This window comes from Eschrichtius robustus, chromosome 19 (assembly GCF_028021215.1).
Source record: "Eschrichtius robustus isolate mEscRob2 chromosome 19, mEscRob2.pri, whole genome shotgun sequence".
Classification (NCBI taxonomy): domain Eukaryota; kingdom Metazoa; phylum Chordata; class Mammalia; order Artiodactyla; family Eschrichtiidae; genus Eschrichtius; species Eschrichtius robustus.
Genome location: NC_090842.1, coordinates 19,700,355 through 20,151,439, shown reverse-complemented (window position 1 = coordinate 20,151,439; position 451,085 = coordinate 19,700,355). Strand labels below are relative to the sequence as shown.

Here is a 451,085-nt window from a genome sequence, read left to right as displayed (position 1 = left end):
TCAGTGCCCGCCCTAATGACCTCATCTTAACTTGATTATATCTACAAAAACCATATTTCCAAATAAGATTACATTCGAAGGTCCTGGGGGTTAGGACTTCAACAACTTTTGGGGGATCTAATTCAACCCATAACAGCATGTAAAGGTGCCTGTGATGGAGCCGTGGCGGTTGACCAGACACAAACCCTGCCATCTGGGAACTCAGGGCACCTCACAAGTTCTTCCTATTATAGAAGACAGGGAATCAAAGGTATCAGACCAGGAAACAAAGGCTGCATTCATTTAGACCATTGGTTTTCTAAGCGAGGTCCTGGACCAGAAGCATCAACATCACCTGGGAACTTGTAAGAAGTGCAAATTCTCAGGCCCCATTCCAGACCTGCTGAATCAGAGACTCTGGCGTGAGGCCTGGGAAGCTTTTAAGAAGCCCTCCTGGTGATTCTGATGCCTGCTCAAGTTTGAGAACCACCAACCTAGGCCAATCTCCCACTGAACAGGTGGGAAAACTGAGCCCCCAAATCCCTATACTACCCCTGTTTACTGAGTACTCATATGCCAGGCAGGCCCTTGATATGCATCATCATTTTGTGCTCATTGTACTCACCCAATGCAATAGATACCACTGCTCACCCCATTTTATACCCAAGAGAGCAGAGACTTGGAGAGGTAAGTAAAATTCCAAATTCTCACCCCATTTTATACCCAAGAGAGCAGAGACTTGGAGAGGTGAGTAAAATTCCAAATTCTCACAGCTATTAAAAGGTGGCACAGGGATTAGAAACAAACACAGCTACAGATCTAGCCAGACCCAGCTTAGGTCTATTATTTTACCCATCCTGGTTGGCCTCAGCTGGAGGAGACAGGATACTTGGGCTTCCAGGAAGTTTGGGGCTACCTCTGCCCTGGAAGAGGTTATAATCTGTGGGAAACCAGCCAGGAAGAATGAATCACAACCTAGAACACACTCCCAGGCCTTAGCCACTAGCCCTCCCTACCTGACCTTACCTATCCCAGCCCTTCTTATCCTAGTGCTCATTGGCCAATCTCTTGCCTCTTTCCCCCACCCCTCGCCTGAGAAAACTGTGGGTCTGTAATGTTCACAATTGTATCACCCATGCCTGGCTCAGCCCTTCGCATCTAATAAGTCTTCAATAAATGCTTTGAACGAAAGGATAAATTTCTAAAACTATTTCCACCATACCTTCTACATTTTAAAATGCCTTACCCACAATGTGTACCTCATCTTATTTGGTTATACCACTTTCCCAGGGAAATCATCAGACACATACACAAAGATGTATAAATAAGGATGTCCACTGCAGTGCATTTACAATAGTGAAAACTGGAAATAATCCACATACTAGAGCACTGTGCAATTATTAAGTGTCAAGTCCTCCAAGACTGATGACACAGGGAAATGCTTATCATAGGGCATGAAGTGAAAAAAAAAAAAAACAAACTGGTCCCAAAGCTCCACATATGATTCCGATTGTCTTTTAAGTACTACTAATACATATTGAAAAAGCCTGGCAGTATGGTCACTACAATGTTAACAGTGGTGATTCTTGGCTGGTAATATGACCAGTGATTTTAATTTTCTTTACTATGCTTTTCTGATTCTCCCAAATTTTCTACAGTAAATAGGTGCCACTACTGTAACTGGAAAAGGAATGTTTGGTTTAAACGTGCCCAAACAAGCTAAGGAGAAGGGGAAAGAACAGAGGTCTGAGAGTACCTACTTGGTTCCAGGACTCTCACAGATATCACCTCACCTGACCATCCTATTAGCCCTCTCGATTCTCTTTTCCCATCTGATAGATCGGAAAACAGGCTCAGGACTTCCCTGGTGGTGCAGTGGTTGAGAATCCGCCTGCCAATGCAGGGGACATGGGTTCGATCCCTAGTCTGGGAAGATCCCACATGCCGCGGAGCAACTAAGCCCGTGCGCCACACACAACTACTGAGCCTGTGCTCTAGAGCCTGCGAGCCACAACTACTGAAGCCCACGCACCTAGAGCACGTGCTCCACAACAAGAGAAGCCACCACAATGCGAAGCCCGTGCACCCCAATGAAGAGTAGCCCCTGCTCTCCACAGCTAGAGAAAGCCCACGTGCAGCAATGAAGACCCAATGCAGCCAAAAATAAATAAATTAATTAATTTAAAAAAAAAAACACCCACAATAAGTTGTAATTTTGATCTTAGAGTCTCTAAGTCTTCGGTCTGGCCCGTTGGCCCTGTGCACAACACACAGTGAAGAGCAGGCATGATTCTGCCTGTTGGTGCAGCACTGGACAACTGTTGTCTCGATCAATGTTCACAGGGATCCCATGAGGTGGTCAGGGCTGGGATGATGCCCTAATCACCTCATTGTTATAGAGAAGAGAGACTTGTAACTTTGAGAGGGGAAGTGAGATCCGGTCAAGGTCACAATGAATGAGGTGTGGCTGTGCAATCTGCTCCTGCCCTCCTTCCCCAGCCCTTCCTCATAGCTCACACATCCCTACCCTCCCTCTCCGCCAGAAACAGCAAAATCCAGGAGGCCGCTGATGCCAGTGAGACCAAAGAGTAAACTCCAGAACAGTGAAATCAATTCAGCTTTAAAGACGGCACGTAATTGAGACAGGAGGTGCCTGAATGGGGGCACAGTCTTTCCCAAGTTGACCTGAGTGGGCCGCAGGGAAACTGGAGCTTCACCTGAGACAGGCAGACTCCATTGGCTCCTCTTACCTACCTGAGTTCCCAGTTTTCCAGCACCCAGAGAAAATTGCCAAAGACAGGATATAGGAAGGAAAGAACTGGATCAACTTTTATTTGGTTGTTAAAGAGGCAATACTTTAATTCTTTCAAAAGGAGTAGGCAGTAAAGAGTGCCCCTCCCACCCCCATTCCGCACCCTCCCCCACCCTTCTGGGCTCCCAGTCTCCACCCTGGAGGCAAACACTCTCCCTAGCTTCTCTTAAGTCATTGTGAAGAGAGTCTTGCATATATACACAAATGACAATCAAATTTAAAATACACTTCCTCCCCTCTCCTGGTGATTTTAGACATGCTGAATAAGGGACTCAACAGCCCTGGGTTTTCATTCTTGCTCAGTTGCTCACTGTACAGCCTAACTCAACTTCTCTGAGCCTTGCTTTCCTGATCTGTAAAGTGGGGTTGCTGTGTGGATGAAACTGGATTCAAAACTAAGTAATTCCAACTTTTTTAGCACTATAAATAAACATGGAAGTGTCTTCTGGGTCACAGTGAGCGGGAAGTAGGTCAATGAAGTAGACACATTTGGGCCCATCCCCAGGCCCTGAAAGTGTTGCAACTCCCCCAGGAGAAGAGTGGCTGGCTCTTCTGGGAGATGAACAGAGGCTGCAGTCCTCACTCTGAAGCTAGTCTTTGTCTTCTTGGTCTAAAGATGACATTTCTGGTTTGGAGACCTGGGACCTTGACAAGGTTGCATTCCCTGTCACATGCCCGTCTTGGGGGCCACCCCCTACATGTTTATTATGATGCCCTGCCCCCCTGCCCTAGGGTCAGATTTCTATTAAGGGCCCCTTCCAGCTCTTGGGTCAGGGAGGAGCATCTAGGCAGCGTTGGGAAGTCACTGACTGACCTTGGCCCAGCCAACCGGTTGTCCCTTGATCTCCACAACTCTACTTGGGGACCTGAGGGGTTCAGGGTCTGGGAGAGGGAAACCAAGACAGCCACACAGATATAGGGGAGCCTGGCAGACAAGATGGCAGATTCCTTCACAAGGTCAGCCAACAACAGGGCCTGAAATAGTCTCCTCTGGTAGAGGTCAGACCAGCAGACATTCCACAAATGGCCCTTCAACTCTGGTTGGGTACAAGCCCCTGGGTGGGATCAGTTGTCTGTCCTTCTATCCACTCATCTGTTTGTCTTCCCAAAACTGCCTGCTGCGGCCTAGCCAGAGACAAGCCCTATCCTTGGCATAAGGCCACATCCTCAGATGAGTCGGATTGGGCCGGCTGGAGCCAGTGGGTGGAAGACAGAGGACCTCCCAGGTGGAGGGCACAGCAAGGACCAGGCCTTGTGGGTGGGAAAATGTTGGGCCAAGGCAGATACTGAGACTGAGTGCAGGGTGGAGGCCCTGAGCTCCCAGCAGGTGTGCTAAAGGTCATGGAGAGGCAAGGAAAGGAGGGACAAACAGCAGGCTGTAGAGGAATAGGCAAAGAGACCCGGACAGAGGAGGAAGCCAGGAAGAGAAGGAGAGGGTGGAGGCAAGGCCTCAGACTTAGTTCCATGGGAAAGCCAGCTGGTGTCTGTGGGTCTGTCTGTCTTAATGCCCAGTGGTTAAAGCCCAAACTCCCCACTCCCCCTGTGAGGCTCTGGTTCTGCCTGAGGCCTCCTCCTAGTCCAGGGCTCCCAGATCCCCACAACCACAGGACCCCTTTGCCCCCAGCACCAAGGGGAAGTAGTAAAGAGCACAAGAGCCTAGGAGTGAGACAAACTAAGAGTAAATCCCTCACTCTCTGGCTAGATGACCTCGGGCAAGTCACTTCACCTCTCTGGGCCTCAGTCTCCTGTTCTGTGAAATAGGGCTAATGGAAGGACCACCCATTGTTGTAGGGAAGCTGAGAGGGTTAGATGACAGGAAGGACCCAAAGCTTGGCCCAGAACCTGCCAGTGTCTGGCAAACAGGGGAAGCTCCAGTTCTGGACACCTGAGGGTCAGTGCAATCTGCAGTTTAGAAGGGTCCCAGTCCAAGAGGACTCAGGGCCCAGAGCCCAGGTCTCCGGTAGTGGGATTTACTGCCCAGTGACAAGCCTGGGGAATAGATAGGACGTGGAGAAACAGAGGCCGCCCTCAGCATTGGCCGTTTCTCCTGCCCCAGAGCCTGTACACGTGCTGGAGGGAAGGAGGGAGAGTGCTTCGGCCAGGGCCAGGGTGGGGATGGGGCTGGGGTTTAGGTCCCCTTGACCGCCCCCCACCCACCCCCCGCATCTCGCACCTCAACTCGGGGCTCAACTGGCCTGAGGGCGGGTGGGCGAGGGCGGGGCAGGGCCGGCCCCTCTCGCCCTGTTGGGGGGGTGGGGGGCGGGTCGCCTGGGAACTGCTCCTCCTGCCTGCCGCCGCTTTAAGAGGCTGCTCCGCGGCAGCGAGCGGGGCCGGAGCCGCAGTCCAAGCGAGCAGAACTGAGCCGAGCAGGCAGGTGCACGGCTGCGGGGACTGCAACAGCATGACCGGCCACCACGGCTGGGGCTACGGCCACAACGACGGTAGGCGCAGACCCCGGCCGGCCCCCACCCGCTGGGACTCGCTCCTGACCCTCGCGCCCAGCCGCGTTTGCGGGACCCTCAAGCCCCCTATCCTCTAGGCGGACCGGGATCCCTCTCCCATCCGTCCCCCAGAACCCGGCCCACCCGCCCGGCCCGAGCCCTGGCTCCCCCCGCACCTGGCGCAAAGTCCACGCTGCACCCCGGCCGGCCCCGCCGCCAGCGAGCCACCCCGCGGCCGAGCGCGTCCAGCCGCCTCCTCCGCGCAGTCCCTGACGGCCCCGCTCGCTCTGACCCGGGCCGGGACACTCACTTATCGCCGGAGTGCGCAGCGGGTGAAGGTAGCCCAGGGCAGCGGGGGGCGGTCCCGGCGGAGCGCTGTGCGCGGTGTCTGTGCGGGGAGCGCGCACGCGTGTGTGCTGGGACCTCCGGCGAGCTGGGCTCCCCGTGGGCAAGGGCGCGGTGTCCTGCGCAGAGTTTCCCCGTCGAAGCGCCCGAGCTTTCGAGTCGGCAGGTATGTGAAGGAAGGGAGCATCTGGGGGCTCACGGATGTGTCTGGGTGTCTGCCTCGGGCAGGGTGTTTGAGCAGGTCCAGGTGTGAGGCATGGGAGCCCGTGGCCCACAGCAGCCTCCTGGTCTGACCGGGAGAATAGCTCCTCGGTCCTAACTCAGCTTCCTTAAGATGCAGAGGAAGGGAGAAGAGGCAGACGGTGAGAGCCAGAAGGCTTGAGTGTGGGACTGGGGCAAGTCAGTTCCTTTTGGGCTATTTCTTACCAAACTGGGGTCGGGGTGCGGGATAAGGGTTTCTTGCTTTTCCCGAGAGGAACAATGAGGAGCCAAGATCCAGGCTGCCAAGACGAAACCCAGGCAAGGCAGGTGGGAGTGGGGAGAAAGGGAAGTGCTGGTGGGAGGAGCACCCCCGTTCCCACTCATCTGAGGAGAGACAGGCACTCTGTGAGGGTGGGCGGGGGTCCTAGGCTACAAAGTCTGGGGGTTTGGAGGTTACAATGGGCCAGAAAGAGTTAGGGAGGTGCTGTAGTGTCTCTGGCCCCTCTGGGACCCCAAGCACACAGGAGAATATTTTGGAGGGGAGAACCCCAAATCTGGACATGCAAAAGCTAGAAAGAGACTTTCAGAAAAAGGCAACAGAGATCAGCAGAGATGTAGAGAGAGGCAGAGAAGGGGCAGGTTGACACGACCCGTAGAAGATCCTCTTCCCCCAGAGCACCTGCTCCCAACCAGCTTCAGGGTGCTTCCCCCTGACTCCAGCCTTCTTGCTGGTCCTGCCCACCAGCACTGTGTCCAGTATCCCAATAGGCCTGCCCCATAGCTGGCCACCCTGAAGCTGCTGCCCCTCGCCCAGTCCTGGGCCATCCAGTCTAGGTGCAGTTAGGGAGGGAAAGACAGAGGATGGAGGTGCCGGCATGCAGCATGCTCACAGGACTTCAAAAATAACCCAGTGGGTCTGGGCCACGATTCTGAGTCATCCACTGGGGACACAGCTTTGTCAGCACCTGCTGCTGTTTTCTCAGGAAAACTTAAGAAGCCAAAAACGGGGAGAAGCACCAGCCGGCAATAGCTCTAAAAATAGGCTGCATCTCAGGATGTTCCCCGGGGAGATGCCGAGCCTCTCGGCTGCAGATGGAGTCTCTGGGAGGCAGGTGGTGGGTGCTCGTGGGTGTGCATGCAGGTGTGTGTGCGTGTGCACGAGCATGTGTTTTGCTGTAGTCTCTTAGTGCAGACCTGGGTTTGCAACAGGGGATGGCTGTGTGTGAGGGTGCATATGTGTGTATCAGAGGTAGTTGGCAGGGCTATGTGTTTGTACACATGTGTTACTGGGCCTGACGGCTCTGGGTGCAGTGAGCTCAGGTCACTGTGCATATATGTGTGCGCACGTGAAAATCTCTCCGGACCTGCACATGCCTGGGGAGGGCAGCTGGGGGCAATGCATGCACACACTGTGTATTTATACCAGTGCCCAAGTGTGTGCGCGCACATGTGCGAGTGGCCCTCAGTTCCTTCATCTGTGAAATGGGGATCATGCTCGTTTCTACTTCACGAGGCTGGTATGAGGAGCAAATTCATGTCACAGAGCCAAAGCGAGGTTGATGTGAACTTTTGTTATCATTATCACAAACACCAACTCGAACTTGGCCAAAGTGCAGGAAGAGGCCAGATACCTGGTAGGGTCAGGTCAGGGAGTTCGGGAGCCCGGGGACCTCTCTAAGCAATACTGCCTGTTAGGGAGGACCCACTACCCCAAACTGCCCCTGAGCCTGTAGCTTTTTTGTGTTCCCTTCCATGCATTACCTCTCTGGGCCTCCTATCAGCTCTGGGTGGAGAGTTTTAGTGAGGCCATTTCGCAGACAAGGAAATGGAGGCTGAGAGGGGAAGTGACAGAGCTGGGATTGGAGCTCCAGACTTCATGGCTCCAAAGCAGGGGCTAATCTCTGAAAGGATAGCACGGAGACCATCCCCTACAGGTGCCCTCAGTCTGCAGCCCAGAGATTCAGGCTGGCCTGAGTCCTTGCCCTCTCCCCGTCTGCAGGCCCCTCACACTGGCACAAGCTGTATCCCATTGCCCAGGGAGACCGCCAGTCACCAATCAATATTGTATCCAGCCAGGCTGTGTACTCGCCCAGCCTGAAGCCACTAGAGCTTTCCTATGAGTCCTGCATGTCCCTCAGCATCGCCAACAATGGCCACTCTGTCCAAGTGGACTTCAATGACAGTGATGACCGAACTGGTAAGTGGCCCTGCCGGACCCTGGTACCCTTCCCCCTGGGATCCTAACCTGTTTTGGGCAGGCTCAGGAGGGGCAGCATGCTGTGGTAGGGAAGGAAGGCTCCACTTCTCACCAGCTGTGAAGCCTTAGGCTGAGCCTCAGTCTCCTGATGCATACGATGGGAGCATTAAGACCCTATTTTCCTCCCTAGGGTCATAGAGAGGAGAAATGAAAAACTGAAGTGATGTTTGTAGTGCTGGCATATAGCAGATGCTCAAGAAATGCTAATTCTCTTTCTTCTCTTTCAGTTAGTGCTTTAGGTCAGGTTTGTTTTCACTCCCTGCCCCATCACTGAGCTGCTGTGTGGCCTAAGGCCAAACCCTCCTCTCTGTGTGATCTGGCCAAGCCCAGCAGAGAGAACGGAGCTAAAATGTTCTGCGTGCCAGACCCCTTGCTAAGGTCACAGGCAGTTCTTTTATTCTTCTCAAGAACCTACCTCTAAGATGGGCAAGTAGAGACTCAGTGAGCTGGGGAGGGCCAGAACCAGCCTGGTCCCACTCCAAAGGTCTTTTCTCCAACCCACCTACAGCCTCAAGATCCCAACCATCCTGGGCCAAAGAGAGGCCAGTGGGAACTTGTAGCAGCTCCTTCCAAGGTCTCTTTGCCCTGGGATTAGAGTTCGGGTTCCTTCATGATAAATTCTTGGACAGAAGCCTTGGGAGTGCTCCTTAGTAAACGGATTTTTGTCCTTATGACCAGGCCTGTGAGGGATGAAGTGGGGTAAGGAGGGAACCTGCTAAAGTTTCTTATGTAAGGAAGTGACTGGTACTTTGCCCCTCTGTCGCCTCCCCCAACCCCCCATACGCACAATGAGAGCACTCAGGGAAACTTAAGTTTCAAATAGAAAATCAAAGGGCAGAGAAGAGGAGGAAAGCCAGATAGGAATCATCTTAGTTGCTTAACTCTGAGTTCCCTGGTAGGCTAGGGAAAAAGGGAAAGAGGATCAGTTATAGTTCTTGTTGCAGAAGGTAGGAAATCCAACAGATTCTCAGAAGAGAGACACAGCATTCTTGGTACTGAATTCTAAGAAAAGCCTCCCACCCAGAACTTTGGGGAGGGACATGGAGCTCCTGATGACCTTAGATCACAGTTTATGAAGGAGCAGTTTTCAAATGGTTGGATCTTCTAAACAGCCTTCAGAGGGCACTGAGGGCTCAATTCAGACATCAGTAGCTCAGTGAAGGCCACTCTTGGCAGGGAAAGGCCCAAGGGAACATTCCTCTGGACCACTGATCCAGGGGCTCACTTTCCGGCCTGGTTTGGGTTCCCTCCCCTATCAGAATGCCCAGGCCTGAGGGGTAGGGGACCAGTGGGAAGAAAGTAGGCTTGGGAGTGAGACAGTTGGGTCTCTGCCACTCCCCAGCTGTGTGACCTTGGGCAGGATACCTACCTTTCTGAGCCTCAGTCCCACGTCTGGCCAAGGGGGTAACAATGTGTCCCCCTCTAGGTCACTGTGGGGATTAATGTCTGCAGACTGCTGAACACATAGGAAGTACACAGTGAATGGCAGTGTGTTCTATGGTCAGGATGGAGAGAGGAGGCTAAGGGAGCCAAGCCCAAGGGTTAGGGAGGCAGTTCACTCCCTAAGAGACTGCACTGTGGAGTCCCAGGTGGGTCATGCTCAGAAGAGTGGGCCCTCCCAGCCCATATCAGGGAGCTCAGCCTGCAGGCCTGGCTACTCCTGCCTCCCCAGGATGGAGCAGCCTGACTGGGCCCTGGCCCACAGCCATCACCCCCAGGCTCAGTCAACCACCCAGCATTGCCATGGACAGGCCCTGCTCCTCAGATGAGGCAGGACAGCAAGAAGGGGCCTCTGGGCTGTCCCATGGTCCTCCTCCTTGAAGGGCCCACAGGGGGCAAGGCCCTGCCCTGGTCACCGGTCCTGGAGGGGCCTAGTGGAACTCTGAGCCCAGGGCCGTCACCTGATCCAGGAGCTCACATTCTGGCCTGGCTGGGGCTCCCTCCACTGCCAGATCTCTTTCAGCTGGAAATTCAATCAGTCCCAGGAGGCCTTGTGAGTGGCCCCAGCTCTCCAGGTATCAGAGTGGGAAATTCACAAAACCAGCATAAGTGGGGCCTGCCAAAGAGGGCAGGAAGGAGGGACATTGGAGGTACCTGGGACTGACCATCAGAGTGGGGACCCTTAGGAGCTGGCCTCAGACATCAGGTCCTGGGGAGCCTCCAGGTTCTGGGGAGGCAGCACGGCCTGGTGATTAGGGCTTTGGGCTCTGGACTTATATGAAGTAGATGCAGGCTTATATCCTAGCTCAGTGCCTTGCTGTGTGACCTTGGGCAAATGCCTTGCCCTCTCTGTGCCTCAGTTCCTCCTTTATAAAATAGAAATAATAATAGGTTTTGTTTTTCATGAGCTCCTATGAGGACTAAAGAAAAGAATCTTTCTGACCCAGCTCTGGGTCAGGGCTCCTCCAGACATGGGAGGTCTATTGTTAGTGATAATCGGGACGTGAGAGGCAAAGTCCCAGCTTCCACTCGAAACTGGGCAAGAGTGGGGAGGATCCAGATGGAGAGATATACCCACTCTGTACCAGACTCCTCTGTCACATACAGGGCTCCAGGATTTCTGCCCTGGCCCAGCTAAGGGCATAGGGAACTGGGCGGGGACTGATCCAAGTCCACTTAGCACAAGGAATGTTGCAAATGAAAAGTTTATCCCTCTCCTGAGCACTGCCCTGATATTGGCACTGCTGCCTGCAGGCGGTGTGGGCTCTCTCACAGCAATTGCTACACACCCCCCTTCTCCCCGCAGTGGTGACTGGGGGCCCCCTGGATGGGCCCTACCGGCTCAAGCAGCTCCATTTCCACTGGGGCAAGAAGCACAGTGAGGGCTCAGAGCACACGGTGGATGGCAAGTCATTCCCCAGCGAAGTAAGACCCTCCTCTACCTGAATCCCTTTACCACTTGGGGAAGGAGTTGGGGACTGGGGAGTCAGGGTCTTGACAGGTGCCTGGTGTGAGGCACTGGAGAGAGTGAGGTCACTCAGGGACCTTTGGGAGAGACACCCTTCACCTGAAGTTCAGGTCTTCCACCTGAACTCTGCCTACTGTTGTCCCGATCTGTGTGTCCAGAAGGAATTTTATGATGGCCAAATCCAGTCCCACCACAGCCTTACTAACAACCCTTCAAGGGTTAAGCCTGGCATTCAAGGCCCTGCATGAACTGGCCTTGCCTGGCCTCATCTCCCTTGACCTCTTCCCATACTGACCTGCATGTGATGAATCCCCTGCCCACAGCTGGCTCTGTCATATCTCCAGGCTGCTGTTCTCTCTGCCTGGAATACCTTGCCCCAAGAGTTCCATCCTGTAACCCCCTTCTTATTCTTTGGACTCAGCTGCAGGCTTCACTTCCTCAGGGAGGTGTCACAGTGGATAGTCATTATCTGTTTCACAGTTCACGGAGGGCAGGGCCTGATCTCTTTGGTCCCTTGGGGCTCAGGAAAGGGTCAGGCCCAGAACAGGGTAAATGCTATCTGTGGCCCGCCCCTCCTGCAGAGGGGCCAGGAGTCTGGTGGGAGTGAGGGAAGCCTGGCTCTGAGCTCCCATGGCCCCTGGGAGGCACTAAGCACTGGCCTGGCCTGTCGTTGCCCCTGTAGCTGCACCTGGTTCATTGGAATGCCAAGAAGTACAGCACCTTTGGGGAGGCGGCCTCAGCACCCGATGGCCTGGCTGTGGTTGGTGTCTTCCTGGAGGTGAGGGGGTTACCTGGGCCCAGAAGGCCGTGGGAGGCCTGGTACCACCCCTAGTTCCAGAACACAGTGAGATCTGGGCTCACACTACTTCTCCCTGACAGACGGGGGACGAGCACCCCAGCATGAACCGTCTGACAGATGCACTCTACATGGTTCGGTTTAAGGTGAGACCAGGGGTCCATGCTCTTGATCCACAGCAGCCTGGTGGGGAGGAAGGAAGAGGCCAGATCATGGAGTGGGCCCATCCACTTCTCCATCCTGGCAGCAAACCCTGGCAGAGGTGAAGGGTGCAGGTCAGCACCTGTGGTGCCCTGCAACTGACTCCTCGTCATCAGGGTCCATGGCCCCACTGAATGCCCAGCGTGAAGTCTGGTTGGGCATAGGATTGATAAGATGCCTGTCACATTAATGGTACTCTGACCAGCAGCGCCATTAAGTTCTGTTGAAGGCAAGGGAGAGAACATGGTGCCCAAAGAGCTTTAGGAACCACAGCTTTTACATACAAGGGAATGGGTGGAGAGGGCCGGCCAGGCTGGAAAATAGTCTCTGGGATCACAGACATTTGGCCACAATTTGCATCAGTGGGCCAAGGAGAAGCCTAAATCCTATTGACAGAAATGGGTGGGGAGGGTGTTGGTCTCATCCTGTTGGGAGGTCTTTGCTGACTCCTGGGTCCCTCACCCTGCCCCAGGGCACCAAGGCCCAGTTCAGCTGCTTCAACCCCAAGTACCTCCTGCCTGCCAGCCAGCACTACTGGACCTACCCCGGCTCCCTGACAACACCCCCACTGAGCGAGAGCGTCACCTGGATTGTGCTCCGGGAGCCCATCAGCATCTCTGAGAGGCAGGTGAGTCCTCCCAGAGTACCAGATGGAAGGATGCGGCACCCAAGCACACCCAGGCAGTGTGACTCTCCCAACCAGCAGCCCACAGCCGGTGGTCCCACCATCAAGGCTCCCGTCTTTCGCTAATAAATGTTTAGATTCTTGGGTGGGAGTCAGCTTGGTTGTTAGTTATTAGGACCTGGACACAGACTAGAAGGGGAGCTCCCTGGATCCTGGGACCACCCCTAGCGTGCTAGAATCTGAATGCTGCATTTGCTGATGATTCTTAGCTAGACAGGAACTGGAACTAGGTGGAGCAGGGTCCAGGTTCAGAGGATCTTTAGTGAGTAAGTAACTGAGGTTGGGCTCCCAAAGAGGAAATGAGCGGGGAGAAGTAGGGACAAGCCCTAGGGGCAAGAGGAGAGAGGGGCAGAACTGGCTGGGCAGGGTATGCCAGATGTCGTGTCTGGGATCAGAGAGGACCACAACGCCCCCATTCTGCCCTGAGTATCTCTTCTGCCTTAAGATGGAGAAATTCCGGAGCCTGCTTTTCACCGCAGAGGATGATGAGAGGATCCACATGGTGAACAACTTCCGGCCGCCACAGCCACTGAAGGGCCGTGTGGTCAAGGCCTCCTTCAGGGCCTGAGCTGCCTACCTGCCCAGCCGGCCACTGAAGCACCATCTTCCCAAGGGCTTCCATGTCAGCAGACACCAAACCATCCAAGGCTCCCTGCCTAGGGCTGCTGTGGACCCCACTTCAGCTGGCTTGCTCCTTGGCCACCTGGAGGCTTCTCGATGGGACCCTCAAGTCGGGGGACACCTTTCAGCTGCCCTGGGGACAGGAAGGACAGAAGCTGAGCACGGTCCGAGCCTAACGCTGCCTCTGCTCTCCAAGACCCAAAGGCCCCTGGGAACCTCCTCTTGTCTTCCCCACTGGCAATGGCAGCAGCCCCACCCTGAGCTCACACTGTGATGGATGAGACCAAACTCTCCAGGGCAGGCAGCTGGTGTTGCCAGAAAGACTCAAGCAATAATTAGAAGTGGGCAGAGCTGCCCTCTCGGTGTTACCTCTTCTGCAGGCCTCCGCCATGCACGCACCTCACTGCCAGGCCATTAAAGTCAGGACCCAGCCTGCTGGAGGTGACATGGCCTTCTCCCTCCAGCCACCTGCTGCCATAGGCAGGCACTGGCTACAGCTTATGTAGTATCTCCCTTCATCCCCACCCAGCCACCAAAGCCACCTACATGACAATCCATCCATGCACTGATTAATAAATTCATTCATTCATGCAACAAATACCCGTTGAGTGCCTGTGTTCTGTCAAGTGCTGTTCCAGGCATCGGGGAGGCCATGGTGATAAGTCAAGCACAGGATGTTGAGACGGCCATGGGCACCGAACAGGTGAGGGTGATACAGAGGGCAGGGCAGGGGCCATGGAGGCAGAGAAAAGGGGGAGCCTACTTCCCCCATCCTGAGCTCACACTGTGATGTCTTCATCTGGTGAAGAAATTAAATTCCAACCAGTATTCCAAGGCAGAGAGAAGGGAGCAGCATGTTTGAGCTCAGGGAAGAGCAGGTGTGCCAGCTCCCAGGTGAGAACCCAGGGTGTTTGTGGAACAGAGAAGAACGAGTGGGGCTGGAGCCCTGGGGGAGGGCCTGGGACTCTCTCCCAAGGCTAATGGGAGTCAGGAAGGATCTGGAGTAGAGGAGGGGCAGGGGCAGATGTGCAAAGGCTGGGAGATCCCTGTGGAGTGTGAGCGGGCAGGCAGGACTGGCAGCAGGAGAAGGTCGTGGCCAGCGGCCAGGAGAAAGAATACAGGGTGGTGGAGGCCGGGAGCAGGGGGCTGGAGGAGAGCGACTTAGGAGGTGGAGCCCAAAGGTAGCATTTGGCTATCTGTGAGGGTGGAGGGGAGTGCAGGGTGTGTCCCTGGGCGGAGAGAGAGGACAGGAAAGCCTGGGCAGCAGCAGACCAGGATGGACACACAGCGTTTGTGGGGCCCTGAGAGGAGTGCTAGGAAGCGCTGGGGTGTTGGGGTCTGAGCCGAGGAGAGAGGTGGAGCGTAGAGGGGGCTGCTTTGGAGCACCTTCACTCAAGGTGGTGGGTGAGGCCGAGGGGAGGGAGGGGGAGGGTGCTCAGTGAGAGAAGGGACCCAGGATCTAGCACAGAACCAGCGCACAACCCTGAGGAGGGGCTGCTGAGAGGGAAAGCCACAGAGTGGGGTCCGAGATACCTAGGTGAGAGAGTTTGCAAAGGGGCATTGGGGGCTGCTGAGGAGTCTGAGGCAGGGCTGGGGCTGGGGTGAGGCAAGTGATCTCTCAGGGTGCAAAATTTAAGGAGGCACACACCCTCAGGCCCCGAGCCTGCACTTGTATGATGCTGAGAGTGCGTGTCTCCTTAAATGTGCACCGTAAGTGCCTTGCTGGACTCACCCTAGTCCCAGCCCAAGTCCAGAAGGTTTAGAGACCCAGCCATCACTGTGCCCCACGAGCCAGGACAGGGGCAGATGGTGGACAGTGAGGGGGCTGAGGAGTGAGGGGAAGTGAAACCGGGACAGCAAATGTATACGTGTGGTTGTGAAGGGGAAGAAAGTGAGAAAGTGATAGCTGAGGGGGCACAGGGTCGAGGCTTTTGGAAAGATGGGCCGGTGGCGTGTCTGAACATCCTTGGGAAGGAGGCCAAGCTGCAGGTCCCAGCGGGGCTGGGGGCACATCGGTCTACTCACTTTGGCCACAGCTCCTGTCATAGTCACTATACCAGAAGGGCACTCCAGGGTCATGGGATACTTCTGGGTTTTGGGTGAGGCCATGAGGAGAGGGTAGAATTAGGCCTTAGACTTCTAGCTTCGAGACCAGGGAGGCAGGTAAGGGAGAGGCTTGCTCTGTTGACTCCCCCCTTCCATTCTCATGCTCAGGGCAAACCTGTCCCCAGAGTGCGCTGGGGCACAGGAGGGGCAGGGCCCCTCATCAAGTGCTGCTCCAGCACAGGGCCAGACAGTTTCAGCCCGGCTGGCACCCCTGGCCCAATCTGGGGGCCATTTTCTCTCTCCATGTTTCAGGAGATGGTGAAAAGGATAGCGTCTGGAGGACAGTGTTTGCTCAGCCTGGGGGCAGGTGGCCGCAGGGAAGTAACGCTAGTAATGCTGCCCCTGACGGCAGGTAAAGGGCCTGGGGCAGATGTCTGACTCTCTCCCTATGATCTAAGAACTGTCATCACCCCCATGTTACAGATGAGGAAGATGAGGCTGGGGGAGGTTAAATAGGCAAATGGCCAAGCAAAATTTGAAGCTGGATCTGTCTGCTAACTCCCCTGCTCTACGCCAGAGCACTGAGCATAGTGGTGACCAAATAGGCCTAATACTACTGGCCCTGCCAGGGATCTTAGCACCCCACCGCCACCTCCCAGGGATGGTGGCACCACAGTGCTGGAGCTGCAGAGGACTTGAGAAATGGGAGCTGATTTTAAAATAATTATCCCAAGGCTGCCAAGATTCCTCATTCCTTACATCCTTCCACTTAATTCATTTATTGTTTTGTTTTTAATTTTATTTATTTATTTATTTATTTATTATCTTTGGCTGCCTTGGGTCTTCGTTGCTACGCATGGGCTTCCTCTAGTTGCAGCGAGTGGGGGCCACTCTTCACTGCAGTGTGTGGGCCTCTCGTTGCGGTGGCTTCTCCTGTTGTGGAGCACGGGCCCCAGGTGCGTGGGCTTCACTGGTTGTGGCACACGGGCTCAGTAGTTGTGGCTCATGGGCTTAGTTGCTCCGCGGCATGTGGGATCTTCCCGGACCAGGGCTCGAACCCGTGTCCCCTGCATTGGCAGGCGGATTCTTAACCACTGTGCCACCAGGGAAGCCCCATTTTTTTAATTTTAAAACTATTTTAAAACCACAGTGGCCTCCTTCTCTTATAATTACAGTGCAAGGTTTGACCCTATTACATCCAATAGGGATGGCCAACCTCAAGGGACCCAGGACTGGGTCCTGAATCCTCATCCATGGCAAGATTGCTTCCTGGAGCCAATGCTGGGCACATTTGGGGTACCCAAGACAAGGTGGGCTCTGCTCGCTCCCAAGATCCCAGAGAGGCCCTCCCAGGGCAGCCAGGTGACCCTCTAAGAGATCTGGACTGGAGGGCCCAGGGGAAGGGGTGGCGGAGGAAAGTAATAGATGTGGGAGATCAAGAGGTACAAAGTTCCAGTTGCAAAATAAATGAATCACAGGTACGAGATGTACAATGTGAAGAACATAGTCAAGAATTTTGTAATATCTTTGTATGGTGACAGATTGTAACTAGACTTAGAGCAGGGATCATTTTGAAATGTATAGAGATATCGAATCACTATGTTGTGTGCCAGAAACTAACATAGTGATGTAGGTCAATCATACTTCAAAAACAAACAAACAAGCTCATAGAAAAAGAAATCAAATTTGTAGTTACCAGAGGCGGGGGTGTGTGGGTAGGGGGGATTGGATGAAGGCAGTCAAAAGGCACAAACCAGTTATAAGATAAATTAGTACTAGGGATGTAATGTACAACATGATAAATATAATGAACACTGCTGTAAGTCATACATGAAAGTTGTTAAGGGGTAAATCCTAAGAGTTCTCGTCACAAGGAAAATTTTTCTATTTCTTTAATTTCTTATCCATACAGGATGATGGCTGTTCACTAGACTTATTGTGACAATCATTTCATGATGTATGTTAAGTCAAATCATTATGCTGTACCTCTTAAATTTATACAGTGCTGTATGTCAATTATAGCTCAATAAAACTGGAAGAAAAAAACAAAAATAAAATTTAAAAATAATAAAAAATTTATATAAAAGAAAAAAGTATATTTCATTTGAAGAATATATTTTAGTTGACTCAATTATATCCAAAATATCTTACCATTTTAACATATCATCAATATGAAAAATTAATGAGATATTTTACATTATTTTGGGGGCTAAATTTTTGAAATCCAGTGAGTATTTCACACTCACTGCACATCTCAACTCAAATTAGCCACATTTCAAGTGCCCAAGAACACATGTGGCCAGTGGCTACCATATTGGACAGCACAGCCCAAAACGGATGTCACTCTTTGCAAGGCCATCTGCTAGCGAGGGGTCCAAGCAGGCCCTCTGGCCAGGCCCAGAGCCAGACAACGCGATGGCAGGAATGAGTCAGATCTGCTTCAAGCCTCTGTCTTCGACAAGGGCAGTCTCAGAACATTTGATACCAACTTGGCTCCCTCTGTCAGGGCCTCCCTCCTCCAGGAAACCTCCCTACTTCCCACCTTCCTCCAGCCTGGCTGGCCCTGTCCCAGGCCACCCTGAAGGACCTTTGCTGTTCCACTGGGAAAAAGGCCAAGACCCTCAGGAAGGAACTGATCGCAAGAGACTGTCAAGAGTTGGGGGAGGTGGTAGTGTCCCTGAGAAGGATCCTGGCTTGGTTGAGGAGACTTGACTAATCTGGGAGGTCTTTCTGGAAGAGGGGCCCAGAGCAAAGTCGTTGGCATCCCAGCGGAGGCACAAAAGCCTCAGCAGCAGTGAACATTTACCAGACAGAGAGGAGGGAGGCCTGGCTCTTGCTCAGCATGTATCGACAAAGAGGAGATGTGTGGCTGGGGACACAGGGGTACCCAGGCTCTGGAGGCCTCAAATGCCAGGCAGGAGTTTGCCCGTACATCCAGGGACCATGAGGAGCCACTGGAGGACTAGAGCAGGGGCTAAAAGCCTCCCAGATTGGAGGAAGAAAACTCTCCCTGAGGCTCAGAAAGTGCTGGGCATCTTGGCCTGAATTCACCTTCTAACTTGGGGCTCAAGTGCAAATTTTGGCAGGTGCAGTTCATAAGCTCCTCCTGCTGCCCCTCCCTGGCCCCGCTGAATGGACTCATGCCCGTGCCCTGGCGGTTCCTGGTTTGGCAGTCTGTGAGTCTAATCTAAATCCCTCCAGCTGCAACCCAAATGCTGTCTTCAGGGGCATGTGAGGGTGAGCTGGTGGCTCTTTATTCCCACTGAGCTGCCCTCCTGGGACAGGAATTGCAGGGAAGGCATGGGGACACAGGCGCCCCGGGCCTGTAGGCCCAGAGCAAAGTCTGGTGGCGCAGTGGTTAAGAATCCACCTGCCAATGCAGGGGACACAGGTTCGTTCCCTGGGCCAGGAAGATCCCACATGCCATGGAGCAACTAAGCCCGTGCGCCACAACTCCTGAGCCTGTGCTCTAGAGCCTGCGAGCCACCACTACTGAGCCCGTGTGCCACAACTACTGAAGCCCACGCACCTAGAGCCCGTGCTCCGCAACAAGAGAAGCCACCGCAATGATAAGCCTGCACACCACAACGAAGAGTAGCCCCCGCTTGCTGCAACTAGAGAAAGCCGCATGCAGCAATGAAGACCCAACGCAGCCAAAAATAAAAATAAATAAATTTAAAAAAACAAAATAAACAAAAAAAAAAACCTGCAGGGACAGATGACCAGAACAGCCTCCCATGACCCCCAGGACCTTGCCCATCAGTGTGACGGGAGAATACCTGGGATGAATTTCCTCCCAGCCCAATGGAATGGGGGCTCAGAGCTAGATTCAACTGATTTACAGAAAATGAAGGCATTTAATATGTTTACCCAAGTCCATGAACTATGACCCCTGCAACACGAGGTCTGTACTTTAGGAGAACTCAGTGTTTGGAAATGGTCTCTCCTAGGAGAGAAGAGCTCAAATGGCATAATTTCAGGCAGGGGCAGGTGAACTGAAAAGATATTTTGGGGGCAGCCAAGCCTTCAAAGCCTTGGCCCCAGCACTAAATCCAGAAGCCTGTGGTTTCTGGGGGCAGCAGAGGGGACTGGGGGGGCCCTTACCCCTTGCAGCTCAGATCAGCCAGGTACAGAGTTGCTCACATGTGTCCTTTGACCCTGGGCTGGGGTTGGAACGCTGAGCACCAAACTGGTTGCTTTAGCTGGCGCCAGTGGCAGTTCCGGCAACTCTGGGAGCCGGGGTCAGGACACAGCAGCCAGCTCTACAGTCTTTGCGGCACCTGCTTTGATCCCAGTGCTGCCTGAGGTCAGAGGTCATGCTGAGGAAAGAAAGTCAGGTGTCAGGCAGCTGGCAGGAGCTACCAACCCCAGCCAACTTCACTAAGCCTTGCTGTAAGTTAAGACACTTAGCTCTTTTACCAAGGACCCGCTGACATGGGCCGCGTTCGCACCAAAACTGTGAAGAAGGCAGCCCGGGTCATCACTGAGAAGTACTACACGCACCTGGGCAACGACTTCCACACCAACAAGCGCATGTGCGGGGAGATCGCCATCATTCCCAGCAAGAAGCTCCGCAACAAGATCGCAGGCTATGTCACACATCTGATGAAGCGGATTCAGAGAGGCCCAGTGAGAGGTATCTCCATCAAGCTGCAGGAGGAGGAGAGAGAGAGGAGAGATAATTACGTGCCTGAGGTCTCAGCCCTGGATCAGGAAATCATTGAAGTAGATCCTGACACTAAGGAAATGCTGAAGCTCTTGGACTTTGGCAGTCTGTCCAAGCTGCAGGTCACTCAGCCTACAGTTGGGATGAATTTCAAAACACCACGTGGAGCCGTTTGAATCTTTCTGCTGTGCTGTAATATTTTCAATAAACCTCGGACCAAAAAAAAAAAAAAAAAGATGCTTAGAGATGGGCCCTCAGTGCCCACACAAGACCTTGCCACCATGTCAGGAAATGCCAGGCTTTACTTCCTTCTTTTCCTGTCCCTCTTCACACTGACACCCAGGAGAACTGGGGTTGTGGCCGTGGGAACAGAAAAAGGAAGAGCCAACGTTTAGGGTTCCACTATCAGACCCGGAGCCTCTAAATCCCAATGTTTTACTATAGCATATTTTAAGATTTATGGAAAAGTTGAAAAAATACAATGAATACCCATAGACTGGCCACCCAGGCTCCCCATTTTATCACTTTTGCTCTCTTCCATTCTCTTTCTTCATATATACATTTTTTTAAACTCTTTGAGAATAAGTTGCAGCCATGATACCCTTTCACCTCTAAATACTTCAGTGGTTTTTCCTAAAAACAAAGACATTCTCTTACATAACCACAGTACAAGAATCAAAATCAGGAAATTAACATTGTTACATTGCTATTATCTAATCAATGTACCTTATTCAGATTTTGCTTACTGTCCCCATAGTGTCTTTGTAAACCCCCAAAATTCCCAGACCATGCACTGCATTCAGTTGTCCAGTCCCTTAAGTCTCCTTTTCTCTAGACAGTTCCTCAGTGTGTCTTTGTCTTTCACAGCCTTGATATGGTTGGAGAGCACAGGCCAGTGATGTAGTAGGATGTCCCTCAATTGGGTTTGTCAGGTGTTTTCTCATGAAGAGACTCAGGTTATGTACTTTTTGTGGGAATATCACAAAACAATCCCATGTTGTCTTCAGCACATGATATTGATTTGCCCCATTACTGGTGATGTTAACTTTGTTTTTTGTTGTTGTTTTTAAATGGAAGCATAACATATATACAGAAAAGTACATATAGCCAATGAACTTTCACAATCTGAACCCACATGTGCAACCAGCACCCAGATCACCAAAAGCATGTTTCCAGCACTCCATACCCCCCAAGTCCTCATTACGTTCCTACCTCCCCAAAGTAACCACTGACCTGACTTTTAATAGCATAAATTACATTTGTCTGGTTTCGAACTTCAACTAAATGAAAGTATTTATTTCAGAAACATCCTTGGTTTCTGGATTTTTTGCTCATAGTATGTTTGTGAGATTCTCAGAGCCTCCTTTTTATAATAATAAACGCCATACCTCCCATTATGAGCCTACAATGAAAACTGAAGAAAATATAACTTATCTCGACACATAATTTCAAAAAATCAGTGTAACACTTTAGTTGTAATATAAAGGACAGTCATTTATAATGCAAAATAAGGTATATTTATATATACAAATAATGTTATTTTCAATAAAGTGATATGTGTGGCAGTATGTAAATGCTGGGGCGCAAGGATGTAATGAAGTCTTCCTGTGTTTGCGCCCGTACTCAGAAGTCCCATAACATGGCAGCTACGAACGCATTCCAGGCAGAGGAGCACGAGTATTGTTGCCATCATGGTGAGACTTTCCTATTTGGTGAACAACTCCTGGTAAAATTCCAAATGACACAAAGTATGATAATTTGCTACATATTAAACCTGTGCAGGCATTACTTTGTGCTTCCAAATAAAATGGAACAAGGTTGTAGACTCCCATGGAGATAAACAGATTCTTCACCTGTCTGAACATCCAGGTGAGATGTTTGAAGGTGGGGCAGGACTCAGACAATCCTTTGTTGTGTGAATCTATCCTGTAGGACTCCTAGCACCCTGACCACCCCAAATGCCAGGGTCTCCTCAGCCATGTGACAACTGACCCCAGATTCTCCAAATGCTTTCTGAGGTGGTACCACAAGTCTAGGGGACAAATGGGGAGGTCATCTGGGGGTCAGAGAACCACAGGGGGGGCACCTGGGGGGGCGTAGGGTAGAAGGTTGGGCATGACCTGAAGGAGGAGGGGGCGTGGATGAGAGCACTGATGGGGTTTCTAAGGTGGGGCCTCCCCATGGCCAGCTCCTGGGTAGCAGGCTGGTCTCTGGGCCTGGAGGATTGGGGACCCTATGTGGACCTTGCTACCCATCCCCCAACTCCTCCCTCAGAGGATGCCACCAGGACCTACTTTCCTGGGCCCTGCATGGACATCTGCTCAACTGCTCTGGATCTCTCAGGAAGTGCACCCCCAACAGACATAGGGGGCCCCATCATCTGTAGCTCCTCTGGGGACCTCTCTGGGCTGAAAAGCCAGTCAAGCCAAACACCAAAAGGATTATAGGACCCTCACCTGTGTAATCAGATATAAAAACAATACAATGTGATACTAAACTGACAGGTAACTATAAAGAAGTTAAACATAGTTCTGATTTCTCCCATTATGTTTTTATTTTAATAAAATATTAAATAAAAAATTATTTTAAAGCACCTTCCTTTGGTGACCCTGAGAACGTGCTCCATGAGCCTGCGCTACGACCAACCAGTGAACACAATCCATGGACTGACTCATTTAATTAACCCCAACACCTTTTGAGGTGGGCACCATTCTTATTCCCATTTGGCAGATGAGATATTGAGGATAAGACTGATTAAGACACTTGCTCTGGGTCACAGAGCGGGCATTGCTGGGACCAGCATTGGATAACACTCAGAGCCAAGACTGAGCCACCACTCTCCAAGCCCCTTAAACGGCATTCAGCCTCTCCACCACTGACTGTCAGTTCCTGGCACTAAGCACCGCGGAGGGATGTACACACACACACACACACACACACACACACACACACACACACACACACACACACACACACACACACACTCTCTCTCTCAGGTGCTTCCCGCAGTGTGTTTACGCCCCCTGGTGGCCATGTGTAGCTTGGTCTTTGCTCCATCCCAGCCAGTGATCACTAGCGGGTGCCCAGCCCAGCTGTGCTGGGAAACAACCTTGCCCAGCAGGTTACTACTTGTCAAAATATTTAAAATATTTTTTGCTGTTGTTTGTGCTCCTGCTTCACTAGCATCCTAAGCTCTTGCTTCCTCTGCTGCCCAGGGGGTCCAGCCCTGGGTGGAGTAGGCAGCTGGTCAGTGCCACCGAGACCACTGGGCTACTGGGGAGAGGGCATGCATGAAAGTCTGAGACAGTGGCCCCACTGTTCCCCAAAGGTATGGAGGATAGAGGAGGGCATTCTAGGCAGGGGAACAATAGGGACAAAGGCCTGGAGGTAGTTACATGGAACTGAAGGTGAGCATGGAAAAAAGCTGAATTAAATTTGACCCAGTCTCCAGCAGAGTCTGGGGGCGGGGGTGCCCTCATTACAGTGACAGGTCCTAGTTCTTTAGACAGAAATATTTCCAGAGCCAAGAAAAGGAGGACAGCTCTGCTTCAACACCCCGCCATACTGTCCCCTGCCCCCATTCTGTAGTCACAACACACCTGGGGGGGTCACCCCGACAACATACATGGGAATGGCTGCCCCCGTTCAGCAGATGGCTGAGCCTCTAAACAGAGGCTCGAAATTCACCCGAGGCCCCTTACCCAAGTCATGTATCCAGTCAATGGCAGAGCTGGGGTTCTCGTGTCTGCCCAACCCTAGGCCCAGCCTCTGAAACCACATTACACAGGGTGCCCTTTCAGAGGCAAAAGAGGCTCTTGTCTTCTGGGAAGGCAGGTGTAAAAAGTACTGAGGGGCTTGGCACTTCATAAATGAGTCCCAAGGCCACAGTGCCACACTGGTTCTCAGCAGGGAAGAAAAAATACCCAGTCCACGGCACTGTTGGTAAGTAAGTAATGTAAGTTGGTGCAGCCACTATGGAAGACAGTATGGAGGTTCCTCAGAAAACTAAAAATAGAATTACCATATGATCCAGCAATCCCACTCCTGGGCATGTATCCAGACAAAACTCTAATTCAAAAAGATACCATATGACCCAGCAATCCCACCACTGGGCATACACCCAGAGAAAACCATAATTCAAAAAGACACATGTACCCCAGTGTTCACTGCAGCACTATTTACAATAGCCAGGTCATGGAAGCAACCTAAATGTCCATCAACAGACAAATGGATAAAGAAGATGTGGTATATATGTACAATGGAATATTACTCAGCCATAAAAAGGAACGAAATTGGGTCATTTGTAGAGACGTGGATGGACCTAGAGACTGTCATACAGAGTGAAGTAAGTCAGAAAGAGAAGAACAAATATCGTATATTAACGCATATATGTGGAACCTAGAAAAATAGTGCAGATGAACCGGTTTGCAGGGCACAAATAGAGACACAGATGTAGAGAACAAACGTATGGACACCAAGGGGGGAAAGTGGCAGGGGGGTGGTGGTGGTGGTGGGATGAATTGGGAGATTGGGATTGACATGTATACACTAATATGTATAAAATAGATAACTAATAAGAACCTGCTGTATAAAAAATAAATAAAATAAAATTTGAAAATTTAAAAAAAAAAGATACATGCACCCCATTCACAATAGCCAAGACATGGAAACAACCTAAATGTCCATCAATAAGTGAATGGATAAAGAAGATGCGGTACAGATATACAATGGAATACTACTCAACCATAAAAAAGAACAAAATAATGCCATTTGCAGCAACATGGATGCAACTAGAGATTATCATACTAAGTGAAGTAAGTCAGAAAGAGAAAGACAAATACCATATGATATCATTTATAGTGTAATTTAAAATATGACACAAATGAACCTATCTACAAAACAGAAACAGACTCATGGACATAGAGAACAGACCTGTGGTTGCCAAGGGGGAGAGGGTTGGAGGAGGGATGGAGTGGGAGGTTGAGGTTAGCAGATGTAAGCTATTATATATAGAATGGATAAACAACAAGGTCCTACTGTATAGCACAGAGAACTAAATATATTCAATACCCTATGATAAACCATAATAGAAAAGAATATTAAAAAAGAATGGATATATATGTATAACTGAATCACTTTGCTTTACAGCAGAAATTAACACAACATGGTAAATCAACTATTCTTCAATTTTTAAAAAATCCTATAGGAAAAAAAAAAAAAACCCAGTCCACAGACTCCCAGCCTTCTACAAGAAGTGGGGTGTTCAGATAGAGGCTTCAATTGTCGCTATTGCCTGATTAAAGTATATTTGATTTTTCATGAGTGTGATTGAAATGCACCAGCCCTGCATTGCCCACTGGAGGACCAGGTTCAGAAAAGACGCATACATTGTTAGCATCCATGAAGATGAAGTTCCTATTAAGTTATAGTCTTTACCTAAAGATGGCTAAACAAAAACACAGCATGGTGAGAGGGTACCCTGTACAGTGTACAGGGGCTCTCCCTCTGGCTTTGGAGAAGCCTAAACTGGTCCCTCAGGCTATCAAATATAGATAAGAAACTTCTAGGAATGTGGCTTGGCTGAGAGTTCAGAGAGCAAGGCCCAGACTCCTCTCAGCCACAAGCTTAAAGGAGAACCTGGGGAAGTCAGTTCAGGTCTTCGGACTCTATTTTGCTCTTCCAAGAATGGATATACGGGCATCTCACAAAGTATATGGGTTCTGCCAGACATGACTAGATTTTACAGCAAAAAGGAGGCTCATGGTGAACTGTTTTGAATTGCTGCTATGAAGTTGGATGAATTACTTTTACTGCACAATTTTTCAGCGCCTTGACTAAGCCATTGTTCACTGTGAAATCTCTTCCAGTGCAGGGTAGTATGGATGTGGTCCTTTTCTCTCAGAATATTTTCTGGGACTATGTTCCATGGAGCACACTTTAGGAAAGCATGGGTGAGATGCTCCTTCACGTTCTTCCCAGCCCTGGCCAAAGGGGTGGAGATGAGACAGGAAGCCCTGGCCATAAAATTCAAGCCCTTCCCTTAGTTGGCAAGGCCAGGACCTTTGTCCCTGCTATTTTCTCTCCATCAAATGCTTTCTCCCAGATACTGCCAGGCTCACTCCCTAACTTCCTTCAGATGTCTGTCCAAAGCTTATCTTATCAGATAAAGCTTCCTGATTCCCCATCTAAAACATCAGGCTCCTCCAGGACCCTGTCCTATTCCCAGCTGCCTCTCTTGCCCCTGAACAGCCCCTACCCAGCCTGTGCTGTGCCTTCTTCCTCCCCACTCCCATGTGTAATTATCTAGGATAGACATTATTGGGGTTTTTCTGATTACTAAATACATGCTGCCTGTTAAAAACATTTTTTAAAAGGGAAATAAAGAAATAAATGGACTGGCAAAGAATGTGAAAGTTCCTACAGAGATAAGCATTGTTAACTTCTGGCACGTGTCCTACTAATCTTTTCTTTGCCCGCAAAGGCATGTGCGAAGAGAAAGCGGGGGTGGGGAGAGATGCAGAAATAATTGCTGTTATTATCAAATGCCTTCTCTTCTTTGTTGTAATCTGGTTTTTCCATCTGAATTCTGTCCTGGTCAATAGCTCCCTCCTGGACTTTCCAACCTGACTCTTGGCTTCCTGTTGGGCGCTGGGGGCGTGCTCAGGCCAATGTGCTGACATTCCACCTCCCACCCTGCCTGAAAGGGGCGCCCTGGGAGCTCAGGGCGTGGCCTCCACAGAAGTGGCGAGAGAGAATTCAAAGTTGCCCGGAGGACTATTGTTTCACAGGGTAGCAAAGCTGCAAGGGAAAGAACAGGAAGTGTGCTTCTGGGGGGCTCCAGGTCGTCTCCCAACTTCCTCTTGCTTCCTCTTCCCCACACTAGGCCCCTATTGCTGTTCTTCTACTCCTCTCCAGATTTACTTTCAAGAAGGGATACGTCATTGGCGACCCAGAGTACAAATGACAACTCCAAGGGCCACACAACTGCCCTCTCCAAGTAGTTCTACAGAGACTCCAAGAGAGGAAATGACTGGCCCAGGATCACATAGCAAGTAGGTGGCAGAGCTGGGCCTCAGGCTTGGGACTCCAGGGTGATGGAAAATTCTGAGCTTGCCAGTTAATATGGCCTGAGTGAGAATGGGTGTGGGATGATGGTGGCAAAGGGAATGATTAGTTGAGTGTCACAGAAGAAGCTGCCCCCTGGCCTAGGTCATCACAGCCCTGGCTGCAGCTGTTCCATCAGGCAGCTGAAAAAGATTGACTTGTGTTTGGAGAAGCCTTAAAGAGACAGAAACACAGGTCGTATTTCCCCTCAAAGGCTCTGCCCATCTTCTACTGAAGGGCAATCTTAGCTTGCCTCTAGAAGCTAGGAGCCTAACATAACCATTTTGAGGCCTCCTGGTAACCTGGCAAGTCTGTCAGTGCTGTTGCTTCAGAACAGGTTTAAGAGGGCTGAGGCAGGACTTGTATTTTTCAAAAATTCCCAAGCCTGTGTCACGAGCATCCTCAAGACTTGCTAAATATGTCCCTGAGTTTGCTGCTCTGCAGGGATTGGTAACCATTCCCTCTAAAGGAAAGGGAGGTGGGGTGTGTGTGTGTGTGTGTGTGTGTGTGTGTGTGTATGTGTGTACGTGCCCGTGTGTGATCAGTTTGGGAGAGGACAGTGCCGGGGAAAGCCACCTGCTTGGTTAAAAGGTGGTGAGGTTAAATCACTTGATTTAGGATGGCACTGGTCTCTGGGACAATTGTCTCAGAGCACAAATGTGCTCAGATCAGCAAGAAGGCTTTTCTGGGCTTATTCAGCTACCTTGGGCAGCAATGATGCCACAGAAACATTGCAAGGGCAAGCTCATGTTGGCAAAGAAGACATCTGAGGTTTTTTATAAACTCTCCCAGATATCAGGCCAGATATGGTTTTGACAGACAAAAACCTTCTGCCACCATCTCAATTCCTCCTGACACAAGATCATGCTCAAATCCAGCTTTCCTAACATTCCATAGATGGTCCTATCTGCATTGCTAAGGAAATCAGGGGACTTGGCCAGAATCATCTAAGAAATCTATCTCCCTACCCCCGCCACTCCTCTGTTTTTAAAATGCAATTTTGCTCCTTTTTTTTTTTCTGATTATACAAGATATTATACAGATGGGGTAATGTGTATTTATTGTAGAAAATTTGTAAGGTTTGCTTTTGACTGCCTCTGTAGGATAAATTAGAAGAAGTAGAATTAGTGGGTCAAAGATCTGTCCCTTGCACAGCCTCAAATTACACTCCCACCTGCCAAGATGGCAATGCCCACTCACCAACATTAGGTATTAATCATGTTTTAATGTTTGTCAGGTTGACTGACAAAAATCAGTATCTCATTTTAATTCACATTTGCTTGGTTTTGAGTGAGACAGAGTATTTTTACATATTTTCTTGGAAAATGACAGCTGAGCTGCTTTCCCTTTCTCAAGGCAGAGATAAGTCCTTTTCCTTCATTTTTTTTCTAATAAGACCTTGTGACAAGGAAGCCTTGGGAGACTGGATAGGGTCCTTGGGCTAGCCATCACGTATAGGGTAACTGAGCTGGTTATAGCCTTTAAACAAAAGTTCCAGTGCACACAAAATCCTCAAGGGTGCATTTTTACTTTGGAAGTGGTGTGTGTGGTAACTTAGAAACTCAGCGGTTTCAGACAGCAGAGTGATGTAATATTCTCAGGAAAGTGTGGTGAGGGCAGCCATCTGTGTGTCCCCTGTAGTCGGCCCAGGGCCTGACATATCGTAGGCACCCATAAGCTGTGCTGCCTCTGTCCTGAAGGATAACCCTCTATAACCCCAAATGGACTATCTATACAAAATAATAATAATTGTACCCATTTATTTAGAATCCCTTGGAGTTATTTTTAGTTTAAGTCCGAAACAGCCATCTTAATATCCAGGAAGAGAGATATTGCAAATTCTGACTTACTGGTAGAACTTCCAGAAAGGGCCAAGGGTGAGTGGCAGTATGAATATCATATCAGAGGCAAGTCTGACAGGAGCTGTTTTATGGCAGCCATGTCCTTGGATCCAGGTGGGCTGGCTAGGCTCCCCAGGTAGGCCAGTGTGTCTTCCTTCCAGAACACCACCTTTTCAGGGCTCTAAGTGGCCTTTTCTGGTCGTCTATTTTTCTCTGCCTCCAGGGAAGACTGCCCTTGACTTATCAGAGGTAATAGACGAGTTCTATTAAAGCAATTCCAGCAGGCCATAACTGGAATTCCACAATTTAAGGGACTGAGGAAATATCTGGTGTCCTGGTTCTCAGCCTTTCTCAACCTATCAACCACTAACTATTGTGGTAACCATCCGTGGCCATGCCAATGTAATTGTCAGTCCAAGGCCCAGTGGTTGGTGGGGAGCCAATGAAGACTTTACTGCAGCAATTTGAGCTGTAGAAGGGTCACCCTACCTGATCTGTAGAAACAGAGCAACTAGGGCTAAGTTGAAGTCACAGGTGGGGAGACCAGATGAGAAGGTTGCAGTGGAGTGGGAGGGTAGCTGGAGGCAAATATTTGGATTGGAGAGATATTTAGGAGGTGAGATGAACAGGATTAGATAACTGACAGGAGACGGGTCGGGGTGAGGGAGGAGGAGTCAAAATGACTCCCAGGCTTGGGGCTTGGGTCTCTGAGCAGATGATGGGGCCGTTACTGGGTTAGGGGAGGAGAGGAAGAGCAGGTCTGGCAGAAAGATGAGTTCCAGACAAGCTATGTTTAACGTGTACATAGGGCCTCCAGAGGGAGGCGTCCAAGTGGACATAGAAGGGTGTGGCGCCTGGGAGAGGGGTCTGCACTGGTCAGCACAGAAATGGAGAGGAAGCCGTTGGGGTATTATTAACAACAGTGAGGAATGGGAGAGGTTGCTCGGTTTGGGGTGCGCAGAACGGGGAGGGGAGTTGTCACCTGGTGGGGGTGCTCAGCCACAAGACTGCCTGGTCCCGAAGCCCAGCGCCGAGCCTACCCAAGGTCAGACCCTGAGGGAGGTGGGGGTAAAGGTTGGGTAGGATGGGCGGGGGAGGGGGAGGAACCGGATTGGGCCCCTCTGGATCCCGCCCCCTCGCCCTCCTCAGCCATTGGGCAATTACGCTGTCCGTCAGGAGCCCGCCTCCACAGATGAACCAATAAAGGGTGGCGAGAGGCTACTTCCTTCTCTAGCTGGATCAGCACAAGAGGTCCCTTCAGGGAGGTGAGTCCGGGGTGTGGGCAGCCGCGGCACCGTAGGCTGGCGCAGAATTGACTGACGGACCCGGCGGCTTTGGCGCAAGCGGGTGAGAGGAGGACCAGGGTGCGATGGAGGGAAGGGGGTGAGCCCGGGATGTGAAAGCCTCTAACCTCGCCGGGTCCGCTCCGGCCCGCAGCATCGGCTCACGTGATGGGGCGGAGAGTGGAGGTGAGGTGAGGTGAGGGGGCGGGCCCGCGGCGGACGGGGAAGAGTCTTGGTCACAGCTAAGGTCACCCCTCTCGCGCGCACGCGCCACGTGGGCTCGCGGCCTTGCGCAGGGCCTTTGGCTGCGTACCGGGACTTCCGCAGTAGCTGTTTTAGCCCTCGGAGTACCCTCTGTGAGCTCAGCATCGCAACTGAATTCCCCTTTTATATAGACCCGGAAGCTGGGGCTCAGGGACGTGGCCGCGCCAGGGTTTGAGGGAGATAGGGCTTGTTGGACTTCGGAGGCCGCGCTCTTTCTTATCTGTGAGGCTTGACTTTGGGATCTGTTTTCTTTAGATACGCGAAATTGTTTGGGTCCGGTCTGCGGCAGATCGCCTTGCGTCGGGCATCGCCGCCTGGCTTCTCTGCAGGGCTGGGGGTGGGGGTGGGGGGCGCGGGGAGGCGCCCTCTGCGCGCCCTGCCCGACCGCTCCAGTCCGTAGTTCGGCGGGGTGGGCTGGGGAGAGGGGGCGGTCCTCAAGTGTGGGCGCTCTCCACACCCCAACAGACAAACTTGAGGAGGGCAGGATTCAGAAACGAAATCTGAAAACACGTGGAAACTCTCCTCCCGGGTCACCAGAGAAAATAGAAAATAGAGCAGCTTTTTTTTTGTCTGAGGAAAAATACCACCAGAGGCTGTTGAAAGTGCTAGGAAACTGCTTCCTTCATGCCCTTGTGGAGGCAGATGTGAACCTTTTGGAACTCAGTTTGGCAATATGAGTCTCCACCCTTTGACCTACTGATGCCAGCCTTGGGAAATAAGTAGGTTAAAACCTAAGTAGGGGAAAGGTTGAGGTGTTAGGCATTGCAGTTTGGTATTTTATCAGTAGAGAGACAGTGGAAACAACCTCTAATCCCCAACGATACACCTAATGATAAAAGTAATAATACCTTTTTTGGAGCCAAAGGGTTATATTTCTTTAAACTGTCACAAAACCTTATGAAACTAGTATTTCCATTCCACGGATGGACAACTGGAACTCAGGCAAGTGAAGTAGTGTGTCTGCTGCTAGACAGCTAGTATCATACCTAGTGTGCTTTTGGGCCTCTGAAATTGCCATGTTTAGCCAATGTTTGAGGCATTCGTTTATATACATGTAGAACAAGCTCTGGCCAGTTTTATTAAAGAAAAATTTTGCATGATTTACTTTTCACCAGTTTCTTCTGGCTTGCTTCTAATCATCACCTGGATCAGTGTGCATACTCTGTAGTATTTTCCTCACACTGTGCCCAATTCAGTATTATTGCCGCTGTAGTGACGGACACCAGTTTTGGCCAACATGGTGTAGTACTCTAGTTCAGATTTCCTCAAGGCTGGGCCGTTGTTGGCGAGGAGGACCAGGTTCACTTTGCCTTGTCTGATCATCTTCAGAGTCTGCTTGTACCCCAGCACATGCTTTCCACTTAACCATAACCAGCTGGAGCCTAGAATTGATCTGACTCCGGGGACTTTTCCGTCTTCTTTGCTGCCACCATCTTCCTGGTTTAGGTGCTGGATGGCGTCCAACAGAGAGCAGCCACCAAGATAGCTGGGGAGCAAGAAAGAGCTTATATTTAAATGAACACTTAAAGCCTACTGGGGAGAGTGAACATGGGAGCTGGGCACTGGGCCCTGGCAAGGGAAAGGATTTGGGAAGGAGGAAAAGGTGGCCCCTCGGGGTAGCCTTCAGTGACTCTTTAAGATCAGAGAGTGTTTAAAAACCCATTTTCTGAAATGTGATTATACATTATAATGGGAGGTTTGGAGACTTGCTTAAGTATTTTGAGATTGTTTTCAGAAGTCATTTTTAAAAAATTAAATTTAAAACTTTCTTAAACTCTTAAATTTTCAGGTTTAAAAAAAACCTTTTTTGCTGAAGGAACACATTTGCTCATACAGTTTCAGAATGTCAAGTACTGTGTCCTACTGGATTTTCAATTCTGCAAGAAACAGCATTGCCACATTACAAGGGGGACAACGTTTATATTCAAGGTATGCCTCAAATAGGATTAAATCAAAATGGAGGCTCTTTCCCCAGGGGCCAGTCACCCTAAAAAACAATGCCTCATGTGGTGGCATTGCTCTGCAGAAAGCCTATAGACACACATCAACAGAGGAAGATGATTTCCACTTGCCACTCAGCCCTGAGCAGGTAAATGAAGTGCTGCGAGCCGGTGAGTCAGCCCACAAGATTCTTGACCTTGTCAGTGGAGTCCCAAGTTCGGTGTTGCGGTTTGAGAGCAACCAGCTGGCTGCCAATTTCCCAGTGGAGGACCGGGGAGGTGTAGCCACCTGCCTGCAGACCAATGGGCTGATGTTTGGCGTCTTCGATGGACATGGTGGCCACGCATGTGCTCAAGCAGTGAGCGAGAGGCTCTTCTACTATGTGGCAGTGTCACTGATGTCCCAGCAGACGCTGGAGCAGATGGAGGGGGCGATGGAAAGCATGAAGCCCCTGCTGCCCATTCTGCAGTGGCTCAAGCACCCAGGGGACAGTATCTACAAGGATGTCACGTCAGTGCACCTTGATCACCTCCGTGTCTACTGGCAGGAGCTGCTGAACCTGCACATGGAAATGGGGCTGAACATTGAGGAAGCATTAATGTACTCCTTCCAGAGGCTGGATTCTGACATCTCGCTAGAGATCCAGGCCGCCCTGGAAGATGAGATGACCAGGAACCTTTCACTCCAGGTTGCTTTCTCAGGGGCAACAGCTTGCATGGCCCATGTCGATGGAGTTCACTTGCATGTGGCAAACGCTGGTGACTGCCGGGCCATCCTTGGTGTCCAGGAAGACAATGGCATGTGGTCTTGTCTGCCCCTCACCCGGGACCACAATGCCTGGAACCCAACCGAGCTGTCACGGCTAACGAGGGAGCATCCTGAGTCAGAGCACAGGACAGTCATCATGGACAACAGGCTGCTGGGTGTCCTCATGCCCTGCAGGGCCTTCGGGGACGTCCAGCTGAAGTGGAGTAAAGAGCTGCAGCGCAGTGTCCTGGAGCGGGGCTTTGACACCGAGGCCCTCAACATTTACCAGTTCACCCCCCCAAACTACTACACTCCACCTTACCTGACAGCCAGGCCTGAGGTCACATACCACAGGCTGAGGCCCCAGGATAAGTTCCTTGTGCTGGCCTCTGACGGCCTGTGGGATGTGCTGGGCAATGAGGATGTGGTGAGGCTGGTGGTGGAGCACCTGGCTGAAGTGTGTCGGCACAAGCCAGACCTGGCCCAGAGACCCGCCAACCTGGGACTCATGCAGAGCCTGCTGCTGCAGAGGAAAGCCCAGGGGCTCCACGCCACCGACCAAAACGCAGCCACACGTCTGATCAGATACGCCATAGGGAACAACGAGTACGGGGAGATGGAGCCCGAGCGGCTGTCGGCGATGCTGACGTTGCCGGAGGACTTGGCAAGGATGTACAGGGATGATATCTCTGTCACTGTGGTGTATTTTAACTCAGACTCGATTGGTGCATCTTACAAGGGGAGTTAAGAGTCTCCCATCCTGTTGCCAAGGTTAACTTAAATGCTCTTCTAAGACATTTTCACTTACTCTTAAACTGACTATTTAGACCTTGTTGTTAAAGGGCAGGCAGATGTAGCTTGCTTAATAATAGACTAACGTGAGAGAAAAAACAGCCTAGGATTAAAAACAATAGTAGTGATTTTATGTCCCTGCATGTTTTGCTCACCTCTTCTACGCAGAAAGGGTGGAACACAGAGACCGTAGACTTGGCTGGGGCTCGTGTAACCCAAGTCCTTTTATAAAGACACTGTTGTTAAACTGTGTCAGCCTGAGCCTGCGAAGGGTAAAATTAATCATGATTCTAAGAATATGAAGAAGTTCAGGATCTTCTGAGGTCTTGATACAAAATCTGCAAAATTGGTAATTCTCAATTCGTAATCATGGCCTTCTAGACTATGAAGGGAGGTTTTGTTTGTTTTTTATTTTGAAGTTCCTAAAGACCTAGGTTTACAAAGCATATTACAGGACACTTTTCTATGCAATATTCTAACTTTTTTTTGTGTGTGATTTTACTTGTGAAAACATTTTGTAATGCTGCATTCAAGTTCCGATTTATTTTATTTTAAAATTGAGTCCTCAAACTTGCAAACAGGCCTGCTCTAAGCGAGCATGCTTGGAATGAGTTTTCTTGGTTTTCAGCTGAGGGTGAAGGTGGCCAGGCCTCTGGACCAGCTGAATTTATTTGTGCAGCTTTCGGGCCTTTCCACTGAGTCCCACCCCCTGAACCTTTGAGCCATGCTAGGAGGTTACTTCTGTCTGAGCCTTAACTCCTTTCCTGCATTAATAAAATTTCCTCCAGCGTTTAGTAAATCTCTGCAGATTTACTCATAGCACTTTTCCTTTCTGATTATACCTCTCAAACATTCTTCTAATTCCACCTAATGTTCCTTCCCCCTCTGCTATGCTGAACTCCCTCACCCTGCTGCTGACTGTGCAATACTGTCTAGAAAGAATGCTCCCACTTCACATGGTTGCAGGGAAGGAGAAAATTCAAGATTGCATGTGGTAATTGTGACAGACAGTTTAGGCAGGACTGCTTATACAGTGGATTCTAGACTTAAAATTCAGCCTGAATCTGGAGAGGTAAAAACATGAAGGACCAGAGAACAGTCACTAAGTCTCCCTAGCTGCATCCCGAGGGGCAGTGGGGAAGAGGGAGGAGTGAGATTTTTCAGATGGGACACTTGCCCATAGACTGTGGGATAAATGGCCATTGCTACTCCTCAGGAACTAGGCCTTATTTAGTATAGGAGTTGGGGCAAAAACATATGTAACCTGTACTGGCTTCTGTGGGCTGCACAGTTTGTGTTTATTTGGAAATTAAACCATGTAGATCCTTTCTGGGGGGATGAATTTCATGTTCTGAATTGCTGTAGCATTTAAACAACAGGAAATGTGTCCCTAAATGGAAACACAAATATAATCCCACAAAACTGACACTTTTTATGTTCCTGCACTATCTTCATTGATTGCTTTCCTCACCCCCTTTCGTACTGAAAGGAAAGCAAATAGCTAGGTTTGACTTCCACATTTTTGTTCACATTCAGGACATTCAAGTGTTGAGAAACTTCTAGCCTGCGGATATTTCCCTGTATGTTTACTGATATGGCTTCATCTAAGAAATTCTCCTTTGAGTGCTTAAGCCTTGGTCCTTTTATTCTGAAACTATTAATATTCCTTCTGATCTCCTAGATCTTAACTCAGAAATAAAATGTGAATCCCTATCATTCAGCTTGCATGACAGTTTGTTACTAGAGCCGAAGACTGCCTGTCTGACATCCTTGTTCTTTATGCCAGCTAAACCCTGGTGCACTCTCTCATTTACCTGGATTACAGTGTCTGAATCCTGTTTTGGAGCCTAGCTTGGGTCATAAATATATCTGATTAAGTAACCTGTGGGACAGCTGAGAGAATACAGACTTCCCACCTGTTCCTTCAAGGGTATCTTTGTTTTTTCTCAGCCTAATAGATTTCCTGCTTTCTAATTGGTCTATTGAGAGAGAGGAAAGCCTGGTTTCTTGTCTGCCTTTTTCCATTGTGAACTCTGTCTGCTCTTGCCATGAATGCTCCAAGGAGCACCTCCTGGTTAAACCCCAGCATGTCTGATTCCCTGACCACAGTTCTGCTGTCACTGACCTTCCTGAGGCACATGGGCTACCACTTGAGGACACTGGGATTTGAGAGAGGGTTGGTGGTACTTGTCAGGTCTTCCGAAACACTTATCATTCCTTTTATGTAAAGATTCTGATACTGAGACTTCTGAAATGAACTAAAAAAATGAGATTGAATCTTTAATGTTTAGGATGTCACTTTTGACTAAAGTACGCTTTGGTGCTTTAAACAGCATATTTACTGTTTTAGGTAAGAAATGGTAATATTGGCATATTTTAGATATTGTTTTATATGTAAATAATACAGTTCTGCTGATTCTGGGGATTGGTCAAAATGGATAGAGAAGTTCTAAATTCAAGTTAGTATGCTAGGTCAAGTTACTTACTCAGTTTTCTGAGATGTTATTTGTAACATTAAAACTAATTTATTATAATGAAAGTGTAAACTTTGAGGTATGTTAATATATAAACATATTTTTCCCAGAAGTACGATTGGCCTAAAAGATCGAGTGGGTTAAGACTTAGGTTAGACACAACTGAGCTGACACCTTTTATATGAGGGAAATAGAAACAGCTCAAACTTGAATTAAAGAGTAGAATAATTCATTGTATAGAACACGACAATGTATTCAGAATGAGTCTAGCTTGACTCTTTCATCCATCAGCCCCTAGTGACCTATTTTTCGTTTGACAATTTTGGGGAAACTTTAACTTCCCAGGTTAAATCAGGATATCCTGGAACTGAGCTATCCTAGTTTCATTGTTAGTGGTTCATTTGTCTCTGAACATGACTCCCATAGCAGAGAACGCCCTGGTGTGGCTTTGAGGCTGGGGAATAAAGGCTGGTGGCACCGCTTTTTCCTGTGAGTTGCCACGTGTGTTAACAAGTGGAAAACACACAGGGACTGCAGTGCGACCGTCTCCTGAGCAGGCTGAGGCTCTGTTCCCGATGCCTTGGGCACCTGACGTTTAGTTTAACTGGCCTCCTGGAAAATATTTATCAAACATTTACTTGGAAAAATTATTAACCATGTTCTTTAATATTTACTGACATTTGTACTGTAAACTGTATACCAATGTTTTTTTGACATTGATTTTCTAACCATGAGAGATATTTAAATGAAACTTGTAAATAGGAAAAATGAGATTTGGTTTCTTTTGTTTTTGAATATTCATATTTTTAAGGTCCTTAGGGTACTAGATTAGGCCAGCCTTTGTTTCACCACCTTTATCTGGTCTGTTCAATAGTCCACCCAAAAGAGAAATTTTCTTTGCAAATTTTCGGTGACTGCTGAGCACACAGGAAGTCCTTGCTTAATGTTAACAGTGTGTGGGAAGCTGAAAAGAATGAAAAGGAAGTGTGAAGGCTTTTGTTGTGAGGGTCTCCACACACTCAAGGCCAAGGCCTGCTGGGATTTCACATTATTTAACTGGCCTTGTAAAACCAGCTTCTTTGTTCATCTTAAATTCAGAGCCAGCTTTGGGGAAAATGTCTAGGCAGCTACCTAGATAGAGTTGAAGACCCCACTCCATCCCACCCCCACTGACTGAGTTTTATCTCATTGCCTCTGAGTGATACCCCTCATAAGGACAGCTCCAATGGGTGCTTCTTAAAATGCAAATACAACTATTAAGTTTTTAAATTTAGTATGGGCTAGGGTCGTTAAACTGGGCCTTGAGGAGCAGATTTGGGGGAGGGAAAGGTGGAAAAGGGACTGTCTGAGGTGTGCTAAGCGTAATGGAGGAGCTGTTTCCTTCTTTATAACATGGTAAAAGCAGGCCCAGAGGCTTGAAAACTTGCCCCTGACACTGTAGTAGGGCAGGAATTTGAACCAAGTCTACTGTGCTGTGCACGTGTCCCAATACTGGGCTTTCAGAAAGGGATAATAATGCAGGAAAAATCTCATGGCCCATTTTTGGCACAGGGCGGGTGGGTGGAGAAGTAGGGCGTGCTGACAAGAAGCTAGATGGATAACCCATGCATTCCAATATCCCATCATTTGGAACTTGATAAAAATAGAGGGGAAACTGGGAGAATTAAATTTTAAACTTTGAGCTCTAACTAGACGGGGAAGTCAATTTATACTGTTCTTTTCACCTCTAGAGTTTTTGCTTCCATTTTACTTGATGCTACTCAATGGCCTTAAGTAGTTCCCAGGCTAGTGACTCTCTGTATCTGGGTAGCTGGCACTCCAAGCAGCTCCCTCTGAGATGGATGGGTGAACCTCTACTGGACCTCCATGGGTCATAGTGTCTTTGTTCCATTGACCCCTGACCTTACCTGTTCCTGGCTGGGAGGAGCAAGAGGGGATTACGGGGGCCAGAGTTCCACTTTCGACTTTCACTGGCGAGGGAATAAGTGAAACTGAACAGGACCCTGTGGGGCCCTCCTGGATACAAAAGCTGCCCCCCCCCCGCCCCCCGTCTCCTGTTTTTTATTTGTAGAAAAGGCCCTAGGCTTTCCCAGAGTTCCAAAGAGCCAGCACAAGAGTTACTAATTAGGGAAGTGAGGGAATTCAGAAACAAAGGAAAAGCAGTTAAACAAGAAAAGTAATGACAATAGCTCATGGATAAAACAGTTCCTCCTCAAGGGGAATGCATAACAATCTGACACTTAGCTTTGAGTTGCTCTGAAGGAACTAAATCCCACCCCCCAAGCCCAGGTGGACGACGGTGACTGCGTGCTGACCACACGCACTGTGGACCTCAGACTGGTTGGAACCAGAAGGCGGATGATTGAGATTACCAAGACATCACCCTGGAAATCCCTGCCCTTTCCCCAGAATAGTTGGAAAAATCCTCCCACTTATTAGCCTATGAAATTACCCAGCCCATAAAAACTAACCACCTAGGGACTTCCCTGATGGTACAGTGGTTAAGAATCTGCCCACCAATGTAGGGGACATGGGTTTGAACCCTGGTCCGGGAGGATCCCACATGCCATGGAGCAACTAAGCCCGTGTGCCACAACTACTGAGCCTGAACTCTGGAGCCCGCGAGCCACAACTACTGAGCCCGCATGCCGCAACTACTGAAGCCCACGCGCCTAGAGCCTGTGCTCGGCAACAAGAGAAGCCACCGCAATGAGCAGCCTGCGCACCGCAGTGAAGAGAAGCCCCTGCTCACGGCAACTAGAGAAAGCCCGCGCGCAGCAACGAAGACCCAACGCAGCCAAAAATAAATAATAAATAAAATAAATTAAAAAAAACCAAAACCCAAACAACTAACCACCCCATATTTCGGGACCCCCTCACCTCTGCCTATGGAAATGTGTATCTCTGCTTTCACTTTACTATGGCTCGCTAGCTCTTGAATTCTCTCCCGCATGAAGCCAAGGACCCTCACTTGGCAGCCCGTCCCAGGAACTCGACAGAGACCTGGGACGTGACCATCCTCTCAGGCCCCATCTTCCTGCAACCTCTTTACAAAGGATATTAATAAATTTACTTCTTACCTGTCACTTTGCCTCTTGCTGAATTACTTCTGCGCCGAGACATAAAGAACCTGAGTTCCATTAAGTCCTGAGACAAGTTGTGGTTTTCAGTTGGAAGATCGTGGGAGCGAGTCCCATCTGAGGTGTGCGGCTTCACAGCGCCATTCTCCTTGCAGCAGATGAATAGAAGGAATGTCTGCCATGAGCTGCTGCTCTGTCCAATCCACCTGCAAACACCTTGTGTGGCCCCGGCGCCAGGCATGCTGAGCTGTCCAGGGATTGGCTCATGACTCTGGGCACAATGGGGACAGGGAAGGGCCAGTCTGGGGGTCTGGGACGGGCTCTGGGGATATTGTGGAAGTAGGGGCAAGAGTTGTAGTGAAGGTTGAGGGGGAGCTGGCCAACAGTGGCTGAGTGGGCAAGAAGGAGCCCCTCAGGTGATCTCTGGGGATGGGGGAGTGGACAAGGCCACGCAGCGACCTCAGAGAGGACATGGCTTGCTCTTCATCAGCACGGAGTGGGGTGGGGGCAACGCAGAAAGTCTCACCTCAATTCCCCCACTTTCCGTGCGGTGTTACCACCAGGTGCTGCTGGGCATTTGTCCTTGTTTTTCTCCTCCCCACTCATCCCTGTAATGTCAGGCTTAGCCCCCTGTCCTACTGATTGTACAATGAATAAGGAGGGATGGGGGCAGATGGGTGGATGGATGGGTGGATGGATGGATGGATGGATGGATGGATGGATGGATGACTGGATGGATGGATGAATGGATGATCAAGGGAGGAGCAGATAGAGAGGAACCAGCAAAAGAGAGACCAGAGAAGTAGGAGGAAAACTATGAGTGGGTGGCATGGAAGTGAGGAGAGGCGGGTGAGGAGTGTCCAGACCCAGAAAAGACCGTGGGCGTGGATGGATGAAAATGAACAATTAGCTAAAAAGATCACTAAGGAAAGATGAGGGCCATTGGGTATTCTCACTTGGGACTCAGGACACAAGATGGGCCTAGACAGTGAGGTAGAGATGAGAAGTTGGCTTTGTGAGAGCTGAGCTGCTGGGATGACCCTTCCTCTGAAACAAAGCAGAGCAGTGGGTGGGGGGACAGGGGAATGTCATCAATAAGCCAAGATGCTCCTTGGTTGTGGAAGGGGAAGGTGTCCACAGGCTGACTTGGGGTTCCAGGGGCCCTGCTGACCACACACTGGGCTTTGGCAGGGAAGGGTGGAGGAGCTGGACCTCTTCAGAGCTCTGCCTGGTGGCTTGGTCTCTAAATCTGAGGATGGCATCACAGGAACACCAACGTGGAGCCCTGGTGGCACAGGCCTTTGCTGTGGGATGCTGTGGTCAAGCAACATGAGGCGGGTGGCTGCCTCTAGATGTCACCATCGAGCCATGTTGGTGTCAGCTGCAGCAGGAGTGGGAGGAAAGTGTTCCAGAGAAAACGAGGCCCTGAGGCTCACGCCCAGGTGGAGCAGGGTCTCCGGGGACTGCAGCCTGGAACACCCTTCCGGGAGCCTCACCTGAGCCTGGATGTCCTTGGGGCTTGAACGAGTGGGTGGTAGGAGGGGAAGGACCCTGGCCTGCGGTCACCCAACCGTGCCTTGTGGGGAAGGTGCTGCAGGGATCCCAAGAGAGGCGAGGGGGTGGCTGCCACCTTTTCTGGTCTCCCCCAGTGTGGGTGCTCCTTTCTGGGGACTGCCCCACACCTCTGAACCCTTCCCACCTCCACACTCCGCTCCCTGCAGCCAGTCCCACAGCGCCCCCCAGCAGCTCTGGGCTTCACTCCCTCCTGCCCACCACCTGTCCCAGCCCCAAGAATGGTCCAAACCACCTTTACCCTCCTCCACCCCCAAACAATAGATGCCCCCTCTGGTCAACTCCTCCCAGCATACAGCTATCAGAGCCGTCTTGGTCAGACTCAAATCTGACCGTGTCACTCCTCTGCTCCAAACCATCACCCTTAGGGGAAAGCTCAGAATCCTCCTCCCCAGGTGTGCGGACACGACAGTCACACATAGAGGAAGGACTGAGAAAAGAGAACGCGGTCTTCGTCTTACCCCACAAGCTGGAGTCACCTCTTCTAAGAGTCAGGCCAGCGCCCTGTCACCTCTGGGATATAGCCTGGAACCCTCCACCTCTTATTCCTGGCTGTGGTTTAAGGTAAGGGTTTTAAGGCCCACATCTGTGAGGGTGTTTCCAGAAGAGATTAGCATTTTAATCAGTAGACTGAGTAAAGAAGTGGGTAGACATCATCCAATCCATTGAGGGCTGGGATAGAACAAAAACGTGGAAGGAAGAGGAAAGTTGCTCTCTGTTGAGCTGGGACATCCATCTTCTGACCTCGGACATCTCAGGCCTTTGGACTCTGACTGGGACTTATATCCTTGGCTCCTCTGGTTCGTAGGCCTTTGGATTTGGACTGGAACCACACCACTGGCTTTCCTGAGCCTCCAGCTTGCACAGCAGATGGTGGGACTTAACCTCCATAATCACAAGAGCCAATCCCTTGTCCTCGCAACCATATGAAGCAAGTATTATGAACCCATTTTACAGATGATGAAACTGAACCTGGAGGGGTAAAATTATGTGCCCAAGGTCATAAAACTAGTAAATGCAGAGCTGAGTTTCAAACCCTGGTGCTTGTCTCCAAAGCTTCCTTGTAGCTTTCGTGCATTTGCTAAGAGATCATGCAATTCTGTTGAATATCTACTCATCTGATTTTTTTAAAAATGCCCTGTCTGCTCCCCAAAAGCCTGGCAGGATGGAGTAAGCTCTTGGCCCGTGGAAGCATTCTAGCAGAAGCTGCGGGGAGTACTTGGCAAGACGAGAACTGGATGGACTATGGGGTCCTCTTGTGCCTGGGGTGGGACTATGTGAATACAACACAGGACAGACCTCGTATATGGCTTTTCCCTGCGTCCCCAGTCAGTCCGGCCTATGGGGTTGGGAAGGCAAGAGCAGGTGGAAGCTAGGGGTGGAGGCTGGCCTTGAGCAGCAGGAGGGACCAGCAGACCACAGCCTGCGCTGTTCCCCTGACCCCGTGGCCCTGGACTGGTCTCGGATCCCCTCCCTGCCCTGGGCCTGGCACCTCTGGCTTAGGGGAGGGCTCAGAACTCATCAGTCATACAGTGAAGCCTGTTCTCTCACCCAGCACCTGTTAGAATTTATCCGAAAGAGAGAGACAGACAGACAGAGAGGGAGGGAGGGAGGGAGAGAGGGAGGGAGGATCAGGCAACTGTACAAAGGGGTGTGAACAAAAATGGTCATAGCACTGGTATTTGTAAGAAAGAGAAACTGGACACCGCTGACATGTCCTTTCTCTACATACTGGACAAAGAGATTCTAGCACATCCATCCTGGTGGACTTTAAAAGTGAAAGTGATGATGGAAGATCTTTATTATTTGACAGGAAAACTACTAAATGTAAATTCTGTAAATGAGGGGGCAGGAAATCAGATTGCAAAACAGAATGTACAGTACAACCCCAAGTTGAAATCCCTCCCCCCAGAGCTCACACACACACACACACACACACACATGCCGTCTGCCCCTCCACCAGCTCCCTCCCTCGTGACTAACTGCATTGGCCAGGGGCTGGTCCATGGGGGAGGGGACTGCGGCTATATTGGGAAGGGGATGAGATCACCCAAAGACTGGCTGATTTAGAACCGGCTAACTTTTTCCACCCTTGTGGCTCTCAGCATCTTTTGTGCTGGATCATAAACCTTGGCGCCAGCCTACAGGGTGGAGGGGGGCCGTGTTCCCCGTTCCGTCCCGAGGGGCGGAGCGGTGGCCGAAGCTGGATACGGCACAGGTGCTGGGCTGAAGTTGCGATAAAATGGCAGAATGGGTCTAGGGGTCCATGAGGCCCAGTTGGGACCCTACAAGAGCTTTGCTCCCAGCAGATCTGAGTGTCCTGTCACTCCACAGGGACCTTTGTGGGCAGAAAGTGCATTTTGTGGGTGCAGGAATATCCTAGAGGGTGGAATATCCCTTGTGGTGAGCTGAGCTGTGTCCCCTTAGGCCCAGCTCTAATGCCCTGTTATGTCTTGAGATTCCTACTTGCCAGTCTGGCCTTCCCCTGAGAGGACTCCCCCCGTTTCTCACCAAACCCAGGGAAAACCCTCGTGCGGGTAGCTGTGGAGGGGAGAGGCCTGGACTGGGAAGGGGACTGGGGTCCCGTTCCAGCTCAGTAAATAAATGAGTTCAGTTCAGCTCCCACCTGGACCTCAATGCCCACGAGACTCCCTCAAACCCGTTCTCCTTCACAGAAACATGCTTCACGGAAACATCCCAGTAAGTCCTAACCCTCTGAGCCTCTGCCCAGGCAGCTGTCCCAAACTGGCTGCACTTCCCCACTCCAGCTGCCTGGGTCACCTCCACCCCTGAGCTGGGTCAGGTGCCATCTGTCCCCCAGGTCAGTGTCCATCGTATTGGCTTGTCCGTGTTCATTGGGGGTGACCCCGAGGTCAGGGGCTGGCTCCATGGAAAACGCTAAGACGTGTTGGATGAAGGAAAGGGAGGACCCCAGGAAGGGGTGGGGGGGTCAGGAGAGGACCAGTTGCATGCCCAGCACTGTTCTGTGTCAGGGCTCCAAGGGGGACCTCAGAACCTCAGGCCCCTCACACTCCAGAGCCAACAGCAAGAGAATACAGTGTGGGACACCCTGATCTGGGCTTTGCATGCGAGGAGCAGGAACTGGGCAGAACTGGAATGAGCCAGAGCATCCCCTCCTTAGCCTGAGCCCTGGGCAGCAGGGCCAGAAATGGAATTCTCCAGCTGGATGGAGTTGTTCCTGGAAAATCCCCACTGGCCCTTCCAGAAACGTGCTTTTGTGCCTGACTCCGGTTCCTTCAGATTGGCGGGGAAGGGGCATTTTGGTGGCGGAGCTACACAGGCAAGGCCCTTGTCTTCTCTGGATTCTTTTTTTTTTTTTTTTTTTTAGCCACACCACACGGCATGTGGGATCTTAGTTCCCCGACCAGGGATCGAACTCATGCCCCCTGCAGTAGAAGTGCGGAGTCCTAACCACCGGACCGCCAGGGAAGTCCCGTCTCTGGATTCCAGGACAGATGAAGTGGAGATTCATGCATTTATTGAGCACCATCTGTCAGCTTCACAGGGTTCTCTCAACCACCCTGAGAAGCAGGGATCAAGGTCCCCATCGTTTGACGAGGAAGCCGATGCTGGGAGATACCAAGCGGCTTGCCCAAGTTCACATGGCCAAGTCAGAATTCTATCTAGGCCCACCTATTGAGGGTCGGCCTGCTTATGGCTCCAGTCCCCCCACCCCATTCAGGATTCCCAAAATGGCAGGGACGGCCTGCAGGCTGACGATGCCACTTCCAGCTCAGTCCCACTTGACCGAGCCTGGGCTGGCCCTGTGCCTGCCACTCTCAGAGTAACCTTGGTGGTTCTGGGCATGGATCACTGACCATCACCTGGGATCTATTTTTGTCCTTCGGGTAACAAGGAAGTCTCACCTTGTGCAGTAACCCCTTGGGGTGAGGATAAAACGTATGACTCCCCAGTCCCGGCTGACCTTGCTCCCTGCTGGGAAATGACCCCAGTGGGGAAGGCGGAGGCCTGGCTCAGCCACGCTCCCTTTCTTGCCCTGCCCAGCCACATTCCAGAATCTGGCTTCCTACCCCCATCCCTTCTTCCTGGCAGCCCACACCCTCCCCCGACCCCGACAAAGACTAGGAAACTGACAAATGGATCATTTGTCCTCATGATCCATTGCTTAATCTTATGCACCTGAACAGCCAGAAAATTCTTTCTCACATCTATCTGTGGAAACAAGCCCCATTTCCTTAGGTGTTAGCCAGAGAGTTCTAGAATCCAGGTGCAGGGGCCATCTGGGAAACCAGCTCCTAAACTCAACTTTCAGATTCTGGAGCCCAGGAATCCTATGGGGCAGTGGTTGATGACATTTGAGGAGATGACAGAAGCTGTGGGCATACCATAGACACTCTGGAAGGTCAAGTACAGTCTTAGGGGTCATGGACCCCAAAGGCTATTTATAGCGGGGTGATCCCTGGGAGTGGGGCCCAGAGATGCAGAGAGAGGTACCCCAGCAGACTTAAGGGCTCCTTTCTGCTGAAATCAAGTGTGTGGAGGGGGGAGGAGTTTTGTGACCTGAACTCAGTGACATAAGATAAATGCACAGAAAAAAGACTAGAAGGAAACCTGATAAAAATGTTACTGTAACAACAAAACCAAGAACGACTGTAGCTGTGATGACAATAATAATACTAGCTATTCCCATTTTTTGAGGGCCAATTATGTGTCAGCCCCTGTGCTAAGTAAGGGTTTTGCTTGTGTTATCTCAGTTAATCCCCGCAACGTGCTCTTCTCTTGGGGGCCATGGCCAGTGGCCTGTGGGGTGAGCGCCATAAATGAGAATGGTTTTTGCCAGGTCTGCAGCTTCCCTGAAGGTGGACTACTGAGCCCTCAGGCCCAATACACAGGGGATGCTGTGCTCTCCTTGCCAGCAGTGCTGGGCCTGAGAGGGCATGGCTGGCCCCCTGGGGGATGCCTTCGGGGAGCCAGCCAGACCCACTGAGCTGACCCCAGCCCTCACTTGGCCCTACTCCTTCAGGCGTTGGGGCTCAAAATAGCGGCCGCTCGAGAGCTGACAATCAAAGGGCAGCTAAAAAAAGTCCCCTCAGTCTGGGCTCTGTCGCATACGGCTCGTAGGGACTATTTTGGGGAGAGGGTGCCGACGTGCCAATGGAAAATCCATGGGGCGGGAGTCTCCAAGGTGGGGAACCCACGTGTCTCCCTCTCCCCATCCTGGCCATGTGCAGAGACACACACGTATTTGCAGCCCTCAGTCCACCTTCCTGACTGTTGGACTTTGTCATCCCTACAACAGCCCCGGAAATGGTAAGGAAACAGAAGCTCAGAGAAGGGAAGTGACTTACCCAAGGTCACACAGCTAGAAAGTGGGCAGGACAGCGGTCAGCCTGGGCCCCTGTGGCTCACAGTACAGTGCTCTCCCTGTAAATGTGGCCCCTGCCTACAGCCTCGCTGGGGAAACCAACACCTTACCTTCTCGGGCATTGAAAGCTCAGAGGTGGTCCATTCTGGGGTGGACTGGGTAGGAAGCTAAGGATGACTTGAGGGTCTTAATGACCACATGGGAAGAAATTCCACTGGAAACCCCTGGCCAGTTCTGATAGGAACTTGCCTAGCTGTAGGAGAGACAGCTGAACTGGCACAGGACCTTGTTCCAAGTGAGCCCATCCCCCCACCCTGTCCCTGTGACCACCTCACCTGCCCTGCCCAGGCTCCCAGAGCCTGGCAGCCCCTGCCAAGTTTCCAGGGAACGTGTCCGATAAGGGACTGGTGCTCATGACTCGCTCCCACCTAGCCACTATCTCTGACCCTGCTGCCACCACCAAATGGGTAAGAATAGCAACAGCCCTGCTGAGTGGGCATGTACACAGGGACAACACAGCAACAGCTTCAGGCAGGCAGCTCTGGCCCTCAGATTGAGGACAAGTCTCCAGGTCCCTCTTCCCATCAGACTCATTTGCCACCTCCCACCCATTGTCCTTAAGTCCCACAACACCTTATGATAAAGCACCAAGCCTCATCCTCTTCCCCTGCTGCCTCAGTGGAAGGGACATGGAGGGAAGCACACTGCCTTGTGGATCCTGGCCTGGGGCCTGAGCCCTGCCCTCCACTGACGAGCTGTGTGACCTGGAGCCGGACACTGTCCCTCTCTGGGCCGCTAAGCAGAGTAAGGTAGCACAGCAGCCCCCTGAAGCATGGAAAATGGCCAGCAAGTCCTCTCCACATGCTAGGGGCCCTTGTTGTCCTTCTACCTGCTGCCTGGCGTCTCCTGAGTGCCCATGTGAACTCTGACCCCTTGACTTCCTGGTCAGTGGGGATGTGGATGGGGTAAGGGTATGGGAGTCCCTGGGATATGGCACATGTTGTGGCTGAGTCCCCTCTATGAGTCTCCCTGTGACACTCCTGTGTGTGCTCCACTGCGTCACATGGGTGTGCAAGGGTGGCTGCATCACTCTGAGGGAAGAGGCTGTTGTCATGGAACCCAGGATGAGCGTCACCATGACATCTGAAGCAGGGAGATCTAAGGAGGCTTGCATCTAAGTTCCTGAGTCACTGTGACACCTGGGGGTAATTAAGGGAGATGAGGCTGAGTTCTCCAGTCCCCAGTTCAGTGGTCCCTGAAGCTCTCACAGCCTGACTCACTGCATGGCTCAGACCTGGACCCAGCTCCTCCCCCAGCCTCCTCACCCCTCCCAGCACGCTTGCTCTCCTCATCTTCCCTGTTCTCTTCTCCTTGGCCCTCAAGCTTACTTCCTGCCCGCCCCCCCATGTCCCCCACTGACCCAAGGAGTCCCAGGGGGAAGGGGCCAGGGTTGCTAGGGAGGGAGAAGAAGGAAGGGGCTGGGATGGGTTCCTCGCATGCTTACATCACGCAGATTAGAGATTAACGCACACTTACACACCCATAGACACATGCGTGTGCACACAGGCACACACGCACACCTGATGGAGTGACAGGGCTGCCATGGGGTCTCCAGGCTCAGTCTCTTAGCACTAGCTCTCAGGTAGGCCCCCAAAACCCCTCAACCCTTTGGGTCCTCACGTGTCCCCGAGGCCCCCTCATTAGAAACACGTTACCCCGCAGCAGCAGGACGTCTGGAGGTGAGATCAGAGGAAGAACTCCTGCCTTGAGGCCCAAGCTAGAGTCTTAGGAGGGGTATTGGTGGATGTGAGTGGGGTGGGGGTCTCTGAGGTCCCAAGACTGTTCCTTCCTTTGTGAGCAAGGGCCGGACTGACCTCTGGGCCTCTTGCTTCAAGAGCCCTAATCTCTGGAGCTGGAAAAAGTTTAAAAATATCCTCATGTTTACATTCTTTCCAAGCCCGCCTCCCAATCCTCAGCGCTGGGTCCCTTTGATCTGGCCCTGTGCCTCTGGAAGGAGTCTGGGAGAGGGAGACCATGAGCTCCACACCAGGGGAGCCTCCAGACCAGTCTGAACCCCATGAGAACCCTCAGCGTCACCCAGAGAGAGCCTTGGAGCTGGCAAGGAGCCAAGGCTGGAGGCAGATGTCTTGTCCAGGGCCATGTGAGAGCTGGAGTTGGGGCCCCTCTCCACACTCCGCCCTGCAAAGGCCTGGGCCCACGGGGCCCATGGGGAGTGTGTGAGAGCCTGTGGCTATAGGCATCTGAGGTAAGTCCTCCCCACAGTCCATGGACCAGGGAAAGCCATGTTGACTGAGCTCCTGCTGTGTGCCCGGCATTGTGCTACACACTTTTGGGGGATTATCTCGCGTAGTCCTCTCAACAACTCCATCTGAGCCGGGCCCATTTTATCAACAAGTAAACCGAGGCTCAGAGAGGTAAAGAGACTCACCTGGGAACACACAGCAAGGATGAGGCAGAGCATGAATCACGTGTTCTTCTGCCCACACCGAGCCACCAGTTATCCCCCACTTTGCCCTCGCAGGGTCCAGGCCCCGCCGCCTGCAGAGTGAGGCCCGCCTCACTAGCGCGAATCTGAACAAGCACTTGCTGACCTACCGCCAAGCCCACAAACAAGCACCAGCTTCTTGTTTCTCTCCCCCTGAGACCCAGGAGAAGCCACGCCCCTCTATGACCCTCACTTTCCTCTATAGAAGGGGCTGAGGATTGCAGGAGAGGCTTATGTCCACAAATGCTCAGGAAAACTGGGGATTATGGACCCTGTTGTCAGCCCCACAAGCAGAAAGTATTTTGAGGTCTGGAGGCTTAAGAAAGGAACCCTCAAATTGGGACAGATGCCTTAATATGCCCTGGTATCCTGTCATCCATCCTTTCCTTTGCTGGGGTTCCACCTACCTGCTTACCAATCCATACATCCATCCACTTACCCCCCCCCACCTATCCATCCATCTACCCATCTACCCATCCATCATCCACCAACCCACCCATCCATCCATGCATCCACTCACCCACCTATCAGCCTATCTATCTATCTAGAACAAGGACCCAGAAAGCAGGTGATTCCAGGGTTCCAGCTCAGGTGCTGCATCCCACTGGCTGGATGAAGTTGGGAAGGTCTCCCCACCTCTTTGTGATTCACTTTTCCAACTTGATTAGAAGTTGCTGGCCTGGGTGATCTCTAAGGCCCTTCTGGGGGATCTTGTGGGAGCAGAGCCCAGCTGAAGGCTGTGGACACTGCTGGAGAGGTAAGATAAACCTTGACCAGACAGTCTCACCTTGTGCCCCGCTTCTAAGACTCCCAGCTGCAGCCCTTAATCTCCCTGACCTTCAAGATCCTTCACTGGAAAATGGGGCCAATAAGCCTGCCCTCGTAGGTTGACGGAAAGATTAGATGAGATCTGCTTTCGAAGAACTTTGCACCCTGAAGACTTCTGAGTGGGTACAGGCCAAGCAGAGGATCCTAGGAGAGGGGCAGGAAGCTCTGCTTGGACCACAGTAGTCAGCAGAGCCTCCCGTGGCGGATGGGGGTGTGGGTGGGGAGAGGGGACCTGGGCCCAGAGTGGCTGGGATCAGCGTCAGGGTCTCTCCCTGGGCTGGGGATCCAGGCTGAGTTTCCCACGCTCCCCCAGGCCAGCCAGGATGCCTGCCCCATCTCTCTTGGCTGGGCTTGGCCTCCATCCCACAGAATCTGCCAGGAGTGAAGAGATTATCTCCTAAAAATAGGGCCTGGGCCCCAGTGAGGTTGTTTTTCTCCCTTCCCCGTGATTTACCATCATCTGCTCAGGGTGCCTGGGACAAGAAGTCCCACCCCGGCTCCCCAGAGACCGTTGGGATGAAGGCATGGGGGATCAGCATGTGTCTGGGGTCAGTCAAGGGTCAGGGATTAGAGGTCAGTCTGGAGATGTGGTCAGGGCTTAGCACCAGGGCCATGGCTTAATCTTCGGCCAGGGGAAGGGGTTCACCTGGGGCAGGGGCAGGGTGAGCCACAAGGGTTCCTATTCCACCCCAGTGGTGTCCATCTGAATAATTCCCCCTTCTCTTTTTGCAGACTCCCCATGCACTCACCAGCCTGTGTGTAAAACCCAGAGGTGCCTTGGGGCCAGCATGGGGACAGAGAGACCGATTCCCAGCCTCACCTCTCCTGTTCCAGCCCCATGGGGCCCTGACGATTCCTACCCAGGCCCTCACGATTCCTACCCAGACCCCTCCTGAGACTGAGGGACCTCTGCCCACCCCTGTGTGCAGGTGACCCATATACAGGGACACGAGTATGCTCACACATGAGTACAGGACATGGACTCACAAGGTGCACCCCCCAGAGCAAAGATGATATCCAGGCAAACACAGAAATGACACTCTCAGGGACACCCTCCTCAACCATCACCTGGACAGTTAACCCATGCAGGGCCTGCAGCCAGTGGTCTCCAAATGCCCACAGAAATGACCCACCTTGCTCTAGCCTCAAGATCTCACCAAGAGCCCATATGATGCCCCTGTGTCTTTCCCCGCAGGGGACCCCAGGCTCATCCCTCAAGCCCCCACACCCTTTCTGTGCAGCAGGAGATGCGGAAGAGACGAAAGGGCAGGTAGACATGAATACTGCACACACGCACATGGACACCTGGACATGGGCCCACAGTCCTTTAGGACCCATGCCCAGTTCTCCGAGGCTTTATTATTGGACAAACATGAGCCATTTGAAGTGCTCCCATGGGCAGCCCATTTAGTCAGTGTGCAGGCTCTGCAGATATGTCTGGTGATGTTGCCTCCACCCTAGGGCAGGTGAAGGGGCTTCTGCCCTGTCCTGGCCCTCGTGGATCTGGAGTGCTGGGCCATCTCCCAGTGGATTCAGATGGAGCCAGAGGCCAAGTTCCCAGGAGGGGCTGCCTGGACCATTTAAACCGCCGCCTTCAGGGGCACACTGTCTACTGGCTGATCTAGGTCCTTCTTCCTCGCCAGGGTCAAGTGGGTGAAGATGAGGATGAGGAAGATGCCTGAGGGGCCGGAGAGGGATAGATCAGCCCTCCGAAAGGGCCATAGGACTTGTCTATCACTAGGGACTCCTTGCTATTGGTATTGATTTAATAAGGAAGCAAAGTTTCCTAGACAGCATCCCCAAGGCTGGGCTGGGTATGACTCTGTGGTTCTGGTGCCTGAAGGAGCCTGACTGCTTGGCCTGCTCAGCCCTCACCAGGCCCAGAACACCCCAGCCTCCAAGGTCCCTTTCTCTGGGGAACAGTTTGGGTGGGGATCATCTGGGAGCCAGTGAGTTGTTCCCATGGACCTCTGAGAGAAAGGCACACTGTAGCAATGTGCTAGAACCAGCAAAGAAAACCAGCCAGAAAAAAATTTAGGGGGCTAAAGAAACAAAGGGGATAGAGAGGGGAGGCTTGGACTGAAAGAATTAGGCTGGAAAGAGCTGGGCTCTGCCACACCCTGGCTGTGTAACCTCAGACAAATCACTTAACCTCTCTGAGCATCAGTGACCTCATCTGGAAAATGGGGAAATGCCAGCACCACAGGGTTGTAGGGAGGATTCAACGCAATAATCCTATGCTTGGCATAAGGCCTGATACGCAGTTAATGCGTAGCAGTAACAGTAAATGCTGTTATCAATGAGGATGATCTTGACTATGATAACAGGAGGCAACAGCATAATGACTAGAAGAGTTGGGGGGCTCCTTCTCCATCCCTGTGGGGACACCATGGGACGGGGCACTGTTTATCCGGAGGCTGTGGCTCCAGCCACCATTGCCCTCCCCCACACAGGAGCCCAACCTCCGTTACCTATTGCTATCAGGGTGCCCACGAGGATGCCCACCGCTGACAGCTTCGTGGGCATGCCCTTCATGCGGCCCACCTTGCGCATGCACTGCCCCTCCACATTGCAGCGACACACGATCACTGGGGAGAGGCAGGGGAGGAAGGTAAGAGCAGTGGGGGCGGGCTCCCCAGCTCCTCAGAGCCCTCAGCCCAGCCCAGCTGGCCAGTATGTGGGTTTTGGTGCACATGCTGTGTTCGTGGGTGTGGCAGGGGGATGCAAGCTCCTCTGTGCACGTGCCTGCGTGCACTGCAGTCTGTGCGCCCAGCCACACATATGCAGGTGTGCACAGGCATATGCTGTCCTTATGAGCCCGTAGACGTGTTGCCCAGCTCCTCCCCCTGCATTCCAGGGGTTCCCTCAGGAACTACAGGCCCCTGACCTTGGCTGCACCCCAGTCCAGCCTCACCTCGGACCTGGATCTGCCACACCAGGTCATGGTGGCTGACAACTATGGGGACTACGTGTTCGCGTGGCTCCACCCAGTGCAGGCCCAGGGTGAGGTAGGCGTGGGAACCTGTGGGGACCATAAGCAGCGATCAGAGTCACTAGCCCGCTCCCCGAGGCCCAGCCCCACGGCATCTCACTTCCAAGCACCACCCACTCCCCACCTTGGCCACAGCCTCCCTGCTTCCCCCACTACACACCATTGAGAGCCCGGAGGCGCCAATCCCGCTGCGCCGTGGGGTTGGGACCAAGGGCAAAGCTGTAGGGACCGTGTCCGCCAGCCAGGTCAGGGTCCCCTCTGGGTCCACCGACAACCACGCCACGGTCCTGGCGGGGTGTGCAGAGGTGTCGGGAAGGCACAGGAGCCAGAGTCGGGGTTGGGGCAGAAGGGGGCTTCAGGAAGTGGATCACGAGGGTCGCAGAGGTGCTCAGCGTTGGCTCATCTGTAGAGGAGGTAGTGCTGAGCTGGCCTGGGCCCATCTGGGGGTGGGGTGAATTCAGAGTCCCTGGCCTGGTCCCCTTCCCCACAGCCCATCAGTCTCACCCTGTGAGTCCCCTTCCATGCCCCTTCCCTCCCCTCGACCCCCTCCTCTCCATCCCCTCTCTCTTCCTCACAATGCACTTCACCCCCTTCACTATCCAAACAGCTGCCAGGCCTTTCTGTGCCATTCTGGATGCCAAGCTGGTTCTCACTGTCCCCCCACCCCACCCTGGCCCCTGGTGCCAGGGCCCAACAATGTGGAAATGCCCTGACTACAGATGAGCTCACCCCTGCTCACCCCTGTCACAGGACAGCCCAGCTCAGGGCTGAAAGCTGCCTTCCTGACGTGCCCGCCCTTGGGCCAGCTCCTCATGCTGTCAAAATGGCATTCAGAGTCCTCCGCACCTGGCCTCAGCTTCCCATCCAGGCTCACTTCCTGGCACGCCTGCCCCAGGAGAGCCACTGGCCCTCCCTCCCCCTGCCCAGGCCCACACCCTCTGCTCCCAGCCTGTGCCTGAAGCTGACACCCTGAGAGGCCCTCCAGGGCTGAGGTTGGGGGGTGGCAGGTGTCTGGAGGGAAGGGTGGTCTGAGAGGGGAGGCAGAGGCCAGGCCTTCTCAGAGAAGGATACTGGCCGCAGCCCCTTGCCCACCCCTCCTGCCTGGAGCAGAGCGGATGTCAGCAAGGGCGCTGGGGAGGAAGCTTGGCCCTGCCTATCTGTCTGTCTGTCTTAGGTTTTCTCACCTTCCCAGAGGCCCCCACCACAGCCTGGCCATACCTGCATCCTGGGCCTCCACGAGCACTGTGTACATGTCCCCAGGCTGGGCTCCCTGCAGGGGCCGGGCTATGTGCACCTCCCCGGAGACCTCCTCGATGCAGAGCCAGCCCTCTGAATCGTTGACCAGGGAGAACCTGAGGGCCAAAGAAGATGGGGCAGGGAGGCAGGGACCACATATGGGGTCTTGCCCAGAGACCTTCTGGGTCATGTGATCTGCCCAAGTTCCACATGCCCTTTGTGACTTGAGGGCAGCAGCAGTGCCCGTGATGTCTCTCCAGCTTAAGGGACTCGTTGGGGGGCAGGGCTTAAACCACAGATACTGTGGCTGAGGGAGGGACTCTCAGAGCCTGGGGGGCCTGACTCAATTCCACTATTCCCAGGTCAGCCCACAAAGGGGCCGGATAGAGCCAGAGCCTGGGAACAGCACCCAGTGCTGCAGTCTGGGTGGGCGGCTGGAAGAGGGCCTGGCGCAGGACAGTACGGGGAAGCAACATCTGAGCTCTCAAGGGCTCCAAACACCCCTCTCCGTCCAGCCCTGATCCCTGCCAGGAGTCACAGCCTTCACATTAACCATGGTTTGAGGTACATTGCAGGCTGTAGATAATGTGAGTTCCCTCTGAGGCCCTGGGATCATCCCGAGGAAGCAGGGGTGGTCCAGCCCAGCTAAGGGGCTGGGCTTCTGGCTCACCTGAGGGGACTGCTCATGGGGTCTGAGGGCCGGATGGTCAGCAGGAGGGAGCCAGCGGGGGTGCTGACTGGGACACTGGCCTCGTAGCTCTCCTGGTCCAACTGAGGGGGTGGCACCACCCTTTCCACCAGCACAGTCACGGTGACTGTGGCTCCAGGGCCTGGGTCTGGCCCCACCGGCTCTGCCACGCTCCGCACCACCACCACCAACTTGTGACTTGGAGCTGCCTCATAGCTGAGGTTCTGGAACCAGTGGGGCCCGGGTCACTGTGTGGGCCACGGCTTGGCACCCTCTGCATGAATGTGTGTATGTGTGCGCCAATCCCCCACCCCTAGCCCCTTACCTTGAGGAGTCGCAGCTGGACACGACCAGAGTCTGGCTCCCAATCCAGGCCGAAGGTTCCCTCCACATCCCCTGCCTCAATGGCAAAGTCCATGAGGCGGAAGGCAGGCTCAAGGTCAGCGTCAGTGGCCATGAGTGTGGTCACCAGAGTCCCAGGCTCTGTGTCCTCGGGGAGGCTTAGGGGCTCAATCTGGAGAGATGGGGAGGGGCCGTGAGCCCCCCCGTTAGCACCTTCTCAAGGTGTCCTCCCCTGTTCCTGCTTACCTGGGAAGTGGTGAACTCAGGGGCATGGTCATTGATGTCCGTGATCGTGACTGCAATCTCACAGGTGCTGCTGAGGCCTGAGGCAGGGGAGGGCATGTTGGGGAGGCCAGGGTGGGAACAGAGGGGTCAGGGAACCCTGGTCACCTTCAGGGCACTTACCGCCCTCTGCTCCTCCCAGGTCACTGACCAGCACCTGAAGCAAGATGTTCTGGCCAGCTTGGAGGGGGGCAGCCCCCAGTGTCACATTGCCCGAGGTGGAGTCCAGCTCGAAAGCTCTCCCCTCTGTCCCCTCCTCGGGCTCAGGGCTCAGCAGCCGATACACAATGTGGGAATTGGGGGAACCGGGGGCATCTGCATCCTCTACCAAAAGCTTAGCCACCTTGGTACCTGCAAAGACAGCACCCACAAGGATGGGACCACAGCCAGGCCTCGAGGCCTTACCTCACCCACTCTTCTTTGTGTGTGTGTGTGTGTGTGTGTGTGTGTGCGTGTGTGTGTGTGTGTGTGTGTGTGTGTGTGTTGGGGGTGAGACATAGATATAGGGACCTGAGGCTGTTTCCATCCCAGAGGAGAGCAAGATGGGATAGTTCACAAGGACTTCACCCCTCCCCCACCCCCCTGACAAGGCCCATAGCCCACCTGGGGGGCTGAGCTCAGGAATGCTGATTGCGGGGCCTCGTGGGGGGCAGACAGGCATGTTGTCATTCTCATCCATCACCACCACATGCAGCTCCAGAGTTTCGGCGTAGTCCTCACCGCGGGTATTCTGAGCCCGCACCCGGAGCAGGTACTATAGTGGGCAGTGGAGGGCTTCAGATGAAGACCAGGGGCAGCTCCAGCCTGGCCTGGGTCTGGGTTCCCTTCTGGTGGCCAGCTCCAGCTCTTCTGCCTCAGTGCCTGTGGGGGATGTGACACCCCCAGAAGCCCACTGGACGGGGACCAAGCACCCCTCAGCCTGTCCTCCTGGCTTCCCCCTCACCTCACCTCAGCCTGGGCTTCTCGGTCCAGCTCCCTGGTCACGTATAGTTTCCCCTCCTTGTCCACATCAAAGGGTCCAAGGGGCTGGCTCTCCAGGTGATAATGTACATCCCCCCCACTCCAATGTACCTGGGAGGGGGACACAGAATGAAGGCCTCCAGGACGAGGGGCAGGAACAGCCCGTGTCAGCCCTTATATTCCAACTGTTCCTGGGTAGGGAGCCTGGGCCCCAACTGTTTTGTGACCCCAGGCAATTTGCTGCCCTCTCTGGAGTCCAGGTAGGGTCCTTTTCTTTCGGGGCACTTGTGACGACTCCACGGTGGCCTTGCCCTGGTCCAAGCCTGGATCTTGCCCAAAGTGCCTGAATGACCAGGTTGTTTTATTCTCTGCCCTCTCAGGCTGGGCCTGACCCCAGGGCATTCCTCGAGGAGCCTGAGACATTCCTGGCCTGGGTGACAATCCCCATGGCAGCAAGGACGTGGCAGCTGTTCTGCTGAGGAAGCCTGGGGTCAGCTCAGGAAGTCAGAGCGCAGAGCCACGCCTGCCAGAGGATAGCAGGTGAGGAGCTAAGGGCCTGGTCCCAGGGCCTTATACGCTCACTCCATCTTGAGAACTGATGGGGACAGTGGAGGGAGGAGCATAGGTAGGGGAGGAACAGGGGTCAAGTTGAGCCCAGACCCACCCCCCCCCCCAAATCTCCACGAGACTCAGGCCCAGCTGCACCATCCATGGGGTTATTTCAGCTGCTAACAGCCACTTACTCACCTGGGCAACGTGGTGTGGGTACGGAACTTGGAGATTCTCTGCCAGGTGGACAGGATCTAGGGGCATCCAGGTGTTTTCTACTATGGAGACATCTATGGTGGCTGTGGCCTGGTGGCCCGAGGCCTGGTCACCCATGTCCTTGACCTGTACCAACAGCTGGTATGGCCCCTCCAGAGCCTGATCTAGGCTGGTGCTCCCTAAAAGGGGCAGGGTGGTCAGCTGAGCAGGGGGCCAGAGCATCCTGGTACCAAACACAAAGCCAAGCATATGTCAGGTGTTCAGGATACTCTCTTGGCCAATGGATGAGAGGGACCTTTAGCACCATTGTGAGCATCCAACCAGGACTTGACAGTTTGCAAAATCACTTCCACATCTGTCCACACAATGAATGGTTGATGGACTGGATAGGTGGATGACCAGGATGGGGGGCGGTAAACGGGTGGATAGGTAGATGAGTGAATGACCGGTTGGATAAATGGACAGTTGACTAGGTGGATGGATGGGGGTTTGAGAGGGTAGAAAGCTGGGGATTTGGGCATGTGGATGGATGGTTGGATAGATGGACTGTATGTATGTTTGCGTGGTGGATGGATGAATGGGTGGCTGGCTGAGTGGGTGTGTGATTGGCTTTTCTTTCCTTCCCAAACCTGTGCCTCTGGTCTGAATTCCCAGGTCCAGGTCTCTCCTGCCATCAGTCCCAAGGTCTCCCAGCAGTGTCCTGGGCCACAACCCCTCAGGTCTCTCCTATCCTTGTCTCTTAGGCCCAAGTCTGCAGAACGTAGGGTTGAGGCACTTCCATCCACACCATTCCTTAACTCTCCATGCATGGTCCTGCCTACCCCCATGTTTTTGCCTTGCTGCTCTCTCCAGCTGGAATACATTTTCCTCCTGCTTTATCTCTCAAGCTCCAACCCATCCTACAGCTCAGATGCAACCTTCCCCAGCTTTCCCCAACCCTCCCCCCTCTTCACACCCAGCTCAGGCTCACCCTCAGGGCTGAGAGCCAGAGCCCCCAGCTGAGGCTCCAGCTGGAACATATCTGCGGAAGGCTGGGATGGGGCCTGGTTCAGGATGTGGAATCGAAGATCCGAGTTGGCTGTGCCTGGAGCATCCCCGTCTGAAGCCTCAAGGAAGAAGAAGGGGACACCTGGTGTGTGTGGAGAGGATTCACCATTAGGGATGAAAGGGTGGGGAGAGTCTGCCAAGCTTCCTTTATCTCTCCCTGGGTCTTCCTTCTGTATTCATCATCATATCAGGATTCTGAAGGTGAGCCATGGCTCTTCACCCCACTTCATAGATGAGCAAACTGAGGCCAAGAGTAGATGGAACTCACCTGTGGACCCTCAGTGTGGTGGGGGTGGGTGCAGGATGGGACAGAAATGGGAGGGGGTGACTTGGACCCTGACTGCCCTGTCCCTATGCCAACTCTATGGCCATCTCTTTACTCTCTGTTCTCCCATCAGTGGCCACCTGACCTTGCTGTGAGCTGGCTGCTTTGGGCACTCACCAGGCCTGGTGCCCTGGCTCAGCTGAACTTTGTAGATGGCCTGGGAGAAATGGGGCACCTGGTCATTCTCATCCTTCACATGCACAAGCACATGCTGCGGGCCCCACAAGACACGTCCATCCTCTGTCTCCAGGGTGACCTGGCAGGGAAGGGTAGTCAGTGTCCCACCTTGCCTTGGTGGCTTTCTCCTACCCTTGGCCCAGTCGTACCTGTAGCTGGTACTCTGCCTGTTCCTCCCGGTCCAGGGCCCTGGTCACCAGCAGGAAGCCAGACTCTGGATCCACAGCAAAGGGGCCCTCAGCTGCCACGCCTGAGTCTCCTGACAGAACAATCTGGCCCTCAGTCTCCTTACGGGGCAGCGGTAGCTGACGAGGAGAGAACAGAGGTGAAGGGAGTGGGGGCCGGGCCTGGAGGATGCCCCCTCCATCCTATGGCCCCATTTTATATGTGGGGAAACTGAGGCTTAGAGAGGGTTGGCACTTGCCTGAGGTCACAAAGCCAGTAAGGAACAGGGTGGAAGTTCAAAGCCAGAGCTCTTTCCTCTGTGCCTGATGCTCCCTATACTCCGTGCCCTACTTTCTAAAGCTTGAAACCCCCCCTCCATCACTTCATCCTTAAACTTAAAGCTCTACTTTCTTCTGGGATTAAAATCTTATTAGCCATTCACGCTATACCACATACTCTCTGGAAAGCAGGGTTGAAAGAAAGCCAGAGCAAGAAAGAGAAAGGAGTGCTGGAGGTAGGGGAAGCAGGACTTGGGGGGAGGGCAGCCCACGCAGCTCTCAGGCTCACCTTGGTCAAGTACAAAGGGAAATTTCCACCATAGTTTTCTGGGACGTCCACATACACCTCTGCAGGCTGGGCCCCGGGGAAAGCCTGTGGGAGGATTCTCACCACGTCAGCAAGCTGTACCTTCCTGCCGTGGGTGCCGGAACCTGACAGGGAAGGGGAATTCTGCCCCTTCCCTGGGCCTGGCCATACCTTAGCCCATCCACCCCCTGGCCTTTGACCTCCTGACCCCACAACAGGCCTGTAGCCAGCTCTCATCACCATCCCCCAAACACTACCATCCATAGTCAGTGCCACTGGTCCAGGTAGAGTAGGGGGCGAGGGTACCAACCAAAGCCAGGATCTGAGGGTGAGAAGCAGGACCCAACTCACCTGGGGGATGAAGAGGCAAAGCAGACACAGCCGGGCAGGGACCATGGTCAGGATGGGCCTGAGGGACATGGCAGTAAGGATCCAGCCCAGATCGGTGGGCAAGAGGGTTCCTCTCTCTAGAAAGTATTTCTCCCCTCATTCCCCCTCAGCCCCGGGGCCATGGCTTCCCCAGGCCCCATGGGGTACAACGGTCCCTCCTTGTTCAGCTGGACCAGCAACTCTCAGAGCTGCCCCTCCCCCTCCCACCCACTTGGACACTGCCCCCGCCCTTGTCCCCTGCCGGAGCCCCCTGCATACACATAGCCAGAGAGACCTCACGACAGACTGGCCTCCTCTTCCTCCCCTTTTAAGGGCCTGCCGCTCCCCATTGCCTGCAGGGTAGTGTCCAGCTCCTTGGCCAGGCCCATCAAGACCCCCAGGCCCAGCTGCCCTGCATTTCTTCATTCTTGTGCCCACAAGGGTCTCCATGGGAGTTTCACCTCCAGACCTCTGTGTCCTTCCCCCCATGGCCTCCCCAGCTCGTAGATCCCAAAGTGGTCATTTCCCAGAAGCACCCCAAGTCACAAAAGTTTGAAGCTCGAAAGACCCTGACGACTCTGAGGGCTACTTCCTGTGGTCGCCTCACGTTGCAGGCCTGAAGGGCAGAGGCTGACCAAGGTCACAGAAGACTTGACCACAGGAGAACTCCTCCTGGAACAGAGGACTCGTGGTTCAGGGTCTGCAGGACTGTTCTACAGCCCACTGCCATCCTTCAGCCATGGGGGAGTCCCCGCGGGGCAGGAGCCCTGCCCTCGTCTCAGCATTTTCCAGCACTTAGCGCGGAGCTGGGCACACAGAGCACAGACAGCCACGCCAGCCACTCCCGGGAATTCTTCCCTGGACGACAGGGCAGTGTTTCTCCTTCCCCCCCCACCAACACCAGCCTCAGCCCTGCCCACCCTCCATTCCCAGACCCTCACCCGCCGGTGCCTGAGGTTGGCTTCCTTGGTCCAGCTGCCAGGTGAGAGAACTCTTTCTACAGGGAGTGCTGGCCAGGCCAGACCGGGTGGAACAGGGCAGGGCGGACACTTGAGCAGGTAGGCGGGCCAGCCATGCTCGCTCAGGAGTGGAAAACACCACTGGGCCCACAGCAGCAGGCCTGGCCCTGCCCAGCCCCCCAAGTTACTCATTGACTTTGGAAAGCTGGGGGCTGCTCAGCATCCATGACCGCCGGCCCCAGGGGGTGGGGAGATCATCGACCTGGCACTTGTCCCACCCCTACACGGCCCAGTGGATACTTCTCAGCCCTCTGGGTTTGGACACAGCTTTTTTTCCCGTGGCTCCAGAATCACTCCCACTTCTCCCCCTGTGCACCAGCATCTGCATCTCTGCCTTGGCCCACTCTGTTCCTTTTGTCTGGAATGCCCTTCCCACCTCTTCTTCATCTGTCTGCTAAGCACTTGCTCTGGCTTCAGTTCTCAGCTCAAATATCCCCCTCTCCCAGGAACTCCTCCCTGGGCTCCCAGGCTTGTTCAGCGTTCTCCTGCAGGAATATCTGGCCCCCACCCACGCCCCCATGACAAGTGCTATCTCTATCAACACAGAGAGGACACCAGGTTGTCATTGGCTGTCTCTTCCATCAGACTGGGAGGCCCTCCAGAGCAAGAATCAGGGACCCAGTAATGATCTGGCCCTTGCCCGGCCCTGGCAGCTCCCAACTGGCTTGTGGAACTAAGATAAGGAGCTAGAGGTGGCACGTGCAGGATAGGGGAGTAGTGCATTACCTGAACTGGATACTTAGGGCTCCACACCACCCACCCGCGGGACCAGGGGGTGGGGTGGGGGGACAGCAGCCTGTGAGACCCCCTGAGCCTCCCTAAGTGCTCACACTAGCCCCTGGACACCGACAGGGCTGGGAAAATGTACTGTCTTGTGCCTCTGAGAAGGAGAGAAAAGACTGAGCCAGCTCAGGTGACCTTGAGGGAATTGCAGGGCTGACCAGGGGCCCTGCCCCCAGTGAGGGCAGCCAAGTAGAGTCAGGAGAAGCTTCTGGGCCTGGGAGTCTGGGATGACGGGGTGAGGGTAGGAAAGGTCAGGGACCCTGGTCTCCAGTCTCTCCCATGGTTTCCCCCAAGTCCTTCCCACTGCCTATCTGGTTAGACTCTCTCAGGCCGGAAGGCTGGATCAGGACTCCTCAGCTCACCCCAGCTTTGTCTGTCACAAGCTGAGTGCCTGCCTCAGTGTCACTTGGGCACCCCAGCCTGGAGCGGCGCAGCATGCAGATATTGAAGGGGTCCCACATGCGTTAAGCTCCTACTATGTGCCTGGCACTGCTCTAAGCACATACCTTCATTATTCCACCCACTCTATTCTGAAGAAGACATCATCCCCATGTCACACACTGAGGCACAGAGAGGTTGAGTGGCTTGCCCAGTGTCAACAGCCAATCAGTGGCAGAGCTAGGAAGGTCTGTACTCTTTTTCAGGCCTCAGAACCTTCACCTACTCTGAGAAAACCATGCCTGCCACATGCCTCGAAGTATGCTGGGATTGGGAGTGGGGAGCGGCAGCAGCTCTGAGCAGTTAACAGTGCCCTAGGGGGCGTGTGGGTTAGTTAGCACGTGGTTAGTCACGGGGATCTCACACCTGAGGAACAGCCCTCAAACCTCCTTCTGCTATTGGAAAACTGCAATCAGAGTTCTAACCAGGTTTTGAGGGTTCCCAGGAGTCTGTGGAGTGAAACAATTGACTAATGAAGAAATGGATGGTCTCTTCAATAAGTGGTGCTGGGAAAACAGGACAGCTACATGTAAAAGAATGAAATTAGAACACTCCCTAACACCATACACAAAAATAAACTCAAAATGGATTAAAGACCTAAATGTAAGACCGGACACTATAAAACTCTTAGAAGAAAACATAGAACACTCTTTGACATAAATCACAGCAAGATCTTTTTTGACCCACCTCCTAGAGTAATGGAAATAAAAACAAAAATAAACAAATGGGACCTAATGAAACTTAAAAGCTTTTGCAAAGCAAAGGAAACCATAAACGAGACGAAAAGACAACCCTCAGAATGGGAGAAAATATTTGCAAACGAATCAACAAAGGATTACTCTCCAAAATATATAAACAGCTCATGCAGCTCAATATTAAAAAAACAAACAACCCAATCAAAAAACGGGCAGAAGGGGCTTCCCTGGTGGCGCAGTGGTTGAGAGTCTGCCTGCTAATGCAGGCAACACGGGTTCGAGCCCTGGTCTGGGAGGAAGGATCCCACATGCCGCGGAGCGGCTGGGCCCGTGAGCCACGACTGCTGAGCCTGCGCGTCTGGAGCCTGTGCTCCGCAACGGGAGAGGCCGTGACAGTGAGAGGCCCCCGCTTGCTGCAACTGGAGAGGGCCCTTGCATAGAAACGAAGACCCAACACAGCCAAAAATAAATAAATAAATTAAAAAAAAACGGGCAGAAGACCTAAATAGACATTTGTCCAAAGAAGACATACAGATGGCCAAGAGGCACATGAAAAGCTGCTCAACATCACTAATTATTAGAGAAATGCAAAACTGCAATGAGGTATCACCTCACACCGGCTAGAATGGGCACCATCAGAAAACCTATAAACAGCAAATGCTGGAGAGGGTGTGGAGAAAAGGGAACCCTCTTGCACTGTTGGTGGGAATGTCAATTGATACAGCCACTATGGAGAACAGTATGGAGGTTCCTTAAAAAACTAAAAATAGAATTACCATATGACCCAGCAATCCCACTACTGGGCATATACCCAGAGAAAACCATAATTCAAAAAGACACATGTAGGGCTTCCCTGGTGGCGCAGTGGTTGAGAATCTGCTTGTTACTGCAGGGGACACGGGTTCGAGCCCTGGTCTGGGAAGATCCCACATGCCGCGGAGCAACTGGGCCCGTGAGCCACAGCTACTGAGCCTGCACATCTGGAGCCTGTGCTCTGCAACAAGAGAGGCCACGATAGTGAGAGGCCCGCACACCGCAATGAAGAGTGGCCCCCGCTTGCCGCAACTAGAGAAAGCCCTCACACAGAAACGAAGACCCACCACAGCCAAAAATAAATAAATTAATCAAAAAAAACAAAAAGACACATGTACCCCAATGTTCATTGCAGCACTATTTACAATAGCCAGGTCATGGAAGCAACGTAAATGCCCATCGACAGACGAATGGATAAAGAAGATGTGGTACATATATACAATGGAATATTACTCAGCCATAAAAAGGAACGAAGCTGGGTCATTTGTAGAGATGTGGATGGACCTAGAGACTGTCATACAGAGTGAAGTAAGTCAGAAAGAGAAAAACAAGTTATCATATATTAACGCATATATGTGGAATCTAGAAAAATGGTACAGATGAACCCGTTTGCAAGGCAGAAATAGAGACCCAGATGTAGAGAACAAACGTATAGACACCAAGGGGGAAAGCATGGGTGGGGAAGGTGTTGGGATGAATTGGGAGATTGGTATTGACATATATACACTAATATGTATAAAATAGATAACTAATAAGAAACTGCTATATTAAAAAAAATTTTTTTTAATAAAAAAAGAAAAGTATGGACCCTGGCCTGGAACCTTCTCAGAAACTGTCCCCAGCCTTGCCCCAGGCTGCTTCTGGTCTCCCAAGGTAGGCAGACTTGTATACCAGTCCCCACTCAGCCACTTCTGCCCATGTGGCCTCGGGCAAGTGCTTCTGTCCCCTGTCTGCCATTGCTGAATGGGGATGCTCCCTCCTGAAATGATGCGGGCAAACTCCTAGCAGGCACCTATGCCCAGAAGGCTCCTCTTCCCAGGAGTGGGTGGTGGGGAGATGCACACCTCCAGCTGTTAGCGAACGTGCACACATTTATGCGCAAATGCAAGGCCTCTCCTTCCAGGCAAGGAGGGCTCCAGGGACCTGCTCCCACATTAACCAATGCCAAGCATGGGGTGCTCTGGCCTGGCCACTCACAGTGGGGAGAACAGTGAACCCTCCCTGTCCTCCCCCTCCCACCCCCTTCCCAGTAGCCCAGCCTCAGCTGGGAGGTGGGGAGACATGCGGACTCAAGTCCGCCTGAATGTGCCTTCCTCATCCCAGCCTTAACAAACCAGCTGCCTCCTTCTCCAGCCAGGGAGTCTCAGAAGTCTTCCACAGCCACTCCACCTCAGCAGATTTCCAGCCCCTCAGGAGGGAGCAGGGCAGAGACACCCGCCCAGGAGCCAGACCCAGGGTTCTTGTTTGGCCATGACACCTGGGGCAGGACATGGTCCCTTGGGCAGCCTCAATTTCCCTTACATACAGTGGGGTAACTGAGCCTTTGATCAGCTAGGCAATGCCAGGCTCCAGCTCAGAAGAATCTGGATAACAGGCTGGGTGGGATTCATGTCTCTTCCTGCTGCTTGGACTCCCCAACCAGGCCCCCACCCACACCTGCCCCTCTGACCCAGCTGGCTATATCTGGGCCCAAACATTAGAATAGTCAAGGCCACACACTAGGGTGGGGCATCTTCAGGAACCAGCCTTGTAGGTTCCTCAACTTCAGGAACCCTTCCTGCTCCTGCAGCCCCCGAATCAAAGGAAACACAGATTCAACAGCCCTGACCTATCAGGAAATAGTCTTTATTACAAAAATCTGCATGTAAACAAATAGCCACTGCACTGAACAGCCTCCCTCCAGGGCATGCACACCACGCGTGTAGAGAAAGGCAGAGTCCTCTCCCCACTCATAGGCCTGCTCCACAGGCTGGGCTCAGGCTGCTGCTTGGGACGCACATGGGCCTGCACAGGCACCTCTGTGGGCCCAGCCCTTGACGGCCACTGGGAGCCACCTCCCTGGGCAGCACTGTCTCTCTGTCCATGACCATGAGGTGGGGGATACCCAGAGTCTGAGCCAGCCCTGGGGCACCTTGGGCGGTTGGCTGGGCCAGCCCACCAATCTGCCCATCTGTCTGCACAATACAGTGAGTGCCCCAGGGCCTAGAGCACGGAGAGGTCGTGGCAGGACTTGGACTTGGCACGCAAGGCCATCTTGCGGCTGTTTCGAGCGACGATGCGGCCCAGGAAGCGCTTCGCCTTCTTGCCAAGGCTCTCTCGCCGCCGAGAACCCGCTTGCCGACGTGCGTTGGCCTCTTTGCTGTCCCTGCGCAGGCGTATCTGGCGCACGACACCCTCAAACAGCGCCTGGACATTGTGGTGCAGCGCAGCCGACGTCTCAATAAACTTGCAGTCGAAGACGACGGCACAGGCCCGGCCCTCTGGTGTGGGTGGGGACAGGCACACGTCAATAAACAAAGGGTGGGTGGCCCACTCAAAACCCTGGCCACCCCATGGCAGCTACCACATCCCTGGGTCTTCCCCAGAAACACAACGACCCCAGCTCCTGTACAGAGGGGCCCAGGCATCACTGGGTCACCCAACTGGCAGAGCGTGTCCACATTTAAGGAGCTCACAAAGGCCCACAAAAGGAGACTCGTTTATTGAAATAATTTGAAGTTTGATATTTAAATGGAAGTGCTGTAGTTGTCAACAAAATGAAAACTTTGTTGAACAGCTTGGTGTTTTATGGCTTGATGTTATATCATGATGAATGATGGGTAGAATAGGGGGGACATCGCCAAGTCACGGCTGGTTCCTCTGCGGGGCTCAGGTCTGGGGGCCACAGAGGATGATGCTGAGCCCAAGAGGGGGCTGCTCCCCAAGGGCAAGACTACGCTGAGACTGGCCCTGGCCTGGAATCCAGGCTCTGAACTCCTGGCCTGATTCCCTGCACTCTCCTCACCCCTCATATGCCAGGCCAGGGACAAAGAGGACAGAAAAGGAGGGCTCTGAGGTGGCGCAGCTCAGCGCCCAGCAGCCTTCACCTCCCCTAGCTCATTTGGTCCTTTCCCCAGCACTCAGGTCTTTGGGAGTCCTGTGGGAGGGCAGAAGCTCTCCCCCCTCTCCCTGAGTTTTCTTCCTAAACATTTTTAGCCACTGATGATCCCCAGGGACTCGAGCTGAGTCAAGACTGAGTGGACCACAGCCCAGCCAGGATCTCCCTCCCTTTCTGACCCACTCCCTGCTCACCATCCAAGGAGACCTCACGAGAGCGCACCAGGTCGCTCTTGTTGCCCACTAGGATGATGGGCACGTCGTCTGTCTGCCGCGCCCTCCGCAGCTGGACCCGAAGCTCTGACGCTTTCTCAAAGCTGTCCTTGTCTGTCACTGAATACACGATGACGTATGCATCTCCCATGGCCATGCAGTGGCCAGGTAGCCAGCGGCCCCCATCCTAGGGAACACAGACACATATTTACCCAATAGTCCTCACGCCCCAGCTACAAGGCCGTCACTCCCGGCAGGTCCCTACCCCCAGCTCACCCCTCCCACCCTGCCCTGGTCTCAGCCTGCATCTTACCTGCTCCCAAATGTCATAGACCATGAGCGCTGCCTCTTCTCCATCCACCATGATGGAGCGATCATACGTGTGCCCTAGGCAGGAGACCAGTAGTCGGGTTACCTGCTGGCTGGCAAGAGCCCCCCTCCTCCAATACACCAGGTTTCCTGTTCTGGCCACACCCTTCAACTCCTCCCCAGAGCCCTCCTAACCTTCTCCTCCACTGATGGCTGCTATGTAGCAACAGAAGTGACAGGGCTGAGAAATGGGGGGTTGGAGGGCATGGTGTGCCTGGCCCCCACCTAGGCACCCCTTCGCCAAGCTAGCAATGTCCTGGGTAGCCACTCCTGTGCTCCCTGCCCTCCTGTTGCCTGAGACCCAGGGTGGTTCTGACCACAGTGGCCTGAGTTAGAACAGACATCCCCTGGGGACCTTGGTTACCTAGGACTCCTCTCCTAGAAACTCCCTCTGGCTGGGTTCTTGCCAGTCCTGGCAGGGGGGGATATCCTGCCCCCAGACTACAGAGTAATTAATCGTATGCCCTGGGCCTTCTACTCTAAGCACTTCTTTTCCTACTAAGGGCTGGGGTACCTTCTCCCTTAGTTTCCCCATCTGTGAAAGGGGTAGGTAGAAGCAGATTCTCAAAGTGCCTTCAGAATCCCGTTGTTATCTGCTGCTTTTAATCCTGGTCCCCAGTCCTGTAAATCCCAGTCCTAACCCTGTGCTCGCCCCGCCCTTGCACAGTCCCTCCCAGCCCCTCACCTGCGGCCTCTGCTTCAGGCCCGTCCTCTATACCACCGAAGATGCGCGCCAGAGCACTCTTGCCGACGCCAGGCGCCCCCAGCAGCAGCACCTTGTAAACGCTCTCGTCTGAATCGCTGCCTCCTGAGCTGAGCGAGTCGGAGGAGCCCTCGGGCCAGTCCAGCCTCGGACCCTGGGCCCCCGTCCCGGACTCGGCCGTTGTCAGAGCTCCCGGAGCCAGCGCCGCCTGCAGGTCGCGCTCGTCCACAGGCATGCTTCGGCGGTGCAGCGGGGGCGCCGGGCCCCAGGGTGTGCTGCCCCGACGGCGCTCGCGCTCGCGGCCCCCACCGCGGCTCCCGCCCGCTCCGCTGCCGCCACCGTTCAGAGTCATCGCGTCGGACGCCGTCTGGGGAACGAGAATCCAGATGGCCGCGTGAGCCGCGGTGGAGATGGAGTGGGAAGCTGGACCCGGGACGCGCCTGCCCGACCACAGGTCAAGAAAGATGCTCGGGGCCCGGGACATGCCGCAGAAGGTCCTTGCGCCCTGATTTGTGACCCATCCTCCTGACTCGTTCATCCCAGACGGTGAGACCACCCCCACCCCGCTCTGCCAGGACACTCACCCACTCACACACGGACACGGTCAGGACTAGGTAGGTCCCGGGCTCGCATACAATCCACTCGCAGACCCAGGCTCGGACACTCGACGCTGTCGCAGCCGCTGCCTTCTCGGTCCGCACTGGGTCCGGGCTCCAGAGCCGCCTATTTAAGCCTCTGCCCGCCCCCGCCGCCACCCCCGCGCTCGCCCCGGGCTGCGCTGTCCGGGGGCTGACGTGTCCGTCCCCCTCTCCCGAGGGGGATCCCCCGCCCTCCTCCTAGGACCTCACACCCACCCAGCCCCCGCCTCACCCGCCAGGGCGGGGCAGGGGCAGACTCCGCAGACAACAGCCCGGTCTGAGTGTGTGTGTGTGTGTGTGTGTGTGTGTGTGTGTGTGTGTGTGTGTGTGTGTGTGTGTGTGTGTGAGAGAGTGTGGGTGTGGGTGTGTGTGTGTGACGGGGGGGGGCGAGGGCTGGGGAAAAGGCAGAAAGAAAGGGAGCACGTGAATGGTGTGGAGGAGGGCGATGGAGGTGGAGGGTGCCACCACGGGTGGGGGCCATGGGGAAAGCCCCAGCCAAGTGCGCCAAGTCCCCACTAGGGAAGAATTGAGGTCTGGCCCTTTAAAAGTGATTTCTCCTTTCCCTCTCTCCCAGTCCTGGCCTGTTGCCCCAGCAAGCAGACCACTTACAGGTCGGACAGACTTCACCCTTCACTGCCCATGACACCCATTCCCCACCCGCTGGTATCTGAGCTAGAATTTAGGGGGCCTAAATCCAGGCTTCTAACCTCAACACCAGGTCCTTCCTGCTCTCATCCCTGCCCTTGGCAGTTGAAGATTCCACCTGATGAGCCTGCCCTTCAGGATGAGGGTTAGTGACACCTGAGCCCCTGGGGGCCCTTGGAGAGCTGTTTGGGGGAGGGGGCAAGGAAGGGGAGGCCCGCTGGCAGTGTGGTGCAGGTAGAGGGGCAGCTTGAACCTTGGGGAGGGAATACAGGCCCAGAGAAGGAAAAGGATGAAGTCAGCACCACCTCCCCCTCAGCACCCTCCAGGCAGCTGCCAATAACTCTGCTAAAAATACCTGGCCCTGGTCATTCTGCTCCTGGCCTGGAGGTTGCCCAAAGTTGGGGAAATCCTGGCAGACAGGTGTCAGATGCCAGCAGGAGCGGATAGGGGTGGGACTAGACCAGGGTCAGGTCCAGCTCCAGCCACTCTAAGAGTCTGCAATGTCTCCTTCCTTCCCTTTAGTCTCAGACTGCGCCTGCAGTTCAGAGCACACACAGGGCCTGGAGGTTCAGACTCCCATTCAGAAGGGGCATAGTTGTAGAGTAGGGATGGGGTCAGCGGGGTGGGGGTGGGTTAGCCACCACTTGGTGCTACCACTGCCCGGAGATCAGCCCCTCCTCAACCCAGGGAGGGCGCTGGGGCACAGAGGGGAGGAGATGTAATGGGGAGGCTTGGGTTCTACTCCTGAATCTGCCTCCAGGCTCCTGGATCTTGCCTCCCTCCCAGCCTCAGGGTGGCCAGCTGTAAATTGCCTTGCTCATGTTTGGGGTGTGTGGAGACTGGGAACAGGCACGCTGTGAGGTACTTTGTGACAGGGACCCGCTATTAGAGTGACGTATGGTTGTGATGAGTGTGGTGGGGGTGGGGGGCACCCATTCAGGGCTCAGGTGACATCACGGATGGATGGATCCTAGTGGGCTGCTGTAGGTTGTCATGGAGACCTGGGTCAGGTCTCTCTGACTGCTGCATCAGTTTCCTTGGCAACATCTGAGAGGGCCTTGGAATGAGGAGGGCCTGGCTAGGTAACTGTTAGAGGGTTCGTGCACGCCCCTCTGGTACTTGAGGTCCTCAAAGTTAGGCAAGGCCTGGACTGAGGGGTGATCTATCTATTTGTGTTCTTCACATGGCCTGGGGGGTCTTGGAGGCCTAGGCAATCCCATGTTGGCTCTAGCTTCCTGGACGAGATCCAGAGGGAAGAGGGAGTCATGGGTTGAGCCTCCTGTCAAAGAACAAAAGTCTTGGGACTTCCCTGGCGGTCCAGTGGTTAAGACCTTGTGCTTCCTGTGCAGGGGGCACGGGTTCGATCCCCGATTGGGGAACTAAGATCCCACATGCCGTGTGGCATGGCCAAAAAATTAAAAAACAACAAAACAAAAGGAACGAAAGTCTTAAGAGCCAGCAAACTACTTCCCATCAGGAACGCTGCTGGGCTGCTTATGGCCCCTCCTAACCACCTTACACATGACCTTGCTGCTGACAAGAGCCCCTGGATGTCCAACAGAGGGTGGGTGTGGGGGGTAGCTGTGGTCCTTCCAAGCAGGGAGCCATGCAAGGAATTAGGGCTGGGTTTCCCCTCTGATAATCTAAGCTCTTGACCTCAGCAATGTTTCCTCATTGCCAAGGGAACTGCATCCACATTGGGCCACTCAGGCCCCAAGCATTCTGCAACAGGCCAGACCCACCACAAGCATCGGTATGGCCAGGGGCCCGGGGAACCGTACCAGGACATGACCTTGAAACACCCCCATTCCCAACTCCTGGTCCTCTCAGTTCTCTGGGCTGAGCTTGGCTGCCCAGAAGGAGCAAACTGAGGCTTGAATACCCCTAGGATAGCCCAGCCTTCAAATCCCAGCTCTGCACCTTACTAGCTGTTTCACCTCTGCCCATTTAGCTTGGCTGAGCCTCAGTTCCCGCTTGTGTAGAACAGGGATAATGTCTTCATGGGGGTTGCTATAAGATATAAATAACACAAAATGCAGAGGTAAGGTGGTTGGCACATGTCTGGCCTATAGTAATATCTCGATATGAACACTTTTATTATCACCCTTAGTTGGACAGGACAGGTTGAGTGAATCCGTGGGCCCTCTCCTGCTTCTTCTTTCCTGCTCCTGCTCCATTCTCTCCAGAATGGTGGGCTGCCCAGGAGAGGGGCAGATGCAGATACCTCTCCCCTCTCCCCCATACCCACCTTTTCTCTGTGGGACCCCATGCCCTTCCCCTTCCCTCGGGTAGCAAAATGCTGCAAAGGCAACTTGGCTGGATTTCAGTATTCCCAGCCCTCCTTACACCACAGCTCCCACGCCCCAGTTCTTCTGTTCTAAGTCTCAATTCATTCATTCCACTGACCTGTACTAAGTACCTACTACTGTGTGCCAGGCCTTTGTGCTTTGGGAATGATGATGAGCAAAAATGGACATAGCTGGGCCTGTTCGTACATGTCATCTAATCTCTGGGTCAGTCTCACTCAGCTGTGATTTGTTGTTCCCATTTTGTAGACATGGTAACCGAGGCCTGAGAAGTCACAGGCCAGAAACAGCACAGCCAGACACCCCTGGTGGAGGGCTTCAGGGACCTAAAACTTCACCCCACCCCTCCCACCCCCATGTTCTCAGACAGCAGCTGGGATTCCAGAAAGTTCCCCGGGCACTAGCCCAGGATTCACAAATGGTGTCCCTGCAGGCAGCTGTGGGCCACGCACAGATGAGTCAAGACTGACAAGGGGACGATCTGATATGCCAGCTGGATATGAGCAGCTTGATGATCCTCGTCCACCGTGGCCTAGCTGCCAGGAGAGCCAGCTGAATGACTCAGTGACACCTGCCTCCCCCGTGACCTCCCACCCCCAGCTGAACACAGACACCACAGACACCTAGACACATCGGGCTGTCAGTGCAGAAGTACACACTTGGTAAAGCCTACAGCTGGGTACTGGTGGTTGGGGAGGCTCCCTGGGGACTGCGGGGCCCTGGGTGGTCTCCTGCCTCTCTGGAGCACTGAGCTTCTTCATCTGTGGAAGTGGGAGGTACTCTGCCTGGAAGATCACCTGAAATGGTCCCAGATCCATTTTCAATCTCCAGAGCAGTCCTAAGCTATTGCGTCTCCCCACATCACACATGAAGAAACTGGGTGACATGGGTCGATGGCTTCACCCCTCTGAGCAGCCAGATCTTGGTCACTAGGTGGCGAAGCTACTCCCGCCTGGAAGTGGGGGTTGGAGGTGGGCGTAGGCCCCTCCAGCCAGGCAACAGCACCCCCTGCCAGCTGAGCAGTACCCGCTGAACAGCTGAGGTTCCTCTACTCCCTAACTGGTGGTCTTGGGGAGTCACTTATTCTAGAAGCTTCTTTCCTCATCTGCAAAACAGAGATGATAAAGAATAGCAACTGCCACACAGGGCTGGCTTGAGGACTGACTGACTAGATAGTATATATAAAACCTTCGGCCAATGCCCACTCTCAGGACAGGTCCAATATTGTCAGAAGGCCCCCAAAAACAGATTTGCCAAGCGGCCAGGTTCCCTGCTGAGGCCTCTGCCCACCAGGTGGGCAAGTCTTCTTAATATCCGCATTTTTCCTCAGAGAAGGAAATGCAGGCAGGGAATTGTGACATTATGACTCCTGACTGGCTGATCCGAGGTCTAAGCCCCACGGTCTATCCTGGTGACCAACTGTGCTGGGCGAGGCAGAGGCCCCAGACCTGAGCACCTGGGGTGACACACATTTCCCAGGCTGCTGGTGGAGACAGTGCTTCAGATGGCTTTCAGCAGAGAAATCTGCTGGCACTGCCCTGACCAGGGGACCAAACTGAGCATCACCAACAGTGGGGACAAGCTGGCATCACACAGCTACTGGTGGATGCTAAGGATACATACAACACTCCTGGGCAAGGTTCTCGCTAGTCAACTCAAACCTGAACTCAACCAACTTCTAGTTTATAGGAAACACAGCAGACAAAACAACAAATCAGACTGTGGGACTTCTCCAGGACAACTCACCTGGGCTTTTCAAAATAGTCAGTGTCAAGAAAGATTAAAAGGTAGGGAGGCAGGGAGACAGTTCTAGAAGAGGCTAAAGAGAGATGACAACCAAATGCAATACATGAAACTTGACTGGAGCCTGACTTAAAAAAACAACTATGAATGACATTTTGGGAGAAATTCATACATGCCTGGATATTAGATATCAGTGTCAGAGAATTGTTCATTTAGGGGCCAAATTACAGTACTGTGGTTACAGGCTTATTCTTAGGAGACACAGGATGAAGTACTGAGAAGTGAAGGGTCATGTGTCTGCAGCTTACTTTCAAGTCTATTTATATTCTACACACACATAAATAAAACCAAAGCTGCAACATGTTAACAACTGTTAAATCTAGGTGGTGGGTATACAAAAGTGTTCACTACATTATTCTTTCAATTTTTTGGCATACTTGCAACTTTTCCTAATCAAACCATTGGGAGAAATTTAAAAAATGAACCAAACCTCATCGACCCAGCCTGTACAGGCACTCACTACCACCCCTATCCCAAACCCGGAGTGACCCCCACTGAAATGAAAGACTCTCAGGCATGCTGGGAAATGAATATAAATTAAGGGTTTATTACAAAATGCAAAATGTTAGTTTCTTATTGTCAGTGGTTCAAGAAAACAAGGCCATGAGCCCTGCGTGGGGCTGGGAGCAAAAATTCAGGCTCAGGAGCGGGCTGATAGGCACTGGTTCACAACCTCCAGCAGGTGGGTGTTCTCTAGGGCGGCTGCCACCCGCTCTTTATCCGCAAGCTGCTTGTTCACTGGGTGGAAAGGAGAGAGTGGTGAAATATATTTATACCCCCACCAACAAAGCCCTCCTGTCGCCGCCTTCCCAGGATCCCAAACCTTGGTCAGGCTACCCCAACCACCTGAGCCCACAACTACCCCACCTTCTTGTGACCCCTTCCCACCTGGCCATACATGTCTGCTTCCTATACTATAAAGCCTGACAACCCTGGTCCTGTGTACTTAGGAGAGGGAGAGGGCAGGAGTGGGAGAACATGGTAAACACAGGAGACTCAAGTCAGGCCAGCTTAGCTCTAGGCTGCCACCTCCACTGGCGAGTCACCCACCTAGTGCCAAGCCCCCAACCCTCCCCCTAATCTTGCCCTACAGACCACCATGGCAAGCGGGGAACCTCCGGGCTAATGCCTCAACACCAGCCCACACTTACCTGCATGCTCCGAGGCATGGGTCCCTGGTGTAATGTGCACGTCCAGCTGGGAGGGAGATAGGTGGGGCCTGAGCACTCACATACCTGTCTACTCCCTTTTCCCCTCTCCCCACTCACCACCTCCAGCTGATCCTTATTCCTAATCATGCCTCTGGACTCCGGCCCTTCCATTACACCCCAAACCCACTCACAGCCATTCCATCTCTACCCAAAGGACTGGCCAATTGCTACTGACTTAAAGGCCCACCTGCGTCCCATCCCTGCTCCAAACTTACCTACAGCTCCCTACTGCCCTTCCTGCCACACTCCTCACTACTTTTCTGCATTTTCCAGCTTGGATCTTTATTCTTGTCCCATCCAACTGGAAAGCCTCCTCCCAGTTTCATCTCTGCTAGCTGGGATCCTTCCAGATCTCACTCTGATGTTCAAGTTCATGCTCTCCATGTCCTCCTCAGTAGCAGACACTCATGCCTGCCCCACCCCCAGGGCTCAGTTCCACCTTACCTTGAAACGCTGGGGAAGGGATCGCAGAAGCTTGACTTTGATGGACAGGCCAATAAGTGTGGCCATACTGCAGTGCGGAATGGTGGGTGTGAAGGCCACGGCGACTGTGCTCTCGGGGTCGCTCACCTGGTTGGAGAGGTGGGATGTTAGAAGTCATGGCCCGTCCAGCCCAGAGACCCTCTTATTAGTTTGTTGCTTCAGGGAAGTCATCTAACCGGTATGGGTCTCAGTTTCCTCATCCATAAAATGGGCACACACACACACACACACACACACACACACACACACACATCCCGTTCCAAAGATCCCCTGAGGAGTCCGTGAGCTGAGAGAACGCCAACCCCCTGGTGCACAGCTGAGCCTTTCTGACTCTCCTGAACAAGTCGCTCCCCTGGACGCTGGGAGTGACTCACCTGAACCCGGACTTGCTCTACTACGTTCAATTCTTCTAGTGTCAGTGGATGCTCCGGGTCATTGATGGAGCGAATCAGATGTGGCAAGTGAAGGAAAGGGGACTCTGAGCCTCTGCCCACTCAGAACCCCCCTCCGGGATTGCCCGGCCCTACTACAGCTCCACCGACTACTGGACATCACTTCATCCCACCACCTCCCAGGCCCCCTCCAACCCGCCCGCGCCCAGCAGCGGCGGATATCGAAGATCTCGCGCGCGTCGATGCTGTCTGGAACCTGCTCGTCCTCCTCGCCCGCGGTCACTGGCCGCTCCCCAGAGCGCTCGTAGATGAGGGGGTTAGCGTTCTCCAGGAGGCCGCCCCCCATTCCGCCGCCGCCCACCATCGCGGAACTGCTGCCGGCAACTGTAGGCGGGCGCTTCCGCTCCTACGGTGCATTTCCGGGGAACAGGAAGGGGGCGTGGCGTGGCGTGGCGACGGGGTAACGCGAGGGACACGCGGCCTTGCCGGTATGCCGCCTGCGGTTTGGGTGGAGCGGCTGCCTCCTTGCGCTCTCTACGCGGATCCGAGAAAATGCCGAGCGCTCCAACAAAGACACGGAGAAGGGACCACGTGTGCGAACCGGGAGGGTGCCTGACGGCGCAGGCCAAGGCTGGGGTACTAAAGACCCGTCTTGAGATTGAGCCAGGCGTACCGTCAGGCATCACTTCCTCCGAGAGGCCTGCCCCTTAGGCTGGGCGGGCGCCCAGAGTTGCCTCTGTCCCGGCACGGTTCACTGCGTTTCGGAACTTCCCAGTGACGCACCTGCAGCCCCCGCTGCACCTTGGGCCTGGGAGTGCTCTCACGGTTCCCAGCGTGCGGCCCTAAAGACGTTCTTCAAATGTTTGTCCAATGGATAAAGGACCGTGACCTCGATTTTGACGGGAGGTGGGGACAGGGAAAGACACGGGGTGGGGTTGAGGGTGTCCTTAAGATGAGTGCCACAATCAGGTGTGCATTTCAAAAGGCGGGCCTTTGCCGAGTAGGGAGGAGGGCCCACGGAGACCCTCAGACCAGGGACAATAGGGGGATGAAGGCGGACCCAGGAAATCGATCCCCGAAAGCAAGGAGTTCTTGGAATGAAGTGCCCTCACACTTCCCTGCCTTTACTCGGGTGGTTCCTTTCACTCTGAACGAAGATTGTTTTCATTTATCTGTCTATGGGAATCCTGATCGTGCACCTCCTCAAGGAAGCTCTCCTGGTTTCCCCAATCACAGCTTATTGCTCCCTCTCTCTCCCCCTCGGAACACACTTGTCGGGCCTGTGACTATAAGGACACTGAACGCAGGTTTGTGGAGAGGGTTCTTGGTATTGCGGAGTGGCTGCAGAAGCCTCAAGGTCCCTGCGGAGGAGGCCCAAGAGGACAGAGGGGAAGCGGCTGTGCTAGCCCCTACCTGCCACTGGCCTTTACCCGTTCTGTCCCGCTTTCCTGCCAAACCCATCTTTCCCCGCCTACTCCCTTCCCAGTCCAAAGTCCAGGCCTGGGCGAGGCACTCAATCGTCGACGGCTGGATGCGTCCCTGCGCAGCCTCTTGGTGAAAAGCAGCGTGTCCGCCGGTAGTGCAAGAAAGACCTGTGAGCCCAAGATGCAGCTGGACCAACTTCACGAGTGGCTGAGAGCCGTGGCCTTCGGGGTCCTGCTTCTCCTTGTCCCGGGCCAGGGTGAGGCTCCGACGCGGGGCGGCAGGGACTGGGGTAGGATTTGCCAAATTCTGCAGAGGCAGGACCTGAGGCTGCGGGAGGAAAGGCGTCCGGGAGGTGGGAGCCGGCGGAGAGTTCCAGCACCAGAACCGTGTGAGGGATACGACGCATCTCTGCGCCCCCTGAGGCGCAGAGAGAGTCTGGGCTGCCCCAAGTCGCACTACCCCAAGGCGCAAGCAGGCCCTAGGGGCTCTGAGCAGCACCGGGCGAGCTGGGGAGTTATTTGGGACATTTCCCTGCGAGTGTTTGTGGTGGAGCTGGTGCTGACGGGGGTAATAACAACAATAATTATACCTTCCCGCCACCATGTGGCTCTGAGTGTTTCGCCCTTGGCCAGAGGGGTGTCCTGACACCCACTGAGCCCCTCTCCACAGGAGCCCTGGGCAAGGTTACTGGCCCAGCCTACAGAAGCCCCCATCCCCCGGCCACCACATCCTACTATCAGACAGACTTCCACGTGCTTCTCTTCACCCCGTGCACCCACCCTGAGTGAGGGCAGGTCTTGACCTCCAGGGCAAAGGTGATCTCTCTTTGTGCCAGCCCTTATTGGTAGCCTTTATAGCTTACGCTATGTGGGCACAGTACCTGGGCACAGCTCCAGCTCCTGTGCCCCCTCTCTTTTAAAAAAAATTTTATTTATTTATTTGGCTGCGCCAGGTCTTAGTTGCAGCATGCTGGATCTTCATTGCCTTGTGCAGGATCTTCCTTGCAGCATGCGGGATCTTTAGTTGCAGCACATGTGATCTTTTAGTTGCAGCATGTGGGATCTAGTTCCCTGACCAGGGATCGAACCCACACCCCCTGCATTGGGAGTGTGGAGTCTTAACCACTGGGCCACCATGGAAGTTCCCTGTGCTCCTCTTGAAGGGCGTGATCCTCTAATCCAAACAGGCTCTGCCTGTGGGACCTGACTATCCTCTCCCTTCCCAGTCAAATCTGCCTGGGTGCGTCCACACTCATGACTACCCCGAGGCCCAACCCATCGTGCTTCTGCCCTTACCCCTTGTTCACCAGGCTCTAAGAGGTCACCGGAACCTTCCAGTGCCACAATGTGCGAGGCCTCGCTGATGCCTCTTTCTAAAAATGTTGCTGTGTTGGATGGGACCCATTTTCAGAAAAGAAGAACTGGCAAGCACAGATGATGGGTCTGACCCTCTCCTGTCCCACCCAGTCCTGGCTTATTGGCAGGGACCATCTAGGTCCCCAGGGCCTTCCACACACTAACCAGGAGTTTACCCAAGAATGGATGTGTGCATGCATCCTTGGTTTTCACCCAAATGGTCACACATTGCCTCCGTTTTTGGTCCCTGGCTTTTCCACTTCCTGACACAGGGAGTGACCTCTCCACACGCCCACATGGTAGAACTTATTCATACTGTTTAATGAAAGGGCTTCTCTTCAAGGAGGAAGCATCCTTGATGTAACTAGCCTCTGATCAGGAACATTTTAGCAGGTTTTGTCTTTTGCTATAACAAACATCAAGCATTAAAGGTCGGTGGAGGCAGTGAATTACAGGTGCAGACGTCACATCCCACAAAGGACTTATGTAGACAGCGTGTTCCTCGGGAGAAGGATGAGTCTTCTGACTTGGAAAGGCATTGCTCAGTTGCCCTCTGTGGAGCATGTGAATAGCTGCTAACTCCAGCCTCACCCACACCAGGTGTCATCAGGCGCATTCATCCACGTTAATTTAATGGGTGTAGGGTAGTATAGTTCCATAAGGATTTTTTTTGTTTTCTTTCTTTTTTTTTTTACTTTTTATTATGAAACCAGGCTCAAATCTGCCAAATTCTGCAGAAGTAGAGCCTGAGTCTGCAGGAGGAAAGGCTCCAGGGAAGTGGGAGCCAGTGGAGATAACACCAGGGGAATTGGGAGCCTGACTGGATACCTCCCTGCGCCCTGAGGCACAGAGAGGGTCAGGCCTGCCCGAGGTCACGCAGCACCGCAGGGCTCCTCATCTGAGGTAGCGAGAATAATATAACACACTCAGTGTACCATGATCTACCTTCAACAGTTATCAAGACCTGGGCAACTTAGTTTTGTCTGGATTATCACCTCTCCTTTGCACCATTATTTGAAGCAAATCCCAGACATCATATCACCTGTAATTTTTTTTATCATGTCCTACTAAAAGAAGAAATATATATCTCTCATAATTTCTTAATGTAATCAAACATCTAGTCAAATATTCTTATTTCATATTATCTCATGATATTTATGACCTTTTAAAAACCATGATTTAAACAAGGTTCTTACTTTAAACATTAGTAGATGTGCTTTTTTTTTTATAAAGTATTTGTTTATTTATTTATTTATGACTGTGTTGGGTCCTCGTTTCTGTGCAAGGGCTCTCTCTAGTTGTGGCAAGCGGGGGCCACTCTTCATCGCGGTGCGCGGGCCTCTCACTATCGCGGCCTCTCTTCTTGCGGAGCACAGGCTCCAGACGCGCAGGCTCAGTAATTGTGGCTCACGGGCCCAGCTGCTCCGCGGCACGTGGGATCTTCCCAGACCAGGGCTCGAACCCGTGTCCCCTGCATTGGCAGGCAGATTCTCAACCACTGCGCCACCAGGGAAGCCCTAGATGTGCTTTTTTTAATAACAGATTTGAGATATAATTCACATGGCATAACTTTTACCCATTTAAAGTGGTTTTTAGTGTATTCACAGAGTTTACCACATCAGTTCCCCTTTCCCCAACATTTCTGTCTCTATGCATACACCAATTCTGGACGTATAAATGAAATAATGCAACATGTGGTCCTTTGTGACTGGCTTTTTTCACTTAGCGTATTTTCAAGGTTCATCCGTATTGTAGCATGTTTGGTACTTCTTTTTATTGCTGAGTAATATTCCATTGTATAGATATGGTACATTTTATCAATCCATTTATCAGTTGATGGACATTTGGATTGTTTCCACTTTTTGGCTATTATAAATAATCCTGCTATGAACACTCATACGCAAGTTTTTTTGTGGACATATGTTTTCAATTCTCTTGGGTTTATACCTAGGAGTGGGATTGCTGGGTCCTGTGGTAACTCTATGTTTAAACTTTTTTTAAAAAAATTAATTACTTTATTTATTTTTGGCTGTGTTGGGTCTTCGTTGCTGCGTGCGGGCTTTCTCTAGTTGTGGCGAACAGGGGCTGCTCTTCGTTGCGGTGCAGTGGCTTCTCTTGTTGCGGAGCACGGGCTCTAGGCGCACGGGCTTCAGTAGTTGTGGCATACGGGCTCAGTAGTTGTGGTGCACGGGCTTAGTTGCTCCGCGGCATGTGGGATCTTCCCGGACCAGGGCTCGAACCCGTGTCCCCTGCATTGGCAGGCGGATTCTTAACCACTGCGCCACCAGGGAAGTCCTATGTTTAACCTTTTGAATAACTGCCAGGGTGTTTTCCAAAGCACCTGCACCATTCTCCCTTCCCACCGGCAATATACAAAGGTTCCAGTTTTTCCACATCCTTTCCAACATTTATTATTATCTATCTTTTGAAGTATTTCATGAGTCTCTTTCAATCTTCAGATTCCTCCTCTGCCTCTCTTTTATTTTTCTTGTAATTTTGTTGCTGTGTTGAAGAAACCAGTTTGTTCTGGAGAGTATCCCAGAGTTTGAGGGTTTTTTTGTTTTTGTTTTTCCTGAAGTATAGTTGATTTATAATGTTGTGTTAGTTTCAGGCATACAGTAAAGTGGTTCAGTTATATATATTATATATTCAGAATGTTTTCCCTTATAGATTATTACAAGATATTGAGTATAGCTCCCTGTGCTATACAATAGGTCCTTGTTGGTTATTTTATATATAGTACTGTGTTTGTGTTAATCCCAAACTCCTAATTTATCCCTCCCCACTTTGTCCCTTTGGTAACCATAAGTTTGTTTTCTATGTCTGTGAGTCACTGTTTTGTAAATAAGTTCATCTGTATCATTTTTTTTAGATTCCACATATAACAGAGTTTGGGTCTTGCTGATTACATCCCTAGGGTGTCTTTTAACTGTTTCTCTGTCCCCTGTATGCCTGTAAACTTGTATTTATATTCCAGAGGCTTGATCAGATTCAGATTTTAGGTTTTGCTTTGTTTTGTTTGGGGACAAGACTACTTCATATGTGGTGCAGTGGACTTCCAACAGAAAACATACAATGTCTGATTGTCTTGCTTTTTGTGACAAAATATGTTGTTGACATCACAATCAGATTTCAATGTGCATTTCTCTTAGCATGAATGAGGTGAACATCTCATCTGCGTAGGAGCCGTTTACTGGTATTCCTTATTCTGTCTGGACATATTCTTTCACCGTTTCACATTCTTTCACCAAATATGCATAGCTGGCATATTTCTTATTCATTTATAGAAATTCTTTATCTATTAAGAATATCAGCTCTGGGCTTCCCTGGTGACGCAGTGGTTAAGAATCCGCCTGCCAATGCAAGGGACACGGTTTCGAGCCCTGGTCCGGGAAGGTCCCACATGCCACAGAGCAACTAAGCCCGTGCGCCACAGCTACTGAGCCTGCACTCTAGAGCCCGTGAGCCACAACTACTGAAGCCCGTGTGCCACAACTACTGAAGCCCACGCACCCAGAGCCCATGCTCCGCAGCAAGAGAAGCCGCCGCAATGGGAAGCCCGCGCACCTCAACGAAGTGTAGCCCCCGCTCGCCGCAATTAGAGAAAGCCCATGCGCAGCAACAAAGATCCAATGCAGCAAAAAATAAATAAATAAAATAAATTAATTAAAAAAACAAAAAAAAGAATATCAGCCCTTTCTCTGTCAGGGGACTTTCAATCTCTTCCTGCCTCCCTGATCCCCATAGCAGGATGGGCTGTGCTTTTTATGTTCTAGACACAGCTGCCCTTCTCTTTGTAGTTCTCCTCATACTGTCACTCTTTGTTTGGAGGATACTTTTTTTTTTTTTTAAAGACTTAATTAATTAATTAATTATTTTTTAAACATCTTTATTGGAGTAGAATTGCTTTAAAATGGTGTGTTACTTTCTGCTTTATAACAAAGTGAATCAGTTATACATATACATACGTTCCCATATCTCTTCCCTCTTGCTGGAGGATACTTTCTTTATGTCATTCTTGCCACCTAGAGTGTGAGATCCTTAAGGACAGGAATCTTGTCTGTCCGATTCCCACAGTTCTACTGCCTCCTAGGACCTGGCACACAGTGAGTAGAAAGGACACTCTCACCCCATCAAGCTCATGTGACTATTTGTTTGAGGCTAAACTATGGGGCTAAACCATGGTGCCGAGCCCCAAGGAACCTCAGTGAGCATGGTGGAAAAGGCTGGGGCAGTGAAGGCAGTTGGGGGTGGGGGGAGCAGAGTTACAGGCAGGAAATCTGTAAAGCAAGTGTTGGTAGATCAGTGTCCCTTGAGCTGAGCTGAGGACAGGAAGGAGGTGGCAGCATCAACAGTCTGGGAGGGCAGCTAAATGGGGAGACCCAACCCTGACGTCCATCTCTCTGCCCACAGGCCAGGACTCGGCCAGCCCCGTGCGGACCACGCACACGGGCCAGGTGCGGGGGAGCCTCGTGCATGTGAAGAACACTGATGTGGGGATCCACACCTTCTTGGGAATTCCCTTCGCCAAGCCACCTCTAGGGCTGTTGCGGTTTGCGCCCCCGGAGCCTCCGGAATCTTGGAGTGGTATAAAGGATGGGACCTCCCACCCAGCCAAGTAAGCAGGGGTTCCAGGGGACTCTAGGCCCTGGGATAGAGGGTACTCTGAGCTCTGGGCCAGGCTGCAGTTGTCATTTCATGTCGTTTCAAAACAGCCAGTTTTCCCTCTGAGTTTGGTGGATTTTCACATGCATTTTTCTGATGAGCATGCAGAGGCTTGAAAGGGTGAAGTAACTTTCCCAGACTGAGGGCTTAGCACTCAAAGAGCATTAGCTCCACAATCTGAAGGGACAAGCAGAGACACACAACTCCCTAGGTTCTAGTTGTGACAAGTGATCTCTGCCACCAGAGGAGGTATCTCTGGGAGAGGTTTGAGCCTTGTAGGAGCTCCTGACTCTAGCAGCAGACACTGTAGATCCCTGAGGAGCAGAAGACCCCACTCTGCACAGCCACTGTGCCAACCGACAGGGCCAGATGCCATTGACCAAGGGGTATATGTTCTTGAAACTAGAAACTGTGGGAGTGATGAGGTTCCCTGAGAGTCTGACTTGGGATGAGGGATGTGCCACTGCCCTTCTCATGAGAAATTAATCCATTCCTTTTGGCAGCACATGCATACGGGCTACTCCCCTGTTCCAGGTCTGCCTGAGTACAGTTATATGGTGGTGAATGTCAACACATGCAACCAATCGTTCTCATAGAGACCCTCCAGAGTCAAGATTTCTCAGCCTCAGGAGGACTGATATCCAAGGCCCTCATAAGCTTGAGGCCTCCTGGAAGACTAGGCTCTATCCCAGCTTCCCCAGAGTCTGTGGCCTGTAGCTTGGTGCAAAGGGGCTTTAGGGAGGGATCACATGTGAGTGAGGTATCAAAGGAGGTGGGACTAAGGGTAGCTGGGAGCATATCTGGGCCCAGGATCTGGTTATGGCCACAGCATGGCCCCAGGACTGACTGCCTGCCATGGTCACCAGGTGTCTGCAGGACTTCGCTAGCATGAAAGAAATGACTCTGAAACTACTGAATGTGACCCTGCCTTCTACTTCCATGTCTGAAGACTGCCTATACCTCAACATCTACACACCTGCCCATTCCCGTGAGGGCTCTAAACTGCCTGTGAGTGCCAGGCCACAGCTGGCTAAGGGGTGGGAGGACATTTCTTCTGCAGAAGATTTAAAAGAACAAGATCAACCTGGGCCCCACTGCAGTGTGGACCCTGTTAAGAAGTTTCTTACTATCAGATCCAAGAGAGTATTTCTTACCCAGCATGGGTGGCTGATGCCTGGGCACAGGGTCACAGAACTCTGGCTGCTCCCAGACGTCAGAAACTGTGGCCCTGGTAGGGACCCAGGACCTACCCAACCAACTCATACCCAGGACCCACTCAGGTGCCTGAGGGATGCACTTTGAGGTGGCCGGAGACCCCAGCCATGGATTATCTGTTGGGCCAATGAGAATAGAGTACACTTTTAATTAATGTGCGTGCATGTGGGGTGATCAGAGAGACACCCCTTTTCTTTCCATGTCAGAGAGGGTTCTGGGGGAAATGGAGCCAGGCTTTGGTATGTGGGACGGGCCCCAAAGTGTGGGAGGCCCGGTTTTCCTGATAGAACTTGGGTTGTCTTCAGCCCAGGTCATGAAGACACCGCTTTGTCTTGCTGGAGTTCTGTCCATGTGGTTAGGAGGACAGAGCCAAAGTGGTGGTTAGTTTAGGTAGCAGCTCTGGTGGGGTTTGGGCTTGGTGGGAGCCATATGGTATCTGTGCCTTGGATTCGCCAGGTGATGGTGTGGATCCATGGTGGTGCGTTTGTTGTGGGCATGGCTTCCATGTATGACGGCTCTGCTCTGGCGGCCTTCGAGGACGTGGTGGTGGTCGTTATCCAGTACCGCCTGGGTTTGCTGGGCTTCTTCAGGTGAGACTGGGGCTGGGCTCGGCAATGCGGGCTGATGGAGCCAGGACAGTCCCATGATCCTCATCCCTGCCACCTCTCAGCACTGGAGACAAACACGCAACTGGCAACTGGGGCTACCTGGATCAAGTGGCCGCACTACGCTGGGTCCAGCAGAATATCGTCTACTTTGGAGGCGACCCTGACCATGTCACCATTTTTGGCGAGTCTGCGGGTGGCGTAAGCGTGTCTTTGCATGTTGTGTCCCCCATGTCCGAAGGACTCTTCCACTGTGCCATCATGGAGAGTGGCGTGGCCCTGCTGCCCAGCTTCACCGCCAACTCATCTGATGTGGTCTCCACAGTGAGTGCCCTCAACCGTGGGAAGCCCAGACCTGCTGCCCCATCTCTTACCTCTCAGCCTCTATTACTCTGTCTGTTAAATGGGGATAACAAGGACTCCACTGCCATCAGAGGACCTTGGAAACAGCCGCCTATCTGGGGATTGTTCGAGGGTCAGAATTCACAGACCTCTGTCAGCGCAGAGGCTGAGTACATTCTGTGGCCCACAAGACTGCTGCCCTGGGGGCCCCCATCATAGGCAGGACCATCTAGGCAGGTGGGATGGCACCCCTGGCAGAGTCCTCTGAGCATCAGGGAAGTTGGAACAATTTCAAAACTGTAGGAATCCATTCACAATACTCTGTGAGATTTGGGGTACACCTGCCTCCAACTGGGGCACTGGGCAAACCTCTTTCCCCTACCCGGAAGCATGAGCCAGCCGCTGCCTGGTCTGTTTACAGGTGGTGGCCAACCTGTCTGCCTGTGGCCAGGTTGACTCAGAGGCCCTGGTGGACTGCCTGCGGCACAAGAGTGAAGAGGAGATTCTGGCCATCAACAAGGTTTGACTGATGGACATGGCTGTGGAGGGAAGGGTCCAGTAGGTGTGAGGCAGGCAAGCCTGGGTGCCCTTCATCCTCCCTGGGCAAGTTACTCTAGCTCCTCACCTTGGTGTCCTCACAGCCCTGGATGGGAAATCGAGGCCAGGCCATGCTGAGGCAGGTATAGGACCTGCTGGGGTGGGTGTGAGCATTCTGGGACGAGCCAAGAAGGGGTGGAAGATGTCTGCGGCATCAGAAAGTGTCTGCAACCTGACCTTGAGTGTCCCTTAGCCCCTCAGCATCATCCCTGGCCTGGTGGACGGGATCTTCCTGCCCAAGCACCCCCAGGAGCTGCTGGCCTCTGCCGACTTGCACCCTGTCCCCAGCATCATTGGTGTAAACAACGATGAGTTCAGTTGGATCATGCCCTCGGTGAGGCCCACTCCCAAGCCTCCAGGTGCGGGGGAGCCCATCCAGTGGGAAGGCCTCGGGGCTTCGTAGCTCCAGGCCCATCATATCTCCAACTCGAGACTCCCCCACCACCCAGGTCATGAACAATTCTGACACCCAGAAGGAAATGGACAGAGAGACCATAAAGGATGGCTTGCAGATAATATCAACAATGATGGTGAGGTTCCTGGGGACCTGCCCACATGGGGAGGGGGCCCCTTTCCTATCCCAAGGCACGGGAAGCCCAGCCCCCAGATATCCTGTCCATGCAGCACCCCTCACCCAGAGCTTGGCCCCTTTCCCCGATTCCGTATTCCATCCCAGGATCCATCTCCCCAGTCCTGCATCTGCTGCTTCCCGGCCCCTGCCAGCCTGCCTAACCTGCCTCTTCCTGATCCACCTGGGGCAGATGATGCCGCCTGAGTTTGCTGACCTGTTGATGGAGGAGTACATAGGGGACAGTGAGGACCCCCAGACCCTCCGAATCCAGTTCCATGAGATCATGGGGGACTGCATCTTCGTGATCCCTGCACTCCAAGTAGCAAAGTTGCAGTGTGAGTACATCTGCACTAAGGCCAGACTGGCTAGGGGGCGGCTCAGAGCTGCAGGTGCCAGATGAGGTCTACTGGTGTCCAAAACCTAGCCCATGTCTATTTATTGGTGCCAGGCACTTGATATCCTTCATCTTGATAAATCCTCATGGCTAGTCTAAGAGACAGACATTTACCCCATTTTACGGAGGAGGAAACAGGTTCAGTGACCTTTAGTGACTTGCCTAAAACAATACCCTAGGAAGTTCCAAGGCCACAATTTGAATCCAGGCCCTTCCCACTGCCCTTGCTCCAGCCTGGGGCTCCTTCACCCCATTGTCCAGACTCCAACCAGCTTTGGACCTAGCTATGTCATCACCATGGGTGATGCAAGAAAGCTCCGGGTGAGGGGCCGCCAGGTCATGGCCCGTCTTCCCCACCTCCCCAGGTTCCTACGCCCCTGTCTACTTCTACGAGTTCCAGCATCAGCCCAGCTTCTTCAAGGATGTCAGGCCGAGCTATGTGAGGGCAGACCATGGAGATGAGGTTCACTTCATCTTCAGAAGTCCTTTCGGGAGCAGCCACAGTGAGTCTTCCTAGGTGGGGGTCCCTCAGAGGCTCCTCATCCCCAGGATGTGGGATGGGACACTGGATAAGACCCTGAGTGAGGGTGATTGCCCTCACTGTACAGACGAGGAAACTGAGGCTCAGAGGGAGGAGGGGATCAGGTGTCCAAGATCTGACAGCTAGAAAGATTGAACTTGAATTGGAGTCTAGCATTCTTTAGACTGGAACCCGTGCTCCCTCCACCTCTCCCCACCCTGACCTTGGGTTTCTGGCATGGGTGCAGAGGGGGTGTTTGAAAGGCCTCTTTCTTTCTTTCTTCCTTCCTTCCTTCCTTTCTTTCTTTCTTCCTTTTTTTCTTTTTTTCTTTCTTTCTTTCTTTTCTTTCCTCCCTCCCTCCTTTCTTCCTTCCTTCCTTTCTCTCTCTCTTTCTTTCCCTCCCTTCCTTCATTCCTTCCTTCCTTGCTTTCTTTCTTTTTCATATTTATTTCTTAAATGGCCTTCTACTGTCAGAAGAAGGGAGCCTTCTGGGTCAGGGATGAGCCCAGTGTTGGGTCAGCCAGAAGCCGGGATGAATATATGGGGTTTGGGCAAGGAGAGGGCCTGGGGAGCGGGCAGAGAGCCAGGCCTTGGGATGGCAGGGAGGAGCCTGAGATGGGGTGAGGGCGAATGACCCACATGCCGGACTGGAGTTGCCCTGACCTGGACCCTTGTCCTCGTGCTCTGTAGTCCAACTCACTGAGGAGGAAGAGCTGCTGAGCAGGAAGATGATGAAGTATTGGGCCAACTTTGCTCGAAATGGGTGAGATGTCACACTCCTACTTTAACCTCCACGGTGGCGAGGGCAGGGCTTGAGCCCATCCAGGGCTCCCCTTGTCTGTGGTGACTTCATTAGCGGATGTGTCCTTAATTGCATGGCAGCCCCCTCCCCAGCTCCAGGACCCTCCTGGACAGAAAGGGGCCTTGTGGGTGCTGGACACTCATTCCATCTTGGGGTGACCTGGATGGGGGGTGACAGTGCTGTTATCCGCAGAGCCTCCCTCTATCAGGAAGGGACAGAGGCCGCCCTGTCCCCTGCGGAGCTGACGCTCTGGTGGGAGGTAGTTTCTTTCCTCCTTCTGGAACGTCCCCCCAACCATTCCCCAAGCTTGTTTGGCTGCCTTGCCTGACCCCAGTCAGGGTACTCTGTCTGGGCTCGGTAGGGCTTATAGTGACCTTCACACTGCCCCACGGGAGGGCATGTCTACAGGAACCCCAACAGCGAGGGTCTGCCCCACTGGCCTGTGTTCAACCAGGAGGAGCAGTACATGCAGCTGAACACTCAGCCTGCAGTGGGCCGAGCCCTGAAGGCCCACAGGCTCCAGTTCTGGACAAAGACCCTACCCCAGAAGATACGGGAGCTAATGGAGGCCAAGGAGAAGCACACAGAACTGTAGCTGCTTGCGTCTGGGGGGGGGGGGGGAGGGGTGGGCTTGAGTGTAGGTGGGAGTCTGCCGGATGTGCCCACACACACCCAGTGAGGAGCCAGTAGTTTCTTCCTTCATTCACATAGCCATTCATTCATTCATTCATTCGTCTATCCATCCATCCATCCAGCAAACATTGAAGAACCTACTGCATGATGTTAGTTCCCAAGCCTGCCATGGGTCCTCTCTTGCTAGACACAATCCATAAACCCTCCCAGGAAGCTGGATGAGCAAACCCCAATGGAAGTTTACCTTCCTCAACACCCCAGTGGGCCCTGGGCCCCATCCTCCCCTCCTCACCTCCACTCCCTCCCCACCCTCTTTCTCCTCTCCCTCTGAAGGAAGGTGCTTTGGGGCATGTCGCCCACACTTGGCTCTCAACAAGCCCCCCATGCTTTCCATCTGTAAATGGCCAATAGGAAGCCTGGATACCAGGAGCCTGGGAGCTCCAAGATCTCAGCCCCACTGAGGCTCCCAACTACTAAGAATGTAAATGTCCCTGTCCCCACTCATTGTCCTCCTAGATTAAGTGCCGTCTATCATTGACATTTAAACAACCTACTCATTCACTTATCAGTGTCCCACGGAGGTAACCCCATTTTTTGTAGGAACTCAGAGTGGGCTTGTCCATGGGTCCCTGGAGCCTGGACCAGCTGCCCAGTGGCCAGGAGAAGCAGGCGGGTTCCTCAGTCACTGCCTCCGGAAGTTTGTCTTCATTCTCAGTGGTTCTGCAGACACTGTAGGGCCCAAACTTTACATGACTGTAGCACATCCATGAAGATGTTTATCTGTGGGATGTTTCCTGGAAGTAGGATTGAGGGGTCAGAAGATCCAGGCATATCTAGGGGAAGAGACTCTTGTTGGCTGGCTCCCAAGGGCCTCTTCATCCAGGGAGGTCTCCTCTTGCCTTTTAGAATTCCCCTTGCTACCCTGCCCCCCTCCCCCGCCCCCTCTGCTGAGCATCGCCCAACTCACCAACTCACTGTGGGCATCCACATGATTAGTTTTCCTACTTATCTCATTGTTTTCCCCAAACTTTTATTCCCCCTGCACCATCTCCCCCCAACAAAAAACCCTGTCTTATATTTTATCTCAACATGCAAAGATACCAATTATGTTCACTCTGCCTGTTTGTGCTGCCAAAGCACTTTCTCTCTATCATTAAGAAGCTGTATCCCTCTTCTCGTAGATCCAGGACTCCCTATCTCTGACCCTCTGGGCACCAGGTTTCCCAGGAGGAAGGTCCCCCTTCTTTCTGCCCCACCATAGAGCCTCCTGAAGTTGGGCTTGAAGGCTGGAGATTCCTGCATTGCCAACTGTGCCCACCAGATGGCAGACTAGCATAACCTTAAGCTTGAGATGACCAACTCTGGAGCCGGAAGGAGCTTTCCTTCTAAAGAACACTGCCTGGTGCAAATGCTTCCCCCCGCATCCTGAAAGCATTTATTGAGCACCTGTGGCATGCATGCCTCTATGTTTTTCAGTCCTGCATATGCACAGTATACTTCCCAAAAGTGGATTCCCAAAACTAGTTTTTAGGACTAGTTAATCTTATTTTTTTAACAGCTTTATTGTGGAATAATTTACATACAATCAAATTCACCCATTTTAGGTGTACAGTTTGATAAATTGGGATAAATGTATAAGACATACAACCACCATCACATCAAGTTTTAGGATGCATCCATTGCTCCAAAAAGTTCCTTTAGGGACTTCCCTAGTGGTCCAGTGGTTAGGACTTCACCTTCTGATGTGAGGGGTGCGGGTTTGATCCCTGATCGGGGATCCCACATGCCTCGTGGCCAAAAAGCCAAAACATAAAATAGAGGCAATATTGTAACAAATTCAATAAAGACTTTAAAAATGATCCACATCAAAAAAAAAAAAAGTTCCTTTACGCCACTTTGCACTGCCCTGACCCTGGTCCCTCACAACCACTAAATTGCTTTCTGTTGCTATAGTATGCCTTTTCTAAAATGTCATAGAAATGAAATCATTTTTTTTACCAGCTTCTGTCTCTTAGCATAATGTTTTTGAGATTCAATTAGTAGTTCTTCTCTTTTCTTGCTGAATAGTATTCCATATATGACATGCCACATTTTATCCATTCATCCATTGATGGACATCTGAGTGATTTCTATTTTTTGGCTATTTTCAATAAAGTAGCTATGAACATTTTCAGACAAGTCCTTGTGTGGACGTATGCTTTCATTTTGTAAATAGTAAATAGCTAAGAGTGGAATCGCAGGGTCATATGGAGAGTGTATGCTTAACTTTTAAAGAAAGTGCCAAACTGTCTTCCAAATTGACTGTTCCATTTTTGCACACCCACCGGCCATATAGTTGGGGTCCAATTGCTCCAGATCCTCGCCAACACTTGGTCTTATCAGTCTTTTACATTTGATTAATTTAATGGGTGTGTAGTGGCATCTCATTGTGGTTGGTTACCTGCCTCTCTCTCTCTCTTTCTCAGTCTCTCTCTTACTCATGAGGCCCTGAATGTACCTATGTGTCAACATTCTGGGAGAGGGAACAGCCCCACCAGGGAGGCTTCCAAAGAGGATTCAGGAAGCTGCACTGGTTATTTCTGGCAGAAGTTTGATCCTCAGGCTCTCCAACTCGAGGTGCCAGCTGGAAGCCCAGGAGAGGATATGGCACCTAGTCCAGGCATGACCCTCACCCTGTCCCTCATTGAATCAGCACATCTAACTGTTTGAATCAGCAAATATTTGCCAGTGCCTCATACTCTCCACCCATCCCCCCACCTCCCACTCCCAGCCAGCCATGTTCCTGACACTGAGGCCCAGAGGTAAGTCCTACCCCGCCTTGGAGTGGGAGTCTCCCAAGCCAGCAGAGAGACAGACACCCTGAGAGACCCTGTCCTGACACAAGAACAGGCTCCCATTGGCTCTGGTTTCTTGCCTCGTGTCTTCACAATGTAACCTCCCTTTAACCCTATGAGGTTGGTTCCTGTTATCATCACTGTTTTATGGATGACAAAACTAGGCCCAGAGCTGTGAAGTAACTTGTACTAGGTCACACAGTTGCCACTTGGCAGAGCCAGGATTTGAGTGCAGGAGGTCTGGCTCTTAAGTCACATCTTCCCTGCATTTGGAATGGGATTCGAGTTGTTAATAGCAGTCTTCCTGCCCCCTTTCCTCCATCATCCCTACCCCGGGTCTCAGGGCCACTGGAGGGTAGTGCCCTGCTTCTGCCCTGTCATTTGAGGGTCCTCCAAGAGAGTAGGCCTACCTGAGAGTCACCCCCAACATACAACCTGGGTATCCTCAGTCCTCCAGCCCCTTGGCAGAGCTGCTCAGGCCCAAGGCGCTGAGGCTCTATAAGGGCATCATCCAACCACTGTGGAAAAGAGCTTGTTTGTTTTTCAGAACATTAAGCACAATTACCATATGACCAGCAATTCCATTCCTTGCTATACAACCAAGAGAAATGAAAACATAGGACCACAGAGAAATGTATAAATAAATGTTTATAGCAGTATTATTCATAATAGTCAAAAGGTAGAAACAACCCAAATGCCCTTCAATGAATGAATGGATAAAAAAATTGTGGTGCAGCCACAGTGAAATATTATTCGGCCATGAAAAAGGAATGAAGTACTGATATGTGCTGCAACTTAGATGAACCTCAAAAACGTGGTGCTAAGTGAAAGAAGCCAGACACAAAAGGTCACATATCATATGATTGCTTTTATGTGATACATCCAGAATAGGTAAATCCATAGAGGCAGAGAGCAGATTAATGGTTATCAGGTCATCAGGGGATGGGGGTATTGGTGTGTGAGGTGAGGGGGGTAGGGGTGGGAATGGAGAGTGACTGCTTAATGGGTACAGGGTGTATTGCTGGGGAAATGAAAGAGTTTTGTAACTAGAGAGATGCGGTAGTTACACAAAATTGCAAACACACTAAATGCCACTGAATTGTATACTTTATAATGGTTTATTGTATGTTATGTGAATTTCCATAAACTGTACATTTTTCAGCCAACTAGCTGGTTACTAAATATCCATGGTGAAAGCTTTAGCCATGGAAAGTAACTCATATCCCTTATGTAGACCTCTCCACTTCTTACGTGTCGCCATTGGCGTAACACTTTCTGAAATTGCTCTGCCGATTTAAACTGCCACCAGCAAAGTCTACGGGTGTTTTGTTTTGTTTTGGCAGTACTGCGCGGCTTGCAGGATCTTAGTTCCCCAGCCGGGGATCAAACCCATGCCCCTTGCAGTGGAAGCATGGAGTCCTAACCACTGGACCACCACGGAAGTCCCTGGAGTTTACAAGTTTCATTGCAACTTTACCAGCATTTGCAGACCACAATTTTTAAATGTCAACTTTTTTTTTAAATAAATTTATTTATTTATTTATTTATTTATTTATTTATTTATTTTTGGCTGCGTTGGGTCTTCGTGGCTGTGCGCGGGCTTTCTCTAGCTGCGGCGAGCAGGGGCCACTTTTCGTTGCAGTGCGCGGGCCTCTCAATGCAGTGGCCTCTCTTGTTGCGGAGCACGGGCTCCAGGCGCCGGGGGCTTCAGCACCCGCGGCTCGCGGGCTCCAGAGCGCAGGCTCAGCAGTTGTGGCGCACGGGCCCAGTTGCTCCGCGGCATGTGGGATCTTCCCGGACCAGGGATCGAACCCGTGTCCCCTGCATTGGCAGGCAGACTCTTAACCACTGCACCACCAGGGAAGCCCAAATGTCAACTTTTTTTTGAAATATAATTTACATACCATAACATTTACCCCTTTAAAGTGTACAGTTCAGTGGTTTTTAGTATACTCACAAAGTTGTGCAACCATCAGCACTACCTTATTCCAGAACATTTGCATCAGCATCACCCAAAAACAAGCCGGTGCCCATTAGCAGTCACTTCCCATCCCTCCCCGCCCCCCCACCCCCAGCCCCTGACAATCATGAATCTACTTTCTGTCAAATCTATGGATTTGCCTATTCTGGACATTTCATAGAATAGAATCATACAATATATGGGTTTTGGGGCTTTTGGGGGGGGGTTGTTTGGTTTTTAAATATTTGTTTATTTATTTTGGCTGTGCCAGGTCTTAGTTGCAGCATGCGGGGTCTTTTAGTTGCGGCATGCAAACTCTTAGTTGTGGCATGCATGTAGAATCTAGTTCCCCAACCAGGGATGGAACTGGGGCCCCCTGCATTGGGAGCTCGGAGTTTTACCCACTGGACCACCAGGGAAATCCCAGTATATGGTTTTTTGTGTATGACTTCTTTCATTTAATATAATGTTTTCAAGGTTCATGTATGTTGTAACAGATATCAATACTTCATTCCTTTTCGTGGCTGAATAGTCTATTTATTGTATGGATATACCACATTTTGTTTATCCATCCATCAGTTGATAGACAGTTGGGTTGTTTCCACATTTTTGGCTATTATGGATTCCCCTACTAAGAACATTTATGTACCAGTTTTTGTGCAAACATATGACTTAATTTCTCTTGGTTATATACTTAGGAATGGAAACTCTGGGTCATATAGCAACTCTTTGTTTAATCATTTCAGGAACTGCTGAACTGTTTTCCAAAGTAGCTGCACCATTTTACGTTCCCACCAGTAGTGTGTGAGGATTTCAATTACTCCACATCCTTGCCAATGCTTGTTAATATCTTTTGTTTTGATTGTAGTCACCCCAGTGGGTGTGAAGTGGTACCTCATTGTGGTTTTGAGTTGCACTTCCCTAGTGACTGAAATAGTGAACATCTTTTCATGCGCTTATTGGCCATTTTTATATCTCCTTTGGAGAAATGTCTTCTGAAATCTTTTGACCATTTGGATTATTTGTCTTTTTATTGTTGAGTGGTAAAGATTTACATATATTCTAGATACAAGTCTCTTATCCAATATATGATTTGCAACTGTTTTTCCCATTCTGTGGGTTGTCTTTTCACTTTGTTGACAGTAACCTTTGCAACACAAAAATTCTTTATTTTGATGAGGTTTAATTTATTTTTTCTTTTGTTGCTTGGCCTTTTTGTGTCATACCTTAAAAATGATTGCTTAATCCAAGGTCATAAAGATTTACCTCTATGATTTCTCCTAAGAATTTTATAGTTTTAGCTGTTACATGAATGAATTACATTCATCTGAAGTTAATTTTTGTATATGGTATGAATCAGGGATTCTTTTTCTTGTGGTTATCCAGCTGTCCCTGCATCATTTGTTGAAAAAAACCTATTCTTTACTTATTGAACTGTCTTGGTGCCCTTACTGAAAGTCAATTGGTCATGAATGAAGGAGCTTGTTTCTGGACTTTCAATTCTACTCTGTTAATTTATATGTCTATCCTTATGCTACTACCACACTATCTTGATTACTGTAGTTTTGTAGTAAGTTTTGAAATTGGGAAGTGTGAATTCCCCAACTTTGTTCTTCTTTTTCAGGGTTGCTGTATTATTTTGCCAGAGTTGCCATAACAAAGGACCACAGTCTGGGTGACTTAAACAAGAGAAGTTAATTGTCTCACAATCCTAGAGGCTACAAGTCTGAAATCAAGGTGTTAGCAGGGTTGGTTCCTTCTGAGTGTTGTGAGAGAGAATCCATGCCTCTTTCCTAGTTTCTGGTAGCCTCACACATTCCTTGACTTATAGATGGCATTCTCCCTCTGGCTTCATATTGTCTTCCCTCTGACCTGTCCGCCTCTGTGTCCAAATTTCCCCCTCTTACAAGGACACCAGGTATATTAGGCTAGGGCCCACCCGAATGATCACCTCTGTAATCATCTTAATTTGACTAACGGCCTTATCTTTAAATAAGGTCACATTCTGAGGTACTGGGGGTTATGACTCCACATATTTTTTACGTGGAGACACAAATCAATCCATAATAATTGTTTGGCTATTCTGGGTCCCTTGCATTTCCAAGTGAATTATGATCGGCTTGTTCATTTCTGAAAAAAAAAAAAAAAAAAGCAGCTGAGATTCTCATAGGGATCACACTGAATGCATAGATCAGTTTGGGAAGTATTACCATTTTAACAATATTAAGTCTTCTAACCCATGAACATGGAACATCTTTCCATTTAGTTAAGTCTTCTTTAATTTCTCTCAATTATGTTTTCTAGTTTCTAATGTACAGTCTTGTACTTCCCTTATTAAATTTATTCCTAAGTATTCTATTCTTTTTGATGCTATTGTAAATGGAATGGTTTTCTTAATATCATCTTCAGATTGTTCATTGCTAGTGTATAGAAACACAATTGATTTTTGTATGTTGATCTTGTAGACCAACTTTTTAAAAAAGTTTTGCTGCTTTAGCTTCTGTGACCTTTAATTTAGTCCTTTAATTCTTAGTGAAGATTAATGTCTCCCTTTGGGTATACACTCTTTGTGTTTATTCATCTGTGGACTTTCTGTTCCTGCTCTTACAAAGATTAACAAAGAGCCTAGGAGCCATGAAATTAACTTTAATAACTTTAACCTTTCCATCATGCTTACTCTGTCAGGGCCTTTAACTCAGTCCACACAACAATCCTATGAGGTAGGATATTGTCACTCCTTTTACAGATTAAGAAACTGAGAGGACTTCCCTGGTGGTCCAGTGGCTAAGACTCCACGCTCCCAATGCAGGGGGCCGGGGTTCGATCCCTGGTCAGGGAACTAGATACCACATGCCACAACTAAAGATCCCACATGCTGCAACGAAGATCCTGCACACGGCAGTGAAGCTTCCGTGTGCCGCAACTAAGACCCAGTGCAGCCAAATAAATAAATAAAAATTTAAAAAAATAAACAAGAAAGTCTGAATTGTTTAAAAAAAAAAAAAAAAGAAACTGAGACACAGAGAATTTAAGTGGTCCAGGTTATGCATCCAGTAAGTGGCAGAGCTGGGATTTGAACCCAGAGACTGCGCCGTTAAAACTGTAACCAACATTTGATTTTAAAGACAGCATTTGAACTTTCCCTGTAGCCCCTGCTACAGCACCTGGGGGTCTTGATGTTATTCTATGAAAATATTGAACAAATTCCGAGATTGCTGTTAACCACTTGCCTGTTGTATTTGGTGCTTTTCCCTCCCTCCCCAGTTTGAAGTTTATTTTGGGGGGTCTGCAGACTAGTGGGTTTGGCCACACTGGGCTCCGTGACAAGCTCATGGCTGCAGGGCTGTGAACACTTGCCTACTCCTGGCTGGGAGCTGGGTGGGAAGGTGCGGGTGGGGGAGCATGGGCGGCGATCAGGCTGTGCTGAGAGGGTCTTGCTGTCCCTGCAGGGCTGGGGTTTCCTGGATAAAATGGGTCAGATGAGCCTGGAGGACATGCTGGCCATCCTGAGGCCCTACTTGACAATAGGCAGGAAGGGGTAGTCCAGTGGGGCCGAACCCAGCGTAGTCTCTACTCCTCCCCTCCAACACCCACAGCTACCTACCTACCACCAAGCCCTGTGGGCCAAATACTGAATTTTAGTTCTATCCATGAATCCCCTTGGACATGAGTCAACGTGGTTCTCAAAGGAAGATCATCACCATCATCATCATCACCATCATTTTCATCATAGACTGCCCCTTAATGAGCACATACTCTCTGCCAGGAACTGTGTTGTGCTGAGCACTGGGACAGGCATTCATCTCCTTCGATCCTCATTACAACCCTGCGAAGTAGGGACTTTCATTATCCTTATTTTACAGATGAGGAAACTGAGGCTCCAGGTCTCATGATGGGTAAAGGGCAGAGGCAGAGCTTAAGTTGTCTGATCCCGGAGCTTCAGCTATTAAGATTGCACTGTCAGATGTGAAACCGGGTGGACCTAGGGTCAAATCCCAACCCTAGCTACTTGTCCACAGTTATCCTAACCCCTCTGAGCCCATTTCTTCACCTGTAAATGGGGATGATACATCCCACCCGTGTGAGCTGTTTAAGGATATTGGATGCTGCATTTGAAGAGTCTACCAAGGAGCTGGTATCCAGGAGGTGCTCAATCTATGTGCATTTCCCTTCTTTGAGACCCCCCAGAGCCCTCCTCATTCACACAACCTCATCACTGCTCTCTGGAGCTGTGGGGAGTGCCCATGATTTGTTCTCTCACTAACTTCCTGGTTAACTTCAACTGAGCACCTGCTCCAGGCCAGAATGCTGTGCTTCACATAAGCTGCCAAACAACCTTCCAGGGAGGAACTACCTTTCAGAGAGGCTCAGCAACCTGTCTGAGGTCACACAGCCAAGCAGTGATTGCAGAGCTAGCATTTTACTCCAGATCTGACCTTATCCCTCCCAGACACCCTCTGGAACCCCCAAGGGCGGCAAGTGGCTAGCTCCTGGCACATGAGCCCTGGGACATGAGACAGGCCAGGCAGGAGGGTGTGGAGCTTCTTGGGAGGGTCTGCTGTGGCTGCGGGACCTGAGCAGGCCTGTTGCCCCAGGATGTGCCCACTGAGGTGATGCCACCATCATAGATGAATACCTACGCAGCAGCTCAGATGGACAAGCCAAATGAGAAGCCTTCCAGGAATTGATAAGCAATGTTGTCATGAATGTTGAATTTTTCCAGAAACCTCCAAGGTAAGCCTATCCCTGTCTACCTGTCCCACCTTTCCCACTTGGGCCCAGGAGCTGAGTTATCACAAGTGACATGGTGCCACGCTCCACTGCTACCCCCACTCTCCGCTTCCTCTCAGGGATGCAGTGTCACAGCAATGAGAGGCGACTCTGGCGTGGCAGTCTGCAGAGGAGAAAACCAAGGCACAGAGAGGTGCAGTGACTTGCTGAAGGTCACCCAGCAGGACTTATCACCAATTCTGAGGGATTCAATTGACTCATGAGTGATTTCTTCTGCTTTCAGCCCTTCTCCTGGGAGAAAAGTCTTGCTTCCTCCAAACCTCATGGCTAATCTCTAACACAGTCCTAGAACAGCTCCAGGTTCCTGTCTTTGTGACCTCGGGCATAAGGGTGGGACCCCTTATGAAAATAGTCAGAAACTATGTGAACATTTTATGGCTCTTATACATTTTGCCAAATTATTTTCTTGAGGTGGTGTATCAATTTATCCTCCACTAACAGTATATGTGAATGTCCTTTTCATTGTATCTTTGCCACAACTGGGTGCCATCATTTGTAATTTATTAGGTGGAAATTGTGACTCCTGGTTTTAATTAACATTTTATGACTACTAAAAATGTGGAATATTGTTTTCATAAGTGCTTACATATTGCCTCTGGGTAGCAGAGTTGGGATGGAGACCACTCCACCTCAGCTCCTGTTCACGGGTGTAGAGCACTCTGTCACATGCTTAGGTACCCCCACTGGGTGGGGTGAGGGCAGTAAAACACTACTGTTTAGAGCAGAACTCTGATGTGAGACACTCTGTGTCACTTTGGGCAAGTTATATAACCCTTTGAACTTCCATTTCCACATTTGTGTAGCGGGAAAATAGTAACAGTTACCTTCTAAATTTTTTAGGAGGATGAGGTAAAATAGCATATAAGTGTTTGGCACAGTGCCAAGCTATAATAAAGGCTCAGTCAATTGCAGTCGTTGGCTATTCAATAAGTGGACCCAGAATTCAGGGCAAATCTGGGTAATATGACAGACCTTGGCCTCCTGGCTCTGTCCTATGAGACCTCAGGCTGGTCACTGATCATCTCTGGGCCTCCAAGCCTCACCCCACTCCTCCCAGGGCAAATGAGAAGCCTATGTGAGAGGACCATGTGAAAGGGCTTCGTAAATTGCAAAGGGCTACATACACAGAGGAGATTTGAGATGGCCCCTTGCTGCCACTGACCTGCCCCCATGCTTGAAGGGCCACCATTACAGCCAATTCTTTGTGCCTGGATATTGCTTATGTAAGACCAGGAGAGACCTGAGGATGTGAGCAGAGAGGTATTTTTGGCCACCTGCAGCTGGGGTGTGAGGGTGTGTTCTTACCACACCAATACCAAATGCTATTCCAAAAAGCAGTTGCATCAAAGTCTCCTAGAGAGGGTTGTAAATCTAATTTCCTGATGCAACCTGAGATTCTCTTTCAGAGGGTGTAAGGGGGACCTAAGAATCTGGATTTCCCAGTGATTCCCCCAGATGATTCTCATGCACAATCAAGTTCAATAATATTTAGATCAGATTTGCCTTCTGTCACTTTGCAGAGGGAGCCTCCAGGGGACCAGGGCACAGAAAAATTCAGGTTTGGTTGTTTTTTTTTTGCCATGTGGCTTGTGGGATCTTAGTTCCCCGACCAGGGATTGAACCCGGGCCCTCGGCAGTGAGAGTGCAGAGTCCTAACCACTGGACCACCAGTGAATTCCCAAAAAATTCAGTTTTGATAAACGGGGAGGAGGAGAAAGAAAGTACAGGGGTGCTTCAGGAAGGGGCAACAAATGTGAGGTCTCAGCGACCCTCGGCAACAGGAGCGAGGCAGGGTGAGGGCGTAGAAGAAGAGGTGTCCATTGGCAGAGTCTAAATTCAACTTGGTGTAGTTTGTATCCATTGCAAGAGCTAGCTATGGTGTAGGTATGCTTGTAGTGTACAGATGTGAATGTATGCTGCATATGGATACATTGTAACCTATATATAACTATACTTATATGCATGTGGGCACACATTTTTTAAAGATTAACTAATTAATTAATTTTTAACTTTATTTTTGGCTGTGTTGGGTCTTCGTTGCTGTGCGCGGGCTTTCTCTAGTTGCAGTGAGTGGGGGCTACCCTTTGTTGAGGTGCACAGGCTTCTCATTGTCGTGGCTTCTCTTGTTGCGGAGCACGGGCTCTAGGCGCTCGGGCTTCAGTAGTTGTGGCACATGGGCTCAGTAGTTGTGGCTTGTGGGCTCTAGAGCGCAGGCTCAGTAGTTGTGGCGCACGGGCTTAGTTGCTCCACGGCATGTGGGATCTTCCCGGGCCAGGGCTCGAAACCATGTCTCTTGCGTTGGCAGACGGATTCTTAACCACTGCGCCACCAGGGAAGCCCTGGGCACGCATTTAACTCTTGTGTTTCCCCATGTTTCTTTTTGTAAATGATCTGTGCTCATATATACCCATGTGTGTATAAATTTGCATGTACATGTAAGTATTAATGCGAGTGTGGATATATGTGTGAGAATGCATATATGTGTGTGATTTCTTCCCAAAAAAATGCCAGGCAGATGTTAGCAACAAGAAAGATATATAGTCATACCAATATCAGACAAACAGAAATCAAAATAAATGACACATTTATTGACATTAAATGATACATTAAATGACCAACAGAAAAGTATTCATATAACAGACATGAACTTTTACGCATCTACCAACATAGCTTTGAAATTTTAAATCAAATAATGATAGAGAAAAATACTAAGAGGAACACAGAAAAAGTAGACAAATACACAATTGTGAAAAGCTTCAAGCTGGTGCTGGTGCCCGTGGCAGATGGGCCAAGGTGTTTTCAGTGTCCAGGGTGACCCTTCTTCTCTCTTCCTAGGTGCCTTGCACACCAAGGAGCCTCTAGTGGTTACCAAATATGGGACCCTCCAAGAAAGCAGATACACGTGGGGAAGACACCCATCAATGCCTTCCTAGGAGTTCCCTTCTACAGACCTCCTGTGGGTGCCTGCAGGTTCACTGCCCCAGAACCCCCAGAGCCCCGGGAAGGAATCAGAGATGCTACCACGTATGCCCCGGTGTAAGAGCCAGAGGACTGTCAGCTGGGAGGTGGGCAGACCCCGAGGAAGGCGGTGAACCTATGCCTGCCTCTGGGCCGGGGTTTGAACAACTCACTGAAAAGAGTGCTCTGTGTGGCCACAGGCAGTCCTGGCGACCATTCTGGGCCTCAGTTTCCAAACCTATATAATGAAGTGGCTGGTCCAGATGGTGTTTAAGGCACTGATAATGCTGTTCTTGATTCTCTCATGGGAGAGCTCCAGGCAAGGAGGAGGTGCATACTGACTGTGCCCCCAGGACCTGCTGGGGAGCTGAGTTTCCCTAAATGTGTGTGAGGAGCAGTACACACACACACACACACACACACACACAGAATGAACCCTGAGCTCTTCCCTCTTCCTTGGTGCTTGAACCTAAGAACAAGCCCACGTGGCACTACCAGCCCTTCCCTGCAGAAGGAGGCCAAAATGGGGAGGGCATGGGCTCAGTTTCAGTTTTGATGTCCCAGGGCCTCAGTGCAACGTCTAGCTGGGCTCAAGCCCTGAATCACATGAGCATGTTGGGACAATGGCTGCCCTTTGACGCACTGGGCTTGGCAGTTTACCAAGAACAAGTGTATTTACTGTTTACATAGACCATTGAGTAACCCACTGTCCAGAACATTCTGTGGTGAACATTAACAATGTTCAGCATCAGTTGGATAAAGTATTGGCTTTAGAAAAATGTCTACTGTGAGAACCTGGGTGTCAGGTGATATAAAAAACTACAACTACCACACTGGGTGTCTAGTTGTTAAAAACACGATGTCCACTGTTAGAACATGATTGACTGTTACTAGAACACTGGCATGTTGGTTGTTAAAACACTGGCCATCACTAAGAGAAGCCAAGGCATTCTGAACATTGTGTGACTGTTATTTGGAACTCCATGGATCAGGGGACAGAACATGGAATAACCATTGTTAGGACCCCGAGGATCACGGGTTTAGAGATTGGGGTGTCCCTTGCATAGAAATCTGGGTGTCAGTTGTTGGAACATTGGCCATGAGCTGTCAGACATTGGCTGTTTGGAACACAGAGTGTTAGATGTAAGAATTTGTGGATGGCTTAGAACAGACTGTGGGGTGGCAATTAAGGGGGGAACAGGGAGAGAGGAAGCTGTTACAGGGATGGTGGCTTTGACCAGAGTAGTTACAGTGGAGGTGGTGGGAGTGGTCAGGCTCCAGACTTATTTTGAAGGTAAAATTGACAGGATTTGCTAGAGAATTGGATGTGAGCCACGAGGGAAGAAGAATAATCAAGGATAATAACTAGTTTCAGGGCAGAGCAGCAAGGGGAATAGAGGTACAATTTACTGAAATGGAGAAGACTAGGGCAAGAGCAGGTTTGGGCAAAACAAGAGTTCATTTGGGGGCATGTTAAGTTTGACATGTCTAATAGATATCCATGTAGAGATGTGGGGTAGGTAGTCTGGATAAATGGAGCTGGAAGGAGACTGGTCATCAGCAGGTTAACAGTGTGAAGCCCTAGGCCTGAAGGACAGCAGCTCGGGAAAGAATAATCAGCATGAAAAGAGAAATGAGGGTTGAGGCCTGGGGCACTCTCCCGCTTAGGCCAGGAAGAAGAGGAGGAGTCACCAGTGAGGTGGCAGAAAAATCAGGAGAGTGGGATTACAGAAGCCTAGAGAAGGAAAGCTGTTCAAGAAGGAGAGTGTGGGCAACCACATAGAGGGGCTACCAGGGCAAGTAAGATGATGAGAGAGATTTAGCAAGATGGAAGTCACTGGTGACCTTGACAAAAATGGCTTTGGTGGCGGGTTGGCGACAGATGCCTCAAATGCTTATAACCCCTGTTCTAGGCTGTAAGAGGCCTGGCTTTCCTGCTGGGATGCTGCATGTGATTTATTGGACAGCATCCTAACAACAACATTAGCTGCTGCCGAGAAGTCAAGCAAGGAAGGCCAAAGACAATCTGTAGAGACAGAGACAAGCTGCCTGCTGGTGACCTTGGAGAGGCTGGTGGGGGTGGAGGGAAAGACAACTTGTTGAAACATTTGGCCTTGAGGGGAAGAGAGAGATAGCATAGTTGCTGGGGAAGGTGGCTGGTAGAGGATAGGTTTGGACCAAGGTATGTTGAAGTGCTGTTGGGAAGGACTGAAAGGGAGCAGGTGATGCCCTAGTTAGGGAGGTGGGAATGAATTACACCTATGTACACACACACATACACACACTGAAGACAGGCTGGGACAAGAGAAAGGAACAGAGGAATAGGTAGACAGGGATTCCTGCATTCAGTCAAATGGGCCCAGCCCCAGCTGTTATAAGAATAGCCACCCTCAGGGCTGGGCCAGCAGGGAGAAAAGGCAAGGTGGACCAATAGCCCAAGCTCCATGAGTATACCAGACGTCCACACAGTGCAAGGCACAGGGCCAAGTGCCAGGAATCAGATGAATACACCTACATCCCTGCCCTTTGGCAGTAAAAACAACCAATCAAAATAACTCCAACCCAGTATTGTAGTCAATGGTGGATAGAGCTTTGGGAAGCACAGAGGGGAAAGTGCCCAGCAGAGGGGGCACCACTTAAGCTGGACCTTAAATGTGAGTAGGAGTTTGCTGGGCAGAGGAGAAGGCATTTGGCAGACAGAACAGAAGTACAGGGGCTTGCAGGTGAGAGGCAAGGGGTCATGTGTATTTGGAACAAAGAATGGCTGGGAAGGAGATGACTAGATGGAAAGGAGGGCCTAGGTCAGTGTGGGTGAATGAGGGCAAGAGGAGCCAGGGAAGGTAATAAGGAGGGGAATGACGTGGTCAGATTTGTGTTGTCTATCAATCTCTCTGGCCGGCGTGTGGAGGATGAGTTGGAGGGGAGATGAAGAGGCAGGGGCAGAGTCCTGGCCAGAGTGGTGGTGGCCTTCACAGGGCAGCAGCCCTGAGATGGACAGAGGGGGCCTATTCAAAAGTTGTTTGTGAGTCAGAACAGAGACTGAGTGGAGGACAGGGCATGAAGGAAAGGAGGTGCCCAGGGCACCCAGGTTTATGGCTTGACAGCACCAACACGTCTCCAGCAGGAGCAGGGAACCCCTTCCCAGGCAGACCCATAAGGCAAGGCACAGGCAGGGGGTGCCAACCTGCCTCCCATCCCTGGACCTAACGTTAGTGAAGGCTGCTAGGACACAGATACACACACGCACACACATACACACATATTGCCTGGATTTTGCTTTGGGTTCTGGTCCCTCACTGCAGAACCTGGGTTGAAACCACTCTCCCCACTATTCTCTCAGCGCTGGGCCCCAACTCACATCGTGCCCACAGGTGCCTTCAGGAGTCCTGGGGGCAGATCACCTCCATGTACTTCAACACACACAAAAACTACAAGTGGCTGCACTTCAGTGAGGACTGTCTGTACCTGAATGTGTGCGCGCCAGTAGGAGCGCTCGGGGACCCTCTGCTGCCTGTGAGTACTCAGCCTTCCAACCACGCACCATCCCACTCAAGCTCCCCACTGTCCCGCTCAGGCCTCAGCCCTTCTCGCCCAGGCGATGGTCTGGTTCCCAGGACACGCCTTCCTCGTGGGCTCCGCTTCCACGTGTGATGGCTCCAAATTGGCGGCCCGGGAGAAAGCGGTGCTAGTGCTTCTGCGCCACAGCCTCGGTGTCCTCGGTGTCCTTCCTTAGGTGGGCGGGGCCGGGAACCCGAGCCGGGGACCAGGGGTGGGGCCTCCTCTGGACTTGGGCTCAGGGAGGGGGGAGGAGAGGATTGGGCGGAAGGAAAGGGGCACGGCCTATGGGGCGTATCCGCGTGAGGGGTGTGACAGGGGCATGGTCTAATGCTTGTTGGAGCGGACAGGTGCTTGCTACCGCTTCAATGGGGCGGCGCCCAGTTATAAGGAAGGAGATGCGGTGGTAAGACCCAGTCTCTGAGGGACACAGGGGGCGAGGCGGGAGCCCCCAGCACCCAAGCGTCGGGGCTCCGGACCCTGATCGTGAGCCCCGCGCGCTCAGCACAGGCGATAGCCAGGCCCGCGGGAACTGGGCACTGCTGGACCAGGTTGCAGCTCTGCGCTGGGTGCCGAAGAACATCGCAGCCTTCGGTGGAGACCCAGGCTGGGTGACCTTGTTTGGCCAGTCATCAGGGGCCATGTGCATCTCGGGACTGGTGAGTGCAGTACCCAGATAGACCAAAACAGGGACGCAGGCCCGCATGGCCTACGGGTTCTGCACAGATACGTGTGAAGATTTGCATGTGCAAGAACATTCCGGTCCACAGACCTGCCCTCACCCCTGCCATGGGTACCGCCCCGCACAGCCAAGGATGTCCATTACATTCAGGGAGCACTGATGAGAAAACCAAGCCAGCCCAGGAAGGGCAATGCTAACACTATGGATGTGGTGGGCCAGAAAGATCACCCAGCACCTCCTGCCCCTCCACGTTCCCCCAGAGCTCTATGCCTGAAACAGAGCCCCCATCTGCCCTCTGGGCAGGGTTGGAGCCACCCACCAGGCCTGGGAGTCAGGCCTGGGTTAGAGACTGGGCTTTGCCCCTGACTCCTGGGGTACTGCTGACCTGGAGTGTTCCTGTAGTGTGGGTGTAAGGTCAGGTGCCCTGTGAGGGACATGTGGCTGGGCAGTGAGCAGGGACCACATCACACAAGGCCTTGTGGGCCACAATAATAATGCTCGAACCCTGGAGCACATTCCATGTGCCAGTCACTCTTCTAAGCACCTTAGGTGTATTCATTTGTTTAATTACCTCAACAATCCAAAAAGAAGAGTACTCCCTTTCTTCCCTCTGCAAAAAGAGAAGTCTTCTCCACTCTATAGATGAAGAAAGTGAGGCCCAGAGAAGTTAAGCAACTTTATTGAAAATGCACTGGAGAGCAGGGAAAGATTTGTTTTTTAAAGGTCAAGTCTTGTATTTATTTATTTATTTTTGGCTGCATTGGGTCTTTGTTGCCGCGTGCGGGGGCTACTCTTCGTTTCAGTGCGCGGGCTTCTCGTTGTGGTGTCTTCTCTTTCTGCGGAGCACGGGTTCTAGGCGCGCGGGCTTCAGTAGCTGTGGCACGCGGGCTCTAGAGCGCAGGCTCAGTAGTTGTAGCGCACGGGCTTAGTTGCTCCGCGGCATGTGGGATCTTCTCGGACCAGGGCTCGAACCCGTGTCCCCTGCATTGGCAGGCGGATTCTTAACCACTGCATCACCAGGGAAGTCCCAAGCAGGGAAAGATTTTAAGCAGGGGAGTGACACAATCAGATGTGCATTTAGAGTTGGCTCAGTCTGCTGGAACTGGGTTAAAAAGAAGCACAAGCAGAGGCTTGGAGACCAGCTTGGGGTGGGGGGGGTGACATATCTAATGGGGGCTGTTTCTGAAATAGAGGTGTAGAGGATGGCTGCAGAGTGATGCAGGAGGCCAAGTGGACAGGACAGGGGCAGCTGCAGCATACAGATGACCAGAGGATAGAGGGAAGGCCCCTGGGGCTAGGTGGATGCTATGGGTAAGGGACAACACCCAGATAGGGAGTGGCTGGAGCAAGTTTTGGACACATGAAGTATGAGGTGCCCAAGGGACAGGATGGGGGTCCCAGATATGGTTGTTCCCTCCAATTTGGGCAGCAGAGAAAGGCTAAGAGCTATCAGTGCAGATAATTGGGGCCCTGGGAACCATATGGTCCCCCTCTCCCACACTGCTAGCCCAGCAGCAGAGGGAGGCCCTTTCTGGTTGTTACGCCAGCAGAACCACTATAACAACACTAGATCCCCTCTGGGACCCCTGGGGCCCGTTGCACAGACCAGAACAAGGATGCCCAGAGACAGGACGGCACTGGCTCTAGGTCTAGGACTCCAACTCAGAACTCCTGACCCCCTCCCAGCTTCTGCCCTCTCTGGGCCCCTTCAGGCTGCCCAGCCATGGCCAGTGGTCCCCACTTTTGCATCTCGTGGGTGCAATTCTCCCCACCCCTGCAGATGACATCACCCCTAGCCTGCGGTCTCTTCCATCAGGCCATTTCCCAGAGTGGCACCGCAGTGCCACTTCATCACTTCATCACCTGGCTGTGATCTAGCTGGGCTTGATTCACCCCAGTGCCTACAGGGGACATTCTGCCCTGAGGATCCACGCTGGTCCAGACCTGCTTCTGAGGGTCCCTCAGTTCTCCCCTCCTCAGGCTTTCTCACACAGGTCTGGGGAAGGGAGCTTCTCCAAACAGCCACCCAGAAGCTATTCTTCCCCAAATTAGAGGGAGAGCAGCTGAGCGGAAGCCAGGGCTCAGTCAGGCTGCAGCAGCTGCGAGGATCATAAAGGACTTTGGGGAACCCTAGGACCTTCTCTAGGAATTCAAGCCTGCAAGAACTCCGGTAGGCAGCCTGGATGGTGAGCTGGGCCCCTGCCTCCCATAGTCCCTGCCTCATACCCTCCCCATCCGCCCCGGAGGGTACCTCTCTTCCCGTCTGCTCCTCGCGGATGGCACTCCTGGATGAGGGGGTTGGAGAGGGCTACCCGCTGCCCTGTCTCCACCCTGTCTTCATGCCTTCGCTGGGATCCCCCGATGGCCACCCAGAGTCCTTCCTAAATCCCCTGCCAGACCCCACCCCGCAGGGAGCGGTTCTCAGAACTGATTAGATCTTGGTGAAGACCCCAGGGCACTTCTGTGGCTTTTCTCCAAGTTCACCTCGGCTCGCCCGGTGCACTATGAGCACGGAGGCGCACCGCTGCAAAGCTGGCCTAGGAACCGGGCGCGCACACGCGTCTCCTGCGGGCCCGCGCGGCTCAGCCTGCCCCTTCCTCTCCTCCAACACCCCGAGATCCCCACCCACCGAAGCAGCAATTACCGGCCGTGGCGGCTGGGGAAGGGCCAATTAGTGCGGGAGACGCAGCCCCTCGGCTGTGCCCGCGCTGACCGCAGCCCCGCAGCGCCGCCTCCGCCTTCCCTGCCCGGCAGACAGCGCCAGCCGCCTGGGAGCCCCGGGGGACGCGCCGTCCGGCCTCCAGCCAACTGCAGTGATGGATCCAGGCGCCTGGCGTGGGGCCAGAGCCCGGGCGGACGCGAGGGCGCCGGGAGCTGCAACTCGCCACCGCTGGGTGGTGGGGGTGAGCGGAATGGGGCCTCCCTCCCTGTGAGGGCTCCTGCACCCCCGACGGCCTGCGCCCCGGCGCCTGCCTTCTTCAATCGCCAGGCAGGCGGGCTGCAGCGGCGCAGCGGCGGGCGGGGGTGGGGCCGAGGGGTTCGGGGAGGCCCTCTTACAGCCTCAAGGTCCTTTGACTTCGGGACCAACAAAGCTCTGGCCTAGGCTGGCCGAGCCCAGAGCAGTTCCCTGTTGGAGGCCTTAGCAGGACCTGGCTTTAGAAAGTCTTGGCTTGTGCTTGATTAAAGCTCCCATGCAAGAGGAGGTGGGCAGAAGGGTGGGTGGGCAGTGCGGGGCCACAGGCCTCTTTCACTGATGCATGAATGCATAGACTTCCTCTGCTGGGTCCCTGCCATGCACAACCTGCCTCACCCACCTGTAGGCTTTGGGAGACCCAAGAGGGATCAGTCTTGCCCTCCAGGAGCCCTCAGGCTGTGGGCAGAAGCTCCAGGGGCTTGGCTGGGATCCCAAGCTAATGGAAACTCTGCGGTCCAGGGAGGCTTCAGGTGAAGGAAAGGGGCAGGCACTACCACTTCAAGCCTTCCCCTTCCCCCAACTGACTCCTTTTCGGCCCAAGCTGGACACACTGGGGCCCCGTACTGAGGGACAAGGTGGGCCTAAGCCCAGGACACACTCTGGATGAGGCTGAGGAAGGGAAGAAGCAGTGGGGAAGGGTTCGGCAGGAAGGTTCACAAATGGGGTTCACCAAAGAGATCTATTGCAGGATACTTCTGTTTCCCCCACCTGTGCCACAAGGGGCTGGGTTAGAGGTGCTGAGTCCCTTGACCAGTCCTGGATGCAGTAGTGTGGGGTTCAGGGTGGCTTTTTCCCTGTGCCCCCCCCAACTCAGGTCTGGCCTTGGTAGGGAAGGGCTGGGGGCCTGCCTTGTGCCCTAGAACCTCACTCAGGCCCTGGTGGGCCAGACTTCCTGTGAGGGAGAAGGGATCACTTCTAAGGGAGTGAGAATTCCCCTTTCTCCGTACCAAGCTCATTAGCTGTGTGTATGGCAGGGGGGAAGACTGAGAAATTGGGGCATGGGGACTGAGTGAGGAAGGGAGACAACGACACAGATAGCACCTTGGGTCCTTTGTGGAATGAGATGACAGCGCATTGAATTAAAGCATGAGGAGAGGTACGGAGACAGGTGAAAGAGACCGTGGAACAATCTGCCAAGAAAGCCAGGGAGTGGAGGAAAGAAACAGAAGCAGGTGGACACACGCCCAGACAAGCAAATGGACAGAGAGCCAGGGCAGTGCCGGGGGCTGTCCAGGCTGGAGAAGGGCAGTACCTAGGCACTCAGAAGCGGGCAGTGGGCAAGGACCTGTTTCTCATCCCAGTTGTCTGACTGCTGAGACCCTTGGGGGCATGATAGAAAGGGTCATCTGGAAAGGCTGTGGGAGCACAGAGATGACCTATCTTGGGTTGGGCTGGGGTGTCAGGAGGGCTTCCAGGAGGAGCACCTGAAAGGACCAGTAGGAAAGACTGGAGGGGATGGAGGGGGAGGGGGAGCTACGTCAGAGGCACAGCAGAAGGACAGGCCTGGAGGCAGGAATTAGCGTGTTCCATCCCAACAGTTCTGCGTCATTTTGGCCCTCACGGAAAGGCTAAAAGAGGAACCAGGCCCAGAGCTGGAGGACCAGTCCTGTAAGCCTGGGAGAGAGCACGGCCTCTACCCTGAGGTACTGGCGAGCCATGGGAAGGACATGTCCTGGTCAGGCTTATCTTCCAGAAGGAGGTTACAGAGTACAGAGCAACTGGAGGAGGAGAGGGTAGAAGTGGGGAGGCCGGGAGAGGGTGGTGCAGAACTGGACAGCGAGTTCTGGACATGGAACAGAGCAAACAATTTCATAAAGCAGGTGGGCGAGGTCAACTCTCAACATCCCCTCTCCCCCATCCACAGGTGGGCCCCTGGCTCAGAGCTCTCCCACCCAGCCCAGCCTGGGAACTCATGTGAACCCTCCCCAGGGCCTGGGGTATCTCTGCCCCAACCAACTGGGACCAGGAAAAGCCCCAAGAGGGAGTCCAGTCCAAGGTGAGGGCACAGGCAGGGCCAGGTGTTGCTGAGGAAGCTCCCCCCTCCACGCCCCCCCCCCCCACGTAAGCTGATCAAGATAGTACTGTAGCCTCCTGCCACTGACCCTCTATCGTTGCAATGATAGCTCCATGGCCACGAGGGGTTGAGTTTGGGCCTATTTGTCTGTGGAGCAAGCCAGAAGGGGAGGAAGGTCCGTGGGAGCCCTGAAGGAACTCAGAGGCTGAGAGCAGGTGGCCTCACGGAGCAGAGGTCAACATATCTCTTTTAGGCAGAGTTTGGGAGCGTGTGTTCCTGTCTGGGCCTGCTCCTCTGTGTGTGTCCTCAAGCAAGCCACTTGCCTATCTAGGCCTGGTTTGTACTCTTCAGTGCACTGGGAGCAATCTCTGGGGTAGGACACTGCTCCAGCCCCGGGCCCTTCCAGCTGTGGTCCAGGACTCCTGTCTACTCCCAGCCTGTTCAGCCGTAGGTGCTATGGAGGAGCATGCCTGTGGCTTCACCAAGGAGTCACTGGGAGATCATTACGTATCTTCTACTGTGAAGGAGCAAGGACCCTTTTGAGGGGGAGCCTGAAGGTGGAAGTAAAGCCTTTCAGGAAATTAGCACTAGTGGCGGGAAAATTCATCAAAAGCTGACAGAGGCTCCTGGTGCTGATTCATGTCTCTTGCCTAAGGAGCAGCTCTTCTGGCCAGAGGGAAGGACTGGTAGCTTCCAGGGCCTGCCAAAGACCCCAGACCCAAGACTCCAAAACGCTGGCCCTGTTGCTGGGGCTCTCATCATCTGGTGGGGACACCACCATGAGTTTTTTGCTCCTGAATCATGGGACTCTACAGTGCTAGGAAAGGCTGCTGATGGACAGGGGACTTGGGTTTGAATACAACTGTTCCTTCTGCTGTGTGATCTCAGACACTCAGTGGGGCTCTCTGATCCTCTCTGCCAGGAGGAATTCTGACCTTGCCTGCCTTCTAGGTGACCAATACATCTGTAATACTCAGCATATCTGGGAAAAGAATAATTTTCTGAAGAGGGAGGATGGAACCATATCCAAACAACTCTTGGTAGTGGGACCAAGGCAGCAGGGAAACAGTCTGGATGTGGACCTCATTATTCTGGTGGCACAGACCTCCCTCCCACTTCCAGGTATTATGGAAGCCAGAAGAACTGTTGCAGGACACACCTCCAGGGAGCACCATTTACCTGGTTTACAGTGTGAATGAGCCACAGGATGTTACCTGAGCTCCATGCCCTACCTCCTCTGAACTTGCCACCTACACGCACAAGTACACCACCCATGCCTCAGAGAAGGCTCTGATGGGATCTCTTGGTTACCATCTAACCCAAAGTATCCACACTGGACAGTCTTTGCAGCTCCATCCTCCCCTCCAGACTGTCCATGTTTACCTTCAGCTCCCAGAACTGGTCCGGCCACCAGACCAGCCAGATCATGTGAAGCAGAATCCTTTGAAGGGGCTATGGATGTAGCAGACCCCAGAGCCACAGGGAATCCCTTCCAGGGACACTTTGACCCTGGCACTGCCACTGTCTCTGGCTCAGCTACAAAAGGAGGCACACCACAGGCAGCTATCCTCTGCTGTAGGAGATCATTAACTCCCCAGCCTTGTTAAGCCAGCTTCCTTTTCCAGGCCCTTCTTAGCTCATTTTATGTTTTTTGTTTTTGAGGGGGTTTTTTTCGGCCGCACTGTGAGGCATGTGGAATCTTAGCTCCCTGAACGGGGATCGAACCGACGCCCCCTGCAGTGGAAGCATGGAGTCTTAACCACTGGATGACCAAGGAAGCCCCCTCATTTTATGGTATTTTGACTGGGCCTTGTATGGACTCAAGTTGTTATCCAGTTCTTCCCTTGATGGCCAACATTTACAGCTGGATATTTATCAAAGTATGAAGTTGTACAAATCCTAGAATTTCAGAGCTAGAAAGGACCTTAAAGATTGTCATAGCCACCATTCTTTGAGAGCTATAACTTTGTGTCAGACACTTTGTACAGATGTTTTTGGCTGCCCAGTACATCCTTTCCTTTTCCTATGACATCACCCTGTCCACAGAGATTCACAGTGTCCGCACTTCAGGGATGAGCACGTAACCCAAATTTGGCCTATTAAAGTCAATCCCAAGATTTTTGTGGGAATATCAGGAAAGAGTAGTCCTTACCTCTTGAAGGGGAGTCAGCATGTGAATGAAGCTAAAACAGAACAAAGAGACCGAGAGAGAGAGACAGACAGACAGACAGACAGATAGAGACAGAGAGAGAGACAGAGACAGATTTCTGGTTTCGGTGCTTGAACACCTGGATCCAGCCATGCCTGAACCAAGAATTTTCAATTAAATGAGCTGATACATTCCCTTTTTTTGTGGAAGTTAGTTTTAATTGGGTTTTTGTCACTTGAAGCCAAAACAATCCTGACAGGTATGAGTAGATGTCTCTGTCCTCAATTTTTTGATTAGAAATCTGAGGAACCAGCTAGCTCTGGGTTCTCAGGCAAGTCACTAAAGCTCTCTGACATCAGGTTGCTCTGACAAAGGTTGAAAGGACTGAATTTCTTCAACTTCAGGACTCCTTTGCTCTACTGGGATCTCCGGAGCTACCTGGCCACATGCCCTTAAAAGAATCAATCACTTGTTCCGAGTCTCAATTTTCTGAGCTACAAAATAGGACAGTCATTCCTTCTCTCCTTACCTTGGGAGAGTCCAGTGAGAAAGTGTTTGGAAAATTGCTTGTACTAAAGCAAATGTTATGTAGGGTGCATGTTACACAAAGGAGGAATCTCAGCTCATACCAGACAACCATTGTTGTCCCCAAATGGCTCATATCTTTTCCAAAACAGTTTTTTAACGCTTTTAAAAATAAAACTTAAGACACTGAAACGTATTTATAAAGAAGGCTTACCCACAGCATCTCATTGGGCAGGATCTAGCTCAGGACAGGCCCAGGTAAAGTAAGGGATATGGCACTGAGTGAAGCTTGCTTGGGAATCACTCTTTGTCACTGCTGAGCTCTCTAGGAAGCTTTACCTTCAGGCTGTTTTTTGTTTTGTTTTTTTAAAATAAATTTATTTATTTATTTATTTTGGGGGGCTGCGTTGGGTCTTCGTTGCTGCATGTGGGCTTTTTCTAGTGGCAAGCGGGGGCTACTCTTCATTGTGGTGCGTGGTCTTCTCATTGTGGTGGCTTCTCTTGTTGCGGAGCACGGGCTCTAGGCGTGCGGGCTTCAGTAGTTGTGGCTCGCGGGCTCAGTAGTTGTGGCTCGTGGGCTCTAGAGTGCAGTAGTTTTGGCTCACAGGCTTTGTTGCTCCACGGCACGTGGGATCTTCCCGGACAGGGCTCAAACCTGTGTCCCCTGCATTGGAAGGCAGATTTTTAACCACTGCGCCACGAGGGAACTGCTACAGGCTGTTTTTTAAGGAGTGCCCTTGGGATCAGAACCTGTTGATGGGAGAGGAAGGAAGCAGAACTGGGTGGAGGGAGAAGCCAAGCTCCACTGCAGGTCCAACAACAGCTTCAGCTGACTCCACGGGGAGCTTTAGAGCTATTATGACCCATCAGCATTGCCCTGCTGGGCCTTTACAATCCCATCTTGATCAGTCATTGGATGTGAGCTGCCCAGGAAGGAAGAGTGACATGCAGGTAGCTCTCTGCAGCTCAGGAAATCCCTGAGAGGGATAAGAGCATCCCAGCTGCTGGGGTAACAAGTCCTTCACTGAAGAGGGATCTGGGTGGTGCATCTCTGTGTCCATGTTAATCACCAACACTACTCAAGCTGCAAGGCATGCTGGGAGCTCCCCTTGGGCAGGAGGGAGCAGGATGAAGTTAGCATAAGGTGGGGCTGGGAAAGCTACCAAGACTGTGAGGTGTCTTTGAGGAGGTTGCATTTAGTCTCCAGGGCAGGCATTGGTGAGGGGATGCTATGGGGCAGTCATTCTGCCCAGCACAGTTGAGAAAGATTTCTCAGAGGCCTCTGAACCCACATTTAATGAAGGAGTATGAATTTGCTTGGCCGAGAAGGGGAAAGAAGCAAGCTAAACAGAGGAAGTTAGGCAGGGCTGGAACAGTCTGAAGCTGAACTCCTTGACCATTCACTCAGAAGTGTCATCTAGAGGAAGAGGGCTTTTGTCTGCTTTATTAATTATTCCTCATGTTCCTAGAGGGAAGGCAGGCCGGTGAGGTGGCCGTGAGCTAGTAATTCTATCTGCCTATTTATAAGGAAATGTTACAGCATGATGGGAAACCCTGCCTGCAAGGATGGTTTAGAGTTTGACAAATTTGGGAAAGAATCCAAGAACAGGGCAAGGTGTCAAGGTATCAGCAGAGAGACAAAAGGAGAGATGGTAAAAGAGGATGCATTTGGACTCAAGAGTTGATGAATGAGCCAGAAGTGAGTGTTGAATTATTCAACCTGCTTTATTGATCCATTGATCTCTCTCTGCAGGTCTTGGTTTATTCTTGGTTAGCATTTCCTGTGTCTGAGATAGTGAGAAGAGAAATGGAGGGAGGAGGGACCAGATTTTTAAGACTCAAGAAGAGAGAAGAGGCAGTGCCAAAGAGAAATTTGGCTACAGGTATCAGGAATCTTAAAATGCCTGTGTCTTTTGACATAGTGGATCTATTTCTGGAAATTGACCCTAAAAACACTATCCAAAATTTTTAAGAAAAAGCCTTAAGCACCACGATGTTCACAGAAGCCTTATTTTATAACAGTGAATAATGGGAAACAACCTAAATAAATGTCCGACAATAGGGGATCAGCCAAGATGCCATTAGGAGTTTTATATGATTACGTGGGAAAATACTTATGCCATAAGGTTAGGTCATAATGGAACATTCAAAACTGTACATATAGAATGTCATAGCTGGGTGAAGAAATGTGGATAGAAAGAGGCCAAAGAAAATATACTGAAATGTTAGCAATGATTGTTTTGAAGTGGTGGACTCTCTTCTTTTCCTATATTTCCTAAATTTTCTACAATAAATACACACAAGTTTTAAATAATTAAAACGAAATGTAAGGGTGGAGTGAGAGACACTCATATGAAGCCTGCACAGAAGTAAAATAAACACAAATTAGTGGGGAGCCAACTCCTTCCAGAACCCAGGGTACTGCTGTGTCCTAGGTGTGCTGACCATCTCCCTGGCATATTGAATGGACACAACGGAGAGAATGAGGTGACACTGTGGTGCAGTCACTCTGCAGAGGACAATCAAAGGCCCCTGAACTCATATTTAAAGAAAAAGTATGAGTTTTCCCAGCAGAGAAAAGGGAGGAAGTCATGCTCTGTAGAGGGAACAGTTAGAGCAAAGGCACGGAGGCATGTGGGAAACGCAGGCAGGCCAGTGTGGCTGGATTACAGGGTGCCATGGAGAGAAATGATGGGAGATGGGATTGGGAAGGAAAGTGATGACTGTCAGGGGATCATGAACTCTGGGCTGAGGGACTTTGCCTCTCAGCCATAGGCAAACCGGAGACTTGGGGGAGGGGTTTAAGCAGGAGGGCGGTGTGGTTAGAGCGCTGCATTCTCCAGTTCCCTAGTGTAGTCTGTTTCCCATCACCCTCCAGAAACTTGGAGAGTAGGGGAGGGGAAGGGGAGCAGTCCAGCAGCCCTCGCAGATGGTCAGCCAGGCCTCCTGACACCAGCCTGGCCCTCTTCCCACCACACCAGGTTCAGTCCCCATCCCCAGCCATCCAGACAAACTCCTCCACCTCCCATGACAAAGAGGCTCATTTGGAGCCTGGGCAAGATTTGCAAACGTCAAACTTGTAATTACAAGGATGAAATCATCTGGTTCCTTTTAAGCAAACGCGTTTATTGATCCCAACACTGAAGAAATGCTATTCTGGGGAAACTTGCTCCTCTCTGCTTTCCTCTCCCTCTGGGATGGCTGAGCTGATGGAGGGAGTGTGGCAGGGCAGTTAAGAAGCGGGAAAACCTCCCGGAGGGGAAATTCTTAAGGGCCTAATGGTGAATTGTATGGTATGTGAATTATATCTCCAAAAAATTATTTAGGGCTCAGGAAACTGCCTCATTTAGGCAGATGATACCCTCATCCTGGACTTAAGCTCATCTCCATCCAAAAACTAGAAGCTGGGGAGAGCCAGGCTTTAGTGGCTCTGTGCCAGCCCCTAATTCTCCTTCTCTCCCACCCCCCTCAACATTCATCTGTGGCTCCAGATCCTATTTCAGCTTCAAGATGGTACACTATTTCCTCACTAACTGACGGGAAACTGTTTCTTTAGAAAATAGTGCACCAGTGGCTCAGGGACCTGGAAGGACTTCACCCTCACTTTGAGGAGAGGCAGATGTGGGTGGCAGCTAACACCAGATCTGTATAAAGCCATCCTTTCTGCTGGACCTGGGTGGCAGGATGTCTAGGCCTTGACCTTCCAAGCCAAGGAGGGACAAACAGTTGGGCTCAGGGGGCAGGAATGTGTAGCCATCAAGGGCAAGAGCCACGTCCTGCCTCAAGGCCCACGGCAGGACCCCTTCATTCAACCCGTTGGGGCCCCTTTGGGAGCATGGTAGGGTGCTTCAGGAGGAATGACCCCAGCCACAGCTCTCCACAAGCTCGCAGTTCAGTTAAGGAGACAAGCAGGACTTTTGGCATCTCTTCCGGTAAAGGCCTTGGAACGGAATGGTTAAGGGCACCAGCCCCTCTGAACCCCAGTTTCCTCATCTGTAGAATAGGGTCAATAACAACAAACTTGCAGGGTTATGGTGAGGAGTGGACAAAGAGGATACACCCCAAAGGCTTAGCCATTTCATTATCTCTCATGGGTCAGGGTCTTGTCCATGTCCTGTGGTCACTTATTTACCTTTTCAGAGCCTCTATTTCCTTATCTGTCAGACAGGGACAAGGAGGCCTGTCTTAGAAGGTGGTTGTGGGAATTAACTGACATAAGGGGCATAAAAGCACCCAGTTCAGAGCTTCACAGTTGGGCCAGACAATTAAGGGTTCCCTCAATACCCTACTCAGGGGTATTGTGCTTTCTCTGCCCACCCATTCAAGATCAGTGGGAGCAGCTGCCCACTGGGAAAGTAGGAGAGAGGAGGGCCTGGGCTGACGGAATCCTTAGGAAAGGAAGGCTCCAAGCAGCAGGGCTTCAGAGAATTCAGCCAGGTTTGTGGGGTTGGGAGGGTGTTTCTAGGCAATGAACAGACACCCTCAGGCTTCCATCTGTGGGCCCTACTAGAGCTGGCTCTTAGCAAACTCCTTCACTGGGTGGTGCCTGGACCAATCCATATCCATCTGGACAGAAGCACAGAGCTAAATATACCTGATGTAGGTGAAATTTTCCTTTATTAATTTCCTTTAATCCAGTTTTTAAAATAAGTGAAAAAAAATTAACAACAACCCAAAAAGGCATACAGAGGTCAGTCGAGGAGATGGCCTCCTTCAGCCTGCGGCTCGTTTCCCGATCATCCTGGCCGGTTGGACGCCAGACAATGGCGAGTGTGGGTTACCCTGTGGCCTGGAGTTGCCTAAGGCTGTCTGTGGTGCTGCTGTTCTGGGTCCGCCTGGCAGACTTTCCCATCCCTTTCCTTCAGGACGTCATTCCCCACCCCTGGGAGGCTGACACTTAGAGTTCTCTGTCCTGCTCTGAACTCCCACTGCTCCTAGTCCTGCCCCCTTGAGCCTGGAAGGGATTTGTCTTGACCATGACCTTTTCCTTGTCAAAAAAGTTCATGGGGGCTTTCTGCCTCTGCTGCTGCCATGGCCCCTGTGAAAAAGCCTGTGGCGAAGGGGGGCAAAAAAAGAAGCTAGTGCTGAAGTTTACCCTTGACTGCATCCACCCTGTAAAAGATGGAATCATGGATGCTGCCAATTTTGAGCAGTTTCTTTAGGAGAGAATCAAAGTGAATGGAAAAGCTGGGAATCTTGGTGGAGGGGTTGTAACAATCAAAAGAAGCAAGAGCAGGATCACTGTAACGTCTGAGGTGCCTTCTCCGGAAAGGTATTTGAAATATCTCACCAGAAAATATTTGAAGAAGAATAATCTACATGATTGGTTATGCATAGTTGCTAACAGCAAAGAGAGTTACGAACTGCGTTTCTTCCAGATTAATCGAGATGAAGAAGAGGAGGAAGATGAGGATTAAAATTCAACTATCTGGAATATTTTGTATGAGTTCTTGAATAAAACTTGGGAACAACAACAACAAGAAGTTCATGTCTGTCTGAGCATCTAGGCCACTCTAGTGAGATTTCAACTTTTATTTATTCCACATTTCCCAAGGCAGAAACAATTTTTTTTTTTTTTTTTTTTTTGGCTGCATTGGGTCTTTGTTGCTGCACACGGGCTTTTCTCTTGTTGCGGCGAGTGGGGGCTACTCTTCGTTGCAGGGCGCGGGCTTCTCATTGTGGGGGCTTCTCTTGTTGCGGAGCATGGGCTCTAAGCGCATGGGCTTCCGTAGTTGTGGCACATGGGCTCAGTAGTTGTGGCTTGCAGGCTCAGTAGTTGTGGTGCATGGGCTTAGTTGCTCCACGGCATGTGGGATCTTCCCGGCCCAGGGCTCGAACCCGTGTGCCCTGCATTGGCAGGTGGATTCTTAACCACTGCGCCACCAGGGAAGCCCCAGAAACAATTATTGCTAGAATCCAAACACCAAGGTCAGCTGCAGGTCCGTGAGCCCTACCTGGACCCACTGTGGAGTAAGAGTGCTTCCCTGTGAATCATCTTTTGGAGACAGAAATGAAAGGTTTTACACAAATGTCTACCTAAACAGAATGTGGTGGTGTTGCATGGCATCACATGGGATATCCTTTTTTCCTGCTATAGAAGTCAACAGCAGAAACTCTGTTCCCCAGACCACAGTCCATATTGACTGAGAACAAACTCATCATCTTCCTCTCATTTAAACAATGGCTGTGTTGTCCTCGTGCCCAAAGGTCTTCTTAGTTGAACTGGAAAGACTTAAGGGAGAAGCAGCAGATGGATGAAAACTTCTATTCCTTGTGAGTGACTTAGTTCTGCCTTGGTAACTTGGGGTAGAGGCTGCCTCACTTACCTCCTAACATAAAGTGCAGATGTTTTAAGGCTGGTTGTATCCACACTTTGTGCTGATGTGAAGTTTCCCCCTTCAGTTTCACCAGAATCTTTAGGCAGTGAAACTAAAATGGCACCTTTTGCCAGGTGTAGCTGATACAAACTGTTCAGTGGGCCCACCATGTACTACTCTCACTCCCTCCTTTTGGGAAAACTGCTCTTCCCTTCTTTCAACCATCAGCTTCTCTCTGAAGCTGCCAGTCTCAGGCCCCCAATCCGCAATGGGCGAGCATGTGACATAAGTTGGCCAGTGTCATCACATCTGCCTGGAAATGGTGATTTTGGCAGAGGGGAGAGTATGAGACCCAGACTGGGCCAATCTGGGAGATGGAGACTTTGGAGATGGAGAAGTGGCTGCTCCCATCCTTTGTCAGGAAATGAATGCCATTGAAGAGAGGCTGAGAGAATTAGCAGTGAGAAGCAATGGAGAAACGAAGAGTCCCTCTCTGTGATTTGTTTACTTAAAGTAAAACTGACAACTTTTTAGCTTTAAGTTTTTTTGAATTGGTTTTCAGTCACTTGCAATTGAAAGACACCTGAGGGAAAGATTCTGGGATAGCTGGAGGCCCAACAACAGTGGCTGGTGACATCCATATCTACGTATACCCTTTCTGTTTGTGTACAGACATACATTCACACTGGCTAGGTGTAGGCCAGGGAGAATGCCCTTAGAAGGAGTTGATTCTATGTTTGCTATTCAGAAAGAGTGTGTTTGTGAAAACCACCAGCCTACAGGTTTGATTTTGCTGAAAACTCTCTCCCTGACCTTGGGCAATCAGTCACTAACTGGACCTCAGGGTGAACAACCAATCCAGTTTGCCAGGGACTGAGTGGTTTCCTGGGACATGGGACTTTTACTGCTAAAACCAGGATACTCCATCATCCTAGCTCAGTTCCATATCCGTAAAAACGAGATTGGATTGGACTAGAAAGCGGTGGGAAAGTCTGCCAAATCCTGCATTCAGGCAGACATTGCCAACTGCCCTTGGCACTAATTCCTGTGAGCTTAAGTGTAGCCTCACAATCCTTTGCAATAAGGCCAGCTACTGTCAATCAGAGTTGGCACCTATTTGCCATACTTGGACTGAGTTTTGACAAGCTGAGATTTTAAGAATCAGAATTTATTGAAGACCAACTTTGAGTCAAGCTCTGCCATAAATCCCATATCAGGCTCTCTCCAGCTTGGGCTAAATGACTTCCCTAGAACTTGTTTTTTAGAATTTGCACATTTGTGTAAATATATGAACTGATATTGGGTTATATAAGTCAGCTTGTTCTTTAGAAACTTAAATTTATTGAGTGCTCATCACGTGCTAGAATTACATAAAGGCTCTCATGCTAACACTGCGAGCTTGTGAGTGTCTGCATTTTGGAAAAAAGCAAACTGAGGCTTAGAGCGGTCCATTGCCTATCTAAGGGCCTCAGCCAGCAGGCAGGGGAGTTGAGTGAGATCCCATTTGAGGCCCTTCTGACTCCAACGGCTCCGACCTTTCCACCATGATGCGGATTCAGAAGGATTCTTTGGTCTCTTTCCATCTTTAGTGTTTGATGTGCACAGCCTACACCCCTCCCGGTCGGTTCTCGGACGCAAAGTCTCCAAGGACTTAAGTTTCCTCGCATTCACGTGACATTTTGGGGTTACTCCGCGCTGCTGTGGAGCCCAAAAGTTCCAGTGGAAAGGAAGAACCCGCACGGGCCGCTCCCTGTCTCCAAGAACCGGGCAGATCCCCACCGGACGATTCCACACCAAGTGGCCCGCGGGCGGTCCAGGGGAAGAGGGCCGCGCCGCGGGAGGAGCTCCGCTTCGCTGCAGCCCAGCGGCGCCGAGGGCGGACGGGCAGCGCATGCGCGGCTCGGAGTTGTGAATGGTGCGTTTTGTTTGCTGGAGTTTGGGGCGGGCGGGCGCGCGAGGAGGAGGGGTGGGGCCGACGGGGGCGGGGCGGGCGGGCTAGCGAGGTGGGCGGTGAGAGGAAGTGGCGGCGGCGGCGGCGGCGGCGGCGGCGGCGGCCGGAGGCGGCGAGTGCTGGGTCCGCGCGGGCGGTAGGCAACGGCTGAGGCGGCGGCGGCGGCGGCGGCGGCGTGGGCTGGGCTCGAGCGGGCGGCGGCATCTCAGACTCCCGGCGCGGGAGCCCACGCGGGCGGGCGCCTGAAACAAAGAGAAGCGAGAGTCAGGGCGCCGCGGGTGCGCGGTCAGTCGGTCAGCGCAGAGCCGGCCAGCGGGTGCCCGCGGAAGCCCGGAGCCCGGCCGGCCGGCGCAGCCTCAGGGCGGGAAGATGCCGCGCGTCGTGCCCGACCAGAGAAGCAAGTTCGAGAACGAGGAGTTCTTCAGGAAGCTGAGCCGCGAATGTGAGGTGAGGCAGGCGGGCGGCGGGGAGGCCGCGGCGCGCCCCGAGCGGGCCCGGGCGGAGAAAAGTTTGGGCGGCGCGGCTCCCGGGAACCCCGCGCCGGCGCGCCTGCGGAGGGGCAGTCTCGCCCGGGCAACCATCTGCCCGCAGACTCTGGTTGCCCTTATCGGTGCCGCGCGGGGCGGGCGGCATCGCGGATTTGGCTTCTGATTTCGGGCCGTCTCTGCCTTGCAGATTAAGTACACGGGCTTCAGGGACCGGCCCCACGAGGAGCGCCAGGCGCGCTTCCAGAACGCCTGCCGCGACGGCCGCTCGGAAATCGTAAGTCGGCGGGGCAGGGGGCCGGGGGCACGGGGGAGCGAGCCGCGCGCGGGTCACTTGTTGCGCGGGGGCCGCCGCGGCCCAGGCCGGTTCCGGACGGCGCCGCGGACGCCGCGGCTCCCGGAACTGAGCGGGCGCCGTCTCACTTCCTACTCGGGATTCAAAATGCGAAACCAGACACTGGCGGGCCGCGTCCTCGCGGGGAGACGCTTCCCTGTGGTTCTCGGCGGGTGGATTATGTTTCCCAGACGCGACTCGGCAAACACTTTGCCGCGAGTGGAACTCAAACCGGAGCCCAACTAAACAAGGAAAGGTCGTTGTATAGGCTGTAACACTGATTAAAGAAAGGGTCGATTATTAGTAGGAAGAAAACACCCGTACGGAAAAAATTGGGCTTCTGATTCTTGGGCGATAGTTTGTCTCTTAGACGCTAGATTTTTCGTAAACCTATATGTGAAACTGTCTTATTTTCAGTATAGCTGAGAATAAATCTGAGAGTAAATCCAGTTATCTGTTGTCCTAATAGAGGGGGAAAAAAAGCCCTCAAGAACGTGCCATCTTCTTTTCTTAGAATGTTAAGCTTCAGGAGAATCAGAAAGAAACCATTTGGTGTTTTTTTGTTTTTGTTTTTTCCCCAAACCTAAAAAACATATCCCGTTTAGGCCTGAAGTTACTAAAGAATTGCATGGATTTGCAAAACCCACTGTTGATCCGAGGCCCTGTTTTAGGTGGTCGATTTGGTGCCTTACCTCCGTGAAACCTCATGTTGAAAAAAATTCAAGTGTCCTAGTTCCCCTCATCTCCTTTTGGTTTGTCCTACTGGAGGTGCTAATGAAGAGAGAATGATGAAGCCAAAAAGTGCATAGGAAAAAACTAAAGAGAAGAGGTTGATTATTAATTTAAAAAAAAGTTGAAGCACTATATAATGGAATCTGATTATCTGCTCCATGACTTGGACCATTGCATCTGCACACACTTGAAGGTACGGGAGCAGTTTGAATTTAGGTTAACAATAGGAAGACATATTGAAACATTTGCTTCTCCCATTCCTTGTACAGTAGAGAATCTATTTATTGGTATTGAGACATAATTCACATATCATAAAATTCTCCCTTTTCATCACTGAAATCGTTTATTTTTAAAAAATATTTTGATGCTTAAAATGAAGGCTTTTTAGAATTGTATTACAGATCATGAGAAGATACTGGCCAAATTTATTAGGAACTCTAGAATATTTGGTCATTATTGCACATTATAAAAGAAAATGTCTAGATTTTAGCCCACTTTTTTGAGTGTTTGTCATAGTTGTATGATTCAAATGTATAGGACAGATACTTTCTGGTTTTGGCACTGAGTGGTAGAAGAATCATTCATTAGTTGGCTCAGTGATTATATCATCCTTTGTCTGGATTTCCTTTTGGAATAGGTGGATGGTATACCCAACCCATGGATGTTTTGGAAGTAACTTTGTATTTGGAAGGAATTTCACATTTCCCTCTCTTTCTAGTTTCCCCCCCTTTAATTCAATGTTAGCTATATTTAAATTGAGAGATTTTTAGCTTCTAGAGGATGGAGACCACATTAATTCCGTGTATGCCCCCTCTGTATGGGTTTTGCACAGTGTCTTTTGCATCATAAGTACTTGATTATTTGAATTTAGAGGTTACTTCATTTAATGCCCAAAATTTATCTTATGACTTAAAACAGGCTGTGGCTTTTACTTATTTGGTGGTGGAAAATAGGTGTGGAAAAGGCATTTTTTTGCTTCTATTTTGACAGCAGCCATGTATGATAAAAATATGCATAGTTCCCAAAACTATATCCAACACTGTCCCCCCTCTCTTTTATTCTTTTTATTATGAACATCTCCTTAACTTATCAGTGAGGTTAATGAAGGATTTATTTTGTATTTAGATGCGAAACAGTGTAAGGCTGTGATGCTCATCTCTTCTTAGTTATAAAACTTATCCGGACTCCGTATCATAGCATGAAATAAAAGTGATTATGGGTGAGGGGTAGAATTTATTTGGTAAAATATGATTTATTCCTTATATAAGCTCTTGTAGTAGGAGTGTTAGAGATATCGTCAACACTAATGATTAATAAAAGAAAAAAATACTTATGAGAGGTATGGTGACTCTATTGTGAAAGCAGTAAAAACTATGTATTTTTAATCCTGAAGATGGAAGAATAAAAGGTATGTTGGACTGGCACAGGTGTGCTATTTTACAGTTTAATGAAACCTATAAAATATAGTCAGGACATTCTAGAAATCCTCCATACAGACACTTTTACCAGTGTGACATCTTTATGTTTTCAAACAGAATGTTCCCAACTCCTATGTATGTGTAGGTGTTCCAGTAAAAAAAAAAAAAAAAAGAGTTCTGTGGTCAAATAAATTTGGGAAATGGTATTTTAGAGTGATGTGTTTTTACCACTTCTCCTGTCTCAGAGAGGGATGTTGATGACATAATGGACATGAAGTGATGAAGCAGGAAATCTCTTCTGAGGTTGGCCTTCAGGCAGGAGGTGAGGTAATAAGAGCTGCAGAATGTCTTCACCTAACACAGAGCTGATTTGGGATACACTGGTGGCAGGAGGATTTGTTACTAGGTGAATACTGAAGAAACATGGCTATGTGATTTTGACAGAGGGTATTCATTCATGGGCAGAATCTCTTATCTGCCCTGAGAATTTCATTATCTGAGACTGAAAAAGTTGGCTGTTTTCTTCAGCTCAAAATTACTTCTCATTGTATTTAGCAAATACATGTAGCATTTACTTGGTACTGTTCTAAGCACTTTACAAATACTGGAAACTGAGGTTCTGAGTTAAGTAATTTGCCTCAGGTCACACAGCCTAGGCAGTTTGCCACCTAGTGTCTGTTTTCATTTGAACTATTATTAGTTCATTTCAGTTCAATGGTTGTTTTTTAAACTTATGCTAATAGTGGGCAAATTTTTTTTTTAAGATTCATATTGTAATATTGATGTTTGTTCAGTCTCTATTCATATAAAATATTTACCACAAGAAAAGGTATCCCAGTGATTAGGGAAATGCCATTAAAGATGTCTATAGAGATTTAGCAGTTAGGTTGACAGTTGTACCTACTAGTACCAGTCATAGATACAGGAAGTACTGTAATTTTTATCTCTAAAGAATCTAAGCCCTTAATCATCAGGGGAACTAGCAGATAGCTGAATCAACTAATGCTTTAAACAAATTGCCCAAAAATGTGAACCCCTTGCTTTCAGATGAAGACTATGCTTGGAAACAAATTATGCTTAAGAACTTTAGTTACTAAAATAAAACAAACAAAAAGTTGTCTGATTTCAACAAAGAAGAGTTTACATTTAGATGATGAGAAAAATTTTTTTTCAAATGCTTTTTACTTATTTCTTTCATATTTTCCCTGGGGAAGAGGGACATTGTTATTTCCATTTTTTACTTGGGGGAAATACAGAGTAAATTGCTCAGGGGCTACACAGAATGACACTTTATTGAAATGGTTTTAGATTGTCTGTCTGTTGAGCTGTGCCATCCAAATCTTTTATAAATATTAGATGAATACTCTTTTGTTATTGTCAGAATCAGTTCTCCTAAAGTCAGATTTTAGAAAATGCATATTTTTTTAATCATCCAAGGTTTTAGAGAGATGAGAAGTAGTCACATCACATGCTAGTGTATGGTTTATCAGAGGAGAGACAGTCCCAGGTGCATTTTTTTTTTCAGTAGGAAGGTATTAATTAACATTTATTTGTATTCACTGTGCAAGTAACTGGAATTTGGGAAACTGGATAAAATAGACACCTATGGGGATGAAAAGGTCTGTACTTTTTAAGCTGAGCCTTTCCTGAAACTAGAATTTTTGTCTCTGAGAGAGAATTCTGCTAAAAACCATAATGGAGGATATTGTCTTCATCTTATAAATTTTGGTTATTAAAAAGCATTTGAAGTGATATTTGGTTAGTTTATTCATGATAATGAGCTCCTCCCAATGTGATATATTGTGGAGATATTTTCACTTCCAGTCATCTCCAAGTGCATTTTTAACATGGGTTTTGGAGCATAGTGTTTCTCTGGACAAGAGAAATCAGGAAAAATTAAAATGTCTCATTTACACAACTTTACATTGTGGTATGCTTTAAAATTCAAAATATTCAGCTCTTCAGTGATTTTCACATTTAAAAATACAAGTTTTTAAATACAGTGATGGTGGCTTCTGGTTAGACATTAGCAGTGCACTATACTAACGTCAGCAAAAAATGACCTGAAAGAAAGTATTGATTCCATGTCTGATTTTATATTTAAGCAGCCAATGGCAAATGTCCTCAAAATGGAATCAGATGTTTGTAACTTAATACTTAAGAAAAATGATGAGTGCATGTTTTTTTACTTTTAAGTAATCTTGGTGCTGCCTGGCTTAAGACAGAAACTGATGTAAAAATAAATGACTGCCTGCATAATTTATGTAATGTCCTGCTCCTGATCCTGTTTGTATTGATTTTTCTAAAAGGCTTTTGTGGCCACAGGAACCAATCTGTCTCTCCAGTTTTTTCCGGCCAGCTGGCAGGGAGAACAGCGACAAACACCTAGCCGAGAGTATGTCGACTTAGAAAGAGAAGCAGGCAAGGTAGGAAACATTTCTTTGCAATTTGAAATACTGTGGATTGTTTTATTATTAGAGATTATCTGATGATTTACATTTTAATAAAGAGATCACAGATCTGATTATACAGGCATATGATCAGATTTGTTTTCATTCTGTATTATAAAGATATAGTACAATTTTTAAAAATCAAATTTTTTATATAATTTTATTGCTAATTTCATGTTTATATCATTTGCCATAGAAAGGTCTAGCCCTTAAAGAGAGTAGTGTGCTTTCTTACATGTAACATTTGAAACTTAATTCCTTTAAAGTGTTGACAAGAAATTTTTTGTTTTACTAAAATGTGTGTGACTATAGTGTTGTAAAAAAAAATGAAATTTAGAGAAAAATGGGAAGACGCTCTGTAGGCTTAAAATTTAATAATATTTGGAAATAGTTCATGGGTAGCTTTCTACTTCTGTTAATATAGCAAGTTTAATTTTGAGAAAAACAATGTGAAGATGTTAACTTGGAAATAATTTTTTTGTTTTGAGGAAAAGCTTCTGGGAAACAAATAAATGTCTTAAAATTATTATGTTGGAAGTTTAGGTTGAAGATACGAAAAATGTAGTTGGAAATGTTTAAGCTGAGAGCCATATTAAAATCTAAGTTAAATGTGTTTATGATTTTGAAGAAATGTTAATGAATAATATCTTGGATTGGTTCATCTTTTAATGTGGAAATTGACTTCTTGAAATAAAATATTTAAAGAAAGAAAATTTTTTGACCTCATTTTGTACTCAGTATTTCTCCTGTTTCCTTTGCAGTGTATTTCTATAACCTGTTTTTATTAACTTGCTAAATTACTTTCCTAAGTGTCATCGTGAATAGTATAACCTATCACTTTATTTGCAAAACATAAGGAACATCTAAATAGTCCTTTGAGGAACTTAAAAGATTTTTGTATTGGGCTGTATTAGGAAAAGGATTTTCTTTTTATTGATTGATTGAATTTTTGAATTTTATTTTATTTATTTTTTATACAGCAGGTTCTTATTAGTTATCTATTTTATACATACTAGTGTATATATGTCAATCCCAATCTCCCAATTCATCCCACCACCACCACCCCTCCGAAAAGGATTTTCTTATTTTGTATATATACAATGAAGAGGTTTTTTTTGTTTTCTTTAATTTTATTTATTTATTATTTTTATAAATAAATTTGATTGATTGATTGATTGATCGATTTTGGCTGTGTTGGGTCTTCGTTGCTGCACACGGGCTTTCTCTAGTTGTGGCGAGCGGGAGCTACTCTTTGTTGCGGTGCGCGGGCTTCTCATTGCGGTGGCTTCTCGTTGTGAGCACGGGCTCTAGGCACACGGGCTTCAGTAGCTGTGGCACGTGGGCTCAGTAGTTGTGGCACATGGGCCCTAGAGCATAGGCTCAGTAGTTGTGGTGCATGGGCTTAGTTGCTCTGCGGCATGTGGAATCTTCCCCGACCAGGGCTTCAACCTGTGTCCCCTGCATTGGCAGGCGGATTCTTAACCACTGCGCCACCAGGGAAGTTCAAGACCACATTATCTTTGGACTTAAGCTATTGAGATGTTTTCAGTTATATGATCAACATGAACAAAAACGTTAGATGGCTTATTCTAGAATTTAGAGGTTTTGTTTTCAAATATATCAGGAAGAGTGATAGAACTGATGCAAGAAATCAAGAAACTTATATTTTAATACTTGTTTTATAATTTTTTTTCTGTAAAGTGCCAGAGAGTAAATATTTTCAGTTTTGCAGGCATATGTTCTCTGTTGCAACTACTCAGGTTCACTGTTACAGTGTGAAAGGAGCCATAGACAATAGGTAAACAAATGAACGTGGCTGTGTTCCAGGGATGGTAATGCTGGCAGAAATCTGTATCTTTCCCTCAGATTTAAATCTGTAAATGTTTGTGCATAGATGATATATTTCTCAAATATAATTTTACCAACACTTGTACTACGCCAATAGAATCTAGGGGAAAAAAAGCATTTTAATGAAAAAAAAAAAAAAAAAACCCTGCTAGTATATCACTCTATACCACTGGGATAAATAAGTACTCCAGTGAATTTAGAGAAAAGATAACCCGTGTTTTCTCATCCATAGAGCTCAGGCTACAGGGTCTCATTTCTCTTCCTCCATTTTTATGATGTCTTTCTGATAACCATTAGCGTTTATTTCTGTGCCCATAGGACTAGAAGCAAAGCAAATTGAAGGAATTTCCCTAAATGTTAATTATTTGCCTCTGCTCCTTATATTGGATCCAAAATCAGTGTCTCTTCTTCCACATACTCTTGACCTTGTTACATCCTAAAGCAGCTTAGTTCTCTTCCCATTCAAACCCAGCTTTGAGAAGATGAGTGGTTAAGCCTTTCAAGTTAGGTATAATTAAGTCCTGGCTTCATATACTACTTCATTTATTACTCTGTAACTTTGGACAAGTTATTTTATCTTTATGGTCCTCAATTATAATGGGAGTTTAATACATATCTCCCAGGGTGGCCCTAGTGATTAAATGAAATAGTGTATATAAAGTGCTTAGCTCAGTACCTGACACAGTTACTCAAAAATTCATTCAGAAGTTCTTTGTTGAACACCTATTATGTGTATTGAGTGAACACTGTCCTGGGCACTTGAGATGCATCAGTGAACAAAACAAAGATCCTGCCCTAGAGGTTGTTTTATGGAAGGAATGGAGGAGTGGGCAATATGCATAGTACATAAGTTATGTAATACGTTACAGAGTGGTAAGTGCTCTGGAAAAAAAGGAAAATTAGAGTAAAATAAGGGTTATCAATGAACAGGAATGTCTGTAATTTTAAATAGGATAGTCCGGATAGAGAAGGTCATATTTGAGCGGAGACCCGAAGGAGGTTAGGGAATGATGAGCCATGCAGATAGCTGAAGGAAAGATGTTCCAGACAGAGGACACAGCCTTGTAAAGGCCCTAGAGTGGGAGCTTGCACAGTGTGTTTGTTAAACAACAAGCGGGCCGGTATGGCTTGAGTAGACTGAGCGAGGAGGAGAGTAGTAGGAGAAGAGATGAGGGAGATGTCAAGGAGCCGGTTTACGTGACTGTGGGAGGCCATGTAACAACGTGGGCTTTATTCTGAGTGGAGTGGGGAGTAGTTTCTGCTTTTTGAGCACATCAGTGATATGATCTGCCTTAAGTTTTGAAAGGATCGCTCTAGCTGCTGGGTTAACAACAGGTTTAGGGGGCAAGAGTGAAGTAGGGGGACCAGTTAGGCTATTGCATTAGTCTTGGTGAGAGACTAGGGTGGTAGCAATGGAAGTGGTGAGAAGTAGTCATAGTCTGGATATATTTTGAGATAGAGCCAACAGGATTTGCTTATGGATTGGATGTGAGGTGTGAGAATCAAGAATGACTCCAGGGGCTTCCCTGGTGGCGCAGTGGTTAAGAATCCGCCTGCCAGTGCGGGAGACACGGGTTTGAGCCCTGGTCCGGGAAGATCCCACATGCCGCGGCGCAGTTAAGCCCGTGCACCACAACTACTGAGCCTGCGCTCTAGAGCCCACAAGCCACAACTGCTGAGCCCGCGAGCCACAACTACTGAAGCCCGTACTCCTAGAGCCCATGCTCCGCAACAAGAGAAGCCATTGCAATGAGAAGCCCGTGCACCGCAACGAAGAGTAGCCCCTACTCGCCACAACTAGAGAAAGCCCACGGGCAGCAACGAAGACCCAGCTCAGCCAAAAATAAAATAAATTAATAAATAAATTTTTAAAAAAATCTTTAAAAAAACCAAATGACTCTGGGCTTCCCTGGTGGCGCAGTGGTTGAGAGTCTGCCTGCCGATGCAGGGGACACGGGTTCGGGCCCTGGTGTGGGAAGATCCCACATGCCGCGGAGCAATTAGGCCTGTGAGCCACAATTACTGAGCCTGCGCGTCTGGAGCCTGTGCTCCGCAACAAGAGAGGCCGCGATAGTGAGAGGCCCGCGCACCGCGATGAAGAGTGGCCCCCGCTTGCCACAACTAGAGAAAGCCCTCGCACAGAAACGAAGACCCATCACAGCCATAAATAAAAAAATAAATAAAATTTAAAAAAAAAAAAGAATCTGCCTGCCAATGCAGGGGACGCGGGTTCGAGCCCTGGTCCGGGAAGATCCCACATGCCACGTAGCAGCTAAGCCCATCCGCCACAACTACTGAGCCTGCTTGCTGCAACTACTGAAGTCCACGAGCCTAGAGCCCGTGCTCCACAACAAGAGAAGCCACCGCAGTGAGAAACCTGGGCACCACAACAAAGAGTAGCCCCCACTCGCCGTAACCAGAGAAAGCCTGCGCGCAGCAACGAAGACCCAATGCAGCCAAAAATAAATAAATAAAATAAATAAATTTACCAAAAAAAAGAATGACTCTAGCTTTCTGGTTAGAGCAACTGGGAGTATGGGATTGCTGTCATCTGAGATGAGAAAAGCTGTGGGTGGAGCAATTTTGAGGAGCAGTTTAGGACATGTGAGTTTGTGGTGGTGGCTTGTTGCAGCTTCTGTTTTCTCACCATCCACCCTTAACTTCTTAAGTTATGGCACTGCTTTTTCATAAGTGACCCTTTGCTTATCTCAAGAGTTCAGTGGCTTTTTTTTTAAATCAACTTTATTGAAGTATAGTTTACTTACCAAAAATTGCACCCACTTTAAGTGTATAATTTGAGTTTTAACAAATGTACACACCCATGTAAACACCACCCACAATCCAGATAATGTTTCAGTCCCCTCATGCCCTTTTACAGGAATCTGGGAGTGGCTTGGCTGGGTGGTTCTGGCTCAGGGTCTCCTAGGAGATTGCAGTCAAGCTCTTGGGGCTGTGCAGTCTCTGAGGGCTTGGCTGGCGCTAAAGGATCCCCTTCCAAGCTCACTCATCACTTTTGGTCGGTGGCTTCAGTTCCTAGTCACATGTTCCTCTCCATAGAGAGAAAAAGAATGAGGTCACCCTGCTTTTTATGACCTATTCTCTGATCACTTGTGTCTTCTCCTGTTCATTAGAAGTGAGTCACTAAGTCTAGCCCACACTCAACAGGGAGGGGGGTGGTTTATTCACAAACATGAGAGGAGGCTGGGGTCATTGGGGCCATCTTGGAGGCTGGCTACCACAATGTTACTTAAATTTGATGAATTCAGAAAAAAATTAGAATGCTAATAGGAAACAGAAGCTCCATAGTCTCTTTGATTTGAAATATGGCTTTATGATCTAAGAAAACGGTCTTAGCAAAACCAGTCCTTTTATTCATTCTTTCTGCCTTTGTGTTTGTAGGAATATTTTCAAACCAAGGGTCTTCAGTAAGGAAGGTCTGTTAATGGATAACTGACCATCAAGTCAGAGCACACGATTTTATAGTCTGTCTTTCAAATATATTTGAAACTTTTGCACCCAGGTATCTAGTGAGTTGTCTACATTGACTCTTAATAAGGGTCTTTCTTAGAAGGTTTAAAATAATACAGTGTAGTGGAAAGAGCTCTGGATATGAGTCAGAAGACAATCATAACTGGTTTCCTTACCTGTAAATGGGAATCAGAATGTCTTCCCTATTCTTATACCTCATATGAGGATTAAATGAGGTACCAGAATATGTGAAGATGCCTTTTAAATTGTAAAGCCCTATCCAAAGTTAGGCTATTTGATGGGTTTGTACGGTGAGATTATAGATAATCAAGGAGTTTTAGTGCTGTAGAGTGCCTTAGGTCAGCTTCACTTCAGGTAGCTCTACTATGTTGGGAGACTGCATCTTTCCCAAGTGGTCCATCCTGGTATTTTATAAACCTAAACAGCCAAAATGTTTATAATTCTTCCTTAACTTAAACTGCTTTCCTCTAATTTAGCTGTCAGAAGACAAGGAATGCAACAGATAGAATTGAAATTCTTTTTTTTTTTTTTAGTAATTTATAAAGGTTTTACTCTTTTTTTTTATTTTATTTATTTATTTACTTATTTATGGCTGTGTTGGGTCTTCGTTTCTGTGCGAGGGCTTTCTCTAGTTGCGGCAAGCGGGGGCCACTCTTCATCGCAGTGCACGGGCCTCTCACTGTCGAGGCCTCTCGTTGCGGAGCACAGGCTCCAGATGCGCAGGCTCAGCAATTGTGGCTCACGGGCCTAGTCACTCCGCGGCATGTGGGATCTTCCCAGACCAGGGCTCGAACCCGTATCCCCTGCATTGGCAGGCAGATTCTCAACCGCTGCGCCACCAGGGAAGCCCTGAAATCATTCTTACGTTAAATTTTTGTAGACCAAGCAACACCCGATTCATTTGATCTTTCCTCTTAGAATCTATTTCCAATTGAGTTTTATTTCAAACAAATGCAGATGATTATGGTTGACCATAAGTTATTAGTCTTGAGTGGTCAGATTAATGGTTTTTGCATGCATTGTGTTTCTGAAAGCCTCCTTAGGTTTTTAAATTAATGATTGTTTATGCTTACTACATGATCCTAGTTTGTGAGCATAAAGGGTATGAAAACACTTCATAAACTGAAAAAATGAACTTTATAGTGCTACTGTTCACTATTCTTTCTATGGAAATTGAATATACTATCTAGTTTTATCTAGATATATCTAGAATATACTATCTGGTCCCAGAAAAAGCGGTTAAACTTTATATGGTTGTTGCATTGCTATTTATACCTGACGATTTTAATTGATAGTCAGGTAATGTTAATAGCAGACATTGGGAGTAATTATAATGTGTATGGCATTAGAGTAGGTACTTTTAAACATTTTTGGTAAGTTATGTGCTTTACTTTTTTTGTCCTTTCTGAACATTTATACTTAAAATGAAAATCTTTTATCATTCATTTTCATCAGCATAAAATAACAAAGCAAAATTTAACAGCATTTGATTTAATGCATGAGGACAAACCCTTGTTTTAAATGTCTTCAAAGGTCTGTGACTGCTGCTTCTGGAGTGTTTTGCTTACTTGCTTGCGGGATCTTTGTCCCAAAATAAATATTGTGTCTGTTTATATACCATCCACAATTTGGCAGAGTTTAGAGGACTCCTTAATGTTAGCTTTGAGAAATCTGTATTCAAGCTCAGAAGCAAGTTCCCTCTCCTCCTTAGACAGCCCAGTCACTCCAAATAAAAGATATCTGTGGTAACGCTTCGGAATGTGGTTTCCCCAAGAGAAATTGAGGCAACTTTACAACTAACTTGTCAGATCTAGACTTTAAGTATTTCAATTCAACTAAAACATGAAGTATATTTTCCAGCACTTGGTTATCAACAGTTCAGTGCATTGAAATAAGTAATCTGGGCTTTTAGAAAAGTTTTATTTCAATAATTTTTTAAAATAAATTTATTTATTTTATTTATTTTTGGCTGCATTGGGTCTTCGTTGCTGTGCATGGGCTTTCTCTAGTTGTGGCGAGAGGGGGCTACTCTTTGTAGCAGTGCACGGGCTTCTCATTGCAGTGGCTTCTCTTGTTGCGGAGCACGGGCTCTATGCGCGTGGGCTTGAGTAGTTGTGACACACGGGCTCAGTAGTTGTGGCTTTCGGGCTCTAGAGCGCAGGCTCAGTAGTTGTGGCACACGGGCTTAGTTTCTCCGCGGCATGTGGGATCTTCCCGGACCAGGGCTCGAACCCGTGTCCCCTGCATTGGCAGGCGGATTCTTAACCACTGAGCCATCAGGGAAGCCCTATTTCAACAATTTTTAAATCCAAGAAGAGTTGACTGACTTCATGAAGAAATAATAATGTTTAAAAATGAGAATATCATAGTACCTTCCAGTTAGAGTTACATTAATTTTCATATATGGTAAATGTACCTCTGAAGTATTTGAGGATAATGTACTCTTTTTTTTTTTTCCTTTCTTCTCTTTTTTCTCCCAGGTTTTTTGAGATATAATTAATATACAGCACTGATCTTTTTCCCTTTTCTTGAATTGCATTATTTGCCTAGATTTACCTTTTAGTGTAAAGATAACATTTTAGTCTTGGCCATATATCAATTATATATTCCAAGTTACAGATGTCAGAAAATATGTCTGAGAGAAACATCCTTAATTCTTTCCCTTTTTGCTTCTGTTTCCTACCCCAATATTTTTGAATGATTAATTCAAACACTGCAAGGATAAAGACTATTGAAATGTTCAACTAAAGAAATCAGTTTTTGAGAAGGGCTGCTATATCCCAGCTTTACTGCTTCCCATTTTCTTTTGTAATTGTTTTTTTTCAATTGTCATTATTGAGATATAATTTATATACAACAGAATTCACCTATTTAAGGTATATAATTCAGTGACAAATGTGTACAGTCATTGGTGTGATTACTACCACAATAAAGATACAGAATATTTCCATAACCGCAGAAAGTTCCCTCATGCCCCTTTGCAGGCAATGTCATCTCAGGTAACCACTATCTGCTTTCTATTACATACTGTTTTGTCTTTTCTGGAATTTCATATAAATGGAATCATACAGTATGTAGTCTTTTGTACTTAGCAACTTGCTCTTGAAATTCATCCATATTGTGTGTATAGTAGTCCATTCCTTTTTATTACTGAGTAGTATTCCATTGTTTGGACTTGTCACATTTTGTTTATCCATTTACCAGCTGATGGCCATTTGAGTTATTTCGCCTTGTTTTGTCGGCTGTGCTGCTTTGAACATTTTTATACGAGTCTTTTATGTAGATATTTGTTTTCATTTCTCTTGGGTAGATATATAGGACTGAAATTACTGGGTTGTTTCATGCGTATAACTTTTTTTTTTTTTTTTTTTAGTTTTTTTTTTTTTTTAATTAATTTATTTTTATGGCTGTGTTGGGTCTTCGTTTCTGTGCAAGGGCTTTCTCTAGTTGCGGCAAGCGGGGGCCACTCTTCATCACAGTGCGCGGGCCTCTCACTATCGCGGCCTCTCTTGTTGTGGAGCACAGGCTCCAGATGCGCAGGCTCAGTAATTGTGGCTCACGGGCCCAGCTGCTCCGCGGCATGTGGGATCTTCCCAGACCAGGGCTCGAACCCGTGTCCCCTGCATTGGCGGGCAGATTCTCAACCACTGCGCCACCAGGGAAGCCCATGAGTATAACTTTTTAAGGAACTACCAAGCTGTTCTCCAAAGTGGCTGTACAGTTTCACATTCCAACTAGCCATGTACGAAAGTTTCAGTTACTTCACATCTTTACTAACACTTTGTACTGTCAGTCTTTTTAATTTTAGACATTTTAGTGAGTTTGTAGTGGTATCTCATTTTGGTTTTAATTTGCATCTCCCTAGTGACTAATGATGTTGAGCATGTTTTATGTGCTCGTGTGCCATTTGTGTATCTTTGGCAGTGTCTGTTCGGAACTTTTCCCATTTTTTGATATCAAGTTATTATTGAGATGTAAGCATTTTTTTATGTATTAAATACAAGTTCTTCATTGATATTTTTGCAATTGAAGTTTTATTATGAGTCTGTTTTAAAGTAGAGATAGCCTTGACTGCATATAAACATTGTATTAGGGGACTTCGCTGGTGGTCCAGTGGTTAAGACTCTGCGCTCCCAATGCAGGGGGCCCCGGTTTGATCCCTGGTCAGGGAACTAGATCCCGCATGCTGCAACTAAGACCCGGCACAGCCAAATAAATAAATAAATAAATAAATAAATAAATACTTTTAAAAATAAAATATTTATTTAAAAAAAAATTGTATTAGGAAATACAAATACAGATTCTGTCAGAACTGCTATAATGTAAATGTAATTTTGGCTTCTGTTGTGCCTGTCTTAACTTTCTCTCATTTGTAAACTTTAATGCTGCCTGGCTCATAATGTTGATAATCTTGAAATTAATGGTAGTTCCTTCAAGAGCTTGATGCATTTTTCTTTAAGTCTTTATTGATTGATTGATTGATTGGTTGCCGCGTTGCATGGCATGTGGGATATTAGTTCCCCGACCAGGGATCGAACTCATGCCTTCTGCATTGGAAGCAGAGTTTTAACCACTGGACCTCCATGTTTGGGTTTGTTTGTTTGGTTGGTTGTTTTTTTTGAACTTGTGTTTTTATTTTGTTTATTATGGTAAAATACACGTCACAAAAAATTTACCATTTTAACTGTTTTTAACTGTACAGTTCAGTATCGTTAAGTATATTAAAACTGTTGTGTAACCATCACCACCATCCATCTCCAGAACTTTTGTCATCTTCCTCAAACTGGAACTCTGTACCCATTAACCATTAATTCTCCATTCTCCTTTCCCATGCCCCCAGCCCCTGGCAACTGCGATTCTACTTCTGTCTTTGTGAATTTGATTCCTTTAGGTACCTCATATAAGTGGAATCATATGGTATTTGTCCTGTTGTGACTGACTTATTCCACTTAGCATAATGTCTTTAAGGTTCATCTGTGTTGTTTCAATGTAGTGGGGTTTTTTTTATATATATAAATTTATTTATTTTATTTTTGGCTGTGTTGGGTCTTTGTTGCTGCGTGCGGGCTTTCTCTAGTTGCGGCAAGCAAGGGCTACTCTTTGTTCTGGTGCGCCAGCTTCTCTTTGCAGTGGCTTCTCTTGTTGCGGCGCACCGGCTCTAGGCGCGCAGGCTTCAGTAGTTGCGGCACGTGGGCTCAGCAGTTGTGGCTCATGGGCTTAATTGCTCCGCGGCATGTGGGATCTTCCCGGACCAGGGATAGAACCTGTGTCCTCCGCATTGGCATTCTTAACCACTGCGCCACCAGGGAAGTCCCTCAATGTAGTGTTTTAAAATAACCTTTTTCCTGACAAAAGAAATAAGAAAAATTTGGAAAATACACTTTTAGAAAAGATATAAAAATCATCCATAACCTACCTCTTAGAAAACCATTGTTAATGTTTTGTTATATTGCTGTTCTTATTTTTTTCTGTGTATATTTAAATTTTAAAGTAAAAATTATTCTATTTGATATAGCATTTACTTTTTATCTTTGAATTTTCTGCACATCTTATTAATTGTAGGATACTTTTTTATCTGACATTAAAAAATCTGTATCTTTCTGATCTTACTGTTATTAACTATCAAAGAATAGAAAAATCAGAAATAGATACCTTTGTATAAGAAAGAAGCAACAAAATGATTATCAGTGTTAATTTTTAGAATAAAAAGATGAGAAATATGGACGTGGATGTACCTAACGAGCACACACGAGTCTTCATCCATCTAGGAAATCTTTGCAAATGTAGGAAACAGTGGTCAGTCAATACTGTACACATGGCAATCATATGAAAAATCTTTTTCTCTCCTACAGAAAACTTTGCGGGGCAGAAAACGTTTATTAAACTACATCTGAATATATGGGACTCCCTTTGCTCCTGTGTACTCTAATTTCCTCATTTAAGAATTGGAATAATAATAGCAAACAGTTCTGTAGCACTGGCTATGTGCCAGGTGCTGTTTTAATTGCTACATAGATAACATAGACTGATACTTTTATGATCTCCTTTTTACTGAGAAGAAAGCATTTGTAAATTTTAATGCTATTTAGCTTGAGCAGACTTAGAGACTTTATTTCTTTGATATCACTTCTTTGATACTTAGTTTTCTACAGAATATTAGAAGCCACAGACTAGCTAACTGTGTTCTTCATGTTATAGACAGTGATTTGGTGGGGAGTTTAATTATTGTTACCTTCCTTTATGAAAGTATACAATGTAAATAGTTGGAAATTATTATCTACTGTGAGCTTTTCAATTTAGGCTGGGCCTTCTCAAATTGATGTGTATTTAGGAACCAAGAATTTAAAATAACACTTAAAATGTGCCTTTTGGCAGTGTAACTGTGCTTTTAGGACTCTGATACTTTGCTGTGCTGTACTGTGTGTCCTCAGCAGGAAAGGGCCAGGTCTGGGAACGGTTGGCAGGTTGTTTTTACAGGGGAAAACCTTTCTTCCATGTATACAGTCAATACTAAACCCTTTTGTGTTTTAAAACTTCAGATATGAAGGCGGATTAATCTTCAGATTAAAACAAAAGGGTAGGGCTTCCCTGGTGGCGCAGTGGTTAAGAATCTGCCTGCCAATGCAGGGAACACGGGTTTGAGCCCTGGTCTGGGAAGGTCCCACATGCCGCGGAGCAACTAAGCCTGTGCACCACAACTACTGAGCCTGCCCTCTAGAGCCCGCGTGCCACAGCTAATGAGCCCGCGCACCTAGAGCCTGTGCTCTGCAACAAGAGAAGCCACCGCAATGAGAAGCCCTCGCACCGCAAGGAAGAGCAGCCCCCGCTCACCACAACTAGGAAGAGCCTGCGCGCGGCAATGAAGACCCAACGCAGCCCAAAAAAACAGAAACAAAAACAAACAAAAGGGTAGCCTAGGAACATGTGACTGCAGCATTTCCATTAGGAGAATTTAGATGTTTTCAAATAAATAAAATATTCTGCCCATATTAAAAGATAATTTTTAATAAGTGTCTGGCCTCACTTGCAGAGTATTGTTTTAAATAATGGCCCTTTGGGAAAACCCTTCTAAATTTTTTGAGGGTATTGCTTATTCCAGCTTTTCAGTCCTGGCTTGCCATCCCTTTACTATCCAGAACGTTGCTGCTGGGCCATTAATTGCAGTAAAATTCATGTAACATAGAATTCACCATCTTATCCATCTGTACAATTCAGTGGTTTTTAATATATTCACAATGTGCATCACCACTATCAAATTCAGAACGTTTTCAGAACTCTGGACCATTTAAAATACATTTTGACAATCTACAAACTAGCTTTCATGGTGATCACCACCAGTAGTACTAGATGATTTATACATTACTACTTCTCTTAATCCTGCACTATAGTGAAGTCTTTTATTTGATATTGGAACACATTTAATGATAACTTGATTTTACAGCTGAGGAAACTGGGGCCTAGAGAGGCTAAATAAATCTTCAGTAGTCATGTAATCTGTTTCCTAGGTAGAGCCAGGATCGAGACCCAGGTCTTTTACCCAAGAGTCTGTGTTGTTTGCAGTTTACCACATTGCTGCTAATAATCATTAGGTAAGTTGCTAGAAACTCCACATACCACTTTCCAAAGTTATTGAATATTTTGGCCCACCAAGGTATTCTTCCTATTATAGTGAATATTTTAATATGGTCATTTTTGACCTCATTTGATGACTTCAGAACAACCTTTAACTTCCATCTTTTTCCTTTCAACCTTTAACTTTTCTTGAATTGTTTTTCTAACTTAAAGTGCAAATGATATTTGTGATGATAAGCTGCTGGAAAACTACAAATCAATTTTTTGTGTTAATATTGTGTTAATAATTTGGTAAAGTCAGCTCTAATATTTTTAGAAATAATTCTTAACAGAGTTGACTCAGAATGGATTACAATAAATAGCATCTGCCTCTTTTATTTCATTACCTTTTTTTGGTCTTAGTTAAGGAACAAAGAATTTTATAACTTAATTTTGTATGTTTTTCACTTGAAATTGTACCTCTTGGGTCAGAACATTTTAGGACTCTCTTAAAAATGCCTTCCAATGCAGGGGACGCGAGTTCAATCCCTGGTCAGGGAACTAAGATCCCGCATGCTGGGGCAACTAAGCCCGCGCACTCTAGAGCCTGCACGCTCTAGAGCCCGTGCACCACAACTAGAGAACCCACATACCACAACTAAGACCCAATGCAGCCAAATAAATAAATAAATGTATTTTTAAAAATGCATTGTTTACTTTGTATCACAGAATGAAGATGGCAGAACTAGTAAGCTGTCTATTTTGGGTTGGGGGTGGGATATTCATATAATATATTCTGAAGTCATGTGAAGAGTTCATGTCATTTATTGCTCTAGATGGTTAAGGATTTAACCATGAAATTGACTATCCAGTCTCTACTTATTTTTAGGGAAATAGTCTATTTTTACATGTCCTGAAATACTTAGGAAACATTAATAATGCAGTCCATTAATGCAACTGTGGTTTGGGTGAATGTATAGAGTCATGAGTTTTGGGTGTTAGCTTGTACCACTTACTGGCTCTGTGACCTTCTGCAAGTGAATTATTTAATCTCTCAGTTTTAATTTCTTCTTTTAAACTTTTTCTTCTTATTGGATGGTTGTAAACGTCAAATAGGACTTGGAAAAGTTTTGAGAGCTGTAAAGAATTTATATAAACCCTGAAGTGGTAATGCTTGTTAAACCTGAGTGAAAAAGTACCGGGAAGAGAGAGTTAAGAAATGAAGGGAGCTATATAGAGCTGTTTTGGGGTGGGATAGGGACTTCTTTAAGCAAAATGAGTTCAAAGTAGAGGCTTGGAGTTGCAGAGAGTCCAGAAATGGCATTCAGGGTCTCACAGTGTTAAAGTTGATGGCGGTTTGTGATGCTTATGCTAACATAACACTACTTTTTTATACAGTGAGAAAGCCAGCAGGAATTTTTTTTTTTATTTATTTGTTATTTATTTATTTATTTTGGCGGCACCAAGTCTTAGTTGCAGTGGCCTTAGTTGCGGCATGTGGGAACTTCATTGTGGCATGCGAGATTTTTAGTTGTGGCATGCAGACTTCTTAGTTGTGACATGCAGACTCTTAGTTGCGGCATTCGGACTTCTTAGCTGTGGCATGCAGACTCCCAGTCGTGGCATGTGGAGCTCTCAGTTGCGGCATGCGGACTCCTAGTTGCGCATGCATGCGGGATCTAGCTCCCCGACCAGGGATTGAACCCAGGCCCCCTGCATTTGGAACACAGAGCCCTACCCACTGGACCACCAGGGAAGTCCCAGGAATTTTAAATATACCTCCGTGAAGGACAGTTTTGTGTAAGACTGTAAATCATATTACAAATTACCAAATTTTAGACTAGACTAAAAATCAAAGGTTTTTTCTACTTAACAAAGCCATGTATATCTCAGAGTATGAATATTGTGGGTGCGTGAGCATCTTCTCAGATGGCTCACAGAAGGAATGGCTCTTCCAGACGATGGACCATCAGTGTGTCTAGGTGGAGCATTCTTCTGAAAAATGATGTTTAGTGAAAATTTGCAACACACGACATTAACTCTGTGGGACTGTACAATAAAACCAGTATAATATTTCAGCATACTTTTTGTGTTGTAAAATTTAATACAGTGTGATTTTTATTGTCACTTAAAATACCTTATAAAATGTCCCAAATTAGGTGGGCTATTTCTGCATATTTTACTTTTTAAATGTTTGTTACTTAACGCATTTTCCCCTTAAAAGCTAGTCATGTTTTCATTTGTTAAACAATCTTACGAAAGAGTAGGTAAAAACATATGTATGGGGACTTCCCTGGTGGAGCGGTGGTTGAGAATCCGCCTGCCAATGCAGGGGACACGAGTTTGAGCCCTAGTCTGGGAAGATCCCACATGCCGTGGAGCAACTAAGCCTGTGCGCCACAGCTACTGAGCCTGCGCTCTAGAGCCCGTGAGCCACAACTGCTGAGCCCGCGTGCCACAACTACTGAAGCCTGCACGCCTAAAGCCCGTGCTCCGCAACAAGAGAAGCTACCGCAGTGAGAATCCTGCGCACCGCAATGAAGAGTAGCCCGCACGCAGCAACGAAGACCCAGCAAGGAAGACCCAATGCAGCCAAAAATAATTAATTAATTTAAAAAAACCATATGTACGGTTTTAAGAATAATAGTAAAAGGAACATCCATGTGATGTCTAGTAGGTAACCACTAGCCACATGTGGCTTTTTTTTTTTTTAGCAATATTATTTTATTTATTTTTTTAAACATTTATTTATTTGGTTGTGTCAAGTCTTAGTTTGCAGCAGGTGGGCTCCTTAGTTGCAGCTCACTGGTTCCTTAGTTGTGGCACATGGGCTTTTTTAGTTGTGGCAGGTGGGCTCCTTAGTTGTGGCATGCGAACTCTTAGTTGTGGCACGCATGTGGGATCTAGTTCCCTGGCCAGGGATCAAACTCGGGCCCCCTGCATTGGGAGCGCGGAGTCTTAACCACTCCACCACCAGGGAAGTCCCCACATGTGACTATTGAGCACTTAAAACGTGGCCAGTCTAGTTGACATGTGGTGTATGTGGAAAAGTACACACTGAATTTTGAAAACTTGGTACAAAAAAAAGAAGCATGTAAGATATCTCAATAATTTTTATATTGATTACATGTTGAAATACTATTTTAGGTATATTTGGTTAAGTAACATTACTGGGATTAATTTCACCTGTTTCTTTTTAGTGTTTTAAACATGGCTGCTAGAAAATTTACATTTATATATGTGAGTTGCATTTGTGATTCCCATTATATTTATGTTGGATAGTGATGCCTTAAAAAACTCCACAGTCCTATTCCCCCCTCCACAAAAACTTCTCACTACCTTGATTAATATATTTATTTCCTTGCTTTTCTTTATCATCTTGTTCCTGTGGATGTATTTCTAAACAATGATTTGTTTAATTTTGAAAAACTGAATATAGCAAGCACAAACTTCATGACAATGTAAATAAAGGACTATAGGGCTTCCCTGGTGGCGCAGTGGTCGAGAATCTGCCTGCCAATGCAGGGGACACGGGTTCGAGCCCTGGTCTGGGAAGATCCCACGTGCCTTGGAGCAACTGGGCCCGTGAGCCACAACTACTGAGCCTGCGCGTCTGAGCCTGTGCTCCGCAACAAGAGAGGCCGCGATAGTGAGAGGCGTGGCGCGCGCACCGCGATGAAGAGTGGCCCCCGCTTGCCACAACTAGAGAAAGCTCTCGCACAGAAACGAAGACCCAACACAGCCATAAATAAATAAATAAACAAATTAAAAAAAAAAAAAAAAAAAGGACTATAATGTCAGTTCAACATGAAAGTTCCTAGGAGATAAGCTGAACAAAATCTCAGTGTTACTTCTGGATTCAGCTTCCCGGCGAATTTTAAAAGCCTCTGGGGAAGTTTGTGAGCCGAGTCATGAGTAGGTTATGGAAAACCTAGGGCTCATTCTGGATTTGGGGCATCTGGCACAATGTGAGCCGTTGTTCACAGTATGCTGGAGGTCTGGAGGAAATAATGATCAGAGGAAATGGGCTGCTCTATATTTTCTGATTCTAGGTTCACCATGAACTGCCTCCTTTTTACATGAGTTTTTCCATAACTCTGTTTTATAAAACAAACTCTATACCCATTAAACAGTAACTCCCCATTCCTTGACTCCCCCTTCCCCTTTGTTCCTGGCAGCCACCATTCTTCTTTGTGATTTTGGCTACTCTAAGTACCTCTTATAAGTGGAATTATACAGTATTTGTCTTTTTATGACTGGCTTATTTCATTTAGTATAATGTCTGGAAGATTCATCCATGTTGTAGCATATTGCAGAACTTACTTCTTTAAAAGGCTGAATAATAATATTCTGTTGTATATATAGACCACATTTTGCTTATCTATTCATTCGTCAGTGGACATATGGGTTGTTTCCATGTTTTAGCTCTTGTAAATACTGCTGTTATGGACATGGGTGTGTAAATATGTCTTAGAGACCCTGCTTTCAGTTCTTTTAGATATATACCCAGAAGTGGAATTGCTGGATCATATGGTAATTCTCTTCTTAATTTTTTGAGGAATTGCCATACTGTTGTCCACAGAAGCTATATTCTTTTTTTTTCTTTTAAGTCTTATATCATGTAACTTTTTTTTTCTTAGAATTTTATTTTTTTATACAGCACGTTCTTATTAGTTATCCATTTTATACACATTAGTGTATATATGTCAATCCCAGTCTCCCAATTCATCACACCACCACCACCACCCCACCACCACTTTCCCCCCTTGGTGTCCATACGTTTGTCCTCTACATCTGTGTCTCTATTTCTGCCCTGCAGACCAGCTCATCTGTACCATTTTTCTAGGTTCCACATATATATGTTAATATATGATATTTGTTTTTCTCTTTCTGACTTACTTCACCCTGTATGACAGTCTCTAGGTCCATCCACGTCTCTACAAATGACCCAATTTCGTTCCTTTTTATGGCTGAGTAATATTCCATTGTATATATGTACCACATCTTCTTTATCCATTCATCCGTTGATGGGCATTTAGGTTGCTTCCATGACTTGGCTATTGTAAATAGTGCTGCAATGAACATTGGGGTGCATGTGTCCTTCTTTTTTGAATTGTATTTATTTACTTATTTATTTATGGCTGCGTTGGGTCTTTGTTGCTGTGCGCGGGCTTTCTCTAGTTGTGGTGAGCAGGGGCTACTCTTCATTGTGGCGCGCGGGCTTCTCATTGCTGTGGCTTCTCTTGTTGCAGAGCATGGGCTCTAGGTGCCCGGGCTTCAGGAGTTGTGGCTTGTGGAATCTGGAGTGCAGGCTCAGTAGTTGTGGCACACAGGCTTAGTTGCTCCGCGGCATGTGGGACCTTCCCGGACCAGGGCTTGAACCCGTGTCCCCTGCATTGGCAGGCGGATTCTTAACCACTGCGCCACCAGGGAAGCCCATCATGTGTCCTTTTGAATTATGGTTTTCTCTGGGTATATGCCCACTTGTGGGATTGCTGGGTCATAGGGTAATTCTATTTTTAGTTTTTTAAGGAACCTCCATATACTGTTCTCCATAGTGGCTGCATCAATTGACATTCCCACCAACAGTGCAAGAGGGTTCCCTTTTCTCCACACCCTCTCCAGCATTTGTTGTTTGTAGATTTTCTGATGATGCCCATTCTAACTGGTGTGAGGTGATACCTCATTGTAGTTTTGATTTGTATTTCTCTAATAATTAGTGACGTTGAGCAGCTTTTCATGTGCTTCTTGGCCATCGGTATATCTTCTTTGGAGAAATGTCTATTTAGGTCTTCTGCCCATTTTTGGATTGGGTTGTTTGTTTTTTTAATATTGAGCTGCATGAGCTGTTTATATATTTTGGACATAAATCCTTTGTCCGTTGATTCGTTTGCAAATATTTTCTCCCATTCTGAGGGTTGTCTTTTCGTCTTGTTTATGGTTTCCTTTGCTGTGCAAAAGCTTTTAAGTTTCATTAGGTCCCATTTGTTTATTTTTGTTTTTATTTCCATTACTCTAGGAGGTGGATCAAAAAAGATCTTGCTGTGATTTATGTCAAAGAATGTTCTTCCTATGTTTTCCTCTAAGAGTTTTATAGTGTCCAGTCTTACATTTAGGTATCGAATCCATTTTGAGTTTATTTTTGTGTATGGTGTTAGGGTATTCTAATTTCATTCTTTTACATGTAGCTGTCCAGTTTTCCCAGCACCACATATTGAAGAGACTGTCTTTTCTCCATTGTATACCCTTGCCTCCTTTGTCATAGATTAGTTGACCATAGGTGCATGGGTTTATCTCTGGGCTTTCTATCTTGTTCCATTGATCTGTGTTTCTGTTTTTGTGCCAGTACCATATTGTCTTGATTACTGTAGCTTTGTAGTATAGTCTGAAGTCAGGGAGTCTGATTCCTCCCACTCCATTTTTTTCCCTCAAGACTGCTTTGGCTATTCGGGGTCTTTTGTGTCTCCATACAAATTTTAAGATTTCTTGTTCTAGTTCCGTAAATAATGCCATTGGTAATTTGATAGAGATTGCATTGAATCTGCAGATTGCTTGGGTAGTATAGTCATTTTCACAATACTTATTCTTCCAATCCAAGAACATGGTATATCTCTCCATCTGTTGGTATCATCTTTAATTTCTTTCATCAGTGTCTTATAGTTTTCTGCATACAGGTCTTTTGTCTCCCTAGGTAGGTTTATTCCTAGGTATTTTATTCTTTTACACAGCAGCTATATTCTTTTACATTCCCACAGCGGTTCCAATTTCTCATCGTTACCAACACTTGTTTTCTGGGTTTTTTGTTTTTTATTTATTTATATTTGGTTGTGTTGGGTCTTCGTTGCTGCACTCAAGCTTTTTCTAGTTGCGGCGAGCGGGGGCTACTCTTTGTTGCAGTGCGTGGGCTCCTCATCCGGTGGCTTCTCTTGTTGCGGAGCATGGGCTCTAGGTGCACAGACGTCAGTAGTTGTGACGTGTGGGCTCAGTGGTTGTGGTGCTTGGGCTCTAGGGCACAGGCTCAGTAGTTGTAGTGCACGGGCTTAGTTGCTCTGCGGCAGGTGGGATCTTCCCAGACCAGGGATTGAACCCATGTCCCCTGCCTTGGCAGGTGGGTTCTTAACCATTGCGCCACCAGGCAAGTCCCTTTTCTGTTTTTTTGTTGGTAGTGATCCTAATGGCTGTGGGTTGGTATCTCATTGTAGTTTTTTTTAATGTTTATAGCAGGTTTATTTTTATTATTGACACATAGTTGATGTATAATATTATATGAGTTATAGGTGTACAATATAGTGATTCACAATTTTTAAAGGTTATTCTCCATTTATAGTTATTATAAAATATTGGCTGTATTCCGTGTGTTGTACAGTATATCCCTGTTGCTTATTTTATACGTAGTATCTCACTGTAGTTTTGATTTGCATTTCCCTAATGACTAGTGTTGTTGAGCATCTTTTCATGTGTTTATGGGCCATTTGTATATTTTCTTTAGAGAAATTTCTATTCAGGTACTTTGCCCATTTTTGAATTGAGTTATTTGTGGGTTTTTTGTTGTTGAGTTTTAGGAGTTCTCTATATTGATTCTGGATTTTAATTTCTTAATAGGTATATGATTTGCACATATTTTCTCCCATTCTGTGGGTTGCCTTTTTCCTCTGTTGATAGTGTCTTTTGATGTACAAATTTTTAAAATTTTAATGAAGTCCAGTTTGTCTATTTTTGTTGTTGTTACCTGTTTCTTTGGTGTCATCCCCAAGAAATCATTGTTAAATCCAGTGTCATGAAGCTTTTATCCTTGCTTCTAAGAGTTTTATAGTTTTAGGTCTTACATTTAGGTCTTTGGTACATTTTGAAGTAATTTTTGTAGATAGTGTCAGGTAAGGGTCCAACTTCATTCTTCTGCATATGGATATCCATTTTTCTAGCACCGTTTATTAAAAGGACTGTCCTTTCCCCATTGAATGGTCTGGGCACCCTTGTCAAAAATCATTTGACCACCTATGTGAGGGTTTATTTCTGGGTGTTTTACTCTAGTCCATTGGTCTGTATGTCTTTATGCCAATACTAAGCTGTTTTGATTAATGAATCTTTAAGTTTTGAAATCAGGAAGTGTGAATCCTCCAGTTTTGTTCTTTTAAGATTGTTTTGGCTATTCAGGTCCCTATGCCTTTTTTTTTCTTTACTTTTACATATTTTAATTCATTTTCCATATGCCTTTTAGGATGGGTTTGGTTAACACATCCATTTATTGAGTGTGCGTCTGCGTGTGTGCATGCACGCGTGTAAACACGTTTGCTTGCTTAATCTTTTAAGTTCCAGGCACATTCTGTGTTAATCCATGTTATGATTTCTGCAAGAAGTACTGTTTTCTGTTTGGAACTGTAAGAAGTAGATTGGTAAATTACATTAAATCACTATAGAAGAAGCTATTTTTTACACTTACATGCAACCCAATTATGATTCAGAGGCAAGTGAGATTGAATGACTGTCTGTAATGGTTATCCAACAGGCAAGCAGCTGACTATGCATTTCTAAATGAGGAGGAACATGTGACTAAAGGAGAATGAGTCAGAACCAAGTATCTTCTAAAGGAATCTGTTAAATAGACTACAGAAATGATTACAACTAAAAGGCAGGGTGCATACTTCCTTTGTGGAATATCTTGTTTTCCTGGGTGCCTGTGGCCATCCCAGTATTATTGCTTATCTGCTGATTCATTGGTGTGATCAACTGTTCATTGTCTCAAAAAAAAATGGCTTCTTTCCCTTGGAGAGAAATCACTGTGTAAAACTTTGGTGGAAGTATTGTGTGTAAGCATTCAGTTTCTGTGGTGCTCTATATGTTTCATAAGTGTATGTACATTGGCTTAACTAATTTTTACTATCAACTATGAAAGAGGTATTATTTAACCTTGATTTTATATGTGAGGAATCTGAGGCTTATTAGCAATCTTAAATGATTTGTCTCAAATACACTGTTAGAACCAGGATTTAAATCCAGGTTTTATCTGATTCTAAAGTACATTTAGTTTTTACTCTTCCCATGCTGTCTTGGGGTTAAGCATAGTGATAATATTCCTTTCCTTTAAAAAATAATTATGGTTGATTCTCCTAATATATGGTAGTTATCTTCTATAAAGTCCCTGCAGACTTGGAAGTAATGAACACCGAACAACTTCTTCCGCGGAAAATACAGAGTTAGGTTCCTGCAAGCCTCTGGTCACAACATCCTCCTCAGCCAGTTAATACATAATCTTGTTTATGTATGTTTCTGTTTAAAGACACCTTATTTAATATATATTGTTGATTTAGCATTAAACAACAAAATGTTGAGCATCTAGGTTATTTGTAACCTTTTGCCATTATTAAAAAACCCTTAAGAGTGAACAGCCTTGTAATCAAATACTCTGTATACATCTTTGATTAAATTTTAGGATACGTTCATAGGCATGACATTGCTGGGTCAAAGGAAAATTCACACTTTAAAAAATTTTTTTATTTTTATATTGGAGCATAGTTGATTAACAATGTTGTGTTAGTTTCAGGTGTACAGCATAGTGATTCAGTTTTACATATACGTGTATCTATTCTTTTTCAAATTCTTTTCCCGTTTAGGTTATTACAGAATATTGAGCAGAGTTCCCTGTGCTATACACTAGGTCCTTGCTGGTTATCTGTAGTAGATATAGTAGTGTGTACATGTCAATCCCAAACTCCCAATCTATCCCTCCCCCCCACGCTTCTCCCCTGGTAACCATAAGTTTGTTCTCTAAAGCTGTGAGTCTAAGTCTGTTTTGCAAATAAGTTCATTTATATCACTTTTTTTTTAGATTCTGCATATATAAGTGATATCATATGATATTTGTCTTTCTCTGTCTGACTTCACTTAGTATGATAATCTCCAGGTCCATCCATGTTGCTGCAAATGGCATTATTTCATTCTTTTTAATGGCTGAATAATATTACATTGTATATATGTACCACATCTTCTTTATCCATTCATCCATTGATGGACCTTTAGGTTGCTTCCATGTCTTGACTATTGTAAACAGCACTACAATGAACATTGGGGTACATGTATCCTTTCAAACCCTGTTTTTCTCCGGATATATGTCCAGGAGTGGGATTGCTGGATCATATGGTAGCTCTGTTTTTAGTTTTTTAAGGAACCTCCATACTGTTCTCCATAGTGCCTGTACCAATTTACCCTTTTCTCCACACCTTCTCCAGCATTTATTGTTTGTAGACACTTTTTAATGATGGGCATTCTGACTGGTGTGAGGCGATATCTGATTGTAGTTTTGATTTGCATTTCTCTAATAGCGATGTTGAGCATCTTTTCATGTGTCTCTTGGCTATCTGTATGTCTTCTTTGGAGAAATGTCTATTTAGGTCTTCTGCCCATTTTTTTATTGGGTTGTTTGTTTTTTTTGATATTGAGCCCCACGAGCTATTTGTAAGAGGAAAATTCACACTGTTGACAAAAAATGCCTTCCCAGAATTGTTAGCCAGTTCATGCTCCCTCTGACAATGTAGTAGAACCTGGTATCTCTCCTCATACACATTATTAAGATTTTTAATTTAAAAAAAATTTTTTTAAATATTTATGTATGTATGTATCTTGCGCCGGGTCTTAGTTGTGGCACACGGGAGCTTCGTCGCGGCATGCGGACACTTAGTTGCCACAAGCTCGCAGGATCTAGTTTCCCGACCAGGGATCAAACCTGGGCCCCCTGCAATGGGAGCGCAGAGTCTTACCCAGTCAACCACCAGGGAAGTCCCTAATTTAAAAAATTTTTACCTTTTGTTTAGAAATAGTTACCTTGTTTTATTTTAATATTTTAGCCATTTTATTTATTTTTTTTCAAACTTTTTTTTTTTTAATGATAGTCAGTTTTCCCATCTTCACTGGTTAAGTAAAATACCCTTTTACCATTGATTTGAAATGTTGCCCTTTTCATTTATTAAGTACTTGTATATGTGGTTTTGTTTTTTAATTTTTTTGTTTATTCCATCAAGTTGTTTCTGGCTGCCACAGCACTACTGCATATGTACTGATTGCGTTGTTACAGGTCTTAATAGCTGAAAGAGCAGAAAAATACTTTCTTTTATTCTCTTGGATGGTCTGATTCTTTTGTATGAATTATAGACTTATTTTGTAAATTCCAAAAAACATTATTTACTGGAATTTCGTTAAAATAAGGATTACTTTGGTATAAATTGGCATTTGTAGTCTTACCATTAGAGAACATGACATCTCACTAGTTTTTCAAGTCTCTTTCTGTGTTTCAAAAATTAGGTATTTTCTTCTTATAGAGCCTACCTGTTTCGTATTAAATTTATTCTTAGTAGATACTTTTAATGCTATTTTTTAAAATATAAATTTATTTATTTATTTATTTTGGCTGCGTTGGGTCTTCTTGCTGCTTGTAGGCTTTCTCTAGTTGCGGCGAGCAGGGGCTACTCTTCGTTACGGTGTGCGGGCTTCTCATTGTGGTGGCTTCTCTTGTTGCGGAGCACGGGCTCTAGGCACGCAGGCTTCAGTAGTTGTGGCACACAGGCCCAGTAGTTGCGGCTCGCGGGCTCTAGAGCGCAGGCTCAGTAGTTGTGGTGCATAGGCTTAGTTGCTCCGCAGCATATGGGATCTTCCTGGACCAGGGCTCGAACCCTTGTCCCCTGCATTGGCAGGCGGATTCTTAACCACTGCGCCACCAGGGAAATCCCAATGCTATTTTAAAATAAGGTTTGTTTTTTTAATTTTTCATTTTATTTTCTAAATAGTTACTGTTGTAATACGGGAAAGTTGTTGGGTTTTGTATATTTTTTTTATAACCAGCCACTTTATTGAACTCATTAATTCACTTGGTTTTTCAGTTGAATATTTTATATTTTTCAGGTAGATAATCTTCAAATATTATATCCTGGTCATGTTTATATGCAACTTTGTTAGAACTGTGGTCTTTAAAAAGAGGTTGCAAAGCTGCTGGATCCAGCTCCTTACAATTTTATTACTATCAATGGAACATTCCGTTAACCTTAGGAGTTAAGTGAGTCCTGCTTAAATGTAATGGGTGAATTCAGTTTTAATTCTTACAGTCCTTTTTGTATGCATTCCGTTCTTCCTTATTAAAGACTTTAACTGGTGTTGGAATCTTTTTTGGGGTGGTGGGATACAATTTTTTAAAAAATCATGTATTCCCCTCTGCCCTTATGATAATACCATGTACAAAATGACAGGTAATATACATCTGTTTAATAGGTGAATCCTTTCAAATTGAAATTATAGGAAAGCTACAAGAAAAACATTTCTAAATTCCAGGCGTACTTCTGTTCTTCTATTAATCATTATTCAGGTATGTCCTGAGGGCCTAAGGGGTACTGATCATTTCCTCTACTGTTTTCCCTAATATCTCAGTTTATTGGCTAGAGTCACAATTATTTGAGCTCTAATAGTTTACTATAAGGAAATGAAATATTCTTTCCAATTGAAATGGGTTTTTTGAGGGTGAAGTATCTGCTTCTTGCTTTTATCAATAGCTTTGACACTTGGTTTCTGTGTATCTTGATGTTATGGCTCAGTACCAGTGTGTATGGGAGTCTTTGCAAATTTACGATTATTCTGTTTTAATTATCTTGAAATTATCTTCTTCAGAACCACTCAATAAAGGGAACTCTTTCTGCTGTCCCGTTGTACCCTCAATTTCTATTCTCAGTCCAGCTACCTAGGAGCTAGAAACACTGAACATCCATATAGTATTGTAGAAGAGAGGGCAATTGAAGATGCCACTGTTTATTCCAAATTTATATACTCTCAGAATAAGAGACTCCAGACTCAGAGACAGAACTATTTTGTACAGGTTGATAAATGGGAAACTAACTAAGTCCTCTCTTATCCTTCCTCTGGCACATTTCAAAACCCAGGGAAACTAATGTTTAGCTGCTTAAGCAGTTTGGTCCCTTTACTAAATGAAGGGTATTTATCATCTCTCAAGCTTGGTGCTACAAAGACCTTGGTGTCTGTGAGGGGAAAGGGAAGAATTGCATTTTTACTGTCATAGTTGAATCCTTTTCCCCTTGTACACCCTTTTGAGAATTTGGTGAAAGCATTGGACTTCCTTAGAAAAATGCACATGGACACAAACATACATTTTTACCAGAATTTTGGGAGGTTTCTGGTCTTCTTGAAACTTATCCATAAACCCAAACTCATGTGGGTTTTCTGAACTCCAGACTAAGAATTCCTGCCTTAAATAAGAGCGTTGCTAAAAGTTATGAGTAACCTAAGATACTGTAACGTAATACTTCAAAATCTTATGCAGCCAACAAAGGGGAAATTTTTACTTGGGGGCCTTTCACTTAACCTTTAGCCACTAGGCTCTTTGCATGTTTTCCTGTTTCTTCACTGGCAGTTCATAGGCTGCTCTGCTCGATTATTCTCTTCTACCCAACATCTGAAAGTTGGATTTCCTTAGGGTTCTTCATGGGTCCCCCTCTTTTCTCCTTCTACTTACTGCTTGAGTAATCTCTTCCTTTCCCCTGGATTTAAATACCACTGTGTCGTTGATGACTGCCAGATTTATATCATCAGCCCATATCTCTTCACAGAGTGCTAGAATCCTATATGCAACTGCCTGCTCAAAAATCTCCATATACATATCTTATAGATGTCACCTATATAACAGATAAAACTTATTGCAAATATTTTTTATAATAGCTCTATTGAGATAAAATTCATAGACCATAAAATTCATCCTTCACTAACTTAACTAAAAATCCAGGGATTTTTAGTATATTCACAGAATTGTGCAGCTGTCACCACTCTGTCATTCCAAAACATTTTCATCACCTTAAAAAGAAACCCTGTACTTATTAACAGTCACTCCTCATTCCCCCCTCCCCTCAGCCCCTGGGAACCACTGATATCCTTTCTGTCTCTGTATTTACCTATTCTGGATGTTTCATATAAATGGAATCATATAGTATGTGGCCTTTTTCTGGTTTCTTTCACTTAGCGTAATGTTTTCAAGGTTCATCCATGTTGTAGCATGTATCGCTACTTTATTCCTTTTTAATGGCTGAATGGTATTTCATTATACGGATAATGCCACAGTTGGTGCGTACGTGTTTTTGCTGAAGCTCTACTGCTACAGTGATGTGGAATTTAAAGCTACAAATGTGAAAGAAAAGTGATTGTGTAATTTGGATTGAAATAACATCACAAATACTGATACTTAGAGATTGAGCTGATTAAAAAATTGTGCAATACTTTACCTTATTTCCAAAAGAACACAAAACGTGAGGTTGCAGTCACTTTTAACTTTCTGTGAAGTCTTAAACATATCCTCTGATATTTTACTTTTGGAAAGATAAGCAAGCTGTTTTGTTATTTTTGTGTGTGATTAGCTGAATATTTACCCAATTTAAAGGCTTTATAGAATTCATTTTATATAAAACATTTAATTGTTCTAGGACAATGGGTTTAAACCCTAGGTCATATTCTAATACATTTTCTTTTCACGGTTTGAAATAAACCATCATTATTTTCAGTGAAAAATGTCTGAATGTTTAAATGACATTATTAAATTACATTACAAAATACCAAACTAAGAGAGTTTTAGTTTCTTCGTACTTCAAGGTTTGGTATTCATGAATGTATGAAAGTGCCAAGCATTTACTTTGAAGGTCTACACATAAAACTGTATTTATTTAAATGTGCACATCGCAGTAAATCACAGGATCATCTAAATATTTTAAATTACAATTCCAGGCACTAGCCTTGATTATGAACTGTAGCCATTTTCTGAACCCATTTAGGAATTTTCCAAAGCAGATCAGTGGTTTTCTTAGTCATGAGAAAACTTTTATAAAGAAGTAATAAATCAGCTGTTTAAAAATTTGGTAATTTCGTAAGGAAAATATTTTTTGACTATGGAAGTAAATATGAATCAGCTAGATTATGGAATCTTTGAATCTAAAAGATGTAAGTCATTGATGAAGAATATAGAATCTGATCATGAAGTTGACCTTTCTCTGCTATTAGATGAGGATTATCTTTATGTTTAGTGTGAGAATTTAAAATAATGAGGTAGATTGATAAGTGAAATGCTGTGCTCCTGATTGTGTAGCACCCCCTCCTCTGTTGGAAAGAGTAAGTGGGAATCTTGATTAGTAGATGTCAAGTTATATTGATAAGCAATTCAGAGGGTTATTTTAGGTTTAGTGAGGTATCGAATATGAGGTCGTCACAGTTACTTGTTCAACTAGGTGCATACCAGTGGAGTTTTAAATTCACAGTGTGGAAGGGAATGAGCACTTATCAGAACAGAAGGAAATGTGTGGTTAAACGGTTTCAGCTATAACTGTAGACTGTTTCCCTTGGTCCAAATGGGAGGAGAAATGGAACGTTATGTTTTTGGCTTTTTTTCCAGTATCAGTAGAAATTGATTCAGCATGGTTTATTGGGGCCCTTAACAGGAAAAACAGTTGTGTTTACTAGCGGAGGGGAATGACTTAAATATGTACTAAGAAGGCATAAGTCCTCTAGGTTTTATTTTACAGGTGTCTCAGTCATTTTTGTTGCATATTTATAATAACTGACATAATTAATGATTTAATAAGTTATTCTTATTAAACCTCTGTAAAACAAGAATGCCTCATGACTTTTTTTGTTGAAGAAACTGCTGAATTGAGTAAAGAAAAAGTTGATGCTTCCAGCTTTTTCCTCAAAATGAGAAACTGCCTTACTGACTATATAATTATAGGTAATAAATAATGCTAATTTTAGCTCACAAAAGCAGTGGGATTATCCGAAGAAAATATATTTGGTTTAAGCAGATGAAGAACCTTATTTATAAAGATATATTGGATAACCTGGCATTTTGAAAACTCATTGAAGTCCTGCATCCTCTGCATTTAAAAGATCTTGTTAAGGCAGTAAATGATAAAAAAAAAAAAAATCTATGCTGATTTTTATTCAGAAGCCCGTGTTAAATGAGGTAGAGAAGACCTAAAATAACAATGTTGGGGATTTTTTTTGAAGTACTTATTAGAATAAAATGGTGTTATGATGAGGGAGATTGTAAGAACTAACAAATTTCTCTTTTCTTCTCTTTTATATTTTCTTACTATATCACAGTAAAATACCTCAAGATGATAGCATTAGCACCTTTCCTTTCTTGATGGATCCTTAATTGCTCTTGAGAACAACTATATTTACAGGCAATATGAAAATTAATTTGGTGATCAAAAATGAAAGTGATTTAAATTTGGAAATCATACCTAAAGTGACTTTTGCTCCAGGGTTATTTACTTGAAACAGAAGAATTCTCTTATGTTTAGTATGCATAAATAAATGTTGCATCAGTTAAGGTTCTTTGGCTAAAAGCGGTAGAAATCAATTCTGGCTAACTTAAGTAAAAAAAGAAAAAGAAAGAAAAACAGCATTACTTACCAGGAATCTATGAGGTAGCTTATAAAACTGAAAGGAAATATGAAGAACCTGACCCTGGGTGGCTCCAGGTATCCAAACAGGGAGAAACAGTGCGTGCTCTCTTCAGGGGCTCGTGAATTCCAGTTGTTTTACATCTTTATGTCTTCCTATTCAAGATTCAAAAATTAAAGCAAAGTACCTGATTGTCCTAGCTTCAGCTGCAAAAGAAACAATGTCACTTCAAGTATCACCTTACTACAGTTTTTACAAAATCTGTAAAACTTCCTTTTAAAAATAATCTGGAGGGACTTCCCCGGTGATGCAGTGGATAAGAATCCTCCTGCCAATGTAGGGGACACGGGTTCGAGCCCTGGTCCAGGGAGATCCTACATGCTGCGGAGCAACTAAGCCCGTGCACCACAACTACTGAGCCTGCGCTCTAGAGCCCACGAGCCACAACTACTGAGCCCGCATGCCACAACTACTAGAGCCCGCATGCCACAACTACTAAAGCCCACACACCTAGAGCCCGTGCTCAACAACAAGAGAAGCCACCGCAATGAGAAGCCCAACTGGAGAAAGCCCACACGCAGCAATGAAGACCCAACACAGCCAAAAATGAAAATAAAATTAAATCTTTAAAAAAATAAATAATCTGGAAAAATTGTGACTAGAGATAAAATCCTGGTAAACCAGATTAACTTAATTTATAGAATATGGTCAGAGGCTATGCTTTGTATACTTTCCTACAATTCTTAATTTTATAATTGTATTTATTTTTTTTTCCCCAAAAAAACCCAGTTTTCATAAGTAAGTTTATCCTTTGTTTTTTATGTGTCTGATGGCTTATTATTGGTTTTCATCCTTCTTTCTGTGTCTTAGGTATATTTGAAGGCTCCCATGATTCTGAATGGAGTCTGTGTTATCTGGAAAGGTTGGATTGATCTCCAGAGACTGGATGGTATGGGCTGCCTGGAGTTTGATGAGGAGCGAGCCCAGGTAGGGTGACTTCAGGCTTTACTGACTGTGGTCCCTTTATTTACCCCTAATCTTGCCTTTGTGTGGAGATCTATTTTACCCAGTCTTTAAGAGTAAGTATACAGTGCTGCCCTGGGAGCCGCAGCTGGTCCCGGCCTTGCAGCTTGCGGGGGAGGCTGCCTGGAGGAGGCGGCGATAGTGCTGGCGGTGGTGTGTCCCTGGGCCCCTGGACCGCAGCTTCTTTACTGCCAAGTCTATCCATCTGTTCATCCATCTGTGGGGGTCCACAATGGCCACCTTCAGCCGCCAGGAATTTTTCCAGCAGCTCCTACAGGGCTGTCTCCTGCCTACTGCCCAGCAGGGCCTTGACCAGATCTGGCTGCTCCTTGCCATCTGCCTCGCCTGCCGCCTCCTCGGGAGGCTTGGGTTGCCATCCTACCTGAAGCATGCAAGCACCGTGGCAGGTGGGTTCTTCAGCCTCTACCACTTCTTCCAGCTGCACATGGTTTGGGTCATGCTGCTCTGCCTTCTGTGCTACCTCGTGCTGTTCCTCTGCCGACATTCCTCCCATCGTGGCATCTTCCTCTCCGTCACCATCCTCATCTACCTACTCATGGGTGAGATGCACATGGTGGACACTGTGACATGGCACAAGATGCGAGGGGCCCAGATGATTGTGGCCATGAAGGCAGTGTCTCTGGGCTTCGATCTGGACCGGGGCGAGGTGGGTGTGGTGCCCTCGCCCGTGGAGTTCATGGGCTACCTCTTCTTTGTGGGCACCATCGTCTTTGGGCCCTGGATATCCTTCCACAGCTACCTACAGGCTGTCCAAGGCCTCCCGCTGAGCCGCCAGTGGCTGCAGAAAGTGGCCCAGAGCCTGGTGCTGGCCCTGCTGTGCCTTGTGCTGTCCACCTGTGTGGGCCCCTACCTCTTCCCCTACTTCATCCCCCTTGATGGTGACCACCTCCTTCACAAGTGGCTGCGAGCCTACGAGAGTGCTGTCTCCTTCCACTTCAGCAACTATTTTGTGGGCTTTCTATCTGAGGCCACAGCCACGTTGGCGGGGGCTGGCTTCACCGAGGAGAAGGATCACCTGGAATGGGACCTGACGGTCTCTAAGCCACTGAATGTGGAGCTGCCCCGGTCCATGGTGGAAGTTGTCACAAGCTGGAACCTGCCCATGTCTTGTTGGCTAAATAACTATGTTTTCAAGAATGCTCTCCACCTGGGGACCTTTTCAGCCGTGCTGGTCACCTATGCAACCAGCGCCCTCCTGCACGGCTTTAGCTTCCACCTGGCTGCGGTGCTGCTGTCCCTGGCATTTATCACTTATGTGGAGCACGTCCTCCGAAAGCGCCTGGCTCGGATCCTCAGTGCCTGTGTCTTGTCGAAAAGGTGCCCACCAGACTGTTCACACCAGCATCGTTTGGGCCTAGGGGTGCGAGCCTTAAACCTGCTCTTTGGGGCCCTGGCCATCTTCCACCTGGCCTACCTGGGCTCCCTGTTTGACGTTGATGTGGACGATACCACAGAGGAGCAGGGCTACAGCATGGCATACACTGTCCACAAGTGGTCAGAGCTCAGCTGGGCCAGTCACTGGGTCACTTTTGGGTGCTGGATCTTCTACCATCTCATAGGCTGAGGCACGTCTGTGGACCCTCACAGCTCCCTCAAGAACCCTCCTCTGGGCGCCAACTCTGATGGGGGATGAGGGAAGGCCCTTTCTCTAATTTTTGACCCTCTCTCCATTCTTGACCCCCCCCCAAGTACCCCTGCGCACGCACACGTGCACACGCACACACACACACACACAGACACACACACACACACCCCCAATCCATCCATGGGCCTCCCTGCCTTCCTTGTCTCTTTTTATATATAGTTTGTTGTTATCAAATAAAATTAGGAAGTATTTTTTAGAAACAGTAAGTATAGAAAGTCTCATGTTCTCATAATATTGATGAATTCTGAAGAGATTGAGACCCAAATTTTGGTCCTGGTTTGGGGAAAGTTTTTCCTTCAGTGGTTCTGAATTGCACTGGATTACCACTGTGTGCTTAGTGGGGCACTTCAAAGTGTAGTAGATGGTTCTGTTTAATATTTGTTCTGGATCCTTAGCACATTCTGAGGGGGGAAAAAAAAACCCAGTTTAAAATAAAATGTAGGAGCAGCACTTTTGAAATGGCTGAGTGAGGAGCTTGGCAGATTCTCTCTCCAAAAAGCAGTGATTAAACTTAACAAAATTGTAAACAAACAAAGACCCATTTAAGGTCTCTGGAAATTAACCAAAGGACATATATTGAGAGGCATTTATTCAAACGAAGCTAGTGAATTTCAGTAAGAACAGTGATAGTCTGGCCTTTTAGTTGGGAGCTGCTCCCATCTCCCTTAGCTCTGTGGTTCCTCAAGTTCTACCCTGGGCAGGCAGGACAAGCCATGAGGACTGGCAGCTCTGCTGTCCTGTCAGAGGGAGCTGACTTTATTTAGAGCAGCACTTGGAAAAATACATGTCCAGGGCTGTTGTTGAAAACAATAGCAGTCTCTGTGGCAAACAGTTGGAGAAAGCTAATGTTTCAGGAAGCAACAAAATGGCAGACTAGCCAGAAATTTATCAGGGAAATCTAGGGAAAGAGATAGCTAAAGTAAGCCTTATTGAGATCACACTTAACCTCTCATGGTTCAAAAGGCTGTGTACGTGTGCAAGGCTACACCTGTTCAGGAGAGGACAGAGAGAGCCCTTGAAAGCTACTAGTCCCTGGCTGAATACAGGGTAGACTGATAAACTCCCTGCACTTTGAAAGTAAGCCACACACAGATTCCATGGCAAAGGATTAGAAGCCTTCTGACTCAAGGTGTTTAAGCAAAACCTCTGACCAATCATTGGCTGACCATTAGGTTATGCTGACCCAGGGGCAACCCCCTAGAAAGCAAGGCTTAAAAAGAAAAAAAACTAAGCAGTGACATCAGAGGCTGCACACTGCTGGGGAAACAGACTCCACACAACTAGGCAAGTCACTAAGTAGACAAAAAACAGCAACAACAAGCTGGAGGCAAGGGTCAGAATTCAGAGTTGCTACAGTATATTATCTAAAATATCCAATTTTTAACAGGAAATTACAAGACATGCAAATAAGCACAAAAGTGTGACTGATGCTCAGGGGAAAAAGCAGGCAGTAGATACTCTGAGGGAGTTCAGATGATGGTTCTTAGTGACAAAAGACTTAAAAGCAATTCTTTTTCAGTATGTTCAGAGAACTAAAGGAAAATTTCTTCCTTTAAAGAATTGAAGGACAATTATGACAGTGACTCATCAAAGACAGAATATTAATAAAGAGATCTAAATTTTTAAAAAGAATCAAGTAGAAATTCTAGGATTGAAAAGTACGATAACTGAAATGAAAAATTCACAGACTCAACAGATTTAAGCTGGCAGAAGAATTAGTGAACTTGAACATAGATTAATAGAGATTATCCAGTCTCAAGAACAGAAAGAAGAAAGAACAAAGAAAAATGAACAGTATCAGAGATTGTAGGACACCGGCACGCAGACCAACATATATGTAATGAAAGTCCCAGGCGGTAAGGAGAGAAAGAAAGGGGCAGAAAATATATTTTAAGAAATAATGGCTGAAAACTTCTAAATTTGACGAAAAATATTCATCTCCATATCCAAGAAGTTTAATGAACTCCAAGTAGGGTAAGCAGAAAGAAATCCACAACTAGGTACATCATAGCCAAACTGTTGAAAAACAAAGAGAATCTTAAAAGCAGCAAGAAAAAGGCCTCATTACATACAAGGGAGCCACAATAAGATTAAGAGCTGACTTGTCTTTTGAAATTATGGAGGCCAGAAGATAGTGTGATGACATATTCAAAATGCTGAAAGAACATGTCAGAGTATCTGATTATTAGCGGTGTTAATTTTTTTAGTTGTTTAATATTAATCCCCTTAATAAAGTTAAAATAATGGCAAGAATAAAAAGGAGCTCTCTTTTTGTTATTTCTGTTATTCCCATTTTGTTCTCCATATATAGAAATGTAGGAATTTTCTTCTTAAGAGATCAAAAAATTAAACCTTCCTAGTAAAAAATTCAGGCTCAAAGTTAAAATTCTTAAGAAAGAATCTCTGCTACCTTAATTTCCACAGAGATAAGGAATACCTAATTCCTTCAGAAAAATAGTAAATAATTGGCAGTTTAGAAGGCTGTTTCTGTAAGAAGTGATACAGCAGATTGAATTTATGTAAGGGTGAATTTCAGATTAAGTTGACTTCTAAAACTGAAATATTTTATTAAAGTGATAGGTAAAAATTTAAAGTTTAGCCCACAGTATTTTCCATACTGAGAATTTCCCAGGCTTTGTTGCCCTGGTCCACAAATTGGGCTTTATCACTATAAAGTAGGTACCATCTGTTGTCATAGTAAACTAATATAGTAATAGGTCTTACATAATATAAAAATTTTAACGCAGGGGATACCAACCATTCAGTCAACAGTCAGCACTTCTCTGGAGCTTTCCCCATCCCCCAGTCTTCTGAAAGATAGTAAATGTAAAGAGGCAATGAAGTATAGAAGTTAGGAGTAGGCATTTCATGGTCATGTAATTGTGATTCCTGCCCCCACCACTTACCAGCTATTGTGGATGGCATGTTTGTGTTCCCCCAAAATTCATATTTTGAAGCCCCAACTTCCAATATGACTGTATTTGGAGATAGGACCTTTATGGGGTCTGTTAAGGTTAAATGAGTCCTAAGAGTGGGGCCCTGATATGGTAGGATTAGTGTCCTGATAAGACATGCACAAGGGAGCTAAGCTTGCTCAATCTCTTTCTCTGCCATGTGAGAACAAAATTCTCCAGTATATGCTCAGGTACCGGGTAGGCTAAGAGATAAACGGAGGATAGTCACAATTACATTTTTTTTTTCACAATTACATTTTTAAAAATTAAATTGTATAAGTATTTCAACGGAAATATTTTCACAGGTATTGTCTTTTTGCCTTTGTTCAGAGTACCTTTGACAAACGTTGGCAAGGATGCGGAACAACAGTTGGTGTGGTGTTTGATTACATAAAGTTGACACAACATTTGGCAATAAATACTAAAACTGCACATGTGTATACCTATGATCCAGCAGTTCTGTCCTGAGGCATGGTATGCAATGGGAATGAATACATATATTCATCAGAAAATAGGTACTAGGACATTGTAGCGGCATTATTGGTTAATAGCCAGAAACTATAAACTGCCCAAATGCCCACTAACAGTCAAATGGATAAATTGCATGTTCATACAGAGAAATACAATGAAAATGAAAAACTACAACTAGCATACCAATATGGGTGAATTTCACAAATACATTGAGTGTATTAAAAAAGCACATGCTATATGAATCCATTTATATAAAAGTACAACAATAGGTAAAACTAATAATACATGTCGTTAAAAGGAAGGATAGTGGTTTATCCTTGGGAGAGGAGGGTAGTTCCTGGAATGGAGGAGAAGACGACCTCTGAGATGCTGGTGCTGTTCTGTCTCTTCATATGGCTTTTAGTTCAGTTTCTGAAGATTCGTCAAGCTATCTTTTAGGACAGTGCTGTCCAGTAGAATTCAAATGTGAGCCACATTATGTAAATTAAAATTTTTTAAAAGCCACATTTAAAAAGGTTTGAAAATTATTAATTTTTACATTTTATTTATCCCAGTATATCCAAAATATTATCATTTGAACATAAAATCAATATAAATATTTATTGGGATATTTACCTGTTTTGGTAACAAGTATTTGAAATCTAGCGTGTATTTTCCACTTACAGACTCAAATTAGCAACATTTCAAGTATGCAGTAGTCACACGTGGCTAGTGGCTACAGTATTGGACGACACAGCCTTAAGATATGTGTACTTTTTTGTATGTGTAAATAGTTCAATAAAATGTTTTAAAAGTTTCCCACAAATGAAGATATTTCTGAGTATAATTGTATAAACTCAAAATTGAATCATGTTTGCTGATTGTACTTTCATTTCTTTATTTTCTGTAATTTGTAGGATAATTTCAGTGTTGTCTTCATCTGTTTGATTTTCAACAATTGCAATTCTCTAAAAGCTTGAAAAACTGAAAAATTTGGCGCTTCACCATTGAATACTTTAATCAGATTTCCAACTAATTTTGAACAAAATATAACTGAGGACTCATTTACAAAAAAAAAAAAAGATCAATGCCATTTTAGGAACTAGGTTGATTTCATAGAAGTTCTTCAAAGGCTCAGATTTCTAAAATCCAAAGTGCCTGTATAATGTCATGTGAATTTATTTGTATTCAGCATCAGCTTTGTCACAGAAATTTTATAGTTCAGTCACTTTAACTATGGATACGTAAATATATTTGTAATTTATGCAACTCTAATGTCTAAATGATTGGTAGAATGCCTCACTACTTTGGATAAGAATTGTTTGGATAACAATTATGAATTTCATGTGTACCACAACTAATTACTAGTAAATTTCTATTTCATAGTTTTAAAAATTCACTGAGAATGTTATTTTTTATACAGTGTTTAAATGTTTGCTCCACCAACATTTGTATTTGTATTATCAGTTTAAGAACCAATAACTTTATCTTCATTTTTGTACTTTTTAAATTAGCAGTCACAAAAATATGTTTCACCTTCAATATAATGACCTTCCAAAAGTTCTATTTTGATTCTATAATATGATTAGAAAAATTGAACCGTATTGGGTTGAATAGATTTTCTATTTGAAGTACCTAATGACACTGATGTAAAACTGGTATCCTTCAGCTTTTTGCAGGGTTTTTCTGTCAGCAAAGCCAACATATGAACAGCTTTGCTTTTTGTATGTTGACGAGAATGTGAGTGGAAATTTAGAAGAGTCGTTTGATTTAAATAAAAAGTTATGTTTTACATAATGGTGTTAAATGTACCGTTTGCAGCTGCACATGTTAAATTGTCGCCTTTGAAGTATATGTTGATGCTTCTTCAGCAGATTTATTTCTTTTGGTTTTCATGTGATCAGTAATATCATTCTGGTCCCCACAGAGAATAGGAAATGTCGTTATTTTGTACAAATTATGCATTCATCATCAGCTTTCTTGGAAACGAATTTGATTCTTAATTTTTCATTAAATATATACTTCTATTTTTTAAATTCATTGCACAGAAAGGTAAGTATTACCAAACTGTAAAATAAATATAGTTGTAGATTAAGCAATACAATAAAGACAAAATCAGTGTAGCAAGAATGGTTAAGAATAGTCTATATATATGCTCTATGAGAGCACTGCTAGGTCTTTATTTACCACATGGGTTTCACAAACACCCAGCCACCTTTTATGATGACCCCACCTGACTACTTTGTGCAGACTGTGGTATAGACCGTGGAGTAACAGGCTAGTATAACAAGTAGCTGGTGGGGACTGGAGTGCTGAAAGCCTTCCACCACCTGAGTCTAGATAGGGTTGTTTGTCCTTATCCATTTGAGCACACTTTATGGGTGAGTGTATAGTTTTATCAGTAAGTACCCTTTATGCTGTCCTTGAAAGGGAGGTGTTACTTAAGTTCGCAACAGGAATGGATCAGGATAACACTGGATCACTGATCATCTTTCAGATTTAACCATTTAAAGTGCAGACTCTGTTCATTGTACATACATTTCACATCTTACTAGAAAAGACCAAGATTGAAGCTGGAATTAGAGAATAGAGAGCTACCAAATCTCTCTTAGCTTATTTTACTACAAATATTAGTAATAATACTTTTTTAAATTTTAATAAGGTAAAAATCTATGATCATCGCTAGAATACACATTAGTGGCTAATAACTTCCTTAGGGAGTTAGATTACATCTTGTGTTATATGCTCTCATTTCATCTTGTAATCCTTTACTATACTCAGTCACAACTGATAATTATATATTGATTTTTGTAATTATTTGTTCATTGTCCACCTGCCCCTCTAGACCAGAAACTATAAGGAAAAGCACCATTTGCTCCCACACATTGTGTGCATGGCACCCAGCACAGTGACTTGGGCATGGTAAAGACTCACGGAGTATTTGTGGAATAAATGAAAAAGTGAATGAACGCACAGGACAGAAGGGATATCCTGTTATCAGCAGACATGTCCTGGTTGATACCTAATCAAATAAGAGAAAGTCCTTGGCATTTGGGAACAGTGTTCTTTTGCAGGTGCCTCTGACTTATGTAGTACATTCTGAGAATACAGTTGGTATTTATAGTAATGTTTAGTCACGTGTAAATTTTACATGTTCACAAATGCTTATAAAATAATAGCATTTATTGAATGTTGTCAGGTAGTGCACTTAAGCATTTTTATATGTTATCTCATTTAATCTTGAGACGTAAGTATTACTACTACGTGCATTTTACATGTGAGTTTACTGAGGCTTAGAAAATGAAATACCTTGCCCTGGGTCACAGAGCTAGTAAATGCAACATAAGAATGGAGACTTGATCACACCTTTCAGTTTTGTTTAAGTTATAGACTTTGTGTCAGTGAAAATTGCAAGTATCAAACAACCCTACTAACAGAGCCAAATAAAGGATTTATCACACAGAGTAAGATATCAACAGTATGCAGTTCAGGCAATGATATTATCAGGGGCTGTGGGTCTTTTCATTTTCCTGCTGTACTATGCTCAGTGTGTGGCAACATCCCCAGTGTTATGTTTGCAAGATGGTTGCTGTATCTCTGGTCATTGCATCGGTTCCCAGGAAGAAGGAAAGGTGACATGTCTCTTAAATGACTTTCTCAGAAGGCCCATTCATTGACTTACACTTCTATATCATTGGCTAGAACATAGTTACCTGGCCACCCCTTGCTGTAATGAAACTAGGGCAGTGAATATTGATGACTTTTTTGGCATTGTTTTTGATATTTTAGTTTCTTCAAGTGTGCCATTGAAAATCCTAGTGTTGAGAAGTGCATGACTGCAGATCACACACTTGAGCATCCTGTGCTGTAGACAGCGAGGGAGCTTTAAGTTGGGGAGTATTGTGGTCAGATTGTGCTTTAGAAGGCACGCTCTGATGGCTGTGTTTTGGATTGGGGGATGACAGAATGGAAACAGGAAGAGACTTTGCAGTAATTTGGGTGAGAGGTCTTAGGATCCTGAACTAGGAAAATGTTTGTAGGAATGAAAAGGAGCCTAAAGATTCAAAAAATAGGAGGTCAGATGGATAGGATTTGGTGGTTGATTGGCTCTGTGGAGACAGGGGGAGAGTGAAGTGTCAAAGGCAGCTCCGGTTCTTGGCAGAAATGAGTGAGTAGTGCCACCATCCAGACTAAAAAGTGTAAAGGGAAAGTTTAAATTGGTTACCTTTTGGACACAAGAAGTTTGAAGTATCTGGGTTTCCTTCAGATCTTTATCCATTAGTTGGGAAAGGATTAGGATAGATTTGTTATATGTTACAAATAAATTTTTCTTGATAATATCCCTTGGAATTTTCTTTTTGTTGTCTAGAAGTTTCTAACATTTGTACAGTTGATTCTGTTAATATTCTCTTTTATATTTCTGGCTTTAGTGTCATACTTAGAGCGCCTGGCCTGTCTTATCCCCACACTGTAGAAGTATTTACTAATTTCTTTTTCCTTATACTTCTATGTTTTAAATATTGACTTGATCAGGATTTTACTTTGGTGAATAGGATAAGGTAAGGACAGAAAGGGAAGAGCATTTTCAGTTGTTAGAATATGACTGAACACGATTACTATTTCCAAGGTGTTATAATAGAACATGAAAATACTGAAGTTCTCTTTTAGAAGTTGCTCTGACTTTTTTTATGGCTTTGATGTTTTGAGAAATACTCTGCTGTTCATTTCTTTCAAAAAATAAGACACCCCCAAATTTTTTTTATTATAAATCAAAATTAAAATATCTGTTTCATATATTCTTATGACAGCAGGAGGATGCATTAGCACAACAGGCCTTTGAAGAGGCCCGGAGAAGGACACGTGAATTTGAAGATAGAGACAGGTCTCATCGGGAGGAAATGGAGGTGAGAGTTTCACAGCTGCTGGCAGTAACTGGTTAGTACTTTCCCCCAAACTCTCAGGCTCTATTCGTGATGTTTGTGCATAATGATTTTAAATAGTTTAGTAGTTTAATGTCTTTCATTTTTTAAAAGTTGTACTCTGTGACTTTGTGTTTATTAAATGTAATGGCTATAAAGAAAGTTAGTCTTAATTTTAAGGTTGTACATGAATTCCTCATTTATTGGTCCTCAAAAAAAAATATTTACTATAATAAGATATATTTTCTATTAATTGATTGATCCAAATATCTTACCTCTTTTTTCTTATCTTTCAGATTATATGTAAAAATTACCTTATGTTATCATAAGATACATATTTTTAGAACATTATTAAAACTCTCTGGGAGTAACATTATTTCCCACTTTTCTATAAATATTTGTCTTGATTTTGTAACATTATAATTTTCGGTCATTTGTATAGTCTCTTCACTAGAGGAAAATTTATTTTCAAACTACTCAAAGAATGGAATTAACCTAGACTATTTTTCTTTTAACCTTTTTATGGTAAAGTACACACCAAATCTACATCAAAAAATATGTAGCTTAATTATTAGAAGGCTAATAACACCCTTATAACCATCCAGGTAAAAAAAAATTAAAATGTGACAGTTACCCCAGTAGCCCCCTCCATGTGTACATCTAATTATGACCTTTTCCCTCCCTTCAAAAGTAATAATTTTCTCAATTTTTATAGTAATCACTTCCTTGTGTCTTTTTATAGTTTTATTATCCATGTCTACTTCAGTCTTAAACACTCAAATTTAGTCTTGTCCAGTGTTTAAATTTGATATGACTAACAATGAAATAGAATAATTTGCAGGCATTAAAAAGAGTTCTGGAGATTGGTTGCACAACAGTGTGAATGTGCTTACTTAACACTACTGAACTGTACACTTAAAGATGGTTAAGATGGTAATTTTTATGTTTGTAATTTTTCCACGTTAAAAATATTTTTAAGTCATTGTTACATAGTAGAGAAAATGTTGTTTTTTCATTCACTAAATTATATGTACACTGTTTAAATTAATGTAAAAGTGTGTGTGTGTGTGTGTGTGTGTATACGTGTGTGTACAAAGACAGTGGTTAAGAGCCCAGACTCTAGAGCCAGATGGCAAGATCTGAATCTGGCTCTGGCACTTTGTCACCTCTGCCAAATTATTTCACCTTTCTGTGGCTGAGTTTCCTCATCTATGAAATAGGGCAAATTGTGCCTATCTCATAGGGTCATTGTAAGGATTAAATGAGTAAACACATGTGAAAGCACTTTTAGAGAATATGGCACTGACTAGGTGTCAGCTGATATTATTGGTATTATTTCATATATATGTTAAAATATTTTTTAAAAAATAAGTGAAAAAAAATCAAGCCTACTTAGTGGTTAGTTTATGAAATAAAATTATTATCTTTTAATGGTTGATATTTCCCTTTGTCAGTGAGTGAATTGATTTAATAGGCTGATAGCAACTGATGATGTCCCGAAGAATACTTTCTAGCTAGGGGAAGGGACAGGAGGGATATAATGCAATACATTTTTTTCTTTGAAGCTTTTACTTTTTTTTTTTTTTTTTTTTGGCCGCACCATGCGGCATGTGGAATCTTAGTTCCCCAATGAGGGATCGAACCCGTGCCCACTGCAGTGGAAGCGTGAAGTCTTAACCACTGGACCTCCAGGGAAGTCCCTGAAGCTTTTACAGCTCTTGTGATCAAACTTCCCATGGCATTTTCTTTGAGAATCCTTGTATCTGTAATAGTAAGAAGTTTTCGAATGTATAATATGCATTTGTTAGCTTATACTTCTGAACCTTCTTGCTCATGCTGTTCGTTCCCTGACTGAGAATTTATTTTTCTACCCATTCAAGGCCCAACTTAAATGTAATCTGTCAATCCCTTCTCCAATCTTCTTAGTCATAATTAGCCCTTCTACTTTGTCGTTTCCAGAGCACTTCTCATTTCTATCATTGTTCTTATTGAACAGTATGTTAAAACAATTATAAAGTTGTCTGTACTCCACCGTAGTGTGATCACCAGTGAAGTGGGGCCCCTGATTTTTTGACCTCCACATTACCCACCACAGTGTTTTGTACATTGCATTTAGTTGTCAAATGGAGAGCTTCAAAAAATAGCTCCTACTCTGCCTGTCTGAAAACTAGAGCCTGTACGTTAAAGTAGAATAATACATGTCAGTGGTCTCCGGAAATATTTTTAAATGTTTATAATTTGTTGGTTTATATTAACTAGGTAATTTATTAAGTAATGAACTCCAACTGTGTTGTGCTAGATTCTGCATTAGGGGCTGGGAAATATGTAGATGAAAACGCATGGTTTCTGTCCTTGAACATCTATCAATCTTGAGGGAAAATAGATGTATAAACAGATAATTGCAGTCTGCTTTAGCAGCACCTGTACTTAAAGGGGAACAGTGGCAGTGCAGAAGAAGGAGCACTTACATCTGCCTCTGCCTGGGGGATTCACAGGAGAATATACTTGCAGGGATTTGAAGGAAGAATGTGAGTTTGCCAGCTAGACAAGCTGGGGAAAGCATTCTGGACAGAAGGAACGGTGTATGCAAAGGAGTGAAAGAAAAAGAGATCTTGCCATGTCAGAGAACATGATTGGTCAGTCTTTCTAGAGCAAGCTAACATGCTTTAAATGAATATATGAATTGTTTTATAAAAAGTGCTGTTCAGCTACATTATATTTGAAGAATAACTGTTTGACAACTAGTGGAACAATTAGGAGTTTTTTTATATGATTTGCTTTAAATAAAATTCTAGATTAGTTGATGCTAAGAATTGTCTTCTCTAAAATGTTAATTTGATTATTATAAATAATGTTACTTGAAGAAAAACATTTTGGTGTGTGAGTTTATATGTGAGTATGTTTGTATTTGTGTATGAACAAAAATATAGTCTGTTGATAGAGGTGTCAGATAATTTGTTGCTCAGATAGATTGTTTCTAGTGAGTTTTATGTCAGTGATTGAGCACATGGGCTTTGTAGTCAGGCGTACTTGAGATTCCTGGTCCATTAATTGCTAACCTCTCTTAAGTGCGTTTTCTCATAGAAATTGTTGTGAGAATTAAATGGGAAAGTGCTTATAAGGCACTTAGTATGGTGCTTGATATGTGTAGGCCTTCAGTAAATAATAGCTCTAAAGTAACTTCTTTAGCACTAAAAGCTCTACCACAGTGCTGGTTCAAGTTAATTGAATTATCTGGCTAACAAGAACATCGTTTTAGTTCTCTAAAGTGTATCAGGGCACTTTCCCTGCATTATGACCTAGAGCATAGAGAAAATGGTTAGGTTTTCATCAGTGATTTAAGATCCATAGTCCCTTATGGCAGTAATTTAAAAAGTTCTCATAGAGAACTGTTATCTGGAAAATTGGGCTGGAATCTGACTCCAGAGCTTGCACTGGCAGTCTCTTAGGGGAGTTTTGGGTATGCATGTCTTTTGGCACTTTGTGCATGTGTATTTTGCTTCTCTTTTAAAACAAAAAAATCATGACAGATTCCTAATGTCAGCTTATTTCTTGTAGTTTACCTCCTTTTTCCTAAAAGGAGAACATTGGGGGAAAATGGTTGCATTTTTTCCCCTGTAATTCAAACATCTATAAGGGGGTCTTACAAAATATAATTGAACATTCTTTTTATTTGTTTGTTTTTAATTTTGTATTTTAAAAAGTAACAATTTTATAAAAAATGGTTTTCTTACACTCACCTGGGTAAAATTCTTATTACATTTGAAGAAACTGAGACTCTGAGAAAATTTGACTTGCTCTCTTTTCAAATAGTTGGTTAATGAAAGGGAGGGTGAAGACTTAAACCATCTTCCTAAGCAGAAGTTCTCCACAGATACAGCCCAGCACTGGGAAAAGAATTTCCACATCACCCATAAAGATGATTAAGTTGAAAAATAAAATCTGCCAGAACCAGAAGAAGTTAGAAACCATTTTGCCTGGAAAAGAAAAAACTGAGGAAGAAAAGAATAATAATGGTTCTAGTGGGTGGTCCTGATGACTGACTAAAGACAAGGGCCAAGGAGCAGTGGTAACTCTTGGGTGGCAGTAACCCAGTAAATGGTCCTTGGAGGCTTAAGACCTGGCAGCGCAGAGGCTTACGGATGTCCTACCCCTGTTTGGATAACCTCTGAGGCCTCTAGCCCTGACATGCTAAACTTGTAACAGTGGTGCTCATGAACACTTAATATGTGTATCTGATTAAGGTTACTCACAGTGGGAAGCAGAACTCCAAGTGGTTTTGGTTTTCCCCAGTGTCTTCTAACCTGAAATCAGTTCTAAAACTCCTTGAATGATTACTTTTCATGGTTTATCTTTTATACCTTTTGAATTTTGTATCATGTGCATCTGTTACCTATTAAGAAGAGAAAATTTGTTGCTAGTGTTAACACAGAATGATGAAAACAGAAGATTCTAGAACTTGCTATCTGTTTTCTCTGACGTATAGGCAGTTTTTAAAAATGTGAAATCCTGTCTTCGTTTGAAATTTATACAGAACCTTAATGTATAAAATAGCTTAAAGGGGCACTGCTCTGGGTGAAACAGGGGTAGGGATTATTCTGGTCCCCCTCTAGAGTCCCTGGAGTGTGTTCAGAGAACCCAGTAACTGGCAGAATGTAACTTGAGAACCTTTGAGGTAATAGATGAGGATGAGGCTTCTAAAAGATTGCCCTGGTTTTGAGTCCTAGCTCTACTTGTTGCCATGTGACATTGGGAAAGTTGCGTATCCTCTTGACCCTCATCTGTAAAATGGAGCTAACACCCTACCTCCCAGGGTGCTGCCTAACTCAGTATCTGACATTTAAAATGGAACTCATTGGAAGCTAGTTCCTTCATCCTCTCTTTCTATACACCTTGGCTCACAACGTATCTGGAGTGGCAATAAAGGCAGGCATATCCTAACTGTAGACTCTGAAAGTCAAAGATATGTTGCCAAGCTATTTTATATCCTGGTGTTTGTTTCTTTCTTTCTTTGTTTTTTAACAATATTAAAGGATCTTGAACTTTTCTGGCTTCTCTTGGGGTTGGGTAGTGACAAGGAGGGGGTACAAAGAGGGAACTTCCCACGTTTGGTGATATTATATTTCTTGATCTGGAGGCTAGTTACATGGGTGTGTTCACTTCGTGAAAATTCATCACTCATATATATGATTTGTACACTCTTCTGTACTTTAATAAAAAGTAGACTTTAAAAAAAATAATAATCACAGACATTTCTTCTGTAAAGTGCCTGCCTGCCTGCCCATTGATATCTGTTGCCACATAGAAGTGGCCCAGTGCCTTTTTACCTGAGAATCTTACCATTATTTAAAACGGTTGACCTGTTATCCATGGCGGTCCTTCAGGTTACACGTCTCTATAACTGTAATTCCAGTACCTTACTTTGGGATTTTGTGAAGGAAGGTTGAGACTAATAAGGTACAGACTGAATGCTTTGGTCATAAATAAGTTGGAAAGATACCTCTGTCATCTGTTTTATAGCAGCTTATACACACTCTTGGTGTGTCTAGGGACTGCCTTCAGCTTTATTGGCCTCTTAACCTAAAACTGTGATATAGTACTGTTGGCTCTTAATTCAGCTGCAAGGTGACAGGGTGCTGAAAGAGATTTTCTCTCTGTCATTACCTAGAAAATGCTTTCATTTGGTTAGGTTATAAAAGCGTTAGCAAATAAATTGTTATCTTTAATGTGAGAGAATGGGTAAATAATTATTGCTTATTCTGCTATAGGCAGTTTTAAAAGTAAAGTTCAGCAAATCACATGAGAATTTTATGTGGAGACTATTTGGAAATAAAAACAAGCGAAAGACTGTGGTTTTTATATTTGTGTTTTGTATGTTTTTTGAGCCTTCAATTCTGTGTGGTCCAAGAAAAAAAATCACAGCCTCTATTTATTTTAAATTCCCACAGACTTCAGTTTTCATATCACTTAACTCTACCAACACTTATTTTTATGTAAGGACAAATGAACGTAAATGTCTGTCTCTTCTGGACCTTCCTGAGGTGTGTTTTAGGTATAGGCAGTAGATGAAAGTGAACCGAGAATATGAACTCAGATTAAGAATGAGAATCGAAAAAAAAAAGAATGAGAGGGCTTCCCTGGTGGCACAGTGGTTAAGAATCTGCCTGCCAATGCAGGGGACATGGGTTCGAGCCCTGGTCCGGGAAGATCCCACATGCCGCGGAGCACCTAAGCCCGTGCGCTACAACTCCTGAGCCCGCATGCCTGAGCCCACATACTGAAGCCTGTGCACCTAGAGCCCTTGCTCTGCAACAAGAGAAGCCACCACAATGAGAAGCCCGTGCACCGCAACAAAGAGTAGCCCCTGCTTGCCACAACTAGAGAAAGACAGTGTGGAGCAATGAAGACCCAACTCAGCCAAAAATAAATAAATAAATAAATAAATTTATAAAAAAGAAAATCCTATTAGAATATAAAATTTTAAAACAAAACAAAAAAGAATGAGAATCGGAAGAGGATTAACAAGGGAGGACAAGGATTCTAGGTCTGCTGCTCCCATACTAAGAGAAAAACAGGGTCTTGGTTTGGTCTCTATCATAAGAGATGTAGGTTTTATTAAAATTTATTTTGTTTTAACTTTATTTTAGCCTGTAAAAGTTACTCTTATCTGCAGGATGCAGATTTTTTTAACATTTGAAAAGTTCATACAGATAAATTGGGAAGTTATGAGCAGCTTTGTTGTGATAGCAACAGCATGAATGCTTACTATGTGCCAGGCAGTATATGCTGCAGTATTTGTTTTACACTTGATTCTTAAATGCTCTTATAAGATGTACCTCAATTTTGAGGAGCTGAGGCTGAAAGAGGATAAGAAGCTTGTATAAGCTCACATTGCTAACTTGGTAGAGCCACCCTAGTCCAAGCCTGGAAATGTCAGTTATTTCCACTATCTCTTTTATTTTAAAATGCCACCTTATATTTAAAGTTTTCCTGAAGTTGTATACTTTGTAGGAACTGTATTTTTTGATGTGCCTGTTAGACCAGCTCTTGCAGTCTACTTATCTGACAGGTGTTTATGATTGTCTGCTGACCTTGTTTTTACGTTTTTAATGAGTTTGGAAAAATTGCATTCCTTTCTCTCATATTAGGACTTAAAATTTCTGCTTTGTGTCTCTTCCAGCCTTAGCAGTCAGGCGAAATAGCAGTGACTTAGGAGGCTGACATTAATGCTAATTGGAAGTTAAAGGTTCATCTTTTTAGAGTTGTGAGTTTGTGTTCTCACTGCCACCACCTAACTCTGAAACCTTGGAGGAATCATTTAACATTCTTGGTCTCAGGCCTATCATCTGTAACGTGAGAGTTGAACTAGATCTCTATAAAGTACTGTGCTGCTCTAAAATTCTGTCATGCCATGTTCTGACTTTTAGCCAAGTGTCAAACATAAAGTGATTTGCACATTATCTGGATATAGTATACACTCAATAAATTGGATCTATTTTTAGTTATTAGGGCATTTTCTCATGAAGAGTTTTCTTCAGTTTGATGATCTTGATAATAAAAGAATGGAAATCAACCAGGTTTTATTCATTTTCATTTGGGTATCCCTGCTCTTGGCTACTTCTGCACAGCCCAGACCAGTAGGGAAAGCTCGAGTATCTGGTGAATATTCTTTGTCTCTTCATTTTGAACATGTCCTATGACTGCCATCTAGAAACTGGATTTGCCATGTTTCTGGGTGATGGTATACTGAAGAAAGAAAATAGGAGCGGCTGGTAGTGAGGGGTCTGTAGTAAAATTTCTACATTTTAATACTTATAAATATTAAAAGCAGATTTGTATTCTGAACAGGCTCATGGGTGTCTGCTTTATATTAAAACCCTATTCTGAAATAACTGTTAATAAAAAGTTAAAATCAAGGGCCTATGTGGATTGACTGGGGAGAAAGAAACTAGAAATTATGGACTTTATGTTTTTAGAATAATCGAGTTCAGAGAGTTTCTTTGCCATCATCTAGTCTAGTTTGTTACTCATAGAATTCATTCTAAGACATCCAACCATTAGAAAACTGCTACAGTAGAAAGCACTGCTTCCCAAGGCAGCACATCCAGTTGTTGAATTCCAGTCCTGTGGAAGCTATTTCATTAACCTAAATGTTTCTGTATTTGTCTCCTTCATAAGACAGCCCATACGTCTTCCTCTCTAGCATTAAATTCCCTCCCAGTCTCCCAGCTCTCTCATTCTTCCCTCTTCTGCTCTCATTCATACTCTTTCAGAGTTCCTCTTATTTTTTTTTTATCTTTGATTCTCCTTCATAGTGTCTTCATTTACATCTTCCTCATTTCTTCTTTACAATGTAAATAGAAACGAAAAACACAAGTAAATAGCAAAGCAAGTTTTCTTTGCATGCTTTTACCAAAAATATATTTCAAACAAATAAACCCATGGCAACCTCTGCACAGCCCTGACCAGTAGGGAGAACTTCAGCTGCTGACTGTTTTTTTGTCACTCATTGGGAGTCATCCCATTATTAAAATAATTTGAAAATTACTCTTATCCCAGGACAAAAGCTGAAATATTCTTTTCACAAAGTATTACTGGTAGGTTAGTAGTAATTTATAAATGTATAATTAGGATTGATTTTTCTCAGTGTTTCTTCATTGCTCAGCCCCTTTCTAACCTTCATTGCATTGACTGAAACCAGATGCTTATATCACCATCTCTAATTTTGCAGAATTGATCAGTCCTTACATTACATTTAACATTGATTCTGTATGGAACATAAATTGTTTTCCTAATGCATATGCATTCCATAGCTCTTTCAATCTGTACCCATGCAGCATAACATTAACCTGACTAGTTAAATGAAAGGAATGTGCTAAAATTTAGTCAGCATGCAGTCTGCTAATAAATAGTTAAGATTTGCTAGAGAAATGTGTCACAGTTTATAAGAAAGACCACGGAAGTTAGTGTTGGGTTTTATATGATTTGTTTGAAAGTGAATAAAGCTGTGTCATTTCTGTCTAAACAACATTAACCCTCTTGAGAAATGATGATATAACTGGAGCTTCTGACTAAACATGATTTTACAGTACAGGTGTGACTTGTTAAGCTGTTTCTTTGAAGGTCAAGGATGCTCTTTCTCTAATTGTTTTAGATCTTAACCATTGAAATCAGAACATTTCTATTTTTGGTTAAATTTGTTTCCAAAAACTGACGGATAATGGACAATCAGTTGGTGATAATAATACATAATTCCATTTAGCTAAAGATTGCACAGGTAATTGCAGTTAGTCCCAGTTGCTGGCATATAACAGAGGTGGCTAAAACAAGATCCACATGAAAGATGATGGTGGCTTGGACTAGGGTAAGAGTGGTAGAGTTAGTCAGAAGTGGTCAGATTCAGGACATATTTAAATGTAGAGATGTCAGAATTTGCTGTTGGGTGTGAGAGATGTTAAGGGGTTTTTGCCCTTAACAATAACTGGTGAAATGGAGTAGCCCTTATCTAACATAGGGAAACTGTTGCTGAGGGAACTAGGTTCTGTATACAAACAGATGTTTGTGCTTGACTGACATTTGTAGTCACTAGAGAACACTTAATAGAAGAAAGATGCATTGGAATTTGTGAAAGAGACTGAAAGTAAATATTTTGTGTGGATCAAAGGGGGACACTATGTTATTTTAAAACTTTATATTAGCAGAGAGTGTCACGCACAGTATGTTAGTTCTTAGGTGTACTCTATTAAGTAATTTGCCATAGTTTAAACAAATGTTTATTCTATAGTGAAACTTGAAATCCTCAATGTTTATGATTGTCAAGCCTCTTGGTTGTTAAGTATTGTTGTGAAGATACTTCTGAATATATAAGTGCACCAAGGATTCTAATATATTTCCGTTTTTGCTTTTGAGACAATACTTTATCCATAGTAATTCTGAATTTTATTTCTTGAGATAGAGATTCCTAGTTAAAACCCAGTTGGCAGAGATGGTATTCAGTGAGAGATGAAATTCAGTGTTACATTTTTCAGTCATATAATTTATAGGCCATATACTTCTGTGTGACTCAGTTTCTTTATCTGTAAAATGGATAAACAATAGCACCTATGTTATAGGTAGTTGGCAGGGATTAAATTGGTTCGTCCATGGAAATTGCTTAGAGCAGTGCCCAGCATATAGTTGGTGCTCAATAAATGTCAGCTATTTTTTTTAATTTATCCATTTATATATATTTTATTGAAGTATAGTTGATTTTTTATTTTGCTATTATTGGTGTTAAATTTATTTTTTAAATGTCTTAATATAAAATACAACTTGTTTATTGGAAAAAATAACATTTGGTAACTATCAGTTTCCTAATCTGGTATTGGAATTTCTTTGTTAACTTTTTTTTTTTTTCTAATTGTCTCACAATAATTTTTTTTTTATTGGAGAATAATTGCTTTACAATGTTGTGTTAGTTTCTGCTGCACAGCAAAGTGAATCAGCCATGTGCATACACACATCCCCTCCCTCCTGTACCTCCTTTCCCCCCACCGTGCCAACCAACTAAGCCATCACAGAGCACCGAGCTGAGCTCCCTGTGCTATACAACAGGCTCCTGCCAGCTATCTGTTTTACACCTGGTAGTGTATTTATGTCAAACCTAATCTCCTAATTCATCCCACCCTCCCCTTCCCACCCTGTGTCCACATGTCCATTCTCTACATCTGCCTCTCTATTCCTGCCCTGCAAATAGGTTCATCTGTACCATTTTTCTAGATTCCACATATATGCATTAATATATGATATTTGTCTTTCTCTTTCTGTCTTGCTTCACTCTGTATGACAGACCCTAGGTCCATCCACATCTCTACAAATGATCCAATTTCATTTCTTTTTATGGCTGAGTAATATTCCATTGTATATATGTACCACATCTTCTTTATCCATTCATCTGTTGGTGGACATTTAGGTTGTTTCCATGTCCTGGCTATTATAAATAGTGCTGCAATGAACATTGGGGTATATGTGTCTTTTTTTTGTGGGGGGGGCTGTGTTGGGTCTTCGTTGCTGCATGCGGGCTTTCTCTAGTTGTGGCGAGCAGGGGCTACTCTTCGTTGCAGTGCGCGGGCTTCTCATTGCGGTGGCTTCTCTTGTTGCAGAGCACAGGCTCTAGGTGCGTGGGCTTCAGTGGTTGTGGCATGCAAGCTCAGTAGTTGTGACCTGCGGGCTCTAGAGCACAGGCTCAGTAGTTGTGGCGCACAGGCTTAGTTGCTACACGGCATGTGGGATCTTCCCAGACCAGGGCTCGAACCCGTGTCCCCTGCATTGGCAGGCGGATTCTTAACCACTGCGCCACCAGGGAAGCCCTATATGTGTCTTTTTTGAATTATGGTTTTCTCTGGGTATATGCCCAGTATTGGGATTGCTGGATCATATGGTAATTCTATTTTTAGTTTTTTAAGGAACCGACATACTGTTCTCCACAGTGGCTGTATCAATTTACATTCCCACCAACAGTGCAAGAGGGTTCCCTTTTCTCCGCACCCTCTCTAGCATTTATTGTTTGTAGATTTTCTGATGATGCCCATTCTGACTGGTGTGAGGTGATACCTCATTGTAGTTTTGATTTGTATTTCTCTAATAATTAGTGCTGGTGAGCATCTTTTCATGTGTCTCTTGGCCATCTGTATGTCTTCTTTGCTGAAATGTCTGTTTAGGTCTTCTGCCCATTTTTTTTTTGGATTGTTTGTTTTTTTGATATTGAGATACATGAGCTGTTTATGTATTTTGGAGATTAATCCTTTGTCTGTTGCTTCGTTTGCAAATATTTTCTCCCATTCTGTGGATTGTCTTTTTGTCTTGTTTATGGTTTCCTTTGCTGTGCAAAAGCTTTTAAGTTTAATTAGGTCCCATTCACTTATTTTTGTTTTTATTTTCATTACACTAGGCAGTGGGTCATAAAAGATCTTGCCATGATTTATGTCAAAGGGTGTTTTTTCCTGTGTTTTCCTCTAAGAGTTTTAGTGTCTGGTCTTACATTTAGGACTTTAATCCATTTTGAGTTTATTTTTGTGTATGGTGTTAGGGAGTGTTCTAATTTCCTCAAAATACTAGCAGACAGAATCCAGCAACACATTAAAAAGATCATACAACATGATCAAGTGGGATTTATCCCAGGGATGCAAGGATTCTTCAGTATACGCAAAGCAATCAATGTGATACACCATATTAACAAATTGAAGAATAAAAACCATATGATCATCTCAATAGATGCAGAAAAAGCTTTTGACAAAATTCAACACCGATTTATGGTAAAAGCTCTTCAGAAAGTGGGCATAGAGAGAACCTACCTCAACATAATAAAGGCCATATATGACAAACCCACAGCAAACATCATTCTCAATGGTGAAAAACTGAAAGCTTTTCCTCTAAAATCAGGAACAAGACAAGGATATCCACTCTTGCCACTATTATTCAACGTAGTATTGGAAGCCCTAGCCACAGCAATCAGAGAAGAAAAAGAAATAAAAGGAATACAAATTGGAAAAGAGGAAATAAAACTGTCACTGTTTGCTGATGACATAATACTATACATAGAAAATCCTAAAGATGCCACCAGAAAACTACTAGAACTAATCAATGAATTTGGTAAGGTTGCAGGATACAAAATTAATGCACAGAAATCTCTGGCATTCCTATACACTAACAACAAAAGATCAGAAAGAGAAATTAAGGAAACAGTCCCATTTACCATCACAACAAAAAGAATAAAATACCTAGGAATAAACCTACCTGAGGAGGCAAAAGACCTATACTCAGAAACCTATAAAACACTGATGAAAGAAATCAAAGATGACATAAACAGATGGAGAAATATACCGTGCTCCTGGATTGGAAGAATCAATATTGTGAAAATGACTATACTACCCAAAGCAATCTACAGATTCAGTGCAATCCCTATCAAATTACCAATGGCATTTTTCACAGAATTAGAACAAAAAATTATACAATTTATATGGAAACACAAAAGACCCCAAATAGCCAAAGCAATCTTGAGAAAGAAAAATGGAGCTGGAGGAATCAGACTCCCTGACTTCAGACTATACTACAAAGCTACAGTAATCAAGACAATATGGTACTGGCACAAAAACAGAAATATAGATCAATGGTACAGGTAAGAAAGCTCAGAGGTAAACCCACACACCTGTGGTCACCTAATCTATGACAAAGGAGGCAAGAATATACAATGGAGACAAGACAGCCTCTTCAGTAAATGGTGCTGGGAAAACTGGACAAGTACATGTAGAAATATAGTTGATTTACAATGTTGTGTTAATTTCAGGTGTACAGCACAGTGATTCAGTTATATATATATGTGTGTGTGTGTGTGTGTGTGTATATATATATATATATATATATATTCTTTTCCCTTATAGGTTATTACAAAATACTAAGTATAGTTCCCTGTGCTATACAGAAGGTTCTTGTTTGTTATCTATTTTATATGTAGTAGTGTGTAAAATGTCAGCTAGTATTAAAAGGGAAAATGGGAAAGTTTGCTTCTAAGGTGATTGGATCATGTGTTCAAGTTAAACCCTTTATTCCCAAAGCTATAAATGTAGGTTTGTTGCTCTTTTATCCACAGTATGTATTTTGATAATGCTCTTTTGAATATAATGAGATTTTTTATTCTTGGTTTTTAAGGAAACTTTGACAAAATATTTCATACATAATCTAAATTTTTCTTTTTCTTCTTACATGTGGAGATACTGGCTGAAAATTTTTTTAGTTGCAAACTTTTCTTATGTGCTACTGTAACTTTTATTTATTAGCACTTTGATTTTCAAAACACGTTTTAACCCTAAATTATGATTTTGTCATTGCAGGCAAGAAGACAACAAGACCCTAGCCCTGGATCCAGTTTAGGTGGTGGTGATGACCTCAAACTTCGCTAATTAGTGGCACAAAAGATGTGTCCCCCCCATCTTTACATATTCATTTCTAGTCTGCAGAAATAATTGATTAAAAGACCAGAAACTGTGATAACTGGAGGTACTACGGTCTATTTCTCAACCTTAGGCGGTAACAAGACATCACAACTGCCATGGTTTTGCACTATGATATAATAACTGCATTTCTAATTTTGTATGCATGTAGCCAGTAATTATTTGAAATTTTCTTCTATGCAAGCTTACCTTGTTGACATTATTTTAGTGAGTTGAAACTATCCACTTGTAAAGCTCTTTTTTTCCACCATTTTAATTTAAAAGTTCATGTCATTTTAAAACAGGTCAAGAAATCAAAATTTTTATCAGAGGGTTTTTTCCCCTAATCAGTTGCTCTATTTTTTTTTTTTTTAATTTTAGATGTGTTGGTTATACAGCTTCATTTTAGATAAATGTTCTTGGTTTTTTTGTTTTGTTTCCCCTGTTTCCTTCTGTGTTTTTATAGTCTATGGCATTTTAAAACTGCTGATGGTTTGCATTATTTACAAGCTAAAAACCTAGTAGCATAGAGCTGTCTGCCACACCTTCTAACACAAAGTTTACAGTTGTTAAAGTTGCAGTATCCTTTTAAATGTTGATAATCAGCTCCTTTTCTTTCCTTTTTAAACATAAAAAATTTTAATTGGTATTAACTCTGGTCTGCCCCAGATCTGTTTTAGATTCTGTTCTGTATTCATGAGTTTGTGTGGAGATATTCTCCATAGATGATAATATTCTACTGAAATGCCTAAAGAAGTCACAGGCTGGCTTCTGTTTTATTCAGGGATTTTTTTTTTAAAGTCAATCAGAAAAGGGATACTGGAGCTTCTTCATGTATGTAACAGCATATTAAACTGGAGACAGTGATGAATCAGCTACAAAGGTAATGTTGTATTAAAATCATGTTTAAGATAGCTGCTTTTATGTGTATTTTATAATGCATGCTTTTGTAAAAACAATGCTGGGTGATGAAAGATTAGTCTTAGAGAGAAAATGTACATCTGTGCAGAGGATACATTTTCTTCCATTAATTATTCTGGAAAAAAATTCACAGGTTATATATATGGTATTTTCCAAAAGGACTATTAATAGAACCTTTTGAGATGAATTAGTATAAGAATATTTTTAAAATAGGGCTCACTATCAAATTGATTGCAACTTTTTTTTTTTTTAATACAAGACTGGAAAAAAGTGCTAAGTCATTTGGCACCTCCTTACAAATATTTTTCATGGTCACATTCATTAAATGTTACTACATTTCTGAAGTTTTGCAAAAATGTATTTTATCAAAATAGAATGGCATTATTTTAAAGAGTTTGAAAAACTGACATGGTCAATTCAGAAAATGAACTGAAGTCTGAATAAGGTCATTGCATTTAAAACATATATGTATACTTGACTGATGAGGGAGGTGTGACTTTCATTGTATATAGGTCTTATAATTCATAAGCATATCCTGTATCTCAGAATAAAAATATTTGTTATATATTTGAAGTCATGCATGGTAAAAGAGTGTGTTTAAATTGTTATAAACAATAATGCATCATAAAAGACCATGCTGATCTTGTGTAACTAAGTACTATGAATGAATCTGGTTGGTATTTGGTGTTGTGCAGCTCACATGTTTACACACTCAGTGCCCTAATTTCCCCTGAGGGAATCACCTTTTAAGTGGTCCTTACAGTGCTGTTCTAAGGTTACTTTATCACAGAGCTCCTTGGTTTTTGACTTCTGCACTTAAATTTTTTCTTTTCTAATAACATGATGATGGCACATTTTTCTCTATTGTTTCTAGCTAAGGGCTTTCAGTCCACCAGTAACTAAGATCAAATGTTATTAAATGTTCATGTTGCCATCCTTCTGTACATACTGTCATTTAGCATTGTGCTGCTTCCATCTGTCTTAATGCTGGCATTAAGATCATGAGCCCTTTTTCTCCAATAGTGCAGGCTTTGAAAACTGCTTTTTTTTTAAGTTATTGGTACAATTTGATATTTTTCCATAATCTGTATTTAAACAGAATTACATCATTGCATCATCTTTTCTAAACTCATCCTCATTAAAACTTGCCTTAAGCTACCAGATTGCTTTTGCCACCATTAGCCATATTGTGTGTTTGTATGTTTAATTTACTTTCACAATAAACTTCTGTGTAGTGAACTTCTGGGTCTTGGCTCTTTATTAACATAATACAACAATTTCTGTTCTGGTGTTCATTATGACATAAAAATTGATTTTGTTTCTAAGCTGTTCTTGCATTCTGCTTTTTAACCTTAAAATAAAAACCACCACCAACAGCAGTGGCATCTAGTGGTCATTTCTGTTAATTCCAAAGAAAACCTTTAATGTATATAACACAAAGAACACTAATTTCCCAGTGTATATTATAGTTTTCAAAAACTCTGCCTTGATTTACCCATCCTATGAGGTATGACTATAGAGTAGTGACCTTGGAGGGAAGGAAGAATTCCAAAAATTACACATCCAAATAACTACCATCTTTCAAACTTCATTTTAGGAATATACACTCAATTTGATTGTGCTGGTGTCATTTCAGACATTCTTAGGACTTTCCTTGGCATTTTCCTACATCAGAAAATTAAGCCTTTTACTCTAGAAGTATGTCCTAAGCTTGATCCATAAGGAAAAATTTACTTATTCGCTACCAGACTTACTGCAAATAACAAATACCTTTAAATGCTGAATTGGTACCATGAAGCAAAATTCCAAAGAATAAGATTCATACTCTGAGGGTTAATTTCAAAAATTATTTGAGCAGTAGCATCATGGTTTCAATAAGTATATCACCTCTAGAAACAGGTATTTGGATATGTTAGTTTGGGGCTACCTGGAAAAAGAAATATCTTACTTGATTTATGCCTCATTTGGCACTGGGGAGCTTTTTCAAGCTATAAGCCATTGTGTGGATTATCCATTGCTACATAACACATTGCCCCAAAACTTAGCAGCTTAAAACAGTAAACATCATCTCACAGTTTCTGTGGGTCAGAAATCTGGAAGAAGCTAAGCCCAGTGGTCTGATCCAGGGTCTCTCCTGAAGTTAGAGTCAAATTGTCAACCTGAGCTATCATCATCTCAAGGCTTAATTGTGGCTGAAGGATCCCCTTCCAAGCCCACTCATGTGGCCATTGACTGGCCTCAGTTTCTCACAGGCCATTGGGTGTAAGCCCTTGATTCCTTGCTAGGTGCTGGGGATGAAGAACTTCCTTGGCATGTGGGTGTCTCCATAGGGCAGCTCACGACTTGGCAGCTGGCTTTCCCAGAGCAGGTGATCCAAGGAAGACTGCATGCCTAAGATGAAAGCCACATTTTAATTTTTTTGGCTGCGTTGGGTCTTTGTTGCTGCATGCGGACTTTCTCTAGTTGTGGCGAGCGGGGCTTCTCCGTTGTGGTGCGTGGGCTTCTCATTGCAGTAGCTTCTCTTGTTTCGGAACTCGGGCTCTAGGCACACGGGCTTCAGTAGTTGCAGCACGTGGACTCAGTAGTGTGGCTCACAGGCTCTAGAGCGCAGGCTCAGTAGTCGTGGCACACGAGCTTAGTTGCTCCGTGGCATGTGGTATCTTCCTGGACCAGGGCTCTAACCCGTGTCCCCTGTATTGGCAGGTGGATTCCTAACCACTGCGCCACCAGGGAAGTCCAAAGCCACATCTTAATAACCTAATCTTGGGCTGCCATATTCCATTATGTTAGAAGTGAGTCACTGGGTTAGGCCCACACTGAAAGGGAGGAGTTATTAAGCTTCATCTTTTGAAGGGGGGGGCGTCAAAGAGTTTATGGACATATTTTTAAAACCACCACAGCCATTTTGCTGTATTTATATATGTAACTGAGTACTTATAAGACAACACTGGGGGACTTCCCTGGCAGTGCATTGGTTAGGACTCAGCGCTTCCAATGCAGGGGGTGCGGGTTCGATCCCTGATCATGGAACTAAGATCCCACAGGCCACGTGGCACGGCCAAAACAAAAAAAAACAACATTGGCGTTTTGATCTCCCAAACATTCTTTAAAGGTAAGATTTCAGTCATTTGCAGGCATATTTCAAGGCATGATTCTCCTGGTAGCATCAATTCCCTTTCCTGCATCACCACCATATATATGGATATGGCATTTCAAAGATGTTCCGAGTCTAGAAAATTACAATTTGTAGCGTAGAATCATGGGTGGAAATGGCAGTTTGGTTCGTTTAAATACAAGATAACTCTAAAAGTCACTGTATTAGTCAATTCTCAGCTTTTGGCCAGAATAAGCAACTTAAAGTCATTATTGGCCTTTTTCAGGTTTCAGAAACATTTGAAAATGTGAGAAGATATGATACAGGGAGAAATTTTTTGTTAGAGAAATCATGGATATCCATGAATGGTAGGTACTAGCCGTGTGTGGCTGTCGAGCACTTGAAATGTGTCTAGTAAAACCAAGAAACTGAATTTATGTTTTAATTTAAAAACTGAGGCAGTGTTAAATATTTTTCTGTTAAAACTTTGTTTTGGGAGGACTACATTTCATGTCAGCCTTTGAAAATTTTGTGTCCAGGTTGAGATGCACTGTTAGTGTAAAATACTAAATATCAAAGATCTAATACAAAAGAAGAAAAAAGATATTTAATTTTTAACTTTGATTACATGTTAAAATATTTTTATATACTGGGTTATATTGGGTTAAATAAAATACATTAAAATAAACTACCTTTTTCCTTTTTAATGTGGCTAGTAGAAAATTTTAAATTGCATGTATTGGCTTACATCAATATTAGGATTGTAAGTGGGCAAAGGACAGATCATACAACCAAAAGGAAAAATGTTTAAAAAAAAAGAAAATATTGAGGCTTACTATCACTGTTTAAAAAAAGAGATTAAAACAAAGTATGATTATTTTACCTCCTAGGATCATTTATGGGAAAAAATGTGTATATCCAGTGCCCTAAAGAGACACTGTCTCTGCCCTCACGGAACCTACAATCTGGCTCAAAAACTAATCAAAAGCAGTATTGTTTTAAGTTGTACTGGAAGTTGTGGCTGTTACGGGGCACATCTAACTTGGTCTGGGTGCTCAAGAAAAGGCTTCCTTGAGACATCTGAGCTGACATCTGAAAGATGGCAGACATTATTCCAGCATTGAGAAGGTGACGAAAGTATTACAGGTAACATGGCAAGTTTGAGAAACTAGGCGCAGTTGGGTATGACTGGACCGTGGAGTGGAGGGGGCGCTGCCGCAGTGAGACAAATCTGAAAGGGTCAGCAGGGGCCTGGGTGAGGGTCACAAGCAGTGCTGGATGGGCTTTTCCAGCCATGTTAGTTAAAGTGTCTGAACAATTCCCTAGGGCAAGCAGGAAGCCACGGAGGGGTTGGGAGTTTGAGGGAATGGGTGGTTGATAGAACAAGACTAGAAGCAGCAAGTCAGTCCCACTGATCATATGGTGACCCAGTAGGGAGATTAAGGGTAGCTTAGTGGGCATGGAAACACTTCAAGCTGGAGAAAAAAGTACAGGAGACATAACTGGCAGTTTTCCCCTGTTTCTCTTATCTGGATAGGCTGGTTGTGTTGCCTAAAACCCCCCAAATTTTATTGGCTTAAAGACTTATCTCTTATTTGTTAAATACCCATCAGTGATTGACGTAGGCTGACAGAGCCATCACTGGAACATTGCCAGCCATGTGACAGAGTCAAGAAAATAGTGTAATGAAAGGGGCACTGACTTTTAAAACTGTCACCTGAAGTTGACACATGAGACTTCTGTTTACATTTCATTGGACCTAGCAAATCACAAGGCCATGCCCAGCTTCATCTGGGCAGAAAACCACAATCCTACCTTTTGCCCAGGAAAGAGAATATTTGTGAATAGCTCCAATGACTATCACAGGCCACCCTTTGAAATATTAAATATTTAATTTTACTCTCTTGCCCTCAACAAAATATATCTACCATGGGAGACAACCTAAAAGTCCCAGCTAATCAGGTACTGAACTAAAATTCTGTGATATGTGGTTATCTGCCCACACAGCCAATATACAGTGGTGAAATAGGGACAGGAAAACTGCAGGAAACACTTCCATTCAGAAAGGGAAGAATCAAGTCATTGGTCTTTTATGAAATGACAGTTATGAAAAGTCATTAGGGAGAACATTTGAAGTCCCCCTACTCTGAGAGAGGAGTGTTCTTTGTAAGGCTGATTGGGAGAGACTCCCCAGTTCATCGCTTTCCATGACCCATGGGCCCATCCCTGGCTTTTTTTTTTTTTTTCACCTTGATAAATACAAGCAATTCGTAATCATGGTACTAAGATTCTGCTTTCCAAGTTCTTCAGCTAGGGCTTCAAACTTGGTACATTTCCTGCCTCCTAGATTACCACATGTGACAGTTTTAACAAAAGGATTAGCATCCTTCCAGCCTCCAGTGTCAGTTCCCCCAGCCACTTTCCTGTCTTCACACTACCATCCATCCAGCTACCCAAAGCTGGAAACCTGTGTTTTTATCCCTGACTCTTTTTCTCTGTCATCATCTACATCCAATCTGTAGATCCTGGCAATGGATTCCATCAGTTCTCTGTCACTACTAGATTTTTTTTTTTTTAATTAACAGCTCTGTAGCTTTTCTTTTAAAACAATTCATTTTTTAAAAAATTTATTATTTATTTCTTTTTTTGGCCATGCCGCACGGCATGCAGGATCTTAGTTCCCCAACCAGGGATCGAACCCGTGCCCCCAGCAGTGGAAGTGCGGAGTCTTAACCACTGGACCACCAGGGAAGGCCCACTACTAGATTTTTTTTTTTTTAATTTTAGTTACACACAAAGCTTTTACCATAACTCAGACACTCTTATAATTGCAGTCCTCCTAACAAATCTGTGAAGTTATGGTCATTTTACAAATGAGGAAAACTAAGGCATGGAGAAATTAAGTAACTTGCCCAAGGCATAAAACTATTAAAGGACAGAACTGGGATTCAAATTCCCAGCCCATGTACTTAATCACTCACTATACTCTGACCTGAGGCTGTCCCTGCATATCTGACTTGGACCACCTCAATGACTACCTGTGCTCCCCTGAAGGTCATAGCAGTTCACCAACAGCCAGTTCAATATTTCTGAACATCCGCATCCTCAGTTTGGGGGAACAGCAGTTGCTGACATTCTCCCAAGTTGTCCTCCTCCCCTGAGACACCTCCTGCTTCTGCTCTGTGTATCAGGCTCTGGACTCTGGCCTCCTCCCAGACTACCATCCCAAAGCTGTCACTCCTACCCCTGACAAAAACCTGGGTGGATCACACTTAAGTCAATGGCTTGGGATAGCACAATGAGCTAATATAACCATTTGTTGTTGACTGACATTGTGCACAGAAACCTATTATCCCAATAAGGAGATTCTTAGGGGCCTCCCCAACCTTGTTCTTCCTCTTTCTTGGGTTTTCCAAACTAAAACTCCTTTTCACTGTTGATGAAAAAATCAGTCGATTCAAGAAAGAAATAGAGATTTTTATTCAAGCCAAATTGAGGATTATAACGTGGGAACTGCTTCTCAGAAAGCCTGAGAACTCTTCCACCCGTTAGAGGTCAAAGCACAGTTATATAAGTTTTTGAGACAGAGGGCCGTACATTAAATGACATACTATTGACAGTTTACACAATCCAGATCACGCATACCAGGTGAGTAGTGGGTCATGGGTCATCATGGCCCCTTACAAGATTAAGAAGAAAGGTTATCTCAAGGAGTTGTGACCCTTGATGAGATTAAGAAGGAATGTTATCTCCTAAGGAGGTCTAGTTAATGCAGGTGCATAACACACACTAAAGGGGAGGGAGGAGGCCCAAATTTTATGTTTAAATTTTTCTCGTCTTGCCATAAAATATGGATTTTATTTCATCATCACGTTGTTATCCATAGTGTGTGGCTTTCTCTTTCTCCTTCCTCTCTTACACCCTTCTTTGTCCACCGGAAATAAGTCCCCCCAAGTGTTTTTTAAATAGAAGAACCATTCCTAGTCCAGTTGGATTTGAGTTAAATTCAGACATTCCAAATTGACTAAGATTACTCCCCACCAACCTTATGTTTTTCTCCAGGCCAGCTGCCCAACTAATCTTTCCTAAACACATCTTTAATGCTTGCACGCATTGTAAGAGGTAAATGTCCCCCTGATCGCTAGCCCCTGCCTCTTTCCTTGTATTTGGTATTATTGATAATTTTTTGTTTATCTTTCAAGAAATGTTCTCCCTTTTACAGTACGGCCAATGTTCTATTTTATTTATTTATTTTTTTGGCCGCACTGTGCGCACAGCATACAGAATCTTAGTTCCCCGACCAGGATGGAACCTGTGCCCCCTGCAATGGAAGCATGGAGGAGTCTTAACCACTGGACTGCCAGGGAAGCCCTAAGGCCAATGTTTCTTTTATTTCTGTTTTTACAGGAAAAAAATGGGTCATACCATACAATTTTGCACCTGGCTTTTTTCTCTTGGAGCTCCCTCCACATCAGCATATAGAGATATACTCCATTTTTTAAAATGGATCCTATCATACATATATATCAGAGTTTAGTTAGCCACTTTCCTACTGATGGACATCTCAGTGACTCAGTGCTATTATTTTGGCATAGGATTCTGCAAATGGACATCCTTCTCCGTGTTTGTTTGTCTTTCAGTATTTATTTTATTTATTTTGGCTGCACTGGGTCTTAGTTGTGGCTTGCGGGCTCTTAGTTGTGGCATGCAGACTTTTTAGTTGCCACATGCATGTGGGATCTAGTTCCCCAACCAGGGATCGAACCTGGGCCCCCTCCATCAGGAGCACAAAGTCTTACCCACTGGACCGCCAGGGAAGTCCCTCCATGTTCGTTTGTTTCTTTTTAAAATTAATTAATTATTTATTTATTTTTGGCTGCGTTGGGTCTTCTTTGCTGTGTGCTGGCTTTCTCTAGTTGCGGCGAGCGGGGCTACTCTTCATTGCAGTGCGCGGACTTCTCATTGCAGTGGCTTCTCTCGTCATGGAGCACCAGCTCTAGGTGCGCGGGCTTCAGTAGTTGTGGCTCGTGGGCTCAGTGGTTGTGGCTCACGAGCTCTAGAGCACACGCTCAGTAGTTGTGGCACACCAGCTTAGTTGCTCCGGGGCATGTGGGATCTTCCTGGACCAGGGATCGAACCCGTGTCCCCTGCATTGGCAGGCAGATTCTTAACCACTGCCAGTAGCAGTGGCCAAGTTTTGACAGAGCCTTCCATGTTACACTCCTATCAAGCCAGTTTAAGAATTTAGCATGTCACTCTCTCCCCTGCTGAAAACCTTTCTCCAGGGGCAATGTAATGCAAAGAATTTGAGTTCTACCGCCTAGGTCCACAAGGCCTTTAGCCAATCTGGGCCTCATTTTTTTTCCCCGCCTGTGAAGTGAGATTATAATCACTGCATTCACCAAGGGTCAGCTCCAGAAGAAGCCTGGTTGTCTTTCAGTTTTAGAGTGTCCCAGGGCACGGGCCAAAAGCTCAGGCTGAACAGGCTAAAGGACCCCCTACTCCCGACTTGTAAATGAGGCAACTGAGGCACAAAGAGTACCAGCGGTTTGGTCAAAACCACACACCGTTGGCGGTAAGGCCTGCTCTGGCGGAGTCTGAGCTACTGCCCTGGGGGCTGCGCACAGCTGAAGATACTCAGACAGGAGGTCGGGCTTAGCTCCTCCCCTCTACCCTAGTCCTCTACCCCAACTGCCCCCCGCCCCGCCCCTACACACATGCTCGAGCCCACTCCTGGCTTGCTTTGAGTTCGACCCGAGCCCCAGGGGCCGCAGCGAGAAGGAGTCATTCCTGGACAACTAGAGGCAGCTACGGCCGCCGTCAGTCTCGGCACCAACCAGGAGTGCCAGGGCGCTGGTGCGTCTTGGGCTTTGAGACTCCGTGTCCTCCCTCCACGCTGGACCTCAGGTGGTGCGCCCTCGGAACTCGCCTTTTGCGCCCAGTGACTGCGAGTGGGCCGTACATGCAGAGACGGCAGACAGGTGCTGTACAGCCATGTCACATGCATGTATTGCGTGGTTCACACATCCTTGTGTGAAACGTGTGCGGTGTGGTGTGCAGATGTAGGGGTTCACGGAGTATGACTTCCGGATGATACTCTGAGGCCTCTCTCTGCCTTCGCCCGGACTGTCGCAGCAGCCTGTCGGGAGTTTGCGCCTGAGTGACTCCGCCTTAGCTCCTCCCCGGCGATTGAAATCCCGCCTTCGCCCCGCCTCTGCCACACTTTACGGCCCCGCACGCCACTTTTGCTGCAGACGGTTCTGCTGCCGCCGCTGCCTCAGGCTGCTGCCGGTGAGGTGAGGTGAGGTGAGGTGTGGTGTTGGGCCGGTAGCGCTGGCGACCGGGTAGAGGTGGAGAGCAGGGCTGCCGCGGGTCGGCGGGGGCGGTGGGTCACCTGCTGCTTTGTTTCTTCAGCTCCGGTCCCGTCCGCGCTGCCGCAGGGAGGCCGCCCCGGCGAGCTGAACCAATGCTGGATCTGGAGGTGGTGCCCGAGCGCTCTCTGGGAAATGAGCAATGGGAATTCGCGCTGGGTGAGTATGGGGTCCTCCCTCACGACCCTACTCGCTGATCTTTCCTTCCTTCCTGGCCCTTCCCACCTTTGGGTTCTGCTCCTTACTCCCCTGCGCCCGCGGCCCTCGGCTCTTTGGAGCTCCAGCCACTGGATGCCCGCTCCGACCGCCCCGACCCGGCAGCGTGCCGCTCTGCCAGGCCCTGACACCCTTGCATCAGGCCTCGGCGGGGCCCCTCCTGGGGCAGTGCTTCAGTAATAATAACAATAACAATGGCTGACACGCCCCAAACATTGACTCAGGGCCAGGCCCTATTCTCCTCTGCATAATTATCTCAAGTATGCCGCCGGGGTCGCTACTCTTTGTTATTTCTATCCCCATTTTAAAGACCAAATAACTAAGAAGTGACTGACACCCTTGAACACCGCCACAGTGGTCTGTCTCCCTTTGCTTTTCTGGGCTGTGGGTAGTCTCTAGGAGAAACCCAGGCACTGTTCCCATCGTCAGATGTCGGGGATCTGGTCAAGGGAGTTAAGGAGAGTTTGTGTGTGTTAAAGGAACTTCTGACTAGCTTCCTTCTCGTTTTTAATGTGGTTGATGTGTGGTGTAATCTAAACCCAGACCTTAGCCGAGAGAGTTAAAGGTTGAATGAAATAGGAGTTCGGGGAAAGTAACATTTAGCTTGTAGAAAATGCAGGTTGGCCATTTTGTGAGTTTTGGCCCATTTTTTCCCTTTCCTCAACGTCACTACCTTTATGTGTACAATCATCTGCATTCGGTAACCCCAGAGGGTGTTTACTTTTATGTTCCAGCACTAGGAAGAGGGGGTGGGGAGTGGGTGTCTGTGCTGTTTGTTTGTGCAGGGCTGAACTTTTGTCACACTAATTTGGGCTACTGGACTGAGTCAGCTGCTCCCTTGGGCTATAGCTTATCCTTGAATCTGGAAGACTTGTGTCTGTGGAGATAGGGTAGTTGAGAAACTGCAGAACAGATTTGCTGGTAGGACTCTGCTGGTGCTCAATGTCTCCGTGAACTGAACAACAAGCCTCCTCTGGGTTGTAGGAGCCAGTTTTATTGAGAATTTTCAGTCACCTTCTCATAACACTCCAGCTTCTTGTGAAGCACCAAGAACTTGATTGAGAGGCTAATAATAATATCTTTGCCGCCAGGCCCATTTGTCCTGCTGATGCTGTTTGGCTTCTAGTTAGGAAAGAACCTCCCCTAACCACAGCTTATGCTCATACCAAGACTTCACAGGGCGGAGTGAAAACTGTTAACTATAGCTTCAAACTGTGCTTGATGGTGTGACCAGGTTGTGGATCTCTGTAGTGCAGTCTCTGGGTCAAAAGTAGTGATTAGGATATCATTTGAGATTTCCAAAAAATTGGGTGGGAGAGTAAGGCTTCTTCTGTCAACTGTTGCTTTGATACCTTAACCCCTACTCCTAACTTTGCCAATTTCTAGGAATTAAGGATTTGGGTAGTTCTTTTAGGCTGTCTAAGTAGCAACCACAAACAGTGAAAAGAGCATTTGTGTACATTGGGCCCAGAATTGAGCTTTGAGTGAAAGCTTATGCAGGGAATGAGCCTTGATGATCATCAGCCTTGATGATTACTTTGTGGGTCCTAAAAATCCGCATTTTTGGGAATTCCCTGGCGGTCCAGTGCTTAGGACTTGACGCTTTCCCTGCCGGGCGCCCAGGTTCAATCCCTGGTCGGGGAACTAAGATCCCACAAGCCGCACAGCATGACCAAAAAAAAAAATTTGTATTTTGGAATTGTGTCTGCCTGAGAGATGGTGGTCATTTAACTTCCCCAAGCTTTTTATAAAAAATAATTTTTCCCTCTTTCTCAATCTTCCCAGCCCTCAACACATTTAAACTGCAATTGAGGCTTATAGGTAGGGATAGGTCTAGGAAGTGGATCCGTGCTTTAGAATTACATTCTTAGGCTAAAGTCACCACAACCCTGTAAGGTAACCTCCATTTGCCAGATGAAGAACAGGCTCAGAAAGGCAGAGAGGAGGAAAAGAAGCCTAACAGATTTTCTGCTTCTCACTGCTCTGTCCTTCTGAGTATGGGCTCAGCTTTGTCTCCAGGTTTCTTTTTGGAATCTGTGCAAATGCAGATATATCTAGCCCTTGCCATCATCCGCCTGGCACAGTGAGGAGCTGCATCCAGCTTTTTGGCTGCCTTCCTGGCCTTTGTGTACTCTTGGGAGATTAGGGAAATGCCAACAACACCGAGACAGGAAAGCCTAGGCAGAGAGGAATCTCTCAGAGTACCACCCATGGGTTGACCAGTGGTGGAGTAAAGGCAGTGCAAACTTGAAATGTTTTCAGTGAGACTTGCAGGGTGTATTGGTATGGAGACATATCTCTAAATCTGTTTTTAAATTAATCTTGAAAAAAATTGGTAACTAACAAGGACCTACTGTATAGCACAGGGAACTCTTCTCAGTACTCTGTAATGACCTATATGGGAAAAGAATCTAAAAAAGAGTGGATATATGTATATGTCTAACTGATTCACTTTGCTGTACAGCAGAAACTAGCACAACATTTTATATCAACTATACTCCAATAAAAAAATTTTTTTAAATTAATCTTGAAACTGCCCAAGCAGGCTAGATTTAAAGGGTCACTGGAGAATGGTCTTCTCTGAGATTACCTTGTTCCAGAGAGACTGGGGACTTACTCTGTTGAAGGGTCATTCTGTGGACTCTGCTTATAATCATTGAAAATTAAGTAAGAAGTGGTCATAAGCCCTGAAGAGCTTAGTCTAGTGGGAGGGAAGGAGTACAGAAATAGTTCATTTTATTATAATGAGGTAGAGGTTGTATAGGGTGCTGTGGAAGGGGAGAAGAGACTTGACCTGACGTGGGAGTTCAGAGAAGGCTTCCTGTTATTCTGTAGGAACCAATACCATTCCTGGAGCCAGTGAGCACCAGGAAGGCCCTGTCAGAAGTCTACTGCCAGATTTTTCAACTACACTTCTATAGACATAAATCTTCCAGTCAGGTTTAAAAAAAAAAAAAAAAGTGGGAAAGATAGATGGTGTGGGGAGCTACAAGCAATTTGGTATTGTAATTAGAGCATGATGTACTAGTGGAAGAAGATCAGATCCCCAGATTCCCTATGTGTAGTTAGCTGCCTGGGACACTATCAAAAGAGTCTGTTCAGTGGAAAAAAGGATGTTAGTAAAGTGTTGTGGGCATGGGTTTAGGAAGAAAGTTTGGAGACTAGATTTGGAGAGATGGGTAAGGAAGAGGAATCTAGAGGTTTCTGGCTTGAGTGACTGTGTTAGAGATATTGAGATCCAGCATACAGAGGAGAGGCCAGATTGAAGAGAAGATTAAAAAGTCACTTTTAGTCTGTCAACTCTTTATTTGCCTTTTTTTTTTAAGGTTTATTTATTTAGTTAAAATATTTATTTATTTATTTGGCTGCACCAGGTCTTAGTTGTGCCACGTGGGATCTTTAGTTGCGGCATGCGGGATCTAGTTCCCTGGCCAGGGATCAGACCTGGGCCCCCTGCATTGGGAGTGTGGAATCTTAACCACTGGACCACCAGGGAAGTCCCTATTTGCCTTTTGATATATACAGAAAACAGATTGAGATGTAAGTCAGAAACTAGTTGGTTGGGTGAATGAGGGATGGGCAGAAGGAAATACTGCCCATCATAGAGACTTGGGAAAGTTGGAGGAACAGCAGGAAAGAGTGGTATTGATGGAGACAGGATGAGAATTCTCAGAGGGAGAGGGTGGTCCTAAGGGCCTACAGGATCTATGTATTGTACCTAATTGCTTTATTTCACTCATTCAGAGCTCAACAGATACATAGAACCACTTACTGTTGTGTGGTGGGCATGGTAATTGAGTGCTGAGGATACAGCCGTAAGACAGATGTTGCCTCTGTCCTCAAGGAGGCATGTAGGGGAGACTCTTACAGATAAATAAATGGAATGGGAGGCTTCATTAGATAAGGCAGTCAGGGAAGTGAAGTGTGAGCCAAGACCTGAAGAGTGAGAAGAACCAGCTGTGGGAAGAACATTTCAGCAGAGTTGAGTTAGTGCAAAAGCCTAAGGTGGGCAAGAGCTTGATGTGTGCTAGGAACAAAGGGAGGCTTGGTGAGCAGTGGAAAGAGTAGAGGAGGTGGCCAAGGTCCAGAATATTCAAGGCTGTTAGGTGATGACATGTTGTTTGGGTTTTATCCCCCTGTAATGCGAAACCACTGGAGGGTTATAAGCAGGCAAATAATGAGTAAGGTGTAGGATGTGTAGCGTTTAGAAGACTGACCGTATACTCCACACCCTTTAGGGGGTTAGGTAACTCTTAGAGCTAGAACGGTGCTCGGGTTTCTTTGCCATATACATGGTTGGTTCCCTTTAGAAGCCTTTTGTAGCCTGCCTTTACCAGCAGCTGTGTGACAACTGGTCATTGGTGGCTGCTTTGTCTCCTCCAGGTGGGTTACTCCCTGGAAGCCTCAGGACCCAAAGATTCCAAGGCCAGGAATTTGATGTGGTTAGGTGCAAAAGAACTGTCCCTCAAGAAACTGGTTCGTGCCATGTGGCCTTCTCTTTCTCAGCACCTGAGGTTATCTGTCTTGCCTACGTGGATGTTTGCCCATTCCCTCTGGGAGAGACAGCATAGATGCTCCTCCATTTCAGGAATGGCAAAGCTGAATGGTGCATCATCTTGTTCATATTCTCAACAAACATTTAAGTCTCTACTGTGTGCCAGGCTCTATGCTATAGAAGGCTGGGAAGTACCTTAAGGTGTGGTTCCCTCCAGCTTTCTTCAAACTGTAGAATGGACCATTGAATGAAGGCAGGATCAGATCATTGTTTAAATGTACATGGGTCACACATTTTTTAACCTTCTAATTCTTTGTGTGTGAGCTCTTTTCTGCACATGTCTCCTGGAATCAGAGGTAAACTGATCTTGAATGTGAGCCACTGTGCTGCCCCAAGGTCATATGGTGGTCCTTCTTCCTTTCTCTTATTACCTAGCCCATAATCCTTCAGTCCCACTAAATAAATGTTTATTCAACAGCCACTGTATGGGTCCCCAGTGCTGGGGATCCAGAGAGTGGTGAATAACACAGACACTGTCCTTGCACTCATGAAGCTTTGTTTTTGGATTGTCTCTGTGAGTATCTTCTTGTTTGAAATATAATGCACTCTGTGAGAACATACTTTTTGCTGTTCCCCATGAGTCCCTGGAATCTTTGAGATGACATTGGGATCTGGATTTCTTAAACTGGGGGCATATGTAAATTTGTTTAAAATGGCCCACGAGTTAAAAAATCAAGTGTTAAGATTTAGAGGATGTTTGTGGGTTGATAAGTGAGAATCCATTGAAATTCTTCATAAAAGAAGTTGATTCTGGTAAATGTGTGATTTTTCACTTTTTAAATGAGCCCTTACAAGTCATGTGCTCCTGCAGACTAAAAGAGAAGACAGATGTCAGAAAGGAAGAGAGGAAGGACCTGCCTAGGTTATATGTAATCATGGCAGAGTGAGAATCAGAACCTTGGCCTCCAGAGTCATGCAGTCAGTGCATTTCTTACTCTGTTCTTTGGTTCCTGCTGACTTGCTTTCTCTAAGCTCTTTGCCTGCTTGGGATCAACATGGAAGTCCCCATTTCCAGGAAGTCTTTTATATTTACTCCCTCCCCTTATACAATCCAGTTATTCCCTTAGTGCTTGCCGTTAACTTTATTCTCTAGCTCTTACTGCTTATTGAACGTTTATTTACTCAATATGTCCATAGACTTTAGTGGCCTCTGCTCCCACCCCAGACTTTACTGCAGGGACTAATGCCTAGTACAGTGATAGATGTCAGTAAATGGATAGCCCAAGTAACCACACAGGTGTCCTTGCTTTATTTCAGGAATGCCTCTGGCTCAGGCAGTAGCCATTCTTCAGAAGCACTGTCGCATCATAAAGAATGTCCAGGTTCTCTACAGTGAACAGGTGAGTGGTGGCTGATTTGTTTACTGAGATAGCATCTCTACTCAGTGAGTCACCTCTGGAGGCTGATGCTCTGGGAGATACTGACTGGCAGGAATTCCTAGGTCAATGCATTTGAATGGGAGAGTCTTCAACACTAGTCAGTTACCAAGTACATTTTCTTTGATTCTGAAACTTTTGATAATCTAGTGCTGCCAAGCTTAGACGAGCCGTAATAACCAAACTTGGTTTTTTATTATGTTTGACTTACCTACTGGCTCTTAAAAGGGGCTTTTTCAGGCTTCCCTGGTGGCGCAGTGGTTGAGAATCTGCCTGCCAATGCAGGGGACACGGGTTCGAGCCCTGGTCTGGGAAGATCCCACATGCCGCGGGGTGGCTGGGCCCATGAGCCACAATTGCTGAGCCTGCGCATCTGGAGCCTGTGCTCCGCAACAAGAGAGGCCGCAATGGTGAGAGGCCCGTGCACCGCGATGAAGAGTGGCCCCCGCTTGCCGCAACTAGAGAAAGCCCTAGCACAGAAACGAAGACCCAACACAGCCATAAATAAATAAATAAATTTAAAAAAGAAAGGGGGGGTGCTTTTTCAGTGGGAGGTCACCTCAGGGATTGTCTGGTCTTCTAGGGTGCTTGCCTTCCACTTTCATGTTTAAAGTAGTCTTTTCTGCTTTGTTGATTGCTTTGGTTTGTGTTCAGGATTGTTGCAGTACAGATTTCTAGCTAGCACAGCATCCCAGACTTGAAAAGAAGCAGGTATAGCTCACCCCTTTACTGAGAATGATCTGATATATGGAAATTACAAAACATTGGCTCCAAGTTAATGGACATGTTTTACTTTTTTTTTTTTTTTTTTGGTCTGGTTTATGGTAGTCTCTATTAATGTTGTGCCCAGAATTAACCCCTATAGTATAATGTATATGTACCTACAAGGACCTTTTCAGTTTCCGGAAAGAGTATACTATATTTTAGGTTGGCACTGGAGCAGAACTTTTTGAACATCAGGATTTCTTTTATTAGGTTTTATAAGTGAAGTTAGAAACATTTTTATAGACCTTTAGAAATAAGATTCTTCTTATCTTTAAAAATGGAATCTCCCTTCTGTTGAACTCACTGGAATCCGTGGTTCTTCTGGACACAGACACTATGGAGCAACCTTTGTGGTGCCCTATGTGTCATAAACCTCAGGGAATAGTTTTGATCCTACACAGGCTATAAGATGTTCTCAGTGCCTTTTCTGAGACCCTTTAAGTACCGAAATGATGATTTTATTTCCATTTGTTTCAATTAGTTTCTGATCCTAAAGCAAATGACAGCTTATTTTTGACATGAAGAATGTTGTGGATTAGAGGTGGGTGAGATTTCTGTGAGGCTTCCCAGTTTGGCTTAGTGTCAGAGTTGAGCCTGTTACCTATACCCAAACATTACATTTCATAGTACTGTACCCCTCTGCCAGCCTAGTGAGACCCATGTGAGGGGTCCTTCTGAGACAGGGAATGCTTAATCTCCAAGCAAGTGCTTGGATATTCTTGTGCCTACCACAAAACACAGGACTTGGGCAGAGGTTCGTGGAGCCACAATGCCAAAATGGTTTCTCATTTATTAAGTGAAGGATGGTGACTTCCTCTTTTTTGCACTCAGATCATCCCTAACCTTATCTGACTTTCAGTGTTAGACCATGAGGGACTTACTCATGACAAGTAGCAGCCATCAAAACAGGGATAATGGGCTTACTTCTTGAGCTTATAGCCACCTGTACATTTAGTTAAATCAGATTTAAGCACCCAAGATTAGATACATTTGAAAGTAGGCTTTAAACTTTCTTAACCAATTATTTAAAATGAAGTTTATTTCATATATCACTACCATGTTGTCTGTCATTCCAGTCTTTGGGTACAAATAGTAGTTTTAGCATTAATTAAGCGAATTTCCCCCAGTGTCTTCTAAGCAGCTGAAATCATAGGATTTTTTGGATTTTTTTGTTTGTTCTATTTATTTATTTGTTTGTTTATTTATTTTTGGCCGCATTGGGTCTTCGTTGCTGCGTGCGGGGCTTTTCTCTAGTTACGGCGAGCAGGGACTACTCTTCATTGCGGTGGCTTCTCTTGTTGCGGAGCACAGGCTCTAGGTGCGTGGGCTTCAGTAGTTATGGCACACAGGCTCAGTAGTTGTGGCTCACGGGCTTAATTGTTCCGCGGCATGTGGGATCTTCCCGGACCAGGGCTCAAAACTGTGTCTCCTGTATAGGCAGGTGGATTCCCAACCACTGCGCCACCAGGGAAGCCCCCGGAATCATAGGTTTTTAAATCCAAACCTTGGTTCAGATCTATGCTTTTCCCCATTTCTTGGTTGTCCGACTGTAGCAAGTTAATAACCCGACTGGTTCTCCTTCTGTAAAGTGGATATGGTTTCCTTATAATAGAATAAGCTTTTGATGAGGATCAAGAGGAAATAGTCTCTCAGAGCTCTGATATGTTGCTTCTTAAATGTGGGTGCTGTCCTCTTCTGCCCTCCTTCCCTTCCTTTCCCATTTGTCTCTTTGCTTCCCATCATGTGCAGAAAATCATTTGGCCCCATTAAACATTTCAGAAATATCTTGTCTCTAACAAATCACACCTTGGAAATTAAATGTGCATATCAAGTAGGTCCCATCTTTCTTACGGGGAAGAGATGTTAACAACTAGCAGAGACAGTTTTACTGAACTGCAAAGGACCTGCTTAAACACCACATAGTACATGTGTATTTTGGTTCTGTAGATATAAAATACTAATAAAACATTAATTGTGAGGATGATTTACTTGCTTTTGAAAATTGCTTAGTTATGTCCTGAATTGTAACAGTGCCAGGGAAAAAATGATCAGATCTTGGGAGTGTGTAAGAAAATTAAGATACTCCAAGCAACGATCTTGAAAGATGCTAAAATCTTGCTTCATCCTGCTTACCACCATGGACTAGCCCTTTCAGAAATAGAACTGTGTATTCTGGGTTGAGAATAAGTGACCTAAGGTCAGGGTTCATTATTCCATTATCTTGCTTGAGACCTAATGGCTTTAGACATTCATACAGACCTACTGGAAAATTACAACATTCTTTCTTCTAGTGTTTGCCAGGTATAATGGTGCCACCTGGGCCTGCTGTCTTGTGAAGCTCAGTGGGGTGGAGGGGAGCAGACAATCTGAGCTAATCTCAGAAAGCTCTTTCTCGAGAATTTTTCCAGTAAGGCCCACACCAGCAGTGGCACCTGGCCTTCCAGCCCATATCTCTGTCTCTCACAGGCATACCTTCATTTACTGGGCCTACCTTGAGAAGCTCTATAAAGAAAATTGTCTAAACCCTTTTCACAGCTGTGTGCCAATTTCAAGAAGGGGCAGGGTTTTGGATGGTGGTGTTTTTCTTCTACTTCTGGGCAGCCTGGTTCAGGCGTATGGAGAGTCTTCAGACTTTGAATTGATTGCATTGGCACAGAAGCAGGCAGGTGGGGCAGACTCTAGGAAAGAGTACTGTATGCTGAGTGCTGAGCTTGGTGCTTTCTGATCTACTATCTCTGTCCTCATAACAACCCTGGAGGGGAAGGGGTAATGGTATTCCATGAAGAAACTAGAGCTCAGAGAAGTTTAGAGTCACTTAAGGTCACCAGCTCACCAAGACTCAAGGCTAGCTCTGTCCACTGCTTTGCTGCTGCTCCCCTCCCCCCAGGACTCAGAAGGGGCAAATGTAGAAATACGACTCCTTAGGTATTAGACTTGGGCTTTCCACTTTCTGATAAGGGATGGTGGGGGGAGGGAGGGAGGAGTAAGAGTGTCATCTCATACATAATCAGATCACAAGGTACTTATTTGTCCTGGAACCTGGCATAAAACAGTCAAAGAATAAAATGTGTTTTCCTGTGGGTGGTACAAACAGCCTGGGAGTGAATGAACATAGGTTCAGCTGACACGCATTGACCATTACTTGCTGAGTTTGGATCCTGGCGAGGCCTTTTACAAGGCTTTTATTCCTCATCAACTACTCTGTAGGTTTGACAGCAGTAAACCCATGCTACAAATGTGGACCTGGGACCCTCGAAAGAAAATGGCCTGTATACTCACATAATTTTGGCCTTCTCCCCCAGGTAATAACTCAAAGGCTGGAAGTAGAGGACACTGCGTTCACAAACCAGTTTCTGGATTCCAAACCTGTCAGCTGTCTACACTTAGATATTCCCTGTGCACTGCATTTATGTTGTAAGGTTTCAGTGGGTGCTGGTGAGAATACTACATGTTCAGAGTGTGTATTTATTTATTATTTTGGTTTTTTGTAGTCTCCTCTAAGCCATGACCTCATCCTTAACCTGACTCAGGACGGGATCAAACTACTGTTTGATGCTTTCAATCAGAGACTTAAGGTAACTATAAATGACGACTAAAGTTTCATGTCAGGCTGATTAACGTGTGACGTTGTGGGATGTTTCTGAAACTCATAAGTGGGAGTAGACTTTTGTGGTTTAGAGACAACCACAATATAGGGGACTGAAGCTGTGCCTGTTCCCCTAAAAAGAGAGAAGCTGGGGGTGGATTGGGATGGTTGGAAAGAGGCTGGGAAGGACTCCAGCCCCGGGCTCCAGAGGTGAAGGGGAAAGAGTGTTGAAGATTTGGGAACATGCTGTGGGGAGGGGGCTTTTATGTTGAATAGGAAAATGAGAGGAGCTAAGTATTTGGCATTTATTTTATTTATTTATTTTTGGCTGCGTTGGGTCTTCATTGCTGCGCACGGGCTTTCTCTAGTTGTGGTGAGTGGGGGCTCTTCTTCGTTGCGGTGCGCGGGCTTCTCATTGCGGTGGCTTCTCTTGTTGCGGAGCACAGGCTCTAGGCACGTGGGCTCAGTAGTTGTGGCTCGTGGGCTCTAGAGCACAGGCTCAGTAGTTGTGGTGCAGGGGCTTAGTTGCTCCGCGGCATGTGGGATCTTTCCGGACCAGGGCTCGAACCCGTGTCCCCTGCATTGGCAGGCGGATTCTTAACCACTGCGCCACCAGGGAAGTCCGATCCTGAGTCTTTAAAAGCTTACTTAAAATGGGGACTGACTGCAGAATAGGACCAGAAGACTTTAGTAAGGTTTTTATATCTTGTTGTTTTGCTTCATTCTTGGGTCAAACAATAAGACTGGGAATATGAAAAATGGAAACTGTTCTTCCTAAAATGATGAAGCTTGGATCTTAACACCACCAGCACTGAGTTGATTCTTGAGCCCCTTTAAAAGGAAATGTAAACAAAGAACTTGCTGGTATGTAGGGTTGTCTTAATTGGCAGTCAAGTGCAGTTTACTAACACCTGTTTCAGTCCAGGATGTTTTTAATACACTATTTACAAATGCCTGGACATGAAAGGTTAGTCATGTGACATCAGACTCATGCCTCAGAGTCATAAGGTTGAATGTGGCTCAGGGCAGTGACATGCCAGAGCCATCGTCCTGGTTAGGTTATAGAGTTGCCTTTCCAAAAGGCTTGGAAGACAGAACATGGAAAAATGATCTGTACATGGAATAAGAATTCCTCATTTATGATGGTTTTTCAAAAAGGAAAGTTTGATGTGAACATTCTTATCCCCACAACACCCTTGCCTCCTCTTGTAGGCTCAGTCATCCTGTCTTTACTGACCAGAAGTTCCACACTGGCAAAGGGTAGAAGGTGGTCTTCAATGTGGCTTCATCACAAATTAGGGGAAATTAATCTGGAAACACCTTTACAAAGAGTCACTTGTCTTTAACTTGGTAAATCCACTTTAGGAAACATAACCCAAAAAGATTATGGGGAGGGTAATAATGCCAGATATTTACAGCAGGGCTTTTCATAGTAATGAAAAGCCAGAAGTAACCTAAATAGACAACAGTGGGGGATAGATGGGCAGCCTACCATAGAGTTAGAGCATGGTGAGGACAATATTATATATTCAGTGAGCACTTAGTACATGTTAGGCACATGGCTGAGTGCTTCCCATGCATTTCCTAATTTAATCTTAACAAGCCTGTGAGTGGTACTTCTTACCAATGAAATAACAGAGGGACAGAGGATAAGTGGTCTACCTGACACCAAGCTTTTAACCCTATGTTACCAGAGTGCGGTAACTGGCCACTGGGAATAGAAATAGCTTAGGTTTGTTGATGAGTATGGGAAATAGATGTGATAAAAGCTGAAGAAAATAGTGTAAGCATACTATGCAGAAAAGTGAGGAATGGGAAAAGAGATAGAATAGAACCTTCTCTCTGCCTTCTGTGGGGTCCCTATGAAGAAAGAGGGGCTGGGGCCCTGCCTGAGTCTCTGGAAACTGATGAGTGATCCCTCAGGTGCCCTGGGTTGGTACCAAGTCTGACCTCACCCATCTGCCTGCCCCTCCATCCAAGGGCTTCAGAAGCTGCTTCTCCCCGATGCTATCTCCTGCAGTTTCCCCATCCTCTCACTCCCTGCCTATGAGAGAGCGCTATGGAATGATGCTTCACAAGTCACAATCTTTACAGCCACCTGTCTTTTCCTTTCCTATCTTGGCTGCTGCCATGTCTTCTCCTCTGGGGAAATCAAGGTCTTTTCCAGCCCAGAGGGTGGAAAACCATGGACTTCAGGTTTCCCCAGCTACTTGTCCCTATGGCCCAGAAAGCTCCATGGGTCAAAATCTGCTTGTTGATTCTGGCAAGGGACCCAGAGTGCTGACTCTCTTGGAGTCCTTCATGTCACAGGTGCCACGCCATAAGTGTTGGTGTGGGCTGTTGGCAGGTGAATGATAGTGTCACAGCAAGAATATCCTGGAGGCCCACAGGGTGAGCAATGGGCAGCCCTTGGGGGATCGTTGGCCAGCCATAGTGGTAGCACTCAAAGAGGCAGAGTGCTTGCCCCTGCTATACAAGCAGGGATTCTGGCTGAGGGTTGAGGCTTCTGCCAGCATGGGACCCTGGCCTCGGTAAAATGGCATACCAGTTTGGCATAATACACTGCCATGCCCAGGCTTTCTGAAGATAGTGTCATGAATCACAGCTATTCCCCTGCCCTTGCATGACCTCTCTTGCCACCACTTTTCATATTTTTGAACTTCATATTGCCCTTAGCTATCTTCATACCCGGCTGACTCCCTGACATGTGTTGTGTACCTCCTCTGTGCAAACTAATGAGCCAGACCTCAAGGGGCTTAACTCAGTGGTACCTGTGAACAGCATATGCTAATAGTGGTACCAGTGAACAGCATATACTAATAGTGTAGGAAAGGGCAGATGGAAGTGCTACAACAGCCCAGCAGAGGGAGTGATTCTTAGCAGCAGGTAGGATCAGAATAGCTGCACCTTATAGTTAAGAGGTGCCCAATTTGTGGTTCAGTTATGATTCTCAAACAAAGTTAGGGACAAGTCTGACCAAGAATGAACTGCCTGTTATGTTTCTGTTCCTGTGACAATGCCAGATGCTCCTGTACCCAGTGTCCTACAGCCCTTCCCAGGATGAAGCCCTGATTGTCAGGGCAAACAGACATTGAACCAGCTCTGCTTGTGCTTCTTCAGTGGGGGCCAAACCTCCCAGCTGTAGGATACCAGATGGTACTCCAGGCCTCAGCCAGCTATGCTACTGCCTGCCTAGCCCTTGACACCACTGTCATAAAAGACTTCACAATGCTCATTACTTGGCATCGCTAGTGGCTGAGTGTTCAATACTTTTCCTTTGTCTCATTCCTGAGTTCTTGACATTTCATCTGAGGCTGAACCTTTTGAAACTTCACAAGGGTCCTGAGGTTCTCCAGGTTTGACCAGATGCTCTTCGTTAGGGATATAGCTGAATATTGTCACACTTGACCTAAGCTAATGTAATATGACTTGTTTTCTAGTAGGATAGACCTCCCCCTCCATCCATCTTTTTTTGTTTTTGTAAACCACAGTATTTTGAAACTATTTTTGAAAGGGATTTGATTTGGGTTTTTATAATGCAGTAAAGTATACAATAAAAGGAAGGGGGCTCAGTATCCCCTTTACAGTTTACAGCCTTCACAAACTGCATGAATTTGTTTCTGTGGAGGGTTTCACTGTCCTATAGCGTGGTATGTGCAATCTTTTATGTGACCCAGCAGTAGGTGATATCTAAAAACCTGACACGTAACATCCATGGACATCTGTTCAACAATCCACTAGAAAGAGGGGTAGGGTGAGTTTATGCTGTGTGTGTGGTATGGGTTTTTCTTCCAGATTTAAAAATAAGAACAGGGGCTTCCCTGGTGGGGCAGTGGTTAAGAATCCGCCTGCCAATGCAGGGGACACGGGTTTGAGCCTTGGTCCGGGAAGATCCCACATGCAACTAAGCAACTAAGCCTGTGCACCACAACTGCTGAACCTGCACTCTAGAACCCATGAGCCACAACTACTGAAGCCCACACACCTAGACCCCGTGCTCCCCAACAAGTGAAGCACTGCATTGAGAAGCCCGTGCGCCGCAACGAAGAGAAGCCCCCCCTTGCTGCAACTAGAGAAAGCCCGCGTGCAGCAACAAAGACCCAACACAGCCAAAAATAAATAAATAAATTTATTTATTTATGTATTTATTTGTTTGTTTATTTATTTATTTAAAAAAAAAGAATCCGCCTGCCAATGCAGGAGACACGGGTTCGAGCCCTGGTCCAGGAAGATCCCACATGCCACAGAGCAACTAAGCCCATGCGCCACAACTACTGAGCCTGCGCTCTAGAGCCCGCGAGCCACAACTACTGAGCCCATGTGCCACAACTACTAAAGCCCACGTGCCTAGAGCCTGTGCTCCCAACAAGAGAAGCCACCACAATGAGAAGCCTGCGTGCCACAACCAGAGAAAAAGCCTGCGTGCAGCAACGAAGACCCAACACAGTCAAGAATAAAATAAATAAAATAAAATAAATAGATTTATTAAAAAAAAAAAAAACGTAATGTGCAGTGCTTCAGGAGAATTTCAACTAGTGATAATTTTTTTTTTCTTCACTACTCTATAAATGTCTTTCTGATTAATCTTTTTCAACTGCAAAGCACTAACAGCTCTTAAACATTTGCTTTTTGTTTTTAGGTGATTGAAGTATATGACTTGACTAAAGTAAAGTTAAAATATTGGTAAGTTTTCTCCTGGTATGTGTCGTAGGCTTGGTACACATGAGCTTTATCTACTACCCATATTAAGTTAGTAAAGGATTCCCATCTTTAGCAGTTCTGGGACTACAGCCTGGTGCCATGATTTCCTCATGCAGCCTCCAAGTCTACTCAGTTTCCTGGGGAAGAGAAGGAAACCTCATTAAGAACACACTGTGTGTGAAACACTTCACATATGTGGCAATTTATTTAATCTCACAACAAAGCAGGACCTCAGCTCAGAGGTCTGTGACTGTCCCCTGGGTCATAGCTGCCCCTCCCTGCACAGCCTCTTTTGGCACCTCTTTATGTGTTCATTACCAACAGAGGTGGGACAAACCAGATACATCTGACTTCAAGGCCTATGCTAAAGAGAATGCCAAAAGGATTACTATTTGCGGGGCCAAAATCTGCTTTTTAGAATGAAAATGGGCTGTATTTGCCTGTATGATGCACAAATATTTGAACCTCCTTATGGTAAGGCGCTGTGCTGGCATCTAGAATATTCCGTTCAGTAAGCTTCCTTAACAGGCTTACCTTCTCGAGGGTGTGTAAGGGATCAGTTCCTGGGCTGACTCAAGCAGTGTTTGCCAGTAGAGAAGTGGATAAAGCAGATGCATAATAGCACTGACCCCTGTAGATTCTGATTGTCTTTTAGTCTTGTTGGGGCCTTCTGTACCTCAAGATCTGGCTTCTCTTTACCCTCTTAAGAGACAGTGGTGGGTAAGAGTGAGGGTTCTAGAGTCAGGCTTCCCTGAGTTTGAGTTATGACTTCTTCATTTTATTACTCTGTGAAATTGGGCAAGTCACTTAACCTCTTTGAGTTCGTTTTCTCGTGAGAGAAATGAAACCAATAATCAGGTTGCTGGGTTAGGAAGATGACATGAGATAATACTGGTAAAGCATATAGCACAGTGCCTGGTTAAAAACAGAGGTTCCAGATGCAAGCTATTATATATAGAATAGATAGACAACAAGGTCCTACTGTATAGCATGGGAAACTATTTTCAGCATCCTGTAATAAACCATAATGGAAAGACTATGAAAAAGAATGTATATATAATTGAATCACTTTGCTGTACAGCAGAAATTAACACAACATTGTAAATCAACTATACTTCAATAAAATAAATTTTTTAAAAAGCAGAGGTTTTCCATAAGTGATAATTAATTTTTTAAAAAGTATTCTTAACCTTAAACATTTTCCTTAAAGTTGTAAATGATTTATCTTCATGCTCATTATCTGAAATCATATGCCTTTCTTTGCTCCCAAGCCCACCCCCCTCCCAGGTATTTTTCCTTTGCTTGGGATCCATTCCTCCCCATCCACATACCCATTCACCCAATCCATGAATGCTGGTTCTTCTGCTTGTTAGGAAAACAAGCTGCCTCGCTTGGCTATACCCTTTTAAGACATTCATCCCTTTTTAAGAAAGTTCCTTTTCAAGCCAAACTACTAGTAGGCATCCTGGGAAAACACATTAACAGTGTCTATTTCTGAGTACTCTTTATCCAAGTCCAAATGTCATGGGGCTGAGGCCGGATTTATTTCCTTCTGAACTGGCCTGGTGGCCACAAATGTCTTGGGAGGTCCTAGAGGACTAATTCTCTGTATCAACCTCAGGAGAATTGACTATTTCTGACCTCATTTATTGTCTCTTATTTAAAAGTTCTATAGTTAAACTTTTATTTTGATATAATATTAGACTCACCCACCTGTGTTTTAAGAGTAACTCTTCCAGCCACCATCTCTAATGATCTGTGAGCCCATCTTGCAAAGCCTGGTATTAAAAAGTATCTCTGTTTTTCAGTGGTGTGCATTTCAATTCTCAAGCCATAGCTCCCACCATTGAGCAGATTGACCAGTCTTTTGGTGCGACCCATCCTGGAGGTAAGCCAAGTCCATTTGATTCCTCTGGTCATCTGTAGCCATGTTCCTGTCGGATTTGGGGATTGGTACTTGGGTGTACAGGAAGGCTCTTCCCTCTTGCTTTCAGTCTAGTAGGTCAGTTCAGAAATGAGACACAAGGAAGGTGTTGCCAGCCATCACTCCCTGCCAGGCTGGTTTGTGTTCGCAACTTCTGATGCCATTCAACCATGCCATTTTCTTCTCCCCACTCCCACAGTGTACAACTCCGCTGAGCAGCTCTTCCACCTCAACTTCAGAGGACTGTCTTTCTCTTTTCAGCTAGATTCATGGACTGAGGCTCCCAAGTACGAGGTTAGCCTTTCTCTTTCCCTGATATTTATTGCCCGGTGCCTAGGTGATATGGGTCAGCAGAGTACCATTGGAGGAGGCTGGATAGGTGCTCTTTCTTTGGTTTCCTGATCTCTGAGGTCTTCGGAGGCCAATGGGGGCGTACAGTGGGGGAAGCTGATAGAACAAAGCCCTGGCTGGCATTCCCAGGAAGAGGGCGCTTCCAACTGAAGAGTGAGGTTGAGCTCACTTTGCAGAGGTAATTCCATGTCGTGTGCTTTAAAACTCCAAATCACCACAGTTTTTCTCAATGGCCTGGAATTTGAGAGAATTCATCCTTAGGCAACAGCATCCTTAGTGTTATGAAATGATAGCTTTTTGTAAGTTTTACATTTTATTAAAGGAGGCATTTCTACATTTTCTCCCTGGTGAAGGAATGAAAAACTAAGTAAAATTAAAGATGAACTTGCATGATTAGGTGAATTTATTGACCTGGAGACAGGTTGGACTGTGTGCTTTGACCTGGCCAGTTTCTTTTTTTAATATCAAGAATTTTAATAATCTTGATAAATAAAACAAGCAGACTTCAAAGTTTCTCAGAAACCACAGTCCCATCCTTCTACGCTGTAGGTAACCATACCCATTTTTATAGAAGAGGAAATAGATACAGAAAATTTGTACCAAGTAAGGCAGTACCAGTAGCAGAGTTCTATCTGAAACTGAGATATTCCTATTCTAAGTTCCTTACTTTCGTGACCTGGCCAGTTCTTGAAGACCATGAGTGTCGGGAAAATGCCAGAGCCTGAGTCGCATGGCCCACAGTGTGCTTTTATTAAAATATTTGTCTTGTGTTTGCAGCCCAATTTTGCCCATGGTCTGGCTTCTCTCCAGATACCCCATGGAGCAACTGTGAAACGAATGTACATCTACAGTGGAAACAGCCTACAGGATACCAAGTACGTGTAGGGGAGCACAAGCTTCATGCTAAGGCCATGGGCTCCCTGGGAGGGAGGGCAAAGCCTCTGCTCACTGTGCCTTCCCCCAGGGCTCCCGCAATGCCCCTGAGCTGTTTCCTGGGCAATGTGTACGCTGAGAGTGTAGATGTTCTTCGGGATGGAACTGGACCCTCAGGTTTACGACTTCGCCTACTTGCCGCAGGTCAGTTACTGGCTTTGGGGTGGTGGATTCTCCGTTACGTCCTTGGTGTGATAGTCTAAAATCCCACGTCCTTAGGATAGTTGGTAGAAGACAAATGGTGCTGATGTTTATGGTTAAAAGTTTTCATTTAAATTTGTGAAGGGACAAGACAGTCTTATTTTGAGCAAATCTTATAAACGGCAGTAAAACTTCTTCCCTCGGCAGGTACATCAGCCTCTGTGTACTTATGTAACTTTGCAGTGGTTCCTACGTCTTGGAGATATATCTTATGGGCTCAGTGTTGTATGTTGTCTCGTTTTCCACCCTTTGTGCTCATTTCTCAGAGTAGACTGGCAAGAGGAACTTGTTGAATTGTGGTTTAGCCATACCCTGCTCAGTTTTGCTGACTGTGAACAAAAAGAGTTGCTGCCTTCAGTAGCTGGTCTCTCCAGGATTCACGCCTCATCTTGTGATTTTCTTGTGTGGACAATCTCAACTCCTTCGGACCTTTGGATTATACTTAGTGGTACCGAGATCCTCCGGTGTGGAGTTTGCCTCCATAAGGATGGCCTGGGGACTTTGAGCTCCATGACCGGGCTGTGCCTTAATGGAGTTCATATTCTAGCCAGTGTTTGTTTGTAAGCTGGTGTCTTGCATCAGTCTCTGGGGCATCCGTTCTCAACCGTTTAGAATATGGTATATAAACTGTGAACTCACTCCCCTGAACAATTAGTTCACAGCCTCCAGGTTAGAAATTTCTTTTCTTTTCTTTTTTTTAATAATTAATTATATATATAACTTTTTAAAAAATAAATTTATTTATTTTTTGGCTGCATTGGGTTTTCATTGCTGGACGCAGCCTTTCGCTAGTTGCGGCGATCGGGGGCTACTCTTCATTGCGTTGCATGGGCTTCTCATTGCGGTGGCTCCTCTTGTTGAGGAGCACGGGGTCTAGGCGCACGGGCTTCAGTAGTTGTGGCACGCGGGCTCAGTAGTTGTGGCTCGTGGGCTCTAGAGTGCAGGCTCAGTGGTTGTGGTGCACAGGCTTAGTTGCTCTGCAGCATGTGGGATCTTCCCGGACCAGGGCTCAAACCTGTGTCCCCTGCATTGGCAGGCGGATTCTTAACCACTGCGCCACCAGGGAAGTCCCAGAAATTTCTTAAAATGTGGTCTTCTAGCCATGGCAGAACACCAGCTACTTAAAGGAACATTGCACTTGAGCTGTAGTTTTTGAGAGAATTGAGATGTGGTAACAGGGTCAAGCAATTTAGGTCTGTCTTCTCAGGAGGACTGCTGCTTAAAACAGCAGGATGGTCAAGGATGGTGTGACTATCCCAGGTGACAGCAAGAGGAGCCTGTTGAGAGTAGGGGGTCTCAGCCAATTCTGACTGCCACCCTGTACAGGACACTCCTAGCAGTCACATCTCACCGCTTACAGGGTCAGTGGGGAAAACACTTTAAGTCAAGGCATCACTGACTTACTATCCAACCCAGTACTCATTGAGAGTTTCCTTTGGCAAGCAGAAGGGTAGCTTGTCCTGGCCAACCCATTTCTCACATCTTTTTCCTATGGAGTGTGGCTACAGTGATGCTTTTAACATGGAAAGTCCATTCAATTGTCTTGATCCCCACAATAATTTATAGGATGACTCATTCCAGGGAATCAGAAACTAAAATAGTCTCCTAAAAAGAACTAAGGGTAATTTTACCTGAGGAGGCTTCAGGTAGAGTGAGACAAGAGAGGAGGCTCTGGGACTTCCCTGGTGGCCCAGTGGTAAAGAATCCGCCTTACAGTGCAGGGAATGCGGGTTCGATCCCTGGTCAGGGAACTAAGATCCCACATGCCGCGGGGCAGCTAAGCCTGCGCCCCACAACTGCTGAGCCCACGTACTGCAAATTACAGAGCCCACGAGCTCTGGAACCCGAGTGCCACAACTACAGAGCCCACCCGCCCTGGAGCCTGTGCACCACAGCTAGAGAAGAGAAAACCCGCTACCACAACTAGAGAGAAGCCCACGCGCCACAACGAAAGATCCTGCATGCCTCAATGAAGATCCCACGTGCCGCAACTAAGACCTGACGCAGCCAAAAAAAAATAAAGTAAATAAATCTTAAAAAAAAAAAAGAGAGGAGGTTCACCTGTGAAGGGTGTCTCCCCTGTAGCCCCACCTGGACATTCACAAGTATCTGGTACTTGGAGACATGGGCACACAGTCCAGCTTGACAGGACTTTTGGTGGGTTCCATAGGTCACCCAGCCTTGCCTAAGTGCAGGATTTATAGACAGAGGTTAATGTAGACCGTGGTTTTTCCCAGGACCTAGTTAATTTACACACAGCTGTGTGTGTGTATGTGTCAGGAGTGGGATTTGAAACAGCTCTTATTTTGCCACTCAGTTTATATGTGCTGTGACTTAAGACTCTTGGGTTAGTTGGAGAACTCAGTACCTCTTTGTTTCAGATTTTGGATCCCTGAAGTCTTCTATATATAACAAATGGATTGTTATGCGAGAAAGAGCTTTGTCAGCTATAAAGCCCTGTGTAGAGTAAGGTGATGGTGGTGGTTATCATGGTACCAGGAATTGCAGTCCTTGGATTCTTGGCTTCCTTTTATAATTTTGGGCAAAACACTTTGTCTTCTCATCCACAGAATGGGGGAAATTTTACTCTTGGTGTGTCTGTTGCTATTCCACAACCACTTCTGTGTATGTGTGTGTTTAACTAGAACCATTTCTGAAATGTATTAGACAAAGTCAGGGTTGCAAGATTCTTCCCAACAAAGAAACTTCTGGCAAATCAGGTTTTTTTCTTTCTCCCACTTGCCTGGTTTGTCTCTTTTGAGTGTTAGTGGGTCTGGTGTTTGTAGAATTAGGGAATTAAAAGTTAGTGTGTGCTTTGCTCTTGGCTCTTTTATAGGGTGATCTTCAGGTCCAGTCTCAGGTTGGGGGTTACCATTGAGAAGTACTTCTTTTTTTTTTTTTTAATATATTTTATTTATTATTTTTGGTTGTGTTGGGTCTTCATTGCTGCGCGTGGGCTTTCTCTAGTTGCAGTGTGCGGGCTTCTCATTGCGGTGGCTTCTCTTGTTGCGGAGCACAGGCTCTAGAGCACGGGCTTCAGTAGATGTGGCCCGTGGGCTTAGTAGTTGTGGCTTGTGGGCTCTAGAGCGCAGGCTCAATAGTTGTGGCGCACGGGCTTAGTTGCTCTGAGGCATGTGGGATCTTCCCGGACCAGGGCTTGAACCCGTGTCCCCTGCGTTGACAGGCAGATTCTTAACCACTGCGCCACCAGGGAAGCCCCGAGAAGTACTTCTTAACGTAAATCCTTGTATCTTGTCAGGACCTAGAAAGTGGCAAGAGATAATAGCACCCATTTATATATTTCCGTAGCACCTGTGCTGCTGTTTATTGTACCACAGTTGTGTGATGGTCTGATTGGAATCTTCATGCCATAAGCTCCAGTGTGGGCAGAGACTGCACCTGTTCTGCTCACCATTGTTTCCTCAGCATCTAGCAAAGTGTCCTAGCCCATGGTGTCAATGACTGAATATTTGCTGAGTCAGTGAATGACTTTTCCAGAGCTCTGTATCACTTTTGTGGGGTTGAGTGAATCTCTCGCATTGTTTTGAGTAGATGGTGATCTCTTCTAGCATCTCAAGTCCTGGTGACCTGGTACTTCTGCTTACATGCAGTCTTGCCCCTCAGCCAAACCTGATAATGCAGCATGCAGCCACTGGCCTCTCTAGGGCTCCCAGGACCCTGGGCTGCAGGGTTACAGGCGCTGACTGGGAACCTGACCACCTGTACCTTGTTCTTTCCAGGTTGTGGACCCGGCTTATTAGCAGATGCCAAGATGCGGGTATTTGAACGCTCAGTGTATTTTGGCGATTCCTGCCAAGATGTTCTTAGCATGCTTGGCTCTCCACACAAGGTCTTCTACAAGTCAGAAGACAAGGTAGGGAAAATGTGTTTATAAAGTGAATAGGTGGTGTCTCTCTCTCTTTTTTGTTTCAATCAACTTTAACTTAATATTGAGTAAATGTAAACTGCTGTTTTCCCATAGGACCTGCTCTATTAAAGCTGATGGAAAAGTAAATTGAAAGCTCTTTTCTGACCCCTGTTGGTCAGATTGTTCTGCCTTTCCTTGGAGACCAGGGCGCAGTCTATAGTCAACCAAAGCTGGCTGGGTTGTTCGGCACCATCATGTGGGACTCCCACACTCTTGCTTCCCCAACAGATTAATGTTATACAAGAAGCACAGTTTGTAGACTCATTTAATCCAAGAATTAAATGTATTAAGGGGTTGGATTTCAATTCATTGTTATTTTTTCCCCAACAGATGAAGATTCATTCTCCTTCTCCTCATAAGCAAGTTCCATCGAAGTGCAATGACTACTTTTTTAACTACTTCACTCTCGGAGTGGTAAGTTGTGATTCCTTAGAGAAGCGTTCCATTTCTGTGGGAGTGTGCAGTGCCCCTGGGCATACCTGTGTGCATACATGCAGCTTTAACCATGCCTGGCTGCAGAAAACCTAGCCCTAGCTGGCTTTACCAGTGTCATCTTGCATTGGCATTGGTACCCCCAAAGTAGACCTTTCCTGTCACCACCATTGCTGAGAAACACTGGGTTCTCTGGTATGTCTTGATTTCTTTTCTGAGGGAAACATGATCCACAAGTAGAGGCTGCAGGAGTCATTCAGGTTAAGATGTTTTGGGAACTGCTGTTTTGTAGAGCATAGGACCCTCTTCTGGAGCCAAAAAACAGGCAAACAAAAAAGGCTTAAAGTCTGGGAGTGTGCTTGTGTATTTTTAGGGGATCACCCTAGAGGTATTGCTGCGGCCCTGTGCTCTGGACGTACGGTGCTGAATGGAGCTGTGGCCATCGGTGCTGACAGTCCAGCTGGTAGATGTGTGTGTGAGAGAAATGATAGTGTAAAGAAACTGCACCAGCAGGATAGAGCTCAGAGGGCAGGGCTAGCCTGGATATTGGGTTTTCTAACCGTTCAGCTTTCTAGGGCCTGAGGCCCTGAAGCAGCAAAGAAATGGTATACTCCAGAGAGGGCGAAAGGAGGAGGACTGGGTCTGCCAGTGTGGAAAAGACCAAAGAGGAGCCAGGAGTAGCAGGGGAGAGGCAGTGGGATCATAAACTCTTGAGGGTAGGATGGTGGCTGGAGGGAATGGCACTGTTGTAAGCTGAACCTCTTTTTTTTTTTTTTAATATTTATTTTATTTATTTGGTTGCACCGGGTCTTAGCTGCAGCAGGCAGACTCCTTAGTTGCAGCAGGCAGACTCCTTAGTTGCAGCACATGTGCTCCTTAGTTGGGGCTCACTGGCTCCTTAGTTGTGGCAGGCAGGCTCCTTAGTTGCAGCATGCATGTGAGATCTAGTTCCCTGACCAGGGATCAAACCCGGGCCCCCTGCATTGGGAGCGTGGAGTCTTAACCACTGTGCCACCAGGGAAGTCCCAAGCTGAACCTCTTTTTGAGTTCAAGGGCCAGTGATGATAGGTGTCAGGGAAGATGGAGCGAATGGACCAGCCCTGATGGGACATGGTGTGGCTATTGGTGGATGGCTGGAGTCAGGGGTAACCCTGGGGTCTCAGGCAGAACAGCTGACAGGATGTGAACCTGAGAAGGGTGTGGCAGGGTACGAAGAGGTGTTTGATAGGCAGTGTCAAATCCAGATCTGAGTCCTGGCTAGAGGCTAGCCTTTACTTCAGTTCCAAGGGTTGCTGACTCCCACAGAGAGGGCCTGTGGAAGCCAGAAGGGTCTGGCAGGTCATGGCATTCAGAATAGCCAGATGCCTTGAGTCCCTTGAGAGTCAGGTGGCCCCTGAATCTTCTTGTTAGCCTGTAAGCCAAAATCTGTGCTTGGTTACTTTTTTTTTTTTTTTTTTTAACATCTTTAAAAAAATATGGAACACTTCACGAATTTGCATGTCATCCTTGTGCAGGGGCCACGCTAATCTTTTCTGTATCGTTCCAACTTTAGTATATGTGCTGCCGAAGTAAGCATTCGGTTACATTTTTTTATCAGGTGTTTTTGGTCAGGAAAGATATCCCTGACCGTGTTTGAGTTCCCAAGCAGTGGGAGCTGTAGCCCCTTGTGCCTTTTGGGCCTACTGGTACAAGGTTTGGAATGAGGTGGCCTGTAGATGGTTCGGTGTATGTCATCATCACTTCGCACTCAGCCTCAGCTGTCCCCTTGATTGTTATTTGGGAGAAAGCTGTTCCCCAAGGGCATCCCCATTGTGGAGTGGGTGTCTCTAAGTTGGACATGCCCTCGAAAGCCCCCTGCCCTGCCTCAGTAACTTTCCCCACTTGGGCATCCTTGTTTTCTATCCCAGGACATCCTCTTTGACGCGAATACACACAAAGTGAAGAAGTTTGTCCTACACACCAATTACCCTGGACATTATAATTTTAATATGTGAGTATACCTGTACCTGCCCCTCCAGGAAAGAGAGCTTGTGGCTTTGGATGTTTGCTATTTCATGGGAAGCAAACATTTCCTGAGTGTTGGCTCTGTTCCTGGTATAGTACCCATTATCTTACATCTCTCCATTTATACCCATTTTACAAATAGGGAAATAGATTCAGAAAGCTTGGCCTCTTATCTGAGGTGATAGGGTCTTCAGAGCCCCCGAGCTGTGCCCTTTTTGGTTTGACTCCAGTGCCCAAATCTGGCCTCTTCCAGGGAACACTGTGTCAGGCCCAGAGCCAGGGCTTTGGGCAAGTGTGCTTGATCCTGTTTTTCCTGGGGTGCAGAGTTGAGATGTGGGGGTGGTCAAGGCCTCCCAAGGGGTTCAACCTTTACCCATCTGCCTTCTCTCTAGTTATCACCGCTGTGAGTTCAAGATCCCACTAACCATAAAGAGAGGTGAGTAGTCAGTGTCCTCAGGGTAAGGCAAGGGTTTTAGAATCAGTCTCTCATGATGAGAAGAGGTGATGATCCGAGAAGAGGTGATGATCCAAGCAGAGAGGGTGGCAGTGGTTGGGTTTGTGGCGTCTTTGCCCACCTGCTTCTGCCCACAGCCTCAGCTCCTCTGGGTTGGGCTCTGTGTTCTGGGGGCCACAGTGTTCTTGGTCTGTAGTCTCCTGGAGGCCCTCAAGGTCTTATCCTGTGACCATGGGATTGCTGCTTTCCAAACTTCAATCCCAGTGCATAGGGTGGCTAGGGCTGGGGTCACAGGTGGGCTGAGACATCTACCTGAGCAGGTGTGGAACTGAATCCGGGCCAGGCCAGCTACCAACCACCCTGTGTTCTCTTTTCAGAAAACACAGATGGTCAGACAGAAACATGCACGACCTACAGCAAGGTAAGCTCCTATTTTCCCACCTGATGCAGTCTGAAAATGAGGTAGGCATCAGCCTGCCAGCAGTCTGGGTTCCCATGTCCTTTGGGCCAGCCATTTGTCATGGGTGGGGTCAGGTCCCTGCTAATCCCGTGTCACCCCCATCCCTCTTGCAGTGGGACAACATCCAGGAGCTCCTGGGCCACCCTGTGGAGAAGCCTGTTGTCCTGCACAGGTGAGTGGGAGGCTGCTGTCTCTGATCACCCCATCTGGCTCCTCACAGCCCAGAAGGCCCAGGGAGCCCTAGCAGTGGGTATGGCTTAATGACAGAAATGACAGAAATTTCTGGTGTTGCCATAGACATGCTTCCTGCCGCAACCCTGCGTGCTAGGACTAGGCCAGCTGTTCTGCATGTTTACTCGCACCAGAGAGGCTGCCCCTTGGGATAGCTCCCCCCTCTCCCACCTACCTCCAGGTATGGGGACCTTTTCGCCTCTAGTTATTCAGAAAGGGAGGCAGTTTTGACTAGCTGTCCTGGCCTCCCTTTTCCCTATCAAAGCTGCTACCTGCTTTAGTTAACAGCCCAATACCTGGTTGCATCCTGCCTGAGGCTCCCTCTCCCTCCTGACTTTGCACCACTCCAGTCCAATTGCATGTTAACTTTCTGTGCCAGCTGGACTATGTAGGATTTGGTGCTTGAATGAGGCCCATCACTATGACTAGGACCTCAAGGGCCTGTGTGGGAAACACTCACGGCCATGAGGGACCACTGGCTAATAGCCCCCATCCCAAAAGGAACCGGATGCCCTGCCTGGCCTTGGCCTCTGTCTGCCCCTCTAACTGTGGCTTCCCTGGCCTCAGGTCCTCCTCCCCAAACAACACCAACCCATTTGGCTCCACATTCTGCTTTGGTCTTCAGCGGATGATCTTTGAGGTAAGCCCGGGGGGTTGAGTGGCCGGTGGTCATGGTGAGGACAGGCAAGTGATTGAGAGAGAGATTGGGGAGGGCCTAAGGGCCCTGCTGAGCAGGTTAATCAAACAAGATGAGAGGAAATTGGGATCCCACATTTATATTTGAAAATGTGAGAACAATAGGAAGGGGAACCACAGGGCAAGTGGGGCTCAGTCCGGGGGTGTTGGGGGCCTTTAAATGCCATGTGAATGAACATGCTGTGGGGTGAGTGGCTATAGAGGCCCCACTGGCTTGGGAGAAGAATGGGCTGCCCCTGTTTTCCCATCTGGATGCCATACCTTCAGCAGACCTCTAGCAGTTCCAGAAGGACCGGACAAATGGGTGTGGTCAAGTTTATATATTCCAGAGAAACAGGCAGACACAGGAGCAGAGATGACCCCGTTAGCATGAGTTGGGGGGTGTTGAGGGGTCAGTCCAGCCCCATGTGCAGGTGGGTTGCACACACAACCTCCAGCCCCTGTGCACAGGAGCTGCCTCAAGTCCCTTCTCTTCAGTCACAGCCCAGGACTGATGCCGCTGGTGGTTTTTGTGGGTTTGATTGCCTGCTCTGCTTTCATTCCTTCAACTCCTCCCCCTTGACTCGCTGTCATCTTCTCATAACAGGTCATGCAGAACAACCACATTGCCTCGGTGACCCTTTATGGCCCCCCCAGGCCTGGTGCCCACCTGAGAACCGCGGAACTCCCCTAGGAACATCACCACCCATGCCCCTCTGCCCCATGGAACTGTGTATCGCATCCTGTTCAGCAGGCCACCCTGTGGGTTTTCTTGGACACCTTGCCAGTGTGGAAGGGCTGTTGTGATATTTTGAGGTGGGGCTCAGGCTGGGTGCTCTGCCATGGGGTGAGAGGCCCAGATATTCTTCTGTGCGATCTCAGCCTGCTGGTGCCAACAGGGGACACAGACTGCAAAGAGAAGCACAAACTCTGAGCCTTGATACCTGGACCCAGGAGCTCTCGACTAACATGTAGGGAGACAGGGTTCTGTCTCCCCTGTCCCCCATACATTGGGAAAACTTGGGGCTCTTTCTCTGGCTGAGGACACAGGCACCCAGACAAGGACAGGGTCCTGCCTTTGGCCCAGCATTGCCACATGACCCTCAAGGCAAGCAGGTAGCATGTCCGTAGTACTTGGTTGCAACTTTTGCACTACATCCACTTTAGTTACTTGATGAGCTGGCTGTGGCCAAGGTGGCTCACTTGCCCTTCCCTGTTTCTTTCTTGCATGTGCTCCCTGCCAGGCCCAGTAGGCACACCCAACTGGTTGAAACACAACTTTCTACCATCAAGGTACGTGCCCAGGCCTGGTTCCCACCCCTCTTGGAGCCAGCCTTCAAGGCCTCCTGTTCCCCTACTCTGCCGCAACCTGGCTGGCAGCGCTGCATGTTTCCATCCTGTTTGCCTCTTTGTTTTAATGCCAAAGTTTTAGCCAAAGACATCTTCCTCCTTTTTTTGTGTTTCAGCATTCTGTTCTGCACTGTGGGCTTGGCTCCCCTCCCTCAGCTCTGGGCAGTGTCCCCTGGCCGGGCCCATTCACGGCTCAAGGCCTCTGGGGCTCATGGAGGGCTGGGCTGCTCAGTCTCTTCGTGGGACTTGCTAAGGAAAGTAGCATATGTGCTTTAAAAATATTAATCCTTTTGAAAAGAATTGAGAAGAGAAATGTATAATTTTATCCCATTTTTAATATTTTGGTCTAGCAACTTGTGATACATAGATGACAATTTTGTGAGTTTTTCAAATGTGTGTACAGATTTTTGTAAATATGACTCTTTTGTAATTAACTCATGTACAGCCTCATCCTGTATAGTTTAACAATGAATGTGCAGGGGACCTGCCCCGGGCGCCTGTGTGGTGCCTGGGCCTACAGCCAGGCTTGTGTGGCGTTCCCATGACTTTGTTACTGATTGGTGTCTTCCCATGTGGACTGTGGCCTGGCCAGAGACCCTCACACATCCCACTGTGGGGCAGCCAGGACTGTTCCCATCCTCCTAGCATGGGGGAACCTTCCTCATGCCCTGCCCATACCCCTCCTCCAATAAAGACCTATGCCCTCCGCGACAGCTCCCCATGTGCTGTTGCTGGGATGTTTATACTAAAATGAGCGTGGAGGCATTGATTTTTTTTGAGAAAGGGGGTGGTTGAAGAATATGGGGAAATTTACAGCTGGAGGAGTTATCTTAGAAAAAGGTTCCTTGGCTCCTCTGAAGGGGGCAGCACAGGCTCCAGTGGGAGAATGGCACAGTTGTGTGGGTGTAGGTGGGTAGCTGGACGTGGGGGAAGACTAGGTAGGACAATGCGCTCAGTCCCTGTGTGCCTCCATCCCTAATGTTCCAGCTAGTCCAGGGCTCAGGAGGCGTTGGCCCCAGGAAAGCAGATCTAAAGACCTAGACGTGGCTAAGAATGCAGTTTGAAGGGGCAAATAGGAAGCAAAACACCTACTTTCAGATTGAGTTGTGGCAGAATCTGCCGGTTCCGTGAGGACTGAGGCTAGGCCCCTACCCATCCCTGTGAGGTCCAGCCTTGAGAAAGATCTGCATTTGTTGGCATCACTCTAGGGGTTCCAAACTAATAAGAAGTATGGTCAGATTCCATGAGCCTCTGCCACCCCCACCCCCACCCACGTCCCTACTAGGAGGACCAAGCACGTTCACCTGCTTGGCAAAGAGCCTGGTTCACCACCACCTCAGCCCTGGCTGTCTCAAAGGGCCACCATTAGATTTGCTCCAGATCACCTCCCAATAGGGTGGGTCAGCAGGAACCAAGCTCAATCTTCACTCCCTGGGACCTTCTGGAGGCAGACACCTGGATGCCCCTTTCTGGGGAAGAAGGACATACACAGCACTAATCCGCCTGGGAAACCTACTCTTCAAGCTACCTCCCACTTACATCCTGGGTCTGAATGAGGGGGGCTTGGAGCTGTGACAGGTGGCTAGGGGCCCCACTGGAAGGGACCCGCAGCGACAGGCCATGGACGCGCACAGGCTGGCCCGTGCGGCCGGTGCAGCAAGTGCCACATAAGCCATATGTCAGCAGCCGAGAGCCCGTGCACTACAACCAGCTCGCGGTAAAAGCAGGGGTCGAAGGTGCGGAGGTGCGGAGCGGCTGAAGGTCGAGGGATGCCAAAGGTGCGGAAAGCAGGGTGAGGCTCAGGCGTGAGACGCAGGCGCTGTAGACACATGCCCAAAAAGACGTCGTCAATGGGGAAAAGCTCAACCTGCGAGCAGGCACCGGCCAGGCGGCGCAGCGTGGCCCCCGAGAGCACGAAGCCGCCGCCGCCTGCGTAGGCCGGGTAGGCGGGCAGGCCGTAGACAGCCTCAGGGATGTAGTACTTGCTGGCCCGCACGCGGATTGGCCGCGCCTGCACTATCACGTCACCTGCAAGCAGGTCCTGCTCCGGGTCCCTTGGCGCCAGGAACTCCAGCAGGTTTCCCACGTGCACAAACACGTCGGCGTCGCCCTTAAAAACGAAGCGCACGTCGGGGCAGTAGGCGGAGGCCCAGGCCAGAAAATGGATCTCCTTGAGCGTTAGGTTGAAGAAAGTGTCGTCGAAGGCCCAGAGCAGGATGTCCGCGTACGCACGGCTCTCAGCACGCAGCAGGGCGCTCCAGTGCGTTCGAGTGCTCGCCCCCTCCGCGTCTGGCCCGTCTGTGCCCGCGCCCCGGGGCACGCCCAGCAAAAACACCCGGCGCACTAGCGCCCCCTGCACGCGACCCTCAGCACCCCACGTCTGGCGCACGGCTTGGCGCCGCTCGAAGTCCGCAGCCACCGACTTAACAGCGATGAGCAGGTCGGGTCCGCCGAGGGGTGCGCCATTTCCTCGGCACTTGTGCGGCTGGTTAATGAGGAGAGGGAAGCGCCGCTGGTCCTTGGCTCGCAGATAGCGGCCGAAGTCAAAGGGTCCCGTGGGCGTGGGCGGCTCCGGCGTATCCTCTTCGTAGGCCGGCGGGGCTGGGCCTGCGTCCGGCGCCTGAAATACACGGAGCCCCGGGGTGGGCCCCGGCGCCGCCCTCCCTTGAGCTCCCGGCGCGCTCGTCGTCGGGGCCGCGCCATCGCGCTGCGCATAGAGCAGGAGGCCGAGGGCGGCGCCGAGGAGCAGCGTGAGCGACGCTTCTCCGCGTAGGCGCAGCCTCCGCCTCATGTCCGCCTGGCAGGCGCCCGCGGCCCCTGCGGAGAGACTCAGTCAGGGGCTCAAGACAAGGAAGCCAGCAGCCGGCAGGGGCTCCGGCCCCGCCCTCCCCGGGGGTAGGGCGCGGGAGGCCACACGCCTGGGGTCTCCGGCTGCCGGCCGTTCATCCCCCTCCGTTGTCCTCCTACTTTGGGCCCTGACCCCCCACCGGGTTGGGCACCCTGAAAGGGCAAGAAGTTCCTCCTAGTAGCCGACTCCCACCCTCTCAGCTCCGGCCTAGCACGGTGCCCCAGAGCCAGAACAGGGAGACGCGGAGCCTCGGCCCCACCCCCTTCCCGCGCTGAGGCCGAATCCCTTCTACCCCTCCCTACCCACCACGGCGGTCCTTGGGATCCTGATACACGTTCGGCCCTTGGGAGCGGCGTGGCCCCGGATGCCGGGGCCTCCGGGGCTCAGCGCAGGGTCCCAAGGGCGGCCATGGACGGGGCCTGGGCCAAATGCAACGTTGGCAGGAAGGGGGGCCGCGGCCGCTGCCACGTGACCCTACAGCTGTGTGCGCCCGGACATCTGGAGCTCAGTCAGCTCCGCCCTGGCGCTGCAGGAGCGCTGTCTCCGAGTGGAGACTAATCTCTGAGAGGGATCCTCACGGTCAGCTCTCTCTGGGAAGGCGCAAAGAGGTGAGTTCTGGTCTCCATGCAGGCTCAAACTTCCCAATTCTGCCTTTCCAGGGGACAGGAAGAAGCACTAACCTTTCTGGTTAGTTTCCCCACCCCTGCCTCTCCGGAGCGGAAAGGGCCTGGGCTGGGCAGGAGCCCCAGCGCAGGAGGGCTTGGCATCGACCCCTCCCACGCCATCCTTGGAAGTGCCTCTCGTCAGCTTTCCAGGAGCCCTGGTTCCGCAAGACAGGGTCCAAAAAGTGCCCCGGATACATGGCTGCCTCCTTTCTCCTGGGTCTGCCATGCCCACCAGCAGACACACCACGCACACAAGGACTAACAAAACTGCGTGCTCAATTCTCACAACCCCGGCAGCAGCTGTCATTGATCATGCCCAGATGGGGACGCTGCCCCTCAGGCAGTTGAGTGACTTGCCCAGGATCGTACAGGCAGAAGGTAAGAGCACTGTCCCAGATCTTCTGGAATTCAGTCCAAGACTCTTTCCTCTGTCCTCCCTTGCCCCTCTCCCTATGCATCCACTTGGATGCAGGAGAAGGGGGCCAACCCTGTCTGCTTTAACTTCACAGGTGAGCACTTCGGTCTGTCTCTCCAGAGGCAGTTCTGAGTTCTTTATTCCCTAGTGCCCCAGGCCATCATCACCTCCTGCAGGAAGAAATAACCAAGCCTGGGCCCACTGCAGGCCAGGTAGGGCTGGCAGGGATTAGTTTAGCTTGGGGGACTCCTGAAGTAGACCAGTGAGCAAAGGGTTTGATGTGGACACAGGCGGGCAGAGAGGCGCTCTGGAGATTGAGGGCCCAGGCCTTGCCCAGCTCTGGCTGCCACCTCTCTCTTCTTGGAACTCAGAGCCTCCAGGTCCCAGCCATGCAGTGGGGCCTGGAGTAGACAACACCCACTCCGCCCCACCCCAGAGTTTCTGAGGGCAGACTGTGAGAACCAGCACTGCTTCCCAGTGCCATCCTCTTTCCAGTGGCTATGACTGTGCCTTCTGACTTCTTCCCACCAATATTCTCCCTTACAAAATAAACCTTCCAACCTGAGCCTCACTCTCCCGGTCACAGACTTCTCAGGAGTCCTCTAGTCCGGCTGTCTCTGCTACCTCACCTCCCATCCCTCCTGTGGTCTGGTTTCAGGCTGTCCACACCATGTCCCAGAAACAGCCCCCACCTAGTAACCTTTTCCCTGACTCCAGTGGACAGTCCGCAGCTTTGACAGATTAGCAGCCTCCATCACAGCAGGTGGGTATTCCCCTGGCTTCCAAATCTGGTTTTCCTCCTTCCTCTTTGGGTTGCTCTTTCTTCTGGTTGGTGACCTTCAGGACCTCCCCCTGGGCCACCCCACCCACTCCCACCTGTACATTTCTGAATCCTAGGCCTCAACACTCTCCTGAACTCAAAACTATAGATCCAGCTATCCTTGGAGTCTCTCCCTGGATGTTCTACAGGAACATCATGCGCAACTTGTGCCAAACAGAGCAAGCACTTCACCTCCCCCAGGGCCCCTATCTCAGCAGGCAGCTCCACCTTCCATCCAACTGGCAAAGGCAGAAACTCTGGAGTCCTCTCCAACCTTCCTCATTCAGTGTCACCAGGCCTGTTGTCCTTTGTCCTAAACAGCTCTCAATGTTCATCCCTTCCCTCCATCTCTGCTGCTAACTGCCCCAGCCTGGGGCACTGTCTTTTCTCTCTCTCTGCATCCTCACCAGCCTCCCAGCCTTGACTGCCAAAACCCTTTAAAGGCCTCTCACTAGCCTCCAGATAAAATCCAAACTCTGTAAACTGGCTTACCTGACCCCATGCTATCTGCCTCCCCCACTCAACAATGGGTCTCTGCAAATCCACCCACCCCTAGATCCAGCCACTCTAAACCTTCTGTTCTAAATCCCTTCCTCTCACCTTCCTCAAGACCTCACCTGAGGCTGACCATGCCCAGAATATTGCCCTTCTCTCATTCCACCGCCCACAACATTCACACTCATTTCTCTCCCAGGAAGCCTAACCCCTAACCTGGGTTAGGCCCCTGCTCAGTTGCTCCCAGAACTCCTTGTATTTTTCACATCAAAAAACTGGTAGTATTTTATTTACTGTTTCTTAATATTCAGAGTCCCAGACTGAGTGTGAACTGGGGACAGGCAGGATTCATGTGTTTTGTTCACCACAGTATTTGCAGCACCCAGGATGATGCCTAGGATACAGCAGGTCCTTAATGAATTATATTGAATTAATGAATAGTAATAAATTGTTCTATGAATGAAGAGGTAAGGTCTGGCTGAAAGCCCCTCTTCTGCGGTGGGAGAAGGTGAGGCAGACCTCTTGCAGCAGGTCCCCCATACGCTCTCTCTATCCTAGTATCTAGAACAGAACCCCCAGTGGCACCCCAGCAGACATTGTGGGTGCTTGTCCGACTCCTGGAGAGGGCAGTCATCTCTGGTTTTAAGTGTGGCCTCAGAGTCCCGTGGGTGGACAGGAGGTCAGCAGTAGCAGCAGAAGGGACCCTACAGTCATCCAGGTGCTCCAAACCCTGGCTGGGCAACTGGCCGACCGCCCCTTTCTCTGGTACCCAGGCTAGGCCAGGCCGCCATGGGGATTCGTGAGGCCCAGCAAGTCCTCTGCCAGGCTGGTGAGCTCGTTCTCCTCGAGCGCCTCCACCAGGCGCTGCAGCGTGGCGCGGCGGCCCTCGGCCTGCACGAAGCGCCGCAGCAGCTGGAAGGCCTGCTCATACAGCCCTTCACGCTCGTATTCATAGGCCAGTGAGTCAAGCGCCGGGTCCCTCAATGCACGACAGCCGCGCTGCAAGGAGCGCCCCACCTTGCGCCACTTGAGGCCCACTGAGCGCGCGAACGTCTGTTGGTCCTGCAGGCTCAGCGGCCGGTTCACTGCAGGGGGAGTGGGAAGCGGAGTGAGCTCGGGACACCCTTCCATTTCCGCCCCTCGACTATCCCGCGCAGACCTCACCCCTCCCCAAACTCCATCCTCCCAGGGATCCTGCCTCTGCTTCTCTCCGGGAGTCTCACCTACGGGCTGACCCTGGAACAGAAAAGTCTGGCCAGACGGCGGCGGCGGCGGTGGTGGCTTCTCCTCCGACGGAGAGGGTGCCAGAGGCTGCGAGGGGGCCGGAGCGCCCTCCACGTCGCCCCCTTGGCCCCCCGAGCCGCACGTCAGATTCCTGAGCGCATCCTCCAACTCTGTTAGTTCCTCATCCCGGAGCCGGTCGGGCTAGGGAGGGGAGTGCGGCGTCGGTGGGGGTCTTAGCCGCGCATCCCCACCCCACCCTGGCCCCAGCCCGGCCGCACCTTCTGGGCGAAGATGCAATTCAAACAGCGCTCCTCGTCGGTCAGCAAGGCATCTAGCTGCTCCGCGCCGGCGCGCAACTCCAGTTGCAGCGGCATGGAGTGCAGGGTCAGCTCCGCCGCCAAGCACCCTTGCAGCGCGGCGCGCAGCGCCCCCTCGCGGTAGGTGCGGAGGAAGCGGCCGCAGGCCTGGCGCCCGCTGAAACGCAACTGCACGATCAGCTGCGGATCGCTGCGGTGGATCTTGAGCATCTGCAGCACGTCGGGGCTCCCGCCACTCTCTGCGGAAGCGGGCAGTCAGGTGGCATGCGGTCCCCATGCGGGGCCATTCTCCAAGAGGCCGGAGGAGGGATGAAGCCCGAGGTAAGACGCCCTCCCCATCCCCAGACCTAGGGGCGCGGCTATTCGCCAGAGCTCCCAGCTGGGAAGCAAAATTGGGATGTAAACAGCAACAACCCAGAATAAAGGCCAGGACCTATCACAGGGAGCACCCTAGGACGGAGTGTGTGCTACGCTATCCCCAACCCTGAAGCCCCAAATGAGGGTGGGCAAAAAGGACGTGGAAGAGACTTTGCAGGGTAGAAAGGGGCGTTTGCCCTGGGCAGCCAAGCCCTCTGGGTAGGTGGCTGGCGGGGCAGGGGGCGGGAGGTCTCAGGTTTTCGGCCTCCTAGTGTGGCTCCCCCCGCCCTGGAAGGAGAGGGGCTCTCGCCGCTCTGAGGCCAGAGCCAGATCTCCCAATCGGCTTCAACCTCCTGTGGCCTCTGCCCTGAGATGGGAAAAGGGGACCTGAAAGGTAGGTACTGGGGAGGGGGTCTTGGGCAAGGAGTGCTGCAGTGAGAGAGGAAAAGAAGAGAGAGGCGCGATTAATAGACAGCAGTGAGCGGGCTGATCCGGGGAGTGGGGGGCATGGAGCAGGGGGACGTTAGTGCACACATAGGTAGATCATACAGAGACACAGAGACACAAGTCTACACCCAAGGGCACACATGCATACACAGAGAAGACAGACCCTACGCAACCAGGTGTCTTCCTCCTCCCTTCCCCAACGAATCTTTTCCTTAAAGTGCTGGTTAAGCACAGGCCCACAGAGTTGAAGAGGTGAGGTCTCAGTCCCTGGCCCCGCCCACAAAAGGCCCCAGGCCAGCCTTTCCTCTCCAAGTGCCCGCCCACTCACGCACCTGCCAGGGCAGTCCGGAGAGCCCTATACACCGCCACTTTCTGCTGCGGGTGAGTGTAGGCATCCGACAAGACCACCTTGTCCAGCGAGGACTCCACAAATAGGTAGGCACTGCCCACCCACTCCTCAAGCCCATTTGGCCCAGCCGCCATCTTGCCTCCTGGGGACAGAGATAGGCATTCAGATCGCCCCCAACCCAGCTCTGGAGACAACTGTCCAGTCCCACGTGGCCGAGCTGTCCCCTCAGCTGACATCCAGCCGTCCCCACCCAGCTGGCATACTTATGAGGGTAAGTTCATCATCCCACAGGCAGCCCCTTGTGCTTCTGGATCTGCACAGCCCAGCCCAAACCAGCCCAGCCCAGCCAAGGTTTTCAGTGAGGACTGTCTCTCCACTGTCTTCTCAGAGAAAGAGACCAGGGTCACAGGGATGGAAGAGGAGAGGGACAGTGTTGCAGTAGAAGCAAAGAAGTTCTGCTCCCTCCTCAGGCCAGGGTGTCTCTCTTTTCAAAGCTGACTGGAGACATCCTCATCCTGGATGGTGCCCATGCCCCACAGCACAACCAGGCCCATGTGCTGGTATAGTATGCCCTCAGCTTAAATTTGAGCCCCCAGGATCCCTGTGGGACCACAGCCCCCACTTTGGTTTTCTGACCTGAATTCCTACTGTATCTCCAGGCTTCACTTCAAAGGACACCTGTAGTTTGCGCCTGCCCAGATTCCCTCCCGCAATCCTGACTGACCTCTGGGGCCTTCCCTCTTCCCTTTTCTCAATCCACATGCCTGTTGTAAGGGCTAACTCCACTCCCTAGCTCCAGGCCTGGGCAAGTGAAACAGGCCTAACCAATCTGCATATTCCATTCGCCTTCCTGAAATGATTTGTTCAGAGTTGGGCATAGGATTCAAGTTGGACCAATCAGAATCAACCTGCAAATTTGGCTGGACCAATAGGAAAGAGGCATACGTTTCCCTTCCTATCTTGAAGCTGAGCTAGAAGCAAGGGTAGTTCTCGTCTGCCGCTGCTTGGGAAGAGCCTGACTGAGAATGAAACTGGCACAGGAGGCTACAGAGCCAAGAGATGAAGAAGTGCACTCCTAATCACACTATGTCCCATCTTGGACTTTTCCATTATGTGAGCGAAATCATTTCTGTTTATTCTGTGTTTCAGATCTGCCCCCAGACCCTAACGTGAGAGCCAAAGCTGGGACAGTACCTGGGCAGGGGCGCTCCAGCATCACCCAGACCTGGCAAGAAAAATGATACTTGATAACCCTACCCTGCGTCTGAGCACAGGGACGTACCTTTTGAGCAACACCCCCCCCCCATAATCTTTTGGTAGAAAACATATTAATACTTGTGTGTTTACCCAAAACCGTAGTCTGGAAATTAACAGGAAGTTACCATTGTTTACCTCTGTTGGGGAAGGGGGAGACTTGGGGTGATTTTTATTTTCACTGTATTTAGCAATATTCTACTCTATGTAAACCGCATAGATGCAGTCCCGCCCCAAGGGGTAGGTAAGTAGGGGTGGGACCGGGCCGTGGTCTCCCCAGCAGGCCTACCTGCGGGACATTGAAAACCTGGAGGAGGGGGGAAGCTCCCTCACACTCACTACGACTGGACAAATGGGAGAAGTCAAACACGCCTGCCGGGCTAGAGGTCGAGAAGGCCAGATAACGTTTGAGAAGCGGCCGGGGCCCTTGGCTTGCTTCGCGCCCTTGGGAACTCCTTTCTACGTGTCTTCCAAAGAAGCCCCTCCTCGGGAAGCCCCGCGCCCCACCCACCCGGAGTCCGCCTCTCTGCGGGCGGGGCCGGGCTGGGTCCTAGGAACTCTTAACTGAGCTGAGAACTCTTAGCTGGGTACCGACTCAAGAAAATATGCCCCTACGACCGGGAGCCAGCCGGTGCAGCGTTCTATTAACACGGCCTAACAGTCCCCGGGTAGCCCCACCTCTGGCAGGGTGGACGGTGACGGCCTGCTGGCGGGCGTGGCCCCTCAAGGACTGACAGGCTGAGAGTCCCAGCATCCTACTCAGCTGGGCCGCTCCCGAGCTCTCGACAGGAGCTCCCCGGCCTCCCTCGTTCTGGAGTTCTGCTCTTGCTACTGGCTGGGGAGAGCAAAGGGTTTCTGCTCAAATATCTGTTCAGAAACAGCCCCACCCCCTCCTCTCACCCACAGGGCCCTGCCGCCCCTTGAAATCCCCTAACTGGGACAAGGAACTTTTGGGGACCAAGGTCCGTACCCTCTCTCCCGCCTCCCACGGAAACAGCCCAATAGGCCACCACCACTACCTGACCCGAGCAGCCGCGGATGACAACCGCTCCGCACCCATGCTTCTGAGCCAGGATCCACCTCGGCTCCTGCCGGCACCGGGAAGCCCACCCACTCTCTGCACTAACCTGGCCGCCTCCGCCCGTCCTGGATTCCCACGCCCGCCCGGCTCCACTGGATTCGCGCTGCTTCCGGGTGTGCGCGGAGCGCAGGGGCGGTGCCCCAGTCCGAGCCGCCCCATCTGTCCCGGCGTCCCGCCCCTCGGGCTCCCCGCGGTTCCTTCCCACCACTGTCCTCCGCCGCCAGTCCCCAGTCTCTGGGCAAAACCCACCTGGTTCGCTGAGCAGGTAAGAAACTGGCGCCTGAGGTTAGACGGCAGGAAGAACCGCCCGCGGCAAGGGACTTCGAGGACTTGTGGTTCTTACGAGGCCGGAGGGCCCCAGGGTGAGAGCTGCTCTTCTTCCTCCAGCGGGCAACGGATGGATCAACAAGGAGGCGCCCCCTGAGGACCAGACGTTTCTGGTGCCTTCTGTTATGGTAGAGCTCGAAGAAGATCTCTGATCTCTGATACTCCCTGACACTCTGAACGGGGTGCCGGTGGGTCCCAAGTTCAGGCCTGGCGGAGGGTAGCAGAAGCCCCAGGATACGCGAGGCGCAAATTCCAGCAGGGACCGTTAGCCTAGAAAATAGAAAACTGGCCAGTGGCGTGAAACGTTGGGTACGAAAACCTTTAAGCACCTTAAACTAAAATTGGCAACTTCAAAGAGGACGCACACTTTCCAACAAAGACCGCGCTCTGAGGTGGGTCTGCCGAATTCCAGCTGAACCTAAGCCGCCCAAAGGGAGCCTGGGCTGCTCGGGGTTCAGGATCGGAACTTGAACCCAGGGTTCCTCAGGCCCCAGAAACCCAAGACTTTCTCCCCCCCGCCGGCCTTTTCTTGGAAGCACTCAGGACACCTCCCCCTCCGAGGTGAAGGAAAGAGCCTCCCTTCTCTGGGCGGATTCGGTTGCGCCCCACCCGCGTCCCTGCTTTCTGATTGGCTTACGGTCTCTGCCAATTAAAAGTTTTCCCTAATGATCCCGCCCTATTAACCCTATCTTTACTCTCTAGTGACTGGCGGGGCTAGGACCGGGTTTCTCAACTTGGGGCCTGTAGAATCCACAGGAGCTTGTTGAAATTCAGATTCCTGGGCCCTACTCTTTTCGGAGAGCCTAACTTAGTAGGTGGGGCCGTGGAATCTGTAGTGTGAACAAGTGTCCAAGTGATTCTGATGCCCCGCATCCTTTGAGAATGCCTCATTTCAATGGTCCTCGGTGCTTGGGCTTAGTCCTTCCCTAGTACTCAGGGTCGAAATTGGAAGGGAAGCAGTTCAGTGACCCCTGTGAGACTAGTCTGGGCCATCTGGAGGCTGTAAGCGTGTAGTAGAGGGAGGCAGGGGGAGGCAAGAGGGGCCCTCTGAGCTGGGGGGAGGACGTGGTCGTCTGGAGTCAGAGCCTGTGCATCCGCCTTCCAACTTGCTCAGAGAAAACTTTGGTAACTAGAAGAAAGATCCCATAGCATCATCCCAAATCCGGTATTCGGCTTTATCAACGTGGTGCACCGGTCGTGGTTGAGTTCCTTCTAATATAGCATAAAACGTGGATTTGCTCAACAAGTGAGAACGTAGTTTAAAGGAGAATCAGAGATCCTCGGCATCCAGGGCAGATTTCATGGGTCTGTGACCTGTGCACTGCACAGGGCCCCAGGCTTGGTTTAATAACTTGGTTAAATGCTCTGCTGTCGCTGTCTTGAAACCCTTAATAATGTTTTGAGCAAAGAGACCCACATTTTCATTTTGCACTGGGCTCTGCAAATTACATAGCAGCTCCTGGGCTACAAGCATTTCTACACGTAGGCTCCAGGTGCTTCCCTCAACACTTTGGCCTTCCTGCAGCGGAACCCCGACCCCGCGCACGGCCATGGCGGAGCCTGGAGAACAACTGCCGGAGGAAGTGCTGGCACTCATTTTCCGTCACCTGCCCCTGCGGGACCGCGCTGCTGCTGCGAGGGTTTGCAGAGCTTGGGCTGCCGCTGCCACCTGCAGCACTGTGTGGCACAACACGAACATCAGGTGAGCAGGCTCCTCCCCCTCCCGCCTTCTCCCTGGCTCGGTGGAGTCAGGGGTTGGGGAGATACAGTGACTCTCCCCATATTAAGAAGTGTAATCAGGACTTCCAGCGGTCCAGTGGTTAAGACTGGGCACTTCCAATTCAGGGGGCGTGAGTTCGATCCCTGGTCAGGGAACTAAGATTCCACACGCACGAGCCCCCGCCCCCCCAAAAAAGTGTAATCATTTCTAACATTTATTGGCCGCCCACTGTGTACCAACCATTGTTCTAAGTGCCTTACACATATTAATTTATTTAATCCTCACTAAAACTTTATGTGGTAGATAGGTGGTATTATTATCTCCGTTGCACAGACAGAAAATTGAGGCAGAGAGATTTAATCACTTCTTACTCAGCTGAGAAGTAGCAGAGGCAAATGTGAACCTGGCAATCCAGAGGTCACGCCCCGCCTCCTTAAAGACCGCTGAGACAGCCCTGTTCTTAAAATGTCATTGGCTCGCCGTGGCAAGGTTTCAACCAGCGGCAGATGCATCTGAAGTCTTCTAAAGGGATAGGATGGGAGTTCCCTTCTAGCATCACCTTGGAGCGACCAGGCATGGTCGGGACAGGGAGGTATGTGGGGAGGGGGCAGGAAGTGGGGATGGTAGCTGGAACCCAGGCTGAGGGGTGGGTTAGAGGCCTCTCTCCAGGTCGCGGGGACTCGGCCGGCTGAAGCCTTTTCTCCACCATTCTACCCCCAAGTTGCGACTGTGAGCTAGAAGGCATGCAGCCGCAGTATCTGTCCGCTTGCCTGGACCACGTTCAGAATCTACGTCTGGAATTTGTGCCGTCCAGGGAGCCGAGCCGCCTGGCGGCCATAGAGTTGCTGACCGCACTGGCTGGCCGTAACCCCGAGCTGCGAGGCCTGTGCCTGGAGTGCCGCGGAGAAAAGCGGCTCTTCGACTCGGGCCGCGACGTCCTGGACGCCGTGCACGCCCTCTGTAGGGCTGCCCGCGCGCTGCGCCACCTCGACCTGCGGCGCTTGCCCTTCACACTGGACGACGCTCTGGTGCTGCAGGTGGCACACGGCTGCCCGGAGCTCTGCAGCCTTTTCCTGGATAACAGTACGCTGGTGGGCAGCGTGGGGCCAGGCTCCGTGCTGGAGTTACTAGAGGCCTGCCCCTGCCTACGCGCCCTCGGCCTGCACCTGGCCAGCCTGTCGCGCACCGCGCTCGAGGCACTGGCGGCGCCAGACCGCGCACCTTTTGAGCTCCTGGCCCTGCGGTGTGCATGTCCCGAAGACGCACGCGCGCCGCCCCTGCCTAACGAAGCCTGGGCCGAGCTGAGCCGCCGCCACCCTGGACTGGCCGTAGAGCTGGAGCTGGAGCCGGCTCTGCCTGCCGAGAGCGTGACGCGCGTCCTGCAGCCTGCTGTGCCCGTGGTTGCGCTGCGCCTCAGCCTCTCTGGGGACACCGTAGGCCCGGTGCGCTTCGCAGCGCGCCACTACGCCGCAACCTTGAGCGCGCTCGAAGTGCGCGCTGCCGCCTCTGCCGAGCTGGACGCCGCGCTGGAAGAGCTGGCAGAGCGCTGCGCGGGCCTGCGCGAAGTGCACTGCTTCTGCGTGGTGCGACCCTCCGTGCTGCACGCCTTCCGCACGCACTGCCCGCGCCTGCGCAGCTACACGCTCAAGCTAACGCGGGAGCCACATCCCTGGCGGCCCACGCTTGTGGCGTGAGGCGACAAACCCTCTTTCCCCTCCCTGCGGACGTGTGACCCCTGAGATGCTGCGTGGGTTTGCCCCGGGGCGCGTCAGCTGCTAGTCCTCTCCTTTAGGACTCTGTTGCCTCTTGTCCCTCTCGAGAATTGGGGGCTGTGGGATGGCGTCGGTACCAGCGCGGAGCAACCTGAGTCCACTCGTTGCTGTCAACATCTGCAGACACCCACTGTCCCCGCCATACGGGGATCACCCTCCTCCAACCCCAGTCCTCTGCAAACGTTGCTCGGCGGCCCCGGCGTGGGAGGAGGGAGGGCGCTGGCTCAAAGCATGCCTCAGGGTTGAGTGTGAAATAAATCAAGCAGTATCTCTACGTCCTGTGAAAGGCCGGGTCCGCTCTGCAGGGTGAGGGAGGAGAACCAGCAGAGGCCGGAGGAGGGGTCCGGGCAGGGGTGGGAGAGCTCGAGACCTCAAGGTTTACTTCCACTGGTACGGCTGCGGGGGTCAGTGTCGGGGCACTCGCATCTTCGGAATGACAACGCCCCAGGGTTCGGCGGGAGGGGGCCAGCTTCTCCTTCCCCCACCCTCCCGCTCTCAAGCTCGCTCCTATCTGCCCCTCTACCCGAGGCTTCACTATGCCCACGCCATCGCCTTATAGGACTTTCCCAGCCCACACCACGCTGTGTACGCTCGATTCTCCCGAAGAACAAAGGAGGAAACAGCGGGCCTGAGAGAGGGGTGGGACTCGAACGCAGGTCTACCGCCCTACCGCCCCCCGCCCCCACGCACATACTGCCCTTTCTGTCTGCCAGTGCTGAGGCCGCGGTCAGAGCCCCGCCCCGCTGGTTCGCACGTGGCCCCCACCTGACCCGGCGCCGGGAGGCGGAGTAGGGCGGAGCGGGCGGCAAACGCAGCACTTTCCGCGGCTTTGACAAGCCCGCGGCGGCCGGGCCCAAGCGCTAAACAGGGCCGGGACTGCGCCATGCAGGAAGCGCCAGCCGCGCTGCCCACGGAGCCGGGCCCTAGCCCCGTGCCAGCCTTCCTTGGCAAGCTATGGGCGCTGGTGGGCGACCCGGGCACCGACCACCTGATCCGCTGGAGCCCGGTGAGGGCTGGGGCCTTTCGACTTCCTCAGTGGTCCCCGGGATTCCTCCACGTCAGTGAACGTCCACGCTCACCCAATCCCTGCCTGGGACGGGGCTGAGGGTCCCTTGATTCAGCCGTCCAGGGTATGCGACGGCTTGGAGGGGGTATTCGAGATGGAGGTGAGGCGACTTCCTCTGGGCAGAGGAAAGGGTAGGAGCCTTCTGGAGGAGACCTAGAACCCGAAGGATCTTCCAGGTCATTTAGTTCCCACCCTGCCCGTCAGACAGGTTGGAACACAGAGGCCAGGAGAAGGGAAGGGCTGGGCCTGGTTCTAGTTCAGAGTCACATCGCGGGTCTGGGAGCCGTCCGGGGCTGGAACCCAGGTTTGGCCTCTGCTCCTCCTTTCAGAGAACCGAGTACGGAGTCTGGGTGGGCTGGGATGGAGATTGTGGTCGCCCCAGGCTAGGCCAGAGCTGGTTCTGGCCTGGCCTCGTCCCACGTCCCCACGAATGGCAGTCTGAGTCCCCAGAGTGAGTGCGAGTGTGTATGCGCGCGCTAGAGCGCTGGCTTGGCCGTGGGCGGGCACAGCTCACGGTGTCGTCTGGTCTCCGCCCGCACGGTGGGTGGGCGGGCGGCGTTCTCCACAGAGCGGGACCAGTTTCCTCGTCAGCGACCAGAGCCGCTTCGCCAAGGAAGTGCTGCCCCAGTACTTCAAGCACAGCAATATGGCGAGCTTTGTGCGGCAGCTCAACATGTGTGAGTCCCTAGGGCCGGGCGGGACGCGGGCGTGGGTGACTTGGTGCGCGGGGACGGGGCAATTTACGCCCCCACGCCCTACTCCCTAGACGGTTTTCGGAAGGTGGTGAGCATCGAGCAGGGTGGCCTGCTGAGGCCGGAACGGGACCACGTCGAGTTCCAGCACCCGAGCTTCGTGCGCGGCCGAGAGCAATTACTGGAACGCGTGCGGCGTAAGGTGGGGGCGGCCTGCAGGAACCAGCAAACCCTGGTGTAGGTGGGACAGCTGTTTCCTGCGACTGTGACTTGAGGGTGCTTCCCACCTGCAGGTGCCTGCGCTGCGCGGCGACGACGGCCGCTGGCGGCCTGAGGACCTGGGCCGGCTTCTGGGCGAGGTGCAGGCTTTTCGGGGAGTGCAGGAGAGCACCGAGGCGCGGCTGCGGGAGCTCAGGCAGTGCGGGGGAGGGGGCGGAGGAGGATGGGGAGGGGGAAGGGGGGGTCTGGGCGAGAGGGCACTGGCTTCCAGGCGTTTCTGGGCAGCTCCTTCCTCTCTCGTGCCTTGGCGCCTCCATCAAGACCAATGGGCCGAGCTGAGGAAGTCTGTTGTCTATGGACGGATGATCATCCGAGTGGGCGCGGGTTCAGGCCTGCCATTCTGTGGGGGGTGGTGACCGGGCGAACTCTCAGATGCCTCAGCACCCTCCCACGCCTTTCCCCCAGGCAGAACGAGATCTTGTGGAGGGAGGTGGTGACGCTGCGGCAGAGCCACGGTCAGCAGCACCGGGTCATTGGCAAGGTGTTCCTCTCCCCCCTACCCCACTTCTCTCTCTCACTCCTGAACGTACCCCCCCCAGTCCTGGAAGCCACCTGGAGTGCCTCATTAGGGTGGGGGGGCAAGGTCCAAAGTATGAGTTAACCCTTTGCTTTCTCTTCAGCTGATCCAGTGCCTCTTTGGGCCACTTCAGGCGGGGTCCAGCAGCACAGGAACTAAGAGAAAGCTGTGAGTGAGAAACCCAGGGACGCCCCCACCCCTTCCAGGACCCTCACAGAAACCCAGGCAGGACTCCTTCTCCTCCAGAAGCCCCTTCACTCATTCTTTTCCCCTGCATTACAGTCTTCCTCACCCAATGGCCATCCCCCCAAGGGCCCCCTTCCAGGGCTTTCCCCCTCTACCCCCAACCCTACCACCAAACCCCCACTCTCAGACCCCTCAGTTCCAGGACCTTAACCCCGTATTTCCACCCCGTCATCCCCTTCCCCCTCACCCCAAAGCATCCCAACAGCAGAGGGTCTGGGTCTCAGACCATGCTCCCTCCCTCCCCTCTCTACCCCCAAAGGGCCCCCATCTCTGGGGGGAGCCCCTTCTGCCTCCAGCATGTGACTGATGCCCTGGCAACAGGCCTCAGCTCTGCTGACTTGGCTGCTGGGGCCTGTGGGAGGGAGGTGGTGCAGGCTGAGGGGCATGGGAGATGAATCTACCCAGCCCCCTGCCTGTGCCCTGGCCACCCTGCACAGGTCCCTGATGCTGGATGAGGGGTGCCCAACACCAGCCAAATTCAACGCCTGCCCCCTACCTGGTGCCCGCCTGCAGGACCCCTACTTTATCCAGTCGGTAGGTTTTTGCTTCTCCTCTCTTCCTTAGAGCACAGCTCGGTTTATGGAGAGCCTGTTCCCTTTCCCCATTCCCCAAAAAGAAGAGAAGATGGAGGCCAGCCTTCCCTCCCACCAGACCCAGGCTCCCCAGCATGGGCCCAGCCTCCTCCCTCAAACCTTCCCCCTTAGATCTAGCCCATGTGGTACTGGTTGGGTTCTGGCTCACCCTGTGGCTTGAGGTGAAGGGCTGGGCCTCATCTTCTACTTACAGCCTCTCCCAGAGACCACCCTGGGCCTCAGCAGCCCTCACAGGGCCAGGGGCCCCATCATCTCTGACATTCCGGAAGACTCTCCATCCCCTGAAGGAACCAGGCTTTCTCCCTCCAGTGGTGGCAGGAGGTAAGAGGGACAGGGGCTGCCCTCTGGGGAGCCTGTGGCGGAGGGCCTGGCAGCCCAGATGGCTGTGGGGATGGGGGAGAGGTCAGTGCCAGGGTCTGGCTGAAGCTTTTCTCTGGTGCAGGGAGAAGGGCCTGGCACTGCTCAAAGAAGAGCCAGCCAGCCCAGGGGGGGAAGGCGAGGCCGGGCTGGCCCTGGCCCCAAACGAGTGTGACTTCTGCGTGACAGCACCCCCACCGCTGCCTGTGGCTGTGGTGCAGGCCATCCTGGAAGGGAAAGGGAGCCTCAGCCCCGAGGGGCCCAGGAGTGCCCAGCAGCCTGAACCAAGAGGCCCCAGGGAGGTTCCTGACAGGTGAGCAGAGAGACCATTTTTGACTGTAAGCCCTGTGGGCCACTTCTGCAGCTAGATCAGCACTAACTAGCCCCCAGACTTCCCAGCCTTCTCTGCCCCTTGGTGGCTGGCTCAGGGGGGTGGTGGGCGTCGGTTGGGCACCACGGTGTCACCTGATTTCTCAGAGCTGCTCTAAGGAGTACCAGCTTCAGAGGCCCATGGAAAGTGGAAACATCTCAGTGGTAGGGCTCAGGAATCTGCATTTTAAATGCAACCACTGGGGTGTTTGTAAAGATTGTAAAGTACACAACAGTTTAAGAACCACTGGTATTGATAATTGCATAGGGAGGAGACACAACCCAAACCTCAGGCCAAAAGTAGGAGGCAGAGGCACTCTCTGTGTGCCCCTCTATGTGTGTGTGTGGGATCCTCTTCCAGCATTTTCTGTATGTTGTCAGATTTAGATCCTGATGTATTCAGGTTCCTTGGGAACCTAATGGGGGGTGGGGTTGGGCACTGCAGGCCAACGGCAGTTTTCTGTGCACAGGGGGCCTCTGGACCTGGAGAGAGGAGCCCGAAGCCCGGAGAGTCTGTTGCCTCCAATGCTGCTTCGGGCCCCCCCTGAAAATGTGGAGCCTGCAGGGCCCTTAGATGTGAGTACACCTTCAGTAGGGCAGGGGCATGGGGCTTGGTGGGGTCCAGCTGTTTGTGCAGCCTGGGGAGGACACCATTGACCCAGAGCTCCCCCTAGGTGCTGGGCACCAGCCTCCAAGGGCGGGAGTGGACTCTCATGGACTTAGACATGGAGCTGTCCCTGGTAAGATGGGGGTGGGGAGGGCAGGGGGTTCAGGGTTGTTCAGCCAAGCCCTTTAGTCCACAGCTGTTCTCTCTCAGCCAAAGCCCCAGCTCCCCTCCCCAGCTGCTTCCTGGGGTTCTCTCATGCAGTTGCAGCCCTTGGTTCCAGAGAAGGGTGAGACTGAGCTGGCGGTCAAGGGGTTAAATTCTCCAGGGCCAGGTAATAATTGTGGTGACTCAGGACCTGGGGGTGGCCCTAAGGGGCCTGAGCTACCACGATTGTGTGGGCTGGGCAAGTTGGTGTTTTGGAGGGAAATCCCCCCCGAGTCAGGCTGCTCTGCAGAGTACTGCTTAAGCTGCTTGAGCCACTGGAAGAGAGTGGGGAGGTTGAAAGTGGATGTTTCATCCTAACTGACCGGAGGGCAAGGCGAGTGAGGCTCTCCTTCCCTGAAGAAAGGAGGCGACCGTTTCTCCGCGCTGAGCACAAACCCCGCCCCTCCTAGGGAAGGACTCCATGCTGGGGGCACCACTCCTGCTGGATGTCCAAGCCGCTTTGGGAGGCCCAGCCCTCAGCCTGCCGGGAGCTTTAACCATTTACAGCACCCCTGAGAGCCGCGCCTCCTACCTGGGCCCAGGGGCCAACCCCTCCCCCTGAGAGCCCTCTCCACTCTGAAACCAGCCTGGCTGAGGGGGCGGGCTGGCCGGTAGCACGCCCAGCTCGGCTTCCTTGAGCCCCTGCTGGAGGCTGAGTGAAGCCCCTCCTACTCTGGCAGCCCCTCTCCAATACCGAGCCCTGCATAAAACTGCGTTTTTTTCTGTGTTTCTGTTCTCTTTTCTCTACCGACCATGGAGCACAGAAGTCATGGGTGGGGGGCGACTTGGCATTCGTAGCAGGGTCCAGATCCTAGGGCTTTAATATTTAATCGAGGAACCCTTGAAGGGTGGAGGTGCTTGGGGAGCCTGCCCCTAGTTCTCCTGCTTAGGCCCCATCCTCCGGGTCCGAATCCAGGGCTGGCGCGTGGCCACTGCGACCTCCGGGAAGCGGGGGCTTTTGGCGTCACACCCGGCACCGCAGTGCATCCGTTCTGTGAGCCTGGGTAAGCTGGTCTTCTCTGAGCCTTGTCTGTGACAGGCAGAGATGGGTCGACGAGAGGATAGGTGTAAAACGCCTGGGAATTGCCGGGGTACTTGGGGCCGCGGGCTTAACTGTCCCCTCCCCGACTCAGCCGGCGTGCCCGGGGTGAAGAGGGAAAGCCGACTACGTGTACGAGCCCAGGCGGTACGCGACCTCTGTGGCCTGCCTCCCCGCGTCCCGGGAAGAACGGCCCCCTTTCCCCACCCCCTCGCGGTTCCCGGCAGCCCTGGCCGCCCCGCCCCCGCCGCAGCTGCTGCTTCCATCCCCACCCCTCCCGGCCCTTTCTGCCTTGTCATCTCCTGCCCCGCCGAGGCTCGACCCGTGAGTGGGGCCGCCGGGAGCGCACGGACCGGGAGCCCCCCCGACCCCCGGCTGCGGTAGGGAAGAGAAGCTGAGTTTGGGCAAAATCCGCACCCCACCAAAACCAGCCGCGCCCGAAGGAGGTCTGTGAGCCCCGCCCCTCGGCAGGACTCTAGCTCTGGGGCTGGGTGGAGGGGAGTTAAGGGTTAGCACGTGCGCAAAGGCTCCCGCAGTTTTCCACCACCTTCGCTCCCTAGCAGACGGACGCGCGGGGAGCGAGGTGGGGAGGGCGGCAGAGACCCCGTCCACGCCTCGTAACTGGAGCTGCCTGGTGCTCCGGGAAGGATCTGGGCTGTGACCACTGAAGGAGATAACTTCGGTATTCACTTCTGAGCATTGAGTTTCAGGGAGAGGACCCGGACCAGCTGGGGTCTCTGCACCCCAGACAGGACAGAGGACAGGACTCGGGGTAATGGAAGGAGGAGGCTAACATGAAAAGAACTTGGGGAGGCGTGAGAGAGAAGGAGGGGCCAGTCTAATCTTCCCCCTCCCTCTCTGCACCTGTACAGAGTGGGTTCTGTCCTCCCTCCCTTCCTGCACTCGATTTGGGGGACAGGCTCTGGAAACCTCAAGAGAAGAGGGCAGAGGATCCACAGTACACAGTGCAGTGATGTCAGCCTAGTGGTGAGGGTATATGTTGTTCACTGGGGTACAGAGGAGAAGGAACCAGTCTGCTTGTGGGACACTCAGGCATTGGGGTGGATGAGGGGACATTTGAATCTTGGAGGATGGATCCACAGCATGGAGGGAGGAAAGGGCATTCCAGGCCTAGGCAACAGCATCTGCAAAGTTTGGGAAGTGCCAGTACTGAGTGGTGGAGGGAAGTGGGGGAAAGCCTGGCTGTCCAGGGGGTGGGAAGTGAACAGGTAGTCTGGATTCTCTCTGATAAGCTGTGGGGGTGTGGGGGACAGGTAGTTACGGCTGACATTTTGCTTGGCAGGAGACCTTGTAGTTCAGGCTGGAGCAAGTCAGATTCCACTTCTGCCAGTTGATCTCGCTGAGCCTGTCCCCTTATCTGTAAAATGGGGACAAAAGCCCTACCCCAGAGAGTTGTCAAAGTCGCTATTCTGTGGGAGTGATGGGATAGGAGTGAGCGGTACTGAGAGAGACTGTTATAGGAGATGAGGTGACCATAGAGGGGTTGAGGGAGATGCTGATAACTCACTGAGAAGTGGAGGAGTAGCATTTGTCCCTGATGGGACATGAAGGGAGAGAGAGGGGTAAAGGGTAGTCCTGGTCTCTGCTCATGGCCTGGGGGAAGGGCTGACACTTCAGTATGGCTAGGAGGGGTGAAATGACCAGGGAGGCATAGCATGACACCAGGTAGTGAGACCTGGGAAGCAGGATGGGGGCTAGGACCAAATCCTAGACCTGGAACCAGGTAAGGAGGTAAAGGAGGGACCCCAAAGGGAGGACGAGACCCAGGAGGGTGTTTTGTGGACAAAGCCAAGGCCAGGGGAGATGGGCTGAGAGAGGGAGTGGTCCAGGGCCTGACCTAATTGCCCTTAATGCCAGGGGCCTTGCTGCGTGGGTCAGGCCACCCAAGAGGAGATGGGCCATTGTCCTTGGTTGTCAATAAATGAACAAAGCAGATTAATTTCTGCCTAACACCTGCTGTTTGGGAGAGACAGCCTCTCAAAATGGGAGGATCTATGGAGGAAAACAGTGAAAATTCAATATTTGCTGGTAGCTTTTATGAGTTGGGCCCTGGGTACTTAAAGATGATGGCTGTAAATCATTCCCAGGGCAGCAGGGAGACAGTTTGGCCTCAGGTGATGTCTGGAGATCTCGGTCAGAGCTAAGACTCAAGAGAATTCAGGTATCCCTGCTCAGGTATTAGAACCAGGAGAGACCATGAGACCACTTTGGGGTTACAACATGGTGGTGGCATTGGTGAGGTGGTGCAGGGGCAGGGCCTGTCCTGGAAGGATGGACCTCAGGATAAGGGGTCTGGACTTCCTCCAGCTGGTGAGAGGAGCAGCGGAGGCTCTTAGCACTTCGGGATCTGGGAGAGGGGGGATTCGGGGCTCTGCAGGGTCTAGGATGGAAGTGAAAGGCTAGACTAAGTAACTGGTGACGTTGACAGAAATATTGGAAAGACTGGGAAGAACTTGACTGCAAGCTGGGTGTGGGGTATCAGGATCAGTTGTAGGTCTTTCTGCCTGTTAAGTTGGGGAAGCAGGTTGGGAAAGAGAAGTTAGTTTGGATAAACTGGGTCTGAATTGATCGCAGGATCTGCAGGTGGCAGGGGCTCAGGAGGGAGGACATGCTTGGGGAGAGCTGTCAGAGTAGGTAAGGGTCCTTGGAAAGCCACAGTTAACATTTATGGACCGAAGGAGGAGCCTGAGGAGATGGGACAGAAGAGGCCAGGGAGGCAGGAGGACGGATCCTGTGCTGCACTATGGAGCTGGCCTGCCGCTGACTGCCGAGATCGAGGTGAACTTAGACCCCAGTCACGGGTGTTCACTGGGGCCCTGGGAGAGAGGTCAAGGTCAGGGGAGCTCCGGCCCCCACTCCCTGTCTCCCCCCACCTCCCATGCAGCCCTCACCATGGGCAACACGCAGGAGAGGCCATCAGAGACGATCGACCGCGAGCGGAAACGCCTGGTAGAGACGCTGCAGTCGGACTCGGGGCTGCTGCTGGATGCGCTGCTGGCACGGGGCGTCCTCACCGGGCCCGAATACGAGGCGTTGGACGCGCTGCCTGATGCCGAGCGCAGGGTACGCCGCCTGCTGCTGCTGGTGCAAAGCAAGGGCGAAGCCGCCTGCCAGGAGCTGCTGAGCTGCGCCCAGCGAACCGTGCGCGCGCCGGACCCCGCCTGGGACTGGCAGCACGTGGGCACGGGTGAGAACGGGGGCGGGGCCTATGTCAGAGGAGGGGGTGTGGCGTGGGAGCACGGAGTTGAGGTCTTCCCCAAAGACCCGCATGTGTGCAGAGGAAACCTCAGAGGGGTAAAATGAGCCTGAGACACTCCCACCTCCGCCGCAGGCTACCGAGAACGAAGCTACGACCCTCCATGCCCAGGCCACTGGACTCCTGAGGAAGCTGGCTCAGGGACCGCATGCCCCTGGCTGCCCAGAGCTTCAGATTGCGATGAGGCCCGGGGTCCTGAGGACTCCGAGGCAGCGCAATCCGGAACCCTCGAGGAAACTGAGCCAGAGCTGGAAGCTGAGACCTCTGAAGAGGCTGAGCCGGAGTTGGAACCCCAAATGGATCCGGAACCAGAGCCAGGGACAGAACCAGAGCCAGAACTGGAGCCGGAGCCCGACCTAGGGGCTGGGGACGAATCTGAAGGTGTGAGGCCGACCAAACCTGGCGGGAGGGCGTGGCCTGGGAGGCGGAGGGAGGGCTCCACCTGACTGACCACACCCCTTCCGTCATTTCTAGATTCCTGAAAGCCTTAACGCTGACAGGCCGCTCCTCGCCCTAGCAGGATGGGATCTAGGATCCTGCCCTGCTGGGGTCAGATGCCACGAAGGCTCCATCTGGCCCAGTACCACTGAAAGTGAATAAACTCTGGAGGGTCAGCTTGGACTCTGTGATTCTGGCTCTTTGCCCAGGAACTAGGGTGTGGATTTGTACCTCTAAGTCCCAATGACCTGGGCAGCCCCCTCAACCCCTTTCCATCCTCAATAGCCCAAGCTGTACCCCTGGAGACCTCAGACCCAGGTCCCCAGTGGGACAAGGGCCAGACCCTTGGGCCCTGCTCCACAGCCCTTTTATCCTCGTGAACCATTTGGGGACATGTGTAGTCACCAGCCCCACCTCATGAAAGCCCCTAGGCCTGGCACAAAGAGCCAGGAAAAGGGTACTTCTTTCCACTTAGACAGGGCTAGAGCTCACCACCTTGGGAAGTGAGATTAGGAGAGAGAAAGAGAAAGGGATCTCAAGTAGGCAGAGCCCACACAGTTCATTGTAATTGTTTTAATTGTCTGGCTTCTCTCAGGACTGGGAGCTCAGTGAGGGTTGTGACCAGTTAACTGGTACAAAGAAGGCGCTCTATACCTATTCACTAACTAAATGAATAAGGACTTTCCAGCTGTGTTTCCAAGTTTTCAGATGGGAAAACTAAGGCCAAGGGAGGGAGTAGGACAGGGTCAACCTCACACAGCTGAGTCTGAGGTGAAACTGGAAGCAACAATCATCTTGGCACCTCTCCTGGTCTAGAAGGGGCTCAGAACTAGGAACAACAAGGGGCCTGCACCTCAGGCTTGATTGTGGCTGCTGCCAGGCTATGCCAACCTCTGCCAGAGACCAGCTGTGAGGGTGTGGGCAAAGACAGGGACAGTAGAGGCCAGTGCAGGGGATGAAGGCAGGGCCAGGTGAGCTCTTGGCTTGATTCACAAGGCCTGTGTGTGTGTGTGTGTGTGTGTGTGTGTGTGTGTGTTTGAGTGGAGCTAGGAACAGTCGGTGCCTTCCAGAGGAGCCCTGTTCCCTCCACCGAACCTTCAGAAGCTGCTGCGTCCCAGCCCCAGTAAGTAGAGCACATAAATAAGGAATAAATACATGACAGTGGGAGAGGCAAAATGCTGGAAAGCACACCCCAGCCCAGCTGGGTCTCTACTACCAGGATCCCTGCTCCTTGAGTCTGTGTGAAAGCCAGGACCTCAGGCTCAGGCAATCACCCCAGAAGAAGGGAGATCCCCACCAGGACCCAGTGAGAGGTAGACAGCATGAAAGCTGAAGGAGCACCAAGGGGCCAGGTGGGGGAGGAAAAGACTGGAGTATGCAGACACCCAAAGCCATCTCATGCAAGAACAAGTTTCTACTCCCAAACCACCCCCCCATCCCCATCCATTCTCAGCTTCCCTCCTGCCCCCAGGCTTTTCCTCTGCTCAAAGGCAGCTGGAGACAGGAGGGCAGATTTAGTTTGCCTGACATGCTGCTGTTGGCCTTCAGGGTCCAAGGAGGCTAGCAAGGGACACAAACTCTCTGCTGTTGCCTCTCCTCCCTCCTGAAATGCTTCTGCCCTCCCCATTCCCCAAGAAACGTGCAGGCTGTGGAAGCACAGAGCAGCCAGCTTCATGTTCTGGGGGCTGATCTGGAGCCCTCTTTCCAGGGCCTCTGCCTGTAGCCCTCAACCAGTATCAGTCATCAGGCAGCAGGCGGCCCAGCTCTGCCTCATCCAGCCGGTTGGTGGTCATGATGTGCTCCAGCTGCTGCCGGTAGCGTGCTAAGTCCTGCATGAAGTGGGGCACCCGGGTGTTGTCCAGCACCCCATGGGGCCGAAGGTGATCTACATCCTCATAGGACACCTGCAAGAAGAAAGCTGGGCCTCAGGAGTAGGCAGGGTGCCCTGGCTTTCAGGCAGCTGGTCCCAGCTCTCTTGCAATGGCCCATAGCCCTTTGCTCCTGGAACTCCTCCCTTTCCCCTCCTGATCCACTCCCAATGTTATGTACCCTGAGGCTCAGTCCTGGGTGTTTGCTCTTTCTCTCAACACCTTTTATCATCTATGTCCTACAATCCCGCTCCTGTCTCCAGTCCAGCTTCCCCCCTCACCTCCAAACCTGGGTATCCAACTGCCTTCTGAACACCTCCCCCGGGATATCCCTCAGGCACCTCAGACTCCCCATATCCAACATTACTGGGTGCCGCTTATGCCATCCCCACCCTCCTCACAGTCCCCTAGGTCACATTCCAGGTGGGGGCTTAGAATCTGTCACCCTCCCACTCAGAGTGGCCACTGAGTTAAAAAGATCCAGTCTCTGAAGATCTCTCCAGCTTGCCGCTTCCTCTCCAACTGCATGGCCACTGCTGGGTTTTGCCAGACCACCATCAGTTCTGCAAAAGTGATTGGAAAGGCCTCCTCCTTTTCCCCCTGCACTCCCTTCCCTAGGCCTCTCCTCCCATATGACAGAGGGAGCCTTCTAAAGCAAACCACCTGTGCCACTCTTCTGCTCAAAGCTCCTAGGATTCCCCATTGCTTTGGATGAAATTCGACTTCCTCAGCCTGGCACAAATACCCAGGGCCAAGGACTTGTTCCCTGGCCATTTCTCCAGCCTCCTTCCCCAGGCCTTCCTGACTGCTCCCTTGGCCTGGAATGCTCACCTCCTTTGAAGTGCAGTGTCTACACACACACACCTGTGGGCTGGCTCAAGCACCTGTATTGGCTGCCAGACTGTCATTTCACCTCCTGTGCTCACCTCCACCCACGCTCCCCCCCATCAGAAAGGCCTGGCACCCAGTCCTCAGTTGAGTTCCAATCAGAGGCTCAGGGAATACTGCAGTGAGGGGGAGAGCTGGCTGGGTCCTCTGAAGGCCCGTGGTCCCTCACCTTGCCCAGCGAGGTCAGCAGTGGGAAATCGATGGTCTGGCGATGCCGCAGAATGCGCACGATGCCATCTAGGTACACCTGATCCTTGCTGAAGCAGCCTGGGGACACAGGAGGGCCGTGAGCCCTAGGCCCAAAGCCCCACCTGCACCCCCCCGCACCCCTGCCACAGATCAGGACACTCCCCACCGCACAGGCGCTCACCGGGCAGCGAGGTGTCAGTCTGGCCGCGCTTGGCGCGCACGCAGTACTCCCAGCGCACGTCGGCGTCCTGCACGTAGCGCGCCAAGTCCTGGAACAGCTGGCGGAAGGACATGTGCGCGGCGCGGTGGATGGTGTAGTAGAGCAACGCGGCGCGCCACAGGAAGGGCTGCTTGCGGAACAGCACACTGTGCAGGCTGGCCAGGCCCTCCTCGGTGGGGTTCGCTGGCCGCAGCCCATACTGCAGCCGGCCCTCGGCGCTGTGCCATGGCTGCCGCGCGTTGTTCACGCCCCGCAGGTAGTGGGTACCTGTGGGGTGGGCGATGGAGAGGCTGCGCTGGGCCGCGCATCCAAGGGACCCTCCTGCCCGGCCTGGGGCCTGGTCTGCCCAGCTGGACCTCTAGCCGGCGACTCACATATCCTTATGCCTCTAAACTCAGGCTCTTACACAAGTCCCCTCCACCCCAAACTCATACTCACCCAACCCCAGGCAGCATGAAGACTCTCCTCAGGTGAACTCACACCCAAGGATCCAGAGTCTCACATAAATGAACCCTCCCTCACCCGTCCAGGGCTACACACACACACACAAACTCTCCCAAACTCACACTGCCCCCCAAGCCCCCAGAGAGGTGCAGGAACTCACACACTACCCCAGCCCCACATCCTGCATGCCCATATCATGCTGATGTCCCCAGCAAAAACCACCTTTTGCCCAGAGCAACAGGATTCTTGATGAGGAGGGACAGACAGAAAAGAATAGTAATTAGTGTCCCATGCTCGCTTTTCCAGCCTGGCCCTATCCCCTCCTAAACCCAGCTCTGTGTGTCTTCAGCTAATTCCATTCCCAGGATCTGAACTTCCACCCACCGGGGAGAGCCTGCATGTTGGCTGGGCTTGTGGGACCCTTAGGGCTCTCCCTCTGGCCTGTCTGGGCCTCAGCACTCTTGCCCCACTGTCAAAGGAAATCATAGAGGAAGTAGAGGGAGGAAAAGATACCCAGAAGGAACAAGAAATGAGGGTGAGCCCAGAGAGTGTGCTGGCATGTTCTGGCCTACCTCTGTGAGCCAGAGGAAGGAGGTAGATGCTCATGAAGGGAAGGGGCCCATCCTCCAGAGGGAAGGGGAAGAAAGAGAGGGGGTGGGGTTACTGGAGACGCTCACTGCCCCCCCTTGTCCCAGCCCCCTCTCACCCCTACCCGCCCACCCGCCTACCCCCACCCTGACCTATCTCGTGCCGCAGCATGCCCTCCAACCAATACTGGCGGGCTCCAGTCAGGTTGATGGCCAATGTTGGTCGGCTGTTCTCCACCATCATCACTGCCTGGGACAGCAGGTCCTCACTCAGCTGCACCACAACCTGCAGGCGGCAGAGCCCTGAGCCATGGCCACCAGCCCAGGGGCCAGTGTGCAGGTGGACCCACTGATGCCACAAGGCAGCCAGGCTGGACACTTGGCCACAACACCTACCCTTCCCCACCTCTGCTTGGAGCCAGCTCCCACCTTACCGGGGCAGGGGCAGGGACAGGGCTTGCCCGAGGTCGCTAGCTCCATCAGTGTAGAGCTGGGCCTGGCATTGCCTACTCCGCAGCCTGGTTTGGAGCATGTGGAAAAGGGGCCTCGCAGGCAGGGCGAACTCACCTCCCCAGCGCAGCCCTCCTTCTGCATGTATTTGCGCACAATGGACCAGATCTGGCACTTGGTCAGCAGCTGGCCCCCAGTCGCAGCCTCAAAGTGTTCATAGGTACCAAACTTCTCCAGGACAGCCTCAATGATGCCAACTGCCTGCACAAAGGGCCACAGTGGCAGGTCAGGCCAGGCCTCTCAGGTGGTAGGGCCAGGGTGAGGTGGGCAGTCTGGACTGACCTGATGGAGGAACTGTCCAGAGGCCTCACAGTACTTCTCCAGCACAGCCGTAGGCATGGGCTCCTGGTACTCGAACTGTGGGTTGTAGGTGTAATGGGACTGGAAGAACTTGTCCCGCTCACGGTCCATGTTGGTTGGCCGCAGAGCCACCAACATGCAGGGACTCTTGCTCGCACCACGGCCTGCATCCTTTCGAGTCTTAGCAATGTGAGGCAGGGAGGCCGCAGGCCGCAGGGTGCCCCCACCTGGGTCCCGTCCCCGTCCAGGTGGCGCCCGACCCTGGGTGCTGCCCCCCCGCCGGCCAATACTGTTTACGGTGTAGGCGCTCTCACTGCGACGCATGTGGCCACGGTGGCCCAAGTGCAGCTCTGAGAAGGGCTGCAGCTCAGGCCGGGGCCGCAGGGCTGAGGGGACTGAGAGAGCCAGGGGCAAGGCCAGGGACCGAGGCCAGGGGTACAGTGCTGTCCCATCTCGGTCTGAGGGCCTCAGCCTATGGCCCAAGGATGAGGGACTGGATGGCGGGCTGGGGGGTGCCTGCTCATACACCTGAGCCCCTGAGTCCAGCACCATTCTGTCCTGGTGGTCACATCCAGCTGGGTCACTCCAACTCCCCACACGGTCGACTTCTGGAGACACAGAAAGGCATGTGGAGGCCAGCATGAGTGCGTGTGGCCTGAGGACCAGCAGGCTCCATCCACACTGCCCTTGCTGGGCCTTTGGTGGGCCCAGGACCTGACGCCAGGTTCTAACCTGCCCCCTCACCTCCACCCTAGTGTCCATCCCCTCCAGCAGGCTCACCCAAGCAAGCTGGACTGGGGGAAAGCAAGAGGAAGAGTCTCATACACCCAGCTAGATGGTGGTTACTCAAATCCCCTTAGACTGTGAGCTTCTGAGAGCAAGGCCTAAGCCCCTACTCATGATCCTAATCCCTGTGCTCAGCGCCCACCCAGACTGGGAGTTTGGTACAGTGTAGCCTCAGCTGCCAGGATGACAGGTGAGGGGGTCTCACTACCTTCTACCTGCCTTCTACCTATGGCATTTTCTCAGTCTCACCCTGCCCCTCCCACCTGGCTCCATCCACTTCCTCCAGCCCATTGGGATTGGGCCTCAGTCAGTTTGAATGCCTGCAGGCTGCTGGTTTATGCTAGTCCTCCACCTGGAATGCTCTCTCTCCTCTGGGCCATCTGCTTAAATCCAAGTTAGAATCAGCTTCCCGTGAGCAGAGGGAAACTTCAGCAAATCCAAGCCAATCCCTGGTCTGTCCCCTAGAGGCATCTTCCTAGTGGTCATCCAAGGCGAGTGTTGGGACACTCACCCCTGACTCTGTACCAGGGCTCAGTCCAACCCAGTCTCTCCCCAGAGACTGACTGAAGGCTCCAGCCTCCAAACTCTCCTGCCTGCTCAGGGACATAACTCCAGCATTTCTCTTCTTTCCTACATCTCCTGCACCATCAATCTCTTCCTCTCTACTGGATTCTTCCCATCAGTATAAACACATGTTGTTATTTCTCCATCTTAAAAAACAAAACAAAACCCTCACTTGACCCCACACTCTTTCCAGCTCCACTGCATCTCCCCCCAGCGGTTTCCTAGGGCAACACAACACCTCAAGTCGTCTATACTCAGTCTCCAATCCCTTCTTTCCTGTTCTCTCTTCAATTTCACAACAAGTGGGGGCTTTTGTCCCCCACTCTCTATCAAAACTGATCTGACCAGGGTCACCAATGATCTTCATATTGATCAGCAGAATTTGACAAAGTTAATGACTTCATCTTGGCTTGGCCATGTTCTCCACTTGGTTCCCAAATACACTGGAACATGGTTCTCCCACCTCACTGGCTGTTTGTTCTTGGTCTTACTTGCTGGTAATCCCTATCTTTCTGACCTCTTGACACTGTAATGTCCAGAACTTGGAAAATTCTCTCCTCTTCTCCGTTTATGCTCACTCCCTAGGTGATCTCATCCACTCTCATGGTTTTAAATATGTCAGCCCAAACTTCTTCCATAAACTTCAGACTAGTGTTGCCAGTTCTCAATTCAACATCTTTACTTGAATGTCTAACAGGTATCTCAAACTGAACATGTCCCCCGTCTGGAGTGCTTTCCCCTCATATAACTGAAGGGGTCACTCTCACTTTCCTCAGATTTCTGTACAAATATCTTGTTAGAAAAGCCTCCCTAACACACCCTCTATAAAATAAACCTACTCTAGACACTCTCCACCACAACCTCCCCTTCTCCACAGTATTGTCCTATGATGCAGTTATCACCATCTGAAGTACAAGTGAGCATTATCTGTCTTCTCCTTTTAAGTGTTCACAACTGTGTCCCCAGAACAGTTGCTCAATAAAGGAATGAAATCAAGAGCCCTTGTCCTTCTCAGAACTGGAATCATACCTTCCCTGCACTTTGCTTCCCCATCTAGTTCTGATCCCCTCCCGCTCCTCCCGGCACTCTGCCTAGTGACAAGCTGCTGGAAAAGATTTCAGGCCTCAGGCTTCCCTCCCCTCAACTAACTATACACTTTTCTGGATTCCTCACTGGTCTCCGGGCCTCTGCTTGTACTAATCCCCTTCATCTCCACTTCTTTCATTTGACCTACCTCTTTGCAATTACCAGAATACGCCTGTTTCTTTCATGTCTCAGGTCCTTCTGCCAAGAATGCCCTCCCAATGTCTCCCCGTGGCAAACTCCTTAACCATTCTTCAGGACTTGGTTTAGGCCTCACTTCCTCCGGGAAGCCTTCCCAGCGTCTTAGAGGTTCCCAGTGCCCAGGCGGCTTCTTTACCGTCCTAGGCTGTCACTGTTGGAGCCTAGGTCCGTGTCCCCCCGTCATCCCCTGAACTCCGTGAGGGCAGGGACGGGTCTGATTCACCCCCATGACCAAAGTACCCAGCACTAGATGCAGAATGAATGAAAGATGGTTGTGGGAGGAGCCCAGGCTGAAGGCGGAGTCTGGTGATAAATGAGAGGGTGTGGCCTGCGCCAATAAGAAACTCCGGGAGAGGATAACGTGGAAGAGGAGCCAATGGGGACTGGGAGATCGAGGAGGGGCGTGACCTCCAGCCAATAAGAGGCGGGGGATGGGGCAAAGGGCGTGCCCAATGGAGGGCGGGGCCAGAGGACAATGGAGCGGGGGTCCCTGGTAGATGAGGAGGGGTCGCGTCGAACGCCTTCTCGGCCTCTCGGGGGTGGGGGGATTCCGTCCGCGTGCCGCGCCCCCACCTGTTCAATCCTCTTCTCGCTGCCGCCGTTCCCGCTCCGCAACACCGGCCGCCGGCTGCCCAGCCCTGGGGAGCCGACGCTGGTGACGCATGCAGTCGGGCGCGCGCACGCTCAGACGAAGGCGCGCGGTTTCACGTCAATCACCGGGGCCTCAAGCGCCCGAGGACATGGCTGGGGGTGGGGCCAGGCAGAGCCGGAGGGGGTCCGCCATCGGGTCACGCCCCTGGGTGGGGTGTTGTCTTAAGCCCGCCCCCTCCGCCTCAGTAGTTGGACTCAGCAGTCGCGCGGGAGACGCGAGCTCGCTGCCGGTGCACGGACACGTGGGGATGTAGTCCGCATACAGCGGTGGAAGCCCGGGTGCTTGGGAAAGCAGCCCATATACAGGTCTGATGCCGGGATAGGTGGGGCGCAGACGTATTTCAGAACTGGAGCCAGGATACCTTAGGTATGTCACTGCACTTGGAACCCCTGACCTTCGCGGGGACTTTTATTTCTATCCCCCCTTCTCCAACGCACACAATTCAGGCGTACGGGGACCGTGGCTTTATTTTGCGGGCAGCCGGGGGTCAGGCACAGGACCCCGAGGGGAGGCAGGAGGACAGCGGGGGTGCAGGTGCTGGCACGAGGCTGAAGAGTGCGCGTCCACCCGCTGGGGGCGAGGGCTGCGGGCCGGCCTGCAGAGAGCTGAGTGCGGCCAGGCGCTGCTCTCGGGACACGTCCCCGCGCAGGTCCAAGAGGGCGGAGACGTGATCCTCGCTATGGAGTACAGGTGCGTCAGCCCCGCCCAGCCCCCCCTGGGTCCCTCCTCCCTTCACGGCCCGTCTTCGCACCTCACGTCGGGAAATTGTTGCCGCAAGCCTGCCACCTCGAGACCAAGCAGCGTGGGGTCGCGGAGGTTCAGCAGCTCCCTCAAGGCGAGCAGCACTGGCGCGCACTGAACGCTCTCCTCCAGGCCCTGAACACGTCGGTGTTGGTCTCTCTCCAGCCCTCGGCCCCTACCCAACCACTGAGACTCCCGCCCATCTGCTCACCCAGATTCTCACCAAACCGAGGAAAAGCTCCCGAAGCTGGGCGGCATCGTGCCGCAGGCGCTCGGCCGCCTGGGTCCGCTCGTCAGCACCGCGGCACACTAGGCGGCCTTGCATCAGCGCACGTAGGTACTGCAGCACCACGGTACGCTCCGCCTCGGCCAGCAGCAGCTGCGGGGAGCACGATCAAATGGTTCCAGGACGCTTTTTCCATGGGCGTTTTCCCCCCTTCCCAGCCTTCCCCTCCAAACGCACCTGGACCGCAGGATCCCGCACGTGTCGGAAGTCCTGGCAGAAGCTCGCGGTCCGCTCGCACACGTCATCCAGCAGCTCTGGGCTCGACAGCCACCGGCGAGAGGGCAGAGCAGCGAATAGGGGCTGGAGCGGAGGGCAGAGACGCGGCTGGAGGGACGATTCAGATCCGGCATTCCCCGCAGAGACCCCCATGCATACGCTATATCTCCTTATCCCACCCCCATCTCCGTCTGAAGCCTCACCTGTAGCTCCGCCAGCAGCGCCTCCAACACCAGGCGGCAGATCCTCCTCTGCAACTCGTCCAGCGCTGCCTCCACCGGAGCCAAGGCCCCTGGAGCCACCCAGTCGGGCTGCAGGACGGACACGGAGGAGCTGGACCGACCAAAAGTACGGCTTCAGGACCAAGGCTAAGGCCCGAGAGGCCCTCCGTTGTCTAGCCGCTTGGGCGCCACCTAGTGGCGGAAGTGTGTTCCGTGAGGGGGCAAGAAGGGCGGCTCCCCGCACTTCTGAAAGTCTGGGCCACAGATTGAGGATGGGAGTGGTGGGCTCAGCGAGCTAGAAGGGACAAAGGCCAGCTGGACCTGCCTCTAATTCGCGGTGTGACCTTGAGCAAGTCATGTCTTTCAGTTTCTGTTTCGGTAAGGGGAGAGAGTTAATCCCAGTCAGGAGGGAGTCAAAATCATCATTAATTTGTTTGTCCTCTCTGCCCCCACCCCAAAGAACATAAGACCCAAGAGGAAGGGAATGTTTTTGTTTTGTTCACAGCTGTAACGCCAGACATTACCTGGCACAGAGTAGGGCCTTGATAAATATTTGTTGAATGAATGAATAATTGACACTATGTGCCAGGTACTGTGGTAGGTACATTTTATCTGTTATCTCATGTGATTCTCAGAATGTCCATTATTACCCATATACTACTGATGACGAAAGCAAGATTCAGAAAGATTAGGTAACTGGCCCAAGGTCACACAGCTAGTAATTAGTAGAACTAGGATAGGAACCCCAGGGCTATGTGAGTCCAAAATTCCTAAAGGCCTAGTGTGAGCTGGGTCCATACCTAATAGGTGTTCAGTCAGGGGTTAGTGAAGGTGGGGTTCTGTGGGGGCCTCCTGGTACCTGAGTGCTGATTGGTGGTTGAGGGTGGCCAGTAGGTAGGGCACGTAATGAGGGGCCGTTGCTTCCCCCCTGAGGTGGTCTCGGGAGAATCGGATCAGAGCATCACTAAAGCTGCAAAGGGCAGAGGTGGCTCCTGTATCTGCTGTCATTCTGGTGCAACCCCAGTCCTTGGTACTCTGGCCCCACCTCCAAGATACCCAAGGCCCTGTTTTGAAGGAGCCCTTTTCCACAGGTGTGTCTTATCACTCAGAGCCCCTTAGTGCTGCCCCAGGATCAGGGCCAGGGGTTGGGAGTGGGTCAGTGCCTAGGCAGACCTCCTCAGGAATGCGCTCAGTTCTGACAGTGCCATGCCATGCACCCGCCGCTGCAGTGACTCACTGACCATTCTGGTCACGCGAACGTTCTCGTCCAGGATCTACAGGCAGGGATGGGCAGCCATCATCAGAGTCCTAGTCCTGCCCTCCTTCCCTTTCCCTATGAGAGCTGCCGCCCTGCCTTGCCACTTTTCACCCACCTGCAGCACGATGGCTGGCATTGGTGAGTGGTAGAAGCCAGATGGGTCTGTGTCAGGCTCCTGCTCTCGGCCCCACTCAGCTACATCCCCGTCCAGTGCCTTCTGCAGCCACTGGGCCACACTTGCCTGGGGGAAAGGGGCAAGGTGCAGCAGTATGTACCAGGGCACTGACACTGCTAGAGACAGGTGGACATGCGACTCCACAGATACAGGCCCACAGCTGGTGGCAGAGCTGCTCTGAACCCGGGCCCCAACTACTCACCTGGACTTTGGCCACAAATATTGTCTCCAACTGCTCGATGTTCTCCAGGGTCAGGAGGGGCTCCAGATCAGACACATCAGCCTCGGGCCCCAATTCCAGGCTCCCCATCATTTCTGGCCTGGACATGGGTAGCCCAGTGTTACATTGAGCCTCCAGCCTTTGATGCACCCACTTCCCATTGCCCCAGGGACACTGACCCCAGGTACACATGCAGTGCCCAATGCAGCAAGGTGAAGGCATCGGCAGCTTCCAGCTGAGGCCCTTCCAGAAGTTGCTGCAGGCAGCGGCGCAGGCCACTGTGCAGGGTGTGGGCCCACAGCCGGACCACGTTGTAGTGTGGTGGGCAGCAGGGTGCTACCAGTGCCTCAGCCGCGGCCAGCTCTGCTGGTAGAGCCACCCGCAGAGCCTCCAGCCACTCTGCTAGTGCCCCTGGCCCAGGCTGCAGAGGTGTCCCAAAGTGGATCCGCTCCAAGCCCTCCTGTAGTGCCCGCAGACAGCGCTGCCGCCAGTCCCGGGCGGCCTGCTCCAGGGAGGTTGTGCGCCCAGCGTCCACTTCGGCCACACGCATAGCAGCCACCAGCAGGGCTGGGTCCTCCCGTGCCAGCCGCCCTGCAGCCCCTGCAGCCGCCTCCACAGCCTGGCCCAGAGCCTCAGCCAGAGGGCCCAGCCCCTCGAACACTGGCAACTCCAGGCCCCCGAGAGGTGCCCACGTCTCCTCTTGCAGCTGCTCCAGTTCCCGAAGGCTCACATATGCCTCCAAGAGTCGCTGGGCATCAATCAGGGTCTGTGTGTGGGCCAATGCAGCAGGCACTAAGCAGGGAGAAGAGGCAGCCCTGGGTCTCAGCCTTCCCACCTGTGCAGTGGGTATAGCAGTAGATGCTGAGGCCCTGGGGCTGGGGTGATGTGTAAAATATTTAATAATCAGTACAGTAGAGCATTGGTCAATCTGAAAGGACCCAGGGAAGGGCCTACATGGTGGGCCAAGGGTAAACCCTTGAGCTGATGGAACATGAGGAAGTCAGGGGTCTTGGAGGGAAGGCAGGGAGGAACTTGGGGGGCCATGCCAGTGGCTATTCATCCACCCCGTTAGGGAAATATTTTAGTAAATTAACAGCCAGGTTGGCCAGAGCCACTTGGTGTCAGTCCTGACTCAGACATCCCATGCTTGGGAACCCCAGAATGAACTAATATGTACCCTTGCTTCATATGCCATTTGAAGCCTGAGTTACTCTCTGGGAGGTCGCCCACGTGTCCGTCCACGCAATCTCCCACTGGCGCCCCAGCCCCTTGATCAGCGATGGTGTTTGTCGACCACCTGTCGGAGGACTGCGGCCTAGGGCCCTACACACTCACCAGCTCGCAGCCGGGGCAGCAGCTGAGACATGGCCTGCAGTTGCTTGTGTTGCACAACCTGCTCCCGCAGGGGTTCTAGGGTCTGTGCAGCCTCAGCCATACCCTGGAGCAACGCATGAGCCTGGCCCAGGGCTTCGCGGGCTCCCTGCACGGCCTCAAGGGCCCAGGCCAGCTGCCGCACACCGGTCTTCACGCCCTCCAGGTACGACTGCACCACCGACTGTGGGAGGGAGGCAGCCAGTGAGGCCTGGCCAGTCCTGCAGCCCGCCCTCAGCACTCCTGCCTCCTGCCTGATGCCCACCTTGATGCGTGCTTCCAGGGAACAGGTACGCTGCACCTCGCGGCTACGGTACTGGCCGAGCCTGGCCAGCTGCTCTGGCCGGTAGAAGATACCCGAGGCCCACTTGAGTGCTGCACCCCGGGCCAGCTGCTCCGCCCTCTCCTGCTCCGGCCACTCAGGCCCTGGGCAGGAAGAGCCTGGGCAGCCACGTCAGTTGGGCAGGGCCTGCAGGAAGTGGCTGCCAAATCTGCTCCCCTTCCTACCCCTCGGCCTGTCCCCCAAGGCAGTCCACTCCTCTCCCTGTCCTCCCTATAGAGCTCCAGCCAGGGAGGACCAACCCCACCATCCCCATCTTTCTTGCCACCATCCCTCCCTCAGCCCACCCAGAAGGGCTCATACCAGGGGGAAGTGCGGGCTGCATTTTGTCCCTGGCTGCTGAGTCCATGGCTGGAGGAGCCGGAGCGGAGGTAGGAGTGGGGGCGAAGGTCCAGGTTAGAGCACGTAGAGTGGGAGCTCCTCTGAGCTGCAGGCTTCGTCTAGGCCCCGCTGAGAAGGAGGAGGAAGGTTCTTGCCCAGCCCCCTCAGGAAATGAGAGGGAGGTGGGTGTGATGGGAAGGAACCTGAGACACCTTTGCCTGCCGGGTTTCTCAGTTTTACCCCTCAGATGCAAGTGAAACAGGGTAGGCATGGGCCTCCACTGGACACCGCTCCTGCTCTGAGTTGCAGAGGACAGTCTGATATGGAACTCACCAGGCTTGGCCAGGCGTCCAGTTCTCCCTCCTCCACAGATAGCCTTGGCCTTGAGGATGGCCCTCTCCCCTGGCCCTCTTGGCAGAGCTGGGTACTCCCACCACTGGCTCATGAGACCCACACCTCAGCATGCAGCAAGAGACTTCCTCTCCCCAAGGAAGCCTCTGTCCCACCTCTCTGCCCAGGAGCTCCCTCCTCCCTCCAAGGTCCCGCCCTCTCCAAGGCCACATGCAGAAAGGAAGGAAGCTGAGTCTCTGGTACTTTATTCCCAACAGGAAAGAGCATCTGCACTGTGGGACAGAGTGGGGAGGGCTGGGCGCCACTTCCTTGGGGGGAGGGGGGTGTACTCCCTGTGAACATTGAGACTTGAGCAGCCTATGCAGGATCTGTTGTGCTCAGGACACAGACATGAACTAGATGGCCCCAACCTGGGTGGAGAGCGAGGTGTGCAAATATGAGTCCAGACAACATCACAGTGTGACAACTGTGTTGATGGGCCCTTCAGAGGTGGATGTGCCTCTGCAGAGGAGCAAGAGACCACAGGCTCTTGTGAAGACGGTGTGTGGTAGGTGATGGCGGAGACGGGTGGAAGGGCTATGAAAGCTGTGTTTGTCTTGGGAGTTAAAGGGAGCCATGGAAGGGGCTACTAGGTAGTAATAATGTAGTGGACACCGGCTACTACCCGAATCCACCCTTCAGGACAAAGATACTTGTTCCCCCAGCTGCCAGAAATGTAGGCTGCTGAGGTCTCACAGCTGAGTCTCTCAGTCAATGTTAGGGTATAAAAGCCAGGTACCCTTGCCTTGGAAGGCCTTGGAAGAGTCACCCCAGTCTCAGAGCTCTGAGTAGGATGGGCCAAGGTCTCTGTTTTAAAGATTTTTTTAAAAAATAAATTTACTTATTTTATTTATTTTTATTTTTGGCTTCGTTGGGTCTTCGTTGCTGTGCGCGGGCTTTCTCTGGTTGCGGCGAACGGGGGCTACTCTTCGTTGCGGTGCGCAGGCTTCTCATTGCGATGGCTTCTCTTGTTGCAGAGCACGGGCTCTAGGTGCGCGGCCTTCAGTAGTTGTGGCTCACGGCCTCTAGAGCGCAGGCTCAGTAGTTGTGACGCACGGGCTTAGTTGCTCCGCGACATGTGGGATCTTCCCGGGTCAGGGCTCGGACCTGTGTCCCCTGCATTGGCAGGCAGATTCTTAACCACTGTGCCACCAGGGAAGCCCTAAAGATTTTTTTGATGTGGACCATTTTTAAAGTCTCTATTGAATTTGTTACAATATTGCTTCTGTTTTACGTTTTGGTATTTTGGCCGTGAGGCATGTGGGATCTTAGCTCCCTGACCAGGGATCAAACCCACACCCCCTGCATTGGAAGGCGAAGTCTTAACCACTGGACAGCCAGGGAAGCCTCTGAGGCCTCTGTTTTAACTGCATCGCAGTTTAATTCTCCTCTCTGCCCAATTCTGCCTGTCTTACTCCCTTACAAGTGTGCCTTCTCAGTAAAATTCTTGCAGGCACATCCCTGTTTCCCAAAAAAACTTGACCTAAAGTAAACAATCATAAATAATGACAATGTTAAAAATAACAAAATGATACTAGCAAACACACAGTCCTCCCACATGCCAGGAACAGCTCTAAGCGCTTTACATATATTTACACATAGGTAAACATGTTTGCACTGGTTGAAAAGTGGTTATAATCCCATGGCCTTTGAGTACTGCAGTGTGGAGACAAGAGAAAGATGAGGCTGGGATCAGGGAAAGAGAGTGGGGATGGAGACAAGTGGACAAGCTAGATGTAGTTAGTGCTTGCTGTTTGGCAGGAAGTGAAGGACAGGAATAGGATGGGTGATCCCAAGACAGTGGGGCAGCCTTTAGGAGCAGGTTTGGGGAAACACATTGGGTTCATCGGGCAGCACAGTCTCCTCTCCTGAGATGAGGGTTGGGGTAGAGTTAGTGGAGTTGGGGCAGGTTGGCCAGCCCGTAAGGTTCCAGTGGCTCCTCCTTCCCTGCTACCGGAGCTGCCCAAAGACTTCCTCCACATCCTTCCTCAACAACGCTGGTCTCCGGGGATCCTGGGGTTATTTTCGTCCTCTTCGGCGGTTGGACAATTGTTGATGGTCCCCGAAGTTTTTCGGCCGTGTTCGCAGAGATGAATTGTGCTGGATTCCCTGGGAGGGCGCGGAGCGGAAGCGGAACCAGCGATGCTGGCGCCGGCGGCCTGGAGGCCAGGAACGGAAGCGGAAGTGGCGGCGGCGCCGGCCTGGCCTGGCCTGGCTGAGGGGAGGTGGCGGGAGGGCGCTATGGCGGAGGCCGGGCCGCAGGCGCCGCCGCCCCCGGGCACACCAAGCCGGCACGAGAAGAGTTTGGGACTTCTCACTACCAAGTTCGTGTCGCTTCTGCAGGAGGCAAAGGACGGCGTGCTTGACCTCAAGCTGGTGAGGCCCGGGCTAAGGGGCGACAGGGGGGATGGTGGACCAGGCCTGGGCCGGTAGCGGGAACCCCCGGGGCGGCCCAGCTGAGCCTTCAGAGCAGGCCGCCATCCATGTGCTTTCTCACAGGAGGGAGGCCGGGAGCTGTTTCATTCATTCGGCCGAGGCCATTGGGCGTCAGCTATGTGCCAGGCTTGGGGCTGCAGGTGTTGGTCCTCGTGGCCCTCCCCGGCAGGTGTGGGGAGAAAAGCATCAGAACATCAGCTCAGGCTGCGCCAGGCCTCTTCCCGCCCCACAGTCCCGAGCTGCTGTAGTGCCTGGGAGGAGGGTTGGAATCAAGGCCACCCCCTTTTCAGACTACTCCAGACCAAGTCTCACCTGAGAGTGGGGCTGAGCATTCCCCACTCTCTTCTGCCTGCCAGGCAGCTGACACCCTAGCTGTTCGCCAGAAGCGGCGGATTTATGACATTACTAACGTGCTGGAAGGTATCGGGCTGATCGAGAAAAAATCCAAGAATAGCATCCAGTGGAAGTGAGTGGGGGCACTAGGGAGGGCAACGGGATCTCCTACCCAGAAGCGTCAGGGGTGTGGGGTGGAGGGTGCAAGAGAGAGTGGGGGCCGTGGGACCCAGAGTTCCTGGCAGCCCCTCTCAGCTCCACTCCCCGGGCTCAGGGGCGTGGGGCCTGGCTGCAATACCCGGGAGATCGCGGACAAGCTGATTGAGCTCAAGGCAGAGATCGAGGAGCTGCAGCAGCGAGAGCAAGAACTAGACCAGCACAAGGTGTGGGTGCAGCAGAGCATCCGGAACGTCACAGAGGACGTGCAGAACAGCTGATATCCTCCTGGCAGTCCCTGCTCCAGGGGAGTGGGCGAGGGGCCCTCTAGTCCAGCTGGGTTTGCTTGTGGTCCCCTAGTCCCTATCCCTCTTGGGAGGGTGGTCCTGCAGCTCCTGGTTCCAGGAGGTTCCAGCCTCAGGCTCCCTCCTCAGAGCCTCTCGCCCACCAGTCTTGGACTGTGATCCCTCCCCATGTAGACCCCAGGCCTCAGGACTTTCTTTGAGAGCAGATATGTCAGACCTCTGCTGGAGAGCTGGGTCTTCTCTGTGGTCAGCCATCTGTCGCCACGGGCAGGGCATCAGCCGTTCTCCTTAACCCCCACACCTTGGCCTACGTGACTCATGAGGACATCTGCAGATGCTTTGCTGGTGAGCAGAGCCTGGATAGCGGGAGACGGGGGTGGGGATGGGTTGAGCCACAGCCCTGAGCAGTGGACTGGACTCAGTGCCCAAGAGATTTCTGTCTCTTAAGAGGGTTCCTGGGGCCTGCCCAAAGAAGAACCAGACAGGGTAAGTCCTGGGTTTGAGGGTCACTGGGACCCTATGGAGGCTAACCGTACTGAGAGGGTGCAAGAATCCTGGGCTGGGTCCCTGGGTCAACCCCTACCTGCATCGTCCCCTAGGTTTGGCTTCTTACGTGTGACAGAAGCATACAAGGGAGAATGTGTATTTGCATGTTCATGTATGCTTGTATGCAGGGGGCAATGGTGCCCACTTCCAACCTACAATTAGTTTAGTTGCCTTGTAGGTACAGGAACTGTTTCTTGTTCATCTTGCATCTCCCAGCCTGGTTCTGGGGAAGGGATGTTGGCCTTGGCTAGAACGTCTACGCTTGGGGAGCAGCCCCATCAATCAAGTGAGATGCCCGTGGCCAGCAATCTTTTGCTCCATGTGTCTGAACCCAGATTTTCTGGTTACTGACCCCTGGGCTCTTAGGAGGAGAAAAGCTTTAGTTCTCTGTCCCAGCCTACTGTCCAGCCCCTCAGAGACCATGATCTCCTTCCTTACTCTAAGGGATAGGCACCCCACTCTCAGTTCAGATTGAGCCCGTGGGCCTTGATCCATTCTCCTTGTCATCCTAGGAGACACCCTCCTTGCCATCCGGGCCCCGTCGGGCACCAGCCTGGAGGTGCCCATCCCAGAGGTGGGTGCTCAGCCCAGCCATGCGGGGTTGGTTGAGGGCGGGTGCTGGCTGTGGAGCCCGATAAGTCCCGGGTGGGGCAGGTATGGGGAGGCCTGGGGTTTGAGGTTATCTAGGAGAACGGGCAGCCTAGGGTGGGAGAGGACACTGGCCCTTGCCCAGGGTCAGGCAGGAGCCGAGCCTGCTTCCAATTCCACCTGTCCTCCACCCCGCATCCTCACCGGTAGGGCCTCAATGGGCAGAAGAAGTACCAGATTCACCTGAAGAGCGTAAGTGGCCCCATCGAGGTGCTGCTGGTGAACAAGGAGGCATGGAGCTCACCACCTGTGGCGGTGCCTGTGCCGCCACCTGAAGATCTGCTCCAGAGCCCACCTGCTGTCTCTACTCCTCCGCCTCTGCCCAAGCCTGCTCTGGCCCCGCCCCAGGATGCCTCACGCCCAAGCAGTCCCCAGGTGACCACCCCCAACCCTGTTCCCGGCAGCTCCGAAGCCCAGGGGGTGGCCGGTCCAGCCGCTGAGCTCACAGGTGAGGCACAATGGCCATGTGGTGATGGGGTGATTTCTGGGGCCCAAGAGGCAGTACCTCTGTGTGATGGAATGCCGTACTCAGAGTGGAAGGGACCCTGTGGGGTTCTTTCTCCTGCTCCCCCATCCCGCAGGCCTCTCCTTGCTAGTCCAGCGAATGGCCCTTGTTAACAGGGAAGTTCTGACTGTGTGAAGGGGAATTAGTGGTGGCAGTTTTCCCCCAGATCCGCCAGTGTCACACTTGCCCTGGCAACCCCTCTTGAAGTGTGGTCACAGCGGCCATGTCCGTGAGTCTCCCTCCTGCAGGCTTCATGCTCTTGTCTCCTTCAGTGACTAATTTTCATGTTACCCTTTTGGGAGTGATGGGCAGTGCCTAACTTTCCTTGGGCCTAGGAACCGGGGCGCTGATCATCCTGGCTGTGGCTTCTAGCACGGCCAGCTTCAATACCCTGCTTCCTCTCCCCAAGTGACTGGGTTTGGGGGATGTGGTTGCAGTGAGTGCTGGCCCTGGAACCGATAACAAGGACGGTGGTGAGCTCAGCTCCCTCCCGCTGGGCCTGACAGCACTGGACACCCGGCCGCTGCAGTCCTCTGCCCTGTTGGACAGCAGCAGCAGCAGCAGCAGCAATAGCAGTTCATCCGGACCCAACCCTTCTACCTCCTTTGAGCCCGTCAAGGCAGACCCCACAGGTGGTGAGTACTTGTCCCCTTGGCAGCAGTGAGAACCCAGCCTCAGACAGTTCCAGGTCAGAAACAGAACTGGGCTTGGAACCTAACTATCCTATCTCCTCAGCCAAAGCTGGCCAGCCCCCTGCCATCAATCAGAGCTCTGCCAGCCAAGGTGAGGAGCCTGGCCTCTGGCTTGGCGCTGGTGCCCCTTTGCCCCTTTCCTGGGCTGACACAGAACTCCCTGGCCCTCCCTCAAGCCCTGCCTGCCACCCCTTGGAGCCCGGTCTCAGGAAGGTGTGAGCGCTCTCTTGGGGAACGGGCTGTGGTATGGCCCTCAGGCTCCAAAGGTGGGCAGTATGTTCTTAGGAGAGGTGGTGTCATCTGCCTGGTGTCTCCTCTCCATCTTGTGACTTGAGTGTTTGCTTTTTCCAGGACTTATTCTCCTCGGCCCTCAAGCACTGCTAAGTCTCTCCTCGTTAAATGACACTTCATCGCCTGTGTCTCTCTCTCTCTTCTTCCCTATATCCTCTGTGTTTGGACTCCTTGTAAAAGTCATCTCCATTCTACTCCATATCCTGGTCCCCTAGTCAGCCTTCAGGTTGCGGCAGTCAGGACCCCAAACCCCCACCCCATGCTACACCAGTGCTACTCTTGATACGTTGCCCAGCTCTGACAGCCAGCTCCAGCAGGTTTCTAGGCTGATCTGCTCTGGTGCTCTCTTGCTCTGTGTTGATGCTCTTTTTTCTCCTTTGGCATTAATGATGTCAGCTCTTGGCTCTTCTCCCTTAATTGGCTTCTTCTTCTGACCTCTCCCTGGCATTCCTTTAAATCTGGCTTCCCAGATCTCTGGCGCATTCCACACCTGTGGAGGGCCCCAGTTCTGGGTAGATGAATCCCAGCCTCCATCTTGCCTAGGCCTTTTGCCTGAACTTTACCTCTTGTGTCCACGTGCCTTCCTCTGCACATCCAGTGGGCACTTCATTCCCGTGTGTCCTCAACTGAAACTTGGATTTCTACCTCTGTGCATACCCGACCACTGGCCCTAGTCACCCAGGCCTGACACCTGGGTGTCAACTCCAGCTCTATCTCCTTCTCCCTCCTTCTGCTTCCCACCCCACATCAGCTAAATGAGTTCTCTTGCAGACATCCCCCATGGATGGCCTCATGTATCCTAACACTCAGGATCACTGCCAGCCACCTCTATCCTAAGTTCTTCAGCATCTTCTTTACCCCGACTGACAAGAATCTGTCTGAAACACAGCCTGACTGGCATTTTTCTGTTTACAAAAGTACCTTTAACAGCTCCCTAAGGTCTGCTGGATAAAACCAGAGCCCCTAAAGCTGGCATATGAAATCCCTTGTGATCTAGCTCCAGCACTCCTTTCCTCTGTTTCCCATGTGTGTCCTCCTGGTTAGACCTTTGTAGCAGTGTCATCACCCTGTAGCACTATCCCCTATTTAAGAGTGCCTCCTCCTCTGCCAGGTGACCTGGCCTGGGCTGTGGTCTCTGAGCCTGGCACCAGGTAGGTGCTTAGCAAGGGCAGGGATGGACAGGACATCCTCTGTCAGACAGGGCATCCTGCATCAGACAGAGTATCCTCCATCAGACAGGGTATGTACTCTGAGCCCAGAAATGGAGAGGGTGTGCTGCCCTTCTCCCGAACCACTGAGTTAGAAGGGCTGTACCGATTACCTACAGTGGTCCTTTGGCACCGAGGAATTCAGGTCTGGTAGGGGAGACTTGCAGACAGTGCTGGCTTGGTCTGGTGCAGGGCCGGCATCTCAGCTGTATGGAGCCCCTGGGTGGGTGATATAGGATCTGGGGAAGTGGGGGCTAGAGTGGGACCAGGCTGGACCTCTGTGCCCTTGAGCATGGCTTTCTTGTCTTTCAGTTCTGGAGCTCCCCAAAGAGCTGTCAGAAATCTTTGATCCCACTCGAGGTAGGGCTGTGTTCTTCCCTGGGGCTGGGGTGAGGGGCACAGCTCATTGGGTGTTAGGGCCGTTTTCTTGCCCTTCTGAGGACCTTATGGTTGTGCCCGGTACCTGGGCAAAGGGTAAAGTTTCTGATGGGTGGCTGGGTGGTCCCCTTCATGTGCTTTGGTGGGTGGAGAGGCGGGAGCCAGAATGTAACTGAGCTCTCCCTCCATCCCCAGAGTGCATGAGCTCAGAGCTCTTGGAGGAGCTGATGTCCTCAGAAGGTAGGTGGCCCAGGCAGGTGGGGGGTGAGTGTGTGTGGGCAGGGTTTGGGTGGCTGCTGGGTGGGGTCTTGGCCCTGGGGCCTCAGCCTGTTGCTCTCTGCAGTGTTTGCACCCCTCCTCCGCCTTTCTCCACCCCCTGGAGACCACGATTACATCTACAACCTGGATGAGAGTGAAGGTGTCTGTGACCTCTTTGATGTGCCTGTTCTCAACCTCTGACTGACAGGGGCATGCCCTTTGTGGCTGGGACACAGACTGTCTAACCTGGGGGCTGCCTGGGGACCTCCCCCCACCCCACCCCTGCACAGCTTGAGAGCCGTAGACTCCTGGCTTCCCCAGCCTTCCCTCACTGCACAGTTATGGCCACAAGTCCCACTCCTGCACCAACACCTGTTCTGTGCTGGGAGAGCAGGGAAAGGGGGCTTAGCCCTCTCTGCTGTGGAGCCAAAGTGTTTGCCGCTCCTTTTTGGGGGCCTTCCCCTACCTGGTAGCCTCCCCCGGCCCTCCCAGAGTTCAGTTTCAGCTGCCACCCAGTGGCACAGATCCAAGGACCCTCCGTCACCCTCCTAGGGCAGCGTGTCCAGCCCCACTGCCCTGTACCTGCCAGCCCCTCCCCCTCCAGGAGGAAGCATGGAGTGGGGCTGGGCACTTGCCAGCACCTAGCCTAGCCTCCTTCACTTCTCCCCACGCGGATCACACAGCTCCTTCTGTACCGCTCGTGTGCCCCCTTTCTGCTGGACCCTTGGCCCTGAGAACCTGTTGGGGCAGGCAGGTTGCTAACAGGAGTAATGGAGATCTCTAGCTAGGAATCTGGGCGGGAGAGTCTCTGAGGATTGGCCCGGCCTCCCTCTGCCCCGCAGTCCCCCTCTTGTTTATTCATTTATCCTCATTTAGAGCCATTTGCAGAGATTTAGAAAGATTTGCAGTAACGAATGGATTCCTATATAAAGATTATTTTTATACTTTTTGCAACAAAAGGAAATTGTAATATTTGTACAGTGTCCAAGTGAATAAAGACCATGCCTAAGGCTGTCTTTGATCTGGTTCTTTCAGGGACCCTCCCTGGGACTGTGCTGGATTGGTGGTGGGAACGGGCGGGTCAACTTTCTGGAAAAGGTGTGGCGGTGCTGACAGCCCGCCCTCCCCACCCCCACCTGCCGCACCTTGGGGCGGGGCGGGGCCGCCTCTGCGGGGGCGGGGCGGGGCAGGCGCCCTCCTACCCTCCTACCCCCGGGACTCCAACCCGGAACTAGGAACTAGCCTCGGCTCTGGCTCTCTTGGGAAGGCCGCGGCGCCCTGTCGGGAGTGGGAGCCTGCCTGGGCTGTGAGTGCGGGCCACGGGAGCCAAGTCTCGGGCAGAGGAACACCTTCGTCCTCAGGGGCCTCAGACCAGGTGTGCCCTTGGCGGGAAGTTGCACATCTGGAAAGTACAGAGGACCCCACCTCGGGTAGACTATGGCGCCCCCGCGGAATGTAGTGAAGATCGCCGTCCAGATGCGCGACGCCATCCCGCAGCTCATCCAGCTGGACCAGGTCACCCGGACTGTCTGGCCTCCGACCACCCCACCACCTACCTCCGGGTCGCCCCTTTCCCCTCGAATAGCCCACACCCCCCCTCCCCCAGGCTCCTCCCCAACTCCCACTCCCATCCGGTGAGTGACTGTTTCACTTGTAGGCGAAACCCCTGGCCGCTGTGCTGAAGGAGGTGTGCGACGCGTGAGTGCGGGTCTGCTGGGGCAAGCCGGGTGGCTGGTGGGAGGGCAGGAGGGAGAGGGCGCCCCCTACCCGCCTCGCTGAGCCTCTGCTGCCCGCAGGTGGAGCTTGCCTCACTCTGAGCGCTATGCCCTACAGTTTGCTGATGGGCACAGGAGATACATCACTGAGAACGTGAGTCCCCTCTCCGCCCCACATTCCACTCTGCGACCCCTTTAACCCACCTGGCTCTGACTCAGAGTCATCGTCTCACTCTCTGGAACATGATCTTTCTTTTACTGACTCCCAAATCCTCCCTTATTGACAACCCCAATTAACCAATCCTCAGAGCCCTTCTTGACTTCTCTCCATTTTCTGCCATCTTTTCCAGAACCGCACGGAGATCAAGAATGGCAGCATCCTGTGCCTCAGTACTGCCCCAGTAATGCCCCTCCTGACCCTGCCCTCATTCTGTGCCCCTCTGCTATGCCTCTTCTCTGTCCGCCACTGGCACCTGGGCCCTAGGTCTGGAGGCCCCAGCCCTAGCCCCAGCTCCAGCCCAGTAGTGCCCCACCTAGTGGACACCCAAGTCCCCACATCCCCAGTTCCCACTCCCTACCTCCTCACCTCTGTTCTTGCTCCCACCCCTGGCAGGACCTTGAGGCTGAGCGGTTGTTGCGTGGGCTGCAGAGCGAGAGTTGTGAAGGGCGCCGGGAAGCCCTTCGGCACCTCGTCCTGCTGGCCCCAGACATGACTTTCACCCGGGAAGTCATCAGCCGTGATGGGCTTCAGAGACTAGGCTCCATCATTGAGGATGGGGACGAGTGAGCACAGGGCTGTGGTGGGTGGTGGACATGGTGGGGCTGGGCGTCCTGGTCTGGCCCTCTCAGCCCCACATGTCTCCCCAGCCTAGGAGAGGTGCTGGCCCTCGCACTGAGGGCCTTCTTGGAGCTCATGGAGCATGGCGTGGTGTCCTGGGAGACGCTCGGCATCCCCTTTGTTAGGAAGGTGGGTGGGCTTTTCTAGGGGTAACAGGTAGGGGCAGTGGAGTGGTGTCAGGGTCTGGCCTTCCATGGTGCTGAGGTGGTGACAACCCCTGCTCCTCTAAAGGTGGTGTGCTATGTGAACATGAACCTCATGGATGCATCTGTGCAGCCCCTGGCCCTGGGGTTGCTGGAGAGTGTGACCTTGAGCAGCCCTTCCCTGGGCCAGCTGGTCAAGAGCGAGGTGCCACTGGATAGGCTGCTGGTGCACCTACAGGTGTAAGTGTCTGGAGGTGGGGTACAGATGAGTGGAGCGGGGCTGGACCCTGGATGGCCGGCTGAGCCCTCTTCTTGTCTCAGGATGAACCAGCAGCTGCAAACCAAGGCCATGGCACTGCTGACAGCTTTGCTGCAGGGAGCCAGCGCTGCTGAACGTAAGGTGGGTGTCCAACCAGTGGCTGGATTGGTGGGGGGAGGAGCTGGTGGGCACTGTGCTCCACAGTGGGCCTGCAGGATGGGTGCTCATGGTGGGGCTAAATCACCTGAGTCCCCTTCCCACCCACCTCAGCACATGCTTGACTACCTGTGGCAGAGAAACCTTCGCCAGTTCATCTACAAGGTAGGAAGGACCAGGCCAGGCAGACCCTTCCCCGCTCCTCTCCTCGTGAGCCCACGCTCACACCCATGAACTGGCTGTTCTCCAGAACATCATCCATAGTGCAGCGCCACTGGGCGACGAGATGGCTCACCACTTGTACGTACTGCAGGCCCTTACGCTGGGGCTGCTGGAGCCGCGCATGCGGACGCCACTGGACCCCTACAGCCAGGTAGGTGCCTTTGGGGCACACGAGGCTGGGGACGGCTGGAGCTTGGCCTTGAATCTTCAGTCTTAACACCACTCCAACAATGACCCCAGGAGCAGCGGGAGCAGCTGCAGGCCCTGCGTCAGGCTGCCTTTGAACCGGAGGGGGAGTCCCTGGGCACTGGGCTGAGTGCTGACCGTCGCCGTTCCCTCTGTGCCCGCGAGTTCCGCAAACTGGGCTTCTCTGTGAGTGACCCCTATCCAGCTCCCTGCCCCTGCCTCAACCCGGGGCTGCTGTTGTTCCAGAGGGCTGGGCCCTTCCTCAGCTGCCTCTCCCCCTTCCCCCAGAACAGCAACCCTGCGCAGGACCTGGAGCGCGTGCCCCCTGGCCTGCTGGCCCTGGACAACATGCTCTACTTCTCCAGACACGCGCCCAGCGCCTACAGCCGGGTCAGTGACAGGGTGGGGTGGGATACGGCAGGGTGCCACCTAGGCGGGGCCTCCACAGCCTTAGTCGTGACTCCGCACCCCGTCCTGTGCCCCCACCACCCCAGTTTGTGTTGGAGAACAGCAGCCGTGAGGACAAGCACGAGTGTCCCTTTGCCCGGAGCAGCATCCAGCTGACTGTGCTGCTGTGTGAACTGCTCCATGTCGGGGAGCCCTGTGAGTGGTACTGGGCACAGCGTGTCCAGGAACGGGGGACGGAAGGGCAGAGAGGGCCAGGGGCTGCACACACTTTCTCCCTGAGCCCCTCCTGCCCCCCCGCTCCAGGCTCCGAAACTGCCCAGGACTTTTCGCCCATGTTCTTTGGCCAAGACCAGAGCTTCCATGAGCTCTTCTGTGTGAGCATCCAGCTGCTGAATAAGACCTGGAAGGAGATGCGGGCCACTCAGGAAGACTTTGACAAGGTGCATAGGGCGGGAACAGGGAAACCTGGGCCAGGGCAGGGGGTTGTTCTGGGTCGGGGCCCAGAACTCAGGCCCTGAGCTAAGCTCGGGGTGGCCCCAGGTCATGCAAGTGGTACGGGAGCAGCTGGCCCGCACGCTGGCCCTGAAGCCCAGCTCCCTGGAGCTCTTCCGAACCAAGGTGAACGCGCTCACCTACGGGGAGGTCCTGCGCCTGCGGCAGACAGAGCGGCTGCATCAAGAAGGCACACTGGCCCCTCCCATTCTGTGAGTTGGTGGGGATGGGTCCCAGTCCTAGCCCCCACCTTCCCTGCTGCCCCCTGGGCCTCGCTCAGGCCCAGGTCGTCATCGTCCTGTTCAGCGAGCCCCCTCCCCCCCTCCCCCAGGGAGCTGCGGGAGAAGCTGAAGCCAGAGCTCATGGGCCTGATCCGCCAGCAGCGTTTGCTCCGCCTCTGCGAGGGGACACTCTTCCGCAAGATCAGCAGCCGACGGCGCCAGGGTCATTGCGTGGGCAGTGGGGCTGGAAAGCGGCTGGGCTGGGGTCAGGGCGTGTCCCTCTCATCACTCCTCCCTCTTTCCCTTTCTGCCCACAGACAAGCTGTGGTTCTGCTGCCTGTCCCCCAACCACAAGGTGCTGCAGTATGGGGATGTGGAGGAGGCCGTCGGCCCGCCCGCCCCCGAGAGCCTGCCTGAGCAGCGTAAGGAGGGCAGGGTGGGGGTCAGACACCTGCTCTTCCCAGACCGCCGCCCCACCCCGGGACCGCCTGGGGTCCCAGTGGTCAGCCCTACCTTCTTCCTGCAGTCCCTGTGGCCGACATCAGGGCACTGCTGACAGGCAAGGACTGCCCCCACGTCCGGGAGAAGGGCTCGGGAAAGCAGAACAAGGTGAGTGCAGTGGGGACCAGGGGCTCCTTCCCGCCCGCCCCTGCCCCCTGCTTAGTGCTCCTGGCTCTCTTGCTTCCCCAGGATGTCTGTGAGTTAGCTTTCTCAGTCAGCTATGACCACGGGGAGGAGGAGGCATACCTCAACTTCATTGCCCCATCCAAATGGGAGGTGAGTGTCCGGGCAGGCTGAGCAGAGTTGGGCAGACGGGCAGGGGAGGAGACGGGAAGGCCCTCATGGAGATGGCCCCATCCCCAGTTCCACCTGTGGACAGATGGGCTGAGCGCCCTGCTGGGCAGTCCCATGGGCAGTGAGCAGACAAGGCTGGACCTGGAGCAGCTGCTGACCATGGAAACCAAGCTGCGGTTGCTGGAGCTGGAGAATGTGCCCATCCCTGAGCAGCCACCCCCCGTCCCCCCGCCCCCCACCAACTTCAACTTCTGCTACGACTGCAGCATCGCTGAACCTTGACAGTGAGGTTGGCCAAGGGCCACAGCTGCTGCCACTGTGGTGGCCACAAAGGGTGGAGGTGGGGAGAAGCACAGGCACCCTGACCAGCAGAGGCTGCAGCAGAAATAAAGTCTGCTTGGCTCTTAGACATGTGTTGAGCCAGCTCTGAACCCTGCAGGCTAAGCCTGCCTTCAAGCTTAGCTGGCAGATGAGATGAGGGTGTCAGGCCAGGGCCACAGCTTGGGGCCACAAACCTGGGCAGCTACAGTTGAGGGGCTGGTGTTGTGAAGGACGGTGGGGACCGGCTGGCCCTGTTACCCTTCTCCAACATGAGTCCTCAGCCTCCCTCAGTGCTAGGCCTGCAAAGAAGGATGGCCTGTTGTCTGGGGGCACCAGCTGAGAGAGGTCTGGGGCTGCCAGCCAGCTGAGGGAGAGGTGTTAGGGCAGGAGGCATTTCCCCAAGTGGATGCCTTTCTGGGCGCCATTAACAGGGGCCTAGTCTGGGAGCCATGTTTCCAGAAGGCTCTCGACAGTCTGAGCTCAGTCCTCAACCCTGCTTGGCCCTTCCCCTGCATCATTTGTGGGTCGTGACGGCCCCCTGTTGAGAGGCTCGAAGGGAGAGATGTGAAGTTGGGTATGCTTTGTGCTGAAGGGCAAACTCAAGATTCCAAAAGATGTCCCCCAGGCCAGTGGGAGGATGTAGGCTGATTCTGACAAGAGGGAATTTAGTGCAGGAAGCCTGCATTCTGATTAAAACCCAACTGCAGCAGCATGGGTGGGGTGGGGGCCACAGACAGGCCAGCTGGAGGTGAAGCTCGGAGGCTATGGTCATAGACCCCAAGCCTCTGAGGCAAAGAGGAGCACACCCACCCACAGGACCCACGGGCAGGCTGGAAGCTGCCAGCCACCACCCTCTGACCTCCTCCATGCCTCTCACTACCTCTCTTTCCCAGTGCCTCCTCAAAATATCTTTTTTAAGTGTTAACCATCACCATGTTACCTAAAAACTGATGATATGGCACCTCCTTTGAAGAATGTTCTGGGGGAGTACTTGTTCCCCCTCTCTAGCTATGCTTCTGACTTGGGCATTCAGGGCCCCACATGCCCACTCCTGCATTCAGACTTCCCACCGCACTTAGAATAGTCCCTGTTGAGTTCAGGGTGCAAATGGGGAGCCCAAATGCAGTTAAGTCTCCTAATACCATCAATTCTTCCTTCTCAGTGTCTCCAGTCCCTTGTTACAGGCCGCCATCATCTTGGCAAGAGCCTCCTGACTTCCTGCCTCCTGTCTCGCCCTTACAATCTTCTCAATACCAACTACCCCACTGCTTTCTCAAACAGGAAGCCGATCTGATTACACACTCACACACACACCGTCTCCCCTGTATTCTTCGGTGTCTCCCTATTGACCATGGATAATGGTCACAGTACCATGATTGAACAGAGTTGAGATGGGTTGCAGACACGTTGTGGTTTAACCCTTTCAACAGAGTGCCTGTGGCTTACAGAGTCACAAGCATGTGGACCAAGGATGCTCGGTCCAAGCTGGCATCCTCCCTGCCCGCCATGGGACTGGGACTACCCCTACACCCAGCGCCAGCTCTGGCCTGCCCATGTGCACCTCCCTGGTCCCTTCTGCCTAATTGTCTCCTTCCCTCCCTCCTCCTTTTTCACTGACTTGAGTCTTCCCTTGACCTTCCAGGGTAAGCTTATAGCTTCTTTCTCTGTTTAGGAGGTTGGACTAGACCTTTAATGAGCCTTCCTACCCAGAGATGCTGTCCTCTTTAGTGTCTTCTGTGTGTGTGTGTGCTGAAAACAGCCTGAATGACTCAGGCAGCCTTAATCACTGTGCTCCTGGGATCTGGCTGGGATGAGGGTACACAGACATGCCTTTGCTGCAGGACATGTCCTGGGGCTTGTGCTGGGGAGAGGCCTCTGGAGTCTCCCACCATGTGGGGAAGAAGCTAGGACCTGCTGGGGGCACATGTAGGGCTTTGGGCCAGGTGTGAGGAAGAAACTGTCTGTCCCTCTGGCGTTTCCTACACATTGTCCCTGGGCTGGGCTGCTTCATCTGAGGTGGGGAGGCAAGGGGCCCTTTGGTCTGAGAACTTCAGACAAGGAGGTGAGATCTGGAATTTTTAATCTTGTTGGGTATACAACAAAGACTGTGGCTTGGCTGCTAAAGCTCAGTGCTGGTAGGGGGCTGGGAGGGCTGTGGGGAACAGTACAGGCCTTAGTGTGAGAAGGGGCAGGGCCAGAGGCACAGGGTCTGTTCCTCCCAGCACCAGACCCAGCCCACCTGTGGGCCTGGCCTCTGGACCCAGGCCTGGACAGGAGAGCAGGAGCTGGCATTTCCAGGGGCCTGTGGCAGCGACATGTAGCTGGAAAAGGTTCCTGCTGGGCTGTGGGGCAGACTGGGGCAGGAAGCCCCTTGGGCTGCCCTGATATAGTCCCACCCTTAGTCCTAGAACAGGGGTTTTTAGCTTGGGGAAGGGGCTCTGGGGCATGTAGCAGAGGGAGGTGGGAGGCACTGAGTCAAACTGCAGGTCAAGAGGCCAGGGCTGGAGCCTCTGGAGGTGACAGAGGCTGAGCCACAGGGCTGGTTACTGACCTGGCCTCAGAGTGTTAGGGTCAGTTCAGCCCCTCCCATGAAGCGGGACTGGACGCAGGTCACCTCAGGCAGTTGGGCTTGGAAGCGCCTGATGGAAGCCATGCTGATGCCAGGACACATGGCCACACCTACCATCCGGAGCTGCTTGCACGCCTGCCCAGTGGAACCCAGCGTTCCGCAGGGAGGCCACTGGGTGAGCGCCTGACCCTGCACGGGGCCGCAGCCCAGCCCCTACACTGTGCAGCACTGGACACACTCACTGCTCCGCGAGCTGACTGCACCTGGACAGGTTGAGGTGCTGCAGCCTCGGCCGGGAGCCGGCTGCCTGGGCCCAGCCTTCGTCGCTGAGGCGGCTGCAGTGACTCAGCACCAAGCGCTCCACGCTGGGGCAGCCTCTGGCCGCAGCCAGCAAGCCCTTGTCTGTGAGTGCTGGCAACAGGCTCAGTGACAGTCGCCTCAGCTGGGGGACCTGGAGCACCTGCGAGGATGGCGGGGGGCGGGTGATGTGGCCCTGGAGCCCTTCCAGCTTCCCCCACCCCCAGCCAGAGGAATGGCTACGGGCAGCAGAAGCCAATGAGAAAGGACTTTTTCCAAGCAAAAAGTGGGTTGGCCCCAACCGCTGGCTCCAGCCCCAGGGCCCTCAGCCTATCCACGTCCCCAGCCCCACACCTTGGTCAAACTGGCATCAGTCAGCTTGCTGCAGGCTGTGAGGTCCAAGTCCCGTAGGGTCTGCAGCGTGAGTGGGGCGGGACCTGTGGCCAGGGAGAAGGGTCCTTTTGGGGCTGGAGGCCCGATGCCCAGCTCTCGGGGAGGCTGTGAGAGGAAGCCCCTGCTTCCCAGATTCCTCCCGAGTTTCGCCCTCAGCTGTTCCCAGAGACAGGCGCAGGAGGGCCAGGAGGGCAGCTGAGCCCAGGGGCCGCCCCGCCCACCATGACCTCGAGGGTCCCGCACCTGCGGCCCCTGCAGAGTCTCCTCACTTGGTTGCCCCAAGCCCAGAAGCCCCCGGTCACGGAGCTCCTTGCACCAAGCCAGGCGCGGGACTGACAGGTGGGTGAGGTAGGTGCAGATGGCCTGCACGGTCTGGTTGGTGAGGGGCCACGCAGGAGGATAAGTCTAGCACCCTGAGGCTTGGGCTTAGCGCTGACATCAGGGAGAGCACTGAGGCATCCTAGGAGGGAAGTGGAAGAGGGAGAGGGCAATGGAGAGGTGGCTTGTGCCTGCGTCACCGGGCTTGGCGGGGGTCACTAGGAAGGTTCTGCCCAAGGTTCCAGCCCCACAGGCACCAGGAAGCTGCCACAGGGTCCACGGAAGGAAGCAACAATATTCCTGTGCTGGTGAGTGTCGGAGTGGACCTGGTGGGCTGCAGTGGTGGGACACCAGGAGAAAAGCAAATGCCTAGATTGGCTGGGGCAGGAAGGATGCAGGTGAAAGTTTCTAAGGTGTTCACCCTGCCTGTGCTCCCAGCACCAGTGGTGGACATGATTCTCGCTGAGCCAATCAAATATGCTCCCTCTAGGACTGTGAGGTCACAGAGCGGGTAGGGCTGCCACCTGCTAGAAGCAGGAACTAAGGGCAGAAGAGAGGAAGCTGCTTTGTAGAGGGATGCAGAGACACGGGAAGGTGGGGCCCCAGAGAGAGCAGCTGAGCGATGCACAGTGGTGAAGCGGTGAGGATGGAGTAGGGCAGGGGAAGAGAGGCACTCGGAGGAAAAGGCTGAGATGCTTTTCAGGGGGGGAATGCTCTGGGCACAGTGCTAGATTGAAGTAATAATCTGCTGAAGAGAAAGAGACTGACACTGCAGGAAGACAGGGACGCCACCCAGAGGGACAGGGCTGAGCCCTATTGAAGGAACTGGCTTCAGTCAAGAAATGACCCTTCTGCTCCCACGTCACATTACCTCCCTCGGGCCCTGCCTGAACCATGACTGCTGTGTAACCTTGGTACCCTTCCCCACAGGGCTCGGTTCTGTCACTGCTTTCACCAGCCTTCCTGGCCCCCAGAACACCCACCCTCACTCCCCTCCCCAGACTGCAGTGGTCACCAATCACTTGGCTCGTGAGGTATGTGCCACCTTGTGGGCTGGGCCCCCTGGTCTCCTGGACCTCCCTCTACCTGGACCCGCCGTGGGGCTGCGGGGAGGAGTGCTGGCAGCAGCCCTGTCTGTCTAGGCTCCTCTCCTCTTCCCAGCTGTGTCCCCAGTTCAGCTCTAACTACTCCTTGGACACAAACACCGGGCGCCTCCCTGGCGCCACGCTCCCAGTTCCCCCAATCCCTGGTCCTGGTGAGGAAGGAAGGAAGGAAGGGGATGGGACGCTCACCTTGAGTGAGGAGCAGTAGGCCAGGCTGAGGGAGGCCAGTGGGTGTGGAGCTCCGCACACCAAGCCCAGGGCCTGGGCCAATTCCCGCCCTCTCACCAGGCAGCACTCGGCCATGTCGAGGCTCTGCAGCTCCCGCAGGCCCCCTAGGGCTGAGCATCTCGCATCCGTCAGCTGCTGCAGCTTCCTCAGGCTCAGATGCCACAGGCGCCGCAGGCCCCGGCTCACAGCCAAGAGTGCCCCGTCAGCCAGTTCTGAGCAGCCGCGGAGGTCCAGGGAGGTAAGGCCTGGTTGCTGGTGGCAAAGGGTGGCCACAGCCTCTGTGGAGAGGTCCCGGCAGCTGTGCAGGCTCAGCTCCTGCAGCTGCAGCCCGGCCACCTGGCCCAGGGCCTGCAGGGCCTCGGGTGGCAAGCCAGTGCCACTCAGGCCCAGGGCGTGCAGCCTACCAGCCTGCTCCTTCACGAATTGCAGCAGGTTGTGGAAGGAGAGTTGGGAAGGGGAGGAATCCTGGGGGCCGATGGAGCCCCGGGCTGGGTCTGGCTCGAAGGTGAGGTGGCAGTAGGCCAAGGCGAGGCGCTCCAGGCTGGGGACACAACTGCTGAGCCGGTTGAAGCTGAGATCGGTCAGGTCCTGCAGGCTAGCCAGATTGAGCTCACGGAGGCCGCTCAGTGCCTGCTGGACCCACTGTGCTGTCTTGGGCTGAGCTAGCAGCATGCCTGACGTGAAGAGGCTGTCGCAGCCACTGAGGTCAAGGAAACGCAGGGCCGGGCAGCCCAGGATCAGGGCCACGAAGGAGGCCTCTGTGGGGCTGCCCCCACCAAGGCACAAGCTCTGCAGGTACAGGCCCAGGTGGTAGGCAACAGACTGCAGCACCTGGTGTGAAGCCGGCGAGCCATCCAGCTCGGTCAGGCTGATGCAGCAGATGCCCCTGAGACCCAGGCTCTTGATGGTCGGAAGGGAGGCAGAGGACACGGGGATGTTGTACCTCACGTTGGCCTACGGGGCAGCAGTGGACCTGGGGTTAGCCCTCTGGTCTCAAGAGTGTGCTGGCCATCAGGTCTGGGGGCAATTCGCTGGCCAGAATTTGAGGGCAGGTCAGGGAAGGGGTTTTCTACAATGGGGAGCCACTGTGGTGTGTGGTGTCATGTGTGCTTGAGGGGGTGCTGATGGGAAGTGGAAGCTGGGAGGATGGGTCACACTGGGGCTCCAAGGGGATGACTACGAGGGGAGGACAGGAAGGTTAGTTACGGCTGGGACTGAATGCCTATGGAGGGCCTGGGCCAGAGTGGGGACTTAGCATGCTGAGTACAGGAGGGCTGGGGGGTGACCTGGAGGAGAGCCAGAGAAGCCCCCAGGGAGCAGGAGGACAAAGTATGCTGAACCCCAACTTTTGGGACTTTCAGAAGGTGGCCCTGAGACCCATGGACTCGGCTCCAAATCCAGGGCCTCAGCTTGGCCTTAGCTAAGCAGTCAGCCTCCCCCACTTTCGCGAGAGCATATAAATAGCCCTCGGAACAGCTGAGGGCGGGAAGAAGGTACACAGGTGTCACTCAGCACAATCCCCCGTGGCCCAGATGCCAGAGATCTGGGGCAGGCAGTGAGGCCGAGGTCCCCTGGTGGCCATACACATTCAGTGTCTCAGCCACATGAATGTTTGCAAAAATGGGTTTTGTGTGTGAGTGAAAACGTGCACACGCACTGAGTGTGGTGTGCGCATGCGTGGGGGCGTGGGCGCGCTCACAAGTGTAGGCCCTTCAGGCTCGAGAGTTCAAGACGTGCTTGTGAGCCCTGGGGCTCATCTTTAGAGGGTCTGTCTTATCTGTCCAGGTAAGGAGGGAGAAGCGTCCCGTTTCTGTGGGCAGGAGCTCATAGGATGAATTTCAGAGGCAGGGAGGAAGCTGAGTTGGCCCTGCCGTAGAGGAACAGGGGAGCGAGCGTGGGGAGCACACAGTCGGAGTTGGGTGGGGCCGGGAGGCAAGCTCAGGGCTAAGTTGTTGTGGGAAAAAGCTGGCTTGTTTATGAATTTGGGGAGCCCCCAGTGAGGGAGATGTTTTCGGAGAACCTTCCCTGATCTTTTGCCAGAAGGAGCCAAAGGACAGTAGCTACAGGAATGTGTGGAACTGGTCTGTGGGGGGAGGGAGAAGAGGACTTGGCTTCTAAAATCCTAGCCCCATTTCTCTACCCCTGACCAATGCCCAGGTTGCAGGCAAGTGGTACTCAAAGGCTCTTGTTTTCACAAGCAAGCTCTCCAAAAACCCTGTCCTGTGAGTAACGGCAAGAACAAGCTGACATTCCCTGCTTGTTCCCCACAGAACATCATCAAAAGGGAACCAGAAAGGTAGAAATGACGCCTAATACGCACTCCCCGCAAGATACTTATCAACAGGATTCTCCCAGGAAGACGCGTGGAACTCATTCCCAGGTGTGGAGAATCAGCCTGGCTTCTGCCCCAGAGAGAAGCAGCTGACTATGGCTGTCCTCACGGGAAGGAGGAGCGTACGGTAAGAGGGAGACCAGCGCCCGGCGAATTTCACGGGAATCAGGGTGTCAAACCAGGTTCCCGTTTCAGACCCTGTGGTCAGGATGGATGAGAGGAGCTCTCCCCACAGATTCCCCCCGTGGACACTGGGAGACAGTGGGGTGGTGGGGACTCCCGAGGACCTGGGTCCCTCTCTCAGATTTAAGGAGAGCTGGGGAAGATCTCAGTGTGTGAGGTTTGGGAGGGTACCGAAAATATCAGGGAGAAAAGGTTCTAGAAAGGAAAGGTAAAGCGTGCCTCCAGCCCTTTCAAAGCCCTGCAGTGACGACAGATGAGCCAATCTGATGATGAGTAGAATGAACTGTGGCTGGGGGAGTGCAGAGCGGTGCTGGTTGCCAGGCAGCACCTGCCCCCAACAGTCACATGCCACCCCCGCAGGCCCCAGCTCCAGCAGCCTCCAGTCTTCCTTCTTTCCCTGTCTTCCTGAGCCCTGGCTGCCAGGAAAGTTCTTCCCTCTCCCGACTGCCTTCCTGTGAACAAGGTAGATGAACAGCCCAGCGTCCAAGCACAGGGCTGGCAGGTGGCAGCAAAAGCTACCCAATAAAGGGGCAGGGCCTGGCCTAAAGGACTTCCAGCTATGGGGCCAGGGTGAGATTTGAGACTGCCTCCTTGCTCCCCACTGTTTTTCTTGGTGGGGAGGAGGAAGCCTCTAAGCCATCACCGAGGTGGTCTACCTGGGACTCAAATACAGGAGCCCAGGAGCAGCCTGTTAGGGATATTTATCATCTGTGGGGGCAGAGCAGCAGGCTTCTGGGTTCTGGTCCTTGGCCCCAGTGTAGGAAAGTCCCCCTTCCCAGGCCCTAGGAAGATGCTTCTAAAGGCCTAAGGGAGGACTACACAGGTACCTGCTCCAGCTTCAGCCGCCCCATCACAGAGGGGCCAACTAGCCCCCTGGGCTCCTCCCTTCCCAATGCCAGCATCTTAAGAGTAAATGCGAAATCATTTGGAAAATGCCCTAAACTTGCTAAAAGCAATACATGTCCCTTGACTGTGAGAGGCCAGGACTCTGTCATAACTACTGAAGTCCTGAGCTGAGATGGCAGGCCTGTGTGCAGACTCGAAAAGCCACCTGACGGAGACGTGGCCCTCCTGTCTGCTGGCACAGGAATCCAAAGTGAACACGCCTGTTTTCCAGAAGGCCTTTGAGAAAATATATGCCCTGGCGCCCAGGGGCTTTGGTCTCCAGAGATGAGCCAGACCTTGGGGGTCATTTCCAGAGATGTTATAGACGCCTCAGGCAGGAGAAGGCCGCAGGGGGTGGGAGCCGTCCTGAGTTCTTCACAGTGACCAGCCCAGTGGCAGGCAAATAGCACCCCCGCCCCGGTACGGACAGAGCCTGGGTGTATTGTCGGGGTGCTGCCTTTGTCTACCTTCTTATTTGAAAAAAAATGGAATTAAGTGGGGGCAGGTCACGGAGAATAAGAAGTCACCAAATCTAGTATCCTAGCCTGGCCTGGAGCCATATAGGCCCCAGCTTGGCCTTGGTCAGCCAGAATCTTCTGTAGCACCTACTAGCTGGGGCTCCACCTCCTTATCAAGCTGCTGAGCCCTGGGAGACGGTTCCTGCCAGCAGGGTTCCGCAGATTGGTCTCTGGGACATGGTGTCGGCAGGGCCCTAGATGCTCAGGTATCTGTGGCCTGGCTTCCCAGCACTCCCAGCCCTGGGGGTGGGGAGGGGGACTGAGTTTTGCAGAGGCACCAAATGGGTCTTTGTCAATGTTCTATCTGGAGCTCAGAGTTAGCTGGAGCAGCCCCAGTGCTAAAATGGTAGACTCTACGATCCCAAACTCTGACCCTGGTCTCCTCCTTTTCCTCCCTCCCTTACTCCTATACCAATCTCAGCTTTATCCCCGGGGCCTGATTGCCCACTTGGCTTCTTCTACGCTCTCCTTCTTTGCGGGACTCCAAGAGGCCTCCCCCGGATTACCTCTCCTCAGGGTCCTTGTGGCCCTGCCCGTCATACTGCTGTCTGTGCCCATTCTCCTTGCCCCCTGCCTGGCCAGGGATGATGAGACCGCTGCCTCCTCTGGGTGTGTGCTGGGGATGCAGAATTCTGCCCGCGGAAGCCACGGCCTCCCCTCGCGCCTGCACTGCCAGCATTGGCCTGCCCGCTCCCACCTCCTCACTGCCTCCCCCCCTCTTCTCACTCCCCTCAGACTTCTCTCCAAGCCCACCATCTTCTCCAGCCCCTGACGCTACTGTAGCTCCCTCCCCTCACTCCAGCCTTCTCAGAGATGACCTGACCATTTCAAAAAGAAACCAAAGCCCCTTAGGTGGGAAGGCCCTCCCTTTTCCCTGTTCACATCCACCAGCCCACCCCTGGCAGGACCCATCCTAACCTCCTTCCCTCTCCTGCTCTTTGGTTCAGGGTGACCCCCTTCTCCCGGCCTACTGAGCCTGTCCCCCACCCTCTCCTCTGAGAACCCTGCCTTTCCACTGCTCCTTCTCCAGAGTCCACAAACACCCCGGAGTCTTAGCAAAGGCCTCCCTTGATCCTGCACCCCCTCTTCTCACCTTTCACCCCCTCCCCTCCACTGTCAAGCTTCTTGGAAGCACATGGGCGCCCACACCCACTGTGGCCACCTCTTTACCATGGCTTTGCCCACTTACCCCTCCACCACTGTCCCCACAGAGTCACTCATTCCCAGCAACAGCTCCTCTCTGGCAAGGTCACCAGCCTCTGGGGGCTCCCCTGAAAACTTCCCACAAGTGTCCTCTCTGCCATGCCATGCTGCCTGCTATGGATGGCGAGTCTCCCCCGATGCTCTCTCCCACTGGGGGTTCTGAGACTGTCACCAAAGAAGAGAAAGACCCAGTCCATAGACCAGTGGGTTCTCCATGGGTTGTTCCATTCTAACACACACACACACACACACACACACACTGTTTCCCTCCACGTGCACCCCAGCACACACACACACACACACACACACACACACACACACACACACACACACACACACTGTTTCCCTCCACGTGCACCCCAGCACACACACACACACACACACACACACACACACACACACTGTTTCCCTCCACGTGCACCCCAACACACACACACTACTTTGTTTTCCACACCTTCTTCCTGAGCACCAGATACTGAGAGCCATGATCTGATGGACCTCTCTCCGGATACAAGGATGCAATATGCCCAAATCTGAGTTTACTGTCTTATTGCCGGTCTCTGGCCCTTCTCCTAAACTCAGTGCCCTCTACCAAATCACCTAAGTCAGAAATCTGGGAGTCATCCTAGACCGCTCCCTCACATCCACAATGATGAAAGTCCTTTCCATTCCATCTCTTTGATACATTGTAATATGTCCCTCTGCTCCCCCCTCATTGCTCTGCCTTAGTTCAGGTGTCCTTATTGTCTGTCAGAAATATATTAAGCAGTTTCCTCCTGCTCAGGGTCCGGGCCTCCAGTCTCCCTGGCTCCAGTCTATCCTTGGTGTTGTCACCAGGGTGATCCTTACAAAAGGCAATTGACGACGCTCTTCAGGCCCTTTGATGGTTCGCCACTGCACAGCACCGAGACTGAGCTTCCTGACTGGCACTCAAGCCCTTCTATTGTCTCATGCTCCCCTGCCTGGGTTCAGCTGTTTTCTGTTTATATTTGGCAGGGGTGGGGTGGGGTGGGGTGGGGTGGGTGGGTCTGACCCCTTACCTACTCCTACTTGTCTATTTAGCAAGCATTTATTCCTCTCTGGAGATTTAGCCCAAGCATCCCCTTCTCCATGAAGTCTTTAGTGTATCTTCTCTCTGCATCCTTGGTGTGCCTCATAAGATTTTGAGTGCAGCACCCTGCCCCCTCCTTTTGGCTTGTGCTGTCTCCCTCTCACTATCAACTCTGGGTGCTGTGTCAGCCCCAGCCTTGCACACCTAGGGCCCAGCAGCGTGCTGGGCACAGACAGGCAGCATCACCACCTGAGTGAGTGAGGCCCCTCCCTGTGTCTCTGGTAACTTCCCATCTTCCTCCTGCCGTGTGAATATTCCAAACCTCTCTGCTGAGGCCCTGGCCTCTACCTCCTACTTACTCCCCTAAGACAACCTGGCCTCCACGGTCACCACGCAAAGAACCCACCAGCCTTTAAGGAAGGGCCTCAACAAACAGCTTCGCGCTGCCAGCCCCACCCCTTCGCTTCCTCAGGAGAGGTGACATCCTCTCCATCCTACCCAAGACCAAGCCTTGTACTATCCTGAAGCCTGTCTGGCTGCCACCTCAGGTGGTGGCTGCCATTCCTGACCTCTCTCCTCCCTACACTCACCCTCTTCTAGTGACTCCTTCAGCACATAAACACATTAGAGGTTTCTCCCAGTTAAGATCCTTTGTTTAGCCCACCTCAACCTCTCATTACAATTCTATTTATTTTCTTCTTTTCATGGGGAAATTTCTTGCAAATGAGGTCATCCTCTACATATCCTTTCTTCTCTCATTCACTCCTCAACCTACCTGGCTTTTTTCCCCAGATGCCAAATGTTACTGAAGCCACTGGTGACCTCCCTGTATGTCAAACATCATGGACAGTATCTGTTCTTTATTTCCTGGACTCTTGGTGGGATTTGACACTGTTACTCATCCACTCAACACTTTAGATGCTCTTCACCTTTGACTTGTGTGTCCTCCTCTCGCTGGGATCTCCTCAGTGCCCTCTGTAGGCCCCCCACTCCTCTCCACGCCTTTGGACTGGTGTCCTCTCGGGGGCATCCTCTGTGGCCTGCTCTTCAGGACTCCTCATGCTCTCCCCAGGGGAAGTGACTCAGATGCGTGGCTTAAACGTCCACCTGTTCTTTAATGACACCCACATATATATTTATTACCTAGGCCCTTCTCTTGAATTCCTCTCTCAGAAACCCAGCTGCCAACTGGATCTCACCATTTAGATGTCTTATACTTCAAATTTTCAACAAGTTCAAATCAAATTCCTTTAGACACTAAGCTCAATGACACTGGAGAGATAACTCAACAACAGACCCTACTTAAACACACACATTTAATATGTGACAGAGGAGGCTTCCAACTCATTATACATAAATGGTATTTGGGCTATTTGAAAACTGATTAGTTTAGCTCCTTACCTTAGAGCATAAATCAAAATAAATTACACCAATAAAAAATATAATTAATATAAAAATTCAAACCATAAAACACAAGAAACAATTTTGCTGTGAGCCTAAAACTGATCTAAAAAGTAAATTCTAATTAAAAAGAAAGACACAAAATATGAGTATATATTTATCAGATCTCTGAGGAGAGGCAAAGGATCTCTAAAGCAATGGAAGAAATAAGAAAGAAAAGATGTTCAGAATCAACAACCTAGAAATTTAACCTCATAAACACATATCTACAAATCAAATTAAAAGGCAAATATATTAGGAATGTATTTCAATAAATATGTAAAAGGTTAATCTCTTTAATTATAAAAAGTTCATACAAATGGATAAGAAAAGCACTAAGACCCCAATAGTTAAATGGACAAGGAACACAAATACACAAAAGAGGGAAATGTAAATGGTCAGCTAATGGGAAAACTGTTCAACCTCAGTGATAATCAAAGAAGTCAAAATTGAAACAAAGAGCTATCATTGCTTGCCCTTCAAACGAGCACAGATGCCTGCATTCACCTCCTAGTGGGCTGTCTCCCTGCACTCCGACTCGCCCTCTCAGTCCACTCTGCACTGCAGATGTCCAAGACACAAATCACCACATGTCACTCCCCTGCCTAATATTTCTTTAAAGGCCCCACAATGATAACCAGGAGAAAGTCCCAGCAATGCCACCTGGCACCTCTGTCTTGCTGTCTGACCCTTTTCTAGCCTCATCTCCTACCACTTCTCACACACACACCTAAGTTCCAGTCATAGGGAACCTGTGTGGCCGTTTCCAGACCTATTTCACACTTTGGTGCCTTCACCTGTGCTGATATGAGTTCTGGAAGACCAACCTTCATCCTCATCCTATTCCTTCAGGAAGCCTTCCCTGATGCTGCCAGTCTCCTTCGATGTCCTTCTTCATGTCCCCATGGCACCCTTCATTCCAGTGTCACAGCACCGAGCACACGACATCATGATCACTCACGTATTTGTCTTTCTCCTTCACTGGACTATGAGCTTCTCAGGGGAGTTTCATTCATCTGTAGAGCCCCAGCACTGTACCCAGAGCCAAGTATGTATGAATAAGTATGCAAGAATGAACGGATGAATGATGCATCAGCAGGGCCATGAGCAAGCTGAAGTGAGACAACTGAGAATGGGCCAGGTGAGGGTGGGTACCTTACCTCCCGAAGGGCATTCTGGGCTGCACAGCACCAAGCCCGACTCACGAGGGAGGCCTCTTGCTGATCTGACAGAGGCAGGAAGCTCAGAATATATGTGAGCATCTGAGGGAAAAAGAATGGGCATTGGGGGCTGTTAGTGCTGGTGGGGGCCGCCTTTGGAACCTTCTCCAGCTGATAGCACAGTAGGTCAGAGGGGACTAGAGCACTGGCTTCTAGTTCATCTTGGATCCTAAGCTTCGTGGAGTCTTCACTTCCCCTCTCCAGCCGCCAGGTATCTTTACTGGGAACAAACTTCTCCTGAGCACCACCTGGATGCAGGTTTGCTCTGACTGATAAAAGTCAAACTTCCTGCTCAAGTTGGTAAAAAGAACCTGGGCATTGGGACCAGATAAACCTAGTTTAGATCCTTATTCTCTCAACTGACCTCTCCGAGCCTTATTTTCCTTATCTATAAAAAGACAATTGTAGTGAGATTTAAATGGGTTGTTGTGACAATTAAATAACATGGTAAAGTGTCTTGCATAGGATGTAGAACACAGCAAGTCAGGTGCTCCTTCTCTGATCTTCAGGAAGTTACATTGGGACCGCACTCTTTTCCCATCTTCTTCACTGCCAACTAGGCTACTCAGCTGACTGTTAAGATTCTCAGCAAGAAAATCTTAACAGCCTGGTAGGCTCAGACTCTCACTCCACCTACGCTCTATGAGGCTGGGGGTGCGTGGGAGTGGAGGCCCTATTAGGGACTGGGGAAGGGAGTTGCCTGTGAGACCAGGAATTATCTGATATTAACTATTCTTTTCTTCTGGAATCTTCCCTCCATGACTTCTGTGACACTGTGTTTTCTAGGGCTCCATTCACCACTCCAACTCCCCTGTTTCTGGATTCTTCTGTGGCTCCCAGGGTTCAGACCTGGGCCTTTCAATCTGTTTACTTTCTAGGATAATAAATTCATTTGCATGGCTTTAACAGTTACCTCTATAGAAATAACCAGCAATTCAATATGGACATATAGTTTTATCATTCATGTGCTAGTTTAGTATTGCCAACTCTCCAAAGGATTCTTCATCCAAATGTTTTACCATCACCTTCATCTCAACCTCAGTCCAAAGCAGCCCCTCCTCCCAACTTTCCAGCCCCTGAGCTTCAATGCCAACAGTGCATCTCACCTGATGATCCTGATAATACTCTGTACTCTTCATGCTCTTCTGTCCCTTGCTCTCAGATATAGGTGTAAAGCACAGGCTTTAGGCCAGGCTAACTTAGACTCATTCAAATCCCAGCTCCACAGATTCCTAGCTGTGTAACCTCAGGCAAGGTACTTGACCTCTCTGAGCCTCAGTTTCCACACCTGTAAAATGGGGATATTAAAAATCTAGATCATAGTCTTATGATGGGGATTAAATTATATATACATAATATAATTTATATATATATATTTAATAGATGTAATATGCTTCACATCTAGTAGGTTGTCCATAAATGGTTCCTGGATTGCTGTTACTAATATTTCTGCCTTTGAAAACTTACCACCTTAGTAGCCCAGATCTTCATCACCCCAGACCTTCATTCCTTCCACAATCTCCCACCTGATCTCCCTGCATCCAGGCTCATCCTTGCTAATCATTCCTCACAATGCAACAAGGTTAATTTTCCTAAAAGACAGCTTGCAGTCTCAGTGAACTCCTGATGAAAACCTTCAGGGTTTCCCAGTCCCCTCAAGACAAAATCTCTTCTCCTGGGTCAGCACTGCCAGGCCTCCATGCCTGACTGGACCCCTGATTCCAGAGCTTCCACAATCCAGTCTCCTCACTGTCCTACAAACACAGCATGTCTGTTTCCTTATTTCCTTTTGCCTATGTGGACCTTTCCCCTAGCCCACTCTGATCTCTTCTTCCCTTCTCTGATCCCTAGTACACAGAAGGTACTCAGTCAATACTTACTAGATTGCATTAAGTAAGGATGGACAGTCTTTTACCTCTGTTTTCACCAAAGGTTTGCTCAAGGAAGGGGTGGGAAGATAAAGCAGATCATTGCTGAGAGGAGAATGACTGGGGAGAACAGCCTCTGGGCCAGGGAGGCTAGGCATGGGGAAGAGAACACTGATGGGGACTGGGACTGATCAAGCCCCTATCCCCAAGGGGAGGCAGGAAAACCTGACTGAGCCGAGGAAAGATAGTGGCCATCCTGTCTTCTGGGGCTCAGCAGTCAATCCAAGAAGCAAAGGGAGGGCAACAAACCTGTCCTCCCTGAGGGGAGGAAGCATGATTCTTTGAGCTGAGAAGCGGGGAGGCCTTTCTAGAGGGACCAGAAGAAGCAGTGATAAGGGTGGAGCGGCCACCCAATGAACCTCATCCCAAGGAGCTACTAGAGGTATGATTGGTCATCTCTGAGATCTATGGGGATGGAACAGATATCCTCCGGGGCCAAAGGGGGAAAGGACGCCATCGCAGGGGGCTCACTGGGGTTGGAGCAGTACTATTTTTGCTAAGGGAAAGGAGCACCATTCCAAGGGCTGATGGGGAAAGGGTGGCCTGTCTCCCTTGGGCTGAGGGAGGGGGTTGCCAGCTCTCAGGGGAAAAGGGATGAAGAGGCCATCCCAAGAGGCCACTGGGGACAAAACTTATCATCTCTCTCTGGATAACGGCGGCAGAGTGGTCTTGCTCCAGGCTAAGGAGAGGGAGCAAACATCCCATGGGGTGAAGGAAGCAGGGACAGCCATCACTAGGGGCCGAGGGAGTGGGGAGCAGGCCTGTCCCCGGTGAGGGAACTCAGAGACCATGCCCGAAGTTGATGGGAGGGGGCAGTCTGTTTTCCACCGCCAGGGGAAGGGTCAGCCGTCTCTCGGGGAGGAGGGAATAGAGCGACCATTCCAAGGGGCCAATGGGGATAAGATCGGTTACCCTTCGGGGATGATGGGATGGAGCGGACATCTTCCAGAGCTGAGGGGGAGGGGCGGCCATCTCAAGAGATGCAGGGAAGGCAGAGGCCCTGTCCTCGCTGAGGTGACAGAGTGGCCATCTCTTGGGGCCGATGGGGAAGGAGAGGATGGTCGCCCAAGGTAAGGGGACGGGGTGGCCCAAAGGCGGGGCCGTTACCCATAGCCAGCAGGTCCTTGGATCTCCCGGGCTGGTTGTTTCCGCCAGACGGGCGGGGCCAAGGCGAGCTGTCTGACAGCCGCTCCCCACAGCCTGGGACCCCGAGGGCGGGGCCTGTCCCGAGCTAGGCCTGAGGGCGGCCTCCTTTCACCTCCAGAGGCAGAGATTCAGGCATCGCATCCCTGCCGCCTCCGCCCCCGCGCAAGGCTTTCTGGGAAGTGAAGTCCCACCGACTCTGGCGGGCGGAGCTTGGGAAGGAAGTGGATCTCCCACTTCCGTCCCAGTTGCTGACGATTTGGGTCTGCACCGGAAGTGCCTGTGCAGCAGATGTGGTACCTACTGAGTGCTGTTTCGGTCGCTCTCCCGTCTTTCCCCGGCTGGGTATTTGCGTCGCACCATGGCGGTAAGGAGGGCGAGTAGGGCGGGGTCCGCAAGGCAAAGCACTCTCGGGACCGGGAGACTGAAAACAGAGGAAGGACATCAAGGGCAGTGGGTCGGCCAGAGGGAGGTGCCATCCGGTGGCTGGACCGTACTAGATTAAGGTGGGGAGTGGAGAGGCGCAGGAGCATACCAGAGCTGGTGCCGGAGAGGGGTGGGCGTCAGTACCAGACAGTGTCAGGACTGGCTGGAGATCTGAGGGGCTTGAGGCGGGGTAGGCGTTAGCCCAGATCTGGTTTACTCTAGCAGAGGCCGGAGAGGGGCGCCATTCAAGCCCACTCAGGGATCCCCCGTGAAGGGTTTGTCAGCCCCAAACTGGACCTTATCAGAGGATTCAGGAGATACCAGCCTAGTGTTGGATTGTTCCCAGGAGGAGGCGGTCATTGCTGGGTGTGCTGCAAAGATGCTGTCAGCCCTAAGCAGGATGGTTTGGAGGAGGGGTGGACATCCCAAGGATTGTGCTAGGTTTGAGCACCACGGAGACTCGGCTGAGGTGCAGATGGAACTCTGCAGCTAACCGGAATGGTGGGGAGGATAAGAAAGACCCTGGCTGATGAGGGTTCTGACAGCATCTCGTCATCTCTCTGCAGCCCAAGGGCAAAGTGGGCACGAGAGGGAAGAAGCAGATATTTGAGGAGAACAAAGAGACCTTGAAGTTCTACCTGCGAATCATACTGGGGGCCAATGTAAGTGCCTCCCTCCTTGCTTCTGTGCCCACCCAAGGTTCCATAGCCCTCAGCTCTGTTTGGTGGGGTGGAGTGGTGGCAGTGTATGACAGCTAAAGCTCCAGAAGAAAACTCCAACTAAAAATAAATGAGAAAGGATCCTGGCACAGAGAAAGTGCTGAATAGTCAAAACAAAAAACCAAAAACAAAGTGAGGGTGTGAGTCTCAGATTGACTGGAGAGCCCTTCCCATCCTAAATACACAGGGCCTTCTTTCCTGGACTGAAGTGACGGAGGGGAGTCTGGGTATTCAGGAAGCAGACCTCTTTCGCCAACCGTATAAGAAGCGACTTGTCTTCTTTCATCACCTGGCCTAATATCTTGGTCAGAGTTGAGGGAGGGCCATGGTTTAGTAAGCTTTTTAGATTTTTTTTTCATTAAAAATTTTTAAAATTTTATTATTTATTTTTAAATTTATGGCTGCATTGGGTCCTTGTTGCTGTGCGTGGGCTTTCTCTAGTTGCAGCGAGTGCGGGCTACTCTTCGTTGCGGTGTGCAGGCTTCTCACTGCGGTGGCTCCTCTTGTGGAGCACGGGCTGTAGGCTCGTGGGCTTCAGTAGTTGTGGTGCATGGGCCTAGTTGCTCCGCAGCATGTGGGATCCTCCCGGACCAGGGATCGAACCAGTGTCCCCTGCATTGGCAGGCAGATTCCTAACCACTGCACCACCAGGGAAGTCCCTAGTAAGCTTTCGATCCCAGCCTGATCCTGTGTCTGCTTACAGGCCATTTACTGTCTTGTCACCCTGGTCTTCTTCTACTCATCTGCTTCATTTTGGGCCTGGGTAAGTGTCCCGCATCCTGGGAAGTGGGTAAGCACATAGGGTCAGTGGCTGGCCTTTGATACCCCCATTCTTTTTCGGCAGATGGCCCTGGGCTTTAGTCTGGCAGTATATGGGGCCAGCTACCACTCTATGAGCTCGATGGCAAGGGCAGCCTTCTCTGAGGATGGGGCCCTGATGGATGGTGGAATGGATCTCAACATGGAGCAGGGCATGGCAGAGTGAGTGTCCCCCGCTGTCAGCCCAGGTGAGCGGTGCCAGGGCTGGGGTGCTGGGGCCCAAGACCCACAGCTACCTGCAACTTGAAGAGGGTGGAAGGGAGTTGAACTAGGGCCCATCTATTGTTTTTGTTCTTATTTTTTATTTAAAAAAAAATTTTTTTTTTTTTTGGCCATTCTGTGCGGCTTGTGGGATCTTAGTTCCCCGACCAGGGATTGAACCCGGGCCCTCAGCAGTGAAAGCACGGAGGCCTAACCACTGGACCGCCAGGGAATTCCCCGTCTACTATCTTTGGCCCTTGCAGCCTCCCTTCTATCCACAGGCACCTTAAAGATGTGATCCTGCTGACAGCTATTGTGCAGGTGCTCAGCTGCTTCTCCCTCTACATCTGGTCCTTCTGGCTTCTGGTACGTGGGTGGTGGGGCTCCCAACGAGGAGCTGGGGCATCTACCCCTTCTCTTCTTTCATTTCCTGCACCTGGCTTCAAGCTCCCTTTTCTCTCCTAGGCGCCGGGCAGAGCCCTTTACCTCCTGTGGGTCAATGTACTGGGCCCTTGGTTCACAGCAGACAGTGGCGCCCCAGCGCCAGAGCACAACGAGAAACGGCAGCGCCGACAGGAGCGGCGGCAGATGAAGCGGTTATAGCCACTGACGTTGTGGCTACAGGTTTCTGGGCCCCGGGTGGCTCTATCAGGCTGCATGGCCCCCATGCCAGGAGCAATGAGGGCCTAGTCCAAGGGCCAAAGGCAGTCTAAGGTATAGGACTGGTGAATAAATGGCTTACAATGTGGCTAATGGCTGTGTGGGTGATAAAGAGAGGTAAGGCAGGAACAGCCAGTCCTTTGGTATTTTCCTTCTGCTACAGGCTCAGCGTGGTGGGTACTTTGAAAGAAGAAAAAGGCGCTTGGATTGGCTAGGAAAACTTTATTATGTTCCACGTGTCCAGGGAGCTCATACATGCACACGCACACTCACACAGGCACACACAGCTAATACTGCTCACGGCACTGGCCACGGGCACAGAGTGGCCCTCGAGTTGAGAAGAGGCCCAGAATTGTGCTCTGGTCCCTCCTCACCATAGTCTCCTGCACTGCAGACTGGGGCCCAGATAGATAGGTATCGTGGAGGCAGCACCTTCACACTTCCAGGCCAGGACCCTTGCTCAGTCCTAGTGCCTGTACCAGGTCCTCTCCGAGCCCGCTCTTCAACGTCCGTCTCACTGCAAGGACAGAGCAGGGTTGGAGGGGGTTGATGGGGTTAAGGTGGGCAGTGGGTGTGTGGGGAATACTCACAAGACTTGCGGTTGCCACGGGAACGCTTGCGTTCCCGAGCAGCTAAGGCACGAGGACTGCTCTTGGTCACTGACTGCACCAGCAGGTCCATGATCTCATCTGAAGTGTCACTGGGTAAACTGGAGCCTGGAGGTTCTTCTGGGGGTACAGTGCAGGGCCCCACTGCTGTGGGCATGACTGGGGAGCTGCTCTGGACCATGCCTGAGGGAGCCAGATAGATAGGGAGGTGAGGCCAAAGCGGCCCCAGAGCCCACTGCCCCCAGCGGCCGTAGGTCCCACCTCTGCTGCGGCGGCCATGTGTGGTGTCCTCGGGCTTGCTGGCCAGCAGACTCTTCATGCTGGCGTGACTGTCGGCATCACCCTCTCCTGGCCCACTGCTCACAGCCACTGGGATAGATGGGTTGCTGGGGGTTTCCCCAGCTGCCACACCTGAGAACTTCTCTGTCTGGAGAGAGGAAAGGGGTGGGTTGGGAGCAGAGGAAGAAAACCATGGGGGTGGCAGTCAAGACCCGGAAGGGACACCCACCTCGGTGATCATGCGTCCCCGGGTCTTGCTGCGCTCACGGTACGTGGCCCGCTTCTGCTGCTGCTGCAGCACCCGGTCCCGGCAAGTCCGATACTCCAGTGCGAACTCCCGCAGCGTGTGGCAGAACTGCATGACGCGCGCCTCACGGGCTGCCTGCGCTGTGTACCCCAGGTACAGCAGGAAGGCGTGGAACCTAGCCAGGTTGGGGTGGGGAGGAGTGGTGAGTCCTGCTTGGGGTTTGAGGGATGGTGGTGGCGGTCCTGCCTCTCTCTGGCCCACGCCCCCACCTGTTGCAGACACGGCGGTGCACGACCCTCAGCATGGCAACACGGCGGGTACAATGGGACAGGAAGTGGGTGAGGCGGGCACGCAGGGCTGGAGCCAGCTCGTGCTTGGACAAGCTCCGCAGGCTCTCTTCGGCTGCCCGGCTTCGGCGCTCCAGCTGCCCCAGGTTCTCAGTCAGCTGCTCAAAGTCCACCTGGAAAAGCAGGGAGTACACATGCTGTCCCCCCCACAAAAAGACACCGCCTGAGCTGCCTCTGTGCTGGGCTGACTAGCCTGGGCCCTGAGGACACAGCCGAGATCTGGCCCCTGCCCTCCAAAAGCTCACAGTCTGATGCAAGAGACAGACAAGTCCATTTGATGCAGTGGAGAACGGAGAAGGTTTCTTGGGATAAGTGGCAGCTAAACAGATCTAAAGACAGAGTAGGTGTAGCCATGCCAATAGAAGAAAGAGTTTCTGGCAGAGGACACAGCCCACGCGCACGCCTGTAGCCTAAGCAAGCCCTGGCCCAGCAGCCCACTCAGGGAGAGGGAGAGAAGCAGTGCTCCCTCATGCCACGGCCAGTCTTAGTCAAGCCTCTGGCAGGTGCTGACCTTGGCACAGCGGATCAGGGCAGGAATTTCTGAGTAGAGGTCAGAGGAATCAGGCCGGGTCTGGAGCACCAGGGAGCAGAGATGATGCAGCAGTGACTGTCGGCGCACCGTGTCTTTCACCTCTGACACCTTCTCCAGGTAGCTCAGCTCAAAGCCGCTGCTCTGAAAGGACCCCGTCTGAGCCTGAGCCTGAGCCTGGCTGGCTCCAGAGCCCTGGCCCCCGCCCTCATGTGCTCTCAGTTCACCTGGGAGCCGTTGAGGAAGTTGCCCACAGCCAGCAGGGTGGCCAGGATGCAGTGGAAGGTGGCATTTTGCACCAGCTGTTGCATGCCCACTTTCAGGTCGAACAGTGGCTCTGCAATTTCCTGGTGTGGGAGACCAGGGACTCAGACTACGTGGTCATCATGCTCACCTGTCCCCACTGCCTGTCCCATCCCATGACCCAGGTACCCGCTCCATGCTGTCATAATCCAGCTTGAAGGCCCAGAGTTGTAGGCGGGCAGCCAGGCCCCTGATGGAAGCGAGAGTCATCAGGAAGTTTTCGGCTGGGCCCAGGGGTATGTCAGGATTGGCCAGCTGGGCCTCCTCGATCTTCTGCCGCTCCTCCTCTGTGGGCATCATGGTCAGTAGCTTCTGAGAATGCACCCAACGGCCCACATAGGCCACTCAGTGCTGGCCTGAGGCCTCACGTGTTGGTCTTGACTCCTCCCTAGGTCATCTGGGGCAGCCCCAGAGTCTGGGGAAATGCCAAGCCCATGCTCACCACTGGAGGGACAGGAAATGCCCTCTGACCAAAGGAGAGGGCCGGACTTGCTGCACCCTTAGCTGGGTATCCCTACCTCAATGCCATCCTTGCTGACAGCAAACTCATCAAAGTTGAGCAGGGCAGCCTTAATGACGTGCACAGGTGGCAGCGTGGTTAGGCCGATGTTGATGGCATTGCTGCGCTTGGGGTCCAGCACGGTGGTCACTGTGCGGCGGCCCTCACCAGCTTTCTTTGAAATTGGGCGAAGGGCAGTGTAAGATTGGGAAAGGGTCTAACTGGGGCAACAATCTAAGAGGGCACACCAAGGCCCCACTCTGAATGGCTAAATGGTGGGATTACCCCACAGCCAGGGATCTGGGATGTGTAAGGCCTTGGGATGGGCTTAGACACTAGTTAGGGTTGGGCTGAATTCTTATTGAAGGACCTCAGACAAGTCGCTATTCCTTTCTTTGCCTCGGTTTCCCCATGTGGGAAATGAGTGGCAGCCCCAGCAGTTCAGACGCTTGAGCTCTGATTGCCTCCTCTCTCCCCTAGGGTTACCTTGCAGACGAGGGCACGTTTACCTTGGAAGGCAGCACGTCCTTGGCACGGGACTCGAACAGGTGTTCTAGCCGGGCTGTATCCACCGAGACAGGCTCTAGTGAGGCCCACAGGGTGGGGCAGGGCCCAAAGCGGCTGCCAGAGCCTCCATGGACCCCAGCCAGCTTTAGCTCCCGCCAGAAGAGTTTTACTGTCTTCCTCTTGGTGGGGAGGGCTAGGCCATCAGGTGCTGAGAGGGGAAGAGCGGCAGCTGGGGGTGGGGGTGGGAAGGGGCTTTTGATCGGTGGGGGGGGTGGGGGCGGAGGAGGTGGGGGGCCTCCCGGGAGCGGCAGGGGCGGGACCCCTTTCCCCGCCTCCACAGACTCCGTGTTCAGCACGTCCTGGTCTTCGTCCTCCCCCAGATCTGAGAAGTCCAGGTCCCCAATGCAGAGGCTGGGTACGCAGGTAGGGAGCTCCCGGACGGGCTCAGCCTTGGGGCTTGGTGGGGCCAATGGCTCCTTGGGCTCTGGCTCGAGGCTGTGCTGAGTACGGAGCAGGATTTGAGGGGCAGCGCTCTGGGGTGTTCCGGGTGCAGGGGCTGGTTCTGGGGAGCCCCGTAATTCTTGGGTGTCTAGAAAAAGGGAAACAGCCGTCAGTGTCACGTCCTCTGTGGAGCAACAGGGCAACATGGGTGGATTCTGCCCACCCACTTGCTCACCTGGGTGTCCATCGACATCATCGGGCATGGCTCCAGCCAATGTCTCTGCCTGGCCCTGGGCCAGCGCTGCCTGCTTTTCTGTTTCTGCTGCTGCTACATTCTCCAGGAACCGGGCTCTGGGGGGAGGGACTTGTCAGTGAGGGTGTCTGACACACCCCAGCCCAGGGTGGTGCACATGCCTTGCTGGGCCCCTGGGCACTGCCCCTAATTGCAGGCACACACACACACACAGGGAACAGTCCATGCGCTGAGCAGACCCAGGACCTGCCCCCCCCCCCACAAAGGCCAGCCCCTGTTCAGTCTTCCACATCTGGGGAGGGTCACTACCAACCCAGTATTCCCAGGTCAACATACGGGGAAAAGTTCTACTTAACATCTAACTTGCAACCTTGCTGCTGTTCATGTTCACTGTTCTGATTCTAGACAAGGATCCTTAGAGCAGGGGGAGGGGATAGCTGTCCCAATGGGCACACCAGGCTGTCCCTCCCTTGGCATGTCTAGCAGCTTCTGAGAGCTATGGCCTATGCCCAGAAAAGGGCCTGGTAAACGAAAGGCACTCAGTTTATGTTGAAGTAATAAAGGTGATCCCATCTCTTTTTTGGCCCCTCCAGCCTCTGTTGGCACTCAGTCTCTGTCCTTCCCTTAGACGGAGGTTGCTCCTCCACCTCCGCACCACACAGCACCCTAGATCCCCTCCCAGCCTTAATCCTGGGCTGAGGACACAGGAGAATCGGCTCCAGGTTGGGAGTCCACATCCTCATCACTGATGAAAGCTGTTAAGGTGTCACTGTTAAAGCACTGGGACCTCTATGATCCCGGTGAACTGTTCCCCAGTGCTTAGTCCTTGGGTAACCGAGGACACATAAGTCTGGGAGAGTCCCCCAGCTCTGGCTGCATCAGGCACATGGAACCCCTGCTGGGGGAAGCAATGCTGAAGCCCTGAGCACATGGCAGGCCTGGCAGGCTGGCCTCTGTACTTACTCCAGCCTGGCCTGCCCAGTAGGGAACTGGGGGACAGATGGGCTCTCACGGGCCCTGGGTAGGGGGGAATGAGAGGAAGAAATGGTAATTGTGGTATGTGCTCCACCCCAAAGCCCAGTTGCTCACACCCACACAGAGCTGGGCAGTGATATCAGGGGTTCCTTCCCAGCCACAGTGGGAAGAGGAGGGAGTGGGGGAGGCATGATGTGAGGAAACTGGAAGTGGAGGGGAGAGACCGACATGACGCAGGACAGGGTGCAGTAAAAGACAAAGAGCAAAACAGGAGAGTCAGAGACAGTGACAGAGAAACAAAGACAGAAGGGGGTAGAGAGACAGATGACATTGACAAAACACGCAGAATGCCAGAAAGAAGAAAAGCCGCAGGAGGAGGAGGTCCAGTCAGAGCCGAACCCCACCCCCCAGCAGTCACTTACCAAACAGGAGCAGTTTGGTGAAGTCTGGAAAGAAAGAGAAAGAAAGCACGCGTTTGGGCAGAGAAGTTTGGGCAGAGGAGGCGGAGGGCCCGTGGAGGGGCGCAGAGTGGAGGGACAGTTGTAGAAAAGACTCCCGGGACAGCCTCTATCTCCCTACTTACTTGTAGATGCTCCTCTCGCAGGAGCTGTCAGGTGAGGGCATCACGCAGATGGTAGGAAAGAGGCTCAAGGTGGTATGGAGGCCAGAGACAGGGCCCACGGCGCTGGAGGCGGGGCCTGTAGGTGGGGCGGGGCCCACGGGGCTGGAGGTGGGGCCGGTCGGCAAGGCAGGGCTGGCGGAGGAGGAGGTGGAGGCTACTGGTGAGGCGGGGCCTGTGGAGCTGGAGGTGTGGCCTGTCAGGAGGCAGGGCTCCCCCTGGCGGATCCACCCCTCCGCCTCCGCCAAGGCAGTTCGTTCTTACCCAGGCTCCGGGGAGCGCACTTCTAGAGATCGGCGGATCCTCTTGCCCTCCTCTGAGGAAGGCTTTCGACGGGTGATGCGCCGCCCACCTGCGACGGCTTCTTCGATGTCCCCATCCTCCAACCGCAGGGCGCTCTAGGAGAGTTGAGCCCAGATGGGAGCGACTGAGGCCCAAGTAGGTGGGGTGGGGCACTGGAGAACGGCCTCCCTCCCTCCCCTCCTCTCTCCTGCCTTCGGGCCCTGACAGCCCAGCCGGCCCTGACAGCCCAGCCCGCCCTGCCCACCTCATAGAGCATAAGCTGGGCACGCAGGTCGACGTCAGTGCCCGCGGTGCCCAAGTGGCGCTGGACCAGTGCCTCCATGCCCTGCTGCTCCAGTGCATCCGTCACGTCATAGAAGGAGTCCTGATCCGGGAGCGCTGCCAGAGTCTGGAGGGTGGGGATAGGACGGCAAGGCTAAAGCTGATGGAGACCAGAAGTCAAGAGCCTGAGGGGCCCAGAATGGCACATGGTTCCCCCTTTGCTCCCCCTATCCCACCTTGTTGATGAGGGTGACAGTGTACACCAGCAACTCGGGGTCAGCGCCATTCTTCTCCTCCAGGATGGACACCAAATTGGCCCATGGAAGAGCACCTGTCACCCAGATAGGGAGCAGTCATATGGGAACAAGTAGGAGAGAGGGCTCTGAGCAGTGGAGGAGGGAGGGACAGTTTCTGACCCGTGGTGCTGGCCACAGAGTTGACTGCACGGATGATCAGTGGTGCGTTGCTCTCAGAGTATTCCACAAACACCAGCAGCAGCTTCAGGGCTGTCTTCACCACCAAGCGGGACTGGGGGGAAGGGGTCACCATACATGAGTGGGGCTTGGGCCAGACCTGTGCTGGCTCCTGGTGGGGAGGGGGAAGGGCTCCTGGGGCTCGACCCAGAGAGGAGAGTCTAGGCAGAAAGAGCCATCTCTAGGCCCAGGTACTGAAGTGCCTCTGAGGCTTAGAGGGGCCACAGACCCCCTCCATTCCAGACCACTTTGCAGAAGAGGAAACTGAGGCCCAGAGAGAGGCAGTGGGAAAAGGATGCATGGCTGGGTGAAGGGCCACTTACCAGGCTGGCACACAGTGTGTACAGCCACTGCACGGTCTCACTATGGGCCACCACCCCCAGCATCCCATCCACAAAAAGCATCAGCTGGCCTAGTGCTGGGGACACAGGGACAAGAAGAGGTCAGTAAGCGGTCACTGAAGGCAGGGGTCATGGGGGAGGGGGTGAGGCTGACCTCGGAGGATATAGCTCTGGTAGTTGTGGTCGGCAGCAGCGCCCACATGGATTAGGCAACTCAGCCCCTCCGAGTGCACGAATTCAGGCACCAGGTCCTTGTCCTCCTGCGGGCACCATGGGGGAGTTTAGTGGGGGGAGGATCAGCCTGGATGCCCACCCCCAGCCCACCTCCGGGCCTCACCTGGAAGATCTGCTTTAGTGAGAAGAGGGAGCGGCGGAGCTCAGGGCCACTGGAGCCATACAACTTTTCTGCAAGACGTAGGTGGGCATGGAAACCTCAAGGGGACACACCACAAGCCCCCCACCCCCTTCTACTGGGACGCAACCACAACCCCCCATCAAAGAATCTTCTAGTACTCTTGAACCCCCACCTCCTCCTCCACCCCCTGACTCTGGGCAAGCCCGACCGCAGTCTAGCAGCTGCCCTGGAAGAAGAGGTCAGGATAGGAATGGGAGGAGTCGCACATCCCGTCTCCCATCTGCTCTGTCTGCTGTCCAGCACAGGCCTGAAACAAACTGAGACAACCGGGGTGGGGGTGGGGGGGGGGGAAGGGAGGCGCTGGACGCTGATATCCTCACACACTCACCTAAGATGGCATTGACTCTCAGAGAGAGCTGGGTCCGCAGGATCAGAGTAGGCTTCCGCCCTTTGCTGGAATCAAGTAGCCCAATCAGCAGCTCCCAGCCCATTCCTCAGGGTCCCTCCACCCACACCAAGGCAGCCAAAACCTGGCCACAGCTCCTTTCTCCCCAGCTGCTTCTCCAAGCCAAAGGGTTGTCCACATAGGAGGGTTTGAAGAACACAGGCATCTCAGGTATGTAGGAGAGCCCCCACCCCCAACCCAGGCAGCAGGTAACACTGGCCAGGCCTTGGGATTCCCCTGGCACAGTTCCCTGGGGTGGTAGGAGGAGACCCACAGCCCTGGCTAGAGATCAAGTGTCTTGGCTGCTGACACCTGAGCCAGCCCCTCCAGCATGGGGGCAAGGGTGGGAGCCAGCCTAGCGTTCCTGGCCCCATCAGCTCTGACCTGATCTCTTCAAAGAAGCCCTCCAGCATCTCCCGCTGCTCTTCTAGGGACAGCTCAGGGTCCAGGTAGTATCCAGACGGAGACACTTGCAGGGCACAGTCCTCTAGCTGGGGGCAAAGGGAACAGCTGTCAGGGCTGGGGAAGAGGTGGCAGGAGTACATATGGAGACCCCATGACCTCCTACCTCCCACTCAGGGTGCTGGCAGAGGCACACAAGGGCCTGCGGCGCAGCCATGCATTCCTTCAGCAGTCATTTCTCATGGGCCTACTATGTGCAAAGCCCATGTGGCTCAAAGAGCTTTCTCCTGGCTCATACCTACCCATTCTTTAGGTTTCAGATTAGATAATGCTTTTTTTTTTTTTTTTTTTTTTTTGCCACGCCACGCGGCTTGTGGGATCTTAGTTCCCTGACCAGGGATAGAACCCGCGCCCTTGGCAGTGAAAGCGTGGAGTCCTAACCACTGGACCGCCAGGGAATTCCCAGATAATGCTTTTTTGGAAAGCCTTCCTGGACTCCTCTAGCCAATGCCATGCAAATCCCTCCAGCCCTTGTGTGTACCCTCCTCTTAGGCCTTACACACAGCATTATCACGTCCTAGACACTAGTCTCCTTCCCCACTAACTGTGTGTTCTCTGGGTTCAGGCACCATGTCTGTCTTGTCCATGCAATATCTGCAGAGCCTATCACAGCACTTAGCACACAGCAAGTGCTCCCTAAATGGTTGTTGAGCTACTGAACATGAATGAGGAAGGGGAATGGAGAGAAAATAGGAGGAAGTTCCTGCTTTCAAGGAAGTTCGCAGCTGTGAACATTCAACACCCAGGGAAAAGTGTTAAGAATGCTGGGAGGTGCAAACCCAGCTGAGAGGGGGACGTGTGTCTCCCCGAGTTAAGATAGTGAGGAGAAGGGCTCCCAGTCCCTCCAAGCCTGAGGGTCTTTGCCCTGCCCCAAGTGGGCTACAGTCACCATGGTCCTAGCTGGACCTCAGAGACCTCCAAGAGGCCTATTAAACACCAGGTTTTAGGGTCTGACTCAGTCAGCCTACAGTGGGTCCCTGGAACCTGCACCGTAACAAGAAGTCAGGTGCTCCACCCATGAGTCTGCTGCCCATGTCTCCCACCCCCCTGAGCTGGCTCCCCACCATCACCACCACCACCACCAACACCAGGATGACTCTTGGCCCCTTGAGAAGTGCCTGTAGAGAAGCCTAGTGAGGTGACTCTGGAGAGTCTGAGGGCAGCACCGTGCCACTCCCTGATGCCTCCACCATGTAGCACAGTGCCAGTGTGCCCCACTCAGCAAAGTTCCCTTGACTTGAGTGGTGGTGCTTCTTGAGAGGCCCAGGGAAAGCCCACCTCTGGAGAGGCAGAGTGTCTTCTGGTCTCCATCTTACTGGGAAAGTCAACCCCAACATTTGTCTTGATGTTCTGTCAGCCCTGCCCTGCTCTGGACCCAGCCCAAGGACTTCCAGCTGCCCTTGGTCCCCTGGCGTTAAGGGAGTCCAGCTCCTGCCCCTACCCCTCCTCTGCTTAGTACCCCTGCTCATGCCTGAGAGCCTGAGTTCAGCCTGTAAGGCCCTTTGGTGACACCCACACCTCCCACTCCTTCCCACCCCCCAGGCTCCTGCGTGGGACGTGGGACATAGGACAAACACTCCAGCCTGTTTTCTGTCCCACTTCCTGCTTGGCTGCCTGCCCTCCCTTGGGCAGGCCTGGCCTCTCTCCCCTCCCTGGGAGCAGAGTCATCCTCTCCAGGGCCTACTGGGAATGGGCCCTGAGATAGGGCAGCAAGGCCCCAGGGCTGGGGTCCTTTGTCCGGGGCCAGCTCAGCTGAGGGCAGCCCCACATTCCTCCTGATTCCTCTTCCCACATGGTGACTCAGCAGCCAACCCACCCCACCCCCAGCCAGGCACAGCTACATCTCCTTCTGCCTTGGACTGGAGGACTCTGGGACCCTAGAGAAACATATTTCCCCCAAACTTACAAATACCCTCAGAGACCCCCCAAATCACACACATATAGAATAGCTCATTCATTCAAATAGTCACGAACCAGGCTGGTTTTAGGTGCTGAGGACATAGCAGGGAACAAGATACTGCCTCTGCCTTCCCTGTCTTCCAACCCCGCTGGGGAGGCAGGCAGGTCTGACTCAGAAAAAGGCCACAAATAAATGTAGAAGCACAACCACCACGGGTGCTAAGAAAGGGGAGGGGTGGGGTGCTGTAAAGGTAGACACTGGAGGAGTGAGCAGATTCCACCTGGGAGTGGCTTACACACCCAAGAATACAGTCAGGCAGGGTATATATGTGCTACTGGCCACGCACAGGTGAGAAGCACACCCACAGAAAGCTCAGGTCCAGCAAGCTCTCTTCCCCTCCTGCACGCACACTTGCAGGCTCTAATTCCAAGTGAGCTGAGCATGGCCCTTGCCTTCCAGAATACCTGCCTCCATTTGGGGCAGGGTCCTGAAGACTGAATGCTCTACCACCCCCAGCCTCCTCAGATGAGCCCCTTTCCCTCTGTGGTGGTAGCAGTGGCTCCCTAGCCACTTCACCTGTCTTATCCTGCCAGGGCCCCATTTCTGGGGAGGAGGTCCAGAGGTAACAGCCAGCCCAAAGCCTCCGGGACAATGCCCCCCACCCTTAACTGTCTGTCCTGGGTGGAGATGGAGCGGGCAGCAGGGTCAGGCAAGCTCCAAGGAGCGGAGACTTCCTGCCAGCTGGGCGTTGCTTGTCCCTCACACCCCTGGCCCCTTCCTGGAGTCACCCTTCTTTTTTTTTTTAATTTTTAATTTATTTTTTATACAGCAGGTTCATATTAGTTACCTATTTTATACATATTAGTGTATATATGTCAATCCCAATCTCCCAATGCATCCCATCACCACCACCCCCTGCCACTTTCCCCCCTTGGTGTCCATACGTTTGTTCTCTACATCTGTGTCTCTATTTCTGCCCTGCAAACCGGTTCATCTGTACCATTTTTCTAGGTTCCACATGTATGCGTTAATATACGATATTTGTTTTTCTCTTTCTGACTTACTTGACTCTGTATGACAGTCTCTAGATCCATCCTGGGGTCACCCTTCTGAGCGCCAAACCTCTGGGCTTTGTTTCTCACACCCGGGGGCTGGGCCAGGCTGGCGTAAGCCCAAACCCTAGTCCCTGAGGACAGTGCTTGGGGTCAGCACAGGGTCAGTGTAGGCCCACATGTTGGACTCCCTCCTGGCTCTTGTCTTCCACACTTCTCTGATGTTTGTCTTGGGGTGGAGTCTCTCCCTCACTCTTCCCAGGCTCAGCCCCTCGCTTCAGCCTCCAGCCCACTTTTCTCTATTTATTTATTTGTTTATATTTATTGAGGTATAGTTGATTTACAATATTGTATAAGTTTCAGTCGTACAACATAGTGATCCACAATTTTTAAAGATTGTACTTGGGAATTCCCTGGCGGTCCAGTGGTTAGGACTCTGCGCTTTCACCGCCTGGGCCCGTTCTATCCCTGGTCGTCAGGGAACTAGGATCCCACAAGCTGCGCAGCATGGCCAAAAGAAAAAAAAAAGTTATACTCCATTTAAAATTGTTATAAAATATTGGCTATATTCCTTGTGCTGGACGATATATCCTTGTAGCTTATTTATTTTATATATAGTAGCTTGTACCTCTTAATCTCCTACCCCTATCTTGCCCCAGCCCACTTTTCTCTTGATTCCTTGGGCTAGGCTTTTCTGGCAGCCCAAACCGACTTGTTACATATGGTTTTACAAGCTTAGGACACCATGGTGCCTACTACCCAATATTTTTCATAACAGTATAATCGAGTGAGAATGCCAGGGGCAAGGAAGTTGGAGAAAAGTGCAGAATTACATTCTGAAGGACTCTTGTTTTAGGAAATAATTTGTTAACTACCTTTTTCTTCTCCTTTCCTAAAAATGTAAGACCCTGTGTTCTGATGACCCTCCTTCCCTTTTATCTTGGGTCTCCAACTGGACCTTGGCTTCCTGAATGAGATGACATGAATGGGTCTTGAGGAGGGAAGCCCACATTTGTTATGCCTCCTCTGTGTCACACACTGGGCTGCCTGGTTCCTTTGATTCTCCTGATAATCCTTTTACAGGTGAGGAAACCAAGGCTCAGAAATTCTGTGAATTTGCCCCAGGCTGAATGGAACCAGGGCTAACTGACCTAGATCCTGGGCCAATGGACTTTGGAAGTGCTCCAGGGAACCCTGCAGGGGAGGTGGAGTGAGGGCTGGAGACCGCCCCTCAGCTTTCTGAACTGTGCAAATACCCCAAGCTGGTCCTCTTAGTTCCAGCAAGGGAACACAAATGAACACACGCACATCATACACATTGGGGTAACAGTGCGTACTTCTGCCAGGACTAAGTTCGGGTCCCTTACCAGGCTGCAACCCAGAATGAACAGACTGGACATGCTGGCCCCAGGGAAAGATGGGAGGAGACCATGACTCATGCCCACATCACAGTTTTCTATAGGCTCCCAAAGAGACCTCCACAACAAGAAAGGAAAGGGCTCAGTTCATCACCAGAGCACCCCATCTTACCCTTAAGAATCTTCTGGGACCCCTCCAGTTGGTCCCTGTCCCAGAAGGTCAGGTTCACACTTTAGCCCCTTTGTCACAACTGCTCCTGAGGGATAAACTGAGGCTGGAGTAGGGATGGGCAAGGTCAGGAAACAAGTACCACCCCTGTTCCACTCTAATGTTGAGCAGCAGTTGGGGAAACAAAGTTGCTGGTAATGAACAGATTTCTAGGGCTATCTCTGCTGCTAGGAATAGGGGGCTCATCTGGCCTTTGCATCAGGGTCAGAGCAGTACCCAGGTCCCTCTGCCCAGAGCCCAGGGAGAAAGGAGTCTGTGCTATCCCAGATGTGGCAGGGCCTTTGGATATTAGGGAGGGGCTCGTGAGGCAGGCCCAGAAGGGCAAAGGGTAGCACGGAGAGTGGGACAGGGTAGCAGGGAGGGTGGGGCTGGGCAGCTCTGGGTAAAAAAATGAGGCAGGGCCAGAGGGCCAGGTTCTCCCCTGGGGCAGGGGCAGGTCCCTGGGCTCTGGCACAGAGGGGAGACAGATATTCCTGAGTTTCCCTGGGGACACCACACATGACCCAAGGCACTGCCAGGACACCCCCTATCCCACCCCCAGGGCCAGGAGATGAGTCAGAGGCTGTGGCCAGGAGCTTCCTCCTAGACTGGGAGGAAATGAGCAAGGCCTTTTCAGACCTGAGAGCTCTGAAACATTTAAAAAGGAAGCCCCCAGGGGAACTATACAGGCAAGCCACAGCCCAATGGGGTGTGTGTGGGTGGAGCCACAGAGGGAAAGTGGGCTGGGCCTCTGTACATTCCCAGGGAAGGGGCAGGGTATGCGGGGATGATGGGCGTCAGTGGCCAGAGTGGGAGGCAGAGGTCATTTGGCTGTGAACTGTTCTCCTGCTGGATAACTGTGCAGAGGATGAAACAGTGAGCACAGAACCCCTCCCTCTTATTTTGCTCTACAGCCTGGGATGGGGATGCCTGGGTTTCTGGGCCACCTCTCCCCTCTAGAGGGCTGTGGAGCAGGCCTGAGTCATGTCTGTGCCCCTGGGCCACCCACTTATAGGACTAGGGGAGGGACCAGCTGTTGACATTTCCTACAAGGAGGAGCCCTGCTCCCCCTCCCTCAGCTCTCTGATGTCCCTGCCCCTGCCCTATTCTCAGCCCTTCTTCCTCTGGCCTTCTATTCTGGGGCTGTGGTCACAGTTTATATTTGGGATGAGCACATCACAGTGCATCTGACCATTCCTGGCAGAGCTGCCAGCCCCAGGGAGTCCTGGCTCCAAGCACAGTGGCAACCCAGTGTGCAGGCCCCCATAGTCTGCCTGTGGGGGATATGGCAGTCCTCAGGCACACCAGGTGGGAGTTCTGAAAGTGGGGAGACCAGGAAGGACCGAGTTGGGGGGTACTTAACGCATTATCGTAGCTCTCAGCTAGGGAGCAGAGAACAGAGGGCAGAGCACCTGGTTGAAGGGGTGGTGGTGATGGGTCCCTAAATGAGGGGGAGAGGCAAGGGGTAATTTTGATCCTTTTTCCTGTAGCTGACCTCCCAAACTTGCCCCTAACTGGGAAGAGGGGTGTTAGGGCTAAGTTCTGTCCTCGAGTCGGGGGTGGGAGGAATACTATGTTCTCTGTGGTGCTCCAGGCTTATTTCAGTACTAGGAGTTCCAGGAGCCTGGAGGCAGGAACCTGGCCTCAGTTCAGCACCACTCTCTCCCCAGAGCCCATTGTGAATGGGAGGTGGCCTCTGGCTAGAGGTGCTTCTTTTAGGTCCACTTCAGTTTGCCCCTTTGAACAGGGCAGGACAAGGAGGGGTCGCATCAAAACTCTGGAGAGGGCAATGTGCTGCTATCTTCAATCCTTGTCCTTGAAGCCTGGGCTCTGCTCAGACACGCGCCACTCCCCAGGCCAATAGTCTCAGCACTTCTCCCGCCCGCGCTCGGAGGCGGGGCAGGCCCGCAGCGCTAGGAATGTAAGCTGGCGGCCTGGCGCCTGGGGCACATTCCAGGGGAGACCCCAGGCCCGGGGGGCAAGTTTGCGCAACTCGGCGCCCAGCTAAGCCTGGGATCAGGGGAGGGCACCTCCACCAACTCTCTCTTCTCTTCCTCACCACTTGGTGCTGACTGGCTGGCGAGGCACCCCGGGAGGTGATTGTGTGCCTCCCAGAGTTCTGGCCCGGAAACCGGGTGCCTGCGAGTGCGCCGGAAAAGGCTGCCTGCGGGGGGCTGAGCGCAGGGAGCAGGAGGGGAGGTAGGGCGGGCCATCTGGAAAAGGGCCTCTCCCGGCACTGTGCACGAGTCGGTTCTGGGGTGCAGGCAAACGAGGGCAGGCCGGCGGTTTAAAATTAGCCCGGCCCGCTCCCTCCCTTCCAGCTTCACGGCCGGCGGCGGCAGCTGTACGAGACGGTGGGGGCGGTGACTCAAAGGGCTCTTCCACCAGTGCAGCCTCCCGCGCTCGGGGTGTCCCGGGCCAGGCCGCTTCCCGGGAACTCCCCTCAGCCCGTGAAGACTCTTCTCCACCGGCACTCCCCAGCCGGGCCTCACCAGGCAGGGACAACACTCTGTCCGGCTGGACCCAATCCAGCCTCCAGACACCTCCAGTGGCCCGCCCCGGGTCCGCCCTCCTCGTGGTCCCGCCCCCACCTGACCTGAAGCAGGTGAAAGCTGGTCTATCCCCAGCTCCGTCTCCTAAGTCCGCTACCGCCCAAACACCCACGCCACCCTATCCAGAGCAGTTAACCAGGCAGACTGGCAGCGAGCGGACCCCGAGCGCCTCCCCAGGTGGGCCTCATTTCGAGGGCCAGCCTGGGTGCCGCAGAGTACAAGCTCCCATCCTCCCTTCTTCAGCTTCCCTCAACTTGAGAGGCGTTCCCCACAAGCCGGGCAACGTGTACCTTGGGTCCCCAGCCCAAAACTTTCCCGAGGAGCGCACCCGCTCCAGCCTCTCCTCGAGGGGCTCCCAAAGGCTTTCATGGCGCTGACCCTGAACCCTCGGTCGCCCCCAGCCTTTCTCCGGCTCCCCTCACCTTGAGCGGCGCCCCCAGCAGGTGGTGCAGCGCGGGTATCTGCGCGCCCAGGGGCAGCGCCCCGTCCAGGCTGCAGGTGGGGGCCCGGCGCGGCTCCGGGAAGTTGGCACATGCGAAAGGGTCGGTGTCCTCTAGGTACTGCACCCGCACGGTCACCACTGATACCGGCTCCCCGTCCCCGCGGTCTTCCTCGCCGGCCATGGCTCCGCCAGTGGCTCGCTCAGTGCGCCTCCGGGCGGGTCCCAGCCGCACCGCGACGTCTACTCAACTAGCTCGCCGTCTGGGCGGGACCGGGCCGGACGCCGAGGAAGAGGGGCGGAGCCAGGCGGAGGCGGGGCGGAGGAAGGGGGTGGAGCCAATAGTAGTCTCCGGAGGCTAGGAGTGGGCAACCGCTGCCGGTGGCGGAGACTGCAGCCAGCCACTCAGAGGGCGTGATCATGGTCCTGTTAGTTCACTGGCTAGTCCGGGGGAAAACCCGAGCTCGCGCGCCCCTCACCCACTTCGAGAGCGCGCGGAGCACGGGGAGGCTTTCTTTGGGCTTGGGGGCGGTGAGGATGCGCTCTCTTTAGGGCAAGGTGGGGTGGAAGTTTCTTCGGATCGTGGCCCGCCAGGTCCCCCTCAGTTTAGGGGCGAGAAGGTCCTGATTCCTTCAGCTGAGGGATGAAGTGGATGGGCTTCCCTTATTTGGAGAAAGCAGGTAGATGGGTCCCTTTCAGTTTAGAGCAAGAAGTGAAAATAGATTACACTCAATTCGAAGGAAGAGGTGGGATCATTTACCTTTAGTTGGAGGAAAAAGAGGGACGGGTGCCCCTAATTCTGGGAAAAGGATGGGATGACTCAGTTTGGCGGCGAGGTAGAACGTTACCCTCAATTTTGGGGAAGAACGGGGATGGGTTGCCCTTCAGCTTGAATGAAAAGTGGAAACGGTCCTTTTCAGTTTGGGGCGAGATAAGCCGAATGCCCCCTCAGGTTTGGGGAAGAGGTTGGGTGGATCCCTCTTAGTTTGAAGGGAATCGATAGACTGGGGTTTCCATAGTTTAGGGAAGAAGATACGTTTCCTTCATTGTCTCATGGAAAAGGTGAGAAGCGTTCACTGTAGTTTAAGGGAAAGGGAGGCCGGCTGTCCCTCGGTTTGGTAAATGAAGAGGAACAGCCTCCTATTCAGCCTGGAATGAGCTGGGCCCAATCTGGGCCTTGGGATTTCTGGGGACGATGGGGACAGTTGTCCCTCACGGCTTTCTAAAAAGGGCCCACTGCGCGTGCGCAGCTCTGGTCTGGGCGGGGACCCGAAGGGGGCCCCTCCAGTCTGCACCGGGCAGCGCCGGAGCCCGTGGCCTCGGTATCGGGGGCCGGCTGCTGGCCGCGGGCAGCACTCTCGGTGGCGGGGCTGCGCTCCTCCCGCCTGGACCCCGCCCCCCGGCAGACCCCGGTCACTCCAGCGGCTGGCCGTCGCCACCGGCTGGTGGAATGCAGAGGTGCCCCTGGAGGGCTGTGGCCGCTCACAGCTCTGAATCCGGGTCGGGGGAGGTTTTGGGAGAGTTTGGGGGAGCGGGCTTGAAGGAATAGGTTGCAGGACTTGGGGAAGGGCTGCACTTGGGAATTTCCAGAGTCGGGACTGGTTTAGAGCGGAGGAGCAGGCGTCCGCACTACGGACGCCCGGGGCAGGGTCTCGGAGTCCGGACCTGGCTTGGGGGTATCGGAGCCGGGATTGGGGGGAGCGGGCCCCACGTGCCTGTGACGCGGGGGCGGCCGGTAGGCGGCGGCGGCGACGCGGGGCCGGCGGCCGTGCGGTGCCGGGAGGGCTGCTAGGCAGGCGGCAGGATGCTGCGCGCCGCACTGCCGCTGCTCGGGCTGCCCCTGGCGGGGGCGGGAGCAACCGAAGAGCCCACCCAGGAGCCGGGGTCGCCGGGTGAGCCTCCCCCAGGGTTGGCGCTCTTCCGCTGGCAGTGGCACGAGGTGGAGGCGCCCTACCTGGTAGCCCTCTGGATCCTGGTGGCCAGCCTGGCTAAAATCGGTGAGTGCGTGTGTGCGTGCGCCAGGGCCGGCGGCCGTCATTGGACCCGTCCCCAACCCCTAGTCCCCAGATCCGGGCCGGCTTCTTGCAGAGTGCCCTGACCTAGCTTCCGATTCCACAAATCCAGGCTCTCACATTGTTTCTGCGCCTCCTCTTGTGGATCTCCCTCTTCCCCTTCTCCTCGAGTGGGAGCCCTGAGGATTTGCCTTCTCAAAGGGCTGCCCCAGCTCTCTCCAGCCCCATCCCTAGACTCCTTTGCCCTTTCCTCTCTTCTCCTTGAAGTAAGCTCTTTGATCTGGGCTCTCCTCCACCAATCCCCAGCCTCCTAAAAGCTTCTGTCAGCAGTGAAGACGTGTGGGGACATTGAGGGGATGGTGTTCTCCTGCAAACCCAGGCATCCTGGTCCTGAGGAAGCAGCCTTCCCTGGAGGCCACTGCCAAGTGTCCATTCTCTTGGGATACTAAACTGCCACTTTTCCTCTCTCCCCCCTCTGCTCCCCTAAAGGTGCCCCCTTCTTGTGCTTAGCTGTGCCCGCCCCACCCCCAATTCCGGTCTACCTTCTTCCCACCTCAGGATATAAGAAACTTCCGTTTATTGGGGCCTTACTCTGTACCGCCTGCACTAGATGCTTTCATACATCCAGTCTCCTTCAGTCTGCACAGTAAAGGTTGTGCTTCAGACTCCTTTCCTTGAATAGAGCTGCTTTTCCTTGCCTCTGCCCCTTCCTCCCCACTTCTGAGCAGCCAGTGGTCCCTCCTCCCACCACAGACCCTCCTCCCTCTCCCTGTTGTGCAGGCTCTGCTGTGGGGGTGACTAATTATAGCTGAGCCGTTGCTACTCACTCCCCATCTATGCAGGCACAGCCTGTACTCCAGTCTCACCAATACAGTCTTCATGTAGGAATCACACAGTCTAGGATTTGCCCCCTTCTCCCCCCAGGGACACAGCTGGGGGTGGGGGCTGGGCAGGAACAGAAGAACTCTCCACTCTGCTGTGGCAGCCCATTAATAATGGAAAATGGGGCTTGAAATGCCCTCAGGGAGCCTAGTGCTGTCAGAGAACAGGCTTTTGTGAAGGGTTTTTGCTGGGAGTAATACATGCTCTGGAGATAAGGATGGAATAAAGTCCCTGAAGGAGAGGAAAGGGGGACCAAAGGTAGGGATGAGTGTGGGAAGAGCTATGGCTGAGCTCACCTTAGGGCCTGGCAGCAATGAGAGCAAGGTAGGAGAAGCCTCAGATTTGGGAGCCAAGAATTGGGTTTGCTGAGAAGTCTGCCAGTTGGAGTTCCTGTCTTATTTAGGGTTTACAGCAATGACTGTAGTTTCCCCCATAAATCATAGTGCTTTTTCTAGCTTGGATGACATGTCCTATGGAGGTAGAAGAGAGCCTTTTTCTCATCAAACAAAACAAACAAACAAAAAATCCTTGGGATTAGGGGCAGGGGAGATGGGTAGAATGTTCAGAGATACCTTTCCCCAGCTTCATTACCAGGAGATTTTTTTTTTCCTTTTATTCACCAAATATTTATGTAGATCCCACCATGTGCCAGGCACTGTCCTAGGCTCTCTGGGTACAGCTTCCAAAGGGCACTGTCTTAGCATTGGGTCTCACACAGCCTAACACAGAGGCTTCCCTCACTACTCACCACACTAGGGATTGTCTGGGGAGAGGTGCTCATCTGGTCTCAGGTCCCAAGGGAAAGCCAAAACAGTTTATATTAGGAGGCAAAGGTAGGAGTGGCAATAGTGCTAGAAAACCTCCTCTTCTTTCCTAGGGACAGATCTGTTATTCTCTTCCAGAGTCATATTGAATTAACATTTGTTGAGATCCTATTATGTGTCTGACATTCTGCTAGGAAAATTCACACTATATCATTTTATCCTCACCCTGTGTGAGGGGTATTTTTCCCCATATTACAGGAGAAGAAATTGAAATTCAGGTAAATTAAATAATTTGCCTGAGATCACACAATTAGGAAGGGATGGAGCCAGAAGAAGAACTGGATCTCTGACTGCTAAACTTAATGCTTTTTAAACTACTGAGTCCTTAGTGAGCCTATATAATGAAAAGCACATTGGGCTAGGAGGTCTACAGTGCTCCTAGGAGGTATGATATGCATTATGGTCTAGCTCGAGAGGCAGGGCACAATAATATAATAATAGGTAACATTTATAGAGTGCTTATTGTAAACCACTGGGCTAAGTGCTTTTGAGTAGACTGTCTTACTTAAACCTCACAACAATCCTATGAGATCATTACTGTTTTTATCCCCATTTTACTGATGAGAAAACTGAAAGTCAAAGAGGTGAAGTTATTTGCTCCAAGGTCACAGAACTAGTAAATGGAAGAGCTAGGCTTTAAACCCAGGCAGCCTGACTCCAGAGGTCCTGATTTTTACAGCTGTGTTATGCATAAAAATATACCAAGTATTTGCTGAGATTCAAATAACGGCAAATGGATAAGGGAGATCAGAGAAAGGTGAGGTCCTTCGAGGATTAGAGAGGAGGGGGCATTTCCAGAAGTGGAAAAAGTAAGCAAAGGTCTAGGTTACCATGACAGGAGCACCAGGAAACAGACAACTTTGGCTGCAGTGGGGGATTTGAAGCCCTGGAGGCTGGAGATTCTAGCAGTCCTGGATTTTTCTTCTTCCTTGGTCCCAGTGTCAGGGGTCCCGACCTTGAATAAACTTTTAAGACTGGGAGGTTATAGGCCACTGTGTGTGCGTGTGTGTGCACACGTGCGCACGCGCACCCCATAAGCTGATAGCTCCTGCCCTCTTCTTGCATTGTAGTGTTTCACTTGTCTCGGAAGGTGACGTCTCTGGTCCCTGAGAGCTGCCTGCTGATTTTGCTGGGACTGGTGCTAGGGGGCATTGTCTTGGCTGTGGCCAAGAAAGCTGAATACCAGCTGGAGCCAGGCACCTTCTTCCTCTTCCTGTTGCCTCCTATCGTGCTGGACTCGGGCTATTTCATGCCTAGCCGGCTGTTCTTTGACAACCTGGGCGCCATCCTCACCTACGCTGTGGTGGGCACACTCTGGAATGCCTTCACGACAGGTGCTGCCCTCTGGGGCCTGCAGCAGGCTGGACTTGTGGGTGAGTGACCTTAAGACCTGGACTGGTAGCGGGAGGCTTTGCCAGACTCATCACCCAGCTCCCTTCTCCTCCAGCTCTGAAGATCCTGTGTTGACGAGAGCCATGCCCTGAGAGCTCCATCTTAGGTCCCTCCCAACTGGAGTGTGAGGCAATGCTCCAGATGGGCCTTCAGCCTTCATTTAGGTCCCTGCCAGATGAGTCTGGGCTTCTGCAGATGACAGCTGAGTAGGGGCCTGGCTCCCAGCTGTGTGTGGGCTGCCAAGGCTGGGACTCTGCCGCCTCCTGCCCTGACACCATACTGCCACTTGCCAGCCTGGCTCCCCTGAGGCACAGCTCACCTTTCCTGTGAGGGCTCTGCCCAGGCCACATCAGGGTGGTTTTCTGTTTTTATTATTATTTTTAATAAATACATATTATACATCCACAGAATGCAAGACACTACACTGGGTGTTCTCTCTTTACTCATCCCACTGGCTCTTCATAGCAACCTTGCTGGGGGTATAATTTGTCCCACTTTAATGGATGAGGAAATAGAGGCCCTTAAACTCATTCGATATCAGGTCTAAAGTTAGCAGGAGAGGTCTGTTTTACTGAGGCTCTTTGCCCTGTCCTGCTCCCTTCTTCCTCATTTCCTGGCCCCCAAATCCATTCAACCCTGAATGTTGATGATTCAGACTTCTTCACAGATGCAAGGGGAGGTTTGCAATTTCCACTTGGGGACTCCAACCTGGTTTTCCTAATGGGTCAGTGAACTATTTGGGGGCAGGAAGGGAAGGGAGGACATCAGACCATAGTAACAGTAATCCTAATAATAGGTAATATCTATTGGTTGCTTACTATGTATTAGGCACTGGCTAAATAAGGAACTTTTTGAGTTTCTTATTGTTCTCACTATTATTATTCTCAATATATACATGTGGAAACGGAGGTTCACAGAGATTACATGGCATGTTCAAGTCCCACCTGTGGTGGGTGCTTCCCATACTATATTCAGCCTTCATGGATGGATAGTCCCTCCCCCTCCTGCTGAGAACTGTGGCGAATTCCTTAGGCTGAGAACCACCGGTGTGGGAGAAAGCACTCTCTTTCGTTCTTCTCCCGAATAAAGCCAGTCAGCAGCCAATTTCCACCTGCTGGTGGTTATTATTACTGTTGCTGCAGTTCTTATTGTCAGTGCCACCTTAGCTTTCCAGGTTACATAGAGCTACCGTAGCCATCTCCTGGGTTGATTTTTGCAGCAGTACTGTTAGGCAGGCATATGAGGAGGCATGGCTTATGAGATGTCATGTGACAATGACAGTGCCAACATCACAGAGCTGGTAAGTGGCAAAGGCAGGCCTTAGGCTCAAGACCTAAGGTCTCCTGACCTGCAGGCCGATGCTCTCTTCACCATCCCAGGTCCTCTCTGGGCATACTTGTTTTAATAGTGGGGCTGGAGTCTGGGCTTGTCACAGGGACTGCTGTAGGCAATTCAGTACCTCACCATTTGCTGTCCCTCATCTGTCCCTCGAAAGCCCCTAGAGTGCAGGCTGGCTTGCTGGACTTCCTGCTGTTTGGGAGCCTCATCTCAGCAGTGGACCCCGTGGCCGTGCTGGCTGTCTTTGAGGAGGTGCACGTCAACGAGACCCTCTTTATCATCGTCTTCGGCGAGTCCCTGCTCAATGATGCAGTTACTGTGGTGAGAGTGCTCGGCTGGCTGCCGTTCCTTGACCCCAGGCTGCCATGCTCTGACCAGGCTCGACTCTTCCCCGGGCCCCCTGGGGAAGAAATATGGTCTCTGCTTTCCCCCTCTCCAAGCAGTCCAAATTGCTGCCTTCCCCCGGCGCTCCTGATGCTCCTCTTCTCGCTTAGGTGCTGTACAAGGTCTGCAACTCTTTTGTGGAGATGGGCTCTGCCAACGTGCAGGCCACTGACTACCTGAAGGGAGTCGGTCAGTATTTCCCCCCTCTTGGCGGGCACTGGAGGTCTGCCTCCCCTGGGTTGCTGAGCCCCTGCCCCCCACCGCGTCAGGACAGAGGACGCTGCTCGGGTTGCCTCATTCCCTTCCATCCTGTATGGAGAAATAGGGCCCTGAGAACCTGAGAAGGAGGGCCTTTCCTGGAATCCTAGCTCTGGGACCCTGACCCCTGGGAAGCACAGTGGGCATTGTCCTCCACTCCCTGCCAGGCAGCAGTCTTGTCAGCCCTGGTGGGGTCCGGGCCAGGGGTCACGCTGACAACCCACTCCTCCCCCAGCCTCCTTGTTTGTGGTCAGTCTGGGCGGGGCAGCCGTGGGCTTAGTCTTTGCCTTCCTCCTGGCCCTGACCACACGCTTCACCAAGCGGGTCCGCATCATCGAGCCTCTGCTGGTCTTCCTCCTCGCCTACGCAGCCTACCTTACTGCTGAAATGGCCTCGCTCTCCGCCATTCTTGCGTGAGTCCTGGGGGCCTTGCAGGCAGGCAGCTGGGAGGGGGCACTGGAGATGGTCGCCCCTCACATGGACAGAAGCAGGACCCGGAGGAGTCCATAGGTCTCCCTGAGCCCTTGTGGGAGTGGGAGCTTCAAACTCCCCTGGGGAGATACTAAGCCTCATGTAACATTCCAGGACCTGCCTCTAGGGCTGTCCTGGGCACCCCAGAACCCAAACTTCCTCTGCTTAAAGTGCTCTCTGGGGTGTAGGCTGAGCTGGAAGTGAACTTTGAGGCCTGGTGCTACTGGCTCTGGTGGCCACAGAACTCTAAAAGGTGCCTCAGACAGTGTGCTAGTCAGAGCATGTTTCTCCCACCTTCCCCCTCCAGAAGGCACCGAGAGGGAAGCCTGGAGATTCGGACCCTTTTATCCCAGGACCACCACTACCTATCCTTGGATGGCCTCATGCCTCCCTGGGCTTCGGCTCTGAGAATCTGACATCCTGTGATGGGCAACACCCTCTCCTGCGCATGCTCAAACCCCAAAGGCTGTGCTTCCTGTGGCCCCTCCTCACTCGCCCTGACTCTCCATTCCTCTCCCAGGGTGACTATGTGTGGCCTGGGCTGTAAGAAGTACGTGGAGGCCAATATCTCCCATAAGTCCCGCACAGCTGTCAAGTACACAATGAAGACTCTAGCCAGCTGCGCTGAGACCATCATCTTCATGCTGCTTGGCATCTCGGCCGTGGACTCTTCCAAGTGGGCCTGGGACTCTGGGCTGGTGCTGGGCACCCTCTTCTTCATCCTGTTCTTCCGAGCCCTCGGTATTGCCGGCACCCTCTGCTTTCCCGCCCTCCTTCCTGCCCACCCTCCCAGCTCATCTCCCAGTCTGAGTCCACATCCTTGTCAACAATTTCTAAGCCTCCCCTTATTGCTCACCCCTCCCAGCCCGTCAGACCTTAGCCCAGATACTTGGTGCCATCCATGCCCAGTGCCCTCCACTCCTGCTGTAGGCGTGCCCTCCAACACCCTGCTCCCACTGGCCTCCCTCCTGCTGTAGGCGTAGTCCTGCAGACGTGGGTGCTGAATCAGTTCCGGCTGGTCCCTCTGGACAAGATTGACCAGGTGGTGATGTCCTATGGGGGCCTGCGGGGGGCTGTGGCCTTCGCTCTCGTCATCCTCCTGGACAGGACCAAGATCCCTGCCAAGGACTACTTTGTAGCCACCACTATTGTGGTGGTCTTCTTCACAGTCATCGTGCAGGTGGGAGCGCCCATGAGGCTGGATGGGGAGAGGGTCTGGCAGGCCCTGGGGGAGGCTTGGAGCCTATGGGAGAGGGGCTACTCTTCCTCTTGTGGGAGGCAGGGGGGCTTGACTTCCCAGACCTTGAGTGCAGTGAGGTGGGGATACAGAAACTGAAGCCTAACTACGGGGAGGGAAAGGCAGCAGGGAACTGGACAGGGCAGCGCTCACTGGCTGCCTGTCCGTAGGGCCTGACCATCAAGCCACTGGTCAAGTGGCTGAAGGTGAAGAGGAGTGAGCATCACAAACCCACCCTGAACCAGGAGCTGCATGAGCACGTGGGTACCAGAACCCCATCCCTCCACCTGTCCCTCTCTCCTTTCTCCTATTTTGAGCAGAGTCCTGATCCGGTCCCCCTACCCACCCCCCTTCTAGACTTTTGACCACATTCTGGCTGCAGTGGAGGACGTTGTGGGGCACCATGGCTATCACTACTGGAGGGACAGGTGAGGGAGCTGCCCCGAGGCTCCTTCAGCAGCGGCAGCCTCACCAGCCAGGGCAGCACGGGGGATGTGCACACTTCTGAGGAGGGACACAGGCAGGCTCAGGCTGGGCGACCTCTTCCTGAAGCCCTTCAGGCAGTACTGGTGTCCCAGTACTCTCAGGATAAGACAAGGCTCCCCAGTGAGGCCTGCGTAGCTCTGCCCTGCATGGTCTGGCACCTCCAGACACCAGCCGCATTGTGCTCAGCTGTGTCTTTGACTCTCTGTCTGCCAATGAAATGAACCGTTTTAGAAACTCAGAACCCACCATGCTCCCCCGGCCCTGGCCACTGGGACCTGTGCACATGTTGTTCTTTCTACTAGAACATTCCTTTGCCTCCCTCTCACCTACTTAACCTCTGTTCATCCTTCAGATCTTACCACAGGCATCAAGTCCTTAGGGAGGTTTCCCTGGCCTCCCTGACTAGGACAAATCCCTATCATACTCTATAATTATCCTTTATAGTTCTTACCATGGTTATAATTTTACAGTTATATGTAATAACTTCATTAACGGCAGGCTTTCCTACAACACTGTCAGTTCCATAAGGGCAGGGACCAGCTTCGAGATTCTCCCTGACTGATGCCCACACCAAGAGACATAGGCCCAGCGCTGGCTGTGCCCCTGCCCTGTCTGAGGAAGGGCCAGCCGCCCAGGCCTTGGGGATGGCACTCAGGACCGGGCCTGGCATCCTCTGTAGGTGGGAGCAGTTTGATAAGAAGTACCTGAGTCAGCTGTTGATGCGGCGGTCAGCCTACCGCATCCGGGACCAGATTTGGGATGTGTACTACAGACTCAACATCCGGGATGCCATCAGCTTCGTGGACCAGGTGGGCCGGCAGACAATGGTGGGTGGGCAGGTGGCCAGCAGGGCAAGGCAGGAAGCGGTGACAAGCAGGCAGGCCCTGAGCAGGGAGTTGGGAATTCCCAGCAGACGCCATAGTCTTGTGAAGTGGCAGCTACAGGAACGAGCCTGGCCTGATGCTGACATGTAGAGTCTAGCAGGCAGTACAGAAAGGTGGGAAACAGCTGGACTCTGGAGTCAGCAGATGTGGTTCAGTTCTTATCATCTCATGCTTGTGACCTTGGGTAAGTCACTTATCCTCTCGGAGCCTCAGTTTCAACTGTAAGAAAGCGCGAGTAAGAGTACCTCTGTCAGAGTTTTGTAGATTCAGTATAAAAAGTGCCTAGCACAGTCCCTGGAACTTCAAAAGAGCAAAGTGTGTTAACCATTGTTATTCTTTTTATTACCCTCTGATTGTCTGGGCCACCTTTCATCTGATTGCCATTTTGACCTCTGACTTGGCCCCTGCAGGGAGGCCACGTCTTGTCCTCCACCGGGCTCACTCTGCCCTCTATGCCCAGCCGCAATTCTGTGGCAGAGACCTCTGTCACCAACCTGCTGTAAGTCCTTGAGCCCCCTTCCCCTTCCTCAAGCTCCTCTCTATTGCGCCCTCTCTCTGAATCCCTTCTGGGGAAGATTTGTGAGCACCTTTGCTTCTGCCCTTCCCCTGGCCTGTGCCTCCTGGCCCGTCCCTAGCACACGTGTCTCCTCCCTCCTGCAGGAGGGAGAGTGGCAGTGGAGCATGTCTGGATCTGCAGGTGATTGACACAGTACGCAGCGGCCGGGACCGTGAGGATGCTGTGATGCACCACCTGCTCTGTGGAGGCCTCTACAAACCTCGCTACAGGGTGAGAGCAGCCAGGGCAGAGTTCTGAGGGGGAGCATTGTCTGGGGAGGCCACGATGGAAGCCTCAAGAGGCAGCTGGCACCAGCTTGTGGAGAGCTATGGATGCCCAGTTGAAGAGTGTGGGCTTCATCTTGTTGGTTATAACCTTTAGTTTTTTAGTTTAGTTTTTTTTTTTTTTTTGAGAAAGGTTGGCCTGTTACAAGAACTGTTTAAGAATGTCTTCTCTGGTAGCAGAGGGCAGATCAAACTGGAGGGGGTGAGTTGAGAGGCTGGGAGAGCCAGTTGGGAAGCTGGAGTGAACCACTGCAGATTAGACCTGCGTGGTCGGAAGGGAGAGGAGCACAAAGAACTGTGTGATCAGCCAGGAAGGGGAGAGCAGGAGATACAGAGGGCTTGATGGGGTCACAGACAGAAGCAGGAGCGCTGAGGAAGCCGCCTGCAGGACCACCCTAACCTGGGGGAGGCAGACATCTGTTTTAGGTAATGTGAGTTAGTCCAATGCAGGTCATGAAGCTTTGGGGTCGGAAAGGCCCAACCCATACAGGAAGGAATCTGTTGCAACCCCACAAGGGGGCAGCAAGCCATTACCTTGAACCTTTTTGAAATGAGAAGCCAGCTGTTACCATTCCTGGCAGCTTTAACAGTCAAGGCTGTTTCTACTGCTGAGACAGATTGGTTTCCTTTAATTTTCTCCCACTGCTCCTGATTTGACTCTGCAGCTCTGCAGAGTAAGTCTGCAAAGGTTTCAAAACAGCTTCCTTCCACACAGGCCTCCTTGCCCTCAGGCCAGCACCTCCTGTCCTTGGTGTGTCTTCTTTAGTCATTAGAAATGAGGCCCCTTGGAGTTCTCTGGTAGCCTAGTGGTTAGGATTCTGGGCTTTCATTGCCGTGGCCTGGGTTTGGCACAGGGGCTCTTTCACCTTTCTAGTTCTGGAACTTGCCATTCTCTTCCCACAGCCCAGAATCCCTCCAGCTCTGGCTCACCACCCTGAGGCCCCATATTGTTCTTACAGTCAGGCAACCCACCATGTCTTCCTCAGTTAATGACTATTAAACCCTGTCGCATCCAACCTGTGGGGTTTTTTGTTTGTTTTTTGGTTTTGTTTACTTTTTTTCTTATGGAAAATTTCTGTCGTTCACAAAACTAGAGAGAATAACTCATTTAACCACCACTCACCTCCAATAATTTTCAATGCATGGTCAATTCTGTTACATTCTGTACCCCCCTACGCCCCATCTACACTTTATTATCTTAACGCAAACTCCAGACATCATATCATCTCTAAATATTTCCACATGTATCTCTAGGTGGCAAGAATTCTTTAAAAAAAAAAAAGCCTTAGTACCCTTATCACTTACAACAAATAACAGTGATTCCTTCTCACCTCAAATATCCAGCCAGTGGTCAATAAATACCTTTTTCCAGCTGGTTTGTTCAAGTCAGGATCCAAATAAAGTCCACAGTTTGCATTTAGTAAACATGTCTATTTTAAAAAAATCTGTGATAGTTTTGTCTTCCTTTTTTTCTCCTTATTATTTACTTACTGAAGAAACTGGATACATTATCTCAGAGAACGTTCCATTTTACAGATTTTGCTGATTGTATTCCAGTGGTGGTGTTTAACATGTTCCTCTACATACTGTATTTCTTGGTAGTTAAATCTGGAGGCCTGGTTGTATTCAGGAACATTCGATAGGTGTGCTATGTATTTCTTATTGTATTACATCAGGAAGTACATAATGACCGACTGTCTGTGGATGTGTGTGTGTAAGATTGGTCAATGGTTCAGTCCAACCAGTTCTTGTGAAGTCAATTAAAAAAAACTGGATTAAGATTGTGCTTATCCCTGTTAAATGTCATCTTATTTGATTTAGCCCATCATTCCATTGTTTGGATCCCATGTCTGCCACCAAACATCTCCTCAGATTCACATCATATGAAAATTTGCTAAGCCTGTTAACTTTGTATTCATCAAAATCAACATAAAAATGTGAACAGGATAGAGCTGAGGACAGAGCCCTGTGGCATGCTACTAAAGACTTTCCTCCAGACTGACCTTGATCAAGAATTTTTGGGGTATGGTTACTCAACCAGTTCTAAATCCACTTAGTTATGCCAGAACACAATCCATAATTCCTCATGTTCTTCACAGAAATATCATTAGAGAGAGACAGAAGTGTCTAGTATGCAGTTAGAAACATAAGATTATAGTTTAGGAGAGAGACACGGGCTGGAGATAAAGATTTGGAAGCAATCTATATCAGAGGTTTCCTGGCCTGGCTCCATCAGAATCTCCCAGGGAGCTTGCTAGAATACATATTCCTGGCTTCACCTCCTGGAGAGTCTGATCCTGTAGTGTGCAATGGGATGAGGAATCTGCTCTTAATAAGTCCCCTGAGGGGATTCAAATGTAGCTGGTCTGATGGCTGATGTTTGGGAAACACAGATGTATCCCCTGGGCTAGCTGGCGCTGAGAGTGGACACTTTCACTGGGGAGGGCATTTAGAGGGGAGAGGGGGTGCCAAGGACAACACTGAGGAATGCACATGTAAGAAAAGGAAGGGGAGCCAGCGGAGGAGAGAGAAGGAGCCCTTGGAGGGGCAGTAGCAGATGGTGTCTTGGGGGCCTGGGGCAGGAGGGCTGGACATTGCACAGATGTTGCCTAACCAGAGGCCATGGCACTGCTGACCAGGGACAAAGCAGCACACTGAAGTTGCAATCAGGCAAACCCCACTGGAGCTGTATTTTTTTTTTTTTTTAGTTTGCATTTCTTTTTTTTTTTTTCTTTTTTTTTTAACATCTTTATTGGAGTATAATTGCTTTATAATGGTGTGTTAGTTTCTGCTTTGTAACAAAGTGAATCAGCTATACATATACATGGAGCTGTATTTCTGATAGTCAAGGAATTAATGGGTACTAGGGAAAGTGTCAGAATGTAAGTGTAAAAGTCTGGCAGCAAAAGCGAGGCAATGGTATCAATGGAAAGGCCTTTTTCAAGGAGGTAAGGGCAGGAGCACGCTTAAAAGCAGGGGGAGGGGGGCCAGTGTCGAGGGAAGGATTGAAGATGCAGGAGAGTGGAGGACCGGGAGGGAGGAGGGAGCAGAGCAGGGAACTAATGGAGGCAGGGAGTGAGCTAAGCAAAGCGGAGGCCTGGGTTGGGGAGTGATGAGCCCTGTGAAGGAGGTGGGCCCCTGCATGCCCAGGAGAGAAGGGTACCTCTGTGTGAGTGTGTAGAAGAGGGCAGCTGGGAGGAGACTTAAAGGGGGCTCTTAGATCCAGCTCAGGGAAGCAGAAAATATGAGGCAAAGGAAAGGGACCAGACTGGGGATGTGAGGCAGGACAAATGATTGGGAACATGCGGGCAGCACTTCGGAGGGTTACCACTAGGTAATGAAAAGGCCGCTCAGCAGTCAAGGGCAGAGGTGGAGACAGTCTAAGTGAGTGTGTAGTGGGCTTGGTCTTTATGAGAAAGAGTTGGAAAGAGGAGAGATGGGGGTGGTCCTGAATTGGACACCAATTCAGGTACTGTTGGACTGAGAGGGTCGAAGGTATCAAGAGAGATAGTCATGGAAGTTCAAAGTGCAGCCTGAGGAGTCATGGTGGTGGCTGTAGAACTGGCTAGCTGGAGAGTTCCAGCTGGACAGAGAGTCCTGTGTAGTTAAAAAGTGGCAAATGGGCCAGGCATGTGGACCAGGCTCAGATAAACAGAGGTGCAAAGAAGGAAATGCCCCCCTTGGCCTCACAGGACTGAGGGGACAAGACACAGGGTCCCCTGCCTCTTGTCACTTCAGATCAGAGAGAACTGAGAGAGGGCAGTAGGGAATACGGAAAGCCAAATTTGAGGGAACAGGTTCTGGGATAAAGGAAAGTTTTTCCCCAGTGAACTGAGCATATAGAGAGTATAGAGTCTGGCTGGGTCCCTACTGTATTTTTTGTTTTGTTCTGTTTTTTCAATCCATGGCTAGTTCTGGCAACAGTGGGCCGGCAGGAGCTATGGTGAACATGGGGCTGTGGCCTGGGGTCCCTGTGGGAGGCCAGGACACCCAGCCTCACGGCAGGGCGGGGCTGTCATTGTCAGTACAAAGCCAGCTGCAGCCGCCACTTCATCTCTGAGGATGCGCAGGAGCGCCAGGACAAGGAGGTCTTCCAGCAGAACATGAAGCGGCGGCTGGAGTCCTTTAAGTCCACCAAGCACAACATCTGCTTCACCAAGAGCAAGCCACGACCCCGCAAGGCCGGCCGCAAGAAGGCATGTGCTTTCTCTGGGACTCCTGTTTGCAGCTGCAGGCTGATGGCACGCAGTTTTGAGCTTCCAAGTATTGGAATCCAGCCTAGGGGGACCCTCTAGATGGATAATCCTCAGGGACTTGGGGGCTGCAGCAGCTTGGGTTCCCTTTTGCATCTTCCTGGAGCCCCAGAAGGGGAAGGCAAGGGCTTCAGAAGGAGATCAGCCTCTTGTCCATGTGGTCACCTGCTGGGAGGCAGCAGGACCACCTACCAGAGGTGAAATGGGCAGGAGAAAGGCAGATTCCTTGTTGGGGGGACTCCATGAGCTCCTTATTCAGCCCAGGCTGATGTACTGAGTGTCCTTGCTGGGGCACATCAGACTCCACAACACTTGCCGGGGGGGGGGGGGGCGGGCGGTCAAGGGATGGTAGAACCATTGGGACTGACAGATTCCCTTCCCTGCTGCATCAGGAAGACCTGTCCTCCTGTTGACCCCACCAGACGACAGGGTTGGGGTTTGGAGCCAGGGCCAGAGGCTTAGGGTTTTTTGTTTTTTTGTCCTTAGAAGGATGGCATGGCTAACACGGAGGCTACAAATGGGAAACCTCCTCGAGACCTGGGCTTCCAGGACACAGGCAAGCAGGGAGCGGGGTGGAGTTGAGGATGGGATAGGGAGGGAAAGGGCAGGGGCCCATCAGCCAGAAGCCTGAAGGACCTCCTCTGTACAGCATTCAATACCATAAACTGGGGCTCTTCCCCTCAGGGACTAGATGGGCACACTTGATTTCAAAGCTGAACATGTCTAAGCAGTTATTAGACATCTGTGACATCAGATAGCTAACTACAGGTTACAGGCCCTGAGGACTTGGAGAAGGTGTCATAAAGGGGGAGCTTGGTCTGGGCCTTGAAGGATGGGTGAACCCTGGTGTCCCCGTCTGTAAAACCAGGAGTTTGGATGACCTGCACACTGATGGGCCTTCCAGCCCTCCAGATGTTTATGCTGCCAGTTGACGATGGGATCTGGGGCTGAGAGATGACGGGGGAGCTGGAAAGTGTGACTTCCCTTATGGCTTCCTCTGAGGACCTGGCTTTCCCTGTTGCCTCCTTCAGCTCTGCAGCCCCACCTCCCTTCCTCTCAAACACACAACTCCGTAGGCCAGTGCTGTAACAGCCACAGGACAAAGCAGGTGTCCCTGCCAACTGTGGGCTCTACCTGGGTGGACAGGGGATCCGGCTTGGGGTTGTGCGGTACCAAGAGGCAGCTGCTGGTGGCCAACCCCACTCGGCTCTTGTCCCTCTCCAGCTGCTGTGATATTAACCGTAGAGTCTGAGGAGGAGGAGGACAGCGACAGTTCGGAGACAGAGAAGGAGGACGATGAAGGGATCATCTTTGTGGCTCGGGCTACCAGTGAGGTTCTCCAAGAGGGCAAAGTTTCAGGTAATGGCTTCCTCCCGCCCACCTCCCTCTGGAGCTGTGCAGCTGGCTTCCTCCCCCTTCACTGATGGCCTCTACTCCAGACAATCCCTCTTCCTATTCGCTCATTTATTCACCAACCAGCATTTACTGAGCATCTCCTTTATGTCAGACACCTGACATACATGATCTGATTCAATCCTCACAACAACCAAGATGGGGAAACTGAGCTCAAAGGAATTCTGGACTTGTCCAGAACCAACCAGAATTTGAACCTGACCCACCCGATTCAAAGTCCAAAGCCTTTTTACTGCCGTGCCGCCTCCCTTTACTCTCTGGCGAGAAACATGAGGTGACAAGCAAACCTAACACCAGACTCTGTTGTGACCCGTGAGGGCTCAGCACACCAGCCCTCAGGTACAGACCCGGTGAGGGTGGCAGCCTGACCTGAGAGAGGAGCCTGACTTGGCTCAAGCACCCTAGGTGTCTTTTAAAAAACATATTATAGAAAATTTCAAAATATACAATAGACAGAATAGTAAAATAAACTTCCCATCTATCCACCAGACAGCTTCAATAATTATCTACTCCTAACCAATCTTATTTCATCTATACCCTCACTATGCCCCTCTCTTCACTGGATTCTTTTGAAGCAAACCTCAAATATCATTATCACTTTATCAAAAAATACTTCAGCATGTATCTCTAAAAGATAAGGATTCTTCTTAAAAATATAACCACAATACCACTATCATATCCAAAATCTTTGTTATCAGATATCCAGTTGGTGTTCAAGTTTCCCTGATTGTCTTAATATTTTTTTACAGTAGGTTTGTTCAAATAAAAATCCAGACAAGACCCACCGATGAAATTTGGTTGATAGGTCTCTTTTAGTCTACAGCAGTGATTCTTAAGAGGGTAGTGGTGGAGTGATTTTGCCCTCTAGGGGATTGTCTGGAGACATCTTGGGTTGTCACAGCTGGAGGGGTACCTCTGCAATGAGTGGGTAGAGGCCAGGGATGCTGGTAAACATCCTACAATGCACACAACAGCCTCCCTACAACAAAGTATCTCTTCCAACCTGTCAATAGTGTCAAGTTTGAAAAACCCTGATTTATAGGTTCCCCCCACCAATCCTTTTTTTCTTGCATTGTATTTATTGAAATAACCTGGTTATTTGTCCCACAGTCTTTCCTTGTCTGGGTTTTGCTGATTGCATCCCCAAAGCATCATTTAATATGTTTCACTGACCCTTATATTTCCTCTAAACCAATAATTAAATCCAGATCAGATTTGGTAAGCATACTTCATAGGTGGTGATGCTGTACCTCCTATCGCACTCATCACACCAGGAAGCATATACCATGTGGTTGTCTCTCTTTTTGTGAAGTTAACATTGATAACAGGCTTTAGCTGTTGTTGGCTTGATCCATCCATTATCAAGTTCCCTGTCAACTTTTCATCAGACGGTCTTGGCAGCCATTGGTGATCACTGCCAGATCCAACATTTCATTAGGGGTTGCACAATGGTGATATTCTATGTCTCGTTTTTCATCTGCAATGATTAACAGTAATTCTTCTACAAAAAAAACTTCCCTTCATCAATTACTTAGTTACTTTGAGGTACAGTTCATATAGGGAAGAATGGATAAATGCTTGAATTTTTCATTTTATTTATCAGTTTTCATACCAACAGTTAGTTCCCCAGCATCCTCTAAAGGTGAACACTGAAGTTTTTTGTTTAGTTTTTGTTGTTGTTAAAATTCAATCCAGCATCCCAGGTCTTTCAAGAGAGGTAGTTTTACTTTCAATCGCAGAATTAATACATTTCGTAACATACTCAGTCAAGATTTTTGGAGTGCTCAGGACTTTATCAATGAGCAGACACATAATGAGCACCTTTCATACGCAAGGCATTGAGCTTGACTTTGAAGAACAAGGGGTGGTAGGTGGCCAGAGGGCTGCTCTTTCCCAGGTTTCCTCTTTCAGAACCTCAGACTTCCTGTAATGCAGCGGCCGGGACTTCCATGCTGGCTGCCAGCAGTTCTGGGATTCTCAGGTCCCCTGTGCTCTGGCATCCCCCTCGCCGGCATAGCTTTAGCCTGTTGTTAGGTTCGCATGAGCTCACACTCCTGGACTCTGTCCCACCAAAGGGCTGTGGTGGGAACTCAGGCAAGGAGCCCAGTGGCCAAGCCTCAAGATCTTCCTCACCCTGCTGCTGTCTCACCCTGGGATGGGGCTTGGCAGGATGTGGTTTAAGACTAGCACTGCAAGTTGGGTGAGGGCTGATTGTAGATGGGTTTTTTCTTGCCTTGATCCCACTTTCTCTTGCTTTAGTTATTTTCATTTGTTCAATAGGTATTTGTTGAGCAACTGCTATGTGCCCAGCCCTGTGCTAGGTGCTGGGTATACTATGGGGAGCAAAACCAGCTGTGGTGCTTCCACTCGGCAAGGCATGCATCAAATAATTGCACACATGGATGCTATGTGGCAACTGTGGAATGAACTTATTTACTGAAAGTGTGCTTATACTTGAGAAAGATTCCACTGGATTGGTAATGAGTGCATGTGTACTCTGTCCCCAGGGAGCCTTGAGGTGTGCCCAAGCCCACGCATCATCCCCCCCTCCCCAACCTGTGCAGAGAAGGAGCTGCCCTGGAAGAGTGGGCAGGGGGACCTGGCAGTCTACGTGTCCTCAGAGACCACCAAGATTGTGCCCGTGGACATGCAGACAGGCTGGAACCAGAGCATCTCGTCCCTGGAGAGCCTGGCATCCCCGCCCTGTACCCAGGCCCCAGCTATGACCCGCCTGCCTCCCCGCTCACTGGTCACTGAAGAGCCCCAGGCCCCCCTCAACCTGCCTTCTGATCTACGCCCTAGCTTTGCCTTTCCCCCGAGCCTGGCCAAGGCTGGCCGCTCTCACAGCGAGAGCAGCGCTGACATCCCCCAGCAGCAGGAGCTGCAGCCCCTCATGGGACACGAGGACCACACTCATCTCAGCCCAGGCACCGCCAACTCCCACTGGTGCATCCAGTTCAACAGAGGTGGCCGGCTGTAGCCCAGGGACTCGAGGAGGAGCATGGGGCCGGAGCCCCTGTGGAAACCTTCCCTGCACAATGGGCAGAGGAGCCCACTCAACCTGATACGGGGTTAGAGGGGCCTGGACTGAAGTAGCAACTGGGCTCCCGTGGGGCAGGTCAGAAGGGTCTCCTGGGCTGGTCCTCACAGGGACCTTTTTCACCACCCTCCCTGCTTCTAACTCCTGCCACTTTCCCTTTCAGTAAGGCCCTTACCCTGGCTCAAGACCCAGTCCAGAGCTTCTAGGGGCAAGGTCCAGAGATGCGGGTAGTTGATGCCCCTTCCCCAGAGGGTCCTCATGGGGTGACTCTATGCAGATGTTCTTGCCCCCAAAGCAAGGGCATCATTCCTTAGCTGACACTGGCCTTTCCTGCCCTCCATCTCCTCCCTAGCACCAGCGCAAGGACAGTACCCTGGCAGAAGGCTCCGCGAGGGGCTGGTCCTCAGAGGGTATGGGGTAGGAAGTGCAGCAGGCTTTGCTGCCCTGTTGGGTCAGCTACCCATAATCGATTTGTTTAGGGCAGTGGGAATCTGTCTCCACTCCTTGCTTTATCTCCTTCCCTTTGCTGCCAGTCACTGGGGCAATAGTTCCTCCTTTTCCAGGACTTAGAGGCCACAGGGCTGGGCCAGGCTTCACAACAGGGCTGCTTCTTAGCCAGGGTTACTCTGGGGGATCTGCTGCTCTGTGTCCAAGTTTGGACCTTTCAGATCCTTGGGTCTGGGTTTTATGAGGAGGGGAGACGATGGCCTCTGGGCTCCCACCCACATTGTCACCTTGTTATTCCCCAAACAGGAAAGGAGCCAGGTATCCCAGGGCCACTGCTCCACTGCTCTGGGGCTGGGATGCCTGGCTGCAGTGGTAAGGGGCTGACTGGGTGGCAGGTGACTTTCCTGGGGTTAGCGCCTGCCCTGTATTTTGTACTTTGAATCTAAGATACATTAAACATCTCTCGGATGGATGTGTGTCCTGTGTCCATGTGTCTGGGGGATCTGCGGTGTGGGCAGGGGGCAAGAGGGCAGGTGGTGAGGGAGATGGAAACTGCCAATTCCCTGCCCCAGGGCTTCCTGGATAGAGAATGGGGAGGGGGGGTCCTGGGGTCCTGGGAAGGACTGTTAGGCCCTATGGCCCTCCCTCCCTCCTCTCCCATTCCTTCCCAATACATCACCTTACAGGATGTCTGCAGTCCGGGGGATTGCTGTATGGGCACAGGGTCACAGAACTGGGAGCCCACAAAATGGGAACAACCTGTAGGAAAAGAGACCCCAGAGGTCAGGTGCCAAGGTGCCCAAAGATGCAGCCACCACACACTGGGACCGGATAAGCCTTCCTTAAACACCTGGAGGGAGGTGTAGGACAAATGAACAGAAGTGTTCTGCACCTGGCGGGTGGGAGGACAATCTCAAGGGAGCTGGTTACCTTGAGTGTTTCCGACACAAATTGGATAGCGTGGGGTCCAGAAACATTTAGGGACAGAAATCCCTGATAACAGCAGACCCAGATTCAATTTCCACTGTGCTGGAGGATTTACAAAAAAAAAAAAAATTATCTATCTTTATTGACACCTAACACACACACCATAAAATTCACCCATTTAAAATGTACAGTTCAGTGGTTTTTAACATAGTCACCGAGTTGTGCAACCCTCACCACGGCCTTAGTTTAGAACGTTTTCATCGTCCCCAAAAGAAACTGTACCATCAGCCGTCACTCCTCACCCTCTGCCTAGCCCTAGGTAATCACCATCCTGTTCTTCATCTGTACAGATCTGAAGGACCCAACACACTGCAAAGGTTACAAATTTAGTCAACATTTTTTCTGTGTTATGCCTGGGGAAGGTGTGAAGAGAAGGAAGAGTGACTTTTAGGCTTTGCCCTCACACTGCTTACAGTCAGCAGTGTTAAGGCCTAGAAGTTAGTCCCAGCTCTCACTCACTGGCTATGTTATCTTAGGTATGTCGCGTCTTCTCTCTGAGTCCCAGTGTCTTCATCTCTAAAATGAGGTAACAATCATACTTACTTCATAAGGTTGCTGTCTGGATTAGATGATGAAATGTAAAAACCTAGTATACAGCCTGGCCCATGGTAAGGGATTATGTTTGTCCTCATTGGTGTTACATTACAAGCCAAAGAACATGTGAGGCCTTGAGGAAATCAGGGAGGGCTTTGGGAGGAGCATGAGTGTGTGTGTGTGGAGGGGCTCTGATAACGTGGGCAAAATTGCATGGGTGCATTCTAGGTGGGAAGAGCAGCATGAATAAAAGATATCTGGAGCACATGTGAAAAGCAAGGAGCAGTGGGTGATGTGCTGGGGAGAGACCAGCCAGGGACACAAAGGCTTGGGTGGGGTGACCCCATTGAGTTTTGGAGGTGTCAGAAAGCCAGCCTGGAGAATTATGATCTGGGGAGTGTGGGCAGTGATGCGCATTAGGGAGCTCGAACGTAGCTGGTGCCAGGTGGAGGATGTGTGAAACCCCACGTGGAGGAAGGGTTGGTAGGAGGAAAGGCTAGAAATGGAAGACCTGTTGGGAGGCTCCTCCAGCAGCCCAGGGATGTGAAGGTGCTTGTGCTGAAGAGGGCAGGCAGCCATTCTCAGACCTCAGTATCAGAATCACTGGGAGCTTGTCAAACACAGATTCCTGGGCCTACCCCAAAGGTTCTGACTCAGCAGGTCTACGGGAGCCCAGCAATTTGTAATCTTAACCAGGTCTCCAGAGGAAGGTGGCCCAGACACCACATCCTTCAAAAATTACGAGATTAGAAAGGTTTAGAAATAAAATCCCCATCATCAGACAACTGGTGGTGTAGGGGAGGGGGGTGCAGAGGGGCTCCTGGGCCTGGAGCTGGGTAAAAGGGGGGACTTCCAGGCAAATAGGGTTGGTCAGAGATGAGCAGACTGAGGGTAAGAAAGCAGGTGAGCACAGCCGGGAGGAGGCAGGCATCTGGGATGCAGGAGAGCAAGCAAGTCACCACCTGCCTAGGCAGGATGGCAGAAGTGGCCTCCAGTGCCTTGAAGGAGGAAGGATTTTGACCTGGGGAGATGGACATGGGCATTCCAGGTATAGGAGACAGTTTGAGACACGACTTGTGATCAGATGAGTTTTCCAGGCCTGTATAAGAGCTCGTAAGGAAGGCTCTAGATGGTCTTGAAGGCCACACTAAGGAGTTTGGAGTTTATTTAGGCCAGAGGTGAGAGAGATCTGAAGGGTTTAGGGTATTTGTCAACTTAACTGTCTGGGGCAGTACTAAAAAGGGTATGCAAGGTTTGGGATGGAACGAAGGCAATGACTGTGGATCTCTTATCACTAGATAAGGCACAGAGCTTGAGGCACAGAGCTCCCACTTCATTTTTGGTTGAGTCATGTTGGTAAGAAATGCAAAGCTGAGGGAAGGTTGGGGAAGGGGCAGGGGAGGGAGGCCCATCCCCATTTTATGATCTCAGTGGAAAAGGCTGCTGTGAGTAGATTTTGCTGCCAGGAGAGCCACAGAGATGGGCCCCATGAGTCACTGTTCAGTCCTGCAAGCTCAGCCCACAAAGCCTGCTGTGGTCATTGGCACAGGCTGGCTCCAGGCCCAGCCCCCAGTGTTCCCCACTAGGCTCAGTTTGTCCCCATTTCTATCTGTATCTTTGCCATCCTGGGGCTGTGCATCCTGCAGCTCTTTGCCTCTTCTGTGTCCCTTTCAGACCGAGCCTCTGAACTGTCTCCATTTGTGACTCTGGTTTACATCTGGCTCATAAATGGGGAACCTCAGGAGGACAGGGGTAGTGCGACCAGTCTCAGGCACCCCTCAACATTTATTCCAGGCCCTGTGCTAGGTGCTAGAAGTATAGAAGTGGATAAAACACAGTCTCTGTCTTCGCAAAGCTTACAGCATACATTCTATGTGGAGTGAATAAACCAAGGCCTGGCCCTGCCGCTGAATCAGTCTCTCTGCCTGTGCCCAGGGGTGCTGGGGTCAGTTATGGCCTGTGGTTGGAGGTCTCTCTTAGCACTGGAGGGGTACATGTGCCTGCCAGCAGGTCCAACCAGCTCTTAGGGCTCACAGGGGGCCTGGCTGGTGGGTGGGGGTGGGCAGGCAGTGGGCAGCACAAGGGGAGGGAGGGAGCTGGAGGCAGTGACTCAGTGGGGCGGCTCTAGGACAGCTGGGGAGGGAGCCAAGGTTGGTCCTGATACTCGCTGAAGCTAGAGGAGGGTGGGATGAGAGGGCCTGCTGGGGGTTGGGGATGGAGCAGGACAACTCCAAGGCTCCCCACTCACAGCCAGATCCCCTCATGAAGAAGGCTCCCGGGCAGCTGCTCCGAGAATCTGGACTTGGTGCTGATGTGGCAGCTGCGATGGTGGGGAGGGGAGGATTGCTATTGTTCCCTCTGTGCCTGCTTCTGATGCCCAGGTTCCCTCCTCTGGCAGCCTTCCTGGGCTCATGAAGGAGGTGACTACCTTAGAGCCAGGGAAGCCACTGCACCCACTGCCCTCTCCCCACAAGGAACCAAGGGCCTGAGCATGTTATGGGGCACAGTGTCTTCTTCTGGCCACATAACCTACCTTCTTACAATCTTCCCACAAATTTGGGGGAGTGTCAGGCCAGGCCCACATGCCCCAAAGGGACTTCACACCTCAGAGCTGGGAGAGATCTCACAGGTCAACTGTCCAAGTGACTTTCACCAGTTCAGGGTCCCCCAGCTGAGGATGAAATGAGGGGCAGGACACGAACACAGCCCAAGAGCTGGCAGCAAGTGGACCTTCAACATACAGGGTCTTTCCTAGTTCTCGGGGCAATCCCGGGAGGAAAGAATGACTTTCTTTTCTTTTTTCTTTCCTTTTTTTTTTTTTTACAGGTGAGTAAGATGAGGCTCAAAGAGAACCGAGTTGCTGGAGCTCAGTCAGCAGGTAAGTGGAAGAGCAGAGCTGGCCCTCTGGTTCCAGAATCCTGACCTCAGTCTCAGCCTCCTCGGTGGGATTTTGTGGGAGGGGTGTGGGGCTGGGGAGGGAGCGTATATGAAAGAAGTGCAGGAACGCAAGCGCAAGCGAGTGGTGGGTCTGGGCCTGGCGGATTGGTGGATTCCGGCAGGTCTGGGTCAGCTCCCACCACAGAGCCCCCTCCCTGCCTCCTCTTTCCCTCTAACCCAAACAGCAGCCCATCATGGGATAATACAACCTGGCTCTTGGTGCCTGGGACTGAGGACTGAAAGGAAGATGGGGTCTGCAACGGAAGGGCCCCTCCCTCCCACCCTCCGTGAAGATACCCCTACTGGCTGCCAGCAGCACCAAGCAGCTGGTCTGGGCTTAGGGAGTCTCTCTTCCTAGGGGCCTCCTGGGCCCCTGGGCTCACACTTTTCTTCTCCTGGCTGACAGGAACGAGTGCTCCTTGTCTTGCTGAGGAAGGCTGTGGTAGGGCTCCCCGCATCCTGCGTGCATTCAAGAGCAGAAGCGCCCCCCTCCCCTCCGCCGCCACCCTGCAAGCCCCTTTCCTCAGCCCCAGGCGGACCCCTTGCTCACTCACCCTCGCGCACCTACACCGCCTTCCCCAGCGGGGGAGCGCTTCCGGCGCGCTGAGCAGGCGTGGTGGGAAGGCCGTTGGTCGCTGCCCCAACCGGCGAACTGAGAAGCCAAGTCAAAGTCAGCGGGGGCTTGGGCGGCGGCGGGGGGTAGGGCGGTGAAGCTGAGGCGTCCGGGTCCGCGGGGGACGAGGAGGCGGATGGGCCGGGGGTGCTGCGAGAGCCCGCGTTTTCGCGCTTTCCGGCCGGCTCTGGCGGCTGCCGTCGGGCCTGGCGGGGTGGGCTGTGGCTGCGTCCTCCGGCCCCCAGGGGGCGGTGCGGCGCGGCGCCTGGTCCTCTGCCGCGCTCGTTCCCGCCCCCGCGGCCAGGAGGCGTCGCCCGTCAACGCCAGGCGCCGCGCCGTACCCGCCGTCGAGGCGGCGGTGTGGTACGTTCGAGGGCTCTGGCTGCCTGGCCTCCCGGGTTCGGGGTTCCCCTCGGCGCGTACCCCGGGCGTGAGCGCGGCGGGCGGGCGAGCGAGGGAGCGGGAGCGCGAGTCCCCCGGCGCGGGGGCTGAGGCCAGGGTCCGCTGGGCCCACAGGAGCGCGAGCACGAGGCAGCGCCCCGCCCACCCCGTGAGCGTCCCACCTGCGCAGGCCCGCCCAGCGTGGCGGCAAGTGAGCGTTCGAGCTTGGGGCCATCCCGGCGAAGGCCCACGTGAGCGTGGACCCGCGAGCCGTGAGCTGGAGGGAGAGACACCGGCTCTTCTCCCCGCTCTTCAGGCCTGAACTGCGGCACTGACTGCGCTCCTTGAGCCGGGCACCAAGACTGGCACCTCCTACGGCCTAGTGCCTTCTACCTGCATCACCCGCGCAGCCCTACCCGACCATCTTCAACCTGTTTCCTGGATGAGCTGAGGCCTCAGTTCACACCGAGGGCTTAGCCCCTCTGCCACTTGCCGGGAAAAGGCCCACCCTTAAGGAAGGGGTGATGGAAGGGCCCCTGGAGGATGGGGATGAGTCCTCAGCCTCCCAGGGCCACGCCACCGACTGGAGGTTTGCTGTGTGCAGTTTCAGAGATGCCTGGGATGAGGGGGAACCTGCTCCCCAGATGCAGAACCCCAATCCTCCGAGCCCACCAGCAGGGGCAGCCCAGGGGGAAGGGCTACAGGGCAGCCCTCTGCCTGGTGAGCTTCAGTCACCTCCAGGACAGAAGGTTGCAGATGGGTCGGGGGATGGCCAGAGGTGCGTATTAGGAGGTTCCTCAGTCCAGTGGGAGGAACCAGCCTCCTCTGGAATGGAGATCCTCCTATGCCCAATGTCCTCCCACCTTAGTCTGGCACAGGATGAGAATGACAGCCAAGGAGGAGGCTTGGCAGGGGACTCAGTTTCAGGCAGGGCAATGCCAATCAGCTTGGACCCTGAAGGGTTGGACAGTGACCCTGTGAACCTCGGAGATCTTTTATCTGAGACATCGTCAGAGCTACTGGAGGCAGGTAAGGAAGGAAAGTCTTGGAAGGGAGTAAGGGTATCTGGAGGTGGGGAGGCCTCTGACTCTACTCAGGCTAAAGCCCAAGTTCACGTAGGGCTCTCTGGGTAAATGGCCCAATGTAGACCCAAGCCATTTTCCTTCCCAAGACCCCAACGGATCCAGGCTCCTTAAGTCCACTGGCTGCCTCCTGGCCCAAGACCTCGCCTGGGAGCTGCTTGCCAGTGGCCTGGCTGCCCTGCCAGGTAACTGGGAGACACTAGAGGCAGAAGAGGTGGGGTGACTTGATTGTGCAGGTGTTCACTGCCTTCTCTGCACAGGGACTCGGGATGTAGAAGGCCGGGCAGTGCTGCTTCTGAGTGCCCATAACCCGGCCTGGCTTCACCCCAAGTGCAGCAGCCATGAACTCATCCGCCTCCTGCTCTACCTGCGAAGCATCCCCAGGTTGGGGAGGAGGTTGGGGGACAGAACCTGAGCAAGGGGATGGCAGGGTTGTGGAAATAGATACTGAACCAAAGCCTGCTCCTTTAGGCCCAAAGTACAGGCCCTGGGACTGACCGTGTTAGTGGACGCCCGAATTTGTTCCCCAATCTCTTCCCTCTTCTGGGGGCTCAGCCAGCTGCAAGTGAGTACAGGATTATAGCTCTCCTCTTCCCCCCAACCCTTTTTATAGGGTTGGGAGCAGGGCTGAGCTCAGATTCCTTGCAGGAAGCAGCCCCAGGGTCGGTGCACCAGGTGCTGCTAGTGGGAAAGATGCCTCAGGAGGTGCCTTCAGGGCTGCAGGTAGGGACTGGGCCATTTTGGCCAGGGTGGAGGTGGGGCGCTTCCCCACCAGGCCTGAGTCCACTACACCTTCTTTTTCTGCAGTTAGAGCAGCTGTCCTCTCATCAGAGCCTGCTGACCCACATCTCCACCTCGGGGTTGCCCACTTCACTAGGAGGAGGCCTGCCTTACTGCCACCAGGCCTGGCTGGGCTTCCGGATGGTCAGTGCACTGGGTGGGGCATAGGGTGGGTAGGCCCGCAGTCTGGCCAGCAGAGGAGGCTCCCCTGGGCTGGCTTGAGCAGTGCAGTGGCCTGGGATCCAAGATACCTGGGACTAGCACTGTGCACTGCCCTGGTCATGCCTGCCTCTGCTCACAGCGTCTGGAAACCCTACTGCAGAGCTGCCAGGTGGTTTGTGCCCTGCTCCAGGGGGCCACTGAGAGCATGAAGGCTGTGCCCCAGCCCATGGAGTCTGGGGTGAGTGTCTCCTTTCAACGCCTCCCCGAATGCTCCCTATCTTCTTCCTCTTCTCCCACGCACACCTCCACTGCCTGTTGCCCTTAATCACAGGAAGTCGGTCGGCTGCTGCGGCAGGCACGGGTCCTGATGCAGCATGTGCTAGACTCACCTCGGTTGGCATGGCTACAGTGCCAGGGAGCCTTGGAGCTGGCACGGCTGAAGCAGGAGGTTCCAGAGGTGACCCTGAGCCCAGACTACAGGTAGGTGGAAGCCCAGATCTTTCCCCAGCCCACCATATCCCATGCCAAGGACTCAGTGGCTGGCTCAGAACCAGCCAGGATTGTGGTCCTAGGACAGGGTGGAGTGGAGCTAGGCACTCAGCAGGGGCGCTAAGACATGTACCATGCACCAGGCCTGCAGTGGACGAGGTTGAGGAGCTGTATGGTCGCGTGGATGGATTGCTGCACCAACTGACCCTGCAGAGTAACCAGCGAGTACAAGCACTGGAGTTGGTCCAGATGCTGGAGGCCCAGGAGGGCGAGCTGCACCAGGTGAGAACTATCCGCCCAGGTGGGCGTCACCTCTAATCTCAAGCATCACCCCCACCCCACAGCAGTTCTCCTTTCTTTGTACTCCTCCAGATTGAAGTGTGGCTACAGCAGGTGGGTTGGCCAGCACTTGAGGAGCCAAGGGAACCCTCATTGGACATGCTGCTTCAGGCCCAAGGCCCTTTTTGGGACCTGGACCGAATTGCCCAGGTGAGTTCAGTACTTGTTCATTGAGCACGGAGGGAGAGGGGAATGGGTTGGGAGTGGAGGGAAGGTCTTCACAGAAATGACTGATGAGGACATGTAGACATCTGTGGAAAAGACCTGGGCTCGCGGGCTGCACTACCAGGCCCGGGCTTGCTGAGCCCAGTCTCTGTCTCCAGGAGCAGGTCAGGCGAGGGGAGAAACTTCTGCAGCCACTGGTTGGCTGGGATGCGGCTGAACTGGGCCCCTCTGGGGCCCGCTTTCTGACCCTGCAAGCCCAGTTGACCGACTTCTGTAGGGCTTTAGTACAGCGGCGGCAGCAGCTGGCAGATGCTGAGAGGCTGTTGCAGTTCTTCAAGCAGGTGGGTGAGGGGTCCCATCCCTGGCTCCAAGTGGTCAGTGAAGTCAGAGGGGTGGCTGCTCAGCTCTACGACAGCTTGAGCTTTGTTGTATATCTTGCCTGTTTTCTCTTCTTGTCTTCAGTCTGACCCCAAAATCCTACCACTGAGGATGCAGCCTGGGGCCAACATTCTGTGGGGATGGGGGGAGGTAGAGGAGAAGGCTCAGCAGTCTTGGTGGGATCCTTCCTCAATGCCTATCTGGCCTTGGTGTTGCAGGCCTTGACGTGGGCTGAGGAGGGGCAGCGGGTGTTGGCAGAGCTGGAACAGGAACGCCCAGGGGTTGTGCTGCAACGGCTGCAGCTGCATTGGACCAAGCATCCTGACTTGCCTCCTGCCCACTTCCGAAAGATGTGGGCTCTAGCCACAGGGCTGGGATCTGAGGGTATCCGCCAGGAGTGCCGCTGGGCCTGGGCGCGGTGCCAGGACACCTGGCTGGCCCTGGACCAGAAGTTGGAAGCTGCTCTGAAGCCACCACTGACAGGTAGCACAGCTAGCTTGTGTGTCAGCCGGCTGCTGGCTGTACCTGCTACCCCTCCCCTGAGGAAGGCATACAGCCTTGATCGGAATCTGGGACTGAGTCTCAGAGAATCTGCCCACCACTGCCACCATGAGGCCGTTGTGGCTGCCTGCCACAGACCAGAGGCTGGAGTTGGTGCCCAGTCAGGGTCATGCCCCACCATGCCTCCGCCAGGTAGCTCTGAACCCAGGAGTCCCAACAGGTAGGCAGTGAGCAGGGCGGGGAGGGCAGTGTGGCAGGGCAGATGTCTTGGGTCCTGATTCCACCTACCTGGTAGACTCCAGCTGGTGCTGGCGGAGATGGTGGCTACAGAGCGGGAGTATGTCCATGCTCTTGACTACACCATGGAGAACTACTTCCCTGAGCTGGATCGCCCTGATGTGCCCCAGGGCCTCCGTGGCCAGCGCGCCCACCTCTTTGGCAACCTGGAGAAGCTGCGGGACTTCCACCGTCATTTCTTCTTGCGTGAGCTGGAGGCCTGTACCCAGCACCCACCCCGGGTGGCCTATGCCTTCCTGCGCCATGTAAGCCCCACAGGCCGCACAGGCTCTGGCTGATTCTGCCACGTTCAACAGAGAGCTATTGGGCATGTGCTTGGGGTCAGGCCCTATGATGGGTACAGCTATGAGCAGGACCAACCGGTCCCTGTTTTTCAGGGTGCTTTTAGTTTAGCAGAGGAGACATAAAAGTAAAAAAGATAATTCCATATTATAGTTGGGTTAGGAGGGAAAAATCGGGATAGATAGGTGATTGTGAGTTAGCAGCAAGGCAGAGGTATCCCCTTTAGAGAGAGCAGTTAGAGAGGCCGCTTAGAGGAGCTGATGTTTGAGCTAAGGCCAGAGGGAGGGGCTGCAGTCAGAGCATTCCATCCAGAGGAAAGACCAAGTGCAAAGCCCTGGGCAGGAAAGAGGCCCAGTGGTCAAGGAAGAGAGAAGTCAGTGTAGCATAGCATAGTGAGCAAGGGAAGGTGTAGTCCGAGGTGAGGTGAGATTAGAGCACTGCCCTCAGAGCTGTGGGAGCAGCAGAGCTGTATGCAGGACTTCTTCCCCAGAGGGCCTGAGGGCAAGCCCCTCTCCGCACAGTGCCTCTTGCCAGATCACCCGTCATTCAAAGCAGGGCACATTGGCTCTGTGTGGGGAGGCCTCCTTGGGACCTTTAGGCATTTTGGTCCTCCCAAACTGAGAGTGGTTTGGCCCCCTTGGATGCTGGCCCATTGGCACCAGGCCAAGCTGTGTATCTTTGCAGAGGGTGCAGTTTGGGATGTACGCACTCTACAGCAAGAATAAACCATGCTCCGATGCCCTGATGACCAGTTACGGTCACATCTTTTTCAGGGTAGGTGAGCCTGATACTGTAGTGGGAGGCGGGGATGGAGCAAATAACCTGAAGCTCCCTGACGGTCTCTTACGCACCTGGCAGGACAAGCAGCAAGCACTGGGGGACCACTTGGACTTGGCCTCCTATCTGCTTAAGCCCATCCAGCGCATGAGCAAGTACGCACTGCTGCTGCAGGAGCTGGCACGGGCCTGTGGGGGGACCGTGCCAGAGCTGAGTGCCCTGCGGGCTGCCCAGAGCCTCGTGCGCTTCCAGCTGCGACACGGCAATGACTTGCTAGCCATGGATGCCATCCAGGGCTGTGACGTAAGTCATCACAGGCTGTGGTGGGCAGGGGCAGTGGGTGTGAAGGGAGGGGGCAGAAGAGGCTGGGCACCCACTGGGCCCCAACTTGGCAGGTCAACCTCAAGGAACAGGGGCAGTTGGTCCGACAGGATGAGTTCACAGTGCGCTCTGGGCGCCACAAGTCCCTGCGTCGTGTTTTCCTCTTTGAGGAGCTGTTGCTTTTCAGCAAGCCTCGCCGAGGACCCAAAGGCGTCGACACATTTGCCTACAAGCGCTCCTTCAAGGTAGGCCCACCCAACCCCTCCCTCTGCCCCCTGCACCCCCAGTGCCTCACTAAGCTCCTTTCCTGGCCACACAGATGGCAGACCTTGGCCTCACTGAGTGCTGTGGGGATAGCAACCTGCGCTTTGAGATCTGGTTTCGCCGTCGCAAGGCCAGGGACACCTTTGTGCTACAAGCTGCCAGCTTGGCCACGAAGCAGGCTTGGACAGCTGACATCTCTCGCCTGCTCTGGAGGCAGGCTGTCCACAACAGGGGTGGGTCCCTGCCCCATTTCACCCCATGCTCCCCTCCTTGGAGAGCTTACATTGTCCCAGAGGGGCCCCAAGGAGGGCCTAGGGACCTGGAAATACTTGGGAGGGTGGAAAAGGTCCCTTAGCAGCAGCTAGCGCAGGGGAAAGAACTCCAAAGTCAGGCAGTCCTGCAGTCAGTCTCAGACTGTGCACACAGTATTAACCTCTGAGTGTCAGAGGCCTCATCTTTAAAAGGAGAATTATGACACCTTATGGGATTGTTGGGAAAGGCTCAGCGCACAGGACAATCTGCAGGCTATGGGTGTACAAGAGAGACTAATATAAGGGGGAAGAGTGATAAAGGGCTGGGCTCATGTCCAGATGTCCACTCTCCACCCAGAGGTGCGCATGGCTGAGATGGTGTCCTTGGGTGTGGGGAACAAGGCCTTCCACGACATCGCCCCCAGCAAAGAAGCTATCAACGACCGCACCGTCAACTATATCCTGAAGTGCCAAGGTAGCAGGCAGGCTGCAGGGGGTTGGGGTGAGGAGAGCTGCACAGGCGGCAACATGGACCTCTGTCAGCCCTATCCTGCGCTCCCCTCAGGACCTTGGCCCAGCTGGGCTCTGGCCTGTCCCAACCTGACCCTCTTTCTCATACAGAAGTTCGCTCTCGGGCCTCCATTGCTGTGGCCCCATTTGACTATGACAGCCCTTACCTGGGGGCCTCAAGCTCCCTTTCTGGAGACCCTGCTTCTTGCTCTGTACTGGGGTCCCTCAACCTGCATCTGTACAGAGACCCAGCTGTTCTGGGCTTCCGCTGGCCCCTGTATTCCACCAGCTTCCCAGAGGAAGCAGTACTGGAGACTGAAGCTGAGCTGGGCAGCCAGCCATCTTTGAGTAGGTCTGGGCTTGGCCAGAGGCAGGAGGGCATGGCTTGGGGTCTGGGCCTCCTCTGCTGACAGCTCACCCAGTCTCCCTTCTTAGCTCCTGAGGACTCAGAGGTCTCCTCCCAGTGCCCGTCAGCCAGTGGCTCCAGTGGTTCGGACAGCAGCTGTGTGTCAGGGCAGGCCCTGGGCAGGGGCCTGGAGGACTTGTCCTATGTGAGTGCTATTTAGCCTTATACCCACCAGCCCTTTCTCAGCCCTGCCTGGGCCTATGGCTGCCTTGCTTTTAGGTGGAAATGGGGGTGGTAGGTCAGAGCCATTCCTCAGAGACCCCACCTGGACCCCGAGCCAGGGAAATACATGTTCATGCCTAGCTTTGCACCACAGGTCTGAGCCTGGGCTTGAAGGTGGGCAGTGGATCCAGGAGTTGCTAGATCCAAGGAACATCACCTCTCTCGGGATCTGCTATGACCAGGCCATGGGTGGCACCTGGGTCGCCTCCAGCCTACATGCACAGCCCTGTGGACTACCCTTTCTGATGTCTGTGTCATTGGAGAGATCAGCAGGGACCTCTCCAGGGGATGCTGGTTGCAGAGCCTAAATGAGCACCCTGATTCTGGGCCCCTGGCCTCATGTCCCCTTTTTCTGTCCCCATCTCCAGCTCCCACCCCAGTTGTTCCCACCCAGAACAGAGGGTGGGTGTTTGTTTCTATGCTGTAGGGTGGTGGGACATCTAGTGACTGGGCTGCCCCACCCCTCAGTAGGAATACAGGTGGGTTCCTAGCCACTGCTTCCCAACCCCTGGTCTCAAAGCCAAGCTCATCCCTGTTGGACTCTTACTCTTGCCTGCCCTGGCTCCTCAGGCCCAGCCCCTTCTTTCCTGGGTCAGTTTGGTTATATTGATTCAAAGCTTTTTGAATAGCTTTCAGTTTAAGATTATTTCACTGGTTGTAAGGTCTTTGGTGTGTCAGAGATGGAGTCCAGACCCTTGACTTGTGACTTATTCTTTGTTTATAATAAAAAATAAACTAACACACCCTTGGATGGGCACACACATTCTGGGGACATCCCCGGTTAAAATGAACCTTGGCGATGGGATGGGGTGTTTGTGGGGCAGCTTTTCTGGGCACCTTAGCCATCTTGTAAATACTTGCTCAGGAGAGAGTAAGAGACAGACCTCGACAGGCCCCTCTGGATGAGCAGGTCCACACAGTGGCCATATTTCCTGGCGAAAGGCAGCGTGAGCTGGAAGGAAAAGGCTGGTCTTATTCCTGACTTCCTGGCTGGGTGCTTACTCTGGCTGTGTGGATGGGGTCCTCCTATCTGGGTGGGGGCAGGGTCAAGGCAAGGCCACCTGATGCTGTTGAGCTCACTTCTGCCTAAAGGCGTCTCACAGACCTGTGGTTTGGAGTGGCTACCAGGGAACACGACAGAATGAATAGAGGGCCAAAAGTGCATGTTTCCTGCCACTGGTTTTCCACTTTCTAGTCGTAGATGCTGACTTCACTTTCCACTCAATAGACTAGGCATAGGATAGTAACTTGGCACTTTTGTGTTTATAGTGAAAGGTGTTATAGTAATGTACTTGATTACAGAAATGCCAGATTAATGAAAAATTAGCTACATCTTTTTCACCTACAATGTTAAAAATGTGAATCCTAAAATTATTTTAAGGAATCAAAAAACAAAAAACCTGAGTCATTCCTTTGCCCTTATTGAACATTTTCCTTTTCTTTGTAAAAACTGCTTTAAAGCAGCTTAAGTGTAAAAGGAATGTACAGAAGTATTGACATCATGGCTGAGTAGGTGAAGTTGGTATCAGTCATTGAAAACATCTATCTGACTCCCAGTAGTTTCTCTGATTTCAGCACCCCAAAACCTTGAACTCATATGATGTGCTTCCCTGAGTATAGTCAGGGTTGTTAGTGATGAAGGCTAAATTGGTAACATGGGAGGAAAACTACAAAAACCAGTGGCCTGAATACTGCATTTTGACCACTCTAGACAGGTTAATTTCATCCATTGTTCCTCCCTCCCTGGGACGAGGGACTAGAGGTCTAGTTGCCTGTCTTGCCTTCTGGGCAGCACTGGCCTGGCCCTCATGCAGCAAGACAGTGTCCATCTGAGGCATCTGGAGGGTTGCCATTCCCAGTGGGGTGCAGGTGGCTCTCACCTCCACCCAGCTGTACAGATGTTCCTGGGTGTACCGGTCATCCTTGAAGCCAGTGATGGCCAGCAAGTCCACCACAAACTGCTTGGGGCTGATGTTCAGGGTCTGCCAGAAGAGCCCACAGTCAGGCAGGGCTGGGGGCAGCAGTGTGACACACATTTGCTCCCAGCCCCTCAGAGTGGGATGCACAGCAGGGGCTTCCCTGGGCCTGCAGGAGCCGCAGAGGTCAGAGGATACTGTCACTTCAAACTGCCTCTTGGCCAAGGCTTGGCCCAGATGCTGCTGCCCTGTCTCCCTGTCCCTGCCCTTCTGTCCCTGACCTCTTCCCCTTACTCCCCTGACCCCATCTTGGCTTGCTTCCTCTTGCCTTGCCTACTTACTGTGGAGGCAAGGGGACAGTGGAGAAGGAACAGGGCCTGAGGCCTATCACACGTACCCACAGCCGGTTGGCCAGGGAGACCACCTTGGCTGTGATGGCTTTGGGGTCCTTTTGCCTGATGGAATCCAGAATGATGTCAGTCAGGAAGCGGTGACATTTCTGTGCGTAAAACATCTCTTCCCAGGACAGAGAGAAACTCAGGAAAGTCACCTCTGTGGAGAAGAGAGTGGATGTGGTCACATCTGCCACGGCTAGAGCCTTAGAGCCAGCCCGGAGTAAGGGAGAGGTGTAGGGCTTCCAAGGGAGACTGTATCCCTGAAGTACCCTGGGTGGGGGCTCAGGCATCTCCGCGAGGAAGTGCAGGGCCAGGCATGGCTCCAGAGCCTTACCTCGGGGCTGGGGGCTGGCTGTGGGTGGCATGTGCCTGAGGTTGTCCATCTGTGTGGTATAGATGATGCTGTCCTCAAAGAACATGCGGGAGCCATCACTACCCACCACGGGGGGGTGGGTCACTTTGAGGATGACCCCTGTGCTGTCCACCTCACTGGCCTCAGGCAGAGACTGCTCAGGGGCAGGACTTTCTGTGAAAACAACATGGGGGGAGGGCTCTCCTTAAGCCATCTCAGAGCCCAAGCAGGGAGGAGACCTCTGGCAACAGACCAGTACAGTCAGTCACGAGCCTTTGCCTCCAGCTTCTCAGGAGTGGTACCCTGGGCTGGCAGGGGCATGTTCTGGCTCTCCTCTCTCCATTGCCCTTGAATCATTGCAAGCCAAATCCTGAATTTCAGAACTCCAAGGAACTTTCCAAATCCTCTGTTGAACTAGGACTGGTAGTAAATAGAGCTGATAACAACCCAGCTGGGGACTGGAAATCTTTGTAAAATTATGAGAGGAGCTTTTGTGGGGAGTTGCTGATGCATGTCCACTCTGAAGAATATGCTTGAGGGACTTCCCTGGTGGCACAGTGGTTAAGAATCTGCCTGCCAATGCAGGGGGCACAGGTTTGATCCCTGCTCCGGGAAGATCCCACGTGCCGCAGAGCAACTAAGCCCACGTGCCACAACTACTGCGCCTGCGCTCTAGAGCCCTCGGGCCACAACTACTGAAGCCCACGTGCCTAGAGCCCGTGCTCCGCAACAAGAGAAGCCACTGCAATGAGAAGCCCACGCACTGCAACGAAGAGTAGCCCCTGCTCGCCACAACTAGAGAAAGCCCGAGCACAGCAATGAAGACCCAACGCAGCCAAAAATAATAAATAAATAATAAATAAATTTATTTAAAAAAAAAAAGAATCTGCCTGCGCATGCAGGGGACATGGGTTCGATCCCTGTTCTGGGAAGATCCCACATGCCGCGGAGCAGCTAAGCCCGTGCGCCACAACTACTGAGCCTGTGCTCTAGAGCCCTCAAGCCACAACTACTGAGCCCGCGTGCTGCAACTCCTGAAGCCCACGGGCCTAGAGCCCATGCTCCGCAACAAGAGAAGCCACCGCAATGAGAAGCCTGCACACTGCAATTAAGAGTAGCCCCTGGGGCTTCCCTGGTGGCGCAGTGGTTGAGAGTCTGCCTGCCAACACAGGGGACACGGGTTCGAGCCCTGGTCTGGGAAGATCCCACATGCCGCGGAGCAACTGGGCCCATGAGCCACAATTACTGAGCCTGCGCATCTGGAGCCTGTGCTCCGCAACAAGAGAGGCTGCGATAATGAGAGGCCCGCGCACCGCGATGAAGAGTGGCCCCCGCTTGCCGCAACTAGAGAAAGCCCTCGCATAGAAACGAAGACCCAACACAGCCAAAAATAAATAAAATTTAAAAAAAAAAAGAGTAGCACCTGCTTGCCGCAGCTAGAGAAAGCCCGTGTGCAGCAACGAAGACCAGCACAGCCAAAAATAAAACAAAGTAATTAAAAAAAAAAAAAAAAAGAATACGCTTAAGAAACCAACTTGGGACTCACAGGTGGGGCCCAAGAAGACCCCTCCAAGCAGGGCCCGAGCCGCTAAAAGGGAAAATGACAGAATACTGTAGGAAGGACTTTGAAGGAGCAGAGGAAACAGTCCATCATAGCAGTTCTCAGCTCACTTCTCTGGGCTGCTCCACACTTCCCCACTACACACACACCTGTCTATTCAGCCCGGTCCCCATATACCCTCCTGTCTTCTGGACTTCTCCCTTTGGATGTCCATCAGTACCTCACATGCAATGTGTCCTCTTCCCCAAGTCCTACTCCTTCTCTTGTCCTTCCTGCCTCAGTAACCATCCACCCCCCTGCAATCACCCAAACCAGAAACCTGCCCCCTCCTTGGCCTGATACTTTCCTGCTTCTTCCAACTGCCTAACTTGTTTCATCTAGAATGATCTTGGCATTTCTAACACGTATCCTCTGCTGCTGCATTTCCTCTGCCCTGGAACAAACTTTCTAAATGCACACCTGACTGCTTGCTTCCTTGTTTAGAATGCTTCAGTGGCTGTCCACTCCCCTTAGGATCAGAACAAACTGCTAGGTCCTGAATCTGACCCACAAGACCTGTCCTGATTTCCTTATGTCTTCAGCCTTATCTCTTTATCACTTCATGTGAAGCCTGGTCTCCAGCTGCTAGACCCATGACTTGTGTTTCCTCAAGCACCCAAGGCTTCTCCTTCTTTCCCCTGCTGACTCCTCAGCCCCCAACCCTTCTCTGTGCTCCTATCACTTTATAGGCACTTCCTCCCATATGCCTCAAGTAGTTTCTCAAGCCCCCAAGTCATGCCAGTGCGCCTGTCATTTCTGGGTCTTCTGCTTGGCATCAGTGAGTGCAGAGCTCTAGTCCCCCTTAATCACTGACTCGCTCTGTGGTCTTGGCCAAGGTTTGCCTTCTCTGTTGTAAATGAGAATTAGGTCAAGGATGGGACAGGACTCACCTCTCTCCTTTGGCCTCTGCTTGCCCCAGTCCTTCAAGGTGACAGCTCTTTTCATGGGGAAGTATGGCTTAAAGGTTGGCTCTGGCCCCTTGTCTTTGGTTCCAGCTCCAGCCCCTGCCTGTGGGCCTGGGTCCTTCTCTGAGGCTGTGTAATGGCCTTTCCAGGAAGCTGAGGTGCTGGGCTGGGAAACAGCCTCACTTCCTGAGGGGAGCTGCAGGGTGGCTTCCTCCAAGGAGCTGCTCCAGGGGGCTGGCAGTGGCTGGAATTCCCATTGTTTGCAATTGACCATGTCCCATTCCCTTACCAGGGAGATGAGTTTTTGCATGGGGGTGACAGGAGGGTCTTTGCTTTCAGATTTCTGTGTGAGGTTGACTGTGGTGCACTTCTTCTTGGGAGGACTCTCAGGGTGGGCCCCCCAGTGTCTAGGGTTGGCACATAGGCCAGGACAGTGTGAGTATGTGCTGGGATTACCCGCCCTCTTGGCACCTCGGCATAGGGACACCTGGATTATCCGGAAGTACTGCTCAGCCTCCTCTATCTGGCTGGACCTGGCCAGGGTCCCCTTGGCCTTGTTCCGTGGAGTCCTGTCATTGCAGTCTTGGAACTCCATAGGCATGCAAGCTGTGGTCTGGAGAGGGAGGGCACAGCAGCTCTGGGCATATTGTGCTTCCACATCGAAGCCTTACCCAAGATCTCATAAGCTGGGTCTCTAAGACTTCACTTGCTTACCCAGAACAATCCCATCCCCCACATGGGTCTTACATTTGAGATTTGCTCAGTCTGAGTGGGGGTGGTACCAGCCCAGGGTCCTTTCACACGCCAAAGGGACGTATCAGCATCCCAGGCCACAGGCAGCCAGCATTTCCTTGTGTCTCCCTCAAGGTTCAGAAACCAGTCACTGTGCCAGGAGCCATGTAGGCCCGGCTCTTTCATTTTGCCATGCTCCTCAGTAGCGGTCTGCCCTCTGAGCCCTGTGCTGGTGTTCTTTCAGGACAACACCAAACCAAAAAATGCTGGGACTTACTTCTTTGGCATCTCTACTGAACTCCACCAGTGACCCTGGCCCTTCTGTCACCACGTGCAGCCTTCTGATGGGAAAAACTTCTTCATTTCCAGATTCTTTCTCCTGGATCCATGACCTGCAGACTCCAAGAGGGTTTGGTTAGTAAGCAGAAGCTTCCACTAGTCCATCGACCACGTCTGCCCTTTGGCTGGGAGTTAACTCTAGACAGCAGGGGAGAAGGGGCTTAAAAGGGTTTTGCTTAGGTCCCTGCCCAATCCTGGGCCTGCTCCACCCCCTTAACCCTAAGGAGAACAGGTCCTACTGGGAGGTGAGCCTTAGGACAGGATTCCCAAGAGGAATATAAAGGTTCAAACTTTAGAACATGGTGTCAGGAGCAGTTTCCTTACTTGTATGCCTCACATTGGATAAGGGCTTCTGAGAGGGATGGGATGTGGTATTCCTCCACCTCCTGGCAGAGGAGGGGCCATTCCCTGCAAATGACAAGGAGATGTCGCACTGGGCATCTGGAGTGGGAGTGTGGGTGGGGTTATAAGCCTCCAGAGCTGCTGCCTTGAACAGCAGTTCACATGTTGGAAATAATATAATCTCCCTGAAGGCTACAAACTCAAATTTCCTTCTTGAAGAGGGATGGGGTTTCATTATATGATTTCCTTCCTTCACTCACTTAAATTCAGATGGTAAAAATAGTTTTCCAAGTCTCAGGAAGTTGAGAATGTGTCGAAACATTTGGCCATCCCCGTGGATCAGCAGGGTCTGTCCATATGTGATCCAGTACACTCTCTGAGGGTTGGACAGCAGTTCTGGATACTGCAAAGGGTTGGACACCAGACTCTTTTTAGTCTGTTAGTTAAAGGGCTACATCCTTATTAAGGGGAAGGTCAGCCTTCTCTTCGTTTTCCTAACCATTCTAGAGCAGAGGCTTTGGGATTTCCATCTCCCTATCTTGTTGGCCACAAGGAGCCATAATGAGGAGCAGAGCATCTAGGGAGAAGCACATCATCTCTCCTTCAAGTTTTGCTGGCTCCTAGACCACTCTCTTGAGGCATCTGGAACCTCACCCTATGTCCTGCTCAGTCCAGGCCCCTCACACTGGCCTCATCCCTACCCAAACTCCTAAAGGCCTTCCCAGAATGCTGCTCATACAATAAAAGCACTTTGGGCCATGGAGCAGAGGGAAGGTCCTTGTTTTAATCAGGTGCTGAAGGCTGTGTGAGGGTCAGGTGACAGATTCTTCTCAGCCGCAGAAGCCAAAAGGAGAGGAGGGCAGCCTCGGGCCAGCAGTACCTTCAGCAGGGTCTGCAGGGTGGTTGCATACCAGTGGCTTCCAACATAAACTTTGACGATCTGTTGGGGGGAATACACAGTGATTTCTGCCATCCACTCCTCATCTAAGGAAACCAATGAGAGGGAACACATCACGTGGCCAGAAGGGAAATTTTGTCCATTACATGTTAAGACGCAATATCTTCGTCAGTCATATTCTGTTGCCTAGTCTGAGAAGCAGCAGAAATCCCTGACATCAACCTTTTCTGCTCCTCAGGCCTTCCCTGTGGCTCACCATATGGTTTCCTGGGTGTCAAGGTGGGTTTAGAACAGCAGCTTGGAGGGTCAGCTGGTGACTCTGGGTTAGGGGAGGGCCACCAACCCCAAGGGCACTGCTGTTCTTCCCCTGACCCACCTCTCCCAAGAAAGCTTGGCTGATGTACCTTTCTACCTACCTTGCTAACTGCTTCTGGTTTCTGGCTGGGTGTGTAATTTTCCACATGGCCACTCAGACCGGAGCTAGGAGTCCCTCTGTATGTTTGTGCTTATGGTTTGGCAAATATCATAGAGCCAGCCTCTCATCAAATCACTGTCACTTCTACAGAGACCAAGCCTCGAGGCATGTCTGGAGAATGGGGCTTTATTCTGGGAAGATGAACTCATGACCCTTTTCCTGGGGTGACTAGATTTAGGCTTTGTTCTGTATTAAGAACCAGTTTCTAATGAGCTTTGTAATGAATGAAGGGTATATAAATAGATGATATAACCAAGAGGTATATAATTAGATTGTGAACCTCATGAAGATAGAAACTGGGTCTGTTTTGCTGTCTTCTGTACCTCTAGTGTTATCTACTGTCCTGGTATATGGTAGGTGCTCAAATACGTACTGAATGTTGCTGAATGATAGTAATATAGCATAAATTGATCTAAAACACTTTTTGTTAGGAAACAGTTACAGGCAGCTGGTGAAACAACATTGGCTTTAGACTCAGATTTAAATCCCAGCTTGAACACGATCTAGTAATATAAGCAAGTTACCTCCCTGAGCCTCTGCTTCTTTTGTTAAATGGACCCAGGGATCATTCTTCCCTGGATGGCTGCGAGGACCAAATGGGCATAGCATCGGCTCCCAGAGCCACAGCAGGCATGCCCTTGGGGTCCCATGTGGCCCCCCAACTGGGTCAGTCTGCACTGCTCAGCCTGGACTACTTGAGGCTACCTGTGGGCTTGGGGTGGGGAGGGGTCACCTAACATGAAAGTTTCCTTTTAGGTGAAACCCACAGATGTTAGTCTAGCTTTCCTTTTCTGTTCCATCTACAGTTCCTGGTTCTAGCCAGCCTTATCTTTCCTCTGTGATCCCCTAGACCCTCCTCTGATGTTGAATTCAAACTGAGAAGCTTCTTTATTTACTGAGCACATCCATGGGTGCCAGAGTCCTCGGCTCCAGATGAGTCTTCAGAGCCACTTTCATTGGCTCATAGGTGATGTCCCTCTTGTCCAGGAAGGCACAGAGCTCGTACACCTCAGAAATGGTCTCAGTCAGGGGCAGCCGGCAAGTCCCCAGCCAGTTCCTGCCCAGAGGAAAGGCCTGTCACAGAGAGCCTCAGCACTGCACCCCAAGGGAGTCCAGCCTGTCAACCTTCCATGTCTAGAATGTCTTGCCCTAACACTAACTCAAGCCTGTGGCCACTAACATCGTTTCCTTAACTGGTTTCTGGTGATGTCTCATAGGGGGGTATACTTGGACACATAGGCTCACCCTTTTGGAGCTGAGCTTGACCTACTTCAGCAAAGCCCTCTAAATTGACTAATTGCAAGCCTCCAAGCCCGTCTCAGGTTCCAGAATCCAGGCCAGGGCCCAGTCACTCCATTTTTGCCCCCATAAATATCTGCCCAAGACATCTCAGTCACTATGTGGCAGCCTGTCACGGTTTGGGAGATTACTGATACCTTGTATGCCCAGGAAACCCCCCACCTCCAAAGGCACCTGTCTTTGCCCTCTGTGCCCTGTGACATCAGGGGTGGGACATCTCTGGGAGAGATGGATGGTGTGGGCCACAAATGACAGTTTTGGGGTAAGACAGTGTTTGGGGTTGGCTGACCCTCTCCCCAGGTGCTCAGGAAAACCCACTTCTATCTTTAGTTTTGGTACCAGTGTATTTTGTGAGCCTAAGAGAGTTGCTCTACTCTGAACCTGTTTACCTTTCTATAAAACAGGATTAGGGGCTTCCCTGGTGGTGCAGTGGTTAAGAATCCACCTGCCAATGCAGGAGACACAGGTTCGAGCCCTGGTCCAGGAAGATCCCACATGCCGCGGAGCAACTAAGCCCATGCATCACAACTACTGAGTCTGTGCTCTAGAGCCCGCGAGCCACAACTACTGAAGCCCGTGCACCACAACTACTGAAGCCCGCGTCCGTAGAGCAGGTGCTCCACAACAAGAGAAGCCACCGCAATGAGAAGCCCACGTACTGCAACGAAGAGTAGCCCCCTCCCGCCACAACTAGAGAAAGCCCGTGCACAGCAATGAAGACCCAACACAGCCATAAATAAATAAATAAATAAATTAAGGAATTAATTAAATTAATTTAAAAAACAGGATTAGAATCCATGCCCCTGCACTAATGGGAACATTCTGAGCTCATCCCGCAAGGCAGAGGCCAGGTATCACCTCCTCCAGGAAGCCTGCCTTGCCTTGCTTCTTGGGGTGGGGGGCTCACCCCTGGCTCTGACTTTCTGTGTGTCAGAGAGCCTCCCAAGGGTTGTGGGGAGGACCTTTGAAGGAGGGGGACTATCCAGCACCCTAAGTGTTGTGACTGGCCTGGTCACCTCAGACCTAGCACAGGGCTAGAACCAGAGCAATGAATTACAGAGGATGGTAATATGAAACAGTGTGAGACCTTTGAACCTTGGGAACCTTATACCTTGGCACCAGGCCTCTCCTCTGAGGCCCAAATTTGGTGGTGCTGGTGTGGGTAGTAGGAGTGGCTAAAATGATCAGTTTGTCCCGAAGGACACTACTTTCTCTGGCTCATGGGCAGGGCCCCAGGTTGGTTCCTCGAGAAAGGTAAAGCTCAGCCTGAGTGGGACCAAGCTGTGCTCTGAGGATGGCCTTACTTAACGTGCTGGAAGAGGACCCCGTTCCCAGTGATGTACAGTCTACTTCCATCCAGAGTGCTCTCGATGCGGAGCTGTCCCAGTGCGGAGTCTGGGTACTTGACAAGCAGACCCAGGGCCATCACGTACAGTGGCTTCACAGACTCTAGGCCTGCTGCACGGCCCCCCTTCCCAGGGCTTGGAGGAGGACAGGAGGTCCGGGAACAGCCACCTGTGCCAGAGAGAAAGGGGTGACTCCTAGATCCCTCATGGTCATAACTGTACTGGAAGCTTTGGGTCTTGCTTCCTACTGCTGCCTTAAATCAGTAACTAAAGAGACTTTGAGGGAGCTTATTTCCTTGCACAGCCAAATCTGGATCTGCTCGAAATCAGTATAGTTTTTCTTATATTCAGTCAGGTTTAGAGGTCAAAACTATTTGTTGAGAGGCGGGGTGGGTATGGGGGGTAGATTAATTAGCTGTATCACTAACATTTGAATTTCAGAATAACAGCCATCTGGCCCCAGCCTCTGCAGGAATTTCCCTTAGTTCCAAGCTCTGCTCTAATTATCCATGGGTAAAGAATGACAACCATAGCATAGAACCTAATGTGCATTACAGGCTTCCCGGATTCACAGTCCCTATCACTCTTGGGCAGAATTTTCCCCGGAGACACACTGTGTAGTGTTACTTTCAGGTTGGATATTTGTATTGCAGGCTCATGGGTGAAACCTTTTTCTCCTGCAGTGGGCACAATACACAGTCTACAGGACCCTGTTCCAGTGGCAACAGTGGGCCAGTGGCAAGCTGCCAGGTGATTTTCATGGGTCACCTCCAACCCTACAAGAGGGGTAGTACTCTCCTCTTATCACAGATGAGGAAACTGTGTCCTGAGAGGCCAGTTAAGAACCTTGCCCCAAATAGCAAAGCTAGGTGGGGCACAGCTGAGATTTGAGAGCACCTCTACCTCCAAGGCTACGAGAGCTGTTTCCCTTAGTTATGGTGCTTTATAAAAGACAAAAAACATGCTTTGTGTTTGGGGGCTGCTTTATGGCTTACAGAGCCCGTCCACAGGCATGCTTCCCTTCCAACGTCACATAGCTCTTGTGCAGCATGCACCACTCTACTCATCTCTCTGACCCATGTTCTCTGAAGGAACAGAAGTCTTTGGGGGAGAGGTTTGAACTTACACCCTTTGAAGTGGGTTGTAAGATCCCAAGACAGGCTCCTGAGACCTGCAGCAGGATGCCACTACCCCCAAATAGGATAGGGCGCCACTTGCCTGGGGAGGAGTCTGGGAGAGCTGGCCAGAAGTAGGGAAAGTCTGATTCCCATGGAATAAATACCTGGTGACACGCACGCCAAACTTCACATGTGCAAGACAGTTCTATATATTCTCAGAATGCCAGCTGAGGCCACACTAAGGTAGCTAGCTCCTGCAACATGCACAGTAGCTTCCATAGACATGCAGGATTTGGGAAATGGGATGGTTAAAGGCAAATAAAAAATATGAAGAGCAAATTGGAATGAGGTTGGGCCGGGAACTTGAAGGTCTGGACCAGGGTCAGGAAGTGTCAGGAGCAGGCAGAAACAGGCACAGCAGCCAGGGATTTGAAGTAGGGAGGACAAAGGAACTGGGGGGTGTGTGGGCTAAGTGAAGTCCTATGGGGAATTTCCCACGCCCTCCAGCTATGCCTGGAAGAGGAAGGATGGGAGTGCCAGGTAGGGGTTAGTTACAAGTTCCCAGTTGCTTGACACATCCACAAGGAGGGCAGACCTCCCCTGACCTTGGGAAGCCCGGCCTCAGGCCCAACTTCCCTCCCCTGGACACTCTGGCCCGGTTTCCCCACCCAGGCTGGGCTGAGCTACCTACAGGTCAGTGGCAAGACTGAGCAGACAGAGGGCACACTGGGTTTCAGACTGAAATTTCTCTTCTCAGATTCCAAGTCAGCCAAAACACCCACTTCTCTTACCACCACCAAAGCCCGAAGTGGTTGCGGGAGGAAAGATGTTTGTTTTTGGCTTTTCTGGCTAAAGCCCAGAATGCCCCAGGATGTCAAGGGGAGGGCAAGGTTCCCCTGGTGACATACCCGTGTTCATTCGGTACAACCTCACAGCTTCACTGAGCTCAGGTATTTCCAGAATTTCCACTTCTGCTTCTAACACATCGATGTTGGAGAAATTATCTGGTAGTAAAATCTTCTGTGAGCGGAGAAAATTCACTTGAAAAACAAAGGGAAACAAAATGGGTTAACAAGGTTATTTCTGATCTAATTGTAGGCCCAGGTTTTGGCAGGTTTTTGGTGCTACAACTTATCCTAGGCGCTCCTTATTCCGAAACAATTTCTAAACATACCTGGTTAGATTAGCTTTCAGTCTGTGGTTTTCAAGGTGAAAAACCCCAAATTACTTTGTTTTCCTGTGTCTGAGTCCGTGGGTGTGGCTTCCCATGGCCTGGCCTGGGGCTCCCAAGCCAGGCCTTCCTGGTGAGCACACTGGCCCTGAGACTTACCCTGTGAGTCTTGACCCAAGAGCAGGTCATTCCAAAAGAGGGAGTTGTCTTGCCGCTTAGAGAGGAAGGGCCTGGCCGAGCCTGGGTTGGCAGGTGGCTCTTGCAGTTTGTCCCTGCCTGGACTGCAGTGTGGGAGGCAGAGATGGAGCCAACGCTACTGTCCTATGTGAATCAACTTGGAGATTCAGAAGCACATTATAGACAACTTTCCAGGTGACTGTGACTATGAAAGGCTGGGGTTCCAGGCATTTGGTCCCCAGTACAATTTGGGTGTTTCCTGCCCTATTCATATAGGCAGCAGCAGCATCTTGGAATCAGTTCAGTTCACACCCCACCAGAGCCTGTCCTGGTGGAGGAGGGAGGCTCTCTTCTGTCCAGGCTTGAAAATCTCATCCCTCCTTAAGCCACTAGCTCAGGTGGACAATTCTACAATGATTCTGGGGAACCTTTCACCATCCACCCTTCTTCCCTTTTATCCTGAGTTTAGTGGAAGTGAGAGGAGGAAGGGACCATCCTTTGAAACAACCCTATTCCCTCATTTTATGGTGAGAGGAACTGAGGTCTAGAGCCCAGTTGGATACATAAAGGCAGAGAGATAAGTAGTTTGGAGTCCAGCTCAGGGTCTTGCCCTTTACACCAACTCTTGTGGCCCGTGCCACCACTGCAGCTAGTTTCCAGTGCCCCTTTACACCCAGGCCATTCCAAAATGAACAGGGAATAAAATAGCCCTGAGGCTAGTGGGAGTCTAATGCTGAGAATCCATTTGCTTCCAGGAAGGCTCTGTCATGCTTCCACCAGCTCTGCCCAGGGAAGCTCCTGAGGCCCTAAGCCCCAAGCTGGGCCTCCAAGGGGTGTGGGGTTAGGAGGGGTGGATGGGTCCTATCAGCCTGCCGCCACCTCCCACCCCCTCCCCCCACTCCCCCAACCCCCACCCCCCCACCCCCGATAGAGCAATCACCAATGAAGCGGAACTCGCTGCACTCGCACTCGATGAGGGCCACGGTCTTAGCCAGCCACAGCAGATTGTCTTCAGTTACCAGGCTTGGATACTTGGCCACTAGGTCTAGGGGCAGGAAGCAGTAGTGCACTTCCTCTTCTGTGTCTAACAGTGGTGTATCCATAAGTCCCAAAGGTGCCTTATCATGTAGGCCTGGAGGAGGACGTGCAGAGGGGTGTCACCACCTCCCAGAGGCCAGGGCTCTCAGAAGTGGGCAGGGCTCTCACTGACCCAGGGGCCCCAGAGGAAGCTGAAGAGATCACCCCAGAGGTGGTCCCTGCCAGATACCTCCTTCTTCTCACTCACTCTTTTCAGATGTAACCCTAGGTTTGGCAGAAGTGTGGTGGGGAGCAGGGCATGGAAATCTAGTTTTTCTGCAGTGAAGGGCAGTGGGACATGTGAAATTTTGGCTTATATACTCAGTCATTAAATTCATACTGGTTACCTATTTGTTTCTTTTTAATTGATCAAACCAATCACAGATAAAACAGATGACCTACAGATAAAATAGATCCTTTTGACTCTCCCGAAAGCTCAAAACCCATCAATAATCATGAATGGCTATTCTGGTGTCCCAGGTAGGTCGATCTATGCTGCAAGGCACCCACCAGACAGCGATCATTTGGAGACATTCCTTGTGTGGTGGTTAGAGGTGACTTGAAAGTATGGTGGAGTGCCCTGACCAATAGGACGGGGTGGAATACAGCCCAGCCTTGCCCAAGTGAAACCAGCATGCAGGGGAATGAACATGGAGAAGGATGTTTAGTTCCAGTGAGTAAGAAGTCATGGAGAGGGCATGTGGCAGGTACAAGCTCAAAGGAGATGACAGGAAGGTAGAGGAATCATCCAGAACTAGTTCAGAAATCAGGGCACTCTCTGGATTGAAGCCACTTCTATTAGAGTGAGAAGGGAAGCTGGTCTGGGCTTCAGAAAAGGTCAGTCTGTGGTTATACCTGTGAAGGCTGGGCTTTTTATAGGAAATTCTGAGGGTTTGCTGATACACTTCCACGTTCTCCAGTAGTTCAAAGATGCTCTCTCGGCAACAGGTATGTCTGCAGGCCTCACACGTAGATGGTGTTTCCCTTCCTTCAGATTATCTAGAGTCTGTGAGATAAAGAAGATTATTGCTTTGAAAATTTTAAACCAAGTAACTATCTACCAATTCTAGGGTAAAATACCAGGAAAAATAGCTTGTGACTTACTTTGGTAAAGTGTTTTGAAATAGTCACTCACAAAAATGTAAAAATGTAGGTCTGTAAGATGATATGCTGATATTCAAAATATCAATGACTATTTCTTTTCTGATTTTGAAACAATTTTTCTGGATTATAATTTTATGTTGATTGATAGAAATTTATCTTATGCAATCTTAAGAGTAATTTATATTTAATAATTAAAAACTTAAGATTTTATGCTATCATTTCTCCTCAAGAGTTCAGAAACCCTTTTGACCTGTTATAATTGTGATCTGCTTATTGTTTGTGCTCATCCTAATCCTGGAATGTGATTTAAGTAGGGAAATGGAGGTGGTACTGAGCATCACACTTTTCAAAGCACTTTTACCTACATTTGCTCATTTACCCTGACACAGCTCTGTGAGATAGATGTGGTGTTTGCATTCCCACTGTGCTGGTGAGACAGTTGCAGTCAAAGGATCTGTGAGTTGCCCAAGCAGTCTTCCAAGTCCAGAGCTTCTCCACTTGAAGGAGCAGGTGACCAGGGGTGGGCTGAGGCTGGAATGGAGCACCCCAGCTAGGTTGGGCTGAAGCCCAGGGTAGAGCCTTCATGCTGCCCACATTCAGGGACCTATCCTCCCTAAAAAGTCCTGCACAGGGCACAGATTACCATAACATCAAGCCCATTTTTTCTGTCCCTTCCTTAGAAGCAAATAGTATTTTCCCAAGAAATTTTTGGAAATAGCTGGAAAAGTAGTCCTCTAAAGGCACCACATGACCAGTTCTTTCTCTAAGAGCCTCAAAATGGACAGAACACCTCAGATGCAGTATGAAACTAATAAAAGAACCTGCTTAGCTACACAGGTGAAGCTCTTGTGAAGCTGCTCAAGGGAATCCTGAGCTTTGAGAAGAGCCCTCTGGTGGCCATGGCTATAAACTGCACCCTCATAACTGCTCAAGGTCTGTAAAAGGAGAGGACCGGAGCAGGTAATCTTCCTCACTTTGGGTGGCTGATGGATTTGTGGAAGGACTGGATAATAGCAGGGTCATGGGGAGTGCTTTCCTGGAGGCACTGACAATGGAGGAGAACAGTGCATGCGTGAAACAGCAGAAGTGAGTCTGTCATTCATTCATTTGAGAAATACTTGTACAACACCAGGGCCACAGTCAGATACTGTGCCTGGATCCAACAGTTTACATACACTGAGATAAGAGGCAGCATCAGTTATGAAGTTTCAGGACCTCCAGGAACTCTGGGATTTCTTTCGACAGCATTAGAAGGGGACCCAAGCTTTCTTTTTTTTTTTTTTTTTTTTGACCCAAGCTTTCTTGTCCCTCTTTGCTCAAGACTGCACACGACTTTAGCTTCTATATCAAACTGTAGCCGTTCTCAGGAGGAAAATCAGTGAGAGGTGAATTTCCGTATGAGGGAGTAGCTGGTCTTGGGCAAAGAGGAATAAAAATGAGGTGCCAGGAAGGTTACTGAGAGGCTGGAACAGATTCTGTATCAGTGGGTGGGCGGGATTATTGAGTTAAGGTGAGGGATAATAGCCTGGCAGTATTTGTGCTGTGAGGCAAAGAAAGGAAAATGGTGACTGTGCACAGAAGGGACAGGACAGGGTCGGGGGGACAGTAGGTAGGGATATATGCTCAGCCACCTGCTTCTCTGCCTTGAATGTGGCTTTGTTTAAGGTGTATGGAGGTTGAGGGAGTGTGTGAGGTGAATTTAGAGCAGTAAACAAGAGCCAGAGAGTGAAGAGCTCTGTCAGCTGGGCTGAGGAGTCTATCCCCTGGTTAAGAGAAGCCATTGAAGGATTCAAAGCAGGGACTGTGATTTGAACGATATTCACACCATCTCCACCCAGTCAGCCAGCAAGTCCTAGGACTCCATCTTCTGCTCTTGGCACCACCTCTTCTCTCCTCTCCCTTCCCCCAGTCTGGGTCTCCTTGTCCCCAGGCCCTCTCCACTCAGTGATCTTTCAAATAGGAAAATGAGTCCAAACCACTCCCCATCCTAAAAATCTTCAGTGCTCCCCATTACCTATGGGATCAAGTCCAAATTCTCCTTAGCAGTGCATGTAAGCTCCTTCACAATCAAGGCCAGGAGCAGGGTATACACGAGCAATACAAGGGCCTTAAACTCAGACAGACTGGGGTTTCAATCTTGACTCTGTCACTTAAGAGCTAACATTTACTGCTCAGGCGCTTTTAAACTGAATCCTCCTAATGTCCCCCAACTCACAAAGTAGGCTCTAGTACTATCACTCTCTTTTAGCAAATAGGAAACAAGATCCAAGAAGAGGAAGAGTACTCAGTGCCCCAAGTAAGTGGAGATGCTAGGACTGGAACCCAGGACGCTAGAGCCTGTGCTCTTAACCACTTTTCTTAACCAGCTGCCTCCCATTTGTCACTTAACCTCTGCAAGCCTCAGGCTCCTCACATGCAAAGTGGAGACAGTAAAATCTGGAAGATGTTGTAAGGATTAAAGGAAATATTACGTTAATTTCCTTCTTTTTAGTGGTCAAATCTCAAAGTACCTTTCCAGCTTCATCTGCCACCATTCTTTCTGTCTCCACCCCAACATCTGTGACATTAACTGCATACAACTCCAAAGACACACCATGTTCAGTGATACCTCCTCAACTTTATGTATGCTGTTCCCTCTTCCCAGAATACCTCTCTCCTCCTTTCCCTGCCTGAAGAGCCTGGAGCCTCTCCCAGCCAGAGTGGTTCATCCTCCCCCTCTGTTCCCACAGACCCCTGCAAACTTTTCTATCTCAGCCTCTGGCTTGGCTTCAGGCCTGTCCGTCCCCCTCTACTGAGGCTCCTGGAAAAAGGACTGGATTGATGCATCCCCAGCTTCTAGTCTAGAGCCTAGTATGTAGTAAGTGCTCAGAACCGCTGTGTTGAATGAAAGAATGCATAAAAATGGAGGGTTGGAGGGCTGAGTCCTCTGAAATGAAAAGCAAAATGAGACATGGGGGAGCCAAAAGGAGCTGGCAGAGAAGCAGACTGCACTCATAAAAACTGAGAAAGATGGTGAGAATCCAAAACCATAGGAAAAGCCAGCACAGGATTACAATGGGCAGAGACCAGAGAGTTCAGAGGACAGTGGAGGCAGCAATTCCAACTTGGGAGCTGGAGTCCAGAAGGAAGATCTAATGGGGTGAAGGACAGGGATGAAGGAGGAGATGGAGACAGGATGACAGGAAGAAAGGGCTCAGCTTGGGTCTGATTGGTAATGGATTGAAAGACATTGGGTGAAGTAGCATGAAAAGGAAGTGAAACTAGGGAGAGCTTGCAAGAGACAGCATATCATTCCAAGCCTATCCTAAGCTAACCGAATCACAGGAACCTGAACCTGCCATTTACTTTATCTGCAGATTCAAATTCCGAGATTCTCAGTGGAAGAAACAATGGTGCCCTTGAACAACTCTAAATCAGCCACTGGGGAGGTGACATGTTGGGGGAGGGAATCCCTACCCGGGAGAACAACCTGTTTGAGGATGGACCTAGAAGCACTATTTGGAGGTTCTCTTTCGTACCCAGGTGTGTCCTTTGGGGCGGGTCAGTAATGAGAGTCCAACTAGCTTGAGAGACGTGCTAGTTGAGGGAAGAATGATCTAATTTATAGAAATGAAATCTCCATTTCCTGCTACTTCCACTAATGTAAACTGTAAGCAGTACCATTTTCCCCCAAAAAAGGTGTGTTTGACAAATCTTGAAAAGGAAAAAAAAAAAACAAAACCCACAAACAAGTAAATCTACAAAGATCGCAATTCCTGCCACTCAAGACATGCTGGAAGCATTAGGCCAAGGAGCCTCAACTAGGTTTTTTTCTAAACTTTCTCAGCCAATCCTTGCTCTGATTTCTAGAAATACAAGGCCTTCTTCTCATGGGAAGCCATTTGGGTGCTGTAAGAATCCATGGGAAGCATCCCTTAACCCCTTCAACATGCTTTGTTGGTCTCAATAACACCTACTTATTTATTTACTGTCTGCCAGTCTCCCCTAATAGATATAACCTCCAAGACCATGAGGACCCTGCCTGTTTTGTTCTCTGCTGTATTTGCAGCACCCACAATAGTGTCTGTGGGATCTCAATATATTTTTGTGGAATGAATGAATGAATGAGTGAAGAGCACTTCAGAGAGCCCATGCTTCCAGCTGTCCTTTGGCTTTGCTGACTGAAGTTGCCACAGAGCGTGTGGCTGGTCTTCTGTGGACTTCAATTCCCTTTTTTTCTGCCTGAATATTACTTCTGGTACTTTTACCCTTCATATATTATGACCCAGAAAGTTATTAGAGGGAGGATTTCTTTAGGGAAATACAGACCTGAATTCAAATGGCTACTTGCTAGCACAAGGATAACTGATGTTGCTTTTGGCCTAGGTAATAGTGAAAAAATATGTCAATCAGAGGCAACATAAGACTGATGGCACAGGGGCGAGAGAGTGTGTGTGTGTGTGTGTGTGTGTGTGTGTGTGTGTGTGTGTGTGTGTGTGTATACGGTTGCCAAAAGATGGCTGACAAATGCCCTACTGGCAGAGCCTTGGGACTTAACGGAGGTTTTCCAAAGCAGCAGCAGTGCTCAGAGATGCCTTATGCTCTGATGTGGGCTGTTGGAAGGAATGTGATGGTAAGAGAGCTTGGGGGAGACTGCAAATCTCCAATTGCTTTGTAAAGACAAGGAGGGCCAGCACCACTTGGAAGCTCAAAGGAAGCAAGGCCGGTAGAACAAAAGGATATTCAGAACAGCTGCTATCAGCCAAACAAGCCAAATAAGACACACCTATCAGCGTCTCAAACCTGCCCCTCCACTGCCAGCTCCAGCCCCCTCACCCTGAAGTAGATTCAGCCTTCACAGATCATCTTGGGTATATCATTCAATGTTCTCTCAGCAGATATTTATTAAACACCTGTTATAGGCCCAGTACTGTGAGAGATGCTGGGAATGTGAACATGAAAAGAATACAAGCTAGTGCGGGAGAAAGACATATGAATACATGGTCTCAACAGAATTAGCACTGATCTGAGAGCAGAGAGGCAAAACTCCACCTGGAAATGTCAGGCTAGGCGTCCAGTGGGTCTCATTTAGGCTAAATCTTGAAGGGGAAGCATTCTAGAAAGAGGGAACAGCAAGTGAAAAGGTGTGGAGAGAAAGCATTTAGGGTGCTCAGTGAAATGCCTGAACACTGAGGGGTGTGTGTGTGTGTGCATATGTGCATGCGTATGTGCCCATGCATGCATGTAGGTGTGTATATGTGTTGGGATATGAGTCAGGACAAGCAGATGCGCTGTCCTGTGAGGAACCCTGATGCCATGTCAAGGCATTTACACTTGAGCTGTCCACTTACCCATATCAACAGATGAGCTACACTGTTGGGATAAATATCTGCTGTTTACATAATCTTCCTTTACAAGATCACAGTGGTAATCTGTCTTCACATCATGAGTAATAGGAAATGTGAGACTCGTCAGTGGTCTGTTTTCTTAAAAGCATCATTTGTGTGATCAACATAAAAACTCTCTGGCTCCCTTGAGCACAAGGAATGCAGGCGTTTTTGGGTTGCTTGTTGGTAGCCGAACACTCACAGGTGGAACGATTTAAGTTTCCAAACTTAGAAGTCCTCAGAAGGCAGTGAAAAAGGAAACACAAGTAGCATATACTGTCAACATACTAAGTCCTCGGTGGACTTCAAGGGGGCAAGTAAAAGGGAATCAACAGTCTGCCATGAACCTTGAACCCTTGTGAATTACCCTGAAGAAAAATTTCACACTCTGCAGTAGCAGCTATGACTCACAACCAAGCTGATAGCATATGAGAGGCTTGGAGCAGCTTACATTTACACAAAGGGGACTTCCCAAATTACACAGAAGGTCCTAGGAAGCACTGTGACATTAATGTACAGACCTGTAATGACTAGTTTATATCTCCCCTGTGAACAAGATATGACATTCCTAAGCATCCAGGCTCATGGATTTACATACCAACTTTGATGACTCCAAATTTATGTCTCTAGACCTGACTGCTTCCATGAATTCCACATCTATACATCTGGCTGCCTCCTCCCCATCACCACTTGGATGTTTGACAAGCACCATTTTCTTGCCTCTCAAACTTAATACATTCAAATCCGAACTCCTGATTTTTCCCTCTGAGCCTGCACCTCAGAATCCATCTTTCACCTGATTGCCCAGGATACAAACAGAGGAGTTATCCATTCTCTCTCACTCTACCTCCAATTCATCAGCAAACCCTATCAGTTCTGTCATCAAGACATATCCAGAATTTGAACACTTCTAAATCTACCATTACCACCTTAGGCCAAACCATCACTATCTTTCATTTGAATGCTTCAGGAGCCTCCTAACTTGTCTTCCTGCTCCTCCCATGCCCCAGTAGAGTCTGGGCCAGGGGTCAACAAAATTTTTTCTGTAAAAGGCCAGATAGTAAATATTTTAGGCTTTGAGAATATAGTTCCTGTTGCAACTATTCAACTCTGTATTGTAGCTTGAGAACAGCTATAGACAATGTATAAACAAATAAGCTTGGCGTGTTCCAATAAAAGTTTGTTAATGAACACTGAAATTTGAATTTCATATAATTTTTATGTGCCACAAAATATTTTTCTTTTGATTTTTTTCAACCATCTAAAACTGTAAAAGCAATTCTTAGATCACAGGTTGTACAAAAAAGGTAGTGGGCTGGATTTGGTCCATGGGATGTAAATAGTTTGCTGACTCCAGGTCTAATGTTAAGCCAGGAGTTAATGATGTTTTTATAGCTCTATTGAAATATATTTCATATTATATCTAATGTGAATAAATTTTATGTTATATATTAATGATAAAATTTACTCACTTATACAATTCAATGATTTTAAGTATGTTCACAGAGTTGTGCAACCATCATCACAATCTATTTTAACATCATAAAAAGAAACCCTGTACCCATTTACAGTCCACTGCCTATTTTTGCTCACCCTATCCTTCTCACCCCATACCTTGGCCTTAGGCAACCACTAATCTACTTTCTGTCCCTATTAACTTTGTGTATTCTGCACATTTTATATAAATGGAATCATACAGTATATGGTCTTTTGTGTCTGACTTCTTTCACTTAGCATAACATTTCAAAGTTCATCTTTGTTGTTACGTGTATCAGTACTTCATTCCTTTTTATTGACAACTAATAATCCATTGTATGGATATATCATTTTGTTTGTCTATTTATCAGCTGATGAACATACAGGTTGTTTCCACTTTTTGGCTATTATGAATAATGCTGCTATGAACATTTGTCTACAAGTGTTTGTGTGGACATCCTGTAGGTTTTAATTTCTCTTGGGTATATACGTGGGAGTGGAACTGCTGGGTCATAATGATATGTTTAATTTTTTGAGGACCTGCCAGACTGTTTTCCAAAGAGGTTGCACAAATTTACATTCCTATCAGCAGTGTATGAGGGTTCGTTTCTCCATATCTTTGCCAACACTTGTTACTATCTTTTTTTTTTTTTTTAATTTATTTATTTATAGCTGTGTTGGGTCTTCGTTTCTGTGCGAGGGCTTTCTCTAGTTGCGGCAAGTGGGGGCCACTCTTCATCACGGTGCGCAGGCCTCTCACTATCGTGGCCTCTCTTGTTGCGGAGCACAGGCTCCAGACGCACAGGCTCAGTAATTGTGGCTCACGGGCCCAGTTGCTCCGCGGCATGTGGGATCTTCCCAGACCAGGGCTCGAACCCATGTCCCGTGCATTGGCAGGCAGACTCTCAACCACTGCGCCACCAGGGAAGCCCTGTTACTGTCTTTTTGATGAGAGGCATTCTAGTGGGTGTGAAGTGGTAACTCATCATGGTTTTGATTTGCATTTCTCTGATGGCTAATGATATTGAGCATTTTTCATGTGCTTATTGCCCATTTGTATATCTTCTTTGGAGAAATGTCTACTCAAATCCTTTGCTCATTTTAAAATTTGATTGTCTTTTTGTTGTTTAGTTGTAAATGTTCTTTATATATTTTGGATACATGTCCCTTATCAGATGTGTGATTTGCAAATATTTTGTTCCATTCTGTGTGTGGTCTTTTTACTTTCTTGATGGTGTCCTTTGAAGCACAAAATTTTAAAATTTTGATGAAATTCAAAATTCATCTATTTTTTCTTTTGTTGCTTGTGCTTTTGATGTTGTACCTGAGAAAACACTGCTTAACCCAAGGTCTAATGATCTTTTAAAATGTTAAATTTGATAATTTTACTTCTTTCTTTAAACATCTCCAAAAGGTACCTATAACATTTAGAATAGATCCTGAGTCTTCAGTGTCACCTGTGAGACTCTGCAAGATCTGGTCCATAGCCTCCTCTGACCTCATCTGTTTTTGGCATCTCCCTACTTTTTTTTTTTTTCCACACCGAATGGCATGTGGAATCTTAGTTCCCCGGCCAGCTATTGAACCCACACGCCCTGCGCTGGAAGCGCGGAGTCTTAATCACTAGACCACCAGGGAAGTCCCGGCATCTCCTTACTTCTCATTGCACCTGACAATGGCTGCTGAGTCTGCCTCTTCCAAGTCACTCTAACCTCAGGGCATTTGTGTTTGTTTGTTTGTTTGTTTTTTAAATAAATTTATTTATTTTTTTATGGCTGCACTGGGTCTTCGTTGCTGCGCACAGGCTTTCTTTAGTTGTGTCGAGCGGGGGCTACTCTTCGCTGCGGTGCGCGGGCTTCTCATTGCGGTGGCTTCTCTTGTTGCGGAGCACGGGCTCTAGGTGTGCGGGCTTCAGTAGTTGCAGCATGCAGGCTCAGTAATTGTGGCGTGCAGGCTCAGTATTTGTGGCGCACGGGCTTAGTTGCTCCACGGCATGTGGGATCTTCCTGGACCAGGGCTCGAACCCGTGTCCCCTGCATCGGCAGGCGGATTCTTAACCGCTGCGCCACCAGGGAAGCTCCCATTTGTGTCTGTTGTTCCTTATGCCTCAAAGCTCTTTCCCAGACGTCTGCATGACTTGTCCCTCTTTCATTCGGTCTTCTGCTCAAATGTTGCCTTGTCAATGAGGCCAGCCCTGACCACTCTTTCTAAAGGAGTAGCTGGCCTCAGTCACTTGCTATCTCCTTACCACATACTACACATCAGTACATTACAAAACAAGCAGATTAGATGTAAATGCTTTATTCTTTCAACTAAATTCCAGTACTATGAGGGCAGTGACTGATAGATTAAATAAAAACTATACATACAAAAAGAAAATCATATAAACACATTCTGAAACCCCAAGAAGTTCTAGAATACAGAAATGCCATCCTCCTTCACTATTACACAGGAAACACTGCTCTATTCTTCATAGCACACACCTCTATCTGACCTTGTACGGCTGTATGGTTTATTCCTATATCTCCAGTGCTTGGCCTGTGATTGGTGCTCAATACACAATAAATGTTACACTTAGAATCAAGACAATAATAGGTATTGAGTGTGCCCTTTGAAGGCCAAAGCTATAGGCCAGGGGGAGGTGGGGTGGGCAGGTGGACGGGGCTGGGGGACGGGAGAGATAAAGGGTAGGGATGTGAGGGGATGAGGAAGGGTAGAGAGCAGAGCAGCAGTGTGAGCTCAGGCACCTGTCCTCCAGAAGATTCCCATCTCATTCTACTTGTTGGCTCCTATATGGCTTTCCAACAAAGTTTACTATATTATAGATAATCCTGTGTAGGATATGCCACCTGTTGCGTGCATGGGAACTTTAGTTAGTGGGAGGCAAAGTCCCATTTTTATTGCTAGGGGCTAAATCTGAAGGACTCTACAGTGAGCAGCACTAACAGGTTAGAACAATTTAGATATGTGCTGTCCAATATGGTAGCCATTAGCCATATATGGCTATTGAGTACTTGAAATGTGATAGTCTGAATCTGAGATGTGCTTTAAGTGTAAAATACACATCAGATTTTGAAGACTGAGCACATAAAAAGAATGTAAAATATATTAATTTAAAAATATTGGTTACATATTGAAATGACAGTATTTAAATATACTGGGTTAAATAAAATATAATATCAAAATTAATTTCACTTGATTTTTTTTAATGTGGCTACTAGAAAAATTTAAATTACACACGTGGCTCACATATGTGGTTTATATTATATTTTTATTGGATCATCCTATGTTTTCCTTAAAGCCCAAAGGAATAATGCCTGGTAACCACAGTGCTTTCAATAAATACTGGCTGAATGCATTAAGGTGGGCTGCCTGAGAAGGGTCTTTAGACTAGAACTGGCAAACTCCATTTTCTCCAAGCAAAATGTTTGTACACTTAGGTAAGAACCTGAGTATGTGGACAGGCCTTAGGAGTGGGGAAAATGATGGAAACGAGTGAAGCTGTTGATTTGCTTGAGATTGCTGTTGATTCTCCAGCTATATTTACACTCTGCTTCAATGAATAAATACCACTTCAGCTGGGCCGGCCTAAATGTTTATTTAGAGCACCATTTCCAAAACATAAGCACTTGTTTTTTGGTCTGTTTTAGGGAGGCAGATCCATATGATTCCTCAAATACTTCTACTGCTCACACAACTTGGAACTTTGAAATTGGACCACTTCATTGGCTTCTGAGTTATTACCTCCCATTTAGAAGTTGCTTCCCAAATATATTTTGTTTCAATTTGGGAAGTAAGGACATCAAAGGAATTAAAGGGCTGATAAACTGTAGAATAGGCTTGTGCTCTTTAAAATGGTTCTTCAAAAAATTGTCTTGATCTCTCTGATTTTCTGCAAGTGACTCCCTCCTTTTCCCCACAATATAGTGCTTTGGTATAGAATCATTAGCAATCTTGGGAATTCCCTGGCAGTCCAGTGGTAAGGAATCCGCATTTCCATTGCCAGGGGCCCAGGTTTGATCTCTGGTCGGGGAACAAGCCGCGTGGTGCAACCCCCCCCCAAAAAAAAATCAGCAGCCATCTTGACATTCCAGGCTGATTAAATGATTTGGAAGCCAATTGTAAGCAATTCTAGTACTCAGTTCCTGGGATAGTTGAACAAATTTTTATTTCGGGTGGGTAACTTTAAAAAAAATAAAAAGAAAAGACTATACAACAACTTGCACTGGAGTATGTTAAGGATTTTGATTTCCAAATGTATAATACCTTTTTTTATTTTTTTAAAATTAATTTATTAATTTATTAATTTAATTTTTGGCTGTGTTGGGTCTTCGTTTCTGTGCGAGGGCTTTCTCTAGTTGTGGCAAGCGGGGGCCACTCTTCATCACGGTGCGCGGGCCTCTCACTATCGTGGCCTCTCTTGTTGCGGAGCACAGGCTCCATACGCGCAGGCTCAGTAGTTGTGGCTCACGGGCCCAGTTGCTCCGTGACATGTGGGATCTTCCCAGACCAGGGCTCGAACCCGTGTCCGCTGCATTGGCAGGCAGATTCTCAACCACTGTGCCACCAGGGAAGCCCTGTATAATACCTTTTAAGAGAAAACACTGATTTCGTAAACAGTGTCCATGAAAACATGCGCTATGAAATGTTCTCATTCCCATATGACCCAGATATGCATGGTCTAGCTCAATTCTCTTCTTTGAGGTGTTGGAGAGGCATAGTTCGTAGTGCACTGAGCTGCACTGTGGCTTGTCAGTCAGTGCTCGTGAAGACAGAATAAACAACACCTTGTCCAGACAGTAGGATTAACAGGGAGCATGGCCAATGGTCCTTCCCAGTCATAATATTTAGTTCTTCCAGGTTAAAAAAAATCATTGTTCAAAAACTAAGAATAAACTAATTAAGATAAACCACAGAAATGATTTCTGTAGTCTGGAGAAAAATTAGGAAAGAAGGTAATGTTCTTCAGTGATACTATGATGGTTTAAAAGTAAAGGTATTTAAAGCTCTTACACCAAGAAAAGAAGTCTTGGAAAACAGAGAAGTGAAGACGAATGAAAGATTCTGCAGTTTGGAGGACGTTTTACTTTGCTGTAAATGAACATTGTGTACCTAACAGGCACAGTGAGAAGTGATGTCCTTTTTTTTTTTTTTTTAAATTAATTAATTAATTAATTTTTGGCTGCATTGGGTCTTCGTTGCTGTGCACGGGCTTTCTCTAGTTGCGGCGAGTGGGCTTCTCATTGTGGTGGCTTCTCTTGTTCTGAAGCATGGGCTCTAGGCGCATGGGCTTCAGTAGTTGTGGCACATGGGCTCAGTAGTTGTGGCTCTCGGGCTCTAGAGCGCAGGCTCAGTAGTTGTGGCGCACGGGCTTAGTTGCTCCGCGGCATGTGGGATCTTCCCAGAACAGGGATCGAACCCGTGTCCCCTGCATTGGCAGGAGGATTCTTAACCACTGGGCCACCAGGGAAGTCCCAAGAAGTAATGTTCTTGACAAATCTTTTAGATTTTAAATCTCAGACACAGTGTATGTAGCAAATCCTACAATTTCTAGTGTTTCCACCTTTTAAAATTCAACAACAAAAGAAAGAAGAAGCTTAAGCTAGGATTTCCAAGAGTCAAGAACACCCTTTCAGGCCATGGAAAGTCCTATCCTGGGTCTGTGGTGGCTGCTGGCATAGATAAGGCAGAGTCAGATGAAATCCTTTATTCAGAACATGCATTTCTAGTGTACCGTTTATTACCTTATCTCACTCATCACACTTCCTCATTAAGAGGATCATCTCAGCAAAGAATATATAAAAGGACACAACATTTTAGTGATGTAAGGCCTATGTTACTGATCACCACTCCTGGAAGACAAGAGTATCTTACCTGCAGCAAAGGCATCAGCTGCAAACCCAGTGCTTGCTCATAGAGCAAGTTCAGTTCTGCACAACTGGAGAAGGAGAGTTTGGAGGTGTAGAGGTAATAGTGCACATGCCTGAATGTGGAACCATCTCTGTCAATGAATAGCCTCTGGCTTTCCAAAGAGGTCAACGCTGAAGCCTCCTTCCATAACAGGGAGTCTGGGAACTGAGCGAGTTTGCTTCTGGGAACCGAGAAATGCCAGCCCCCGACGTTGAAATGAAACAAATCCTCTGCTGACTCATGAGGTATACCAGGCTCCTCCTAAAGGGAAAATGAAAAGAGATCTATGCAATAAAAGGAAATAAAAAGCATCCATATTGGAAAGGAAGAAGTAAAATTATTTCTATTTGTAGATGATGTGATCTTGCATAAAGAAAATCCTGAGGAATTCACTATTAAATTATTAGAAATGAGTTCAAGAAGGTTGAAGGGTACAGATCAATATAAAAAATCAACTGTATTTTCATACCAGCAATGAACAACACAAAAATGAAATTAAGAAAACAATTCCATTCACAATAGTATCAAAAAGAACAAAGTAATTAGGAATAAATTTAACAAAAGAAGTGCAATACTTGTACTCTGAAAATGTCAAAACATAGTTGAAAGAAAATTTAAAACACCTAAATAAATGGAAAAACATCCCATGTTCACGGATCAGAAGACAATATTGTTATGGTAGCAATACTCTTCAAATTGATCTATTGTACAATTGAACACAATCCCTATGAAAATTACAACTGCTTTTTTTTTCTTTTGCAAAAATTGACAAGCTGATGTTAAGATTCATATGGAAATACAAGGGACCCAGAATAATCAAAACAATCTTGAAAAAGCAGAACGAAATTTGAGGATTCACACTTCACACTTTCAAAACATACTACAAAAACAAACAGGGCTTCCCTGGTGGCGCAGTGGTTGAGAATCTGCCTGCCAATGCAGGGGGCACGGGTTTGAGCCCTGGTCTGGGAAGATCCCACATGCCACGGAGCAAATGGGCCCGTGAGCCACAATTACTGAGCCTGTGCGTCTGGAGCCTGTGCTCCGCAACAAGAGAGGCCGCGATAGTGAGAGGCCCACGCACCGTGATGAAGAGTGGCCCCCGCTTGCCACAACTAGAGAAAGCCCTCACACAGAAACGAAGATCCAACACAGCCATAAATAAATAAATAAAGCACACCTAGTATAGTGTAATTAAAAAAAAAGAAATTTGATTTAAAAAAACACAAAAAAAACAAAACGAAGACCCAGCACAGCCAAAACAAGTAAATAAATAAATAAATTAATTAATTAATTAATTTTTAAAAAAAAGTGGGTTAAGAATCTAAATAGACATTTCTTCAAAGAAGATTCACAAATGGCCAATAGCACATGAAAACATACTTAGCGTCATTAGTCATTAAGGAAATGCAAAGCAAAACTCACAGTGAGATACCATTTAACACCCACTAGGATGACCTGAATCAAAATAATAGATAATAACAAGTGCTGACAAAGATTGGAGAAATTAGGCATCTCATACACTGCTGATGGGAGTGTAAAATGGTGCAGTTGCTCTGCAAAACAGTTCAGTGGTTCCTCAAAACATTAAACACAGAGTTCTTACATGGTTTGCAATTCCACTTCCAGATATAAGTGCAAGAGGGATGAAATCCTATGACCAAACAAAATTTGCAGGCAAATTTGCAAGCAAAATTTGCAGGCATTCATAGAAGAATTATTTATAATAGCCCAAAAGTAGAAACAACCAAAATGTCCATCAGCTGATGAACTAGTAAACAAACTGTAGTGTATTCATACAATGCAATGCTATTTGTCAATAAAAAGGAATGAAGTACTGATACATGCTAGAACATAGACGAAACCTTGAAACATTATGCAAAGTGAAAGAAGCCAGACGCTAAAGACCACATATTATTCCATCTATATGTAATGTGCAGAATAGGCAAATTTATAGAGAGAATAGATTAGTGGTTGCCTAGGGCTGGGGAGATTGGAGGGGAAATGGAAAATGACTTGTAATACATATGGAATTTCTCTTTGGGATGATGGAAATGTTCTAAAATTGATTGTGGTGATGGCTGCACAGCTCTGTGACCATACTAAAAACCACTGAATAGTACACTTTAAAATAGTAAATTGTACGGTATGTGAATTATATCTTAATAAAGCTCTTTTTGAAAGAGTTATGATGAGGTGCTCCCCACTCCACTGAATATGTCAGGGCTCTCTTGGAATCATACCTGCAGAGACACTACATTATTAAGGCCATGGCAGGATGGCTGAATGCTGTGGGTTCCTTTTTATATATACAAAAGCAGCAAAGATCATTAACCTTCCCCAGTTCATTGTTAAAAGTTGAAGGTTATCTATTCATAAACAAATTGTCCATTTTGCTTCAAGATGACTTAACTTATCAACACTATAGAAAAGCAGAAAGCCATCAAACATACAATCTGTATCAGACTTTAAAAAAAACACTCAAGGAGCACTACTCTTATAAAAAAAATTTAGAGTCGTAAATAGTATGTAACATTTTACCTAAAAAAGAACCATAAAACAATACTGAATTTGTGAAAATAAAGGGAAGCCTCACTAAAATGGAGTCAGGAGGCCAGAAGAGGGAGCTCTCACACACATGCCACTCAAGGTCAATAAAATATCCAACGAAAGAGACATAACTCAAAGCTCCAGCAGGAGGTGATACTACCTTACTATTGGCCAGCAGGAGGAAGATTTTCTTCTTGCCTGGCACAGCTCAGCCAGTGAGAGACTGTCACAACTCAGCCAATGGAAAGTCACTATACTTCAAACTCCCAGTTTCCTCCAATGGATTTTTTGTTTATAACAGCCCCTCCCAACTTCCCCTTCTCCCTATAAAAGAGTTTCATCTTTTGCTTTACCAGACTTGCATGTGGTTCACCCTGGTTGCATGTCCTGAGTTGCAGTTCTTTACTGCTCCCAAATAAACCTGTTTTGCTGGTAAAAAATAACTGATTGTTTTAGGTTAACAAATTCTAGGTAAACATTATGCATGCTGAAGTGATTGGGGTGCAATGTACCAATATTTGTAACTTATTTTAAAATTTATCTAAAGATAAGACGAATCGATAGAAGGATGGATAGAGGATATGTGATTAAACAATTACAGCAAAATGTTCATTGTAGAATCTAGGTGGTGGGTATATAGTTTCACCGTAAAATTCTTTCAAACTTGCTAAATGTTTCAAAATTTGTATTAAAATGTTGGTGGGGGGAAAGAATGTTAAAATAAGAGGTGGTTTCTCAAGGCAGGAAAAGCCCACTTCTCCAACAGAAATCTGCATCTCCTATTTTGACAGCTGAGTTAGGAAAATAAATGCATGCAACAAAGAAGGGGGTGGGGTTCTCTTCTTATAACAAGCCTTGTTGAAATATTCAGATATAAAGAACAACAATTATACATGGCCCGTTTGAGGCTAGAAGAATTAAAAGGGACATGAAGAGAAAGATTACAAACTGTAATGGTGTCACGACTCACAGAAGCAGAGCTGGAAAAGCCAATCTAGTGAGCTTTTGAGTCCTGGCCTTTCTAAACATAGGTAAAGCTGAACATGACAAGCTGAGGGTAACTAAGGACCCCACCTAGACCAGAAAGCATAAATATGCAAGGACTCTTGATTTTGCTTTCTATTCTCCTTAAAGGTGACAGGCTGGTTGAGAGCTCAGTGAAAGTGTCCCAAGTGTGCATATTTTGGGTGCCAAATAAAACCTGCTCCTTGAACGTGAGCCACAGTTCTGGTCTCAGTTCCTCTTTTCTTATTAAAGATAGGGTATGACAAGGGGTCTTGCCACAGAGTTTGCCTCCTTCTTACAGGTACATGGCCCATCCACAGGTGGGCTCTCAAGAGAAGCCTGCTGGAGGGAGGGTTGGGGTTAAGGATGTGGTTATGCTTTCCAGAGTTTTCTTCCCAAAGACTGCTCAGGAGCTGGTTAGTGCAGAACTACCCCGGCCTGGGAAGAGCCCTCAGTCACAGGCTGGGGGCCTGTAGTACTTGAAGGACAAAAGGCTTCTTGCCAGATTGACTGCAGGAAATGGGGCAGCCCCAGCATAGTCATCCCCACCCCATCCCAAAAGGTATCTCTCTTCTCCACGCTGAGCCCTCTCTCCCAGAGGAGCTCCTTCCAAATCAGTTTCTAGAACTAGAACTGCCTCATGCTCTAAAGACAGGACCTCAACTCCTCAGAGACAACGTTTCATATCTGGAGCTTCCCATCATGCCTCAGAGAGCTGCCCTCCAACCCAATCCTTCAGATCCCCCCACACCCACCACGGTCACCCTCCCGCCCACCGCCTTGCCTCAGAGACAACATCCCCAAGCACTAGAGATATGAAGACCACCCCGTCAGAAGCACACTCCCACCCTTCAGACCTGGCGTCCCCCACACCCTCAGAGCTAAAGCACTTCAACTCTCAAAGCAGGTACATTCTTCTGACTCCCCAGAACTAGCCCCCAAACCCTTCAAAGCTGGGGCTATATCCACCCGCTGTGTCCCAGAGTCAGGTTCCTAACCCCACAGCCCTAATCCTCCGCCACATCGCACCCATTCGCTGTTTTAGTGGTTTTGGGGTCCCCGCCAGGGCGGGCTCCATACCATGGTCTAAGGTCCTGAGGCGGGTGGGCAGGAGCGTGACCCGGGCAATAACGGCTCCCGGAAGCGCGGCGACGCGCGGGGCGGGGCGGGGCCTGGAGGCGTGGGGCGGGGCTTGGAGCGCGCCGGGCGGCCTCGCGGGCGGTGACAGGTGAGCGGCGGAGTGGGGCAGGTGGGCGGGAATGGCGGAGCAGTGGGAGCTGGACGAGGAGGGCATCCGCCGCCTGGGGGCGCTGACCCTGGAGCAACCCGGTAGGGCCAGGCCGGGAGGGCCTGGATCGGGACTTGGGGTTAGAGGCTGAGGGGAGAAAACTGAGGGGGAGGCAGAGGAACCTGAGGTAGATGGCGGGGAACGGCGGCGGAGGAGCGGTCTCTGAGGCGGAGGAGGGGTTATTGAAGCGGAAGGGTTACAGTGAAGTAGAGGTGAAGGAACTGAAGTAACCGGGGAGTTTGGGGTGGAGGGCGAGAAATTGAGGGAGAGAAGCCGAGTCTAAAATGGAGAAGGAGAAACAAGGTTAAGCGGACCCTGAGGCCAAGAACACAGAACTGGACAGTCTGAACTAGTGGAAGGAAAATGAGCCCCAAGAGGGGCATTGGCGGGAGAAGGGAAGCGCTGTGAGAAGGGCTTTTGAGGTCGGGGTGCTATTGAGGAGCCATAAAGGGCGTTAAAGGGCGTTAATTTTGGCAGTTTCGGAAACTAACGACCCGGGAGGGCTTTTCCTGGTTGGGGTGAAATGGGAAAGGATGTTCCTTGATCAGTCCCTCTCTTCGTCCAGTCTTCACCTCAAGAACTTGGCGATTTCTTTGATCCATCTGGATGCGTAGCCTCCTTTTGAGACTCAGAAAGGGGTCTGATGTAAAAGGAATAGCAGCTGATCTCTCGAGGCGTTTAGATCAGTGCCTTGACTTCGTCCTAGAGGTAAAACGGGCGGAGTGACTGCTGACCCCACCTCTGACCTGGGGTCTGACTCACACAGCTTGCTTTTTAAGTTTTTAAGGAGTAGAAATGTTGGAAAAGTTATCAGCGTTCCTGATTCAACTTTTAGCCTTCCTAAATTCACTGCATCGTAATGACAGGCCCTGTGTTAAATGCTTTCACTGCATTATTTAATCCCCATAACAAGCCTGTGAAGCAGATGCTGTTACTGTTCCTATTTTACAGTTGAGGAAAATTGGGTTTAGACTCTTGCCCGAAGCCGCACAGCCGTAAGTAATGCAGCCAGGGTTTATTAACCCAGGACTCTGATTCCAGAGCCTGCGCTCTAACCATAACAAAGTTACCTTTCTTGCTTCCTCTAGTACTTTTTATTTGTGGGATATGCAATAACTTGGTTTTATTTTATTTAAATTATTTGTTATTTAAAATTTATCAAAATTAATACATGCTGGTAACAGTCAAACACTACATGAGTGAGCAAAGAGGGTATTAATCGGTCCTTCTTCTGGAAATCCCCCACCCCACCCCAAAGATAATGGTTTGGTGTGCATATAGATAGATTGATGTAGATATTTCAGGTTTTTCTTTTCCAAACTATTAATACTTTGAGCTCCCCTAATTTACAAGTTACCTAAGAAAAGCTTTATTGGCTTGACATACTGGTGTACCTTTCTTTTCTTTTTTCCTTTCCTTCTTTCTTTTTTAAAAATTTATTCAACTTGATTTGGGGGGGCACATACCCCTTCCATTTTCCAGCTAGAATAATATGTAGCAGGATTTTTTTTTTTTTTTTGCTTGTTAGCTTGTTTTTATTACATGTGAATAACAAAATTGTGCTCATTCTGACAATTCAAACGATACAAAAGTATCTAAAGTAAAAGAATATTCTTCCCTCTCGTTTTCTGTTGCTTATACAAGTATACACACATAGGTATCCTTTTTTATCTTTTTAAGGAATAGAGCATATATACTATTCGGCAATTTGCTTTTTTTACTTACCAATAAAACATGGATACTTTTCTTTCCTCCCTTCCTTCCTTCTTTCTTTCTTTCTTTCTTTCTTTCTTTCTATCCTTCCGCCACATGGCTTGCACATCTTCGTTCCCCAACGAGAGATTGAACCCAGGCCCTGGGCAGTGAGAGCGGAGTCCTAACCCCTGGATGGCCAGGGAATTCCCAAAACATGGATACTTTTCAGTTAAATGAATGTGCTGGTATATGCATTCTAAAATTCTTCTGTATAAAATCACAGTGGTCACCTTGGGGGAGAGAGGCTTTTACTTTTATTCTGTACTTTTCTGTACTGTTAGAATTTTCTGGCTGTGTAATAAGCATTACTTTCTTTTTAATATCCAAAGGGATAATCTTGGTGGTATAATTATAGACCTTTTCTGTATGTTTGTTTTCTTTGTTATATTTCTCTGTACTAAAAATTTCTAATAAATATTTATCCTTTGTCATGCAGAAAATTTTCATCTTAAGGTAGTCAAGTTTACTTTTCCTTATGATGTGTGATTTTTGTGTTTTATTTATGAAGTTTTCCCCTACACTGATGTAATAGGGTCCTGCGTTTTTTTTTCTAAAAATTCTGCAGCTTTGCTTTTCACATTATGTCTAATCTATCCAGGGGCTTCCCTGGTGGCTCAGTGGTTAAGAATCCGCCTGCCCATGCAGTGGACACGGGCCCGAGCCCTGGTCGGGGAAGATCCCACATGCCGCGGAGCAGCTAAGCCCGTGCACCACAACTACTGAAGCCCGCGCACCTAGAGCCCGTGCTCCACAACAAGAGAAGCCACCACAATGAGAAGCCCTCGCACCGCAACGAAGGGTAGCCCCCGCTCCCCGCAACTAGAGAAAGCCTGAGCGCAGCAATGAAGACCCAACGCAGCCAAAAAATAAATAAATTAATTAATTAATTATGGTCTATTTCATTTGATATCTGGAAACAATGGATTCCAGATTTTAAAAAAATCTAATCCACTTGGAGTTTATTTTTATATATGATATGTGATATAATATAATTGTATTTTTCTATGCTAATAGCCAGTTTTCCCGGAACCTATTTGTAGTGTTATCTCTGCTATATTCCAAGTCACTTTATAAATGTGGGTCTGTTTCTGGGTTTTCTATTCTGTTCCATTGTTCTGTTTATCTACTCCTGCACCAATATCAGACTTTTGTAATTACCATGGCTTAACAGTAAATCGTTTTTTTAAAATTAATTAATTAATTAATTAACTTATTTTTGGCTGCGTTGGGTCTTCGTTGCTGCGCGCGGGCTTTCTCTAGTTATGGCAAACGGGGGCTACTCTTCACTAAGGTGGCTTCTCTTGCTGCAGAGCAGGGGCTCCAGAGCACAGGCTCCAGAACACAGGCTCAGTAGCTCCGCGGCATGTGGGATCTTCCCCCACCAGGGCTCGATCCTGTGTACCCTGCATTGCCAGGCAGATTCTTAACCACTGCACCACCAGGGAAGTCCCTAAAATCTTTTTTCAAAATCACATATAAAACCTAAAAATACTTAACAGTAATTTCTTAATATTATCAAATATCCAATTAGTTTTCTAATTTCCCCACTGTCCTATACATTTTTTCTTTTTTTTTAATTTTTGGAATCAGGATCTATATAAGGTCTATTGCAACTGGTTGATATTTACCTTAAATCTTATTTGATCTACAGGTTCTTCCCATTATTTTTCTTGTATTTTCTATTGTTTTTGAAGAAACTAGTCATGTCCTGAATAATTTCTTACAATCTGGATTTTGCTCACTACATTCCTAAGATGTTTAACATTTACCTCTGTTCCTTGTATTTCCTATGAATTGGTAGTTAGATAAGGCTTGATCACATTCAGGTTTGATTTTTTTTTTTTAATTTATTTTTGGCTGCATTGGGTCTTCGTTGCCGTGCACGGGCTTTCTCTAGTTGTGGTGAAGGGAGGCTACTCTTCATTGAGGTGTGCGGGCTTCTCACTGCAGTGGCTTCTCTTGTTGCGGAGCATGGGCTCTAGGCACGTGGGCTTCAGTAGTTGCAGCACGCGGGCTCAGTTAGTTGTGGCTCGTGGGCTCTAGAGCGCAGGCTCAGTAGTTGTGGTGAACGGGCTTAGTTGCTCCTCGGCATGTGGGATCTTCCAGGACCAGGGATCGAACCCGTGTCCCCTGCACTGGCAGGCGGATTCTTAACCACTGCGCAACCAGGGAAGTCCCTGTTTTTTTGGGTTTTTTTGCAAGACCACTTCATAAGTGATGGTGTATACTTCCATCAGGAAGTATATAACATCTGGTGTTCTTTTTGTGATATTATCAGTCATTGAATATGATTGCCTAGGGTCCATTAATTCATTCGGGATTGCAAAATGATAATTTTAAAATTCTTTAATATTTGTTAGTTGTAATACTTATATAAAAAGACATTTCCTCATGCCAACTATTTGGTTATCCTGAGGCACAGTTTGTATAGGAAAGAAAGGATAAATGCTTGATATTTTTCACCTTATTTACCAGTTTTTAGAAAAATGAGTTGTTTTCTTAGCGTCCTCCAAAGGTGACCAACGAGGGTTGTTTTGTTTTCTTTTTTTTTTAAACCCCACATTTGTTTATTTATTTATTTATTTTTGGCTGTGTTGGGTCTTCGTTTCTGTGCGCAGGCTTTCTCCAGTTGCAGCGAGCGGGGGCCACTCTTCATCGCGGTGTGCGGGCCTCTCACTATCGCGGCCTCTCCTGTTGCGGGGCACAGGCTCCAGACGCGCAGGCTCAGTAGTTGTGGCTCACGGGCCTAGTTGCTCCGCGGCATGTGGGATCTTCCCAGACCAGGGCTCGAACCCGTGTCCCCTGCATTGGCAGGCAGATTCTCAACCACTGCGCCACCAGGGAAGCCTATGTTTTCTTAATATAATTATAAACTTATTGATTTAAGAACTTGTCCCAAATTTGGTAGTGGGAGATCTTTCATGTTGATTCCTGAGGCCTTTTTTATTTAAGTTTTATTTATTTGAAACTCTTTCATCATTATTATAAATAGGCTTTATTAAAGATTATGAATTCAGTTTCCAAGTGAACTATAAATGGTTTTCTATAAGGGGATTACTTGATGTTTTCATGATTAAAGCATGTTTCTGCCCATTGTGGTTATTGTGGCCCATATAGTAAAATTGGAAGATTATTCTGTTGTTCTTGACATCTATGATGTGCAGTGTTTGATTTGTTCTCTGATCTATTTGTATTCACTCTCTTTATAACCATTGAAACTGAGTGCATAATCTCTTAAGACCTGTATTTCACATGAATCATAAAAAAAATCTGTCCCAATGGCAGTTTATCATTTGATTGATAATTCTAGTTCCCTTTAAAAATGTTAAAATGTCTGCTCTTCAAAATAGACTGCAGTGAAAGGCATGTGAAATGCAGCAGGGCACTGAATGAAATCATAACTGACCTTAGCTTTTGTCCCATTATAACAGGATTCTCAGTGTATTAGATCATTGCATAGTACAGAGCTACCAATATGGTGCCCTCAAAGTTGGGAAATTTTTTTTTTGCTTTTTTTTTTGAGATATAATTCACATCCTATAAAACTTAAAGTATACAATTCAGTGTCACTTAGTACATTGTACAACCATCACCACTGTCTAGTTCCAGAACATTTTCATCAACGCAAAAGGAAACCCCATACCCATTAGGCAGTCAGTCCTCATTTCCAGCTCCACCCGGCCCGTGGCAACCACTAATCTGCTTTCTATCTCCATGGATTTGCTTGTTCTAGATATTTCATGTAAATGGAATCATACAATATGTGGCCTTTTGTGTCTGGCTTCTTTCTCTTAGCATGATATTATTAAGGTTGATCCATATTTTAGCATAAAGGGTACTTCATCCCTTTTTAAAAATATTTATTATTAACAGACTTTGTTTTTAAAAGCAGTTTTAGGTTTACAGAAAAATTGAGCAGAAGGTGCAAAGAGTTCCCATATACTCTTCCCCCATAACACCTCCCCCGTATCCCCTCCCAGTTTTCCTATTATTAATATCTTGCATTCACGTGGTACATTTGTTATGGTTTTTGAACCAATAATAATACATTATTATTAACTAAAGTCTATAGTTTACATTAGGGTTCACTCTTTGTGTTGTACAGTTCTGTGGGTTTTGACAAATGTATAGTCATGTGTCCACCATTACAGTATCAACAGAATAGTTTCACTGACCTAAAAATCCCCAGTGCTTCACCTATTCATCCGTCCCTCACCACTGAACCCCTGGAAACCACTGACCTTTTTCCTGTTGCCTTTTTCAGAATGTCATATAGTTGTAATCATACAGTATATAACCCCTGGCAACCACTGATTCTTTAAAAAAATTTTTTTAATCTTTTAGTTGAGGTATAATTGACATATAACATTAACTTAGTTTCAGGCGTACAGTATAATGGTTTGAGGTTTATATACATTGCAAAATGATCACTGCAATAAGTCTAGGTAACATTTGTCATCTTACATAGTAACAAAATTTTTTTCTTGCAATGACAACTTTTGAGATCTACTCTTAGCAACATTCAAATATGTAATACAGTGTTAGTAACTAGTCATCATACTGTACATCACTGATCTTTTTAGTGTTGCCTTTTTCAGAATGTTATACGGCTGGAATTATATGTGTATAACCTTTTCAAACTGACTTCTTTCATTTAGTAATGTGTATTTAAGGCTGCTCCATGTCGTTCCACGGCTTGATCCATAGCTCATTTTATTGCTGAGTAATATTCCACTATGTAAATGTACCATAGTTTGTTTATCCATTTACTTATTGAAGGACATCTTGGTTGCTTCTAAGTTGTGGCAATTATGGATAAAGCTGCCATAAACATTCACATACAAGTTTCTGTGTGGACATAAACTTTCAACTCACTTGAGCATAATTGCTAGGTCTTGTGGTAAAAGCCATGTTTAGCTTTGTAAGAAACTGCCAAACTATCTTCCAAAGTGGAAGATACCTTTGCATTCCACTAACAGTGAATGAGAGTTCCTGTTGCCCCCATGCTATGGTCTGAATATTTGTGTCCTCCCCTCCCAATTCATACGTTGAAATTCTAATGCCTAATGTGATGGTACTAAGCGGTAGAGCCTCTGGGAGGTGATTAGGTCATGAACGCCCTCATAAAAGAGATTAATGACCTTATAAAAGAGACCAGAAAATTCCCTTGCCCCCTTCCACCATGTGAGGACACATTGAGAAGTAGGTAGTCTGCAACCTGGAAGAAGGTTTGCACCAGAACCTGACTATGCTGGCACCCTGATCTTGGACTTCCAGTCTCCAGAATTGTGAGAAATAAATGTTTGTTGTTTATAAGCCACCCAGTCTGTAGTATTTTGTTATAGCAACCCAAACAGACAAAGACACCCCACATCTTCACCAATATTTGGAGTTGTCAGTGTTTTGGATTTTAACCACTCTAATAAGTGTAGAGTGGTATCTTGTAATTTGCAATTTCCTAATGATTTATGATGTTGAGCATCTTTTCATATGTTTGTTTGCCATCTGTATATCTTCCTTGGTGAGGTGTCTGATCAAATCTTTCGACTAATTTTTTTTAAAAATAGTAATACATTTTTTTTTTTCTTTTTGGTCTTCGTTGCTGCGTTTGGGCTTTCTCTAGTTGTGGCGAGCGGGGGCTACTCTTCGTTGCGGTGCACGGGCTTCTCATTGCGGTGGGTTCTCTTGTGCGGAGCATGGACTCTAGGCACATGGACTTCAGTAGTTGTGGCGCATGGGCTTAGCTGCTCCCTGGCATGTGGGATCTTCCCGGACCAGGGCTTGAACCCGTGTCCCCTGCATTGGCAGGCGGATTCTTAACCACTGCGCCAGCAGGGAAGTCCTTGACTAAATTTTTATTATTTTTTAAAATTAATTTATTTTGTTTTTGGCTGTGTTGGGTCTTCATTGCTGTGCACGGTCTTTCTCTAGTTGTGGAGAGCGGGAGCTACTCTTCATTGCCATGCACAGGCTTCTCATTGTAGTGGTTTCTCTTGTTGTGGAGCACAGGCTCTAGGCACGTGGGCTTCAGTAGTTGTGGCACTTGGGCTCAGTAGTTGTGGCTCGCAGGCTCTAGAGCACAGGCTCAGTAGTTGTGGCGCACGGGCTTAGTTGCTCTGTGGCATGTGGAATCTTCCGGACCAGGGCTCGAACTCATGTCCCCTGCATTGGCAGGAGGATTCTTAACCACTGCGCCACCAGTGAAGTCCTTGACTAAATTTTTAATTGGGTTTTCTTATTTTTGAGTTTTAAGAGTTCTCTGTATATTTTGGATACTAGTCTTTTTTCAGATTTGTGTTTTGCATATATTTTTTCCCACTCTGTGTCTTGTCTTTTCAGTCTCTTAACAGTTTCCCAGTGTCTTTTGCAGAGCAGAAGTTTTAAGTTTTAGTAAGTCCCACTTCTCAAGTTTTTCTTTCATGGATCATGCTTTTAGTGTTGTATTAAAAATTTATTGCCAGGACTCCCGTGGCAGTCCAGTGGTTAAGACTCTGTGCTCCCAATGCAGGGGGGGCATGGGTTTGATCCCTGGTCGGGGAACTAAGATCCTGCATGCTGCGCAGCACGGCCAAAACATAATAATAATAAAAAATAAAAATTTACTGCCAAACCCAAAGTCACCTGGATTTTCTCCTTTGTTATCTTTGAAAAGTCTTACAGTTTTGTGTTTTACATTTAGATCCATTTTGAATTAATTTTTATGAAAGTTATAAGGTCTGTATCTAGATTTCTTTTATTTTCTTTTTGTATGTGGATGTCCAGTTGTTCTAGCACCATTTGTTGAAAGGCTATCCTTTTTCCACTGAATTGACTTTGTCAAAGAGCAGTGGACTATACTTGTGTAGGTCTATTTCTGGGCTCTCTATTCTATCTGTTGATCTTTTTTTCTCTTCCAACACCACACTGTCTTGATTATTATAGTTCTAAAGTAAGATTTGAAGTCCAGTAGTATTAGTCCTCTGACTTTGTTTTTCTTCTTCAATGTTGTGTTGGCTCTTCTGGGTCTTTTGCCTTTTACATATAAACTTTAGAATCAGTTTGTTGATATCTACAAAATAATTTGCTGGGACATCATTCCTTTTTATGGGCTGAGTAATATTTTGTTGTATGGATATATACCACATTTTGTTTATCCATTCATCTATTGGTGGCCATTTGAGTTGTTTCTACCATTTGACTATTTTGAATAAAGCTGCTATGAACATGGATGTAGACATATCTGTTAGAGTCCTTGATTTCAATTTTTTTGAATACACATTCAGAAATGGAATTGTTCTACTGTTTATTTGGTTTTTGGATTTGGGTTTTTTTGCTCTGATCTTCATTTCTGAAATGACCTTTCATTTTATTTTTATTATTTCTTGAATTCTGTCTTCTCCATTTTCAAATCTTCCTTATCTTTCCAGTAATCTTTCTGAATTTTTCTAATTCTAATTTACATTTTTCAGCAATCCTCAAACTTTTTGGTATCAGGATTCCATTACACTCGTAAATATTATTTAGAACTTCAAAGAGTTTTTATTAATGTGGATTATATCTACTTATATTTACCATATTTGAAATTGAAACAGAAAATTTAAAAATATTTATTTAATTCATTAAAAAGTAACATAACATACCCGTTACGTGTTAATGTATATAATGTTTTTTTAATGTCTTAATTGAAGACATCCAGATTCTCATATCTTCTTCTGTGTTAAATATGTTATGATATGTTGTTTTTGTTGAAATATAGATATATTTCATATATATATACACACAGTCATACAGATATATAGTTGGAAAAGGTGGGAGTATTTAAATAGCCTTTTCAGTGAATTTTCTTCTTTGATATGACATGAAAACTGAGCAAACGGTAGTTTCTCAAAGTTTAGTTGTATGTGGAATCTGAAACCATATCAGTGAACTTTTTGTACTCTGTTACATTAAAATCCATTGGTAATCTTGCATTTATTTATTTTTATTTTTAATTTTTTTAATTTTTGGCTGCGTCGGGTCTTAGTTGCAGCACATGGGATCTTTCCTTGTGGCACACAGGCTTCTCTCTAGTTGTGATGCACAGGCTGCAGAGCGTTTGGCCCCTTAGTTTGCGGTACACGGGCTCTCTAGTTGAGGCACACGTGCTCAGTAGTTGTGGCGAGGGCTTAGTTGCCCCGTGGCACGTGGGATCCTAGTTCCCCGACCAGGTATCGAACCCGCGTCCCCTGAATTGGAAGGTGGACTCTTAATCACTGGACCACCAGGGAATTCCCCAGGTAATTTTGCATTTAAACAGATCTTTTACCCATGTATGATTTTGTAATAACATCAGGCATCCGTCATTTGAAAAATATTAACTCACTGAGTTATGTCTGTCTTCCAAATACTGACAAATTTCATTTTGTAACATTAAAAAATCATGTTTGTTAGTATCATCACAAATCTCATCAGAGAGATCTTTAGGTTTTGGAATCTATCAAGTTCATGGTGGCAAATACAAGTTTATCAAAATTCTAATTTCAGCTTGGAAGCTCATATGTTATAATTGACAACAGTTGCTGTCACTTGTCTTCCTGAGGTGACAGCCTCACTTTCTTTATTTTCAAGGAAATGTCTGCCAACTATTCAAGTCTGAATAACCATAGTATGTCAGATTTTTCAGGTAAAAATGGTGTTCTAAAAAAAAAGGGGGGGGGTTAGTTAAGCTGGCATCTCAAAATCCACACAAGTGTTTTCCCTCAAGGCATCCACCATACTTCAGTATTAAGCAGAAGTACTTCATGCGTACTTCCCGTTTAGTCACACAATATAAAAAAGACGTACTCAAGCGTCAAGATTTACTAAAATTAATCCTTTTTATTGCTTTTTCGAGGGCATTCTTAAGAGAAAGTGGCTTTTTTTTTTAACTGCAAGCATACAGTGGTGACGAATACAATGACTAAGAATGAAGTTTGATGCCACTGCCTTGACTCATCCTAAGGCCTCAGTAGTTTTTGCCTTTACACAGTACGTGCAAATATCAACACAGCAAAAAGAGCTATTAATGTTCTAATATTATTATGAAAATAATTTTTTAAAATAGTTTTGATTTTGTGGACCCCTGTACATGTCTCAGGGACCTCCAGGGGTGTAGGGACCATGTTTTGAGAACTGTTACATTTTGTTATGACATCTTTTAGCTTTTGAAATTTGTTTTGAAATACTAAGTTAAAATTTTCATTTGTTTTGTGGATGTATCTTTTTGGAGTGCTTTCATTCTTTAAGGATGCTATTCTGCTCTTTTTTCTTTTTTGTTTTAATAACCTCATATAAAATTTAACTGTAAACCGTTTCTGTCTCTTTGTTAAAGTGCATTACGTTTTCTATACTTTTAGATGGGAAGAGTGGGCCAGAATAGCTTTTCTGGTTTCAAGGTTTTGGAGCTCCCTCTTCTGTTGTGTTCACAAAGTACTAAAAACAGGGCTTTAAGCTTCCGGAGAACTGCCATCTCTGCTTCCCTCCCTGACTTGTATCTGGACCTTCTCTTTCTTTTGAACCTATTGTCTCTATCCCTTTCAATGTGGATTCTACTCCCACTGATTTCTCTCAGGGATGAGTCTTGCCTTGAAAGGGATCTTCAGTTTCATACTTTTTATAGTTTATAGGTCCTAGACTGCTCCAGTCTGCTCCAGCACCTTAAGAGCTTATTTCAATGCAATCCCCTGGCAGTCACCAGCAAATGGGATTCTGCAGACACTCCTTCCAGTTTTGGTTGCTGTTCTCATTTTGGCCCACCACACTTGCCAGTGAGCTCCTATTGGCAGTTTTGAGATTCTCCTCTTTTCAGTGCTGTTAGAAGTCTAGTTGACATATATGTATGTATGTACATATGTATGTGTGTGTATATATATATATAGTATATATACACATATACCCACATATGTACATACACACACACATACATATTCTTTAAAACACAGTCACACACAGACAGACACAGAGTCATACTTTTTCCTCACTTAATGTCTTGGAGATCTTTCCATATGAGCATCTACAAATCTACCTCATTCTTTTTAATGACTGCATAACAATAATTAACATATATATAGCACCACGTGTCAGGCACTATTCTAAGTTTTGTATACACACACATATATATGTATATATCTTTATATACACACATATATATATTCATTTAATCCCTACAACATCTTGTGAGGTAAGTACTGTTATTATCTCCGTTTTACAGATAAGGAAACCGATGCACAGAGAAGTTAAGTGACTTGTACAAGGTCATAGATCTAGTACATTGTCCATTGTATCAGTGAACTGCTGCTTAAGCCATCTAGTTCTACTCTTCTCCTGATGGGCTCTTTGACAATTTTCTTTTTCTCCTTTTCCTCCCTCCCTCCCTCCCTCCCTCCCTTCCTTCCTTCCTTCCTTCCTTCCTCCTAAAACTTTCCTGTGATTGACATCCTTCTGGTCTACGTTATATATCCTGGCAAAATGTTGTGAGTATTATCTATAGGGCTGAATCCTCGCAGTGGGATTGCTGAATTTGTTTGTTTGTTTTGAGAACTTTTGGAGACTTTTACTACATCCTTCAGGGTAATTAGAGAACTCAAGGGTTCTGTAAAACCAAGGCTTGGCGTCACTGCGTAAGACCATATTGATGCTTTTAAAAGGATGATCTGATCTTCTTATGAGCCTTGAATGTAGGATCTTTCACAGATGAGATACGGGAGGAAGGAAGGCCTGTTTTCAGTGACTCTGCTCTTTATCCAAGCAGAGATCATAATATATCTACTGATGATCTCTTTTCAGAACTGGTGGAGTCTCTTTCATTGCAGGGATCTTACGCTGGAAAAATCCATTCCATTGGTGATGCCTTCAGAAATTTTAAAAGTCTCCGATCCTTAGATTTATCAAGAAATTTGATCACTAGCCTGAAGGTAAGTTCTATATTCTATGACCAGTCTGTTTATTTTTTTGATGAGAAGAAATAAAAGATAGATATATCAGCCTGGGGAATATAGCATCTTCCTTTTAAATGTTTCCAAACTAAATTTTACTATTCACTGTAAAATTCTTTTATGTTTGACATTTTTTTATTATAAAATATTGGGAAAAAATTCCTTTTATACTGAGAGAAAACTATATTAAACTATCACTGCCTAGGGCAATAGTACAATTTTTTTTTTTAATTTTTAAAAAAAATTTATTTATTTATTTATGGCTGTGTTGGGTCAATAGTACAATTTTTAATGTGTGTTCAAAAATTATGAGGAGCACTGTTAAAAGTACAGATTCTTGGGAATTCCCTGGTGGTCTAGTAATTAGGACTCTGTGCTTTCACTGCTGAGGGCGTGGGTTCAATCCCTGGTCAGGGAACTAGGATTCTACAAGCCATGCGGCATGGCCAAAAAAAATAATAATAATAATAAATAAATATATAATAATAATAAGAGTACAGAGTCTTAGTCCCTATTCCGAGAGAGACTCTAAGTTAATAAATCTGTGGTGGGTCCAGGACATTCCCAGGGGATTCTGATGATGTTGGTGCGTGGCCTAAGTTGCTACTGTGAGTTTTTTCTAGGAGGGGGAGGAAATGACGGTCTTGAAAACAAAAATTTCCAGGCCAGGAGATGGTGGAGCAGAGAGCAGTTTAGGAAAGTAGGTGGGAGCATGCTTAAGCAGAAAGTGTGAGGATTAGCAAACACACAGAAAGAGCTCTACAAATATAAACACCCACACACACAGAGATGGAAGTTTTATTTTCTTTGCATAGACCCCCAAATGGTATTTCTTCCACTGTTCCCTTTTTGCCCAGCTATGGGGCTGTCTTGATAAAGCCCTTCTGTGCAAGACTGAAGGTGAAAGACTTACAGATTCTATCCAGGATTGGTTAATGATCTGGATTATTCCTCCAGTTTTGCATTTCTTAGGGGAAACTTGTTCAACAACGCAAACTAGACCCAATCTCAAGGTCTAAAACTAAGGGCCCCGAAAGAAGAAATCCAAGCTAGATCAAATTTCCAACTAGGATTCTAAAAGCAGAAATTCCAAGTTGAACTAGGTCTTTAGACTCTTTGATAACAGCCCTTTGTATTTGGCCCACAAATTTCAGAAAGTATTAGTACAGAGTTATTTAGGTCTCCTCTTCTCATATGTATTTTTATCTGATTGTTCTTTTCAGACTAAAAAAAACTGAGTGAACATTGCTGTCATTTACTTTTGTACTCTCTTTTGTTCCATTTCTGTAAATTGGCTGAAAACTGTTGTGAAGATTAATCAAATTAGCACGTGTAATCAAATATTACATATATAAGACTCCTGTAGTGTTTGGCATATAGGAAGTACTTAATAAATGTTAGTTTTACAAATTTTTTTACATCTATGATTTATCTGCATGTATTCATCTCTAGCAGCTCTGAATCATTTTGCTTAATTTTCCCAGGGGAGAAATGTTTTGTGTTTAGTTCTAGTGTAGCGTTGGGGAATACATGAATTTATGCCAACTGGGAAACATGAGAGGAGGATAAGAATTGTTCCCTTGACTTTTACAATGAGACATTAAAAGATTACTTGAGCTGGGACATCAGACACATTTAAAGACAGTCCTAATGGTGTACTGCCCTGAGAGTGAGGCCAAAAGCACTGAAAAATATTCCCAACCATTGACCCTTTCACAATGTAGATGTTAGTGGAACTGAAAAAAGCCAGAAAGAAATGCATCCAACTGTAAACAGTGTTCTATTCAGAAATGTTTTGAATATATCTTTGAGTTTTCTAAACTTCCTGCAATTATAAAAAGGTTAATTTTAAATGAGAGGAGAATAAAAACATTATTTTATAAATACATGATGGAAAATAATTTTACCTTTCTGAAATGACTCTCAATGACAGAGTTCCTTTTATGGTAACCATTTTTACTACTAACAGTATGTGATTATACATATATGTACATGTTTTGAAATATTGTCCTGAAATTTAGTGTTGGGCACAAGCACCTAACTAGCCAAATACATGAAAATTAAACAATTATTTTCGATAGTAGGTTTTAGCAAAGGAGAAAAATTGTGGCTTTTCCTCTCCAGTGTCCCAGTTCTGATTGTACTGTTGCTAGAGAAGTGGGGGGAGGGGGCGGGGTTGCTAAGTCCACAGAAGTAGAACAGAAGAAGGCAGAGCATTTCTACCAAGGAGAACTGACTGATTGGAGGATGGGGAGCTTGTGGGGTGGCAGTAACTCTGAAGGGGGAAACAAGGACAAAAGGGGCTCCAGACTGGTCCAGGAGGGAAGACTTGGAGATCGCATTGTTTTGTTTTGCCATATAGTCCATTCACCCTAAAAGTGAGGTCTTGAGATATAAGAACATATACATACACACTTAATTTTTTTCCCTGCCGTTCTCCCCAGAACCATCTCTCTTTTGCCTCCCTCCCTCCCTCTTTTAAATTGAGGTGCTCCTGGGGTCAGGAGAGTGGTTATAGCAAGGGTGAGAGAAGTGCAAAAGTGACTTGGCTTGGCTACCACTGAGAAGGATTGGATTGGGAGAGTGATGGGGGGCAACAGAAGTAGAGAGCTGACCGCAGATATTTGGATGTCAGAGCTTATAAAGGAGGAAATGTATGATATCTATGAATTATTTAATGTATAGCACATCCAGTACCCATGGGCTGCAGCATTCTTATTCTCAGGCAACTAAATGGGAATTTCAACCCTGCCTTTCTCATAGGTGTCTCAGGTAACTGTTTAAGGATGGAAAGTAATAGTTGTATTTCCATCTTTATCTGTGAGATTCCTAGTGCTTCCCAATGTGCAGTTTCACAATGTAGTCTTTTCCTTGCAGGGCATCCAGTATTTATGTTCACTCCAAGACCTGAATTTATATTATAACAACATTCCTTCATTAGTGGAGGTGTCCCGCCTACAGCCTTTACCCTTCCTCAAAGAACTAGATTTGAGACTCAATCCTGTTGTCAGGAAAGATACAGATTATAGGCTCTTTGCTGTGTACACGCTACAAACTCTGGAGAAACTGGGTGAGACCCTCCTCCCCTGTTCTTTGCCCCAGAATCTTACTTTAAACCAGCTGCCTCCTAACCTTTTGGATGTTGGCCCAGAGTGTGCACTGGCAGGATATATTTGTTTATTAGTCAATATTTATGTAACTCTTTTGTTTTGGCAGGATGTATGACAAGTCCTTTTATTGTTTATTGAATGACAATCTATGATTTTATCAGTTACTTCCAGCTTTAGTTTTCTTCAGTTGATGGTTTCACCACCACTTCCTCCCCAACAAAAAGTTTCCAGGTTGAGATTTATTTTTCCAGGTGCCCCAACTTTGTAACTGAATTAGCAACAGAAAACGAATACAACAACTCTTTGGGGCTTAGTTGTCAAGGAACAATAAATATTCCTTTAAATGAGTTAGTCTGTATTTCTTTATAATTTTATTGTTGAGTATACATTTCTTGTTGATATAAACTTCTATGTTACATTCCCCTGGGAAAGTTATTATAGAGGAACTAAGAAAAGTCTTTCAGAAATGGTATAACTTTCAGCCTTCAGATTAGGCCATTTGGATTGTTTGCTGACCAAGCTGTACTTTGCTGCAGAGGTAGTTACACTTACGTGGCAGTTGTTGCTATGGTGTCCCTGTAGTCTCCCTGAGTTACTAGTGCTCCAGTGACAACATAATAGCATTATTCTGTGACCCATCTCTAACAAAAGATGAGACTGATCTTTAGTTTTTACTCTGTGAATATGCTTTTCTGACCCATTACTGTTTACTCCAAAAAGAAACATGCTCAGACCACGGTTTTTGCCTCTAGATGACCGAGCCGTACGAGAAAGTGAGAGAAAGGCTGCCAAGCTGCATTTTAGTCAGTTGGGTAACAATGAAAATTTTCTTTTAGAGGTGGAAAGAAGGTAAGAAGATTTTTTACAAAAATTTTTTTTATTTTGGTTCTGGACAGAGAATAGTGAATTCCTGCTTAACTTTCTTCATTTTGCAGCAGAAATCTCTACAAGTTGTAAGAATCCTCAGATCAGAAATGAAAGTATCTATGCAACATTTTGAGATTTGTCTGGGGTGAGAATCTGGCCCTCAGTGGTACATTTCTGCTTTCTTGAACTATTGGGTCTTCTTTGGATATAATCGTTGTACATTCTCTAAAGTTGTTGTTCAAAGTTTATAGATAGGGATATTATGGGATTACTTATCATCCCCATAAATGTATACCAACCCTTTCTTGGTAGAGTTATAAATCAGTACATGGTCTTTTCCCATTGAATTAGGAGGGTTACGTTACCATGGGCAGGGTCGTTAGAGATAAATTTGTTAAAGAATGATAAGGGAAGCATTTCTGTACAAAACCAAAAGTAAATGGACCTTTAAGCTCTAAAGTATCTGAATGGTAGATTTTTTTCTATTTCTTATTACCAAAATTCTATCAAAGTAAGGTACCATATCTTCTACCCCAAAACTCATGCTTTTAAAAAAAAGTTGCTTTATTATTTTTGAAAAATAGAAGTTTATTATAAACAATTTAAATAATACAGAAGTACAGGGAAAAAAAGTCAAAATCACCCCATATTTTGCTACTGAGTTAACTACTAGTAATGTTTGGTATACATCCTTCCAGACATCTGTGTACCTATATACACATGTAGATGTATCTATTAGTACTTTTTTCTGATGGTAAAAGTAATATGGGTTTATTGTTGAGAATATGGAAAGTAGAGAAAAAAACAAGGAATAAGCCACTCATAATCCCACTACCCAGAAATAAATACTAATTATATTATGGTAAATATCCTCTTAGTCTTAGGTATATGTATGTGTGTGTGTGTGTGTGTGTGTGTGTTTTGTGTGTGCATGTTTATATATTATAACAATATATAACATTATATATTATATAATCAATATGTAAATATAAAATAATAAATATATTACATTTATTTTATAGTAATTTTCTTCCTATACATACCATTTTTAATTTGATAAAATATGAAAATATCCACACAACATTAAATATTCTTCCCCAGAATGTTTTTTATTTGTTTACTTCTTTATTGTCTTTCCCCTCCACTAGACCATAGCTCCATGAGAACAAAGACCTTGCTTGTCTTGTTTACTGCAGTATCCCTAGTGCCTAGAACAATGTCTGACCCGTATAAGGTGCTAAGGAGTAATTTGTTGAATGATGAATGAATGAAGTCAGTGCCTGTTGGCCTGGGATCTTGCTCTTTTCCACTGACGTTGCCTGTCTCTGCTCTGATCCATTATATATTTTATAATGTAATCCTCAGAGAGCAGCCTTAGTTCCCTATTTTTTTAAGCTCCCTTTTTTTTTTTTAAACGTCTTTATTGGAGTATAATTGCTTTACAATGGTGTGTTAGTTTCTGCTTTATAACAAAGTGAATCAGTTATACATATACATATGTTCCCATATTTCTTCCCTCTTGCATCTCCCTCCCTCCCACCCTCCCTATCCCACCCCTCTAGGTGGTCACAAAGCACCGAAGCTCCCTTTTTTTTAAAGTCAAGTTTATTGAGGTTAATTTACACAGACTAAAATTCACCCTGCGGTAGAAAGAAATGGAATATGTCTTAAAAATTATTTGTGCATGTACTTTGTAAATTAATTCCTATTTTATATGCATTGGGGTACCTTGTTTACTATAGAAATCCAAAGATGAGTTAATGTATAACTGAATAAACTTACTAGTGAGGCAAATAATTTTCACCACTATATTTCTGTTTAGTTACCTTATAGTGACTGCAAAAACAGAGGTAAAATGTTGCTCAAGTGCCCGGTATTAACATTAATACTTTATAAGCTCTCCAACCTTGGGTGGAGGTTTTTTTTTTAAAGCCTTTCTGAGTCCCAGGTCCCCCAACCTATAAAATGGTGATAATAGATTAATAGGAGAGCTTTTATGATTAAATGAAATGGTGGGTGTAAAGTGCCTGGCTTATAGTCTAGGCTGTCTGTACTTACTGTATTTCCCAATCTGTACTTCCCAATCTTACTATACTGCATCAACCAAGTGCAAACACTTGCCTTTCTTGTCTCTTTTTCAAACTAATAGCTATAGTTGTCTCCATTATAATTCTGGGTAGAAGAACGTTCTTTTCTGTGTCCTAACTATGAGTTTTTTAATACAAAAGAAAATATTATTATTTTATAATATGAAATACTATTCCCTCAATCACCCAGACCTAAGTTTGTGTCAAGAAAACAGAGTAAGTTCTGAACTTTCTGGCTTTCATGCTTTAAAAGCTGAACTATAGTGTCTTTCTCTCTCATTATTCCCAATGAAAATATGACTTTTTAAAAAATAGCTTTAACTGAAATATTTGTGAAAATAATATGTTCTAGAGCATTTGAAAAAAAAAAATCTGATCACCCTGAAATAATGTTTTCTAAATAGCCTTTACTGGTGCTCTCAGAAGCTTCTTTTGAGTTTTAAATAAATTATTCGATCTTCTCTAGGGAGAAGACAGTGAAAAACTGTGTAGCAAATGAGAGCACTGCATCAAAAGTCAGCACTGATGTTGATAACAGGATTGAAACTGGTAAGTTTTTCCTTTCTGATCACACAACGATTAAAACATTAGTTGTTTCTGTTTTCATGGCCAATCTTGAGTAGGATGAAGACAAAATAGTTGAGAAATAACACACATTTGAAGAAAGCACAAGATTTACTGGCTTGTATTTTTCCTCTTTTCTTTCACTGCCAGAAGGGCCCTATTTACTGAGCAGGCCTAAGCCAAAACCCATCAAAGTGCACAAGCTGTACTCAGAGAGTTCAATTTCACTTACATCACTTTATATCATTAGGACATCCTAAAAATTGCATTGCCGATCTCCACAGGATTCATTAACCAGAGACTCAGGACTCATCTGCATCAATGCAGCTCACACCCTTAGCCTTCTGGGCTTCTCCACCTTGAACCTTTGCAGCTACAGAATCTCTTGTGTTTGTGCTATATTCTTGGGGATTGTTGCCCGTACACACTATTGGTAATCCAATGTAAATAAAGTGGTTATGCCACATTAATGGTCATGCCACAGGCTAGGAGAAAGCTTTCCACTGGAGAAATTGCATTCAGTGTGCCCTTATAGATTAATTTGGTACTCATCAGATGACCTTTTAATTGAGAAAACTTTCTTTTGTATCAAGGTCTCTGTCCCTTTGAAGGGTCTATTGAATTATATACAAACTCTAAAAATTAATCCTTAAAATCTCAACAATAACTAATAGATTGACTATGTAGCTTAGACATTAAGGGTTTTCAGTTTGTAACATACAGTATTTTATTTCCTGACTTCTTATCTATCCATGTAGACTTTAATTGACAAGTTATTTTCACAGTATTTCATGGTAAAATAAACCATAGTGAGGTATGATTTTTATTTTCCTTTCTTGGAAGTCTCAGCACATGTAAGTCATGGACCATGGATTGCTCTACTTCCTCTTAAATAACATTTTTTATATTTCAAAATTGATGAAATTCTATTGTAATAATTTTGGAAAATACTGAAAAGCATGAAGAACAGTATTTTAATCACTCAGAACCCTGTCCCCTAAAGAGAATCCCAGTTAATTTGGTATATAGCTTTCCTGGTTTTTTTCTAGGTACAAGCATTTATATATCCATTTCCAGAAAGACAAAGATACACTAAAGCATAATTTGACTGCCTTTTTTTGTATGAGCTGAGTTAAACTTCATTTATATCATATTACATCATTAGCACACACAGAGTCACTCCATGAATTAAAACGTTTTAAAGTGCACGGTCTTTACTGAGAACAAACTGCTTTACTAGACACAGGGCCCATTTCTAAAGGTTCTGGGAAGCTCCAGCTGTTGCTGGAATTTTTTTTAATGTAAAATTTATTTTGCCATGTTGAAACGTTAAAGAGCTTTGCTTTCCCCTGAAAATTATGTTTGTGCTAGATCCCTGGGGAGTGTTGCCTGTAAGCACTGTTGGTAATCCAATATGACTAAAGTAGTTATACCACGTTAATGGTCGTGCCACAGGCTAGGAGAAAACTTTCTGTAAAATATTTCCCACTAGCTCAATTGTTCAAAACAGTGCTTTCTACCAATCATTTAGGATGGCAGGGAAACTCTCTGTCATGGATCCTCATCCTAGTCTCCTAACCACATAAGCTTTGACTCTTTCAAAGTTCCCTCTCTCTTTTCCCATACCCCTAAAATAAGCATACCTAGGCTATGCCTTCAGACTCTCTTCTTTCTCTACTCTTTGCCCTATTGCTCTCATCTGTTTCCACAGCTTGCTTTATTTCCTCCCTGTAGATGACGCTTAAATATGTTGGTCTAGCTTTGACAACTTGTACCAGTTTCTCTGCACCAGTACCCCATTTCTGTTGACCAACTATTAATATACACTTGGAATCACCACTGAATAATTTTCCAGCCCCTCAAGCTAAACATGTTTAAAAACCAAATGAACCCCTTTCCTCCAGCCCTAAACAGCTCTTAGAGTTTCATTAGTGTTACCACCACTTTCCCATTACTGAGGCTCAGAACCAGAGCAGGGTTTGATGCTGCCCCTCCCCTAAAGTCCAGCTGAATGTTCATACCTTAGACTATGATTCACAATTAACAAGCCTTCTTTTCCCTTTCCTAATAGTCTCTTAACAGGCATGCCTATCATTTACTGAGTATAGACTCTGGGCCAGGCCCTGTGTATTATCTCATTTAATCCTCACAACAATCTTGAAGGTGGTTATAATTATCCTTGTTTTACACATGAGGAAACTGAGGCCCAAAGAGGTGAAATAACTTGCTCTAATTATACAGTAAGTGGTAGAGCTGGGATGCAAACTCTAGTCCATCTGTCATCAAAGTCCTCTTAAACATTACACCATGCTGCCTCCCAGTCTCTTCTTTCATTCTCTTAAAACTCAGCTGTGATTATTATACTTGCCTGCTCAAAAACTTGCATGACTCCCACTCATCTACTGAATTAAGAGTCCTTAATCTGACCCACAGGGCTTCTCTAAACGGTGGCTGCAGGTTATCTCTTCAACCTACCCTGAAACCTTATCTCCTGTTTCTCAACTACAATATCCAATGCTTCAATCAAACCAAACCACTCCCTCCTCCTCACATAGTTCTTCCTTTTTCTCTCTTCTGCCCCTGAACTAATGCTGTCCCTTCTGCTTGGAATGCTTGAATCAAAATCCTGATCTTTGGGCTTCCCTGGTGGCGCAGTGGTTGAGAATCTGCCTGCCAATGCAGGGGACACGGGTTCGAGCCCTGGTCTGGGAAGATCCCACATGCCGGGGAGCAACTAGACCCGTGAGCCACAATTACTGAGCCTGCGCGTCTGGAGCCTGTGCTCCGCAACAAGAGAGGCCGTGATAATGAGAGGCCCGCGCACCGCGATGAAGAGTGGCCCCCACTTGCCGCAACTAGAGAAAGCCCTCGCACAGAAACGAAGACCCAACACAGCCATAAATAAATAAATAAATAAATAAATAAATAAATAAATAAATAAATAAATAACTTAGTTAAAAAAAAAAAAAAAAAAATCCTGATCTTTCTTTATGACCCAACTCAAAGTCCATTCTTTTTAGTGAAATTTTTTGATTCCTCGACCAAAATTCTTTTCCTTTTTTTGTAAACTCACATAATTTATCTTCTAGAACATATATTCTGGAAATAGAAAATGCAGCCATTCCCTGAATCACTTGCAACATAATTAGGATAATGAGACAAACATGAAAGAGCTAAGTAACACAATTTCAGGCAATGCATATGAAAACGTCAAATGAATGATACAGATCAGTATTCCTCAAACTCAGGGTTGTGGACTCCTAGTCCAGGGATATATCTTAGAGGTCCATAGGCAGTGTGAGACCCTTTAATTTTGTGCTTTTGTTTGATGCAGATTTGAAAAATATTTAAAAGATGTAAAAGCAAAAATACTCTTTTGCAGTATTAGTCTGCTATTTAAAAAATAGAATATTTTTTAGAACAGCTTTAGATTCACAGCAAAACTGAACAGAAGTACAGAGTTCCCATATACCTCCTGCCTCCACACATGCAAGTCCTCCCCCATTACCAACATCGGCATCAGAGTGGTGCTTTTGTTAGAATTGATGAATCTACAGTGACACATCATCACCCAAAGTCCTTAGTTTACTTTAGGGTTCATTCTTGGTGTTGTACATTCTATGGATTTGGCAAATGTATAATGACATGTATCTGCCATTTTAGTATCACACAGAATAGTTTCACTGCCCTATACTCTGTGCTCACCTAGCCATCCCTTTCTCCCCTTCTAACCCCTGGCAACCACTGATCTTTTTACCATCTCCATATTTTTTTTTAATAGATTTATTTATTTTTATTTATTTATTTTTGGCTGCGTTGGGTCTTTGTTTCTGCTCACAGGCTTTCTCTAGTTGTGGCGAGTGGGGGCTACTCTTCATTGCGGTGCGTGGGCTTCTTGTTGTGGTGGCTTCTCTTGTTGCAGAGCACGGGCTCTAGAGTGCAGGCTCAGTTAGTTGTGGCACGTTTTGTTTATCCATTTATTTGTTGATGGACACTTGGGTTGCTCCCATGTTTTAGCTATTGTGAATAATGCTGCTATGAACATGGGTATACACATATCTCTCAAGACCCTGCTTTCACTTCTTTGGGGTTTGCACCCAAAAGTGAAATTACTGGATCATATAGTAATTTTATTTTTAATTTTTTTAAGGAACTGCCATACTGTTGTCCATAGCAGCTGTACCATTTTATATTCCCACCAACAGTGCGCAAGAGTTCTGATTTCTCTACATCCTTACCATTTGTTATTTTCTGTTTTTTTTATAGTAGCCATCCTAATGGGTGTGAGGTGGTATCTTGTATTTTTAATTTGTATTTCCCTAATGATCAGTGATGTTGAGTATTTTTTTGTGTGCTATTGGCCATTTGTATATCTTCATTTGGAGAAATGTCTATTCAGGTCCTTTGTTATTGAATCAGGTTGTTTGTTTTTTTTGTTGTTGACTGTTAGCAGTTCTCTATATATTCTAGCTCTTAATCCCTTATCAGATATATGATTTGCGAATATTTTCTCCCATTCTGTGGGTTGCCTTGTTACTCTGTGGATATTGTTTTTAGAGGCACAAAATTTTTAATTTTTTTAAATAAATTTATTTATTTTATTTATTTTTGGCTGCGTTGGGTCTTTGTTGCTGTGTGCGGGCTTTCTCTAGTTGCTGCGAGCAGGGGCTACTCTTTGTAGCAGTGCGCGGGCTTCTCATTGCGGTGGCTTCTCTTGTTGCGGAGCACGGGCTCTAGGCACGCGGGCTTCAGTAGCTGTGGCACGTGGGCTCAGTAGTTGTGGCTCGCGGGCTCTAGAGCACAGGCTCAGCAGTTGTGGTGCACAGGCTTAGTTGCTCCGCGGCATATGGGATCTTCCTGGACCAGGGCTTGAACCCGTGTGCCCTGCATTGGCAGGCGGATTCTTAACCACTGTGCCACCAGGGAAGCCCCTTAATTTTTCATGATGTTCAATTTGTCTATTTTTTCTTTCGTTGCTTTGCTTTTGGTGTCACGTTGCCAAATCCAGTGTCATGAAGCATTTTCCCTATGTTTTCTTCTAAGAGTTTTATAGTTTAAGGTGTTACATTTAGGTCTTTGGTCCATTCTGAGTTAATTTTTGTGTATGTGTTAGGTAAGGGTCCAGCTTAACTCTTTTGCATGAGGAATGAGGGATGGGTAGCTGCTACTTTGCTAAGAACTGAAATTAAGCAAAATTAACCCTTATTTACCTTCCACATCTTCCCCCAGAAGTTGCAAGTCTTCAATAGACTCCAGAATTCCAAAATAGTTACGACAGAATTCTGCCAGTGCAGTTGTTGCCTAGGTGGGAGACAGATGCAAGATGCTTCTTACTCTGCCATCTTCCCCTGTCTCCACAGTTTTGCCTTTTCCAGAATGTCGTATAGTTGGAATCGTACAGTATGTAGCCTTTTCAGATTGGCTTCATCTACTTAGTAATATGCATTGAAGTTTCCTCCGTATTTTTTCATGGCTTGGTAGCTACTTTCTTTTTAGTGCTTAATAATATTCCATTATTATTATCTGGAATATTTGTTCATCCATTCACCTACTGAAGAACATCTTGATTGTTCCCAGGTTTTGGCAATTATGAAAAAAGCTGCTATAGACATCTATTTGCAGGTGTTTGTAGGGACATAAGCTTTCAGCTCCTTTGGGTAAATACCAAGTGTTTAGTTTGGTAAGAAATTGCCAAACTGTCACCCAATATAATCTGCTTTTTAAAATATCTTTTTATACACTGAGTTTCTTAAATTGAAGTTTCTCAGACTGGATTCATATTCTCAGAGTTTATGAGGATGTTGAGTTTGAGAAACACTAATGTAGATGGGCGTATGCTATAGAGGCTCAGGGTGTGCTAGGAGCAAATGAGGAAAGGTTTTGTGGCAGGTAGAAGTTCATTTCTCCCTCATATAGAAATCCAGATGTTGGCAGTCTAAGGATGTTATTGGGGGTTCTAAGAGGTGAATAAAGGATATAGTGGAGGGCAACTGGCAATCTCTGACACAATGGATGTGAGAGCAATTCAGCGAACAAGTGTATATCTACTGGAAAATCCTGTGTTAGAGGCTAGGCACATTAGGAAATGACACAACAGTGTCAGATCTTCAGATACTCCCACACCAGAGAGACTTATCATAGCTATTAGGTTACAAGTCAGGCTGAGACATGAGTTCGACTGTGATAGAGATAAAGAACTATGGGGGAGAGGCACTAGCAGTTAGTACTGACTGGGGACCTGGGGAAAGACTTCACAAAAAGGAGACATTTAGGTTAGGCATTCAAATAGAATTCATTGGACATAGTTGGGCGTTCAGTGCATAGAGAAGTAGAAAAAACAGGTGTGACAGATTAGGAAATTGACTCAGCTTGTGACTGGAGCTAAGGTGCTTGACTAAAGCCAAGTTGCAAAGGGCCTCTTTACTAAACATTTTCATTTTATTCTCTTGAAAATGGGTAGCAAAGGTGTTTTAGGTGGTAAGCATGATTAAATGTGTGACTTAGAGAGATAACTCTAAATTGGAACAGTAGTCCCAATGGGAGATAGTAAGGACATGTCCTGACATAGGGCAATAATAGCAGTGTGAATGCAAATGAGGAGGTACAGATTGATAAAATCCTTGAGGATATGAAAAGAAAACTTGGAGATAAAACATTAAGTGTTTTTACCTGCAATGTTTTGCTAAGGAGTCCAAACTCCAAAGAGTTGAATTTTGAATGAAATACATATCAGATATTTAAGGGGGAAAAACACAAGGTTACTTAGGCAGTCTGTTCATGGTGGGAAAAAACTATAATTTCCTTTCATTATTATCATATCTACAATGGCTACCATATATTAATATATATTATATACACTATAATATATATTATAATTTATATATACTAATAATATATGATAATATATATCATATATATTACTTCAAGAGTCGGGGATTAAGTTGTCCTCATTGGGGATAAGCAATTTAAAGGAAATGGCAAATCTTTATTTATTTTGGGTTTTTTTGTTTTGTTTTGTTTTAAATATTTATCTATTTATTTATTTGGCTGCGCTGGGTCTTAGTTGCAGCATGCAGGATCTTCATTGCCACGTGCGGGATCTTTAGTTGTGGCATGCGGACTCTTAGTTGCAGCATGGGGATCTAGTTCCCTGACCTGGGATCGAACCTGGGCCCCCTGCATTGGGAGTGTGGAGTCTTAACAACTGGATCACCAGGGAAATCCCCCCTTCATTTATTTTGGAGGCTAGTGCTAGACCCATTATTTCTGCTCTCAAAATTTTATCTCAGTGGAATCTAGGGTACAAGATGTTTATTAGAGATCAATATCAAAAGGAAGGGGAGGAAGGAGAGTTGAGCAGAGGGACAGCTCTAGAGCAAGGACTGCCCCTGGGCCCCGTTTGGTCACTGCATATGGACTGCCTCTGGAAGGGCATGACATCAGGAGGTAGTTCTCTGTAGCTGAGACACACTCTGAAGAGTAAATCAAGTCCCCCTTGAAAGGGATCTGGGTAGTGCGTCTCTGTTTCTACCTCAGATGGGTTGCAAGGTTTTTGGCCAAATGTGTGAAGCAGGGCCTCATCCATCTAAGATTACTGGTAATTGAAGTAGCCAACTATTAGTTCTTTGCCACCAGCATCAGCATTATAAAGCCATTTCTCTGTCATTAAAAATATAAAACAATTTTCAGTGGTAAAATGATAATGAATTATGGTCCTATCACATTGGTTAAATGGGTATGAAAACCTGGGCTGGACAACAATGTCATAAATACATTTGCTTTTGGAATTAAGTGTTGGATATATTTTACATCTGAAGAAAAAGAAGAAAATAAATTGAAGTATAAGACAAGAAAAAAATTATCTCAGAATGCAAATTGTTTCTTTTTCCTGATTTTTCCTGACTGTGGTACATGACATGCTTAGTCATAATGTAGCAGAGCAAGGTGTCAGTTTATCTTTTTCAGGAGTGAGTGTATATCTTGAATATGACACCAAAAGTGTAACAACCAAAGAAAAAATAGTTGAGTCACACTTTATAAAAATTTAAAACTTTTGTGCTTCAAAGGACACTATCAAGAAAGTAAAAAAAGCTGGGGAATTCCCTGGCAGTCCAGTGGTTAGGACTTCGTGCTTCCACTGGAGGGAGCATGGGTTCCAACCCTGGTTGGGGAACTTACAAGATCCCTCATGCCGCGCGGTGTGGCCAAAATAATAATAATAATAATTAATTAATTAAAAAAACAAAGTAAAAAAGCAACCCACAGAATGGGAGACAATATTTGCAAATCATATATCTGACAAGGGTCTAGTATCCATTCTATACAAAAAAACTCTTACAAATCAATAACAAAAAGACAACCCAATTAGAAAATGGGCAAAAGATTGAATAGACATTTCTCTAAAGAAGTTATGCAACTAGCCAACAAGCACATGAAAGATGTTCAACATCACTAGCCAGCAGGGAAATGCAAATCAAAACCACAAGGAAGATACCATTTCACACCCACTAGGATGGCTAGAATCAAACGGACAGATAACAAGTGACAGCAAAGATGTGGAGAAACTGGAACCCTCATACATTTCTGGTGGGAAAAGAAAATGGTATAGCTTCTTTGGAAAACAATTTAGAAGTTCCTCAAAAAGTTAGAGTTACCATTTGACCCAGCAATTCCGCTGCTAGATATATACCCAAGAGAAATGAAAACATATGTCCACACAAAGACTTGTACAGGAATGAAATCAGCATTATCCATAATAGCCAAAAAGTCTATCAACTGATGAATGGAGAAACAAAATAATGGCATATCCATATAAGGCATATTTTTCAGCCTAAAAAGTATTGAAGTACTGATACATGCTACAATGTTTATCTTGAAAGCATCATGCTACTTGACAGAAACCAGATACAAAAGGTCAAACATATTATTCCATCTACACGAAATGTCCAGAATAAGCAAATCCTATTTGATGTTTGCTAGGGGCTGGTGGGGAGGAGAGAATTGAGAGTGACAGTTAATTTGGTTTGTTTTGGGGTGAGGAAAGTGAAGGTGGTGATGGTTGTACAACTTTGTGAATACAGTAAAAATCACTGAATTGTATACTGTAAAAGGGTGACTTATATGGCATGTACATTATATCTCAATTAAAATAAAGATTGCCCCCACCAAAAAAAGTGATTCTATAGAATTTGATAATTGATTGACATTTGAGATGAGTGAGAGAACATCAAAGAACAAGTTTCTATCTTGAGGGATTGGGTCAATAGTAATGCCAGTATTAAGACCAGGGTTAGGGATGGAAGTGGGGACCATCAGCAGAAGTAGGCCTGGAAGTGAAGATTATGAGTTCGATTTAGAAAATACTTGTGAATTCTCTGGTGGTCCAGTGGTTAGGACTCAGCACTTTCACTGCCGGGCCCGGATTCAGTCCGTGGTCGGGGAATTAAGATCCCACAAGACGTGCGGTGTGGCCAAAAAAAAAAGAAAATACTGACTTTTTAGTTGTCTATAAGGCACTCTTTGGGGGGCAGTTCAAAAAACTTAAGTCTGGACATGAAACGACAGATCAGAGTTAAGAGATTTAGATTTAGGGTCATCCAGATTTGGGAGATAGCTGACACCAAAGAGAAGGTATGATAGCATTCAGCAAAGAGTTTGGACCTTGGGGGATTTGTTTGAACCAAGAGGTAGGTTGAAAGAAAAAGAACCTGTGAATGTAAAACAGAGCATTAGCAGGGTAGGAGAAAAACCAGGATGGAGCAGGGTCTTGGACACCTGGGAATTTTGTGTTGTTCTGTAGGAAAGGGGTAAGAGGAGCCTTGAACCCAAAGTCACAGCTTACTAACCATTCTAATTTTCTACTAAGAATCAAGTTAAAATCAGCAATTTCTACTTCACCTTGTTTTGTTTTGTTTTTCCTGTGTTGCTACTGCAAAGGAACCACAGAACATAAACTTTGACAGCTTATATCACTTTGAGAAATACAGTTCTGTCAAGTACAAGGGTGGAAGAACATCTTGTATTGAAGTAGTAGGACATTTCATTCCCAAAAGGCAACTCAGAAATAAGAAGCATTTTAGAGCTCCAAATGGACAGAAGGGCTGGATTTTCAAAAGGCTGGCTTTATTCTCACTCTGTATTCTCAGTTGCCCTGCCTTATAGTAGCTTTCTGTTGCCAGAGCCTGAACATGGGAACTAGCAGAAGAGCACATTGTTTGACTAAGGCCCAAATTTTGGAAACCATCTTAATTCTTATACAATCCTACTAGAGAAAAAAACCTCCCTAAACAAAAACCTCTTATCTTCATCCATGGGTCCCCCAGAAGACCCCAAATCCCAGAATTCTGCAATTAATAAGTATCAATCAAGGATATGCAAAAACTTTTGTACAAGTGTTACAATCTACTAGAAATCCTAACTAACTCTTTTTGAGGTGGCCAGGATAGGATACAGTTTTTGTTTGTTTTTCCTTTCTATTTTTAAAGTTGTTTCTCTAATGATAGGCAAAAAATACTGGGAAACCTAAGGATTTGGCATTCGTTTCTATGAAATAGGTCCTGATTAGTCTTTTTCTTTGAACAAATGAGGAAATCAAGGCAGAAAGAAGCTGGTTTGAAATGATGAAGCTGATTTAAAATGATGAATCACTGCAGACTGTTGATTAAAGCCCTGGAGATGCCTGATGTCAGGAGTCTATTTCCAGCCATCTCCCCCTATAGCTGGAGATTGTTGACTTGGTGTCAAAGTTTATTATATATTCACTTCAGAAGTATGCAAAATATTTGCCTGCTTCTTAATTTCTCTTGAGCATTTCATAATTTATGAAACCATTTCATATCCATTGTCTTGTTTTAACCTCACCTCAACTCTAAGAGATAGGAAATTTAGATTTTATCATCACTGTTTTACAAGTGGAGAGATTGAGAGAGGTTAAGCAGTTTGTCCAAGTTCACATGGTCTCCAAGTAGTGGCACCAGAACTAACTCTCAATCTTGTGACTTCTCTTCTAGTATCTTTCCATATGACATGTTGCCTTTAAAGTCTGGTCAGTGCTTCATTGTATGCCTTTTCTTTTGACACAGGCTCAAACAGAGGACTTTTTATTCCCTTCCCTAACTGGGAAGTAAAAGATTCCCCAACAAGTACTTCTGTAACCCAGGGCAATGGTATACCAGATCAGAAATTAGACACTTTGCCACTGGAGACACAGGTAATGTACTCACTTTCCTGCTGATCTGTGGACTAGTCAATGATTAATGCTAATAATCCAGTGGACTCTCAATTATTGTGAAGGTCTAAGAGGACTTTTTAAAATTAATTTTTATTGGAGTATAGTTGATTTACAATGTTGTGTTAGTTTCTGCTGTACAACAAAGTGAATCAGTTATACATATACATATATCTACTCTTTTTTAGATTCTTTTCCTGTATAGGTCATTACAGAGTATTGAGTAGAGTTCCCTGTGCTATACAGCAGGTTCTTATTAGTTATCTGTTTTATGTACAGTAGTGTGTATATGTCAATCCGGATCTCCCAATTTATCCCTCTCCCCTTCCCCCTTGGTAACAATTAAGTTTGTTTTCTACATCTGTGACTCTAGTTCTGTTTTGTAAATAAGTTCATTTGTATCATTTTTTTAAGACTCCACATATAAGCTATATATGATATTGTCTTTCTCTGTCTGACTTAAGAGGACTTTTTTGATGAAGGCATGTTAGACACTTTAAAAGGAAAGCACAAGACAGGATGCAAAGGGCCTTCTCCATTAATTTCAATCTCCCCTTTCCCTCTCCCCCAGTACCTGATCAAATGTAGTATATTTATACATATAACTTTAGCACATTTTATGCCAGGCATTTTGGCACTCAAACAGGGATACAACTGTTACAGGTTTTGTCTGGTTTTCAGTTTTCTCCTCTCTGCCCAATGTCTCCATTTCCTGTTACCTGGCTTCTTTACATTTTCTAACTCTGCCTTTTAATTACTGGATCTTAACATCTCAGGGGTGGCTCTCCCAGCACTGCCTCCTCAATGAAACATAAAAAAAGAAAAGTTAAGGGGTAAAGATGGCATAGAAGTTGTGGGCAATGAAGAGGTAGAGATCATGCAAGATGAGGGAAGAATTAAAAATAAGTTTTTAAAGAAAAAAATTAGTGAGAGTCCATTACTTATTTATATGAATGAATATGATGCAGGAAGCAGAATTGACTACTTCATATTCAACTTCTCCTTTTGTCTGCATTTTTATTGATAAATTATGAGCAATAAGTTTGCTGAAAGTAGCCAGAAGGAGAAAGAAGAGAAGAAAAGGGACTTCCCTGGTGGCACAATGGTTAAGACTCCACGCTCCCAAGGCAGGGGGCCGGAGTTTGATCCCTGGTCAGGGAACTAGATCCCACATGCATGCTGCACGTAGGAGTTCGCATGCTGCAACTAAGGAGCCTGCCTGCCACAACTAAGACGGGGCCCAAATAAATAAATAAATAAATAAAAGAAGACAAGGAAAGACTCTGATTAATCCACAATTTGGATAATCAACACTGTACAAAGAAAAAGATAGTAAGATTTCAGGTTGAATTTATAATACCTTCATTTTATAAAAAGACAGATTAACATTTAGTTGGTTTCTTTGTTTTTGGAGATTCTACTTGGGTAATTTAGAAACTATTTCAATTACCATTTTTTAAAAAAGTTGGTATTCTTTTAAAGGAAATGGAGACAAAGTATACTGTAATCTACAGTTAACATTAAATAGCACTTTTTAGATTAAAAAAACTTTGAAATTACTTCTTGAAGTGTGAGAAAAAAGGAAATTGAATAGCCTGCTATATGTCCTCTTAGTTTAAGAAATAGGAAGTAGGATTTCTTTCTCTGCATAACTACCAAAAAGATGCTGAATACTTGAAGATGATTTTGTAAAAAGCAAACTCTAGAAAGCTTTCTACTTTGTATCAATCCTTGCTTAATTATGCCTTAGATTAATTTTCAGCCTATTAAAAAGTCTCAGTAGCTCCTATGGTTGATACTCAGCTTTACTAGAGGTAAAATAAGTGTGGGAGTTCTTTAAGCAGAAATAAGTTGGAAAAGGTGGTACCATCTAACTTCTATGCTGAGTTATCTAAAGCAGAGAAAATACAATATTTCACTGCTTGGTATGTCCTTTACCATCTAAGGATATTTTGTCTTTTCAAGTCATCCCCTTATTTGCTCCAAAGCAACTCTAGAATCTCTTTGTATTGTGACTATTTTAAAATAAGCTTAAATCTTGACCTTTGCTTGAGGATCTTTTTCCCTAGTTTGCAAGGATGGACTTGCTTACTAATAGGAAAGTATTCTGAACCTCCCTGTTCTAGTTAAACTCATGTCTGAATGCCCATTGACTCCCTTCTCCTAAACTTTGAAACTTTTTTTTGGATGCAGGAAGTGGCAAGAAGGGAGATGCCAAGTGAGAAGCACCAGGAAGATGGTAAATATTTTGCTTACAGTATTTTTCTGCACACTAGTCAGAGAAATCTAGGTGTGATGGGATTTGGGAGAAGATGGAGATGTCTCAGTCCTGGGAGACTACGTGATGAATTATTTTCTGCTTTCATAAGGGGCTGCCCTGGATGCTTAGTGACCTGTGAGGTCTTTCAGGTTGAAGAGTGGATATTCTGACTTCCTTTGTTCTTGACTTTTTGTATTGGCTGACTATTCCTTGTTTCTTTTACCTTTCTTGCCTTCTTTTGGATTTATTATGTTTTTATTCATCCATTTTTTTCTTTCTGCTAGTTTACAAGTTATCCACTGTTTCTATACTTTTGGTATTATTCCCAAAACTATAATATGTGTCCTTAACTTATTCAACTTTAAAATTAATCAATACCTTAACTCTTCTCTTGGATAATTCAAAGACCTTAAAGTAATTTACTCCTTTTAATCCCTCCTGATTTATGTATTATTATTATGGATTTTAATTCTCTATATTTTTAAAACTCACAAGATACTATTTTTATAAAGTCATTGTTCATTTAAATTTATCCATGTATTTACCACTTTGTTTGCTCTTTTTTTTAATTTTTATTTTCTGGCCGCACCACGCAGCATGTGGGATCTTAGTTCCCTGACCAGGGGTCAAACCCACACCCCCTGTATTGGAAGCACGGATTCTAAACCACTGGACCACCAGGGCAGTCCCTTTACTTCTCTTTTTTTTAATCCCAGACTTCCCTTCTGAGATAATTTTCCTCTAGCTTATAGTACATCTTTTAGAATTTTCTTTAGTGTGTGTCTACTGGTGATGAATTCTTTCAGTTTTTGTCTGAAAATGCCCCAATTTCACTATCATTCTTAAAGGGTATTTTGGCTGGGTATAAATTTCTATGTTGGCAGTTATTTCTTTCAAAATATTGAAGGTATTCCACTGTATTCTATCTTTTGTGGTTGCTTTTGAGAAGTCAGCTAGAACAGGGGTCCCCCCCTCCCCCCATCCCTGGGCCTGCACAGCAGGAGGTGAGCGGCAGGCGAGCGAGCGAAGCTTCATCTACCGCTCCCCATCACTCCCCATCACTTGCATTACCAGCTGAACCATCGCTCGCATCACCACCTGAACCATCTCCACACCTCCGACCAGGTCTGTGGAAAAATTGTCTCTCACAAAAACCGGTCCCTGGTGCCAAAAAGGTGGGGGACCACTGAGCTAGAAATTTGTCACTCCTGCAAGGATAATCTGTCTTATTTTTCCTCTGGCTGCTTTTAAGATTTTCCAATTGTCTTTGATTTTCTGCAATTTCACTATGGTGTGTGGACTTCTTTTTGTTTATCTTGTTTGGTATTTATTACACTTGAATTTGTGAATTCTGTCTCATTATTTCTGTAAAGTGCTTCAAAAATTATTTATGTCCCATTTTTTCTATTTTGTCCTTCTGAGACTCTTGATTAAGTAAATGTATGTCCTCTTTCACTTTGTCCTCTTTGTCTCTTATTCTTTTATATTTTTCATCTTTCTTTGGTTTGATCTGCATTCTGGATAACTCCTTCTGACCCATATTTAAATTCACTAACATTCTTTTCAGCTGTGTCTAATCTGTTGTTAAGCTTGTCTTCTGAATTCTTAATCTCCGTAGTTTATTTTCAGTTTTATAAATTCGATTTGGTTCTTTTTCAAATCTGCTGGGTCACTTTTTATAAGCAGAAATTTCCCAGCTGTTTTATATATCTTTAAACATAGTAAAAATAGCCATCTTATAGGCTGCATCTATTAATTCAAATTTTTGTGCATGTTGTCTGGTTTTTCTACTCATTCTCACTTGTGTTGTCTTATTTCCTTTTTTGTTTGTTTGTTTTGGCTACTTGCTGGCTATTGTACTTTAAAAACTATTTGTAGGAATGATTTAAAGTCTTACATGAAGATATCTTTTCCAGATCAGATTTTCATTTGCTTCTACCAGTTGCCTGGGACACTATCAGCCTGGGATCACCTTAATCCAGGCTCAAGGCTTGAGGTTCCCTGGACCACCCAAATGATGCAAACCTGGATTACCAGTGTACAAGGGCTGGTTTATTTCCAGTTTACCTTTACTTTGAAGATTGTATCCTGATTAGGATTCCATCTTAATGTGGGGAGTGGGTGAGGGGGTGGTTTCTCGTACTCCTTACCTTGGATGGATCCTGAACTTGGACTTCTATACCTTTCACCCTAAAGCTCCTTAGGGTAAAAGTCACTTTAAGTGCTAGACTCACCTATATGAGTTCTTGCTGTTTTCTAGATTTTGGCCTAGAAATTCCTCACTAGTTTATTAGCTCTTTGATGCTTTTAAGAACATATATCATCCCACTTTTTAAATATCTTCAACAGGAGGGATAGTCTGAATTACCTAATCTCATTACTTGTTCTTAGATTCTTTTTCTTACATAAAGATATTGTTCTATAATCTTTCCCCTACTGTATAGACTGGCCCTTGGTAAAAATGTTGATATTCTTAAAGGTTCTGTAGAGATAGAAGGTACTTGGTTCCACTTTTTAAAAGTTAATGTGACTAACTCAGGAAGGCCTTCAAGCGTATGAATTTCTGAAAGCCCCAAGGAGCACAAAGACTTCTCTTTTTGTCTGATGCTCTACTTGCCCTACTCTGAGGCTTTTTGGAGATGACAGATACACCTGTCTGAGAGAAATACTTTATAGCTGGATTAGGGATTTTCATAGGTTTTGCATTTCCTGCCATTTAATTGGCTTAGGATAGTGGTTCCCTATGTGTGAACCTAGATCCTCTGGGTAGAGGTTGGGGGTAGGAGTGAGTTTAGCTTTATTGTGAGGAGTCTATGAAATCATAGACCTACCAACTATTGTCTGAATACCTAAGATCACAACTTTTGTCATGTGGGGGTGCACCAAAATAGTAGAAATCGTATATAGAAAACTCTGACACTACAGTTTTAGAAGGAAATTCCTACAGGATTATGTTGACATGAAATTTATCTCCAGAATGTTACAGATTCTTTACTGTCTACACAATGTCCAACATGTTTTGTTTTTCCATGTAGGAATCCTTTTATCACTTTATGCTACCATTTATAAAAATTATAAACCATCTCTTCCTGAGAACTTTTTTTTGGTAGACAGAGGTATATCCAGTGAACAGGGATACCCTAAGAAGAATTCTCATTGTCTTTTGTTTTTTTCCCCCCTTGGTGATGGTTAGAATTCAGACGCTACTCGCCTCATCAATCCACAGTTCGAACCCCAGAGAAGATGGCTAGAGAAGGGTACCGAATATCTTTTTTGGACAACAAGTCTTCAGGTTCTTCTCCAGAAAAGGACTTGATACTAAAACCTGATACTTATCAGCTTACCCATGACGCCTCATTGGGTAAACGCCTGGATGTGGGTGATTCTAGACAGAGTCATCCCTATCAGTTACCTTCAGATGCTGGTCTAGAAAATTATGATAATCATTATTCTCAAAATCCATCCCTGCATGGAAGTCTTGGTAAAAGGCCTCAGAGAAGCAGGAACTACCGAGAATATAGCACAAAACCTTCAAATAACATGAAGGCCACCACATCCCATTCCTGCGGAGACTTACTGACTTCTCTGTCAAACCCTGACTCCAGCACCGGAAGGCTTTTGAAGCTTAGTTCAGGTAATAGCTTCCTGTTAGTTTATAGACCTCTTTCATAGGCCTGAAGATTGTGGTATAACTGGAAATTTTGGAATTAATATTTCTTAGATTGGGGAATTCCCTGGCGGTCCAGTGGTTAGGACTCTGCGCTTTCACTGCCTAGGGCGCGGGTTCAATCCCTGGTTGGGGAACTAAGATCCTGCAAGCTGAAAATAAATAAATAAATAAGTAAAGTCACCAGTGGTCCATAGAGCCTTGAGAAATCTGCAGGTTATGAGTTTAACATGATAGATATATTAGAGAAAATATATAGAAAATTTATAGAAATGCAGACTTCATAACTATATGTTATTTTAGTTAAATATTGATAGCATCCTGGGACATATTTCTAGTTACATCTAGTCTTCTCTGGCCACAGTCACTTCTATTCTGAGTTACTTTTTCAGAAAAAGCTAGTTTAAGGGTAAGAGACCACTCTTCAGTTATTTATTTATTCAACAAAATGTATTGAATACCAACTATGTGCCAGATACTATTCTATCTGCAGATAAAGTAGCAAACAAAAATAAAATTCCATGTATATTTTGACATAATAAAAAAGGTCCCTACTTTCATGGAATTTCTATTTTAAAGAGGGTAAGACAGATGATAAACAAGTTTTAAATATATGTCAGGTTATGATAAGTGTTGTGAAGAAAAGTAACATAAGCGTATTAGAGAGTAATATGGAGGAGGTGATGTTTTAGATAGAATGGTCAGGGTAAGCTTCTCAGGTGAGATATCATAAAAGTAGAGACTTGAATGAAGTAAGAGTGTGAGCCATGTGGATAACTGGGGGGAGAAATTTTAGACAGTGGAAATAGTAAGTGCAAAGTTCCTGAGGCTGGAACATGCTTGGCATGTTCAAGGAACAATGAGTAGGCCAGGGCTGCTGCTGCAGAGTGAGCTAGGTAAAGAGTATAGATGAAGTCAGATAGCCAGACATTTATTCTGAGTGAGATCAGAAGCTGTTGGAGAGTTTGTAGCAGAGGAGTGACATGATCTAACTTAAGAATTACTCTGGCTGCTGAGTTGAGAATAGACAATGGGGAGCAAGGATAGAAGTTTTTAAAATTAACAGATTAGAATCTGGATAAGAGATGTTGGTAGCTTGAACTAGAGAGATAGCAGTGTAGGTGGTGAGAAATAGATTCTGAATATGTTCTGAAGATAACACTCCATGATTTTTTGGTGGATTGAGGATGAAGTGTGAGAGAAAGAAGGTCAAGGATAACTCCCAGTTTTCAAGTCTGAATAACTGGAAGAATGAAGTTACCATTTTACTCAGATGGAAAACAGTGTGAGGAACAGGTTTTAGGATAGATACCAAGAGTTGGTCTTAGTCAGCTTAAGTTTGAGGTGCCTATTAAAACTTCTCAGAGATGCCAATTTGATAAGTAGACATATTAGTCTGGAGTTCAGGGAAGAAGGTGGGGCTGGGAATTAAGTGTGTGGATGGCATTAAAACAGACTAGATGAGATCTCCCCAAGAGAGTGAATATAGATAAAAAAGATATCTGAGGACTAATCTGAGTCCTCCAACAATTAGAAATCTCGTAGATGAAGAGAAACCATCATGGAGAGCAAGAAAGAGGCAGCTACTAAGGTAGGAGAAAAACAAAAAGCCAAGAGAGAGTGGTATCCAGGAAGCCAAGTGAAGAATATGTTTCAAGAAGGAGGGAGTGATAAATACAGTGTCAGATGTCCTTAACAGATGTCTTTAACACTTCTGGGACTGAGAAATGATCATGGTATTTGGCAACGCATTAGTGAGCAGCTTCAGGAGATGCGTTGTTAATAAAAGCCTTGTTGAGGTGAGTTCAAGAAAGAATCAAAGGAGAAGCGATAGAGTTACTGAATATATATGACCCCTTCAAGGAGTTTTGCAGTGAAGGGGAGCAAAGACATGGAAATGTAGCTGGAAGGGGGATGGAATCAAGGAGATCATGGTGGAAATGATCCAGTAGAGGGAAAATTGATGATGCAGGAGAGAAAAGCGACAATTACAAGAAAAAAAATTGGGGAGTGGTCAAGAGGAGATGGAATCCAGTCCACCAGTGGAGAGGTTGGCCTTGGATAGAAGCACAGACAGTTCATCTATTACAAGAAGGAAGGGAGGGAAATTATAGACACAAATACAGGTGGAATTGGTAGATTTAGTGGTTAGATCACATAGATGTTTTCTTAGATTGCCTCTCTTTTGCTCAGAGAAGTAAAGAGATCAGCAACTGAGAGTGAGGAGGGGGGAGAAGGTGTTGGAAGTTTGAGGAGAAGAGAGATGTGAAATAGTGATCTCAAAGAATAGAAGAGTAGGACTTCCCTGGTGGTACAGTGGCTAAGACTCCTTGCTCCCAATGCACGGGGCCCAGGTTCAATCCCTGGTCAGGGAACTAGATCCCACATGCCGCAACTAAAGATCCTGCATGCTGCAACTAAGACCCAGCACAGCCAAATAAATAAATAAATAAACATTTTAAAAAATGGGAAAAGAATTTGAAAAAGAATAGATACGTGTATATGTAAAACTGAATCATTTTGCTGTACACCTGAAACCAATACAACATTGTTAATCAACTATACTCCAATATAAAATAAAAATTAAAAAAAAAAGAATAGAAGAGTAAATTGATTAGAGTAATGTATTAGGATAGCCGGGCCCAGTTAAGATAGTGGTTATGAATTTAAAGTGAAGATGTTGGAAAGAGATATATGTTGTTTTCCAGTCACTTCCCACTGCTCTGCTGTAGGCTTGGAGTATGTGCACAGTTGGATTTAACCAGAGTTGGGGTTTTGTCAGGTGGAGGGAGAGAGAAAGGGTCCAGAGAGTTGAGGGTATATACTAGGGAGAGATCATTATGACCCTTGGACTCCAGACAGGGTAAGGATGGAAGTAAGACATGAGAGAGTTGAAGAGCAGGTTCATCTCCTGGCCTGTTTCCTTCACAGATCTGTATGCCACAACCCATTTCAACAGTGACCCTGCTCTGCTGGTGAATGTAGAGCAAAAATTATCCACCAGCCTCGGCGATTTAACACCAGTACATGGTTCTTTCCCAAACAACACCATCCTGGGAGACTCTCTGCGGACACTGCTGTTGCCTACTGGGACTTCAGAAAACAGAGAGAGTTTGACCAAGGGGTCATTAAGCCCATTGAGAAGAGGATTCAAACGGAAAGAAAATATCCTTGACACCCTGAATCCAAAACATGGTTTCAGAGATGCTACAGGCAGCGAGGCAAGTGTTGGCTTGTTTGTGCTCGTGCAAAAGCACATCAGGTCCAAGAGCAGAATGGGATTCTGTTTTGGTGGTGGTGGTTCGGATGAAAAGTGGTAGAAATTCAAAGGGATTTTCAGAGGCCAGTGGGTAATACTGCCAGGCCAAAGCCTGTGATTCTTTTGCCCTTGGGAAAGTCATTCCCCTTCTGCAGCATTTCCTCATTTCTGTCACAGGGAGCAGGGTCCCTAATCTACTTCCAAAGCATAAACATGGTGGAGAAGTACTTTGATAATAAGAAGTGGTAGACAGAGTTTACCACAGGAAGGAACGCAGAAGTTGCCGGGGGCTCAGGGTTGGCTGAAGAGTGATCTCTGTAGCATTGATGTTTATAATCTTATCATGTTTACACATTTGCTTTGGCCACAAATCACTAACTTGCTTGGGATATTTCTTCTAAAAGCATTGCTTTCCTGTCTAGAAATTTAAATTATTCCAATTTTTTTCCAAGATGAATTAGATTATCCAAGAGATTTTTAGCTGAGAGTTGGTTCAGAGAATGAACAACAAATCAAGAACCATTCCCACATATACAATATAATTCATTCCATAAAATTGTAGTATGATAGTTAGTGTTGTTCTTACTTAGTAACTAAGTTTTGTTGCTGCCGTTGCATACATCCCTCCATGGAGAATGCCTTCTTCTCTCCTCTCATCTGTTTGAATATTAATTTTTCTCCAGGCCCTACTTCCATCATGAAGCTTTCTTCTCATTAGTTAAAAGAATTATAGCTCTTGGGGCATTCTCTTCCCTTGAACCCATAATCTTTGTCATACGAATCATTTGTCATTTAATCATTTACTACTGCCTTGTGAGAAAGCAGGGGATTTGGTCAAAAACAACTATTTCTAGTCACTTATTTTTCAGTTGATGGAAATCTTTTTGCACATTGACATGGGTTTATAAGGGGGTTTTATTGTTGTTTCGTTGGTTGTTTTTTTTACCCTTTAAATACTTTCTATTCAGTTTTCAAAACTTTGGAGGTGGTTGTAATTTTTGTGCACCAAAGGGGGCAGTCTTGTAATACTTTTTTGACTTTTTGGTCCTTTTTTGTTTTCCATTTTCAGCCACTGATGCCTATTTTTCCAGACAAGAGCACTGGTGTTAATGTATTTGGGGCGAAGGTACAGCAACACTTAGGATATTTGGGTGCTTTATTAATAAGACGTGTTCTAGGAGATTTTTTCACCTCTATTTCATGTGATAGGATTGTTAAAACAGCAATTAAAATCTCAATGCACTTTTCTGGACTATCTTAAAAATTCCCATTTCTTTTTTCCTGTTAGATACTATATTTCTTTATATGAAAAGTTGTAAAAGAGCTGTTTGAATATAAATATAAAAGAAATACACTGTTCAGTTTCTAGAAAGGTATAAATCAGAAGAGCATTTAAGAAGTTTCAGCTTTTAATTTGCTGAAAATTAAAAGGAACAAAATTATTCCAAAGTTCATAAAAAAAATTATCCCCCGCTCTCACCGCATTGTGATAAATGAAAGAAAATACGTAAAGGCATGTATGTGTTTCTAAGTTGTTCCATGATGCGCACACAGAATTACCAATACATGAAAAACCAATGACAGTAAATATCCATTTTTGACAAAGATCCTCTAAAGTGGGCTTGTAGTGTAACCAGTTTTTCTCTGACTTTTCTTCCTAATCAGGCTGTTAACTTCTTAAGGACCTCATCTTTTACTTCTTCATATGTTCACAGTCCTTATGTAGAACTCTCCATGCACATGATCAGTGTTCAGTACAGATCTGTTGAATAAATGTTTATCCCATTTGTAATGCTTTTCCTTATTAATCATAGGCCACCTGTGTGACTCAAGTCATAGGTATCACTGTCTGGTGTTCTGCTTCACAGTTGTCATATATGACAGCATTATCTAATTAATCATCTATATTTTTAATATCAAAAGAGCCAAAGATTGAGAAATAATTTGGCTGTTTTTAATCTATAACAGCTTTCTTGAAGTCCCTTGAGACCCTACAGAAAAGATTTGTAGATTGATCTGTCCAGTAAAATTCCCAATTGTTTTTTATGCATTCAGACATGACTAAATAAATAGACATATACATCATATCTGAATGAATAAACAATTGGGAGTTTCATTGGAGAGCTCTACCTATACATCTATATACATAAGATTCTTACTGAATAAAAAGTATCTTTAGTACTGGGTCCAACAATAACATTTAACATAACATTTAAAATGTTATAAGATATTTATGTTTATTATATATTAATATACTAAATATAAGCTTATGAGTTATAACTTTTATTAAATTACTCCCCATTTTATTTTATGATATATAATACCTTAAAAAATGTTCTGCAGTTTAATCTTTCCATATTACATAACATAATACATTGAGCCATAGACATAGGTGTTAAAACATTTTTTGTTTTCTTCTGAAAATCTCTACAGAAAATTATGATAGAAGATACTGTTACCTTTGAAATTATCCTTGTATATATTATTGTATTTGCCTTGGACATTAATATTCTATTCAAATCCAAACTGAAAGATGAAACCAACTTTCTTTTTTTCTTTTTTCTTTTTTTAATGTTAACACTTTAAATGTCTGGATTTTTACTTCCCTTGTTGTGTTAGAATGACAAATGGTTGGGTTTTTTGGTTTTTTTCTTGAGCCTCTCTCTAGTGACCTGGGCAGTTTGCATGGTTTGCCAGGAAACCACAGTCCCCCGATCTCTGCCAGAACATCCCATGTGGCCACTGTCCTCAGACAGCTCCTGGAGCTTGTGGATAAGCACTGGAACGGTTCCGGCTCCCTCCTCCTCAACAAGAAGTTTCTGGGTAAGTGAGTGCATTCTCAGTTCCTGGAGAAAGGCTCAGACCTTGCTTCTGCTTTGTGTTTCTGCTCTATGTTCTGATAAAAGCCACTCAGTCCCCTTAACTTGCAGGGAAAATTGTTCTTATGATCACTTACCAAAATTTCTCAGCCACACAGTGATTGACAAACCTGCATTTTTCTTATAATCTTCTTCTAACCTGTTGTTTGTTTGTTTACTTGCTTGTTTGTTTGTTTTTGGCTGCACAGAGCAGCTTGCAGGATCTTAGTTCCCCTACCAGGGATTGAACCCCGGGCCCACAGCAGTGAAAGCACCGAGTCCTAACCACTGGACCTCTAGGGAATTCCCTTCCCTGTTTGTTTTTATCAGCACCCTTCCCTCGTGTACCAATTGTCTTGTTCCTCCTGTAACTTTTTCTTGACAGTCTTTGAGTGATGAGATATAAAATAGAGCATGGTCATGTTAATGATTACAAAAGGATTTTATGATCCTTGGGAAAGTGCCAACAATAAATACAACAGAAATTGGGTTTGATCATTAGAGTTCTGAGATGCCTGTTGAAATATTCGATTCGAAAAATATGATTCAAAAAACTCCAATGACTAGATGACGTGGACTCTTTTTTAGGGCTTCTTTTTTAGGAAATTGGGGGAAAACAGTTTTGCAAATATTGTCCCCATGTGTTTATTTGTTGTTTAATGGAAGAAGAATTCAAGGAGCTGTTGGTGGTGGTAAAAGTTTAAGTAAGAACTAGAAACTTTAAAGTTGTTTGGGTTTAACTTTTCTTTTTTTCTTTTTTTTTTTTAATTTCTTTTATTTATTTATTTTTGGCTGCGCTGGGTCTTCGTTGCTGTGCGCAGGCTTTCTCTAGTTGTGGTGAGCGGGGGCTACTCTTCGTTGCGGTGCATGGGCTTCTCATTACGGTGGCTTCTTTTGTTGCAGAGCACGGGCTCTAGGCACGTGGGCTTCAGTAGTTGTGGCTCGCGGGCTCTAGAGCGCAGGCTCAGTAGTTGTGGCGCACGGGCTTCGCTGCTCCACGGCATGTGGGAACTTCCCGGACCAAGGCTTGAACCCTTGTCCCCTGCATTGGCAGGCGGATTCTTAACCACTGTGCCACCAGGGAAGCCCATAATTTTTTATCTCCGTCATGAAACATCTCTTACAGCCACTTACTAAATTCTTGAAAAAAGGAGATATTAGATTACCCTATTTGTCCTACAGAGCTGGTAGTTATTGACTAGGAATTCTGTGCTTCAGCTTTTAAGATTGGCCTGTGTGCCCAACCTGAATTTTTGGCAGGTCCTGCCCGAGATCTGCTTCTGACTTTGGTAGTCCCTGCTCCTTCTCAGCAGTGGTGTCGCTCACATCCTGAAGATACATCAAAAGCCTTCCACAAGAGGGAGATGGAACTGAAGGAGACGGGGCAGCTGGTCCCTAATGACATGGTATTCTGCTCTCGTCTTCTTTTCCTACTCTTCCTTTACTAGAAAAGGATGGGGCAGCAAGACTAGAACACGTCTGTGCCATAAAGAACATCATCACCATGAGCACCTAGATGTTTCTGAACTGAAATATAGAAAAGTCAGTCTGTGCATATCTGGAACACAAAACTTGCAGGGACAGCTTGGAGATTTTGCAGGGATGACTCCCTAATCCTAGCCCTAATCCAAAAATTCTAAGGAAAGACTTGAAATGGAAAAAGAAAAAAAAAAGGCCCTAGAGTGAAAACATTTAGGACCATGTTCTTGAAGGTTATGGTTTGATTCAGATGAGGGAAGTTAGATGTCTCTGGGATTATCTTTCCTCCCTTCTGATGGAGAGCCCTAAACCAGGGGCCATTCCTAGAGTGTTAGGCTGCTGGCTCTGGGAGGGAAAGAAGGGACTCATATTCTTAGGCTTTTTTTTCCCCCCTTTTCTTAACATTAGAGGATTTTCAGGCATCAAGATTAGTTTCTAGAAACTTTAGATAGGTGGCTCAGATGCTGGCCACTTGTCAAAACAACCACTTGTTCTGCGAGAGTAGTGGATAACTCACAGGAAAGATTGCAATTGCATGTGATAAATTTGTTTGCTGCACTTGAGCTATGCTTACCAATGAATTAAAATTCTAGTGAGAAAGAGAGATGCTGACCTCCATTCAGTTTATCACTAAACAGAGGAAAGATTGTTTCAGTTTTCTAAAAGCACTCCTCAGAATTTCAGATTCTTAATGTGTTTGTATTTTGTTTTCTAATCTAAAGGAAAGTTTGAAGCAAAAACTGGTCAGAGTGCTGGAGGAAAACCTCATTTTGTCAGAAAAAATCCAGCAATTGGAGGAAGGTGCTACCACCTCAATTGTGAGTGGGCACCAGTCCCACACTTACGGTAAGTTCAGGAAAGCAATGTGTGGTGCATCCCAAGACAACCGTTTGTTTATAGATGGCCCGTTTAATAAGCTTCGTCATCCAGAGCTCACATGGCTTCCTAAATGGAAACAACCATCTAGCCTCAGAGTTGTAATGCAGGTGACTTGAGTTACCAGAGTAAAAGAGTTTACTCTTTTATCAGTGTAAAGCATTTACAAATGTGTTATTATTGTCATTATTTTTGAGAAAGACACTTGTTTTTTCTGATTATAGCAGAAGATCTTGTTCTTTACAGAAAGTTTGAAAAATATAAGGAAAATATAATCTCACTACCCAGAAATAACTACAATTAGTGTTTTTGGTATATTTTCTTTCACCATATGCCTATACATATATTTAACTCAGAATTAAAATTTGTGTCTTGATTTTTAAAAACTAATTTATGTACAACAAAATACACACATTTTAAGTTTGACGAGTTTTGACAGATATATATATTCATTTAACTCCATCCCCATCAAAATACAGAACACTTCTGTACTCTAGAAAGTTTGACCCTTGTGCACTCAGTTCCCGCTACTCTCTACCCTAGGCAATCTGATTTCTACAACCTAATGTTATTAATTTAATAGCACAGGCATTTCCTATAACGTTACATGAATATACCATATTTCTCTATTCAGTCCTCTATATAGTTGTTTTTAATGTTAGCTATTATAAATAAAGCTGCCATTTTTATATTAAAAATAATTCTAATTCTAAGAATTTCCAAACATTCGAAAGACCTGAAATAGAAGAAAAGATCCTAGAGTGAAAATGCTTCTCTAAGATTCTCTTTCTTCTCTTCTGATGGAGCTGAGAGTCCTAATATTTATGCTGTGATAAATAATGCAGCTATTAATATCTGTGTATATAAATCTTTGTTTACATGTTAGACTATTTTCCTAGCAGACATTCCCAGAAGTAGAATTAGTGGGTCAAAAGATGTGGACATTTTTGAGGTTTTTGTTACACATTGCCAAATCATTCCCAAGAAAGATGGTTTCAGTTTACACTCATATCGGCAGTAAGTATGTATTTGAATGCCTTTTCATTTCACCCTTGCCAGCACTGGGTATTATATTTTTTTGCCATTATGATAAGTGAAAAATAATATCCCATTGAATTCTTGATTTGTACTACTTTATTATTAGTATAGTTTAGGTAGATAAAGTCTACCTCGACTTTAAGCTTCTAGCTCAGCACCCACAAACAAACATTATGGGTATTTGGATTTGAATGAGGAATTTGATTTGGAAATCAGCATTGAATTTCCAGAGTTGAATCTCATCACTATCTGATATTCATAAGCCTGAATAATCAAGACATCATTCTCCACTTACCTGCACTGAAAATAAATAGGTGTTTATTCACTAGATACCTATTTTCTTTTTTTTTAATAAATTTATTTATTTTATTTATTTTTGGCTGCATTGGGTGTCCGTTGCTGCGTGCAGGCTTTTCTCTAGTTGTGGCGAACAGGGGCTACTCTTCGTTGCGGTGTGCAGACTTATCATTGCAGTGGCTTCTCATGTTGCAGAGCACGGGCTCTAGGCACGCGGGCTTCAGTAGTTGTGGCTCGCAGGCTCTAGAGCACAGGCTCAGTAGTTGTGGCGCACGGGCTTAGTTGCTCCGCGGCATGTGGGATCTTCCCAGACCAGGGCTCGAACCCGTGTCCCCTGCATTGACAGGCGGATTCTTAACCACTGCGCCACCAGGGAAGCCCTAGATACCTATTTTCAATCAGCCATGAGACCCAGTTCTCTATTTTGGATTACTGGTGATAAATATAGCTGTTGCAGCCCTGATTTCCACCTTCCAGAACCTTGCTACTCAAAATGTGAGCCACACATCACAACATTAGCATCACCTGGGAGCTTGTCAGACCTATAGAAAATCTGGCCTCACCTCAGACCTACTGAATCAGAATCTGTTTTCTAAAAAGATCCCCAGGTGATTTGTAAGCATATTAAAGTTTAAGTACTGTTCTAGAAGACTGACTTGCTTAGGACCAGAGTTCCTGTGCTTTTACCTACCTTATTATTGCAGGCAGTGGCAACATATTTGGAAAGCTAGATATGAATGCCTTGGCCACAAAGCCAGTTTCTGAAAGCACTCATTGAGCTATTGTCATGTGGCTGACACAGTTCTAGATGTTTTCACATATTCCATACAGAGTGAAGGACATACATTCCATGAACTAAAATGGATAATACAAGGAGACCAAATATTTGTTGACTGCCTATGCTATGTGAGCGCAGATGTCTCACTGACTCCTTGTAACAGTGCTACCCGGCAGGGTTACTAGCTGTAGTGAAACTCACAAAAATGAACTAACGTGCAAGATTAAGTGGTTGAATTTTAATTCAGATATGTCTGTTGTGAAACCCTGTATTCTTGCCACTATATCTGCTGTCTCCAAGGGAGGGAATGGTGAATGGAGTGTGGAGGTAGGTGCAGTGGGGCCCCCAACTCTTCAAGATGTCTCCCTGATCACTCAAGCTCTGCTCAAAGACTAGCCGCTTGGAATCCTCTCACCCCTGGCTACTGTAACCTTTGTAGATGATCTTCTGCGCAAAAACCAACAGCTGAACATGCAGGTGGCTTGCCTGAACCAGGAGCTTGCCCAGCTGAAAAAGCTGGAGGAGACAGTGGCCCTTCTCCACGAAAGTCAGAGGTAGGACTGGGTCCATCTAGCTGACTTCTGGAAGCAGATATTTACTTTCCTTTATCTCCTTTGTTTTACTTGGCAAGTTAATATCTATATACTTTTCAAATTAACTCTATTCTGTGTGCAAACCACCTGGATCCAGGCCAGTTTGCTCAGGGATCAAAATACTGCTTTCCAGAACATACCAGTTTCTGATTCAGCAGATCTGGGCTGGGAACTGAGAATTTGCACTTCTAGTAAGTTTCCAGGTGATGCTCTTGCTTCTGGCCTGGGGACCACACTTTGAGAACATTAAGATATATATCTTTAGTGATGCTATATTTTAGAGTAACTTGAAATAATTCTTCTGTGTGTTGTTAAACCATCAATTCAATATACAGGTTCAATTCATTTCATTTTGTTTGATTCATAGGGAATATTTTTATTATTTTGATTTAATCTTGTGTATAATTAATGTAAAACTTACATGGTCCCAAAGTCAGATCCACAAAATCAGATAAATTCAGACAAATCTAGCTTCCTTATCTGTCTCCTCTATCCTTTCCTTCCTTCCCACCAGCCTTCCATTGCAGGTGTGGGTGTGTATTTGTATTCCCCCTCTATTATATAAAAAGAGGCATAATGTTGCTTTAACATTTTATCTAGAAATCATTTCACAGTGGTGTATAGAGTTAGTTCTCACTCCTTTTTATACATGCATAGGACTCCACTGTGTGTGTATTTAATTAGTCCTCTACTGATGGACATTACAGTATCTTGTTGTTGCAGATAGTGCTGCAGTGAATAACATTGTGCATGCATCTTTTTTGGCGGGGAGGGGCAGTCTCTGATAGCTTCCAACATTACATGGTAATACAGAGTCCAAGAATACAGTCATGACTAGCACCATTAGTTTAATTGCAGAGGCAGGACAGATTAGAAGAAGTAGAAATTAAGATTTGGGGTTAGAAATTGGAGGCCTGGTCAGGTGCCAGTCTCCCAGTGCGTCTACTTACTTCATCATGAAAGTGCTTTGGAAAGAACAGAACAATCACTATATAAAATGTGAACTATGTTATTGCTACAGTCAGTCTGGAACATAAACAGAACTGCAATGAATAAATAAACTGTCCGCCTGCTTTTAAAATAACCAACTCATAAATCAGACAGTTCTTTCTATTTAAAGATGTTACTTCATTTTACATTTATTTTTTTATTTTTATTTATTTTTTTTTTACATTTATCTTTAGCAAACATTTCAGGTCAGAATGGCAACTACTTTGCTTTTATGACTTCATGACTGTCTTTTTTCCCCATGCCTCAGATCCCTGGTGGTAACTAATGAGTATCTGCTGCAGCAGCTGACTAAAGAGCAAAAAGGTTATTCTGGGAAAGCACTCCTGCCTCCTGAGAAGAGTCATCATTTGGGGAGATCATCGCCCTTTGGGAAAAGCACGCTGTCTTCCTCCTCACCAGTGGCACATGATACGGGTCAGTATCTAATACAGAGTGTTTCAGACTCTGTCCCAGAGCCTAGTCTATGGAGCTAGCACTGCACACCTTCTTTGCAGCTTCCCTCTCAGCCCCAGGGGGCTCTCAGTGTTATTGCCACTAGTATGGTGGTATTCACTCTCAAGATTAAGAAAAAAATCTTATTTTAATTATACTATGTTGGTCCTTTTTATTTCTTTTTATCTCCTCCCATCAAGTCGTTCTTTCCTTCTGACCACATAAATAGTTGGCACTTAGTCCTAGGCATCATATCACATAGAAACGTTTGGCTGAAAATGTCAAAAAGAAAATAACACTAGACATTTTTCCCAAGTGTCAGTTGAAACTGTGTAGTAGGAAGTTTAAAAAGAACATCCATGGCCAGGTATGTTTTGTGTTAGCAGAAATTTTGGAGAACCTCTATTGATCAGTTCATCAAACGTGTTTTGGGTTTTCTCCCACCATAGTGAAAAGGTGACAAGGTCCGGTGTCTTCCTGGAGCAGCCAACAGTTTAGTTGTGTGATGGAGCTCAAAGCTTGCCATTGGTACCAAACAGGCCTAAATAAAAGCCTAGAGAGATCCTGGAAAGACAGACAGAGAGTAGGTAATTCCTACTCTGGAGAATTGGAGAAGGCATCAGTGAGGACTTGTTTGAGTGGAAGCTTGGCGGAATGAGTACAATGGTACCAGGTAGAGGGGGTGCAGAGCCTCCTAGGCCAAGAGTACAGAGTAGGAGAGTCTGGGGCCCCCAGAGGGATCACCGGGCAGGGAAGATGTAGGTCATGGTGCCATGACAGTATATAACTGGGGGACCTGTCCTAGCCTGGGAGGGAGGTGTGATATCAGGAAAATGTCCCCTAAAGAAATGATCTTTTAACCAAGACCTGAAGAATTGAATAGGAGGTCACCAGGCAAAGCATAGGACTCAGGGCAGAGGCAGTGGGGAGAGCTGCAGAGAGAAATAGCATAAGCAAAGGCCATGAAATGGGAAGGAACATGGTTCATTCAGGGAATGGAGGGCCTGAGAGGAGATACACAGGAGCTAGGTTGCACAGCTCCCTAAATATTTTAGATTGGGAAGGCAGATGGGTAGTATTCAATAGATTGGTGTTTGAGAAGCTTTCTCTATAAGAAGAGTGGATTGACCTCCGGCCATGTGGAGTGGACCAGAGAGGAGCTAGAGAGATGAGAGAGAAGGCTGGTGCAGTCTAGACCAGAGGTGTGGCTTCTGAAAGTTAGCTTTGGGCTCAGCATCCACTTTACATGTCAGTACCTTGTATTTCAGACTGAGGATCAATCTTTTCTTTAATCCTGATTGATTAGGCATCAATGGGAAAAGATAATGCAAGTGGCTCTAGGTATGTCTCTACCTCAAGGTTGCACAAGTAGCTAATGTTGCCAGAGAGCTGTAGAGGGCAAAGGACTGTCAACCTAATGTCATATTGTACTTCTCTTCATCTTCAGGGTCATGTCAGAGAGAGAGGCAGGTGGAAAGATTAGACACTTATTTGCTCCCCTGACCCAGGTGCTGTGCAGGGAAGGAGAGCTATTGCTGTAATAATGAGACATGAAGATCACAACTAAGATCACACATCTCTAAGTTATAAATAAAATCTACAGATCTCTCAATTTTAGGTAGGTTCCCAAAAGGAGCATGCACAGAGGAGCCATGTTTCTTTGAGCTGCATGGCTCTGAGGGAGCTAGAGTCAGCTCGTTTTCTCTGGAAGTGTCAGTAAGAACAGCCCCCCTCCCCGCTTTCCTGGGCCTGTCTTGGACCCATTGAGAGGTCTCCAAAGAGCCTAAGCCTTGCCCAGGTAGGGTAGGGTAGCCTTAGCTAGTAGCCTTACAGCCCTGTGTTGTCATATTTCACCGTCCCAGCCCAGTGCACAGGCCAACTTACTGGACAGCCGATGGGGGCTAGGGGAGGTGGGGGCAGGGATAACGGACTTCTTTCTACAACCCAGCCCTCCCTTCCTTCTCCTATGAACATCTGAGAATGCTAGCCCAGAACCTATTCAGGGTACCTCTAAGGAGGAGCAAAGAGCCTGACCCAGACTAAGTCACCTTCCACTCTATTTTCTATTGTCACTGAAAGTGGCTGGTCCTACCCTAGGCCAGGCCCCTCTCTAGGGTTGCTGGCCACTTGTGCAGAGGTCAGCTGTGTTTCTGATTTTCGCTGTGTGGCCCTTGGTCAATCCCTTGGGATTGGTGGCATCAAGGGAAGGGCCAAAGAGTTGTTGCCCTATGGGGCTAAGTGGGCTCAACATGGAGTGGGGGAAGACCCCTGAAGCAAGTAGAAAATAAGTGGACAAGAATTCCTCACCCTGGGCCTGGCACTCTTAGGAGAAAGAAGGAAACAAGGCTGGGATGGAAAACAGGTCCTTGGGGAAGTTCTCCAAAAGGAGAGGCAGGACCCCTCTGAGGTTTGGCCTTCCCGCCAGCTATACATAGAGGGTTTTAATGGCTCCATCCCACAGATCCTAACTTCTCTTCCTTGCCCAACTGGCTTTGCTAGCAAGGGTACCCAAAGCTTTCCACCATGAGGAGGCTATGGGGAGATGGAGCAGTGATAACTGAAGGGCTGAAGTGGCATTGTTTGGTCAGTTCCTGCCATGAACCAGATTCTGCTAGACTAAGGGTCTTCCTGGCTCCGGGTGGGCCTTGATTTCCCTCAGGCTCCATAACCCCTTTTAAAGAAGAGGGGGCTTTACCCCTACAAGGTAGAGTTTCGGGACTCGGCCAGTTCTCTCTCTGGGCTCCTCTAAGCCACACTGCCAATCATAGGAGGGGCCAAACTGCTGCTCCCATACGCACTGGATGGTAATCTCACCTGCAGCTTAATAGCTTAATAACCTGGACCAGGCCAATTTGCAGGATTTGGGTTTCTCTCCTATTATGCTAATTTAAGTAAGCTTGCAATTTAAACCAATTCCCCAGGGCTGGAGGAAGTATTCCTCTTACTGTATGCTGGTGGGAGAGGTAGAGCTGTCTGAAACTCTTCCCTGAGCAATGCAAGGTCAGCGGAGTCAGGAGGATCCCACAACTGTCAGCCATTAGGCAAGGCTCTGCTGTGACCAGGTGATGATCTCTGCTCTCTAATTCTCACCTCACCCCCCCAGCGTCTCTGTTCCAAGCCACACTATCACTCTTTACCCTCGCTCCAAGTGACTTTGGGCTCAAGGGACTCCGGGGCCACCTGGGGCAAGAACATCCTAGAACAGCCCGAGGGAGAGGGAATAAACAGTTGTGCTGCTTTGCTTTGTTATCTGGGTGAAGAAAAAATATTTGTGAATGTGTGCCTTTTAAGCCTTTTCTAGCACTCTTAGGGACTCTGGGCAGTCCCTAAGTTCCATCCAGCCCACTTGTCAGCAGGAAGCAGGGAGAGTTGGCCCCAAAGCCTTAGACTTGGGAATAACTCTGGCCTAACATTGAGAACCTCAGAGGGGAGAAAAGGTTGATCTGAAAGCTCCCAGGAGTTCTCAGGATCAGAGAGAGACCCCCCCCCCCCCCGCCCTGCAACCTGGGATGATGAACAGATGGGAGGGAATCAGCAAGAAGAGGCCCCTTCACTGTTGGACACCCTGCTCACCTGTCAAAGGCTGATGTTGGGTGCCAAGTTCTATCGCTGGCCATCCAGCCTCATTTTTGGAAATCAGTGTTGGGGCTTGCTGTGTTAGAAACAGCCTGGCCAGGGAGGCAAGAGGCATGGTTCTGGCCTCTATTCTGCGGAAGCCCCTTCACTCTCTGGGCCTGAGTTTCCTCAGCTATAAAATTGGGAGTTGAACTGTCTACTGTCTGCTGTCTTGCATTTTCTGATATTCTGAGATGCAGCCCAGCATGACTCACCTTGGTAGCCCTCTGGAGTGGAGGCCTGTCAGCAAGCTTAGAGTTGAGGCCTGGCACTGGGCCCCACCAATGCTTAGCCTAGTCTGGGTTTGCTGTCTCATCGCCCCCCCTGCTGTGAAAGCAGAGAGGCCAAGACTGAGGCCCTAATTGCGGGAAGGTAGCCATGATGTCAGAACTCTAGGTCAGGGCTGAGGTAAAAGGCTTTTGATTTCCCTGTAGAGCATCCTCATTCAGCCTGGCTCTGTGCTAATGGAAGGGGCCTGGTGTGTGTCTTTTTCTGGGCAGGGCTGCCAGTGGAAGAATCAGCAGAGTGCGACTTGGAAGGGGTTGATGACACTGAGGGGTCGTGGGGTGTGAATGTCATTACCCTTGTTGTCATATACCTGACCAGGCCATATTGGTACAAAAGGTGGCTTTATTGAGGTCCGGGTAAGAATTAGCACTTGGCCAGAGCAGCAGCTTAAATATGAGGCAAGCAGGCAGGGGTTAGCCATGCCCGGGGCTAGGTTGGGGTGGTGAGGCTATAGGCACAGACTCTCCCCAGACAGACAGAAGTCGAGGAGGAAAGAAAAAGGGGAAGGGGATGCAGAGCAGTCTGGGTCAGAGGTCTGGTGGGCTGGCCCCATAGGGCTGGGCAGGAAGCGCTGGGCGGCAGATCCAGCAAGGAGGGGACCGGGCTCTCTTGCTCCACATGCCCCTTAGGCCCAGGCCTGAGCCTCTGGCAGGGGCAGCCGTGCTAGGGGGGGCCTTCCCAGGCCTCACTTCTTCACCTTGGCATCATAGGTACCTGCATTCTTGTAGGCACTCACATAGCCACTGTCATCCAGGATGTCCTGCCGCCCAGCAATGCCCTTGCCCTTGCCGCTCTCATCGAAGCGTTCCTTGTGGGAGCCCGTGTACTTGCTGGTGTCAGTCAGCCGTTCCACAGCACCCCCTGTTTTTGCTTTCTGTTTGGACAGAGTTCCCCCAGGGGTACCTGGTTAGGGAGCCCAGCCCTTCCAACCCCAGCCAAGATTCCCCATACCCCCCTCAGTGGCCAGCCGAGACCATCAGGGCACTTACAGTAACACCCACATTGGCTGGTTCCTTGCCTGCCACCAGCTGGCAGATGGCATCAAAGGCCTCCTCCTTGCTCTTCCCCTTGAATCGTTTGGGTGCCAGCTCTTCTAGGGCCTTCTTGAACTCCTCATAGTTGATGACCCGGGCAGACTTCCCCCTGCCAGGTATGTGGACATCATGAGTTTTCCCCCTTCTCCACATCCTCCCTGGTTCCAGCCCCCCAATTCCCCTTCTAGGAACATCAGAAGCAGGGAATGCCTGGGGCTCACTTGACTTTGGAGAAGACGATGTCGACATCGGTCCCTGTCACAGCCTTTCCATCAGCCACCTTGCAGTCCTTGCACAGCTTGGCCCAGTTCTTGCCATTCATCTCGTGCCCACTGGCCTTGGGATCACCATGGATGGCAAACTTGCGGAAGCTTTCCTCCAGCCCAGCCACGTCTGTGCTCGCTGCCATGCCACCCTGTTAGGGACCCACCTTGGTCACCTCCTAGCCAAGCTCTCCCCCCCACCCCCCAAGGCACAGAGCATCACTGCCTCTACCTCAAAACCTGCAAGGTTGAAGTTGCAGGCACTTCTGCCACATACCCTCAGAGCTGGAGATGGAGCTGCCTGCAGAAAGGGGCCAGCACTCAATGTCTGACTGGGCCCCAGAGCCGTGAGGAAGAGCCCCGAGAGGAAAGGTCCTGTCACTTAATGCCAGCCTGGCTCAGAGTGGAGTTCAGAAGATGAAATCATGATGCTCGCACCAGGCTGGGAACAGAGTAGCACTGTCCAGAAAAACTGTGAGAGCAGCAGCTGGGGCCATGGCTTTGTCTGGCCCTGGCACAAGGCCTGCTTGGGTGGAAGTGAGGGTGGCAGAGCGGGCCCCCTCCCTGGGAGTTCCATGCCAGGCTGGGTCAGTACCAGGCCAGGCTGCTGGTTGGGCAGGTATTTAGTGAGGACAGTGTCTCTCTCAGGGTCATGAGGACCCAGCAAGACCCAGCCCAGGCTGAGAAGGGAGCCAGAGCACAGGCAGGGGTGCAGCTGGCCCAGCTGGGACCTTGTTACTATTTGCTGTTAAACAAAAACATGAGGGAAGGGGAACTTGGGGCTGGCCTGGCCACAGTTTGTGAAGCCTGGAGACAGTTGCTAAGGGAGGGTGGTACTGCTTGGAGAATGTTGCTAAGGGCAGGAGGGTGTCAGGGCAGCTCAGGGAGAAGCTCCCAGTGCTGCTGGGCTGGGCTGGAGAATGGGCTCACGGGTGGGGCATATCAGCACTCCCAGCACCTGGGGCACAACCGTGGCTTCCTGGCCCCTTTCCAGCCATTGGGGCTGTAACGTCCCAATTTGTGGAGTTTAGGAGGAGCAGGAGATTGAGGGGCTAGCCTGAGTGGGGGTTGTAGAGTTATGAGCCCCTAGAGGCATGATGGCAAGTGAGACTGTGGCCTTGGCCCTGTAATCCTCACACCTACGCTCTGCGCTGAAGCACACTTCCCCAATGTCTACACCTTCAGCCCTCTCTGGAGGCCTCCTGGCCACACCCTGAGCACCACCACACTAGTCCACACTCTCACAGCTGTGTGCACTTAGCCCTGGCCCTCCATACCCTCGGCCTTAGTCCCACTGACCACACCCCTTAACCTGGTACCCAGACCTCCCTGACCACACCAGCCCTGCAATGAAGTGCCCCTCACACCCCTTACTGCAGTCCCCTGACCACACCCACAGCCCTGGGACTAAGGGCCCAGGCCATTCCCTCAGCATGCACGCCCCACACATATACTAACAGCCCTGTACTGAGGCCCCCCAATAATACCCTCAGCCCTGCACTAAAGGGTCTTCCCCACACTTGCCCACAGCACCCACTGCAGTCCCCGACCACACCCTCAGCTCTGCACTGACACTCCCTCCATGTAACACAGCCTGGTACTGAGGCCTCCCTGACCACACCCTCAGCCCTGCACTGCAGCCACTTCCATCCATACACGGGAAGCCCTGGGACTGGGTCCCCCGTCCACACACCCACAGGCCTTACTGAGACCCCTAACCAGAGCCTCACAACTCACCCTCTCTCCATACATATGCAGCCCCTGACCACACCCTCAGTTGTGTCCTCAGCAACCATCTTCCACCTCTCCCTTTTATAATAGAGCCTCCAGTGACCACAGCCTGGAGCCTGCCTGCCTGCCTACCCCCCTTCCACTACCACTGGCCTTAACACTGAAAACCCTCCCCGGGTCACCACACTCACCCATCCCTAAATTGCAGTTTCTGGAACTGGGCTCACCAACAGCTCCTACATTGCAGCAACTCGGTGGGTCCAGAATCCCTTTCAAACAGCACTCTCCTTCCCTCTCCCTACACTGCAATCTCCCACCAGCAATCTGAAGGAGACCCGCACTTTGTTCACCAAGGGTAAAGTCTGGGGGAGCTTGAGTGCCACAGGATGCTTGTTCCAGGGGCCTAGCAGGACCCTGCACCTGTGCTCACTCCTGTCCGTGAGAAGATGGATTCTTGGTAATTTCAGGCTGATCAGGTGGTGCCAAGTCACAGGCCCCGGTCCCAGGGGTCTGCAGGCCACGCTCGCTCCTGCTGGGACAGCTGGAGTAATCAATCAGCAAGGAGTTGGGGGTGGGGGTGGAACGTTTGGGCCCAGCGCAGGACCGCTCAGCTCGTGTCCTCAACTCGGTACCATCCAGGGTTGGGACCCCCCCCCCAGGCCGCTCCCACCCCACCCCCTTCTTATCGTGCAGGATATTGATTAGAGTGGTCGGCGCCGGGGTCTCCTACCGGCTTCTACCTCGTGGCTGCTCCTGCAGTGCACGTTCGATGGACAGAAAGAAGGACGCAAGAATGGACCGATGGACGCAGGAGACTAGGCGGCTCCGCAGCTCTGCTCCCTGCCGGCTCTGGGGCGGGACTGCAGGCCGGGCGGTTCCGCCGTATTATTCCCTTGTTTCTCGGTCTCCATAGAGACGGCGAGTCCCACCCCCGGGGCTGTCTCGGCGGGAGAGTGACCAAGGTCACGCTGGCTCCACCTACCCGACCCCGCCCTCTCCGCGCTCTGCGGGGGCGGAGCTGCTGCGATAGTCTCATCCCGCTGCACCCGGGGCAGCTCTGTGGCTGGGGTGACCAGACCTTTGTATTCTGGACGTCCTCGGATGGCCCGCATCCTGGGCTCCGCCCGAAGTTCAAAGCAGATGCCCGCCTCCAGGGGAGATCCAACTTCCCAGAGCAGCAACCGAAGGCCTTTGGCGGGGGGCGGGGGGAGGGGCGTGCAGAGGAGTGGGAAGGTCCCTTCCCTTAGTGACAGTGGGGTCTAGAGCTGGCTCAAGACCACAGCTCTCCAATGAACGTGTGGCATCCCAGGTCACAACTCCGGGTCACTGGGGGCGGGAGGGGACAGTGAACGAATCACGAGTGCCAGCCCCAAAATCCTGGTACACCGACCTCTCTCCCGCGGCTAGGGAAAAGCTCCTGGACTTCCTGGGTCCGCGTCCTCATTTATTCCCACCCCAACCCGGTGTTAGCCTCGCAGTCTCTGCTTCCGCTGCTGCCTCCCGACCCCAAAGCCTGCTTCCCCTCCTCTCTCCAAGTGCAAACCCTATCTTCAAGAAAAATAACCTCCTCCAGGCAGCTTCCAGGACCTTTCCCAACCAGGAGCCCCGTACCTGAGCTTCTCCATATGACAATCTGGGTGGCCACCCAGCGTACGGGGCGGGGGGGGGGGGGACCCACCTCACCCTCTGCCCCTAGGCTGACTGGCAATGGTCCGGCTCCAGGAGGGCCCGTGGCCCTTGCCATTAAGAAGGTATGCACAGATGAAATTTTCCAAAAAAAAAAAAAAAAAGTATGCACTAACTCCGCAAAAGCATAAAAAAGTTTATTGGAGCATCACGGCTGGTGGGGGCTGTTATTGCTGAGTCATGGGGGAGGGGGCCGATCCCGCCGGCCCTTAGGGGCCCCTAAAGTGCACTCAGTGCGGCGGGGGTGGGGGTGTTGCATAGAGAGTCTGTCCCGCCGTTCCTCCGCCATCCCTGTTTCTTGTCCCAGCTAAGCGAGACCGGCCTCCGGGCCGCCCCGAGCACCGGGCTCGCCGCTACTCGGGCTTACGAAAACGGCCGGCGCACGCGCCTGCAGCGCCAGCCGGGGCTCTCTGCCCCTGCCCACGGGGGCGGCCAGACCGGCGCTGCCTAGGCGCGTCTGAGCCACTGGAATCTCGTCCATGGACTCGGCTGACGCCGAGTGGTAGGCGCCTGCAGGGCTGGCGTCAGCGGAATCCGACGACGAGCTGGAGCGGCGGCCGGGGGTCCGCGGCCCTATGGGGTCGGAAGGGAACGTGAGACTAGGAGCTGCTACTCACTTAGGGCCCTACCTTTCCCTCCCTCGTAGCTCCCCGAGCAGGATCCGGTCAGGAAGGGGCGCTCACCCGGCAGCCTGGGCAACGGGGGCTCCCGGTCCAAGGTTCTGGAGGTCGGTACCTTATACATGCGCCGCTTCCTTTTTTTCTGCAGAGACAGTGGGAAGCCTGAATACCCCTTCCCCAGACCTCACATCGCCAAAAGACGCGCAGGAGTAGAGAGGGGTAGAGGCTTCTTTCCCATCCCCTTCCACCGGGCAGGGGGCCCAGCACAGTCCCCCCCTACCTGGGGTCGGATCCGGGGGGGCAGAGCGAGAGTCTCTGGGGAGGAGGGTGGTGGAGGCTCCACGTGGCCGCGGGTGGCAAGGAACCGGGAGGGGCTGAAGGGGAAGTGGGAGGATAAATGCTGGATGTTGTTGTTCCTTCAAATCCCACCCTGTTGGAGGTCCTAAAATAAGCCTCCCTTCCTAGCTGGAAAGGGGCATTGATCTGTCCAAGGCCATGATAGCCTGGACCAAGACCTGTGCCTTGGCTTTGGCCTAACCCCTTTCTCCCACCTCAGATGGCCCTGCCATGCCAATGGGAGATGTGAGGTGGCACTTGCCCAGGTTGCACTCACTTGGCATTCACTGAGGCAGGCCTGGCCTGGCCAGGGGGCTCTGGGCGCACATGGCTGAAGGTCCGCATGTAGAACTCCATCTCCTGGGGAAGATGGAGGTGAGGGAGGCTGGGAGGCCAGGTGTGGGTCCAGGGCCTTCTGGGTCCTGGGCCCATTCTGTCTTGGATGCAACACCCCCTTACTGGTTTCTGTCGGAGGTCTGGGCACAGAGGTCTAGGGCTGTCCTCCAGGCTTCCCAGGTATGCTGGGAAAACCCCAATGCAGAATGAGGCTTAAAACACCTGTTTTTGTACCTTACCCCACCCCCACCATTTTCCTCACTTCATTTAGTCAAACTCCACCTCCTCCAGGAAGCCTCCAGCCTCATGTGTCCAATGTACCCAGTCTAGAGCTGTTCTGGCCAAGTTGGGTTGGGGAAAAGAGGGACTCAGAGAGGCCCTCTCCTGCTCCTGGCTCCTCCCAGGGCTCCAGTCTCTGAACCGATTTTTTTCCCTAGTTGGGAGACTGGGCAGTTCACACACCCGGGTGTGCACCCGAGGCTGCGAGGCTACCTGCAGGAATCCATGGTTCCCTCGGAGCTGAGTCCTCAGAGTACCAGACACAATCTCAGCTGCTGGCGGGGAGTGGGGGGATGAGCGGTCTCCCCAACTTCTACCGGTAAAGGGAAGGCAGTAGGTGGTGGAAAAAACAGCGCCACAGCCCCACCTGGGACCAGGCTTATGGGTGTTCTCTGTCTTGTTTAGTCGCTGATCCTCACAGTGACCATGGGAGTAGCAGACCCAACCCCTGAAAGTGAAGGGGTCTGAAGCCGGGAGGTAGCAGGAGTGGCCTAGGCTCGCACCCCAGCACGCAGCAAGCGCCGGGCCGCGCCCAAGAGGACTGCAGGTGAGGAAACAAAAGCCAGGAAAAACAGCCTGAGAAGGGAGCCTGGCGGAGGATGTGGGGTGGCTGGGGGTAGGGCACTGGACAGCTGTCGCCGACTAGGCAGTCGTTTCCATGGAGACCCGGGCGTCCTGACTAATGCAGAGATGACACTGTAACAGCAACACCGTCTCTAAAACAAGCCTATGTTTGGGGGCAACGGCTCCAGAGTGGGGCCCCTCCCGCATTCCTGCTCAGGGTGGGGGTGGGGAGGCCGCCTGCAGGACAGCCCTAGCAGATCTGGGGGACAGAGCCCAGCCAGTCACCGGCTGGCTACACAGAGGCAGAGAATGAACCCTGGGCAAGCCCTGTGCCCAACACCTGCCCAGGCTGGCCCTTTGGGGAGGAATGTGGAGGTGCCAGCCTGAGCAGAGGAGCCCTGGGAAAGAGGAAGGAGTCAAAGGCCAGTCACAAGGGCTGGGACGCCAAGGGAGTCCTTCCCCCACACATTTCCTCTTCACCAGTGTGCACCTAGCACCCCTCCAGGGCCCAGGAGAGAGGGGGCAAAGCCTACCCTGGTGCCCCTGGGTTCTAGAAGTGTAGGGCAGAGGGCAGGGCAGCAGTAGAGGATGGTCTCAGAAGCCTGATGGGCCAGAATGGGACAGGAGCCAGGCCCTAGCCAGCTGGGGAAGTTTGAGGGTGCCACCAGGGTGTCCCCATTCAAATTCCCCTCCCCTCATCAAAGCTGTCCGTACAATCCTCCCTCAGAGACATTCAAAACTTGCACATTCCTGAATGGTACATGGCACCTCTCAGCCTCAGCTCTCCTCTGTACGATGGGACAAACACACCCCTTCTCCCTCTGCCGACGTCTCCCTCAGGTCATTTTCAGATGATATTAAATGCCCTTGCTGCTGGCACATCTGGCCCCAAAGACTAAGCAGGCAGTAACTACAGAGCAGGGGTCCTGAGCATTCAAGTCTGGGGATCCCAGGGCCAGCCCTGCCTCAGTGGGCACTGGCTGTGAAGCTTGAGAAAGTCTCCTGCCTACCCCTCTGAGCCTCAGTCTCCTCTGTGAAGTGGGGATAGGGATGGTGCCCACTCCCAGGATGGCTGCCACTGTGCTTACATGGGTTCCGTGCCCAGCACCAGGGCAGGTACACAATGGTGTGGCAGTTGCGGGGGCAGGGGGTCTCCACCAACAGCCATCACTCCCCCAGGCCTACCCAGGCCTGGCAGCCTGGCCCACCCCTGGCGATGAGAACAGGAGAGGTGGGGTCCCAAGCACTCCCCCAATCCACCCACCAGCCTGTGTTTGTGTCCAGTTGCCATGAGGACTTCGGATCCAGAGCTCAGCCTTCCCAACAAGGCCTGCCTGGGCCCCCTGCCTTCCCAGTCCCTGGGGGCTCCAAGGACTGGACCACCCCACCCCCAGCTGCTGACCTCAGGAAGCCAAGGGGCATGGGAATGGGGATAGGCTGATCAACAGCTGGGCTGGCCAGGCCCTGAGCCTGGGCTGGAGGATTCCTGCTTCAGAGTGCAGAGACCTTAACTCTTCCTAGACCCGGCTTGCTTAATCTTTCTTGGCCTGAATATGTTCATCTGCAACATGGGTACGGTAGCATTACCTGCCTCATGGGCTGTTTCAAGATTTAAATGGAGTAATGGGTATAAGGGCTCAGGGTCACAGGTGGAGAGAACTGATGGCTCTATCCTGGTGACCCAGTCCTTGATCCATCCCTCTCTCTTCTCCTGCGGCCACAACCTGCCTGCTTCTAGGCTCCCACATTCTGTGCCCTCCAGCACATGCTTAGAGCCTTTCCCCTGGGGTCGGGGAAACACAGGGCTTCCTCTGGCTGTGCCCACACTTGAGCAAGCAGGCACGTGCTTAGTACAGGCTTGCCCTCGCCTCTGCTGCCTCCAGCACCCACTACCCCAGCTGCTCTTCCAGGCCTGCTTCCCTTTGCCCTGTCTTGTCACTGGCTACTCACTGCACAGCCCACCACCCCTCCCACACCCCTTCTCCCACTCCCTCAGCCCTCTGGGCCACTTCTATACCTGAATGGGCCGCATCCTGGGGGGACATGACTCAAGCTCCCTGTGGGCCCCCTTTGCCTCCTGGGGCGGACGATGCTGCACGATGTATTCATAGGTGGTGAGCTTGTGCCACACTGAGGGGGTAAAGAGAGGGCTCAGTGCAATGGAAAAGGAACCCTGGAGTTCAGAAGGTGAGGGAGGGTACCCAACCACAGGCTAAAACCATTGTCCCCATATACACTAAGCCATGGAGTGAGACCAGGTCACCATTAGAGAGCCAGCACTAGGAAGGGGCATAGTTTCAAGGCTCTACAGCCCAAACTGGGTAACTTCCAGCTTAGGGACTCCCATCCCATGAAAGGCAGGTGTGGGTGTATATGTGGGGGTAGGGGCAGGGGGCACTTACTGAGATAAATGTGGGGCACTTACTGAGATAAATGTGGAAGCAGAGCAGGTGGCCGAGCAGGGCTGTAGAGAGCAGGCCCAGAAGGATGAGAAGGGCAGCCAGAGCCAGGATGGCAGGAGCCTGGGTCTCCACAGGGGCAGCAGGCAGGAACACGAACCACACATCTGTGTGATTCTTCAAGACTGCAAGGCACAGGCAGACTGTGCTCAGCCAGGGATGTAACCAGTGACCAGAACAGGCCCAGGGTTGGGGGATGGGAGTGAGCCTGGAGCCCACACTGACCTTCAAAGTGGCGGTTGGTACGCAGCCGCATGGGGTTGACAAAGAACTCCACAAAGACATAAGTGGCCACCAGCACGAGGAGCAGGACGCCCAGTAAGGCAGATGCCACACTGTGTAGAAAGAGCCTGGGCCCAGCCGTGGGCAGCTGTCAGCACCCAGGTGCTCCAGCTGGGCAAGGGCCCAGAGCTCAGAAGGGCCGGTGGTTAGGATGGGGAGCTGGGCCTCTGACCCCACAGCCCTGACTCCTCACGAAGCCAAAGCCTTAGGGCAAAGGTGAATATAGGCGGGCCACCCCCAACAGGCTCCCCACCTTTCCCTGGGCCAGCAGGAGAAAGACTCCAAACCTACCCTCATCGCTCTCAGGCGGAAGCCATCGGGAGCATCACCCTCAGACCAGCACACACACTAACGCACACCAGCGCACAGGTCCCCCAAGTACCCCTATCATCGCCCCGCCCCATACGCAGGTTCAAGGCCTCTGGCTCGCACAGACACAGGCATCGCCAGGCACCCCTGTGGCCCAGGCCTGGCTCTCACCGGTAGTTCCTCTCGCCCACGCAGTTGTTGAGCCACTTGCAGTGGTGGTCAAAGCCGCACACGCATTTGTTGCAGGCGCTGCAGTGCTTGGAACGAGCACTCCTGCGGTGGGGAGGGGGCACAGCGCGGTTGCGGGCTTCTCCCGCCTTTTGCTGCCCGGCCTGGCTGGGGGGTTGCCAGTTCCGCGCCTGGCGCGGGTCACCCACCCGCGCCTAAGCGGAGCACGCGCGCCCTCTGGCGGGGGGCACTGTGGGGCGGGGCACCCGGAGGAAGCAGCGCTTCTGAAGAGGCGGGGTGGGGGCGGGGACGGGAGGTGTACCCAGCGGCGGGAGGAGGAGTAGGCGGTGTTATACTGTCCCGCTCTGGGACAGTGCACCCGCGTGATGGTGGCATGAAACGAAAACGGAGTTTCTTTTCCAAGCAAGGACCCCCTTTGCCCAGCCAGGAGGCAATGCAGGTATGGGGCCAGGGAGCAGAAGAGAGCAAGGCTGCTGGACCCAGGGCCTGCAGTGCTCTTCCTGACATCGCCATTTTTTGAGTCCCTGTTTCTCTGCCAGACTATGGGAAATTTCCTGGCATTCTTCCAGAAAACCCCAGTCTATCTGGGCTAATCCAAAGGGAGACAAAGGAAGAGGGGTAAGCAGACATCTGGGTGAGCAGTAAGCAGTTCACCGCAGTGGGTCAGGTGAGGTGAGGCTACATTAGGAACGCAAGAGAGTCTCCCTGCCCCAGGGAGGAACCAGGAAAGGCCAAAGGAGAGTGGAAGAATAAATTTCGACCCCCTCCCCCAGAACAGAATGGAGCCCTGGAATACGCAGCAACTGCCAGAGCGTCCACTGAGGAACAACGCGCTGACTGGTGTCTAGTGTAAGAAAGGATGGTCTGATGCCGAAGTCCGCAGCATCTTAATGCCATTGGCTCTTTCTCTGTCCTATGGACAGAACCCCTTCAACAGGCTGCTTGGGGCTTAATATTAAAAGTGTGGAGCTAGCCTTGAACCATACCCCCATCCCTGATCCCCTACCTAAGGCTGGGAGACTGGGATGCTCCAGAGAGGGGCTTAGGGAGGCAGTCTGGACCAGCCAAGGGGGTATGGGCTCTGTACATTCTGACCCCTCAATGTGACCTGGAGTAAGTCACTTGGCCTCTCTGGGCCTCAGATTCCTCGTGCATAAACAAGGATAACAGTATTGGCTTCGGGGCCAGGCAGGCTGGGTTGTGAATCTGGCTGCCCAGTAGCCATATGACCAACCTCAGGCCACTCAGCCTTTCTGAGCATTGGACTCTTCCTCCTCTGTGAAGTGAGAAAGATGTTGCCCACTCTGCAGGGTGGTTGTTCATAAGCACTTAGCACATGGTAAGTAGTCAAGTGTTGCTCCCCTCTCTGCCCATACCTGGGAATGCTGGTGAGAGAAGGGGGGTGGTTACTGGTAGAGTTAGTCATCAGAAGTGTTTGTGGCAGTGCCAATTGTTTACTACTTTGTTGGAAATGCTATTCCTCACCTTCTGTTTCCAATCACCTTCTCCCTCACCCAGTTCACTGTCACTCCACTAAGATTCTTGACTGTGTGAAATAAGAGGGTTCTGAGGCTTCAGAATGACTGTAAAGCCTGGGCATGCCCCTGTCTGCCTTCAGCTCCCACTGGCAGTTCCCCGGGCACACTCATCGGCCACACACACCCAGTCCACACGCACTCACACATCCACGTTGCACAAGTTGCAGTGCAGGTCTTCAATGACGTGTGCATGTTGGCTGCGGTTGAAGATGGGCAGGGGCCCAGCATAGCTCTTGTCCCGCACATTGGCATCTGCTGGATCGATGGAAACAGCAGTCAGGTGCACCACGAGGTGGCCAGCAAAGATGGCGCCCATGCACTGGCCCAGCAGGTTAAAGACTCACTCCACACTGCCAGCTGTGAGAGCCCCACTTCTGCTTCCTGTGGCCAGAGAACTGCTCCCTACCTCCATGTGACTCCCCAGTGCAGAGACTCTCTGCCTGTGCCACCTCCTACCTGTGCCACCTCATACCTGTGCCCCATATGGAAGAGCCGAGGGGCTATCTGGTAATGGAGCTCACAAGCCAGCACTGCCTGCTGCTGCTGAGGAGACCAACTATAGGGCCCTGGCCTCACTAATCCAGGCCTGGCTTAGGCCCTGGCCGATCTTACCTCAGAATCTGACCTGGTTTCTGATTCTAAATGGTGAAATGAGACTTAAAGAGACCATCCTCTAAAGGTTGAAGGACCCAAAATATAAGTTCTAAGCTTGTTTATCTTGCTTTCACAGGCAGTCAGCTCTGAGAAGGAAGAAGACATCCTCTCCCAGCAGCCAGGCCAGTTGGAGAATCACTTGCAGACAGGGCCTCATATATCCACTGCCTCCCCAATCTAGAGTCCAGGTACTTGGAGCCCTGGGGCTGAATGTCTGGGACGGACTAACATGTTCAGGGGATGGCCAGGGGGCAGCATGGCTAATTCCTGAAACACAGATCTTCCAGGATCTATCTGCTCAGCAGTTGGACCAAATGCTGGACACAGTATGCTGACAACTTACTGCAAAGTAAATGTGTAAAACTTCACTAATAGATTCCACCCAGGCAGCCATCCACCCTCCATCTAGCTATCTATCAATCCATCCATCCATCCTCTTGCTAGCCAAGTAGACATCATCTCTCCATCACTTATCCTCCATCCATCAGCTGTCCAACCTCCTTTTTTTCTGCCTCTTCCCAGCAGCCAAATTTTCCTACATGTCTGCAGGAGCCAGGCTCCACCCTAATGTGCTATACCAGAGCTGAAAGAGACAATCCTGTGGCCCATCACAACCTCTCTATCCCTACGGCCCTGGCTGTGGGTCAGGCCGTCACCTCTTGCCTGGGTTATTCCATAGTCTCCTGACTCTGCTTCTCATGTCTGCGTCCCCTTGAGTACCCTTTACTTGGGTAGTGAGCTCTGAAAAGCTTAAACCTAAAGCCTTGACTGCTTAAACTCCTGCAGTGGCTCTCAAGCTAAAGTTTACTCTTCAGCTCAGTGTTCACGGCCCCTTTTCCTCTGGATCCTCTCAAACCTCTCTGGTATCACCAACCACTACTCCTTACCATTCCAGGCTCTCTTCAGACACACTGAATGTAGGCAAACATTTAGTTTCCTGCCTGCTCCAACACTTCTTCCCTCCCCCCCACCCCCCTGGTTCATTCATTCAGCTATTTACTGAGGTCTTTCTCTATGCCAGGCACTGAGGGATATGGCAGGAGCAAGACAGACTTGGCCCCTAGCCCCAAGGAGCCTACAGTCTGGCAGGAAAGACAGAGGTTAATCAAAGAGTAGGTTGATTGCAATAACGAAAGTTCAGGGGACTATGTGAGTTTGTAACTGGGTGACCTCATCTAGTCTGAAGGGATCTGGAAGGTTTCCCTGAGGAAGTATCATCTCAGCTGAGACTTAGAGAGAAACAGATGACAGGAACGTGGCAGTTAATATAAAGAGGAAAGGGGGCCTGGCTGGGTACTGGGAACAAGCAGAGTCCCAACTAGATGTGTGGTTCCAGCTCAGCTTATTGGTGCCATGCAAGAAAGAGAGCCCATGTCACCAAATTCTGGCTTTTCAGAAGGAACCAGAAATCTGGATTTGTGTCTGGATATATGAGGCATCTCATTTTTAAAATGTTGACAAGGAAATAAATAATTTTTTAAATGTACCTGCCAAAGAAACACTTAAGATATGTCCATTTTGTGTGTTTGTTATCCCTCAATTAAAAAAAAAATCTGTAGGCCAAACTGGCCCATGGGCTGCTAGGTCTTGACTTCTAACTTAGCTGGGTATTGGGGTGGAGAGAGAGGCTAGGAGCTTCCAGGCAGAGACCAGTGTTGTTGCAACAGAGAACAACAGAGGAAATAAAATAAGAAGATGCTGGGGAGATAAGCAGAGTCCAGAATGTGGAGAGCCATGATGATCTTGAGCCTTAAGGCAGGAAGAAGCTATTAGAGGGTGTTAAGCTGGGGAGTAACTTTATCATATTTGTTTTTTGAAAGGGCACTCTGGCTGCAGGGTTAGAGATGGACTGGCCATGGTGAGAGCATGTGTGGGGAGACCTGTTTGGAAACGAATGGTCATCTAGGTAAGAGAGGCAGATGGCAGTGGGGAGAAAAGAGGGCAAATACAATAGCTTTTTAGGAGGCAAAATCAACAGGACTTGATGACTGACTGGATATAGGTGATGAAGGAAAGGGGCGGAGCCAAGAGTACCTAGAGAAGCCAGGAAGAGGGAAGGAGGGGAGCTGAGAGCAACAGGTATGCATCTGGGTGGTGATGTTGGTCTACATGGCCCTCCTCCTGCACCCACAGTCTGCTGTATGAATCCCTACCCCCATACTTACCATGTGATGATCTCCAATCTACAAGGCTTTCCTCCAGTTGGAAACGGAACACCTAGAGCTGGGGCCCTGTTTTACCCATCTTTGCAACCCTAGGGCCCAGGCAAGTTGTAGGTGCAAGGTGAGTGCTTGGTACACACCATTACCCTACCTCATTCTGCAGGGGCCCCTGAGGGAGCCTGCAGAAGGAAGGTGGCTTTGATGGGAGGACAGAGAACCATTCAGGCCTGGAAATGGGAGTGCCAAACCAGGTGGTTCTTTGAGCCTTCAGCATTGCCCAAAGCAATAAATATGGGGAGGACAAAACCCTCAAACCATCCCACTGCCTCAGAGTCAGACTGCCTGAGCAGTCCTTCTGGCCTCACAGGGTAGCAATTGTGTGACCTCAGGAAGTCATTTAATCTCTCTGAGCCCCAATTTCTTTTATGAAAGTGGGGAGAACACCTTCCTTACATATTATTATGAGAGTTGAACAAGATCATCCATGTATAGGGGTTGGCACAGTGCCTGGCACATATAAGTGCTCAATAAATGCTAGTTACTCTTGGTTACTGTTATTTGCTCTGATTCTGCTCACTCCAAACTATGTGGTTATTAACCTGGCTTCCCAGGTACCCTGATGGCAGAAAGCCAGGGAGTCCTGAGTGAGTGGTGTACCCATTCGGATCATGGGAGGAATGTTCCATGAAGCATTCTACTTAATAGCACTGACTAAGCCCTGTTGGTCACCTCAGAGAAAGTCTAGTTTTCATGTACAAAGTTGATGACTAGGCCCTGGGCCCTAGTGAACCAGGAAGCCCCTCAGTGACACTGCTGGCATCGGAGACCAACAACCTTCTCTAGAGTCCTTCTCCACCCACCTGCCCTGGCTACCCACCAGCCAAGGGCTCTATGGTTTCCCAAGAGAGCGTGCTCACATTCATGGCTCATACATTCTGGTGCTCACACACACACATCCTTGTGTGCTCCTTGTCCCCTGCCTGGGAAGCAGGCAGGACTCCTCCTGTCAGATAGAGGAGGAGGCTAAGATGCGGAGAGCTGGCAGAAGCCGCTCAGCCTTGTGCAGCTCTGAAAGGGCTGAGTTGAAGGGTGCTGACTCTACGCCTGAGACTTTCAAATTCATCCCTGCTAACTCCTTCAGCTCACCCTAGGCCACCTTCTCCCAGAGGCCCAAGGAATCATCTCCATGAAGCACACACACCAAGGCACACTCTCATGGGCACCCTCTGGACTGGGGCACGTGGCCACATGCTGCCCCTCAACCGCCCAGACTTGCAGCCACATCCTCTGCTCCTGGGGCCTGTGGCCAGGGCTGGGGCAGTCACATCACTAAGTTCAGGCAAGCTCATGTTTGTCACAATTCCCAGGAGCTTCCAGGGCATATTTATCCCTCCTCTTGTCAATTCAACCTTACCCTAAAAGAGTCTGATTTATAAAATCGATGAGCTCCTAAACAGTCCTGGGTACAGCATAATAATCTCTGTAAATAAAACCATATTCTAAATGTACCAGGAAACTTACCATGTAAAGGAATTCTATCATTATTCTTATTCTTTCCAAAAAGTGAAAAATTATTTCATAAATGGAATAAGGTACTCTCTTTTATCCCTTGTTGAGCTCTGGACACAATTAGCTTAAAGAGAGCTTTAAGGTTCTCTTCTGTAATTGCTCTTGTGGTACCTCAGTTGATGAGGTTCCCATCTGTGTGGGGCTTTCAACGCTCCAAGGTTCATTAGGCCTGTTCCCTCACCCAATCAGGCAGAGGGGTCAGATGGGGGTTGGAGGCCAGGCAGGTAGGCAACTGGTCCCCCCAGGCAGAGACAGGGCCCATCTGCGCTCTCTGAGGCTCTGGAACCCAGCTTCAGGCCTCGCCCATGTCCCTCCATCCATTGTCCCCACTCTTCTATGTACCAGTCCCACACTTTCCCAAGGATACAGCATAGCCAGCAGGCACCCAGTGGTGAGGCAGGAGGGGAACAAGGACCCCAAAGCCAATCACAGCAAAGAAGAGGTACAGCAGCCAGGCCACAATCTGGAGCGGGTGAGGGGGCCAGCTCCACCCATTCCGGCGGGACCGCTGGCCCTGCAGCTCCGGGGAGGGTCCGCTGGCCTGTGCAGGTGCTGTCCACACATTCTTCTCAGGGGCTGTCTTGTTAGAGGGCTTGTTGCAGATGTTCATCTCCAGAGGGAGAAAAGGTAGAAAGATCATTAGCCTGAGGAGGCCCAGGCTGGAGCCCAGAGCCCCATGCCTGCAGTCAGGTTTCAGCAAGAGGGGCAGGCTAGTATGTGAAGCCATCTCCCAGCTACTTTGCAGGGGAATCCGGGGCCCTAGCATGAGGAGCCTGGCAGTGAGGGAGGATGGCAGTAGAGTGCTAGTCTCAAAGCCCCAGAGCAAGTTCTGGCCCCAGTCCTAGCCAGGACAAGGTAGGAAGGTCCAGGGTTTATTCAGCTCACAGTGTGACTGCCTGTTATTCTGCTCTGTCTCCACAGCCATCAGAGTTAAACCCAATAAGACATGTTCTCATCTGGTAACAATATCAGGCTGAGGCCAGAGCGATGAGAACACATGCTGATTCTGTTAGGATTAGTCACCTCTGTCTTGAGGCCCAAATGCAAGTGTCAGAGAGGGCCCCGTTATACTTTGCTAAGGGAAACAGGGAGTGGAGGTGTTCAAAAGAGGGATCTGGCCTCTGCCCCTCAGCAAGCATGTAATCCCTTTAAGGACTGGGGGCCCCTGAACCATCTCCCCTGTGCCTCAGATAAGCTACCTGGGGCTTCTTGGCTGGAGAGAAGCCAACACACAAGAGAGGGGAGGAATCCTCATTGGTTCCCTCCAGCAGTGGAAATGACCATGTTTCTCTAAGTAAATGTGGGCCTGGTACAGTGAGAACAAAAAGGTGAGCTGATGCCTTTGACTCACTTGAGGGAGTTCAGGGAAAGACAGGCCTTGGCCAGAGCCAAACCACCAGATGGCAGCACTCTTTACCCCCATCCCACCATCGCTCAGCCCAAGAGCTGACTCGGTGGTCAAAGATACATGCAGGGCAGACGGGTAGGCCTGTCATTACAGGAGAAAGAGCCCAACCCCAGTATCTTCTGGGCCTGAGGTGGGACCAGAGCCTGGGCAGGCAGTGCCTCACTTGGGTAGACAGGCCAATTCGGAGCTCTTGGTGGGAAGGTCAAGAGCTGCAGAAAAAACCCTGGCAGCTGGACTCTCCTTTCAGGAGTCCATGCCTGTTGGCCAGGGAGTCTGACTAAGCCAAAGGGTATGGCAGACTCTGCTCAGCACATCTGCCTTGAACACCTTCCTCACTTCTAAACCCAACAAAATGTGACTTGACCTTCAGAGCCCACTGCAAGCATCACCTCATCCAGGAAGCTTTCCCTGATGCCCCAAGTTAGTCAGGGGGCCCTAACACTCAGTCTTTATTGGGCAAGTCACTTTGCTGTTTGGAACACTTTGCCATCTCCATGTCTGCCCCCCTGTTATGCCAGCTTCCCCTAAGGGCAGCAAAGGTACTGTGATTCATTCACCTCTGTTCCCCACATCCCCTCTCCCAAGCACCCAGAACATACCTTGTATATAGTAGGTGCTCAGTGAATGTTTTCTGACTTGAAAACATCTGAAATAAAAGGAAATGTGGGCACGGTAAATGATGAGGAATCCTGACTCACCCAAAGCCATCTGGCCCGTTCTGCCCTGCCTTCAATCTGCACAGTCGCCAGGCACCCGTACCCACCCCCCCACGCCAGCCCCATGGCTGTTACCCTAGCTGCCAGACACTCACGCTCAGCCACTCTGCCCTTCATCCCACCTGAGGCCCAGAGCCTCCTGTAAACCAAACTTGGAGAGTCTGAGTAGCCTCATCCCAAAGCTAAATGGAGTGACCCTAGTTTTCTCCTAGGGACTCCACTGGAATTCTTTGGTCATTTGCTTTGTCTTCAGTAAAAAGCAATGAAAGGTGAAAAAAGAGCCCCAGCTTCGGAGGAAACAGATCTAGGTTCAAGTCCTGGTTCTTCACTTACTAGCTGAGTGGCTTGAGTTTCTTCATCTGAAAAACAGGGGTAGGGATGCCTACCTAGGGCTGTATATAGATCAGCAACACTGTAGGTAAAGCGTTGACACATAAATGTTCCCTAAATGGTAGACGTCATGATTACCCTTAAAATAGCCCTCTGGGGTGTCCTCATCTCTCCAGACTGAGGAGGCTACCGCATCTGATATTCTGTGAGATTTTATGAGGTTATGCCCAAAGTGATGGGGTTGGTTGAAGTTGCTTTCTTAAGTCAGTAGTCCCAAGGAACACATTGTCATAAGAGCTGGGCCACTGGATTGTCATTCTAAACTTCTCAGCTTTGATCAAAGATGACAAAGGTGATCAAAAAGCTGGCATCACTTTATTTGGAATGTCCCCAGAGGTGCAAATCTTTGTCCTTGATTTTTGGAAACAAAGGTCATCAGGTCAAGCCCAGTGTATACAGTTGAGCTGGGCAGTTCTGCTCAGGAGGACAAGTCCCTGTGGCTTCCACATAGGTTCTCCAGTGATATCATCACCAGGGCAACTTCTTTGAAGGGAACCCATTAATTGGGATTCCTAAGTCCTGACTTTCTCTTTGCCATCCTCACACCTGAATAACCCAACACCTTGAGGTAGTTTATAAAGAAAGAAGCAGAGGCACATGGCTGGCTGACAGGCCCCCGCTGCCGGAGTGGGCTGGCAGTGGCCACAGGCACCCCCAGTGCTGCTGCATCCCTGACACCTGAGGCAGGAGGAGTCACCACCTGAGGCCAGGGGCCCACGACAAACAGCCTTAGGGGTTACTCTGTTACCAAACCCCAGTACCCTTGGCCCAGAGAGGTACCACTTGTATGAGACCATGGATGAGGGGATGGTGCTGTCGGGTGTAAGTCCCTTGCAGCAGTGGCAGCCTGGTACCATGCCACCTGCAACAAAAGCCTGAGACAACCAACTCTTAACTGATGATATTTTCCCTTGTGGAGTTGGTGGCCACAAATTCTTCTGGCCCAAAAAATTTTGATTAAAAGGGCTTGGAGGTAGGAGAGAATCCAAGATGAGGCTTCAAGCATGGATGGGACCAGGTACTGTCACCAGACCCAGGGACTTCTCTGGCTGTCCTACCCCTCTCAGCACTTCCCTAGGAGACCAGATTAAAAGATGCGTGGTTCTGCTACCAGACAACATGGCCAGCTTGTGCACTCATGCCTTGGCCCAGTCAGTGCTTATTGTGGTCCAGCCCCCTTGTGCATTAAAGATGTAAACACAGATGAGACCATGTTCCTGCCCTCAGGGGCTTGATTTCTGGGGGCCCAGACAGATTTCAGAGAAGTGGGTGAATGGGTATTCTGGCAGCCCTGCAAGGGCCAGCCATTCAATATGATAGAACACAGAGTGGGTGGGTTTGGGGTCAGAGAGCAAGATCCACAGAGAGAGAGAGAGAGAGAGAGAGAGAGAGAGATGAGCCCTGGGAAGTTGCAGGGTCAGATCCTAGGTTGAAACCAAGTGCCCCTAAAACCAAGTTCCCTTACCAAGATTATGATTAATCTCTCTCTCCAAAACTTTATTCCCTTTCAAGTCACCTCTGACCTCAATCCTGTGCTAACTGAACACTAAACAACCAGAGTCACATGACTAAAACTGCTGTTGTCGATGACATCATTAATGTACTAAAATTGCTACTATAGATGTCATCATTAATGTACAAACTCAGGTTGTTTCTCCAGGGCAAGATGAGCTAACAGATCCCTGAGCCATGGACCACCTGGCCAAAGAATCATAAACCAGAGATATTCTGACTCCTGAAACTACAATTAAGAAATGTCACAAAAATGTCACAGGACAATGATTAATCCTAGCCTCTTTGTTCTCCTCCCTCCCCCCACCAAAAAAAAAAAGAAAACTCTAACTCAAAGACCAAGTTGGAGTGGACCTGAGGCATGTCTCCCATTCCCTTTGCTTGGCACCCTGCAATAAACACTGTATTTGCCTTCACCACAGCCTGGTGTCAGCAGATTGGCTTTGCTACGTGTTGGGCAAGCAGATCCGACTTTGGTTCAGTAACAAGGTGATCACAGGAGGCCAGGTGAGTAAGTTTAGGCACTGTTGAAAGAGCCACAGGGAATCACAGAAAGTTTAAACAGGGGAGTTGACATAAAGGTGATGGGTGTTTTAGAAAGCTTTCTAGTCACACTGGGAAGGAGGGCATGAGCAAGAAGGAAAAGGGCATGGGGGGAGGTGACACCACAGCAGGCTGGCCTAGGGAGGGCAGCAGCCTATTGTATTGGGAGGAGTTGGGTGGGAAGTGGGGGTCAAGCCCACAAGCTCCCTGATGCCCTGCTGCATCTTTGGTGGGCTGAGAGGTATGTGGACCTTGACAAAAGATTCTTAAGTACCTTCTGCTGCCACAGAACAAACCACAGAGTTAAGCTGGTGGAGACAGAAAGAAGACAAGAGCAAAGAGGCCCCGTGGAGTGTTAGGCCAAAGGTAGCCACTGCCCTGGTAAGCCAAGGGCCCACCTGGCTTCTGAGGCAGGCTGGAGGGCCTGTGCAGGTCCCTCCCTGTCCCAACAAGGGGAAGGCCATTGCTAGGATGACAATAATCTATGTTAACACTGACTTGCTAAAAGTCTAAAATAGCATTTTCCAAATAAGGTTAGGCTACCTTAATTTATATGCCTAATTTTTTTTTTTTTATAATTCTTTATTTTATTTATTTATTTTTGGCTGTGTTGGGTCTTCGTTTCTGTGTGAGGGCTTTCTCCAGTTGCGGCAAGTGGGGGCCACTCTTCATCGTGGTGCGCAGGCCTCTCACTATCGCGGCCTCTCTTGTTGCGGAACACAGGCTCCAGACGCGCAGGCTCAGTAGTTGTGGCTCACGGGCCTAGTTGCTCCGCGGCATGTGGGATCTTCCCAGACCAGGGCTTGAATCCGTGTCCCCTGCATTGGCAGGCAGATTCTCAACCACTGCGCCACCAGGGAAGCCCTATATGCCTAATTTAAGTGAGGAAAATCTTACCATTTCAGGTTCTCATTATGAACTACAGAATAGTTACCTGACTGGTCCACTTCCCTCTTGCCCACCTCTGCTCTCACCAAAAAAAAATATTTAGGAATGTTGTGCTGAGATTCATGAATAGCATTGTAAAAGAACCAGACTGAGGTGAAAAGTACCAGCCCTGGAGAGGCTGTAGGCATCCCTGCATTTCTGCAAGATGTCTGAGAATTTCAGGAAAGAATCTACTTAATTACCAGAGGGTTTGTTGGTAGAGGCCACAGAACGGGGAAGGTACAGTGATGGGGTCAGAAGAGAGGTGACAGGGCTGATGTGGGGGCTTGGAGGGCCTGAAGATCTGAGTTACCAACAGGGAGAAACAGGGTGGAGCCAGGGAAGAGGGCTAGGCCTGGAGACATAGCCTGGTTCTGGTCCCTGCGTTGCCACTCACAGATTGAGGAACCTGGTGGGCAAATTTCACAAAGCCATCTCTTTGGATCTCTCCTTTATTTATTTTTCAAAAAGGTTAACTGGAAAGCAATTTGGTAATGTCTACCAAACTTGAGAACACATATACCCTTGAGCCAAGACATTCCATTTCTAGGTATTTATCTTACACATATGCTCATAAAGTGCACAAAGATTCATTGCACTCTTGTTTGTAATAATAAAGGACAAAAAACAATACAAACAAATATATGGCACATCCACACAATGGAATGCTATATAACATCAAAAATAATGAGGGATGAAATGACTTTTGATACACAGTTAAGCAGAAAAGCAAGATGTGGGACAGTTGTAGAGTGTGCTACGAGTGAGTGAAAACCAAGGTGGATGGATAGACATCTACGTTCCTATATGCACAGATTCTCTCTGGAAAGAAATGCAAGAAAGCAAACATAGGGATAGCCTGTGAGAAGGTGATCCAGTGGCTGGGGATGAGAGAGATTTGCTTCTACTATGTACTCCTTGGTGCTGTTTGGATTTTTTTTTTTTTTTTTTTTTTTTACCATGTGCATGTACTACTTTTGAAAAAAAAAAAGTCAAATAAATAATTGAAGTGTGTCATCTCTTACCCTCCTGGCCCCAGTGGGCTGCCATGTGGACCAAATGTGCTCGTGTGATCTAGAGCCCAGTACTGCGCCAGGCAAACAAGGAAATCTTGCCTAACAACCATGCAACAAAAGAGCACTCAGTTTTAGTTCAATGCTTTCTCACTCTCGAAAGAAGTTCTGAGTTGTTCAGCTGAAGAGCTCCCTGTGAGCTGTTAGGGCTTTTGTTAAAGCTGGAATCAGACAAGCAGGCAGCACAACAGAGGAGCAGCTGGGCAGGACCTTGTTCCAAATCTCAGCTGAAGGTCAGCTCAGCTCCCCGTGACTCCAGAACCCAAAGGGAAGGTGCATGCCACAGGAAGGTTTCATTCCCAACCATCTTTTCTTTTTGCTAGAGGATTTATGGTTGCTGTGTGTGTGATTTTCTATGGATACTTCAAAACAAGTTTTCTGGTTTTTTCCCAGGATCTACTTTTAAACCCATTTTCACTGAGATTTAACAGATGCCCAATTTAACCATCTAAAGGAGGGGCTGGAAAGAAAATGCTGCATGGTGCACACTGTTTTACAGCACAAAATGTTATTTATAAAAGAACTTTCAAGGGGCAAGTACTTTGTTTATTAGAATTACCCACAGGTGCCAAAGTAGTCTCTGGACTTAAGATTCTGGGAAGTGGCTAGTTTGACTAAGAGATACACATCACAGCAACTCCCAGAAAATAAATTGGAACCTCAAGCCTTTCTCATAGACCTCTCTAGTCATTGGTCTCAGATGTGGCTGGGCTCCTCACATCAACAACACGCAGAAGTCTGATGCTAGGGCAGGAAAAGCTTGAAACCTCAGTCATTCCTGAGCTGACGTGGTCTGCAGACATTTCCTGTGCCATTCTCTTCCTGAAGCAACCACTGCAAACTATTTGGGATTCAAGTTAAGCCAAGGAAAGAGGACAAGAAGAAGGGAGCAACATGGAGCTGAAACAAGGCCAGTGAGCAGAGGCAAGCATTGTTGATTTTAACCAGGAAATCAACTCCCATGATGGTAGAAGCAAGCCTTGAGGAACACCCACCAAGAAACTGTCATTAAGAACAACTTTGTAAGAAAAAAAAGTAAGAAAAGTAAGAAAAACAAAAGAAAAAAACCTGTCTAATTAAGTACCAATGTTGCTTTTATTGAATCTCATGGTGATTATCTGTTTACAAACCCGTCTCCCACTGTGAACCACCAGTTCCACAAAAAGAGGGACCACCCCTCACCCATCTCTAAATCCAGTTCTCCTTCAAGAAGGGAAGTTAAGCCACTTCTTACCATTTCTGCTGCCATCACCCTAATCCAAGCCCCAGTCATTGCTCCCCTACGGTATTTCAACAATAACAATAACCATCGCTAGCATTTAGAGGGCATTTATTATTTGCTAGGCACTGCTTTAAGTGTTTTGATGGAATTCACTTATTAAACCCTCACAACTCTCTGAGGTAGGTCCTATCATTTCAAATTGTTCTCATAGGCCTCTCTAGTCATTGGTCTCAGATGTGGCTGGCCCCTCACTTTCTCTCTCATAAACAACATGCAGAACAATATGCCCCTTTCACAGATGAGGACACTGAGTCTCAGAGAGACTAAGTAAATTCTAGGAGGCACAGCTAGACTGGCAGAACTAGGATGGCCCTCAGCTGACTTCCTGGTGTGCCCTGTCACAATCACACTGCTCACCTCACCAGAGTGAGGTGAGCTTTTCAAAACTTGAAATTCATCAAAACTCCTCAATGGTTTCCTCCTCCTGCTAGGATAAAGTTGAAACCGCCACCGCATCCTTCAAGTCCCCTCACGCTTGCTGTTCCTCTGTACCTGCTGCCTCCAGATCTTTGCATTTGTTTTTGCCTCTTCCAGAAACACCGTTACCCTGATCACAATGCTGGCTCCTTTTCAACCTTCAGCTCTTGGCTTAAAAGTCACATGATAGAGCGGAGCCTCCCTGACCACCTCCCTTCATTTCAGCACCAGAGCATTTAACCCAACCTGAAATCACTTCAGTCGTGTATCTGGCGCCTGCTCCCCGCACCCCCCGCCCCGCCCCTTCTTAACACTGCGGGTTCCGGAGAACCGCGGCATCCTCTCTGGAGCCCTCCGTGGCCCCGCGCCTGACAAAAAGCCTGGCACACAGCAGACGCTCAATGCAGATCTGTGAACCGGATGAATGCTAGAAGGAAGCCGGGCGCTCTGCCCGGTACCTGCAGCCCAGGCCGCGGGATCCAGGCGCAGAGCTCGGCCGGGCGGCAGCAGCTCTGGCCCCGTGGCTGAGGCCAGGCTTCGAGGTGAGAACTGCAGCGGGGGCTCCTCACCTGCGCGTCGTCGAACGAGTCAGATCGGCCTTGCCAAGGTCACTCAGCGGCTCAGCCCCCGCGCCTGGCCGTCCACCCACCCCAGGGCGGCGGCGCTTCAGACTCTCGCAGCGGAGACGGTTCCCGGGACCCGGAGGCGGTGCGCCCCGGATCGGGGCCCCATCCCGGGCTCGCGGGGGAGGTTAGGCCCGCAAGTCCTCCGGCTCCGGCTCGAGCGGGCTGGCTGTACCGCGGGGCGAGGCTGACACGGGCTGGGCCTCGTCCGGCGCGGGCCCGTTCCCCTGGCAACGGCGCGGGCTACGGCGCCCCACAGCGGCCAAACCGCGCTGCGTCACGTCTCTCCGGCACCCTGGCTCCGGGCGGGGCTCACCAGGGACCCCCTGGCCTCCTAGCCCAACCATTCTCCATTCCTTTCCAACATTTCTTCTCAAAAACCCACTTTCCCCACGCTCAATCCACAGCTTGTCTTCTCGAAATCCTAACTTGTCCCAGAGGTGTTCCCCTCCAGTTTCCCCCCTGAGCCCACCACTCTCAGGGAGACCCTCAGTCAGCCTGCCCACTTTTTAATGAGTATGTGCTGGGCACTGGACATACCATGGGGAACACCCACGAGATCCCTGTCCTTCAGGGAGATTACAGGCTAAGGGGAAGACAGATCTAGAGACAAATAAATACAGTATACATATTGTGGCCCATAATATAAAGTGTGAAGTATAAGAGCTCAAAATATCTCCTTTCTGGGACTTCCCTGGCAGTCCAGTGGTTAGGACTCTGCGCTCTCACTGTCAATGGCCTGGGGTCAATTCCTAGTCGGGTTCAATCCCTGGTCCTGTTCAATCTCTGGTCGGGGAACTAAGGTCCCACACGACCCGTGGTGCAGCCAAATAATAGTAGTAGTAGTAGTAATAATAATCTTCTTTCTTTATTTCCTTTATTTATAAATTTATTTATTTATTTTTTTGGCTGTGTTGGGTCTTCATTGCTGTGTGCGGGCTTTCTCTAGTTGTGGTGAGCGGGGGCTACTCTTCGTTGGGGCGTGCGAGCTTCTCATTGTCGTGGCTTCTCTTGTTGCGGAGCATGGGCTCTAGCCGCGTGGGCTTCAGTAGTTGTGGCACGTGGGCTCAGTAGTTGTGGCTTGCGGGCTCTAGAGCACAGGCTCAGTAGTTGTGGTGCACAGGCTTAGTTGCTCCGCAGCATGTGGGAGCTTCCTGGACCAGGGATTGAACCCGTGTCCCCTGCATTGGCAGGTGGATTCTTAACCACTGCACCACCAAGGAAGCCCTCTTTATTTCCTTTAAATCAAGCATAAATCCTACTGGGAGCTCCCATATTCCAGGCTGATGGGAAATTCAGTCTTGGTCTCTACTAGGCTCCTCTTTACCCAGGTTATTCCAAGGACTCAGGATCTCCTGCAGGAGCAAACACTGTGAGAAGCACTGTCTGGTCATGGGTCCTCTCTGGTACTAAGGCCACAGCCATTGTCCCACCCACAGGACTTTTAGATTTGGGCCTTGTGGGGCCATGCCTGCTGCGCCGGGGCTGCCAGGGGACAGGCACTTGCTTCCTCTGTTCCAGGGCCTGCAGACTGTCTTCCCTTTCCCTGCCTGAGGGACCTCCCTGCTGAACTTGGTTTCCCTGAATGCTCCCTCTCCCCTCCACTTGGGGACACTCAGAATGAACACTCCTATGAGCT

At 49.0% G+C, this 451,085-nt stretch overlaps 28 protein-coding genes, 1 long non-coding RNA gene, 1 other non-coding gene and 2 pseudogenes across 78 annotated transcripts; 17 read left to right on the top strand and 15 right to left on the bottom strand.

The window, feature by feature from the left end:
- Positions 1 to 5,192: 5,192 nt before the first annotated feature.
- CA7 (carbonic anhydrase 7) lies at positions 5,193 to 13,805 on the top strand. Its single transcript, XM_068528282.1, has 7 exons — positions 5,193 to 5,232; positions 7,778 to 7,975; positions 10,782 to 10,900; positions 11,626 to 11,721; positions 11,823 to 11,885; positions 12,413 to 12,568; positions 13,071 to 13,805. Exons 1-7 carry the CDS (start codon positions 5,193 to 5,195, stop codon positions 13,191 to 13,193), a joined length of 795 nt encoding a protein of 264 aa, XP_068384383.1. The 3' UTR covers positions 13,194 to 13,805.
- A 5,905-nt stretch (positions 13,806 to 19,710) lies between these two features.
- On the top strand, positions 19,711 to 20,159 carry LOC137752876 (small ribosomal subunit protein eS17-like). Its single transcript, XM_068527738.1, has one exon. It carries the CDS (start codon positions 19,727 to 19,729, stop codon positions 20,132 to 20,134), a length of 408 nt encoding a protein of 135 aa, XP_068383839.1. The 5' UTR covers positions 19,711 to 19,726; the 3' UTR covers positions 20,135 to 20,159.
- A 9,956-nt stretch (positions 20,160 to 30,115) lies between these two features.
- Positions 30,116 to 37,172, top strand: PDP2 (pyruvate dehydrogenase phosphatase catalytic subunit 2). 5 transcript variants are annotated; one of them, XM_068527812.1, is made up of 2 exons: positions 30,116 to 30,168; positions 32,240 to 37,172. In XM_068527812.1, the coding sequence occupies exon 2, from the start codon at positions 32,294 to 32,296 to the stop codon at positions 33,884 to 33,886; it is 1,593 nt and encodes a 530-aa protein (XP_068383913.1). In that variant the 5' UTR covers positions 30,116 to 30,168; positions 32,240 to 32,293; the 3' UTR covers positions 33,887 to 37,172. The 5 variants fall into 5 exon arrangements, with proteins under 5 accessions (XP_068383913.1, XP_068383914.1, XP_068383916.1 ...); XM_068527813.1 differs by having other exon boundaries at positions 30,168 to 30,250; XM_068527815.1 differs by lacking the exon at positions 30,116 to 30,168 and adding an exon at positions 30,258 to 30,372.
- Positions 31,552 to 31,883, bottom strand: LOC137752630 (large ribosomal subunit protein eL30 pseudogene; annotated as a pseudogene).
- A 13,846-nt stretch (positions 37,173 to 51,018) lies between the features above and the next one.
- CDH16 (cadherin 16) lies at positions 51,019 to 60,746 on the bottom strand. The gene is made up of 18 exons (XM_068528734.1): positions 60,612 to 60,746; positions 59,653 to 59,710; positions 59,284 to 59,367; positions 58,701 to 58,856; positions 58,492 to 58,630; positions 57,973 to 58,131; positions 56,985 to 57,181; positions 56,226 to 56,348; positions 55,881 to 56,031; positions 55,401 to 55,628; positions 55,242 to 55,318; positions 54,979 to 55,167; positions 54,636 to 54,877; positions 53,948 to 54,081; positions 52,890 to 53,132; positions 52,652 to 52,759; positions 52,209 to 52,325; positions 51,019 to 51,415 (listed from the first exon to the last, which is right to left on the bottom strand). Exons 2-18 carry the CDS (start codon positions 59,695 to 59,697, stop codon positions 51,318 to 51,320), a joined length of 2,490 nt encoding a protein of 829 aa, XP_068384835.1. The 5' UTR covers positions 59,698 to 59,710; positions 60,612 to 60,746; the 3' UTR covers positions 51,019 to 51,317.
- A 4,485-nt stretch (positions 60,747 to 65,231) lies between these two features.
- Positions 65,232 to 68,508, bottom strand: RRAD (RRAD, Ras related glycolysis inhibitor and calcium channel regulator). The gene is made up of 5 exons (XM_068527570.1): positions 68,384 to 68,508; positions 67,782 to 68,166; positions 67,041 to 67,114; positions 66,710 to 66,914; positions 65,232 to 65,898 (listed from the first exon to the last, which is right to left on the bottom strand). Exons 2-5 carry the CDS (start codon positions 68,149 to 68,151, stop codon positions 65,621 to 65,623), a joined length of 927 nt encoding a protein of 308 aa, XP_068383671.1. The 5' UTR covers positions 68,152 to 68,166; positions 68,384 to 68,508; the 3' UTR covers positions 65,232 to 65,620.
- Positions 68,509 to 73,718: 5,210 nt separating this feature from the next.
- CIAO2B (cytosolic iron-sulfur assembly component 2B) lies at positions 73,719 to 75,698 on the bottom strand. The gene is made up of 5 exons (XM_068527381.1): positions 75,500 to 75,698; positions 75,260 to 75,339; positions 74,847 to 74,972; positions 74,343 to 74,388; positions 73,719 to 73,929 (listed from the first exon to the last, which is right to left on the bottom strand). Exons 1-5 carry the CDS (start codon positions 75,639 to 75,641, stop codon positions 73,832 to 73,834), a joined length of 492 nt encoding a protein of 163 aa, XP_068383482.1. The 5' UTR covers positions 75,642 to 75,698; the 3' UTR covers positions 73,719 to 73,831.
- A 1,087-nt stretch (positions 75,699 to 76,785) lies between these two features.
- Positions 76,786 to 95,473, top strand: CES2 (carboxylesterase 2). Of its 4 annotated transcripts, XM_068527377.1 has the most exons (13): positions 76,786 to 76,958; positions 82,471 to 82,675; positions 83,589 to 83,730; positions 84,394 to 84,527; positions 84,608 to 84,866; positions 85,306 to 85,404; positions 85,675 to 85,815; positions 85,931 to 86,011; positions 86,243 to 86,387; positions 86,812 to 86,949; positions 87,657 to 87,729; positions 90,867 to 91,060; positions 94,820 to 95,473. In XM_068527377.1, exons 1-13 carry the CDS (start codon positions 76,883 to 76,885, stop codon positions 94,891 to 94,893), a joined length of 1,761 nt encoding a protein of 586 aa, XP_068383478.1. In that variant the 5' UTR covers positions 76,786 to 76,882; the 3' UTR covers positions 94,894 to 95,473. The 4 variants fall into 4 exon arrangements, with proteins under 4 accessions (XP_068383478.1, XP_068383480.1, XP_068383481.1 ...); XM_068527379.1 differs by lacking the exon at positions 90,867 to 91,060 and having other exon boundaries at positions 94,820 to 95,471; XM_068527380.1 differs by lacking the exons at positions 90,867 to 91,060; positions 94,820 to 95,473 and adding an exon at positions 92,579 to 92,739.
- Positions 95,474 to 97,087: 1,614 nt separating this feature from the next.
- Positions 97,088 to 107,054, top strand: CES4A (carboxylesterase 4A). The gene is given in 7 exon segments (XM_068527099.1): positions 97,088 to 97,091; positions 100,822 to 100,872; positions 100,875 to 101,022; positions 104,316 to 104,457; positions 104,540 to 104,665; positions 104,991 to 105,158; positions 106,962 to 107,054. Coding segments are annotated over 7 exon segments (732 nt in total).
- Positions 107,055 to 117,874: 10,820 nt separating this feature from the next.
- LOC137753304 (large ribosomal subunit protein eL22 pseudogene) lies at positions 117,875 to 118,260 on the top strand (annotated as a pseudogene).
- Positions 118,261 to 121,219: 2,959 nt separating this feature from the next.
- Positions 121,220 to 183,010, top strand: CBFB (core-binding factor subunit beta). 3 transcript variants are annotated; one of them, XM_068527629.1, is made up of 6 exons: positions 121,226 to 121,558; positions 121,787 to 121,873; positions 126,390 to 126,506; positions 156,726 to 156,842; positions 166,757 to 166,852; positions 180,736 to 183,010. In XM_068527629.1, exons 1-6 carry the CDS (start codon positions 121,481 to 121,483, stop codon positions 180,802 to 180,804), a joined length of 564 nt encoding a protein of 187 aa, XP_068383730.1. In that variant the 5' UTR covers positions 121,226 to 121,480; the 3' UTR covers positions 180,805 to 183,010. The 3 variants fall into 3 exon arrangements, with proteins under 3 accessions (XP_068383729.1, XP_068383730.1, XP_068383731.1); XM_068527630.1 differs by having other exon boundaries at positions 121,227 to 121,558; positions 166,757 to 166,883; positions 180,736 to 183,008; XM_068527628.1 differs by lacking the exons at positions 166,757 to 166,852; positions 180,736 to 183,010 and adding an exon at positions 157,318 to 158,746 and having other exon boundaries at positions 121,220 to 121,558.
- Positions 183,011 to 191,087: 8,077 nt separating this feature from the next.
- Positions 191,088 to 220,113, top strand: PHAF1 (phagophore assembly factor 1). The gene is made up of 17 exons (XM_068527646.1): positions 191,088 to 191,155; positions 191,264 to 191,379; positions 197,249 to 197,331; positions 201,624 to 201,707; positions 206,358 to 206,401; positions 208,228 to 208,307; positions 208,543 to 208,637; positions 209,472 to 209,569; positions 209,659 to 209,771; positions 213,569 to 213,702; positions 214,087 to 214,170; positions 216,096 to 216,178; positions 216,585 to 216,628; positions 217,024 to 217,067; positions 217,220 to 217,278; positions 217,905 to 217,977; positions 218,620 to 220,113. Exons 2-17 carry the CDS (start codon positions 191,316 to 191,318, stop codon positions 218,704 to 218,706), a joined length of 1,269 nt encoding a protein of 422 aa, XP_068383747.1. The 5' UTR covers positions 191,088 to 191,155; positions 191,264 to 191,315; the 3' UTR covers positions 218,707 to 220,113.
- LOC137754011 (U6 spliceosomal RNA) lies at positions 215,658 to 215,764 on the bottom strand. Its single transcript, XR_011071690.1, has one exon. It is a non-coding gene; the product is annotated as a U6 spliceosomal RNA (small nuclear RNA).
- On the bottom strand, positions 219,680 to 222,676 carry B3GNT9 (UDP-GlcNAc:betaGal beta-1,3-N-acetylglucosaminyltransferase 9). 2 transcript variants are annotated; one of them, XM_068527659.1, is made up of 2 exons: positions 222,513 to 222,676; positions 219,680 to 222,179 (listed from the first exon to the last, which is right to left on the bottom strand). In XM_068527659.1, the coding sequence occupies exon 2, from the start codon at positions 222,151 to 222,153 to the stop codon at positions 220,945 to 220,947; it is 1,209 nt and encodes a 402-aa protein (XP_068383760.1). In that variant the 5' UTR covers positions 222,154 to 222,179; positions 222,513 to 222,676; the 3' UTR covers positions 219,680 to 220,944. The 2 variants fall into 2 exon arrangements, with proteins under 2 accessions (XP_068383760.1, XP_068383759.1); XM_068527658.1 differs by having other exon boundaries at positions 222,517 to 222,598.
- Positions 222,677 to 224,858: 2,182 nt separating this feature from the next.
- Positions 224,859 to 230,517, bottom strand: TRADD (TNFRSF1A associated via death domain). 11 transcript variants are annotated; one of them, XM_068527649.1, is made up of 5 exons: positions 229,884 to 230,517; positions 229,232 to 229,388; positions 227,283 to 227,441; positions 226,108 to 226,385; positions 224,859 to 226,030 (listed from the first exon to the last, which is right to left on the bottom strand). In XM_068527649.1, the coding sequence occupies exons 2-5, from the start codon at positions 229,305 to 229,307 to the stop codon at positions 225,380 to 225,382; spliced, it is 1,164 nt and encodes a 387-aa protein (XP_068383750.1). In that variant the 5' UTR covers positions 229,308 to 229,388; positions 229,884 to 230,517; the 3' UTR covers positions 224,859 to 225,379. The 11 variants fall into 11 exon arrangements, with proteins under 11 accessions (XP_068383750.1, XP_068383758.1, XP_068383749.1 ...); XM_068527657.1 differs by lacking the exons at positions 229,232 to 229,388; positions 229,884 to 230,517 and adding exons at positions 228,494 to 228,524; positions 229,573 to 229,845; XM_068527648.1 differs by lacking the exon at positions 229,884 to 230,517 and adding an exon at positions 229,681 to 229,845.
- FBXL8 (F-box and leucine rich repeat protein 8) lies at positions 229,051 to 233,727 on the top strand. The gene is given in 3 exon segments (XM_068527645.1): positions 229,051 to 229,899; positions 231,487 to 231,663; positions 232,403 to 233,727. Coding segments are annotated over 3 exon segments (1,458 nt in total). The 5' UTR covers positions 229,051 to 229,591; the 3' UTR covers positions 233,376 to 233,727.
- Positions 233,728 to 233,773: 46 nt separating this feature from the next.
- Positions 233,774 to 239,382, top strand: HSF4 (heat shock transcription factor 4). Of its 4 annotated transcripts, none has more exons than XM_068527643.1 (13): positions 233,774 to 234,459; positions 235,088 to 235,196; positions 235,286 to 235,413; positions 235,505 to 235,629; positions 235,896 to 235,971; positions 236,111 to 236,175; positions 236,691 to 236,787; positions 237,040 to 237,167; positions 237,289 to 237,516; positions 238,043 to 238,148; positions 238,247 to 238,312; positions 238,441 to 238,510; positions 239,148 to 239,382. In XM_068527643.1, the coding sequence occupies exons 1-13, from the start codon at positions 234,337 to 234,339 to the stop codon at positions 239,204 to 239,206; spliced, it is 1,380 nt and encodes a 459-aa protein (XP_068383744.1). In that variant the 5' UTR covers positions 233,774 to 234,336; the 3' UTR covers positions 239,207 to 239,382. The 4 variants fall into 4 exon arrangements, with proteins under 4 accessions (XP_068383744.1, XP_068383743.1, XP_068383745.1 ...); XM_068527642.1 differs by lacking the exon at positions 239,148 to 239,382 and adding an exon at positions 238,794 to 239,110; XM_068527644.1 differs by lacking the exon at positions 239,148 to 239,382 and adding an exon at positions 238,794 to 239,110 and having other exon boundaries at positions 237,014 to 237,167; positions 237,393 to 237,516.
- A 128-nt stretch (positions 239,383 to 239,510) lies between these two features.
- NOL3 (nucleolar protein 3) lies at positions 239,511 to 243,313 on the top strand. 2 transcript variants are annotated; one of them, XM_068527660.1, is made up of 5 exons: positions 239,511 to 239,868; positions 242,122 to 242,221; positions 242,328 to 242,630; positions 242,775 to 243,080; positions 243,174 to 243,313. In XM_068527660.1, exons 2-5 carry the CDS (start codon positions 242,137 to 242,139, stop codon positions 243,179 to 243,181), a joined length of 702 nt encoding a protein of 233 aa, XP_068383761.1. In that variant the 5' UTR covers positions 239,511 to 239,868; positions 242,122 to 242,136; the 3' UTR covers positions 243,182 to 243,313. The 2 variants fall into 2 exon arrangements, with proteins under 2 accessions (XP_068383761.1, XP_068383762.1); XM_068527661.1 differs by lacking the exon at positions 242,122 to 242,221.
- A 382-nt stretch (positions 243,314 to 243,695) lies between these two features.
- MATCAP1 (microtubule associated tyrosine carboxypeptidase 1) lies at positions 243,696 to 251,424 on the bottom strand. Its single transcript, XM_068528038.1, has 7 exons — positions 251,351 to 251,424; positions 248,126 to 248,751; positions 247,901 to 248,044; positions 247,487 to 247,619; positions 246,264 to 246,569; positions 246,063 to 246,160; positions 243,696 to 245,041 (listed from the first exon to the last, which is right to left on the bottom strand). Exons 2-7 carry the CDS (start codon positions 248,693 to 248,695, stop codon positions 244,874 to 244,876), a joined length of 1,419 nt encoding a protein of 472 aa, XP_068384139.1. The 5' UTR covers positions 248,696 to 248,751; positions 251,351 to 251,424; the 3' UTR covers positions 243,696 to 244,873.
- Positions 251,425 to 251,916: 492 nt separating this feature from the next.
- EXOC3L1 (exocyst complex component 3 like 1) lies at positions 251,917 to 256,972 on the bottom strand. Its single transcript, XM_068528247.1, has 14 exons — positions 256,912 to 256,972; positions 256,561 to 256,707; positions 256,183 to 256,343; positions 255,882 to 256,101; positions 254,726 to 255,338; positions 254,529 to 254,646; positions 254,267 to 254,392; positions 254,067 to 254,167; positions 253,753 to 253,863; positions 252,876 to 253,005; positions 252,634 to 252,756; positions 252,394 to 252,549; positions 252,181 to 252,305; positions 251,917 to 252,106 (listed from the first exon to the last, which is right to left on the bottom strand). The coding sequence occupies exons 2-14, from the start codon at positions 256,604 to 256,606 to the stop codon at positions 251,917 to 251,919; spliced, it is 2,220 nt and encodes a 739-aa protein (XP_068384348.1). The 5' UTR covers positions 256,607 to 256,707; positions 256,912 to 256,972.
- Positions 256,973 to 259,177: 2,205 nt separating this feature from the next.
- E2F4 (E2F transcription factor 4) lies at positions 259,178 to 265,734 on the top strand. 2 transcript variants are annotated; one of them, XM_068528798.1, is made up of 10 exons: positions 259,178 to 259,344; positions 259,761 to 259,870; positions 260,012 to 260,173; positions 260,500 to 260,543; positions 261,257 to 261,318; positions 261,543 to 261,840; positions 262,335 to 262,532; positions 264,401 to 264,448; positions 264,662 to 264,706; positions 264,810 to 265,734. In XM_068528798.1, exons 1-10 carry the CDS (start codon positions 259,210 to 259,212, stop codon positions 264,923 to 264,925), a joined length of 1,218 nt encoding a protein of 405 aa, XP_068384899.1. In that variant the 5' UTR covers positions 259,178 to 259,209; the 3' UTR covers positions 264,926 to 265,734. The 2 variants fall into 2 exon arrangements, with proteins under 2 accessions (XP_068384899.1, XP_068384898.1); XM_068528797.1 differs by lacking the exons at positions 264,662 to 264,706; positions 264,810 to 265,734 and having other exon boundaries at positions 264,401 to 264,642.
- A 279-nt stretch (positions 265,735 to 266,013) lies between these two features.
- Positions 266,014 to 275,041, top strand: ELMO3 (engulfment and cell motility 3). Of its 3 annotated transcripts, XM_068528876.1 has the most exons (21): positions 266,014 to 266,239; positions 266,382 to 266,422; positions 266,521 to 266,593; positions 266,790 to 266,840; positions 267,053 to 267,222; positions 267,307 to 267,406; positions 267,509 to 267,660; positions 267,742 to 267,820; positions 267,950 to 268,000; positions 268,086 to 268,208; positions 268,298 to 268,429; positions 268,532 to 268,633; positions 268,738 to 268,846; positions 268,955 to 269,091; positions 269,192 to 269,355; positions 269,475 to 269,587; positions 269,682 to 269,786; positions 269,891 to 269,973; positions 270,055 to 270,141; positions 270,229 to 270,448; positions 274,988 to 275,041. In XM_068528876.1, exons 1-20 carry the CDS (start codon positions 266,162 to 266,164, stop codon positions 270,439 to 270,441), a joined length of 2,163 nt encoding a protein of 720 aa, XP_068384977.1. In that variant the 5' UTR covers positions 266,014 to 266,161; the 3' UTR covers positions 270,442 to 270,448; positions 274,988 to 275,041. The 3 variants fall into 3 exon arrangements, with proteins under 3 accessions (XP_068384977.1, XP_068384976.1, XP_068384978.1); XM_068528875.1 differs by lacking the exon at positions 274,988 to 275,041 and having other exon boundaries at positions 270,229 to 270,566; XM_068528877.1 differs by lacking the exon at positions 274,988 to 275,041 and having other exon boundaries at positions 270,245 to 270,392.
- Positions 273,032 to 287,456, bottom strand: LOC137752370 (leucine-rich repeat-containing protein 29-like). The gene is given in 8 exon segments (XM_068527098.1): positions 273,032 to 273,220; positions 273,288 to 273,509; positions 273,701 to 273,895; positions 273,983 to 274,111; positions 275,350 to 275,640; positions 284,161 to 284,262; positions 285,327 to 285,508; positions 287,256 to 287,456. Coding segments are annotated over 7 exon segments (1,155 nt in total). The 5' UTR covers positions 285,360 to 285,508; positions 287,256 to 287,456; the 3' UTR covers positions 273,032 to 273,037.
- A 105-nt stretch (positions 287,457 to 287,561) lies between these two features.
- Positions 287,562 to 290,204, top strand: TMEM208 (transmembrane protein 208). The gene is made up of 6 exons (XM_068528878.1): positions 287,562 to 287,658; positions 288,284 to 288,379; positions 289,140 to 289,199; positions 289,281 to 289,417; positions 289,738 to 289,822; positions 289,922 to 290,204. Exons 1-6 carry the CDS (start codon positions 287,653 to 287,655, stop codon positions 290,057 to 290,059), a joined length of 522 nt encoding a protein of 173 aa, XP_068384979.1. The 5' UTR covers positions 287,562 to 287,652; the 3' UTR covers positions 290,060 to 290,204.
- Positions 290,205 to 290,318: 114 nt separating this feature from the next.
- On the bottom strand, positions 290,319 to 306,134 carry FHOD1 (formin homology 2 domain containing 1). Of its 4 annotated transcripts, none has more exons than XM_068528871.1 (22): positions 305,856 to 306,134; positions 298,286 to 298,392; positions 297,845 to 297,909; positions 297,439 to 297,506; positions 297,256 to 297,361; positions 297,084 to 297,178; positions 296,704 to 296,815; positions 296,524 to 296,618; positions 296,271 to 296,414; positions 295,988 to 296,121; positions 295,688 to 295,906; positions 294,112 to 294,227; positions 293,438 to 294,024; positions 292,948 to 293,103; positions 292,559 to 292,741; positions 292,354 to 292,473; positions 292,109 to 292,270; positions 291,520 to 291,710; positions 291,233 to 291,425; positions 290,986 to 291,151; positions 290,707 to 290,907; positions 290,319 to 290,633 (listed from the first exon to the last, which is right to left on the bottom strand). In XM_068528871.1, exons 1-22 carry the CDS (start codon positions 306,054 to 306,056, stop codon positions 290,551 to 290,553), a joined length of 3,504 nt encoding a protein of 1,167 aa, XP_068384972.1. In that variant the 5' UTR covers positions 306,057 to 306,134; the 3' UTR covers positions 290,319 to 290,550. The 4 variants fall into 4 exon arrangements, with proteins under 4 accessions (XP_068384972.1, XP_068384973.1, XP_068384975.1 ...); XM_068528872.1 differs by having other exon boundaries at positions 295,688 to 295,858; XM_068528874.1 differs by lacking the exon at positions 305,856 to 306,134 and adding an exon at positions 302,846 to 302,926.
- Positions 306,135 to 306,330: 196 nt separating this feature from the next.
- SLC9A5 (solute carrier family 9 member A5) lies at positions 306,331 to 325,624 on the top strand. 8 transcript variants are annotated; one of them, XM_068529208.1, is made up of 16 exons: positions 306,331 to 306,934; positions 310,681 to 310,963; positions 312,478 to 312,641; positions 312,815 to 312,893; positions 313,198 to 313,375; positions 313,954 to 314,174; positions 314,411 to 314,613; positions 314,841 to 314,930; positions 315,028 to 315,098; positions 315,836 to 315,965; positions 316,451 to 316,539; positions 316,701 to 316,827; positions 320,906 to 321,076; positions 321,620 to 321,689; positions 322,358 to 322,492; positions 325,054 to 325,624. In XM_068529208.1, the coding sequence occupies exons 1-16, from the start codon at positions 306,926 to 306,928 to the stop codon at positions 325,524 to 325,526; spliced, it is 2,493 nt and encodes an 830-aa protein (XP_068385309.1). In that variant the 5' UTR covers positions 306,331 to 306,925; the 3' UTR covers positions 325,527 to 325,624. The 8 variants fall into 8 exon arrangements, with proteins under 8 accessions (XP_068385309.1, XP_068385310.1, XP_068385308.1 ...); XM_068529209.1 differs by lacking the exon at positions 306,331 to 306,934 and adding an exon at positions 307,042 to 307,330; XM_068529207.1 differs by lacking the exon at positions 306,331 to 306,934 and adding an exon at positions 307,239 to 307,869 and having other exon boundaries at positions 310,661 to 310,963.
- Positions 314,114 to 331,314, bottom strand: LOC137753828 (uncharacterized). The gene is made up of 3 exons (XR_011071594.1): positions 331,046 to 331,314; positions 326,713 to 326,792; positions 314,114 to 316,259 (listed from the first exon to the last, which is right to left on the bottom strand). It is a non-coding gene; the product is annotated as an uncharacterized lncRNA (long non-coding RNA).
- On the top strand, positions 329,679 to 339,446 carry PLEKHG4 (pleckstrin homology and RhoGEF domain containing G4). Of its 6 annotated transcripts, none has more exons than XM_068529206.1 (24): positions 329,732 to 329,882; positions 330,381 to 330,432; positions 331,802 to 332,263; positions 332,354 to 332,514; positions 332,657 to 332,752; positions 332,828 to 332,951; positions 333,039 to 333,132; positions 333,216 to 333,290; positions 333,375 to 333,491; positions 333,649 to 333,747; positions 333,841 to 333,989; positions 334,142 to 334,280; positions 334,371 to 334,487; positions 334,661 to 334,843; positions 335,099 to 335,601; positions 335,677 to 335,923; positions 336,645 to 336,734; positions 336,819 to 337,040; positions 337,133 to 337,303; positions 337,378 to 337,555; positions 337,932 to 338,048; positions 338,195 to 338,431; positions 338,519 to 338,634; positions 338,806 to 339,446. In XM_068529206.1, exons 3-24 carry the CDS (start codon positions 332,010 to 332,012, stop codon positions 338,809 to 338,811), a joined length of 3,495 nt encoding a protein of 1,164 aa, XP_068385307.1. In that variant the 5' UTR covers positions 329,732 to 329,882; positions 330,381 to 330,432; positions 331,802 to 332,009; the 3' UTR covers positions 338,812 to 339,446. The 6 variants fall into 6 exon arrangements, with proteins under 6 accessions (XP_068385303.1, XP_068385307.1, XP_068385304.1 ...); XM_068529203.1 differs by adding an exon at positions 330,898 to 330,933 and having other exon boundaries at positions 331,802 to 332,514; XM_068529202.1 differs by lacking the exon at positions 329,732 to 329,882 and adding an exon at positions 329,679 to 329,704 and having other exon boundaries at positions 331,802 to 332,514.
- Positions 339,447 to 339,549: 103 nt separating this feature from the next.
- On the bottom strand, positions 339,550 to 371,422 carry KCTD19 (potassium channel tetramerization domain containing 19). The gene is made up of 16 exons (XM_068528342.1): positions 371,345 to 371,422; positions 366,674 to 366,970; positions 353,709 to 353,859; positions 352,717 to 352,908; positions 351,337 to 351,468; positions 349,269 to 349,479; positions 347,562 to 347,722; positions 346,173 to 346,276; positions 345,553 to 345,695; positions 345,275 to 345,358; positions 344,889 to 345,003; positions 343,865 to 344,492; positions 341,357 to 341,548; positions 341,025 to 341,179; positions 340,592 to 340,693; positions 339,550 to 339,663 (listed from the first exon to the last, which is right to left on the bottom strand). The coding sequence occupies exons 1-16, from the start codon at positions 371,345 to 371,347 to the stop codon at positions 339,550 to 339,552; spliced, it is 2,784 nt and encodes a 927-aa protein (XP_068384443.1). The 5' UTR covers positions 371,348 to 371,422.
- Positions 371,423 to 388,072: 16,650 nt separating this feature from the next.
- On the top strand, positions 388,073 to 420,758 carry LRRC36 (leucine rich repeat containing 36). 3 transcript variants are annotated; one of them, XM_068528835.1, is made up of 12 exons: positions 388,073 to 388,197; positions 390,769 to 390,851; positions 401,948 to 402,075; positions 404,287 to 404,332; positions 407,547 to 407,987; positions 410,952 to 411,241; positions 412,349 to 412,405; positions 413,937 to 414,102; positions 415,398 to 415,543; positions 416,339 to 416,462; positions 419,045 to 419,159; positions 420,457 to 420,758. In XM_068528835.1, the coding sequence occupies exons 1-12, from the start codon at positions 388,073 to 388,075 to the stop codon at positions 420,680 to 420,682; spliced, it is 1,947 nt and encodes a 648-aa protein (XP_068384936.1). In that variant the 3' UTR covers positions 420,683 to 420,758. The 3 variants fall into 3 exon arrangements, with proteins under 3 accessions (XP_068384936.1, XP_068384938.1, XP_068384937.1); XM_068528837.1 differs by lacking the exon at positions 407,547 to 407,987; XM_068528836.1 differs by lacking the exon at positions 412,349 to 412,405.
- Positions 420,559 to 428,422, bottom strand: TPPP3 (tubulin polymerization promoting protein family member 3). Of its 5 annotated transcripts, none has more exons than XM_068528842.1 (5): positions 428,303 to 428,422; positions 425,800 to 425,993; positions 425,534 to 425,687; positions 425,259 to 425,418; positions 420,559 to 421,205 (listed from the first exon to the last, which is right to left on the bottom strand). In XM_068528842.1, exons 2-5 carry the CDS (start codon positions 425,985 to 425,987, stop codon positions 421,195 to 421,197), a joined length of 513 nt encoding a protein of 170 aa, XP_068384943.1. In that variant the 5' UTR covers positions 425,988 to 425,993; positions 428,303 to 428,422; the 3' UTR covers positions 420,559 to 421,194. The 5 variants fall into 5 exon arrangements, with proteins under 5 accessions (XP_068384943.1, XP_068384940.1, XP_068384941.1 ...); XM_068528839.1 differs by lacking the exon at positions 420,559 to 421,205 and adding an exon at positions 426,119 to 426,283 and having other exon boundaries at positions 424,867 to 425,418; XM_068528840.1 differs by lacking the exon at positions 420,559 to 421,205 and adding an exon at positions 426,119 to 426,283 and having other exon boundaries at positions 424,867 to 425,418; positions 428,313 to 428,422.
- A 952-nt stretch (positions 428,423 to 429,374) lies between these two features.
- Positions 429,375 to 449,676, bottom strand: ZDHHC1 (zinc finger DHHC-type containing 1). Its single transcript, XM_068527591.1, has 12 exons — positions 449,393 to 449,676; positions 442,563 to 442,609; positions 440,923 to 441,165; positions 436,314 to 436,489; positions 434,615 to 434,716; positions 434,078 to 434,202; positions 433,819 to 433,977; positions 433,411 to 433,523; positions 430,492 to 430,574; positions 430,159 to 430,252; positions 429,942 to 430,020; positions 429,375 to 429,831 (listed from the first exon to the last, which is right to left on the bottom strand). Exons 3-12 carry the CDS (start codon positions 441,163 to 441,165, stop codon positions 429,566 to 429,568), a joined length of 1,440 nt encoding a protein of 479 aa, XP_068383692.1. The 5' UTR covers positions 442,563 to 442,609; positions 449,393 to 449,676; the 3' UTR covers positions 429,375 to 429,565.
- Positions 449,677 to 451,085: the final 1,409 nt, after the last annotated feature.

Bases quoted from the DNA above. Each gene is read 5' to 3' on its own strand.
- CES2 (XM_068527377.1), top strand. From the start codon at position 76,883: ATGCAGCTGGACCAACTTCACGAGTGGCTGAGAGCCGTGGCCTTCGGG. The intron at 86,950-87,656 runs GTGAGTCTTCCT...CGTGCTCTGTAG, and splicing joins TCCTTTCGGGAGCAGCCACA to TCCAACTCACTGAGGAGGAA. The intron at 87,730-90,866 runs GTGAGATGTCAC...TCTCTTTCTCAG, and splicing joins GCCAACTTTGCTCGAAATGG to TCTCTCTCTTACTCATGAGG.
- SLC9A5 (XM_068529207.1), top strand. From the start codon at position 307,677: ATGCTGCGCGCCGCACTGCCGCTGCTCGGGCTGCCCCTGGCGGGGGCG. The intron at 315,966-316,450 runs GTGGGCCGGCAG...TGGCCCCTGCAG, and splicing joins CCATCAGCTTCGTGGACCAG to GGAGGCCACGTCTTGTCCTC. The intron at 321,690-322,357 runs GCAAGCAGGGAG...GTCCCTCTCCAG, and splicing joins CCTGGGCTTCCAGGACACAG to CTGCTGTGATATTAACCGTA.
- FHOD1 (XM_068528871.1), bottom strand. From the start codon at position 306,056: ATGGCCGGCGAGGAAGACCGCGGGGACGGGGAGCCGGTATCAGTGGTG. The intron at 294,228-295,687 runs GTAAGTAGGGAG...CCCTCCCCCCAG, and splicing joins TGCGAGAGGAGCATCTACAA to AGCCCGGTTCCTGGAGAATG. The intron at 290,634-290,706 runs GTGAGTATTCCC...CTGTCCTTGCAG, and splicing joins CCGTGGCAACCGCAAGTCTT to TGAGACGGACGTTGAAGAGC.
- LRRC36 (XM_068528835.1), top strand. From the start codon at position 388,073: ATGCTCAGACCACGGTTTTTGCCTCTAGATGACCGAGCCGTACGAGAA. The intron at 414,103-415,397 runs GTAAGTGAGTGC...AATTTTTGGCAG, and splicing joins CCTCAACAAGAAGTTTCTGG to GTCCTGCCCGAGATCTGCTT. The intron at 416,463-419,044 runs GTAAGTTCAGGA...TAACCTTTGTAG, and splicing joins GCACCAGTCCCACACTTACG to ATGATCTTCTGCGCAAAAAC.
- KCTD19 (XM_068528342.1), bottom strand. The intron at 349,480-351,336 runs GTATGTCACCAG...TCTCTGGCACAG, and splicing joins GTTGTACCGAATGAACACGG to GTGGCTGTTCCCGGACCTCC. The intron at 347,723-349,268 runs GTAAGGCCATCC...TCCTCTGGGCAG, and splicing joins GTCCTCTTCCAGCACGTTAA to GAACTGGCTGGGGACTTGCC.
- RRAD (XM_068527570.1), bottom strand. From the start codon at position 68,151: ATGACTCTGAACGGTGGCGGCAGCGGAGCGGGCGGGAGCCGCGGTGGG. The intron at 66,915-67,040 runs GTAAGATGCAGG...TGTGTTCCCTAG, and splicing joins TCTATGACATTTGGGAGCAG to GATGGGGGCCGCTGGCTACC. The intron at 65,899-66,709 runs GTGAGCAGGGAG...CACCCACACCAG, and splicing joins TCGTGAGGTCTCCTTGGATG to AGGGCCGGGCCTGTGCCGTC.
- ELMO3 (XM_068528876.1), top strand. From the start codon at position 266,162: ATGGCGCCCCCGCGGAATGTAGTGAAGATCGCCGTCCAGATGCGCGAC. The intron at 267,661-267,741 runs GTAAGTGTCTGG...TTCTTGTCTCAG, and splicing joins CTGCTGGTGCACCTACAGGT to GATGAACCAGCAGCTGCAAA. The intron at 268,634-268,737 runs GTCAGTGACAGG...CCACCACCCCAG, and splicing joins CGCCCAGCGCCTACAGCCGG to TTTGTGTTGGAGAACAGCAG.
- TRADD (XM_068527647.1), bottom strand. From the start codon at position 228,626: ATGTTTTCTACCAAAAGATTATGGGGGGGGGGTGTTGCTCAAAAGGTA. The intron at 227,442-228,493 runs GTACTGTCCCAG...CTCTGTCCCCAG, and splicing joins GCTGGAGCGCCCCTGCCCAG to GAGGCAAGATGGCGGCTGGG. The intron at 226,031-226,107 runs GTGCGGCCGGGC...TCCCCTCCCTAG, and splicing joins ATTGCATCTTCGCCCAGAAG to CCCGACCGGCTCCGGGATGA.
- NOL3 (XM_068527660.1), top strand. From the start codon at position 242,137: ATGGGACAGAAGAGGCCAGGGAGGCAGGAGGACGGATCCTGTGCTGCA. The intron at 242,222-242,327 runs GTGAACTTAGAC...CCTCCCATGCAG, and splicing joins CGCTGACTGCCGAGATCGAG to CCCTCACCATGGGCAACACG. The intron at 242,631-242,774 runs GTGAGAACGGGG...CCTCCGCCGCAG, and splicing joins CTGGCAGCACGTGGGCACGG to GCTACCGAGAACGAAGCTAC.
- TMEM208 (XM_068528878.1), top strand. The intron at 289,200-289,280 runs GTAAGTGTCCCG...CTTTTTCGGCAG, and splicing joins CTGCTTCATTTTGGGCCTGG to ATGGCCCTGGGCTTTAGTCT. The intron at 289,418-289,737 runs GTGAGTGTCCCC...TTCTATCCACAG, and splicing joins ATGGAGCAGGGCATGGCAGA to GCACCTTAAAGATGTGATCC.
- CDH16 (XM_068528734.1), bottom strand. From the start codon at position 59,697: ATGGTCCCTGCCCGGCTGTGTCTGCTTTGCCTCTTCATCCCCCAG. The intron at 58,857-59,283 runs GTGAGCCTGAGA...TCTCCTCGTCAG, and splicing joins TCCCTTTGTACTTGACCAAG to CTACCGCTGCCCCGTAAGGA. The intron at 56,032-56,225 runs GTGAGGTGAGGG...TGCCCACTATAG, and splicing joins ACCGAGAAGCCCAGGCTGAG to TACCTGCTCCGGGTGCGGGC.
- HSF4 (XM_068527641.1), top strand. From the start codon at position 234,337: ATGCAGGAAGCGCCAGCCGCGCTGCCCACGGAGCCGGGCCCTAGCCCC. The intron at 235,197-235,285 runs GTGAGTCCCTAG...CCTACTCCCTAG, and splicing joins TGTGCGGCAGCTCAACATGT to ACGGTTTTCGGAAGGTGGTG. The intron at 238,149-238,246 runs GTGAGTACACCT...AGCTCCCCCTAG, and splicing joins AGCCTGCAGGGCCCTTAGAT to GTGCTGGGCACCAGCCTCCA.
- PDP2 (XM_068527812.1), top strand. From the start codon at position 32,294: ATGTCAAGTACTGTGTCCTACTGGATTTTCAATTCTGCAAGAAACAGC.
- E2F4 (XM_068528797.1), top strand. From the start codon at position 259,210: ATGGCGGAGGCCGGGCCGCAGGCGCCGCCGCCCCCGGGCACACCAAGC. The intron at 259,871-260,011 runs GTGAGTGGGGGC...CCCCGGGCTCAG, and splicing joins AAGAATAGCATCCAGTGGAA to GGGCGTGGGGCCTGGCTGCA. The intron at 260,174-260,499 runs ATATCCTCCTGG...TAACCCCCACAC, and splicing joins GAGGACGTGCAGAACAGCTG to CTTGGCCTACGTGACTCATG.
- PHAF1 (XM_068527646.1), top strand. From the start codon at position 191,316: ATGCTGGATCTGGAGGTGGTGCCCGAGCGCTCTCTGGGAAATGAGCAA. The intron at 209,570-209,658 runs GTACGTGTAGGG...GCCTTCCCCCAG, and splicing joins AACAGCCTACAGGATACCAA to GGCTCCCGCAATGCCCCTGA. The intron at 213,703-214,086 runs GTAGGGAAAATG...TTTCCCCAACAG, and splicing joins TCTACAAGTCAGAAGACAAG to ATGAAGATTCATTCTCCTTC.
- MATCAP1 (XM_068528038.1), bottom strand. From the start codon at position 248,695: ATGGTGCTGGACTCAGGGGCTCAGGTGTATGAGCAGGCACCCCCCAGC. The intron at 246,570-247,486 runs GTCAGGGTGGGG...CCCACCCCACAG, and splicing joins CATGCTGCGGCACGAGATAG to GTACCCACTACCTGCGGGGC. The intron at 246,161-246,263 runs GTGAGCGCCTGT...CTGTGTCCCCAG, and splicing joins GACTGACACCTCGCTGCCCG to GCTGCTTCAGCAAGGATCAG.
- B3GNT9 (XM_068527659.1), bottom strand. From the start codon at position 222,153: ATGAGGCGGAGGCTGCGCCTACGCGGAGAAGCGTCGCTCACGCTGCTC.
- LOC137752876 (XM_068527738.1), top strand. From the start codon at position 19,727: ATGGGCCGCGTTCGCACCAAAACTGTGAAGAAGGCAGCCCGGGTCATC.
- CBFB (XM_068527628.1), top strand. From the start codon at position 121,481: ATGCCGCGCGTCGTGCCCGACCAGAGAAGCAAGTTCGAGAACGAGGAG. The intron at 121,559-121,786 runs GTGAGGCAGGCG...TCTGCCTTGCAG, and splicing joins AGCTGAGCCGCGAATGTGAG to ATTAAGTACACGGGCTTCAG. The intron at 156,843-157,317 runs GTAGGGTGACTT...CACTTCTTCCAG, and splicing joins TTGATGAGGAGCGAGCCCAG to CTGCACATGGTTTGGGTCAT.
- ZDHHC1 (XM_068527591.1), bottom strand. From the start codon at position 441,165: ATGAACATCTGCAACAAGCCCTCTAACAAGACAGCCCCTGAGAAGAAT. The intron at 434,203-434,614 runs GTGAGAGCCAGG...GGCTGGGCCCAG, and splicing joins GTGGGCGAGAGGAACTACCG to GCTCTTTCTACACAGTGTGG. The intron at 433,978-434,077 runs GTCAGTGTGGGC...TGTGCCTTGCAG, and splicing joins TACCAACCGCCACTTTGAAG to TCTTGAAGAATCACACAGAT.
- PLEKHG4 (XM_068529202.1), top strand. From the start codon at position 332,010: ATGGAAGGGCCCCTGGAGGATGGGGATGAGTCCTCAGCCTCCCAGGGC. The intron at 333,990-334,141 runs GTAGGTGGAAGC...ACCATGCACCAG, and splicing joins ACCCTGAGCCCAGACTACAG to GCCTGCAGTGGACGAGGTTG. The intron at 335,924-336,644 runs GTAAGCCCCACA...GTATCTTTGCAG, and splicing joins CCTATGCCTTCCTGCGCCAT to AGGGTGCAGTTTGGGATGTA.
- CA7 (XM_068528282.1), top strand. From the start codon at position 5,193: ATGACCGGCCACCACGGCTGGGGCTACGGCCACAACGACG. The intron at 5,233-7,777 runs GTAGGCGCAGAC...CCCCGTCTGCAG, and splicing joins GGGCTACGGCCACAACGACG to GCCCCTCACACTGGCACAAG. The intron at 11,722-11,822 runs GTGAGGGGGTTA...TCTCCCTGACAG, and splicing joins TGGTTGGTGTCTTCCTGGAG to ACGGGGGACGAGCACCCCAG.
- CIAO2B (XM_068527381.1), bottom strand. From the start codon at position 75,641: ATGGTGGGCGGCGGCGGAATGGGGGGCGGCCTCCTGGAGAACGCTAAC. The intron at 74,973-75,259 runs GTGAGTCACTCC...CTCTCCAACCAG, and splicing joins TAGAGCAAGTCCGGGTTCAG to GTGAGCGACCCCGAGAGCAC. The intron at 74,389-74,846 runs GTAAGGTGGAAC...TCTCCCTCCCAG, and splicing joins CCCTTCCCCAGCGTTTCAAG to CTGGACGTGCACATTACACC.
- EXOC3L1 (XM_068528247.1), bottom strand. From the start codon at position 256,606: ATGGACTCAGCAGCCAGGGACAAAATGCAGCCCGCACTTCCCCCTG. The intron at 253,864-254,066 runs GTCTGCCTAGGC...TGCCCTTTGCAG, and splicing joins CTGAGCGCATTCCTGAGGAG to CTTTAGTGATGCTCTGATCC. The intron at 253,006-253,752 runs GTACCAGGAGGC...TGGTCGGTCCAG, and splicing joins AACCACCAATCAGCACTCAG to CTCCTCCGTGTCCGTCCTGC.
- TPPP3 (XM_068528839.1), bottom strand. From the start codon at position 425,987: ATGGCAGCGAGCACAGACGTGGCTGGGCTGGAGGAAAGCTTCCGCAAG. The intron at 425,688-425,799 runs GTGAGCCCCAGG...CATACCTGGCAG, and splicing joins ATCGTCTTCTCCAAAGTCAA to GGGGAAGTCTGCCCGGGTCA. The intron at 425,419-425,533 runs GTAAGTGCCCTG...CTGTCCAAACAG, and splicing joins CAGCCAATGTGGGTGTTACT to AAAGCAAAAACAGGGGGTGC.